General features: G+C 45.1%; 4 protein-coding genes, 1 long non-coding RNA gene and 1 pseudogene across 8 annotated transcripts; 5 read left to right on the forward strand and 1 right to left on the reverse strand.

Annotated features, from left to right (window-relative positions):
* Positions 1-30,652: 30,652 nt before the first annotated feature.
* LOC144891521 (uncharacterized) lies at positions 30,653-31,261 on the forward strand. The gene is made up of 3 exons (XR_013622972.1): positions 30,653-30,683; positions 30,925-31,011; positions 31,161-31,261. It is a non-coding gene; the product is annotated as an uncharacterized LOC144891521 (long non-coding RNA).
* Positions 31,262-108,988: 77,727 nt separating this feature from the next.
* On the forward strand, positions 108,989-152,991 carry LOC144891606 (uncharacterized; annotated as a pseudogene).
* A 26,345-nt stretch (positions 152,992-179,336) lies between these two features.
* On the forward strand, positions 179,337-214,926 carry LOC137424685 (retinol-binding protein 1). The gene is made up of 6 exons (XM_068112400.2): positions 179,337-179,373; positions 179,617-179,703; positions 180,417-180,559; positions 198,415-198,593; positions 205,972-206,073; positions 214,684-214,926. The coding sequence occupies exons 3-6, from the start codon at positions 180,487-180,489 to the stop codon at positions 214,738-214,740; spliced, it is 411 nt and encodes a 136-aa protein (XP_067968501.1). The 5' UTR covers positions 179,337-179,373; positions 179,617-179,703; positions 180,417-180,486; the 3' UTR covers positions 214,741-214,926.
* A 27,954-nt stretch (positions 214,927-242,880) lies between these two features.
* On the forward strand, positions 242,881-410,602 carry UBE4B (ubiquitination factor E4B). Of its 3 annotated transcripts, XM_068112396.2 has the most exons (29): positions 242,891-243,047; positions 256,169-256,394; positions 256,608-256,731; positions 271,892-271,979; positions 292,503-292,656; positions 297,997-298,183; positions 298,842-299,003; positions 299,244-299,363; positions 311,531-311,666; positions 312,597-312,697; positions 313,364-313,478; positions 316,402-316,485; positions 316,997-317,053; positions 320,866-320,982; positions 338,589-338,687; positions 338,811-338,924; positions 341,877-342,075; positions 345,025-345,163; positions 346,942-347,041; positions 347,249-347,376; positions 348,528-348,626; positions 398,828-399,066; positions 405,878-406,004; positions 406,436-406,580; positions 407,400-407,534; positions 408,462-408,653; positions 409,546-409,720; positions 409,840-409,986; positions 410,197-410,602. In XM_068112396.2, the coding sequence occupies exons 1-29, from the start codon at positions 243,024-243,026 to the stop codon at positions 410,250-410,252; spliced, it is 3,789 nt and encodes a 1,262-aa protein (XP_067968497.2). In that variant the 5' UTR covers positions 242,891-243,023; the 3' UTR covers positions 410,253-410,602. The 3 variants fall into 3 exon arrangements, with proteins under 3 accessions (XP_067968498.2, XP_067968499.2, XP_067968497.2); XM_068112397.2 differs by lacking the exon at positions 298,842-299,003 and having other exon boundaries at positions 242,881-243,047; XM_068112398.2 differs by lacking the exons at positions 298,842-299,003; positions 299,244-299,363 and having other exon boundaries at positions 242,890-243,047.
* On the reverse strand, positions 410,493-416,806 carry LOC137424684 (transmembrane protein 107). 2 transcript variants are annotated; one of them, XM_068112399.2, is made up of 5 exons: positions 416,528-416,806; positions 416,271-416,338; positions 414,965-415,062; positions 412,437-412,533; positions 410,493-412,036 (listed from the first exon to the last, which is right to left on the reverse strand). In XM_068112399.2, the coding sequence occupies exons 1-5, from the start codon at positions 416,612-416,614 to the stop codon at positions 411,967-411,969; spliced, it is 420 nt and encodes a 139-aa protein (XP_067968500.1). In that variant the 5' UTR covers positions 416,615-416,806; the 3' UTR covers positions 410,493-411,966. The 2 variants fall into 2 exon arrangements, with proteins under 2 accessions (XP_067968500.1, XP_078631919.1); XM_078775793.1 differs by having other exon boundaries at positions 411,359-412,036; positions 412,437-412,737; positions 416,528-416,760.
* A 573-nt stretch (positions 416,807-417,379) lies between these two features.
* On the forward strand, positions 417,380-487,049 carry COPB2 (coat protein complex I subunit beta 2; the record flags this gene model as incomplete). Its single annotated transcript, XM_078775792.1, is given in 13 exon segments — positions 417,380-417,436; positions 417,561-417,698; positions 441,335-441,421; positions 450,637-450,763; positions 451,312-451,460; positions 451,578-451,724; positions 463,584-463,683; positions 465,443-465,585; positions 472,366-472,565; positions 472,736-472,846; positions 472,953-473,041; positions 476,250-476,356; positions 486,906-487,049. Coding segments are annotated over 13 exon segments (1,545 nt in total), but the record flags the coding sequence as incomplete, so codon positions are not given.
* Positions 487,050-495,631: the final 8,582 nt, after the last annotated feature.

Raw genomic sequence — 495,631 nt, forward strand, 5'->3', positions numbered from 1 at the left:
ATCAGAAACCAAACTCCACGTGGGGCATCAGATGTTTCGTCGTCATAAATGGAGTGATTTCTACCCTTGCTTCGATCGGGTTCCCCACCTTGATTTTTGACCAGAGGGAGTGAGGGCCCCCACGGGGTACTTTCAGCTGTACCCTGTCCATATGTAGTTGTAATTATCATGGTTCCCTTTTTGAGGAAATCTTTTGATGGCCGGATGCCCTTCCGGATGCCAACCCTTTTAGTCGCCTCTTACGACACGCAGGGATACGGTGTATCTCTTCTAAACTGGGGTACACACCTCGGTGTCATAAGGAACAGGTATAGATTACAGAGGTGTTGACACAAGATTAATTTACCCATAATCCCTGAGCTAATTAACAAGCCCCACCCCTCGTGATGGGTACGAATATCCAATTTAACCCGACAGTCCGGTCTAATACAAAGTTCCTAATTATTACATGGAGTGGTTCTTCTTCTTCACGACAATCGGAGCACACAAATTTACACATTCTACCTGGTTCTAAGGTAATCATTGTCTACCCCCTATAAATGTAACACAGCCCCCCTCCTGGAACCGTAGCTCCCGCAAGGTTCATTGCAGGTGCTACCCACCCAGTCTTGCCACTTACCGACTCACACTTAATTACCTTCGCAAAAGCGGAAGGTTATGTTTTGATCGCTGTGTATTTATTTGTATGTCTGTGTGTGTGTATGTTAATCGCATAACTCAAAAAGTATTCAACCGAATTGCATGAAATTTGGTGGGATGATTGGTTATTATACGGGACACATTTGATTAGATTTTGGGAAACAGATTTGCTCAAATTCTGACTATTTTTAACTCGATCGTATTTCACTCAAAGTTATGAGCGACTGAAGAAGAAGATGTCCATCCAGGACGTCATCACTATAACGCGATCTCCCGCGATCATTTCAACCTCAAAAAAAATTATAATTGCAGATTTGACAATAGATGAGGCATATTAACAAACGAATGAAACAGATTTGCTCAAATTCTGACTATTTTTAACTCGATCGTATTTCACTCAAAGTTATGCGCGACTGAAGAAGAAGATGTCCATCCAGGACGTCATCACTATAACGCAATCTCCCGCGATCATTTCAACCTCAAAAAAAATTATAATTGCAGATTTGTCAAGAGATGAGGCATATTAACAAACGAATGAAACAGATTTGCTCAAATTCGGACTATTTTTAACTCGATCGTATTTCACTCAAAGGTATGAGCGACTGAAGAAGAGGATGTCCATCCAAGACGTCATCACTATAACGCGATCTCCCGCAATCATTTCAACCTCAAATGAAATTCAAATTGCAGATTTGTCAATCGGGGAGGCATATTAACAGACGAATGAAACAGATTTGCTCAAATTCTGATTTTTAAAAATCGATCGCATTTCACATAAAGTTTCACATCGCATACACTCCCATGCCAAGTACAGAACAGTAGCTGCGGCGAAGGTATGCGCTCTACCGAGTGCCCGGATTCTAGTTAGCCTATGGAATAAATCAGGAGGGCTGTGGGAAGTGTAAAGTATCTCGACAAACTGCGATCAATTGTCGTACGCGTTTATTCACTCTGCCAATCAAGGCCCGATTCACAGCAGCGCCATCCGAGCTCTGGCGTAGGGATACAACCCGGTCCCGGTGTAGGGATACAACGGTGAACATTTGCACTGCATACATGACATCCTCCCCTTTAAGTCCAAAATTACCAAGAGCAATCAATATACGTGCTAGATTTCCAGAATTGACATTTCAAAAGCAACATTTCCAAAACATGTGAAAATATGTGTGCAAACGGTTATGAGAATAATGAAAATACGTGAAAATAGAACATGTGTCAACGTGAAAAAAAACATCTTCAAAGATTCAACCGGTCGGGTGCTTTTCTCTCACGCATTGAGCGTCGCGGTGTACCAGTGGATACAGAGTCCGAGGTGATTCCTTTGGGTCGCGGTGTACCAGTGGATACAGAGTCCGAGGTGATTCCTTTGGTCTCCACGAAGGGTGTAGCGTTTGCAGAGGTTTTCGGGGCATCCGAGCTGGCTGGAGCGGCCACGACGATCTCCGGCAGTGGCGGGTCGAACTGTTGTCCTGACTGTGACGATGCTACAGGCTCCATCGACTCACAGTGACGGTAGGTTATGTGGTCCTGATGTCGACGAATTTTGCGGCCGTCCTGCAGGCGAATCACACTGGACAGTGGACCTGGCTTCTCGATGATGTCTCCCGGTAGCCACGTCATTTGAAATGTCAATTCTGGATTTGATGATTCCCACGGATCGTTCGGCCAAGCCATTTGAAGCCTGGTGATGTGGGCTGACAAACTTATGTTTGATGCCGTTCCGACGTGTGAACTTGGCAAACTCGGTACTGGAAAAACACGAACCGTTATCACTCACGATCATCCTGGGCAGACCATGAGTGGCGAAACAGCGTCTGAGTCTTTCGATGACAATGGCTGACGTAGTACCACGCGTCACATAGGCATCAATCCATTTTGTGTGCGCGTCCGTAATTATTAGAATCATGCTGCCGTTAATAGGCCCGGCATAATCGAGATGTAGGCGATGCCACGGTTCGCTGGGCCATTCCCAGGGATGCAGTGGCGCTTTCGCAGGTGTATTCCGGGTGCTCTGGCAGGGGTAACAATGTCGAACATGATGTTCGATATCAGCATCAAGATTCGGCCACCACACATAGTTTCTGGCGAGTGACTTCATCTTCACAATCCCGGGGTGACAGTCATGGATTTCATCCATGACCCTGGAACGCAGATTTTTCGGGATCACGACACGACATCCCCAGAGTAGGCAACCATTTTCCACGCTGAGTTCGTTTTTACGTGCTTTAAAAGCCGCAAAATCTGGGTCACCCTCAGGTAGCAAATGCCATCCAAGCTGTACAGCCTGGACAGTTCTGGACAGAACGGGGTCTCGTCGAGTATGAGTGCGGATCTGGCCAGAATCGACAGCACAATCTTCCAGATGATCCATCAGTGCGATAATGGATCCTGGTGTAGGGGAATCATCAACGGATTCTGGAAGGGGTAACCGACTCATGGCATCTGCATTTGTGATAGACGAACCGGGCTTATAACATATGGTGTAGTCATAAGCAGCGAGAAACAGGGACCAGCGGATGATCCTGGGTGGTAGTGTGTCAGATGTCGCCTTAGTTGGACCAAACAGACTGATCAGCGGCTTGTGATCAGTGCGAATCGTGAAATGATGTCCAAGAAGGTACTGGCGAAATTTGCCAACGCCGAAAACGATTCCCAATCCTTCCTTGTCAAGTTGGGAATAGTTTTTCTCTGCCGGGGTCAACGTTCTGGATGCAAATGCAACCGGTCTTTCTGTACCATCAGGCATCACGTGCGATAATACACTCCCCACTCCATACCGACAGGCATCGCATGTCAGCACAAGATCCTTCTCTGGATCAAAATGAACGAGAACATTGGACGATTTGAGCAGATCCTTAGAGGTCTGGAATGCTGATTGTTCACTAGACCCCCAGCTCCAGGAGACACCTTTCCTCAAAAGCCGATAAAGGGGGCCCAAAACGTCGGTCACATTCGGGATGTAACGACCATAGAACTGAAGCAAACCGAGGTATGACTTCAATTCGGTCACATCTCGTGGAGAAGGAGCATCCTTGATAGCTCGGACTTTCTCATCTGTCGGGTGTAGACCCTCGGCATCAATCGTATGACCCAGGTACGTGACTGATGGCACCATAAACTTGCACTTGTCTCGACGCAAACGTAGGCCGGAGTCCGAAATCTTCTTCAGAACTCTCTCCAGGTTCTGTAGATGTTCCGCGTCCGTACGACCAGTAACCAGAATATCATCCTGGTAACAAACGACGTTGCGTTCGGCGGCAAACAAACTGTCCATGACACGCTGATAAATTCCAGGTGCAGATTTCACTCCAAAACTAAGTCGGTGGTACCTATACAACCCACGATGCGTGTTGATGGTAAGATACTGTTTCGAATTCTCGTCCAAGCAGAGCTGTAGATAGGCGGATTTGAGATCGAGTTTCGTAAAAGTCTTGCCTCCCGTGAGACGAGCATAGAGGTCTTCGATCCTCGGGATTGGATATTTATCCAATGAAGAACACCTGTTCACGGTCATTTTATAATCTCCACATATGCGGATGGACTGGTCCGATTTTATGACTGGAACGATGGGCGCCGCCCATTCGGCATACTGGATTTGCTCGATGATCCCCAGATTTTCAAGATGATCCAGTTCCTTGTCAATCCGCTCACGCAGGGCGAAAGGGACTGGGCGAGCCCTGCAAAATATAGGATTGGCATCCCGGTCAACCCTGAGTTTAGCCGTATGTCCTTTCAAGGTTCCAAGCTCATCCTTGAAGACATCCGGGTACGTATCCAGCACATTTTTGAGTGTGTATGCTGCGGTAGGAGAAACATTGGCTGCCCGGAGTTGATGAATGCTTTCCCACTTCAGTCGAATTATGCTCAACCAGTTCCTGCCGAGTAAGGAAGGGCCCTTTCCAGGAATGACGATCAGGGGTAGGTGAAACTCACGGTTATCGTAGCCCACCGTGACATCACATGTACCGCAGGGAACAATCTTCTCACCTGTATAGGTGGAGAGTCCATAGGTAGTAGGTTTCAGATGGGGTCGGTCAGCATCACTCCACAGGTTTGTGAAAACAGCATGGCTGATGAGCGAGACGGCCGCACCAGTGTCGACCTCCATTTGCAATGGTCGATTGTTGACGACAACATTGGCAAGAAGAGGGTCCCGCCTATGGTGAGAATCAATATGAAGCAGGTCATACGATTCTGAGTTGTCGGAAACAGAGCTCACCTGGTCAAGCTCGGGTTCCTCCGAACCGATAAACTGATGAATCTTGTCAGCAGCTTTTCCTTTTCCCGATTTGCGAGTGATGCAAGCTGGAGCAATATGGCCAGTTTTCGAACAGAAATGGCAGGTGGCATCTTTGAACCGACACGTCTCCGGAGGGTGCTTTCCGTTGCACCGAAAACAGTTGTTGTGGGTTTGAGACTGCACTGGCTTCTGACGAGGAGCCTTGTTCCAACGTTGTGGCTGAACATGATCCAACCGATTCACAGCAGGGCTGGTACCAGATGAGCGAGTGGCACCGATGCTTGTAGCGTTGCGTTCAGCACTTTCCATGGAAATTGCGGTGTCTCTGGCATTTTGGAACGTCAGTCTTCTCTCAGCAAGCAGGCGTCTACGAGTGCGGTCATCGGACATGCCAACCACCAGCAAATCACGAAGCATGTCATCAATCGTATCCCCAAACTCACACAGATGTGACAGTTTTTTGAGGTGTGCAATGAAGTCTGCGATCGACTGACCTTGCTGCTGTCTGCACATGTAAAAATTAAACCGACACAGGATGACTGAAGGAGATGGGTTGCAATGTTCCTTCAAAGCGGCCTTGAGCTCTGCATACGTGAGCTCCTGGATTGTCCGAGGCCGAATCAGGTTTTTAACGAGTGTGAACGTCTCACCTCCGCAAACGGACAGGAAGACGGCCTTCATCAGGCCTTCGGTCGCAATGCCGTTCGCCTCGAAGTAGAAAGACAAACGCTCAGAATACGTGTCAAAATCCCCCTCATGAGGGTCGAATTCATCGATATGGCCGAAAGATGTCATGGTCTAGATGTTTACCTTCGTCGCCATGTAAAGTATCTCGACAAACTGCGATCAATTGTCGTACGCGTTTATTCACTCTGCCAATCAAGGCCCGATTCACAGCAGCGCCATCCGAGCTCTGGCGTAGGGATACAACCCGGTCCCAGTGTAGGGATACAACGGTGAACATTTGCACTGCATACATGACAGGAAGTGAGCCATATCTACTTACCTGTTCTCAACACCGTTCTACCCCCTTAAGCAACAACTTACATTTCAAATATTTACAATCATTAGAATCCTCGTTCCTAACTCCTGGGGAGGAAGAGAAAAACAGCAACACACACAAACTACCTCAACCACAAAACCTATTAACCATTGCAAAATTTCAATGAGAACAACATACCCCTTCCTTCAGACCACGTTCCCCCGTGGATGCCACAATACCAAATGTTACCTGCGGGGCCATCCCAATGGGCCCCAAATTTCCGTGGGCCCTCTACTGGTGTTACAGGTGAGTGACCTGGCTCGGTGGTTTTCACCCTTATTCATTCACACAAATCCCTTAACCATTCACACACGTTTCAAAAATCAACAAAGCACAAAGGCATCAAAACACGTATTTCACCACCCTGAACGACCATGGCATAGATGTCATCACACATGTGTGTGTGTTTCTACTAGGCAGCGGGGAGGTACCGTATAAGCAAGACGGTGGGGGCGCTTGAGGCTGTGGTGCCTGTAATGGTATTACATTGGTAGTGTGGAACCGGAAGTGCTTGCTTGCGTTTTGGAGTTTGAAGACGGAGTTCCGGCGAGGGGCGCAGGCGGTGTGTGTTCGGGGTCGTCGACATGAACATGATTCCGGGTGTTGCAATAAGTGATTGTTCTCTTTGACATCACCTCGTGATCTATTCTACATCGGAACTTTACGTGGTGGCAACGGTTTTACGACGCATATTCGAGCTCATCCGATTCGATTGATACACCTGGTCAACGTAATGAGGTTGACACAACACTCCTTGTCAGTCTATGCAACAGGCCAGGTATTCATTATCTTAAGCTGAAGGTGGACACAGGTGCACAAGGAAACACGTTGCCCATTCGCACTTTTCGACACATGTTTCCTGAAATGCTGAATTCAAATTATGAACCCTACATTGGCACTCTTCAGACAGCAAAGAGTGTCTTAACTGCGTACAATGGAACCCACATTAAGTGTTTTGGCCCAGTAGACGTGGCCTGCAGTTACAAGGGATCACTGTGGACCAGCACACGTTTGTTTGCTGTTAATGTCAGTGGTCCTGCAGTTCTGGGCCTCCCATCGTGTGAGAATCTACACGTTACGTTGCATTGTTCAGTGAACAGTAACCAACCACTGGTTTACAACAGTGTGAAGGATCTTATGGATGCATACCCACAACAATTTGACCGCATCGGTGAATTTCATACAATGCATAAGCTTGTTGTGGATCCAAATGTCCCACCACATGTCGATCCACCACGCAGAACCACGACACTACCGGTCAAAAGTTTTAGAACACCTCAATCTTTACAGTTTTCATTGAACTTTATGCAGTTTAATGTCCAGTGAATAACCTGAAATGGTAAGCAGTAAACTGCACGATGTTAAAAAAGTTTAGGTTTGCAAAAACGGGAAAATAATGTAAATTAACGTTATATTGTAAAATTACTGTTTTATGTACTGTTAATAGTTTACTGTTATATTGTAAAAAAAAAACAAAAAAAAAACAAGACGTTCTTCAGGGAACAAGTAATGGGTGAACAACTTACAGCTGTTCTGCAGCAATGTAAGTAAATTAAGTCTTGAAAGTTGATGCAAACAATTCCTACATGTGTCGCAACCTCTCCTGATCACTTGATTGCAAACCCCCTGACTGTATAAAAGCAGGATTGGAACAGACTGTTATTACACCCTCTGAAGCATTATTTGGACAATATTGCACTGCAGGAAGTAGTATATTGGAAACTGGAGGAAACTCTAACAGGAAGAGGTCTGGCAGACCCAAAGCCACAACAGAATCAGAAGACAAGTTTCTGAGAGTCAACAGCATGCGTGATTGGCAGCTCACAGGACAACAGCTTCAAGCACAGCTTAACACTGGTTGAAGTAAGCAAGTCTCAGTTTCACCTGTGAATAGAAGACTTCGAGCTGGCGGTTTGACAGGTCGAGTGGCAGTAAGAAAGCCATTGCTAAGATGGCAAAATAAGGAAAACAGGCTTGCCTGGGCCATGAAGCACTGCCAGTGGACAACTGAAGACTGGAAGAAGGTCTTATGGACTGATGAATCAAATTTTTAAATCTTTGGTTCATCACGCAGGGTTCGTATACGCCGTCGAGTAGGCGAAAGGATGGTTCGTCAGTGTGTGACACCAACTGTCAAACATGGAGGAGGAAGCGTGATGGTCTGGGGCTCTTTTGCTGGATGCAGTCGGCGATTGCACAGAGTGGCTGCCACCCTGAACCAAAAGGGCTACCACAGCATTTTGCAGCGCCATGCAATACCCTCTGGTATACGCATTGTTGGAAGGGGTTCATCCTACAGCAAGATAATGACCCTGAACACACCTCCAGGCTTTGTCAAAACTACCTTCGAGGAAATGAACAAGACGGGAGGCTTCAAATCAGGGAATGGCCAGCACAGTCTCCAGACTTAAACCCCATCGAGCTGGTTTGGGATGAACTGGACAGAAGTGTGAAAGCAAAGCAACCTCCAAGTGCAACACATTTGTGGGAACTTTTGCAACAGTGTTGGGAAGAACTTCCCGAACAATATTTGATTTCCATTGTAGAAAGAATGCCACGAGTGTGTTCGGCGGTTATATCTGCAAAAGGTGGCTACTTTGCTGAGTCAAAAATTTAAATTAAATTTTGTTAAACAAAATGATTCCATGATTTCTTTTTTTATCTCCAATTGTTTATTTGTTCCATGCTTAATTTCAGAGTAAATTGAGATATTAAACTGCGTTAATTTCAACAAAAACTGGAAAAATTGAGGTGTTCTAAAATTTTTGACCAGTCGTGTATGTAACCAAAAAAGATGGCAATATTCAGATTTGTTTGGACCCAAAGCACCTCAATCGAGCCCTGATTCACCCGTATCACAAAATACCTACAATGGAAGAGCTCAATCACAAATTTGCAGGCACGAAATACTTCTCCAAACTTGATGCCAAGTCAGGTTATTGGTCTGTAAGAATCGATGAAGATGGCCAAGAACTTCTTACATTTCAGACCCCAGCGGGCCGGTATTGTTTCCAACGGTTGCCATTTGGACCGTGGGTAAGCCAGGATATTTTCCAGATGGAAAGGGACTGTATTATTATTTTTTTTTTTAATGTAATCAGAATCGAGGCTCATGAAAGAGCTAACATTTATTTCACAAACATATCAAACAGACAAACAAAATATATAAAAAGAGGGAGCGGAAGACAAGATGGGGAGAGAAGGGGAAGCACACAAACACAACATTTGAGAGCAGGGAGATTTGTGAGAGGGAGAGGGCTTGGGGGGAGGAGGCGTGGGAAGGGGTGGTGGGGGGGGGGGGGTGGGAGAAGTATAAAACACAAGGACACCAAGGACTTCCAGAACAGAAGTTATTAATTATTATTCTCAGAAGACAGAAGAAGCCAGGACAGAAGTTATTATTCGCCAGAATTGTAACGGTGCAGTTGGCATAGCAGATGACATCGCTGTCTATGGTGCCAATGAGGAGGAGCATGACCGGCACCTCGAGGAACTGATGAAAACAGCACAATACGAAGGCCTCGTTTTAATTCAAGCAAATGCCACATCAAAAAGACCAGCATTACCTTCTTCGGTAAGACTTATAGTAGACAAGGAATACAGCCTGGCCAGCAGAAGGTTGAAGATCTGAGAGCTGTTACAAAACCTAAGAACAAAGCCAAGCTTCGACATTTCATCGGCCTCATGACATATTTGTCGCGCTTCATCCAAGGACTTCAGTGTGAAATCCGCGACTTTTGGATACCTCCTCAAAAATGATTCTGAATTCCTATGGGAGCCGCACCATCAAATTGTATTTGATCATCTGAAGAATGAGGTGTCGGAAACATCTCTTCTCCACTACTATCAGCCAGAGGAGCCAGTCAACCTCCAATTTGATGCCAGTCTTCAAAGCCTTGGTGCAGCATTGCTTCAGGCCCATGGAAACCAGCAAAGGCCAGTGGCGTATGCAAGCAAAACTCTAACAGACACTGCACAATGTTATGTTTGTATTGAATGTGAGCTATTGGCCATCGTGTTTTGCATTGAACGTTTCCATACCTACCTGTATGGTCGGAGTTTCATTGTGCTCACCGATCATAAACCGTTGTTGATGATCATTGACAAGCAATTGATTGCCGCCCCACCGAGATTGCAAGGAATACTTGTCAGACTCCAAGGGTATAACCGGGATGGTGCTTTGAGCCTTGGCCCGACGAAACCTCCTCCCCTGAACCGAATGCCGAACGGACTCAACCTACATGAGACCAAACCACCCATATACATTGCTTGGCTTTGTGAAGCCGAGCTGTAAAGAACGCATGGACGTACCGAGGAGGCTCAGATATAGCGGACTGTGATGATGATAGTGTAATTGTTTGGAATTGGTAGGGAATTGGCTTGAAATTAATAGTGAGTGAAATTGGGAGTAGTGATAATTGGAAATTGATACCCAGTGTCGGGGGGTGGTATCTTTACCATCCCTCGCATTGTGTGGGGGCAAAGGAGCTATAGGATTTATGGGGTATGGCGGTGGAAACCTAGCCTGGCAGGGTTAGGATAAAATGATAGGGATCTAGAAAGATGACCATAGGTAACATGAGAGTTAAGTAGCGACATGTACCTGTAGTAGGGGACGTAGGTAGATTAGTTTGGATGATAATGACGTGGGTTATGCATAGAATAAGGGATGACTGGGGGAAGCACTAAGTTAGAGGGAAAACCAGGTAGATCAGATGATGCAGTGTGTGTGCAGGAAGTGATTGAGCAGAGTATGGTGAAAGGTGTGATTGTGCATTGTATTGAGTGATTTGTCCTGGAGGGAAGGAGGGTGCAAGTGCCACCCGGTGTGCAGGTGCCACCAGGTGTGTGGGCACAGGTGTGCAAGGTGAATACAGGTGAATATGGGGTAAGGGGCAAGGGTGTTGTGTTGGGTGCATTAGTGGAGAATGGTTGCATGAAATAGATGGTCTGGAGTGAATGGAGCATGGATACATGGAGTATGGAATGGATGGTGTGGAGTGAGTAGTGTGGAATACGTGGAGTGGAGTGGTTGGTGCGAAAGGAGTGGATGGGGAAGATGGACCCATTCATGAGTACCCGGGCAGGGTAGTTTAAAAGTAGGTAGAGGGAGTAGGTAAATTGTGGTTGGATATTGGCATCTGTGGTGCGAGTAGTTGCACAGAGTGTTGTGTTGGGTGCATTAGTGGAAGGAGATTGGCTGGGCGTGTGGCCTGTTAGTGAGTGTGATTGGTTGAGCACTCTGCCACTGTTAGTATGTCGGCCAGGTGAGGCCGCAGGTAGGCTATGGGAGCCAGTACAGTTGTTCAATGGGGCCCTAGGATCCGGAGGACGGACCCGGGTAGCCCAACGCCAGAGAGGGCGGTAGTGGGGTGAGAGCGCCAGAGGGCCTTCCCCAGGTAGGTTAGGGTAATGAGCAGGTAAGCTCGGGAGGCAACTGCAGTGGCGGAGGTGTGCAGGTGAGCAGACCTGCTGGGAGCACCACACGACCCAGCCCGGATATTGTGCGAGGGCACAGGGAGTAGAATCGGGGGAGTGAGACCCCATATTGGTGAGCACCACTGTTTGGTCAATGGGAGTTCGGTTCTTAGAACCACATAGTGTAAGATGGCCAATGGTTTGGCAGGGAAAGACCCCGGGTAGAGTAAAAGTGTTAAAGTCATTTAGAGTATAGTTAGGATTGGAATCCCTTCGCACCATCTACATCCACTCACCAAGGTGACAGGACTCCACACCACCGTTTTTTTTGCAATGTTTGGATGTAAGACGCATCATGACGTGGGGGTGACATTGTGCTGATGTACCTTCTTTTCCTCCTTAGGAGGGATTGGTGAAAAATTGATTGATGGCAAATTTGGTTAGAGGGATTGTTGATGAATTTGGAATTAGGGGAGATATGGGGAAGACAAGACGTAGCGACGAATTTGTAAAATTGTGTAAATATGGGGTAAGGGGCAAGGGTGGATTAGGTGACAGGGGGGGACGTACGGTAGGGACGAGCTTTCTCCGCTCTCTCTCCTGCACACCTCACCTCTGCATTACCTTGTGATGATGTGTACCCTTGCGCCCTTACACTCCACTAACTCTGCTTTGTCTTCCTTCCCCACCTATGGACCGTGCTCTCTGGGCACTGAGGGGAAAGCGTGCAGGTGCCGCAGTTGTGTGCCCGCACCTCCGCTGCCTGCCTGCCTGGACCGGTACACCACTAATGGACCACACGTTTGTGGCCAAGCCCACTTTTGGATCACACGTTTGTGGCCGAGCACCACATCATGGATCACACGGCTGTGGCATGGCCACTGCTGGGGAATCTTGCTTGCGGACCACGGTAATGGTGGCACCTATGCCAAGCAGGTGGACGAGTTGGTCCGAGTTGGTCCGAGGTCCGAGTTGGCCCCTGCTGGCCGTCATTAAACAAAAAAAAAAGTGGACGCTTTTGTGCCCATTTTGTGTTTTTGTTATCTCTCAAATAGGCAGCAAGTCAAGGAGACACCCAGAACATCGACCCCAGCAGAACATCGGCTGTGCAGCGAGGATGCCAGTGTGACTTTTTGAACTGTATAACTGTGCACTGGATGGTGCTTTGTGTTTTTTTATTGGGTGCTTTATGGTGGTGCTTTTGGTGCTCTGAGATTGCACTGCAATATCAATTGTGCATCTCGGAGCACCCGTGGGTATGGTGTACCGGTGCAGTGCAGTGCATGACCTTTCCTCTTTCCAAAAACTCTGCTTTTGTTTCCTAAAAGACAGGTCCTGGGTTCACGTGTAAATACCAAGTAGTGTCTTTGTAAATAATGCTCCCCACAGTCAATGTGTAGTTTGCGAATTAATTCCGTGATTCAGTTATCCTGTGGGCATGAATCAGTTAGACAGAATGCAACGCAGCAGGCGGGACATACTTAATTGTTTTAAAACTGTCGCACTCAGGGTAAGGTTAATAGTAGAGGGTTACTACACCTGAGTGTCACATTAAGTTAAAATTTTGTCGGCACGGGACGTGCCTGGAGGAGAGACGAGTGCTGTGTTACAGTTTTTAGAACCTTCACTTTGTATAATAATAATTCTTGTAAATATCCCCCTTTGTAAAGTTCGCACCCTAGTTAGGTCATATTGCAACACGTAGGACACCATAGAATCTTCTTTAGTTATTTCATTAGTATGTGTTTCAGGTAAGGATCTGTTTCCAATAGTTGAATCTGCGTTGTATTAATCAAATAACCTAGGCCCCTTCTCAAATTCCCATTCAATCCATATTGCGGCGTAGCCACCCTCCAAATGATATGGCTTCTCTGCCAGCTGCAGCGCCCTTCTCAAGACACCATTATGCACGCGGTCAAGTTGGAGAAGAAGGGAGGTGCGGCCAGGAACATAGGCATGGCCCCATCAATGCGTCACGAGGGGAGGTACGAATGAACCCTCGCGGCCAATCCGGGCCGAGGCGTGTTCACCAGCAGGCGGAGCAAGGCAGACGTGGCTTGATACGTGAGGCTTCTAATAAAAGCGGGAGCGCGAAGCCTTTTTACGGAGATGGACCGGAGAGGATTCGGGAGATGAAGAAGAGAGCAGCTGCAAGAGAACAGTGCAGAGGCGGCGACCATAAGAACATTTTGCGGAGGATCGTTTGGGACGATCGTTTTGGATACGAGCTGCCGTGGTTTTGAGAGCGTTCAGCACGCTGTTCGTACACGCATTCCAGCCCCGCGCATTTGTAAGGTCCGGTCGCGCGTTAAGCTGCCAGCCGTTCTTCGCCCGCGGACCCGGAGCCTGGACCACCCCATCGCCTGGAACCATCTGCCTGGACCTTCCTCCCCTACCAGCTCCCATTCCATGTGAGTCTGTTTGTATTGTTATGGGCGTGTTATATAAGAGTGTATAAGGTTGCCTTTTGTCCTTTTGTTTCCTATTCTTGTATACTCCCTTCTTTCGTTTCCTCTTTTAGATAGTAATAAACCATATTTGTTCTTCCTTTACCCTTCTTATTCTTTGGTTCCTCTCATCCGGTCACTTTCGTCTTTTCCCCATTGAATATCGGTGGCACGATATAGGCACCGCTCAGAATCAGGTTAGTCTTTTTGCTAACGGCTCGAGCCTCGGATTGCTAAACCGCTCAGCAATCTTCCATCTTGTCCGTGACTTGAGCAGAAGTATCGTCCTGCTTTGCGGAGAGGTTGGCGAAGGTATCTGGGACTCCATTGACCAGTCACCCTCGTCAACCTCAACCCCCACAAAGGAGCACGATATCTTCTAGGACTCGGATGGCCAGTGTTGCAGGCGAGGGGATTAAACCCCCCTCAGTAAGGGGAGCACCGTAATCTGAAATCCGCAACAATATATATATATATATATGTCGGGCTTCCTCTTAAACTCAAGAAGAGGCACGTTTAAAGCAGCAAGAGGGGTTTAATAAAACGAACAAAACACAATTGTGGAGCGCGTCCAGAAATGCAATGCCTTGTCACACAAGGCAGTACAAATCCGAGCCACACTGAAAATACTCTGAAACAAGATTCCTTATATAATCGAACAGAGCCTAAAAAACTCTCCGCTGAAGTAATGACCTCAGACAAGAGAGGGCAGAGTTTGAAGGCACTGATGTGTGTGAAAGTAAGATATTTCTCAAGTAATTATTCCAAACAAGCTGGGCTTACAAGGCCCAGCGATGCGTTCTCATAAACAAGATCCCTTGTGTTACATTTGGCAGTAAAACATGAACCAGGGCATGAACAAATCAAAGGATACATATTAGATCATACTCTGCTCGAAGTTAACTGAAGGCAAAACAAGATTTAAATGGCAACTATTCCCATAACTTTTCCCTTTGGCAAATGTTGAAAAACGTCTCCAAGGCTGGATCTGACCGAGCCGTGAAACAACATGTTTTGCAATTGAATCTAGTTTTTTTTGAAGCAAGCAAAAGAAAGACAATTATATATATATTACTCAGGTGCCTGGGGCACGTGGTGCCCCCCCCCCTGCTGGGTCACGTGGTGCCCCCCCCCTTCTGGGTCACGTGGTGCCCCCCCCCCCTGCCCGACAATTATCTCCCTTTTGTCTTTACGACAACACATCGAACAGACAATATAACCCCAGCAGGACAGTGCCCCCCAGTCACATGCCAGGCGCGTAATGCGTCACGCATGCTCTGGGAGGGATACCAGCCCCTGGTTGTGGCTGTCCGAAATTCAACGCATATTGTTAGCCGTAATTCGTGACGAAGACCCCTCGTTTGGAGATAGCTGAGGCCCGGCCGTTTTCCGAGCCCACCCTTCCCTCGGCGTAGGTGCGACTCAGTCGCCGGCCTGATGAGGTGCGCTCCTTATGCAGGTGCGATCCTTGCGAATCAGGGCAAACAATCGACGTCCAATGCCATCAGGCCTTGTACATGTGATTGTTCTGCGGGAGGGAAGGTGGCACATTCGTTATCACAAATCTCCTTCTCATTGTCTGAATCAGCGTCAGTATCCGTGGTGTCGGGTGACTTGTACAGAGGGGGTAACCCAAAAATGTTCTTTACAAATGGTGGTACCCCTGGACATTCATTCGTCTTTTCGTCCTCGCTGTTTGCATAATAGCTCTTAAAAGAACCTCTACTACTAAATTCAAAGGAATTCCAGTCAGGATCAGCATGGTCATTGGTGCCATGCCATGAGTCATTTAGGTCGACGATCCAGTCGTGGGTGTTCGAATCTTGCCACGAAATGACAGAATTGGCCAGTTCACCGACGGCCTTTGGGTCCTTTCCATGTGGCGAGAGGGCCATCTCGGTAGCAGCAGTTGGTGTGGTCCATCTTGTGAAACATTTTCTCACACACACCATGATCAAATTCCAAGCCCCCCGCCCCCCCAATTATGATCAGTCAATGGAGAAACACCACATTTTCTCCATCCTGCTTTGTTGTCTTCCTATATTGCAACCATCATTTTTTGTAAACACAAATATTTGTAAACATGATCCTGCATTGCTTCCATCCCAGAAGTGTCTCAAAATCTGAAGCACAATTTTCTGATACATTTGCCTGCATCTAATATTATTCACTCATCTCATCTCACCTGTGTAAGGAAATTATTTACATTGACCCATATCACTATTCACATTATTAGCAGCTTGTAGTTAAATATCAACAATTAACTGGTATTCTCCCTTTCTTGCTGTCGGTCCAAACTTTCCTCCCCATTGTACTTGCCTCTGACGAGAGAGGGCAACTTGTGTGTACTTCCTTCCGTTTGGATTTGCCATTACAGCCCTCCATACTATATAAATCCACGGGGGGTCCTTTGATGGTATTAGACAACATGGTACATTTATCGTCTGGCCCCAGGTAGCGCTTTGATAATGGACGTGAGACTTAGAGGTTAGGTTGTCATATAATCCTTCAACATATGTCGCCATGTCGCCCGCTTGGGGTGTGGCGTGGTGGGCGCTGTGCCGGCGAGGCACCTAGCAGTGCAAGTGTAATTATTCCTATATGTCTACGGCGTATCGGTTGGTGCAGCTCCTGCCCCATCCTGTGTGACGATGGGTGTGGTTGGTGGGACTTCAGTGACCGTGGGTGCGGGTAGGGCCAACTTACAATGCGTGGCGTGTACCCAGGACGACTTGCCCTCACAAAACACCGCTGTTGGTGTGGTCAGGAGAACCTGGAACGATCCCGTCCACCTTGGTTCTTGTGGGTGAAGTGCTCCACGAGCACCTGGTCACCGGCTTGAACGGTGTGGATGGCCATGCTTCTATTGGTTCGGGCATACTCTCTTGGGTCAATCAATTGCATAAAATTATTGCATCCCACAGATGCCATTATTCCCATGATTATTTTTAACAAACCAATTTTCCTAATCCACCTTTTCAAGTTTCATTTCAATTTAAAGTCAATCCAATGTCCTCTAATACCTCTCTTAGCATCACATGCACCTGTTGTAGGCACCTGTTGTAGCCTCTGGCCCAATAGCTGCCCAATATTTATTATGAATTTTTTTTTTTTTTTTTTTTTGTATACAAGATCGAGGCTCGTGAAAGAGCGAACATTAATCACACACAAAGACAAACCGACACATAAAACATATAACATCGGGAGCGGTAGACAAGATGGGGAGAGAGGGGGAAGGACACAAACACAACATTTGAGAGCAGGGACCGAGAGACATGGAGACATCGAGAGATCTGAGAGAGGGCGAGGGCTTTGGGGGGGGGGGGCATGGGAAGGGGGCGGTGGGAGAGGTATAAAACATATGGACACTGCCAGGACTTCCAGGAAAGAAGTTGGAATTTCAAACAAGGTGGATCTGGGGTGAATTAGCGGGGGTAGAAAAGATCAAGGTTTTGGATGGGGGAAGATAAGAGATGGTGGTGAACAGCTGTTTTAAAGACCTGGAGGGAGGAGTGGGATTGAAGGGAGTGAGGGAGTTTGTTCCAGAGGCGGGAGAAAAGAGGAATGAAAGAGTGAAGGTGAGCAGAGAGCCGAGATTTCGGCAGTTTAACCATCAGAGGGTTGCTGGCAGATCTTGTGCGACCTGTAGGAATATTTGGGGGACAGAGCACAGAGAGAGCTGGGGGTGCAAGGCCGGAGAGGAGTCGGTAGAAGACAGAAAGACCACCTACCTGCCTGCGGTGAGTGAGTGAAAGGCCCTCAGAAATAGCTTCATCGCGGGAGATTCCAATAATTCTGAAAGCTTTGGTTTCAACAGCGTGAAGCCGAGCTAGGTGTGAGGCAGGAGCACCGGCCCATAGGGGAGAATATTCCCAATATCCCAATAAACAAATAATAAAAAGAAAATAACCTGATCTATTTATTGAAATAAAAATAGTTCTCATGTTGGTCAATTTTCTCACCCGCTGTGACGCACTCTCGTCAATCCTGCCATCCCATTCCCAACCACATTTCCAGCGAAGATGACGTCACTATTTCACACCTTTCCTCCCTGGAACAGCTGGTGGTCCTCCAAGAGATGCATTCTGATGTAAATCACTTCAAAGTACTCAATTGGCCCTCCTTGGAATCGCACCTTTAACATTACCGGCACTGCCCTCTCTTGGATCAAATCTTACCTCTCTGACAGATGCCAGTTCATCTCCATCAATAATTGCAAATCCCCCACTGCCACCCACTCTATCCTGACAAACTGCATCACTGAAATAAAATCCTGGCTTCAATCAACTTCCTCAAACTTAATCAATCAACTTCCTCAAATAATCATCATTGGCCCAAAAATGCTCACCAAATCCACCCATAACGTCGCCCTCAACATTGATGGTTTCCCAGTATCCACCTCCCCTCACATCCGGAATCTTGGCCTCATCTTTGATCAAACCCTCTCCTTCGACAAATACACTAAACAAATCACAAAGACAGCCTCTTTCACCTGAAAAACATCGCCCGTCTCCATCCATCCCTCTCCTCCAAGGCTGCAGAAACCCTCATCCACGCCTCCATCACCTCCCGTCTGGACTACTGCAACAGCCTCCTCTATGGTTCACCCTCAATAATCTTCAAAAAACTCCAATACATTCAGAACTCCGCTGCCCGTCTACTCACCCATTCCCGGACCAGTGACCACATCACCCCCGTCCTTTATAAGCTTCACTGGTTCCCCCATGCCCCAGAGAATCCATTACAAAATCCTCCTCTTGACCTACATAGCCCTCCATAACCTGGCCCCATCCTACCTGACTGACCTCCTCTCCAGACACACTCCCACCCTCTGGAACTCACTACCTCACACCACCTTCCAACCACTGCAGGTGCACCTGAGCTCCGTGGCACACCCGCAACCCCCCCCCCCCCCCCCCCAAATCAGTGTTCAGAAACATGACTCCATGGACGTCCAGAAAGCCAGACACACACACACACACACACACACACACACACACACACAGGGACAGACACAGGTGGGTTATCGCCGGCATTCTGAACAAATTCCCCATTCCTGCCCTAATTTCTGTTGCAAACGGCAACGGCAGCCCATCAAGTGTAACCGTTTCCAAGAAACCATTTCCTCCAACCTGGGAACGCCCGAGAGAGCTCAGAACTCCCGTCCTTAAGTGAGTATCTCCCTTTATTCAATGCATTCTGCCATCCCAAGTCAGCCCAGTTCAAGTCCCTGCCATGCCGTTGAATTAACACCCAGTCAGTTGACTCAGCCTATCATCTTTGACTTTTACTCCCATGCTAAATCTGGAGAGCTGGTAATGTGGGGATGTAATTAAATACATGTTTTAAAACCCTGTCTACACATGCTCTTCATACAGGCTCACTTTCGCCTACCATTTTCCCACAAGCAGACTGAATCCCACATTGAATCTCAATAAAAATCCAAACTGACACCATCTATTTCTTAGCCCCAAATTTACTCAATTTAATTTTTACCTTTACATCATATAATATCATTCCATAATACCCAATGTGGTCAGGTTGCAACAACAGGATATCTCACCCTTGACCTCTGACTCAAAAATGCAATCAATGACATCCCACGTGGCAACCTCATCACTAGGGTGAGCTGCCTCAGGGATATACTCATCCAATACACATATAAAACACACAAGCGCCCAGTACTCATCGACATTGCCTAATATATGCAGGCAACACAAGAAGCCCTTTGTCAATTATTCACACATCCATAAGTCAGCCAAATACACACAATAAACACAGATACACACGTCAATGACAGAAAACTTCGATTTAAATTCACATATGAGATCGTCATGCCATTTTTTTGATTCGGTGCGCACTTTCACCATCACTCCCATTCCCACCAATGCAACGTATTGCGAATCATTCGTTCCCTTATACACACATACCACTTGACTGACACTTTGTACTGGCTCGCATTTCAAACCACTGCGCAGGCAGTCGTAAATTCACAGCACATCGACCTGAGTGGGTCGTGCACAACACCTATCCGACCAACTTGTATACATTCTCCATACCATACAGCATAAATTCATGCACACGCGTCACTTTGTACAATCTTGTTCTCAATATTTCAAGAACCACTTCAATCCTTCCTACCTGTGTTTACCTGGTCCCTTGCTGTGACCCTATCCATTTTCTCTTCAGGCTCACCTGTCCTGTTTGTTTCTACCTGGATTTCTGTTTTCCTGTGCTTTATCTGCTTCTCCCTCTGCTCTTGAAGTCTCAGCACTTCTCCTACCTTTCTCCTACCTGGTACCTGAGCTCTTCTTCTTCCAATTTAATTTATCCTTCTCCAAAAATCACATAAGGTTCATATTTCCAAATATTAAAATCACCGATATCTCCCTCGAAATGCAAAACAAAACGCTTCCAACTCTGGCATCCCACAGCCCTCCTTAGAGGCATGCTCTACGATGCAGCACCACTTCCACTCAGCGCACAACATACATGTGCTCACTCACCACATCCCTCTAAGCCATCTCATCACTCGCGTTGTTCACAAAGGTGCAACCACAACGCCTGGCTGCATCATTTTCTTTTCATATCTCACTGTTTTAATCATTGTCTCTGGCTCGTTATAATCCTCCCACGCCTGCCTCGGCTACCCGAATGCGTCCATGCCGTGCACAGCATGGGATATCCGCATTCCCGTCTCGCCTCCGCCCGCCTTGCGGTTCCCCACGAGGGCCGTTACCACGTCGCCATAGCGACTGCCTGCACATAGGGTCGCGCGTTCACAGCTGGATTCACGCGCCTTGTGCATTATAATCCTCCCTGTTACTTCTCCAGATCTAACCTCATCTCTTGTCCGGAAAGAGCTAATATTTGTGCTGCCTGTAGCATATTGTCAGAACTCCCTCCTTCGGGTACGCATTTTCTCCCCAATGCCCACCTTAAAAAACGCACTGGATGTGCACTTATTCACCCACGCCGGGGCATTCCTAAAAGGGGTTGTCCCTTCTTTTCCAAGGTGAACTTATTCTTATCATTTCCCACGCCGGGGTCTAGCCTACTTCCAACGCCGGGGTCACTATACCTACCCCCACGCCGGGGTATGCCTTAACCTGAGGGGTTATCCCTCCTAACCTTGGGCTCCCTCCTTGCTCGATTCATTAACCCACTGGTGCTCTGCTTCAATTTGGTTCGAGATACACGCTCAGGTACAGCCGAAAGAGGTTCCAAGGGGAAGGGAAGAGGCTTTCCAATTTAGGTGTGCAAAAATGCTTACCTCAGCCTATTATTGCCAGCGCTGGCCTTGCCTCTTCCCGACCTGAGGAGCCCTCCCCGACCTGTAGCTGGATGTATCCGAGTCACGGCACCAGATATGTCGGGCTTCCTCTTAAACTCAAGAAGAGGCACGTTTGAAGCAGCAAGAGTGGTTTAATAAAACGAACAAAACACAATTGTGGAGCGCGTCCAGAAATGCAATGCCTTGTCACACAAGGCAGTACAAATCCGAGCCACACTGAAAATACTCTGAAACAAGATTCCTTATATAATCAAACAGAGCCTAAAAACCTCTCCGCTGAAGTAATGACCTCAGACAAGAGAGGGCCGAGTTTGAAGGCACAGATGTGTGTGAAAGTAAGATATTTCTCAAGCAATTATTCCAAACAAGCTGGACTTACAAGGCCCAGCGATGCATTCTCATAAACAAGATCCCTTGTGTTACATTTGGCAGTAAAACATATTGAGCCAGGGCATGAACAAATCAAAGGATACATATTAGATCATACTCTGCTCGAGGTTAACTGAAGGCAAAACAATAATTAAATGGCAACTATTCCCATAACTTTTCCCTTTGGCAAATGTTGAAAAACGTCTCAACGTCTCGAAAATGTCTCGAAAAAGGCTGGATCTGACCGAGCCGTGAAACAACATGTTTTGCAATTGAATCTAGTTTTTTTGAAGCAAGCAAAAGAAAGACAATTATATATATATTTCTCAGGTGCCTGGGGCACGTGGTGCCCCCCCCTGCTGGGTCACGTGGTGCCCCCCTCCTGCTGGGTCACGTGGTGCCCCCCCCCCCCCTGCCCGACAATTATATATATATATTATCCTGGTGTTGGTTTAGCGGTTGGGGCGCAGGCTTGGGATCCTTGGATCCTGAGTTCGAGTCCCAGTCGATCGTTGAATTAACGCCAGGGGGGTTGACTCAGCCTGTCATCCGTCCGAGGTCGGCAAATTGAGTACCAGCTTGCTGGGATGAATGATCCCTGTGTGTACCCCAACTTAGAATAGGTATACCGTATCCCTGTGCATCGTAAGAGGCGACCAAGGGTTGGCGTCAGGAAGGGCATCCGGCGCGACCAGGCCTCGATGACATTTCTCACTCACGCGCTGCTTGGCCCACGTCCGCTGGTGCGCGGCTAGCCTCGCGTCCCTGCATGATGAATAACCAGGGCGGATGATCATCGGTGCTCAACAGGCAAAGGTCCACACGGGAACGAGAAGGCAAGAAGGGAAGAGAAAGGCGGAGGCAAAGATAGGCAGAGGCGAAGGGGCGAAGAGAGACCAAGGAAGACAGGGTCGAAGAACGAAGAGATAAAATGTCCGCCGCTCCAAGTCTCTTGTCCGGGGCGCTCTCACGTCATCTGGGCCTCTTACCAAATTTTCTAGTCCCCTCCCACCAGTCGTGCATTCCGCCCTCCCAACCCTCGGTGTCAATCTCTCGCGAGGTGGGCGTGGCCTCAGCCTGACTTGCACGATGTTTGCCTGCTGTGGCAGCTGGTGATGTGGCTGGCTGTGGCCCCATCTGCGGTGGCTTGAACTGGCTTCCTGGCTGTTCTTCCTGTATGTCTTGTGGCGGCAGGGGAATTAATTAATGTGGCACTAATGGATCTGGCTAACATCTAAGATTTACATTCATCTTTTTCCAGCTATACATTGACTCTTCCATAGAGGCCCTCATTTGTGCCAGAAACAATTGCAGGTGCCTTGGCACCACGGGATCGGCTTCCGCCACCACGTGTGAGGCGACGCCATTTTCTTTGCCAGCTGCCGCACCCTTTTCAGCCTCCACTTCCAACTGTCTATCTTGTGAGCCCTGGGTCATTAATTCTACCTTATCCATTATTCCCACCGGCATTCGACCGCCTTGGCTAGCCATGGTACGAACATAAAATTTTGGATTAAAAAACTAAATTTCGTCCACTCCTACTTTTGAGTGTGTGAAGCGCACTCCAGGTCCAATCTCACTCCCCGACACCAAATGTTACGGCCAATTTGTACAATTTGGTGTCCAAAATTTTGGTGTCGAAAATTTTGTCCAGGGTTCCAAATCCCCACTCCTGACTACCAATTGTTACGGTTTTCCACCGCCCTTCCTACCCTTACCAAGGGGAGATTAAGCCCCTTGTTCTTTCTGGGCCGGTGTAACCGTGGTTTGAAATTCCCCTTCTGGGCAAACGCAAGGTCGGCTTTTGGAACAAGTCTCGCACGTACCTAAATACCTGCGCCGCCGCAGGAGCGAGGAACCAAGCCTTGCATGAGCCACGTGTAATTTGGGTACACCGAGTGGATTGTGTACCACGTGGTCCGTGCAGTTACCGTTGTGTTGGAACCCGATTCGAGCGGTTCTATTCGTACCATGCTTAGTTCATGATGGAAAACACGAGCCGGTCGAATAAAGAAATAACAGGTTTAATTATTATTTACACTTATATATACAATTCGGTAGAAAGCAGACACAGAGCAGAACTTAGTCAGTCTTATATAATTCCAGACACAGGCCCGATCACACTCACAAAGAGGAAATGCAGGTAGGATGGTGTTCACGCGCTGCCTTGGTCGTCCAGGAACGGCAGGCCGGCGTGCTCTCCACGGTCCCAGCACATCCCGCGAAGATGGCAAGCAGGTGGTGGAAAGGATCCTCGCAGCGCCTCTCTCGAACAAAGGGGCAGATGAGGCAGGAAGGTGGGAGGGAATGTACGCGTCTCTCGGCGGCTTTCCACAGTGCGTTGAGTCACCGGCCCGCTATCACTCGCGTAACCCAATGCAATAGAGGTTCGGCATCAAGCTCAACTGAGCGTCACTTTAGTACGAGCGCTTATACTTGGTTCATGTGCGTCTTTTCTCCGAACTTGTAACTCTCATCAATACGCGCCTCTCCAGTAACTCAATGCACAAGCTCACCTCTCCCCGAACTCCACTGCCCAACTGCTCGCACTCCTCATAAATCACCGAACTCCTCGAACTGCTCAAATCAACTCCTCATCAAACTCCTCGTAACTGACCGCACTGCCCGTGGGGCCATTGCACAACAGGTTATATGGACACGCCCTGAGCCCTCTCGAACGTTCCAACCACGCCCTGTGACGCATTGCCGCAGCCACTCCCTGTGAGCCCAGATTGGCGGCTTGCGCTTACCGTCAGCTTTTTCGCCGCCCTCATTCGGTCCCGACTCGACCTGCCAGGCCTGCCTTGTGTTAATTCGCGCCAAAAAGCCAAAGGCAGCACAAGGAGGCGTAGGCGGCATAAGGCAATGAAACAATGAAGGACCTGCTCTCATTATCCTACTCAACGCAAAACTAACACAGGAAAAGGACTATGCTCACAAATACTAAGAGATAACTGCACTATCGCGAGGCTACATGTTGTAATGTGACTAAACATGAGGGGGAAATTCAACCTTTATTGTACAAAACTCAAAACCGCAACACTACCCCTCTCCCTCGTCAGACTCCTCCCCGAGTCGAACCTAACAAAAAGGGAACGACCGGTTTTGAGAATGATCTGGAAAATTAACTTTTACTTTTACATGTGACATATCGATGTGGTTCCCTCTAACATTTACTCTAACCCGTGGGTGCGACAGTTTTAAAACACTAAATATGTCCTCCCCTATTGCGTTGAGCAACTCCTCTAACAGAATCACGCCCACAATTAACCGAATCCGAAATTTGTTAAACTAAACATTTAGCCGGTGGGCAGCATTTTATATACAAGCACAGAATCCGAACCTTATTTGCAGTTCTATGACCCAGGACCGGCATACAGGCCATTCCTGCTCTTCAGGGCTAACTAAACATACAAATCTTCTCATCCCGAGCACACCATCATAAAAATACACAACAAAAATGCCTTTATTTCTTTGCCAAGCAGGGCCAACCTTATGTGGTCTGACTGCGTGACATTCATGCCACTCAAAACAAGTGGTCCGAAGATGCAAGGTGAATTTGCAGCAAGGTGCTGTACAGCAGAGGTGTAAGGCCACAAGACCTGTGGTCCATAAGTGTATAATGTGCAGCAAAGTGTTGTGGCAGCAAAGTGCTGCACATGTGCAGCAAAGTTATAACAAAAGGATGTTGCGGCAAATGCTGCGCGGTACGGCTGCACAGATGTAGCAAAGTACAGCAGGGATGCTGCACAGGTCGATGGTGCTGCACAGTTCCACCTACAAAATGGTCCTGGGGTGGGGGGAGAGACAAAGCACGACCAGCAAAGCGGAAAGGGCGCAAAGGTACACAGCAACACAAGGTAATGCAGCACAAGTGGCGCGGAGGAGCGAGCGGAGCAGGCTCGCCCCTAACCGTCCGTACCCCCCATCATCGGCTTACTCTACTCTAGCCATTTCTTGTATTTACAAATTCGTCTCTACGTCTTGTCTCCCATATCCCCCTCTAATCCAAATTCGTTTCCCAATCCCTCCCAGGAAGGAAGGAATGGAACAACCACAATGTCCCTTTACGTCATGATGCGTCTCACTTCCTCAAACAGTTCACTTGGTCCTGGTGTGGAGCTTCGTCCTCTTCGGTGATTGGCTGTGGATGGCGCAAGGGATTTCTCGTCCTAACTGCACTACTGACATTTACTTTTAACCTACCCGGGGTCGTACCCTGCCAATCAGCCATCTTTAAACTATGTGGTTCTAAAAACCGAATTCCCCATTGCCCACTCTGTGATGCCATCCGAATTTGGGTCTCACTCCCCAATTTTTCTTACTGTGCCCTTGCACAATTTCGGGGCTGGGTCGTGTGGCTCCATCTGCAGGTCCAACTACCTGCGCACCTCTGCCACTGAAGTCGCCACCCGAGATTACCTGCTCCTGCGACTACCTAAACTGGGGAAGGCCCCTCCTTGCACTTTACCCCCTGATGCCCACCTTGGCATTGGGCACCCCAGGTCCTTCCTTTGGATCCTTGGGCCCCACTCAACAACTCACAACTACCCTAACTGGCTCCCAGAGCCTACCTGCGGCCTCACCTGGTCGACAAACTACCAGTGGTGAAGTGCCCCAATAACCATACGCACCAATTAAACCACACGCCCAGCCATTCCAAAGTCTGAAGCACCCTCCAAAGCACTACTTGGCACTACCTGCACTACAGGTGTCAATATCCATACAAATTTACCTGAGCCCTCCACCTGACTTTGCACTACCCACCCCAGGCGTCCGTGAATGGGTTCCATCTTCCCCCCATTCACTCCTTCGCAACATGTATGCCACACCTTTTATTCCACACCAAGCATTCCACACGAAATATTCTCACACACCATTTATTTTGCACACCACTTTGTTTCGCACACCTTTTGTGCTCACACACTTCTTTCCTCACTCGCCTTTTTTTCCTCAAACACAACACAGTTCCATTTATTTTACTCACATTTCCTCACCAAGCACACAGCATCATCTATCCAGCTGCTTTTCCCCTAAAACTCATGCTTCCCCGTCATCCCGTTGCACTAAGCACTCCCTTCGTCATTAACATCCATCTAAACTGCCTTCGTCCCCACTATAGGTACAAATGTCACTACTTAAATCTTGTCTTCTATTGTCATCTAAGTCCCTAACAATTATCCTCGCCCTCCCTCGGCTAGCTTCGGTGCCCCATGGAGGTAACCATCGCTGGCCCCCCATGTGCCTATCACTGCCATCCCCCTAATCTAATGCTCATGGGCCCTGACCGTGTGAGGAATGGTTAAACTACCATTCCCCCACATAGGGTACACTATCCTCATCAGTCCACTACACTCAAGCCTCTCCATGTGGATATACATCGTCACCGCTCGGCTAAGAAAGGCCGAGCGATCCATGCGGTTGGGTTGTCTCCTGTATGGGGTGTCTGTCCGGCATTTTCGATCCAGGGGAGGAGGCATGGATGGGCCGAGGTGCAGGGGCCCATCTCTGCGCGGGGCATCATGGTCCCATGCACGATGACCCAACCGCCCACGGTGGGAGCACCGCATCCGCAAAGGTGCGTGGCTCCGAAATCTCCTACCTCCCCTTGAACCTCGCCGTTCGCTTTTGCCACCATGGCGGTCACGGTGCACCAACCATACAGGGCGGGGGCCGGCACGAGTCGTGCACGGCGGTCCTTGTAAAACCACCGTGACACCGCTCCCAGCCGGTCCCTGCCGCACACAACCCCCGAGGGCTCGTGCCGGCTATCCGTCGCGCCATACACTACCCCGGTCGGTGTCGATGCTTGAGCCGCGTTCTCACCACTCGCGACCCACTCCGCACTCGCACACCCAGGCGTCCCTGCGCCTCCCATACATTCTGTTACTGCACACTCTCCCTCCACGTCTTCTGGTGTGCATTCTCCCTCGCACACCGTACTCGCACATGCACACCTAGGCGCACTCACGCCCCTCACACACTTCAGAATACACACTTCTTCTACGCACTCTTCTTCTGCACACTCTACAACACTCTCTGGTGTGCACTCTTTACACACTCTACAACACTCTCTGGTGTGCACTCCTGCACACTCTCTGTAACACACTCTCCTGTTACACACTCCATAACACCCACAGGTGTGCACTCTCTTGTTACACACCCAATCCTCGCACACTTTTTCTCCACGCACTCTTTTTGTGCACACTCTCTCATTACCGCACACTCTGGCGCACACTTTTCTCTCTCACCCCCATGCTCCGGTGCACACTTTTCTCTCACATGCGCACCAGTCGCCCTCGTACACCGCACAATGGACCTTCCACGACCGCCTGTGTTTCATTTATGTCCCAAGCGCGCCAAAAACCTTTTCGCGCCAAACATATTCGCGCCATTATTCCTACTCACCTTGGGGACCTCCTTTCCCGCCAGCACCTGCAAACTTTCCATTGAGTTAGGAAGCCCGACATCACAGTGCAAATACAAACTTTGTGCGCATCCCATTGCTTTCTCCCGCGATTCATTTCCCGATTCTACTGTCTCTTCGGTTTCAATAATTTCTTCAATTTAAATTATTTCTTTTTCTTCGACGATGGCCGGCGCCAATAAAATTTTCTTTTCCAATTCGGCAACTGTCGGCTTTTCTACATCCCGCGTCTCGTCCCTTATAGCCCTGGTCAACTTGGCTACCCTTTGCTCAAGCTCGCTCTCCACGCGTTCCTCGCATTGCTTCACCTCGTCGAGCACTTCCGCGACCTTCCCGCTCAACCCGAGCCTAATGTCCTCCCTCGCTTTTTTATTGTCACTTTTTGCCTCTGCTATCAGTTTTTCCACTTCACACCTGGATTCCTCCCTAAATTTTTCCATATCACACCTGGATTCGTCTGGCATGGCATCCTTTTTTACATTCATCTTTTTCCAGCTATACATTGACTCTTCCATAGAGGCCCTCATTTGTGCCAGAAACAATTGCAGGTGCCTTGGCACCATGGGCTCGGCTTCCGCCACCACGTGCGAGGCGACGCCATTTTCTTTGCCAGCTGCCGCACCCTTTTCAGCCTCCACTTCCAACTGTCTCTCTTGTGAGCCCTGGGTCATTAATTCTACCTTATCCATTATTCCCACCGGCATTCGACCGCCATGGCTAGCCATGGTACGAATATAAAATTTTGGATTAAAAAACTAAATTTCGTCCACTCCTACTTTTGAGTGTGTGAAGCGCACTCCAGGTCCAATCTCACTCCCTGACACCAAATGTTACGGCCAATTTGTACAATTTGGTGTCCAAAATTTTGGTGTCGAAAATTTTGTCCAGGGTTCCAAATCCCCACTCCTGACTACCAATTGTTACGGTTTTCCACCGCCCTTCCTACCCTTACCAAGGGGAGATTAAGCCCCTTGTTCTTTCTGGGCCGGTGTAACCGTGGTTTGAAACTCCCCTTCTGGGCAAACGCAAGGTCGGCTTTTAGAACAAGTCTCGCACGTACCTAAATACCTGCGCCACCGCAATAGCGAGGAACCAAGCCTTGCATGAGCCACGTGTAATTTGGGTACACCGAGTGGATTGTGTACCACGTGGTCCGTGCAGTTACCGTTGTGTTGGAACCCGATTCGAGCGGTTCTATTCGTACCAGGCTTAGTTCATGATGGAAAACACGAGCCGGTCGAATAAAGAAATAACAGGTTTAATTATTATTTACACCTATATGTACAATTCGGTAGAAAGCAGACACAGAGCAGAACTTAGTCAGTCTTATATAATTCCAGACACAGGCCCGATCACACTCACAAAGAGGAAATGCAGGTAGGATGGTGTTCACGCGCTGCCTTGGTCGTCCAGGAATGGTAGGCCGGCGTGCTCTCCACGGTCCCAGCACATCCCGCGAAGATGGCAAGCAGGTGGTGGAAAGGATCCTCGCAGCGCCTCTCGCGTACAAAGGGGCAGATGAGGCAGGAAGGTGGGAGGGAATATACGCGTCTCTCGGCGGCTTTCCACAGCGCGTTGAGTCACCGGCGCGCTATCACACGCATAACCCAATGCAATAGAGGCTCGGCCTCAAGCTCAACCGAGCATCACTTTAGTACGAGCGCTTATACTTGGTTCATGCGTGTCTTTTCTCCGAACTCGTAACTCTCATCAATACACGCCTCTCCAATAACTCAATGCACAAGCTCACCTCTCCCCGAACACCAATGCCCAACTGCTCGCACTCCTCATAACTCACCGAACTCCTCGAACTGCTCAACTCAACTCCTCATCGAACTCCTCGTAACTGACCGCACTGCCCATGTGGGCTTTGCACAACGGGTTATATGGACATGCCCTGAGCCCTCTCGAACGTTCCAACCACGCCCTGTGACGCATTGCCGCAGCCACTCCCTGTGAGCCCTGATTGGCAGCTTGCGCTTACCGTCAGCTTCTTTGCTGCCCTCATTCGGTCCCGACTCGACCTGCCATGCCTGCCTCGTGTTCATTCGCGCCAAAAAGCCAAAGGCAGCACAAGGAGGCGTAGGCGGCATAAGGCAATGAAACAATGAAGGACCTACTCTCATTATCCTACTCAATGCAAAACTAACACAGGAAAAGGTCTATGCTCACAAATACTAAGAGATAACTGCACTATCGCGAGGCTACATGTTGTAGTGTGACTAAATTATGAGGGGGAAAATTTAACCTTTATTGTACAAAACTCAAAACCGCAACAATATATATATATATATGTCTGTGTGTGTGTGTGTGTGTGTGTGTGTGTGTGTGTGTGTGTGTGTGTGTGTGTGTGTGTGTGTGTGTGTGTGTGTGTGCGTGCATGCGTGTGCGTGTGTGTCTTACACTTTGTCATAGGATTCCTTCTTCCAAAGCAGTTTCTCCACCTGGGATCATGCTAGGTGGTTTGCCATCCCTCTCCCATTAGTAGTTGGGGTAGGAATTTGTATTCTGCTCATGGTGCTGGTGATAGCTCCCCTACTCTTTGTGAAGGACACCGTCGGGATCTTAAACATCCACCAACTAATGTTGAAAGTAAAAAGATTAATGTTGATGGGACATTGTTTTATGGTTGATGGTTTTTGTGGTGATAGGACATATGATGTTGAAAATAAAATCTTATTTTCAGGTGTCCTTCCACTGCAGTGCCATTGTTTGTGACACGACACACCCTGATCTTGTGAGGTGCCAGCCCAACTGTGCAAACGCCTTCACACGTGCTCACATGATCAAGAGGCAAAGAAGATCTGGTAAGCTGTACTACTTATTCACCCAAGATCTGCTGCATTCCCTATTATTTACGACAATAATTTTGATCGTGGAGATTTGCTCTGGGCTGCATGGAAGAAGAAAGGCACGAGGCCATTTTTCAAATTGAACCGTTGCAGTTATAAGATTGCTTGAATATTCCAACTTTGTGTATTTATCTTTTGATGCACAATTCATCTTCTAAATAGTTTACAGATAACTGAATTATTTTTTCTTGTGCAGTTCAAGATGTGCGAGGTGTGTTCAAGGACACGATCAGCTTGAACAATCCCAATATTGTCAACCTTGATGCGATGGACGAGAAAATAGGTAAAGTCGAACACATTCATTTATTTGTTCCTGATTAGCCTTTAAAACATGATGTGGAGGATCGAAATGCCATGTAGCTTGCATGACACCCACTCCTGCTGTGCACCACCATTCCCCCCCCCCCCCTCATTCCCTGCACGACACTGAAGGTGAAGTACCACAACAGGCTGCCATGTTGACAGCCAGAAGACACTCGATTGCAGCGACTGTAGCCTATGTCACATTTGCCTTGGTCTTGGTGGTTGGAGGATCCTTTATCCTGTCTCGTGTCCATTCTTCAATAATGTGTTCCAGATGGTTGTGGTTAAAACTGCCTTCTTAGGATTGTGTCCCCTAATTGACCCCATACAGCCCCCCCCCCCCCCCCCCCCCCCGCCTACGCACTTCATCCACTGCATTCTTACGATGTCCCTTGCATTGCTTTATTCTATCCTATTATGTGGACTTGAACTTAAATGTTGTATACGTACCTGACATTTTAAATACTAGGGCATGCCCGTACGTGGGTGCCCGTTCCTTGCCAAAAAAAAAAAAACGCTACCCGTACGCTCTACCCCGCCCGTACGCCCGTACGCCCGTAAACAAAAAAAACAACGCTCTTCGCTTCCGCCCTTCGCTCTGACTGAATTGGGAGAAATAATGCGCATAAGAAATCGAGAAATTATTATTTTCTCCGGAAGAAATCGAATTACGAACCGTAATGGCGCACGCGCTCGGCTCGGCTCGCTCTCACATCGGCCACGCCTACGCAACAACGCGTTCTGTGATTGGCTGCCGGAAGTGCAGTCTTCACTGTCCGGAAGGTCGCAAATCGCAGTTACGATGAATCGCAAATTAGTTTTAATTAGTTTTAAAACATAGTTTAACGGCAACATAGTTTTCCAACGTGAAATAAATGAATACGCTCTCAAATGTGCCGTCCGAGGCAGAGTCTGTTCGCCACGTTCGGCACACGTGATAGCTCGCTGCTCTCTGATTGGTTGAATCGTTTTTTGGACATAGCTCGGTAACTACTTCTCCGATTAATATGAAACCTTGAAAAGGCACATCCTCGGGTCCCCAGCAATATACCTGGCAAGTTTAAAGTATATCGGACCCGTGGTTGTCGAGAAACAGCGGTCACAGACATACAGACATACAAACATACAAACATACAAACATACAAACATACACACAGAGATTACTGGAATTATAGATAGATTGTGGATGCTTATTTGCACTTAGCTCTTGGCCTTCACGGAGTTTTGGATATCGCTTTGTAATGTAATACAAAATGCCTTTTCCGAATAAAACTTCACTGGAAAGTTTATATTTTGTGGTCATTATATTGTAAACCTGAAACTTTGCCTTCTAGTTTGAGATGTAGGCGCTCAATCCGGCGATGCAACAAGCTTGTGACGTCAGGAGGTGGTGCGTTTGGTCTTTTCAACAGGATAATTCCCTTTGGCATCCGGCTTGCGCAAGTTGTCGAGCGTTGCTCGCTTGACTGTTCGTCATGGAGGATGCCTGTTAACTACACTGGTTACTGGGCTATGATCAGCAATGACAACTTTGAAGCGTACTTGAAGGCACTGGGTAAGCAGTAAGCACATTGTCTGGTTGCAAGGTACTTTACCGAGTGATTCTTAATCCAGCATAATATTGATATTTGCAACAGAAATCATTCACATTGGAAGAATTGAGGTCGGGCATGAAGAGATTGTTAGAGCTTTTTTACCCTTTTTTTTTTGGAGTGCAGTGTAGACACTGAATTTAATGCTACGTTAAATTACACTGGTGATTGTTCTCAAAGTTGAAGCTTCCATAACATTGAAAATCTGCATTGATGAAGTTCACGCCATTTTGGAAGTTCTCTTCGCAAAGCCGTATATGGTGACCTGATGGCCTATTGGCCTTAGGAGTCTTTTAATGTTTTTACAATTCAACTCGTAAACCCTTGCACCAGCTTCATAAACACTTGAGGAAGATCCTTCAATATAGGTTAAGTTCTTTAATAGCAAGATATTGCATGTGTAATTATAAAATAAGGCCTTTTCCATCAGTTTGTTAGATTTATGAACTAGTTCGTTCAAACTAATTCAACTTGTACTTTAGTTCCTGTTTTGAGTTGAAAGCAATCGAGTTATGCAGTCAGTGTGATGAATGCCTGTAACCCAACACCCGTTGTCATGGATGCTGAGAACAGTGCGGCACGTTGCTGATCTGCTCCCTCGTGATTATCCCACATGAGGTATCGTATGAACTTCCTGAGAACGAGTTGGCAAAGCTGATTTAGAAGCCCAGAGAATGTCTTGTGGCCTTTGACCGAACTGAACTGGAAGATTCGTATGATTGACAAAGCAATGATCAATGATGGCTGCTTCCCAATTTTTTGAACTTCATGTCATTAAACCGACTTGTTATAGCTTGAATATGTGCCATCAGATCTTAGCTAAGTGTTGAGCCTACTTGGTGTTGATTTGAGCGATGTTTGTGGAAAGCTTGGTATTTGGGTTTTTATCAGATGGTGACGGTTGATGGGGGTTTGTGAAGGGTGGGGGACTGGGGAGCACAATTGGCACAGGATTTGTGCTGTAGGTCACGAGTCTTCCCGTTCCACCTTTCCCTCAACCCGAAGAGTCTCATCCGACCAAAGTTGCAGTACTGTTTGACTTGGGGTTAGGCTTTGTCATTAGGAGTGGCAACTGCAACTCGAGCATGTCCCATGGTTGTAAGGATGTAAAACTGTCTCACATTTGTATCTGTTGATGAAGATGGCATGTCTCGGAGGAGTCTGGTGCCTACCGTTTAAATGTGGCATGCAAGTTAATTACCTCGTGCGCATAGTACAAAGTTTCTAGTTTTATATATTGCGAGTTTAGCAATTCCGCACAGAAAATTCAAGAAAGGGACCGCTGTCTTGTTCTTGGTGCTCCTTTCAATGCCATACACAAAAATTGCAACAGAAAAAACAAACTGAAATTTATAAAAGAGCTGTTGGAGGAAACAAAAAAGGGGTACCAATCTCTTACATTTCACAAAAGCATGGGTCACATTTTCAGCCTCTTCACAAAAAGGACAAACATTCAATACAGAAGGATCAAACTTATTAAGTAAGTATTTGGTGACCAGGGCCTGATGAACTAGTCTCCAATTTAAGTCTCCGGTTCGACCTAAGGTTGGAGACCTATACATCTCTTTCCACACTGGAGATAGGAACGAATTAGCCGGAATGATCTCATCCCACCGATTTTTTAAAGGTTTTGTGAAACCCGGTATAAGCACCTCTTGGCATATCCCATAAATAACTTTTTTTCCCATCACATGGAACACACCGCAACCATCTGACTTTGAGAAGACACCCTGTTGTTTTTTTGAGGTGACTTGGAGCTCGGGGAAATAGAGACGAGAGTCCACCACTTCATCTGCCCCAGTCCACCCGATATTTAATTCCCTGAAAGTTTTAATCACAACTCTCAAAACTTTGTCCACCATTCTAGATGACCGAACCCCCACTTTTGATGTGAGAGAACCGGTGGATAACCATCCATTTAGGGAAGGCTTCATCAGGTCTCGCACTCTGTTTATTCCATTACAGGTGAAGCAATGCATAAATGACCTGGAGGTTGAAATTTCAGGGAATAAAGGATTCAGAACCAATGGCTCATGCATATATTTTTTTGCATCGTAGGACACCTCTAATCGTTGTATTCCAAGGACTTGCCAGGCATTCAGAAGGCTCTGATGAAACTCGGGGAGCAGAGTCGTGTTGACATGCTGCAGGTCCATGAGGAAGAGCTCTCGGTCATACTTCAACCCATCTGCTTCCTGCAGCCAAGCGTTTGTGAGAGGCCGCCACGGGACACACTCACCATACAATAAACGCTTTATCGTCCACATGCGGAAAGCCATTATCCGACTCGGAACATGTATCAAGCTTTGGCCACCTGCATTTCGGGGTCTGCACACCGTGTCTGGTCCAAGCCAATGGTGGCCTCCCCAGAAAAACTGAGTTAGAACCCTCTGAATGCCTGTGACCAAGTATCTCGGAGGTTGGAGGGGGATAACTTTATGCCAAATAAAAGGAACCACCAGGTTATTTATTATTGTCACCCTTGCCTTAAGCGATAGAAGGTGGTGCAACCGTTTCCATCTAGCCAGTTTCTGCTTAATTCTTTCCAAGAAACCCTCCCAATTTTTTTGTTCATATGCTTGGACTCCGAGAAATAACCCTAAATATTTAAACCCCTCTTTGTTCCACTGCATTCCTCCTGGTAACACAGGCAGAGCTGAGGAAGGTGGACTGGGGCCCACCCATAAGGCAACACTTTTGTTCCAATTTACTTTTGCCGTGGAGGCGAGCTCAAACTGGGACAGACATCGAAAGACCTCACCCACATCATTTTGGCTGGAAACAGCATAGTCTAGTAGGAAGACTAGGTCCCCCTGCACCCCCCGGAGATATACTTCTAATCAGTGTTTCTAGATTGGAAAAAATGTGTAGAAAATGACTAGCTATGGCCCCAAGCTGAAAAAATGTCCCACATACCATTTTTATGCAAATTACTGCTGCAAATTTTATGCAAAATTATGCAAATTTTATGCAAATTTTTGATGAGGAGTAGAGTTGAGGGGTCTTTGAGGGCTTCATCGAGGTGCTCTCGGTTGCAAGACTGGGTCATTCTGAGAAGCACAGCAGGGTCAGAGATCATGATGTTCTCCTCCTCAGTGAATCTCTCCATCAACAGCCTCTCCATTGCCTCACACACTGTTTTGAGGCAAAAGAGGGACTTTGCGTAGGCCTTTCCACTGAGAACACCTTTGAGAGATCCACTTGTTACTAGTTGTGCCTCAAAGAGAATCTCTGCATATCCAGAACCACGCATCTTGTGTCCAGTGAGCATCCCGATGTAGTTCATGGATGTGTGGAAGGGTCCAATCGTTACTACATGACTAGCAAATTCATTTGGCCAGCGCCAGATGATGGGAAGGGCTTTCATGCAGACACCCAGATCAAATGTATTCAGGACCCATCTCTGACCCACCTCAGCAGTTGCTGCCTCGGAACGCTTCAGTAGCTCACGAACAACTGCGTTGTCTGTGATCGGTTGGTGGATAGGCGTGCAGTAGTCGACTGTTGATTTGCTGGGTGGGGGAGAACCAGTTGCAGAGGTGAAACCCCCTAGCCCAGGCACAGGCTGCAGGCCATTGCCATGCCATGCAGGCACCAGGCACAGACCGATCACAGACAACGCAGTTGTTCGTGAGCTACTGAAGCGTTCCGAGGCAGCAACTGCTGAGGTGGGTCAGAGATGGGTCCTGAATACATTTGATCTGGGTGTCTGCATGAAAGCCCTTCCCATCATCTGGCGCTGGCCAAATGAATTTGCTAGTCATGTAGTAACGATTGGACCCTTCCACACATCCATGAACTACATCGGGATGCTCACTGGACACAAGATGCGTGGTTCTGGATATGCAGAGATTCTCTTTGAGGCACAACTAGTAACAAGTGGATCTCTCAAAGGTGTTCTCAGTGGAAAGGCCTACGCAAAGTCCCTCTTTTGCCTCAAAACAGTGTGTGAGGCAATGGAGAGGCTGTTGATGGAGAGATTCACTGAGGAGGAGAACATCATGATCTCTGACCCTGCTGTGCTTCTCAGAATGACCCAGTCTTGCAACCGAGAGCACCTCGATGAAGCCCTCAAAGACCCCTCAACTCTACTCCTCATCAAAAATTTGCATAAAATTTGCATAATTTTGCATAAAATTTGCAGCAGTAATTTGCATAAAAATGGTATGTGGGACATTTTTTCAGCTTGGGGCCATAGCTAGTCATTTTCTACACATTTTTTCCAATCTAGAAACACTGATTAGAAGTATATCTCCGGGGGGTGCAGGGGGACCTAGTCTTCCTACTAGACTAGCAACACAAATGTCATCCGCATAAGCTGAAGTAACCATTTTGTGGTTTTTTGTTAAGGAGACTCCTTCCACTGAGTTTCGGAGCAAAGCTAGTAAAGGTTCGACCGAGAGACTGTATAGCATTCCTGAAAGCGGGCAGCCCTGACGGATGCCTCGCTGAAAGGGAAAAGGGCAACATAAGCTGTTGTTTACCTTCAACAGACAGGATGCATTTTCATACAACAACTTAACATAGGAAACAAAATTTTGTCCAAAACCAGCTCTCTGTAGTACAGCAAACAAAAAAGAATGGTCAACACTGTCAAAAGCTTTTTCTTGATCTAAAAGAACCAAACCAAAACCATGAGATGTAGTACGACCGAGACTGATCAAGTCTCTCACCAAAAAAATGTTATCGTAAATAGAACGCTCAGGAACACAATAAGACTGATCAATATCAATCAAAAGGGGGATGACTTCCTTTAGACGTATCGCGAGCGCCTTCGACAGTATTTTATAGTCCGTATTTAGGAGTGACACAGGCCGCCAATTTGTGGCGTCTTGCAAGTTCCCTTTTTTTGGAAGGAGACACAAAACTGACCTCCGGCAACTTAGTGGCAATTCACCTTGTTCAAGGCTATCATGAAAGATGTCAAGTAGAGTAGGGCCTAGAATGTCCCAAAAGGCCTTGTAAAATTCAACTGGGAGGCCGTCAAGTCCAGGGGCTTTCCCATCTTGAATTCCTTTAAGAGCAACAGTAAGTTCTCCTAGAGAGATGCCAGGCTCCAGTTGTTGTCGCTGGTCTTCAGACAGAGATGGGAGCAGTTCAAACATCTCGTTTCTGTTTTCCTGGTTCACAGTTCTCAAGGCAAACAGCTTTGAATAAAAGTTTCGTAATTCATCTTTGATGTCACTTTGAGAAGACAGAAGCGCACCGGCAGAAGAGCGCAAAGCGTGAATTTGTTGAGGGGTCTTGGCTGTCTTTTCCAGGTTGAAAAAGTCTTTGTTTGGTTTGTCAAGTTGGATATTGTCCATTCGCAGTCGGACGAAAGCACCAGATGCACGCTCTCTCACCATTTCAGCCAGTAGTGTTCTTTTCTCTGACAACTGCTGGACATTTTCATTGGACATTCCAGATTTCTGCTCACAATAAAGTATATCGTTTTTTAAGGCAGTTATCACACCGAGTGTGTTACAGGTATTATAACGACAGTATTGCTGGCAAAAACACTTAATTTGGGATTTTGTGCAATCCCACCATTGCCTTAAATTTAGGTAGGAAAACTTTTGCATTTCACATTCCTTCCATACCATTCTGAATGCTTCTTTGAAATGCTCACTTTGTAAAAGTTTGACATTGAAAGTCCAATATGCACTTCTACACACGTGATGAGGTAGGCCACATACAACAACAACCATGTGATGGTCAGAAAAACCAGATGGCCTTATATATGAATTCTTGACAAGATTTACCTTATCATGGTTAACATAAATTCTATCCAAACGAGCCATTGTCAAAAGATTTCTTGCGGCACAAACCCATGTGTACTGCCGGATATTAGGGTTCTGTACCCGCCACACATCCACAAGTTGAAATTTTTTAATGAGCTGTGCCAAAGGCCTTGCACTCGGTGGATGAGGCTCAGGAGTGTTTCTATCAAGTTGTGGGTTGAGGGTACAGTTGTAGTCTCCCCCCAAGCAAACCAACATGGACAGGTCAATAGTGCTTAAAAAACCTGCTAACTTGTGAAGAAAAGCACTTCTTGCAGAGTTCGCACTAGGGCAGTATACATTAGTCGTGCAAATCTTTTGGTTACCGCTGACAAACTCCACAGATAATAAATGGCCCTTGCAAATTTCTCTACATCTGATCTCCAACGGCTGGAGTCTAGGATGTAAGACTACTGCAACACCAGCCTTGGCATCAACAAAAGCACTGGAGAAAAAGTGACAACCTTTAAAGATTTTACGCCACTCAACCTCAGAAGTCTGATTTGCATGCGTCTCTTGTAACATCAGCACATCAATTTTTTCATTCTGAAACATTTGAAACACCTGGAGGCGACGCACACAACTGCGACCACCGTTGATGTTTAAGGATGCTACTTTTATCTCCACTCTGTTAACTATTCATAAAGTTCCTTGCCCGCTCGAGTTACACATTTTCTTAGCCTCTGGAATTGAGGTTCTGACATGTTAACCTGATAAGGTTCACGAATCATGTTCTTTGCAGTCAAAATAAAATCATGCAGATTTGGAAAGTAGTCTTTGATTTTTACATGTCTTTTCCTGAACGTTTCTTAAAGGAACTTGATAACATTTTCTTGAGAAACCATGGTGATGGTATTGTCATCACACGCCTCACTCTCTTGAGCACCTGAAGCACTAAAGAGTGGAGTAGAAGAGGTTTCATCAGAATCAAGTGCTTCATCTTGATCTGCATCTTTTCCTCCTATTTGCTGAACACTTAGTTTTGGAAACAGCAATTCTACAGGGTCAAGGACCTCCGCACTCTTTGCAGACCCTTCCAAATTTACCATATCCTCTGTGGCTATAGGTATGTCCCCCACCTCATCATCCCTTTCATTTTTATCTGTCAGGGAAGGGTTAACGTTATCCTCACAGTCGCAAGGACTTTCCCCTTTATCTATTTTTTCCTCACTAGCAGATCCAGCTGCTAACTCGTCTGAGCGAGTTTGGTAATCAGGACAAGGACTTACCACATCCTGAGAGGATCGACTATTTTCCGGGTCATACTCAATCTCAGCAAGTGGTGCCAGCGAATCTTCCTCATGTACACACACTTCCTGTACCATCTCCATTACCGCCAAGGAGTTTCCGGTGTAGGCCTCACCCTGGAGGTCCTGCGAACCTGACACGATCTGAATCTTATTTTGTTTTTCCTCGGAATCACCGGATTCATCACTTGAACGCTTCTGACCTTTTTTCCTGGTGTCCACTACGGATACTTCCATGGTATCGTCCGCACTGTCGTGTACCGTGGACGAAATGAGAGAGGGTTCAACCACTTTTATTCCCACCTTAAGTGGAGGGGCAGGGTTAGTCACCTCACGTTCTAAGTCTATCACTCCCTCCCCCACCTCCCCGGTCGGGGGGGACGGGTCAGGCGCTTCACTCACCGCAGTCGGTGCGGTGGGTGGATTAACCACTCGATCCGCCTCCTCCCCTTCATGGTGCGGTGAAGAGGAGTCGCTCCTCACCAATCCTCCGCGTTCCTGCGGTTTAACCGCATTGGGACAGGCACTCCTCACATGCCCGTTAGCCCCACACTCGAAACACGTCATAGCCTCCGAGGAGGCATACATTTTGTATTCAAAGCCGTTGATTTTCACACTCAACACGACATTGAGCGTTTTTACATTTGCAGGCAGTATCATGTACACCACTCTCTTAAAGGACATGACATGTTTGAATCGATCGCAAACATTTCGCATCGGCACCATCGAAATCCTCGATACGACCTTACCGAACTTGTTTAATTGTTCACGTAACTCCTCATTTCTAATAAATGGCGGGATATTACTGATGTTAATCTTTACCGTCGGGGCTTGTAAAGCGAACACAGAGAGGAACGTGTTCGGTTCAATGAACAAGCCTTGTTCGACTACACTCGCTACCATGTGCTCCTCGGACAAAAAAACGACAAATTTCTTATTCATACGAGAGGCAGCGCGAATACTGTGTGCACCAACGATGTTTCCAATGGCGGAAAGCACATCGTTAATTTCCACCTCGTTGGGAGGAACACAAGCTAGCCCGTGTTTACGAGTTAGCGATTCGTACGTATCAATGCGGAAACGTTCGCCCGCCATTCTAACTCGACCAAATAAAAGTTCGTAGCCAAGAACCGAGAGAACCCAATGTTTGTCGAACACCAACAAACAGATCAAATTCCCCCCCCCCCCCCCCCTTGTCCGGACCGGACAAGAGGGTATCAAACCTAAATAATCGAGCTAAAGTAAATAAAAAAACGTGCGTTCTAAGCACAGAAATGGCTTACAACGCGCCGTCAACGCCATTAGGCTGCACCCAAAATGGGCCCGCTCTCAATCCTCTCTCTCTCGAAGGCAAAGATGTAGAACAGATGGAAACAAATGCCAAGGCACACAGGATGGAAAAGGAGAGGGAGGGGGGCAGGGGAGGGCAGGAGAGGGGGGAAAACTCACGACGGACTCACCAAAACACAGAGCAGTTGCTCACAGCCGCCATGACGCTACACCCAACGCACCGACGGCCGATAGGTGGCGCCAGAGAGAGAGAGAGAGAGAGAGAGAGAGAGAGAGAGAGAGAGACTGTTTCTTCCTTTTATTACAAGAGTACAGAAAATCAGTTATGTTCAGTCATAAAGAAACAAAACACAATAAAAATGGTCTCAAGGAAAAGTTATTATCAAATCATCATCATCAAGTGTGCATATGACATCATTAAAAACCCACTTTTCTTTAAAACATGTTAAATTCTTGTTCATTTAAAAAAACCGGTATTCTAGCTTTAGTCTTGCATTTACAAGAGCCTTAAGGGTGAGCAGTACAACATATGACGAGTCAGAAGCGTTTCCCATTTTTTTCTTCCTGGATTTATAAATTGCAAACTTGGCCTGGCCAATTAAAAAATTCATTAAAACCACATTCCTAAGGGAAGACGGTCCTAAAACAGCATAAATAAAAACATTGTAATTGAAGAGGGAACCAAGCTTCACAAAGCGTTCCTGAAGGAATGTAAAAAGAGGTTGCAATCGTTCACACTCAAGGTATATATGCGGTAGGGTTTCAATGGATGCACAGAAAGGGCATAGATTAGAGTTAGCAGAAGAAAACCGGTTCAGTAAAACATTATAAGGTAAAATCCAGTGTACAAGTTTCCATTGAATATCTCCAACATACTTTGGAGTAGGCAAGAGATAAAAACTTCACCAATTGGGGCAATTGGGTGGTATTGGGGGTAAAACATCCCGCCATCGAAGCCTCGGGTGCTCAGAAAATGTTTTGGCGTATAAAATTTTAATGTACGCGTTGTACAAAGTTTTCTTTGGAAAGGCGGGAAGGGATAATGCAGTATCATCAGGGCTGTTCAGGCCAGGGGACAGATTAAGTGGCGGGCTGAAGACTAGGAGTTTGGGGAAGTCACCCGCTGTTTCCTCGGGGGAAGGGCCAAGTTCCTCGCAGGTATTACGATACGTTGTGGATATCCCTTGAAGGAACCGAGAGATGATCCTGACAGATTTTATTCCGGTTTTTTGTGCCACAGCGGCAGCACTCAGCAGGCAGCTCCCAGACTCTGTCATGAGGTCTTTCACTCGCAGCAGCTTGGCATCAACAAAACGTTGAACGAGTCCCCTATTATTCAAGCTGTTTTCCAGGAAGGGGTTGTAGCATAGGGGCTCATTCAACAACATTTCCATGTTTTATGTTGCCATTTCACGGGAAAAGGACAGGGCTTGCCAGGCGTTCATCACCCCTTGGTAAAAGGTGGGCAGCAAGGATGAATCGATTTGATGAGGGTTCATCAAGAAAAGTTCTCGGTCGTAACCCAGCTTGCATGTAAGCTGCAATATGCAGTTAGCCAGAGGCCTCCAGAGTAGGGCTTCATCTCCATATACAAGTTGGCACACGATATCAAGCCGGAAGACCATAATCCGGCTGCGGATATCAACAAGACCTTGGCCACCTTCAGTAAGTGGTAAGTATGCCACGGGGGGTTGGAGCCAGTGTTTCCCGCTCCAGAAAAAGTCGACAATGCTCTTTTGCAGTGTAATAAGAAGGCTCCCGGGCGGTTGTAGGCATATCATCTTATGCCATAGCATAGAGGCGACAAGATTGTTAATGACGAGAGTTCTTCCGCGGTACGAAAGTTGAAAAAGAAGTCCTTTCCAGCGGGCCAGTTTTGCCATTACCTTGTCCGGTAATCCCACCCAGTTCTGCTGCTCAAAGGTGTTGTCTCCGAGGAAAATACCGAGGTATTTAATGCCACTTTTCTGCCAGTTCACTCCTCCTCGTAGGACAATTGGCGGGCAATCTCCAGGTCCTATCCAAAGGGCTTCACTCTTCTTCCAGTTTACCTGGCCTGAACAAGCCTGACAATATGTTTTTAGTGCCTGAGCCACCGCAGTGACGTCAGCACTATTTTTTATATAAATACAGACATCATCTGCATAGGCAGAGACTTTTAGCGGTGTGGTAAGAATTGATCCAGTGAAGCCAGAAATGTGCGTACGTAATTGGAGCAGAAGAGGTTCGATGGCAAGAGAGTATAAAAGTCCAGATAGCGGGCAACCTTGCCGTACTCCCCGTTGTACAGCAATGGGGCTACTCAATACTTGATTAATTTTAAGAACACTGGATATATTACAATACAAAAGTTTAACGTACGAGATAAAAATAGGTCCAAACCCAAAATTCTCTAAAACTCTAAAAAGGTACATGTGGTCAATACAGTCAAAGGCTTTTCCTTGGTCAATAAAAAACAGACCAACATTCATATTAAAATTGTTGCAAAACCGAATGGTATCACGGATAAGAAAGATATTATTAAAAATAGTACATCAAGGAATACAAAAGGATTGATGTTCTCCTATTAGTACATTCATAAAAGGTTTCATTCGATTAGACAAGGCTTTGGCTAAAATTTTATAATCCGTACATAAAACAGAAATAGGACGCCAGTTCTCTATAAGTTGAGTGTCCGCTTTCTTAGGAATTAAGGTGGTGACTGCTCTCCGGCAACTCCACGGCAGTTGTCCATCCTCTAAACATTCATTCAATACCCGCAGTAGGTGAGGTCCAACGGCGTCCCAAAAAAACTGGAAAATTCACTAGTCAGCCCATCCAGTCCAGGGGCTTTATCAGGTTCCAAGGCCTTCAAGGCAGCGGTGAGCTCAGGTAACCTAAGAGGATCCTCCAACTGCTGCTTCTGATCCTCCGCCAATGTTGGAAGGTTAGAAACAAGTTCCGATATTGCATCCTGGTTAATGTCATGCCGCATAAACCGTTGTTTAAAATGTTTCCGGGCACATTCCCTGATTCTGCCATCTTCATAAAGGAGTTCCCCATCATGGAGCAAGCGTGTAATCATTGACGAAGAGGCCCCCCTTTTAAGGCTGAAGAAGAATTTGGTTGGAGCATCAAGGTCGTGTATGTACCTCATCTTCAGGCGCAATAAAGCATTTTGTGCTCGCCTTTCGGATATGGAATTCAGTAAGGCCGTTTTTCCATGGATTTGTTGCCTCATTCCCTGTTAGCTCACACTTGCAGTTCCCTGAAGCTGTTCCTGTAATTCCAGGATTTCATCTTCAAGTAAGGTTGTGGTTTTTCTTTCCTCTTGAACACCATACGCACGATATTGTTGGCAGAACAGTCTGATGTGCGTTTTGGCATTATCCCACCATTGTCTGAGGTTTGAGAAATTCCCTTGGGAGGCAACCAGAATATTCCAAATTTCCGGAAAAATGTCCTTAAAGGTACTATCATCAAGTAAGTTGTTATTAAATTTCCAAAAAGCACTCTTGTGTTTCGGGCAGGGGGCAGAAATTTTGAGAAATGTTGCGCTGTGGTCCGAGAATCCTGATGGGCAAATTTTGGATGACAGAACGAGGCGTTCAAGTGGAGGATTAATAGAAAACTTGTCCAAGCGAGCAAGTACAATATTACCCTGAATGCATCGACACCATGTGTATTGCCTGATTTATGGGGGCTGTACCCGCCATATATCTGTCAAATTCATTTGTTTTAAAAATTTGGTGAGAGGGATTGTGGAGGCAGGATGGGGCTCTGCACTGTTCCTGTCTAGTTGGGGTTGGAGGGTGCAGTTAAAATCTCCACCAATACAAACATGATTGTCTTGGTTTTTTAGGGCGTTTTGGCTGTCGAGGGACGTTAGGTGTGTCCCAAGGTCATTAAAAAAAACTCGCCAAGCTACAGGCGTACTTGGGGCATAGATATTAAAAATAGTATAGAATTTTCCACAGTAGTGGAATTATAGGGATGCCAGGGATCCCTTGTGTATTTCGTCGAATTTAAGCGATGAAGGCAAAAAGGAGGGGCTAAGAATTATTGCGACACCGCCTTTGCGGGAGTCACCGTTACTAAAGAAGGACAGGCCGGGGAAGAGCCTACACCACTCTGCGACACAGCAGTCGTTGGCATGGGTCTCTTGTAAGAGGGCAATGTCAACTTTCTTCTGTAATAAAAAATCCCTTACTTGAACTTTACGGACAGAGCTACATCCTCCGTTAATATTCAAGCTACAAATGGAAAAACTCATTACAGCTATAAGGAGGAGTGACCACCACTCAATTTTTTGATAGCAGTTCATTCTTAGCTTTTTGCAACCACTTCTTTAAACGGTGACGTTGGGAGGAATTGAAATAAAAAACGTGGGGCCGTTTTACCATCAGTCTATCGGAATGTATAAAATCAGGTAGCTCCGGAAAAAAGGTTTCTATAACAACATTCCTTTTTCGGAATGTGTCCTTAAGAAACCTTTTTATCTCGGAGGGTGGGATTGGAGGGATTTCTTCTTCCTTAAGGCTACCACATTCATGAACAGAGTCATCTATATCAGATGGCTCAGATGGTGTGTCACACTGGTTTTCATCATTTATCTCCTCACGGTCATCACATCCCTCCACGTTATCGGATGGGGCATAGTCCATAGAGGGAGGGGACGGGGAGGGAGAGAAATGAGCCATCTTCAGGGGAGGGGGGGGGGGGGAGGCACTAATTTTTGCGGTTCAACCATATCAGTTTCTAGGTCAGTAGACAAGGGCGAGGATTCATCCACATCTATGTCCTCCAATACCGAGAAACGATTTTCTGTGACGAGGGACAAATCTAGGCCAGAGAGGAGGGGCTGTCGGTTTTCAGTTGTAGGTTTTTTAAAGAGATGACCGTTTTCATCTGTTGTTTGCAGATGTCTTTTTCCTTTTGGGCAGACTAATTGAAACTCGTCCTGGTTAGTGGGATGAGATTGCAAGGGTTTGGGGGGAGGGGGGGGAGGGAGGACGTGATCATCGGGAGGGGATTCCCATCGGCTACCACGGCGGGAGAGGTAGGATCAGTTATAGCAGGCAACAAGCTGTGATTGGACGATGTCGCCTGGGGGGTGACATCTATCGTTAACAGGAGATGGCTGCAATTAGATCCTTCAGTAGAGGGAGGGGCCCCTGTTTCAAGGGGAGGGGAAGGGGGTATGGCGGGGGGGTTTGGATTGGTGGTAAGAGGGCTTGGGTCGGTGGTGGACAGATTGGGATCAGTGGTGGTAAGGCTTGGGTCGATGGTGGGAAGGTTCGGGTCGGTGGTGGGAGGGCTTGGTTCGGCGGCGGGAGGGCTTGGTTCGGTGGTGGGAATGTTTGGTTCAGTGGTGGGAAGGCTTGGGTCGGTGGTGGGAAGGCTTGGGTCGGTGGTGGAAGGGTTTGGACCAGTGGTGGGAAGGTGGGGGGGTTGCTTATTCCCGGTTCGGAGGGGAGGTTGCACTTGTGGAGAATTCTCTTTTCGGGGGCAGTCATGCTTAACATGCCCAAATTGTCCGCAGCCAAAACATTTTAGAACGTTGGTGGACACGTACACTGTATATTCGTTCTGTTGATGTTTTAATTTTATTATAAGGTTTAAATCCTTCTGGGAATTTTTTTAAATCATAAACACTTGCCGCCGGAATGAAACCACGTGCCTTAAATCGTTGTTTCGTGACCTGAAAGGAATCATGGAGATACGAGACACGATGGTACCGTATCGGGACAACTCTTTAATTAGTACATCGTCGGATACAAATGGGGGGCAATTTGATATCACGACTTTTATCGCTGGGCTATCTAGTGGGGAAATCATTACAAATAAATCTGGATCGATTGTCAAACCCTGTTCGACAATTTGTGGGACACAATCCACGTCGGACAAAAAAATAACGATCCGCTTGTTCATCCGCGAAGCGGCAACAACCTTGTCGATCCTGACAACATGACCGGTTGCGAGGACAATGTCCTCGACACTAACCTCACGTTCCAGAGGTACACAAAAGAACCTGTGCTTACGGGTCAGGCTCTGAAAGGCCGTAAATCGAGATAGTGCAGCTGCCATGCTGGAACAGCTGCACTTACAACCCCCCCCAACTCGGGGAGGGTGAATATATAATACAATCTTCCCTACCCGAACTCCGGGAATGGGAAGCAATCAGACCTCTCCGATTTCCCTAACTTCGGAAAAGGGAGGCAACAAAACAAACTGAAGGAAAGATAAACGAAAGGAGAAAAAGGAAATAGAGGTTTAAGATGAAGGAGCAAACACCGATCGGGCGACGCCCAAAAACGGCGAACCCTTACCAGCGATCACCCTGTGCTCTCCGGCTCTCTCTCCCATCTCAACGTATATGGGAATCACCAGGAAGACTCCACGAACAGGCACAAGGACACAGAGGGGGGAAAACGGGGGGGGGGGGAGGGAATGGAGCAACAACACAGAGCACTCACGGGCCTCCACAAGCAGACGCCATGACAGTACAACCAGCATACAAACGACCAGCAGGTGGTGACAGAGAGAGAGAGAGAGAGAGAGAGAGAGAGAGATGCAGTACTCTAGCATTTCAAGTCAAGTAGGTATTACATTCAGTGGAATGAGGGGCACATTAGGCGTCTTGCCCCAACATCCCAGTGGGCGTTTGACCCCGAATCTGTTACAAATCTTATCTTTGGAAATCTGACTTAAAGCAAGGGAGGCAACCAGTTTAGTCTGGCATCAACAGATAGCTAACAGATCCCTATAACAAGAAAAAGTAGAGACGTTCTGTTTCTTCTGCTATTTAGATGATGGTACTGAACAAATGAAGTATGAAATTTACAACAAACAGGACGAAAACAAAGAAAAACATCTGAGAAACGTACCGCTTTCTCTGCCTGTGTCGCCGTCGTGGCGGGAAAGGATGTTTGCGGAAGGAAGCTCGCAAGGCATCATGGGGCTCGTTGCATCACGTGGTTTAGTATATATTGTGGGTAGGCGTTTGACCCCTACTGGGCCTCTTGCCCCAGCCTACCCTATATCACAAATATAAAGACAATCGTTTTCAATTACCTTTGTTTGTTGCTTTTCTATAATCCTGAGCACTATTTTGAGGCCTTTATTGGATTCCTTGACCCAGAAAACATAGGATTAGCATATTTAATTAAGTTTCCAGGTTGACTAGAAGCCGAGATAGCGCAAAATATGTATTTTATGGCGGCCATTTTGAAAATCCAAAATGGCGGCTGTGGAAGAATTATCATTTCTACTCCTGTTCTACTATTAAAACTTCCAGAAACTCGTTTTAGCAAAATCAATGTTTTATTCACTTTTGAGAGTTTTGCTGTATTCTACTAATTGTACTAATTAGATATTAATGACGTTGTTCTGTCGGTCGTGGCTGTAGCTCCTTCTGTAGGTCTTTTGTTGAACCTCGTTCAGTTGTTGACCAGTCTCCAGTTGGTTGATCAGGTCAACTGGTCTTCAAGTTGTTCAGTCACTCTCCCAGTCCACTGCTTCTCCGTCACTCTCCCAGTTCTCTCTGCTCTGCTCTGCTCTCTCAATCGCAACTTTTCTTGGTTTTAAAGGCCCAGACTCCTTCATCCAACAGCCTTATTTGGCTCTTTCTTGGCCAGCTTTCTATGTTGGGAGACTGAGAGCACTACCTTATTTCTGTTCAAGAGGTCAAATGCTCTGACCTGCTGAGGGAGAATTTGCAGCCTGTGCTCCATCTATGGAACACAGGCTAACTATTGATAGACACAGATGGCAGTCCAAGAGCGGTACACATTCTGTCTTGAATTATATTGTTCTTGTCCTATGCTCTTGGCTCATTTGTAAAGTAAAACATATTCCTTTTGCTTTGTAAAGTAAAACATAATTCCACTTTACACAAGATCACATTGAGATATATTCTAGCAATATTGTCAATAGGAATATTTATTCCCTGACAGTCCCCGGTTTTTTCTTTTATGTTTATATTAACCATTAATCTAAACATTACCACATTAAATATTCAAACCACTAATCTGGTAATTCAATTTCCCAAGGCATACACCGTCATTCTGGAAGAATTTTGATCACAATACATTTCCTTGTTCATTGACTCTTTCTATGTTGATAATTCAATTCAACTCATTTGCATAAAGATCACAAAACATTTCACCTTCACCAAAACGCAATAATTTCAGTTCATCATTAAAATAATAAAGCATCTGCAACATTTGGCAAAATGTTTGCCTTTAATCAAATATTGACTTTCTTTGTTTGAAAAAAAGGGGGCGGATCACTTGTGTTTGAAATTACAGCATGAAACATTTTTCTTCAAATGTCTTCATAACACCTACACTATTTGTGTAGGATTTTCTGCTGTTGTGATAGCTGGGCAGAGTCATAGACTGACCCTGCTCTCCATGCAGCATCCTTGCCACTCTTGCTGTGAGCCATAGTAGATTTGAACAAGGCCTCCATCCAGTTGTAGTCGACTTGCCTCCTCACTCATCGTGAGCATGGAGCAAGTGTTGATGTGATGTTGATTTGTCAACAAGATGTGGAGCAGGGATGCCGGATGCATCCGCAATGATGATGCTGGGACCATGGTACTCAGTTGTCCATGGTCCATACCAGGAGCACACAGCAGAATTTTGCACAGCTGTTGTGAAGGAAAAGGCACAGTCGTTCGCTTGCAGCTCCATGCTGGCTCCCCGGAAGTTGGTGAAGTAATGACACACGTCACCATATCCCGTAGACGTTGCAGGTAAAATGTCGTCATCCTGCAATTGCTGATGTGATGAATGTTCGAGGTATTCGAACAACAGTAAGTGATTGCCCTTTTTCATATGTTGCAGTGTGATCCAGACAAATGGTCACATAATTTTCCCTTGGTGAAGGTACACATCCATCTTACAAAGGAGTATTTCTTCATCATTCTTTGAGAAAGAGGGTGTATGCCAGAATTAACTTCATTTTTCACAAATTGTCCTTTCTCAAACTTCTTCCCAGATGTCGTTAGCACTGCATTTGGGATGTGATCTGGTCTTCCCTTTACTCAGCCACATTTATATCTGCTCTCCACACAGATTGAATCAGATGGGGTACATTGTAATATGAAATCACTATATTTTATAACAACTTCACACGAATAATATTCAAATCAGACATGTGTTTTTCACTATTAAACTAAGAATAGCATCCACAATTGCTTTCGGGTTCATATAATTCAAAAATTAAACTCATGCAGGTATTGTAACCCAACTTCAAAGAAAATAAATGCATTAATAATGAGTATATATGATTGAAATCACAAACAGGAATATCTAATTCCCAACAAATCTTGCAAACAAGCAAACTATGCATAATGTATTATTAGCATAGTCCTCCCCGCTTTTTGTTTTTCTTTAACAGTGTAACTTGTGGTGATATGAGTTCATCGATCTTGTAAAACGGACATAGTTCACAACAAGTTGTTATGCCCTTATTTTAACTCTACTGTATTCATTTGCAACATTACTTGATTCAATCGTTGAATCTCAGTATTCATGTCGCCATAGACGTCTTCCTCTTGTGGTTCCACATTCATTTCCTCATTTGTTGCTTTGTTTATTTCCTCTTTTGTGGCTGCTTGCACTATCATAGTGTTGTTTGTTATCTTATTCAAACCCACCGTCACTAAGGTTTTCAAGCAAGCCACCACTAAAACTATTGCCAATATAACCACTAATCCAATAAACAAATATTGGAGTATCTCAGCTGCTACTCCTCGTATTTGTTCATACCTATAACATAATTATATGTCAATGACATTCAACATTATATACCAAACTAACAAACTTCTTAAAATGTGACTAAAGAAAAATCCCTTAATATGTAACATAAATCTGATTATTTGCCTTATCCTGATGCCCCTATCTCCCGGGGTCCATATTTGTTTGTATTCTAATCAACTTCCTATGATCTGTGAATTTGTTCCAAAATACCACAACCATAGGTTTTAACAAAGCTCTACCAAACTATTTCCAAGTTGAACTCAAAATACTAGTAAAACAATCAATTCAAAGAATTAACTTCAAAGGGTCAGCAAATTCATTCTATAACCAGATCTAATTTTCCCATCCAATAGTTCGCCTTGACACATGTCATATTATAACACTTTAATAAACCTTCAGAAATGTTTCCCATCGCAACAACTTCCCTTTTACAAATAGCCATGTGTAAATTACTTATTGAACTACAATTTCCTCTCAATTTAGTTGGCCTAAATGGCCGCAAAAGTGGCTGCCAACATGCAGTACCTTTTTTCTACCAAGGAAGTGCTCGTCCACATAAGACCTCTACCAAAATGTTGTTTGTAAAAACAAATCTGGGATTTCTAATTACATGGATGCACACTCTCAGGACATTGCAGGCTGCTGTTAACAATCCATTACGATAAAATAATTTCTTTACCCACAATCAAATAATTAACACAAATTGAGGATATTATCCCTATCACATTCATTTATAGATTCATTATGTTGGATCTAATTCTCGCTTTTCCCACTGCTATAAGGAAGAACAGTAGCTCTTATAAGTCTTTGTAATATCTCATTAAATTTACCCAGCATTGAAGAATTTATTTACTATCCATTTCCCTTCTGTTTAGCAGTAACTTTGTTTAAACTGCATAACTTAATTTGATAAATCCCGTGTGTACAGCTACCACTTATTGAAACCCCTACTGTTGTAGAAAATATCCAAATAAGTGGTTGTATGCTCCCTGAAAAGTTGCTCCTCCATTTCTATGCAACTTAGTGAATACTACTGACACCAGTATGCCAATATAGGTGTGACAGATTAACAAAACATGTTGCAGGTACACGTAACATCGTGTTCTGAGTGTAAAAAAAACATAACAGCGCGTTCACGTCTGCCCCTTGGTTTTAAGATTCACAATGCATTTCGTTTTAAAACTCACAATAGTTCAATTCAACAAAATTGTCTTTACTATCTGCCCATATCATCTATGCCTAAGACACATCCATACATACAGCACAATTTATATGCTGATAAAGATCAAGTTTATATATGTAAAAATCCATGAGCAGAGTACTCTGGAAAGTCAGTGTAAGACCACTTCCTAATTTGGCTAATTTTGTACTCATTTTGTTTATGAAGCTCCTATCCATAAATAGCTGTTATTCTCATATAAATTCTATCAAAAATGGAATCCCCAAATTACTCACAATTTTACTATTAATTAATGGCTGCTCATAACCTAGCACATCAAATCTGTATATTCCATCGCCCTTGACAAAAGAGATAATGTACATAATCAAATTATATTCCTATTTTATTGTACGAATTTTCTGGATATTCTTGTAAGATTGACACACAAAACAAAAAAAACATTGACACACAAACATACACAAACCCAAGCATTATGTATATTTGTTTGCATTTGAACCATCATTAACAGATCAAGATGGGTGTCAATTTCATTTCAATTTCATAAAATTTATCCTTTAATTTTAGAAACGCTAATACACAAATAGACAAAAAGTTTATTTTTAGAAAACCCCTATAATGTCACATTGAAATTACCCTTTTTGGTCCTACAATAATTTATCCAAATTTGACAATACATCTATTTACATGTCAGTCGACCACTGACCTATCAGCATGCAAAAAAATAGTCCAAAATGCCCACCTGATGATCATGTGACGCTTGTCACTGGTTTCCAAAAAATTTTGCAAAGCAATGTTCCACACTTTGGTAATTGTTTTGTTGTAAAAAATTGTTTTGCCCAAAATACTCCCTAAAACGACATTTATAATTGGCAAATATGAGGCTTCCAGAATGAACTCTAATTCTGGATCTTTTAATTCATGTTCCAAAAAAAACCCAATTTTGGCATTTAATCAATTAATTATTAATTCGCTAATAAGCAAAAGTAAAATTCATTCTTGCTCCGTAAATTTTTGAGACAAGAAGCATGAACAATTATTCATGTTGGTCTGATGATTTAATCTGTTGAGGCCTGTCATCATTTGGGATCTGCAGCAATAAAGGCCTAATCGTTATCTGAGGTACCGGTAAGCACTGGTACCCTTGATCTTGGTTCTCCCTTGCGAAATCGTGTTTTGTTGACGTACGGACATCTTCTTTTCCAATGTCCAATATTTCCACAATTAAAACATCGATGTCTGTCATTGGCTGGTTTGTCCACCTGTTCACTTGTATTTCTAGGCTGCATCTCTTGGTTTCTGGGTTGCCACTCCACTTTCTGGTTACCTCCTACTGCATTGTTGCATTGTTGCCCAGAAAACCTATTGCGTTGATTCGTAGTCATCAGGGCTTGAGTCTGTAGTTGCATCAATTTCTTGGCATTTACAGCACTATTTCTGTCTTGAATCCGCTGATGATGCAAAGCGTAATTCAATATTTCTTGCATTGGCTTGCCTTCCCAAGCAATACACTGTCTTTCCACTTCATTCTTCAATTTGGGCAACAGACCATTAATAAAAAGGGGTTTTAAGGCATTTTCAATTTGTGCCCGGTCTATTCCTGAATATAGTCGGAAAACATCTCGCAATCTGTCCAAATAATCGCTAGCATCTTCGCCTGTTTTCTGCTTGCATGTAACCACTTTGTTCCAATCCGTCACTGGTGGCAATTTTTGTATGGCCTCTATCAATTTATTGAACTGTGCCGTTCTAGCCTCCGTGGGCATGTCTACCTGTACATCTTCCGTATTTACCCAGTTGGCCTCACGCATTAAGTTCCTCAAAGTGGTGGTATTAGGAATTAACCACTTCAAAAGTATTTCCATGTCTCTTGCAGTGGGCAACTGAGTTTCCACAATTAACCGCAGTTCTTCCGCAAATTGAAGTGGATCTGTTTTGATTGATGGCATGCTACTCTGCAATGCCTTCAATTGATGTACCTGCCATGATCTATACATCAGATCTGGGTGTTGCTGATTTGCCCCTGGAAATTGCCGCTGAGGAAAATTCATAACACCACATTGCTCAAACCCTCCTTGTGAGAGAGTCAACTTTTGATCATTCATTAGCCAATCACATTGATCGTTAGATTGATTGGCATTTATCACACGACCCTTACTCCTTGTATGGTGAAATGGAGAGCATGATAAAGGTATAGCAGCTGGTTGCATCGCTTGCCCACTTTGAGTCGGTTCCTGTGCCCGAATCTGTTGCTGTGCCACCATTTCACCCTCTTGGGTAGTCACCTCAAATGGGTCACTCCTTTCACCTGTCCTCTGTTGACTAGAACCAATCGCTGCACTCTGTTCTGGTCTTCCAGGAAGTATCTCTCCACCTTTTCAATCGATGACTTCAGGTGATTTCCAGAGAGTCTCCCTGTCCTGTGGCTTTTCCCACACCCCAATCTCACTGATCAGTGTTGCAGATGAGTCTAGATCAGTAAGTCCTGTTGAGGGGGGGGGGGGGGGGGGGTCAAACAAAAATAACCACATATAATATAACAAATAACTACTAGACTCACCACCTCATTCATCGTCCAAGGTTGTCTGCACATTGATGTTTCGCAAATGTCTCAAAGCTTCTTTCTTGAGACCGCACTTTTTATTCATCCATCAATTGACTTGATTAAATTAAATTTAAATTAAATCAGATCAGATTAAATCAATCAGATCAGAATCAATCAGATCAATCGGATCAGAATCAGAATCAATTCAATTATGCAATTTCAATCAATTTATCAATAGTCATCAATAAAATTCTAATAATAATATATAATAAAATAATATAAATGATAATATCAATATTCACATTTATCAGTCTGTTACTGAATTGAAACCAATGTCTGATACTGAACTATGATATGGGATCAACATTACTCTATACCTAAACCTTTTCCCAATGTTGCCAAAACAGTTCCATCTACTGACGGGGAATATGATCATCGGTCGTCACCGTTTGACCCATATCTTCCGTCAGTTGACAAATCACCGTTCTGCCCCTTGATCATATCTGACATATATTTTTTTTCAATCTTGTCTGGTCATTATATCACAAATTCAAATACATTACTGTCTTACATGGGAAAAATGAATTAATGGTGCACCTCATCAAATCATTCCCCATCAGACCATCATAAGGTTACATCATAAGGAACATCATAAGGTTACATCATAAGGAACATCATAAGGAACATCATAAGGTTACAATTTCTTGTGTTCTTAAGAGTATGCTTAAGAGCACAAAAAACAACATGTCTCACTTTGAATGACACTCAAAGTTCTTGACAATTAAGATGTTGTAAGAGTCCTGAAATGCCGTACCAATGAATGGCAATTAATCCATAATATTGACCAATGCAATCCAATCACACTGAAATTTAAACATTCCAACAAACTTTGTAACTTGTAATACAGCATTTATCCTGCAGGGCTGTAAAGCTATCCTTAAAGCCCATGCAATCGATTTACATCAAAACCCAATGATGACATGCCTGACAATCATAGCAATTTTCATGATTGTAAAACCATTTTCATTGTAAATCATTGTAATTATAAATTGTAAATGTAAATTTACCATAATTGTAAATTGGCAATTATAAATTATAATTGTAAAAAAATTGTAAATTGTTACCATTATCAGAGTCATACCATAATCATCCATTGCAGAAGACAAACATTTACTGTATCATTACATCCACGTGGTATAATCAGCAATGAAACAGTTTATCATTAACAAAATTTGAGAATGAACATCAATAATAATCAACAATATGACAATCATGATGACAATAATGAATCTCATCAACAATGAGAGAAAACAATGAGAACTATGAAAAGGGAAACCAGGTAAAAGTGAAACAAAAGAAGAGGAAAGGAGGAGGAAAGAGGGGAGGGAAAAGGGTGGGGAAGGGAGGAGGAAAAGTGGCAGAACGCCAAGGGAGGAATGAGGCTGGGGGGGGGGGGTGGGACGGGGCTCCCTTAGGGATATTAATACGATGCGAAATACGACACTCATTGTATTTCTCTAAAAATAACTGTGTATTATTGGCTGCACTTATTCTCCCTTACAAGGCTGTGAGAGATTATATGGTGGATACTATCTTCCTCTCAAACTTCTGTGCAAGCCATACACTCATCTGTGTATTATCTAACCATGTAAACTGTGTCGTACCATTGCACAAATTATTTTAGCAGTATTGGGGCCATGGTTGGAGGAGGGGGGGAGAGCGGGGTGAGGATAAAGAGCACATAAAGAGACCACATAATAAGGTGATAACACACTCCTATACATGCCTCATACAATCTGTAATATAACCTGACTTGGTGGGGAGGATGATGGCAGGATGGGGTTTAGGGTTAGGATTGGGGTGGAGGGGACAGAAAATGGAAGGGGTGGGGGGAGAGGACGTGATGTTACTTCACCACTTGAAAGGGTCACCAAATCCATGTACCTGTAAATTCACCCATATATATACAGATCTAAGTTTTGTTTCATCAAACAGGTACAATGTTGTGTTTGGGTCCAGTTAATTGCCTTGCCACATGGCATAGTATCTTATTTCAATAAATTCCTTTATGACCTCCCCAATACTCATCTGTAACTTACAGATGTAATTACAATTGTCTCCCAAATGTGTTTGACCTAAATAGCAGTACCTGTTATCTACCAAGGAAGTATTCCTTCACATAAGATCTCTACCAAAAATTGGTGAAAATCTGGGAGCTCCAATTATGTGATTACACATTTCTCAGGATAGGCCAGGGTGCTACCTCCAGGTACACGCAACAGGTACATGTCATTCATTTATGCAATAAACCCTAAAAACATGTATATTGTCCCAATCCGGACGGAGTCAGATCAGATCGGGAAGTGTCAGATCAGGAGGATGAGTACAGGTGAAAATGGGCACAGAGACACGAATCACGAAAACACACAGACAAAGGCACAGTCACAAATGGAAGGAATGGCTGGAAGGCACAGTGGAACGGGGGGCAAAGGGACAGAGGGAGGGAGGGCTAAAAGAAGGGGTAGGGGAAACGAATTAAAATGGGGAAGGTAACACCTCACCACACATGACGGGGGGTGTTAAAAGGGAAGGAAAACTAAAAAGAGAAGATGGAAAAAATTTACTGAAATATATATTTATTTATTTTTTGAAAAAAAGTGAAAATATGAAATTTCAAATGTACATCCCAGGATACTAATTTTTAGAGATTCCGTATCCGAGTGGCATGGGATTGTCTCTTATCAATTTTCATCGTGATTGAATGATGTCTAGCTGTCATCCAAGATGGCTGCCATCATAAACCCAAAAAATGTTTTCCCTAATCAGGATGTAAAAGGTAAGTTTGGAAAGAAAAAGAAAGGGGAAGGGGATGCAGAAGGGAAGAAAAAAATGGGGGGGCAGGGAGGGGGTTGGATAATGGTTGGATGGGGTAAGGGTGAGGAGTTAGGATGGAGGGGGGCAGGAAATGGAAGGAGGGAGAGGGCGGGGGAAGGTTGGGGGGGGGTGGGGTGGGAGAGGATGAAAGAGATCGTTTTGAGAGAAAAAAATGCATCTGATCCCATATGTAATAAGTGGACTAGGGATTAGGAGATATTTACAAAGCAGTTGTCATGGGAACCTGCCTGCACACATTGCAACGTCCATGGCTGGAAGTGCAAAAGAAAAATGCCTATTTTTTAGACCGTCTGTCGACTCGTGCAGACAGACTTGCCTGGCGTGCAGGTGTCGGATTAACTTTCATGAAAGTGCTAAACCCACTGTTGTACCACACTGGGAATTCATGTTCGAAAATCGAATCCAGCCGATTTCCTTAGCACTGTACGCTGTATAAAAGTCAGTTTTTGTACAAAAATCGCTAGTTATTGAAAAATCCTCAGATAATCGTTTAAAAAATCGCTGTGCAACTTCTGCGATAGCATATCTACACGTCCCTCGTGACCACATCAAAGAAGAGGCTCACCACAGGAGAAATATTATAGTCTCGACCTTAGGAACCCAGCAATATTTGAATCATCATACAAAAGGAACGGGCAGATATGTGACGCAGACCATTTAACTGGAATCACGTATGAAATCAAATGAATACACAAAAAGCATATTCATACACAAAATCTATTTTCAGTTTATTTTCATGACTGGACGAATGCAGCACCCTTTTCGCTAACGTCCTGGGATTCGTTAGTGGCTCTTTGCACTCGTAGAATGTACCGAAAAAAAAATCAAATTAGAGGGAAAAAAAAACACAAAAAAACAATTTATTATTATTATTATTTAAAAATTTAATCGTCATGACTTCTGAAATCTTTTCACACCTTTAAGACCCCGAAGGGACCAAGCGGTCCTCCCTCGAGGAGGTATGCCTCATGGCTTTTTCCACCTTCCACATATCAACAAAAATACACAAAACTCAAACACTGGACAATTTCGCAGATTAACATCAGACTACACAGATAACAAACAAAAGCTTACCTTGTTCTGTGGAGTTGACTCCCCGTACGGGCCACCAATTCTGTGGAAGAATTATAATTTCTACTCCTGTTCTACTATTAAAACTTCCAGAAACTCGTTTTAGCAAAATCAATGTTTTATTCACTTTTGAGAGTTTTGCTGTATTCTACTAAATGTACTAATTAGATATTAATGACGTTGTTTGGGCGGTCGTGGCTGTAGCTCCTTCTGTAGGTCTTTTGTTGAACCTCGTTCAGTTGTTGAACAGTCTCCAGTTGGTTGATCAGGTCAACTGGTCTTCAAGTTGTTCAGTCACTCTCCCAGTCCACTGCTTCTCCGTCACTCTCCCAGTTCTCTCTGCTCTGCTCTGCTCTCTCAATCGCAACTTTTTCTTGGTTTTAAAGGCCCAGACTCCTTCATCCAACAGCCTTATTTGGCTCTTTCTTGGCCAGCTTTCTATGTTGGGAGACTGAGAGCACTACCTTATTTTTGTTCAAGAGGTCAAATGCTCTGACCTGCTGAGGGAGAATTTGCAGCCTGTGCTCCATCTATGGAACACAGGCTAACTATTGATAGACACAGATGGCAGTCCAAGAGCGGTACACATTCTGTCTTGAATTATATTGTTCTTGTCCTATGCTCTTGGCTCATTTGTAAAGTAAAACATATTCCTTTTACTTTGTAAAGTAAAACATATTCCACTTTACACAAGATCACATTGAGATATATTCTAGCAATATTGTCAATAGGAATATTTATTCCCTGACACGGCCATGCAGGTGTCTGTGCAAGTGCCAACATTGATTTTCGGATTCTCCATGCTCTGAATATTCCAAAAATGTACAGGTTTGCTAATCTACCAAAATTTTGAACGAAATTATATTTGTTAACATAGTGAACCTGACTATATTATCCAACAACTCACAATGGGCCATTTTTACATTAGGGATGCAATACAAATTTTTATATCAACCCATTCCCCTTCCCAACCATGGCCTATATGCAGTATCACTTGTATCTCCTTTTCACTTTTTCTTATGCAGCTTATCCTCATTTGTTTGACAATTCCTATCTTCACAATGTAGTCCCCATCCCCTTTATGTATACATAATATGCAGATAGCTCCAATTTATCAGGTGTTGGTGCTGCAGCATAATTTTAACTTCAAGTGTGTATACCTGTAACTGAATTTCAAGTGTCAGGCTAGCTTCATTGGTAGCTTACTGTGCCCCTTTTCCCCTCCACCTCACCCCCAATACAAGAGCAGAATGGATAAACAAAATGGGGCAAAGGGAAAGTGGTGCGATGAAAAACTTATGCACCTGCACAAGTGAAGGGAGGGCGGTCAGTGGTTCATACTTCAAACCTTGGCTAAGGTCTACCAAAGACGAAAAATGGTATGTGCTCGATACCAAACATTTATACAGAGCATGGACAAACACATTGGCAATACTAGTGCAGGCTTTGATGGGCCTCAAGGCTTCCTCCTGTCCTGAATTACCTTTTGAGGGAATTGTTATTAACATCTTCTCGGTGAGTGCCCATTTGTAGAAATGGGAGAGAAGCGAACACATGGTGGCAGTGCACAGTAGAGCTGTGTTCCAGTTGTACCTGGAGCTGCCAGGATGGCCTATCGGTGAGCACCCTCACCTCTGAGCTGTCTGGCCTTGGTTTAAATCTCAGCACAGCTATAAACTGTCCCCCTGGTGTTTCACAGGCTGAAACAATCTGTCAATTTGTGCTCCACCTCTCAGATTGATGTTGAAATGTTCTTCCCATCTGCCGACATTAGTTGGTGGCGGGAGGGTAAATATCCCACAGTGTCCTTCGAAGAGTCAGCAAGCTATCGCTGGCACCATGAACAAATTCCAAATTCCTGCCCTATCCTACAGGGAGCACTGCATCAGTGGCACAGCTCCGAGCAATGCTACAAACTAGCAACCACAGGCTCCACATGAAATGCATTATCTGGAGACGTTTGCTGGTGGATGATTTTACTTTGAAGATTTTGAGGTCCTGCCAACTTCCTCAGGCGAGAAATTATTGTCCAACTCTTCTCCACTTTGATGGAAATATATTTTTGTGTGGGACAAAATTGGCTGGTATGTGCCATCCTACATCCTGTATCAAGGAAGGGGGATAAAAACCCAACAGCTTCGGCTCGGCCAATGGAAAAATAGCAGAACCACCATTTGCCAATAAGTTGTGGCAAAGAGGATGGAGCTCTGGGCTAACAGAATGGCCTCGATGCCATTCTGCAATCCCTGTGTGTGCCTCATCACATGAGACCCTTTCATGAAGTGTTGAAGCACATTTTCTGGTATGGCCTCCATGTTCCTCAGATAATACACACCATATTTTACATAATTCACATGCCTGGATGCAAAGAAGTAAGGCATCATCAGTTTAACCGCTTGTTGGTGAAGAGGACAATCAATCACCTTCTCATTCTGCCCCCACAAACAGCATCATCATAAGTACTGGTTTTATGAAGACGTCAACCCACATCTTTGTAGTGTGACTTCTAGATGCCAGGTCTTCCAGCGCAGTCGATCGATGATCATGGCGCTTTAGCTGACCTTGCCCGACAACATCTGAGTAGCTCGTCAGCCACCGTGGGCATAACTTTCATATTTATTGGAAACTTCTTTCCAGTTAGCATTTTGCCCACACCTTTAAACACAGACTCCAAAATCTGTGCCAGGCCAGACTGGTGGCATATCTGGCTTCCTGGGGCCATTGTATCTGACAATATCAAGCTCATATTTCTCTTTGCTTTGTCATCTGTCTTCTTAAGGCATGGTATGTCCTGTTCTTGTTGGTGTGTTTTAACATCTGGTTGAGTCATGAGAACTGCTGATGAATGGGTTTACAATTTACCATTCTGAGATGCTATAATCTACATCAAAATTGTCGACCATGATCAGTATTGATGATAATTACAATATTTAGTAGCTTGATGATAATTAAAGACTATTTGGATATTTGTTCAGGAAGAAATTTGGTATTTTGGTGGCCATTTTGTTTTATGCTAATTATCTCAAATTGTGCTGACAGAGGTTCAGTAAAATTATTTTGGAAATCGGTTGTCTTGGCAAGCAAAGTCCATCAAGAAAACAAACAACCTTAAAATGCCAAAACGAGCTTGAGCCCAGCAGCTGCCGGACTATCACGCTTTAATACATTTGCGGAGCTAACTAAACTATACTGTTAACCCATAGGAGTCATTTCAACAAATTGATTAATTAATCGGATTCGGTTGTTTGAGGGGTGGGATGTTCGTTTTTAGAATGTTGCATTTATACATTACCATCATAATCATGTAACATGCTCTGTCGTCTATACGAAACGTCGTTTTTGCCGAATAGGTTTCTTGGCTGTGGTTACAATCCCGGCTGGGTCGCCACTCTGAAACAGGATATGAAAATTTTGTTGTAATTTATTTAGGGTAATTTTGCAGGAATTTAATTTGTTCATGGTGCCGACGACGATAGTTCGCCTGCACTTTAAGAAAGACACTGTGGAATCTTTAACATCCACCAGCTCATTCCGGCAGATGGGACTCCCAGTTCACAGTGTATCCGATGAGCGGAACACACATTGATGTCTATCCATCCTAAAATGGTCCTGCCTGTGAAACACAAGGACGTAAGTTTCTAGTTGGGCCAAGATGCGAACCCGTGCCAGACAGCATGGAGGCCGGTGGTCATACCCATAACCATCTTGCCAACCCCATGTATTCATAACTTCTGCAAAAATGTTGGAAATACGTGTTGTCCCTTTTAGTCAGGTGGCTTAGTGAAATTACCGTTACCGGGCGGATAAAAGCACAATATTTAGCATGAGGCTCCGTTAGGGCCTATTACTTAATGTTAGCCGAGGAGCCCTTCGGAATGTAAAAAACAGTTCATGTAAAACACCAAAATTCAAAATGTCCGACATCAATGACAAAATATAGCTTTTCTCGAAGCCTGGTTGTCTTCTCCCAACTGCTGTTTTCAGATTTCTCCACAGGTGTTCAATGGGATTTACATCTGGACTCATTGCTGGCCACTTCAGAACAGTCCAGCGTTTTGTCTTCAACCATCCCTGGGTGCTGTTTGAAGTATTTTTGGGGGCATAGTCCTGCTGCAAGACCCATGACCTTTGTTGGAGACCCAGCTTTCTGACAATGGGATGAACATTGTGCTCCAAAATGCCTTGGTAATCTCCTGATTTCAGGATGCCATGCACACATTCAAGGCACCCAGTGCCAGAGGCAGCACAGCAACCCCAAAACATCACTGAACCTCCTCCATGTTTGACTGCAGGGAAGGTGTTGTTTTCTTTGAAAGCTTCATTTTGTTTTCTGTTAACATAGAGATGATGTGCTTTACCAAAAAGCTCTAATTTGATCTCATCTGTCCACTTGATATTCTCCCAGAAGGATTTAGGCTTGTTCAGGTTCGTTTTGGCAAACTCCAGTCGGGCGTTCTTATGTCTATCTCTCAGCAGCAGTGGGGTTTTCATGGGTCTCCTTTCATTGAGTTGGTGACGGATGGTGCGAGTTGACACTGTCGTACCTTGTGTCTGAAGGTCAGTTTGAATCTGTTTGGCAGTTGATATAGGTGCTTTCTCCAACATTGAAACAATCCTTCGCTGCAATTTTCGATCAGGTTTTCTCTTGCGGTCACGTCCAGGGAGGTTGGCTACTCTATTCCTGATAACATTGTGTACGGTGGACACAGGAACATCAATGTCTCTAGAGATGGACTTGTACCCTTGAGATTGTCCATGCTTGGTTACAATCTTGTGTCTGACCTGCTCAAACAATTTTCTGGTTTTCGCTATTTTCTGGTTTTCGAGAAGCACCGAGTCTAACAACACCCCACCCCCCTTCCCCCAACGTGGTAAAGGCTCAATAAAGCTCCGAATGTTCCCTTCACAGTGCACACGAAAAACGCGACCACCCGTCACGACGACAGCACCAGACAGAGGGGGAGAGTGAGAGGGATTACCTCGGTGGTTGTGGCATGGGCAAAGCCCAATTCGGCAAATGTGCTGGGTTCCGTCGGCTTGTCGGTGTTGTGGCTAATGGAGCCCATTGCACGGCAGGCTGAATGAATGTAAAAAAAAAAAAACACACGGGAAAAATCACAAGGGTCAATTCCACACTGGGGAATTAATCTTAAGCCCTGTCTAGTTTACACAAGAATCACACCCCTTATGGCTACATGCAAACACTGTTAACCTGACAGGTTCCCTACTTATGAGATCGAGGTTCTTCTTCTTCGTGTCCATGCTCCATACTAAAACCTATACGATCCTAACTCCATTCTGGCAATTCGTCACCAACCCCCACAAACATAACGGTATTCAACCCCCTGCGTCAATACTTTGTAGAAGCTCCACTGGCAGCGATTACAGGTTTGTGTCTTCTTGGGTATTTCTCTATCAGCTCTGCACATCAGGATTTGGGGGTTTCGCCCATTCCCTGATAAAGGTCCTTCTTGCCCAGTTGCTCAGTTTGGTCGGACGTCCAGCTACAGGAAGAGTCTCGGTAGTTCCATATTCTACCAGAAGGATGCATACTGCACCCTTCCTCATCGCGCTCACTAGTCTGTAAAGACAGGATCCAACCTTTCACGGTATCATTTTGTTTGCTTTTATCTAAATCCTGCAACAGATTATCTTGTGGCGCACTTGCAAAACCATTATATAAGCTGGAGTGCAACATGACTTATTTGTGGCGCCTGGCAAATTCTGCCACATGATCCTGCAAGCTCTGATGCGAAGAGAAAAGGACGTTTCTGACCTTTTGCCCCCGAGTGACGACATATAGTAAAAGACAATATTGTCTCTTTCTGTTTCTAAAAGAGCCAATATTATCTCTTTCTCAAAATTGAGCACAGAAAATTAACATGCCTTGTGTTTAATGATCGCATTGAGGTATTTATTTCAATTCGAATAGATTGATATCCGTCATATTTAGCTGTCATGTAATGCCCCTCTGGAATGCATAACAGCATTCAGGAGATGTACATCTATATCTATATATATATCTGCACTATTTTGGAGTGTCTAATCTTCCAAAAGGTTGAAGAGGGTGTGAAGAGACAAGCACCTCGACCTATCTTTATTCGCAGACTAATTAGGCAAGATGAAGACTCGGGCAAGCACACTACGTGACAACAACTTCAAGCTCTATGAGCAAGTCTTGGTGCCTCTGTTTGGGAATCTGAAATTGTTTGGTAAATGCCCTTTAATCATCACCAGGGAAATAATCAACTCCACGGAGGTTTCGTGAATGGAATATATTTTTCAAAAGTTATTCCCGACGTGTAACGTATCATGGTTATGGTGTAGGGAGGTGGTGAAATTTGAATGATCGCTCATTAAAAAGGGTTTTTGTGATTGATTTTTAATATGCTAACTGTATGTTCTCTGTCTCTCTCTCCCTCTCTCTCACTCGCTCTCTCGCTCTCTCTCTCTCTCTCTCTCTCTCTCTCTCTCTCTCTCTCTCTCTCTCTCTCTCTCTCTCTCTCTCTCTCCCTCTCTCTCTCTCGCGCCCTCTGCTGGCCGTTCGTGTGTTGGGTGCGGTGTCATGGCGTCTGTTCGTGTCTTGGCATTGTAGCTCCGTGCTCGTGGTTTGTATCTTTACCCTCCCCTTACCTTTTCTCACCTTTGTTCCGTCTTTTGTGTGTCACCCTTCCACGTTATCATACCCCCCCCCCCCCCCCCTCTTGAGAGTGAGAAAGTGAGAGAGCACACGTGGTGAGACCGGTAAAGGTCCCCCCTTAGGGCGGTTCCCTCTTCGGGTTTTTTTCGCCTCGTGTTACAAATCATAATCCTTTTTCCGTTTCTTTTTTCGTAAATATTTTTATTTTTCGTTTGTTTACTGGAGCTTTTTGGCTTCATTAACCTTTATACATTTACCCTTTGTTTAAACGTGCAAACGATGGCGGATAGCTCTCGTTACACGTCTCTTGAAGCGCTAACCCGGAAGCATGGGTTAGTTTGCTCACCTCCGTCGGGAATCGACGTCGAGGCCATTATCCTTGCGGTCGGAGAGTTAATCGGTTTGGATAATGTAAAAGCGGCTTCTCGCATGAATAAACGCGTGGTAATCTTTGTTTCCACAGTGCCCATGGTTGCTCAAATAGTCGAGCACGGGCTTTTCTTTGCTCCCGACGTGTTTGTTCAGGTATGTCCACTCGACACGCCGGCAGTTCGGGTTTCTCTCTCTAACGCTCCTCCGTTCCTTAAGAACAAAGACCTGGTTACTGAACTAAACAAACTTGGTTCTGTTGTCTCTTCAGTTACTTTGGTTCCTGTACGAGGGAAAAATAACCGTTTAAAACACGTCATGTCCTTTCGTCGTTTTGTTTATATGATCTTACCGCGTGGTGTAACCTCTTTAAATGCGGTATTGCCTTTCAAGGTCGAAGGTCACACTTATCGGGTCTTTGTCTCCACAGAGTCTCTAGTTTGTTTTGAGTGTGGTCAATATGGTCATTTAAAAGACTCGTGCCCGAAAAAGTCCGCAGATAGAGCCACTAGCCTGAATGGTGATGAACAGCAGGGCTCTACTGAGATCGTTGTCGATGAGGTAAACAGTATGGGTGGTGCTGATGCAAACCCCATTGTAGACAAACAGAGAACCAGGAAAAGAACCCTCCCACCTTCTAGCGACCTCAACGAGCCTGATACTAAGGTCTTGGCCTGTCCTCCAACCTTCGCTCAAGTGGTTAGTGAAGGTTATGGTGGAGCGCGACCTCCTCCTCAGCAGTTTCCTCCAGTTGAGGAAATTGCTCAACCTCCCCCGCCTTCAGAATACTCTGAGGGTAATGTGATAAATGCTGAAAATGTATGTGTTGGCCAGACAGCACCTGAGTCTCTCCAGTGTTCTGAGGGTAAACCTCCATGTGAGGTTGAGCCTCCATGTGTGTACCCTGATGAAGCTTGTGTTGATTGTGCCACCCCTCCCTCTGTGGGGAGTGGTGAGTGTGTTGGAACTAGTGATCTGTCTGTGGAATCCTCCATTGAGGCAGCTGAGCCTTGTCAAGCTCATGGTCAGCAGGGCGATAGTGCTGAAGTCTCAGATTTTCACGTCGATGAGCCTGTTGCCTCAGCAATGGACTCTCAATGCAATGATTGTGACTCTGATGGGGGTTCTTCCGTTGCCTCACTGAGTGATGGTGAGGCCGACTTCTCATCGGAGCATGTCTCTGGAGGCTCCGTCCCTCCTGCTGAAATCGTGGATTTCCTACAAAAAACTTACCGTAAAAAGCGCGTGAAAATCTGCGATTTCTTCGTTGATACTCACGCCTTCATTAGTGGGGCTCAGGAAGTTGTACAACAATCTGCGGCCCTTCATATTTCTGATCAATCACTGAAAAGACTGAAGAGGTACCTTGTCACAGCAAGGAAAGAATTAAACCTGTAATGGCTGTGTTGCTGCCTATGTTTCTATGAACATAGCAAGCTTGAACATTAATGGTGGGCGCAGTCAGCTGCGTCGGTCCCAAACTGTGCAATTAGCCAGGAGGGAAAAGATTGATGTACTTTTATTGCAAGAAACCCGTGCCACTGCAGACTGCATGGCTGATTGGCAGCAACAGCTGATTGGCACTTGGTTTTTTAGTAATACAGATTCTGTGAGTGCGGGTATTGCTTTTTTTGTCAGTTCACGTTTGTCTGTCTCCCCCCCCATCTTTAAGGAAATCGTACCAGGCTATCTAGCCTCTGTAGAGCTTGAATACAATCAGCAACGATTTATGTTTGTTAACGTCTATGCTCCAAGTGATAGCACAGATAGAGGAACTTTTTTTAATCAGTCCTTTAATTTCCTGAGACACCTCTCTTCTGATACGTTGTTGTGCTTAGGGGGTGATTTTAACTGTACTTTAAACCCAACTTTAGATAGGAACAGTGCAGAGCCACATCCAGCTTCAAGTAGGCCTCTTTCCAGTATAACTTCGCGGCATGACCTCAACGATGTATGGCGGCAACAACACCCAAACCTGCAGCAATTTAGCTGGTGTCGGGTTTTACTAAATCATCTTTCACTTGCTCGTCTTGATAAATTTTATATTCCTAACTCTGCTGTCAACCTTGTGACATATACGGCTATTGTCCCTTCAGGCTTCTCTGATCATTCTTTGGTAAAACTGTGCTTTTCCTTTCCTCGCTTCAAACGCCGCACTCTGTATTGGTCTCTTAACACCTCACTTCTGAGCGATCCTTTCTTTAAATCATCCTTTGTGGTTTTTTGGGACAAGGTTGTGGATTTCCAACATCGTTTCCTAAATCTCTGTCAGTGGTGGGACTATGCTAAAGCGCAGATCCGTGTTTTCTGTCAGCAATACAAAACCAATTGCTCTCAAAGTAAACAATTATGTATTGATGCCTTGAAACAAGAAATTCTACGATTGCAGGAAGGTGCTGAGGTCCTCAGTGATGAAAGACGGTGTCAACTCCTCTTTGAAAAACAAACTCTGCTTAAGGAATTAATTCAAGAAAATGGTATTGGTGCCTTAGTCAGGCTGAGAGTTAATAGTTTACTGTCGTCAGACACATGTTGTAAAGATTTCTTTAAGTTTGAGAAGACGACGAAGGCGAGCCAGCAAATGCTTAGTCTTCGGGCTAGTGATGGGCATATTCTTAGTGATAATACGGAGATTGTTCACTTTGTTCGGTCTTATTTTGAGAATGTGTTTTCCTTTAAGCCCAATGATGTGCCTGCAATGCAGAATATTACGACCAATTTACCGCAGATAGATGAGCATCAACGGCATGTCTTGGATGAGAACATTACTCTCGGTGAACTTAAAACTGCGCTCGATGGCCTTGCTGATCATAAGGCTCCTGGTTTTGATGGGCTACCAGCTGAATTTTATAAAACCTTTTGGGACATGCTTGGTCCTGCTTTGCACTCAGTGTTTTTATACAGTCTGCGTGAGGGATTGTTACCCCTTAGTTGTCGGCGTGCAGTTGTTTGCCTTATCCCTAAGAAAAACGACCTGCAATTGATACAGAACTGGCGTCCAATCTCTCTTCTCTGCACAGATTACAAGATTTTTGCCAAAACGCTAGCTAACCGTGTAAAGACTGTTCTAAGCACAGTTATACATCAGGATCAATCGTACTGTGTTATGCACAGATCTATGCACGATAACATTTTTTTGGTACGAGACCTGTGGGATGTGTGTGCATTTCAACAACAACATACCGGTCTCTTTTTTATTGACCAAGAAAAGGCTTTTGACTCTGTTAATCATGAGTATTTGTTTCACATTTTAAAGCAATTTGGTTTTGGGGCATCCTTTATTTCATATGTATCCTTATTGTATAATCACATTTTTAGCTTGATCAAAATCAATGATGGTCTCTGTTCACCTTTGCGGATTGGGAGGGGAATTCGGCAAGGCTGTCCCTTATCTGGAATATTGTACTCTCTTTGCATTGAGCCCCTTTTGATTCGTTTACGATCTTCTCTTATGGGATTTTCAGTGACTCCCTCAGAAAATCCCGTTATCATTTCGGCCTATGCTGATGATGTATGTGTTGCTGTTCGCAGCAGTAATGACATTGCTCTGCTATTTGAGTGCCTACGGGTTTACTCTCAAGCATGTACAACGCAAATTAATTGGTCGAAATGCAAAGCAGTTTGGGTCGGCGGTACGCCACCTTCTGCCCTTCCAATTCTCCCTATGAATTTGACATGGGAAAAAGAAGGTGTGAAATACCTCGGTGTTTACCTTGGAACCCCAGGCTTTGTCAAAAGGAATTGGGATGGTTTGCTCCACAAAATCAGCAACAAATTAAACAGATGGAGAGGAATTTTGTCGACCTTGTCTTTCCGAGGTCGTGCACTGGTCATTAACAACCTGGTGGCCCCTCTCTTATGGCATAAAATGATTGCCTTGCAGCCACCTGCAACGTTGGTGTCGTCAATCCAAAAATGTTTACTTGACTTCTTTTGGGATGGCAAACACTGGCTAAAGCCAGAGACTATTTGCCTCCCACTGGCAGAAGGTGGTCATGGGCTTGTGGACATTCTTTGTCGGGTGATGGCCTTCCGAGTCTCCACAGCTCGTCGTTTTATATTTCTGGAGGCCTTGCCCTGGAAATCGACTGCAAACTGTATACTAAAACAAGCCGGCATGCTTGGGTACAATTGTGAACTCTTCTTCATGGAGCTGCAACATGTCGATGCTTCGCTGCTCCCTGACTTTTACCAAGATGTCTTGAACGTCTGGCGGTCCATTTCAATAACTCGCCAAATGGAGACATACAACAGTGAAAGGTTCCTCCGGGAACCCCTTTTCTACAATGCCCTCTTTCCTGCTATTCCTCGCTCACGTGCCTTTGTGCAACGTTTTGTGAGTGCTGGCGTGAAAACGACTCGGGACCTTCGTGACTGTAACAGGAACAGTTGGTTCTCCGCAGGACATCTTCAAGTAAGAACTGGCATCAGATCTTTGAGGAGCGTAGCCAAGGTCCTACAGGAAATCCTGTGTGTTTTTAGGCACCTGGGCCTGAGCTCAACCGCCAACAATGGTGACCACCGTACACCACCACAGATCTGTGCTAGCTCTAGCCTGCCAGCTGATAGCACCACAACATCTATCTTGCTATCCTCATCGCCACTTTCCAGCAAGGATAAAAAGAGACTGTATCGTTTGTGTATCTCAGTTCGGTTTCCCTCGTTACAGCCTCTTTCTTTTGGGGCTCGATGGAAAGAGAAACTGCCTTCTGGGTCTCCCTCCCATCCGCAATGGTCTGCAATGTATGTTTCACCGATTGTTAAAAGGACTGGTGATATTGCTTGGAGACTCGCCCATATGGTGTTGCCCTCCAATGTTTTATTACATCGTTTTAATGAGGATAATTCAGTGGAATGCCCCTTTTGTATGATTTCTGAAGACCTTTTCCATGCTTACGTAGATTGTGCAAGACTCTTTCCCTTCTTTGGTTTTTTATCAACTTTTTTTAATCGTATGAACTTTTCTTTTTCTACACGTGTTTTTATCTTTGGAACACCACTTAGTTATAAAAAACGCTCTGAGACTGCTCTTGCTAATTTCTTAATTTCTATTGGAAAATTAGCAATCTACAAAACAAGAAAAGCAAAGCTCCTGGCAAATGCTGATATTTTATGTGATGTGGTAATTGTGTTTAAGGCTCTAGTCATGGCAAGGTTACGCATGGAATTTTCTTTTTTTCCAAATGAAAGATGATTTACAAACCTTTGTGGAAAAATGGTGTGCAAAGGGTGGGTTTTGTAAACTTGATCATGGTTTGTTAAGTTTTTTATTTTAGTGTTTGGTGTTTTTATTGTTGTTGTTTGGCTGCACATGTTTTGAATTGTGGTGACTTTATTATTTGCATGACTTGTATGGGTTTCTTACCTTTATAATAAAAGAGCTTCAAAAGTCAAAGTCTCTCTCTCTCTCTCTCTCTCTCGCGCCCCCTGCTGGTCGTTTGTATGCTGGTTGTACTGTCATGGCGTCTGCTTGTGGAGGCCTGTGAGTGCTCTGTGTTGTTGCTCCATCCCCCCCCTCCCCCCTCCCGTTTTCCCCCCTCTGTGTCCTTGTACCTGTTCGTGGAGTCTTCCTGGTGTTTCCCATATACGTTGAGACGGGAGAGAGAGCCGGAGAGCACAGGGTGATCGCTGGTAAGGGTTCGCCGTTTTTGGGCGTCGCCCGATCGGTGTTTGCTCCTTCATCTTAAACCTCTATTTCCTTTTTTTCCTTTCGTTTATCCTTCCTTCCGTTTGTTTTGTTGCCTCCCTTTTCCGAAGTTAGGGAAATCGGAGAGGTCTGATTGCTTCCCATTCCCGGAGTTCGGGTAGGGAAGATTGTATTATATATTCACCCTCCCCGAGTTGGGGAGGGGTTGTAAGTGCAGCTGTTCCAGCATGGCAGCTGCACTATCTCGATTTACGGCCTTTCAGAGCCTGACCCGTAAGCACGGGTTCTTTTGTGTACCTCCGGAACGTGAGGTTAGTGTCGAGGACGTTGTCCTCGCAACCGGTCGTGTTGTCGGGATCGACAAGGTTGTTGCCGCTTCACGGATGAACAAGCGGATCGTTATTTTTTTGTCCGACGTGGATTGTGTCCCACAAATTGTCGAACAGGGTTTGACAATCGATCCAGATTTATTTGTAATGATTTCCCCACTAGATAGCCCAGCGATAAAAGTCGTGATATCAAATTGCCCCCCATTTGTATCCGACGATGTACTAATTAAAGAGTTGTCCCGATACGGTACCATCGTGTCTCGTATCTCCATGATTCCCTTTGGGTCACGAAACAACGATTTAAGGCACGTGGTTTCATTCCGGCGGCAAGTGTTTATGATTTTAAAAAATTCCCAGAAGGATTTAAACCTTATAATAAAATTAAAACATCAACAGAACGAATATACAGTGTACGTGTCCACCAACGTTCTAAAATGTTTTGGCTGCGGACAATTTGGGCATGTTAAGCATGACTGCCCCCGAAAAGAGAATTCTCCACAAGTGCAACCTCCCCTCCGAACCGGGAATAAGCAACCCCCCCACCTTCCCACCACTGGTCCAAACCCTTCCACCACTGACCCAAGCCTTCCCACCACCGACCCAAGCCTTCCCACCACCGAACCAAACCTTCCCACCACCGAACCAAGCCCTCCCGCCGCCGAACCAAGCCCTCCCACCACCGACCCGAACCTTCCCACCATCGACCCAAGCCTTACCACCACTGATCCCAATCTGTCCACCACCGACCCAAGCCCTCTTACCACCAATCCAAACCCCCCCCGCCGTACCCCCTTCCCCTCCCCTTGAAACAGGGGCCCCTCCCTCTACTGAAGGATCTAATTGCAGCCATCTCCTGTTAACTATAGATCTCCCCCCCCCAGGCGACATCGTCCAATCACAGCTTGTTGCCTGCTATAACTGATCCTACCTCTCCCGCCGTGGTAGCCGATGGGAATCCCCTCCCGATGATCACGTCCTCCCTCCCCCCCCCTCCCCCCAAACCCTTGCAATCTCTTCCCACTAACCAGGACGAGTTTCAATTAGTCTGCCCAAAAGGAAAAAGACATCTGCAAACAACAGATGAAAACGGTCATCTCTTTAAAAAAACCTACAACTGAAAACCGACAGCCCCCCCTCTCTGGCCTAGATTTGTCCCTCGTCACAGAAAATCGTTTCTCGGTATTGGAGGACATAGATGTGGATGAATCCTCGCCCTTGTCTACTGACCTAGAAACTGATATGGTTGAACCGCAAAAATTAGTACCCCCCCCCCCCCTGCTCCCCTGAAGATGCCCTCCCCGTCCCCCCCCTCTATGGACTATGCCCCATCCGATAACGTGGAGGGATGTGATGACGGTGAGGAGATAAATGATGAAAACCAGTGTGACACACCATCTGAGCCATCTGATATAGATGACTCTGTTAGTGAATGTGGTAGCCTCAAGGAAGAAGAAATCCCTCCAATCCCTCCCTCCGAGATAAAAAGGTTTCTTAAGGACACATTCCGAAAAAGGAATGTTGTAATGGAAACCTTTTTTCCGGAGCTACCTGATTTTATACATTCCGCTAGACTGATGGTAAAACGGCCCCACGTTTTTAATTTCAATTCCTCCCAACGTCACCGTTTAAAGAAGTGGTCGCAAAAAGCTAAGAATGAACTGCTATCAAAAAAATTGAGTGGTGGTCACTCCTCCTTATAGCTGTAATGAGTTTTTCCATTTGTAGCTTGAATATTAACGGAGGATGTAGCTCTGTCCGCAAAGTTCAAGTAAGGGATTTTTTATTACAGAAGAAAGTTGACATTGCCCTCTTACAAGAGACCCATGCCAACGACTACTGTGTCGCAGAGTGGTGTAGGCTCTACCCCGGCCTGTCCTTCTTTAGTAACGGTGACTCCCGCAAAGGCGGTGTCGCAATAATTCTTAGCCCCTCCTTTTCGCCTTCATCGCTTAAATTCGACGAAATACACAAGGGATCCCTAGCATCCCTAGAATTCCACTACTGTGGAAAATTCTATACTATTTTTAATATCTATGCCCCAAGTACGCCTGTAGCTCGGCGAGTTTTTTTTAATGACCTTGGGACACACCTAACGTCCCTCGACAGCCAAAACGCCCTAAAAAACCGAGACAATCATGTTTGTATTGGTGGAGATTTTAACTGCACCCTTCAACCCCAACTAGACAGGACAGTGCAGAGCCCCATCCTGCCTCCACAGTCCCTCTCACCAAATTTTTAAAACCAATGAATTTGACAGATATATGGCGGGTACAGCACCCATCAATCAGGCAATACACATGGTGTCGATGCATTCAGGGTAATATTGTACTTGCTCGCTTGGACAAGTTTTATATTAATCCTCCACTTGAACGCCTCGTTCTGTCATCCAAAATTTGCCCATCAGGATTCTCGGACCACAGCGCAACATTTCTCAAAATTTCTGCCCCCTGCCCGAAACACAAGAGTGCTTTTTGGAAATTTAATAACAACTTACTTGATGATAGTACCTTTAAGGACATTTTTCCAGAAATTTGGAATATTCTGGTTGCCTCCCAAGGGAATTTCTCAAACCTCAGACAATGGTGGGATAATGCCAAAACGCACATCAGACTATTCTGCCAACAATATCGTGCGTATGGTGTTCAAGAGGAAAGAAAAACCACAACCTTACTTGAAGATGAAATCCTGGAATTACAGGAACAGCTTCAGGGAACCGCAAGTGTGAGTGAGCTACCAGGGAATGAGGCAACAAATCCATGGAAAAACGGCCTTACTGAATTCCATATCCGAAAGGCGAGCACAAAATGCTTTATTGCGCCTGAAGATGAGGTACATACACGACCTTGATGCTCCAACCAAATTCTTCTTCAGCCTTAAAAGGGGGGCCTCTTCGTCAATGATTACACGCTTGCTCCATGATGGGGAACTCCTTTATGAAGATGGCAGAATCAGGGAATGTGCCCGGAAACATTTTAAACAACGGTTTATGCGGCATGACATTAACCAGGATGCAATATCGGAACTTGTTTCTAACCTTCCAACATTGGCGGAGGATCAGAAGCAGCAGTTGGAGGATCCTCTTAGGTTACCTGAGCTCACCGCTGCCTTGAAGGCCTTAGAACCTGATAAAGCCCCTGGACTGGATGGGCTGACAAGTGAATTTTTCCAGTTTTTTGGGGACACCATTGGACCTCACCTACTGCGGGTATTGAATGAATGTTTAGAGGATGGACAACTGCCGTGGAGTTGCCGGAGAGCAGTCACCACCTTAATTCCTAAGAAAGCGGACACTCAACTTATAGAGAACTGGCGTCCTATTTCTGTTTTATGTACGGATTATAAAATTTTAGCCAAAGCCTTGTCTAATCGAATGAAACCTTTTATGAATGTACTAATAGGAGAACATCAATCCTTTTGTATTCCTGGACGTACTATTTTTAATAATATCTTTCTTATCCGTGATACCATTCGGTTTTGTAACAATTTTAATATGAATGTTGGTCTGTATTTTATTGACCAAGGAAAAGCCTTTGACTGTATTGACCACATGTACCTTTTTAGAGTTTTAGAGAATTTTGGGTTTGGACCTATTTTTATCTCGTACGTTAAACTTTTGTATTGTAATATATCCAGTGTTCTTAAAATTAATCAAGTATTGTGTAGCCCCATTGCTGTACAACGGGGAGTACGGCAAGGTTGCCCGCTATCTGGACTTTTATACTCTCTTGCCATCGAACCTCTTCTGCTCCAATTACGTACGCACATTTCTGGCTTCACTGGATCAATTCTTACCACACCGCTAAAAGTCTCTGCCTATGCAGATGATGTCTGTATTTATATAAAAAATAGTGCTGACGTCACTGCGGTGGCTCAAGCACTAAAAACATATTGTCAGGCTTGTTCAGGCCAGGTAAACTGGAAGAAGAGTGAAGCCCTTTGGATAGGACCTGGAGATTGCCCGCCAATTGTCCTACCAGGAGGAGTGAACTGGCAGAAAAGTGGCATTAAATACCTCGGTATTTTCCTCGGAGACAACACCTTTGAGCAACAGAACTGGGTGGGATTACCAGACAAGGTAATGGCAAAACTGGCCCGCTGGAAAGGACTTCTTTTTCAACTTTCGTACCGCGGAAGAACTCTCGTCATTAACAATCTTGTCGCCTCTATGCTATGGCATAAGATGATATGCCTACAACCGCCCGGGAGCCTTCTTATTACACTGCAAAAGAGCATTGTCGACTTTTTCTGGAGCGGGAAACACTGGCTCCAACCCCCCGTGGCATACTTACCACTCACTGAAGGTGGCCAAGGTCTTATTGATATCCGCAGCCGGATTATGGTCTTCCGGCTTCATATCGTGCGCCAACTTGTATATGGAGATGAAGCCCTACTCTGGAGGCCTCTGGCTAACTGCATATTACAGCTTACATGCAAGCTGGGTTACGACCGAGAACTTTTCTTGATGAACCCTCATCAAATCGATTCATCCTTGCTGCCCACCTTTTACCAAGGGGTGATGAACGCCTGGCAAGCCCTGTCCTTTTCCCGTGAAATGGCAACATACAACATGGAAATGTTGATGAATGAGCCCCTATGCTACAACCCCTTCCTGGAAAACAGCTTGAATAATAGGGGACTCGTTCAACGCTTTGTTGATGCCAAGCTGCTGCGAGTGAAAGACCTCATGACAGAGTCTGGGAGCTACCGGCTGAGTGCTGCCGCTGTGGCACAAAAAACCGGAATAAAATCTGTCAGGATCATCTCTCGGTTCCTTCAAGGGATATCCACAACGTATCGTAATACCTGCGAGGAACTTGGCCCTTCCCCCGAGGAAACAGCGGGTGACTTCCCCAAACTCCTAGTCTTCAGCCCGCCACTTAATCTGTCCCCTGGCCTGAACAGCCCTGATGATACTGCATTATCCCTTCCCGCCTTTCCAAAGAAAACTTTGTACAACGCGTACGTTAAAATTTTATACGCAAAAACATTTTCTGGGCACCCGAGGCTTCGATGGCGGGATGTTTTACCCCCAATACCCCCCAATTGCCCCAATTGGCGAAGTTTTTATCTTTTGCCTACTCCAAAGTATGTTGGAGATATTCAATGGAAACTTGTACACTGGATTTTACCTTATAATGTTTTACTGAACCGGTTTTCTACTGCTAACTCTAATCTATGCCCTTTCTGTGCATCCATTGAAACCCTACCGCATATATACCTTGAGTGTGAACGATTGCAACCTCTTTTTACATTCCTTCAGGAACGCTTTGTGAAGCTTGGTTCCCTCTTCAATCACAATGTTTTTATTTATGGTGTTTTAGGACCGTCTTCCCTTAGAAATGTGGTTTTAATGAATTTTTTAATTGGCCAGGCCAAGTTTGCAATTTATAAATCCAGAAAGAAAAAAATGGGAAACGCTTCTGACTCGTCATATGATGTACTGCTCACCTTTAAGGCTCTTGTAAATGCAAGACTAAAGCTAGAGTACCGGTTTTTTAAAATGAACAAGAATTTAACATGTTTTAAAGAAAAGTGGGTTTTTAATGATGTCATATGCACACTTGATGATGATGATTTGATAATAATTTTTCCTTGAGACCATTTTTATTGTGCTTTGTTTCTTTACTAGGGCATGCCCGTACTATATATATATCTAAAATTATATCCCCCCCCCCCTCTATTTACATGGAATAGTTTGGTCCATTCGCAAAGCCAAAGGCAAAGCGAACGGCTTGCGAGTACGGTGACAATCCCCCCCCTCTATTTACATCAAATGGTTTGGTCCATTCGCAACGACCACAGAACCCCCCCCCCCCCTCTATTTACATGAAATGGTTTGGTCCATTCGCAACGCCAAAGCGAACGGCGAACGGCTAAATCGCCATAGCTCGGTAACTACTTGTCCGATTAATTTCAAACCTTGAAAAGGCACATCCTCGGGTCCCCAGCAATATACATGGCAAGTTTAAAGTATATCGGACCCGTGGTTGTCGAGAAACAGCGGTCACAGACAAACATACAAACATACAAACATACACACAGAGATTACTGGAATTATAGATAGATGACTGAACATTACTGATTTTTTGTACTCTTGTAATAAAAGGAAGAAACAGTCAGTCAGTCTCTCTCTCTCTCTCTCTCTCTCTCTCTCTCTCTCTCTCTCTCTCTTTCTCTCTCTCTCTCTCCCCTTCTGGATGGTTGTGAGTCGTGCGTGGGTGTGGTAATCATGGCGGCTGTGGGTGTTGAGCTGTGAGTACGGTGCTGTGTTGGTGGTCTTTCCTATCCTCCTTTCACTCCATTTGTGTCCTTGTACGAGTTTGTGAAGTTTTCTCCGTGTTTCCCTTCTGCTCTTGAGACGAGAGAGGGAGAGAGAGACAGCACGGTAACGGTTAGCCACCTGTATTAATTTATAACGTGGGTTGGTTATATCGTGCCGATTATTTATTTATTTATTTACTTATTTAACTAATTTTGATTTGTTTGGTTAGTTTATTGCATTGTTACTGTTTAGTTTGTTTAGTTTATTGCCGATAAATGGCTAATAGGAATAGTCAAAGGACTGCTGATCGTGTTAGTGATGAGGTGTTATCGCGTAAGCACGGGCTGTGCCTTGTTCCGCCGGAAGACGTGCAAATGGACGATGTTCTACTTGCAATCGGGGATTTGATCGGGGTAAATAACATTCGTGCTGCGTCTCGAATGAACCACAAAGTGGTGGTTTTCGTGTCACAAGTTAGCCTTGCAGACATCGTGGTGCAAAACGGGTTAACGTTGGGGAACGACCAATTTGTTCCGGTATCGTCCATGGACACGCCGGCGGTTAAAGTTATTTTAAGTAACGTTCCGCCCTTTCTGAGGAATGAAGAAATCCTACGAAAATTAGGGGAGCATGGGACTGTCGTCTCACGAATTATCACGGTCCCCCTGCGAACCAGGAACGGAAGGCTGAAGCATGTCGAGTCGTTTAGACGTTTTTGTTTCGTCGTACTAAAGGATGAGGCAAAACAGCTGAACATATCTATAAATTTTAAAATAGGAGATCATGATTACCGGATCTTTGCAGCTACTGAGACCTTGATTTGCTATACATGTGGGGCATACGGACACACTCGGCAGTATTGTCCTGATGTGAGGAAGAGTTATGCCACAGCAGCTGGGGCAGCCCCTCCCCCCACCCCCCCACCTGTAAATGACTTGAACGACCCTGTAGATGAGCCAGATGTCGAAAAAAGGTCAACACCGGAATACGAGGGTGCGGGTGACAGTGGTGCTGGTGGAGAAGCCCATACGGTAGTGGAGCAACCATATGTGGAGGAGAGGCTGCAACCTCAAGAACAAAGGGACTTCGAGGAGGTGAAGCTGATGGAGACCGAGTCGAGGAGAAACTTGAAACGCTCTCTTGCGAGCGATGAGAATGGAGGAAAAGGAAACAAAATGGTTCTCGTGCAGGAAGATGGTAATACAGACCAACCTGATGACCATGAGCAAAATGGTAATGCAATAGGTAGAGATGCGAATCTGCCCATTTCACAGGATGAAGAGAATCGAAGCATTACCGAGTGTGTCACCGTGTGTGATGGTGGACACCCTGCACCATGCGACGAGCAGTCAAGGACCCCCATCTCAACGGAAGATGATGAGAAAGAGATCGATAAGTCGGTGGCAGACAACAACGATGGGGTAGTTGGTGCCATGCAGACGCAACAAAAATACCATGGTGACAATGACACAGATGAGGTGCCAGTACCTGACACACCACTGGGTGAGAGTGGGGTCGAGGCTGATGAGGAAGGATGCAGTCTTGCTGCCCTGAGTGAGTCTCAGAAGGAGCAGGTGAGGCAAGCAGAGGTGACAAAAGGGAAAGTCATTGATTTCTTAAACGTAACGTTTAGACAACGTCACGTTGTAATTAGAGATCACTTCCCTGATGTTCAAGCTTTCATTAAGGTTTCGAAACCTCTTTTACAGAAAAATGACCCCATGCTCTCAGAGCCTCAATTTCAACGTCTTCGCAAAGCAGTAACAAAGGCGAACAAAGAATTGCAGGCAGACGGTGAGCTACCACCTTAGAATGACAACGCGAGAAATACATATTGCCTCCCTGAACATCAATGGGGGATGTGCCCCCTTACGGAAAATTCAAGCAATCCAGGCAATGGAGAGGGTAAAAGCAGATGTCATTCTATTGCAAGAGACCCATGCCACAAACAATTTGGCAGCTGAATGGTGTAAACTTTTTAAAGGGCAATGGTGGCTGAGTGGGGTTTCCACACCCAAGGCTGGTGTTGCCATCGCCTTAAGTCCCAGGCTTCCCACTCAGAGTGTTATTTATAGGGAGGTCTATAAGGCACATTTGATAGCGGTGGAGTTCTACTGCAATACACAAAAGCTTATTATAGTAAATGTGTATGCACCAAGTGAACCTATAGAAAGAAGAACATTCTTTTCCACACTGCGGGACTTTGTAGAGGGACTGGATCCAGCTGCTCTCACCTGTATCGCAGGGGACTTTAACTGTACAATTGATCCTTCAGTTGACAGGAGTGGACATGAACCCCACGGCGCTTCTGCAAAGGTGTTAGCGAGCCTCATCAAGAACTATTGTTTTGAGGATGTGTGGAGGTTGCAGCATCCAACTTCACGGGCCTACACATGGTGCAGATGTCATGATGGCGTCATATCAAGGGCAAGGCTGGACAGGATCTATATCAATAAGCCAATGCTGAATGTGGTGTCCACTACCCAAATACTCCCAACAGGGTTTTCAGATCATAATTTAGTGGCAATGTCCTTTAAATTACCCCTGACATCAGGAGGTAGCGCATACTGGTCACTCAATACTCGGTTGTTAAGTGATAAGAAATTTAAAGATGCCTTCCGAACCGTGTGGGGGAAAATCCGGTCATCTAAGCTTGAGCATGCCAACCTTCGCATATGGTGGGACCTTGCAAAGTGTCAAGTTAAAACGTTTTGTCAACAGTATAGTCTGTTTACTACTAAAATGCAAAGTCTCTCAATTGACTCATTAAAGGCCGAAATTGCAGAATTGGAACAGAATCGTAATGGGGCTGGGAAAGATTTTGGATATGATCAGTTGCTATGGACAAAAAGGTCATTACTGACCGAAATGGTGAGGCAGCGGGCAATGGGTACATTGGTGCGTATGAGGATGAGTTACTTGACCTTGGATATGCCAAATAAGGACTTCTTTAGCTTGGAGAATTCGGTGAAAAACTCGCAGCAAATTCATAAGCTCTGTACTGCTAATGGGTCAACGGTTACCTCCCAACCGGAGATTAAAGCGGCCTTGAAAGCATTTTACTCTGACCTGTATTCTGCCCAGAGTATCAACAGTGAGGCGATACAGGAGCTGATTGCTGGGCTCCCAGAAGTCGAGGAGGACAAGCAGCACACACTGGAATCGTCAATTTCACCTGATGAACTTGAAGCAGCCATGCGAGGCTTGAAAGATGGTAAAGCCTCGGGGATTGACGGGCTGCCTGGAGAGTTTTATAAGACATTTTGGAATCTTGTGGGACCGGATCTGCTTGAAGTCCTTGACGAAAGCCTTCGTGCTGGAGAACTTCCTCTGTCCTGTAGAAGGGCGGTCGTATGCCTTTTGCCGAAGCCTGGGAACATTCAACTCATTGAGAACTGGCGACCTGTTTCCTTACTGTGTACTGACTACAAAATCTTGTCTAAAGTACTAGCGAATCGGCTGAAAGAGGTGATCAGCTCTGTCATACAGCCGGATCAAACCTACTGTGTTCCTGGACGGTCCATGCATGATAACCTGTTTCTGGTAAGAGATATTATTTCCTGTAAAAAGTATGTGCCTGCCAGTTTTGGATTATTGTTTCTGGATCAAACAAAGGCTTTTGATCGTGTTGATCATGCATACTTGTTTTCGGTTCTTAAGGGGATGGGCTTTGGTGAAACCTTCACAGCATATGTTAAACTGTTATATACAAACACTTTCTGTATGTTGAAAGTAAATAATAACTTATGCTCCCCCTTTTCCTTTCGACGGGGTATCCGCCAAGGCTGTCCTCTCTCGGGACTGTTGTACACAATTGCCCTTGAACCACTTTTGGCATCCTTCAGGAAACGATTGCCTCAGGATATGGGGGTAGAGGGGTTAAAATTTGTCGTAACAGCTTATGCTGATGATGTTTGTGTTTTACTTAAAGGCCCGGGCAGTGTAGCTGCAGTACAGCAGTGCTTAAAAGACTTCTCTGCAGCCTCTTCTGGTGAAGTAAACTGGAGTAAAAGTGTAGCCTTGTGGTGTAGTTCAGGTAACCCCTCAGTCATATCACCACCATCACTCCCACAAAATCTGGTATGGAAAACAGACGGGGTCAAATATCTTGGAGTTTATCTTGGAAACCATGAAATGGAAATGAGGAATTGGGAAGGAGGTGTGGAACAAATCACATATCGTTTAAAATCATGGAAAGGACTACTGCGGTCTCTTTCATACAGAGGCCGCGCTCTTGTTATCAATAACCTGATTGCAGCGAGATTGTGGCATAAAGTCATTACCCTGCAGCCACCCAAGGAGCTGATCCCTGCCATCCAGAGGAAGTTGATAGACTTTTTTTGGAGTGGCTACCACTGGCTGCGGCCCAGTATACTGTACCACCCTCGGAAGGAGGGGGGCCAAGGAGTCATTGACGTCTCTGGGCGGCTCATGGCTTTTCGCCTGCAGTCTGTGCAGAGACTACTGTATGCGGAGGAGCTGCCCTGGCGCCCATTTGCACATTTTCTATTACAACAGGCTGGTGGAATGAACTATGATCGGCACCTTCTCTTGGTGGACCTTGATTGTGTCAGCAGTGCTTCACTTCCCGCTTTTTATCGGAGTTTGCTGGATGCATGGAAAGGCCTTGAGGTTAAACGTTGTCTTGAGGCATATAATTGTCGTAATTTCCTCCAAGAGCCTCTGTTCTATAACAGCTTTTTCCCATGTATTCCTCGTAGCCATGCTTTAATTCAAAAATTCATTAAAGGAGGCGTAAGCAAAGTGAGTGATCTAAGGGATGCATCTGGAACCAAGTGGAGGTCTGCTGGGGTGGTGGCGACAGGTGTTTGTGTAGCATCTGTTCGAGTTGTTCAACAAATCAAACGGGTAGTCGTAAAAAAATTCAGGCAGCTAAACATTGGCTGGGAAGGTGCCGGAATTGTCGAAGATCTTCGACTATCTTTCCCCGAAATCAAGGTGCTGCCCTCTGTCCAGTCCAATGATGATGGGTTTCCCTCCCCCTTTCACTTAGTAACTAAGGCTGGTGTCCTTAAACTCGTGAAGGGGAAAGAAGTCTCATCCCTGTCTGGAGCGATGCGTGTGGCCTTGTGGTCAGAACGGTTAGGGCCGGGGTTTCCCTCTACTCCACTGTGGCATAATATGTTTGTTCCACCCATCTATGGGTTCTTAGCAGATATCCAATGGAGGCTAACACATTGGGCTCTCCCCTCAAACACTTTTATCCACCATCTTAATGCCTCGGTGCCTGTAAATTGTCCCTTCTGCGAACAGGAGGAGGACCTTTTTCATGCATATGTCCAGTGCAGGAGATTAGCACCTCTACTTTCTGTGATTGCACACCTTTCTTATAAATTATCCTTCACTTTTACCTTGCATATGTTTATTTTTGGTGTACCCTTTACCTCCTCTTGTAAAAATGCTGGTGCCTTGATGAATTTCCTGATTGCCATTGCAAAATATGCAATTTATAAGTCAAGGAAAATTAAAATTGATAAATGTTATGGTGATGACGTCATTCCAATATTTAAAGGGCTGGTGTCAGCAAGATTAAGGCTGGAATTTGATCACCATATGAGTAACGGGAATATTGAATTTTTTGTATGGAAATGGTGCACTCACGAGGCCTTGTGTGTGGTTCAGGACTCGAAACTCGTCATGATGTTTTAAGAATTGCATCAAGAGTGTGATGCTTTGGTGTTGTTGTACCTTTTTTTTCTCTGCCCCTGCTTGTAAATACCCTCGCGGTATAGGTTGACATCCTAGTGCATTTTTGTGGAAATAAATGGTATCCATTCTCATTCTCTCTCTCTCTCTCTCTCTCTCTCTCTCTCCCCCTCTCCGAATGAAAATGTCAAACTCATTGAGTGCAAATGGTGTAATAATGAAGCATTATGTGTTGTAAATGAATCGGATTTGTACTTTTTTTTTTTTAACATTAAGAACTGTTGTTTTTATTTTTATTTTTCTCTCCTGTAAAAATGGAACTTGACCTGGTGTATTTTTTTGTGAAATAAATGGTGTTGCAAATTCAAATTCTCTCTCTCTCTCTCTCTCTCTCTCTCTCTCTCTCGCCCCCTGCTGGCTGTCGGTGTGTTTGGGCGCGGCAAGATGGTGGCTGTGCATGTGTGGTGAGGTACGAGCTGCTCTGCTGTTCTACTCTTTTGTCTCTTTCCACGTCGTATCTCACCTTTTCCTTCCCCCTGTTCGTTTATCTTTACATCCTTACTCTGCATTTGTGCCCCAACCCCTCCCCTTTGATCAGACCCAACACTTCGGGGCTTCGGCCTCCCCCATCCCCCTCTGCCTCCCTTTTCCCTCCTCGATTCCCTTTTCTTATCTCGTTTGTATTTATATTCACTCCGTGTCCTTTGTTTCCTTTTCCTTTTCTGAGAGAGAGAAAGAGAGCCCGCAGCTGTTTGTGGATAACTTTTGCATTAATCGGCGGCCCATCCCGTCCTCCGGCTGATCGCTTTTTTCTCCACCAGCTGTGTTTGTTTTCGCCTTTGAAAATCTGTCTCGGCTCGTAATTAATTAATCACTGTTCGAGAGCGATATTCACTCTCCCCCCCCCCCCCCCCCCCCCCGTCCCTCGTCCCCCGTCCCCCGTCCCTCGTCCCTCGTCCCTCGTCCCCCGTCCCTCGTCCCTCGTCCCCCGTCCCTCGTCCCCCGTCCCCCGTCCCCCGTCCCCCGTCCCCCGTCCCCCGTCCCCCGTCCCTCGTCCCTCGTCCCCCGTCCCTCGTCCCCCGTCCCTCATCCCCCGTCCCACCCCCACCCTCGTCCCTTGTCCCCCCCCCCTCGTCCCCTGTCCCACCCCCACCCTCGTCCCTTGTAAATTATGACTTCGTTTTCACGTTACGCGGCATATGAAGCGTTAACTCGTAGACATGGCGTTGTTTGTGTCCCACCGAACGAGGTCAGCGTCGAAGACCTCGTTATTGCTGTGGGCAACATAATCGGTATTGATAAAGTTCGCGCAGCCTCACGAATGAACAAACGTGTCGTTATTTTCGTATCCGAGGCTGAACTGGTTCACGAGATTGTATGTACAGGATTATCGACAGATGACGGACATTTCGTACTCGTGTCCCCTCTCGACATTCCAGCCGTTAAGGTCATCATCTCGAACTGTCCTCCATTCCTGAAGAACGAGAGACTGGTCTCCGAACTATTCTCGTTATGGTACTGTGGTTTCGCATGTCACGATGTTACCTTTACGTTGCCAGGACGACCGGGATAAACATGTGATGTCTTTCAGGAGACAAGCTTATCTTGTACTTCCTCCTTCTAACGTCGAAAGAACGCTGAACATTGTTTTGAAATTCAAAATTGATAATCATGATTACCAATTATACGTAACCACTGACACCTTGAAATGTTTTGAATGTGGTAAATTCGGACACCTGAAACGCTCTTGCCCAAAAACGGCTTCGTCGAACGATGGGACAAACCACGTAAACAACAAGGATTCTTCTTCTTCATCTTTTGCTTCGGCTGTGAAGGGAACATCTTCCATGTCCGGCAATAACGCTCAGCCTTCCCATCCCGATGATCCAAACAGCACAACGAACGTCGGGGATGGTTTCACCATTGTTCCGTCAAGGAAGAGAAAGACCTTTCCCGACGGTCATTTAACTCAGAAAAAGGCAGCATTTAACAATAAGCAACCTGTCGGTAACACCCCCCCAGTCGTGACCGATGCCACTCTACAAGGCTTACCTGGGACAAACCCTGTACCTACAGCCAACAAGTTCGGCCCCCTTTCATGTGAGGACATAGACGTTCCACATGCAGGGACTGGTTTACCTGTTAACAAATCAAATGGAATCGTCTCACCTGTTACGGACTCGGCTATTGGAAAGTCCTCTGATGATTTTGCTGAGACCACTGGTGATGAACCTGCTGAGACCACTGGTGATGAACCTGTCGAGACCATGGATGATGAACCTGCTGAGACCATTGGTGATGAACCTGCCGAGACCACTGGTGATGAACCTGCCGAGACCACTGGTGATGAACCTGCTGAGACCATTGGTGATGAACCTGCCGAGGCCACTGGTGATGAACTTGCTGTCACTTTGGAAAATGTTAATCCTGAGCATGATGATGCTGAATTCCCGCCAGCAGAAAATAGCGAAACTCTCCCAGTTACTGCTCTCACTTCATCACCGGGTGAAGCTGGAATCGCAGGAATCAATATCTTGCAAGAGACTCCTATTCTGCTAGATACCGCCACACCATCGGAGGTTGTTGCAGTCGGGGGAAGCAACATCGCTGCATCTGCTGATGCTGTTTCTGTTTCACAAAATCCACAGATTATTGCTGTTATTCCTCAAAGCAATGTTCCCACGGTGGGAGAGCACACAGATGTTACAACTAGTGCAGGTCCGTGTGCCAATATTGATGACAGCAGCGACATGCAGGATTATACAAGCTTGTGTGATTCGGAAATTAAAACTGACTCTGACGAATCTGACCTGGAGGAAGCAAACAGCCAGGTGGAAGCAATGGAGAAACCTACCAGTCTAGGTCCTACTTCCCCTGAACAAATACGACTTTTCTTGCAAAATACGTACAGGAAACGCAGTATAAACCTAACAGAATACTTTCCCGATTTACCGTCCTTCCTTGAGTGTGCTCAGGCTATTATACGCAGGCCTGACTTATTCAACTTTCCTCAGACACATTGTCACCGTTTAAGAAAATTGATCGCCAAGACGAAAAAGACTCTAAGTTAATTCATGGTGAGTTTCAAGATTGGAACAGTAAATGTCAATGGTGGTGGAAGTTCACTCCGCCAGATCCAGATCAAGCAGCTGATAAACGCAAACAGTCTCGACATAGCTTTGTTGCAGGAGACCCACGCTGTCAGATCTGTTCAGGCCCAGTGGCGGCTCATTATGGATAAGGAGTGTTTCTTTAGTAACAGCTCCTCGTCTAAGGCAGGAATCATGTTTGTCTTAGGGAAACATTTCCAACCATCCTCGCTTCAATTTGCGAATATCATTGATGGCCATCTTGCCTCTGTGACCTTCTATCTCAATCAGGTCAAGTTTACAATCCTTAATGTGTATGCCCCAAGCAAAAATGGTGAGCGGATCTCCTTCTTTGCTGAACTGAGAAAGTTCCTCCAAACACTGGATCTGCAGACTTGTCTAATTATTGGTGGCGATTTTAACTGTACTGTTAATGCCTCATGCGACCGAAACGGGCCGGAACCTCAACCATGTACCGCAAAACTCTTTGCAAATATCATCGCAAAATATAACCTCCATGATGTCTGGCGCTTGCAACACCCTTCCGAACAATCCTACACATGGTGTCGTTGTTCCAACAACCACATCTCACTTGCGAGGCTTGATCGCATTTATGTAAATTCTCACCTGTTACATGGAGTTTGCAAATCTGACATCGTGCCTTCCGGTTTCTCCGATCACTTCCTAGCTCGAGCATTCGTTCAACTCTCGAAACCGTGTCCAGGGAGTTCTCACTGGAAATTCAACAATAGTTTAATAGAAGACTTCAATTTTATTCAGGCTTTTGAATCTTTCTGGACAGATCTCTTGGAACGGAAGTTAAGCTGTTCTGTTAACCCACTGGTGTGGTGGGATCTAGTAAAAACCCAAATCAAAGGCTTCTGCCAACAATACCAGAGCTTCTCAAAAAGGGCTGATTATGAAGCAAGGAAATTATTGCAATCAGAGATTTTACATCTTCAGAGGGTCACAGGACAAAATAATAATGTGCAAAGAACCTTAACCGAAAAACAGTCTTTATTGAAAGAAATAACTGAGAGGAATGCACGTGGTGCCCTAGTTCGGATGAGGGTGCAGCACCTCAATGAGACAGACATACCAACTAAGTACTTTTTTTCCTTAGAGAAACGCCTCCCGAACAAACAGCTCTCTCAACTGCGTTTGGCAGACTCATCCATCACTTTCAACCAATCAGTTATCAAACTTTTTACAAAGGAATATTTCTCGAAAATATACTCGATGGAGCAAATAAATCCTGTCAGTGTCGCCTCTATCTCCATAGGGCTGCCAGTGTTGTGTGAGGGTGGACGTTCCTACCTGGAGGGGCCCATTACCTTGGACGAACTTGGCACCGCTCTGCACAGCCTTGCTGTTGGGAAAGCGCCTGGATTGGACGGACTTACAACTGAATTTTATAAGAAATTCTGGCATCTACTGGGTCCCGAACTCCTCAACACCTTGAACGCAAGCTGCCAGCTTGGAGAGCTCCCTCAGAGTTGCCGACGGGCTATTCTCACCCTCATTCCAAAGAAAGGAGACTTGCTCTATATTAAAAACTGGCGCCCAATCTCTTTGCTATGCACAGACTATAAAGTATTCTCAAAAGCCCTGGCATCGCGACTCACTCCTCATCTCTCCTCATTGTTGAAAGAAGACCAATGCTATTGTGTACCCAAGCGCTCCATCTATGACAACATCTCCCTCGTAAGAGACATGATTGAACTGTGCAAAGAAAACCCCACAGATTTGGGACTTCTTCTCCTTGATCAGGAGAAGGCCTTTGACCGCGTCGACCGTCGATCATCGGTACCTCTTCAAAGTGCTTGAACGGTTTGGACTTGGTCCGACCTTCATTTCTTACATTAAGATACTGTATAACAATATCTCTAGTGTGCTTAAGATAAACAATGGACTTGTTACACCCTTGCCTGTCAACAGGGGAATTCGACAAGGTTGCCCCCTCTCTGGCTTGCTCTATGCTCTCTCCATCGAACCCTTACTGGGTTATTTGCGTGCTAGACTAACCGGGGTTGGGTTTTCTCATCTTGAACGGCCCATTAAGGTGCTGGCATATGCTGATGATGTGTGTGTCTTTGTGCGGAACCTCAATGACATTAACGTTGTCCGTTATTGTCTATCCGTGTTTGAAAAGGCTTCTTCAGCCAAAGTGAATTGGGAGAAAACGAGCGCCATTTGGCTTGGTCCGTCATGTCACTCGGCACCCAAACTTCCTGCTCCTCTTGCATGGGCCACTGATGGCGTGAAATACCTTGGAGTGTTCTTGGGTAATGACGCCACAGTAGCAAAGAATTGGGCTGGTCTGTTGGATCTTGTTGAAGGAAAACCGCAAAAATGGAGAAATCTGATAACACAACTGTCTTATCGTGGAAGGGTCTTGGTGATCAACAGTTTGGTGGCCTCTACCCTATGGCACAGGTTCTTTGTGCTGCACCCTCCGGTAGTGTTGCTTCAACAGCTCCAGAAGTGCTTTGTGTCTTTCTTCTGGGATGGAAAGCACTGGTTGCGACCCGAGGTCCTAAGCTTGCCACTGACCGATGGAGGCCAAGGCCTGGTTGACATAAAGAGCCGGTTAATGGCCTTTCGACTTTCGGTTGCTCTACGCATGCTGTACATGCACCCCTCTCCACCTTGGGTCGACGTCGCTCGTCGCCTTTTGCAGCAGGCGGGGAGACTAGGCTATGACCACGCTATATTCTTGATGGATCTCTCGCATCTTGATATGTCTCCCCTCTCCAGGTTTTATCAAAGTGTACTAAACGCATGGCGAACTCTAACGACAACAAGAGCTACGCATTCGTACACAAAGCAAATGTTCTTGATGGAACCTTTGTTTTACAATTCAATTTTCCATGATATGCCTGCTGATAGGTGTCTCGTTCAATGCTTTGTCGCGAAGAACATAAAATCGGTCGCCGATCTTTTAAGCCCAAGTGGCAGTTGGATTGGAGCTGATGCATTGGCAAGCCTGGTTGGCGTGCGATCCTCCAGAGTTGTGGCACGTATGCTACGCTGTGTGCTTCATACCTATGTACAGCTTGCACCTAACTGGGAGCAAGTCCAAGCAGACAACGAACAAGGTGCCTCTCCTGCTACCTTTCCTGAACTTATTTGCAAGTTTTCTCTTGCCAACTCTCCTCCGTGTACCCCCTTTAGCATAGGATTCAATGGGTTTCCTAAACAAAAAGACCTCTATTTGGGTTGCGTAAGTTTCCTTTTGCAAGGGCAAATGACACAGCGGAGGGTTCGATGGAGAGACCTCTTACCTTGTTCCCCCCCATATTTTCCTAATTGGAAAGGATTCTATCATCCTCCTGTGCCGCCACGACATGGTGACCTCCAATGGAGACTTGCACACTGGATCCTCCCCTCTAACCACTTGCTGCACCGCTTCTCAAGTCTCCTAGCAGATGAATGTCCCTTTTGTAAAAGGCCTGAAAACCTCTTTCATATTTATGTTGAATGTCAACGGTTGGCTCCTTTATTTATCTTTCTTAAGAATTGTTTTGGCAGGATTGGCTTGGTTTTCAACACTTGTGTTTTCATTTATGGCTTAGACATCTCACACAAGAATATGAATGATGTGTTAGGTAATTTCCTGCTTGCACAGGCAAAAATGGCAGTGTATAAATCAAGAAAAAGAAAAGTTGATGATCTCGGAGCTAATGAGGAAAATGCCTTATTCTTGTTTAAAAATCTTGTGACGAGCCGTGTAAAGTTAGACTTTGCCTTTTTCTCCATAACAGGAAGGCTGCCACAGTTTGAGACCAAATGGTGCGTGAAAGAAGTCATTTGTAAAATCCTGGAGAAACGTTTATTGTTTTGTGAAATGTTTTGTGCATAATTTTACTGTATTTTACTGTATTAATATTTTTTGTTTGTTTCTCTGCTTGAAATGACAATGTGACCCCTATTTGGGGGTTTTCTTTTTCTATTTTTATAATAAAAAGATACAAAAGTCAAAAGTCTCTCTCCCTCTCTCTCTCCCTCTCTCTCTCCCTCTCTCCCTCTCTGTCGCCACCTATCGGCTGTCGGTGCGTTGGGTGTAGCGTCATGGCGGCTGTGAGCAACTGCTCGGTGTTTTGGTGACTCGGTTGTGAGTTTTCCCCCCTCTCCTGCCCTCCCCTGCCCCCCCCCTCCCTCTCCTTTTCCATCCTGTGTGCTTCGGCATTGTGTTTTCATCCGTTCTGCACCCTTGTCTTCGAGAGAGAGAGGATTGAGAGCGAGCCCATTTTGGGTGCGGCCTACTGGCTTTGACGACGCTTTGTAAGCCTTTTTTGTGCTTATAATGCACGTTTATTATTTACTTTAGTTCGATTATTTAGGTTTGACACCTTCTTGTCCGGTTCGGACAAGGGGGGGGGGGGGGATTTCGCCGGTATGGCGAATACACGCTCTCGTTACGAGGCGTTCGAAAATTTAACGCGTAAGCATGCATTCACATGCGTTCCGCCCGAAGGAGCTCCGGCTGAGGACATCATCCTTGCCGTGGGATCCATCATAGGAGACGGTAATGTTCGTGCGGCATCACGAATGAACCAGAAATTTGTTGTCTTCGTGTCGGAAGAAAAACTCGTTCATGACGTCGTTAGTACCGGTCTAACCATAAAAGGGGGTCATTATATTACGGTATCCCCTATGGATACGCCAGCTACCAAGATAACAATATCCAACGTTCCACCGTTTATGCCAGGCGAGAAACTCCAACCGTTCTGTCTCGTTATGGTAAAATTGTATCCCGAATCTCAATGATTCCGCTCGGGTGTCGCAGCGATCGTGTTAAACACGTAATGAGCTTTAGGAGGCAGGTGTACATGATTCTCCCGGATCGCGGAGCCGATACAGGTTTAAATATATCCTTTAAAGCATCGTTGGATGATCGGGAATACCACATGTATGCTTCCTCAGCCTCCTTAACTTGCTTTAATTGTGGAGAATTCGGACACGTTAAAAGATTCTGTCCTAGGGCCTCTTGTCCGAAGTGTGGTGAACCGGGACATAACGAAAGGGTTTGTAAAAAGGCCAATCCCTCCACCGCGCCTTGTGACACCCCGACCATGCTCACTGACACCCGGACCGTATCTCCTGTTACCCCTACCGTACCTTCCGTCACCCGGACCGTATCTCCTGTCACCCCTACCGTACCTTCCGTCACCCGGACCGTACCTCTGACACCCCGACCGCACCTTCGGACGCCCCGACCGCACCTTCGGACGCCCCGACCGTACCTTCTGACACCCCGACCGTACCTTCTGACACCCCGACCGTACCTTCTGACACCCCGACCGTACTTTCTGACACCCCGACCGTACCCTTTGACTCCCCGACCGTACCTTCTGACACCCCGACCGTACCTTCTGACACCCCGACCGTACCTTCTGACACCCCGACCGTACCTTCTGACACCCCGACCGTACCTTCTGACACCCCGACTGAGTCGTCTGTCACACCGGTGCTTTTCGATTCCAATGTGATGACACCCACCAATGTGACTGACACAACTAGCATTGCCCCCTTTCCCGAACCCATGAACGAAGAATCCATAGTGTATGGTAAAAAGCGAAGAGCACCAGCGCCAAGCAGTTTCGCTGGTGCTGCAAAGAAGGTGGTCATGGGCGGCACCATTTCCGGTGCACATGTGTCCGAGTGTCCCTCTGACATTCCCTCACTAACTGAGTACATGAATACCGTTGTCAATGACACCAGTGAGTCTCTTTATGTAAATGAGCCGAAAAATAAAATTTTTACCTCTCACCTGGAAGTTTCCGAGTGCGAAACCTCCAGTGAAAGTATTACCATTTCCGAGCTGGGAAATGTTTTTCTGCTTGTCCCCCCTTTAAATACCGAGCAGACTAAGGTTTCAATAAACGTTCCCACTGTACAAACGGGGCCGGTAAATCCGAGTTTGCTGGGATCTCAAACCCAAGCTCCGACCCCAGATACAAATATCCACCAAAGTGTTAACGAGTGCTCTCGGGAACACCTTGGGAAACTTGTGAAGGTGCCTCCAGACAAGACCGCGGGGGCAGCGGGTAATACCCCAGATCCTGACGACATGTTATCTGACGTGTCTGAGTCCGAAGATGACATTGAGGCAACCACGCTGTCACAAGCGATGACAGGTCACTCGCAGGTATCCCCTCAACTCATTCTTACCTTCCTTAACGAAACATATCGTCACCGCAACATTGTCATTAAAGACTATTTCCCTGACTTGGCTGCATTCATGTGCACCGCAAAGTCAATAATCAAAGCGCGTGAGGATTTTGACCTGACGAAATCTCAATTCCACAGGTTAAGAAAGTTTGTTACCCGAGCAGGTGCGGAGTGTTCCCAAGCACAGGGCGATTTCATTACCACGGAATGAAAAACATTTCCTTTGCGACCTTAAACATGAATGGTGGGGGTGCAAGTCACCTCCGTCAGGCCCAAGTCAAAAACTTGTTTGACCGTAAAAAGGCAAATGTTCTTTTACTACAAGAGACCCACATCACACCTAACGTGGAACATGACTGGTGCCAAACTTTCAAAGGGTAATGCTATTTTAGCAATCTGTCAGCCTCATCTGCTGGGGTTGGGTTTTTTCTAAAGCCAGGTCTAGCTTTTGAGTCTTGTCATTTTCAGGAAGTCATAAAAGGCCGGCTTATTTCCCTTCAGCTTGCACATCAAAACTTCCGCTGTACCATTTTCAATGTGTACGCACCTAGTGAGAGCAGGGACCGAAAGGCCTTCTTCACCTCCATGGTAAACCACCTGAAATCAGTTGATCTCGACCAATGTGTGTGCATTGGTGGTGACTTTAATTGCACCTTTGACCCTTCGAAGGATAGAAACTCTGCAGAACCCCACCCCGAGTCCCATGCGGACCTATCCCGTTTCTTTAAGACGGCCGGTCTACTGGATGTTTGGCGATTGCATCACCCCAACATAGTCCAGTTTACCTGGTGTCGATGTGCCAATGGCCGGGTGTCTTCGGCAAGACTCGACCGCTGGTACATTAATGTACCCTTTAGGAACGTCGCGGCCTCTTCAGGTTGTTTTCCGTCATTGTTTTCAGACCACCATATGGTAACCTTAGATCTTTCTTTTCCTCGACCCACATGCAGAAATAGTTACTGGAAGTTTAACGTTAAACTTTTAGAAGATAGTTTATTTACAGACTCCTTTCATGATTTCTGGGCTGAAATGAGTACTAAAAATCTTCTTTCTCCTCAATTAGTCTCTGGTGGGATAACCTAAAGGCCCAAATTCGAGTATTTTGTCAACAATTTAATTCGCACTGTACCAATGTAAAACATATCACGATGGCTTGCTTGGAAGCAGACATCTTAAGGTTAGAGAGCAAGTTGGCCAATGAGAGCAACCCAGTGAACTATCGGTTGCTACTCGAGAAGAAGGCCCAATTAAGGGATTTGATCCATGAAAAAGCAGCGGGCACACTAGTTCAGCTAAGAATACAAAATATAAAGGTTTCAGATACCCCAACTAAGGCTTTCTTTCACCTAGAAACTGTAGAGAAACCAGCACGACTTATATCTTCGGTTTTGGACCCAGGGGGGAACATCCTAACAAATCCGAGTGATATAAGATTAAATGTAATCGATTTCTTTTCTGAACTTTTCAAGGCCAAAACAGTTTCTCACGAAATGATGAATGTTTTGACCTCTCATCTTCCTTCCGTGGCTGAGGCCCAACGTCTGGAACTGGATGCTCCAATTACCCTTCCAGAGCTAACCGGTGCACTCGCTGAGATGGAGTCGGGAAAAGCCCCTGGCATCGATGGCCTACCGGCCAAATTTCTTTCGGCATTCTGGGACATTTTGGGCCCAGAGCTGCTCAATGTTCTGGATGCATCTCTTTTATCCAGAGAATTACCACTCAGTTTTAGAAGAGCAGTACTCTGCCTGCTACCCAAGACTGGCGATCTCCGACACCTGTCAAACTGGCGTCCGATCTCTTTGTTGTGCACGGATTACAAACTGTTTTCCAAGGTCCTTGCGAACCGGTTGAAGACAGTTATTGGGGACCTGGTGTCACCTGATCAAAGTTGCGGCATCCCTGGCAGATCCATCTATGACAACATATTCCTAGTCAGAGATTTGTTAACTGGTAAATGTGTCAAAGAGGATTTTGGATTGGTGTTTCTTGACCTTGCAAAGGCCTTTGATAGCATTGATCATGAGTTTTTGTGTCATGTGTTACAAGCTTGCGGGCTTGGCACTAATTTTAGAGCCTACATAGCTTTGTTATATGCAAACATCTCCAGCTTGATCAAAGTTAACAACGAATTTTGCCCACCCATAAAGGTTCAGAGAGGGGTAAGGCAAGGTTGTCCACTTTCAGGTCTATTATTTGCCCTCGCCTTGGAGCCCCTCTTAATCGCCCTCAGAAAGGATATCCCTGGACTTGTCCTTTCTCCAGGACACCCACCTTTGACCCTGTCAGCTTATGCCGACGACCTTTGTGTCATTATAAAAAGAAAATGCGACAGTGACGCCATGGCAAAGTGTTTGTCGGACTTCAACCTTGCCTCATCATTAAGGTGTAATTGAGGGAAAAGCAAGGCTCTGTGGATCCCCTTTCCAAAAAATGACTTACCTATGCCACCGTTATTACCACCACCTCCCCTTCCTGCAGAGCTAGTGTGGGCAAACGATGGCATCAAGTATTTGGGCGTCTTCCTCGGTCCTCCTCAGTATGCCCAGAACAATTGGGACAGGATCATTTACCAGGTAGATGGGCGTTTGAGCCGATGGAAAAGAGCTCTTCCCCACCTTTCCTATAAGGGTCGCGCGCTAGTTGTCAACAACCTCGTCACTACCCTTTTGTGGCACCGGTTCATCTGCCTGCAACCACCGGAGGTTTTGCTCCAAGCTATCCAGAGGAAACTGGTGGATTTTTTTTGGGGAGGCTACCACTGGCTTCGACCCAGTGCCATATGTTGTCCCTTGGCCGAGGGTGGTCATGGCCTAGTCGATGTGAAATGCCGCCTGTTGGCCTTCCGGCTCCGCTCCATCCAACGCTTGCTTTATGCAGAACACCTACCAGGAAAGCCCTTAGCCTGCTCCATTCTTCAACGAGCTGGGAGGCTCGGATACGGACAGGAACTTTTCCTGACCAACCTTCAACACGTCGATACATCTCTGCTCCCAGTCTTTTATCAGAGCCTCTTGAATGCCTGGCAGGGCGTTTCGATAAGTCACCAAACAGACTCGTATGGCACTAACATGTATGCACACGAGCCTTTATTTTTCAACCCACTTTTCCCCGATATCCCGAGGAGTCGCGACTTCTGCCAGCATTTTATAGTGGCCAACATCCTGAAAGTGTGTCATCTCCGACACGACTCTGGACAGGGATGGAAGCCTGCGAACGAGCTGGCGGACCTAACAGGTGTTCGGTCCAGGAGGCAAATCGGGAACATACTAAGAGCGGTGATCCGAAGGGGCCACCAGCTAGGCCTACATTGGACGCAGGACGCAGAGGTTGAGCCCACAGTCCCAAAATTAGGTGTCGCTTTTACCCCAAACGAGCTGCCCCCCATGAGCGCAGGGTCACCCCCCTTCCATGTTATGAGCAGCAAGAGTATTTATAGGTCTTGTGTGAAACTTCTTCTTGGGGACCCACCTCTAGCTGGGGTTACCCGGTGGAAAGGACTCTTGCCTCCCGGTCCCCCCTCTGAGCCTTTATGGGATACAATGTATGCTGGACTTATTTCTAAAAGAACAGGTGACCTTCAGTGGCGTTTGGCCCACTGGATTGTTCCTTCCAATGCTGTCATTCGTTTTTTTTCCCCCATTTCCGGCTGTTGCCCCTTTTGTCCGGTGAGGGAAGATTTGTTTCATGCTTTCATTAATTGTGAAAGACTTTCTCCTTTGTTTCATTAGTTAAATTTTATTTCCCATAGATTGCAGGTTACCTTTTCTTTGAAAGCTTACATCTTTGGCTTTCCTCCCAAAAAGGGAACCACATCTATTGTATTCGGGTTCCTAACCGCTACTGCTAAACTGGCCGTATACCTGTCGCGGAAGGCGAAGCTGGGCGGCAGACCCATGCAGGAATGCAGTATTATGGTGTTTTTTAGTTCGTTGGTGTCAGCAAGGCTCAAGCTTGAATTTGGCTGTGTCCAAACTGCAAACGACCTTGCAAATTTTGTTGCGACCTGGTGTGTTGGAGGGATTTGTGAGGTCCAAGATAACAAATTGTTAATTTCTGTATAATACAGTGCGGGTGTTTCTTATACACTGTTCCATGCTTCTCATTGCCGGCCCTTCCCCCCCCCCCTCCTCCCCCCCCCTCCTCCCCCCTCCCCTCCCCCTCCCCCTCCCCCCCCCCTGGTCTTGACCTACTCTTTCTTTCTTAAGTCTCTCCTCAGGGTTGCAGATGCGATTGTAAATTTGTACATATATAATTATGCCTAGTTTAGAAATTATGCCTAGATTTTCTCCTCGTGTGTTTTTTTGGTATTTGCACCTTTTCTGTCGCTTGGTTTGCAGTGCACCGATTGTTTTTCCTTCTGGGATTGCTATGATTTTACTGATTTTCCTGGATGAATTGCTTTTGGTGGTACTCTTGTTTTATACTTTTATAATAAAAAGAGCTTAAAAGTCAAAGTCTCTCTCTCTCTCTCTCTCTCTCTCTCTCTCTCTCTCTCTGCTGTTTTCCTTTTTTTCTTACTCAGTTTTATTTCAACATCACAAAAGACATACTGGGAAGAAGTTGAACACATGCTCATTGTGTCCTGAGGATTTTGCACACTCGTCCACATTGAGACAAAATTTGTGAAGAATCAACACAAGCGTTGTAAGGATTTTGTGGTTATCAGCATCAAGTCAAAAGGATCAAATGGAGATGGACACATCAAGTTGTGGGAGGACTGCATTGCACCTGCTGAAACCCGCGAATGAAGATAACAACCAACGGGGGAAGTTGTACAAGTGTTATGTGTGTTCAAAGGTTTTTAATGAGTTATCAAATTTAAATATACATAAACGAATTCACACGGGGGAGAAGCCGTACAAGTGTTCTGTGTGTTCAAAGGTTTTTAGTCGTCCATTAGCCTTAAATGAACACAGACACATTCACATTGGGGGGAAGCCATACAAGTGTTCTGTGTGTTCTGAAGGTTTTCGTCATTCATCAACTTTAAATACACACAAACTAATTCACACGGGGGAGAAACCGTACAAGTGTACTGTGTGTTCAAAGGTTTTTCGTCATTCATCAACTTTAAATACACACAAACTAATTCACACCGGGGGAGAAACCGCACAAGTGTTCTGTGTGCTCAAAGGTTTTTCGTCAATCATCACATTTAAATACACACAAACGCATTCACACTGGGGAGAAACCGTTGAAGTGTTCTGTGTGCTCAAAGGTTTTTCGTCGGTCATCAAATTTAAATTCACACAAACTCATTCACATGGGGGAGAAGCCGCACAAGTGTTCCCAAGTGTTCCGTGTGTTCTGAGGTTTTTAGTCGTCCATTAGCCTTAAATGAACATAGACACATTCACATTGGGGACAAACCATTCAAATGTTCTGTGTGTTCTGAAGGTTTTAAATCAGTTTTCAAATTTAAATAAACACAAACTAATTCACACAGGCGAGAAGACAGCGCACAGGAGCAATCATCATAGGAGGAAGCACTAGTTTAGAAACTTGGCATAACATTAGCTTCAAAGGTGATGGGATTCGTATTTTTATTTGATTTTACATATATACACAAATATTGGACACACACACACACACACACTCGTATACACACACACACACACACACACACACACAGACACACACAAACACACACATTGGAGGTGTATACTTTGAGACCTGGTAGGTCTCCGTTCCATCTTCTGAAACTCACCCACGTGTGGAGATAGCAGCCATCAACACAAACATACACACCGATACTTGCATATATGGACATGCACACATTCACACAAACACAACTCACACACACATGAATGTGAGTACTGTGAGACCTGGGTTGCACCTTCTGAAACATGTGTAAGGGATTTCATTCGAATCTCAGGCTAATTAGGGGCAATATGACCCATTTGCCTCCCTCGTGTCTGACTGTCTGGTTTTGGGGAGCTGTTGACAAAGTCTTTGTTTGACCTTGCATCAACATTCTTTTCTTATGAGCAGCTCCCCGCCTGCCGAGACTTTCTCCTTGCTACAATCTGTGAAAATGGGGAAATGTTTTGTGTTCCTTGTCCTTTGAAGAAAAGTATATGAAGCAGAATACAAATTGTGATTCCTTGAGATGTTGTTGGTTGCTGGCTGTGTGAGGACCAAAAGGTGCTACTAGCTTGTGCGCCCATATATCTACCATGCATGTTATCCTTATCCCTCAATAAATCTCTTGTACAGTGTCAGAGTTGAGGTGCTTATTCCAGAACCGAAGGGATTAGGGTATCCATGACATGCATATGGAGATAACAACCAACGGGAGAAGCAAGGAGAACCGACGGAGTGTTAGACTAATTCTGAAGTCAACGCTCTCTCCAATGAAAAAAATCAAAACTATAAACCAATGTGCAGTACCGGTATTGCTGTGTCGCTGTGTATTTATGAACTGGCCACAATCGTAGATCAACAACTTGTACACCAAAACAAACAAAGTGTTCTTTGTTCAAAGTTTTTCGTCAGCGATCGGGTTTATTTACGCACAAAAACATTTATCACCAGTGAGAGTTCTTGCACGTTATCTATTTTCAGGGTTTTGCACATTTCTCCACATTAAATATGCAAAACATTATGTTGAGAAGCCAATTGATGAGTTTCTAAAGAGTAGTCAACCCTCTTGCAAGGGTTGCTGCGGTTACATCTTGTGCAGGTGATGAATGTGCAGGTGTTGTACAAACCTTGTGCAGGTGGTGAATTGTTTTGTTTTTATTTTGAATTTTTGAGTGGCATTGTGACGATTTTTGTGTATTTAACCAGATTATTTGCTTTGATATTTTTATTACGAGTTGATCTTTATTCTCTTTGAATCGCTGCAAAAAAAATAAAGGTGCATATAACCAGATTGTTTGTATTTTTTATTTTAAGTTCTTCCTTACTCTCTTTGAAATCTCTGGAAAAAAGTGAAAATCCTCAAATATCTTCGCTGATTGCGTTATCTTTTTTTGTGAGGAATACTTTTTCTTCTCGACAGAGGAGAGGGTATCTGATTTGGGTCTGTTTGTCTGCACAGAATGTGAGTAGTTGCGTTAATTACATTAGACCCCCATCGACCCCTTTATAACACTACAACCTCACCCCCATTACACCATTTAGATAAGGATATCTTGGTAATATACGGATCATTATTTAGTCATTGAAAGTTGTGAATAGTACGAATATCAACCCCCATTGGCAACCACCTCAGTACCAAGTGTAGAAGTATAAAACTTCTAAGTAAGCGAGTTATCGTGGGCATTCCAATTGAAACCTGTCCCTCGTCCTCTTAATTACTAAAATGCATTGTAATGACAACAAACTCCGATGTATTGTTAAAAAAGAGATATAAATAGTTCAGTTCTTTGATGAATCTTAACAATACCACGCTATCGTTTATAAAATCTTTTATAAAAAGGATTGATTATATTATTAAGGATGCGTTTTTATATATATATATATAAACCTATATATTCCAATCATCATTTTCAACATCATCAACCTTTCACTCACTCTCGTCACACTCACCACACTGTCTGCAAACAGGTCAGAAAACAGGACACCAACACCATGCACGCCTTCCGGGGCACCCTTGCCACACAAACTTGTATTTCTGTCCCTGCCTACCCTTCACCATTCTCACACCATTTCCCTTCCATCTCGTCTCCTGCACACAACATATGTCCACTCTTCCTCTGACCAATACTTCCACCACTTCTCCTGATCTCCCTGTCATTGTCCCTATATTCCATGTCCCAAACCTCAGAAACCAATCTCCACGTGGGGCATAAGATGTTTCGTCGTCATAAATGGAGTGATTTCCACCCTTGCTTCGATCGGGTTCCCTACCTTGATTTTTGACAAGAGGGAGTGAGGGCCCCCACTGGGTACTTTCAGCTGTACCCTGGCCATATGTAGTTGTAATTGTCAAGGTGCCCTTTTTGAGGCAATCTTTTTATGGCCGGATGCCTTTCCTGACGCCAACCCTTTTAGTCGCCTCTTACGACACGCAGGGATATGGTGTACCTATTCTAAACCGGGGTACACACCTCGGTGTCATAAGGAACAGAGGTATAGATTACAGAGGTATTGACACAAAGTGGATTAATTTCCCCATAATCCCTGAGCTAATTAACAAGCCTCACCCATCGTGATAGGGATGAATGTCCAATTTAACCCGACAGTCCGGTCTAATGCAAAGTTCCTACTTATTACATGGAGTGGTTCTTCTTCTTCACGACAATCGGAGCACACAAATTTATACATTCTACCTGGTTCTAACGTAATCATTGTCTACCCGCTATAAATGTAACACAGCCCCCCTCCTGGAACCGTAGCTCCCGCAAGGTTCATTGCAGGTGCTACCCACCCAGTCTTGCCACTTACCGACTCACACTTAATTAGCCTATGAAATAAATCAGGAGGGCTGTGGGAAGTGAGCCATATCTACTTGCCTGTTCTCCATACCGTTCTACCCCCTTAAGCAACAACTTACATTTCAAACATTTACAATCATTAGAATCCTCGTTCCTAACTCCTGGGGAGGAAGAGAAAAACAGCAACACACACAAACCTACCTTAACCACAAAACTTATCAACCATTGCAAAATTTCAATAAAAACAACATACCCCTTCCTTCAGACCACGTTCCCCCGTGGATGCCACAATACCAAATGTTACCTGCGGGGCCATCCCAATGGGCCCCAAATTTCCATGGGCCCTGTCCTGGTGTTACAGGTGAGTGACCTGGCTCGGTGGATTTCACCCTCATTCATTCACACAAATCCCTTAACCATTCACACACGTTTCAAAAATCAACAAAGCACAAAGGCATCAAAGCACGTATTTCACCACCCTGAAGGACCATGGCAAAGATGTCATCACACATGTGTGTGCGTTTCTACGAGGCAGCGGGTAGGTACCGTATAAGCAAGACGGTGGGGGCGCTTGAGGCTGTGGTGGTGTAATGGTATTACCTTAGTTGTGTGGAACCGGAGGTGCTTGCTTGCGTTTTGGAGTATGAAGGCGGAGTTCCGGCGAGGTGCGCAGGCGGTGTGTGTTCGGGGTCGTCGACATGAACATGATTCCGGGTGTTGCAATAAGTGATTGTTCATTTTGACATCACCTCGTGATCTATTTTACATTGGAACTTTACATGGTGGCAGCGGTTTTACGATGCATATTCGAGCTCATCGAGGCAAAAAGCCAGTGTTTCCCGTGCCTCTTATAAACGGCTCATTCCTCGTTGACCTCGCAGCCGCCGTTCACAATGGCGGACCTGGCGGGAACGCCGTGCATGGATTGGACCGCGCTTAACACAGCGGCGGCCTTTAAGATGTTTAGGCAGCGATTGGAGCTGTACTTTCAAGTTTGAGGCATTACAGAGAACAACCAGGTGCCACTGATCCTGCTTCAAGTGGGAGAGGAAGGCCTCAACCGGTACAACACATGGACTTTAACAGACAAACAGTGGCAGCAACCCGCACATATTTTCAATTGCTTCCTGGAACAAATGGAACCCTCGGATAACTTCAGGATCTGTCGACTGGAGCTTCGTTACTGCTGCCAGAATCTCGGTGAGTGGCTGGATGCCTTCATCAGCCTGTGCAAGCTTCAATCTCAGAAGGGTGATTTCAGCTCCAAACAAGAGAGGATGACCACTTGATAGAACAGATCATTGCAAGTACCCAAATGTCCGACTTTCAGAAAGAGCTTCTGACAAAACCTAAGACCATTACTCTTAACGAGGCCTTGAAACTGGGGCGCACATACGAGGTGTCGGCCACATACATCAAACAGCTGCATACTATGAGTGATTTTGCTAACAAAGCAACCGACAACGTAAACATCTCCAATGTTGGCCCGAGACTCAGTAAGTGCAAAAACTGTGGTACCTCACACCCTCCAACACATAACCAATCTCCTGCTCACAAAGACACATGCAGATTGTGTGCTAAACTAGGCCATTGGGCCAAGTTCTGTCTTACCTCCAAGTTTCAACAACCACGACTCTACCTCTCATTGAATGCCCACAGACATCAAACATTGAGAAGCTTTGCACCCAACAACTATGATCCTCCAGGTAATGCTCGCCGGAATTCTCGTTGGAACCCCCGAAAATCACATGCTCGTGTTGATCTTCACAGCATTGACCAAGAAGGTACACCAGACCCTCGAGTTCCAGGACAACACCCATGCGTAAGGTATTCGCGGTTTCGTAACACTCATAGTGTTCACCATGCCAGTGCACAACACGAAGCAGTGTATGACGCACCTATAATGGAACAGCAACACAGGCGTCAGCACAACACCGATGACCCTGATGACCTTGCATCACAGTTTGATTCATTGACTTTTGATTCGATTGATACACCTGGTCAACGTAATGAGGTTTACACAACACTCCATGTCAGTCTATGCAACAGGCCGGGTATTCATTATCTTAAGCTGAAGGTGGACACAGGTGCACAAGGAAACACGTTGCCCATTCGCACTTTTCGACACATGTTTCCTGAAATGCTGAATTCAAATTATGAACCCTACATTGGCACTCTTCAGACAGCAAAGAGTGTCTTAGCTGCGTACAATGGAACCCACATCAAGTGTTTTGGCCCTGTAGACGTGGCCTGCAGTTACAAGGGATCACCGTGGACCAGCACACGTTTGTTTGCTGTGGATGTCAGTGGTCCTGCAGTTCTGGGCCTCCCATCGTGTGAGAATCTACACGTTGTTACATTGCATTGTTCAGTGAACAGTAACCAACCACTGGTTTACAACAGTGTGAAGGATCTTATGGATGCATACCCACAACAATTTGACCGCATCGGTGAATTTCATTCAATGCATAAGCTTGTTGTGGACCCAAATGTCGCACCACATGTCGATCCACCACGCAGAACCCCTACACTACTGGTCAAAAGTTTTAGAACACCTCAATTTTTCCAGTTTTCATTGAAAATTACGCAGTTTAATGTCCAGTGAATAACCTGAAATGGTACAAAGGTAAGCAGTAAACTGCACGAGGTTTAAAAAGTTTAGGTTAGCAAAAACGGGAAAATAATGGAAATTAACGTTATATTGTAAAATTACTGTTATATGTACAGTTAACAGTTCACTGTTATATTGTAAAAAAAAAAAAAAAAAGACTTTCTTCAGGGAACAAGTAATGGGTTAACAACTTACAGCTGTTCTCCAGCAATGTAAGTAAATTAAGCCTTGAAAGTTGATGCAAACAATTCCTACATGTGTCCCAACCTCTCCTGATCACTTGATTGCAAACCCCCTGTCTGTATAAAAGCAGTATTGGAACAGACTGTTATTACACCCTCTGAAGCATTATTTGGACAATATTGCACTGCAGGAAGTAGTATATTGGAAACTGGAGGAAACTCTGACAGGATGAGGTCTGGCAGACCCAAAGCCACAACAGAATCAGAAGACAAATTTCTGAAGGTCAACAGCTTGCGTGATTGGCGGCTCACAGGACAACAGCTTCAAGCACAGCTTAACACTGGTTGAAGTAAGCAAGTCTCAGTTTCAACTGTGAAGAGAAGACTTCGAGCTGAAGGTTTGACAGGTCGAGTGGCAGTAAGAAAGCCATTGCTAAGATGGCAAAATAAGGAAAACAGGCTTGCCTGGGCCATGAAGCACCGCCAGTGGACAACTGAAGTCTGGAAGAAGGACTTATGGACTGATGAATCAAAATTTGAAATCTTGGGTTCTTCACGCAGGGTTTGTGGCCGCAGTCGAGTAGGCGAAAGGATGGTTCGTCAGTGTGTGACACCAACTGTCAAACATGGAGGAGGAAGCGTGATGGTCTGGGGCTCTTTTGCTGGATGCAGTCGGCGACTTGCACAGCGTGACTGGCACACTGAACCAAAAGGGTGACCACAGCATTTTGCAGCGCCATGCAATACCCTCTGGTATACACCTTGTTGGTCACGGGGTTCATCCTACAGCAAGATAATGACCCTGAACACACCTCCAGGCTATGTCAAAGCTACCTTCGAGGAAAAGAACAAGACGGTGGCTTCAAATCAGGGAATGGCCAGCACAGTCTCCAGACTTAAACCCCATCGAGCTGGTTTGGGATGAACTGGACAGAAGGGTGAAAGCAAAGCAACCTCCAAGTGCAACACATTTGTGGGAACTTCTGCAACAGTGTTGGGAAGACCTTCCCGAACAATATTTGATTTCCATTGTAGAAAGAATGCCACGAGTGTGTTCGGCGGTTATATCTGCAAAAGGTGGCTACTTTGCTGAGTCAAAAATTTCAATTAAATTTTGTTAAACAAAATGAATCCATGATTTCTTTTTTATCTCCAATTGTTTATTTGTTCCATGCTTAATTTCAGAGTACATTGGGACATTAAACTGCGTTAATTTCAACAAAAACTGTAAAAATTGAGGTGTTCTAAAACTTTTGACTGGTCGTGTATGTAACCAACAAAGATGGCAATATTCAGATTTGTTTGGACCCAAAGCACATCAATCAAGCCCTGATTCACCCGTATCCCAAAATACCTACAATGGAAGAGATCAATCACAAATTTGCAGGCGCGAAATACTTCTCCAAACTTGATGCCAAGTCAGGTTATTGGTCTGTAAGAATCGATGAAGATGGCCAAGAACTTCTTACATTTCAGACCCCAGCGGGCCGGTATTGTTTCCAACGGTTGCCATTTGGACCGTGGGTAAGCCAGGATATTTTCCAGATGGAAAGGGACCGTATTTCTTTTTTTTTCTTTTTTTTAATGTATACAGAATCGAGGCTCGTGAAAGAGCTAACATTTATTTCACAAACAAATCAAACAGACAAACAAAATATATAAAAAGAGGGAGCGGAAGACAAGATGGGGAGAGAAGGGGAAGCACACAAACACAACATTTGAGAGCAGGGAGATGTGTGGGAGGTAGAGGTCTTGGGGGGGGGGGCGTGGGAAGGGAGGGGGGGGTGGGAGAAGTATAAAACACAAGGACACCAAGGACTTCCAGGACAGAAGTTATTAATTATTATTCTCAGAAGACAGAAGAAGACAGGACAGAAGTTATTATTCTCCAGAATTGTAAAGGTGCAGTTGGCACAGCAGATGACATCGCTGTCATGATGGTGCCAATGACATGGTGCCAATGAGGAGGAGCATGACCGGCACCTCGAGGAACTGATGAAAACAGCACAATACGAAGGCCTCGTTTTAATTCAAGCAAATGCCACATCAAAAAGACCAGCATTACCTTTTTCGGTAAGACTTATAGTAGACAAGGAATACAGCCTGGCCAGTAGAAGGTTGAAGATCTGAGAGCTGTTACAAAACCTAAGAACTAAGCCGACCTTCGACATTTCATCGGCCTCATGACATATTTGTCGCACTTCATCAAGGCCTTCAGTGTGAAATCCGCAACTCTTAGATACCTCCTCAAAAATGATTCTGAATTCCTATGGGAGCCGCACCATCAAATTGTATTTGATCATCTGAAGAATGAGGTGTCGGAAACATCTCTTCTCCACTACTATCAGCCAGAGGAGCCAGTCAACCTCCAATTTGATGCCAGTCTTCAAGGCCTTGGTGCAGCATTGCTTCAGGCCCATGGAAACCAGCAAAAGCCAGTGGCGTATGCAAGCAAAACTCCAACAGACACTGAACAACGTCACGTTTGCATTGAACGTGAGCTATTGGCCATCGTGTTTGGCATTGAACGTTTCCATACCTGCCTGTATGGTCGGAGTTTCATTGTGCTCACCGATCATAAACCGTTGTTGATGATCATTGACATGCCATTGATTGCTGCCCCACCGAGATTGCAACGAATGCTTGTCAGACTCCAAGGGTATAACTTTACAACAGAGGACCACCCTGGGGCAGACAATCAGCTTGCCGCTAGCGTATCCCGCCTTCCTAGTCCACTCAATACAATGACAATTGACTTGCACCAGCGTGTTGACTTGGCCCGTTTCTCTTCTGAGAAGTTGTCTCAGCAACAACAGGAAACAAACACTTTGTGATTCTGACCTGAGTTAACTTCGAGACTTTATTATCAGTGGATGGCCAGACCATCTGAAGGACCTCCCAGAGGCTCTCAGGACATACTGGAGTTTTCTGGATGAGCTGTCAATTGAAAATGGCGTAATTCTTAAAGGAGAGAGAGTCGTTATACCTCAGAGTATGAAAACGACATTCTGCAGAAACTCCACTTAGGCCATTTTGGACATGAGAAAACTAAACTGCTGGCGACGGACACTATGTACTGGTATATTGTTAACAAGGACATTGATCGGCTGGTGGAATGCTGTCCTACCTGCCAATGACACCAGAAATCTCAACTGCCTGAACCACGACAGCAACATGACATTCCGCTCAGACCTTGGAGCAATGTCGGATGTGACCTGTTCTATTTTGATGCAGCTCAGTGGCTCGTCATCGCAGATTATTATTCCAAATTTCCTATTGTTCGCAAACTGCCCAAGTCTGCTCCCAGTCGCACGATTATTGTGACCTTGGGACAGATTTTTTCTGAGTTCGGAATTCCTGATACGTTTATGAGTGATAATGGTCCTCATTTCTCCAGCGCATAATTTCGTTCATTTGCTGGGAAATGGAATTTTGACCACGTCACTTCATCCCCAACATACCCAAAATCTGATGGATTCATTGAGCGCCAAGTCGAGACAGTGGATCTATCCTCCGCAAATCAAAAAGTGTGGGAAAACGATTTTCATCTGGCACTGCTAGCTTGGAGGTCCACCCCGGTGAGCTGCAGCTTGGCAAGTCCTGCTCAACTGCTGATGGGGCAGAAAAATCAAATCGCTGGTACCAACCAGAATCACCAACGTGCACGACGATGACAACCTCATCCATGAGGAGCTGGAGAGGCGCCGCTACTGGAGAGGCGCCGCTACCGTGGGAGCCGGCCACGGTTCTCTCCATGTGTGAAGAGCCACGGTCATATTTGCTCGCATCAGCAAATGGTCAAACACTCCGACGCAACCGAATTCTCATTCAGGAGCTCCCGGCGTGTGATGCGGTGCCCCATCAATATTGGGGCCAAAACAAGTTCTGAAGCCACAGTGAGTGGGAACAGCGAACCATCTGCAAGGTCTGGTAATGAACCTGCGAATCATGACAGTGACGTCACTTGTGCGACCAGAGCAGAGATGGTTCATCAATTCGTTGAGAAGGAAGAAGGGGTCTCCATGCACCTCCTTCATATATTTTTTGGTTCACGAGTTATCAAACAGAGTGACCACTATATTCGTCATGTGTGTGTGTCTGTGTGTCTGTCTGTCTGTCCACAGCATAACTACCCAATGATATGATCCGATATTGATGAAACTTGGGTGGGAGGTTGATATCATGATCTAGTTGTGTCCTGCCAAGAGTGGGCGTATGGCGCCCATTGTGGGCGAAGCCACGCCCGAAAAAGATGTCTTTTTAAGCTGAGGGGGTAATCGAGTTCAAGCTACATCTTCTCCGAGGGGTTTGGTGGAATGTGACAGGGCTTTCGATATTTGGTTAGGCCAATGTCACGTGTCTTGCCCCACGGAGCTCGATTTTTCACTTTCTCCCCAAGGTCAAGGTCACAAGGTCACGAAATTTAGAAAAGCCGATTTTTGATGGTTTTATTACATTGTGCGCTTCCTGATGGTGAAATGTCGTACATGATCTTATATTATCACATAAATCATGAAATACAAGTTTTCCAACAAATTTCATAATCTTCGACCATTGAACTTTGAAGGTCACAAAGGTCAAATTTTCAAAGTTGTCGGAATCGAACCGAATTTTCGGTATTATGCAGCTAACTAGTCTCATGACAGATAATACATTCCTATTTATATATTTTCAATGTCGGTTTTGACCTTTGTCATTGAATACCGCTCGCTCGTGAACCATCGTCATCTCCTGACTTGTCTAACTTACACTTTTGGAATCCTCAAGGTGTCTAATAAACGAATTTTCATGTTCCCAAGACGAAATATTGTCCCATGGGGTCCGTTGGCTGCCATCTTTGCGGCCATCTTAGATTTCCGATGAAAATCGCGAATTGGTATAACTTTTGAACTGGACATCATAGAGAGGCAAATCCCATTTTCCCGGCTAATTCTGGCCTGAGGAATCGTTTGAGATGGTTATTTTCATGATTTAAACAAGTTTAATACAGTAAAACTCGAAGAGTATGCAAAAAATCAATGAAATTTCACTCCAAATCTTGCCAGACAGCTAACTTCAAATATACCAAACTATAAGATGCCCATGCATACTGGAAATGATAATACTTGTGAGTAATTAGGGTTAAATAAGACAATATAACACACTATTAATTCAATAAATGAAAATAAGAAGAAAACTTTGCCAATAATGTTCTCCTCTTGCACGACAGGTCAAGCCACAGAAGCGGTATGCAATGTCATTTTTTCACGTCAATGTCAATTGGCCATTCCACACTGGGATGAATTACATGGGTATGGTGACTGATCACAAATGCAGGGGCTCAGGCTACTCTGAAATGCTCATTGAGGCTGGACTCGTCACAAGTGGCTGCCTGAATAGTGTGCTGAGTGGGAAGGCATACACTAAAGCCTTGTTCTGTCTCAAAACAGTCAGTGAAGCCATGAAACGGTTGTTAATTGAGAGATTCATGGAGGAGGACAAAGTTGAGGTCACTAAGCCCGAGGCCCTGCTCAATCTCATGCAGACATGTAGTCGCGAGACCCTCGACTTTACTTTGCAGGACCCTTCCACTCTCACCATCCTCGAGAAGTATGTGGCCTATGAAGACAAGGTGCGTGCCGGCCACCTCAGCAAAGCCACTACATTCTGGCTCAGCGTGATAGACCATACCCGTCTGATCCTAATGTTGCAGTATTCTGTGAAGACAAACACTTGGCCCTCTTCCACAAGTGCAACGGGGATATGGCAGACCTATTCTTTGCATATGATGGGCCAAACTACTCCAGGTAAATGTCATTTCAGCCTAAAATGTGCATCTTAAAATTAGTATGGTGAGTAAACTCGAAGAAATGATGTCATTATCTGATTTGTAGTCGTGATGAAATAGTTACTTACATCCTTTCTATCCCTCCACAGGTACTTGTTGTGGCTGGAGGAGTTCCTGACAAATATCAATCAGCCAAGCAGCTGCTGAAGAAGTGTGGCATCGCGGTGGCACGGTCTCTCATTCCTGGTGCTCTCAGCCTGGTGGACAAGACGATGGAGGAGACCTTCATGAAGTTCGCCAAGTCAGCAGGTACTGAAATACTATAACTACTTTGGTGTTTTAGATGAAAGTTAGTATTAAAATATTTTCTATCACTCCATTATTTATCTCTCCAGGTGGATTCGTGGGGCTCTTCTCCATGTCCGGTGCCTTCCAAAGATGGTGCCGTACGACGTCAACCTGTGCTCAGTACTTTGAGAAGATGCTAGAGATGTGTGGCCTAATCGACAACCCGGACTGTCCGAATGCTGGGAAACACCGTGAGCTGGAGAGAGCTGAGATCAAGACGTCTAACCTCTCACCTTCCCCTCTGCCCTAACCTCTCACCATCTCCTCTGACCTAACCTCTCACCATCCCCTCTGCCCTAACCTCTCACCACCCCCTCTTACCTAACCTCTCACCATCTCCTCTGCCCTAACCCCCTCACCATCCCCTAAACACCAACCTCTCACCATCCCCTCTGCCCTAACCTCTCACCATCCCCTCTGCCCTAACCTCTCACCATCTCCTCTGCCCTAACCTCTCACCATCCCCTCTGCCCTAACCTCTCACCATCTCCTCTGCCCTAACCTCTCACCATCCCCCTCTGCCCTAACCTCTCACCATCCCCTCTGCCCTAACCTCTCACCATCTCCTCTGCCCTAACCTCTCACCATCCCCTCTGCCCTAACCTCTCACCATCCCCTCTGCCATAACCTCTCACCATTCCCTCTGCCCTATCCTCTCACCATCCCCTCTGCTCTAACCTCTCACCATCCCCTCTGCCCTAACCTCTCAACATCCCCTCTGCCCTAACCTCTCACCATCCCCTCTGCCCTAACCTCTCACCATCCCCTCTCCCCACACCTCCCCCCTCCCCCTGCTACCTCTAACTCCCCCAATCCTTCACCATCCCCTCCACCCTAACCTCTCACCAATCCCTCTGCTCTAACCTCTCACCATCCCTCTACTCTAACCTCTCACCATCCCCCACTTCTACCTCTAACTTCCCCAATCCTTCACCCTCCCCCCTCTAACCCTCCCCCCCCCCCCCCATCACGTGATGCGTCATCCATCACGTGCCTTTGCTCTTGCTTTGATGAGGCAATTAAATATTTATATCATGTAATCTGTACACACAGTAAAGTTTCTTTGAAGATAATGTTTCATGTAAAAATGTGTTGTCATCGATTATTGTTTTCTTTACATTTCAATAAGAACACTTCATCACGTGTTGATTGCTCAACATTAAGTGTAATTGTACTTGATTGTAATCGGGATTTAGGATTTTGTTATAAAACCAGGACCATCCGGGGCTCATTCTCCTGTTGTGCTCGTCGAGACCGCTGTACCTTCACATCGCCGAGGATCCATTGCCTCCTCTTGCTGTCGTGGTGGACACTCTCTCCTCGATGCAAAGCTTCGGTTAACAAGTATGTCAATGAGAACCAATAATCACAAAATATTGCGAGAACCGTAGAGTTTGTTGAGAAAACTTTCTAGTCGGATGTTCTTTCTTTGTCCGTTTGTTACCTGCGCCACCAAAGGTTGATGGAGGTTTTGTTTTCACCGCTGTCTGTCCGTTTGTGAACGAAATCTCTCAAAAAGTTGTGGACGGATTCGGACGAAATTTGGCAGAGAGTTATTGTATGTGATAAGGACGAAATGATTACATTTTGGTGAAGATCCGGATTCGGATCCGGATACTAGAATTTTTTAAGTGAAAAAATTTAAGCGAGAGACCACCATTGGAAAATAGGGCCAAAAACGATACATAGCAAGATATCTCAAAAAGTTATGGATGGATTTGGATGAAACTTGTTGGACATGTCATGCGTGTGACAAGGACAAACAGATTCGATTTTGGTGAAGATCTGAATATGGATTCCGATATGAGAATTATTTAATTTTTTAAGTGATTCTTCACCACTGAGTGATATGACCAACCAGGTGGAGGTTGTGATATGATATGGTTATGATATGATATGGAATGATATGGCTATGCCCTCTACTAAGTGCCGTTCTAGTTCTTTTAGCGACGGAGCGCACGGGCTAACTTTGAAAACTTTTTCAAACAAACTTTTTGCCTCCATTTTCATCGCCCACGATTCGCGCAAGAAGTTCGAGTTTTATCTTCACATTGACGAGTTCTCATTCGTTTTATGTTGTAAATTGCATCTTTACCGCAAACCTTTAACACCGACATTCCGTCATTCGAGTAAAAGTTTACGGCTGTTTTAATAAGTAAACGTCGTCTTGTTAAACAAGTAAAATGTTAAAAACAAGTCGTGTTAAACAAGTGCAGGTGCAGTCCGTTCATCCATTGTCGTTCGACGTGCATTCACAGCTCGTAGGTCTTGGTGCTCTAAACCAGACTCTCTCAATCACGTGGTGGTATGTATACCTGTTAGTGATGGACACGAGTTGTTTCACACTCAGGGTGATTCACCAATGTATGCGACGTCCCTGCAGGCGAGTCATCGCCAGCATCCTGAACAAATTCCGAAACACGCAGGTGTGTACTTCTTAATTCTTAGATGCAGGCATAAAAAATCCAACATAAACGCAGCCATTGGGCCTCGGAGGCCCAACGGATGTATTCGTGTGGTTTTAAAAAATTAATTAATTTTTTTAATAGTTTTTTTTTCATATCCTTTTTCAATCCAAGTCGATGCTCAGATGTGTATTTGCTCAGAAATGTGAATCATTAATCCTATTAGTTGGAAGAATCCCATACACGTAATGAATCGTTTTTGGGTTTTTTTGGAAAAAATATTTTGTTCTTGGTTTTTCAACTTTTTTTCTCTAAAATGTTGAGGCTCATGGAGGAGTATTTGCTCAAAAAATATGATTCACAAATCCTTTTATTTAGAATGTATATGTCCACAACTGTCAAAAATCCTACAACTATGCCGCCATTGGGAGGAGGCCCCACAAATGTATTAGTGTAAAGTTTTTTAAATTTTCATATTTTTGTCACTGAATTATTTGTAACGAAGTTGTAGGAGCATATAATGAGGCTCATATCAAGAAAATAATGATATAACATAGTAGTACAACAACATTTATGTGGGGCCTCGAAGGCCTCAGGCCTGCATTCGGGTCGGATTTTCGGGTTATAAGTGAAGACTGAAGATTTTCCCACGAGCCTGAATGAATTTTTTTTCCTATGTCACTGAATTTTGTGTAACAACATGAAAGTCGGTGAAAATGAGCCTCATTCCCAAAAAAATTGTACAGCATAGTTTTTGGCACAAAAAAACCTTGTGGGCCTCCGAGGCCCAATCACTACATTCAAGGGTTAAAATCATCCAAATTCCTGCCAAAACGAATGCTTGGAAGACAATTGTAAACCACCCAGTGTAATATTTGCTCACGAACGTCTTTTGGAAGTTTGGAAGAGCATAGCACATCAGAGAGAGAGACTGACTGTTTCTTCCTTTTATTACAAGAGTACAAAAAATCAGTTATGTTCAGTCACAAAGAAACAAAACACAATAAAATGGTCTCAAGGAAAGGTTATTTTCAAGTCATCATCATCAAGTGTGCATATGACATCATTAAAAACCCACTTTTCTTTAAAACATGTTAAATTCTTGTTCATTTTAAAAAACCGGTACTCTAGCTTTAGTCTTGCATTTACAAGAGCCTTAAGGGTGAGCAGTACATCACATGACGAGTCAGAAGCGTTTCCCATTTTTTTCTTCCTGGATTTATAAATTGCAAACTTGGCCTGGCCAATTAAAAAATTCATTAAAACCACATTCCTAAGGGAAGACGGTCCTAAAACACCATAAATAAAAACATTGTGATTGAAGAGGGAACCAAGCTTCACAAAGCGTTCCTGAAGGAATGTAAAAAGAGGTTGCAATCGTTCACACTCCAGGTATATATGCGGTAGGGTTTCAATGGATGCACAGAAAGGGCATAGATTAGAGTTAGCAGTAGAAAACCGGTTCAGTAAAACATTATAAGGTAAAATCCAGTGTACAAGTTTCCATTGAATATCTCCAACATACTTTGGAGTAGGCAAGAGATAAAAACTTCGCCAATTGGGGCAATTGGGTGGTATTGGGGGTAAAACATCCCGCCATCGAAGCCTCGGGTGCTCAGAAAATGTTTTTGCGTATAAAATTTTAACGTACGCGTTGTACAGAGTTTTCTTTGGAAAGGCGGGAAGGGATAATGCAGTATCATCAGGGCTGTTCAGGCCAGGGGACAGATTAAGTGGCGGGCTGAAGACTAGGAGTTTGGGGAAGTCACCCGCTGTTTCCTCGGGGGAAGGGCCAAGTTCCTCGCAGGTATTACGATACGTTGTGGATATCCCTTGAAGGAACCGAGAGATGATCCTGACAGATTTTATTCCGGTTTTTTGTGCCACAGCGGCAGCACTCAGCCGGCAGCTCCCAGACTCTGTCATGAGGTCTTTCACTCGCAGCAGCTTGGCATCAACAAAACGTTGAACGAGTCCCCTATTATTCAAGCTGTTTTCCAGGAAGGGGTTGTAGCATAGGGGCTCGTTCAACAACATTTCCATGTTGTATGTTGCCATTTCACGGGAAAAGGACAGGGCTTGCCAGGCGTTCATCACCCCTTGGTAAAAGGTGGGCAGCAAGGATGAATCGATTTGATGAGGGTTCATCAAGAAAAGTTCTCGGTCGTAACCCAGCTTGCATTTGAGCTGTAATATGCAGTTAGCCAGAGGCCTCCAGAGTAGGGCTTCATCTCCATATACAAGTTGGCGCACGATATGAAGCCGGAAGACCATAATCCGGCTGCGGATATCAATAAGACCTTGGCCACCTTCAGCGAGTGGCAAGTATGCCACGGGGGGTTGGAGCCAGTGTTTCCCGCTCCAGAAAAAGTCGACAATGCTCTTTTGCAGTGTAATAAGAAGGCTCCCAGGCGGTTGTAGGCATATCATCTTATGCCATAGCATAGAGGCGACAAGATTGTTAATGACGAGAGTTCTTCCGCGGTACGAAAGTTGGAAAAGAAGTCCTTTCCAGCGGGCCAGTTTTGCCATTACCTTGTCTGGTAATCCCACCCAGTTCTGCTGCTCAAAGGTGTTGTCTCCGAGGAAAATACCGAGGTATTTAATGCCACTTTTCTGCCAGTTCACTCCTCCTGGTAGGACAATTGGCGGGCAATCTCCAGGTCCTATCCAAAGGGCTTCACTCTTCTTCCAGTTTACCTGGCCTGAACAAGCCTGACAATATGTTTTTAGTGCCTGAGCCACCGCAGTGACGTCAGCACTATTTTTTATATAAATACAGACATCATCTGCATAGGCAGAGACTTTTAGCGGTGTGGTAAGAATTGATCCAGTGAAGCCAGAAATGTGCGTACGTAATTGAAGCAGAAGAGGTTCGATGGCAAGAGAGTATAAAAGTCCAGATAGCGGGCAACCTTGCCGTACTCCCCGTTGTACAGCAATGGGGCTACACAATACTTGATTAATTTTAAGAACACTGGATATATTACAATACAAAAGTTTAACGTACGAGATAAAAATAGGTCCAAACCCAAAATTCTCTAAAACTCTAAAAAGGTACATGTGGTCAATACAGTCAAAGGCTTTTCCTTGGTCAATAAAAAACAGACCAACATTCATATTAAAATTGTTACAAAACCGAATGGTATCACGGATAAGAAAGATATTATTAAAAATAGTACGTCCAGGAATACAAAAGGATTGATGTTCTCCTATTAGTACATTCATAAAAGGTTTCATTCGATTAGACAAGGCTTTGGCTAAAATTTTATAATCCGTACATAAAACAGAAATAGGACGCCAGTTCTCTATAAGTTGAGTGTCCGCTTTCTTAGGAATTAAGGTGGTGACTGCTCTCCGGCAACTCCACGGCAGTTGTCCATCCTCTAAACATTCATTCAATACCCGCAGTAGGTGAGGTCCAATGGTGTCCCAAAAAAACTGGAAAAATTCACTTGTCAGCCCATCCAGTCCAGGGGCTTTATCAGGTTCCAAGGCCTTCAAGGCAGCGGTGAGCTCAGGTAACCTAAGAGGATCCTCCAACTGCTGCTTCTGATCCTCCGCCAATGTTGGAAGGTTAGAAACAAGTTCCGATATTGCATCCTGGTTAATGTCATGCCGCATAAACCGTTGTTTAAAATGTTTCCGGGCACATTCCCTGATTCTGCCATCTTCATAAAGGAGTTCCCCATCATGGAGCAAGCGTGTAATCATTGACGAAGAGGCCCCCCTTTTAAGGCTGAAGAAGAATTTGGTTGGAGCATCAAGGTCGTGTATGTACCTCATCTTCAGGCGCAATAAAGCATTTTGTGCTCGCCTTTCGGATATGGAATTCAGTAAGGCCGTTTTTCCATGGATTTGTTGCCTCATTCCCTGGTAGCTCACACTTGCGGTTCCCTGAAGCTGTTCCTGTAATTCCAGGATTTCATCTTCAAGTAAGGTTGTGGTTTTTCTTTCCTCTTGAACACCATATGCACGATATTGTTGGCAGAACAGTCTGATGTGCGTTTTGGCATTATCCTACCATTGTCTGAGGTTTGAGAAATTCCCTTGGGAGGCAACCAGAATATTCCAAATTTCCGAAAAAATGTCCTTAAAGGTACTATCATCAAGTAAGTTGTTATTAAATTTCCAAAAAGCACTCTTGTGTTTCGGGCAGGGGGCAGAAATTTTGAGAAATGTTGCGCTGTGGTCCGAGAATCCTGATGGGCAAATTTTGGATGACAGAACGAGGCGTTCAAGTGGAGGATTAATATAAAACTTGTCGAAGCGAGCAAGTACAATATTACCCTGAATACATCGACACCATGTGTATTGCCTGATTGATGGGTGCTGTACCCGCCATATATCTGTCAAATTCATTTGTTTTAAAAATTTGGTGAGAGGGATTGTGGAGGCAGGATGGGGCTCTGCACTGTTCCTGTCGAGTTGGGGTTGGAGGGTGCAGTTAAAATCTCCACCAATACAAACATGATTGTCTTGGGTTTTTAGGGCGTTTTGACTGTCGAGGGACGTTAGGTGTGTCCCAAGGTCATTAAAAAAAACTCGCCGAGCTACAGGCGTACTTGGGGCATAGATATTAAAAATAGTATAGAATTTTCCATAGTAGTGGAATTCTAGGGATGCTAGGGATCCCTTGTGTATTTCGTCGAATTTAAGCGATGAAGGCGAAAAGGAGGGGCTAAGAATTATTGCGACACCGCCTTTGCGGGAGTCACCGTTACTAAAGAAGGACAGGCCGGGGAAGAGCCTACACCACTCTGCGACACAGCAGTCGTTGGCATGGGTCTCTTGTAAGAGGGCAATGTCAACTTTCTTCTGCAATAAAAAATCCCTTACTTGAACTTTACGGACAGAGCTACATCCTCCGTTAATATTCAGGCTACAAATGGAAAAACTCATTACAGCTATAAGGAGGAGTGACCACCACTCAATTTTTTGATAGCAGTTCATTCTTAGCTTTTTGCAACCACTTCTTTAAACGGTGACGTTGGGAGGAATTGAAATTGAAAACGTGGGGCCGTTTTACCATCAGTTTAGCGGAATGTATAAAATCAGGTAGCTCCGGAAAAAAGGTTTCTATTACAACATTCCTTTTTCGGAATGTGTCCTTAAGAAACCTTTTTATCTCGGAGGGAGGGATTGGAGGGATTTCTTCTTCCTTAAGGCTACCACATTCACTAACAGAGTCATCTATATCAGATGGCTCAGATGGTGTGTCACACTGGTTTTCATCATTTATCTCCTCACCGTCATCACATCCCTCCACGTTATCGGATGGGGCATAGTCCATAGAGGGGGGGGACGGGGAGGGAGAGAAATGAGCCATCTTCAGGGGAGGGGGGGGGGAGGGGGGGAGTACTAATTTTTGTGGTTCAACCATATCAATTTCTAGGTCAGTAGACAAGGGCGAGGATTCATCCACATCTATGTCCTCCAATACCGAGAAACGATTTTCTGTGACGAGGGACAAATCTAGGCCAGAGAGGAGGGCCTGTCGGTTTTCAGTTGTAGGTTTTTTAAAGAGGTGACCGTTTTCATCTGTTGTTTGCAGATGTCTTTTTCCTTTTGGGCAGACTAATTGAAACTCGTCCTGGTTAGTGGGAAGAGATTGCAAGGGTTTGGGGGGAGGGGGGGGAGGGAGGACGTGATCATCGGGAGGGGGATCCCATCGGCTACCACGGCGGGAGAGGTAAGATCAGTTATAGCAGGCAACAAGCTGTGATTGGACGATGTCGCCTGGGGGGTGAGATCTATAGTTAACAGGAGATGGCTGCAATTAGATCCTTCAGTAGAGGGAGGGGCCCCTGTTTCAAGGGTAGGGGAGGAGGGTACGGCGGGGGGGTTTGGATTGGTGGTAAGAGGGCTTGGGTTGGTGGTGGACAGATTGGGATCAGTGGTGGTAAGGCTTGGGTCGATGGTGGGAAGGTTCGGGTCGGTGGTGGGAGGGCTTGGTTCGGCGGCGGGAGGGCTTGGTTCGGTGGTGGGAAGGTTTGGTTCGGTGGTGGGAAGGCTTGGGTCGGTGGTGGGAGGGCTTGGGTCAGTGGTGGGAGGGTTTGGACCGGTGGTGGGAAGGTGGGGGGGTTGCTTATTCCCGGTTCGGAGGGGAGGTTGCACTTGTGGAGAATTCTCTTTTCGGGGGCAGTCATGCTTAACATGCCCAAATTGTCCGCAGCCAAAACATTTTAGAACGTTGGTGGACACGTACACTGTATATTCGTTCTGTTGATGTTTTAATTTTATTATAAGGTTTAAATCCTTCTGGGAATTTTTTTAAATCATAAACACTTGCCGCCGGAATGAAACCACGTGCCTTAAATCGTTGTTTCGTGACCCGAAGGGAATCATGGAGATACGAGACACGATGGTACCGTATCGGGACAACTCTTTAATTAGTACATCGTCGGATACAAATGGGGGGCAATTTGATATCACGACTTTTATCGCTGGGCTATCTAGTGGGGAAATCATTACAAATAAATCTGGATCGATTGTCAAACCCTGTTCGACAATTTGTGGGACACAATCCACGTCGGACAAAAAAATAACGATCCGCTTGTTCATCCACGAAGCGGCAACAACCTTGTCGATCCCGACAACACAACCGGTTGCGAGGACAACGTCCTCGACACTAACCTCACGTTCCGGAGGTACACAAAAGAACCCGTGCTTACGGGTCAGGCTCTGAAAGGCCGTAAATCGAGATAGTGCAGCTGCCATGCTGGAACAGCTGCACTTACAACCCCTCCCCAACTCGGGGAGGGTGAATATATAATACAATCTTCCCTACCCGAACTCCGGGAATGGGAAGCAATCAGACCTCTCCGATTTCCCTAACTTCGGAAAAGGGAGGCAACAAAACAAACCGAAGGAAGGATAAACGAAAGGAAAAAAAGGAAATAGAGGTTTAAGATGAAGGAGCAAACACCGATCGGGCGACGCCCAAAAACGGCGAACCCTTACCAGCGATCACCCTGTGCTCTCCGGCTCTCTCTCCCGTCTCAACGTATATGGGAATCACCAGGAAGACTCCACGAACAGGTACAAGGACACAGAGGGGGGAAAACGGGGGGGGGGGGGGGAATGGAGCAACAACACAGAGCACTCACAGGCCTCCACAAGCAGACGCCATGACAGTACAACCAGCATGCAAACGACCAGCAGGGGGCGCGAGAGAGAGAGAGAGAGAGAGAGAGAGAGAGAGAGAGAGAGAGAGAGAGAGAGAGAGAGACAGAGAGAGAGAGAGACAGAGAGAGAGAGAGAGAGAGAGAGAGAGAGAGAGAGAGAGAGAGAGAGAGACAGAGAGAGAGAGAGAGAGAGAGAGAGAGAGAGAGAGAGAGACTTTTGAAGTCCTTTTATTATCAAAATAGTACAAAAATGTATTTATATCTTTACACCAATCAAAAATGCAAGAAAAAGCAATGAAATGAAAAGGTAACAGTGGTATCACGGCACACAATTTGCCAAAGTAAACCATTAACTTTATGCAACCTACAAAAACATTACCAGTTGGTTCTCACGAACCTCGCACAACCCTTCATGGCACCAAGTATTGGCGAATTCATCAAGATTGCTTGCATCTTTATAGAAAAAAAAACTCTAGTTTAAGTCTTGCTGACACAAGGGCATTGAAAAACAACATTACATTGCATTCCCCGGCAGGTTTTCCGTTCAATTTCTCCCTTCTTGAGAGATATATTGCCAGCTTGGCTGTTGCGACCAGAAACCTCATTAACATATTCTCCTTGCTTGGCTTGGCATTAAAGCCGAAAATAAAAGAACGCAACGAGAAAACAACCCTCATTCTGTGTGCCACAAGATTAAAGCACCGAAACAAGGGAACCAATCTCACACAATTAATGAAGGCGTGGAACACGTCCTCCGTGCATATGCAGAATGGGCAACATGTGGATGTAGGAGAGAAATGGCTGATTAACTTATTGGAGGGGACTATCCAGTGGATCAGTCTCCATTGGAGATCACCAGATCTTTTACTTATGAGCTTGCTATACATGGAGTTCCATACAGGTTCAGAGGGGGGTCCCACAGGCAACAGTTTCTGCCACCGGATTACTCCATTTAGCGGCGTATCCCCCAGCAGTAACTTGACACACGATTTGTATAGCTCTTTACTGCTGGTTTCTTGAAAGGGGCTTATCCCCATGCTAACCGGGGGTAAGTCTTCCAACTTGAAGTGCACCAGTAACCCAGGAAAAATCCACTCATCGTGCAATGGTTCGAGCTCGTGGGACCAGCATACTCTCAGCCGTACCCCTATTCGTATCACCTCTCTCACCACTTTTGCAGTCACTCTTTCGGACCGAATTCCTGCTAGCTCGGCTACTTCTCGAGCTGATTTCCACCCGCAACCTGAAACTTGCCGGAGGTGCCATACTTTTGTGATGCCGGCAATTATGAAATGCTGGCAGAGGTCCCTACTTTTGGGTATGTTTGGGAAAAGCCGATTGCAGAACAAAGGCTCTTGTGCAAACATATGAATATCGTAGATGTCTTCCTGACGGCACACAGTGAGGTTCTGCCAAGCATTCAACACACTCTGATAAAAAACAGGAAGAGGAGATGTGTCAACTTGTTGAAGCAGGACCAAGAAACATTCGCGGCCATATCCCAGCCCACCAGCTTGCCGCAAAATGTGGGTGGCCAAAACATGGTTTGGTAGTTGTTCTTTCGCCAAAAGTTTTTGCACAGTGCATAGCCGAAAGGCCATTATGCGGCTCCTGATGTCGACCATACTCTGGCCACCTTCGGCCAATGGACGGCATACAACGTTTGGCCGTAACCAGTGATACCCTCCCCAAAAGAACTCCAACAGTTGTCTTTGCACTTCCTTCACCAAGCCTTCTGGTGGTTGCAGGCAGATGAATCTGTGCCACAGGAAGGAGGCGACGAGGTTCTTGACTACCAAAACTCGGCCCTTATACGAAAGGTGAGGCAGGGCTCTCCTCCATCCACTCAATCTCTTCTTTACGCGTTCAGCGACACCTTCCCAGTTTTTCTGGCTGTACTGTGGGGATCCAAGGAACACTCCCAGATAGCGAACACCTCCATCCACCCACTTTAAACTTGCAGGAAGGTGTATTGGCGGGTCTTGCGCCATTCCAGATGCGCTGTCCCTGACAGAGGGAACCCATAGCGCTTTGCTCTTTTCCCAGTTGCACTTCAACGAGGAAGCTAAACCAAACAAATGTAGGCACTTAGCCAGAGCTGCAATGTCGTTATTGTTTTTAACAATGATTGCGACATCATCAGCATACGCCGATACAACAACTGGAGGATGATCAGGAGATATACTCATTCCCGAAACGTTATTCCTTAGTAACACGAGAAGTGATTCCATTACAAGGGTGAACAGTAAGCCGGAGACGGGGCAACCTTGCCTTACCCCCCTTTGAACCTGTATGGGAGAACAAAGCTCATTGTTCACCTTAACTAAACTGAATATATTGTTGTACAATAAAGCAATATAAGTTCTGAAAATATCTCCAAATCCACAGGCTTCAAGCACATGATTTAAAAAGACATGATCGATGCTATCAAAAGCCTTTTCTAAATCAAGAAAAATTATACCAAAATCATTCTGCACACAGTTGCCATCTATGAGATCTCTAATGAAAAATATGTTATCATACATAGATCTACCTGGAATGCAATAACTCTGATCAGGGTGAACCAAATCGCCAATTACCCTTTTAGCTCGATTCGCCAGAACTTTTGAAAGGATTTTATAATCAGTGCATAGTAGAGAAACAGGTCTCCAATTCTTCATTTGTCGCAAATCACCAGCCTTTGGAAGAAGGGACATCACCGCTCTTCTCATACTTAAAGGCAATTCTCCATGAGTCAGTGATGATTCAAGCACATGCATCAGTTCTGGACCTAATAGTTCCCAAAATTCCACATAAAATTCCGCCGGCAGACCATCGATTCCAGGGGCTCTTCCCGAGTCCATTCCAGCCAGGGCTTGCGTTAACTCCTCGAGCGTAATTGGCGAGTCCATATCCAGCCGCTGGGACTCGGTTAACGAGGATAGGTGAGAGGTTAAAAGTCTCATTGTTTCCTCACAAACGACCTGTTTTGAAAACAGTTTGGAAAAGAAGTCCTGAACACATAACCGTCTGTCTCTGGGATTAACAACGACAGTTCCGCCAGGATTAATTACCGAAAGGATGTTCTTGGGTGCTTTGCTGACAGAGTCCAGACGAAAAAAAGCTTTACTAGGGGTATCTAAAACCTTTAAGTTCTTAACCCTTAGTCTGAGCAACAACCCTGCTGCTTTCTCCTGGATTAACTCTCTCAACTGAGTCTTCTTTTCTAGTAATAACTGGAAGTTTCTTGCATTATTATTTTTAGCAAGTTTACCTTCGAGCTGTACAATGTCAGCTTCCAAACAAGTCATTGTTATATTCTTCACATTTGTAATGTTTGCTCTGAACTGTTGACAAAACACCCGAATCTGGGCTTTCGTATTGTCCCACCAAAGATTAACAGAAGAAAAAGAGGGCTTTCTTTGGATTTGATTAGCCCAGAAAACTTGGAAGGCTTCTTTAAATAGACCATCTTCTAGAAGACTGGTATTAAATTTCCAGTATGCACTTTTATTTATTGACTGAGGAAAAAGAAACCCCATGGTTACTAGATGATGGTCTGAAAATATTGACGGAAAATAATCTGGAGAGACTATAGCGTTTCTAAAGGGTGAATTTATATACCATCGGTCGAGTCTCGCGAAGGACACTCTTCCTCTGGTGATGCGGCTCCAGGTGAACTGAGGTTCATTGGGGAAAAGTACCCTCCATACATCTAGCAAACCCACCCGAGAAAGGAAAAGGGATAAATCAATACATGATTCGGGATGAGGTTCTGCCGAGTTCCTGTCCATTACAGGCTCAAAGGTACAGTTAAAATCACCCCCGATACACATACATTGGTTTAGATCAACTGTCTGCAGGTGATTAATCACAGACGCAAAGAAAGCTTTCCGTTCTGTGCTCTCACTTGGTGCGTACACATTGAATAATGTGAAATGGAAGTTATTAACCTCCAGTTCAAGAGAGCTGAATCGGCCTTTAATGATCTCCTGGAAGAGGATTGACTCAGGTACTAGCCCTGGTCGAAGTACGAACGCAACACCTGCCGAAAGGGAAGACAGGTTGCTAAAAAAGCACTGTCCCCCAAAAACGCGACACCAATCATATTCTACGTTTTGGGTGATGTGCGTTTCCTGCAGTAAAAGTACATCGACGTTTTTGCGCCGAAATAAACTTTGCACTTGAGCTTGGCGGTTTGGGTTTGCACCTCCACCGTTAATGTTCAAGGTGCCAAAGGTAATTTGCTTCATTCCTTATCAAAGGGTTTGATTGGGTGTTGCGAAATCTCAAGACTGGCTTTTGTAATAAATTTCCTGAGTCGGTGAAATTGTGACCTTGTTAGTGGAAATTCCTTGCCCTTTCTTGTTATTTCCTTTGCTGATTGAATAAATGAACCTAAATCAGGAAATGTATCCCTGATAACTACATTTCGCTGTCTATAGGTTTCATTCAAAAAGGAGAGTACGAGTTGAGGAGATATCATTGGCTGACTCAACTGAGACTGAGACAACTCAGGCACCTCCTCATCCTCATCAGATTCCGACAAGTCTGACAAGGTCCCTCCAGGATCGAGGATGTCGGCCTCCGTGGTCACTATGGGAATTGTCAGTATCTCTGGGGATTCGCTGGAGAGCTCCACTGTGCAATCCACGATGCCCTGGTGATATTTGTGCTCGTCAGAAGTTGAAGCCTCAGTTTCATCCTCTTGTGGAGCACAATCTACCGAATCGATGAACGACTCGGTAACACAGTTTTGAATCTGCATCGGTAGAGCAGCACTGCAGAGGGATGAGTCAGTCACTGTCTGCTCGTTCACAGTGACTGATGTCAATGATCGTAATGGTTCGTTCGAGGGTTTATCAACGTTTTCAGCGTTGCAACTTATTTCACCCCTATAGCAATTTGCGTCCACAGAGTTTGTACGCGAACTTTCAGACATATTATCCTCAATTGCAGCACCGGATTCACCATCCCTTTTTTCAAACCCGATGGAAGCATTAGGAACACATTGAGTTGTGTGTTCAGCTACACTGGCCTTCTCCAATACCACCTTTTTAGGATTACTGGTAGAAAAATTATCAACCGACGCCCTTCGTTTTTTAGAACCAATAATAGGGTCCTCCTCCATTCCTTCACTACATGAGGGAATCGCAGCAAAGGTTGTGCGAGTTGGGGTCGCTTCGGTTTCCGTGACAGGAAGTGAAGTGCGATCGTTTTTTGGACTCGGGATATGCGCATCGATGCTGCTATTGTTCGTCTCACTGCAGGAGGGAACAGCAGGAACCGGCACACTCACAGGATTAACTCCAATCGGTTGAATAGAAACACGAGTATTATCCTTTTTACAATCGGTGTATGCGTGGCCATTTTCCCCACACTTTGAACACGAAACCTTGGGACAAAAACGTTTAACGTGACCAAAGGCTCCACAGTGAAAACACGTTAGTGAGGCTGACGAGGCATACATTTGATACTCCCGATCGTCGGATTTTACTTTAAATGAAATATTTAACCCTGTATCATCACCACGATCGGGAAGTACCATGTAAACTTGGCGACGGAAACTCATTACGTGTTTTATCCTCTCGTCTCGGCTCTTCAGAGGGATCATGGACATTCTTGACACAGCTGTTCCATAACGAGAAAGGACTGACATTAGTTTGTCGTTTGGTATAAATGGTGGTACGTTTGATACAACGATTTTCATCGCTGGAGTATCCATGGGGGACGCTAACATAAACACACCACCTTCTGTGGCTAAACCTGCACTCACGACGTCATGAACAAAGTTTTCTTCGGACAGGAAGATAACAACTTTTTGATTCATTCGTGAGGCAGCTCGGACATGCTCGCACCCGATTATTTTCCCCACTGCGAGTACCACATCCTCAGTGAGGACTCCTTCTGGTGGAACACACACAAATGCATGCTTCCTCGTTAGGCTATCGAACGCCTCTAACCGAGAGCGTGCATTCGCCATACCAGCGAATTCAACACCCCCACTTGTCCGAACCGGACAAGAAGGTATCAAACCAAAATAATCAAACTAAAGTAAGTAATAAACGTGCATTATAAGCACAAAAATGGCTTACAAAACGCCGTCGAAGCCAGTAGGCCGCACCCAAAACGGGCCCGCTCTCAATCCTCTCTCTCTCGAAGACAAAGGTGTAGAACGGATGAAAACAAAGTGCCAAAGTACACAGGATAGGAAGGAGAGGGAGGGGGGGCAGGGGAGGGCAGGAGAGAAGGAAACCTCGCAAAGAACTCACTACACCACAGAGCAGTTGCTCACAGCCGCCATGACGCCACGCCCAACACACGAACGGCCAGCAGGGGGCGAGAGAGAGAGAGAGAGAGAGAGAGAGAGAGAGAGAGAGAGAGAGAGAGAGACTGACTGTTTCTTCCTTTTATTACAAGAGTACAAAAAATCAGTTATGTTCAGTCACAAAGAAACAAAACACAATAAAATGGTCTCAAGGAAAGGTTATTTTCAAATCATCATCATCAAGTGTGCATATGACATCATTAAAAACCCACTTTTCTTTAAAACATGTTAAATTCTTGTTCATTTTAAAAAACCGGTACTCTAGCTTTAGTCTTGCATTTACAAGAGCCTTAAGGGTGAGCAGTACATCACATGACGAGTCAGAAGCGTTTCCCATTTTTTTCTTCCTGGATTTATAAATTGCAAACTTGGCCTGGCCAATTAAAAAATTCATTAAAACCACATTCCTAAGGGAAGACGGTCCTAAAACACCATAAATAAAAACATTGTGATTGAAGAGGGAACCAAGCTTCACAAAGCGTTCCTGAAGGAATGTAAAAAGAGGTTGCAATCGTTCACACTCCAGGTATATATGCGGTAGGGTTTCAATGGATGCACAGAAAGGGCATAGATTAGAGTTAGCAGTAGAAAACCGGTTCAGTAAAACATTATAAGGTAAAATCCAGTGTACAAGTTTCCATTGAATATCTCCAACATACTTTGGAGTAGGCAAGAGATAAAAACTTCGCCAATTGGGGCAATTGGGTGGTATTGGGGGTAAAAACATCCCGCCATCGAAGCCTCGGGTGCTCAGAAAATGTTTTTGCGTATAAAATTTTAACGTACGCGTTGTACAGAGTTTTCTTTGGAAAGGCGGGAAGGGATAATGCAGTATCATCAGGGCTGTTCAGGCCAGGGGACAGATTAAGTGGCGGGCTGAAAACTAGGAGTTTGGGGAAGTCACCCGCTGTTTCCTCGGGGGAAGGGCCAAGTTCCTCGCAGGTATTACGATACGTTGTGGATATCCCTTGAAGGAACCGAGAGATGATCCTGACAGATTTTATTCCGGTTTTTTGTGCCACAGCGGCAGCACTCAGCCGGCAGCTCCCAGACTCTGTCATGAGGTCTTTCACTCGCAGCAGCTTGGCATCAACAAAACGTTGAACGAGTCCCCTATTATTCAAGCTGTTTTCCAGGAAGGGGTTGTAGCATAGGGGCTCGTTCAACAACATTTCCATGTTGTATGTTGCCATTTCATGGGAAAAGGACAGGGCTTGCCAGGCGTTCATCACCCCTTGGTAAAAGGTGGGCAGCAAGGATGAATCGATTTGATGAGGGTTCATTAAGAAAAGTTCTCGGTCGTAACCCAGCTTGCATGTAAGCTGTAATATGCAGTTAGCCAGAGGCCTCCAGAGTAGGGCTTCATCTCCATATACAAGTTGGCGCACGATATGAAGCCGGAAGACCATAATCCGGCTGCGGATATCAATAAGACCTTGGCCACCTTCAGCGAGTGGCAAATATGCCACGGGGGGTTGGAGCCAGTGTTTCCCGCTCCAGAAAAAGTCGACAATGCTCTTTTGCAGTGTAATAAGAAGGCTCCCAGGCGGTTGTAGGCATATCATCTTATGCCATAGCATAGAGGCGACAAGATTGTTAATGACGAGAGTTCTTCCGCGGTACGAAAGTTGGAAAAGAAGTCCTTTCCAGCGGGCCAGTTTTGCCATTACCTTGTCTGGTAATCCCACCCAGTTCTGCTGCTCAAAGGTGTTGTCTCCGAGGAAAATACCGAGGTATTTAATGCCACTTTTCTGCCAGTTCACTCCTCCTGGTAGGACAATTGGCGGGCAATCTCCAGGTCCTATCCAAAGGGCTTCACTCTTCTTCCAGTTTACCTGGCCTGAACAAGCCTGACAATATGTTTTTAGTGCCTGAGCCACCGCAGTGACGTCAGTACTATTTTTTATATAAATACAGACATCATCTGCATAGGCAGAGACTTTTAGCGGTGTGGTAAGAATTGATCCAGTGAAGCCAGAAATGTGCGTACGTAATTGGAGCAGAAGAGGTTCGATGGCAAGAGAGTATAAAAGTCCAGATAGCGGGAAACCTTGCCGTACTCCCCGTTGTACAGCAATGGGGCTACACAATACTTGATTAATTTTAAGAACACTGGATATATTACAATACAAAAGTTTAACGTACGAGATAAAAATAGGTCCAAACCCAAAATTCTCTAAAACTCTAAAAAGGTACATGTGGTCAATACAGTCAAAGGCTTTTCCTTGGTCAATAAAAAACAGACCAACCTTCATATTAAAATTGTTACAAAACCGAATGGTATCACGGATAAGAAAGATATTATTAAAAATAGTACGTCCAGGAATACAAAAGGATTGATGTTCTCCTATTAGTACATTCATAAAAGGTTTCATTCGATTAGACAAGGCTTTGGCTAAAATTTTATAATCCGTACATAAAACAGAAATAGGACACCAGTTCTCTATAAGTTGAGTGTCCGCTTTCTTAGGAATTAAGGTGGTGACTGCTCTCCGGCAACTCCACGGCAGTTGTCCATCCTCTAAACATTCATTCAATACCCGCAGTAGGTGAGGTCCAATGGTGTCCCAAAAAAACTGGAAAAATTCACTTGTCAGCCCATCCAGTCCAGGGGCTTTATCAGGTTCCAAGGCCTTCAAGGCAGCGGTGAGCTCAGGTAACCTAAGAGGATCCTCCAACTGCTGCTTCTGATCCTCCGCCAATGTTGGAAGGTTAGAAACAAGTTCCGATATTGCATCCTGGTTAATGTCATGTCGCATAAACCGTTGTTTAAAATGTTTCCGGGCACATTCCCTGATTCTGCCATCTTCATAAAGGAGTTCCCCATCATGGAGCAAGCGTGTAATCATTGACGAAGAGGCCCCCCTTTTAAGGCTGAAGAAGAATTTGGTTGGAGCATCAAGGTCGTGTATGTACCTCATCTTCAGGCGCAATAAAGCATTTTGTGCTCGCCTTTCGGATATGGAATTCAGTAAGGCCGTTTTTCCATGGATTTGTTGCCTCATTCCCTGGTAGCTCACACTTGCGGTTCCCTGAAGCTGTTCCTGTAATTCCAGGATTTCATCTTCAAGTAAGGTTGTGGTTTTTCTTTCCTCTTGAACACCATACGCACGATATTGTTGGCAGAACAGTCTGATGTGCGTTTTGGCATTATCCCACCATTGTCTGAGGTTTGAGAAATTCCCTTGGGAGGCAACCAGAATATTCCAAATTTCCGGAAAAATGTCCTTAAAGGTACTATCATCAAGTAAGTTGTTATTAAATTTCCAAAAAGCACTCTTGTGTTTCGGGCAGGGGGCAGAAATTTTGAGAAATGTTGCGCTGTGGTCCGAGAATCCTGATGGGCAAATTTTGGATGACAGAACGAGGCGTTCAAGTGGAGGATTAATATAAAACTTGTCCAAGCGAGCAAGTACAATATTACCCTGAATGCATCGACACCATGTGTATTGCCTGATTGATGGGTGCTGTACCCGCCATATATCTGTCAAATTCATTTGTTTTAAAAATTTGGTGAGAGGGATTGTGGAGGCAGGATGGGGCTCTGCACTGTTCCTGTCGAGTTGGGGTTGGAGGGTGCAGTTAAAATCTCCACCAATACAAACATGATTGTCTTGGTTTTTTAGGGCGTTTTGACTGTCGAGGGACGTTAGGTGTGTCCCGAGGTCATTCAAAAAAACTCGCCGAGCTACAGGCGTACTTGGGGCATAGATATTAAAAATAGTATAGAATTTTCCATAGTAGTGGAATTCTAGGGATGCTAGGGATCCCTTGTGTATTTCGCCGAATTTAAGCGATGAAGGCGAAAAGGAGGGGCTAAGAATTATTGCGACACCGCCTTTGCGGGAGTCACCGTTACTAAAGAAGGACAGGCCGGGGAAGAGCCTACACCACTCTGCGACACAGCAGTCGTTGGCATGGGTCTCTTGTAAGAGGGCAATGTCAACTTTCTTCTGTAATAAAAAATCCCTTACTTGAACTTTACGGACAGAGCTACATCCTCCGTTAATATTCAGGCTACAAATGGAAAAACTCATTACAGCTATAAGGAGGAGTGACCACCACTCAATTTTTTGATAGCAGTTCATTCTTAGCTTTTTGCAACCACTTCTTTAAACGGTGACGTTGGGAGGAATTGAAATTAAAAACGTGGGGCCGTTTTACCATCAGTTTAGCGGAATGTATAAAATCAGGTAGCTCCGGAAAAAAGGTTTCTATTACAACATTCCTTTTTCGGAATGTGTCCTTAAGAAACCTTTTTATCTCGGAGGGAGGGATTGGAGGGATTTCTTCTTCCTTAAGGCTACCACATTCACTAACAGAGTCATCTATATCAGATGGCTCAGATTGTGTGTCACACTGGTTTTCATCATTTATCTCCTCACCGTCATCACATCCCTCCACGTTATCGGATGGGGCATAGTCCATAGAGGGGGGGGACGGGGAGGGAGAGAAATGAGCCATCTTCAGGGGAGGGGGGGAGGGGGGGGGCACTAATTTTTGTGGTTCAACCATATCAGTTTCTAGGTCAGTAGACAAGGGCGAGGATTCATCCACATCTATGTCCTCCAATACCGAGAAACGATTTTCTGTGACGAGGGACAAATCTAGGCCAGAGAGGAGGGGCTGTCGGTTTTCAGTTGTAGGTTTTTTAAAGAGGTGACCGTTTTCATCTGTTGTTTGCAGATGTCTTTTTCCTTTTGGGCAGACTAATTGAAACTCGTCCTGGTTAGTGGGAAGAGATTGCAAGGGTTTGGGGGGAGGGGGGGGAGGGAGGACGTGATCATCGGGAGGGGGATCCCATCGGCTACCACGGCGGGAGAGGTAGGATCAGTTATAGCAGGCAACAAGCTGTGATTGGACGATGTCGCCTGGGGGGTGAGATCTATAGTTAACAGGAGATGGCTGCAATTAGATCCTTCAGTAGAGGGAGGGGCCCCTGTTTCAAGGGGAGGGGAGGGGGGTACGGCGGGGGGGTTTGGATTGGTGGTAAGAGGGCTTGGGTCGGTGGTGGACAGATTGGGATCAGTGGTGGTAAGGCTTGGGTCGATGGTGGGAAGGTTCGGGTCGGTGGTGGGAGGGCTTGGTTCGGCGGCGGGAGGGCTTGGTTCGGTGGTGGGAAGGTTTGGTTCGGTGGTGGGAAGGCTTGGGTCGGTGGTGGGAGGGCTTGGGTCAGTGGTGGGAGGGTTTGGACCGGTGGTGGGAAGGTGGGGGGCGGTGCTTATTCCCGGTTCGGAGGGGAGGTTGCACTTGTGGAGAATTCTCTTTTCGGGGGCAGTCATGCTTAACATGCCCAAATTGTCCGCAGCCAAAACATTTTAGAACGTTGGTGGACACGTACACTGTATATTCGTTCTGTTGATGTTTTAATTTTATTATAAGGTTTAAATCCTTCTGGGAATTTTTTAAAATCATAAATACTTGCCGCCGGAATGAAACCACGTGCCTCAAATCGTTGTTTCGTGACCCGAAGGGAATCATGGAGATACGAGACACGATGGTACCGTATCGGGACAACTCTTTAATTAGTACATCGTCGGATACAAATGGGGGGCAATTTGATATCACGACTTTTATCGCTGGGCTATCAAGTGGGGAAATCATTACAAATAAATCTGGATCGATTGTCAAACCCTGTTCGACAATTTGTGGGACACAATCCACGTCGGACAAAAAAATAACGATCCGCTTGTTCATCCGCGAAGCGGCAACAACCTTGTCGATCCCGACAACACGACCGGTTGCGAGGACAACGTCCTCGACACTAACCTCACGTTCCGGAGGTACACAAAAGAACCCGTGCTTACGGGTCAGGCTCTGAAAGGCCGTAAATCGAGATAGTGCAGCTGCCATGCTGGAACAGCTGCACTTACAACCCCTCCCCAACTCGGGGAGGGTGAATATATAATACAATCTTCCCTACCCGAACTCCGGGAATGGGAAGCAATCAGACCTCTCCGATTTCCCTAACTTCGGAAAAGGGAGGCAACAAAACAAACTGAAGGAAGGATAAACGAAAGGAAAAAAAGGAAATAGAGGTTTAAGATGAAGGAGCAAACACCGATCGGGCGACGCCCAAAAACGGCGAACCCTTACCAGCGATCACCCTGTGCTCTCCGGCTCTCTCTCCCGTCTCAACGTATATGGGAATCACCAGGAAGACTCCACGAACAGGTACAAGGACACAGAGGGGGGAAAACGGGGGGGGGGGGGGGAATGGAGCAACAACACAGAGCACTCACAGGCCTCCACAAGCAGACGCCATGACAGTACAACCAGCATGCAAACGACCAGCAGGGGGCGCGAGAGAGAGAGAGAGAGAGAGAGAGAGAGAGAGAGAGAGACAGACATAGCTACCCTTTACCGGTGCATTGCCCCTCCATTTTTATCTCATATTTAAATTAAATTAGACAATACAAACGGGGATGAGGAAACTCTGTGTAAGTACAAACGCTTTCGAGAGACGAGTCTTTTTTTCCTTCATTAACACGAGATTTCCAGGAGGTTCCTTGGTAATGGATATCAAGCAAGATTTGTTGTAAAGTCAGTTTATTTTTTCAACACAATTACAGATTTGCTTTGTCATTCGAAGTGAAGTTCGTACAATATGCAGTTTTGATAATGCATGTTAATATTTGATCATATAACCTGTATGATTGTGCATGAGATTTTAAAGGAAGGCCATTTCATAAAGAATCATATTTGTTTTTAAACCGTTACATTTTCATTAGGTTAACGCTTTGCATGACATGATGCATCATCTGGTGAATTGCACGTTTTCCAGGTGGGAAAACCATATAGGTGCGAGCAGTTGGTGAGGCGTTTGCTTTGACATCCAGAAAGTTCCACACCATGGTGGTAAGTGCCAATTACTTTGGGCAAAGAATGTATACCTTGACATCGATCAACATGGAAGGCATCTGTTTCTTTTATCTTTTATTTTCTTAGTTTATGGAGGCATTTTTTTCACAGATTATCATATGAATAATATAATAGGCCTTTGCTTGCTCTTTCTTTGTCGGTGATCTGTGCGATATTCTTTCTTGAATATAATGGTACACTCGTGTTCAAAAATATTGGCACCCTCGCACTTTTCTTCAACTAACTCACAGTTTTCACAAAAAATATGTTGAAATTGACGAAACGATTTGGTCTCCACTATTATTTATTTAACTGTTAATATTACAGAACCTTTGTTTTTGAGTCAGAACTTAATCTGTCGCTTTAAATCAGAAAATAGAAATTTTAGCACAGCCTTTGGACAAAATAACTCCAGTCAAGCACTTCCTGCACCTCTCTACTGGCAGTTTGTCCTACTCTCCTTGTGCAAACTGCTCCAGTTCTACCAGATTTGAAGGATGTCTTCTCCCAACTGCTGTTTTCAGATTTCCCCACAGGTGTTCAATGGGATTTAGATCTGGACTCATTGCTGGCCACTTCAGAACAGTCCAGCGCTTTGTCTTGAACCATTCCTGGGTGCTGTTTGAAGTATTTTTGGGGGCATAGTCCTGCTGCAAGACCCATGACCTTCGTTGGAGACCCAGCTTTCTGACAATGGGATGAACATTGTGCTCCAAAATGCCTTGGTAATCTCCTGATTTCATGATGCCATGCACACATTCAAGGCACCCAGTGCCAGAGGCAGCACAGCAACCCCAAAACATCACTGAACCTCATCCATGTTTGACTGCAGGGAAGGTGTTGTTTTCTTTGAAAGTTTCATTTTGTTTTCTGTTAACATAGAGATGATGTGCTTTACCAGAAAGCTCTAATTTGATCTCATCTGTCCACATGACATTCTCCCAGAAGGATTTAGGCTTGTTCAGGTTCGTTTTGGAAAACTCCAGTCGGGCTTTCTTATGTCTATCTCTCAGCAGCAGTGGGGTCTTCATGGGTCTCCTTTCATTGAGTTGGTGACGGATGGTGCGAGTTGACACTGTCGTACCTTGTGTCTGAAGGTCAGTTGGAATCTGTTTGGCAGTTGATATAGGTGCTTTCTCCAACATTGAAGCAATCCTTCGCTGCAATCTTCGATCAGGTTTTCTCTTGCGGTCACGTCCAGGGAGGTTGGCCACTCTATCCCTGATAACATTGTGTACGGTTGACCCAGGGACATCAAGGTCTCTGGAGATGGACTTGTAGCCTTGAGATTGTCCATGCTTGACTACAATCTTGTGTCTGCCTGCTCAGACAATTTCCTGGTTTTCGTTATTTTCTGGTTTTCGAGAAGCACCGAGTATAACAACACCTGCCCCCCCCCCCTTCCCCCAACGTGGTAAAGGCTCAATAAAGCTCCGAATGTTCCCTTCACGGTGCACACGAAAAACGCGACGGCCCATCACGACGCCAGCACCAGACAGAGGGGGAGAGTGAGAGGGATTACCTCGGTGGTTTTGGTGTGGGCTAAGCCCAATCGGCAAATGTGCTGGGTTCCGTCGGCTTGTCGGTGTTGTGGCTAATGGAGCCCATTGCACGGCCGGCTGAATGAATGTAAAAAAAATAAAAACACACGGGAAAAATCACAAGGGTCAATTCCACACTGGGGAATTAATCTTAAGCCCTGTCTAGTTAACACAAGAATTCCGCCCCTTATGGCTACATGCAAACACTGTTAACCTGACAGGTTCCCTAATTATGAGATCGAGGTTCTTCTTCTTCGCGTCCAGGCTCCATACTAAAACCTAAACGATCCTAACTCCATTATGGCAATTCGTCACCTACCCCCACAAACATAATGGTATTCAACCCCCTGCGTCAATACTTTGTAGAAGCTCCACTGGCAGCGATTACAGGTTTGTGTCTTCTTGGGTATTTCTCTATCAGCTCTGCACATCAGGATTTGGGGGTTTCGCCCATTCCCTGATAAAGGTCCTTCTTGCCCAGTTGCTCAGTTTGGTCGGACGGCCAGATATAGGAAGAGTCTGGGTAGTTCCATATTCTACCAGAAGGATGCATACTGCACCCTTCCTCATCGCGCTCAGTAGTCTGTAAAGACAGGATCCAACCTTTCACGGTATCATTTTGTTTGCTTTTATCTAAATCCTGCAACAGATTATCTTGTGGCGCACTTGCAAAACCATTATTTAAGCTGGAGTGCAACATGACTTATTTGTGGCGCCTGGGAAATTCTGCCGCATGATCCTGCAAGCTCTGATGCGAAGAGAAGAGAACGTTTCTGACCTTTTGCCTCCGAGTGACAACATATCGTAAAAGACAATATTGCCTCTTTCTGTTTCTAAAAGAGCCAATATTATCTCTTTCTCAAAATTGAGCACAGAAAATTAACATGCCTTGTGTTTAATGATCGCATTGAGGTATTTATTTCAATTCGAATAGATTGATATCCGTCATATTTAGCTGTCATGTAATCAGGGCCGGCGCCAGACTATTTTGCGCCCTAGGCAAGGCCAGCTACTTGCATCCTCTCCCCCCCCCCCCCCCCCCAAAAAAAAATGCCAACTTCGATTATTAAAAACAGATGTCTTGCAGAAAAAATAAAAAGCAGAAAACTTGAAACTGCTAAATTTATTTTAACTTGCAAGAATAAGTATCGTAAGATGCCAACAGCACCAATATTAAAGGCGCAATATCCATAAATATGGCAGTGGCCCTGTTACCCCCACGCTTTGGGGCAAATGGGTTCACTTTAAAAAAATATGACACTCCATGTGGTTTGCAATGCAAAATAAAGAAAGTGGTCCCTTTATGAGTGTGTGAATGGAAATTACAGATAAACAAAACAGTGGTTTGAGCAATAAGTTTTCGAGATGCAAAATCAAAATTTTAAATAATCAATCTTTGATTATCTTTCGCAAATACAAAAGAAAATATTTTGGCACACAAATCATTTTGAACTAAAGGGCACTCGGTATACTGTGTCCGGTCTTAAAACAATAATTTGTAAAACGGTGACCCTTTAAGGTTCAGTAATGCGCCCCTCTGATGTCTGCGCCCTAGGTGGCTGCCTAGTTGGCCTTATGGTAGCGCCGGCCCTGCATGTAATGCCCCTCTGGAATGCATAACAGCGTTCAGGCGATGTACATCGATATCTATATATATATATATATCTGCACTATTCCGGAGTGTCTAAGCTTCCAAAAGGTTGAAGAGGGTGTGAAGAGACAAGCACCTCGACCTATCTTTATTCGCAGACTAATTAGGCACGATGAAGACTCGGTCAAGCACACTACGTGACCACAACTTAAAGCTCGATGAGCAAGTCTTGGTGCCTCTGTTTGGGAATCTGAAATTGATTGGGAAATGCCCTTTAATCATCCCCAGGGAAATAATCAACTCCACTGAGGTTTCGTGAATGGAATATATTTTTTCAAAAGTTATTCACGATGTGTAACGCATCCTTGTTATGGTGTAGGGAGGTGGTGAAATTTGAATGAGCGCTCATTAAAAAGGGTTTTTGTAATTGATTTTTAATATGCTAATTGTCTGTTCGTTCTCGTTTTCTTTCTCTCTCTCTCTCTCTCTGTCTCTGTCTCTCTGTCTCTCTGTCTCTCTCTCTCGCTCGCTCTCTCTCTCTCTCTCTCTCTCTCTCTCGCTCTCTCTCTCTCTCTCTTTCTCTCTCTATCTCTCTATCTCTCTCTCTCTCTCTCTCTCTCTCTCTCTCTCCCTCTCTCTCTCTCGGTCTCTCTCTCTCGCTCTCTCTCTCTCTCTCTCTGTCTCTCTCTGTCTCTCTCTGTCTCTCTCTGTCTCTCTCTGTCTCTCTCTCTCTCTCTCGCTCTCTCTCTCTCTCTCTCTCTCTCGCTCTCTCTCTCTCTCTTTCTCTCTCTATCTCTCTCTGTCTCTCTCTCTCTCTCCCTCTCTCTCTCTCGGTCTCTCTCTCTTGCTCTCTCTCTCGCTCTCTCTCTCTCTCTCTCTCTCTCTCTCTCTCTGCTGTTTTCCTTTTTTTCTTATTCAGCTTTATTTCAACATCACAAAGGACAAAATGGGAAGAAGTTGAACACATGCTCATTGTGTCCTGAGTATTTTGCACACTCGTCCACATTGAGACAAAATTTGTGAAGAATCAGCACAAGCGTTGTAAGGATTTTGTGGTTATCAGCAGCAAGTCAAAAGGATCAAATGGAGATGGACACATCAAGTTGTGGGAGGACTGCGTTGCACCTGCTGAAACCCGCGAATGAAGATAACAACCAACGGGGGAAGTTGTACAGGTGTTATGTGTGTTCAAAGGTTTTTAATCAGTTATCAAATTTAAATATACATAAACGAATTCACACGGGGGAGAAGCCGTACAAGTGTTCTGTGTGTTCAAAGGTTTTTAGTCATCCATTAGCCTTAAATCAACACAGACACATTCACATTGGGGACAAATCATTCAAATGTTCTGTGTGTTCTGAAGATTTTCGTCATTCATCAAGCTTAAAGAGACACAAACTAATTCACACGGGGGAGAAACCGTACAAGTGTTCTGTGTGTTCAAAGGTTTTTCATCAATCATCAAATTTAAATACACACAAACTCATTCACACGGGGGAGAAACCGTACAAGTGTTCTGTGTGTTCAAAGGTTTTTAGTCGTCCATTAGCCTTAAATAAACACAGACACATTCACATTGGGGGGAAGCCATACAAGTGTGCTGTGTGTTCTGAAGATTTTCGTCTTTCATCAAGCTTAACGAAACACAAACTAATTCACATGGGAGAGAAACCGTACAAGTGTACTGTGTGTTCAAAGGTTTTTCGTCGTTCATCAAATTTAAATAGACACAAACTAATTCACACGGGGGAGAAACCATACAAGTGTTCTGTGTGTTCAAAGGTTTTTCGTCGTTTATCAAATTTAAATGCACACAAACTCATTCACACGGGGGAGAAAGCGTACAAGTGTTCTGTGTGTTCAAAGGTTTTTCGTCAATCATCAACTTTAAATACACACAAACTAATTCACACGGGGGAGAAACCGGACAAGTGTTCTGTGTGTTCAAAGGTTTTTCGTCGTTTATCAAATTTAAATGCACACAAACTCATTCACACGGGGGAGAAAGCGTACAAGTGTTCTGTGTGTTCAAAGGTTTTTCGTCAATCATCAACTTTAAATACACACAAACTCATTCACACGGGGGAGAAACCGTACAAGTGTTCTGTGTGTTCAAAGGTTTTTCGTCGTTCATCAAATTTAAATACACACAAACTAATTCACACGGGGGAGAAACCGTAGAAGTGTTCTGTGTGTTCTAAATTAACATAGACATAGACACATGAACTTAAATGAACATAGACACATTCATATTGGGGACAAACCATTCAAATGTTCTGTGTGTTCTGAAGGTTTTAAATCAGTTATCAAATTTAAATAAACACAAACTCATTCACACGGGGGAGAAGACAGCGCACAGGAGCAACTCACCCACATGTGGAGATAGCAGCCAACAACACAAACATACACACCTATACATGCATATATGGACATGCACACATTCACACAAACACAACTCACACACACACGAAGGTGGATACTTTGAGACCTGGGTTGCACCTTCTGAAACATGTGTAAGGGATTTCATTCGAATCTCAGGCTAATTGGGGGCAATGTGACCCATTTGCCTCCCGAGCGTCTGACTGTCTGGTTTTGGGAAGTTGTTGACAAAATCTTTGTTTGACCTTGCATCATCATTCTTTTCTTATGAGCAGCTCCCCACCTGCCGAGCCTTTCTCCTTGCTACAATCTGTGAAACTGGGGAAATGTTTTGAGTTCCTTGTCCTTTGAAGAAAAGTATATGAAGCAGAATACAAATTGTGATTCCTTGAGATGTTGTTGGTTGCTGGCTGTGTGAGGACCAAAAGGTGCTACTAGCTTGTGCGCCCATATATCTACCATGCATGTTATCCTTATCCCTCAATACATCTCTTGTACAGTGTCGGAGTTGAGGTGCTTATTCCAGAACCGAAGGGATTAAGGAAGCCATGACACATGCATTTGGAGATAACAACCAACGGGAGAAGCAAGGAGTACCTACGGAGTGTTAGACTAATTCTGAAGTCAACGCTCTCTCCAATGAAAAAAATCAAAACTATAAACCAATGTGCAGTAGCGGTATTGCTGTATTGCTGTATTGCTGTGTATTTATGAACTGGCCACAATCAGAGATCAACAACTTGTACACCAAAACAAACAAAGTGTTCTTTGTTCAAAGTTTTTCGTCAGCGATCGGGTTTATTTACGCACAAAAACATTTATCACCAGTGAGAGTTCTTCCACCTTATCTATTTTCAGGGTTTTGCACATTTCTCCACATTAAATATGCAAAACATTATGTTGAGAAGCCAATTGATGAGTTTCTAAAGAATAGTCAACCCTCTTGCAAGGGTTGCTGCGGTTACATCTTGTGCAGGTGATGAATGTGCAGGTGTTGAACAAACCTTGTGCAGGTGGTGAATTGTTTTGTTTTGATTTTGATTTTTTGAGTGGCATTGTGACGATGTTTGTGTATTTAACCGGATTATTTGTTTTGATATTTTTATTACGAGTTGATCTTTATTAGGTTTACTCTCCATGAAATGGAGAGTAACCTATTATTACTGCTAGAGTTTTTCTTATTATTCTTCCACGCTATTTTGCACCTCCGAAAAATTCATAATTAAGTTTCTCATTGACAGGAAATTTTCATCAAATGATCGGCTAGGCTCGTAGAATTTTTAAATGCTAATGATGACGTCATAGGTCACGTGGTATGGGCGCCATCTTGTAAAACACCTTCAACTTTGCCCCTCTGTATCTCCGAAACGGCTCAATGGAAAAATTTGAGGAATGGCTCATTCTAAAGAACTCTGCAATGGGAACAAAAAACATGTGTATTGAGTATATCAAAAATGCTAACGTTAAGAGGTTAGAATTCGTCAAACACAGTTTTTCTCCCCCGAAAAAGAGATTTTTCCCCCAGATGCTTAGTTAAAAAAAACTCAGAATGCGAAAATTTTCGAAGTCATACGTCACATGGTTAGCCGCCATCTTGTTTTCCGTGAAAAAACACAAAAAACCCTTTTTCTCCGCAACGGCTGAACGGATCGAGCCCAAACTTGGCATGCGTATTCGGATATCCATGACAAACAAAAACGTCAGCGAGCACGACGTCATCCGACACGTGGTTTCAGAGTTATGACGTTTTCAAATCTCAAACTATAAATGGAATCACCTCCATAATTTGTGGAGGTATCGAGTGGAAACTTTACACAAATGTTCCTCATGGGGGGATGTTTAATCGTTACTTGAGACGTTTTTTTAAGTCACATGGTTTGGCCGCAATAAATAATGGAAGTTAAATTTTAAAAAGCTTGTAACTCTTGAACCAGTGCATGGATCGACTTGAATTTTTAATGCGATGTAGCTCTCATCAGGTGGAACAAGTGTGCAAAATTTCAAGATGAATGGATGTACGGTCGCGAAGCTAAAGTCTTTATTGTTGAAAGAAGAAGAAACACACCATTTTGTCCTCCCAGGCCACATCTCCCAGTGCTATTGCCATTTTAAGTTTTAATTTCCTTTAAAAAACATTTTCTCTGCAATAATAGGGCCGATTGAGATAAAATTTTCACCATAGGAGGGACTCGGTCTGTAGAATATTTTAATGGTAATTATGACGTCGCAGGTCACGTGGTTCGGCCGCCATCTTGTTTTTCGTGAAAACATGAAAACCCCTTTTTCTCTACAACGGCTGAACAGATCGAGGCCAAACTTTGCAAGCAGAATCGCATGCCCATGACGAACAAAAAAGTCAGCGAGGGCGACATCATCCGACACATGGTTTCAGAGTTATGACGTTTTTAAGCATGAACCTTTAAAACCTAGCTCCTCCCTCATTTTTGATCCAATCGAGGAGAAAATTCACAGATCTGTTCAGCATGTCAGTCTACTAAAATTTCATTTTAGAATTTGCGATAGGTCACGTGGTTTGGCAGATATCGTAATTAAACGCAATTTGTTTTTTTTAATGGATATCTCTTGAATCGCTTTATTGATCGACGTGAAACTTCATACTCTAGAAGAAGTCATGAAGAGTAACAAGTGTGCAAAATTTCAAGATGATTGGATGTACGGTCTGGAAACTAGAAGTTGTTATTGCCTGAAGAAGAAGAACCACAACACTTTTTTTGGACCAGGCCATGTGACATAACCACCTCACGAGCTAAGGGTAGCTCGAAATTAAATTATCTTCGGATTTGACAGTCGCTAGAGGGTGTTAACATTCGAATGCAACAAATCTGGGCAAATTCTGATGAATTTTCGTAAAACTACACGATATTGTCATTTACATTGGAAAATAACATTGTAAAACTCTTCGCCGCCTCGGCTTATTTCTCGCTCCGAAGTTCATCCTGTCTTCAATTTTAAGGAGAAAGAGAGGTATCTGCAAGCAATGGTGACCATCATTTTGTGGAAATCCGATTTACAATGACGAAGTTATCCAAAATCTAACATTTTAAATGGGTCGTATTTCCAAAGTGAATCTTCCACAGGTAAAATACCCACACGTGCAGGCACACCTTACGGCATCAATTTGGCTCCGATTTCAAATCGGATTTCGATTGTCGTATTGCCTCGGATGAGTTAACAAAATACCACAACAAATTTGGTGACAATCATGAAAAATTTGACCAAGTTCGATCGACGGGATACTTCGTTCTTCCGCGGACATACGGCACGGGCCACGGATGACGTCATGCCACGGCATGACGTTCTTCGACGGGTGGCAGATATCGTTAATTAAACGAAAATATTTTTTTTAATGGATGGGGTGGGGGGATGTGTGTGTTTGTGTGGAGGGGTGTGCGTGTGGGGGGAGGGGTGTGGGGGTGTTTGTGTGTGGGTGGGTGTGTGTGTGTGTGTGTGTGTGTGTGTGTGTGTGTGTGTGTGTGTGTGTGTTGGGGGTGGGGGATGTGTGCATGTTTGTGTGTGTATGTGGGTGAGGGGTAGGGGAAATATGTGTGGGTGTGTGTGGGGAGGTGGATATGTGTGTATGTGTGGGGGGGTGGGGGGGGGGTTCGTGTGTGCGTGTGGAGGAGGGGGGTCGGATGTGTGTGTGTGTGTGTGTGTGTGTGTGTGTGTGTGTGTGTGTGTGTGTGTGTGTGTGATATGTGTGTGTGTGTGTATGTGTGTGTGTGTGTTGGGGGTGGGGTGTGTGTGTGGGTGGAGGGGTGTGGGTGTGTGTGTGTGTGTGTGTGTGTTGGGGGTTGGGGTGGGGGGATGTGTGCATGTGTTTGTGTGTGTGTATGTGGGTGGGGGGTAGGGGGAATGTAGGTGTTTGTGGGGATGTGTGTGTGTGGGGGGGGCGGGGGTGTGTGGGGTTGTGTGTCGGGGGATGTGTGTGGGGGATGTGTCTTGGGGGGTGGGGGGAGGGGGATGTAAGTTTGTCTGGATATGTGTGTGCGTGTGGGGGGAGGGGTGTGCACGTGTGTGTGTGTGTGTGTGTGTGTGTGTGTGTGTGTGTGTGTGTGTGTGTGTGTGTGTGTCGGGGGTGGGGTGTGTGTGTGTGTGTGTGTGTGTAGGGGGGATGTGTGTGTGTGTGGGGGTGGAGGGATGTGTGTGTGTAGGTGTGGGGGTTGGTGTGTGTGCGGGGGGGTGGAGGGATGTGTGTGTGTCGGTGGGGGGGGGGGGGGTTGGTGTGTGTGTGTGTGTGTGTGTTTGGGGGGAGGGGTGTGGGTGGGGATAGGGGGGATGTGGGTGGGGGTAGGGGGGATGTGTATGTGTGTGTGTTGTGTGTGTGTGCATGTGCGTGTGTGTGTGTGTGTGTGTGTGTGTGTGTGTGTGTGTGTGTGTGTAGGGGGAGGGATGTGTGTGTGTGTGTGTGGTGGGCAGGGATGTGTGTGTGTGTGTGTGTGTGTGTGTGTGTTTGGAGGGGTGTGCGTGTGGGGGGAGGGGTGTGGGTGTGTGTCTGGGAGGGGGTAGGGGGGATGTGTGTGTGTGTGTGTGTGTGTGTGTGTGTGTGTGTGTGTGTGTGTGTGTGTGTGTGTGTGTGTGTCGGGGTTGTATCCAAGGGGGTTGTGTCAAAGCATGTCCAATGAAAGTGGGGTTGTATCACAAGTGGGGTTGTATGAAAAGTGCGGTTGTATCAACAGTGGGGTTGCATCAAAAGTGGGTGCGAGTAAACCGGTCATCACTGCCAGCAGTTTTAAAGTGGCAGTTCTAGTTCTCTTTGAATCGCTGCAACAAAAAAATAAAGGTGTATATAACCGGATTGTTTGTATTTTTTTATTTTAAGTTCTATATTCTCTTTGAAATCTCTGTGGAAAAAAAAATAAAATTAAAATCCTCAAATATCTTCTCTGATTGCGTTATCTTTTTTTGTGTTCAATACTTTTTCTTCTCGACAGAGGAGAGATATCTGATTTCATCTGATCTGCCCTAACCTCTCACCATCCACTTTGCCCTAACCTCTCACCATCCACTCTGCCCTAACCTCTCACCATCCACTCTGCCCTAACCTCTCACCATCCACTCTGCCCTAACCTCTCACCATCCACTCTGCCCTAACCTCTCACCATTCCCTCTGCTCTAACCTCTCACCATTCCCTCTGCTCTAACCTCTCACCATCCCCTCTGCTCTTACCTCTCACCATCCCCTCTGCTCTTACCTCTCACCATCCCCTCTGCCCTAACCTCTCACCTTCCACTCTGCCCTAACCTCTCACCATCCACTCTGCCCTATCCTCTCACCATCCCCTCTGCCCTAACCTCTCACCATCCCCCTCTGCTCTAACCTCTCACCATCCCCTCTGCTCTAACCTCTCACCATCCCCTCTGCCCTAACCTCTCACCATCCCCTCTGCCCTATCCTCTCACCATCCCCTCTGCTCTAACCTCTCACCATCCCCTCTGCCCTAACCTCTCACCATCCCCTCTGCCCTATCCTCTCACCATCCCCTCTGCCCTAACCCCTCACCATCCCCTCTGCCCTATCCTCTCACCATCCCCTCTGCCCTAACCTCTCACCATCTCCTCTGCTCTTACCTCTCACCACCCCCCACTTCTACCTCTAACTTCCCCCAATCCTTCACCATCCCCCCTCCACCCCTAACCCCCCACACCCGACGTGTGCCGCTCCCTGCGGCTCCGAGCTGGACGAGACGCGGATGTTGAGGCGTTTAAACTGATTATCATTTGTTTGGCGCTTGTATCGAGTTTCTCGTTTTACGGATAAACTGTCAAGGGTGAAATGAAGTAGAGGAAAGTTTGATGCGAGTTGGGAATGTTGATAAGAATTCCCTTATTGTAAACGGGTTCAGGTATTGATGCTTCCGACCTTATAGTTCACACAATAGAATATATGATGATGAATTTATTCAGCTCTTCTAGTCTAGTAGGAAGACTAGGTCCCCCTGCACCCCCCGGAGATATACTTCTAATCAGTGTTTCTAGATTGGAAAAAATGTGTAGAAAATGACTAGCTATGGCCCCAAGCTGAAAAAGTGTCCCACATACCATTTTTATGCAAATTACTGCTGCCATTATCAAAAAAACGATTTTTGACATATCTCAGCCAATATTGCAGATAATTGAAAAATGAAGGTGTCTAGACCCATGTTTTGAAGGGCATAGATCATGATAGAACTATTCATAACATGATTACATGTGTCTATGGTATACTAGTATGCTAATTAGTGCTTTATTTACAAAATAATCACAGTTTTACGAAATAATAGACTCATATTAAGGTCCGTCTACACAGACGTTAACACAAAGTTTTATTTTTCTAAATATTACAACTGTCAAAATAGTCCTAGCACTCAATGTGACCACTCTTCTCTTGCTTGTTTTAGATAAACATCATTAGCATTAGTGATTCTACACTGAGTCAGTCATCATCATTTTCATCGAAATCGTCAGAGTCAAACTCTTCTTCTCCTTCCTCTTCCTCCTCCTCTTCGTGCTCTCCTGTGTTCAGAAGATCCACCAGTGAGGTTGGTAGGATGGGACCACTGGACCACATTGGTTTCAACAGTCCTTCATCAGTCCTTATCCATCCTTGCTCCTCATAAGGTTTTGGCTTAGTTAGTTAGTTGTGTCCGTCAAAGGCGAAGAAGATATCTGCCATCTCTCCGTTACACTTGTGAAACAGCTGGAGGTTGTTGGTCTTCACAGAGTGGAGGAGCATGAAGACAAGATGGCAGTGGGTAATGAACGACATCCAGAAGGCAGCTGTCTTCCCCAGGTGGCCCTTGCGCACCTTTTCCTCAAAGGCATGGTACTTTTTGATGAGGAGTAGAGTTGAGGGGTCTTTGAGGGCTTCATCGAGGTGCTCTCGGTTGCAAGACTGGGTCATTCTGAGAAGCACAGCAGGGTCAGAGATCATGATGTTCTCCTCCTCAGTGAATCTCTCCATCAACAGCCTCTCCATTGCCTCACACACTGTTTTGAGGCAAAAGAGGGACTTTGCGTAGGCCTTTCCACTGAGAACACCTTTGAGAGATCCACTTGTTACTAGTTGTGCCTCAAAGAGAATCTCTGCATATCCAGAACCACGCATCTTGTGTCCAGTGAGCATCCCGATGTAGTTCATGGATGTGTGGAAGGGTCCAATCGTTACTACATGACTAGCAAATTCATTTGGCCAGCGCCAGATGATGGGAAGGGCTTTCATGCAGACACCCAGATCAAATGTATTCAGGACCCATCTCTGACCCACCTCAGCAGTTGCTGCCTCGGAACGCTTCAGTAGCTCACGAACAACTGCGTTGTCTGTGATCGGTTGGTGGATAGGCGTGCAGTAGTCGACTGTTGATTTGCTGGGTGGGGGAGAACCAGTTGCAGAGGTGAAACCCCCTAGCCCAGGCACAGGCTGCAGGCCACAGCTTCCGATGTATCTGATGAAGAGCCAGATGTAGTACTCTTGCATCGTAGTGGCATAGACTGTGTCATTCTCTGCTGGCGGTGTGAATGATGAGCCTTCAGGGAACTTCGGGCCAACGCGAGTAAAGTGCAAGGGTGGGAGAGTTTTTGGTGTGTCGACCTTCAGGCTACGCTGTTGTGACCTATTGATGGTAGGTAGCATTCGGTCCTTGCTGCTCTCGAACCCGGGCTTGACCTCCTGCACCATGATTCCTCCAGCACTGTTTACAATGTTGCTGCCGTGCACACTGGTAGTGGTTTTATTCAAGTTGTCCCACTCACAGTGGAATACAAGGTTGCCCTCTCCTGTCACAATTTGTGGTGTACGATAAGTTGAGACTTCATCCAGGACCTTGGCGAGAGCAGTTTCCAACTCCAAGGCGAAATCGTAGCTCTCAGAGTGTCCAAGCCTGTGTAGTATTGTGGTGAGCTGTTTGCTTCGGAACAGGTGCCTTACAGTCACACAGAGGAGAATGTGCTTTGGTAACTTCCATTTTCCATCTGACACTGCACGGCACAGATCTTGTCCAATGGAGAAGACCAGACGCTTCACCTTTTCTGTCTCGATGCCCTCCTTGCCAGTCATTAGCACGCTGAGAAAGCGGACAAGGTCTGGAGGTAGGATGTCTTCAGGATTGAGCTCCATGTCTTCAGCTGTTGGTGGCCATGGTTGGTCTTTACACTCTCTGAAAGCCTGTAGAATACCCTGGCGAAGTTGGAGGGCAACATTTTGGTTCTTGTTTGTGCTTCCGAGTGTGAATGCTCGTGCGAGAGCATTGGAAACTGTTATGTTTGAGCTGTGCACAAGCCAGAAAGAAATGACATCACATTTGTCATGATCAACCTTCGTGAAGTGGATATGCTCCTTGATTGGGTCATTCTGTAGGCGTTTCAGTAGTTTCTCTGACCGATAATTTGAGTTCTCATATCCATTCAGTTTCAGTTCCTCGACATAGAGCAAGCGCAAGGAAGAAAGCTGTAGAACTTTATTCTGCTGGATGACCTGGGTTTGAATGTGTTCCAGTACTGAGTTGAATGCCTTTTCATGGGCGGCTGACATGCAAGCCTGCTCCTTTGGTGCTTCGGCTCTGTGAATCGCACGCTCATAGTTGTAGAATGCTGTGCGGAAAGCTTTAAAACATGACGGATGGTGTTTGGCCTCACATGCAAAGAGGTCTTTGTTTTTCACCTTTCGATGGAGTCGATAGAGACCCATTTTCTCAGCCCGTGTTTCGATTTGCTCCCATGCATTTTCTTTGTTTTTAAAGGATGGGAAGGTTGTAGGCCTCTCAGTATTGCGATGAGCATCTTTGGTCTCAACTTTCTCACAAAATATACACTCTGGCGGGAAGATGGGTTCAGCAGAACCTCCTGGTTTACGAGGAGAGTGATGCCATGATGAGGTTGATGGCCCTGGTTCTGTATCATCTCCCAGACGATGAAAGTGGCGGACAAAGTGCTTATAACACTTGCTGTGATATCCTACTCTTTCTAGGTCATCAGGAAGAGTTGCCGGGATCTGATCACATACTGATTGCATACGACATGGGGAGTCATGCGGTTGGTTGAGACGTCTATCCCGGATCTTTTGAAGCAGTTGCAGTTTTTCTGAAGCAGATCCTTTAATTTTATGGAGGGGCGTGAAATCCCCATGATCAGACATGGATGGTACATGAAGGATGCATGTAGGAGGAGAGCTTTGGGCTGCAGGTTCTACACTCCGTTTTCTTTTGGGCATGCTTGCTGTCGATGTCTACCATCACTGTTAAATGACAAATAAGAAATCACGAATGATGTTAAAAGTGCCTGTGAAAGGAGGCTCTGAGTTTTCAGTGAGGTAACAGAGGTTCTGAGTCATGTTCTACACTAGGGTACTTTTTAGCTGACTAAACCATGTTTAGTGGCATCAAAAGTGCTAATAGCTAAAACATCTAAATTCTTCCACACTAACGTTAGCTATCTAGGCCAATGAAACATTGTGCTAAGTTACTGTAGCTAGCTCAGCTGTCGTGCCTCTTTCTGGTTCAATTCATATTCAGAAGTCAACAGATATGTCTCATGTTTGGCATTAACAAAAGTTTAAGTTACACCGACATTAGGAACATACTGTACATAGATGAGGCTAGCTTTAACGTTAGCTAACATGGTGCTAGCTGGCTCAGCTGTTATTCTGCCTGTTTATGATTTCATGCAGAAACTGAAGTCAAGAGTGTGAGTAACATTATAGTTAGCATCTTACCTGGCTAGATTGGAGGATGAATACCAAGAACAACACACAGATGGAATGGAAGACTGAACTTTCAACTGAGGTATTCAATAACATCAACGTTACCAATTGATACGAGCGCGCGACATTACCAATTGATACGAGCGCGCGAGCGCGCATGTTACATGGATGGAAATGTAAAATGGCAGCTATAGCAGCACTAATTTGGATCTCTAGTCTGTCATTTCTGCACTGTGATTGGATAACATAAAAAAATATGTTTGGGAGTTAACAGCAGGAGTTGGTAGATTTTACGTGGGCTGGGTGAGAAACCTTTAAATAAGCAAGTGAAAATCTCTCGCAATACAAAGTCAATGGTGGGAAGAAAAGTTGAGTGGTACCAATGTTACTGCCAATGTCCCGCCCCTACGCAAGACTCAGGAGCATCTTGTTGACATTTAACCTTGAAAATACCTGGGTTTAGACCCCTTATGTACCATGTTAAGTTATCTGCAGTATTAACGTATCCTTATCATTTGTAAAACTGATTATTTTGTAATTACAGCATTAATATGCATACTAGTATACCATAGACACATGTAATCATGTTATGAATAGTTCTATCATGATCTATGCCCTTCAAAACATGGGTCTAGACACCTTCATTTTTCAATTATCTGCAATATTGGCTGAGATATGTCAAAAATCGTTTTTTTGATAATGGCAGCAGTAATTTGCATAAAAATGGTATGTGGGACATTTTTTCAGCTTGGGGCCATAGCTAGTCATTTTCTACACATTTTTTCCAATCTAGAAACACTGATTAGAAGTATATCTTCGGGGGGTGCAGGGGGACCTAGTCTTCCTACTAGACTATTCAGTGTTGTTTCGGGAATGGAAGAAGTTAACCCTGTCGATTAATTACGTACCGAGAGGATGGGAAATTTCACAATGACACGAATTGAAGTCACAAAATATTCCCTGTGAGTTGAATTTGCGGAAATATTTATTTATAATTTAAAGAGGAATGTCAGTAATGAAACAGCCGAACTATATGTTTCATATTCAGGAACTTGAAGAGGAAGATTCTTGTTTATGTTCAACTGTTGGACTGTTCACAGCTCTCTGAGACATGGATAATGTGAAGTCAAGATGGTTACTTTCTCCGAGTCGGTCCGTGGGACTCGGAATTAAATGTTTTATTATGAATGTAACTTCATTGACAGGTAAAAGAAGGGCAGGTAAATGTTCCAGAAGAAGACAAACAGAAGACAAACCAGAAGACAAACCAGAAGACAAACCAGAAGACAAACCAGACAAAACAAACCCAGAAGACACTCGATTGCAGCGACTGTAGTCTATGTCACATCTGCCTTGGTCTTGGTGGTTGGAGGATCCTTTATTCTGTCTCGTGCCCATTCTTCAATGATGTGTACTCGATGGTTGTGGGCAAAACTGTCTTCTTAGGATTGTGTCCCCTAATTGACCCCATCCAGCCCCCACCTACGCACTTCATCCACTGCATTCTTACGATGTCCCTTGCATTGCTTTATTCTATCCTATTATGTGGACTTGAACTTAAATGTTGTATACGTACCTGACATTTTAAATATTGTGGATGCTTATATGCACTTAGCTCTTGGCCTTCACGGAGCTTTGGGTATCGTTTTGTATTGTAATACAAAATGCCTTTTCCGAATAAAACGTCACTGGAAAGTTTATATTTTGTGGTCATTATCTTGTCAACCTCTTCGAAGGAAGGACTTCGCTCGACGGAGGATGCCCAGTCGGCGACTGGCTTTGGAGGCCAGCTTGGAAATGTGGTTTTCCCAGGAAAGATCATTGCAGATACTGAGACCCAAGAGCTTGACTGACAGACCTTGGAGAGCATTGTTGAGAAAGTAGATGGGAGGGTTGTCCAGACAGTGACAGTGAGTGTAAGATTTGTCAGGATTGAAAGACATGTTCCACTTGTTTGACCAGTCTGTGATTTTGTCCAGGTCTGCAGAGTGTGAGGAGGCTGCAGACTCCCGATCTGAGGGATGAGGTATGGAGCGGCAGAGAGTGGAGTTGATATCCGAAGCGATGATGGATTCCATGACTTTGCTGATAATTGGGAGCAGGCTGAATGGTCTGTAGTTGCAAGGATCTGTTTTTGCACCTTTTTGTGGAAAGCAGTAATGTTGGCTGATTTACATGCTGATGGCAGACGACCTTGAGCAAAAGAGAGGGTGAAGACAACAGAGATAGTGTGAAAGAGCGGCAGAGAAGGATTTTAGGAGCTGTGGGCTGATGTCGTCTGGTCCAGTTGCAGAACCGGAGTCGAGTATTGACAAACTTTTCCACCTTGTCAGGAGAGGAGGACACAGAGTCCAGGAGCAGCTGGGTATGACTCAGTACTTTGGGTACAGAGAGAGACGGATTTGGGACACAAGATTTTAAGGCAAACAGAGTGGAGGCATTCAGCTTTTTCACATGCAGTGTTAGCTGTGTAGCCGTTTGAGGTAAGGAAGGGGTTGGAGGGAGAACAAACACCAGAAACAGATTTGACCAGACACCACCACGATTTGGAAGAGGGAGACAGGTTTGGGAGTGGAGAGATATTGTTTCCTGGCTCTCCTGGGGGTAGACACACACTTGTTCCTGGCTTTGTTAAAGGAAATGAGATTGCCTTCCGTTGGATTTTCCTTCCAGTAGGTGAAGGCAAGTTGTTTCAGGGCAACTGCCTCGCCAAAAGATTCCTTGTACCATGGATGGGAGGAAGAGTATGACAACTAGAGGAGATGGGATAAATCTGTGCATGAGAGTGAACAATTTACTTTGGAAGAATTCCCAGGATGAGTTGATGGCAGAGGCAGTAGAGATGGGAGACCAGTCCAGATGATTGATGGCTGCTTGAAGACCGTGCCAGTTGGCCTGAGTGAAATTCCAGATTCGTCGACGCTGAGGAGGCTCTCTGACAATGGACAGAGAGATGTCCACTTTAACAAGCATATGGTCAGATGAACCGATTGGAGCAGAAGAAGAGCAGCAGACATTTGCAGGGAAGTTTGTCATAACCAAGTCAAGAAGAGAAGATGCTCCGTTGACTGAGATCCGAGTCGGGAAATTGACAGATTGTGTCAGTCCCAGTGAGTCGCAGAAGTCCTTTGCTGAGGCATCATGGCTGGTGAGAGAGGTACCCATACCCAGCCAGCTGGCATGGCGACAATTGAAATCACCACATTTGAGGAAGAGAGAGTTGGGATGAGTAGATGGAAGTTGGTCCATGGTATCAGACGGTGAGACGTGGATGGAGTCATCACTGTTTGGCGGATGGTACAACACACATAAGAACAAAAGGTGGGAGCGAAGGGGAAGCTGTAGCCAGAGGTACTCCTAGCAGTGAGGTGGAGAGAGGGCACCACAGGGAGAGCGAGGAAGAGAGTTTTTGATAAAGATAGCAACCCCACCTCCAGGACGAGGCTCAGGTCTATCATACCTAAGGAGAGGGAGACCAGGGAGAGATATTGAGGAATCAAACATCTTGAAGGAGGAAAGTTTCTGTTCGGCAGATTTGGTCTGGTTTGTCAGAAGCAACCTGTATGGAGATCAATCAGGTTTGAGTGAAGGCCCCAGATGTTTGAGGTCCATACCGTTGAGGGAGCATCGGATACAGGACAGGACAGGGGAGGGGATGGGTATGGTAAGATGATGGCAGAAGTGGAGGAGATAGGGAGAGCTGTTGATAGTGTCAGATTTCAGAAGAGCTTGGAGAAAGGGAAGGATGAAGAGGACAAAAGGTTTGCTGGTGATTGGATGAGGCACAGTGAGGTGTTGTTTGAAAGGGGGGGCAGGCAGAGCAAGGAAGAAGGTTGGAGGAGATGGAGGTAAGAATTGGAAGGGAAAGGAAGCAGGAAGAGGGGAGAAGTGGAGAAAAAAGGAGGGTGGGGAGATTTAAAGGTGAGGGGGGAAATTAGGGGGGGGGGGAGGTGTGAGAGAGTTTCAGAGCAGAGGGTGAGTTTGGTGGAGGGTGAGTTTTGGAGGGGTGAGGGGGGAGTTTAGGTGGGGAGGGGTGAGTTTGGATTTTAGGAAGTATTGGACAATCAATGGAAAACGAACATTTATTGCAAAATGAGTTTCTTGTGATTTTTGAGTCAGAGATCCGTTTGAATTTGTTGGAGGAAGGGTGGAAGGCAGGTTGAGTTTCGGGAATATAGGAAGGAAGAACTGTAAGAGATTGAATTTTTATTTGAAATGAAGAGATTGGGTGAGCAAATCGAAAACAACCTTTTAAAGAAGAAGAAGAAAAGTGTGTTCTAATATGCAATAGAATTCAACACTTCAGGGGAAAATTTAAACATTTTAAAACTAAACCGTGAAAACTATCTGGGGAAATTCCCTAAATGAGGGCATGAAGGATTCCTAAGGGGAATTAGGGATTCCAGCACAGATTCAAGAACAGAAGAATAGGACATTGACAGCCAGGAGAGCAGAGAACGAAGGAACAGGGCGGTGTATAAGCAAATGTTGGTATGGGAGGTGATGCCTACTTTTTAAATTCTTCGTTAATGTTTTATTTGCGGGTTCGGTGAAAGTGGATTTGAGGAAGAAGGAGAAAGTTGAAGGAGTGCGGTGAAAACTAGAATTGGAAAGGTGTCAGTTGGAGAGGATAGAGTTGGGAAGGAAGGAGAGGAAAAAAAATAACCGGGTGGGGCAAAACACGTGGTCGAACATTGAACGAACAAAGAAGGAAATTAGATTTTATTATTATAATTTTTTTTTTTAAATTAAGACCTTAACTTAATTAAGACTTTAAGGTAAGATGTTCAGGGAAGTATGGGGTGAAAAGAAAGACTGGAAAAAAAACAGAGAATGAAAGTAACTGGACCACAAACGACCGCCGAGAGGAGACCTTGAGTGACTCGGCCTGAAAAACATGGCAAGAACCAATCGACGATTATACACAGGTATGCATGATTTACACTGAGATCTTACTAGAAACACACAGTGTGTTTTTTTTCCTCCCATCCATGGTACACACAGTTTTTTCCTCCCATCCATGATACAAGGAAACAAACACCGTAAAATAAAAATACAGTTTTGACAAAAATACAAACGGGGGGGGGGGGGGGTGGGGGGGGAAATAGCTAACTGAGTGTGGAGAGCTTGGAAAATCACAACCTCGCCAGCAAAGCAAGAAGCGGGGGTCAACTGACCTTTTGCTGCAGATTTTTTTTCGAGTTTTGCATCCTTGACAATTAGGTTCAGAGTATGAGTATAACAAGGGAGATGCCATTTGAGGAGAGTACCAGCAGCTACCATATTTGCAACATTATCCGTCACTATGACAGTTATTCTTCTGAAAATGTTCCAATCCTCTGCTACTTTTATGAGTTCCTTTGCTATTTTGTCTGCTGTGTGCTCTTGAGTCATTTGCAATGTGCCAAGAACAAGAGCATGCACGTTGTAATCGCTCAAGGAAGTGGGTGGTGATAGTCATATATGCCTGAGATTGACAAGATGTCCAGATGTCTGTTGTGAGGGCAATGGAAGTAGCAGCATCAATCATCCTGGCAAGCTTTGTCCCAGTTTCTTGACACTGTAGGAAGAAGAGTTCACATGATTGTGTGAAGACTTGGGAGGTCATATTTACAGTCCAAAGCTCCCACAAAGTCTTTGTAGTCAGTCTTCAACAACAGATTCAGGATGCAGGAAACGTTACTGGGCCAAGGTGAAGGATTGTCACGAGCAAAGGCCCTGGAGATTGGAAAACAGTTTGAGTTGTCTCGCAAGCAAATTCACATCCTGCGGATGAAGGTAACTACCAACCTGGAGTGTCGGCCATTACAGCTCAGAGGAAGTCACATCCCAAACCCCGTGCCTCATCACAGCCACAGGAATTAAAAACATGCTGTAGATGTGGCAAGGATGAGCAGCATTTGCGAAACCAAGGAGAATGTCCTGTAGTGGGCTCCTGTTCCTATTGCAAATACCCGAACCATTGGATGTTCGTGTGCCGCAGGCGACAGCGACTGGGTAAATCAAACCTAATTGATGATGTAGTTACGCAGCAAGGAACATCTATGGGAAAACAATTCAGAGGATCTTCAGATATACAAGGTTGACAACATCTGGCACTCTGTCAGGTGCCAAATTGTCAGACTGTCCGTGTCAGTGGCATTGCGACCATTACCTTCCGTATTGATACAGGTGCAAGGTGTAATGTACTCACGCTCAGGGACTTTCAAAGACTACCAATTAACACTGAACTTCACAAGTCTAACATAACCATGAGAACATACTCTAACTATATCATTCAGCCGGTTTCCTCCACAGATCTTTCCCTGGATTTCAATGGGAGGTCTGTAATAGCTGCATGTGAGCTGGTCAACTTGATTCAGGAGAACGCAATATCTGGGAGACTGCTGAGAACCTTGGCCTGAGTTGCTCAACTGAGTTCCCTGGCAGCAGCCTCTTCTTCATCCTAATACTGCTTCCTCTCACATGCAATGTCCACTTCCCTGGCAAAAGTCTCCATCAAGGAGATGTATGCCCAGCTGCAGGAACAGACCCAACTGTAATTGCGACACCTGTTGTACATGATCCACACTGGATGGCCTTGCTCTCTGAATGAAGTGCCCATTCCATTGAGACAATACTGAGACTCAAAAGTCTGAGTTAGGTGTCTCCGATAGAATTATCTGTAAAGGTATGCCGATACTCGTGCCACCGAGTCTCCATCAGCGCATGTTCTCCATCATATACAGCTCTCACCTTGGTATTGTAAAGTGGAAAGAGAGGGCTCAGGAAGTGCTGCATTGACCAACAATGCACCAGCAGATCACAGATGCAGTAAAAAACAACAACACTGCTTGTGCAGATCATCCAAATAAGCTTCCTCTGGAAGCGCTAATACTGACAGATTCCAGATTTACCCTTCAACCAGGTAGCCATGGACCTATTCGAGTTTGAGTCAAACCTGTACATTTAGTTGTTGATTTTTATCCAAATTTGTGGAGGTAAGTGAGCTGAACGATATGAGAAGCCGTGCAATGGATGATATGGGTCTTAGGAGTGACGCCTCCATGTCGGTGTCTGGAGGACAAACATCTGGCTTTGTCACACTACCGCACCACTCCCCTAGAAGGACTACACTTGTCCCCTGCACAGTTGTTAACGGGTGTAAGACCAGGTATTAATCTGCCTGCAAAGTGCAGTTTACTTGCACCAAAATCTTCTAGCTTTCATGATGTTAAATGACATTTTGACATGAAGATCAAGCAGAAGTTCCATCATGAGCAGGTAGTGAGAGAGTGGCCACCTTTAGTTCAGGGTCAGCAGGTCCGCATAGAACCACTGCCAGGAACTAGCAAATGGCTGTTCCTGGTGAGATCGTACAAAAACACGAGTCTCCTCGGTCATACGTTCTCAGAGCAGGCAACCAATCTTCAAGCAAGCTATGATGGCAAATCACACTGGAGATGTGTGCGAGCCAGAGATTGGAGCTATGATGAGCGCCCAACGATGCTTCCTCCCTCTCTCCAGCCACCAATGATGATCACAAAGTTTCCCCCAAAGCCCCCACTGTTGTGTTCGATGAACAGCTCCACAAGCCTGTTTCCTACAGCCTTGGACTACTCGCTCAGGCCTTGTTGTAAAACCTCCAGACAACCTTAATCTTTGATTTGACTTTCATTCTGAATAAGAAGAGATGTAATGTGATGCTATGTCCCTGCTCCATGTTTATATCTTTAAGTTGATTTTCATTCTGAAACTAAATGTTTAAATTGATCGTCACTCTGAGGTAGAGATATAATGTGATGCCATATATGTTCCTGATCAATGTTTGTGTTTGCTTCCGTGTTTTATAAATTTCCATGTGCCCTTCCGACTCGAACAGGATCGTGTGAGATCTCGTGAGCATGCGATGCAGCTCATGGCCTACAATAATGCACTTATGATATGCCCAGTTTCATATTCATACAGTGATGCCTCGCCATCCCTGCAGACAACATGGGTGGAGGATTGGTTGTGGATACCCCTCAAGTGACAGTAAGTTATGAAGAAAATCGGTGAGGAGAATGCGACCAGGTAGACGCACAACCTTGGCATATACCTTTGAGGTACGACTTCCCCTGAGTGTCATCGGTGACCCCTGTCAAGCAGCCAAGGCCATACGGCCTCACGGGGAAAGCAAAATGTCTGGCTGTAAAAAAATATGTCAAATAATAATAATAATAATAATACATTTATTTTATATAGCGCTTTTCAAGAAGCCCAAAGGCGCTTTGACAGTGTACAAAAAACAAGTGCAAAAAGACAAAAATCAATAGGTAAATAATCAAAGCAAAAGGAAGGAGAAGGAGAAGAGACAGTCAGGAGTTAAATGCTGTGGGTTAAATGTTGAATGCAGTGTTGAACAGGTAGGTCTTGAGTGATGTTTTGAACGTGGTGAGTGAGGAGGAGTCTCTGATGGTGTGAGGTAGTGAGTTCCAGAGGGTGGGAGCAGCGATGGAGAAGGCCCTGTCCCCCCAGGATCTGAATTTGGTCCGGATGGGGGGGGGGGGGGTGTCAGGAGGTTGGTCCAGCAGAGCGGAGGTTGCGGGTGGGAGTGTGTCTGGATGGGACGGTCAGTTAGGGAGGATGGGGCCAGGTTATGGAGGGCTTTGTAGGTCAAGAGGTGGATTTTGTACTGGATTCTCTGGGGGATGAGGAGCCAGTGAAGCTTATAAAGGACGGGGGTGATGTGGTCATGGGTCCGGGAATGGGTGAGTAGATGGGCAGCGGAGTTCTGAATGTATTGGAGTTTATTGGTGATTATTGAGGGTGAACCATAGAGGAGGCTGTTGCAGTAGTCCAGACGGGAGGTGATGAAGGCGTGGATGAGGGTTTCTGCAGCCGTGGAGGAGAGGGATGGACGGAGACGGGCGATGTTTTTCAGGTGAAAGAAGGCTGTCTTTGTGATCTGTTTGGTGTATTTGTCGAAGGAGAGGGTTTGGTCAAAGATGATGCCACGATTCCGGATGTGAGGGGAGGCGGATACTGGGAAACCATCGATGTTGAGGGCAAAGTTATGGGTGGATTTGGTGAGCGTTTTTGGGCCAAAGATGATTATTTCAGATTTATCATCGTTAAGTTTGAGGAAGTTGATTTGAAGCCAGGATTTTATTTCAGTGATGCAGTTTGTCAGGATAGAGTGGGTGGCGGTGGAGATGGACTTGGTGGAGATGAAAAGCTGGATGTCATCGGCGAAGCAGTGGAATTGGAGACCAAGACGGCGGGTTAAGTGACCAAGGGGGGACAGGTACAGGATGAAGAGGAGGGGGCCAATAACTGAACCTTGGGGGACACCTTGGGGGAGGGGAGCAGTGGGGGATTTGCAGTTATTGATGGAGATGAACTGGCGTCTTTCAGAGAGGTATGATTTGATCCAAGAGAGGGCAGTGCCGGTAATGTTAAAGGTGGTTTCAAGTCGGGTGATGAGGATGGTGTGATTGATGGTGTCAAAGGTGGCACTGAGGTCGAGGAGGATGAGAATGTTGAGGTTGCCGGTGTCAGAGGAGAGGAGAAGGTCGTTGGTGATTTTGAGGAGAGCAGTTTCAGTACTGTGGTTGGAGCGGAATCCGGATTGGAATGTTTCATACAGGTTATTGGCAGAGAGGTGATGTTTGAGTTGAGTGGCTACAGCGCGTTCCAAAACTTTTGACAGAAAGGGTAGGTTGGAGATGGGTCTGAAGTTGTTTAAGGTGTCAGGGTTTAGTCCAGGTTTTTTCAGAATGGGGGTAACAGCAGCAATTTTGAGGGATGGTGGGACGATGCCTGTAGACAGGGAGGAGTTTATTGTTGCAGTGATAAGTGGAGAGAGAGCAGGAAGGGAGGCCTTGACAAAGCTGGAGGGGATTGCGTCAAGAGTGCAGGTGGCAGTTTTCATTCCTATGAGGAGTTCAGAGAGGTCAGTAGGGGAGACTGGGGAGAACTGAGACAGGGGTTGGCAGGATAAGGGGGGGCAGGTGGTTTGAGGGGGAGCGGGTGCGGTGGTGGTTAAGCTGTTGTAGATGTTGTCAATTTTGCTTTGGAAGAATGAAAGGAAGGAGATGCAGTTTTCTACTGTGAATGACTGGGTGGTGGTGTTCAGGGGGCTGAGGAGTTTGTTTATTGTAGAGAAGAGTGCTTTTGGGTTTCCAGAGCCAGAGTGGATAATTTTAGAGTAGTAGGCGGAGCGGGCACGGGAGAGGGCATCTTTGTAGTGCTGTAGGTGGTCCTTGTAGGCTTGGGAGTGAATTGTGAGACCTGTTTTATTGCGGAGTCTTTCAAGTTGGCGAGCACGAGTTTTCATCAGGCGGAGTTCAGGGGTAAACCAGGGAGCAGAATGGGTGAAAGAAACTGTTTTGGTTTTTATAGGCGCAAGCTGGTCAAGGCAGGAGGAGAGAGTGTGGTTGTAGTAGTCAGTGAGGTCAGAAGGGGTGTGGAGGTTAACGAAGGGAGAAGTGGACATTTTTTCAGAGAGGGTAGATGAGAATGAGGTCAGTGAAAGAGCGTTTAGCTTACGGAAGTTGATAGTGCGATAATGCCTTGGTGCTGGGGTGGGGATGTTGATAGTCATATTGATGGCTAAGTGGTCAGAGAGGGTGAGGTCGGAGCCAGAGAGATGGTGCAAAATTAATCCAGTAGAGCAGACAAGGTCCAGAATGTGCCCACAGTTCTGGGTAGGAAAGTTGACATGTTGAGTGAGGTTAAAGCAGGTGAGTAAATGAGTGAAGTCAGTGGTTATTGTGGAGTCAGTGGAGTCCATGTGGATATTGAAATCACCGAGGAGGAGGATTGAGGGGGAGAGGGAACAGAGCTGGGTCAGAAAGTAGGAGAAGTCAGACAGGAATGATGGGTGTGGTTTGGGAGGGCTGTAGACGACAGCCATGACTGACTGCGTGTGACCAGAGAGTTTAAAAGCCAGGTGTTCAAATGATGGAGCAGATGAGATGGAGATGAGGCTGGTCTTGATGTCCTATCGGTGTATTACGGCAATTCCACCACCTCGGCCCTCCGAGCGTGGTTTATTGATGTATGAATATCCATTGGGTGTAGTGAGGTTGAGTGAGAAGTAGTCCAGAGGTTGTTGCCAGGTTTCAGTGAGCCAGAGAAAGTCCAGTTTATTATCCAGAATGTAGTCGTTCAGGATGAGGCTTTTGTTGTTGAGGGACCGGGTATTGAACAGAGTGAGCTTCATGTTTGTTTGTACGGTGGGGATGAACTCAGGTGATTTAGCCAGGGTTTGCAGACAGGAGGTGCGATCGTGTGCGTTGCTGTGACCAGGTGCGCTGGGACGATGAGTGGGAGTGCGCTGAGCCGACCAGAGTACGGGAATGAAGTGACCTGTTTGTAAGTAAACAAACTTACGACCAGAGCCTCTATGAATATATCTGGGTCGTCGCAGGAGTCCGTGGTATTTGATTGCAGAGATGCATGATGGGGTGGAGTAAGTGTTGAGCAGAAGTAGCCTTGCAGCGGAGTACCTTAGAGCCATGTCAGGCAGGAGCGAAGGGGACGAGGACAAGGCCAAGGTCGAGGAGGACGAGTAGGCCTTGCCATTGGAAGGCCAGTTTCCAAAGGTTTTGCTTCAACTGGGCAATGGTCATTGAAAATGGTCCTATACCAGTAGACACTGAGACTGGAGATGTCACAATACCCCCAAATTGTGGAACAATCATCAACACATCTGAAGAAATGCTATTAAAGGTTTATCCGAGCCTCTCACAGATTATAAAAAACATCAGTGGCTTTGTGAACGTGCCATCCTTGCTCCCAAAAATGACATTGTGCAGGATATTAATGCCACCATCATTCAACAGCTACCAGACCAATCCACATGGGATAAGTCAGTTGACACTGTAGTTGATCTTGACGATGCTGTCAACTATCCAACAGAGTTTCTAAACTCTCTTCAGCTCACTGGCTTTCCACCTCACAATCTGCAACTGAAAGTCGGAGCCCCCATTATGTTGCTACGAAATTTGGATGCACAAAAACTCTGTGACGGTACAAGACTCGCTGTCAAAACTCTTATGCCCCATGTGATCGAAGCCACCATTATGACTGGTTGTGCCAAGGGAGAGGATGTTTTTATTCCACGGATTCCCATCATCCCAACAGATATGCCATTTCAGTTCAAGCACCTTCAGTTTCCAGTGAGACTATCATTTGCTATGACCATCAACAAGTCTCAGGGACAGTCTCTCAAGGTTGCTGGAGTTGAACTGACAAGTCCATCTTTCTCTCATGGTCAACTCTACGTTGCATGCTCACGTGTTGGGGCAAGCACACATCTTTTCATCAGAGCACCAAACGGCAGAACAAGAAATGTTGTCCACCCCAGAGCTCTTGCTGACTAAAACACAAGTCTGTTAATATTTTACCTAGGCAGCGCTGGTGGCCCAGTGGATCATGTGCTTGCTTGCCACGCAGACAATCTGCGTTCCAATCACAGCAGCGGCAAAAATTTGTGAAGAACCACCAAATGTGGCCCGTTCTGAAACATAGTCCCTAAATGGATTGAACTTGGACCTAAATCACCAACTCACTCACTCTTTTCTAACTTAAATGACTTATCTTATAGCAAGTTCTTATGTTATGTACATATAATTTCATACAACATGAACTACATAACAACTTGCTAGAAGTCGTCATTTACTTTCTACATATTTAGAACCCGGGCAACGGCACCTTTGCTAGTATGTATGTATGTCTATATATAAATATATTGTTGTGGTTTTTAGAACCCTCCACTTTGTAAATATTTGTAATATATCCTCATAAATAATCCCCTGTAAATACTCCCATTTTTGGTGTAAAGGTCAAAGGTCGCACCATAGTTAGGTCATATTGCAACACGTAGGACACCATCGGCTTCTTCTTTAGTTATCTCATTCGTATGTGTTTCAGGTAAGGATCTGTTTTGTTTACTAGACACGTCTGGTTTGTCAGAAGCAACCTGTATGGAGAGATCAGTTAAGTTTGAGCGAAGGCCCTGGATGTTTGAGGTCCATACTGTTAAGGAAGAGGAAGGGGGAGCATCGGATACAGAACAGGGGGGGGGGGGAGCGGTAGGGTAAGATGTGGAAGAGGAGGAATAGGTAGGGAGAGCTGTTGAAGGTGTGTCAGAGATTACAGAATAGCTTGGAGAAAGGGAAGAATGGGGCAGACAAGAGGTTTGATGGTGATTGGGTGAGGCGCAGTGAGGTGTTATTTGAGGAGGGGGAAGAGTGAGGCAGTAGGTTGAGGGAGAAGAAGGTGAAAGTTGGAAGGGGGAAGAAGCGGGGAGGACGCTTTGAGGAGGAGGGGTGAGAGGGGAGTCTAGGAGGGGAGGAGTGAGGGAGAGTCTCGGAGGGGAGGGGTGTGGGGGGAGTTTAGGAGGGAAGGGGCAGGGGGGGGGAGATTTGAAAGGGATGGGTGATGGGGAAGATTTGGGGGAGAGGGGCAAGGGGGAAGATTTGAAAGAGATGGGTGATGGGGAAGATTTGGAGGGAAGGGGTGAGATTGGATTTTGAAAAGTGTACGATTAATGGGAAACGAACATTTATTGCAAAATGAGTTTCTTGAGACATTCGAGTCAAAAATACATTTGAGGACGCTGAAGGATGGGTGGAGTTCTGGAGAGTTTAGGGAATGAATGAAAGATGCACTGTAAGAGATGGAATTTTTTTTTGGAATGAATAGATTTGGTGAGCAAGTCAAAAGCATTCTTTTATAGAAGAAGAAGAAAAAGGTGTTATAGAATATGACAAAATAAAGTTCTTCAGGGGACAGATGAAACATTTTTTAACAACGTGATCACGTGATCACGAACAACGTGGTTGAAGAACGAACGAACAAATAAGAACGAACAAGCGGATAAGAACAGGGAAGGAAAATATTTTTTGGGGGTTTTTTGTTTTGAGATTTTAAAACAAGGAAGTATGGGGTGAAAAGACCGTGAAAAACAGAGACCGAAAGTAATTGCAGCGCGATCGAAGAACCGCTGAGACAAAAACAAAAGCCTCAAGCCAAGGGCTGACACGGTAGCCGACTAGTACTACACTAGGCCTCAGAATACACGTTACGAAAAAACCGACGATTCTGTACACAGGTATGAAAAACCAACACCGATAAACCTATTAAAGTCACCCCAATAGGTACATACACCGAAAGAAAGATACAGATTCGACAAAAACACAATTGTGAAAAATTTCTTAACTTCGAAAGCGTGCGCGCGGGGACAGCTTTGAAGAGACGTGACGACCAATCTTGCGCATGCCAAGAGTAAGACCATGGAGCCATGGAGTCTTTGGTAAGACCATGGAGAATGTGAGGAAAAGACAAAATATCAGACTATCAACATCTTGGGAACGAGCATCAAAATTAATTAATAGACCGAGTTTTATAAGAGCCGAGGTCTTTACTGAGAACTTTTGTGCGATCCATTTGGTTAAAGAGAGTATTGAAATGGACAAACCTATTTATATTGGAACATCAATTCTTGATTTATCAAAGTCATTAATGTATGATTACTTTTATAATAACTTGAGGAAGAAATATCAAAATGATGTTAATCTACTTTATATGGATACAGATAGTTTTATTTTGAAAATTATTACTGATGATGTTTATTCAGACATGAAAAAGGACATTAATATCTATGACACTAGTAATTACAGTCCAGAGAGTGAGTTGTTCTCTTCTAAAAATAAAAAGGTGATTGGAAAGTTCAAGGATGAATTAGGAGGAAATGTTATGAGTGAATTTGTGGGATTGAGGTCCAAGGCTTATGCTTATAAATACATTGTGAATAACGTTGAAAAGACTGATAAGAAGTTAAAAGGTGTAAAGAAAAATGTTATTAAAGAAACAATAAACTTTAAGGATTATTATAACTGTTTAACAACAAAGAAAGAAGAGTTTAGAAAGATTAATGGAATAAGAAGTTATAAACATCAATTATATACAGAAGAGACAAATAAGAAAGCATTGGGGGCATTTGATGATAAGAGGTTTATTTTAGAAAATGGAATTGATAGTCTCCCTTATGGTTATATAAGTATATAAGTGATAAGTTAAAAAGGGGGTTAGGGATTTTAACGGGCTACCGCCGCCTTTTTTTACTATTATATAAATGATAAAACCAAGTATCAACCAGACTAAAGAGTGGAGGTGTAATCAACCTTGGTATATAAATGGAAAACATAATGAATGTGAAAAATATCAAATAAGACTTATTGAAAAGGCAACTGGTAAAAAAGTTCACAAAACAAATAAGAGAATTAATTTAAATACTGGTGAGTTGGGTCAAAAAGATGGAAATATTTTTGAGCGGACGGAAAACTTTGATGGTTATCAGGAAAATATATACTTTAATTTAAAAATGGTGTGTGGGAGAGGAGGAGGTCAAACAAGAACATTGAGGGAGGTTTACCATTTTATCTTAGCTCAGTTAAAATATCTTGAAAAAGAACCAAACTCAAACCTCTTCTTTAATTATATATTAGATGGTGAAGAGAGTTGTAGGAGAATTAAATTATTTCCTACGCATAAACAAATATTTGTAGGATCGTTGTTTCAGTGGTCTACTAAACAACAATGATCATTTATAGTAAGAGTAAAAGGCCCATAAGACCAAGGGGGTCAGGAATAGAGGTGTTAAGGGGAAATGAAGAAAAGTGATGGTGAGAGGAAAATTTACATGTAAGTGAATGGGGATTTGGAGGTTCAATGAAGGATTGGTTCCAAGCTGTTAGTGTTCAGCCTGGTACATCAAGATGGGTTTACCATTCGACCCTAGCTCAATTAAAATATCTTCATTATGTATTAGCCCAAGTAGATTAATTGGCTCATAAGGCCAAAAAGCTCATGGTTCAAAAGGCCAAAAGGCTCATAGAGTCTTTTGGATTAATAGGGGTGTTTTCCAAAAGTGGGAAAAGACAGGGGGGTAAACGACATTAGATAGGGATTTCCCATGTTAAATGGGTTTGTCCCAGGAACAACATTTATCATCTACTGGGGGAACTTTTATTAGATAAAAAGGAACTTCGAGGAGAACGCTGCGCTGACCAAGGAACGGAGGAGAGATCTGCGCACAGAAGAATACGGTGGAGCCTTTGCCATGACCGGCAGAACGATGCTTAGTTAAATATTAGTCAGTTCATTAGTTTGTCAATATCTTGAATTGGTACACTCATGTAACAACCCTCTACAGTTTAATAAACATTGTGTGAGAACCAAAGGAGGAGTTTTTCTTTGTCGTAAGATTAGGGATTCTACAAGAGTACTAAGACTAATTCGGCGTATAACCCTACTTACCACCGACGGAAAGTGACGTCATAGCTTCCAGGACTTGGGGACGGCCAGCTTAAAAGACAAGCGGATTAACCCCCCTTGATAAGGGGAGAGCCGAACCCCGAATCTGCAACATTTGGTGTCTGGGAGTGGGATTGGACCCGAACCAAATTTTAATCCATCTGAAAAATTTGGTCGATATTACGAGCGGCCGAAATGTATTATTTAACAACCAAATTTATATCGTGCCATGGATGGTCAAGGCAGTCGGATGCCAGTGGGGGAGTTAGAGGAAGAGTTAGAGGCAACCCAGGACCCCAGGGAACAATTGGGGGTAATGGAAGAGTGGGTTGGAGAAGGTGTAACAGTGGGGGTTGCAGGCGCACAAGATGGCGGCACCACGCACGTGGCCGCGCACATGGCCGCGGTAGCAGAGCCCGCGGCGCCAATAGATATGGGCACCTTCATGGTGCAAATGAAAGCGTGCATTGAGGTGCAAAGTAATGAAATGAGGGAAATGAAAGAAGAGTTAGGTAATTTGGAAAGCAGAATGGGGGAGCAATTAGGAAGCCAAATAGGGAAGTTAGACAGCAAATTTGGGGGATTAGAAAACCAAATTGAGGAAATGGGAAATGATTGGAAAACCAAATTAGGGGGATTGAGTAAGGGTATGGGAGAAATGAGGGCCGATAGTGAGGGAATGGAAACTAGGATGGGTGAGCAATTGGGAAACCAAATTGGGGAATTGAGAAATGATATGGGAAGCCAAATTGTGGGGCTTGAAGGCAAATTAGGAGGATTAGGGGGCGAATTGGAGGACGTGAATGGCCAAGCCCGAGAAATTAATGAGGGGCTAGCGAGGGACAAAGCCCGGTATGAGGCAAGGGAGTGTGAAAGGGAGGTTAACCGCAGGTTGGGCGAAGAGGTCGCGGGGGTACGCGATGAGGTAGCGCGGTGTGAGAAGCACGGAGAAAGCGAGGTGAAGCAAAGCACAGCCGGGTGGACCGGGATAGAAATCGCGACATGGGGTGTGAAAAACCCGACGGCCGCCGAATTGGACAGGGCAAATTCATGTGCAGCGGCGGAAAAAGAAATTAGAATTGGAAAAGTAACCGAACAAATAGTAGTGGAAATTGGGTCTGGAGAGACGACAAGCATAGAGGCACTAGCGAAGGGAGAGATGGATAATGCACAAAGTCTGGATTCGCATCATGATGCTGTGCTTATTAACCAGATGAAAAGTTTGCAGGTGGTGGAGGAACGAAGAAGAGGAAGCACCCAGGTGAGTTGGGCTGTGTTTGGTGCAAAAATAATTTTCGCGTGCTTGGGATGCAGGCGTAACCCGGGCGCTCGTAAAAGGTCCGTGGTGCGCTGTGTGAATGGCAATGGCACGCGTGTGAGGAAGAGGTGTGTGAAGGTGAACGGCGCACGTGTACGAATGGCGTCGGAGCACGAGTATGTTACCGAGGGCGAGGGAGAGTGCACGGCAGAGTATGGAAGTGAAACCGAGTGCGAGCGAGAATGCACGTCGGGGTGTATGTGTGATGAGTGTGATACAGAGAGTGAGATGGATGAGGAGCGGGTGCGAGGATGCACACTTGGAATGGTTGAGTGTGTGCGAGAACGCACACCTGAGTTGGTTGTGGCGCATGTGCGGGAGGGCACCTTGGAGCGCGTGAGTGGGTATGTGCAGGAGTGCACACCCGTGGTGAGTGTTACGGAGGACGTAACGGAGGAGAGGTGTGGAACGGAGTGTGTGATGATAGAGTGTGCGAGGAGAAGGGCGCGCAAGAATGTGCGCGAGAGTGTATGGGGAGCGTTATGAGTAGACCTGAGTATGGAGTGAAGAGAATGCATGAGCAAGTGCAATAACAAAGTGTATGGAGACACCTGGATATGTGAATAAGGAACAGAACGCGTGGTGTGCGCATGCAAGTGAAGCATCGACGTTAACCGGGCAGCGTTTAGGCCGACGTAAGCTGACTCGAGCCCCCGGTCCGTGCCGGGCTTTGTGTACTGCGGGAGCCGGCGGGGATCAGTGTCGCGTCACTCCTGTTCGGAGTGCCGCGCACGATCCGGGCCGGGCCCCGCCCTGCACGGTCGAGTCCGCACTTTGCCAGGCAAAGCGGGCGGCCCGGTTCGAGAGGAAGGAGGAGGGGTCGGAGTGGCGCCCCCTTGTGGTGGCGGCGCTCCACCCGGGCAAGGTTAGGCCATCACGCTTGGGAGCGAAAGGGCCCGCGCAGGGATGGTGCTTTGAGCCTTGGCCCGACGAAACCTCCTCCCCTGAACCGAATGCCAGACGGACTCAACCTACAGGAGACCAAACCACCCATATGCATTGTTGGGCTTTGCGAAGCCGAGATGTAAAGAATGCATGGACGTACTGAGGAGGCTCAGATGTAGCGGGCTGTGATGATGACAGTGTAATTGTTTGGAATTGGTAGGGAATTGGCTTGAAATTAATAGTGAGTGAAATTGGGAGGAGTGATAATTGGAAATTGATATCCAGTGTCGGGGGGTGGTATCTTTACCATCCCTCACATTGTGTGGGGGCAAAGGAGCTATAGGATTTATGGGGTATGGCGGTGGAAACCTAGCCTGGCAGGGTTAGGATAAAATGATAGGGATCTAGAAAGATGACCATAGGTAACATGAGAGTTAAGTAGCGACATGTACCTGTAGTAGGGGACATAGACAGATTAGTTTGGATGATAATGACGTGGGTTGTGCATAGAATAAGGGATGACTGGGGGAAGCACTAAGTTAGAGGGAAAACCAGGTAGATCAGATGATGCAGTGTGTGTGCAGGAAGTGATTGAGCAGAGTATGGTGAAAGGTGTGATTGTGCATTGTATTGAGTGAATTGTCCTGGAGGGAAGGAGGGTGCAAGTGCCACCAGGTGTGCAGGTGCCACCAGGTGTGTGGGCACAGGTGTGCAAGTGGAATACAGGTGAATGGAGAATGGTTGCAGGAAATAGATGGTCTGGAGTGAATGGAGCATGGAATACATGGAGTATGGAATGGATGGTGTGGAGTGAGTAGTGTGGAATACGTGGAGTGGAGTGGTTGGTGCGAAAGGAGTGGATGGGGAAGATGGACCCCTTCACGAGTACGCTGGCAGGGTAGTTTAAAAGTAGGGAGAAGGAGTAGGTAAATTGTGATTGGATATTGGCATCTGTGGTGTGAGTAGTTGCACAGAGTGTTGTGTTGGGTGCATTAGTGGAACGAGATTGGCTGGGAGTGTGGCCTTTTAGTGAGTGTGATTGGTTGAGCACTCGGCCACTGTTAGTATTTCGGCCAGGTGAGGCCGCAGGTAGGCTCTGGGAGCCAGTAGAGTTGTTCAATGGGGCCCGAGGATCCGGAGGACGGACCCGGGTAGCCCGACGCCAGAGAGGGCGGTAGTGGGGTGAGAGCACAAGAGGGCCTTCCCCAGGTACGTTAGGGTAAGGAGCAGGTAAGCTCGGGAGGCAACTGCAGTGGCGGAAGTGTGCAGGTGAGCAGACCTGCTGGGAGCGCCACACGATCCAGCCCGGAAATTGTGCGAGGGCACAGGGAGTAGAATCGGGGGAGTGAGACCCCATATTGGTGAGCACCACTGTTTGGTCAATGGGAGTTCGGTTCTTAGAACCACATAGTGTAAGATGGCCAATGGTTAGGCAGGGAAAGACCCCGGGTAGGGTAAAATTGTTAAAGTCATTTAGAGTATAGTTAGGATTGGAATCTCTTCGCACTATCTACATCCACTCACCAAGATGACAGGACTCCACACCACTGTTTTTTTTTTTTGCAATATTTGGATGTAAGACGCATCATGACGTGGGGGTAACATTGTGCTGATGTTCCATCTCTTCCTGCTTAGGAGGGATTGGTGATAAATTGATTGATGGCAAATTTGGTTAGAGGGATTGTTGATGAATTTGGAATTAGGGGAGATATGGGGAAGACAAGATGTAGCGACGAATTTCTAAAATTGTGCAAATACGGTGTAAGGGGCAAGGGTGGATTAGGTGATGGGGGGGGGGGGGCGTACGGTACGGACGAGCTTTCTCCGCTCGCTCTCCTGCACACCTCACCTCTGCATTACCTTGTGATGATGTGTACCCTTGCGCCCTTGCACCCCGCTAACTTTGCTTTGTCTTCCTTCCCCACCTATGGACCGTGCTCTCTGGGCACTGAGGGGAAAGCGTGCAGGCGCCTCAGTTGTGTGCCCGCACCTCCGCTGCCTGACTGCCTGGACTGGTACACCACTTATGGACCAGACATTTGTGGCCAAGCCCACTTATGGACCACACGTTTGTGGCCGAGCACCACATCATGGATCACATGGCTGTGGCATGGCCACTGCTGGGGAATCCTGCTTGCGGACCATGGTAATGGTGGCACCTATGCCAAGCAGGTGGACCACCCTAGTTGGCCCCTGCTGGCCTTAATTAAACAAAAAAAAAAGTGGACGCTTTTGTGCCCTTTTTGTGTTTTTGTTATCTCTCAATAGGCAGCAAGTCAAGGAGACACCCAGAACATCGACCCCAGCAGAACATCGGCTGTGCAGCGAGGATGCCAGTGTGACATTTTGAACTGTATAACTGTGCACTGGATGGTGCTTTGTGTTTTTTTATTGGGTGCTTTATGGTGGTGCTTTTGGTGCTCTGAGATTGCACTGCAATATCAATTGTGCATCTCGGAACACCCATGGGTATGGTGTACCGGTGCAGTGCAGTGCATGACCTTTCCTCTTTCCAAAAACTCTGCTTTTGTTTCCCAAAAGACAGGTCCTGGGTTCGCGTGTAAATACCAAGTAGTGTCTTTGTAAATAATGCTCCCCACCGTCAATGTTTAGTTTGCTAATTAATTCCGTGATTCAGTTATCCTGTGGGCATGAATCAGTTAGATAGAATGCAACGCAGCAGGCGGGACATACTTAATTGTCTTAAAACTGTCACACTCAGGGTAAGGTTAATAGTAGAGGGCTACTACACCTGAGTGTCACATGAAGTTAAAGTTTTTGTCAGCACAGTACGTGCCTGGAGGAGAGACGGGTGCTGTGTTATGGTTTTTAGAACCTTCACTTTGTATAATAATAATTCTTGTAAATATCCCCCTTTGTAAAGGTCGCACCCTAGTTAGGTCATATTACAACACGAAGGACACCATAGATTCTTCTTAGTTATTTCATTAGTATGTGTTTCAGGTAAGGATCTGTTTCCAATAGTTGAATCTGCGTTGTATTAATCAAATAACCTAGGCCCCTTCTCAAATTCCCATTCCATCCATATTGCGGTGTAGCCTCCCTCCAAATGATATGGCTTCTCTGCCAGCTGCAGCGCCCTTCTCAAGACGCCATTACGCACGCGGTCAAGTTGGAGAAGAAGGGAGGAGCGGCCAGGAACATAGGTGTGGCCCCATCAACGCATCACGAGGGGAGGTACGAATGAACCCTCGCGGCCAATCCGGGCCGAGGCGTGTTCACCGGCAGGCGGATCAAGGCGGACGCGGCTTGATACGTGAGGCTTCTAATAAAAGTGCGAGCACGAAGCCTTTTTACAGAGATGGACCGGAGAGGATTCTGGAGATGAAGAAGAGAGCAGATGCAAGAGAACAGCACAGAGGCGGCGAACATAAGAACATTGCGCGGAGGATCGTTTGGGACGATCGTTTTGGATACGAGCTGTCGTGGTTTTGAGAGCGTTCGGCACGCTGTACGTACGCGCATTCCAGCCCCTCGTGTTTGTAAGGTCCGGTCGCGCATTAAGCTGCCAGCCATTCTTCACCCGTGGACCCGGAGCCTGGACCACCTCATCGCCTGGAACCATCTGCCTGGACCTTCCTCCCCTACCAGCTACCATTCCGTGTGAGTCTGTTTGTATTGTCATGGGCGTGTTATATAAGAGTGTACAAGGTTGCCCTATGTCCTTTTGTTTCCTCTTCTTGTATATTCCCTTCTTTCGTTTCCTCTTTTAGATAGTAATAAACCATATTTGTTCTTCCTTTACCCTTCTTATTCTTTGGTTCCTCCCATCCGGTCGCTTTCGTCTTTTCCCCATTGAATATCGGTGGCACGAATTCGGAACTGCTCAGAATCGGGTTAGTCTTTTTGCTAACGGCTCGAGCCTCGGATTGCTAAACCACTTGGCAATCTTCCATCTTGTCCGTGGCTCAAGCAGAAGTATCGTCCTGCTTTGCGGAGAGGTTGGTGAAGATATCTGGGACTCCATTGACCAGTCACCCTGGTCAACCTCAACACCGCAAAGGAGCGCGATATCTTCTAGGACTCGGACGGCCAGTGTAGCAGGCGAGCAGATTAAACCCCCCTCAGTAAGGGGAGCGCCGTAATCTGAGATCTGCAACAATATATATATATATATATTATCCTGGTGTTTGTTTAGCGGTTTGGGCGCAGGCTTGGGATCCTTGGATCCTGAATTCGAATCCCGGTCGATCGCTGAATTAACGCCAGGGGGTTGACTCAGCCTGTCATCCGTCCGAGGTCGGCAAATTGAGTACCAGCCTGCTGGGATGAATGATCCCTGTGTGTACCCCAACTTAGACTAGGTATACCGTATCCCTGTGCATCGTAAGAGGCGACTAAGTGTTGGCGTCAGGAAGGGCATCCGGCGCGACCAGGCCTCGATGACACCTCTCACTCACGCGCTGCTTGGCCCATGTCCGCCTGTGCGCAGCTAGCCTCGCGTCCCTGCGTGATGAATAACCAGGGCGGATGATTGTTGGCGCTCAACAGGCAAAGGTCCACATGGGAACGAGAAGGCAAGAAAGGAAGAGAAAGGCGGAGGCGAAGGTAGGCAGAGGCGAAGGGGCGAAGAGAGACCAAGGAAGACAGGGTCGAAGAACGAAGAGATAAAATGTCCGCCGCTCCAAGTCTCTTGTCCGAGGCGCTCTCACGTCATCCGTGCCTCTTACCAAATTTTCTAGTCCCCTCCCACCAGTCGTGCATTCCGCCCTCCAAACCCTCGGTGTCAATCTCTCGTGAGGTGGGCGTGGCCTCAGCCTGCCTTGCACGATGTTTGCCTGCTATGGCAGCTGGTGATGTGGCTGACTGTGGCCCCATCTGCGGTTCCTTGAACTGGCTTCCTGGCTGTTCTTCCTGTATGTCTTGTGGTGGCAGGGGAATTAATTAATGTGGCACTAATGGACCTGGCTAACATCTAAGAGTGCGTTGCCATACAGGACACAGGTATGATCACAGAGGGAATGACACACAATGGAATCTTATCCTTATTCCCTAATTCTAGTTACCAAGCCCCACCCCCACGTGGCAGGGACACAGATACGCAGCTTACTCTGACATTTGGGCGACACAGGTCCTCTAATTATTTACATTGAGATGTGACATCTACCCATGACATGTTACTACCCATGACAACCAGAGCATGATACCCATTCAGATCTACCTAAATCTACACATGCCCCTAACCCAAAATTCATAACAATCTATATATATATTGTTATGGTTTTCCGCTGCCCTTCCTACCCTTACCAAGGGGAGATTAAGCCCCTTGTTCTTTCTGGGCCGGCGTAACCGAGGCTTGAAACGCCCCTTCTGGGCAAACGCAAGGTAGGGTTTCGGGACAAGTCTCGCACGTACCTAAATACCTGCGCCACCGCGGAAGCGGGGAACCAAGCCTCGCACAAGCCACGTGTAATTTGGGTACACCGAGCGGATTGTGTACCATGTGGTACGTGCAGTTACCGTTGTGTTGGAACCCGATTCGAGCGGTTCTATTCGTACCATGCTTAGTTCATGATAGAAAACACGAGCCAGTCGAAAAAAGAAATAACAGGTTTAATTATTATTTACACTTATATGTACAATTCGGTAGAAAGCAGACACAGAGCAGAACTTAGTCAGTCTTATATTAACCCCAGACATGGGCCCGATCACACTCACAAAGGGGAAATTCAGGTAGGATGGTGTTCACACGCTGCCTTGGTCGTCCAGGAACGGCGGCCCGGCCTGCTCTCCATGGTCCCAGCACATCCCGCGAAGATGGCAAGCAGGTGGTGGAAAGGTCCTCGCAGCGCGTCTCTCGAACAAAGGGGCAGATGAGGCAGGAAGGTGGGAGGGAATGTACGCGTCTCTGGGCGGATTTCCACAGCACGTTGAGTCACCGGCGCGCTATCACTCGCGTAACCCAATGCAATAGAGGCTCGGCCTCAAGCTCAACCGAGCGTCACTTTAGTAGGAGCGCTTTTACTTGGTTTATGTGCCTCTTTTCTCTGAACTCGTAACTCTCATCAATACGCGCCTCTCCAGTTACTCAATGCACTAGCTCACCTCTGCCCGACCTCCACTGCCCAACTGCTCACACTCCTCATAACTCACCGAACTCCTCGAACTGCTCAACTCAACTCCTCATCAAACTCTTCGTAACTGACCGCACTGCCCGTGGGGGCATTGCGCAACAGGTTATAAGGACATGCCCTGAGCCCTCTCGAACGTTCCAACCACGCCCTGTGACGCATTTCCGCAGCCACTGCCTGTGAGCCCTGATTGGCGGCTTGCGCTTACCGTCAGCTTTTTCGCCGCCCTCATTCAGTCCCGACTCGACCTTCCAGGCCTGCCTTGTGTTAATTCGCGACAAAAAGCCAAAGGCAGCACAAGGAGGCGTAGGCAGCATAAGGCAATGAAACAATGAAGGACCTACTCTCGTTATCCTACTCAACGCAAAACTAACACAGGAAAAGGACAATGCTCACAAATACTAAGAGCTAACTGCACTATCGCGAGGCTACATGTTGTAATGTGACTAAACATGAGGGGGAAATTCAACCTTTATTGTACAAAACTCAAAACCGCAACACTACCCCTCTACTTCGTCAGACTCGTCCCCGAGTCGAACCTAACAAAAAGGGAACGACCGGTTTTGAGAATGATCTGGAAAATTAACTTTTACTTTTACATGTGACATATAGATGTGGTTCCCTCTAACATTTACTTTAACCCGTGGGTGCGACAGTTTTAAAACACTAAATATGTCCCCCCCTATTGCGTTGAGTAGCTACTCTAACAGAATCACGCCCACAATTAACCGAATCCGGAATTTGTCAAACTAAACATTTAGCCAGTGGACAGCATTTTACATACAAGCACAGAACCCTAACCTTATTTGCAGTTCTATGACCCAGGACCTGTCCTATTTGGAAAGAAGATTTTTTGGGGAGAGAAAGCACAGCAAAAACACAACACTCAAAAATTCACATTTGCTGCTTGCTTCTTGCATCTTGCTTCTTGCATCTTCTGTGTGCATATATCAAACCGGCTAGCCCCCGGACCGGCATACAGGCCATTCCTGCTCTTCAGGGCTAACTAAACTTACAAATCTTCTCATCCCGAGCACATCATCATAAAAATACACAACAAAAATGCCTTTATTTCTTTGCCAAGCAGGGCCAACCTTATGTGGTCTGACTGCGTGACATTCATGCCACTCAAAACAAGTGGTCCGAAGATGCAAGGTGAATTTGCAGCAAGGTGCTGTACAGCAGAGGTGTAAGGCCACAAGACCTGTGGTCCATAAGTGTATAATGTGCAGCAAAGTATTGTGGCAGCAAAGTGCTGCACAGGTGCAGCAAATTTATAACAAAAGGATGTGGCGGCAAATGCTGCGCATTCGGCTGCACAGATGTAGCAAAGTACAGCAGGGATGCTGCACAGGTCGATGGTGCTGCACAGGTCGATGGTGCTGCACATATCCACCTCCAAAATGGTCCTGGGGTGGGGGGGAGAGACAAAGGACGACCAGCAAAGCGGAAAGGGCATAAAGGTACACAGCAACACAAGGTAATGCAGCACAAGAGGCGCGGAAGAGCGAGCAGAGCAGGCTCGCCCCTAACCGCCCGTACCCCCCATCATCGGCTTACTCTACTCCAGCCCTTTTTTGTATTTACAAATTCGTCTCTACGTCTTGTCTCCCATATCCCCCTCTAATCCATATTCGTCTCCCAATCCCTCCCAGGAAGGAAGGAATGGAACAACCACAATGTCCCATTACGTCATGATGCGTCTCACTTACTCAAACAGTTCACTTGGTCCTGGTGTGGAGCTTCGTCCTCCTCGGTGATTGGCTGTGGATGGCGCGAAGGGATTTCTTGTCCTAACTACACTACTGACATTTACTGTTAACCTACCCAGGGTCGTACCCTGCCAATCAGCCATCTTTAAACGACGTGGTTCTAAAAACCGAATTCCCATTGCCCACTCTGTGATGCCATCCGAATTTGGGTCTCATTCCCCAATTTTTCTTACTGTGCCCTTTTACAATTTCGGGGCTGGGTCGTGTGGCTCCACCTGCAGGTCCAACTACCTGCGCACCTCCGCCACTGAAGTCACCACCCGAGCTTACCTGCTCCTGCGACTACCTAAACTGGGGAAGGCCCCTCCTTGCACTTTACCCCCTGATGCCCACCTTGGCATTGGGCAACCCGGGTCCTCCCTTTGGATCCTCGCGCCCCACTCAACAACTCACAACTACCCTAACTGGCTCCCAGAGCCTACTTGCGGCCTCACCTGGCCGGCAAACTGCCAGTGGCAGAGTGCCCCAATAACCATACGCACCAATTAAACCACACGCCCAGCCATTCCAAAGTCTCAAGCACCCTCCAAAGCACTATTTGGCCCTACCTGCACCACAGGTGTCAATATCCATACAAATTTACCTGAGCCCTCCACCTGACTTTGCACTACCCACCCCGGGCGTCCGTGAATGGGTTCCATCTCCCCCCCATTCACTCCTTCGCAACATGCATTCCACAACTTTTATTCCACACCAAGCATTCCACACGAAATATTCTCACACACCATTTATTTCACACACCATGTTGTTTCGCACACCTTTTGTGCTCACACACATCTTTCCTCACTCGCCTTTTTTTCCTCAAACACAACACAATTCCATTTATTTTACCAACAATTCCTCACCAAGCACACAGCATCATCTATATAGCTGCTTTTCCCCTAAAACTCGTGCTTCCCCGTCATCCCATTGCACTAAGCACTCCCTTCGTCATTAACATCCATCTAAACTGCCTACGTCCCCACTATAGGTACAAATGTCACGACTTAAATCTTGTCTTCTATTGTCATCTAAGTCCCTAACAATTATCCTAGCCCTCCCTCGGCTAGCTTCGGTTCCCCATGGAGGTAACCATCGCTGGCCCCCCATGTGCCTATCACTGCCATCCCCCTAATCTAATGCTCATGGGCCCTGACCATGTGAGGAATGGTTAAACTACCATTCCCCCACTTAGGGTACACTATCCTCATCAGTCCGCTACACTCAAGCCTCTCCACGTGGATATACATTGTCACCGCTCGGCTAAGAAAGGCCGAGTGATCCATGTGGTTGGTTTGTCTCCTGTATGGGGGGTCCGTCCGGCATTTTCGATCCAGGGGAGGAGGCATGGATGGGCCGAGGTGCAGGGGCCCATCTCTGTGCGGGGCATCACGGTCCCACGCACGATGACCCAACCGCCCACGGTCGGAGCACCGCACCCGCAAAGGTGCGCGGCTCCGAAATCTCCTACCTCCCCTTGAACCTCGCCGTTCGCCTTTGCCGCCATGGCGTGGCACCTACCATACAGGGCGGGGGCCGGCACGGGTTGTGCATGGCGGTCCTTGTGAAACCGCTGCGACACCGCTCCCAGCCGGTCCGTGCCGCACACAACCCCCGAGGGCTCACGCCGGCTATCCGTCGTGCCATACGCTACCCCGGTCGGTGTCGATGCTTGAGCCGCGTTCTCACCACTCGCGACCCACTCCGCACTCGCACACCCAGGCGTCCCTACGCCACCCATACATTCTGTTACCGCACACTCTCCTTCCACGTCTTCTGGTGTGCATTCTCCCTCGCACACCATACTCGCACCTGCACACCTAGGCGCACTCACGCCCCTCACACACTTCAGTATGCACTCTTCTTCTACGCACTCTTCTACTGCACACTCTAACACCCCCAGGTGTGCACTCTTGCACACACTCTACAACACTCTCTGGTGTGCACTCCTGCACACTCTCTGTAACACACTCTCCTGTTACACACTCCGTAACACGCACGGGTGTGCACTCTCTTGTTACACACCCAATCATCGCACACTTTTTCTCCACGCACTCTTCTCATGCACACTCTCTCGTTACTGCACACGCTGGCGCACACTTTTCTCTCTCACACCCGTGCTTCGGTGCACACTTTTCTCTCACTCGCGCACCAGTCGCCCTCGTACACCGCACAATGGACCTTCCACGACCGCCCGTGTTTCGTTTATGTCCCAAGTGCGCCAAAAACCTTTTCGCGCTAAACACATTCGCGCCATTATTCCTACCTTGGGGACCTCCTTTCCTGCCAGCACCTGCAAACTTTCCATTGAGTTAGCAAGCCCGACATCACGGTGCAAAAACAAACTTTGTGCGCATCCCATTGCTTTCTCCCGTGATTCATTTCCCGATTCTACTGTCTCTTCGGTTTCAATCATTTCTTCAATTTGAATTATTTATTTTTCTTCGACGATGGCCGGCGCCAATAAAATTTTCTTTTCCAATTCGGTGACTGTCGGCTTTTCTACATCCCGCGTCTCATCCCTTATAGCCCTAGTCAACGTGGCTACCCTTTGCTTAAGCTCGCTCCCCACGCGTTCCTCGCATTGCTTCACCTCGTCGAGCACCTCCGCGACCTTCCGGCTCAACCAGAGCCGAATGTCCTCCCTCACTTTTTTATTGTCCCTTTTTGCCTCTGCTATCAGTTTTGCCACTTCACACCTGGATTCCTCCCTCAGTTTTTCCATATCACACCCGGATTCGTCTGGCATGGCATCCTTTTTTGCATTCATCTTTTTCCAGCTATACATTGACTCTTCCGTAGAGGCCCTCATTTGTGCCAGAAACAATTGCATGTACCTTGGCACCGCGGGCTCGGCTTCTGCCGCCACGTGCGAGGTACCGCCATTTTCTTTGCCAGCTGCCGCACCCTTTTCAGCCTCCACTTCCAACTGTCTCTCTTGTGAGCCCTGGGTCATTAATTCTACCTTATCCATTATTCCCACCGGCATTCGACCGCCTTGGCTAGCCATGGTACGAATATATAATTTTGGATTTAAAAACTAAATTTCATCCACTCTTACTTTTCAGTGCGTGAAGCGCACTCCAGGTCCAATCTCACTCCCCGACACCAAATATTACGGCCAATTTGTACAATTTGGTGTCCAAAATTTTGGTGTCCAAAATTTTGTCCAGGGTTCCAAATCCTCACTCCTGACTACCAATTGTTACGGTTTTCCACCGCCCTTCCTACCCTTACCAAGGGGAGATTAAGCCCCTTGTTCTTTCTGGGCCAGTGTAACCGAGGCTTGAAACTCCCCTTCCGGGCAAACACAAGGTCGACTTTCGGAACAAGTCTCGCACGTACCTAAATACCTGTGCCGCCGCGGAAGCAAGGAATCAAGCCTCGCACGAGCCACGTGTAATTTGGGTACACCGAGCAGATTGTGTACCACGTGGTCCGGGCAGTTACCGTTGTGTTGGAACCCGATTCGAGCAGTTCTATTCGTACCACGCTTAATCAATGATGGAAAATACGAGCCGGTCGAATAAAGAAATAACAGGTTTAATTATTATTTGCACTTATATGTACAATTCGGTAGAAAGCAGACACAGAGCAGAACTTAATCTGTCTTATATTAAACCCAGACACGGGCCAGATCACACTCACAAAGGGGAAATGCAGGTAGGATGGTGTTCACGTGCTGCCTTGCTCGTCCAGGAACGGCGGCCCGGCGGGCTCTCCACTGTCCCAGCACGTCCCGCGAAGATGGTAAGCAGGTGGTGCAAAGGATCCTCGCAGCGCCTCTCTCGAACAAAGGGGCAGATGAGGCAGAAAGGTGGGAGGGAATATACACGTCTCTCGGCGGCTTTCCACAGCGCGTTGAGTCACCGGCGCGCTATCACTCGCGTAACACAATGCAATAGAGGCTCGGCCTCAAGCTCAACCGAGCGTCACTTTAGTACGAGCGCTTATATTTGGTTCATGCGCGTCTTTTCTCTGAACTCGTAACTCTCATCAATACGCGCCTCTCCAATAATTCAATGCACATGCTCACCTCTCCCCGAACTCCACTGCCCAACTGCTCGCACTCCTCATAACTCACCGAACTCCTCGAACTGCTCAACTCAACTCCTCATCGAACTCCTTGTAACTGACCGCACTGCCCATGGGGGCTTTGCACAACGGGTTATATGGACATGCCCTGAGCCCTCTCGAATGTTCCAACCACGCCCTGTGACGCATTGCCGCAGCCACTCCCTGTGAGCCCTGATTGGCGGCTTGCGCTTACCGTCAGCTTCTTTGCCGCCCTTATTTGGTCCCGACTCGATCTGCCAGGCCTGCCTCGTGTTAATTCGCGCCAAAAAGCAAAGGCAGCACAAGGAGGCATAGGCGGCATAAGGCAATGAAACATGAAGGACCTACTCTCATTATCCTACTCAATGCAAAACTAACACAGGAAAAGGACAATGCTCACAATTACTAAGAGATAACTGCACTATCGCGAGGCTACATGTTGTAGTGTGACTAAATTATGAGGGGGAAAATTTAACCTTTATTGTACAAAACTCAAAACCGCAACAATGTGTGTGTGTGTGTGTGTGTGTGTGTGTGTGTGTGTGTGTGTGTGTGTGTGTGTGTGTGTGTGTGTGTGTGTGTGTGTGTGTGTGTGTGTGTGTGTGTGTGTGTGTGTGTGTGTTAAGTTTCTTGCTTTAGGTGGAGAAACGATGTTTGAGGTTTACAATTTAAATAAAGTTGAATATGGGATATTGTAAAATTAACATCATTTACAACAATCCTTTAAATTATTTAAGTTTAGGAACAACCGATACTGTACAATTAAGTGTGTGTGTGTGTGTGTGTGTGTGTGTGTGTGTGTGTGTGTGTGTGTGTGTGTGTGTGTGTGTGTGTGTGTGTGTGTGTGTCCCACACTTTGTCACAGGATTGCTTCTTCCAAAGCAGTTTCTCCACCTGGGATCATGCTGGGTGGTTTGCCATCCCCCTCCCATCAGTAGTTGGGGTAGGAATTTGTAATCTGCTCATGGTGCTGGTGATGGCTCCCCTACTCTTTGTGAAGGACACCGTCGGGATCTTAAACATCCACCAACTAATGTTGAAAGTAAAAAGATTGATGTTGATGGGACATTGTTTTATGGTTGATGGTTTTTGTGGTGATAGGACATATGATGTTGAAAATAAAATCTTATTTTCAGGTGTCCTTCCACTGCAGTGCCATGGTTTGTGACACGACACACCCTGATCTTGTGAGGTGCCAGCCCAACTGTGCAAACGCCTTCACACGTGCTCACATGATCAAGAGGCAAAGAAGATCTGGTAAGCTGTACTACTTATTCACCCAAGATCTGCTGCATTCCCTATTATTTACGACAATAATTTTGATCGTGGAGATTTGCTCTTGGCTGCAAGGAAGAAGAAAGGCACGAGGCCATTTTTTCCAAATTGAATCGTTGCAGTTATAAGATTGCTTGAATACTCCAACTTTGTGTATTTATCTTTTGATGCACAATTCATCTTCTAAATAGTTTGTAGTTAACTGAATTGTTTTTTTTTGTGCAGTTCAAGATGTGCGAGGTGTGTTCAAGGACACGATCAGCTTGAACAATCCCAATATTGTCAACCTTGATGCGATGGACGAGAAAATAGGTAAAGTCGAACACATTCATTTATTTGTTCCTGATTAGCCTTTAAAACATGATGTGGAGGATCGAAATGCCATGTAGCTTGCATGACACCCACTCCTGCTGTGCACCACCATTCCCCCCCCCCCCTCATTCCCTGCACGACACTGAAGGTGAAGTACCACAACAGGCTGCCATGTTGACAGCCAGAAGACACTCGATTGCAGCGACTGTAGCCTATGTCACATTTGCCTTGGTCTTGGTGGTTGGAGGATCCTTTATCCTGTCTCGTGCCCATTCTTCAATAATGTGTTCCAGATGGTTGTGGTTAAAACTGCCTTCTTAGGATTGTGTCCCCTAATTGACCCCATACAGCCCCCCCCCCCCCCCCCCCCGCCTACGCACTTCATCCACTGCATTCTTACGATGTCCCTTGCATTGCTTTATTGTATCCTATTATGTGGACTTGAACTGAAATGTTGTATACGTACCTGACATTTTAAATATTGTGGATGCTTATTTGCACTTAGCTCTTGGCCTTCACGGAGTTTTGGATATCGCTTTGTATTGTAATACAAAATGCCTTTTCCGAATAAAACTTCACTGGAAAGTTTATATTTTGTGGTCATTATATTGTAAACCTGAAACTTTGCCTTCTAGTTTGAGATGTAGGCGCTCAATCCGGCGATGCAACAAGCTTGTGACGTCAGGAGGTGGTGCGTTTGGTCTTTTCAACAGGATAATTCCCTTTGGCATCCGGCTTGCGCAAGTTGTCGAGCGCTGCTCGCTTGACTGTTCGTCACGGAGGATGCCTGTTAACTACACTGGTTACTGGGCTATGATCAGCAATGACAACTTTGAAGCGTACTTGAAGGCACTGGGTAAGTAGTAAGCACATTGTCTGGTTGCAAGGTACTTTACCGAGTGATTCTTAATCCAGCATAATATTGATATTTGCAACAGAAATCATTCACATTGGAAGAATTGAGGTCGGGCATGAAGAGATTGTTAGAGCTTTTTTACCCTTTTTTTTTTGGAGTGCAGTGTAGACACTGAATTTAATGCTACGTTAAATTACACTGGTGATTGTGCTCAAAGTTGAAGCTTCCATAACATTGAAAATCTGCATTGATGAAGTTCACGCCATTTTGGAAGTTCTCTTCGCAAAGCCGTATATGGTGACCTGATGGCCTATTGGCCTTAGGAGTCTTTTAATGTTTTTACAATTCAACTCGTAAACCCTTGCACCAGCTTCATAAACACTTGAGGAAGATCCTTCAATATAGGTTAAGTTCTTTAATAGCAAGATATTGCATGTGTAATTATAAAATAAGGCCTTTTCCATCAGTTTGTTAGATTTATGAACTAGTTCGTTCAAACTAATTCAACTTGTACTTTGGTTCCTGTTTTGAGTTGAAAGCAATCGAGTTATGCAGTCAGTGTGATGAATGCCTGTAACCCAACACCCGTTGTCATGGATGCTGAGAACAGTGCGGCACGTTGCTGATCTGCTCCCTCGTGATTATCCCACATGAGGTATCGTATGAACTTCCTGAGAACGAGTTGGCAAAGCTGATTTAGAAGCCCAGAGAATGTCTTGTGGCCTTTGACCGAACTTAACTGGAAGATTCGTATGATTGACAAAGCAATGATCAATGATGGCTGCTTCCCAATTTTTTGAACTTCATGTCATCAAACCGACTTGTTATAGCCTGAATATGTGCCATCAGATCTTAGCTAAGTGTTGAGCCTACTTGGTGTTGATTTGAGCGATGTTTGTGGAAAGCTTGGTATTTGGGTTTTTATCAGATGGTGACGGTTGATGGGGGTTTGTGAAGGGTGGGGGACTGGGGAGCACAATTGGCACAGGATTTGTGCTGTAGGTCACGAGTCTTCCCGTTCCACCTTTCCCTCAACCCGAAGAGTCTCATCCGACCAAAGTTGCAGTACTGTTTGGCTTGGGGTTAGGCTTTGTCATTAGGAGTGGCAACTGCAACTCGAGCATGTCCCATGGTTGTAAGGATGTAAAACTGTCTCACATTTGTATCTGTTGATGAAGATGGCATGTCTCGGAGGAGTCTGGTGCCTACCGTTTAAATGTGGCATGCAAGTTAATTACCTTGTGCGCATAGTACAAAGTGGGGTTAAGTGATTGGTTCAGATTTGGACAAAAATGGCGGTGCAAAACGATCCAGCCAGAGTTAACTTCATCCAAAATATCTGTTTGCCCAAGTGCATCTTTTTCTCAAAGACCAATCTGAAGTCGTCAGTTGGCACAAGGTTCAACTCTGGACTCTTCCGTTTGACCCGTTGGCTCCGTATGGTTGCCATCATAGTCAGGTTCACTATGTTTTTTCGTTTAATTTTTTTTGGAGATTAGCAAAACTATACATTTTTGGAATATTCAGAGCATGAGGAATCCAAAAATTAATGTTGGCATTTGCGTCGACACCTTTGCGAAAATGACACTCAGGACAGTGATGAAGATCTGTAAAAGCATATTCCTGAACGGTATAGACCTAGTAGATCCTGTGTACAGGACTTATAGTTCAATCTGACACTAACAAGACTGCTTTCTTGCTTTATAAACCCCATACCTATAACTTCAAAGGACTTGCAATATCATGTATTATGTAATACAGTTATATCACAAATATAAAGACAATGGTTTTCAATTACCTTTGTTTGTTGCTTTTCTATAACCCTGCGCACTATTTTGAGGCCTTTATTGGATTCCTTGACCCAGAAAACATAGGATTAGCATATTTAATTAAGTTTCCAGGTTGACTACAAGCCGAGATAGCGCAAAATATGTATTTTATGGCGGCCATTTTGAAAATCCAAAATGGCGGCCATGCAGGTGTCTGTGCAAGTGCCAACATTGATTTTCGGATTCTCCATGCTCTGAATATTCCAAAAATGTACAGGTTTGCTAATCTCCCAAAATTTTGAACGAAATTATATTTGTTAACATAGTGAACCTGACTATATTGTTGCGGATATGGGATTTGGCCTCCATCCATATCCGCTTGTAAATATTCCCCTATTTCCCCAATACTCCCCAACTATCCCCAATCCCCCATTCCCTAGTCCCATTGTCTGTAAACAACACTCTGTAGCCCCGACCTTCCCCTTTTTCCCCCATTAAATGTCGTGCCCAGGTTCACCGCATCTCACGTAGACAACTATAGGACATCTTGCTAGTTATTCTTAGTCTATGTCAGTTAAGGACTCGTTTCCATTAATTCTGACTCTTCGTTGCACCAGAATGTGATTGTATGGCACCAGTAGTGAGTTTAGGACCTCCCAATACCTCCCCACAACCTCATCTCCGCATCCTCCCATCATCTCATGGAACTACAACAACAACAACAACTACAACCACAGCGGGGGCGGCGCGGCGGCGGTGCGGGGAGTGGGCGGCCTCACTCCGGCTTGGTTAGCCGCCATTGCCCATGTGCTCCGACAGGGTTACCACGAAGGGGCTGACTGTCAGCTCCTCGTCAAGGGCGGAGCCCGGTAACCCCCCGCACCCAATAAGAAGCGGCGGGCCGATTCCATCTGGGGCGGAGCTAATGAGCCGAGGGCGTGTCACTCCCCGCTGGATATACGCAGCCACTTACCGGAGGTGACGTGAGATGCGCCCCCAGCTTGGAGAAAGAACGTCACCTCCTAGCGCTGAGAGAGACCTCCCGCATCTCTGGACCGGACCGGGTCGATTCTGCCCCTGAGCCAAGGTGCACCTTGAGCCATCGATTCTGCCCTTCCTTGCCATCAATCCCTGTGTGAGTCAGTCTTGTCCCGTTTATCTGTGGTCTGTCGGGGCTAAGATAAGACCGTGTTTAAGTGCCTACCTTTCTGTGCTGTACCTCTTGTGCGTGTAATCTAAATGTTCTGCAAACCCATATTATAACCTCCTCCGGAGGTCTTGAGAACTGTACCCCTGGTGTCGTGTCATTTAACCCAGCCGTTGTGTCCTTTCCTTCATTGATTTAGCATAGCGCGACTTAGTCAACGTTCGAGTGTAATCGGGTAACTTGTGCGAACACGGCGGCCATTCCGCTCGGCCCACCATAACATCTAAGTCGTGTCCGCAACAATTGGTGTCGGGAAGTGGGATAGGTCCCGGAGCGCGTTTCACGCGCTCGAAATTATAACAGCGAAATTTGATTGTGTTTTACAAAAAAAATAAAAACCCGAATTTTGAAAGTCGCGCTATGGCAGATCAAGACGGCTGGGTTCCGGTAGAGGAGAGTGGGGTAGAATCGACCCAGGACCCCAGGGAAGAAGTGGGGAAAATGGTGGAGGAGAGTAAAGAAGGTGTGGTTGAGGAGGTATCAGGTGCACAAAATGGCGCTCTCGCGCACGTGGTTACAGCGGCACCAAATTTTGCCGCGCCCTTTGTACCAACGGTGGAAGACATGCAATTAATTATGGCTGAAATGGAAGCCCATTTGAACCGGAACAGTGAGCGATTGTTAAACAAAATTGAAGCAACAACGAACGGAATGAGGGCCGATAGAGAGGCAAGGGAGCAGAGGGACAGAGACCGCAAGTTGGGCGAAAGGGTCCCAGGGGTGCACGAGGAGGTAAAGCGGGTCGAAAAGCGCTGGTTGAGCGAAGCGGAGGAAAGCACGGGTACAATGACGGGGGTAGAAATCGCGACACGGGGTTTGGAAAAGCCGGCGACCGATGAGGTAGAGGGTGTTTTATTAAAGCCAACGGTCGTCGAGGTGAACAAAGAAATTATGGGTATAGTTGAAATTGGAGAGACCGGGGACTTAAAGTTAAAAGAGCAACAATCGGAGGAAGGAATGGAAATTGCTCAAAGTCTAAATGCACATCCTGATGCTGTACTCGCTAATCCAAATGGAAGTTTGCAGGTTTTGGTGCAGGGAGGAAGAAGAACCCCGAAGGTGAGACGTGCTGTATATTGTGCGGGTAGATTTTGTAAAAGGATGTTTAGCGACAAAAGAATTGTCGCGCGCTTGGGATCGAGGAAGCATCTGGGCGTTGGTGGAGGGTCCCGTGTGAGTGGAAATGGCACGCGTGGGAGGAAAAAGTGTGCGTCGGCGAGTGGGTGTGTTATAAAGTGTGGGAGTGAAACCGAGTGCGAGCGAGAATGCACGTCGGGGTGTACGGAGTGTACGTGCGAGGGTGAGAGTGACACGAGGAGTGAGTTGGTGGTGGAGCGGGTGCGAGAATGCACGCTTGGAATGGTTGAGGGTGTGCGAGGAAGCACACCTGAGTGGGTCATGGCGCGAGTGTGGGAGAGCCCATCTGAGCGCGTTAGTGGGTGGATGCCAGAGTGTACGCCCATGGTGAGTGTTACGGAGGACGTAACGGAGGAGAGGTGTGGACCGAGGTGTGCGCGAGAGGTGTGGTGTGTAACAGGGAGAGCGTTGGTGGAATGTACGGACGGCGTTGGAACGCCGGGTTTTGTGAGGGTGAAAGGGGTAGCGTATGCGTGTGAGCATGCAAGTAAAGCATCGACGGTAACCAGGTTAGCGGTTAGGGCGACGGATAGCTGATGCGAGCGCTCGGTGCGAGGGGTGCTTTGTTGGGTGCGAGGCCCGGCGCGGGTCGATGCTGCGTCGCTTCTCTTCGAAGCGTCGTTGCCGATTCGGGCTTGGCCCCACCCCGCACGGTCGAGTCCGGGCCTTGGCGGGCGAGGCGACCGGTCCGGTTCAAGGGCGAGTGGGAGGAAGCGGAACGGTGCCCCCTCGTGGGGACGGGGTTCCGACCGGGGGAGATTGAGCCATCGGGCCCGGGACCGCAACGTGCCGCGCCGAGATGGTGCGTGGAATCTCGGTCCAACCAAACCACCTCCCTTGAACCGAAAGCCGGACGGATTCAACCTGCAGGCGACCAAACCACCCGAATTCATTGCTCGGCTTTACGAACCGAGTTTAATGATGTCACGGCGCACCGAGAGGATCTAATAAGTAGACGGGTGATGAGGATAGTGTTTTGGCCCCGAAATTAGAAAAACAAAATTTGATGATTGGCAAAGGATTGGCAGTAATGATTGGCAGATGATGAGTAGTGATTGGTAAATTTTTGATTTGTTGAAATTTGATGTGCAAAATTGGTAGTGGGAGATGCCCGATGTGGTGGGATGGCAACTCTGTCATCCCTCACAAAGGTGGGGCAAATGCGCAATAGCTTATGGGGTGTATGGCAGTGAAAACTAGCCCGGGTGGGTTAGGATATTGTTAGGGATCTAGCGAAGATGACATTAGGTAACGTTAAGGTTTAGATAGTGACTGATACCTGTAGTGGGGACGCAGGTAGATTAGTGTGGATTATAATGACGAGGGAGCGCAATAGTTTAAAGGGGCGACTGGGAAGCGCAAGTTTCAGAGGGGAGTAGTTAGATGAGATGATGCCGTGTGGTTGAGGATTGAAAAGGTGTGATTGCACAGGTGTGCAACTGGACAGGTGTGTGGAGCAGTGTGTGAGTAGTGAGTGTTGTGGATCAGCGCGAATGCGCTTGGGGAGAGAAGGGTGCAGGCGGCACCAAGAGTGAGAGCACAGGTGTGCAAGTACAGGTGTGTGGAGAGAGTTGGAGTAAGTGGTACGGAGTGGTGTGCATGGTGCGAAGGTGTGAATGGGGGAAGAGTGGACCCCCATCACGGATACCCGGGGCGGGTAGTGTAAGTGTTAGGTAGAGGGTATAGGTAAATTGTGGTTGGATATTGGCATTTGTGGTGCGGTTGCAGAATGGTATTGTGGATGGGTGCATTAGTGTTGTGGAAATGGCTGGGCGTGTAGCCTGTTAGTGTGTGTAGTTGGTTGGGCACTCCACCACTGTGAGGATGTCGGCCAGGTGAGGCCGCAGGTGGGCTCTGGGAGCCGGTAGAGTTGTGGATGGGGCCCGAGGATCCGGAGGACGGACCCGGGTAGCCCAGTGCCAGAGAAGGCACCGAGTGGGGAGAGCGCCAGAGGGCCTTCCCCAGGTAGATAGGTTAGGGTGAGGAGCAGGTAAGCTCGGAGGCAACTGCAGTGGTGGAGGTGTGCAGGTGGGTAGACCGGCTAGGAGAGCTACACGTCGCAGCCCAGAAATTGTGCGAGGGCACAGGGAGATGAATCGGGGGAGTGAGACCCCAAATTGAAAAGCACCACAGTTTGGTCAATGGGAATTGGTTTTTAGAACCCATAGTGTAAAAGGGCCAATGGTTTGGCAGGGAAAGACCCCGGGTAATGTAAAGTTGTTAAAGTCATTTAGGAAATAGTTAGGATTGATGAACCTGTCGCACCATACGCAGCCACTTACCTGTGGTGATGATGACTCCACACCTGTGTTTTCTTTGTTCTGTGGTGCAGGAAATGAGAATTGCTGTTGGATTTGTGAGACGCATCACGACGTGGATGAGACATTGGGGTGATTCCATCTCTCCCTCCTTAGGAGGGACTGATGATGAATTGGTGATGGCAAATTATGATGTTGAGTTGGAGATGGCAAATTTTGATGAGAGTTGAAAATGGCAAATTTGATTGGTTAGGAGGGAGAGAAGACGAATTTGGTTTATGGGAGGAACGGGGAAGACAGTAGGGACGTTTGTTGATTTGTAAAGTAGATGTTTATGGGTAGTGTTGTGTTGTGTGGATACAGTAAGGGGTAAGGGGGGGGCAATGTAGGTTACCTGGTGGGGGGGGGGGTGTACGGTAGGAACGTACCTGTCTCACCTGGTTCCCATGTGCCCCTAGTGTGCATCACCTTGTATTGCGTGCACTTTTGCGCCCTTACCACCTTACTCACTTGTCTGCTTCTTTTGTCTCCCACCTCCGAGGATCTGGCTTTGGGGCAGAGAGAGAGGAGAGAGAGGTGCTGGCTCCGCAGTTGTGGGCCTGCACTTTCGCTGCTTGCTGCCGGGATCGATACACCATATGGACCGCAATTTTTGTGGCCGCCCACCATGGACCGCAGTTCTCTTGCGGGCAAGCACCACCCGTGGATGGACCTATGGGTCAACGTGGCACCTATGCCATACAGGTGAACCACTTTTAGTTGGCCCCCTGACGGCCACAATACAGAAATGGACACGGTTGGCGCCTTTCTTTATTTTTAAAGAAGCCAGAAGGCCAAGTGCACTTCAAGAAGGCAAGACCAGCGGCAGAACATCGGCCGGCTGCAACACCACCGGTGACGTTGAACATTTTATTGGTGCACCGGATGGTGCTGACTGTACATGATGGGGTGGTGCTTTTGGTGCTTGGAAGGGGTGCTCTGCACATTATTAAAGGCCGTAAGGCCACAGAGCACTCGTGGGTTGGTGTATCGATGCTGGCATGCGTGCTCTCTCTATGCATAACATCTGCATGTGTTCCTCCAAAAACAGGTCCTGGATCGTAGTGTAAATATCAGCGTAGTCTTGTGTAAATAATGCTCCCTACCGGCTGTATGTGTAGTTTGAGGATTCTTTCCGCGATTCGGTTATCCTGTGGGTGTGTTTCTGTGAGGAGAAGGGTGCAACGTCGCAGGGGGACATATTTACTCATTTGTGAACATCTGTAAAACTGTCGCACTCAGGGTAGAGTTAATAGTAGCGGGAACTACATCTGAGTGCCACACTAACGTAGGTAAAGATTTATCGGGTCGGGACGCCCCGACGTAGAGAAGGGTGCAATGTTGCGGATATGGGATTTGGCCTCCATCCATATCCGCTTGTAAATATTCCCCTATTTCCCCAATACTCCCCAACTATCCCCAATCCCCCATTCCCTAGTCCCATTGTCTGTAAACAACACTCTGTAGCCCTGACCTTCCCCTTTTTCCCCCATTAAATGTCATGCCCAGGTTCACCGCATCTCACGTAGACAACTATAGGACATCTTGCTAGTTATTCTTAGTCTATGTCAGTTAAGGACTCGTTTCCATTAATTCTGACTCTTCGTTGCACCAGAATGTGATTGTATGGCACCAGTAGTGAGTTTAGGACCTCCCAATACCTCCCCACAACCTCATCTCCGCATCCTCCCATCATCTCATGGAACTACAACAACAACAACAACTACAACCACAGCGGGGGCGGCGCGGCGGCCATGCGGGGAGTGGGCGTCCTCACTCCGTCTTGGTTAGCCGCCATTGCCCATGTGCTCCGACGGGGTTACCACGAAGGGGCTGACTGTCAGCTCCTCGTCAAGGGCGGAGCCCGGTAACCCCCCGCACCCAATAAGAAGCGGCGGGCCGATTCCATCTGGGGCGGAGCTAACGAGCCGAGGGCGTGTCACTCCCCGCTGGATATACGCAGCCACTTACCGGAGGTGACGTGAGATGCGCCCCCAGCTTGGAGAAAGAACGTCACCTCCTAGCGCTGAGAGAGACATCCCGCATCTCTGGACCGGACCGGGTCGATTCTGCCCCTGAGCCAAGGTGCACCTTGAGCCATCGATTCTGCCCTTCCTTGCCATCAATCCCTGTGTGAGTCAGTCTTGTACCGTTTATCTGTGGTCTGTCGGGGCTAAGATAAGACCGTGTTTAAGTGCCTACCTTTCTGTGCTGTACCTCTTGTGCGTGTAATCTAAACGTTCTGCAAACCCATATTATAACCTCCTCCGGAGGTCTTGAGAACTGTACCCCTGGTGTCGTGTCATTTAACCCAGCCGTTGTGTCCTTTCCTTCATTGATTTAGCATAGCACGACTTAGTCAACGTTCGAGTGTAATCGGGTAACTTGTGCGAACACGGCGGCCATTCCGCTCGGCCCACCATAACATCTAAGTCGTGTCCGCAACAATATTATCCAACAACTCACAATGGGCCATTTTTACATTAGGGACGCAATACAAATTTTTATATCAACCCATTCCCCTTCCCATCCATGGCCTATATGCAGTATCACTTGTATCTCCTTTTCACTTTTTCTTATGCAGCTTATCCTCATTTGTTTGACAATTCCTATCTTCACAATGTAGTCCCCATCCCCTTTGTGTATACATATTATGCAGATAGCTCCAATTTATCAGGTGTTGGTGCTGCAGCATAATTTTAACCTCACGTGTGTATACCTGTAACTGAATTTCAAGTGTCAGGCCAGCTTCATTGGTAGCTTACTGTGCCCCTTTTCCCCTCCACCTCACCCCCAATACGAGAGCAGAATGGATAAACAAAATGGGGCAAAGGGAAAGTGGTGCGATGAAAAACTTATGCACCTGCACAAGTGAAGGGAGGGCGGTCAGTGGTTCATACTTCAAACCTTGGCTAAGGTCTACCAAAGACGAAAAATGGTATGTGCTCGATACCAAATATTTATACAGAGCATGGACAAACACATTGGCAATACTAGTGCAGGCTTTGATGGGCCTCAAGGCTTCCTCCTGTCCTGAATTACCTTTTGAGGGAATTGTTATTAACATCTTCTCGGTGAGTGCCCATTTGTAGAAATGGGAGAGAAGCGAACACATGGTGGCAGTGCACAGTAGAGCTGTGTTCCAGTTGTACCTGGAGCTGCCAGGATGGCCTATCGGTGAGCACCCTCACCTCTGAGCTGTCTGGCCTTAGTTCAAATCTCAGCACAGCTATAAACTGTCCCCCTGGTGTTTCACAGGCTGAAACAATCTGCCAATTTGTGCTCCACCTCTCAGATTGATGTTGAAATGTTCTTCCCATCTGCCGACATTAGTTGGTGGCGGGAGGGTAAATATCCCACAGTGTCCTTCGAAGAGTCGGCAAGCTATCGCTGGCACCATGAACAAATTCCAAATTCCTGCCCTATCCTACAGGGAGCACTGCATCAGTGGTGTAGTCTAGTTTTTTGTAGTGGGTATACTGTGATTTTTCCCTTCCAGCCTCATAGTCACCCGTCCCAGAGCGACGCGCCCCGGAGCGACACCCCATAAGCACCACCACACTCACTAATGCATACAGTATGCATCTACACGTAATTGAGAGCATTCTGAAAGACTGGTTATGTGTTATCAACATCAATTTATTTTCAATTTTTTAGCAACAAGACTCAGCTAGTTAAGAGCTATTTAGCTTCGATGTTATGTGAATGTGTTAACAAATAAAGGTTGAAAAGGCACTTAACATCATCAAAGTATCCATACTGGGTTCACTGTGTTAGTCCACAAGCCCTGGAAAAAGGATGGAACACCAACAGACAGCCCAGCTCCTGTTCCACCTGGTTTGCTGGCAGTGTGCTTGGGGTGGGGTAAGAAGGGGAGGGTGGGTAGCCTGGTAGTCTACAATGCTTTCCAAATATGTTTGTAGTTGTATTCGGGCATCTGAGGTGTGCATTGCCTCCTTGCTTGCGTGGCAGAGCGATGGCTTCTCAACCATGTTGTGACGTACTTCCTTGGCTCAAAAAGTCTTACAGGGGGACCATTGATGCTGATCATCATCAAATTACTTACATTGGACAACAACAGTGTAGATCTCTTGTCCGTGCATACATTGTTCATGAGAATGAAGCCCCTTTCACACTCCGCAGTGCTGCAAGGGATGGTCTGCATGCATCGTATGAGTGGTTTTAGGCTTTCAGGCTCACTGTCTGGGTGCTCAAGGAAATCTCTCATACCATTAACTGCTTGCTCTTCACAAAGATTGAACCGCCTGCACAGTCGTTTCACTTGTGCCTCACCATGCCGTATACCAGGTGTTGATGGCCAGTTGTCTGTATCCAGAACGCTGAGATCATGAAGCATTTCACCTTCAAATGAGAGGCGCTTCTCCATGTTGTTGATCAGACTTTGTAGGAACTGCTTTGCATTGATTGGTGTGAGCTTTGCATTTGACTCCAGGGGAACCGATCCAAAATGTCCCATAGCCTGTGCTGTCAGTGTCTCCTCTGATTTCTTTCCTGGAGTGTCTTTGAATGATGCCAGCACTCTGATGGTGCGCTTCAGAAGCTGGTGTGCTCTCAAGAGTGTGATTGAATGGGCCTGGAGTTGCTGAGACAGGTTTGCAAGTTCAGACAGTGCATCGTACATGAGTCCAAGGTCACACAGGAATTCCTTGCTTTGCATACGACGTGCCAGGCCTCTGTAAGTTTGTCTCTCTTTGCTGTTTCTTGCTTGGTCTCCCGCAGCATTTTCAAAGTGTCTGTTGAGTGCTTCATACGACCTCCACACAGCCTTTACAGAACGGAAGCTGCTGGCCACCCATCGCGTACTTAAAACTCTGCCAATTTTCAGGACTTGTGAGCCCACTTCTTGTGCTGCTTCCAGAAGCTGCCGTGAATTTTTATTGGACTGACTGTAGATATTGTGGATCTTCTCCATGAACGCCTTGAAGTGGTTGACTGCCTGAACCTCATCCACAGCATCAGATACAGCCAGTTCCAAACGGTGGTTCATGCAGTGCCATGTGAAGAGGTTAGGGTACCTTGCATTCATCCTGGTTGCCACACCAGAGTTCTTGCCTAACATGACACTGGCTCCATTAGAAACAAATGAGACCCAGTTCTTTTGAAGCCACTCTTCACTGAAGCCTGCAGTCTCCAAACAGTTCAGTAGAGCTTCTTCTATACCCCTCTGCCCTTTGGCTCTCCAGCTCAACCAGCTCCAAGAACACAAATTCAGGAGTAGCTCCATCTACTGAGGCTTTCACGTTGACAATCATGGCAGATTTGTGGCTGAGAGATGTAGCCTCATCAATGAGGACAGACAACTTGCTTGAAGACGACACAATACTGTGAACTTTTTTTTTCTGCATCTCTTTCGCTATGTGGTCCACAATTTTTGTGGAACTGTACCTTGAGTGCAGACTAGTGCCCATGTTGACACCATTTTTTTCCTGAAGCTCAATGAGATTGTCATGGTCAGTGAAAGGTCAGTTCATCTTCGCAAGATAGTATGCTGTTCTGAATACAGCATCTGTCTCAGCCAACACAGCCTCTGACACAGCTCTCACCAAATTTCCAAGTGAATCTTGTTTACCCTTTTCAGTGAGCGCCTGGGCTACTTTGTGTGCCCTGGACGTCTCATGTCGTTCAGTCCACACGGCTGGCCAGGAGTTCTCAATCTCAACTGTCTCATCATCTGAAACAAGGAGAAATAAAAACATTGTATTCTGTTGACTACTGCACACAGACACACACAGACACACACTATTGTATATCTGAGCTGGCTCTCTTTTCTCGTTGTTTACAATGGGTACTACTGAGCATCGGGAGCTAGCCAAGCTTTCACAGTGCGCTCTAAGCAGCTAAGCTTGGCGCTGTTTAGCTAGCTAGCAACATACAGCTCGTTGGTGGACAAGCCATCTCTCCCCTTCTCCCACAATTATTGATCCACCACACTAACGTTAGTGAGGTTAGCTAGTTCTAGATAGAATTCAATATACCAACAATCCCATGCTGTTACAGTTATGTTAATGATAACTATGCTACTTTCACTTACCAGGTAGGGTGATAGCATCGGGCTCAGTTTCTGTAACGTTACCGCGTAACGTTAGGATAGCATCAGCCTCACCTGGCTCTTTTTCTATAGTTTCTGTAACGTCAGTGTCACCCGAAGCGGCAGTAGCTTCAGGAGCAGGCTTGCGAAAACACTCAAAGAGTGTCGTTTGAGTGTGCTTACTTTTGATCTTTTCGTTTTTCTCCTTTATTGATTCACATTATTTTCGCGCCGAGAATGACCGTGAAGCAACTGTGTGGTTGTTCCTTGGTAGGTGACGTCAGATCCGGGTCACAGGTCACGGAAGCCCCAATGCCATTAGTCAGTGCTTCTTAAAGGGCCTATCTCATTCGCGGAGACGTTGCCGCGACTGCCGCGACTGATCAGTCGCGGCAACTCGGGCAACTCGGGCGACTCGGGAGACCAAAAAATGGCTTGCGCTCTCACCAAGGCGACGCCAGGGCGACGTCTGCGCCAGGGCGATGATATTCATCACTACTCCTTTCGCTACATTTTTTACATATTTTTGCATGTATTTATTTTAATGCAATTAAATATAAATTCAATGCAATTTAAATATACACTCACATGTAGGTAGGGGCTTCTTGATCTCCTCGAAGATGTTCTGCATATCAACAAGGAAGGTTTCAACCGCTGCTTTCTTGTATTGGTTATCTTTGTATCTTGCATACGATTTATCGTAAAATTCCGGATGATCCTCCCAGAAGTCAGCCATTGCCTCTTGATGCCCCTCTTTCCAATCATATTGTTTTCTAGTCGGATCGCCGCTGGAACCATGTTCCTCATCTTCTCTAGCATCAACTGCTGCCTCAGCATCCACAAACTGCGCTGAAGCTGCTACAACTGCTTCATCCTCCTTCTTCTTGCCCTTCCGGCCCCCACTGCCCTTGGGTGGCATGGTGGAAGGACAGTACTACTCTGGAGTTGGAGCTGTCCCCTGGCAAGACAAGATGGTGGGGCCTCTTCCAAGGCAGTACAAGGAGCAGCAGCAGTAGCAGGAACAAGTACCAAATGATGAAGACCTTGACCGGATCCTGTACCTGACTTGGACCAGGAGTGAAGGTGTCTCGATGATGCCAGCACGCGCTCAGTCACGTGGTCTCTAAAGTGGGTCAAGCAGCGTCAAGCAGCGTCGCGGAGACGTCGCCGCATCGTCGCCGCAACGTCGCCGCAACGTCTCCTCAGTCTCCTTGGGCTCCAGCAGGTCGCGGAGACGTCGCGGAGACGTCGCGGAGACGTCTCCCCAGTCGCGGACAAAATTAGTCTCCGCGACGTCCAAAAAAATCGAACATGTTTGAATTTCCCGCGACTTCCCGGAGACCTGGCTAATCTCCAGGAGACGTCGCGGAGACTCGAGTCGCCACCAGGTCGCCACCTAGTCTCCAGGCCAATGAGATAGGCCCTTAACACAGACGGGGTGAATTTTATCAAATCAAATCAAATTTTATTCATATAGTGCATTTTATGAATGAAAGTTATTTATATAGCGCATTTTATGAATGAAAGTGTGAAAGTTCTGTCACGAAACTATGTTGTTACGTATCCTCGCGCATTTTTAAGTGTGTATACGGAAATTCTGGACCTTTCCTAGTGGGTATACGGCGTATACCTGTGTATCACGTAGACTACACCACTGCACAGCTCCCAGCAATGCTACAAACTAGCAACCACAGGCTTCTTATGAAATGCATTATCTGGAGACGTTTGCTGGTGGATGATTTTACTTTGAAGATTTTGAGGTCCTGCCAACTTCCTCAGGTGAGAAATTATTGTCCAACTCTTCTCCACTTTGATTGAAATATATTTTTGTGTGGGACAAAATTGGCTGGTATGTGCCATCCTACATCCTGTATCAAGGAAGGAGGAAAAAAACCCAACAGCTTCGGCTCGGCCAAAAGAAAAATACCAGAACCACCATTTGCCAATAAGTTGTGGCAAAGAGGATGGAGCTCTGGGCTAACAGAATGGCCTCGATGCCATTCCGCAATCCCTGTGTGTGCCTCATCACATGAGACCCTTTCATGAAGTGTTGAAGCACATTTTCTGGTATGGCCTCCATGCTCCTCAGATAATACACACCATATTTTACATAATTGAAATGCCTGGATGCAAAAAAGTAAGGCATCATCAGTTTAACCACTTGTTGGTGAAGAGGACAATCAATCACCTTCTCATTCTGCCCTCACAAACAGCATCATCATAAGTACTGGTTTTATGAAGACGTCAACCCACATCTTTGTAGTGTGACTTCTAGATGTCAGGTCTTCCAGCGCAGTCGATCGATGATCATGGCGCTTTAGCTGACCTTGCCCGACAACATCTGAGTAGCTCGTCAGCCACCGTGGGCATAACTTTCATATTTATTGGAAACTTCTTTCCAGTTAGCATTTTGCCCACACCTTTAAACACAGACTCCAAAATCTGTGCCAGGCCAGACTGGTGGCATATCTGGCTTCCTGGGGCCATTGTATCTGACAATATCAAGCTCATATTTCTCTTTGCTTTGTCATCTGTCTTCTTAAGGCATGGTATGTCCTGTTCTTGTTGGTGTGTTTTAACATCTGGTTGAGTCATGAGAACTGCTGACGAATGGGTTTACAATTTACCATTCTGAGATGCTATAATCGACATCAAAATTGTCGACCATGATCAGTATTGATGATAATTACAATATTTAGTAGCTTGATGATAATTAAAGGCTATTTGGATATTTGTTCAGGAAGAAATTTGGTATTTTGGTGGCCATTTTGTTTTCTGCTAATTATCTCAAATTGTGCTGACAGAGGTTCAGTAAAATTATTTTGGAAATCGGTTGTCTTGGCAAGCAAAGTCCATCAAGAAAACAAACAACCTTAAAACGCCAAAACGAGCTTGAGCCCAGCAGCTGCCGGACTATCACGCTTTAATACATTTGCGGAGCTAACTAAACTATACTGTTAACCCATAGGAGTCATTTCAACAAATTGATTAATTAATCGGATTCTGTTGTTTGAGGGGTGGGATGTTCGTTTTTAGAATGTTGCATTTATACATTACCATCATAATCATGTAACATGCTCTGTCGTCTATACGAAACGTCGTTTTTGCCGAATAGGTTTCTTGGCTGTGGTTACAATCCCGGCTGGGTCGCCACTCTGAAACAGGATATGAAAATTTTGTTGTAATTTATTTCGGGTAATTTTGCAGGAATTTAATTTGTTCATGGTGCCGACGACGATAGTTCGCCTGCACTTTAAGAAAGACACTGTGGAATCTTTAACATCCACCAGCTCATTCCGGCAGATGGGACTCCCAGTTCACAGTGTATCCAATGAGCGGAACACACATTGATGCCTATCCATCCTAAAATGGTCCTGCCTGTGAAACACAAGGACGTAAGTTTACAGTTGGGCCAAGATGCGAACCCGTGCCAGACAGCATGGAGGCCAGTGGTCATACACATAACCATCTTGCCAACCCCATGTATTCATAACTTCTGCAAAAATGTTGGAAATACGTGTTGTCCCTTTTAGTCAGGTGGCTTAGTGAAATTACCATTACCGGGCGGATAAAAGCACAATATTTAGCATGACGCTCCGTTAGGGCCTATTACTTAATGATAGCCTAGGAGCCCTTCGAAATGTAAAAAAAAGTTCATGTAAAACACCAAAATTCAAGATGGCCGACATCAATGACAAAATATAGCTTTTCTCGAATCCTGGTAGTCATAAGAAACCCAGGGTGGTTGACAAATTTGAGATTTTGAGGTAGTTGAATGTTATTGTGGACATTATAATCGTACCAATACATTATAAAATATTATAAAGACCAATAAATGGCAAATTTCAAATAAACATCCACCCTCTTCTGGAAGGGAAATATTATCACCCAATAAAGTGAATAATAGTGAATCATGTATTTCAGTAACTGGCCTTGTGCTAGTCAAGACGATATTAAAAAGTACAAGGCATTTATTAGAATAACTACAGTAATTTGAATTGTACAGACAAAACTCAATTTTCAAGCAAATAACATCACTAGGTCTCCAAGTAGTTCTCAATTTCCCTTGCTCTCTCACACTACGGAGACAATAGTAGGCCATTTCATGGAGTTGAGTTGGAATGCAATTTGTTTATAATAACAGTCACAGTTTCTTACAAAGTATGAGGCATTGTCCTGTGATGTCTCTTGCAGTAACACACAGTTTGCAATGCTCTATGGAGTAGATTTGCACTTGCAAAGTGGTGAGCAGTCCATATTTGATTTGCCACATTTGCAGTTAGAGCAGTCTCCTTTGCAGGAGCATTTGATCAGCTCCCTGCACGATCTGGAAACCTCTGGAATTGTCAACCAAACTGGTATCCATGACTGTGATACCTTGGTCAAGGCAAAATTATGTGGAGAAGGAACCACCAGCTGTGTTTGTGTGCTGGTCGTCCAGATTCCTGCTTGATACACTGCGCGTCGGACATGTTGGAGTAGCGCATCCTTGGTGGGTGGCAGTTTGTCCATTGCTCGATTCTTCTGGCAGAAGAGTTCCCTTCTTGTCTCGTTGACAGAGCTCAAAGGACTGGTTTTGTCATGCAGGATAACAGTCAGTCTCTCGAGCTTCTGGAAAGGTTCATCGTCGAAATCCAGCAGCTGGAAGGGATGACCGGCCAGATACACAAATGTCTCTGTGACGTCTTCGTCGACCTGCCAGGCTTGCCAGACCGACTTCTTGCCCTTGCCGTTGAAGGCAGAGGTTGTATCGTAACCTGAAAATGCGTGGAACACAGGTAATGCTCGTGATTGTGGCTCCCCCAGGCATGCACATATGGCGTTGATGTGGTAACACCTGTAATTCTTGCCCATGCCAAAGGCCACCCAGATGTCGGCCAAAGGTTGAGTCGCAATCAGATCATGGAATGTGCCATTTTGAATTTTGGTGTTTTACATGAATTTTTTTTTTACCTCCGGAGGGCTCCGAGGCTAACATTAATTAATAGGCCCTAAGGGAGCCTCATGCCAAATATTGTGCTTTTATCCGCCCGGTAACGGTAATCTTTAAATATAGCACTAAGCCACCTGACTATTTGTTCCATTCCACCTTCATGCACTGGCCTACTCAGCCGCTGCAGCCTTGGATTTTCAGATTAAGAACCCAAGCACCAGTGATTTCAACACTATCTCTTCATTCCATTAATTTAAGCTGCTTTTCCAGTCAACCTTTTCTGATTCGAAGAAATTCTTACAAATAGAAATGTGATGCACTTTTTTGTCTATTTATTTATTTATTGCTACATTGACTAGCGTGGTATTCATAGGGTTAAAGCTTTCCTTCAACACCAAAGAAAGAAATTTCTCTACAGGAGGGTTTGCTTTATTTCTGTGCAATGGTCATGTCTCCCCCACAGGAATCAACATTGCTTTGCGCAAGATTGCCTGCTTGGTAAAGGTCGACAAGGAAATAATGCACGAACAGGAGCACATGGTCATCCGCACGCTCAGCAGTCTCCACAACTATGTCATGGACTTTATAATTGGCCAAGAGTTTGAAGAGGATCTTCATGGTGTCGATGGTCGCAAGTGTATGGTGTGTTTCTACCTAGCTTTTGCTTTACGATTTTTTTTCTTTACCAATTAAACAATTTGAGGCAAGTTTGAGAGGTTCCAGGTGTTCAGGTGTAAGGGTAATGAATATACACAACATAGGAAATTGAAGTTTTGATGTGTTTAATATAAAGTTTTCACATGCAGGTTGTACCATTGTGAGTGTGAGCAATGTTGGGCCCTGTTAAAAAAAAGTGACCTTCAAGTCTGAAAAGCACGACAAAAGATAGATGTACAACAACATTCAACAACCACGGGCAGAGGAATGCAAGTGGCTAATGTGTGCAAGGACAATTGGACATGCATTTGGGGATTTCTTTCAATTTTTTTTAGGACAAGGCAGGTTGGGAAGAGGAGGAGCACTGGCACGACACACCGAGCTCTTTAATTGTGTGGCCAATTGAAGACCTGAGCGGAAGAAGTACTTAAGTCACATTCTTGGGCAAAGTGAGTTAGAACCAGGAGCTACATGTAAACTCTAAAGTATGGTAAAATCCATGTCTGTAATATTTTTGCATTATTATTTTGTGACTTCAGTACTACTTCCACTCGGGTCTTCAATTAATCTAAATCCAATTTTTCTCTCGTATTTCCCAATTCCCTTTTAAAAGTGCTGCCCTTTTTATATGCAAAATTGAGGGTCAGTAGAGAGGAGAAAAAGGCCAGCTTCGGCCAGCGTAAGAGTTAGTGTCCGCTCTGAGTCTGCCAAGTCAGAAGCTCGAATCCTGGATCTTGAGGTCGTTGAGATCCCGGATCCAGGATTACATACAACTTAGTAACAAAGACTTCAAAAACTGGTGCGTAGTGTTTTCTTGCTTGATGCTCAGCATTTAAAAATTATGGAGCACTGACAAATAAACACAAGTTGGTAATAATATCGTGGGCTTTGGGCCTAATGGCCTCCTCCTGTATGGAAGCTATCATGATATAGTCAGGTTCATTATGTTCAGATTTATAATTTCGTTCTTTTTTTGTGGAGATTAGCAAACCTATACATTTTTGGAAAGCTTATAGCACCAGGAATCCGAAAAACCATGTTTCCATTTGCGCAAATTTTTCTTTGGCGGCCATATTGGATTTTCAAAATGGCCACCATCGGAAACCTATTTTTCGCGATATCTCAACATCCGAACCACCTAGAGTGCTGATTCCAACACCTATACCCACATTTTTGGGGATGAGGAATCACATGAAGCCATCTAAAATAATCTACTCATTTCATTTCATTTCATAATTCATGTACATGAAAATAATCATTTCAACATGTTCAGTTCATGTACATGGAAAGTCATTATATCAGACCTAATATTTCATTTAAAATAAACCTCATGAAGCTCACAATTACTTACCTGTTGTCGTTTTATATATTTGCAGGTCTTGAGAGAAGATGGGTGAAGTTACGACTCAGCCCACACAGTGGCAGCACTGCATAATTTGTCAAACCGCTTCAGCAAAATATGGAACGCTTGTCCAGCAGCCCAAACCGGACTCGTTTGAACACTTGCTACAAACCCTTAATGATAGAGCAGCCTACCATGATGGAAAATATGTTAAAATTCACAGTCGCTTAAAGGATGAAACAAGTGAAAGTCTGCAATTCAATAATGCAGTTTGGCATCGTATCTGTTATTCAAATGCAACCAACAAAGAGAAGGTACAACGTGCCAAAGACCGCCATCAATATCACATTTCAGCCGGCTCCTACACAGAGAAAAAACGTGGACAAAAGCGAAAAAGCACAGAACTGGACGAACCATCAACTTCCACCACCAGTCCGTTTACACGTTCTGCAACAGCTCCATTCATTAAGGAACATTGCTTTTTCTGCCAGGAAGATAACGAGCAAAAATTGTACACATTGAGAACAGAAAACGGTGGGAAAGCATTACACGATGCTGTGGAGCTGTCTGGAAATCTCACCCTGCAAACTAGGTTAAACACATCCATCTCACCCACTGATGCACATGCAATCGATGTTCAATACCACAAGTCATGTTGGACAACAAATGTATTCCATGTGTTACGTACCAAGGATAACAAGGGAACAACAGAGAGAGGTCATCCGTTTCAAACATCATGTTTGATTGAGTTGATTAGCCTTATCGACTGTCAAACTCAGAATAAACAATACTTATCCATGGCACATATTGAAACAACATACATCAACTTGCTTGGTGGCACAGATGCATTGGCGCACCACTTCCCTGCATATAGTAGACACTGGCTCAAGGAGAGAATTCTTCTAGAACTACCACACGTAACGTCTGTTAGGCAAAAGGACAGGAGAAAACCTTCTGTTCTTTACTCCCCAGATGCATGCGAATCCGATATGGTTCAGTCTGCCATGATAGAAAGTGAAGTAGACGATCTGAATATTATCTATAAAGCAGCAAAGGCATTGCGCAGAATTATCAAGAACTTCCACCAACAGGAAAACTCATCCGATGCTATACAGGTCACTAGCAGCACAGATGATGTTCCAGCAGCACTCCACGCAATGATCAGATGGGTTATGGTGGGGCCAACAGAAACACTAGAAACTGAAAAACGAACCACTCACGTTAACAGAGAAGTACTCACTGTTAGTCAGATGCTATTGGGTGGATTCAAATCTGACAAGCAAGTGAACTATAGGCCCAAAACTGATTCTGCGACCTTCCGATCAACCAAATCACAAGAAACTCCACAGTCTCTAGGATTAGCCTTGGCAGTTCACCATGACACAAGAAACAAGAAACTCCTGGAAAGTCTCTGCTCTCAAGGTTACTGTGTCTCATACAGTCGTGTTATGCACCTCGAAACAGCCCTAGCAAATGCCATTGTGGAAAACACCCTGAAGTTCCAAGGACTTTATGTTCCTCCATTTTTGAAGAAGGGAACTTTTGTGTTTTTTGCAGCTGATAACACAGACTTTGCTGAAGACAGCGTGGATGGCAAAGGGACAACCCATGGAACAATCATTGCTGTTTATCAAAAACGTGACACTCAAGGAGAAACATTGGCGCCACAACTGAGCATAGCTGACACTACCAGTTTGTCAGTGACCCCGTACCAGGTTCCTATGCTTCATTGTGACAAGCCGGTGCCGAAAACCATAAAGAGAACAGACACATTCCACATCAGCAAGGATGGTATATCACCAGCGTATCACCTTACACATCTAGGATGGTTGGTTGCTCTATGATCACCAGAATGCAGAAATCAAACAGCACATATATACCTGGTTGGGCAGGATACCACTCATTGCTGTCGGGTAGTCACAGTTTGACACAAGTCGGAGTCTTACCCCTTCTACCTGAAGTAGCACACGAGTGGTCGACTCTTCTGACCGTCATCTTTCAGACAACTCAGCTAAAGAACTTAGTTGTTGGTACAAGCCACCCTACAGTCATTTCCTGGGATATGGCCCTCTATGAAAAGGTGATAAGGCTGCTGGATGCAAGGCCAGACCTGAAAGGTACCGTTGTACCTCGGCTTGGCGAGCTGCATGTGGTCATGGCTGCTTTGAGAGCCCTGGGTACTTCCATTGAGAACTCAGGTATTGATGACGCGTGGATAGAGGCCGACCTCTACGGACCTTCAACAACAAGGCAGATCCTGAGATGTTCGCATTACAAACGCACTCTCCGTGCTCATATTTATTCATATATAGCACTTTATGAAATGGCGCTGGACCTGTTCTTCAAAGATTATCCACAGTTGAAAGCCGTTTGCTCAGATATGTCAGAAGAAATAGACGAGGCATGTTCAGAAAAGGACAAGTTCACCAAAGCCACAAGTGTGAAAGAAGCCAACACAAAACTGTTGAATGTCATCACTACAGCTGATGTTGTGAACATATTCAAGACTTGGGAAACAGAACAATCCAAAAAAGCCATGTTCAAGTCCTTGATGAATTACCTGCATCGAGTGGAGACAATTCTGTTCTTTGTGGAAGCTTCTCGGGACGCAGATCTCAAACTCCACCTCGAATCTGGTGAGGCACTCAGCAAGCTATTTTTCTCCATGGATCGTATCAAATACAAACGTCTTTGGCCGCGATACATAGCAGATATGTATGACCTGAGGAAGACGCATCCGGCCACATACAGGGAACTCGAGAATGGAAATATCTCAGTAACGAAATCTAGCATCCCCTTTGTATCAATCGGTGCAGACCACGCTTGTGAACAGGAAAACAGAGCAATGAAGGTTCATTCTGGACTTCCAGGCATCTCCAATAATGCCAATGCAAGGCAGAGATTCTTTATGGCCTCTCCAGAATTGTCACGGCTGACCAGAGAATTCAAAGATCAGTTCGACACCAAAACAGACAAAGTGACAGAACACCACGAAATTAGTCCGAGGGCAGTGAATCTGAACAATACAGCGGTTGAAAAGATCAAGGCTGCTATCATGAGTCATGGCAATCCATTTACCACAGAAGGAAATAGCATATACAACTTGATCACACATGCCTATGTCCCAGAGGAGCACACGTCACAAATCCTGAATATCGACAACATTGGTCAACACTTGTACGAAGAGTATGTTGACGAAAGAATCAACGGAACAGTCAGCTTATTTGCACCCGTGAAAAAAGAAAACAACACGATGTACTTGTCTGGTGTGAAGAAGACCAAGATCATGCTCAGGGACAAGTCAGTCGACTTGAAGGAAACAAAAGACTTGTATGGAAGGCTGATGATATTGACAAAATCAAGCCGTGATGTTGACCAGAAAGACGCAATAGGCAACTACGAATTCACCCTTACACCTCGCGCCTTGTTCGCACCAAACGGTGACCTGCTTCCTTGCCTTGACAAGTCAAAGTTAATCCATCTCCTTGTGAAACATGGAGACTTAGCTCCGGGTGACTTAGCTCCGACCTCAAGTCCTCAAGCTCAAGTCCATAACTCTGCAGCTATGAAAATAGCAGTAGTCGACGCCATGGTTCTTGTACAGAAATTGTCGACAAAACCAGCTGCAACAGTAACCGTTGAAGATCTCAGTGTCAGCTTTAATACCAGATTGATGTCACTGACAAGACATTTTGACGAAGTTATCCTCGTGTTTGATACTTACAAGGCCGATTCGTTGAAGCAAAGCACAAGACAAAAAAGACGAGGGGGGCACAATCCAGTCCAGTACCAAGTGAAGGACAATACCAAGATCCAACACATCACCATGAAGCGGTTCTTGTCACACGATCAGACAAAGTCAGATTTGGCAGAATATCTGGCTGAGAAAACGTTGGAGTACAACAGAGATGCCTCCAAGCTGATAATTATATGTGCAGCAGGAAAGGCCAAGAGTAACAAAGGCGTGCATTTTGAAGACAATAATCATGAGGAGGCAGACACTCTGATGATTCACCAAGCAGTGCTGGCAACTCGCCGCAATCCCAACGCAGAACAGCTTACCTTCTTCTCTCCTGATACGGATGTCCTGGTCTTGGTCATAGCTAACTATGATGTTCTGCTCAAAAACACTGCTGTCTCCCTTGTGTCGGGCCTTGTGCAAGTACAACCAATCTGGAACAATCTTGGCGTCGAAAAGGCCAAGGCATTGCCAGCATTCCACACATTCACAGGAGCAGACAATACTGGACGGTTTTCGCGAATAGGCAAAACAACATGGTTTGAAGCTTTCGTCAGAGCCGATAGTGACGTGATACAGGCCATGAGAATGCTCGGTGATGCTGCAGATGTGACCGCAGATCAGATGTCCAACTTGGCAAGATTTGTATGTGCAGTGTACGTACCAAAGGGAATATGTATCAACAGCATTCCGGAGTTGCGCTGGTACCTCTTCTGTAAACACATGACTGAAAGTCACAAGTTACCTCCAACGCTAGGGGCTCTAAATCAGCATGTTGATCGTGTACATCTTCGGGCAAGGGTATGGGCTCAGGCTACTATCGCACATCAAGTGTTCCTGGATCCACAGCAACATGGCTACTTCAAGGACAACGATGGGGAATTGAAACCACTAATGACAGATGTACCACCAGCACCGAAAGCAATACTTGAGATGGTCAGATGTCAGTGCAAAGGAGACTGCTCATCGAGACGGTGTTCGTGCCGTGCCAATGACTTGGCATGCACAGACTTGTGTTTGTGCAGCTCCGAATGTGAAAACGACGATGACTGTCAACCTGTTCTCTGCTCTGACGACAGTGATGAGGACATTTGAAAACCTATGAGGACAAAATGTTGATGAATGTTGACAAAGATAAAATTTCATCTATGGGAAATATTCTATGTTCAAATAAAAGTAATTATTACATGTATAATTATGGATTGTATAGCCTCATCTCTATATACTTACCTCTTGAATACATAAATCACCTGTTTAGGATATATGAGGGATGTGGTTTCATAATTATGATCCGTGTGCCACAATGTAGCGAAACATCACTCAATGTGGTATACATATTCAGAAAAAAACATGTTTCCTGAAAGTGGCCATCTTGAAAATCCGCTGTAGGCTGCCACCTGGTATCCCAGGGTAGGTGTAGATTATTTTAGATGGCTTCATGTGATTCCTCATCCCCAAAAATGTGGGTATAGGTGTTGGAATCAGCACTCTAGGTGGTTCGGATGTTGAGATATCGCGAAAAATAGGTTTCCGATGGTGGCCATTTTGAAAATCCAATATGGCCGCCAAAGAAAAATTTGCGCAAATGGAAACATGGTTTTTCGGATTCCTGGTGCTATCAGCTTTCCAAAAATGTATAGTTTTGCTAATCTCCACAAAAAAAGAACGAAATTACATAACAAACCTGACTAATACCTATATAATCTTTATTTTACTCAACATAAGAGTTCCTATCATTTCTCATCATTTTTTTTAACCTGACAGTCCTGGATGATGGCCTGTTTTTACATTAATTATGCAAGTGATCATGTGATCTTGGACATGAGGGCCCTCATGATGGAGCGGAGAAAGAGGCAGAGCAGACATAATATGGCAGTGATTGAGTGAATGAATATGAAAGAATGATCGTTTTATATGCATTCACTCATTCACTCATGGCGGTAAGCCTGTTATTGAGTAAAGTCTGTTATTGTACGCTGGTGGTCTGGATCTGATTTCTTGCAAACACAACAGAATTGGCGACGAGGATGGCGACTTCTGTTTCCCTTACCTGTTCCGTATCTGTATTTTGATTAAATCCGTCAATGGAGTGAAGGGTACGAAGGCAAGCCGAGTGTACCACTAACCGAGCTAGCAGGGCTGAACACACCCGTTTATTTCCTGAAGAGTATGCAAGTTATAATCAACATCCTAAACAAATTACAAGTTCCTGTTTATAATCTTTGCCAATAAATGAGGATGAGCTTAGGATGACATCCTAATAATGAATTTTCTTTCCGCAGACTACGGTGGCATATCATGGTGATAAGCTGGTGTGCGTACAGAGAGGAGAGAAAGAAAATCGTGGTTGGACACATTGGATTGAAGGAGACAAACTCCACTTGGTGAGCCACACAGTGTATACTGTATATCTTATATTTTCAAATAAACAAAAACTTTAGCTCTCAAATATATATATATAGATTTTTAACCCTAACTTGAATTAATAACTTTCATTGTCCATAAAACTGGTGTACAGTCGTGGCCAAAAATATTGGCACCCTTGCAGTTTTTTTTAAAATAATGCACCATTTCTTCCAGAAAATTGTTGAAATTATAAAATCTTTTGGGATCCACATATGTATTTCTTTGGTTTGCAGTAGAACAAAATAAAAAAAACAGCTGAAAAAATGACTAAATCTTAACTAATTTCACACAGAAATCCTAAAATGGCCCGGACAATATTATTCGCACCTTTTAGAAGTTGTTAGAAATAATTAGAATTCAAGTAGGTGATTCTCCTTTACTTTGGAATAATTGTACTCACCGATGGTGACTTGCAGGTGCCTGCAATATAAAAATCACTCATTCAACCAGTTTGAATCGAGAAAAGGAGTCATTTTGCTCTTTTGTGTCACTGTGTGTACCAAAATGAGCATGAAGAAAAGAAAGAAAACCAGAGAATTGTCTGAGGAGGTCAGACACAAGATTGTAGCCAAGCATGGACAATCTCAAGGCTTCAAGCCAATCTCCAGTGACCTTGATGTTCCTGTGTCTACTGTACACAATGTTATCAGGAAGTTTAAGGCCCATGGCACTGTAGCCAACCTCCCTGGACGTGGCCGCAAGAGAAAACTTGATTGCAGATTGCAGCGAAGGATTGTTCGATTGGTGGAGAAAGCACCTCGATCAACCGCCAAACAGATTCAAGCTGACCTTCAGACACAACGTACGACAGTTTCAACTCACACCATCCATTGCCAACTCAATGAAATAAGGGTATATGGAGGACCCGACTGCTGATAGAGAGAGATATAAGAAAGCCCGTTTTGGAGTTTGCCAAAACACACCTGAACAAGCCAAAATCTTTCTGGGAGAATGACGTGTGGACAGATGAGGCCAAATTAGAGCTTTTTTGTAAAGCACATCATCTCTATGTTAACAGAAAACAAAATGAAGCCTTCAAAGCAAAGAATACCTTCCCTACAGTCAAACATGGAGGAGGTTCAGGAATGTTTTGGGGTTGCTGTGCTACCTCTGGCACTGGGTGCCTTTAATGTGTGCATGGCATCATGAAATCAGAGATTACCAGGCATTTTGGAGCACAATGTTCATCCCATTGTCAGAAAGCTGGGTCTCTGTCGAAGGTCATGGGTCTTGCAGCAGGACGACCCCAAACACACTTCAAAAAGCAACCAGGATTGGTTCAAGACAAAATGCTGGACTGTTCTGAATTCGCAGCAATGAGTCCATATCTAAATCCCATTGAACACCTGTGGGGAAATCTGAAAACAGCAGTTGGGAGAAAGCACCCTTCAAATCTGGGCGAACTGGAGCATTTTACACAAGAAGGGTGGGACAAACTGCCAGTAGAGAGGTGTGGGAAGCTCATTCATGGCTGGAGGAAGTGCTTGACTGCTACCAAATATTAAGTCTAGGTGTCAATAATTTTGTCAATGCCATTTCTCTTTATTTTCTGATTTAAAAGGATATATTAAGTTCTGAATCAAAAACAAAGGTTCTCTAATATTAACAGTGAAATAAAGAATTATGGAGACCAATTTTTTTTTGTCAATTTCAACTTGTTTTTAGATACAATTGTGAGTTATTTGAAAAAAGTGCAAGGGTGCCAATATTTTTGGCGACGACTCCATGTGAAAATTTGCACGCAAAAGTCTGCATATGTCTTGTGGTTAAATTGCTTCATGTGGTTTTCCAAATTACTGTACACAAGGTATTAAAATTTAATCATACTTTCACATTGGTGATGGTTAAGTAATATAAAATCTTATTTTTTTTCTAATGTGAGCTTCTGAATCATTTTATTCAGAATTGTCATTTGATGTGATGTGCAACAAATGTGAAGGCAAATTGTATTGTTTATAAAATGTTTGAGCTGCAGTATATTTATTGACAATGAACGATGATTCACTGGACTCTGGGTCCATTTATTACATCCATACAGAGGGTGGGTTAGGAAAACTATTGGTAATTGAAATTGTGAAAAATAGAAGGAAGAGGATCATGGATGAGAGGAGAGGAGAGAGTGTAAAGGTAGGACTCAAGATGGGAGGGGAAGAAACGGACGTACGGAGCAAGTGTTTGTGGACGGGAGGGGTGACAAAATTTGCATATGTAATTCATAGATTCCCCACACCTCATCCAACAAAAACATTTGTACATTCCCCTAATCGACTATTTCATCCCAAATGGGACAATGCTTAGGACATTGTAAATAATAATAATAATAATAATAATAATAATAATAATAAATAAATAAAAATACCATGGCAACTTCTTTTTCAGAAAGACAGGCCACCTCCAAGTTCATAAAACAACGATATTGACACTAATTAGGGGTTTCCAATTTGTGGGCATACTTGCATGAAGGATTGTTCCAACAGGATCATGCAAAGATAACATGCTTCCTTTTAAGCTGTCTTGTCTGGGTTAGATTCCCTACCCAATGGCAGCGTTAAGAAGGGCCCTCTGGCAAAAATTGGTGGGGGGCAGTGGCACAATGAAGGGGGTGGAGGAGCGGAGTCCAGGAGGCTTGAGCCCCCTCCCCTAAAGGGACTCATTCCAAAAGGGACTCACACTCACACCAAAAAATGGTTTTTACGGATGTCCACGGACGTCCACGGATGTTCTTTCTACGGCAGCGTTGCGATTTTTTGAGCAAAATCGTGAACACCCGGGAGAGGATTTTGCTTGACCGTGACCGATTCACAGCGGTTTATTACGGTTTAGTACGGACTGCTACGGCTTCGTTGCGGATAGACACGGTGGAGATATGTCTTGTGGTTAAATTCTATGTTTGCTTGTGTTCCTTACGGTTCCCGGCCCAGAATATAAAAACGGGGGCCCCCCCGCTCTCCCCTCATTCTGCTGCTGACTTCCAAGGGGGCAAGACCTATCCAGGAGAGCCATGGATGGAGCACCCGCTGCCCAGAGAGTCCAAGGAGAGGGAGAATCCTTGCGGATGGTTAAGATGGCCTTACGGAGTCTTACGGTGGTGTTATGGCAGTTGCGGAAGCGTTGATGAGGCATTGAGGAAGCGTTACGGTCTAGATTTCCATACCACTGCCGTAATATTCTTACGAGAGTTTTGGTCTGGACCAAAACTCTCGTAAGAAATTACGACCCCTCCCGGACGCTTAAGGATCCATACGAATGCTCCAGGAAGCGTTGAGGATGTCCCAGGTGCCACAAGGAATGCTCCCGGTTGTGCACGATTTTTTCGCCGCAACACCGCCGTAAATGTCGTAACGACCCCGTAAGGCCGGTGTGAGGGGGGTTTTAGCCATAGACATGATTACAGTTTTGATAGCCAGTCTAACCATGCAGAGATGGGATTGTGTGTGCGTGTACGTGTGTGCATGTCATAACTCTTTTTACCATTTGAGTTCAACAAACCCTTATAAGATGTAGAGCACCTTGATAATCTCACTCACCCAGACGCCTTGATTTTGTGCTGTAGCTAATTAGCAGATAACATGTTTATCTGCAAAGGCCCATGGCAATGTAGCAAAGGAATATTTAATTCTGGTTGCGCTCCTGCCTCCCACTTCCGATCACGTTTCACAATCTTTCGAGATGTTCCCTGTGTTGGATGTCTCTCTCTCCCAGAAAATGATGAGATGGTAGCCTAATAAACTAAACGGCACTTGGAGAATGCATAGTTTCGCCTCGTGTGTTCATTCTGAACAAAAATACCATCATTAACTGAACACACTACTATAATGGCCCACTGCTATTATTGCCTATATACCCGTATCATCCATGCACCCTATTATGTCATGTAGTTTCTTGACATGGGTTATGAACATCGTAAATTTAATTATTTACTCAAATCTGGTCATAGATCAGATATATTAAGTTTCTGATTTATTTTATTTTATTTTGGATAAAAATTTCAATTCAACCAATTATGGCTGGAATACCACTTCACCAATAAGTCATCATTATCAACTTGTATATGTCATGGGCAGTTGATGACATATGCCAAGTTTCTATTTTTTTTTCATTGAGCGGTTTGGGAGAAAATGATGTCCAATTTTTTTGCTTTAATCCAATATGGCTGCCATACCATGAGACCTATGACAGAGTTAGCAATAAAATATTCTACATTGGGAGTCCCTCCTTTGTTTAAAGTTTTGCTTCGGCCAGACAAGCGGCTGCAGAGAAAACCATTTTTAAAGTGAAAATATGTCAACACAGACAGACAGACGGACAAACAGACAGGGGCATTGCAATATTCTCACATCCCCTTTGGGATGCTGTGGGTTCATCTGTGTTGTAGCTCAGTTGCCTGGTACAAATTCCAGCGTGTTGCTCTAACATTGGCTGTAACGGCAAGCTGGTTTGTCTTTCCACTCTGAGGCTGTACCAATGGAATTGTCGAGTCAGCCGATGCGTTGTGCTAATTGGTACGATGGAGCCGTTGTTAAAATCGTCTCACATTAACGACCAAGCAAACTGAGGAGAGGCATGGTACGGTCTGGATGTGTTATGTTAATAACTGTTGCCAATTACCGTAGTCCCCGACAGACTTTCCTTGCAAGAATGAGGATCACAGCTGTTCAAATTCAGCCCGAGACCAGGTATGTTTAATTGTAAGAATAAATAATGGGTGGGAAACACAAGCATTTGAATGGCACTCGGTAGAGCGCATGCTTCCACCAGGCTAAATCCTACTAATGGCTGACAGTTCCTACAAAACTGACAGTTTACGTTTTGGTTCCTACTCATGGGCCAGGCCTGCATCCTTACCTTAACCAAAATATATTCATCTTGTTCTTGTCACCTACCCAACTCATCTACCAAGTTGTCAGAATCTGTCCATAACTATTTGAGATATCGTTTTTGGCCCTATCTATCAATGGTGAAGAATCCCTTAAAATCTTTTTAGTATCTGGATCCAGATCCGGTTTCACCAAAATTAAACAAATTATTGTCCTCCAAGTTTCATCTGAATTCGTCCATAACCTTTTTTAGATATCCTGCTCATCAACATGCAGACAAAAAGGATGAAAACATAACTTCCGTCCACCTTTGGTGGGGGTGGGGGGGGGGGGGCAGGGGGGGGTTATAACAATAATCAACAAGAGCAATCAGAGATTGCAAACCATTGCCAGGACTTGTATTGTGTGGCAAATAAATGAAAGGCCATTGAGTAAAAATGAACAGTCCAAATGGTCTCGTTGTAAATGTGCAAAGGTCTGGTCTAAAAGTTGAAAGGCAGAATTGGCTGAAGGGGTCTAAAGGTCAAAGGGGTCTACAGGGTATGAAAAGGTCTGAAAGGCATGAAGGTCTAAAGGTTAGAAAGGAGTCAAAGGATCCTCATGGTTCTAAAGGTACCAAGAGGATATTGCAGGTCTTGGGGGGTGGGGGCATCTTCAATGGTCTTGGGGGTTTTCGAGGGTTTTAGGAGTCTTCCAGGATCTTGGGGGTCTTCCAGGGTCTTGAGGGTCTTCCATGATCTTGGGGGTCTTCAGGAGTCTTAGGGGTCTTAAAGGGTCTTGGGGTTCTAAATGATCTAATGTCATTAATACACGCACATGCTGTGCAGATAGACACTAGAAATCACTCATATAGCGACACTGAGTGAAACAGAAGGAATCATTGCTCCAACACTCTTAGCTTCTGAGATATCGGCCAAAATGTGTTTTAAACATTGACATTGACAGGCAAACATTGAAGTACATGTGCTTAGGAAATCCATTGCTCTTACGTCATAAGTTAAAATGGTAAAGTTGTTGGAAATTGATCGTAGAACATTTTGGCGTCAACTGGAAGTCCATACAATTTCTGGTTCTGGAGTTATCGCTCAAAACGTGTTTTATGTTTTTGCAACATCACGTTGTAATGTGTTGAGCGATTTTTACGAAAGTTTGTCGCGAACCGTCACAGGGACGGCGCCTACAATCGGTGGAGGGGTTTGGGCGCTAGGTGAGCGGACAGCCAAACCAACAAGAAAAACATCGTGCAGAGTTAAGAGCCCTCAGACAAATTTGACATGAAAAATAATTGGTGTTGAATTCAAAGACCAAATTTGCAAATCTTCTTCAAATTTCAGGTCAATAGGATGAAACTTGATGAATTTAGAAATTCGACAAAGTTGTAGACCTTTGGCCTATTTTGACTTTTTGACCTCAAAATACAGGCTTCTCATGACCAACTCTACCATTTGGCGAAGTTTCATGAAGATTGGTTTAATTGGTGACCTGCAGATGAGCAGACAGACAAACAAAAGTAACTGAACCAATCTACATACTTTTCAAATGCAATACCCTCTCCTCTGGTAAGGGTAATAAAAAACCCTTAACCCACTATTGATAATACGTGCCCATGAACCAACGAACAAATGGGAATCCTTAATTATCTAAGACATTATCTGGGCCTACATTCATTCCACTACAGAGAAGACAGAGGGAATCCACAAGACGAAAATACAGAGTACTCCTGGCAGTGTCCTGCAGGAAGAAGGTCAGTGCAGTACCAGCTGCTTGTGCAGAGAAAACTCCCTGGGCTCAGAAGAGAGGACATGGCTCTGGCTCAGGGGTGGTGTGTGTGATGCTGTGACATGAACAACAAAGCACAGCTTTCCCCAGGCTAATTCCGGAGCTTCTTCCTAGTTCCGCTCATCTGCGCTTTTAAAGCCTCCGCCGTGTTTTAAAGCCACCCATCCCCTCTCCGTTTTGAGTATTCCGTTTGATGGGGGGAGGACTGCCCCTTACGGGGGCTGGGTCCTTCCCCTTACATTTCGAGCAGGAACGAAGCCATTTGCACCCCTAAACTGGTGCTGACGACCCAGTAAAACACCAAAAAGAACATAAAAGACAGATTTACAAAGGACAGAACATAAAACAAAGGCTCGCAGGGATTGTGATTTTTATGCGCATGCATCCGGAGGGGGTGGACATCGTCTATCTATTACATGTAACGCATATGTAATATCACAATTGATTACTTTATGGTTATTCTAAGACATTTACAAAAGAGTTAATTAAACTGTACTAAGTAATGTTAACCCCGAAGAGTCATTTTGACAATAATAGTTTACAAAGTAATTATTTAACAATTTATAATTGCACATTTCATCGTACTAGGGCATGCCCGTACTATATATAAGCTAGGACGTGCCCGTACGTGGGTGCCCGTTCCTTGCCAAAAAAAAAAAAAAAAAAAAATTTGTGTAGGGGTGTGTGTGTGTAAACATCCTAGGGCGTGCCCGTACGTGGGTGCAAAAAAACATGCGTGCAAACAACAACAACAAAAAAAAACTTTGAAACCACGTGGCAGTAACGACCACAGAACCCCCCCCCCCCTCTATTTACATGAATGGTTTGGTCCATTCGCAACGACCACAGAACCCCCCCCCTCTATTTACATGAAATGGTTTGGTCCAAAACGAACGGCTTGCGGTGTTTGGTAAAGAAATCGCCATAGCTCGGTAACTACTTGTCCGATTAATTTCAAACCTTGAAAAGGCACATCCTCGGGTCCCCAGCAATATACCTGGCAAGTTTAAAGTATATCGGACCCGTGGTTGTCGAGAAACAGCGGTCACAGACAAACACACACACAGACACACACACACAAACACACACACACACACACACACACACACACACACACACACACACACACACACAGAGATTGCTGGAATTATAGATAGATTAGTATTTCTTTTCAAAGTTTCTGCTGAAGTGGTATTTAATTTTACTTTCTGCTGTAATTTACGTTGAAGATGTATAAAGAGCCAATATACACTACGTTTGAGCTTATATGATTTGAAAACGAATAAATAATTTGAAACGTACCCTCTAACAGGGCCCCAGGGGGCCCCACAGGGCCCCACAGGGACGCTATTGCATTTCGCATGGGGCTCTCTAAATAGCTAATGCCATCACTGTCCCTACCTGACTAGAAAACTATCAGATTGGTATTTTACAGGCAGGGTGTTGCATCATAGTGTGCCATTCCTCAGATGGACGTTAAGCTGCGTGTCTCATCTGCTAGCATAAGTTAAATGTCACATGGTGTCTTTCGCGAAGGTTACTGGCACTCTGAAAAAATTACAAATTCCAGCCAAATAACCTTCAGTCGAACTTTTTCTTTTTTTTGTATACAAGATCGAGGCTCGTGAAAGAGCTAACATTAATCACACAAAAAGTCAAACCGACACATAAAACACAAAATAAGGGGAGCGGAAGACAAGATGGGGAGAGAGGAGGAAGGACACAAACACAACATTTGAGAGCAGGGACATCGAGAGAAATGTGGGAGGGAGAGGGCTTGGGGGGAAGTGGGAGAGGTATAAAACATATGGACACTGCAAGGACTTTAAATTCTTTATAAATTCTTGAAAGACCTGAGCCAAAACCCTTCCTTGGCCACCCCCCACAAAGGAGACAAATATCTTGACAAATAATTGAAGCTGTTAAAGAAGGTAATATTTGTTGCAGTTGTTGCATTATAATTAAGGATTAAATATCTATTTTCCTTTTCAGGAAATGCACGTGGAAGATGTCATTTGCAGGCAGGTCTTCAAGAAAGCAGAGAAATGAAAATGGAAACGTTTTCACGATTTCCCAGTCGGAATTTGTACGGGAAGTGAGTTCTATTCTGCAGTGCATAAACAGCAAATTTTGAAGTTGATTTGTAACCATTCAATTTGCTGCAGTATTAAAAGGCGCATTAAAAAACTGGTCATGTGAACATGTTTCTAGAATAAATATTAAAATACTGTACAATTGTTTTTCTCTTTTTCTGAACTAATTTTGCATCTGTCATTCATCATTCATGAAGGAGAGGTAGCTCCTGAGGTCGAACCACCTGGTCAAAGACGCTCAGTTTTGGTTCTATCATAACCAACCTGGAGCAGAACGCCAGTGGCACTTGATAGGGTCTTGCACCAATAAATCCAGGTGAGGTGAGAACCCTCCAAAGTCTCGAATCGCACATAAATGTACAGGAAAACAATTGTCAGGATTTATTGCACTAAATTAGGATAACCATTTATAACCAAAATGTGTGGTGTTATCTCTCATTCATTCAAATATGGGTAATTTAGTAAAGTGAAAGGGACAGGAGGGGACGGTGGGCGCGTGTGCATGCCAGAATAGAGTCCTGCCAGAGCCCAACATATCTCCTTATTACCCTCACCTGAGGAGTGGGTATTGCATTTGAGTCCGTTTGTTTGTCTGTTTGTTGGCCACACAGAATAAATATGATTTTCTCTGCAACTGTTGGTCCGATTGACAGGAAATTTTCATCATAGGTGCAACTCCACCTGTAGAATTTTGTCATGATAATTATGACGTCATAGTTCACGTGGTTCGGCCGTCATCTTTGAAAAATCGAAAAACTTTGCATAGGTGTCATATGATGATGATGATGATGATGATGATGTCATAGGTGCCTCCATTATGACGTCATAATTTGACAAGTACAAAACGCCATCCGATCAAATTGAAATTTCTTGAGCATAATCTAGGAATAAATTAGTGGAGAAAAAAAAATGATGTCATCGGTCACGTGGTTCGGCCGCCATATTTGTTTTAACACAAAAGTCTTAAAAACCACTGCAAATACATCCTGCCGAGGGTTTGCAATCTCTGGTTGCTCTTTCTTGTTTTCACTTGTGTCACACTTAAGGAAGTACAAAGTTGTGATGTTTTGACGTTTTAGCACTGGACCATGTTCTGTTCTATCCTTGTTCCAAAGGTTCTTGAGTATCGTATTGTCTTAACCTCAGACAACCTACAAAAGGAGATCATTTGCTGTAATATTTTCTGGAATGGTTTCAAAAATTTCAGAGGTGCTGCTTTTCACTACCGTTGCTCCAACTTTTACACCCACAACGTCGAAACTACTCGGCTTTGTTTCTCTTGACTCCGTTTTTTTTACATCCTAATACTTGTTCATTCATTCTGATTTCTGTGTTGCATCGGCCAAAGTCGGTGAGTGCTGACATTTCAATTACCAATCTAAGATTTGTTGAAATGCCTTGTTTTCCATGTTCACACTCAGTAGGATGGTCAAGTCATTTGTGAGCACCACGTAGGCTATGAGCCAAGGGGGTTGGTCGGTACCATACAGATGGAGTAAGGCTCATTGTGATTTTTAGCAAGATATATGTCCCTAGATATGAAAAAAAAGTGATAGCAGTGTATAACTCTCGGCCATCTCTGTGTTATCACCCGAAATATTATTATACGCCTGCTTCGCTTCGCCAAAAATTGTGATATTTGCTGGAATTGGAATAAATATGTTTTTAAGGACCACAGAGTGCCAATAATTTGCATACTGGATGCCAACTAATATAGTAATAGAAATATAGAACATTTGTGGGGGTTATTTATCAAAATATTGATATAATGACAAAAAATATGTTAAATGTAGTGAAAAAGTGGTCGAAATCGCTTCGAGTTCAGAATTCACATTGTACATTTTTGTCAATATTTCAAAAATGAAAACTCCCAGAGTAACATTTGACCCCTCAAAATCTTCGCAAGGAACCACTGCATTGGAATATATCATTACTTTGTAATATGGCGGTTGTTTGGGGCACATATTTTGGCAAAGTTCAAAATATGTTCAACCATACCCGATGTCAAGTATAGGGGAGTGATCTCTTACTTGAGCAGCATTTATTAGGGTTTTCCATGATTCAAAACTTTGTGGACTGTTAAGTTGTTCATTTGGATCAATACTCAGTGATTCCTTGTGAATGATACAATGTCTTCCAGTTGGCACTTCGGCCTCATCTCTGGTTTGTTCTTCCATTGCGATTGTACTAGCGATACTGGGCAAGCACTAACACCACCACCACCACATTACCTGGAATGACAAAAGGAAATAACAATTTAGTTGGGTAATACAGATGCAAATACAGTAATGTTTAACCCTTTAGCACCTATAATATCAAAATTAGGGGGTATGGTTGAACATATTTTGAACTTTGCCAAAATATGTGCCCCAAACAACCACCATATTACAAAGTAATGATATATTCCAGTGCAGTGGTTCCTTGCGAAGATTTTGAGGGGTCAAATGTTAATCTGGGAGTTTTCATTTTTGAAATATTGACAAAAATGTACAATGTGAATTCTGAACTCGAAGCGATTTCGACCACTTTTTCACTAAATTTAACATATTTTTTGTCATTATATCAAAAATTTGACAAATAACCCCCACAAATGTTCTATATTTCTATTACTATATTAGTTGGCATCCAGTATGCAAATTATTGGCACTCTGTGGTCCTTAAAAACATATTTATTCCAATTTTAGCAAATATCACATTTTTTGGCGAAGCGAAGCGGGCGTATAATAATATTTCGGGTGATAACACAGAGATGGCCGAGCGTTATACACTGCTATCACTTTTTTTTCATATCTAGGGACATATATCTTGCTAAAAATCACAATGAGCCTTACTCCATCTGTATGGTACCGACCGGTCAATTTGGGGGGTCTGGCTCATAGCCTAACGTCCTTGTTTTGGATTATTGCTCTTGGGCTTAGCTTGAATGACTTTTCTGGGTCTGAGATATTGAACTTCTTGCAAGTATGCCAGAAGATTATGCTGCGGGTGCAGTTATGCTTTTGTGTGTACAATTGGCAACCAGCTCTGCTCACCAAACTCTCCTCCTATGGTATCCATGGAAATCTCCATGCATGGCTTGCGGACTTCCTCTCTGGTCGCAGACAACGTGTGGCCCTCAATGGATTTCTCTCACCTCCCCTTCCTGTTCAGGCTGGAGTTCCCCAAGGCAGTGTTCTGGGCCCTGTGCTTTTTCTGGTCTTTATCAATGATCTCTCTGACTCTCTGGAAAATCCTCGCTATCTCTTTGCTGATGACTCCACTCTCTGCCGCTCCATTCCTCTTCCCTCAGATCGGCAGTCTGCAGCCTCCTAACTCTCTGAAGACCTGGACAAAATCACAGACTGGTCAAACAAGTGGAACATGTCTTTCAATCCTGACAAATCTCACACTCTTACTATGTCTCTCCGAAAAGATCGACTGGACAACCCTCCCATCTACTTTCTCAACAATCCTCTCCAAGAAGTTCTGTCGCTCAAGCTTTTGGGTCTCACTATCTGCCATGATCTTTCTTGGAAAAATCACATTTCCAAGCTGGCCTCCAAAGCCAGTCGCCGACTGGGCATCCTCCATCGTGCGAAGTCCTTCCTAGGCACACCTGAGCTCCTCACCACATACAAGGCTTTCATCCGCAGCTCAATGGAATACTGTCCTCCCCTATGGGCCGGTGCTCCTGCCTCACACCTAGCTCGGCTTCACGCTGTTGAAACCAAAGCTTTCAGAGTCATTGGAATGTCCCGCGATGAAGCTATCTCTGAGGGCCTTTCACTCGCTCACCGCAGGCAGGTAGGTGGTCTTTCTGTCTTCTACCGACTCCTCTCCGGCCTTGCTCCCCCAGCTCTCTCTGGGCTCTGTCCCCCAAATATTCCTACAGGTCGCACAAGATCTGCCAGCAACCCTCTGATGGTTAATCTGCCGAAATCTCGGCTCTCTGTTCACCTTCACTCTTTCATTCCTCTTTTCTCCCGCCTCTGGAACAAACTCCCACACTCCCTTCAATCCCACTCCTCCCTCCAGGTCTTTAAAACAGCTGTTCACCACCATCTCTTATCTTCCCCCATCCAAAACCTTGATCTTTTCTACCCCCGCTAATTCACCCCAGATCCACCTTGTTTGAAATTCCAACTTCTTTCCTGGAAGTCCTGGCAGTTTCCATATGTTTTATACCTCTCCCACCCCCCACCCCTTCCCATGCCTCCCCCCCCAAAGCCCTCTCCCTCCCACAGATCTCTCCATGTCTCCATGTCTCTCGGTCCCTGCTCTCAAATGTTGTGTTTGTGTCCTTCCCCCTCTCTCCCCATCTTGTCTACCGCTTCCGATGTTATATGTTTTATGTGTCGGTTTGTCTTTCTGTGTGATTCATGTTCGCTCTTTCACGAGCCTCGATCTCGTATACAAAAAAAAAAAAAAAAAAAAAAAATTTGTTTTAACATGAGTTGCTCTGCATCCCAGGAGAAAATGGCTGGTGCTTGGTTTCAACCTTGTCAAGTAGGCTCAATAAGTTGTTGCCTGTGTTTTAATGAAATTTGAGGCAATGTATTTATTTCATTTCAGAGATTTGAGATTTAAGCATGAGAAAACGAGCATAAAGGCCGACTCCTGGAAGTCCATATTTACAGCAGGTGGCAAATGGGCCTACTCGAAAAGGAGGAACTCTTCACCATTCCTTCACATGGTTTAAATCAGAGATTAACTCAAACAATTAGCTGGCGCTACTAGGGCGAATAAATAATTTTTAAATCTATTTTAGGAATTTGACGTATGTGTGTATGTATGTATGTATGTACCGTATACGTATATGAGGATATATAAATATTTTTTAGATGGGAATCAATTCCCTCATGGGGCTGGTGTGAAAGAATCCGGACTCAAACCCAGGGACTTCTTCGTTAATTTGGCAATAGCCCACAGAGCCATTGAGTCTTTCAGATAGGCTCAGGTGTTTACCATTGAGTCTTTCAGATGGCCTCAGGAGTTTGAGTGACATTGAGTACGAGATTTCAAGGTACAGTATATAAAATACTCCAATGGCTGTGTCTCATACAGCCTCTAATATTCTAGTCTTGCACCGGCCTTCTCATGGGAGGGGTTGTTCTCACTAATGCGTGTGTATGTGAAAGGCGTATTACTGGTGCCCCAAAACCAGTTGATTCAGGAAAATGTGACTCATTAGCCTTTGTCGGAAGCTCGTCGAGGAGAAGGAAACTGAATCCAAATCCGCTGCTGCCTTGTGGTGCAGGTATTTAAAACCAAAGGCTAATTGGGTTTAATGATGTAAAGGCAGCAATCCTTCTTAAAGGAGGTGCCCTTTCCAATCGTTAACCCATGAATCGCCCTTGGGCAGTGTGTGGTACCCTCGTTTTTAGCGTCCTGATCAGGGTTACGTGAAGCCTTTTAAGCAGGTTGTGGATGGCCATGTAAGCAGCTGGCACATATTGCTCCATGCTCTTGATGCTGGGCAGATGCTTCTCTTATGGAGAACAATGGATAGGATGAACCAGGGTTTCTCAGCCCATTTGCCTCTGCGCCCCCCCCCCCCCCCCGTGATCAAAAAAATATTCCAGAGACCCCCAGGGCTAAGCCTAGATAAGATACCCCTCACCTTTTTTATTGTCCTACTCCCTGACATGACTCTCCCTGCCACTCCCATAGTGAGCGGGTGCACGAGTACTAAAAAGTAACCAACGGAAGCACGATATGGTAAACACTCGACTGAGTCAATAATTTTTCCCTGCCATCTCGCTAGTCCTCTGGCGGCACTCTGCGGCCCCCTCGGGGTCCTCGGACCCCCGGTGGAGAAATCCATGGATAAATCATCTAATATAGACACTGCCCAAAAGAAAGCAATGGCAAATCACCCCTGTACATGGCAAGAAATATAATCATGATCATAAATCCAGGAGAGCAAGTTATGGCCGTTATGACGGGATTGGATCAACCCCACAAGCAATCCAGTTGCTGAGACCTCCAGAATAAAGTCGAACTCTTTGGAGGAGTTTAAATCTGATGATGACAGTGTTCTTTTCTGGTCACAAAACCTGTAAAAGAAATGGAATGGCATTGATTTGCAGCAAGATGCCAGGGTCAGTACTGGGATACAACCCAGTCAATGAGGTTAAAAGGACATCCAGTGAACATCACCATCATTCAGATATATGCTCCAACTTCTGCAGCAGATGAAGAAAATGTGGAGTTTCACGGAAAGTTGCAGGAGCTGGTAGGACAGCTGCCTAAAGGAGACGCTTTAATTGCTATGGAGCACCATAGAGCTATGGAGCACCGCTATGGAGCACCGGAGCTATGGAGCACCGCTTTAATTGCTAAGTGCTTTAATTGCACTGGAATGTGAAAATTGAAGAATCGGGAGCACCAGGGATTTTAGGAAAGCATGGATGGACTTATTGTCTAAAATGAGCCAGGGTAGTGAATGCTATGATTTTTATGCCTCCGCCGACAAAGTCGCAGGAGGAATTATGTTTTCGGGTTGTCCGTCCGTCCGCCCGTCCTTCCGTCCGTCCGTCTGGGCTAAACCTCGTTTTTCTCAGCAACCATATGTCCGATTGAGACGAAACTTTCAGGGTAGGAGTGACACCCGTGCAGAATGTTTTATGATAATTGTGACGTCATAGGTCACGTGCTATGGCAGCCATCCTGGATTATAAGCAAATAATTAAAATTTTCTTTCTCAGAAACCACTCAATGGAAAAATTTGCACTTGGCAGATTGTCAAGTACTCCCAATGGGGAACAAACGCATGATAATGATGAAATCATAAGTGAAGTGGTATACCAGCCAAAAATGTTTTAATCAAATTCCTTATCCTAAAAATCTAAAATTGCATGCATGTGATTAATGACACATTTTATTGAAATATTAAATTTATGACATCATAGGTCACATGGTTGGTCAGCCATTTTGGATTGAAGGAAAATATTAAATAATTAATATCTCTGAAACCGCTCACCGTATCGATGCGAAATTTTACAAATATCATCTGACAGCACTGTTGCATATAGTTTGAAAATGATGATGTCATAGGGCACGTGGTTTGGCAGCCATCTTGGATAGAAAAACGAACCTTATCCAATCAACACAAAACTTCACAAACGTGATCCACTACACATAAATATGCAAAGTGATGGCATCTACCCGTTGTGGGACTATGCGGAAGCATATTGGCGACATAGTCGCATTGTTCTAGTTTTTTTTGTGAAGTATGATCTCATAATTGCAAACAAATGATTCACACGACCCAAGCGCAGAGTGAACACATGGACTTCACCTGATGAACAAAATAGAAATCAGATTGATAAATTATAATCGATAGAAGATGAAGTGCTGTGCATTCTGCCAATATTCTGCAAAATGCAGACTATGGGACAGATCATGAACTCCTTGTGGCAAAACTACGAGTCCAACTGAGAAAGGTGGGGAAAAAAACTCCGACTAGATTTGATCTTGGAAAAAACGAAAACGTTCTTCAAAAACGAAAACTTATAATAATAGATGTACTCACTTTCCAATGGTTCACACTTGAATGATGTACTCGAGTTCCAATAGTACGTAATTAATCCACGTACTTGGTTCCAATAAAACCACCTTTAGAGGCCATTTTTCCCCGCAAGCGGGGGTTGGCCTTTTTCGGGGACCGTGGTTGTTGTTGTTTTTTGGTTCCCTTTTTGAAGCAATGTTTTACGGCCGGAGGCCCTTCCTGCCGCCAACCCTGTTTGTCGCCTTTTTACGACACACAGGGAATTACCAGTGAACTGGTACTCAATTAGCCGACCTCGGAAGGATGACAAGCTGAGTCAACCCCCCTGGCGTTAATTCAGCGATCGACCGGGATTCGAACCCAGGATCCTAGTACGTAATTAATCCATGTACTCAGTTGCAATAGTGCATAATCCACGCACTCAGTTCCAATAGTACATAATTGATCCACGTACACAGTTCCAATAGTACAAAATTAATCCACGTAGTCGGTTCCAATAGTACACAATTAATCCACGTACTCGGTTCGAATAGTACATAATTAATCTACGTACTCGGTTCCAATAGTACATTATTAATCTACGTACTCGGTTCCAATAGCACACAATTAATCCACGTACTCGGTTCCAATAGTACATGATTAATCTACGTACTCGGTTCCAATATCACACAATTAATCCACGTCCTCTGTTCCAATAGTACACAATTAATCCACGTACTCGGTTCCAATAGTACACAATTAATCTACGTACTCAGTTCCAATAGCACACAATTAATCCACGTACTCGGTTCCAATAGTACACAATTAATCCACGTACTCGGTTCCAATAGTACATAATTATTCCACGTACTTGGTTTCAATAGAACATAATTAATCTACGTACTCGGTTCCAATAGTACACAATTAATCCACATACTCGGTTCCAATAGTACACAATTAATCCACGTACTCGATTCCAATAGCACACAATTAATCCACGTACTCGGTTCCAATAGCACACAATTAATCCACGTACTCGGTTCCAATAGTACACAATTAATCCACGTACTCGGTTCCAATAGCACACAATTAATCCACGTATTCGGTTCCAATAGCACACAATTAATCCACGTACTCGGTTCCAATAGTACACAATTAATCCACGTACTCGGTTCCAATATTACATAATTAATCCACGCAGTCGGTTCCAATAGTACGTAATTAATCCACGTACTTGGTTCCAATAGTACATAATTAATCCACATACTCAGTTCCAATAGTACATAATTAATCCACGTCCTCGGTTCCAATAGTACATAATTAATCCACGTACTCGGTTCCAATAGTACACAATTAATCCACGTACTCGGTTCCAATAGTACGTAATTAATCCACGTACTTGGTTTCAATAGAACATAATTAATCTACGTACTCGGTTCCAATAGCACACAATTAATCCACGTACTCGGTTCCAATAGTACGTAATTACTCCACGTACTCGGTTCCAATAGCACACAATTAATCCACGTACTCGGTTCCAATAGTACATAATTAATCCACATACTTGGTTCCAATAGCACGTAATTAATCCACGTACTCGGTTCCAATAGTAAATAACGAATCCACATACTCTGTTTCAATAGCACACAATTAAACCACGTACTCGGTTCCAATAGTCCATAATTAATCCACGTACTCGGTTCCAATAGTACGTAATTAATCCACGTACTCGGTTCCAATAGTACGTAATTAATCCACATACTCGGTTCCAATAGTACGTAATTAATCCACGTACTCGGTTCCAACAGCCCACAATTAATCCACGTACTCGGTTCCAATAGCACGTAATTAATCCACGTACTCGGTTCCAATAATGCATAACTAATCCACATACTCTGTTTCAATAACACACAATTAATCCACGTACTCGGTTCCAATAGTACATAATTGATCCACGTACTCGGTTCGAATAGCACCTAATTTATCCACGTACTCGGTTTCAATAGTACATAATTAATCCACGTACTCGGTTCCAAAAGTACATAGTTAATCCACGTGCTCGGTTCCAATAGCATGCAATTAATCCACGTACTCGGTTCCAATAGTACATAATTAATCCACGTACTCGGTTCCAATAGTACGTAAATAATCCACGTACTCGGTTCCAATACTACATAATTAATCCACCCCCAAACTTCGGATCCCTACTCGTCCCTTATTTACCGACCGATTGCTCTGGAACCCGATCTGATGCAGCACTTCTACTTGATGCAGGATCGCTTGGTCTTAGATTTTTCGATGTCGGATGAGGGGGCCCCTGGGAGATGGGGGTATGGGGCGGCAGGGTGTTCCCCAAAATCAGCCAGGGTCTGAACTACAACCTCGAAGACCATCAACCCATTTGAGCTATTTTATCATTATGTACCATTTTCATTATTATTATTATTATTATCATGTCCCATTATTATGGTGGTATATCATAATTATCATTTCAATAGTACGTAATTAATAGATATACGCTCTGTGTGTACAAACAAACAAACGGACACATATGCAATATCCTCTCCTCTGGCGTGGGAACCACTACTTGGTGTACACACCTTGTTCCAACCTCTGTCCCATCTCCCACCCCAAGCTCACACCTATTCACCCAGCCATCATTACCTATAACTAAACAGACACCCTTTTAATGTCTGCAGGCAGGGAGTTTGGATAAGGTACCAGTACACAATGGTCTACTCTTTTTGAGATACAAGCGTATCTCAAATGTCCAAAGCCTGATTGCTGATGAACGAGCAGGCCTTGCATCTCCGTCGTCGGTTGGTGACGTAATCTGAGATATAGTGTCCCCTGCCACATTGTATCAGAAAAGGAGTTTTTAATGTTTTGAGCAAGGAGGCCACATTGAGGATAAATTAAATACTGTTCAATTGAGTGATTACGCTCGTTTTAAGGTAGATTAACAATTTTGCAGTCCATTGAACATTTTCCATTAGTTGGTTTATCATTTTGCTTTCACTTTTTTTCCATTTTGTTTCCATCACCAAAGGTGGATGGAGGTTATGTTTCTGTCTTCTACCGACTCCTCTCCGGCCTTGCTCCCCCAGCTCTCTCTGTGCTCTGTCCCCCAAATATTCCCACAGGTCGCACAAGATCTGCCTGCAACCCTCTTATGGTTAAACTGCCAAAATCTAGGCTCTCTGCTCACCTTCACTCTTTCATTCCCCTTTTCTCCCGCCTCTGGAACAAACTCCCCTACTCCCTTCAATCCCACTCCTCCCTCCAGGTCTTTAAAACAGCTGTTCACCACCATCTCTTATCTGACCCCATCCAAAACCTTGACCTTTTCTACCCCCATTAATTCACCCCAGATACACTTTTTTTGAAATTCCAACTTCTTTCCTGGAAGTCCTTGCAGTGTCCATATGTTTTATACATCTCCCACCTCCTCCCAAGCCCTCTCCCTCCCACATTTCTCTCGATATCCCTGCTCTCAAATGTTGTGTTTGTGTCCTTCCCTCTCTCTCCCCATCTAGTCTACCGCTCCCCTTATTTTGTGTTTTATGTGTCGGTTTGACTTTTTGTGTGATTAATGTTAGCTCTTTCACGAGTCTCGATCTTGTATACAAAAAAAGTCCAAAGAAAAAAAAAAACCCTGTCTGTTTGTCTGGAAACAAAATATCTTAAAAGGTTGTGGACGGATTCGGACGAAATTTGGCAGAGATGTAGCATATGTAACAAGGACGAAATGATTAGATTTTGGTGAAGATCCGGATTCAGATCCGGCTACTAGAATTGTTTAAGTGATTCTTCACCATTGGGAGAAAGGGACAAAAACGATACAAAGCAGGATATCTCAAATAGTTGTGGACGGATTTGGACGAAACTTGGTGGACCGGTTGGGAGTCTGACAAGGATAAATAGATTCGATTTTGATGAAGATCTGAATATGGATTCGGACATGAGCACTTTTTAAAAAAAGTGATTATTCACCATTGGGAGATAGGGCCAAAACGATACATAACAGGATATCTCATCTCAAAAAGTTATGGATGGATTTGGACGAAACTTGGTGGACAGGTTGTGTGTGTGACAAAGAAGAATCGATTCAATTTGGTGAAGATCTGAATATGGATTTGGATATGAGAGTTATTTAATTTTTAAAGTGATTCTTCACCATTGAGTGATATGGTCAACAAGGCGGAGGTATGCTCTCTACTGAGTGCCGTTCAATTTTATTCATTGAATGATGAGCTGTGCAGCACTACCTGCAGAGTGTTGGTGCTGTCTGACCATTTTCTTGGCAATGGTTATGCTGGTTATTAGTCCCAAACCAGTGTACACCGGAGGGGACTATAGGTTTGCACTCCGTCCCTCCGTCTGTCCGTCCATCACACAAAGAACAGCTTTCCAGACTTTTTTTTACTCTTAATGCTAATGATTTCAAACTTGGTACATGATTTCCTCATGATAAGTTACAGATCAAGTTCGAACTTCACGACGTTTCGATCATTTTTGACAAAGTTATGGCACTTTGAACTTTGGTAATTTCCCCAACAGTTTTCCGGACTATAATTTGGAGTGCGGTTAGTCAAAGCTGTTAATATTCCTTGTTTGTTTTAACTCCAATTTACATTCTGTTTCCACTTTTAGTGAGAAGTAGAGGTCTGTGCAACCATTCATAAACTTTATTTGGTGCAAATTGGATAATTTTTAGCCGAGTTACCTCAGACCGTGAGTTGGAATTATATAATTCACACATAGTGCAATACGTGCAGGCCGCTCCACAGAGCGACCTTGCGGGCTTATTTTAACTCCGATTTACATTCTTTTTCCACTTTTAGTGAGAAGTAGGGGTCTGTGCAACCATTCATAAACTTTATTTGGTGCAAATTGGATAATTTTTAGCCGAGTTACCTCAGACCGTGAGTTGGTAATTATATAATTCACACATAGTGCAATACGTGCAGGCTGCTCCACGGAGCGACCTTGCGGGCTTATTTTAACTCCGATTTACATTCTTTTTCCCCTTTAATGAGAAGTAGGGGTCTGTGCAACCATTCATGAACTTTATTTGGTGCAAATCGGATAATTTTTAGCCGAGTTACCTCAGACCGTGAGTTGGTAATTATATAATCCACACAGTGCAATACGTGCAGGCTGCTCCACGGAGCGACCTTGCGGGCTTATCAGTCCCCTACCGGTGTTTTCCGGACGACAGACTGCCGGTAGTGGACATGTATTGCAGCGCAATACTCAGAATGCTTGTTTTACAAGAATATTATATCAGGACTGGAATTTGGCCAGGCCGTTGTCGGCGATAGCTCGCCTACTCTTCACGAAGGACGTGGGATCTTTAACATGCACCAACTAATGCTTGCAGACAGGACGCACAGTTTAAAGTTTAACGGATACCAACAGTACGTAATTTCTATATTTGGTGTGTCCTCTCCCTCCCACATTCAAAACTGAAGGCACTACAGGACCAACTATTTTACCGTTGTGTTGGCAACTGTTGTATGACGTTTCGACTACCGCGTGATCAAGTGAAGTGACCTTCCCTGATATGGTCAAATAGGATGAGGATCACTTGGTAACTGGACCACACGGTGGTCGAAAAGTCAGGCCTGAGATACGCCATTTGAGCAGCAATACTGCTGATCGAAAGTTCCTTCGAAAGGAAGGTCCAAAGGCTGGAGTTCCCCAAGGCAGTGTTCTGGGCCCTGTGCTATTTCTGGTCTTCATCAATGATCTCTCCGACTCTCTGGAAAATCCTCTTTATCTCTTTGCTGATGATTCCACTCTCTGCCGCTCCATTCCTCATCCCTCAGATCGGCAGTCTGCAGCCTCCTCACTCTCTGAAGACTTGGACAAAATCACAGACTGGTCAAACAAGTGGAACATGTCTTTCAATCCTGACAAATCTCACACTCTTACTATGTCTCTCCTTAAAGACCGACTGGACAACCCTCCCATCTCCTTTCTAAACAATCCTTTCCAAGAAGTTCTGTCACTCAAACTTTTGGGTCTCACTATCTGCCATGATCTTTCCTGGGAAAACCACATTTCCAAGGTGCCCTCCAAAGCCAGTCGCCGACTGGGCATCCTCCACCATGCGAAGTCCTTCCTTGGCACACCTGAGCTCCTCACCACATAGAAGGCTTTCATTCGCAGCTCAATGGAATACTGTTCTCCCCTCTAGGCCGGTGCTCCTGCCTCACACCTCGCTCGGCTTCACGCTGTTGAAACCAAAGCTTTCAGAATCATTGGAATCTCCCGCGATGAAGCAAACTCAGAGGGCCTTTCCCTCACTCACCGCAGGAGGTTGGTGGTCTTTCTGTCTTCTACCAACGCCTCTCCGGCCTAGTTCCCCCAAGTCTGTCTGTGCTCTGTCCCCCAAATATTCCTGCAGGTCGCACAAGATCTGCCAGCAACCCTCTTATGGTTAAACTGCCAAAATCATGACTCTCTGCTCACCTTCACTCCTTCATTCCTCTTTTTCCCACCTCTGGAACAAACTCCCTCACTCTCTTCAATCCCACTCCTCCCTCCAGGCCTTTCAAACAGCTGTTCACCACCATCTCTTATCTTCCAACATCCAAAACCTTGATCTTTTCTATCCCCATTAATTCACCCCAGATACACTGTTTTGAAATACCGACTTCTTTCCTGGAAGTCTTTGCAGTGTCCTTGTGTTTTATACCTCTCCCCAGGCCCCCCCCCCCCACTTCCCATGCCTCCTCCCCCCAAACCCTCTCCCTCCCACAGATCTCCCAATGTCCCTCCTCTCAAATGTTGTACTTGTGTGCTTCCCTCTATCTCCCCATCTTGTCTCCCGCTCCCTTTATCATATGTTTTATGTGTCAGTTTTTTGTGATTAATGTCAGCTCTTGTAGACAAAAAAAATACTATATAATTGGTGATACCTTCGGTTTTGAATATGGACCTTGTTGTGAAACCCACTTGCAAAAACTTACTGTACATTTTCACTTTACCCTTTCCAAAGCATAATGTTAACAGCTATTGGATGTTTAAGTAAAGTGTTTGACTCTTTATGGAAAACACACACCAAGCAAACATCAAATGTCGGCATCAGTGTCACTGATTTTGAAGGTGCTGGAGTGAGACTGTGTCTCCTGCATTGAGGAGTGTGCTCGAGAGCTTGAGTTTTGAAAGGAAATTTCTATATTTGGTGTGCAATAAACTGGTTTAGCACTAAACTGCTCATGGTTCCTCTAATGAACAGTTGAATCTTACTTGCTACACGTACTGTGAGTGACTCATTCCTTTCGGCATCAGTTGTATGTTTGTACTTCGCTGGTGCTTTTGATGTTGAGCACTTCACACCCTTCCACTTGTATGGGAGTGAAACACTTTGTTTGCTTGCAGGTATCAAGGCTCACGGAAGAGCAGAGCAACAGGGAAAATGTGCCAACGGGTATTGAGGGGTGAAGGGGAAACAGATTCAGACGTATGCTGGCACCATCTGCAAGTGAAAGGGGGGAAGACACTAAGCGGTCTAAACCGAAGGGAAACATGAGGTGGTAGTGGGCAGCAGATTTAAAAGGAAACTTTTGGCACTGCCTTTGGTATAATGCACTTGCCTTGGTGTATTAGTAATGTCCTGAGTTTGAATGTTGTGGAAAACAAATGCTGTCATCTTTCCATTCTGTGCCCATCTATTGACGATGGATGCAAATATGGCTTCCCTGACTCATTCCTCCTCCTATCTCCATTTCTCTCTCTAAATTTATTAATTCAGCTCCCAGCTCCAAGCGTTGTGGAATAAACAATGGCTCCTTATCGCAAATATTTCGTGTTTTTTATGGGCAAATATTCTCTGTTCATATACACGAATTTTTGATTTGGCCCACCCAATTGTGATTGGCCGATTAGAAGCAACCAAAGTTTAGCTGTTTTTGCTAAATTTCACCATTGCCAAACACTAACAGAAGTGGAGGTATTGAGTTCTCAAAACTATAAATAAAGATTTGAGAAATACTTTACTGTATAGTGTAGCAGCATAGCAAACCTGTTGTGCATTTTGTGATACAAGCACCAAATTTGGCACAAATGTACATTAATATGTTGCGAACATTGTGTGGTCAGCAATGAAGACGAGAGTCTGAATTACATGTATGCAAAAGACCTTGTGAACCAGTGAAGCAAATACACGGGTAAGCATGAATTAAATCTAGGGCATGATATAATTTCCATGATGTTTACCTCTACACTCAATGGTGGAAGGAGGTAATGTTTTGATCCCAGCTTGTCTGTATGTCTGTTTGTCTGTTAGTCCACAAAATTCCAGACAAAGCTTGTAGTAGTGGAGGTTGTAGTGGTAATGGTGATAACAGAAATTGTTATATAGAACTGAACTTATATTATTATTATATGCAGAAAATAACTTCATTTCTATATGCCCTGCAGTGGACAGGTTAATTGGTTTATTCACTGAAGGGGTCACCCTGGTGTGCACTGCTGTGTTCTGCCTCACTGAGTTGTTCAGGTATGATGTACTCAGCACAAGCTTCCGGTCGGCCCGGAGGTGGGGGTGCGGGGCCTGTCACGGAACGTCAAAACAAACGGCCTGCCGGGGCCGCCCAAAAGTCGGGCGTGAGGGGCGCGTCCACTAATGGAACGCCTCTCGCTTCCCAGATCGAGGGCCACGTGGTCAGGAGAACCTCGTCCCTTCCGGTCACACTTTGCCTATCGGCCGGCCTCGAAGACCGAAATTGTGACGGTGTCACCCGAAAAATTTGAAATTACGAAATTAGAAAAAATTTGAAAAAAAAAATTACGGAATTTCAAGTGGGCCAATATCTGAAAATGTTCGAAACATATTAATGTACATTTGTGCCAAATTTGGTGCTTGTATCACAAAATGCACAATTCTTTTGAATATTTGGGCTAAGCCGCCCCACTAGTATGTACTTCATTAGAATGCAGAATTTGAATTTGATTTGATTATCTGGTGGCATCCTCCGTCTTGCTGGATTATGGATTATGCTGCTGGATTATGGATTAAGTAAATTCAATTTCAATTCAATTCATCGTTTTACCAATAATCGCAGCCAAAAGCTGAATTGTGAATGATTTACAATATAAAATGAAAATAAAGATAATGTTTTTTTTTGTTTTTTTGCAATGACCCAGATTGGTGCACAGCAAAGGCACCATGAAGTGTAGCGAGAAAAAATAAATAAATAAAGCTGTGCCAAGCCTCCATGAGGTTCAAGCCAGAATGAAGAAGCCTTGGAGGCTGTGACAATGACCATCTCCCCGACATCCAGCCCACAACTCCGGCGAGGACATCCATGGCGTTTGTGCAGAAAAACAGCAAATTCCGATGCACACGCAGCAGGGGCAGAGGGGTGCAGGAACGTGCAAGGTGAGCCCTGCAAAGATTGTGGAAGGACCACGCTTTGACGCACACGGCACACCAATGAATGGCTTAATTTTTTTTTTTTGGATACAAGATCGAGGCTCTTGTAAGAGCTAACATAATCACAAAAAAAAAACCGACACATAAAACATGTAATAAAGGGAGCGGGACACAAGATGGGGAGAGAAGGGGAAGCACACAAGTACAACAGCAGAAAACCGGAACATCGGGAAATCTGTGGGAGGGAGAGGGCTCGGTTGGAGGAGGCATGGGAAGGGGGTGCGGCGGGGGAGGGGGGTGGGAGAGGTATAAAACACATGGACACTGCTAAGACTTCCAGAAAAGAAGTCGGTATTTCAAAAAAGTGGACTTCGGGTGAAATAACGGGGGTAGAAAAGATCAAGGTTTTGGATGCTGGAAGATAAGAGATGGTGGTGAACAGCTGTTTGAAAGACCTGGAGGGAGGAGTGGGATTGAAGAGAGTGAGGGAGTTTGTTCCAGAGGCGGGAAAAAGAGGAATGAAAGAGAGAAGGTGAGCAGAGAGTCTTGATTTTGGCAGTTTCACCAGAAGAGGGTTTCTGGCAGGTCCTGTGTCACCTGTAGGAGTATTTGGGGGTCAGAGCACAGTGAGAGCTGGGGGAGCAAGGCTGGAGAGGAGTCTGTAGAAGACAGAAATACCACCTACCTGCCTGCGGTGAGTAAGTGAAAGACCCACGAAGTTAGCTTCATCGTGGGAGATTCCAATGATCCTGAAAGCTTTGGTTTCAACGGCGTGAAGCCGAGCTAGGTGTGAGGCAGGAGCACAGGCCCAGAGGGGAGAACAGTATTCCATTGAGCTGCGGATGAAAGCCTTGTATGTGGTGAGGAGCTCAGGTGTGCCAAGGAAAGACCTCGCACGATGGAAGATGCCCAGTCCGCGACTGGATTTGGAGGCTAGCTTGGAAATGTGGTTTTCCCAGGAAAGATCATGGCAGATAGTGAGACCGAAAAGATTGAGCGACAAAAAAAAAAGCTTGCAAAAAAACAAAACAAAACGCAAAGGTGGGCGGTCCGCTTTGAAAGTCCGCTTAAATCCGCTTATCCGCTGCAGCGGACTAACGTTTTCGAAGCGGATAAGCGAATCGGAACAACCCCCGGAAACCGAAGCGGATAAGCATCAGCGGACTACCGAAAAATTAAAGCGCATCGCGATTCGCCAAATCAGCTGTTGGCCTGAGCCGTTACTCTAGAATTGTGAATATTTATTTAAGTGAATAATAAGTGAAAACTGAATATTTTTTTGGACGCTAGAGCGGCAATAACGTCAAGATGGAGAGATTTCTGACTCTCCAGCCCAGCGGCAGTGCCAGGGACAGGCACACGAGCGACGCAAACCAGCAGTCCCAGCACCCCAGCCCGGCTCGAGCAGTACGGACTACCTGTTCGCCATGGAGGAGGGGCAGCAGGAGGAGAACCTCGAGGAGAAGATCAGGGAAGAGGTCAACAACTGGTCGAGGAAGCCGCTGAGGGGGAACCCGGGGCTCTCGCCCAATCTCTTCCCGCTCGAGTTCCGTGATGCTTGGGTAACTCTATTTCTCAGGCATAACACGCCGCTCCCGAGCTCTGCCTCGGTCGAGCGCGTGTTCAGCTACGGGTCGGACCGGACGTCCTCAGGCCTAAGAGGTCGGCCCTGGCTGCACCGAACTTCGAGGCCCTCGTCTTCATGAAGGGCAACCTCCAAATCCTCAAGAAGGCCCACGAGGTGGAGGAGGAAGACGAGGACTAGTCAACAGACTGCTAGTCTGTTGACTAGTAGACTCTCTTGTCAAAGAAAGGACGGGCAAATTGATTTTTCTTTAATGTAACTTGCATATATTAAAATTATATTTAAATTAACTGTAGAGTAGAGTAGAGTCGAGTGGAAAACTTTATTTCAATAAATTTTGAATAAATTTTATTTAAATAAAAATGTATATTTTTGATCTTAAAAGCTTTGTTTGTCTTTGTAGTAGTTAGAAATGGCTATTTAGGCTTAAAAAGCATTAAATTCCCTTTAGAAACGTCAAAAATCGCTTTAAAAACGTCGAAGCGCTTTTAAAAAATCGAAGCGGATAAGCGGATAACCGGTAAGCGGACTAAGATTTTCGGCCGCTGAAGCGGATAAGCGAATCGGACTACACGGGCTGACGGAGCGGATAAGCGGTAAGCGGACTTAAAATTTTCCGAATCGCGCCCACCTTTAAACAAAACAAACACACAACAAAACAAAGGAAAGTGACAAAAAAGTGACAAAAGCTTGAATAAATGCTGTTGTAACAAGGGGCAAATAAGCAATGCTTCAAGTCTCTACATCCAAGTAAATCCAATGAATTAAGTAGTTAATAGTGAGATACCCGTGCTACGGGAACAGGAAAACAGCAAACAGAAAACAGGCAATGCAGATATGGCGAATGCTAAAGGATGAAACCAATGAATTCCACAATTCTGTAGCACCTTCAGTCGCACGTCAGACATGGACAGCAAGTTCGTGAAGGACTTCAATGAAAAACGTAGGCCTACCCGTTCGCAAACAAACGGGTACATTCACGTATAGAAACATCGATCATGGGTCCGTGGCGAATCTGCATATGGCGATCCGCGAAGTTCACGTTTAGATGGTAGAAACCATCACGGCATGTCGTCATACAGATCCATCCTCTTACCGCCCTATAGCTCTTATTTCTGTTGTTAGCAAACTTATGGAGAAGATGGTTAATGAACGCCTGATATTTTATTTAGAAAATAATAATCTGCTTAATAGATACCAGAGTGGATTCAGGAGGGGTCGGTCCTCTTCAGATCATATAGTCTCTCTGGCGAATGACATTAGGAAGGCGTTCATCGGCCGTGAGTCGGTGCTGGGGGTTTTCCTTGATATTCAGAAGGCCTATGATTCTGTCTGGAGGGACGGTCTTCTGTTTAAGATTCACCAGTTAGGCATCAGGGGCAGACTTTTCTGGTGGGTCCGTGATTTCCTGTCTGGCAGATCTTTTCAAGTGCGTGTTGGTGCTGCTCTGTCCTCCGTGTTTCTCACTAAAAAGGGTATTCCTCAGGGGAGTTGTATTAGCCCCACCCTTTTCAACATAATGATAAGTGATGTTGCCTCTCTTCCAGGGGTGCGGGGCAATTTGTCTTTGTTTGCCGATGATATAGCTATCTGGGTTCGGGGCAGGAACTGTGCGTTCATCTCCAAGCGCCTTCAGGCTGATGTTGTCAGTATTGAGCAGTGGGCTGCAAAATGGGGTTTTGCCATCTCTGGGCCAAAGTCTAAGCTCGGAATCTTTACCCTCAAGAGAAAGGTTGAGGACGTCAGATTAACAGTCAATGGCACGGCTCTAAAAGTCTCTCCGGTGGTCCCCTTTTTGGGGGTGATCTTTGATAAGGGCTTAACCTGGAATGCCCATTGTGCCAAACTTGTAGCTAAGTGCTCGAAGGGTCTCAACCTTCTCCGTTGTATCTCGGGAACTTCTTGGGGTGCCCACCAGGATAGCCTCCTTATCTTGTACAGAGCTCTAATACGTTCGCACTTTGATTACGGGTGTCAAGCCTTTTGGGACATGTCCCTGTCCATCCGGAGGAGGTTGGAAGGAGTTCAGTCCAAAGCTCTCCGCATATGTCTTGGTGCCTTTAAAAGCTCTCCAGTGAGCGCTCTCCTGGTTGAAGCGGGTGAGTTGCCTTTGTCACTTCGATTGGAAGTGTCTATTCTCAAATACTGGTCCAAATGCATTTCCTTCGGGGTAAATCATCCTGGCAGTTCTCTGTTCCTGGATTGCTGGGAGTATCATGCTCTCGGTAATCTCCGTCGGCTTCCCCCTTTTGGTCTCAAGTGTGTCAGGGCGGTTAAAGGGTTGGGGTTGGACCTCCCCCCGGTTAACTCAGCCAATAAAGTGTCGCTATGGCTGCCTTGGACCCTCGTGGTTCCAAGAATTCACTTGGATTTACAGAGTATGACAGACAGGGACAATCCCGTCGTGACAAGTAACATGGCTGTTGAATTCATTCACAAGTTTTGGAGTCAATCTCTCCATGCTTATACAGATGGCTCCAAAGATCCGGGTCTTGGCCGTACTGCGGCTGCCTTCTGCATCCCCGATGTGAAGGTGACCAAGGCTTTCAGGCTTTCAGACCACCTGTTGGTATTTTAGGCAGAACTTTATGCAATTGTTTTGGCTCTTGAATGGATTATAGACTTTCATCCCTTCAGAGCGGTCATATTTTCCGACTCTCTCTCGGCACTGATAGCGCTTAGGTCGTTCCAGCCTGGCAGTAGGAACGAATTGGTTCTGGAGGTAATTCACCTCGTAAGTTTGGCCCATTGGAGGGGCACGGTCGTCGATCTATGTTGGGTCCCGGCCCATGTGGGCATTGCAGGCAACGAAGTGTGTGATCAGGCGGCCAAACGCGCCCTCAATCTGGATTTCGAAACCCCGGTTCCACTAGGCCAGGCAGACCTCTCTAATTTAATTAAACAGAAAATTAATGCTATATGGAAAAGTCATTGGGACTCCTCCCCTAAGGGGAGGTGGTGTCATAAGGTGCATCCATCGATCGTGTCCTTGGGGTCGTCTCCCCGGCTCCCTCGTAGGGAGCAGTCTATCTTATCTCGACTTAGAATTGGACATTGTTTTCTCAATTTTTATCTTCACAGGATCGGGTGCCATCCCTCGGGGTGGTGTGGTTGGTGTAAGGTTCCCGAAGATCTGGACCATGTTTTTTCTTTTTGTCCGCGTTATAATAATGCTAGATCTCGTCTTCAGCTTTCTGTCCGCGGAATGGGGATCACGTGGTCAGGTCTGCCGGAATCCTTTTGCTGGCTGGATCTGAAACATCCTGGGTTTTGTAGATCAGTTTTAAAGTTCATCAAAGATACGGGGTTAGCAGTGTGAGTCTCTAGTTTTTCTAGTGTAAACCTCCTGATTTGGTTTTGTTTTGATGTTAGGGTGCGTGGCGTATATAGAGCCTCGCGGCTCTGAAAGCGCCATTAAACTTTTAAAAAGAAGAAGAAAGAAGAAGGCATGTCGTCATTTACTTGAACTCGATATCTCTTTTTAGCTGCGACAAGCAGCTCTATGAGAGGACCGCGTTGTTGTTCTTGTTGTTGGGGTGCCTTTTTGAATAGTGCATGCGCATACACTCGGACGTGCGTTGGTATGAGGTAAGAACACCGCGGACTAAAATCGCGATTTGTTTGAAGAAACCAGAATAAATTTAGCAACACAGACAACATGAATGTTTTCATATCAATCTCGTTTCACAGAACCTGACACAAATTAGGTGTAATTATTAAATAGCACATGCGCATTCACTCGGATGTGCGTTGGTATGAGGTAAGAACACCGCGGACTAAAATCGCGATTTGTTTGAAGAAACCAGAATAAATTTAGCAACACAGACAACATGAATGTTTTCATATCAATCTCGTTTCACAGAATTAACTACAGCTAATTTAACTAATTTAACTACAACTAACAATTTAACTACAGCAACCTGAATTTGGTAGCGCATATTGCAACGGATGTCCTCATGATTCTACACGTCGCAGCTGGTGACCACACTGTGGTCATTTTTCTCTTGTTTCATTCCAAACAACATAACTCCAATCACACATAAATCACAAAATAAACTTTTAACATGTTTCCTTCATTGTAAAAATTACCAAGTCAACAGTTAAAAGGATTTTGAGCCGACAGGTGTTACGGCCTCGGCAAGATCGATGGAGACAGCGATCTGTTAGCTTATACACCGCCCAAATAGCTATGTGGAATTCTCTCATGTAGAGATTAAACTCACGTCGTTTGAACTTTGGCCGAGGTCATTATTTACTTTAAATGATGTTTATATACGAATCAAAAAGAAGATAATTGGTTTTGGGTCGTCCTTTCCACATATCTCGTGAGATTGTGAGTTGGAGAGACAACCGTGATGGCGGGGAGGGGGTTGGCATTCTCTCAAGCAGGGATTCAACCCGTGTCCTTATAAAAGGTCTTTGTCCGAGGTCACCGAGTCCGATCGGTGCAGCCGATCGGTGCAGCTGTGCAGCGATCAGTGCAGCACATTGGTGCAGCCATGCAGCGATTGGTGCAGCCGTTTGTGCGGCACCCGGGAAAATAACGTTATGTGGGAGTCCAAACCTGAAAATGCTGGAGGCCAAAGCTGAAATTGGAAAAACAATATACTGTGGCGGACACGAAAGCCCACTGGCGTGGTGACATCATTCCGCGCACCAAGTGGGCGGCGGCAATGCCCGAGGGGTAGGCGTGGCCTCAGGATTTACACCGGGCGCGCAGCCCGGAGCGCGCCAGTGCTACAGTTACCTCTTTGAATAAAGAACATTAAACTTACCGCGTTGTCCGCTTCCTCCTTGGTAGCAAGTCACGCGCGTAGCACCGCGTGCTTCATTGGTGACCTCCGACATTCGAGTCAGCCGTCGCTGACCACCCGAAACCACCTCAACAATGGCTACCAACGCGGTCTCCATCAAGCTCCCCAAATTCTGGGAGTCACAAGCCGAAGTTTGGTTCCTGCAGGCAGAAGCCCAGTTCCGACTTCAAGGCATCACGGTGGACGAGACCATGTACTGCCATGTGGTCGCCGCCCTCGGGCCCGGCACGGCCACCCGCGTCGTATCGGTCCTAAGGGATCCACCTGCCGACGGCAAGTACGAGGCGGTCAAGCGTCTCCTCCTCGCCACGTTCGGCCTTACGGTGGACGCACAGGCCGATCGCCTCTTGGACTTCCCCGAGATCGGGAACACGCGACCGTCGGTCCGTATGGACCATATGCTGGCGCTCATGGGCGACGAAACCCTGAACGCTCTATTCCGGGCGTTATTTCGACGCCAGCTGCCAGCACGAGTCCGCCTCGCTTTGGCTGGTTCCGCGTTAACGGAACCCCGTGCACTCGCTGCCGAGGCCGACAAATACTACGCGGCTTTGGACGCGCAGGCGAGTCTTGGCGCGGTTGCCGCTCCCGAGGCTCCCGAGGCTCCCAAGGCTTTCCCCGATGCACCGCACCTCGTGTCCGCCGCCACGCCCCGCCCACCAACACCGCCGCCGCAAAGAAAACCGCGGCCTCCGACGCCGCAGCTGCCTGCCTGGTGTTTCTTCCACGCCAAGTTCGGCCACGAGGCTCGGCAGTGTCGCCCGCCGTGCTCATTCGGCAGGTCGGGAAACGGGCGAGCCGGCGCTCGGTGGCAACGGTGAGCGTCGGCAATTCAAACAGCCTTCTGTACATAATGGACACCTTGTCCGGGCGCCGTTACCTGTGCGACACGGGGGCGCAGGTGAGTGTCGTTCCTGCCGGTACGTCCGACAAGCACACCGCGGGCCGAGGTCCCGCGCTGCTTGCGGCCAATGTTACGTCTATACGCACGTACGGAAAACGCTGTCTCTCTCTGTGGTTCGGAGGGCAGGTTTTCCGTTGGTCGTTCGTTACAGCCGACGTGCCCATGGCACTGCTCGGCGCGGACTTCTTATGTGCTAATGGATTACTGGTCGATGTAAAGCGCAGAAGGCTTGTCCAGGCTGAGACGTTCAGCTCGCTCGCGTGCGCGCTGCCCGCCTTGTTGAGCAGCTCACAGAGCGGCTCACCGAGCGGCTCGCCGAGTGGCTTGCTGAGCGGTTCCGTTCCAGCCAGGTTCATCTGTACGCTTCCGGCAGCGGACGAATTCGCCCGCCTCCTCGCGGGTTTCCCGGCCCTCACACGGCCCACCTTCTCGGCGGGGACCGTCAAGCACGGGGTGGAGCATCACATCCCCACCGCCGGGCCACCGGTCTACGCCCGGGCATGCCGCCTCGAGCCGACGAAGCTCGCCGTAGCTAAAGCGGAGTTCGCTAGAACATCGTGCATCATGCTCGGCATCGTGCGGCGCTCCGAGAGCGCATGGGCGTCCCCGCTCCACATCGTGCCCAAGCCCGGCGGGGGATGGCGACCGTGCGGGGACTACCGGCGCCTCAACGACGCCACCACACCCGACCGCTACCCCGTCCCCCACATCCAGGACTTCTCCGCCCGGTTGGCGGGGATGTCTTTCTTTTCAAAGGTGGACCTCGTACGCGGCTACCATCAGGTCCCTGTCCGGCCGGAGGACATCCCGAAGACGGCTGTCATCACGCCATTCGGGCTTTTCGAATTTCTTCGGATGCCCTTCGGTTTGAAAAATGCAGCTCAGGCATTCCAGCGCCTCATGGACAGCGTCTTGCACGGCTTGGATTTTTTGTACGTCTACCTGGACGACATCCTCGTCGCCAGCGCGTCCCGCGGAGAGCACCTTCGTCACCTCCGCACGCTCTTCGAACGTCTGGGCCAGCACGGCCTGATCGTGAACCCCGCCAAGTGCCGGTTCGGTGTCGCTGAAGTCGACTTTTTGGGGCACCGCGTCACCAAGCATGGGGCCGTCCCCCTACCGGCCAAGGTGGAGGCGGTGAAGGGGTTTCCGCGCCCCCGCACGATCAAGGGGCTCCAGGAGTTCCTGGGCATGGTAAACTTTTACCATCGGTTCCTGCCCCGCATCGCCCAGCTCCTGCGCCCCTTACACGAGGCCCTTCGAGGGAAGCTGGGCAAAGGTGACGTTACCTGGACCGAGCAGATGGACGCGGCGTTCTCGGGCACGAAGCTCGCCTTGGTCAACGCCACCATGCTCGCGCACCCGGCGCCCGATGCACCGATCGCCCTCACCACCGATGCCTCGGACTACGCGGTGGGCGCGGTGCACGAGCAATGGGTGCGTGGTGCTTGGCAACCGCTAGCGTTCTTCAGCCGGCAACTTCGCCCACCCGAACGCCATTACAGTACCTTCGACCGCGAGTTGCTTGGGCTTCACCTGGCGGTCAGGCACTTCCGCCATCTGCTCGAGGGCCGTGCATTCACGGCCTTCGTCGACCACAAGCCGCTGGTTTTCGCGATGGGCAAGGTCGCCGAGCCGTGGTCGGCCCGGCAACAGCGTCACCTCGCGGCCGTGTCCGAGTACACGACGGACATCCGACACGTCGCGGGAAAGGACAACCCGGTGGCCGACTGCCTTTCCCGGGCCGTCGCCCACGCAGTCCACCCTGGCATCGACTATGCCCGGATGGCGGCGGACCAGGCCGCCGACACCAGGGTCCAGGCCTTGCGGACCGCCGTCACGGGCCTCCGCGTCACCGAGGTGCCCTTCGACGGCGCGGGCATGGCCCTTGTTTGTGACGTCTCCCTCGGGCGGCCTCGCCCCATCGTGCCCGCAGGCTGGCAGCGCCAGGTTTTTGACGCCATCCACGGCCTGTCCCACCCGGGCACGAAGGCCTCCCAGAGGTTGGTCGCCGACAAGTTTGTCTGGCATGGCCTCCGGAAGGCCGTCCGCGGCTGGACCAGGACGTGCCTCGCGTGCCAGCGCGCGAAGGTGCACCGGCATACCCAGGCCCCATTGGCCCCGTTTATGGTGCCGGCACGTAGATTCGACCACGTGCACGTGGACCTAGTGGGACCTCTGCCCCCCTCGTGGGGTTTCACCCATGTCCTTACCATGGTGGACCGCACCACCCGGTGGCCGGAGGCCGTGCCTTTGGCGGCGACGACGGCGGCAGACGTCGCGCAGGCGTTCATCGCCACCTGGGTCGCCCGGTTCGGCGACCCCTCGGACATCTCGTCCGACCGCGGCCCCCAGTTCACCTCGGAGCTCTGGGCCGCGGTCACGCGGGGGTTCGGGGTCCAGCTGCACCGAACCACGGCCTACCACCCCCAGGCCAATGGCCTGTGCGAGCGGTTCGACCGCTCGTTGAAGGCCGCGCTCCGGGCCACCCTCCATGACGGCGGCTGGGTCGACAGGCTCCCCTGGGTCCTGCTGGGCCTCCGGACGGCGCCCAAGGAGGACCTGCGCGCATCCGCGGTGGAGTTGGTCTTTGGACAACTGCTGCGGGTGCCGGGCGAGTTCCTCCCCGACCCCACGGCACCTTGGTCTGCGGCGCAGGAGCATTCTGCGCTGCAGGAGACCGCCCGGAGGTTCGCCCCGGTGCCGACGGCGCACCACGGGCACCCTCCTACACACGTCGCTCCGGAGCTTCGCACCGCGGAGTACGTCTTCGTCCAGCACGATGCCCACCGGACACCACTGCGGCCCCTGTACGACGGGCCTTTCCGCGTGCTGGAGACCGGGGTGAAACATTTCACCCTGGACATCAGCGGCACTCCTGACCGGGTCTCCATAGACCGCCTCAAGCCGGCCCACCTCGACGTGGACCACCCACCGCCGGTGGCTCGGCCCCCGCGTCGGGACCGCCCCCCTGCGGGCGGACGCCCGGCACCGCCCAGCACCGCAGGCACGCCGCCCCCCGGTCCGGCACCCATCCCGGGTACAGCCGGGGGCATCCCACCTGGCATCCCTGCACCCCGGACGCCGCCGGTCGCCACAGGGTGCTTCGGCCGGGTCATCCATTTGCCCCGCAAACTGGCCCTCCAGGTGCGCGGGAATTCTGGGGGGGCGCGTGTGGCGGACACGAAAGCCCACTGGCGTGGTGACATCATTCCGCGCACCAAGTGGGCGGCGGCCACGCCCGAGGGGTAGGCGTGGCCTCAGGATATACACCGGGCGCGCAGCCCGGAGCGCGCCAGTGCTACAGTGACCTCTTTGAATAAAGAACATTAAACTTACCGCGTTGTCCGCTTCCTCCTTGGTAGCAAGTCGGGCGCATAGCACCGCGTGCTTCAATACCCTATTTTACTCCAGGAGATCCCAGGATTACCGTACCCACCCTAAATATCGTTGGCGATCGGTTCAGCCGTTTTTGCGGTACCTTCGAACGGACGGACAGACAGACGGACGGACATTTGGTGAATTATAGTAAGATGCAATGTGAGCCGATCTATTTATAACGTACTCACACTGGAGTAAAAAGTACACCTATATCTGCGTAGATAATAAATAGACAGGGCCTTGAAAATAAACAATACAACACGAAAAGACAACACGAAGACCAAACTCTCCCCAAACCTGTCTTGGGCGGTGGGATTTCATTATAATATTTAGGTCTCGGTTTAAATTTAATAGAAATCAAAAACGAAGTGTTTTGCGCTTTAAAGAAAAAATATTAAAAAATCAAAAGTTCAGAAGCGACGTAGTTTTTATCGCAGCGGTTTATGACGACACATACACCTTCCGGAATCGTCAAGTCATCCCGAAGGAAAAACGCGTGGAGTTCAGAAAAGCATTTTTTTGATCGTTCAACACATTGTCCATATTCAAATATCTTTTGAAAAAACGTGAATCAGAGCGGAAGTGACGTGGGTAAAGTCAATATGGCGGCGGCCCTGGTTTGATGAATAGTACGAGTAGCGTAGACAGCTTGTCCGCTGAGCGGTGCTGGGCTGACAATTGACTCCCGGAATCCGCTTCGTTATGGAGGAACTGAGTCCTGACGAGGTACTGTTTGTGTACTGTTTGTGTACCGTTCGGTCATGGCGCCGCTGGTTTCTTTTTGTTGTTGTTTTCCGCTCTATTTCGTATCGTTTATTTTATATTTTATTGATCTCTCGGGTTTCGTGGCACAAACCCAGGCACGTCGTGACGTCAACATCTCTCGGTGACCCCCCTGATAGTGATAAATTGACTTGTGACGTGATGGTTACGACGTGACGAAGCTGTTTTGATAGCGTGTGACGATTTGCGGTTAACTTCCTGTCGTGGCGGTGAAACCACGAGGTGGTCACATGATCTCGAATGTGGTGGAAGTTTTAGATGGAGGTTTATGGTTTTGGAATGAAGGAACGTTTTGACATCGTTGGCAAACGCACACGAATCGAAATTGAGGTCATGATGGCGTCATGTAGACCGTGCCAAGTGTTATTTTATCGTGCTATTTATACCAAGTTGCCTTTACCATAATGAGTTTACCTTCTGAGGAGGACGTTAGACACACCAGAGTCTGCGCAATGGTTGCCAACCTATGGTTTGTCATGGCAGCACAAAGTGAACCTGCCCTGGGAGTGGGACCAATGTGGCACCAATGACGTCATCATTAACAACATGTATTCCACATGGAGAGTTCTTTACAATGAGCCTTGTCTTAATTTTTTCTATGCAGCGCTTTCAGAGCTATAGAGGTGCAAATGTTTTCGGTTTTTCCAAGATGGCGGCCGAACCACGTGGCCAATGACGTCATAATTATCATTAAAAAATTCCACAGGTGAGGTGCACCTATGGTGAAAATTTCCTGCCAATCGGACCAACGGGTGCAGAGAAAATCATATTTATTCTGTGCAAACAAACAAAAAGGACTCAAATGCAATATCCTCTCTGGCGAGGGTAAATATCACATGATATTTGAGCATGTACCCATATCAATTATCATTTAGTAATTCTGGTATTTACCACCAAAATTATGCGCAACACGTTTTTAGTTTTGAGGCATTTATCAACAACTCGTCGTTTAATATTTTTTTTCGTTTGAGTACATAATTTAAACCAATAATTTTAATGGACAATCAAGGTAAGTCGGAGTCATTGTGAAATATGGTTAAGACTAGCAGAAGCCCATGGTAATTTTGTGCTGGTTGATAGCTCAAAATGGGAGGTCATATATTTCATAACAGCAATAAAAATAAAAATAAAAATTGAGTGATCAAGGCAGTGGTCTGTTGCCTATACACTACCCAGGTGCAATTATTTATTTATTTATTTTTGTCTGATAGAAAAAAAATTATAATTTTCCTGAAGGATAGGATTCATTTGAAGCAGCTTTTCCTTAATTTTTTTTTTCTTTCACAGGAGTATTCCCATGAATCAGGGTGGGACAGACAGATAGACGGCATTAGCATATTACAAATGTGTTTGCAAATGATGCTCATTATGTTGAAGCGGGTCAGTTGAGAAGCTCCTAGAAACTGCTTTTAATGGACTAGTGTATGATCATCACTGCTGTCAAGTGTTCTATTCTAAAAATGTCCATTGCCAGTATTTTGTGGCTGCTTCGTTTCAATACAAAGTGCCATGACTGCGTAAGCAAATTTTAAGCACGTGTCTGACCTTGAGCTTCCATTGACAGGTAACAAAGCAATGCTATCAATACAGTTTTGTTTCGCCAATTGTCTTTTGTCAGTTAATACTAGTCAGGGCACTTAGGGATATTTTGGTTCAAATTCTTCCAAAAGCATCAAATTTGGCGCAGATGTTGCCCATGCCATACTCTTTCGATTTTTGACGGGCGCCAAGGGCGGTATGATCCGGGGACCATACCGGTCCATCCCGCCATGTCACCTGACCTATGACGTCATAATTAGGACATGCATCCAATCACATGGCGTACTATAAGTGGTCAAAGTTCAAAATGAATCGATCGAAAATGAAGGCAGGGATCCATTTTTAAGGTTTTCATAAAATCCAATATGGCCGCCAGGTCACATGACCTATGACGTCATATTTATGACATGTATACAATCATGTATACATGAACCCGGATCATGATCGCACAAAAATTAAACACAAGGATATGGCATACAGTTCATAAAACATCAAAATCCGTACCTTTGTAATTAGACTGATGAACTGCATATGCCTGAAAATTAGGAAATAGACATGTAAATATTTCCTCTAATTGTCAAAAATAAGGTCAGAGTTCGATTACCCAACCCAGAAACATAAAATGGTGAACCTCGTGTAAATCTTGACAAAAAACTCAAAAACCGACATGTTTGACTCAAAAATGACCTTTAAGATGACCTTGAGGGTTGACCTTGACCTCGAATCATCAAAATAACATCATAATTGGATTCCTCGACCTCGAAAACCCCTGAAAAGTGGTATACATGATTCCAACCCTTTTGGTTATTTAACTGATTTTCCTCTAATCCGGCTGGCGGCCATTTAGTATTTCGCCAATATGGGGCCCCCGGGGGGGGGGGGGGGCGCCCGTCTTGGCGCCCGTCAAAAATCGAAAGAGTATGGCATGGGCAACATCTGGGCCAAATTTGGTGCTTTTGGAAGAATTTGAACCAAGCGGCCCCAAAATATCCCTAAGGGCCCTGACTATACTTTTGATGTTGGGTTGAACTAAAGATTTTATGATGGGTGGCACATTTAAATTGTGCATTTTTAAATATCGCTTATTAGCCAAAAAGGAATTTGTTCTTGTCTGCTTTTCTGACATAATCACAACTCAAATCCATTAAGAACTCCATAGTTTAATAACGGGAATCTAAAGGTGGTAGCTCACATTTCACGCTTTCCGTAGTACATGACGTTTTGTGGCTAAACGTTCTTCAGATATGCTCCTCAGCTATGGAAATCTTTGCCTTTTGAAATTTACACGTCCTTGTAAATTATGATCGATTGATTGTAATATAACCTGTTGTTTTGCATCATTAAATATGGCACCTGTCATATGGTGCGTTATGCTCGTTCTACCACTTGTAGTCATGTTACCCAACCTTGGCTAGGTTAGGTGATACGTGTTCATCGAGTTAGGTTTCGGTTCCTCCTCATCCTCTTCCCCACTGTGTATTTTGTGTTTTTAAGCCTGAATTTCCGATTGCCGCAATTGATTTGAAATTTGATCACATTTTGTTTTGCATAAGTACAAGTGCTGCTCTGCTAAGAATTTCTGGGCAAATCTATGTACTAAGGTTGTGGAAATAGTAAATAACCTTTGATCCCATCATAATGATTTTTCTTCAGGCATGCTGTCGATCTCTTTCCCATGAAATTATTTGGTTATTACGTCCACCCACCTAAGGTGGACGGAGATTACGTTTTCACCCCTGTCTGTCTGTCTGTTTGTCTGTTTGGTATGGTGGCTGTTTGTTTGTACGCAGGATATCTCAAAAAGTTGTGGACAGCTTCAGATTACATTTGGTGGATTGGTTGGGTACATACGTTTGTCCTACCTCAATAAGAAGGACCCTGTCCTTCTGACAAGGACGAATTGATTACATTTTGGTGAAGATCCGGATACTAGAATTTTTTTAGTTATTCTTCAGCATTGAGAGATAGGGCCGAACATGATATCTAACACAATATCTGAGTTGGGGACAGATTAGGAAGAAACTTGGTGGGCAGGTTGGGTGTGTGACGAGGATGAATTGATTCGATTTTGGTGAAGGTCTGAATCCGGATATGAGATTTTTTTTAGATTTTTTTTTTTTTAGTGATTCGTCACCATCAGTTGAGAGACAGGGCCAAAAACGGTATGTAGTATGATGTCTAAAAAAGGTTGCGAACTAGTGATGACAAAACTTGTTGGATGAGTTGGTTCGGTGATAGTGTAGCAGCATAGCAAACCTGTTGTGCATTTTGTGATACAAGCACCAAATTTGGCACAAATGTACATTAATATGTTGCGAACATTTTCAGATATTGGGCCACTTGAAATTCTCTCTTTATGTCCGCCATATTGGATTTCAAAATGGCCGCCACTTGAAATCTACATTTGCTATTATCTCTGGACGTAATGCAGCTATTGACTTGATTCTGGTATCTAAATGTATGTTTTTGGGGGCAAGGAATCCAATGGTACCAATTTCAACTTAATATTATCTATCACAGTCTGTTATATAATTTTATTTGGAAATTATCTAGGCAAATATTGGATTCAACACAATACTTTTGTTGACTCATCGTCATGTGCAGTCCCCTTCACACACACAGAGGGCTGTGCACTGAAGGGCAGCCTTTTTGCACTTGCAGCGCCTCACACACCCTTTCTTGCACTTGCAAGAAACCAGCTCAATGCAGCTGTGAGCTGCCTCAGTTAGCCTGGTCCAGTAAGGTGTGTACTGTCCTTCTCCAGTCCTTGACCAACCCCAGTTGGTTGGTGGAGGGAGCTCTGGTGCTGGCAGCAGTATCTGACCCCACACATGTCCACCTTGATACACTGCCCTCTTGACATGTTCCTCCAGAGCTGCCTTCGTTGGAGGGATGAGCTGCACAAATGCAGCCCAAGATGTGTTGTCATTGTCCACTGTACCAGTGTTGTCTTCCAGGACTCGCTTTGCATTGCCTAGCCATTGGTATTCTTCATCAGTCTGCTGTTTGAAGTCTCCTCTGGTCAATGACGCCACTTTAGCAGCTGGGACAGGCGACTTCTTGATGCTGCTAGTGACAGGGGGTACATCAGTGTAGTAGTGCGGCAAGGGGGCGACTGTCTTGGACCGTGCATCCCCAGATCCTCCAACAATGACGATACTCCGATCCACTCCTTCACCAGTGTAAGAAGGATGTTGTATGAGGGAGATAGCGGTACCATGGAAGGAGTCCTTTGATGTTGTTGCACTGGGGTTGTGATCTATGTTGTCTATAGCGGCAGTTGTAAACACTTTGCCACGCATCTTCGGAGGGCAGACCACTCGTTCTCTGTGAAACTGTTGGCAGACACTGTTGCCCATCTGTGCTGAGAGCTGGAGCACTCTATCATAGGAGATGCTCAGGCCAAGGTGTGACAGTCTGTCGACCAATTCCTTCTTGCGTGTATGAGCATGCAGCATCATCCCTATGTATATTGGAAGTGGGGTCTCCTGTGCAACACTGTGCCTGACACTGGTGGATGATGTGGTGCCACGTGTTCGCTTGTGTTTGATGCTGTTGAACTTCAGTATCTGAGCTGTGGCAATTGCTGCAGGGTTAGTGTCTGCCATCTGTTCCTTGATGCTGGGTCCCTCTAGGATCATACTGACTAGGGCAAGCAGCAACGGTGGCACAGATTCTTCTTGACATACTTCAGGGAATCCTGTGAAGGGCTTGGCTTCTCCAAACATGTGACGGCGAACAATCTGTGCAGCATGGGCAAGATGGACTGCATCACTATCACTGTCCAGCTCGCAGGCTTTGGCAAGAGCAGCACCGACATCTTCTTCAAATGCCATCAGGATGTCTCTCCCCTTGGTGTGTGCCCGCATGTCAGGAAACTGAGCCAACAGTCTCTGTTTCAGTCGTGTGGAGTGGACTCTTATGTCGAGCTGGACTCCTAGCTGTTCCATTCTGGACTGATAGAGCTGGACAAGGTCAGCCAATCTGAATACTGGTGCCGTCTCCTCATCTTGTCTGGTTTCTTCAATGTAGAGGACGAGTTCAGCGAAGACAACTGCCGACATTGCTCGCTCTTGTTTTGTGTCCTGTGATCCTGTTGACTGGGCCTTTCTTGTGCGATTGTAAAGTCCTATCAAGCACCGTGGGTGATACTGGGCGTCCAACGCTAGCATGTCCCCACCAATGAGACGGCCCAGCAGTTCTGTATCACCAAGAAGGGTTGCACAGGCACGCACCCGTTTGTCCATTTGGAATGTTGCAGCTTTCCGAAGACTGTCAGCCCCAGCAGGTTGTTCACAGAAGAAACAATTTTCTGGGACCTTCTTCTCTGTACTCGATGAGCGTGAATGTAACCTGGTGCGTTTGCATGCAGCTTGTTCCTCATCGCTCTCACATTCTTTCTTGAGTGCTCTCTTTTGTGCTCTCTGCAGTTTGGTGTTGTTGTACTGGAGCCTGCATGTCTGATGATATTTTGCACCGTGTGCAACCATCGCAGCTTCAATGCCATGACCATCATCGAGTCTTTCCAGGTGAAATGATCCTGGAAGCTCTCCAAGTTCACTGAATTTGACCAAGTTCTCTGCGAGTGAACTGTACCCACTCCCAATGTCTTTTCTCTTTGATTGGTCAGGTTTGGTCAGTGTCTCCGTCTTGTCCTCTTGACATATAAGGCATAACTTCCAGTCAGTTGTGGTGAGGTGCTGTGATGTTGATGGTGAAGTTCGCTCAACATCAGCTCGTCTGAAGCTCTTGGACATGGTGGAACTGTCTTCTGAATCTGCAACGATACAATGATATAATGTTAACATTTTGTTATCTATCTATAATTCCATTAATCTCTGTGTGTGTGTGTATGTATGCGACAACGATTTCTCGACAACTACCGGTCCGATATACTTGAAACTTGCCAGGTATATTGCTGGGGACCCGAGGATGTGCCTTTTCAAGGTTTGAAATTAATCGGACAAGTACTTACCGAGCTATGGCGATTTAGCCGTTCGCCGTTCGCTTTGGCGTTGCGAATGGACCAAACCATTGCATGTAAATAGAGGGGGGGGTTCTGTGGTCGTTGCGAATGGACCAAACCATTCATGTAAATAGAGGGGGGGGGGTTCTGTGGTCGTTACTGCCACGTGGTTTCAAAGTTTTTTTTTGTTGTTGTTGTTTGCACGCATGTTTTTTTGCACCCACGTACGGGCACGCCCTAGGATGTTTACACACACAACCCCTACACAAATTTTTTTTTTTTTTTTTTTTTTGGCAAGGAACGGGCACCCACGTACGGGCACGTCCTAGCTTATATATAGTACGGGCATGCCCTAGTATATATAATAGAGGGGTTTCCTCCGCCATACTAATGGAGAGGAGGATAATTCCTCTATATCGTAGAGCATTTAGCTTGGCACACTTAGGGAATTAGTTTTGTGAGATTATGCCGGAATTAAATTTTCACCCATACCGGAGGCAAGAAGAGAAATAAAATCACATGAGATTCTTTAGTTAAAAAATATTCCCAAATTTATTGAATATTTACAAAACATTTGAATTCATAAATTCTTACAATATTTACACAGCCAAGATTTAAATATAAATCAGTCTAAACTCTTATTAGGTTGGACAGTACATTTTCCAGACATACCCCGTTCTGTTAATTACAGCCTTCGTGTTAAATTCAGAACATGTCAAAACTGTCAGTGTGGAATACACACTTCACTCAAAATACTACTTTATATAAAACATTTCTAATTTAAAGCCTTATAGTAAGAATTTCAGATAAACCCCAAAAAAGTAAGACCAGGTTGGCTATTAGACAACCTGCCTCTGTCGTGCCCACCAGACAAGTGGTTTTAGCCAGCACACATGTGTATCAGGTAAGCTTGTGCTGAGTACATCATACCTGAACAACTCAGTGAGGCAGAACACAGCAGTGCACACCAGGGTGACCCCTTCAGTGCATAAACCAATTAACCTGTCCACTGCAGGGCATATAGAAATGAAGTTATTTTCTGCATATAATAATAATATAAGTTCAGTTCTATATAACAATTTCTGTTATCACCACTACCACTACAACTACCACTACTACAAGCTTTGTCTGGAATTTTGTGGACTAACAAACAGACATACAGACAAGCTGGGATCAAAACATTACCTCCTTCCACCATTGAGTGTAGAGGTAAACATCATGGAAATTATATCATGCCCTAGATTTAATTCATGCTTACCCGTGTATTTGCTTCACTGGTTCACAAGGTCTTTTGCATACATGTAATTCAGACTCTCGTCTTCATTGCTGACCACACAATGTTGTCTAGCTGAGCCCAGATTGTATGTAATTAACTCATTTATGTGGAGTCACAAGGTGATTTAAACACAGCCACACACAAAGAACACAGTTGATGTGGGTCAACACACATGCAGCCTCTCTACTCTTTTATTTGGGTCAGGGCTGTGATTAAAGACATGTAGTGGAGTCATGTTTGTAAACATTGTTAAAGACATGCTACAGTGCATTGTTAGAAACAAGACAGATGGAAGCCTATACAAGAATTTCTGTACTCTAGAAACACAAAAGATGGCTTAAAGGGTCTAGGAAAAGGGGATTATGCATGTTTGGTATTTATTGACAATATGAATGTAATGTTACATAAAATATGCATATGAAAAACACAAATTAATGGGTCACTTTGTTTCCTAATGGGATATTAATTTATATTTTAGACTGCCAGTATATATGAGCTTGTCTGAGTTGTTACTAGTGATTTAGTATAGTTTATTTATTTATTTATATTTACAGAACTAAGACATTCTTTTCAAAGTATTGTGTTGAATCCAATATTTGCCTAGATAATTTCCAAATAAAATTATATAACAGACTGTGATAGATAATATTAAGTTGAAATTGGTACCATTGGATTCCTTGCCCCCAAAAACATACATTTAGATACCAGAATCAAGTCAATAGCTGCATTACGTCCAGAGATAATAGCAAATGTTGATTTCAAGTGGCGGCCATTTTGAAATCCAATATGGCGGACATAAAGAGAGAATTTCAAGTGGCCCAATATCTGAAAATGTTCGCAACATATTAATGTACATTTGTGCCAAATTTGGTGCTTGTATCACAAAATGCACAATTCTTTTGAATATTTGGGCTAAGCCGCCCCACTATGACGAGAACAACCTGATTAGATTTTTGTTCAGGTCCGAATCCAGATCCAGCCTATCGGTGGGATAAGAAATGTAAACTAAACAGCCTGGTGGAGGTATGCGAGAGTTGAAAATTATTTATTTATCATTATTATTATTATTTTTTTTTTTTTTGCGAGGAGTGCCCTTCTTGTTTTTTTTTTTTTTTTTTTGACGGAGCGAATCAATAGCCTTAAAAAAGGTAATTCTGTCATCTTGATGCCACTTCCTGACTAAATGTTGATTCTGTGCATCATTACCCTTGCCAGAGGAGGGGGTATTGCATTTGAGTCATTTTTTCCCTGTCTGTCTGTCTTTGTCTGTTTGTCCAGACAGAATAAATATAATTTTCTCTGCAACCGTTGGTCCGATTGACAGGAATTTTTCACCATAGGTGCACCTCCTCCTATATAATTTTTAATGACAATTATGACGTCATAGGTCACGTGGTATGGGCGCTATCTTGGAAAAACCGAAAACCTTTGCATCCTATAAAGCTCCGAAAGTGCTGCATAGAAAGAATTGAGACATGGCTCATTGTAAAGAGCTCTCCATGGGGAATAAAGTATGTTAATGATGTCATAGGTGCCTCCAGTATGACGTCATAATTCGACAAGTACAAAATTTCTTGAGTGTCATCGAGGGATAAATTGGTGGAGAGTCAGCATCGGTCACATGGTTCGTCCCCGATATATATGTTAACACAGCCTTAAAAACCACTGAAAACACATCCTGGTGAGGGTCTGCAATCTCCAATATTGCTCTTTCTTGTTATGAAGGCCGTGCGTTCTTTAGATAGCTTAATGTCGATGTCGAGAAGGAACAATTTTGAATCGTGTGTGTGTGTGTGTGTGTGTGTGTGTGTGTGTGTGTGTGTGTGTGTGTGTGTGTGTGTGTGTGTGTGTGTGTGTGTGTGTGTGTGTGTGTGTGTGTGTGTGTGTGTGTGTGTGTGTGTGTGTGTGTGTGTGTGTGCGCGCGCCCCCCCCCCCCCCGCCATGGCGATTGTAAAAACAAACAAAAAAAAACCTATAAATTTCTGGTGTTGTAAACTGGTTTTTTTTTCTTTTCACATTGCATTAAATCCTGAGGTGTGTAGTTTCAAAGCAATGATTACCTCTTGCACATTAAGCGAAATCCAGGGTTAAGCAATTGGTTCACTTTGTCTGTCTGTCCACAAATGTCAGTTTATGATCGAGAAACCACGTGATTTCAATTGAATGTTAAATTTTGAACACGAATCGGAAAACGAACCTGCAGTTTTACAGTACTTGGGCTCTGACTTTGTCGCGACTGCACAAAGCGCAGTGAGATGATTTTGTTTTACTCTGGCAGTCAAAATAATTGAAAATCATTCCAAACAGGAAACGTACTATTTTTAAGGACGTTGTGAAGGACACAAACAACACGCACAAAAAAACGAATGTAACGTGTCAAATAAGGTGGTGTAAAAGTCGCTGCACAAACGGCGATGAACTTCCAATTTGTTTTTTTTCTACAACCTTTCCAATGTGTTTTATTTCAGTTGAATTACATATTTGAACACTGTAGAACACAAATTGTCTTTTTGGCTCTAACAAAACCCTTCCGTTTAACGACTTGGATAAAATATTACGGCATCTTGCGTCTCGACCAATCAAATTTGCCGCTCTCAGACCCCACCCATCTCCCTTTTTCTCAAGGAACTCTCTCGTTCAAGTTTTTTCAAGTTCTTCCTCTTCTAATGGCGAGCTCACCTTCTCTTTAAGGGGGCATTATACCATTGAAGGCAAAAAAAAAACATTTTTTTACAAATATACAAATGCATCAATTAAAATGTTTGTTTCCTAGTATTGTATATACTAGGACGTGGACGTACGTGGGTGCCCGTTCCTTGCCAAAAAAAAAAAAAAAAATGTCTTCGCCCATGCATGCATGGGCGTGCCCGTAAGTGCGTGATGTGACCGTACAATGAATGTATCGTCCCGACGCCGCAGCTCGGATGGCGCTGCAGTTAATCGGGCCTGTATCGGCAGAGTTATTATAAACGTGTACTACAATCGATCGTACCTTACAGCGTCTGCTCGCCACGTTCAGCATCAGTACGTCGTCACTATGACTATCCGTAAGTCCGGAAGTGACGTCCTCATTTGACTGTCCGGAAGGTCGCATATCGCAGTTACGATGAATCGCAAATTAGTTTTAATTAGTTTTAAAACATAGTTTAACGCCAACATAGCGCCAACATAGTTTGCCAACGTGAAATAAATGAATACGCTCTCAAATGTGCCGTCCGAGGCAGAGTCTGTTCGGCACGTTCGGCACACGTGATAGCTCGCTGCTCTTTGATTGGTTGAATCGTTTTTTGGACATAGCTCGGTAACTACTTCTCCGATTAATATGAAACCTTGAAAAGGCACATCCTCGGGTCCCCAGCAATATACCTGGCAAGTTTCAAGTATATCGGACCCGTGGTTGTCGAGAAACAGCGGTCACAGACAAACACACAGACACACAGACAAACACACACACACACACAGAGATTACTGGAATTATAGATAGATGTACCAAGTTTGAACGTAAATGGACTTGTCATAGAGAAGATATAAGCTGTAAAGTGGTAATTCATCATTTGTATGCATCTGGTTGCCATGGTAACCATGCATAATATAATGCTATGTAATGTATACCAATGTAATGTTCATATATCAAGCAACATGTACATATATAGTTTTGCATATTTTCAATCAAGACATTTTATCAAAAAGTGCATTACTGTGATTCAGTGTTGTTTTTACTGTGTTCAGTGTAATGGGGAGCTTATATCTTCTCTATGACAAGTCCGTTTACGTTCAAACTTGGTACATCTATCTATAATTCCATTAATCTCTGTGTGTATGTGTGTATGTGTGTATGTGTGTATGTGTGTATGTGTGTATGTGTGTATGTGTGTTTGTATGTTTGTCTGTGACCGCTGTTTCTCGACAACCACGGGTCCGATATACTTTAAACTTGCCAGGTATATTGCTGGGGACCCGAGGATGTGCCTTTTCAAGGTTTGAAATTAATCGGACAAGTACTTACCGAGCTATGGCGATTTAGCCGTTCGCCGTTCGCTTTGGCGTTGCGAATGGACCAAACCATTGCATGTAAATAGAGGGGGGGGGTTCTGTGGTCGTTGCGAATGGACCAAACCATTCATGTAAATAGAGGGGGGGGGGGGGGGGGGTTCTGTGGTCGTTACTGCCACGTGGTTTCAAAGTTTTTTTTTGTTGTTGTTGTTTGCACGCATGTTTTTTTGCACCCACGTACGGGCACGCCCTAGGATGTTTACACACACACACACCCCTACACAAATTTTTTTTTTTTTTTTTTTTGGCAAGGAACGGGCACCCACGTACGGGCACGTCCTAGCTTATATATAGTACGGGCATGCCCTAGTATATACAATACTAGGAAACAAACATTTTAATTGATGCATTTGTATATTTGTAAAAAAATGTTTTTTTTTTGCCTTCAATGGTATAATGCCCCCTTAAGTGTGGTGCACAAATGCCACCTTTGCGAAAAGTAGAACTTAACGTGTGATGTGACGTCATCATTGTTTTTAGACCAATGGGGTTTACATTTGACCGGGTCTCTCACACCCTGACACCATTCCCACCAGACTTCATTTGCAATGAAGACATCTACTGTTCCTGGTTTATTCAAAAACTTTCACCTGCAAGACAAGTGTGGCTAGAAGGTTAAACTCTTCCAGGAGGATATTTGGAAATTGGTAAAGCGCAAAGCAGATTATGCACTGAGCCTATTTATTTTTCAAGTATGCGCATGGTGCAGAATAATATGTTTGAATGCAGAGTAATTTGGATATTATCACTTACCCATCGATGGCTTCATAACACTTGCACCATCCCTTCCTTGTTGCCATCATCACTAATCTTAAATTGCTTCCTTTGAAAGTGTAATAACTGTTTTCTATATTCTTCTCATTACTGAACTATTCTTAACCTGGGCCTGTGGTACACATTATATTCTGCCAGTCTTTGATAGCATTTTGTTGTTCCCTGCCACTCTTCTTTCGGTGGCAAGGAGGGTGCTTCATTCAGAAGCTGATAATGCTGACAGGACTGCTTCTGCTTCCTGAGGTTATTTTATTTTGGCGGACTTGGGGTGGTATATTTGACCATAATTGTCACTCTTTTACCTTTATTTGCATATGTTGATGTGATTGTGATTATCATTTTCTGAGTATTCAAACTCTTTAGTTTGAGCAATGCTATTCAATTTTGCATGTGAGTCAAATATAATTATTTACTTTTACCCTTTATGTCCTCTAAATCCAACCCCTTGTCCTGTAGATTCGTCAACGACGCTTGGCTAGGTTAGGCCAAATGTCCCAACCTACGACGCCATTAACGTCACCACAACAAGAGAACCTTCCCTCGTCCACTCCAATTCCAATAGTAACAGCGTCCCCAGATGTCAGGGAAATGGACACGCTGATTTCCGTGTCGGCGAACGAATCCCCGAGTGGAGGGCCTCATGGCAGCCTGTCTTCCATCACCTCTCCCATCCTCGTCACAGGCAAGATGACTTGAATGAATCTCGATTAGTCACAAACCTCAACCAACCAGCGTTAGTTTGTTAAACCCGATTTAAAATTGAGCAAAAAGTGATTGTTTTGCTTTTCCTGCAAAGATTATGACACAAATCTGTCTGCCATTGGTCAAAAAACTTGGGTTGTCCTGAATGCCATGAAGTGGTCTTCCTTAATTTTTTTTCTTTTCTTATCGACAGCTTCTGCTGGCTTCGACCAGAGTGCTTCCTTCGGATGCTCCCCTCCATTTTCTGGAGAGTCTCGTGCTCACATCTTCTCCCGCTCGCAGAGCATGGAAATCGATGGAGCATCGGCAGACAAAAGGTGAGAAGTGTTCGTCGAGCTATCTTACATTTGTCCAAGTATCATGTGAGCCATTGCTTCCATTAAAGGTTTTTACTCTCACGGTTTTGCGATTAACCCATCAGTTTGGTCCACACACCCTGGCAATAGTTGGGATAGCTTGCATATTATACACAATACATGAATGAAAATGAATGAATGATCGTTTTAAGGCCATTTTTCCCCGCTAGAGCCTTGCGGGCCCCATGGCAATCATGGTTCCCTGTTTGAGGCAATGTTTTTATGGCCGGATGCCCTTCCTGACGCCAACCCTTGGTCACGCTCTTACGATGCGCAGGGATACAGTGTGCCTATTCTAAACCGGGGTACACACCGTGATCATTCATCCCAGCAAGCTGGTACTCAATTTGCCGACCTCGGAAGGATGACAGGCTGAGTCAACCCCCCTGGCGTTAATTCAGCGATCGACCGGGATTCGAACCCAGGATCCTAGGATCCCAAGCCGGCACCCTAACCGCTAAGCCAACGCCAGGCATATACGCCAGCATAGGCATATACGCCAGGCATACGCCAGCCATTATACACAATACATAAATAATAATTATATTTCTGACTAATTTTCCATCTACTTGTACAAGTATATTGAGGAAAAAAAAAAAAACCCCAACCCTTTGTGTGTCCTTTACTCTTGTGAGTATCTTGTTCTTGTAATGCTTTCATTTCCCTTTTTATTGTCATTATTTAATTTCATTAACACCTGCCTTTCATTTATAATCTTGCAATGGCTGGAAGGATTTTTTTTTTAACATTGCTGAACTAATGTGCCTCTTCTGTACAGCAGGTGGATTAAATGGCACCTCTTTTTATTACCACATTTTTTACCTTGCCTTGAAATGATTTGATTTGTATTTATTAAAATTTTACAACTTGGGTAGTTGAGCATGTCTTTTAAATAATGTGTCGTAGTCTTAGTCAACTCTATTATACAGTACAGTTTAACCAATTTTTTTTTTTAATGGTTATTTTATTTTGCCAGCAAACTGAAACAAATATACATTTATTAATATTTCTGACCTCACATTGTCCTTAGGATCCCACCTTGTCCTTCCAGCCCCGCCCTCACCTTTTCCTCCTGGCTCTCACCACTTGACCTTGTCCTCCCGAACCCGCCTCCCCACTTTGTCCTCCCGACCCCGCCTCCCCACTTTGTCCTCCCGACTCCGCCACCCCACTTTGTCCTCCCGACTCCGCCACCCCACTTTGTCCTCCCGACTCCGCCACCCCACTTTGTCCTCCCGACCCCGCCTCCCCACTTTGTCCTCCCGACCCCGCCTCCCCACTTTGTCCTCCCGACCCCGCCTCCCCACTTTGTCCTCCCGACCCCGCCTCCCCACTTTGTCCTCCCGACCCCGCCTCCCTACTTTGTCCTCCCGACCCCGCCTCCCCACTTTGTCCTCCCGACCCCGCCTCCCCACTTTGTCCTCCCGACCCCGCCTCCCCACTTTGTCCTCCCGACCCCGCCTCCCCACTTTGGCCTCCCGACCCCGCCTCCCCACTTTGTCCTCCCCACTTTGTCCTCCCGACCCCGCCTCCCCACTATGTCCTCCCGACCCCGCCTCCCCACTATGTCCTCCCGACCCCGCCTCCCCACTTTGTCCTCCCGACCCCGCCTCGCCATTTTGTCCTCCCGACCCCGCCCCCCCAGTTTGTCCTCCCGCCCTCGCCTTCCAACCCCGCCTCCCCTCATTGTCTTCCCAGCCCAGCGCCTCACGTTGGTCTCGCGACCTCACCTTGTCCTCCCAGCTCCGTGCCCCATCTTGTTCTCGCGACCTCCCCTTATCCTCCCGGCACTTGCCACCCTGCCTCTGCACCCTGCTAGGTATCTATCTAATTTCAATGTATTGATTCTGCTACCAATACCTTTCCAGGGAAACAATTCCATGCATTAACTACTGTCTGAAGGAGCTCCCCCCACCCCCCCTCCACCTGCCTTCCTACCATCTTAACTCTCGTCCTTACTCTCAGGCTATGGCCCCTGATCCTCTCACTGTCCATATTCTGCTGAAACGTGTTTCTGCATTTATTTTGTTGACACCCTTCATTGTCTTAAATATCTCTATCAGATGTATAATTGCCTCCTTTGTAATGTGTAACATCCCATCTCATTGAGTTGCCCGACACTGTAGCTCTCTATAACAGCTATGTCCTTCCTTAGTTGAGGTGAACAAAACTGTGCACAACTTTGCAGATGAGGCCTCACTAAATTCCTATAGTGTATAACAACCTCCTTTGGTTTATAATTTATCCTCTTGTGAATACAACTGAAAACCCTATTAGCTTTACCTTTGCCTGGCACTATGCTTCCTGCTTGTCCACCCCCTGCCCCCCCCCCTCCCGCCTCTCCCTCAAATATGTATTACCACTCTCAGATCCTTTTTCTTTAACACGATCTAAGACTACCCCTTCCATCATGTTATCCCTATTTTCATTTTCCATACCCATTCCCAGCACCCCTCTCGCAACGCCCCCTAAACGGTGGTTATACCCATTCCCAGCACCTTACATTTCTTTAAATTGCAGATGCCAAACTTTTACCCAATCCATTAAAGTATCATCAACTTTCCTGAATCTGATCACTACCCCCTCTGCTATTTACCTTACCTCCAAGCTTTGTGTAATCTGCCAATTTGCAAAGCTTGCTCTTCACCCCACTATCAAAATTTTTGATGTAAATTTTGTCGGCTGAGATGGGCTTGACACTTGGTGTGGATGGGGGAAGAGAGAATGGCAAAGAGAGCAGATAGGTTGAGGGAATAAGGAAGGAGGAAAAGAGGTAAACCACAGTTGAGATGCGAGGATTGTTTGAAGAGGAATATCAGTAAGGATGGGGCTGAGGACAGAGGGGATTGGAGGAGTATCATGGGCAAGGCAGGGCAGGAGCTCGGTACCATTGAACCTCACCCCTTATAAAGAGAAGAGGAGAAGTAGTGGAGAGAAAACTGAAAGTAATGAATCTACCGGAGTTGATGAAATTGTGCTACATGAAGATGTTTTCCTCCCGTTGACTGCCGAGAAGACACAAAATCTTTGTAAGCCGTCTTTATATATGCTTGCCCATTGTAGTCTCAGCCTCTAGGGTCAACGCTTAGTCTGATCAGTTGGAAATTTATTGAGCATGATCTATGCAACAATTATTTGGAGAATATAAATTTATGATGTCATCGCTCACGTGGTCTGGCAGCCATATTGGATCAAAAAAAAAAAAAGAAACGTTCAAAAATAGAAGAGTTGGCTCACACCAAGTTCACTGCGCAGGGTAAGTATTCTATGAATACCATCTAGTTTTGCACTTGTCCATTGCTCTGCTGGCTGTCGGACTCCCTCTTGGTGCACTTGTGCACGGCACTCGCTTTCTGCACGAGGCTACGACGTATTCTTTACCCTGCACGAGATCACAACGTGCTTACTCCACGTGTCCATGGTACTCGCTCTGCACGGTTCCCTGGCACTCGCTCTGCACGGTTCCCTGGCACTCGCTCTGCACGGTTCCCTGGCACTAGCTCTGCACGGTTCCCGACACTTCTCACCTGCCTGTCCGTGCTGGGGTCGCCATTACATACTTGTGTTGGGGACTGCCATTTGCCGGCCAGGTGCTCGTTGGTGAGATCGAGACAAAAGGCGTCGTGAGAAGCATCTGGAACATTGTGGCCTTTGTGCCAACAGGTTTCCATCGTTCATTTTCCCTTCCCCCTTCCCCATGAATGTGTGCTGGGCCCTTGTCGTGTTTGTCGTAGTGATCGTAATAAGGCGTATAATATGCTTAGTTTCTGCTTCTTGTCCCTTTTTCTCTCCTATCGATAAGTTTCACTGTAAATATTTGTAAATAAATAAAATCGTTAAACGTTTCCTTTCTCTCTGTCCGTGAATGTCTCTTCCCCCATTGCTCGCACCCAGGTTAACGATCGGTCGTAACAAAATTAGCATTAGCCCGGCGGGTACCAACGGTTGCTCGGCCGTCTAAATTTCCATCCAGGAACAAAAGAAAGTGGTACACCACCGGAGGGAAGGTACGTAGGTACGTTCCCTGATTGAGACCGTCACGTGGTACAGGTAAGCTATCGTGCAACGGACCAATTGGCGTTCGTAGTTGCTGGTTCGCAACCTGCCAAAGTACGAAGTTATTCCTCGTAGTCGATCTGAAACCCAGGCCAAAACAATATATATATATATTGTTGCGGATCTCCTGAAGCCCGCCGACGTACAGAGATGGGGTTAAGCCCCTTTTCCCCCTCAGGTCTTCGTGTCCACGAGGCCGAACCGCCACTTCCGCAGCGAGCGTGAAAAAGGGTATCGGGTCGACGCCGTACGTACCTTTGACCCACGCTGCCACGAAAACGGGGACCGGACCTCGCACAAGCCACGCTAATCGAGTACGCCCGAGTGGTGTGCATATCATGTGACTCGTGCCGTTACTTTTATTGAACCCGATTCGAGCGGTTCTATTCGTACGATGCTAAGCCAATTTATGGAAAGGAAGGGAACGGTCAAATGAGAGGAAGAACACAATTTATTTATAATGTACAAGGATCAGAAGACACAGAGCAGGCACTTAAACAATGTCAACTTAAAACCCAGACAAAGGGCCCTCTCACTCACGTGGGGAAACAGGAGGAAGGAAAAGTTCGCGTTCCCAAACGCGTCCTGGCGTCATCCACTCCGGACAGCTCGCTCAGCGTGGCCCTCTGGTGGTCACGGCACGTGCAGGGAGACTGCACGTGCCGCAGGCAGGAGGAGATCGCGCGTCTGTGGCCCGGGACGGGTCGTCTCCACAAGCACGATTAATACAGCCGCAGGGCACAGGGCACGGGGGATTCGTGTACCGCGAGGCGAAATCGAGCAATGCAAGTCAACCCTCCGACTCGTTCTCTGGCTCTCGCTGGCTCTGACTCTCACAGGGGCTCCGACAACTCTCACTCGAGCTCGAATGTTCCTCGACTCTGACTCATGGGCTGCGTGACTGACTGAAGCTCTCGACTCGACTCTCACTCCAGCTCGAATGTTCCTCGACTCACTTACGCGGGCGGCCCGGGGCAGGGTTTTTATGGCCCCGCCCCGGCCTTACCCGAATGTTCCATGCTCCGCCTCCCGTTGCCATGGTGAGCAACTCCCCTTGAGCTCTGATTGTCGGCTCGTCGCTTACCGGTCACTCCCCCTGCAGCTCCTCCCTTCGGCCTTGCCAGACTTGTTCAGGCCGAGCACATGGCATGCTAGCCCAATTGAGGCCTACTCGCTGGGCTGCTCAACGCAAAACTAAAACAGGAAAGGACTACGCTTACATTTACTACGAAATAACTGCAATACAGCGAGGCTACATGTTGTGGTGCGTCTACCTACGAGGGGTGTTATCCTTTATTCTCAAAACCGCAACTATATATATATATATATATATATATATATATATATATATATATATATATATATATATATATATATAGATATATAGATATATAGATATATATAGATAGATAGATAGATAGATAGATAGATAGATAGATATATATATATATATATATATATATATATATATATATATATATATATATATATATATATATATATATATATATATATATATATATATATGTATATATATATATATATGTATATATATATATATATATGTATATATATATATATATATATATATATATATATATATATATATATATATATGTATATATATAGATATATATATATATATATATTAGGGTGGTCCTCAAATGTACACCAAAAAATAAAATTGGACTTTTTTCAGGTGCTTGTTGCTAAAATTGTTCCTTATTGTGAAAAAATGAAATGTGCCAAAGATGGTTTCTATATGACTTTATTTACTACTGTCACACAAGGGTTGAAAATTACAATGTTTCAGTATCGACACACAAAATTGTTTTTAATAAACTAACACTCAGATGTAATCCCAAATCAGTAAGAATGTATGACAATCATCATAAACACACAGAGTAAGAGTCCTCCAGACCATTGATTCCTCATAAGTTCTGTGGTAAATTATTTCCTCCTTATCTTCTTTGCGTCGGGGAACTGATGGCGATGCCACTCAACAACTTGCAACAGGTACTGGCGCTGCTGTTCATCCTTTGTCAAGACTTGATTGTAGTCCTGTATTAATGCGACACCACGTTCTGCAAAGTCGTTGACAGTGGCAATACCGCGCAAGACTTGCTGTGATGACTGAAATGATGGGTCATCGACCCACTCACCAGGGTCCTTTTCTAGGAAGTCAGTATTGACTTTGAATGCAGTAAAAATTCGCAGTGAGGCAGAAGTAACAAAATCTGCAACAGTCTTGGCAGCGATGGCTTCTTTTGCTGTAAGATCCACATGTACCCATGGTTGAGGATTCTCTTGGCATTCTTCTTTAAGAGCAGCTACTATCATTTGCTTGACATCAAGCTCATCACTATCGTCAAACAGAGCAAGTCCTGCCAGTTCTTCGCTGAGGTACCACAAGTGATTGGAAAGATTTTTTCTGGTGGCTTCGGCAATCACTGAATCAGGATAGAAAATGAGTGCTTTTAAGAGAGCTAGGTCTCCAGTGGGAGCACCAATGGCAGATGGAGTGCTGAACCAGGCTTTGGTATACACTGCTCCAACAAATGCTGTAAAACGCTTTATGCCAGTGAGTTCCTTTGGGGTCAGTCAAAACTGATCACGGAACAAGTAGATCTTGATTCCATAAATCACACGGGCCATCCATCTTGCCCGATGCATGGCTCCTGGCTGCATGAACCTGAATCCTCCCGGAGGACGCTCACCAAACAGAATAATAGTCAACTCAAGAAGTTCACGGTAGTCATCTCGTAGTTGGCCCGATTCCAGTTTCTGGATGCAGAATGAAACGACATCTTCTTTGCAACTTAAAAATACACCTGAAACTACAGAGTCCAGGTCATCAGGCATCATTGGCTTAAACTTGCTTTGGTCAATAGAATTCCAGTTTGACTGGAAACGCTTGAAGACGGCTATCGCAGGTCCTTTTGATGGACCAATAAATGGTTTGAATGCTGCCATTGCTGCCTCTACCACTAGTTCCAGAATGTGATGCCAGCATGCAAAATGTAATAGTGGTCGTCCAAGCTTTTGCTGCAAAATAGTGCACGCACCAAGTGCTGAACCAGTGTTGCTGGCTGTCGTGTCAAAGCTCATACCTGCCACCATGTCTTGCAAATGCCATTCTTCGAGGTATTGCATAACAGCAGCAGCTGTTGCTAGTCCAGTTCCTGCTGGCAGCTTTGGCACACCCAGAAGCTTTCCAGTTCCTTGTGGGTCACTGACAATGACAGGAAGGCGATCAACTTTTTTAGTCCCATCGTCTGGAAGGAGCTTGCCATCCCAATGAACCACCAGACTTGTGTTTGGAGCATAGGATGTCTGGATGTCACCTGCAATTGTCTTCCATTGGATCCGCCTGGATTTCCTGATCGATGTGCGGTTGATGGCCAACTCTGAAGGGTCGTGTCCCAGAGCAGAGGCTGCTGCTGACAAAATGTGAACAGCTGATCGATCGCTAACCTTGGTGTGGTCGAGAGCTGCTGTTAGGTCCGGTGTAACAATGCTACTTGCACGCTTTCGGCTCTGCCTCTTTGAAGACGATAGAACAGCAGAGTTGTCATGATCACTGGCTTCAGCACTGCTGTCTGTTGATGATGCTAGCTCAAGAGTCTCCTCTTGGGCTGCTTGCTTCTTTTTCATGCTGCTCTCTTTCAGTCAACACCTTGTCGCGTTGATGTGTCCGCTCCTCTTTTCCTGCTAGCACCTTGTCAACACCAACCATAAAGCCCCGTCGACCTGGCTCCCGTTGTGCCTTAAGGAATTCACGGTCCTCTGGTATTTTGATCAGATCAAGGACATCAACATGAGCAATGTCAAATAAGTCACGTAGACCGGTTTGAAACTGCTCTTCTTTCTTTATCTGAGGGACAGATCGCCGGCTCTTTCCTTTCAGGATGGATCTGTATTGTTCTACTTTTCTCTCTAGTTTTGCAATGATATTCCGCTCATCTGCAGTGGGGATCCGTGCTTTCTCCCAGATGCATAATGTCTCACGAACAACAGTTGTTGCGGCACTGCTTATGTCCAATTTCTCAGCATGATGTAGCTTAAAGTATCGCTGCAGAATCTCTTGCCAAGATGGGAGCCGAGTTTCTGGTAGTTTTTCAATATGGCAGCCTATCAGCCACACATGGTTCTTTTTTCTGGTTGCTCTTCTTGAAGTACTTGCACTCGCCATCATAACTGAAACAAACCGAAATAATTTCTGTATCGTGCTGATTAGCAGATTAGCAGGGGCCATGTGACAGTGGTAAAAGTTTTCAAAATGAAATGAAATTTTACCCAATTTGTTCTCTACAGGTATAATAAAAAAATGGAAGAGCACTTTAGAAAAATTAATGTTTACATTTGAGGACCACCCTAATATATATATATATATATATATATATATATATATATATATATATATATATACACACACACACACACACACACAGACTTGGCATTTAATATGGAATATTTTTTTTGTGGGGGTGAACTTACTTTTCAAGATGAATTAGAACCAAAAGTTCATTGGAATTATGTTGAAATTATTCTAGATTTTGTTAATGTGACCTTTAAAATAAACAAAAACCACATTTGACATTTCGAAGCAAATAAATTGATCCTTGAAAGTGATGTAAACTGATATCGAACTCCATTCACGGACAGTACTGTGTTAACGTTTTCCAGAAGTATCTCTTTATTTTGCACATTAGCCAAAAAAAATTTCAACAAAAGCTAAATTATGACTGGGATTACGGACAGTAAAATTACAGTTCAGTACTTCGTGTAACCCCCACGAGCATTCAGGAGAGCACGTACACGTCGAGGCATGCTGTTCACGAGATTTGCCAAGGTTTGGACAGAAATCGCTTGCCATGCAGTGACAATAATCTGCTGCAATTCACGCACAGAGGTAGGCTGCTGGTCCAAGTTGTCGATTTGACGCGTTAATTCTGCCCACAAGTTCTCTATCGGATTCATATCCGGGGACATGGCAGGCCACTCCATATGCTCTACACCACGGTCAGCAAGAACGTGTTGGATCATGCGAGCACGATGAGGCCGTGCATTGTCATCTTGGAAGACAAAGTTTCCTCGAAAGGCTGCACGAGCAAATGGAAGTAATGTTTCTTCCAGAATGACCCTGTACTTGAACTGGTTCAGGTTTCCATTCAGAACAACCAGGTCAGTTTTGCCCCCTGCATGAAAAGCAGCCCAAACGGTCACCCCACCACCTCCAGCTTGGACTCTTGGCACTATACAATATTCGTTGTGGGCTTCATGCACTTGTCTGCGCACTCGGACGCGGCCATCTTGACGATAGACCAGAAATCTAGACTCGTCACTGAAGGTCACGTGATTCCAGTGTCCTGGCTGCCATTGACGGTGCTCTCTGGCCCACTGCAATTGGTGCTGGCTGTGTTGTCTGGTCAGGCGTGGCTTTCTCAGGGGACGCCTGGCACGATAGCCTGCTTGAACCAGTCGTTGGTTGACTAGCCTTCTGGATACAGGCACATTTGTCAGTTGCTGCCACTCAGCCCTAAGCCGATTAGCTGACTTGGTACGGCCATTGGAGACTAACCGGTGCAGCTGGCGATCATCTCTCCTTGTGGTTCTGCGTGGACATCCTGGCCTCGGTATTGGAGTAGGGACACCCCTCTGAGCATTTCGTTTCAGGATCTTTGACCCCTGACCTTGAGTGATGCCATACTGCCGAGCAATAGCACGCTGTTTCATGCCAGAATTTCGTAAAGCCACCACTCCATGACAAACAGCATTGTCAAGTTGACGGACCATCTCCAGAGGAAGCGGCAAAAACTTTTGTAGACGTGCAGCAGTTGTTTTCCACGAATACAGAACGCAACAACCCTTATATACCCGATTGTGAAGCCAATCGTCAAATGTACCTGTCCTTACATTTTGTCACGCCACCTGTGATATAATCCTGTTATTGACCTCTTGCTGCGAAAGACAATAAGTGACATGGTTCTTTCAACAAAGACATCACCGAAGGGTAAAAGAAACTCACCAGATTGATATACTGAGTTCAGAAAGTAAACCCAAGTCAAGAAAAAAAAATTAATCCATGTTAAATGCCAAGTCTGTATATATATATATTCATTTTTAGTTTCCAACACACTTCTCACCACTGTTTATTGGATCATGAGCCATATGCAGTCTCTCAATCTGTCCTTGACCCTGCCAAGACTAGTGACGATTGGCAAATATGACTATTCGATGAATATCTCTTTCATCGTGTCGGAAAATCGAGTCATGTTCCTTCTCCAGGATTCTGTCACCGAGAATGATCAACAAGTCTGCTGACATATTCCAGTGGGAGGAAGTGTTGAAATAGTCATAAAGGAACGCCTTCAGCCGAATAAGGTTGCAGCCTGAAGGGTTCTCAAATTGCTCTTTGCTAAATAGAAACAGCAAAGTGCATGTACTTCACAGCAACGTCTGCATCATTTCCATGAAAATACCCCCAGCAATTTCTTCCTCAAATTGTTGCCCAGGGTTAAACGTCACTCTCATGGATTTCACCACCATCTCTTATCTTCCCCCATCCAAAACCTTGATCTTTTCTATCCCTGCTAATTTCACCCCAATTCCACTTTTTTGAAATACCAACTTCTGTCCTGGAAGTCCTTGGTGTCCTTGTGTTTTATACTTCTCCCACCCCCCCCCCCCCTCCTTCCCACGCCTCCTCCCCCCAAGCCCTCTCCCTCCCACACATCTCCCTGCTCTAAAATGTTGTGTGCTCTCAAGTGTTTGTGTGCTTCCCCTTCTCTTGTCTTCCGCTCCCTCTTTTTATATATTTTGTTTGTCTGGTTGATTTGTTTGTGAAGTAAATGTCAGCTCTTTCACGAGCGTCGATTCAGTATACAAAAAAAATAATACAAAAGTCATTCCCTTTCATGGAAGCATTCCCAAACTCCATCTCTCAAAGTATTCCAAGTCAAAATTGTCAGCAAGAAAGATGATTACTTGTATTTTTGGGGACCCAGAAGATGTTATATTGCTGTTTATGAATGAATCACTCGAGAATGCTATTCAGATCTTCTGATTAACCCTTTGAGTACGGATGACGTCCAGTGCCGCAACCGGCGAAAAAGTTTTGTGTACGGATGACGTTACTACACGTCATCGACTATACCTATAAATAGATCGTCAGTCAGTACGTGGTTGCATTGAATTTATATACACTGAACTACTGCCTGTTGATTGTTTATAGTTACTCTGGCCAAAATTAATCCCGTACCAGGGGTATTTTTTATCCCAAAAAAAAAAATCCCCTACTCAAAGGGTTAAGTACGGAGAAGAGATCAAAGAAACATTGTGGAAAATTTAGAGGTTGAGTTCTTCACATGTTGCCTTGGTGGACACTGCAATTTTGTGATGCTATGGATTTGGCCGTTTTTCACATCCATTTTACTCCAAAAACAAGAACGCACAAAGACCTCTTTCTCCATCCACGTATGAAATCTGTATATCCATGTATGAGGAAATTTTTTGAGTGTGATGGAGTCATTTTACTGTTTATAAGTGGTTGTAAAACCATGGAGAGAAAAAATAAACATTTCTATAGAAACTTAAATTGAGAAATGCACACATTTTGCAGTAGTCGATTTGATATTTCCTGAACCTAGAAATGTTCTTTCCTATGAACTTTTTTTGTTGATTTGTACTCCCATGGGGTCCTAGAACAAATTCAGCTTGGTTGCCCAAATTGCAAGTTTGGGCAACTCTGGTAATTTGTATAAATCCGATATTGCCGCCGGGCGCCATTTTGAAAATCTAACTTTTAAACCACTTGCCCAATAATGATATGAAATACCTCTTTTAAGGGGTTTTGGGGTGTGTGGAATCTATTTATTCTGTTATTTTTTCAATTCAAGGTCAAGTTCAGGTGCTGAAGGTCATTTCACGTCAAGGTCAAATTTGACCTCTCGGTGGACAACAGATGAAAAGTTTAACAAAATTACATTTTAATAGTTTATTCATGTTCATGCCATGGAATGGATAATCATGTAACATTTGACACATTTGTCTTTGAGAAAGTAGTAATAATTCATATTTGAAAGATCATTATGGATATTAGCCGAGCTTAGATGACATTGAAACTAACACATTGCTTTGACCATTCACATTTCATGATGAAGAAAACTATTGCATTAAGTAATTATGCATAAACGTCATTGTAAGGATGTTACAAGGCTTGGCATTACTGCAGATAAAAGGTGGTTTAAAAAAAATATGCTATAACCGTAATGAAGTATATACCGGGTATCACCTAATAACCTTCATCTTTACTCCCACTCATCATCGTCTTTATCCTCAATAACCTCATTGTCTTCAGAATCAACAATACCATCGTCGATATTCTCATCGCCTTCACTCTCCTGATCCACACCCTCTTCAAAATCGTCTCCTTGAACATCCTCCCCCTCGACATCAACCTCATCTCCAGTCTGAGCATCTCGTTTCTTAGTGTACGGATTGCAGCATCCCTCTTGACCAGAGCAGTTACAGTATGACGTGGATGGAAGAGGAGATCGTGTTTAGAAATGAGGATTATAAATTTATGAAATTTAGAATTTACAATTTCCATGTTGAGCTCAACCTTTTGAACAACCGTCATTACGCAACAATGAAAACCCATATGGTAAAGATTTTCCATTTACCAGGTAAAATGCATTGCTGAGATCTGTTGAAACTACTTGAGGGAGCATCTCTTTCTGAAACGGAAAGTTATAGCTTGGCATTAATGAATTTGGGTAATCTTGCATTTGCTCCCTACAGACCCACTTGGATCCTCTTGACATATCCTAAAATAACTAGGAGACTATCACCAGGGACAAGCAAATGTATTTCAAGCCCTATACTGTGCCTTAACTTTTGCAAGAGATGAACGCAAATGTTCGGAACTGTTTAAAAAAAACAAAAAACAAGCGTTACGCCTCGGTCCCCGTCGTTGAAGTGATGAGTTGACAAAGTGGAAGACGCAGAAAACATGCTGTGATATGATATTTCGCTCAAGTTTCAGACATACATGGCGGCGGCCATCTTGGATTTTGACGTGGCGACCCAATTTTCAATAGCGTTCTCCCATATGCGTAGATACACCCACACACCAGATTAGAAGTTAGTAGTTCGTTTATTTTTCAAGATATTTCGCTCATAAGGTTGACATATATATGGTGGCGGCCATCTTGGATTTTGACGTGGCGACCCAATTTTCAATAGCGTTCTTCTTTATGCTGGATGCACCCACACACCAGATGAGAAGTTGGTACTTTGCTTATTTTTCAAGATATTCTGCTCACAAAGTTCAGACATACATAGCGGCGGCCATCTTGGATTTTGACGTGGCGACCCAATTTTCAATAGCGTTCTTCCTTATGCCGAGATACACCCACACACCAGATTAGAAGTTGGTACTTCGCTTATTTTTCAATATATTTCGCTCACAAGGTTCAGACATATATATGGTGGCGGCCATCTTGGATTTTGACGTGGCGACCCAATTTTCAATAGCGTTCTTCCTTATGCCGAGATACACCCACACACCAGATTAGAAGTTGGTACTTCGCTTATTTTTCAAGATATTCCACTCACAAGGTTCAGACATACATGGCGGTGGCCATCTTGGATTTTTACGTGGGTTGCACCCACACACCAAATTCGAATGCGGTCTTTCGCTCACGCACGGACGGACGGACGGACGGATGGACACACGGACGGTGGGGAAAACCATAGTCCCCCTTTCGCTCCGCGGTGCGACGGACAAAAAAAAGTTCATTACCTAAACTAACTACAATGGCACTCGGTAGAGCAGATCACCTCCGCCAGGCTGAACAGTTTAATTGCCCTCGCTGGAGGAGAGGGTAGTGCATTTGAGTCCGTTTGTTTGTTACTTGGCAATTTTTTTTTTTTTTTTCGACAAGTATGTTGATCACTCCGGTATGTCTGTCCGCTCACTTATACTTGCCTACAGGTCACAATTTTAATCTGATCTTCACGAAACTTCACCAAATGGTAGAGTTCGTGGTTCGACAAAATCCTATATATTCTGAGGTCAAAAGGTCCAAAGGTCAACCACTTTTCTTCAAAATTCTAAAATCCTCAATTTTCATCCGTTTGACTTGAAATTTGGATAGGGTTTTCATATCAGCAAACTGAATTCAACCACCAACTATTTTTGAGATCAGCATAGGCCAAAAGGTCAACATCAGCCAAAGGTCAACCACTTTTCTTCAAAATTCTAAAATCCTAAATTTTCATCCGTTTGACTTGAAATTTGGATAGGGTTTTCATATCAGCAAACTGAATTCAACCACCAACTATTTTTGAGATCAGCATAGGCCAAAAGGTCAACATAGGCTGGGCTTCCTGGTCGGGGCTCCGCCGTGTCGGAGCATCACCATCGGTCGAGCACTTTTTTTCAAATTTCTAAAATCCTCAATTTTGATCCAGTTGGATCAGTTGGGTAATTGGAAACTGACAGTTTTTGTTGTTGCCTCACCTCTTATTTCTCTTAATACCTTGCTCCTGTCAATTTAACACTTCTTCATTACCTCCACCACCTAACGTGGATGGAGGTAGGTTTTTACCCCTGTGTTTGTCTGTTTGTGAACAAGATATATCAAATATTGTGGATGGATTCGGACTAAATTGGTGGATAGGTTGGGTATCTGAGAAAGATGAAATGATTAGATTTTGGTGAAGATCTGGATCTGATAATTTTTTTGTGATTCTTCACCATGGAATGATAGGGCCAAAACAATATATAGCATGATATTCCAAAAAGTTGTGGACGACTTCTGACAAAACTAGGTGGATGAGTTGATTTGGTGACGAGAACAAGCGATTAGATTTTGGTTCAGGTCAGAATCTAGGTCTGGTCCATAAGTGGGATATAAAATGTAAATTGTTCAGCCTGGTGGAGGCATGCTCTCTACCTAGTTTCTTTCTAGTTAATTGCTTGTGTTTGGAGCTTCACCATTGGTGTATGGGGTGGGTCAGAAGTCATTAATTTGAATTTTGTTTTGATTTTCGATTTCAGCTGTTCACAGATAGACGTTGATTCGGGAATAGAAAACATGGAGGTGGAAGAAAGTGAGCGTCGGGAAAAACGCTCGACAACGACGAAGGTGGGCACTTGCGTATTTTGACCCAGCTCTGTTGACCGTTCTATATCGTCGTAAATTGTTGATTTCTGGAATGGAAATGTCCTGTTAGATTAAGAATGGATTGGTAGAATGTAATAAAGAATCCTTGCATAACTACGAGATGTAATTTTAAAGGCATTACTGGGAAATGTCGACAGGTGATTTTATTTTATTTTTTATTTCCATGCCTTTTCATATATACTGATCCTTGCATGTAGTAATGAGCTTTTGTCGTACAAACTATATACTTTGGATGTGGAGATTTTGAAGGATGTGGGGTGGGTGGGGATGGTGTCACAATCTGTGCGGGCGGGTGGGGATTGTGTCACAATCTGTGACAGTGGGCTTTCCTATAGTTGGCAATATCTGCCTGGTTAATGTCTGAAATTTGCAACTGAAGGATTTCAAAATTCGCAAAGGAATATTAGTTCAGTATATTTGTGCAAAATATCAAGGAATTGTGCGTTTTTAATAAAAGCATTAACATGTGGTACATCCTGAATAAATTCAGATATGGAACCATTGCGAAAATGCCCCAAGTTGGCCTGGTGGCCATTTTAGTTCCACCATTAGCAAAAATCACGTTTTCTTTAATATCTTCACAACTAAACATGATATAGTAACAACAAGTACTGCTAAAAGTAAAAGTGTTGAAAGTGTGAAAAAGGCAATTTGTGTTCTGTAGTGTTCAAGTATAATATTCGATTGAAATAAAATGAAGATTTTTAAGGGTCATATGAAAAAACAAGTGAATCCTCTTGGATTGCGCTGAGGTTCGGGCATGGAATTTCGAGCCTCGATCATGGTTCGAGCCTCGATCTTGTATACAAAAATAATAATAATAATAATAAGAACCTTGGGCCGAATCTCGCGCTTCACCAGTGCGCGTGCGCGAATTTAAGTCACGTCGGCAGCGAGAAGGGGTTCCCCAACACGAACCGATCAGAAACTGCCACGCCCACTTATATGATCTCAGAATTCCTGTGACAGGAATTAGCGTTACACTGGCTGGAAGTCATTCGCTAGAGGCGCTTCCTCAGCGCCAATAAAGTCAGGAAGTTTACCGCTGTTAATGTAGCGTCCTTGCACCACTTTATTGAACACATTACATTAGTTATTCATGCCTGTTGTTTGTGCTTTATGACATCCTTCAAAACAGTGGTTTCCTGTTTGGAATGATTTTCCATTTTGTTTGACTGCCAGACAGGCAGACAGACAAAAAAGAAACGCATCCATGTCCGAAGGAAGCGGTTGTTTGGAATTTTGAATATGAAATGGGCAAAGCCAAGAACTTAACGAACCCCATTAGAATCGCCCCTTTATAATTGCCCTTTATAATTGCCCTTTATAATCACACTTTATTATCGCCCGTCGGCATCGCGCGTCGGCATCGCGCGTCGGCATCGCGCAGTCATAATCGCCAGTCATAATCACCAGTCATAATCGCCAGTCATAACAGACATAATCTGTCGCCCGTCATAATCGCCCGTTAGACTTAAACACTGGGTTAGAAAGGTTCTTCTTCATTTTTGACAGATGGACGTAGCTAAATAATGAAGCAGGTTCACCACTTAAAAATTATATTGTAGCGGCTACCGCTGGGTTTTCACAATCGCCTTGCACCTATCAAGGACGCGGAGTGATCACCATGCCGGGCTCGTCCAGGACGCCCGGGCAGGCTCGCCCTCAACTTGCCAGGACGCTGGGCCACGCCCCCTCTCGCCTTTCCTGGGCAAACGCTCCGGGATAATATGTATATATATTGCTGCCCGATAAACGGGCTTTTCAGAGTGCCTGAGTGTTTGGTTTGATTAAAGCAACTCGGATGAATTCCAGCTTTTTGTCGCGTCCATTCTTCCGATCGACGTGGGAGCCCCAGCTCCTTCATTGGTGACCTACCGACATCGACACGGCAGTCGCCTTTAAACTGCCTACCTTCTGGGAGGCTCACGTGGCGGTTTGGTTCGCACAGGCGGATTCCCTGTTCGCCCTGCGAGGCATCACGGCCGACGACACCCGCTTCCACCATGTGGTAGCAGCGCTCGGTTCGGCCACCGCGGCCTGCGCCCTGAGCCTCCTCGAGAGCCCGCCAGCCGCTGACAAATACGGCGCGATTAAGAAGCTTCTCCTCGACGCTTTCGCCCTCCCATCGGCGGAACGCGCACGGCGCCTGCTCGACCTGCCCGAGCTCGGCGACACGCGCCCTTCCGAGCGAATGGACTACATGCTTTCACTGCTCGGCGAGCACTCTCCGGCATTCCTGTTCCGGGAGCTGTTCCTCCGTCAGCTGCCTAACCCGGTACGCCTCGCCCTGGCAAGCACGACGATCACAGATCCCCGGGCCCTTGCCAGAGAAGCCGACAAGATCTCCGCCGCAGGTCAGCGCATCGCAGCGGCGACATGGGACCCACCGCCGTCCGACGCAACACCCATGGCGCCCGAGCACCCGGCACGGTCGACGACCGAACTGCCGACGCAATTGGCGGCCGCTACACCGAGCCGACCACCTCCAGCACGACGACCGGGGCCTCCACCTGACCAAGCGTGGTGTTACTATCATGCCAGGTTCGGACAGAAGGCCCGGACATGCCGACCCCCGTGCACCTTCGGCAGGCCGGGAAACTGCCGGGCCGGCGTTCATTACCAGCCATGAGCGCCGGCCACACGGGCAACTTGCTGTTCATCACGGATAAAGCATCCGGACGGCGCTTCCTGTGCGACACCGGCGCCCAACTGAGCGTCATACCCGCCTCTGACCAGGACAGGCAGTCCGCGGTTTGCGGCCCCTCCTTGGTTGCGGCCAACGGATCGACCATCCGCACCTTCGGCCCGCGCAACGTCACCCTCTGCTTCGGCGGCCAACGCTTTGCTTGGACGTTTGTAACCGCAAACGTGCCCATGGCTCTGCTAGGCGCCGACTTCCTCTGCGCACACGGACTGCTGGTGGACGTCCAACGGCGTCGTTTAATCAACGCCGAAACCTTCAGCTCCCTGGTATGCACATTGAGCAGCTCCGCGCAGACTGAGCTGGCATGCGCCGTCCCGGCGGCGAACGAGTTTGCTCGCCTGCTCACGGAGTTCCCGGCCCTCACGCGGCCGACGTTTTCGGCCGTCGCAGTACGGCATGGGATCGAGCACCACATACCAACCACGGGCCCGCCGGTCTACGCCAGGGCCCGCCGCCTCGACCCAGCCAAGCTCGCCGTGGCAAAGGCCGAATTCAACGCGTTGGAGCACCTCGTCATCGTGCGGCGCTCCGATAGCGCGTGGGCCTCGCCACTGCACATCGTGCCAAAGCCGGGGGGTGGATGGCGCCCGTGTGGCGACTACCGCCGTCTCAATGACGCTACCACCCCCGACAGGTACCCGATCCCGCATATCCAAGACTTCTCCGCCCGTCTGGCGGGATGAGTCATTTTTTCGAAAATTGATCTCATACGGGGATATCACCAGGTACCTGTCAGGGCGGCCGACGTCCCTAAAACGGCAGTCATCACGCCGTTCGGCTTATTCGAATTCTTGCGGATGCCGTTTGGTCTCAAGAACGCGGCTCAGGCGTTCCAGCGCTTGATGGACGGCGTGCTGCGTGACCTGCCTTTTTCGTTTACCTGGACGACATCCTCATCGCCAGCACGTCCCGGGCCGAGCACCTCCTCCACCTCCGAACACTGTTCGGGCGCCTCAGCGAGCACGGCCTCATCGTCAACCCGGCCAAATGCCACTTCAGCACGACGGCCGTTGATTTTTTGGGCCACCACATCACCAAGAACGGGGCCGTGCCGCTGCCAACCAAGGTCGAGGCCATCACCACGTTCCCGCGTCCCCGCACCATAAAGGCCCTGCAGGAATTCCTGGGAATGGTGAATTTTTATCACCGTTTCGTGCCCCACGCTGCTCAACTCATGCGGCCCCTCTACGAAGCCCTCCGGGGCAAGCCGGCCAAGCACGACATCGCCTGGTCCGCAGCAATGGATGCGGCCTTCCAAAGCTCAAAGCGGGCCCTCGCCGACGCAACACTGCTCGCTCACCCGGTGCTCAACGCTCCCATCGCCCTCACCACGGATGCCTCCGACTACGCGGTGGGCGCCGTACATGAGCAATGGGTGAACGGGGTTTGGCAGCCACTCGCTTTTTTCAGCCGGCAGCTCCGGCCGAACGAGCTCAAATACAGCACGTTTGACCGGGAGCTCCTCGGTCTACACCTGGCCGTCCGCCATTTCCGCCACCTCCTGGAGGGCCGACCTTTCACGGCGTTCGTCGACCACAAGCCGTTGGTTTACGCCATGGCCAAGGTCACGGAGCCGTGGTCGGCCCGCCAACAGCGCCACCTCTCCGCCGTGTCGGAGTTTACCACGGACATCCGGCACGTCGCCGGCAAAAACAACGCCGTGGCCGACTGTCTTTCCCGGGCCAGCGCGAACGCGGTCCACCTGGGCGTGGACTTTGCGCTTATGGCGGCGGACCAAACCACCGACACCACGGTGCAAGCCCTCCGGGCGGCGGACACGGGCCTCCGCCTGGCCGACATCCCCTTCGCGGACACTGTCCTGCTCTGCGACGTCTCCCAAGGCCAGCCTCGCCCCATCGTGCCCGTCACCTGGCAACGCCGCATCTTTGCCTCCCTCCACGGCCTTTCCCACCCGGGCCGGAAAGCTTCCCAGAAGCTGGTGTCGGCGCGATTCGTCTGGCACGGCCTTCGTCGGGACGTCCGCGATTGGACCAGCACCTGCACGGCCTGCCAACGGGCCAAGGTCCACCGACACACCCAGGCCCCGCTGGCACCTTTCACCGTGCCCGAACGACGTTTCGACCACGTCAACGTGGATCTGGTGGGCCCCCTCCCCCCGTCACGGGGGTTCACACACCTGCTCACCATGGTGGACAGGACCACCAGGTGGCCGGAGGCCGTTCCCCTCGTCTCCACCACCACCGCCGACGTGGCGCAGGCTTTCATCGCCACCTGGGTCGCCCGCTTCGGCGCACCGGCGGACATCTCGTCAGACCGCGGACCACAGTTCACCTCCGAGCTGTGGGGCGCGGTCGCCCGCAACCTGGGGGTCAAGCTCCACCGTACTACGGCCTACCACCCCCAAGCAAACGGGTTGTGCGAGCGATTCCACCGCTCCATGAAGGCCGTGCTCATGGCCGGCCTTCAAGACGGCGGTTGGGCCGACCGGCTGCCGTGGGTCCTTTTGGGCCTCCGCACGGCCCCCAAGGAGGACCTCCAGGCATCCACCGCCGAGCTGGTCTATGGCCAGGCGCTACGCGTCCCGGGCGAATTCGTGCCCGACGCTACCAGTCCCTGGTCCGCAGCTCACCAGCGCTCGGACCTCCAAGAGGCCGCCCGACGGTTTGCCCCCGTGCCAACATCCCACCACGGTGACCCCCAGTCCTACGTCCCCCCAGCACTTCACACAGCGGAGTATGTTTTTGTGCATCACGACGCACATCGGGGGCCACTCCGGCCGCCGTACGACGGGCCCTTCCGGGTGCTGCGACGGGACGACAAGTCGTTCGTCATCGACATCGGCGGCAGGTCGGACCGGATTGCGGTGGACCGCCTCAAGCCGGCGCACGTGGACGTCGACCACCCACCACGGGTGGCCCTTCCGCCGCGGCGAGGCCGCCCCCCGTCCACGGTGCCCCCCACTCGACCGCCCACCACCACACCGGACCCCCTCCCACGACCCGCCAGGGGTCGCTTCGGCCGGGTCATCAGGACCCCCCTCAAATTGACCCTGCCGGTGCAAGTCGATTCTGGGGGGACGTGTGTAGCGGCTACCGCTGGGTTTTCGCCATCGCCTTGCACCTATCAAGGACGCGGAGCGATCACCATGCCGGGTTCGTCCAGGACGCCCGGGCAGGCTCGCCCTCAACTTGCCAGGCCGCAGCCAGGACGCTGGGCCACGCCCCCTCTCGCCTTTCCTGGGCAAACGCTCCGGGATAATATCTATATATATTGCTGCCCGATAAACGGGCTTTTCAGAGTGCCTGAGTGTTTGGTTTGATTAAAGCAACTCGGATGAATTCCAGCTTTTTGTCGCGTCCATTCTTCCGATCGACGTGGGAGCCCCAGCTCCTTCAATATCACTCCTCTCTGTGCATATGTTCTTCATAGGAATGACTTGCCTTCCTCTGTTCGACATGTTGACTCTCTTCCTGCCTTTAAAACCTCCCTCAAAACCTATCTGTTTCACAAGTCTTTCAAAGTCTAAGTCCTGTTTTCCCTTTGGTTTGAGGTGGGACAGAGATCGAGAGTTTGTCTGTGTACATGTGCAGGGGAGGGAGGGGAGGAGGAGGGGGGAGTACACATCTGTGGGTTTTGAATGGGGAGGGAGAGGAATAGGGCAAGAGTGAAGGTGTGTGTGTGTGTATGTTTGTGTATGTGTGTGCGGTGTGTGTGCATTCGCATGATAATGTAAAGCGCCATGAGGGTCGTTTACTCTGCTTGATGGGGCTATATAAGACTCCTTTATTATTATTATTATTATTATTATTATTATTATTATTATTATTATTATTATTATATGTGGTCAGAAAGAATTCAGAGCCAAAGTACTGCTGAAGTACAGATTTATTTTCTGATTCGTTTCAAATTTTTTAATTTAATCTAAAGTAAGTTGTTCCTTGAACATAAACTGACATTTGTAAACACACAGAAGTAAACGAATTGCTAAACCCAGCTTTTCGCTTCATGTGCATATGGTAAAAATTGTGTCTACCCAAAAAAATGGTGTTACTATGTGTATATATATATATATATATATATATATATATATATATATATATATATATATATATATATATATATACATACAGTGGAACCTTGACTTACGAGTGCACCAACTTACGAGTTTTCCGAGATACGAGCCGTCGCTCGGGCGGTTTATTGCTTTGAGATGCGAGCCGAGATCTGAGTTACGAGCTTACGCCACCCGCCACCAGGTGGGTTCCGGTCACGTGGTTATCTTGCCGTGCAAGCATATCTGCCGTATATCGCTGCTGTTTTGTTTTCGCATTTTGGTTATTTTGGAGCTTACGCCAGCCGCCACCAGGTGGGTTCCGGTCACGTGGTTATCTTGCCGTGCAAGCATATCTGCCGTATATCGCTGCTGTTTTGTTTTCGCATGTTGGTTATTTTGGAGCTTACGCCAGCCGCCACCAGGTGGGTTCCGGTCACGTGGTTATCTTGCCGTGCAAGCATATCTGCCGTATATCGCTGCTGTTTTGTTTTCGCATGTTGGTTATTTTGGAGCTTACGCCAGCCGCCACCAGGTGGGTTCCGGTCACGTGGTTATCTTGCCGTGCAAGCATATCTGCCGTATATCGCTGCTGTTTTGTTTTCGCATGTTGGTTATTTTGGAAAATTTCTTAGTTTTAACCATGGGTCCTAAGTAATTGAGTGCCAAGGGCAGTACTGAGAAGAAGAAGAGGATGATGTGCTTGGATATAAAACACGCAATCGTCGAAAAACATGAGCGAGGTGTGCGTGTTGTCGACTTGGTGAGGCAGATGTGAAGGCAGCTGAAGATTTTATTATAACTTTTGCCGAACTGATAGAAGCCGAACGATACATCCCCCAGCAAATCTTCAACTGTGACGAGACAGGGCTCTTCTGGAAAAAGATGCCGAGGAGGACGTATATAACGGCAGAGGAGAAGAGCATGCCAGGCCACAACTTGTTCAGAGTGCCGGCGATAGCTCGCCTTCTCTTTGTGGAAGACACGGTGAGATCCTTAACATCCAACAACTAATGGGATGCAAACGGGGCGCCCAGTTTAGCGGTACACACATTGATGAATCACCCTGCCTGTGAAACACCGACATGACAGGTTATAGCTGGGTCGGGATTCAAACCCAGGCTGGACAGTTTAGAGTCAAGTGTGCGTACCTCCAGTCCAGGCCATCCTGCCAACTTGTATGCTGCATACAGGTGAAATATAAAGCGCGAGATATTTTTATATATACTGCATATTTAAAAAAAAATTGGTGTGGTTTTTGGCGGGCTGGAACGGATTAATAGCATTTCAATGCATTTTAATGGGGAAATTTGATTTGAGAAACGAGCAAATTGAGTTACGAGCTCGGTCACAGAACGAATTAAACTCGTAAGTGAAGGTTCCACTGTGTGTGTGTGTGTGTGTGTGTGTGTGTGTGTGTGTGTGTGTGTGTGTGTGTGTGTGTGTGTGTGTGTGTGTGTGTGTGTGTGTGTGTGTGTGTGTGTGTGTGTGTGTGTGTGTATGTGTGTATATATATATATATATATATTATATACAACAACACAACAACATGCATTTTAAGGCCATTTTCCTTGCTAGAGCGGGGGTTAGCCTTGTGGTCCCCATGACAATCTTCTCCATCTTGCCCTATTTTCTGCATCTCTCCTTGTAACCCCCTTGCCTGCATTTCTTCTTCCACCATCTTTAGCCAAGTCTTTCTCGGTCTTCCCTGTCCTCTACTTCCTTCTACATTCATTTCCATCACTCTTCTCAACCAGTCACTTTCATCCTTCCTCAACACATGACCAAACCATCTCAAACTGTTCCTCTTCACAGCATCAATCACAGGCTCTATTCCCATCATTTTTTGCAATTCATCATTTGACTTCCTCTCTCTCAACGATACTCCGCACATCCATCGAACCATTCGCATTTCTTTCCAACCTTCGTTGCTGCTCTACGTTCATTACCCATGTCTCGCTCCCATAAATCATAACACTTCTCACAAATGCAGCACACACCTTTCCCTTCAGCTTCAACGACACTCCCCTCCTCATCAGCACGCCACTCAGCTCCCGAAACTTCTTCCATGCACATCTCACTCCAGCAACCGTTGCCGAGTCTGATCCACCTTCTCCATTCAGCATGTCTCCGAGGTAGCAAAATGTTTTCACACCTTCCAGCTTCACGCCGTCTCCAAGATCCAACTCAACATTTTCTCCATGTGCAGTTCCCTCTGTGCACACCTTACATTTGAATGCAGCTGCCACACTGGTTAATGACCTTAACAGAACACTACATTTTTGATGAACCCACTCAGCGCACATTGTACATTGAATGGAGTTCACTCCGACACCCTTCCTGCACACAGCACAGGGCCACATCCCAGTTCTTTCCACCTCACCACATGCTTTACCACTTGCCATCACCTTCGTCTTTCCGATATTCACCTTCAGACCTTTTGTCTCAATACATTCCTTCCACTTGTTCATCTTTTCCTTCAGTCCATCCATACTTTCCGCAATCAACACCAGATCACCTGCATCCAACAACTCCCACGGTAAACCCTCCTTTACGTCTGAGCCAGCACCTCCATCACAGCTACAACTAGTAGTGGACTTAGTGCTGATCCCTGATGCACTCCCACCTTCACCTCAAACTCACCACTGTTCCCGTCCTTCGTCCTTACAGCTGTGCGCGCTCTTTTGGACATTGCCATCACTACTCTGATCAACCATTCCTCCACTCCTAACTTCCTCATTGCCCATGTCAATACTTTGCGTGGAACCCTATCGAATGCTTTCTCCAGATCAACAAACCCAAGAAACAACTTCTTCCTCTTATCCATGTTACTTCTCCTGCAACTGCCTCACAATAAAAAGTGCGTCTGTCGTTCCGCTTCCTGGCATAAATCCAAGCTGCATTTCGTCGATCTTCACTTGCTTCCTTATTCTCCTCTCCAACACCCTTTCCAATACCTTCATTCCATGCTCCAATAACTTTATCGCTCGGTACGAGCCACACTCGAGAGGGTCACCTTTCCCCTTGTATAGAGGGACGAGGGTACTCATTTCCCAAACCACTGGAATGCGGCCCTCTTTCACCGCCAGATTACAGATCTCTGTCATTCTCTTCACACCCCAACTTCCTGCTGCCTTCAACATATCTCCCACAACTCCCGTCGGCCCTCCCGCTTTTCTACTCTTCATTGCTTTTATCCCTTCCTCAACTTCCTTCTCAGTTATCTTCTCTGCTGGTCCTAAAACTGGGCTACTCTCAATTTTTTTTTTTTTTTTTTTTTGTATACTGAATCGAGGCTCGTGAAAGAGCTGACATTTACTTCACAAACAAATCAACCAGACAAACAAAATATATAAAAAGAGGGAGCAGAAGACAAGAGAATGGGAAGCACACAAACACTTGAGAGCACACAACATTTAAGAGCAGGGAGATGTGTGGGAGGGAGAGGACTTGGGGGGGGGGGGGGTGGAGGCGTGGGAAGGGGGGGGGGGAGGTGGGAGAAGTATAAAATACAATGACACCAAGGATTTCCAGGACAGAAGTTGGTATTTCAAAAAGAGTATTTGGGGTGAAATTATCGGGGATAGAAAAGATCAAGGTTTTGGATGGGGGAAGATAAGAGATGGTGGTGAACAGCTGTTTTAAAGACCTGGAGGGTGGAGTGGGATTGAAGAGAGTGAGGGAGTTTGTTCCAGAGGTGGGAGAAAAGAGGAATGAAGGAGTGAAGGTGAGCAGAGAGTCTTGATTTTGGCAGTTTAACCATAAGAGGGTTGCAGGCAGATCTTGTGCGACCTGTAGGAATATTTGCGGGACAGAGCCCAGAGAGAGCTGGGGGGGGGCAAGGCCAGAGAGGAGTTGGTAGAAGACGGAAAGACCACCAACCTGCCTGCGGTGAGTGAGTGAGAGGCTCTTGGAGTTAGCTTCATCGTGGGAGATTCCAATGATTCTGAATGCTTTGCTTTCAACAGCGTGAAGACGAGCTAGGTGTGAGGCAGGAGCACCAGCCCAGAGGGGAGAGCAGTATTCCATTGAGCTGCGGATGAAAGCCTTGTACGTGGTGAGGAGCTCAGGTGTGCCAAGGAAGGACTTCGCACGACGGAGGATGCCCAGTCGGCGACTGGCTTTGGAGGCCAGATTTGAAATGTGGTTTTCCCAGGAAAGATCATGGCAGATAGTGAGACCCAAAAGTTTGAATGACAGAACTTATTGGAGAGGATTATTCAGAAAGTAGATGGGAGGGTTGTCCAGTCGGTCTTTTCGGAGAGACATTGTAAGAGTGTGAGATTTGTCAGGATTGAAAGACATGTTCCACTTGTTTGCCCAGTCTGTGATTTTGTCCAGGTCTGCAGAGAGTGAGGAGGCTGCAGACTGCCGATCTGAGGGATGAAGAATGGAGCGACAGAGAGTGGAGTCATCAGCAAAGAGATAGAGAGGATTTTCAAGAGAGTCGGAGAGATCATTGATGAAGACCAGAAAAAGCACAGGGCCCAGAACACTGCCTTAGAGAACTCCAGCCTGAACAGGAAGAGGAGATGAGAGATCACACCTATGTTGCCATCCCATTCATTCTCTGTATTCAACAGCATTTCCATATATCTTTTCCATCTTCCTTTAATTCCATCTGGGTCCACAACGATTTGTCCCACTTCATCCTTCAAGCAACTCACCCCCATCACATCACACCTCTCTTTCGCTATCTGCTTTGCAAACCTGAATACTGCTCTCTGACCCTCTTCCAAATCAAAGCGTTCTCCGAACATTTTCCTACATGCCTCCTGCGCCTTTGCTACCTCTTTCTTTGCAGCCTTCTTGGCTGCCTGATAACTTTCATGCTCTGCTGTTTCTGCTCCCGTACCCTTCGCCTTCTGCCACTCCTTGAACTTCTTCCTCTTCTCGTCAATCCTCTTTTCAACTTCATCATCCCACCACCATGTTTCCGAGTGCCTCGGTGGTCCTTTTGTCCATCCACATACCTCACCAACGGCTCCCAACAGACTAGCTTTCATTGACATCCAACCACTTTCAAGCTCAACCACATCATCCTCTACCCTACTCAGCCTCTCTTTTAATGCCTCCCTTAATGTCACCTCTTTCAATCTCCACACCTTCATTCTCGGTTGGTACTTCACCCGCCGAGCTTTCCTCGCACCTTTCACCCTTTTGTCGCAAAATCCAAAATCCTTTCACCTTCTCCATTTCTCACACCATATCCGTAACCCCCATGAACTCCCTCAAAACCATCCATACTCCTTCCCACATGTCCATTTAGGTCTCCTCCTTCCACAACAACTTCCTCATCTTTCACGTTTTCCATCAGCTTCTCTATCGCACACCAGAACTTGTCCTTCTCTTCATCGCTCCGACCAACCTGCGGAGCATATCCCGAGATGACGTTCACCAAGAGCTTTCCAATCATCATTTTCACCATCATCAACCTATCACTCACTCTCGTCACACTCACCACACTGTCTACAAACTCCTCAAAAAACAGGACACCAACACCATTCACGCCCTCCAGGCACCCTTGCCACACAAACGTGTATTTCTGTCCCTGCCTACCCTTCACCATTCTCACACCACTTCCCTTCCATCTCATCTCTTGCACACAACATATGTCCACTCTTCTTCTGACCAATACTTCCACCACTTCTCCTGATCTCCCTGTCATTGTTCCTACATTCCATGTCCCAAACCTCAGAAACCGATCTCCACTTCGGGCTGTACCCTGCCCATATGTAGTTGTAATTGTCATGGTTCTCTTTTTGAGGCAATGTTTTTTTTATGGCCGGATGCCCTTCCTGATGCCAACCCTCTTAGTCGTGTCTTATGACACGCAGGTTGGTATCCATGGAAATCTCCACGCATGGTTGGCGGACTTCCTCTCTAGTCGTAGTCAACGTGTGGCCCTAAATGGGTTTCTCTCATCTCCTCTTCCTTTTCAGGCTGGAGTTCCCCAAGGCAGTGTTCTGGGCCCTGTGCTTTTTCTGGTCTTCATCAATGATCTCTCTGACTCTCTTGAAAATCCTCTCTATCTCTTTGCTGATGACTCCACTCTCTGCCGCTCCATTCCTCATCCCTCAGATCGGCAGTCTGCAGCCTCCTCACCATCTGCAGACCTGGACAAAATCACAGACTGGGCAAACAAGTGGAACATGTCCTTTAATCCTGACAAATCTCACACTCTTACGATGTCTCTCCGAAAAGACCGACTGGACAACCCTCCCATCTACTTTCTGAATAATCCTCTCCAAGAAGTTCTGTCACTCAAGCTTTTGGGTCTCACTATCTGCCATGATCTTTCCTGGGAGAACCACATTTCCAAGCTGGCCTCCAAAGCCAGTCGCCGTCTGGGCATCCTCCGTCGTGCGAAGTCCTTCCTTGGCACACCTGAGCTCCTCACCACATACAGGGCTTTCATCCGCAGCTCAATGGAGTTCTGCTCTCCCCTCTGGACTGGTGCTCCTGCCTCACACCTAGCTCGTCTTCACGCTGTTGAAGCCAAAGCGTTCAGAATCATTGGAATCTCCCGCGATGACGCTATCTCTGAGGGCCTTTCACTTACTCACCGCAGGCAGGTTGGTGGTCTTTCCGTCTTCTACCGACTCCTCTCCGGCCTTGCTCCCCCAGCTCTCTCTGGGCTCTGTCCCCCAAATATTCCTACAGGTCGCACAAGATCTGCCTGCAACCCTCTTATGGTTAAACTGCCAAAATCAAGACTCTGCTCACCTTCACTCCTTCATTCCTCTTTGCTCCCGCCTCTGGAACAAACTCCCTCACTCTCTTCAATCCCACTCCTCCCTCCAGGTCTTTAAAACGGCTGTTCACCCCCATCTCTTATCTTCCCCAATCCAAAACCTTGATCTTTTCTACCCCCGCTAATTTCACCTCAAATCCACTTTTTTGAGGTGACTTTTGACTTCTTTCCTGGAAGTCCATGGTGTCGTTGCGTTTTATACCTATCCCGCCTCCCCCCAGGCCCTCTCCCTCCCACACATCTCCCGATGTCCCTGCTCTCAAATGTTGTGTTTGTGTGCTTTCTCCCCTTCTCTCCCCATCTTGTCGACCGCTCCCCTTTTTATATACTTTGTTTGCTTGCTTGTTTGATTTGTTTGTTTGATAAATGTTAGCTCTTTCACGAGCCTCGACTCTGCATACAAAAAAAAAAAAAAAAAAAAAAAATCTTTCGCTCCAGACCTCGAAGCAGCTCGGCTTCTTGTGCGACTCACTCGCTCCGCCTTCCCTTCCTCCTCCTCCTCTTCCTCTCCGTCGTCGTCCGGTTCTGGTTTCATTTAAAACATTAACTTTTTTGCCTTTTGAAAATAGTAATCTCTATTTCCCTTAAACGACAACAATAATAGTACATGGAATCAAAAATGTTTACAGTGGATGAAAACCACAACAACGGAAGTGACGAATCTGTAACACTTCCCCCCCTCAAGAAAGAAAGTTTGAACATAGTCAAAATTTTCTTTGCAGGCAAAAGCTCTTTTTACAAACAAAAGTAAAACTCACACCAAAATTATCATTTCACGTGAGCAACAATAATTAATATTCCCCAAAATAAAGCAACAAAACTTCCAAACAACCTCCAGAAATTTCCAGAGTTAGTTCACTCTGGACAAAGCATCAGCAATGACATTGTCCCTGCCCTTTACATGCTCAATTTCCAAGTTGAACTCCTGCAAAGCCAAACTCCATCTCATCAACCTCTGATTTTTATTTTTCATTTTTTTTGGAATGAAGGTTAAGGGGTTGTGATCAAAAATCCAAAGCAAAGCAAATCTATAGCCCTTTTTGAAGGAGGCTGAGCTGAGAGCCAGGTTTCATGGTGGTTGGGTGGTGAGGCCTGGAAGTATTCACTGCATGGACGCATTTAGGAACGTGGAGTTCACGGGTTAATCTGTGTGGGAATCTTGGCTCGGCTGCTCCTGAGCACTCAGTGCTTCCAACTCTTCTCTTGATCATAAAAATCATAATCACTGTTGTCGAGTCGGGTGCTGTAGTCACGTGAGTAGCGGTCCCCATCTCGGCTACCACCGTAATAGTCATCCCGTCGAGAGTTGCCAAAACTGCACTGCTGCTGCTGGGAGCCTCCGTAGTAATCACGACTGCGGCCGCCACCAAAACTACTACTCCCACCCCGGGAGCCATAGCCACCCCTGAAACTACCTCCACGTTTTCCTCCTCTGTAGCCCCCTCGATGCCCATGGCCTGCCTTCTCTACTGTTATGGTCCGACCATCCAAATCCTTGCCATTCAAATCCTTTTCTGCATCTTTGGCGTCCTTTGTGTTTTCAAACGTGACAAAGCCAAACCCTCGACTTTTGCATCTCCCTGTCTTTTATCAGCAGCACTTCCAAGAGTGGTCCATATTTGCCAAAGATAGAGTCCAGAACATCTTCACTTGTGTCAAAGTTCAGTCCACCTACAAAGAGCTTGCCAACATTGCCTCCATCCATGACTTGTGTGTGCTGACACTTAGTTTCAGGGTACTCGACAAGAAGTGCCTGTGCAAAGCGTGACGTCAGTCCCTTCTCCTTCTCTTCAGAGCGCTTCCTACCCGTAGCACGAGTCGCGGCACAGGATGGAAAGATACCTGGAATCTCCTGCTCTAACTGTGCGGTGTTATTTTCCATACTAGGCTTTTCAACAAACATCGGATTACCAGAAACTCGACCACTGGCCAAATCATTCCCGATAACAAAAGAGATTCCCTCTACAGGAAGAGTGGCTTGTAAACCTACGGTGACCGGTCCTGACACCAAATCAGACTTCAAATGGATGACATGAAGTGGAGCTTTAACATAGCCACCAACCCTCTGTAAAAGAACACTAACACCAGTTGCCGTCTTCTCTGACAATGGCAAAATGCCCTCAAGCATCAAAGATTGATGTGCTCCTGTGTCCCTCAATACCCTAACAGGTCTCTGGTTTGTTAAGTCTCCATCCATGTGACACAACCCCCTCTGAAATAAAAGGTTTGTAACCCTCTTGAACAAGGTCGTTCTGTGATGCCATAACTTTGGCATGGGAACCTTCACAAGGCACTGTCCTCCAAGGACGATTTCTCGCATTGGCCAATGCATTCGGAGTTGTACTAGTCTGACTCCGCTCCTGGTTTTTCCTTTTCAGGGCGTAACATTGGGACATCAAATGCCCAGGTTTCTTACAAAAAGCGCAAGTAGGCCTGGAGGAAAAACTCGTGGTCTGCCTCGGGCCCCCCGGAAGATAAGTCTGTCTTGGAACTGTGGTCTTCTGATCCCTAAAAATCACGGTATCAGATTTGTCCCCATAGTTATCTCTAGGCCGCCTCCATGAATATTTGTTGTCCGCCCCTGATTTACCATAACTCCGCTGGCTAACTCTAGGTGGGAAGTTAGGTTTGTGGAACCCCATCCTGTGTGTCAAGGCATAGTCATCTGCCACGGTTGCTGCCTCATACAACTCTGGTACTTTCTTTTCATCCAGATGTACTTTAATGTCTGCGTGGACACACTGTTTGAATTCCTCCACCAAGATCAATTGTCGCAACAGGTTGAAGTCTTTCCCAATCCCCTTCGAGTCACACCACCGATCAAACATGGTTTCCTTCATTCTGGCAAACTCCACATGGGTCTCACTCTTCCTCATCCTGGCATCCCTGCATTTTTGCCAGTAAGCTTCAGGGACCAATTCATCGGCTTTGAGAATGGCTTTCTTCACGACCTCATAATCTGCACATTGGTCAATCGTTAAAGCCGAATAGATATCTTGAGCTTTCCCCACCAAAACACTTTGCACGAACATAGTCCAGGACCCCACCGGCCATTTCAGCATTTGAGCCACTTTCTCAAAGTGTAAAAAAAACTTGGCTACCTCCTTTTCATTGAAGGGTGGAACCAGCCTCACATGCCTACCAACATCCCAAGTGTTCTGACTAGTTGTCGAACTCGCCGGCATGGATACTACTTCTCTCCGTTCTCCCAGTAATTCCAGCTCCTTGAGTTTAAGTTCCTTCTGATACTCCATGTCACGTTCCTTTAACTACCTTTCGGCTCTCCTTTCCTCTGCTCTTTCCTCTGCTCTTCTTTCTTCTTCAGCTCTCCTTACCTCTGCTCTTCTCTCCTCGAGTGCTCGTTCCTGTTATGCTCTTTCCTTTTTTGCTTTCCTTTCCTCTGCTTTTAACATTTCCTGGCTCTGCAGTTGCATCTCCATTTTACGGAGCTCCACATTTTCTTTTTCCTCAGGTAACCAATCCAAGGCTACCTCTTTCCATGTTCTTTGTCCCACCAGAGATTCTACCACCAATGTCTGCATCTCTGCTTTCTTCATATTAACTCGGACCTCCAAGTTGAAATATTTGGCCAATATCAAGAGTTCCGATCTTTTTAACGCTTGGAACTGTGCCTCATTAGGGGACGCCGCAAACTTTTCTGCGTCAAACACCATGGTGACTATCAGTTAACACCTGTTAACCTCCACACAAAAAATTGCATTTTTTTATTATTTTTAATTTGGGAATGTTAGAAAATTCCAAATTTGGGAATTTTGGGAATGTTAGGGAATTCTATCCCGGACGAGCCCCCAATTTCTGTTACGTGCTCCTTCCCAAACCGCGGTCACGGTGTACCCCCGAGCCCCGAGAGGAGTCACGGCAGAAAGATGTGTTATTCTGTATGTCAAAGATCAATGGTGAAACCACACCAATTGTTACCAACAAACAAGTATTGTATTAAGATCACACAAGAATAACAGTACAACAACAATAGTAATCAATTGTCCAACCAATATATATTTCCTATGATGGTACCATCAGGTTCGTACAATATAACTCACTGTGCTCCAAGTGAGCGAAAAGAAGAACATTCCCCAATGTCTCTATTCCGGCATCAAGCCAAAGTCGATCCGCTCCAGTTATCGTCAGAACGATGTCTAATCGAGACCAGAATCCCGTTCGGATGACAGTCACAGTCCCGCTGCCAAAGCTGCGCAAAGGTGCCCTCAAGGTGACTGGGAAATCACACCCTCGGGTATGGACGTTCCACGGCTCTCAACCGGCGAACCACAGATTTCCCACTCAAAAGCCACGTTACACTCACACACACACACCAGATTAACGTCTGAATGCGGTGAAAATGGTTGAAGCGAAGTGAAAAACCTTGAGCGAAGTGCAAATCCTGCACAAGGTAAAAATGGCTGACGGCCCGTTCTCGTGGCGTAACGGCACTCTGATGATTCTCTCCGGAATCGACCGCAAAACCTGTCATGCAGATTTATCTGTCACAGCGATGATGACTCTGTCGCAGGAATCCCTTTCCCGGGAAACCCAAAGTTCACTCGTGACCCTCGTTTGCCAATCGTTCCTGCCAGACCTCGAAGCAGCTCAGCTTCTTGTCCGACTCACTCGCTCCGCCTTCTCTTCCTCCTATTCCTCTTCATCGTCGTCCGGTTCCGGTTTCATTTAAAACATTAACTTTTTTACCTTTTGAAAATAGTAATCTCTATTTCCCTTAAACGACAATAATAATAGTACACTAGCCGAAACCCGTGGAACATCCACGGAAGGGAGGTTGTGGTGTATGGATAGAGTGTACCATTATGGATGGCATAGGGGATTTGCTTGTCCGAGTAAGAGTTAGGAAGAAAGATGAGAATGAAGAGTGCGTATATGAACAACGTATTTATTGCAATCTACTTAAATGACAACGCTACGATATACTTTTGAAAAATGAATGGATTCATAATAGGAATCGGCATAGCACCACTCTGGCCATTTTTTATGAGACTATATGGTGTGGGTTGGATTTGTGTGAACAAAATCAAGAAAAAGGCGACACTTTGTAGAATCCAACTTACACTGTGTATAAAGTGTCACCTCCTGACTTTGTATTTTATATTGTTAGAGACAAAACAAACACTAAATAACATAGCCACATACCAAAAACGTGTATTTTCAATTTTCACTTGTGCAAAAATGCTACTCACAATTACATCGCCTATGCGTCGGCCTGTGATTGAGCCAGAGAGTTGGCCTGTGAGTCAACTTCCTTTCCAATGTCTGCAAGAGTTGAAATACTGATTGTGCATGTGTAAAATTATATGAAAGAAGAACATGCATATCAATAGACGATGCCATTGAAAAGGAGCGCAGCTGTCAATAGAAAAGGATGTCTGACATCAATTTGACATTATTGCACAGGAAATGACAAACAAAGAAACAGTTCATTTCCATCGGGTAATATTACGATGAGATCAGCCGATACCTTTATTATGTCCATCAGCATCCATGGCACTTTGGAAAAAAAAAAACGTGGCATCAGCCAGCCGCAGCCAACTATCACGTACCGTCTCGAAGTCAATGCCATCCTTTTATCTCTTCGTATACACCTCACTGATTTCTACCTTATCGTGAACAGGGTAAAGCCTACTTTGATAATCATGAACGGTGGCAGATGCAGGAGCGAAACGTAGGCGTAGGCCTCGGCCCTACCTATCCAGTTGTTGTTTCCCTTGTGTAAGGGGGGAAAAAAAACAAACATTTTGGCCTCAGACCTTTGAGAGTACGTCGTTCCGTGAACTTTTTGAACGGGCCTCGTATGCCATGCTTCGTCAACGTAAATTATTTGAAGGATTACCTTAAGCACCGTGAATAGAGCAGATACTGATGGGCTGCTGATCGGTTTCACTTCGTTATCACAGTATATGGAAGAAATTATGGTAAACCCACCTGATGAGGTTAGCGTACACCGCCATCGATGACACCGGCACAAATGGCGGAATAGATGGATTCTTCTTCATCGCATTGCATCGCATTCTCTTCCTGTGAAACTGTTTCATAGAACTGTGTCGTTTATGTACATTTTTATTTTATTACATTCACGTAGTTTCACATTCTTGACTTCGTGGAGCTTCAATGTGGTTCAAAAAAATAAAATAAAGATGGATTCTTCTTCATCGCATCGCATTCTCTTCCTGTGAAACTGTTTCTCCATTTAACGTTTCCAAAATCAAAACTTCAAAAACTTCTTCACTTCGATTCGAAAAAACTTCAAACTTCAAAAAACGTTTCCAAAACGTCACTCCATTTAACTTTATTAAAATGACGATAAAGACCATTTGGTTCACACCACCCATCACACCACTCGACTGTCCAATCAGCGGACGGCTCGCATCGCCTTCGCCCAGCAGACGCCAATACGATGGTGTCGTTAGATGGCGTCGTATCGGCCGTTAATCGGATGCTTTTTGGTCCCAAAGTCGGCGAATTCAGATTTTTCGAGTATGGCTGTACGTGATAAACAAAGAGCGCGGTTCGTAGATGGAAAATGCATTAGTGCCGTGGGCATCGGGTCACTGGGTGCGCCGTAAAAGGGATAACAAAGTCGAGTCCTTACGGTATTATTATATGGATGGAATCAAAAATGTTTACAGTGGATGAAAACAACAACAACGGAAGTGACGAATCCGTAACACAGATTCCCCAGGGTCCTCCGTCTAATTACCATTTCCCTGGGGATAACGTGGCTTTCTAAACGGATTTCGCACCCTCAGTGTGCACTGATCTTGTCGAAGGTTTACTCCGATGCAGCCGAGCGGAACTGCTCGTGCACACCGGATATAGACTGGAGCCAATCTGTGGGAACTAAAACGTCCCGGCTAATCACTAGTATGGGCTATACTAGACCATGTAGGAAATGACCTGTTGTTCTGTCTGTTGCAAACTAAACAAGTAGGAAAGTTAAAGAATGTCAGAATCCATGTTGTCATTCACCTCATTTGCTTGCAGATGACAGGTTTGCTCAGGGAAAAGGCCGAGAATACTCCGGAGCAACTACTCCCATTGACGTGCCGGATCTTGCGCGTGTCTTGTGATCATCCCGGACGGGATCTCATTTTCCTGCCAGGCTTGGCACCTGACTTCTCTCTGCAGCCACCCGGTGGTGAGTACTGTTGTATTTGGATCGTTAACGTCCTCAAACTAATCCTGGTAGACAGGACACCCAGTTTAACCTCCATCTGAGGGACGGCACACACGTCGATCCATCACCCCAACGGCGAAATACAGGGATGATAGTTTATAGCTGGGCTGAGATTCAAACCCAAGCTAGACAGCTGAGGCATGTGCTCTATCGTTTTCACACAGAAACCATACACTTATGCTGAATGTTTATCAATTGCATAACTGGACTATTTTACACCTGGGGTACCCTTAACCCTGTTCCCACAATACTGCCGCCCTTGTTCTCTGTTGTCTGTCCTGGACCTAGACGGACAGTCAGAAGTTTTCCCCCTATCCCGCACCTTCCATTGTCCCACTCTCCAGTCTTCTCCCCCCCTCCCCTATCCCCTCCCTTATCCCCTCCCTTGGTCATCTGAATCTTCCACGATGAAGCTGAGTTAATGGGCCAATGACTTTCCCATCGCAGACAGGTCAATGGTCTGTCTTCTATCACCTTCTTTATGGTCTTTCACCCTCTGCTCTTTCCATACTTTGTCGTCTCCCTCCCACCCCCAGGTTTCCACAGGATGGATGCGGTGCACTATCAAACCCCTTCTCATGAAACTCCCAAAATCCAGAATCGCTGCTCACCTCCATTCATTTGATGCTATTTTTCCCTCCTGTTGAATCAACTTTCACATTCTCTTCAATCTCCTTCTTCCCTCCAGGTCTTCAAGACAACTGTTCACCATCTCAAATCATCCCCCATCCAAAACCATCATCTTTTCTATCCCCGTTATCCCCTACCCCACCCCAAGCCCACTTTTTCCAATTTTGCCTTCCTGAGTGTTGGCTTCTGTAGCCATCTTGTTCACCTTGTGTATTCTCTCCTACCCCTCATTTCTTCCCACACCCTGTATTTGTCCAAGTCTCCCTTCTATTTTGTTCTCCAACCCTGCTGTTCCTTTTGTTCTGTCTTGTCCTGATCCATTCTGTGTTGGAGCTCTTCCATGAGCTTTGAGTTTGTATAGAAACATCCACCATTTGGGTGGGCTCTCCGCGGTACCCACCCTGGACCCATTCTCTCACTGTCCTGGTGCCTGCACCCTTTCGCCAATATTCATAGGTGGCACTGCAAAAATTTGCTTTGTGTCGCCGTCCTCCTCCCTTTCTTTTGAGCTCGCGGAGGACACTTCTCCCACCTCCCCGCCCCCAATTTACCTGGCGTCCCCTCCTCCCCACGGCTTAGCCGAGTGATGCGATGCACCCACCCTGTGCCCTCTTCTTTTGGCACTCCGAGTCTTCAAAAAGACCCTGAGGGAGCATGCCCATCCATTCCTAACTATACTGCATGCATGCTTGGAGACTGAGTATGTCTTGCAGCTCCACCTGAGCCAGAACTGTTAACATAAACACAGAGAGAGTCATTCTGGTTGTACTTGTAACCCCAAACCAGTCCGTCATTGATGATGGCTCCGCTGCTGGTGTTCCTCTTTCTTCCTTCTCTTCCATTCTACTCCCTTCACTCACACTCACTTCCCATGCTCGTACTCTCACTCATGCACCCGCGCTTGCACTTGCTCTCACCCCCACCCTTGCTTTGCCGGCACACACCGGGGGCGCGACGTCAACCTCCCATGCATAGGCGTAGTGTTAGGAAGTGGGGGGTGGAGGGGGGGGGGAGAACAGCCCCCAGTGCAAACGTTGATGGGCCGCCAAATGCCATACCTCCCCAAAATCATTTTCATGCTCCATTTGTTTGTATATACATTTAAATACAACGGCCTCATCAGAGCACTTGAAGTAACTTTCAGAACCATGTTTTACATTTTAAACTCTGTGGTACGTGTCAATGTCATGTCGATGTTTATGAACTCCTTCCCTACTGTTTAACATTTTTTTGTAATTTCTAATCACCTCTGCACAGTTAATAAATCTGGATTAGTAACTATGGTGCTGCCGGCTGTGTAAATCTCTTGTCTTATCAAATTGTATTGTGAATCTTTGACAAGGTTCTGCATTCTGTAATATGAAGATCGACCATAGGCCCAAGGGATGAAGTGGTTATAATTGTTGGACAATTAGTTCGTAATTAGGTGTCGATCAGATCCAGATGTCTGACACCGTGCAAGTCCAATTAGCAACGGCCACGATCACGTGTCAAGTTAGTTGTTTAACTTCCTTCTCTGCCTCTCTTTTTCTTTGGTTGTCTTGGATTGGAATCTCCACTTTCCAATAATTTCACCCTCTTTTTAATGTGTGCGGCCTTCTTCTCCTTCTCCTTTTCCCTTTTTAAGGGGTGAGGTCCATTAGTCCCAAACTTCTGCCCTGCCTTGACCACGATACTCCTCCACTTCCTTCTGTCCTCGGCTAACTCTCTCCACTCTCCAACCTCCCCCATCTTACTGATATCCCTCCTCACACAATCCTCCCATCTCAACCACAGTCTACCTCTTTTCCTCCTACCTTGGTCCTTCAACCTATCCACTCTCATTGTCATTCTCCCCATCTGCCCCACGTGTGGAGCCAATCTCAGCCAGAATTGCACCAATCTCTCTGTCAGGCTCATCTGCACACCATTCTCTTCCCTCAGTTAATGCATCCTCCTTCTAGCCACCCTCTTCACTCCCACAATCCTCCTGACCCAGTTGTTCTCACAAACCTGCAGCCTCTGTTGTTTTCGCTGTCAGTTCCACCGCCTCCAGACCGTAAAGGTAGGACGGCATTACACACGACATCAGAACCTTCCCTTTCAATTTCTTGATAACTTTGTCTGCCATTACTCCCTGCACCTTTCTCCATGTATTCACACCCACCTGAATCCTCTTCCACACCTCTGCCTTCGACTTACCATCCCTGGTCACTGTCCCCTCGATCCATACATGTCGTATGTTTCAAGGTTATAAATCGTTCCTATCTGATTGTATGGTTTTTCCAACGCATTGGAAGAACGAAAATAAATCATTATATAATATAATCTCCCTTTTTGGTGCAGAGAAAGACAGTTTGATTAGAAAATGGACAATTTATGCTTCACACAATGGAGACTGGTTCGATATGTCATGCTCGATTTAAACAAGGGACTCTATATACAGGGACTCTACTCCTTCCAGCCCCACCCGTGTGCACCATCTTGTCCCCTCCTACCAATCTCCTCACCCTGTCTCCTTTCCATTTGGTCTCCTGCACACACAACACTTCCAACCTCCATCATCCCCACCTCGGCCCTTTTCCCCCATCGATCCTACATTCAAACTACCTCACTGGAACCCGCTTCTGAACCGCTGCCCACCTGACAGTTGTTAGTACCATGTTGAATAATTTTTGGTAATAATTGAATAATTCCAGCCATACGAGGATAATTGTAATCATTTGGGTAATCGAGTAATTGTGGCGATCCGAGGATAATTGTAATCGGTGCTCTTACTTTTTTTTCTCTTTCATGGTAGCGTTTCCGCCCAGCCCACGTGTACACACAAGATATGACAAGACCTATAGTTAGGACAGGCGTGTGAGTGGGGGGAAAAAAAGCCAAGGTTGTGCTGGCACACAAAGTGTCTGGACAGAAGGGTAAACATGCTGAGAGACCTCAGCAATTGTGCTGGGCTGGCAGGAAGGCCTCGAGGTACGCGCACTCGCCTAAAGCTGTCTAACCCTGGGTTTGAATCCCGACCTGGCTATAAACTGTCATCCCGGTGTTTCACAGGCGGGGCGATTCATCAATGTGTGTGCCGCCTCTCGAATGGACATTAACCTGGGTGTCCTGTCTGCCGGCATTAGTTGGCCGATCTTAGAGATCCCACGGTGTTCTTCGGAAGGAGTAGGGGAGTTCAGCTATGCTGCTGAGCCTGCTGGGGAAGCTTAGAGCTCTTTACTATGCCCCCCCCCCCCCCCATATATATATATTCCTGACTATGCCAGTGCCTGAGGGGCACTAGTATTGACCTTTGGCCCCAGGGGCACCACAAACACTGCCCCACAGCTCCCGAGCTGGGAGCTTTGTAGGCACTGAAGTGCACGCTCCGCATACCGGTGGTTTTGTCTTGGCCATGGCATCGGGCTCCTGGGATAGGATGCTCTTGTATGGGGCTCACCCTGCCCTCATGCATTCGGGCACACACTCCCACCTCCCCACCTCTCACCCCTAATTGCAAAATATACCGCCCAGGGGCACCATGGATAATTTTGGGTAAAAACTTGAGGAAAACTTTATTTATTTTTTGACTTTCAAATAGAATTACACTTTGGGTTCTCCAAATATTGTGAGATGAAGATTTATTCAGAATTTAGTGCCAACTATAGAGATCGAGATTTACAGCAACCCTCGTCCGAAGCAGTGGCAATTTACGCAAGTGGAGCATGCCCCGGGTATAGACGGTAGTCCTTATGCATCAGATTTAGGTGTATTGATTTCTTCTACTTCCTGTTATTATGCTTTGGGAATAAAGTCTGTGGAGAATCGTGCAAACCAAAAAAATTCCCAATGTAAGTGCACAAATAAATGCTGCATTTTTTTCAATGACACCAGAAAACAGAATTTAGCTTTTGAAACCGAGTTTAGTTTTTTTTTTGGAAAATAGTACACCCACTCCCTACGGTAGCGGCAGGAAGGGTCATGGTATATTATTCTTTCTGGGGTATATAGATTATAGTAGATATAGGCTCTGGTCCGTTTGTCTGTGGTGGATGCGATAAACATGTATTGCCTCAAGGATGTCAGGATTCCTCCAGAACTCTTTCAGTTTTGTTTTAAATGTCAGTAGCGACTGTTTAAAAAGGTAATCGTGCATCTTTGTGGTTTATTATTATTATTATTATTATTATTTTACTTCTAGTAGGCTTGCCCCATGTTGACACGAAATTTGTCAAAGGAGTAAAACCCCCTTAAGGAAAGGGGATATTATTAGTATTAATATTATTTTGTGATAACAATATTATGTTATTATCATCAGTGTTATTACTTTTATTTTTCAAAAGTGCCATGATTAGCTATCTTAACACGGATATACACCTTAACATGGATTTCCCCTAAGGTGGAAAACCCCCTTGGGGAGAGGGGCAAAGGAAGTCGCTACAACCTCCATCGTGTGACCCTTAGTCCTCTTCAAGTTTGGTTGAGATTGGATAAGCAACGACCGAATGTATCGTGGTCAGACAGACACCAAATTGTGTATTTTAGTATGATGCAAACTATGTTTTTTAAGTGAAAAATCATTGTCCCTACAATTTCCAAGACTTTGAATTCCAAAAAGTCCTGTTTTTTCGAGCCAACTATTTATGAAGTCGTGTTTAGTGCTCTGTTTTTATTTTTTAATCCTTAGTTTCTCAACATTGCATGCAGATTGTAAAGACGTGATTGGGCAGATTCTGATGGAGGTGCTGATCATGCGATCACGTCCCCCTGTGGAGAACCCTTTTGCTAGCATCATGGCCGGCTCTTCCCTCCCCATCACTGCTACGAGCCCCTGCAACATTCCCGGCTCCTCGGCATCTGGCAGAGCTGAATTGGCAGCCAGTACCAGCTCAAGGTATTCAATGTGCTTCTGAAAGATGTAGACTGTAAGTCTTGCACCTGGAACATCTTCATGTATTATCCAGATTGGGATTGGGGAAGGTCATTTGTTTTACTAAACTGCTGAAACTACCTGGTTTTTCAACTTAAGATGTTATATACTTACCATGATGCTCAAAGCAAGCTCTTGGGCATTGTGTTCGGTTGTATATACTCGTATCTCGATGATGGGGTGGAAATGGTTTGATGCTTTATCTCACTGCTACAATTGTAGTATTCATATAGACTACTAAATATGTACCATGTACACAACTTCGTCTTCTGTACCAAAAAATTAATTGTGTATCTCTCCCATCCTGCTCAAGGCTATAAATATTGACAAGATAACATCAACCAACTTTGTTGGAGGCAGGAATATCTTGTGCCTCTGAAGAGCTTCCATTATTGACATCTTTATGTTTCTCATTATGGTTTTCATTTCATTGCTCTAAAAATTACTTTTCACAACCTTTTGCGTTACATGTTCTGCTAAACCATATCTGTTGCTTCTTTCCTCCTTTCTTTCCTTCCTTTGTTATTTTTGTCTGCTCCTGTCTTGCTGCATTCATTCCCATAAACATTAAACAAATCTGTTGCAACAACTCGACCCGACCACCATTGATTCCTGCGAACAGCCTCTTCAATTGCAGCCCTCGGCCTAGGCTACTGGGACTTAGTCCAGCCAGTTTTGGACGTTCTCCGACCGCAACTGCCCTCTCCCCTTCTTTTACCTCCCCTACCTTTCTGATGCATCCCCCAGTGCATTCTGCCTCACCTTCACGGCCAAGTACCACTAGGTACATTCTTGTGAATAAATTTGCGAGAATCAGTAAATTGGTGGACTTCCTCCACCACAGCTCAACATTACTTAATTGCTGTTTAAAAAAAAACAAAAACATTTTCATACTCATTCGATTTTACTTGCTTGCTTTCGTTTTTGTTTTTTTTTCATTTGTTTTTCCTGACCCATATCATTCTTTCTTTCGCTCCTTGTACTTCCTTGTCTTTCGGCCACCGGTTTGTGATCATCGTGACAGTTATCTTGGTGACCCGCTGTCTATGCTACTGTCGCTCATATCGGAGCCACCTGAGGAATCTGGCCAGAATGACAGTAGCAGCGATGATGACAGTGGAGAAAGCATTCCTTTTGGATCAAGGTAGAGAGGTTTTAATTGCATGTGCTTTTTGTAGTGATGCATGCAGGTTTGGTTTTCTTTCCGCCTCACCTTTCATGCATGCGTTGATCCACTTCTAAAAATATTTGCATATTTATTTTGTAGATAAGGGTAGGAAGAAGATCCAAATATATTTTTGTATTTGTTTCTTTGTTTGCTTGCTTGGTTTTTAATGTATTTATTTTTTAACAATTCAAAAACCAAAAAGTGTTAGCAGTCCAAAAACAGGTGGGGTGCATAGTAGTGCAACAAAAAGGATGAAATGAAGCGGACAAGCAAATACAGTATGTATATGCAAACTCCGCCAGTGCTGAGTGGCACATACTCTTCACTGAGGCTTCTGTGATTTATTCAAAAAGCGAAATTGTCAAAAAATGTGGAACCAGGAAGAGCAATTAATGATTGCAGACCCTCACCAGAACTTTTCTGTGGTTTTATAGTACATATTTTGGAGACTAAGTCGCATTCTAATTGTACATACTTTATAGACGTAGTTGGTTGAAAAGAAAAAGATAGCGGTTACTACTGGCTACCACCTAGGTGGTGTTTGTGGCTTATGTTAGCACGTTCTTTGTGGACAAAAAACAAACGAGCCCAAATGCAATAACATCTCTGACGAGGGTAAAAATTTAAATAGGACAGTACAAATATGAAGAAATATTTCAAAGGCACAAATAGCAGATTAGTGTAGCAGCATAGCAAACCTGTTGTGCATTTTGTGATACAAGCACCAAATTTGGCACAAATGTACATTAATATGTTGCGAACATTTTCAGATATTGGGCCACTTGAAATTCCGTAATTTTTTTTTTCAAATTTTTTCAAATTTCGTAATTTCAAATTTTTCGGGTGACACCGTCACAATTTCGGTCTTCGAGGCCGGCCGATATAGTGGGGCGGCTTAGCCCAAATATTCAAAAGAATTGTGCATTTTGTGATACAAGCACCAAATTTGGCACATGTACATTAATATGTTGCGAACATTGTGTGGTCAGCAATGAAGACGAGAGTCTGAATTACATGTATGCAAAAGACCTTGTGAACCAGTGAAGCAAATACACGGGTAAGCATGAATTAAATCTAGGGCATGATATTTCCATGATGTTTACCTCTACACTCAATGGTGGAAGGAGGTAATGTTTTGATCCCAGCTTGTCTGTTTGTCTGTTAGTCCACAAAATTCCAGACAAAGCTTGTAGTAGTGGTAGTTGTAGTGGTAGTGGTGATAACAGAAATTGTTATATAGAACTGAACTTATATTATTATCATATGCAGAAAATAACTTCATTTCTATATGCCCTGCAGTGGACAGGTTAATTGGTTTATGCACTGAAGGGGTCACCCTGGTGTGCACTGCTGTGTTCTGCCTCACTGAGTTGTTCAGGTATGATGTACTCAGCACAAGCTTCCGGTCGGCCCGGAGGTGGGGGTGCGGGGCCTGTCACGGAACGTCAAAACAAACGGCCTGCCGGGGCCGCCCAAAAGTCGGGCGTGAGGAACGCGTCCACTAATGGAACGCCTCTCACTTCCCAGATCGAGGGCCACGTGGTCAGGAGAACCTCGTCCCTTCCGGTCACACTTTGCCTATCGGCCGGCCTCGAAGACCGAAATTGTGACGGTGTCATCCGAAAAATTTGAAATTACGAAATTTGAAAAAATTTGAAAAAAAAAATTACGGAATTTCAAGTGGGCCAATATCTGAAAATGTTCGCAACATATTAATGTACATTTGTGCCAAATTTGGTGCTTGTATCACAAAATGCACAATTCTTTTGAATATTTGGGCTAAGCCGCCCCACTAATACGGATCAAAGTCCAATAATGTGGATTTGCCAGAAGAGCAATTGAGGAGGGCAACATGAATCGGACTCTGGGAGGGACCTTATGCTCAGGGCACAAAGAAGTCTGAAAAATACCATTTAGCATTTCTTATGGGCTGAAAAATCCCTTGCAGATGAATGCTGACCTCGCTTGCCAGAAGAGTAATTGAGGAGGGCAACATGAATCGGACTCTGGGAGGGACCTTATGCTCAGGGCACAAAGAAGTCTGAAAAATACCATTTAGCATTTCTTATGGGCTGAAAAATCCCTTGCAGATGAATGCTGACCTCGCTGCTCTGACCCGTAAAATGTCATGGGTGACGTAGCATCTGTGTGGACGTAAATTGGCGATGGGGTCGGCAGCCACTTTACCGGTAACACGTTGATGGATGTGGAGTGAATTGAAATGTTCACGTTTACACTTCCATTCCTTACAAATCCACTTGAACTTTAAGGCGGAACCATCAAGTAAATGGAGTTACTCTACTCTTGGCATGAGAAAATTCCATTTTGAAATTATAGTCATTGTACTTTACAGAAGTCATAGGCCCGTATTGTGCTGTCTTGACATGCATGTTGTGGTGGTGATGGGAGGTGCTTACTTACCGTGACTTAAACGTACTGCTCTGCAAATGTTACTGCCTCCTCATTCACGATGACAAGATTGTCTTATTTTTAGATGGCGCAATTTTTGTCCATGATGTATGCATGCACAGTAGTCATTTCATGTCAGCTGGGAAATTAACTTTGCACGCTTGAGTTATGTTATAACTGAAAACAATAAAGTAAGACTGAAGGCAAGCCCTGCATAATCTGGAGGTCTTGGCTTTATTACTTGCAAAATCGAAGATTTTTCAGGTATATTGAACGGTCTTGTGCATTATTCTGTCTGTTTGTCTGTCTGTCAATCGCCTACAGGTCACAATTCAAAACAGATCTTCACGAAACTTCACCAGATGGTAGTGTTGGTCATAAGGAAGAAGCCTATTGATTTGAAGGTCAAAGGTCATCTTGAGGTCAAATTTCTAAAATTGTCATTTTTCATCTTGAAATTTGAATTTGACTTGAAATTTGAACAGCATTTGCATATTGAATCACTATATTGGGAAACGACCTTTTGACCTCAAAAATAGTTGAACTGAAGGTCAAATTTCCAAAATCATAAATTTTCATCCGATTGACTTGAAAAGTAAACAGCAATTGCATAGTGCCACATTGAATTGGGAAGCCAGCTATTTTAACATCAAAAGGTCAAAGGTCAACTCAAGGTTAAACTTCTAAAATCATCAATTTTTGTCTGAACAATCATCAATTTTCATCTTGTTAACCTGACAATTAAACGGCAATTGCACAGTGCATCACTGAATTGGGAAACAAACTATTTTTGAAGTCAAAAGGTCAAAGTTCAATTCAAGGTCAAACTTCTAAAATCAACTTTCATCTGAAAAATCATCAATTTTTTATCCGATTGACCCGAGCTTTGATCAAGATCGTCAATTTTCATCTTGATGAAATGGACGATTTGATATATCCATGGCAACTTTTTATTTTGGTGAGGGGTGGATTTTGCTAGTACCGTGCTCTGCATAAATAACGTCAACTGGTTTAGAACATCGAGAGAGTTGTGTATAATTGCTTGTCACTCAGTGGTGTTGCGTAATCCGGCCTGCCCCCTTTTCCTTCTTTCCTTATTCCACAAATGTGTGCGTTTTCAAAAGTTCACCCCTTGCAAACAATAACAATATGTATGTAATTTAGGTCTTTACGATCTATTTCTGCATTTTGGGATAAATATGCAAAAATCCTAAAGTTGCTTCATATTGATGTGTATTTACCTATTAATACAGAAACTCCAACACATTTAACAAATGGTGTTGGATTAAATATAACGTATGTGATGTTGAAGTGGTCCAAATGGAAAATGTCTCTAATTTCTTGAGAATTAGAGAATTGTTCAGAAGGTGAACCTATTTTGTTACAACCACTACAGTTGTGACATAAGAAAATTATCCACGCCAAAAAACCCACTACTTTGTCACTGTTCTTGGTTTGTAACTACTGTATCTGTAATAGTCATTTCCCCCCCACACCCATTACTTTCTGAAATTTTGTTTTTATCCTGCAATTATTATCCTCAGAATTTTTTTTTGCAGTTCCTATGTTGAAAGCTTTTAAATATTGATGTGGATGTCTGTTGGTCGGTTGGTGCGCACGTCTGCCAGTTGGGGCGGTTGGTGCGCTCCTCTGCCAGTTGGGCGGTTGGTGCGCTCCTCTGCCAGGTGGGTGGTTGGTGCGCTCCTCTGCCAGTTGGGTGGTTGGTGCGCTCCTCTGCCAGTTGGGTGGTTGGTGCGCTCCTCTGCCAGTTGGGTGGTTGGTGCGCTCCTCTGCCAGTTGGGTGGTTGGTGCGCTCCTCTGCCAGTTGGGCAGTTGGTGTGCTCCCCTGCCGGTTGGGCGGTTGGTGCGCTCCTCTGCCAGTTGGGTGGTTGGTGCGCTCCTCTGCCAGTTGGGCGGTTGGTGCGCTCCTCTGCCGGTTGGGCGGTTGGTGTGCTCCCCTGCCGGTTGGGCGGTTGGTGCGCGCGTCTGGCGGTTGGTGCGCTCCTCTGCCAGTTGGGTGGTTGGTGTGCTCCTCTGCCAGTTGGGCGGTTGGTGCGCTCCTCTGCCGGTTGGGCGGTTGGTGTGCTCCCCTGCCGGTTGGGCGGTTGGTGCGCGCGTCTGGCGGTTGGTGCGCTCCTCTGCCAGTTGGGTGGTTGGTGCGCTCCTCTGCCAGTTGGGCGGTTGGTGTGCTCCCCTGCCGGTTGGGCGGTTGGTGCGCGCGTCTGCCGGTTGGGCGGTTGGTGCGCGCGTCTGCCGGTTGGGCGGTTGGTGCGCGCGTCTGCCGGTTGGGCGGTTGGTGCGCGCGTCTGCCGGTTGGGCGGTTGGTGCGCGCGTCTGCCGGTTGGGCGGTTGGTGCGCGCGTCTGCCGGTTGGGCGGTTGGTGCGCGCGTCTGCCGGTTGGGCGGTTGGTGTGCTCCTCTGCCAGTTGGGTGGTTGGTGCGCTCCTCTGCCGGTTGGGCGGTTGGTGCGCTCCCCTGCCGGTTGGGCGGTTGGTGCGCTCCTCTGCCGGTTGGGCGGTTGGTGCGCTCCCCTGCCGGTTGGTGCGCGCGTCTGCCGGTTGGGCGGTTGGTGCGCGCGTCTGCCGGTTGGGCGGTTGGTGCGCGCGTCTGCCGGTTGGGCGGTTGGTGCGCGCGTCTGCCGGTTGGGCGGTTGGTGCGCGCGTCTGCCGGTTGGGCGGTTGGTGCGCGCGTCTGCCGGTTGGGCGGTTGTTGCGTGCGTCTGCCGGTTGGGCGGTTGCGCGCGTCTGCCGGTTGGGCGGTTGGGCGGTTGCGCGCATCTGCCGGTTGGGCGGTTGGTGCGCTCCTCTGCCGGTTGGGCGGTTGGTGCGCGCGTCTGCCGGTTGGGCCGTTGGTGCGCGCGTCTGCCGGTTGGGCGGTTGGTGCGCGCGTCTGCCGGTTGGGCGGTTGTTGCGTGCGTCTGCCGGTTGGGCGGTTGCGCGCGTCTGCCGGTTGGGCGGTTGGGCGGTTGCGCGCATCTGCCGGTTGGGCGGTTGGTGCGCTCCTCTGCCGGTTGGGCCGTTGGTGCGCGCGTCTGCCGGTTGGGCCGTTGGTGCGCGCGTCTGCTGGTTGGGCGGTTGGTGCGCGCGTCTGCTGGTTGGGCGGTTGGTGCACGCGTCTGCCGGTTGGGTGGTTGGTGCGCACGTCTGCTGGGTGGTCGGTTGGCCCGCCCTGTGGGGCAGATCCTCACCAAATTGCCCCCGCCCTCAACCAGGGCACTCCTGCAGCTTACTATTTGGCTTTGGCTTGTGTTGTCACACATTTAAGTGCAAGGTACCACAAGTCATCCACCTTGCCTCTCCTGTACTGGAGTTTTATGCGATACAACCTTACCCTATTCTACTCTATAAAGGATAGTCACTGCCCCTCTGCATATGTTATGAACAAATTATATGTGAAAGATCCTTAATACAGGAGTAATTCAACTTTTCTCGAACACACAGACAAAGCTAAAGTCTTTTAAACACATTGTCTCTGCATCCCTCCCTACCCCCATTTTCTAGCCACGTAACAATATGTGGTCCATGTGGTTGTCCTTTTTCCACATATTGTTAAATTAATTATAGTTTGTTTACAATCAGAGTTCATGTTATTCTGCAGAGTACTGTAGATGTTGCTCACGATTGGGTGAAAAACGAGTTTGTCTTTTTTTTCAGGTTGGCCAAAAGCCTTTGTCTGTTGCTTGTGATTAATCGGAACACAGAACGAAAAGGAAGAATGTCATTCAGCTGTAGTCATGTTGTGCCATTTTAGCTTTTAAAGTTTGTTCGGCGTCCTTCCAGCTCTGCATTGTCAATTTGTTTTCTCTGCAGTTAATTGATTAATCCATTTTGATGGCAGTGGACATTTTGATCCATTGTAGCATTTTGATTCTATTTACTCTCAAATTTGCTATATACTCTTTTTAACATAGTCGTAGTATTAAACTATACAGTTTCATGTGCGAATGGATTTTTGATATTCGTTTTCAGACCAAAATGTTCCACATATGTACCTGAGGACTAAATGATGCTTCAACAGGAGAGGATTGTTGCTTTTTTTTTGTTTTTGTTTTTGTTGTTTTTGTTTTTGTTGTTGTTGTTGTTGTTTACTGAATCGAGGCTCGTGAAAGAGCTGACATTTACTTCACAAACAAATCAACCAGACAAACAAAATATATAAAAAGAGGGAGCGGAAGACAAGATGGGGAGAGAAGGGGAAGCACACAGACACTTGAGAGCACACAACATTTGAGAGCAGGGAGATGTGTGGAATTGGAGATGTGTGGAACATATGTGGAGATGTGTGGCTTGATTTATAACATGCTCTATTTATTTATTTTTTGTCCCCCATCGCACCGCGGAGCGAAAGGGGGTCTATGGCTTTCCCCTGCGTCCGTGCGTCCATGCATGCATGCGTGCATAAGCGAAGGACCGAATTCTAATTTGGTGTGGGTGCAACCCACGTCAAAATCCAAGATGGCCACCGCCATGTATGTCTGACACCATGTATGTCTGAACCTTGTGAGCGAAATATCTTGAAAAATAAACGAACTACTAACTTCTAATCTGGAGTGTGGGTGTACCGACACATAAGGAAGAACGCTATTGAAAATTGGGTCGCCACGTCAAAATCCAAGATGGCCACCGCCATGTATGTCTGAACCTTGTGAGCGGAATATCTTGAAAAATAAGGGAAGTACCAACTTCTCATCTGGTGTGTGGGTGTATCTCGGCATAAGGAAGAACGCTATTGAAAATTGGGTCACTACGTCAAAATCCAAGATGGCTGCCACCATATATATATCTGAACCTTGTGAGCCAAATATCTTGAAAAATAAACCAACTACTAACTTCTAATCTGGTGTGTGGGTGTATCTACGCATAAGGGAGAACGCTATTGAAAATTGGGTCGCCAGGTCAAAATCCAAGATGGCCGCCACCATATATATGTCTGATCCTTGTGAGCGGAATATCTTGAAAAATAAGGGAAGTACCAACTTCTCATCTGGTGTGTGGGTGTATCTCGGCATAAGGAAGAAAGCTATTGAAAATTGGGTCGCTACGTCAAAATCCAAGATGGCCGCCACCATATATATATCTGAACCTTGTGAGCGAAATATCTTGAAAAATAAACCAACTACTAACTTCTAATCTGGTGTGTGGGTGTATCTACGCATAAGGGAGAACGCTATTGAAAATTGGGTCGCCAGGTCAAAATCCAAGATGGCCGCCACCATATATATGTCTGATCCTTGTGAGCGGAATATCTTGAAAGATAAGCGAAGTACCAACTTCTAATCTGGTGTTTGGGTGTATCTAGGCGAAAGGAAGAACGCTCTTGAATATTGGGTCGCCATGTATGTCTGAACCTTGAGCAGAATATCTTGAAAAATAAGGGAAGTACCAACTTCTAATCTGGTGTGTGGGTGTATCTAGGCCTAAGGAAGAACGCTATTGAAAATTGGGTCGCTACGTCAAAATCCAAGATGGCCGCCACCATATATATATCTGAACCTTGTGAGCGAAATATCTTGAAAAATAAACCAACTACTAACTTCTAATCTGGTGTGTGGGTGTATCTACGCATAAGGGAGAACGCTATTGAAAATTGGGTCGCCAGGTCAAAATCCAAGATGGCCGCCACCATATATATGTCTGATCCTTGTGAGCGGAATATCTTGAAAAATAAGCGAAGTACCAACTTCTAATCTGGTGTTTGGGTGTATCTAGGCGAAAGGAAGAACGCTCTTGAAAATTGGGTCGCCAAGTCAAAATCCAAGATGGCCGCCGCCATGTATGTCTTTCTTTTTTTTTTTTTCTTTTTTTTTTTGTATACAAGATCGAGGCTCGTGAAAGAGCTAACATTAATCACACAAAAAGACAAACCGACACACAAAACACAAAAACCAAGGGGAGCGGCAGACAAGATGGGGAGAGAGGGGGAAGGACACAAAAGAGAGGGGGAAGGACACAAACACAACATTTGAGAGCAGGGACATCGGGAGGACTTGGGGGGAGGTGGGAGAGGAATAAAACATATGAACACTGCAAGGACTCTGGGGTGAATTACCGGGGGTAGAAAAGATCAAGGTTTTCGATGGGGGAAGATAAGAGATGGTGGTGAACAGCTGTTTTAAAGGCCTGGAGGGAGGAGTGGGATTGAAGGGAGTGGGGGAGTTTGTTCCAGAGGCGGGAGAAAAGGGGAATGAAAGAGTGAAGGTGAGCAGAGAGCCTAGACTTTGGCAGTTTAACCATAAGAGGGTTGCAGGCAGATCTTGTGCGACCTGAAGGAATATTGGGGGGACAGAGCACAGAGAGAGCTGGGGGAGCAAGGCCGGAGAGGAGTCGGTAGAAGACAGAAAGACCACCAACCTGCCTGCGGTGAGTGAGTGAAAGGCCCTCGGTGTTGACTACATCGCAGGAGATTCCAATGATTCTGAAAGCTTTGGCCTCAACAGCGTGAAGCCGAGCAAGGTTTGAGGCAGGAGCACCAGCCCAGAGGGGGGAACAGTATTCCATTGAGCTGCGGATGAAAGCCTTGTATGTGGTGAGGAGCTCAGGTGTGCCAAGGAAGGACTTCGCACGACGGAGGATGCCCAGTCGGTGACTGGCTTTGGAGGCCAGCTTGGAAATGTGGTTTTCCCAAGAAAGATCATGGCAGATAGTGAGACCCAAAAGCTTGAGCGACAGAACTTCTTGGAGAGGATTGTTGAGAAAGTAGATGGGAGGGTTGTCCAGTCGGTCCTTTCGGAGAGACATTGTAAGAGTGTGAGATTTGTCAGGATTGAAAGACATGTTCCACTTGTTTGCCTAGTCTGTGATTTTGTCCAGGTCTGCAGAGAGTGAGGAGGCTGCAGACTGCCGATCTGAGGGATGAGGAATGGAGCGACAGAGAGTAGAGTCGTCAGCAAAGAGATAGAGAGGATTTTCAAGAGAGTCAGAGAGATCATTGATGAAGACCAGAAAAAGCACAGGGCCCAGAACACTACCTTGGGGAACTCCAGCCTGAACAGGAAGAGGAGATGAGAGAAATCCATTCAGGGCCACACGTTGACTACGACCAGAGAGGAAGTCCGCCAGCCATGCGTGGAGATTTCCATGGATACCAAAGGAGGAGAGTTTGGTGAGCAGAGCAGGGTGCCAGACCGTATCGAAGGCACGTGAAATGTCAAGGGAGACAGCTCTAATTTCCTGTTTGGTGTTGAGGACCTCCATCCATTGTTGAGAAAGCAGAAGCAGCATGTCCAGAGTATAGTGACCAGGTCTGAAACCAAATTGATGATCAGAGATCAAGCCATTGGAGAAGAGGAAATATTTAATATCTGAAGCAATGATGGATTCCATGACTTGGCTGATAATTGGGAGAAGGCTGATTGGTCTGTAGTTGCTGGGATCTGTTTTTGCACCTTTTTTGTGCAAACCGGTGATGTTGGCTGATTTCCAAGCAGACGGCAGATGACCTTGAGCAAAAGAGAGGGTGAAGAGAACAGAAAGATGGAGTGAAAGAGCAGAAGAACATGATTTTAGGACCCGTGGGCTGATGCCGTCAGGACCAGTTGCAGAATCAGAGTCGAGGGTTGACAGAAACTTTTCCACCTTATCAGGAGGAAAGGACACAGAGTCCAGGAGCAGCTGGGTACGACTGGTTACGGTGGGTACAGAGAGGGATGGGTTTGGGACACAAGATTTAGAGGCAAGCACAGAGTTGAGGCATTCAGCTTTTTCACGTGCGGAGTCAGCCGTTAAGCCGTTTGAGGTGAGGGAGGGGATGCAGGGGGAACAAACACCAGAAACAGATTTGACCAGACGCCACCAGGATTTGGAAGAGGGAGACAGATAAGAGTTCGGTCTTGAGAATGGTGAGATATTGTTTCCTGGCTCTCCTGAGGGTGGACACACACTTGTTTCGGGCTTTGTGAAAGGAAATGAGATTTCCTTCCGTTGGATTTGCTTTCCAGGAGACGAAAGCAAGTTGTTTCAGGGCAACAGCCTCACCACAAGATTCCGTGTACCATGGACGGGAGGAAGGGTATGACAACTGAAGACGAGATGGTATAAATCTGTGCATGAGAGAGAGCAATTTACTTTGAAAGAATTCCCAGGATGAGTTGATGTCAGAGGCGGTTGAGATGGGAGACCAGTCCAGATGATTGATGGCTGCTTGAAGACCGTGCCAGTTGGCCTGAGTGAAATGCCAGACTCGTCGACGCTGAGGAGGCTCTCTGAGAATGGTCAGAGAGATGTCCACTTTGACAAGCACATGATCAAATGAGCCGATTGGAGCAGAAGAAGAGCAGCAGACATTTTCAGGGAAGTTTGTCATAACCAAATCCAGAAGAGAAGATGCTCCGTTGACTGAGATCCGGGTCGGGAAATTGACAGATTGTGTTAGTCCCAGTGAGTCGCAGAAATCCTTTGCTGAAGAGCCATGGCTGGTGAGAGAGGTACCCACACCCAGCCAACTGGCATGGTGACAATTGAAATCACCACATATGAGGAAGAGAGAGTTGGGATGGGTAGATAGAAGTTGGTCCATATTATCAGACAGTGAGATGTAGATGGAGTCATCGCTGTTTGGTGGACGGTACAACACACATATGAACAAAAGGTGGGAGCGAAGGGGAAGCCGTAGCCAAAGGTATTCCTGGGGGTGAGGTGGAGAGAGGGCAGTGGAGGGCGAGTGAGGAAGAGTTTTTTATAAAGATAGCAACCCCACCTCCAGGACGAGGCTCAGGTCTATCATACCGGAGGAGGGAGTAACCTGGGAGAGATACCAAGGCATCAGAGACATCATGAAGGAGGAAAGTTTCTGTTAAGCAGATCACATCTGGTTTGTCAGAAGCAACCTGTATGGAGAGGTCAGTCAAGTTTGAGCGAAGGCCCCGGATGTTTGAGGTCCATACCGTTAATGAAGAGGAAGGGGGAGCATCGGGTCCAGAACAGGGGGGGGGGGGGGGAGGGGTAGGGTAAGATGTGGAAGAGGAGGAAGAGGTAGGGAGAGCTGTTGAAGGTGTGTCAGAGATTTCAGAGATTTCAGAATAGCTTGGAGGAAGGGAAGAATGGGGTGGACAAAAGGTTTGATGGAGATTGGGTGAGGCACAGTGAGGTGTTATTTGAGGAGGGGGAAGAGCGAGGCAGTCTGAACCTTGTGAGCGGAATATCTTGAAAAATAAATGAACTACTAACTTCTAATCTGGTGTGTGGGTGTATCTCGGCATAAGGAAGAACGCTATTGAAAATTGGGTCGCCAAGTCAAAATCCAAGATGGCCGCCACCATATATATGTCTGAACCCTGTGAGCGAAATATCTTGAAAAAATAAACGAACTACTAACTTCTAATCTGGTGTGTGGGTGTATCTACGCATAAGGGAGAACGCTAATGAAAATTGGGTCGCCACGTCAAAATCCAAGATGGCCGCCTTGCGTGTTCCACTTTGTCAACTCGCATCACTTCACCGAATTGGGGACCTCGGCGAAACGCTTGTTTTTGTATACAAGATCGAGGCTCGTGTAAGAGCTAACATTAATCACAAAAAAAACCGACACACAAAATGTACAATAAAGGGAGCGGGAGACAAGATGGAGAGAGAGAGAGAGAGGGAAGCACACAAGTACAACAGCAGAGAACAGGGACATCGGGAGATCTGTGGGAGGGAGAGGGCTTGGGGGGAGGAGGCATGGGAAGGGGGGAGTCGGGGTTGTCTGATGGGGAGGGGAGGGGTACTCTGATGTTCTGACCCTCCTGACTCCTCGCAGTGCTGGGGGATCTTGCATGACGCTTGAGGCACGGAGTGACCGATTCAGCATCGAGGTGTGCAGAGAAACTGAAATGCTGAACTACCTCATCGAGTGCTTTGATAGAGCGTCCATGGAGGAGAGGGATTGCCCAAAGGTGTTGCTCTTTCCCTCACCTCCTTTCTCTCATTTGCATTTTACATTTTCACATACCTGCAATAAAGAGCCACCTATATATATGATGTACACAACATGTATGGGGTACACAGTTCAGCCATACTTTATTATCCCCACATTTTTTGAAAAAAATGGAGGGGGAGGGGGAAAAGCGGAGGGAGTTATTTATTATAATCTGTCTGTCTGTTCGTCCACCACACTATCTCCTCCTAAACGGTTGGGCAGAAATTCATCAATTTTGGTAGTTATGATCACTGCATAGCACAAAGGTGTAAGAGCAGTATCGTATTTGGCCTTTCCCCCTGGGGTGGGGTCAAAAGTCCAAATACCAAAAAAGTGATTATGGGCACATTCTGAAACATTTTTTTTAATGAAACTTTTTATGTGGAATCAACATTGGGGGATGCATGAATTGTAACCATTTATTATTATTATTTGACTCCTGGTTCATGCCCCAGGGGGTGGGGACTTGGACTTGGTCACGCAAGTCAGAATGGGGAATTTTTTTTAACTCAAAATATGACATTGGGTCATTCCTGGTAGAACCTTTCATCGACTTTCAACCCTGATTTAGCTGGGAAGCGTGGGGATTTGCAATGGCGTGCCATTGACTTCACGCTAGTATACAGTATTTTGAAAAGAACAGGCCGTTGTGTGCCTACTTTGATCAAAATTTCAAATTCCATCTTGAATTGAGGGTAGTTTCAGAAACACCTCACAAAAGTTTCTGCATTCATGTTTGGGGTAATTTCATCTGAAAAGGAATTCACTACACGCCATGGATACTGTGATACCCTGCCCTTGTCTTAATCAAGAGTTGATCAAATTAGTTATGATTACCGGTAGGGAGCTTGTGAGGAAATGGAATTTTTTGCACCAGCACTAACGTCGGCCTTGCTGTCCTTTGCAGGCATGTCTCCTGTCCGAAGTGGAGCGGCTTTTGCAGCAGATAAGGACACAATGTGTGGCCCACTCTGTGCTTGTGCTGCAAGGACTGTTTACACATCCCAGGTGAAGGTCTACCCTGCAGGATTTGAGGGTCACCTATTAAATTTTGGCTTTTTGGCATGTTTAGCTTAAGCAATACAACTAATCATTTTTATACTTTTAAAGAGCATTTTGTATTTCTTGATTTAGGATTATGTAATTTTACTTTAGGTAGAGCAAGTGCATTATAATGCTTCATATCTCTTCAGCTAGAATATGTTTCATAGTCCGACAGGGTGGTGCAGAGGTTGTGCGCTTACCTCTCTTGCCGTTTGGTGTGGATTTGTTTCCTGACCTGATTCAAAACTGTTAGATGAGTGAATCATAGTCACAAGGTGCCATGCTCTAAATTGATGTTAGGCTGGGTGTCCTATCCGCTAGCATTCATAGGTGGACGTTAAATATCCCATGGTGTCTTTCGTGAAGAGTCGGCGAATTATCACTGGCACGCTGAGCACATTATAAATTCCTGCCCGGACTACTGCGAAGGTAAAGGGAAACCACCCAATGTGGCACCACTGAACCTGTCTTTGTGCAGAGCACCAAAGACAGACGAATACCAATTCCTTGATCCTGGGCAGTTATTCTAGAAAAAGGAAGCCAGGAAATGTTTTCATTTCCATCTGCAATGATGTGCTCTTTGTTACATTCTGCTTTTGCGCATTTTGCCTCCACTCGCTTTGTTTCCAGGTCAGCTCAGCAACCGTCTCTTCTTGTTCCGTATCTTCTGTGCCGAAACCTCCCACAAGCCTTTGCATCCGAACTTGTGCATACTGCCTCTCAAGATCAAGACACGTTTACCAAGGTGTGACCCAAACATCTTTTTTTCGTTTTGTGAACATTCATTCATAATAGTTCATGGATCTATGCTTTGGATGCATATATTTAGGATTTCCTGGCTGTGACATGATGAAATTAGAAAAACCAATAGAGAATTGTTTTTTATATATTTTAGAAACAATGCCTCCCTTAACTCTCCCTACTCTTTATAGCAGGTTGACCATCCCTCATCATTTTCCCACCACATCATTTTTTTGTGATACAAAACCCAATGGTGGAAAATGTGATATTGACGTTAAACCGAGGCAAGACAGCTTAGAGGTGAGTGTGCATACCTCTAGGCCATCCTGTCAGCCCAAATTTACTCTATGCCATCTGAAAGTTAACATCCACTGCCTTCCCAGTGCATGTTATACAAGTATACTCACTCTGCCATTCCCACCCCCCCACCCCCCTCCTTAAAAGAGTAAACAAAGCTATGCGGCCACACAGGGAAAGGTCTGGCCTGGCTAATGGGCGGTGCTTGAGGCTGGAGGGAGGGGAGAAGGTGTGGCCTGTAGAATGGGCGGCACGTGACAGACAGGAACTAAGCTATATATATATATATATATATATACAGACTTGGCATTTAATATGGAATATTTTTTTTTCCTTGACTTGGGTTTACTTTCTTAACTCAGTCTATCAATCTGGTGAGTTTCTTTTACACTTTGGTGATTTATTTGTTAAAAGAACCATGTCACTGATTGTCTGTCGCAGCAAGAAGTCAACAACAGGATTATATCACAGGTGGCGTGGCAAAATGTACGGACAGGTGCATTTGATGATTGGCTTCACAGTCGGGTATACAAGGGTTGTCGCGTTCTGTATTCGTGGAAAACAACTGCTGCACGTCTCCAAAAGTTATTGCCGCTTCCTCTGGAGATGGTCCGTCAACTCGACAATGCTGTTTGTCATGGAGTGGTGGCTTTACGAAATTACGGCATGAAACAGCGTGCTATTGCTCGGCAGTATGGCATCACTCAAGGTCAGGTGTCAAAGATCCTGAAACGAAATGCTCAGAGGGGTGTCCCTACTCCAATACCGAGGCCAGGACGTCCCCGCAGAACCACAAGGAGGGATGATCGCCAGCTGCACCGGTTAGTCCGCAATGGCCGTACCAAGTCAGCTAATCGGCTTAGGGCTGAGTGGCAGCAACTGACAAATGTGCCTGTATCCAGAAGGCTAGTCAACCAACGACTGGTTCAAGCAGGCTATCGTGCCAGGCGTCCCCTGAGAAAGCCACGCCTGACCAGACAACACCGCCAGCGCCGATTGCAGTGGGCCAGAGAGCACCGTCAATGGCAGCCAGGACACTAGAATCACGTGATCTTCAGTGACGAGTCTAGATTTCTGGTCTGTCGTCAAGATGGCCACGTCCGAGTGCGCAGACAAGTGCATGAAGCCTACAACAAAGATTGTATAGTGCCAAGAGTCCAAGCTGGAGGTGGCGGGGTGACCGTTTGGGCTGCTTTTCATGCAGGGGGCAAAACTGACCTGGTTGTTCTGAATGGAAACCTGAACCAGTTCAAGTACAGGGCCATTCTGGAAGAAACATTGCTTCCATTTGCTCGTGCAGCCTTTCGAGGAAATTTTGTCTTCCAAGATGACAATGCACGGCCTCATCGTGCTCGCATGATCCACACTTTCTTGCTGAACGTGGTGTAGAGCATATGGAGTGGCCTGCCATATCCCTGGATATGAATCCGATGGAGGACTTGTGGGCAGAATTAACGCGTCAAATCGACCACTTGGACCAGCAGCCGACCTCTGTGCGTGAATTGCAGCAGGCTATTGTCACTGCATGGCAAGCGATTCCTGTCCAAACCTTGGCAAATCTCGTGAACAGCATGCCTGAACTTGTACATGCTCTCCTGAATGCTCTTGGGGGTTACAAGAAGTACTGAACTGTAATTTTACTGTCCGTAATCCCAGTCATAATTTAGCTTTTGTTTTTGTTAAAAAAAATTTTGGCTGATGTGCAAAATAAAGAGATACTTCTGGAAAACGTACAGAAGTTTAACACAGTACTGTCCATGAATTGAGTTCGATATCAGTTTACATCACTTTCAAGGATCAATTTATTTGTTTCGAAATGTCAAATGTGGTTTTTGTTTCTTTTAAAGGTCACAGGAACAAAATCTAGAATAATTTCAACATAATTCCAATGAACTTTTGGTTCTAAGACATCTTGAAAAGTAATTTCACCCCCACAAAAAAAATATTCCATATTAAATGCCAAGTCTGTATATGATGATGATATTTCAAAACATTGTTGACGGATTATTACAAAACATGGTGGATGAGTTGGGTAGGTGACAAGAAAAAGCCGATTCGATTTTGGTGAAGGTCCAGATACACATGCGGCTTATCGGTGGGATACAAAATGCAAACTGTCCAGCATGGCAGAGGTATGTGCTCTACCGCTAGTTTCTTCTCGTCACATAATCTAAAAATAGACGTGCACAGTTTCTTTTTTAATGGGTATATCTATATTCGGAGATATATATATATAATATATATATATATATATATATATATATATATATATATATATATATATATATATATATATATATATATATGTATATATATGTGTATATATATGTGTATATATATGTGTATATATATGTGTATATATATGTGTATATATATGTGTATATATATGTGTATATATGTGTATATATATATATGTGTGTATATATATATATATATATATATATATATATATATATATATATATATATATATATATATATTTCATGAAATGTGGGTGGTGCAATAGAAACTGCGAAGGTGCATTATATACTGATATTGCATTTTAATTTGTTGTGTTATTGTGATGTTTTGAGGGACTTGTGTGGTTATAGACTCATCATATACCTCTTGTTGTTGGAACATTTCAACAGGTGTTCACTCCTATATTGCAAGGTCTTTCCCAAGCATGCCAAGAAAGTTCACTGAGCAATGATGGCTTCAAGTACCCCCTGATGGTTAGTGTTTTCATTTCAGGAACTGGGCTTTGGTCATGCACATATGGTACTGATGCTTGCTAAATATGGATTGTTCAAGCTGCATTGCTCTATTCATACAGAAAGTTTCAGGTAGATTTAACCCCAGTTCTTCCCTTGAGTCGACCTCACTGAAAAGGTTGACATTTTTTATTTTCTTTGTGAAGCATCGAATGAACATTTTTCAATATTAAGTGAATATAGTTGTAACGAAAAAGGGAAAAAAATATTTTCAAAATTCAAACATGCAATGATCAAGTTACAAGATTATGATAATTTGATTTAATATTAAAACTACCCTTTAAAATAAATCTGGAAATGATTATTTCTCCCCAAATTAAATGCCAACCTTGTAATTGGTAAAAACTTGACAAGGAACCAGAAGATATATAATTTGTTGCATGTGTTGAGTTTTCCATTTGTTTTCTTTTTCAGCTGATTTTGTCTGGATGTTGATGCATTTTTAATCCATCTTTATATTTTACACTTGCAGGCTCTGGCTGAGCTTTTTGATGTCAAGGTTGGGAATTCTCGGCCTGTGTGCAACTTGGTAAGTCCAAATTATTTATTTTTGAAAACTATTCTTGTGCTAGTAATGCACTGTGCCAACAAAGATTTCCCTCAGTTATGGGGCTCAGAACGATGACTACATTCAAAAGGGGAATTTGACCTTTGCTGTATTACTCCTTAATAATGGCATAAAGGCATATTATTTTGGTGTAGTACAGTGCAAAAATTAACTTCCATAACCGATTTATCAATGCTACCACTGAAAACACCCAATGGGATCACTGAAAACGCACAATGGGACTACTGAAAACAAACAATGGGATCACTGAAAACACCCAATGGGACCACTGAAAACGCCCAATGGGACCACTGAAAACACCCAATGGGACCACTGAAAACACCCAATGGGACCACTGAAAACACCCAATGGGACCACTGAAAACACCCAATGGGACCACTGAAAACGCCTAATGGGACCACTGAAAACGCCCAATGGGACCACTGAAAACGCCTAATGGGACCACTGAAAACGCCCAATGGGACCACTGAAAACGCCCAATGGGACCACTGAAAACGCCCAATGGGACCACTGAAAACGCCCAATGGGACCACTGAAAACGCCCAATGGGACCACTGAAAACGCCCAATGGGACCACTGAAAACGCCCAATGGGACCACTGAAAACGCCCAATGGGACCACTGAAAACACCCAATGGGACCACTGAAAACACCCAATGGGACCACTGAAAACACCCAATGGGACCACTGAAAACACCCAATGGGACCACTGAAAACACCCAATGGGACCACTGAAAACACCCAATGGGACCACTGAAAACACCCAATGGGACCACTGAAAACACCCAATGGGACCACTGAAAACACCCAATGGGACCACTGAAAACACCCAATGGGACCACTGAAAACACCCAATGGGACCACTGAAAACACCCAATGGGACCACTGAAAACACCCAATGGGACCACTGAAAACACCCAATGGGACCACTGAAAACACCCAATGCAATGGGACCACTGAAAACACCCAATGCAATGGGACCACTGAAAACACCCAATGGGACCACTGAAAACACCCAATGGGACCACTGAAAACGCCCAATGGGACCACTGAAAACGCCCAATGGAACCACTGAAAACGCCCAATGGGACCACTGAAAACGCCCAATGGGACCACTGAAAACGCCCAATGGGACCACTGAAAACGCCCAATGGGACCACTGAAAACGCCCAATGGGACCACTGAAAACGCCCAATGGGACCACTGAAAACGCCCAATGGGACCACTGAAAACGCCCAATGGGACCACTGAAAACGCCCAATGGGACCACTGAAAACGCCCAATGGGACCACTGAAAACACCCAATGGGACCACTGAAAACACCCAATGGGACCACTGAAAACGCCCAATGGGACCACTGAAAACGCCCAATGGGACCACTGAAAACGCCCAATGGGACCACTGAAAACGTCCAATGAGACCACTGAAAACACCCAATGGGACCACTGAGAAAACACCCAATGGGACCACTGAGAAAACACCCAATGGGACCACTGAGAAAACACCCAATGGGATCACTGAGAAAACACCCAATGGTATCACTGAGAAAACACCCAATGGTATCACTGAGAAAACACCCAATGGTATCACTGAGAAAACACCCAATGGTATCACTGAGAAAACACCCAATGGTATCACTGAGAAAACACCCAATGGTATCACTGAGAAAACACCCAATGGTATCACTGAGAAAACACCCAATGGTATCACTGAGAAAACACCCAATGGGATCACCGAGAAAACACCCAATGGGACCACTGAAAACACCCAATGGGATCACTGAGAAAACACCCAATGGGATCACTGAGAAAACACCCAATGGGATCACTGAGAAAACACCAAATGGGATCACTGAGAAAACACCCAATGGGATCACTGAGAAAACACCCAATGGGATCACTGAGAAAACACCCAATGGGATCACTGAGAAAACACCCAATGGGATCACTGAGAAAACACCCAATGGGATCACTGAGAAAACACCCAATGGGATCACTGAGAAAACACCCAATGGGATCACTGAGAAAACACCCAATGGGATCACTGAGAAAACACCCAATGGGATCACTGAGAAAACACCCAATGGGATCACTGAGAAAACACCCAATGGGATCACTGAGAAAACACCCAATGGGATCACTGAGAAAACACCCAATGGGATCACTGAGAAAACACCCAATGGGATCACTGAGAAAACACCCAATGGGATCACTGAGAAAACACCCAATGGGATCACTGAGAAAACACCCAATGGGATCACTGAGAAAACACCCAATGGGATCACTGAGAAAACACCCAATGGGATCACTGAGAAAACACCCAATGGGATCACTGAGAAAACACCCAATGGGATCACTGAGAAAACACCCAATGGGACCACTGAAACCGCCCAATGAGACCACTGAAAACGCCCAAAGGGACCACTGAAACCGCCCAATGATACCACTGAAAATGCCCAATGGGACCACTGAAAACGCCCAATGGGACCACTGAAAACGCCCAATGGGACCACTGAAAACACCCAATGGGACCACTGAAAACGCCCAATGGGACCACTGAAAACGCCCAATGGGACCACTGAAAACGCCCAATGGGACCACTGAAAACGCCCAATGGGACCACTGAAAACGCCCAATGGGACCACTGAAAACGCCCAATGGGACCACTGAAAACGCCCAATGGGACCACTGAAACCGCCCAATGGGACCACTGAAACCGCCCAATGGGACCACTGAAAACGCCCAATGGGACCACTGAAAACGCCCAATGGGACCACTGAAAACGCCCAATGGGACCACTGAAAACGCCCAATGGGACCACTGAAAACGCCCAATGGGACCACTGAAAACGCCCAATGGGACCACTGAAAACGCCCAATGGGACCACTGAAAACACCCAATGGGACCACTGAAAACACCCAATGGGACCACTGAAAACACCCAATGGGACCACTGAAAACACCCAATGGGACCACTGAAAACACCCAATGGGACCACTGAAAACACCCAATGGGACCACTGAAAACACCCAATGGGACCACTGAAAACACCCAATGGGACCACTGAAAACACCCAATGGGACCACTGAAAACACCCAATGGGACCACTGAAAACACCCAATGGGACCACTGAAAACACCCAATGGGACCACTGAAAACACCCAATGGGACCACTGAAAACACCCAATGGGACCACTGAAAACACCCAATGGGACCACTGAAAACACCCAATGGGACCACTGAAAACACCCAATGGGATCACTGAAAACACCCAATGGGATCACTGAAAACACCCAATGGGACCACTGAAAACACCCAATGGGACCACTGAAAACACCCAATGGGACCACTGAAAACACCCAACGGGACCACTGAAAACACCCAACGGGACCACTTATATTTGCATGCTTCTTTTTTAGCTTGCTCATTGGTCCCCTACACAGAGGGAACCATATGTTTGCTCTCCGTCTCTCCGTCCCATTTCTGCACTCTTTTCCATAACCCTTCAACATGTTCAACTGAAACTTGGCACATGGCTTTATTATGATAAGTTACAGAACACATTTTAATTTCGGAGCGTTTTGCCAATTTTTCAGTGTTATGCTATTTTTGCTTTGAAGAAGAACATCAATTGGGACTGGTAGGGGACTTGTATTGCAAACCAATTTTCTCTCTTGTTGGCTTTTATCAAGACACTGCTGAAGTTTTGTAGGATCAGGTTTTAGCTCGCATAATCAGACAAAATCTTAATGCTGTCCCTCAACATTTTCTTTCAGATGTCTTCCTTGCCGTCTTGGCTTCCGGAAGCAGAAACTCAAGGTGTTGGCCGGGAATTGCAGCTCCTATCCTGCCTTGGACCTGTCTTCTCTTTATCTCCCTTTGCTGAAGATGATGTAAGAATTGTACCAAGTTCAGCCTGAATGCCTCAACGTGTGTGTGTGTGTGTGTGTGTGTGTGTGTGTGTGTGTGTGTGTGTGTGTGTGTGTGTGTGTGTGTGTGTGTGTGTGTGTGTGTGTGTGTGTGTGTGTGTGTGTGTGTGTGCGTGCGTGCGTGCGTGCGTGCGTGCGTGCGTGTGTGTGCGCGCGCGCGTGTGTAACACACATACATAGGTATGTACGTGTTGTTGGTTGTTACCTCCATATGCAGGTTTCAGAAGGTGGAAATAAGTCCTCCCGGGTCTCAAAGTATATCCACCTCAGTTTCACTAAGGGATCATGATTCATGGACCAGTTTGTGAAGTTTTCTTATTCTCAAACTTTTGTTCCGAGGGCTCTTTTGAAGATCATCACCAAACTTTGACAGCCTCCAACTGCAATTTGTTTGTCTTAATATTCCCTGGGATGGTTTTTAAGATCTCAAAGGTTTTTTTTTTGTTTATCATTCCCGTTGCTCCAATAATTTAATCACTGGTACAATTTTGGCGCTTTCAGTTTCCAGGATCTTTACTTCATTTTTGAGGTCTTGGTATTTGGTCATTTTCTTGATTTCTGTGTTGTTTCGGCCAAAAGTGCTGGGGACTGACGCCTCAATTAGCAATGCTTTTTTTTTCTTTTTTTGTACTTCTTCTATATCCGGCCACAATGTTTTCTATGTTCACGCTTAATGGGTCATACATGAGCATTACTTCCTCGATTTCAATGATAGCTTATGGTTCATGTTTCCACGAGGTTCTGGAACTGGGATATTGAAACTTTTGCAAATGTGCCAGTGGATTACTCGACATGTCAGAGCAGCTGAACACCCAAAGGCACAACAAAGTATGAGTTTTTGTTTTTTTACATCCTGATAGGAGGTGGTTTGTACTTTGTTTCTACTTTGCAGAACCGACCCATGTCTGACTCGGTCTCGCCATTTTCCTATATCCAATGGTGTCGTGTCCATGGTCATGGGCATTTTAAATTATTCACTCTCGATCCCTCTTCTTAGCCATTCCAAAGAGCCTTCTTTGTGTACAACCAATCTGTCCAACTCCTTTTTTTTTTTTTTTTTTGGACACCACACCTTTCCTATGCCATCTCCAGGCATTGCAAATCGTCATTGCTGGGCACCGAAGGGGGCTCGGCAGTGACGCACGCTGAAAGGGAGGACTCAGTTTTCACTCTGGTTGTTTGTTTTCTTGTTTGTTGTACACCGCACCTTTCCTATGCCATCTCCAGGCATTGCAAATCGTCATTGCTGGGCACCGAAGGGGGCTCGGCAGTGACGCACGCTGAAAGGGAGTACTCAGTTTTCACTCTGGTTGTTGTACACCGCTCCTTTCCTATGCCATCTCCAGGCATTGCAAATCATCATTGCCGGGCACCAAAGGGGGCTCGGCAGTGACGCACGCTGAAAGAGAGTACTCAGTTTTCACTCTGGTTTCTTTCTTGTTTGTTTTCTTTCTTTGTTTGTCCGGGTGATATCTCAGCCATCCTTTGAGCTAGGAAGCTGAAATTTTGACACAATAGTGAGAAAGTGCTTTTTCAAAAACGGTATTTTTTTTTTTTGATTAATCAATAAATTGAGGAGTTATTTAATTATTAGTGATTAATTAAGTACTTATTTAATTAATCAAATTTCCTTTCTCTTCTGACCATTAACTCAGGCACCTTTTGAGTTAGGAAGCTGATATTTGGACATGCCAATGACCAGGTGATTTGGCTGCAAAGGCTATTTTTGATTTATTAATTAATCAATTAATCGATTAATTATTTAATTATTCGATTAAAGACAAAAACAATTTTTTTTTTCTACCTACAGATTCTGATGAAATGGTGATGGCTTATGTGTTCTATGACCGAATTGATCAATAAATTAATTTTTTAATGATTATTATTTATTTCTTTTCATTATTAATCATTTATTTCTTTTCTTTCTCATTTGGCCAATATCTCAGGCACCTTTTGAGCTCGGAAGCTAATATTTGGACATGAGTGACCAAGTGATGTGGCTATCAAGGATATTTTTGATTTATTGATTAATCAATTAATCGATTAATTATTTATTGATGAATCGATTAATTAATTATTGGTTAATCAATTAATTATTTAATTTTTTATTCATGACTTATTTAATTAAATTTCAAAAAGATACATCTTCGGATGAAGCACGAGTGGTTTAGTTATGCTATTAGCCAATTTATTGATTAAGAAAATATTTTGTGATAATCTTTTATTGATTTTAATTATACAATTAATCAATCAATTAATTGTACACCTCTCCCTCCCAATGCAGTCTCTAAGAGCTGCACTGCGGTATTGCCGGGCGCTGTAGGATATTTAATTATTTGGCATGGGGGCGGTGTACTTTGAATGTATGTGTACTTGTTTTCTTTCTTGTTTGTTTTCTTTCTTGCTTTCTTGTTGTCTTGTTTGTTTGTCTGGGCGATATCTCAGCCATCCTTTGAGCTAGGAAGCTGAAATTTCGGCACAAGAGTGAGCAAGACCTTTATCAAAAACGGTATCTTTTGTTTTTTTGATTAATCAATTAATTGAGGAGTTATTTAATTATTAGCGATTAAATAAGTACTTATTTAATTAATCAAATTTCCTTTCTCTTCTGACCATTAACTCAGGCACCTTTTGAGTTAGGAAGCTGATATTTGGACATGCCAATGACCAGGTGATTTGGCTGCAAAGGCTATTTTTGATTTATTAATTAATCGATTAATTATTTGATGAATGACAATTTTTTTTTTTTTTTGAAGTTACAGATTCTGATGAAATGGTGACCAGTGGTTTATGTGTTCTCTGACTGAATTGATTAATAATTTAATTTTTTTATGATTATTATTTATTTATTTTCATTATTAATCATTTATTTATTGTACACTGCACCTTTCCTATGCCATCTCCAGGCATTGCAAATCGTCATTGCTGGGCACCGAAGGGGGCTCAGCAGTAACGCGCGTTGAAAGGGAGTACTCAGTTTTCACTCTGGTTGTTTGTTTTCTTGTTTTCTTTCTTGTTTGTTTGTCCGGACGATATCTCAGCCATCCTTTGAGCTAGGAAGCTGAAATTTCGGCACAGTAGTGAGCAAGTCCTTTGTCAAAAACCATATTTTTTGTTTTTTGATTAATCAATTAATTGAGTTATTTAATTATTAGCGATTAATTAAGTACTTATTCAATTAATTAAATTTCCTTTCTCTTCTGACCATTAAGGTGATTTGGCTGCAAAGGCAATTTTTGATTAATCAATTAATCGATTAATTATTTAATTATTCGATTAATGACTAAAAAAAATTTTTTTTTTAAAGTTACAGAATCTGATGAAATGGTGGTGGTTTATGTGTTCTCTGACCGAATTGATTAATAATTTAATTTTTTATGATTATTATTTATTTATTTTCATTATTAATCATTTATTTATTTTCTTTCTCATTTGGCCAATATCTCAGGCACTTTTTGAGCTCTGAAGCTAATATTTGGACATGAGTGACCGAGTGATGTCGCTATCAAGGATATTTTAGATTTATTGATAGATCAATTAATCAATTAATCGATTAATTATTTAATTATTTGATTAAGTACTAAAAAAAAATTTTTTTTTTTCAGTTGCAGATTCTGATGAAATGGTGGTGGTTTATGTGTTCTGTGACCGAATTGATTAATAATTTAATTTTTTAATGATTATTATTTCGTTATTTTCATTATTAATCATTTATTTATTTTCTTTCTCATTTGGCCAATATCTCAGGCACCTTTTGAGCTGGGAAGCTAATATTTGGACATGACAGTGACCAAGTGATGTGGCTATCAAGGATATTTTTGATTTATTGATTAATCAATTAATCAATGAATCGATTAATTATTTAATTATTCGATTAATTACTAAAAAAAAAAAAATTCCCCCAGTTACAGATTCTGATGAAATGGTGGTGGTTTATGTGTTCTGTGACCGAATTGATTGATTATTTAATTTTTTAATGATTATTATTTATTTATTTTCATTATTAATCATTTATTTATTTTCTTTCTCATTTGGCCAATATCACAGGCACCTTTTGAGCTGGGAAGCTAATATTTGGACATGACAGTGACCAAGTGATGTGGCTATCAAGGATAATTTTGATTTATTGATTAATCATTTAATCGATTCATTATTAATTGATTAATCGATGAATTACTTATTGATTAATCAATTAATTATTTAATTATTTATTAATGACGTATTTGATTAAATTTCTATAAGATACATCTTCGGATGAAGCACTAGTGGTTTTGTTATGGTATTAGCCAAGTGATTAAGAAAATATTTTGTGATAATCTTTTATTGATTTTAATTATACAATTAATCAATCAATTAGTGGACACCTCTCCCTCCCAATGCAGCCTCTATGAGCTGCACTGCGGTATTGCCAGGCGCCGGAGGCGCCCCGGTAATGCCGCGCTGTAGGATATTTAATTATTTGGCATGGGGGCGGTGTACTTTGAATGTATGTGTACTTGTTGTACACCGCACCTTTCCCATGCCATCTCCAGGCATTGCAAGTCGTCATTGCTGGGCACCGAAGGGGGCTCGGCAGTGACGCACGCTGAAAGGGAGTACTCAGTTTTCACTCTGTTGTGCACCGCTCCTTTCCTATGCCATCTCCAGGCATTGCAAATCGTCATTGCCGGGCACCGAAGGGGGCTCGGCAGTGACGCACGCTGAAAGAGAGTACTCAGTTTTCACTATGGTTGTTTGTTTGTTTTCTTGGTTGCTTTCTTGCTTTCTTGTTTTCTTGCTTTCTTGTTTGTTTGTCCGGATGATATCTCAGCCATCCTTTGAGCTAGGAAGCTGAAATTTCGGCACAGTAGTGAGCAAGTCCTTTCTCAAAAACGGTATATATTTTATTTGATTAATCAATAAATTGAGGAGTTATTTAATTATTAGCGATTAATTAAGTACTTATTTAATTAATCAAATTTCCTTTCTCTTCTGACCATTAACTCAGGCACCTTTTGAGTTAGGAAGCTGATATTTGGATATGCCTATGACCAGGTGATTTGGCTGCAAATGATATTTTTGATTTATTAATTAATAAATAAATCGATGAATTATTTAATTATTCGATTAATGACAAAAAAAATTTTTTTTTTTAAGTTACAGATTCTGATGAAATAGTGGTAGTTTATGTGTTCTCTGACCAAATTGATTAATAATTTAATTTTTTTATGATTATTATTTATTTATTTTCATTATTAATCATTTATTTATTTTCTTTCTCATTTGGCCAATATCTCAGGCACCTTTTGAGCTGGGAAGCTAATATTTGGACATGAGTGACCAAGTGATGTGGCTATCAAGGATATTTTTGATTTATTGATTAATCATTTCATCTATTAATTATTTATTGATTAATCGATTAATTATTTATTGAGTAATCAATTAATTATTTAATTTTTTATAAATGACTTATTTAATTAAATTTCTAAAAGATACATCTTTAGATGAAGCACGAGTGGTTTAGTTCTGCGATCAGCCAATTGATTATGAAAATATTTTGTGATAATCTTTTATTGATTTTAATTATACAATTAATCAATCAATTAGTGTGCACCTCTCCCTCCCAACGCAGCCTCAATGAGCTGCACTGCGGTATTGCCGGGCGCCGGAGGCGCCCCGGCAATGCCGCGCTGCAGCATATTTAATTATTTGGCATGGGGCGGTGTACTTTGAATGTATGTGTACTTGTTGTACACCGCTCCTTTCCTATGCCATCTCCAGGCATTGCAAATCGTCATTGCCGGGCACCAAAGGGGGCTCGGCAGTGACGCACGCTGAAAGAGAGTACTCAGTTTTCACTCTGGTTGTTTGTTGTCCACCGCTCCTTTCCTATGCCATCTCCAGGCATTGCAAATCGTCATTGCCGGGCACCAAAGGGGGCTCGGCAGTGACGCACGCTGAAAGAGTACTCAGTTTTCACTCTGGTTTCTTTCTTGTTTTCTTTCTTGCTTTCTTGCTTGTTTGTCCGGACGATATCTCAGCCATCCTTTAAGCTAGGAAGCTGAAATTTCGGCACAATAGTGAGCAAGTCCTTTGTCAAAAACGGTATTTTTTTTTTTTGATTAATCAATAAATTGAGGAGTTATTTAATTATTAGCGATTAATTAAGTACTTATTTAATTAATCAAATTTCCTTTCTCTTCTGACCATTAACTCAGGCACCGTTTGAGTTAGGAAGCTGATATTTGGACATGCCAATGACCAGGTGATTTGGCTGCAAAGGATATTTTTGATTTATTAATTAATCAATTAATCGATTAATTATTTAACTCGATTAATGACCAAAAAAATTTTTTTTTTAAATTTACAGATTCTGATGAAATAGTGGTAGTTTGTGTTCTCTGACCAAATTGATTAATAATTTAATTTTTTTATGATTATTATTTATTTTCTTTCTTGTTGTACACCGCTCCTTTCCTATGCCATCTCCAGGCATTGCAAATCGTCATTGCCGGGCACCAAAGGGGGCTCGGCAGTGACGCACGCTGAAAGAGAGAGTACTCAGTTTTCACTCTGGTTTCTTTCTTGTTTTTTGTTTTCTTTCTTGTTTGTTTGTCCGGGCGATATCTCAGCCATCCTTTGACCTAGGAAGCCGAAATTTCGGCACAATAGTGAGCAAGTCCTTTTTCAAAAACGGTATTTTTTGTTTTTTGAATAATCAATAAATTGAGGAGTTATTTAATTATTAGCGATTAATTAAGTACTTATTTAATTAATTAAATTTCATTTCTCTTCTGACCATTAACTCAAGCACCTTTTGAGTTAGGAAGCTGATATTTGGACATGCCAATGACCAGTTGATTTGGCTGCAAAGGCTATTTTTGATTTATTAATTAATCAATTAATCGATTAATTATTTAATTATTTGATTAATGACAATTTTTGTTATTTTTTTTAAGTTACAGATTCTGATGAAATGGTGGTGGTTTATATGATCTCTGACCGAATTGATTAATAATTTAATTTTTTAATGATTATTATTTATTTATTTTCATTATTAATCATTTATTTATCTTCTTTCTCATTTGGCCAATATCTCAGGCACCTTTTGAGCTCAGAAGCTAATATTTGGACATGAGTGACCAGGTTATGTGGCTATCAAGGATATTTTTGATTTATTAATTAATCAATTAATCAATGTATCGATTAATTATTTCATTATTCAATTAATTACTAAAAAAAAAATTTTTTCCCCCAGTTACAGATTCTGATGAAATGGTGGTGGTTTATGTGTTCTGTGACCGAATTGATTGATAATTTAATTTTTTTATGATTATTATTTATTTATCTTCATTATTAATCATTTATTTATTTTCTTTCTCATTTGGCCAATATCTCAGGCACCTTTTGAGCTCGGAAGCTAATATTTGGACATGACAGTGACCAAGTGATGTGGCTATCAAGGATATTTTTGATTAATTGATTAATCATTTCATCGATTCATTATTTATTGATTAATCGATGAATTACTTATTGATTAATCAATTAATTATTTAGCTTTTTATTAATGACGTATTTGATTAAATTTCTAAAAGATACATCTTCGGATGAAGCACAAGTGGTTTTGTTATGGTATTAGCCAATTGATTATGAAAATATTTAGTGATAATCTTTTATTGATTTTAATTTTACAATTAATCAATCAATTAGATGTACATCTCTCCCTCCCAATGCAGCCTCTATGAGCTCCACTGCGGTATTGCCGGGCGCCAGAGGTTGCCCCGGCAATGCCGCGCTGTAGTATATTGAATTATTTGGCATGGGGGCGGTGTACTTTGAATGTATGTCTACTTGTTTTTTGTTTTTTGAATAATCAATTAATTGAGGAGTTATTTAATTATTAGCGATTAATTAAGTACTTATTTAATTAATCAAATTTCCTTTCTCTTCTGACCATTAACTCAGGCACCTTTTGAGTTAGGAAACTGATATTTGGACATGCCAATGACCAGGTGATTTGGCTGCAAAGGATATTTTTGATTAATTAATTAATTAATTAATCAATTACTCAATTAATTATTTAATTATTCGATTAATGACAATTTTTTTTTTTTTTTTTTTAAGTTACAGATTCCGATGAAATGGTGGTGGTTCATGTGTTCTCTGACCGAATTGATTAATAATTTAATTTTTTATGATTATTATTTATTTATTTTCATTATTAATCATTTATTTATTTTCTTTCTCATTTGGCCAATATCTCAGGCACCTTTTGAGCTCGGAAGCTAATATTTGGACATGAGTGACCAAGTGATGTAGCTATCAAGGATATTTTTGATTTATTGATCAATCAATTAATCAATTAATCGATTAATTATTTAATTATTCGATTAATTACTAAAAAAAACAAAAAAACAATTCAGTTACAGATTCTGATGAAATGGTGGTGGTTTTTGTGTTCTGTGACCGAATTGATTAATAATTTAATTTTTTCATGATTATTATTTATTTATTTTCATTATTAATCATTTATTTATTTTCTTTCTCATTTGGCCAATATCTCAGGCACCTTTTGAACTGGGAAGCTAATATTTGGACATGACAGTGACCAAGTGATGTGGCTATCAAGTATATTTTTGATTAATTGATTAATCATTTAATCGCTTAATTATTTATTGATTAATTGATTAATTATTTATTGATTAATCAATTAATTATTTATTTTTTTATTAATGACTTATTTAATTAAATTTCTAAAAGATACATCTTCGGATGAAGCACGAGTGGTTTAGTTATGCGATTAGCCAATTGATTAAGAAAATATTTTGTCATAATCTTTTATTGATTTTAATTACACAATTAATCAATTAGTGTACACCTCTCCCTTCCAATGCAGCCTCGACGAGCTGCACTGCGGTATTGCCGGGCGCCTGAGGCGCCCCGGCAATGCCGCGCTGTAGGATATTTAATTATTTGGCATGGGGGCGGTGTACTTTGAATGTATGTGTACTTGTTTTCTTTCTTGTTTGTTTGTCCGGGCGATATCTCAGCCATCCTTTGAGCTTGGAAGCTGAAATTTCGGCACAATAGTGAGCAAGTCCTTTGTCAAAAACAGTATTTTTTGTTTTTTGATTAATCAATAAATTGAGGAGTTATTTAATTATTAGCGATTAATTAAGTACTTATTTAATTAATTAAATTTCCTTTCTCTTCTGACCATTAACTCAGGCACCTTTTGAGTTAGGAAGCTGATATTTGGACATGCCAATGACCAGGTGATTTGGCTGCAAAGGCTATTTTTGATTTATTAATTTATCAATTAATCGATTAATTATGTAATTATTCGATTAATGACTAAAAAAAATTTTTTTTTTTTAAGTTACAGATTCCGATGAAATAGTGGTGGTTCATGTGTTCATTATTAATCAATATTAATCAATTAATCAATGAATCGATTAATTATTTAATTATTTGATTAATTACTAAAAAAAAAAATTCCAGTTATAGATTCTGATGAAATGGTGGTGGTTTGTGTGTTCTGTGACCGAATTGATTGATAATTTAATTTTTTAATGATTATTATTTATTTATTACTTTCCGGCAAGTTTGTTGATCTGTTCGTTACTTGCCGGAAAAAATTCCGGCAAGTATGTTGATCTGTTCGTTTGTCTGTTTGTCTGTCTGTCTGTTTGTTTGCAGCACTACGTCTACACCGTTGCACGTAGAATCGCCAAACTTTGCACCAGTATTGGTCTTGCCCGGGAATAGACTGTGCCCAATTGATGACGTCATCGGTCACGTGGTTCGGCCGCCATCTTGGAAAAACCGAAAAACTTTGCACCTCCATATCTCCGAAAGTGCTGAACCGAAAAAATTGAGACATGGCTCATTGCAAAGAACTCTCCATGGGGAATAAAATATGTTAATGATGACGTCATCGGTCACGTGGTTCGGCCGCCATAATAATAATAATAATAATTCATTTATTTTGTATAGCGCTTTTCCAGAAGCCCAAAGGCGCTTTGACAGAGTGGAAAACATAATGCATAACAATACATGAAAACAACAATTGCAAAAAGACAAGAATCAATGGGGAAATATTTAAAGCAAAAGGAGGGAGAAGGAGAAGAGATAGTCAGGGGTTAAATGCTGTGGGTTGAATGTTGAATGCAGTGTTGAACAGGTGGGTCTTTAGTGATGTTTTGAATGTGGTGAGTGAGGAGGAGTCTCTGATGGTGTGAGGTAGTGAGTTCCAGAGGGTGGGAGCAGCGATGGAGAAGGCCTGTCCCCCCAGGATCTGAATTTGGTCCGGATGGAGGGGGTCAGGAGGTTGGTACCAGCAGAGCGGAGGTTGCGGGTGGGAGGATGCCATCTTGGAAAAAACGAAAAACTTTGCACCTCCATATCCCCGAAAGTGCTGAATATAAAAAATTGAGACATGGCTCATTGTAAAGAACTCTCCATGGGGAATCAAATATGTTCATAATGACGTCATTGGTCACGTGGTTCGGCCGCCATATTTGTCCTAAATGGCCAATAAAAAAGTACATTCCGGCAAGTCCTCGGTCTCTGACCGATTTTTCATCTGTCTGTCTGTCTGTTTGCAGCACTGCGTCTACACCATTGCACGTAGAATCGCCAAACTTTGCACACATATTGGTCTTGACCTGGAATAGACTGTGCCCAATTGATGACGTCATCCGTCACGTGGTTCGGCCGCCATCTTGGAAAAACCGAAAAGCTTTGCACCTCCATATCTCCGAAAGTACTGAGCAGAAAAAATTGAGACATGGCTCATTGAAAAGAACTCTCCATTGGGAATAAAATATGTAAATGATGACGTCATCAGTCACGTAGTTCGGCGGCCATCTTGGAAAAACCGAAAAACTTAGCAGTTCCATATTTCCAAAAGTGCTGAATAGAAAAAATTGAGACATGGCTCATTGAAAAGAACTCTCAATGGGGATTAAAATATATAAATGATTACGTCATAGGTCACGTGGTTCGGCCGCCATCTTGGAAAAACCGAAAAATTTAGAACCTCTATATCTCCAAAAGTGCTGAATACAAAAAATTGAGACATGGCTCATTGTAAAGAACTCTCCATGGGGAATAAAATATGTTAAGGATGACGTCATCATTCACGTGGTTCGGCCGCCATCTTGGAAAAACCGAAAAACATCACCTCTGTATCTCCAAAAGTTATGAATAGAAAAAATTGAGACATGGCTCATTGTAAAGAACTCTCCATGAGGAATAAAATATGTAAATGATGACATCAATCACGTGGTTCGGCGGCCATCTTGGAAAAACCGAAAAACGTTGCACCTCCATATCTCCGAAAGTACTGAATCGAAAAAATTGAGACATGGCTCATTGTAAAGAACTCCATGGGGAATAAAATATGTTAATGATGACATCATAGGTCACGTGGTTCGGCCGCCATCTTGGAAAAACCGAAAAACTTAGCAGTTCCATATTTCCAAAAGTGCTGAATAGATAAAATTGAGACAGGGCCTTCTCCAATGCTGCTCCCACCCTCTGGAACTCACTACCTCACACCATCAGAGACTCGTCCTTACTCACCACATTCAAAACATCACTCAAGACCCACCTGTTCAACACTGCATTTAACATTTAACCCACAGCATTTAACCCCTGACTATCTCTTCTCCTTCCCCTTCCTTTTGCTTTGATTATTTACCTATTGATTTTTGTCTTTTTGCACTTGTTTTTTGTACTCTGTCAAAGCGCCTTTGGGCTTCTTGAAAAGCGCTATATAAAATAAATGTATTGTTATTATTATTATTATTGTAAAGAACTCTCCATGGGGAATAAAATATGTTGATGATGACGTCATCACTCATCAGTCACGTGGTTCGGCCGCCATCTTGGAAAAAAACAAAAAAAAATGCACCTCGATATCTCCAAAAGTCCTGAATAGAAAAATTTGAGACATGGCTCATTGTAAAGAACTCTCCATGGGGAATAAAATATGTTAACGATGACATCATCGGTCACGTGGTTCGGCCGCCATATTTGTCCTAAATGGCCGATAAAAAAGTAAATTCCGGCAAGTCCTCGGTCTCTGACCGATTTTTCATCTGTTTGTCTGTCTGTCTGTTTGTCTGTCTGTTTGTCTGTCTGTTTGTCTGTGTCTGTCTGTTTGCAGCACTGCGTCTACACCGTTGCACGTAGAATCGCCAAACTTTCCAAACATATTGGTCTTGCCCAGGAATAGACTGTACCCAATTGATGATGTCATCGGTCACGTGGTTCGGCCGCCATCTTGGAAAAAACAAAAAACTTTGCACCTCCATATCTCCGAAAGTACTGAACAGAAAAAATTGAGACATGGCTCAATGTAAAGAACTCTCCATGTGGAATAAAATATGTCAATGATGACGTCATAGGTCACGCGGTTCGGCCCCCATCTTGGAAAAACCGAAAAACTTAGCACCTCCATATCTCCAAAAGTGCTGAATAGAAAAAATTGAGACATGGCTCATTGCAAAGAACTCTCCATGGGGAATAAAATATGTTAATGACGACGTCATCGGTCACGTGGTTCGACCGCCATATTTGTCCTCAATGGCCGATAAAGTAAATTCCGGCAAGTCCTCGGTCTCTGACCTTTTGAGCTGGGAAGCTAATATTTGGACATGACAGTGACCAAGTGATGTGGCTATCAAGGATATTTTTGATTTATTGATTAATCGATTAATTGATGAATTACTTATTGATTAATCAATTTATTATTTAATTTTTTATTAATGACATTTGATTAAATTTCTATAAGATACATCTTCGGATGAAGCACGAGTGGTTTTGTTATGTGATTAGCCAATTGATTAAGAAAATATTTTGTGATATTGTTTTATTGATTTTAATTATACAATTAATCAATCAATTAGTTTACACCTCTCACTCCCAATGCAGCCTCTATGAGCTGCACTGCGGTATTGCCGGGCGCTGTAGGCGCCCCGGCAATGCCGCGCTGGAGGATATTTAATTATTTGGCATGGGGGCGGTGTACTTTTAATGTATGTGTACTTGTTGTACACCGCACCTTTCCTGTGCCATCTCCAGGCATTGCAAATCGTCATTGCTGGGCACCGAAGGGGGCTCGGCAGTGACGCACGCTGAAAGGGAGTACTCAGTTTTCACTCTGTTTGTTTGTTTTCTTTCTTGTTGTACACCGCTCCTTTCCTATGCCATCTCCAGGCATTGCAAATCGTCATTGCCGGGCACCAAAGGGGGCTCGGCAGTGACGCACGCTGAAAGAGAGTACTCAGTTTTCACTCTGGTTTCTTGTTTGTTTGTTTTCTTGGTTGTCCGGGCGATATCTCAGCCATCCTTTGAGCTAGGAAGCTGAAATTTCGGCACAGTAGTGAGCAAGTCCTTTGTCAAATACGGTATTTTTTGTTTTTTGAATAATCAATTAATTGAGGAGTTATTTAATTATTAGCGTTTAATTAAGTACTTATTTAATTAATTAAATTTCATTTATCTTCTGACCATTATTAACTCAGGCACCTTTTGAGTTAGGAAGCTGATATTTGGACATGCCAATGACCAGGTGATTTGGCTGCAAAGGATATTTTTGATTTATTAATTAATCAATTAATCGATTAATTATTTAATTATTCGATTAATGACAAAAAAAATTTTTTTTTTTAAGTTACAGATTCTGATGAAATAGTGGTAGTTTATGTGTTCTCTGACCAAATTGATTAATAATTTAATTTTTTTATGATTATTATTTATTTATTTTCATTATTAATCATTTATTTATTTTCTTTCTCATTTGGCCAATATCTCAGGCACCTTTTGAGCTGGGAAGCTAATATTTGGACATGAGTGACCAAGTGATGTGGCTATCAAGGATATTTTTGATTTATTGATTAATCATTTCATCTATTAAGTATTTATTGATTAATCGATTAATTATTTATTGAGTAATCAATTAATTATTTAATTTTTTATAAATTACTTATTTAATTAAATTTCTAAAAGATACATCTTCGGATGAAGCACTACTGGTTTAGTTATGCGATTAGCCAATTGATTATGAAAATATTTTGTGATAATCTTTTATTGATTTTAATTATACAATTAATCAATCAATTAGTGTACACCTCTCCCTCCCAATGCAGCCTCAATGAGCTGCACTGCGGTATTGCCGGGCGCCGGAGGCGCCCCGGCAATGCCGCGCTGCAGCATATTTAATTATTTGGCATGGGGCGGTGTACTTTGAATGTATGTGTACTTGTTTTCTTTCTTGTTTGTTTTCTTGCTTTCTTGTTTGTTTGTCCGGACGATATCTCAGCCATCCTTTGAGCTAGGAAGCTGAAATTTCGGCACAATAGTGAGCAAGTCCTTTGTCAAAAACCGTATTTTTTGTTTTTTGATTAATCAATTAATTGAGGAGTTATTTAATTATTAGCGATTAATTAAGTACTTATTTAATTAATCAAATTTCCTTTCTCTTCTGACCATTAACTCAGGCATCTTTTGAGTTAGGAAGCTGATATTTGGACATGCCAATAACCAGGTGATTTGGCTGCAAAGGCTATTTTTGGTTTATTAATTAATCAATTAATCGATTAATTATCTAATTATTCGATTAATGACTAAAAAATTTTTTTTTTTTTAAGTTACAGATTCCGATGAAATGGTGGTGGTTCATGTGTTCTCTGACCGAATTGATTAATAATTTAATTTTTTATGATTATTATTTATTTATTTTCATTATTAATCATTTATTTATTTTCTTTCTCATTGGGCCAATATCTCAGGCACCTTTTGAGCTGGGAAGCTAATATTTGGACATGACAGTGACCAAGTGATGTGGCTCTCAAGGATATTTTTGATTTATTGATTAATCATTTAATCGATTAATTATTTATTGGTTAATTGATTAATTATTGATTAATCAATTAATTATTTAATTTTTTATTAATGACTTATTTAATTAAATTCCTAAAAGATACATCTTCGGATGAAGCACTTGTGTTTAGTTATGCTATTAGCCAATTGATTAAGAAAATATTTTGTGATAATCTTTTATTGATTTTAATTATACAATTAATCAATCAATTAGCGTACACCTCTCCCTCCCAATGCAGGCTCTCTGAGGTGCACTGCGGTATTGCCGGGCGCCAGAGGCGCCCCGGCAATGCCGCGCTGTAGGATATTTAATTATTTGGCATGGGGGCGGTGTACTTTGAATGTATGTGTACTTGTTGTACACCGCTCCTTTCCTATGCCATCTCCAGGCATTGCAAATCGTCATTGCCGGGCACCAAAGGGGGCTCGGCAGTGACGCACGCTGAAAGAGAGTACTCAGTTTTCACTCTGGTTTCTTGTTTGTTTGTTTTCTTGGTTGTCCGGACGATATCTCAGCCATCCTTTGAGCTAGGAAGCTGAAATTTCGGCACAGTAGTGAGCAAGTCCTTTGTCAAATACGGTATTTTTTGTTTTTTGAATAATCAATTAATTGAGGAGTTATTTAATTATTAGAGTTTAATTAAGTACTTATTTAATTAATTAAATTTCATTTCTCTTCTGACCATTATTAACTCAGGCACCTTTTGAGTTAGGAAGCTGATATTTGGACATGCCAATGACCAGGTGATTTGGCTGCAAAGGATATTTTTGATTTATTAATTAATCAATTAATCGATTAATTATTTAATTATTCGATTAATGACAAAAAAATTTTTTTTTTTAAAGTTACAGATTCTGATGAAATAGTGGTAGTTTATGTGTTCTCTGACCAAATTGATTAATAATTTAATTTTTTTATGATTATTATTTATTTATTTTCATTATTAATCATTTATTTATTTTCTTTCTCATTTGGCCAATATCTCAGGCACGTTTTGAGCTGGGAAGCTAATATTTGGACATGAGTGACCAAGTGATGTGGCTATCAAGGATATTTTTGATTTATTGATTAATCATTTAATCGATTAATTATTTATTGATTAATCGATTAATTATTTATTGAGTAATCAATTAATTATTTAATTTTTTCTAAATGACTTATTTAATAAAATTTCTAAAAGATACATCTTCGGATGAAGCACTAGTGGTTTAGTTATGCGATTAGCCAATTGATTATGAAAATATTTTGTGATAATCTTTTATTGATTTTAATTATACAATTAATCAATCAATTAGTGTACACCTCTCCCTCCCAATGCAGCCTCAATGAGCTGCACTGCGGTATTGCCGGGCGCCAGAGGCGCCCCGGCAATGCCGCGCTACAGCATATTTAATTATTTGGCATGGGGCGGTGTACTTTGAATGTATGTGTACTTGTTTGTTTTCTTGTTTGTTTGTCCGGGCGATATCTCAGCCATCCTTTGAGCTCTGAAGCTGAAATTTCGGCACAGTAGTGAGCAAGTACTTTGTCAAAAACGGTATTTTTTTTTTGAATAATCAATTAATTGAGGAGTTATTTAATTATTAGCGATTAATTAAGTACTTATTTACTTAATCAAATTTCCTTTCTCTTCTGACTATTAACTCAGGCACCTTTTGAGTTAGGAAGCTGATATTTGGACATGCCAATGACAAGGTGATTTGGCTGCAAAGGCTATTTTTGATTTATTAATTAATCAATTAATCAATTAATCGATTAACTATTTAATTATTCGATTAATGACAAAAAAATTTTTTTTTTTAAATTTACAGATTCTGATGAAATGGTGGTGGTTCATGTGTTCTCTGACCGAATTGATTAATAATTTATTTTTTTATGATTATTATTTATTTGTTTTCATTATTAATCATTTATTTATTTTCTTTCTCATTTGGCCAATATCTCAGGCACCTTTTGAGCTGGGAAGCTAATATTTGGACATGACAGTGACCAAGTGATGTGGCTATCAAGGATATTTTTGATTTATTGATTAATCATTTAATCGATTAATTATTTAATTTTTTATTCATGACTTATTTAATTAAATTTCTAAAAGATACATCTTCGGATGAAGCACTAGCAGGTTTAGTTATGCTATTAGCCAATTGATTAAGAAAATATTTTGTGATAATCTTTTATTGATTTTAATTATACAATTAATCTATCAATTAGTGTACACCTCTCCCTCCCAATGCAGCCTCTATGAGCTGCATTGCGGTATTGCCGGGCGCCAGAGGCGCCCCGGCAATGCCGCGCTGTAGGATATTTAATTATTTGGCATGGGGGCGGTGTACTTTAAATGTATCTGTACTTGTTTCTTTTTTTTCTTACCTTCCTGCTCTTTTATCATTTTCCCAGTTGTCGACGTATATCTGTTGATATTTATTTCCTGTTTTTTGCAATTGTTGGGGCTGTACTCGTTTCGGTTTCTTGTGTGACGTCTTCCATTTGCACGTTTTTGGAATTTTTTTTGTGTGTGTTTGTGTGTGTGTGTGCGTGTGCGCGCGCGTGTGTGTATCACATAATAGTCCATCTAAAGAATGCACAAATGGTTGGTTTTTGTTCTTTTATACTGCCTTTCTCCCATGTTTTCTTCTCTATATTCTTTCTCTCGTACATTATCTTGTTAATTTTTGAGTCTCTGGACATGCATGGTGTGCAGGTGCAAGTTGCCGAGAAGTATTTTTCAAGCACTTCATTGGTGTTGGAAAATACTCGGCTTACAGGCCAACCCTTGCAGCACCAGTTGGAGATTGCACGGGTAAGAAATGAGGTTTTTGATTTACGAGTGGCTGGCGATGACAAAAATCTGATGAATTTGCATTTACCGGGACAATAATGGATTGGACTTTTTGAGGGGTTGTTGTTTTTGTTATTTGTGCAGACAGAACAATTTAAAATCCTGCATTGTATGCTGGTAAACGGTGCGACGCGTGAAGCAGCACTCGATTATATGGCTGCTATAATCAACCGCAACATTAAGAAAGCACAACTGCAGGTGAGACCTTTTATTTATTATTTGCGAAAATCTAAGATCTTTCAAGTATATTGGTTGGTCATGCGCGTTATTCTGGTGTGTTTGTTTCTGGACAGCGTCTGTCTGTCAATTGTCTACAGGTTACAGTTTTAAACCGATCTTCACGAAACTTCACGAAATGGTAGAGTTGGTCATAAGCAAAAATGCTTATTGATTTTGAGGTCAAAAGGTCAACATATGCCAAAGGTCAACAATTTTGTGCAATTTATAAAATCATCAATTTTCATCCGATTGACTTGAAATTTGAAGAGGATTTGCATATTTGCCCTTTGAATTAAACCACCAATTATTATTGAGGTCGAAAGGTCAAAAGGCCAGGTCAGGTATGGGAGCATGCACCAGAGCAGCGCGTCGCTGCATCCACTTTCCCGTCGCTGCACCCACTTTCCCTTCGCTGCATCCACTTTCCGATGGTACTCCAGGGACCTCCGTCTGGTCATACCCCAGGCTGATGCCTGGCTCATCCCTATCTCCTTGAGATGCTGATCAACCTGCTGCAACCACGAGGCACAGGATGGCCCATTGGCCTCCCCCACTCACGAGGCTCCCTTGCTGAGAGTATCTGGTGAGCTGGATCAACGTACGGAAAACGAGCCACATGTCCATACAGCTGCAGCTGACGCTCACGGACCATAGAGATAACAAATCTCATCTGAGTCTCTCAGCAACTGCTCGTTGGACACAAGGTCCAACCAGCGGTAGCCAAGGATTCTCCAAAGAGACTTTATTCCGAAGGAGTTAAGTCTCATTCTCTGGCCGTTGGTGAGGGTCCAAGTCTCGCATCCGTAGAGCAAGACTGGAAGCACCAAGGACTTAAAGACTCTGACTTTCATCCTCCTGCATAGATACCGACAGCGCCACGCCCCATGATCCAGTGAATCCATGACTCCCCAGGCCTGACCCAGACGTCTATCAACCTCTGGCTCCCAACATGCGGAGACATGAATAACACTGCCATGGTAAGTGAATCTCTTTGTGTCAAAAGGTCAACATCGGCTGAATTTCTAAAATCGTCAATTTTCATCTGATTGGCTCTAAATTTGAAGAGGATTTGCATATTTGGTCATTTAATTCAACCACCAATTATTTTTAAGGTCAAATTTGTTTTACGGATTTCGCAAGTATCATGCTCTTAACGACATCTTTCTTGTTTATTTATTTATTTTCTTAGCCAGAGTGAGCCTTATGGAAGAGCATGGCAGAACTGACAGTGGTCTGAGCATTAATGGAATGAATGAAGAAATAAATGAATGAACGAACAACAAAGGAGTAGGAGGAAACACTGAAACAATTTGGTACATGGCGGTAATAAGGAACATGCATCAGAATTGCGGATGATAGAAGATGGCGGAGCACTGCTTTTTTGAAGTCCTGGAGGGAAGAGCAAGACAACAGCCTCTGGAATGTGATTGCATAGATGGGAGAAGCGTCCCAAAATCAGCAGAGGTCTGAACTTCAACCTCGAGATGATAATCAGCTCACTTTGGGTTATTTATTGCATATAGCCACAGCTTGTGGAGGACCTTGAACACAGAACAGACTCAGACATTTTTATGAGATGCCAAAGTTCCTCCTTTGAATCAAATCAATTCGTCGTTGTTGCACACTCAACCTCACCACCAAGCTTTGTCTGAATCCATCCAAAACGTTTTGAGATATCTTGCTCAGACAGATAAACAGACGGGTGAAAACGTAACCCCCATCCACCTTTTGTGGTGGAAGTAATAAGAATAATTGTGCATGCTTTTAACAAGTAAAGAATAAGGCATGCTTCGCTGGGGAGACAAAATACTTCTGTGAAGTTTTAATTTCATTTCCAAAAACCAAAATTCTGTCTCTGAGCCTCTTCCATGGACTCTTCCAAGGGGATGGGGTCCAAGCTTGGCTCACCCAGCTGGAAGTCTCTGTCCCTCTTTACACTTTTCCTCAAAAGAAGTATTTTTTTATTTTTTATTCCCCCCCGAACCTACATTAGTCATAAACTGTTATGATCAAAACCATCTAACTTTTCAATCTTTATCTCCGCCACCAAAGGTGGATGGAGGTTATGTTCTCACCCTTGTCTGTCTGTTCGTCTGTATATTTGCCTGTTTGTGAACAGGATATCTCAAAAGGTTGTGGATGGATTTGGACGAAATTTGTTGAACAGGATGGGTATGTGACAAGGAAGAAATGATTAAATTTTGGTGAAAATTCGGATCAGAGAATTTTTAAGTGATTCTTCACCATTGAGTGATGGGGCTAAAACCGATATGTCGTAGGATATCTCAAACAGTTATGGACGGATTCGGATGAAACTTGGTGGACTGGTTGGGTGTGTGACAAAGACGAATAGATTTGATTTTGGTGAAGATGTGAATCTGGATACGGATACGACTATTTTTTTTTAATTCTTCAAGTGATTTTTCACCATTGAGTAACCGGGCCAAAAATGATGTATTACATATTTCAAAAAGTTGTGGATGACTTTTGACAAAACTCTGAGGATGAGTTGGTTCGGCGACAAGAACAAGCCAATTCTATTTTCAGTCAGGTCCAGATCCAGATCCGTGGGATACAAAACGTAAAATGTTCAGCTTGGCAGAGGTATGCTCTCTACCGAGTGTTCTAGTTTTGATATGGTTCCAGGAGGAAACATGTTTTTATTAAATCTTACCTTGAGCAGTTTTGTTGGGATTAATCATGATTCCATTTTTTCTGTTGGAGTGAATCTGAAGCTGACCTGAGCTGCTACCTTTACAGCTTTGCTTGCTACTTATTCACCTCCATGGTCTGTACTTCACTGGATAATGCAAATATTGTTTGACTTTTTGAATATGTTTTTTTTGTAATTGTATTTATACTGGTTGTAAATTCCTTATTTCCATCTCCAAACATTAACAGTTTTTTTGCATAACTCCCCTCTTTCTGCAGTCTGACGACAGACTGGTTGCAACCGATGCCTTTATGCTCAACTTTTTGTGGGTACTACAGCAACTGAGCACCAAGATAAAGCCGGAGACTGTTGACCTCATGTACCTGTTCCACCCGCACTGCCGCCTGGCCATCCCGCTTGACGAAACTCGTCTACGTGCCTCACTTGAGGAGTACTCATCTTGGATTGAACAGCTGCGTGAGTGCATCTGGCAGAGACAGAATTTGAGAGGAGGCTTGACATTGATTATTCCCAGAACCACACCTTATTTTGAGAGTTTCATTCTAAATATTCCTTGGTTCCCAATCTATGAGGGGTGGTCAAGAAGTTTTGCAATTTAGGGGTAAAGCAATATAGCCAGGGTTCCACTTTTTTGGTAACAAAGTAGAATGCTTGTGTATTTGTTTGTTCATTTAGCCTGGTGTTGTCTTAGCCGTAAGGTGGCTGGCTTGAGATCTTAGGGTCTTGAGTTTGAGCCCCTGTTGAGTTGTTTAATTAACACCAGGTGGGTTGAGTCAGCCCATCATCCTTTCGATTTTGGCAAAATGCATACCAGTAACAGGGGCAATGCATCAGTGGAACAGCTGTCGTTCCAGAAAGATGATTCAACCAGCAGCCACGGGCTGCATACGGAACGACAACAGTTAATTTTACTAACTAGTGAGATACCTGTGCTACGCACGGGTGGGAGGCCAGAAGCAAACAGGCAATGCAGATATGGCGAATGCTAAAGCATGAAACCAATAAATTCCACATTCCTGTAGCACCTTCAGTCGCACGTCAGACATGGACAGCAAGTTCGTGAAGGACTCCCATGAAAAACGTACCCGTTCGCAAACAAACAAGTACGTTCATGTATAGAAACATCGTTCACGTATAGAAACATCGTTCACGTATAGAAACATCGATCATGGGTCCATGGCGAATCTGCATCTGGTGATCCGCAAAGTTCACGTTCAGAAAGTAGAAACCATCACGGCATGTCGTCATTCACTTGAACTCGATATCTCTTTTTTTCATTCCAAACAACATAACTCCAATCACAAATTAATCACAAAATAAACTTTTAACAACATTGTTAATGTTTCCTTCATTGTAAAAAACTACCAAGTCAACAGTTAAAAGGATTTTGAGCCGATAGGTGTTACGGCCTTGGCAAGATCGATGGAGACAGCGATCTGTTAGCTTATACACCGCCCAAATAGCTATGTGGAATTATCTCATGTAGAGATTAAACCCACGTCGTTTGAACTTTGGCTGAGGTCATTATTTACTTTTAATGATTTTTATACATGAATCAAAAAGAAGATAATTGGTTTTGGGTTGTCCTTTCCGCATATCTCGTAGGATTGTGAATTGGAGAGACGACCGTGATGGCCGGGAGGGGGATGGCATTCTCTCAAGCAGGGATTCAACCCATGTCCTTATAAAAGGTCTTTGTCCGAGGTCACTGAGTCCGATCGGTGCAGCCGATCAGTGCAGCTGTGCAGCGATCGGTGCAGCCGTTTTTGCGGTACCCGGGAAAATAACGTTATGTGCGAGTCCAAACCTGAAAATGCTGGAGGCCAAAGCTGAAATTGGAAAAACAATATAGCCTATTCTACTCCAGGAGATCCCAGGATTACCCACCCAAAATATCGCTGCGATTGGTTCAGCCGTTTTTGTGGTACCTTAGGACGGACGGACGGACATTTGGTGAATTATAGTAAGATGTGATTCCATTTATTGTTTCAGTGAGAGTTGAAAGTATGGTGGCTGAGAAAATTAGATTTTCAACAAATTGAGAAACGGAGTGTCATAAATCCTTCACCACAGAAGGTTCCACAGCACCAGAAAGTAATTGATGCATGGTGGGAGTGTATGGCACAGAAGCCCCTTCATATGCTACCATACCATGGACCAAGGAGTTCAAGCATGGGAATGAATGAGAGCCTTGAGGATGAGCCCCGGTCAGAATGGCTTCCAGATGCTATTGATGAGGAAACTGTAATGGAAGACCTGCATATCAGGGTCGCATAAATAAGCCCTGAGTTTGGCATTTCACATGTAAGTGTTGTGACCAGTATTCACGAACATGTAGACATGCCCCAGGTCTCTACAGGTTGGGTTCCTCAATATCTCAGCCGTCAGGATTGACACCAGAGGATGGCCTCAAGTAGTGAGCTCCTTGACCTGTATGAAGCAAATTCAGTCAAACATATTTCCCAACTGGTGACAGGAGATGAGACCTGGTTTCATCACTGGGTCCCCGAGTCAAAGATGGAATCAATGCAGGTGAAGCACAAAAATTTATCCAACCAACAAAAAGTTCAGAACTCAATCCTCTGCCGGTAAGATCACAGCCTCTGTTTTCTGGGATGCCAAAGGGATTCTGCTGGTTGACTACCGGTCATGAAAAAAACAAACCCAATACTATTATGATGGCCTAATGCAAAAACAACACGTTATCCATGATAAATGATGAGGAATGTTGATTTGAGGTGTGCTCCTGCTCCCTGACGATATGTGTCCACGAATCCCATGTTGCACAGATGTCTAGTCACACACGTGGTTTTGAGCAACTTTAGCACCCTCCATGTAGTCAAGATCTTGTCCCAAGCGACTATTTTCTGTTTCGAAACCTGAAATTCCACCTATGAGGGCACCGTTTTCAGGATGAAGAGCTGAAGGAGGCTACTGGGCCATGGCTTGAGGAGCAGTCAGAAGATTTCTACAAGACTGGCATTGATTTTGAGGGACAAGTGGAGTAAGTGTCAAGGGAGACTATATAAAAAAATGAAACGTGATTTATGGTTCTGCCTTTTCATTATGTACTCAGTTTGCAAAACTTCTTTACCACCCCTCATATTTTACAATGTTAGCTTTTACTTTTTTTATTTGCTCCTATTGTGCTGGAGAAATTCTGGCAAGGATAAAATCAGAACTTTGCTGATTGTTGTGCTTTGTTCTGTTTGATATATCTGGCTTGACATAGTCTATTTTGGCTTAATTCGTTTCCAAGATGCATGTCTTTTGCTCCTGACTGTCCATCCCATTTGGCAGTGTCAGATTGACTTGTATGATGGTTTAATGTTTCCTTCCTATGAGATCAGGAGGAACCTCATGCTGCAGCCCTGTAAGTGGGTACAAACTCCAAATGTCCTGCAGGTTCTGAGGCAGGGAAATATGCAGAAGTGAAGTTTCCTACCAAGTGCTTCTTCCTCACCCTGCATTGTCACCATCTGTCGGTTTTACCTGCATGCAGGCGCTACACGCGTCGTTTGCGTGAAATTCGTGACCTCAACAGGTAGGTTGACAAGAGATATGCAATTTGTCTCTTGTTTTACTTGGTCGAAAGTGTAACTTTACATGATACACATACGTCATGGCTTGTTCCTGTCACCTACACAACTCATCCACCAAGTTTCATCCGAATCCGCCCATAACTTTTTGAGATATCCTGCTCACACAGACAAACAGGGGTGAAAACATTCGGTGGTGGAGATAAAAATGGTTAGAGTTATCTGCCGTAAAAGATTACAAAGCGCTGATGTTTCGGGCTTAACCCTTTGTCGAAGCAAAAGAGGAAGTTCCCTTTCTTTTGAGATCCTGTAACACCCACCCACCCGCTTACCATAATTTAGTCATTTCCTGGGTGAGTCCAGAAAATGCACTTAGCCTGTGGACTCTCTCACGATACCTAGTGGGGAGGAGGATGATGTGTTTGGTTTATTATTGTGGCCCATGCCACTGATCTGTTAGTCATCTTGTAACATCATTTTCAGTAATCCTATTCCTACTTATTGGTCTCGACCCAAAGGGGATGTGAGACTATTGCAGAATGTGTGCGTGTCTGTGTAGCTCTGTCCGAGCCGTAACTTTTCACCATTTGAGCTTTTGTCATCAAATTTTCAGCAAAGCTCTCTTATGAGAATATGGAGAAGACAAATTAATAATTTGGTCAAAAGGTCCGTCATGTAAAATCGTCAATTTCATCAAATTGACCTGAAATTTCATCAATCAGAAATTTCACCACACTGGTTCACCAATCAAAAGCTAGAAGCTGATTGTTTTTTTAATTTTTTTAATAATTAAAAAGGTCAAAGGTCAGTCAAGGTTGCATAAAATAGTCAATTTTCATCCAATTGATGTGAAATTTGAGTATGGTTTGCGTATTGGGTCATTGAAGCCTATTGCTATTGATGTCAAAAAGTCAAGGTCGCCTAAAAAAAACATTTTAAAAGCATTTTTCGTCATGTTTAGCACACCGAAGAAGATTGAATGCAAATGGGCACGAAAGGCCTTTGCATTTTCAGATGCTTTCTAGTTTTGGTTTGGTTTTGTAAACTTGTAAATAAAAAATAATAATAAAAAACCTTGATCTTTTCTCCCCCCGTTAATTCACCCCATATCCACTTTTTGAAATTCAGACTTCTTTCCTGGAAGTCCTAGCAGTGTCCATGTGTTTTATACCTGTCCCACCTCCCCCCCGCCCTTTCCCGTGCCTCCTCTCCCCCGCCCCCCAAGCCCTCTCCCTCCCACAGATCTCCCGATGTCCCTGCTCTCAAATGTTGTACTTGTGTGCTTCCCTCTCTCTCTCCACATCTTGTCTCCAGCTCCCTTTATCTTATGTTTTATGTGTCAGTTTGTCTTTTTGTGATTAATGTTGGCTCTTACACGAGCCTCGATCTTGTATACCAAAAAAAAACAAAGTTTTTGGCAAATTCACATTATTTTGTGTTAATTGCTCGTGTTAAAAGGTGTTAAGGATGATTTTGTCAGTATGGTCTGGGCATAATGTCGTCTGCCTCAAACTCGTGCCTGTTTACCGCTCCGCCACGCATTACGATGTGTAGCTGTGGCAATTTTCAGTTGTCTGTCTGTCTCTCCTCTTTCTTTACTTCTAATCATTCGTGTTTACATCGTCATCGTAGTTGTATTTTTGGAACAGAAAAAAACTTTTTAGAAATGGTTTAAGGAGTTCAAATTATCCATTTATTTTTATCCCTTCACATTTCCCATGGATGCTCTGCTTCACAGAATAAAGTATCTTAAGGATTTATTCGACCGGTGAATTATGCACAGGAGCTTGGAGCAGTTGAAACCCAAGGAAGCAGAGTTAAAGGACACACTCACAGCTTCACGCCACAAAGAGCTCGTCAAACGTCTGAAGGCTCGCCTCAAAGTAGGCCACATGTTCTACTGAATCATGCCTAATATTTTTGCCTAGTTTTCGATGCAATCTTCATTTTTGTTGCCTTCCAGGTTCTACAAATTATACAATGTAGAAATAATGCAAATTCGTTCTGGTTGGAATGTCATAACAGCTTATTTTAATAATATCGATTGATTAATGAGATCTTATTTTGAGTCCCATTTTTATTATCTGCAGAAGCAAGTGCGTGCCAAGGCTGCTGCTGATACAGTTCTGTTGGATGAAGCTTTCCTTCGCCGTTGCCTTCATTTCTACGGAGGGTTCATTTGCCGTCTTTTCACAATCGTCGATCCTATTAACCCCAAGTATGCTGTTAACTTGCAGAATACTGCTACGAATGGCATGTCTATTTCAGTTCAGCTGCAAAATTATACACGTCTGTCATAGTTTTGTCTGATATTGCGTGGTGCAATATTTTGCATATTGCCTGAGTGTAAGATTGTGAACTTGATATAGAGGCATCTTCAGCAACAGGGTCCTGGAAGGAAATTGCGTTGAATTATCTGACAATCTTCGAATGATGGATGGAATCCGTCTATCGAATGCTAACTGTCGTGGGAAGCAAAGAGAAGCTGAAGTTGCAGGCCTTAAAGGGCCACAGACACAGAAAATCATGTTTGGTTTAATTAATAGATATTGCTTCACTTAACACTTAATCGTCCTTTTTTTTGAATAAATATCACTCGATTGGCCCCCGCCACCCAAAAAACGGCGATTTGATTCCTCATGTGACTGGCTACGTCATTGAAGGAATTTTTGTTGTTGCTGGTAGTTTTTAATAATGATTTTGACTATCAGAAGATTCTTGGTCAGGCAGTTATCATTGCGTGCTGAGAAACCTTTCCCTCGATTACATCACACAGGTGACATCATGAATGAACATCACGATTTTAGGGGCGGGACTCCACTACCAGCTAAAAACTACCAACAGCAACAAAAGTTCCCTCGATGACGTAGCCAGTCACATGAGCAATCAAATCGCCGTTTCTTGGGTGGTCGGGGCAAATCGAGTGATATTTATTTTAAAAAAAGGACGGTTAAGTGAAGCAATATCTATTAATTAAACCAAACATGATTTTCTGTGTCTGTGGCCTTTTAACCCTCAGGCAGAGCAAAAGAGGGTCTAATGAAGGAGTAATGCCCAGAATGCCAGATTTCACTTCATCCTTTGTGGCTGGTAGCATACTCAATTATTTTTCTTGATTCCAAAAAAGTAATTATTGGCTTTGAAATTTAACGACAAAAAATTGCTAACTTGCATGGAGGAAATTGTGGCGATTGTGAACATCCACTTCATAAACATGCAATTTGCTAGCTGTAAAATGTGTGAGCTAGCTGGTCGTTTTGTGGACATTGATTCGTCCTTTCTGCCACTCTTATTTAATTAGGGTACCGGAGGGTACCCTATTGTTTTTGTATGGATTATTTATTGTTTAATTTATTTCTCTACCTCCAGGCCCATTTTACCATTGAAATCTGAGATCCCCAAAGTGTTTGCTGCCATGCCAGAGTTTTACATAGAGGATGTGGCAGAATTTCTCCTGTTTGTTATTCAGTAAGTACCCTTGAATAACAGCAATGCACATTGGGTCACAACGGTGCCTCACTGCTACATCAAATTAGGTGGATTAACACTGTGGGTGTGTGTGTGTGTGTGTGTGTGTGGTGTGTGGTGTGTGGTGTGGGTGTGTGGTGTGGTGTGGATTGTTGCGGTTTTGTAATAAAGGTTAATTTCCCCTCCTAGTTAGTTACACTGCAACATGCAGCTTCGCTTAAGCTCAGTTATTTCTTAGTAAATGTAAGCGTAGACCTTTCCTGTGTTAGTTTTGCGCTGAGTAGGATAATGAAAATTAGGTGTCCTTATGGCGCTTTTGGTTGGCATTGGCACCGAAATACCACGCGGCAGGCCTGAACAAGTCGACCAAGGCCGAAGGAAGGCGGAGGAGGAGCCATCGGTAAGCGCGAGGCGCCAATCAGGGCTCGAGGGGAGTGACTTACCACTGCGGCAAAAGGCGGGGTTTGGAACATTCGAGTCGGGCTGGGGCGGGGCCATATAACCCTGCTCAGAGCCCCCCCACCTCAGATGAGATGAGAGTTATGAGCTGAGTTCGGGTGCGATCAGAGACGAGTTCAGTGGAGGTCCGGAGTTCAGACGAGTTGAGATTGCGTCGTATTGAGTCATATTCGATGAAATGAATAATCCCGTTGTACACGAACTTGCCCTGCTCCCCGCGCTCTGCGCAGTATTAATCGCGCGCTGTAAAGGACGACCCGCGCTGGGCCACAGACGCGCAATTTCATTCCTGCCTGCCTATGCCTGATACGCGCCGTGAGGATTTTCCCTCTTGCCTGCTTTCGCCGGGATACATGCTGTGTCCGCCAGAGGGCCACGACTGGGTGAGCTGTTCCTGGAGCGACCGAAGCAGGCGCGTTCGGCGCGCGAACATTCTTCCTCCATCTCCCTGTGTGTGTAAGTGGGCCCATTGTCTGGGAAATAAGTAAGACTTTAAGTTCTGCCCTGTGTCCCTGTCCTTCTACCAATGATTGTAACTAGTGTAAATAAATCTGTTATTTCTTCTGATTCGACCGTTTTGTCTCTTCCATCATTGGTCTCGCATGGTACGAATTAGATCGCTCTAGTCGGGTTCTATAGGAAGATAACAGCACTAGTCACGTGGTACGCCATCCGCTCGGGCGTACGCAATTACACGTGGTTCGTGTGAGACTCGATCCCCACCCCCGCTGCGGCGTGGGTACTCAAGGTACGTGTGAAATTGTCCCGAAACCCTTTTCCACGTTTGCCCGGAAGTGGCGACTCGGTCTCGCGGTTTTGAAGACCCAAGGAGAAAAAGGGGCTTAATCTCCCTTTGTAACGGGAACGGGCTTCGAAAAACCGCAACAATATATACAGCAATACCCCGGCCTACGTCATTAATTGGTTCCATAAGCCGTGACGTAACTCGGTTTTTGACGTAAATCGGGCGTAATGCCTTAAAATGAAGACAAACACCGTAAAACTAGAGTAAACAAGCGTTACGCCTAGGTCCCCCGTCGGGGAAGTGATGTGAGTTGACAAAGTGGAAGACGCAGAAAACATGCTATGATATGATATTTCGCTCACAAAGTTCAGACATACATGGAGGCGGCCATCTTGGATTTTGACGTGGCAACCCAATTTTCAATAGCCTTCTTCCTTATGCCTAGATACACCCACACACCAGATTAGAAGTTGGTACTTCGCTTATTTTTCAAGATATTCCGCTCAAAAGGTTCAGACATACATGGCGGCGGCCATCTTGGATTTTGACGTGGCGACCCAATTTTCAATAGTGTTCTTCCTTATGCCGAGATACACCCACACACCAAATTAGAAGTTGGTACTTCGCTTATTTTTCAAGATATTCATCTCACAAGGTTCAGACATACATGGCGGTGGCCATCTTGGATTTTGACGTGGCGACCCAATTTTCAATACCCTTCTTCCTTCTGCCTAGATACATCCACACACCAGATTAGAAGTTGGTACTTCGCTTATTTTTCAAGATATTTCGCTCACAAGGTTCAGACATATATATGGTGGCGGCCATCTTGGATTTTGACGTGGCGACCCAATTTTCAATAGCGTTCTTCCTTATGCCGAGATACACCCACACACCAAATTAGAAGTTGGTACTTCGCTTATTTTTCAAGATATTCATCTCACAAGGTTCAGACATACATGGCGGCGGCCATCTTGGATTTTGACGTGGCGACCCAATTTTCAAAAGCCTTCTTCCTTGTGCCTAGATACACCCACACACCAGATTAGAAGTTGGTACTTCGCTTATTTTTCAAGATATTCAGCTCACAAGTTTCAGACATACATGGCATCAGACATACATGGCGGTGGCCATCTTGGATTTTGACGTGGGTTGCACCCACACACCAAATTCGAAGGCGGTCCTTCCCTTACGCATGCACGCACGGACGGAGGGGAAAACCATAGTCCCCCTTTCGCTCCGCGGTGCGACGGGGGACAAAAAGGGGGGATAGGTTCCCGGGTCGTGAAAATCCGCGAATAGAGAGGAACAAACAGTGAATGGCAAGGCAAAATCCGTGAATGTCGGCGATAATCCCGGCAATGGCGAGACAAATCCCGCGAATGTTGATGAAAATCCGTGAATGCATGCCGTGCCAGTTTCAATGGAGGAAAGGGAGACAGTCAATTGCCCTAATAGATACAATGGAGTGTATTCATTCTGTACAGTAACTCATGGGGATGACATGTTATGCAGCTGGTGGAACTCTCGATTATAGTGAGACTAAAATTTGCGGCCGCGAAAGCCATGAAAACGCAAAGCGCACAGCAGTGAATGTAGAAGCATGTCATCCTCGCGGCTCGTATATGTGTTTTTTGCGTATGCCCAGCTGCTTTATGCATGCTTGGTGAAAGATGAGTTTTGTAAATGTCAAGCTAGCGGCTTGTGAAAAAAAAAAAATTTGCGCCCCGCGACCGCAGAACATGGCTGTGAATAGGAAAAAAAACCCGGCGATTTCACAGAACACGGCCGCGAATAGAAAAAAAAAACTGCGAATTCGTGGGACACTTTTCTGCGAATAGATAAACAAGTCACATTTTATCATCGGCGGACACTCGTAACCCACGAATAGCGGAACTGTGAATAGTGGTCAGACTGTGGTGTGTGTGTGTGTGTGTGTGTGTGTATGTATATATATATATATATATATATATATACATACACACTTGGCATTTAATATGGAATATATATTTTTTCTTGACTTGGGTTTACTTTCTTAACTCAGTATATCAATCTGGTGAGTTTCTTTTACACTTTGGTGATTTATTTGTTAAAAGAACCATGTCACTGATTGTCTGTCGCAGCAAGAAGTCAACAACAGGATTATATCACAGGTGGCGTGGCAAAATGTACGGACAGGTGCATTTGATGATTGGCTTCACAGTCGGGTATACAAGGGTTGTTGCGTTCTGTATTAGTGGAAAACAACTGCTGCACGTCTCCAAAAGTTATTGCCGCTTCCTCTGGAGATGGTCCGTCAACTCGACAATGCTGTTTGTCATGGAGTGGTGGCTTTACGAAATTACGGCATGAAACAGCGTGCTATTGCTCAGCAGTATGGCATCACTCAAGGTCAGGTGTCAAAGATCCTGAAACGAAATGCTCAGAGGGGTGTCCCTACTCCAATACCAAGGCCAGGACGTCCCCGCAGAACCACAAGAAGGGATGATCGCCAGCTGCACCGGTTAGTCTGCAATGGCCGTACCAAGTCAGCTAATCGGCTTAGGGCTGAGTGGCAGCAACTGACAAATGTGCCTGTATCCAGAAGGCTAGTCAACCGACGACTGGTTCAAGCAGGCTGTCGTGCCAGGCGTCCCCTGAGAAAGCCACGCCTGACCAGACAACACCGCCAGCACCGATTGCAGTGGGCCAGAGAGCACCGTCAATGGCAGCCAGGACACTGGAATCACGTGATCTTCAGTGACGAGTCTAGATTTCTGGTCTATCGTCAAGATGGCCGCGTCCGAGTGCGCAGACAAGTGCATGAAGCCCACAACAAAGATTGTATAGTGCCAAGAGTCCAAGCTGGAGGTGGTGGGGTGACCGTTTGGGCTGCTTTTCATGCAGGGGGCAAAACTGACCTGGTTGTTCTGAATGGAAACCTGAACCAGTTCAAGTACAGGGCCATTCTGGAAGAAACATTGCTTCCATTTGCTCGTGCAGCCTTTCGAGGAAACTTTGTCTTCCAAGATGACAATGCACGGCCTCATCGTGCTCGCATGATCCAACACTTTCTTGCTGACCATGGTGTTGAGCATATGGAGTGGCCTGCCATGTCCCCGGATATGAATCAGATAGAGAACTTGTGGGCAGAATTAACGCGTCAAATCGACCACTTGGACCAGCAGCCGACCTCTGTGCGTGAATTGCAGCAGGCTATTGTCACTGCACGGCAAGCGATTCCTGTCCAAACCTTGGCAAAGCTCGTGAACAGCATGCCTCAACGTGTCCGTGCTCCCCTGAATGCTCATGGGGGTTACACGAAGTACTGAACTGTAATTTTACTGTCCGTATTCCCAGTCGTAATTTAACTTTTGTTTTTGTTTAAAAAAAATTTGGCTAATGTGCAAAATAAAGAGATGCTTCTGGAAAATGTAAACAGAAGTTTCACACTACTGTCCATGAATTGAGTTCGATATCAGTTTACATCACTTTCAAGGATCAATTTATTTGTTTCGAAATGTCAAATGTGGTTTTTGTTTCTTTTAAAGGTCACATTAACAAAATCTAGAATAATTTCAACATAATTCCAATTAACTTTTGGTTCTAAGACATCTTGAAAAGTAAGTTCACCCCCACAAAAAAAAATTCCATATTAAATGCTGTGTGTGTGTGTGTGTGTGTGTGTGTGTGTGTGTGTGTGTGTGTGTGTGTGTGTGTGTGTGTGTGTGTGTGTGTGTGTGTGTGTGTGTGTGTGTGTGTGTGTGTGTGTGTGTGTGTGTGTGTGTGTGTGTGTGTGTGTGTGTGTGTGTGTGTGTGTGTGTGTGTGTGTGTGTGTGTGTGTGTGTGTGTGTGTGTGTAATATATATATATATATATATTGTTACAGACGCGGTTGTGGATGTTAGTTTACCGAGCGGTTTGGTATGGCCGCGTCTGCACAGTTTACCCGATTATACTCGAACGTTGGCCGAGTCGCGCTACGCTAAATCAATTGAGGAAAAGGACACAACGGCTGGGTTAAAATGACACGACACCAAGGGTACAGTTCTCAAGACCTCCGGAGGAGGTTATAATATATCGGAACGTTAGATTACACCGACCAGAGGTACAGCATAGTAAGGTGGGCACTTAAACACGGTCTTATATTAGCCCCGACAGACCACAGATAAACAGGACAAAACTGACTCACACCGGGATTGATGGCAAGGAAGGGCAGGTAGTTGATAGCTCAAGGTGCACCTTGGCTCAGGGGCAGGATCCACACGGTCCGGTCCAGAGATGCGGGAGGTCTCTCTCAGCGTCAGCGTTGGAAGGTGACGTTCTTTCTCCAAGCTCGGGGCGCATCTCACGTCACGTCCGGTAAGTGGCTGCGTATATCCGGCGGGGAGTGACACGCCCTCGGCTCGTTAGCTCCGCCCCAGATGGAATCGGCCCGTTGCTTCTTATTGGGTGCGGGGGTTACCGGGCTCCGCCCTTGACGAGGAGCTGACAGCCAGCCCCTTCGTGGTAACCCCGTGGGCGCACATGGCAATGGCGGCTAACCAAGCCGGTGTGAGGACGCACACTCCCCGCACCGCGGCCGCGCCGCCCCCGCTGTGGTTGTAGTTGTTGTTGTTGTTATTGTTTCATGAGGAAGATGGGAGGAGGTATGGGGAGGTCCTAAACTCACTACTGGTGCCATACAATCACATTCTGGTGCAACGAAGAGTCAGAATTAATGGAAACGAGTCCTTAACTGACATAGACTAAGAATAACTAGCAAGATGTCCGAAAGTTGTCTACGTGAGATGCGGTGGACCTGGGCACGACATTTAATGGGGGAAAAAGGGGAAGGTCGGTTCTACAGAGGGTTATTTACAGGCAATGAGACTAGGGAATGGGGGATTGGGGATAGTTGGGGGGTATTGGGGAAATAGGGGAATATTTACAAGCGGATATGGAGGCCAAATCCCATATCCGCAACATTGCACCCTTCTCTACCCTCGGGGCGACCCGACCCGATAAATTTTTACCTACTTTAGTGTGGCACTCAGATGTAGTTCCCTCTACTATTAACTCTACCCTGAGTGCGACAGTTTTACAGATATTCACAAATGAGTAAATATGTCCCCCTGCGACGTTGCACCCTTCTCACAGAAACACACCCACAGGATAACCGAATCGCGGAAAGAATTCGCAAACTAAACATACAGCCGGTAGGGAGCATTATTTACAAGACTACGCTGATATTTACACTACGATCCAGGACCTGTTTTTGGAGGAACACATGCAGATGTTATGCATAGAGAGAGAGCACGCATGCCAGCATCGATACACCAACCCACGAGTGCTCTGTGGCCTTACGGCCTTTAATAATGTGCAGAGCACCACTTCCAAGCACCAAAAGCACCACCCCATCACACAGTCAGCACCATCCGGTGCACCAATAAAGTGTTTATAAATCACCGGTGGTGTCGCAGCCGGCCGATGTTCTGCCGCTGGTCTTGCCTTCATGTGGTGCACTTGGCCTTCTTGCTTCTTTCAAAAATAAAGAAAGGCGCCAACCGCGTCCATTTCTGTATTGTGGCCGTCAGGGGGCCAACTAAAAGTGGTTCACCTGTATGGCATAGGTGCCACGTTGACCCATAGGTCCATCCACGGGTGGTGCTTGGCCGCAAAAGAACTGCGGTCCATTGTGGGTGGCCATTGCGGTCCATATGGTGTATCGATCCAGGCAGCAAGCAGCGAAAGTACAGGCCCACAACTGCGGAGCCAGCACCTCTCTCTCCTCTCTCCTCTCTCTCTGCCCCAAAGCCAGATCCTCGGAGGTGGGAGACAAAAGAAGAAGACAAGTGAGTAAGGTGGTAAGGGCGCAAAAGTGCACGCAATACAAGATGATGCACCCTGGGGCACATGGGAACCAGGTGAGACAGGTACGTTCCTACCGTACGCCCCCCCCCCCCCACCAGGTAACCTACATGGCCCCTCCCTTACCCCTTACTGCATCCACAAAACACAACACTACCCATAAACATCTACTTTACCAATCAACAAACGTCCCTACTGTCTTCCCCGTTCCTCCCATAAACCAAATTCGTCTTCTCTCCCTCCTAACCAATCAAATTTGCCATTTTCAACTCTCATCAAAATTTGCCATCTCCAACTCATCATCAGTCCCTCCTAGGGAGGGAGAGATGGAATCACCCCAATGTCTCATCCACGTCGTGATGCGTCTCACAAATCCAACAGCAACAGCCTTTCCTGCACACAGAACAAAGAAAACCCAGGTGTGGAGTCATCATCACCACAGGTAAGTGGCTGCGTATGGTGCGACAGGTTCATCAATCCTAACTATTTCCTAAATGACTTTAACAACTTTACACTACCCGGGGTCTTTCTCCGGCCAAACCATTGGCCCTCTTACACTATGGGTTCTAAAAACCAATTCCCATTGACCAAACTGTGGTGCTTTTCAATTTGGGGTCTCACTCCCCCGATTCATCTCCCGGTGCCCTCGCACAATATCTGGGCTGTGGCGTGTACCTCTCCCAGCGGGTCTACCCACCTGCACACCTCCACCACTGCAGTTGCCTCCGAGCTTACCTGCTCCTTACCCTAACCTATCTACCTGGGGAAGGCCCTCTGGCGCTCTACCCACTCGGTGCCCTCTCTGGCACTGGGCTACCCGGGTCCGTCCTCCGGATCCTCGGGCCCCATCCACAACTCTACCGGCTCCCAGAGCCCACCTGCGGCCTCACCTGGCCGACATCCTCACAGTGGTGGAGTGCCCAACCAACTACACACACTAACAGGCTACACGCCCAGCCATTTCCACAACACTAATGCACCCATCCACAATACCATTCTGCAACCGCACCACAAATGCCAATATCCAACCACAATTTACCTATACCCTCTACCTAACACTTACACTACCCGCCCCGGGTACTCGTGAAAGGGGTCCACTCTTCCCCCATCCACACCTTCGCACCATGCACACCACTCCGTACCACTTACTCCAACTCTCTCCACACACCTGTACCTGCACACCTGTGCTCTCACACCTGGTGCCACCTGCACCCTTCTCTCCCCAAGCGCATTCGCGCTGATCCACAACACTTACTACTCATACACTGCTCCACACACCTGTCCAGTTCTCACACCTGTTCAATTCTCAACCACACGGCATCATCTCAGCTAACTACTCCCCTCTGACACTTGCGCTTCCCAGTCGCCCCTTTAAACTATTGCGCTCCCACGTCATTATCATCCATACTAATCTACCTGCGTCCCCACTACAGGTATCAGTCACTATCTAAACTTAACGTTACCTAAGGTCATCTTCTAGGGCCCTATCAATATAACCTAACCCACCCGGGCTAGTTTTCACTGCCATACACCCCATAAACTATAGCGCATTTGCCCCCATGGGAAGGGTGGCAGGGATGCCAGCCTTACCCACCGGGCCCATCGCTCACTACCAATTTTGCACATCAAATTTCAACAAATTAAAAATTTGCCAATCACTACCCATCATCTGCCAATCACTACTGCCAATCCCTTGCCAATCATCAAATTTTGTTTTTCTCTAATTTTGGGTCCAAAACACTAACCTCATCACCCAGTCTACTCACTAATGCCTCTCGGTGCGCCAATTCCTGTCCAAAGCCCGGCTTCGTAAAGCCAAGCAATGGATGCTGGTTGTTTTGTGCCGGCGGGTGGATGCGTCCGGCATTCGGGGCAGGGACGGGGGTTTACCCGGGCCGAGATCCCACGCACCATCTCGGCGTGGAGCCATCCAATGTCCCGATCTCGACCTGCCGGCACGTCTCAACAAAACGTGGTCGCCATGACGACCCTTCCTATCCAGCTGCCCGCTCCACCTAGTGGAGCCTGGACGCGGCCGTTCCACGCGAGGCCCGGCACGCACCGAGGGCCCAATTCGGCTAAAAGTCGACCTAACCGCTGCTCCGTTTAACGTCGATGCTTCACCTGCATGCTTACACCCCGCAGCCCGTTCCTTGCTCACACATCCAGCCGTCCCCATGCTCCTCGTACCTTTCCTTACACACCCAGGTACCCTCATTCCACTCACAGCCTTGGTCACACACCTGACCACCGAACACTTTGGCACACATTCGTTGGTCGCACACCTCACCAACACACCTCTTCGCGCCCCCTCCTCTGTCACCTCCTCTGTGACAATCACAGGTGTGCTCTCATTCGCACACCCAACCACGTGCCTCACCACCAACTCCAGCGTGCATTCCCACTCACGCTCTACCATTCCAGGTGTGCATCCTTCCATCCCAGGTGTACATCCTCGCTCACCTGTCACAACCAACTCACTCTCCTTGTCACTCTCACTACTTTCACCTCCATTCTTGACAGCGCACTCACCCTTACTCTTGACAGCGCACTCTTTCCTCATGCACCTGTCCGTCACACACCTTTCTCGCGCACACTCTCCCGTTACACCCTCTGTAACACTCACCACAGGTGTGCATTCTTCCTTGCCTTTGACAGCGCACTCTTTCCCCATGCACCCGTCCGTCACACACCTTTCTCGCGCACACTCTTGCGCACACTCTCCCGTCACACCCTCTGTAACACTTACCACACCGCGCTTCCATGTGCTCCCTCGCACACGCGCTACGACCGACTCATTCTCGCCAGCACCCTCACTCCTTGGCACGCACTTTTTCCTCACACACCCCAGAGTCGGACTTTCTCGCACACCCCCTTTTTCGCACACCAGACCGGTCGCACACTTCACCAACGGCCTCTCACGAACACCCGGGTCTATCTCGACCCCCAAGCTTATTAAATCCCCTGGCGCATCATACGCACGACCATATTGGTCACCACTTACACCGGGTCCTCTTCCTCTTCGCTTCTCCTCCATCACCTGCGAATCCCTCATCCGGTTAATGAGCACATCATCACGATCCGAACACAGACTTCGGACCAATTCTTTTATCTCCTCTTTTATCTCTTTCTTATCCTCTCTCCGTCGCTTCTTAATTTCGCTCACCCCTTCTTCCACTTCTTCTAATTTCTGCTTCACCTCCTTTATTCCCCGGTACGTCTCCTCAAGCTCGTCCTCCAAGGCTACCTTGACCGTTTCCATGTGCGTCCTCACCTGCCGGTCCTTCGTCTCCATTACCTCTGTCACCTCGTCCAACCTCGTTGTCAGTCCCTCACGTACCATCTGACATTCCCTCTTCGTCGCTATCAAGTCATCTTTTAGTTCTTTCTGTGTCGCCTTTAACCCTCCTAATACCGCTGTGTTCTTCTTTACCTGGTCCGTTAGTTCTTTTTGTCCCTCCGTCAGCTGTTCCACCTCCTGCGTCAGGACCTCTATGCCCCCTTGTAACTTTACAGTCCCCTTTCTCACCTCCTTCTCCATGTGCTCCTTACAGTGCCTCACCTCCTCGCGCACTCCTCCGACCTCCTCACTCACCCCTCTTCTGATCTCTTCTCCCATCACTTGCATCTCCTGCCCAGTTGCCACCCTCATCTGCTCCATTTCCTCCCTGTGAGCATCCAGTTTGGTTTCTACCCCCATTCTGACCCCCTCTATCTGCTGCCCCATCTGTTTAACTTCCCTTTCCGCTTGGTCCCTCATGTCCCTCAATTTGCCTTCCATACTGTTTTCTAACCCCTCTAACCCCTCTTGCATCCCTTCCATTTGATTCTCTTGAGCGGCCATTCTGTTTTCTACTCCCATTAACCCATGTTTTAATCCCTCACCGGTACCCCTCGCTTCGTCCCTCATTACCCCCATTTGGCCCTCCAATCGCTCACTATCAGCCCTCGCTTCGTCCCTTATTGCTCCAATTTGGTCTCCCAGCCCCCTGTTCTCTTCCATGAGGGCCCGCATTTGCAGCATGAATAGGCCCCAATCCATCGGCGGCGCTACCACGGTCGCGGGCGCGGTCGCCGTGGCCATGTGCGAGGCGCCATTTCGCGCGCCCGCCCCCTCGTGCGTGACGACGCTATTTTGCGAATCTGCTACCCTCACTGCTTCGCTCTCCTCTTGTCCCTCATTTTGGTCCTGGATCGACCCTGCCTCACTCTCCCCCACCGGAACCCAGCCGTCTTGGTCTGCCATAGCGCGACTTTCAAAATTCGGGTTTTTATTTTTTTTGTAAAACACAATCAAATTTCGCCGTTATAATTTCGAGCGCGGGAAACGCGCTCCGGATCGAAATCCACTTCCCGACACCAAAATGTTACCCTAATGGTACAATTGGTGTTCCAAAATTTGGGCCTAACTGAATTTAGTCCCAGGTCCGAATTCCACTCCTCGACACCAAATGTTACAGACGCGGTTGTGGATGTTAGTTTACCGAGCGGTTTGGTATGGCCGCGTCTGCACAGTTTACCCGATTATACTCGAACGTTGGCCGAGTCACGCTACGCTAAATCAATTGAGGAAAAGGACACAACGGCTGGGTTAAAATGACACGACACCAAGGGTACAGTTCTCAAGACCTCCGGAGGAGGTTATAATATATCGGAACGTTAGATTACACCGACCAGAGGTACAGCATAGTAAGGTGGGCACTTAAACACGGTCTTATATTAGCCCCGACAGACCACAGATAAACAGGACAAAACTGACTCACACCGGGATTGATGGCAAGGAAGGGCAGGTAGTTGATAGCTCAAGGTGCACCTTGGCTCAGGGGCAGGATCCACACGGTCCGGTCCAGAGATGCGGGAGGTCTCTCTCAGCGTCAGCGTTGGAAGGTGACGTTCTTTCTCCAAGCTCGGGGCGCATCTCACGTCACGTCCGGTAAGTGGCTGCGTATATCCGGCGGGGAGTGACACGCCCTCGGCTCGTTAGCTCCGCCCCAGATGGAATCGGCCCGTTGCTTCTTATTGGGTGCGGGGGTTACCGGGCTCCGCCCTTGACGAGGAGCTGACAGCCAGCCCCTTCGTGGTAACCCCGTGGGCGCACATGGCAATGGCGGCTAACCAAGCCGGTGTGAGGACGCACACTCCCCGCACCGCGGCCGCGCCGCCCCCGCTGTGGTTGTAGTTGTTGTTGTTGTTATTGTTTCATGAGGAAGATGGGAGGAGGTATGGGGAGGTCCTAAACTCACTACTGGTGCCATACAATCACATTCTGGTGCAACGAAGAGTCAGAATTAATGGAAACGAGTCCTTAACTGACATAGACTAAGAATAACTAGCAAGATGTCCGAAAGTTGTCTACGTGAGATGCGGTGGACCTGGGCACGACATTTAATGGGGGAAAAAGGTGAAGGTCGGTTCTACAGAGGGTTATTTACAGGCAATGAGACTAGGGAATGGGGGATTGGGGATAGTTGGGGGGTATTGGGGAAATAGGGGAATATTTACAAGCGGATATGGAGGCCAAATCCCATATCCGCAACAATATATATATATATATATATATATATATATATATATATATATATATATATATATATATATATATATATATATATATACATACAGTGGAACCTTGACTTACGAGTGCACCAACTTACGAGTTTTCCGAGATACGAGCCGTCGCTCGGGCGGTTTATTGCTTTGAGATGCGAGCCGAGACCTGAGTTACGAGCTTACGCTACCCGCCACCAGGTGGGTTCCGGTCACGTGGTTATCTTGCCGTGCAAGTATCTCTGCCGTATATCGCTGCTGCTTTGTTTTCGCATTTTGGTTATTTTGGAAAATTTCTTAGTTTTAACCATGGGTCCTAAGAAATTGAGTGCCAAGGGAAGAGAGGATGATGTGCTTGGATATAATACACGCAATCGTCGAAAAACATGAGCGAGGTGTGCGTGTTGTCGACTTGGTGAGGCGGATGTGAAGGCAGCTGAAGATTTTATTATAACTGAGAAGAAGAAGAGGATGATGTGCTTGGATATAAAACACGCAATCGTCGAAAAACATGAGCGAGGTGTGCGTGTTGTCGACTTGGTGAGGCGGATGTGAAGGCAGCTGAAGATTTTATTATAACTTTTGCCGAACTGATAGAAGCCGAACGATACATCCCCCAGCAAATCTTCAACTGTGACGAGACAGGGCTCTTCTGGAAAAAGATGCCGAGGAGGACGTATATAATGGCAGAGGAGAAGAGCATGCCAGGCCACAACTTGTTCAGAGTGCCGGCGATAGCTCGCCTTCTCTTTGTGGAAAACACGGTGAGATCCTTAACATCCAACAACTAATGGGACGCAAACGGGGCGCCCAGTTTAGCGGTACACACATTGATGAATCACCCTGCCTGTGATTCACCCATGACAGGTTATAGCTGGGTCGGGATTCAAACCCAGGCTGGACAGTTTAGAGTCAAGTGTGCGTACCTCCAGTCCAGGCCATCCTGCCAACTTGTATGCTGCATACAGGTGAAATATAAAGCGCGAGATATTTTTATATATACTGTATATTTAAAAAAAAATTGGTGTGGTTTTTGGCGGGCTGGAACGGATTAATAGCATTTCAATGCATTTTAATGGGGAAATTTAATTTGAGAAACGAGCAAATTGAGTTACGTGCTCGGTCACAGAACGAATTAAACTCGTAAGTCAAGGTTCCACTGTGTATATATATGTATATATATATATATATATATGTATATACTGTGAATAGTGGTCAGACTGTGGTGTGTGTGTGTGTGTGTGTGTGTGTGTGTGTGTGTGTGTGTGTGTGTGTGTGTGTGTGTGTGTGTGTGTGTGTGTGTGTGTGTGTGTGTGTGTGTGTGTGTATATATGTGTATATATATATATATATATATATATATATATACACACAGCAGCTACCTGCCACACACGCTATTGAAAGGGGACTGACATTGCACCCTGTGCTGTTCTGTACTGTAGAACAAACTGATGAGATGGTGTATCTTGGTCAAAAACTTGACATGACATCAATAAAATGCCAATGTTTCAATTAGCAATTGTTGGTTTGTACGGTAGCTCAGTCCGCCTTGCAGCATGCCCAGGGCACGCTGCCGTTGATCCCTTGACAATCGTGGCATGTTGATTGAAATGCCCATTTTGCACTGGCCTTTTTAAAGCCAATATCAAGACATCACGTGCAGCTCATTAAAATCATCCCGTACTCCTTGGCTAATCACTGATAGTCAAAACGGCTGTTCAACAGCTGTGCTATGAAGAGACCATTGAAGGTTCAAGTGACCGTTTTGTCTGACAGTGAGGACACTATTGTCCACAAATAAATTCACACATTTACTACACGCAGTGTTATTGTTGATATTTAAAGGTTTCAAAGGTGGTAAGTTTCTTTTGCGTTTCAGTATATATTGTTACGGGACCGCGGCGAGGATGTTGTTTGCCGAGCGGATGGCCGCCGTGCCCGAACAGTTACCCCGACTAACCCAATTCCTGAACGTTGGCCGAATCGCGCCACAGATATTCAATGGGGAAAAGACTAAAACGAAGGATGTAAAGAAGAAAGAAGCCAGAAGTAGGGAATACGAATATAATTTATTTCTATTTACAACCAAAAGTAACCAAGGAGAAGGAAGGATAATAAAATAAAGACAGAAGGAATCAAGAAGACACAGTGAAAATTGCTAGCTTATCTAAACAGTCTTACTTTACCCAGGGACAGAACAAACAAAGACAGACTCACACGGGGAATGATGACAGGAATGGCAGGAGGTGGATGGCTGGAGGGAGAGGGTGAAAACTGGAACCGGAGCACGGTCAGGCCGGGAGTGAGCAGCCGCCGCCCCTGGTCGATCGGCACGTTTTGCAGCCGCCGTTCCTTCGCAGCCACGGACGAAAACTGCCGTCGAAGCTCAAAGCTGTGGTGGTTTAAAGCTGCGGTGGTTGCACTTGTTCTCAGGCTTGGCACTTGTTACTTGTTCTCTCTGACTCCCTCTCTTGCTCTCTTTGCTTCACTTTTCCCTCTCTCTCTCTTGCTCTCTTTGCTTCGCTTCGCCCCTTCTCTCCTCTCTCTTTCTTAGTCCAACCACTTCAAGGCTTTCGCGCGCGCTCTTTATAGCGCCTCAGGCGATCAAGCCGCTGGTGTCCAGGACACGCCCATCGGTGAGCTCACCTCGGCCCTGGTTGGTCGCGCGGGCTCCCGATCCCGCCCTTAGAGTAGGCGTTGGTAAGGCCATGCCTTGTTCCCGGCGCTGGGCCGACTCCTCCCACCTTCGGCTCCGAGATTACCTCGTGGCTAATGGAGTCTTGGGATGAAACAAACCACCGCTGTAGCAACCCTAACAAACCGCCCAGTGCAGTTGGCAATTGAGGCTTTGAGGGAATGCAGTTGGCAATGGTTGGAAGGGGAATGTGAAGGGAATCTACTCTTATTTCACTTGGTGCAATGGAGTTTTTAAATTAATGGAAGACACAGCCTTACACTAAAACACATAATAAGGATATAACTGTCAACAAGGGGGAAATCTATGATTGGCTAACGTGAGTGCTTATGAACTAATTACGGGACGCACTTTGACCTTTATACATAACTGGAGCAAGGAGGGCGATATTTTTACAACAATTCACACAACAAAAAAAAAACACCATTCTCATATCCACAACAATATATATATATATATATATATATATATATATATATATATATATTGGCATTTATTTATTTGGCATTTATTTATTTGGCATTTATTTATTTGGCATTTATTTATTTGGCATTTATTTATTTATTTGGCATTTATTTATTTATTTGGCATTTATTTATTTATTTGGCATTTATTTATTTATTTGGCATTTATTTATTTATTTGGCATTTATTTATTTATTTGGCATTTATTTGGCATTTAATATGGAATATTTTTTCTTGACTTGGGTTTACTTTCTGAACTCAGTATATCAATCTGGTGAGTTTCTTTTTCCCTTCGGTGATGTCTTTGTTGAAAGAACCATGTCACTGATTGTCTTTCGCAGCAAGAAGTCAATAACAGGATTATATCACAGGTGGCGTGACAAAATGTAAGGACAGGTACATTTGACGATTGGCTTCACAATCGGGTATATAAGGGTTGTTGCGTTCTGTATTAGTGGAAAACAACTGCTGCACATCTACAAAAGTTATTGCCGCTTCCTCTGGAGATGGTCCGTCAACTTGACAATGCTGTTTGTCATGGAGTGGTGGCTTTACGAAATTCTGGCATGAAACAGCGTGCTATTGCTCGGCAGTATGGCATCACCCAAGGTCAGGTGTCAAAGATCCTGAAACGAAATGCTCAGAGGGGTGTCCCTTCTCCAATACCGAGGCCAGTACGTCCACGCAGAACCACAAGGAGAGATGATCGCCAGCTGCACCGGTTAGTCTGCAATGGCCGTACCAAGTCAGCTAATCGGCTTAGGGCTGAGTGGCAGCAACTGACAAATGTGCCTGTATCCAGAAGGCTAGTCAACCAACGACTGGTTCAAGCAGGCTATCGTGCCAGACATCCCCTGAGAAAGCCACACCTGACCAGCCAACACAGCCAGCACCGATTGCAGTGGGCCAGAGAGCATCGTCAATGGCAGCCAGGACACTGGAATCGCGTGACCTTCAGTGACGAGTCTAGATTTCTGGTCTATCGTCAAGATGGCCGTGTCCGAGTGCGCAGACAAGTGCATGAAGCCCACAACGAAGATTGTATAGTGCCAAGAGTCCAAGCTGGAGGTGGTGGGGTGATCGTTGGGAGGGAGGATCGTTACATCTTGAAGAGGTTAAAAAGGTAGTAGATTCTATTCGGGTGGATAAAACCATCAAATCTCGCTTGATTCTGAAAGATCCTCATTGCCCTAACCTTTATTTTCTTCCTAAAATACACAAGGTAAACAATCCAGGTTGACCAATCGTATCTGGCTGCACATGTCCAACTGTTCTAATATCAAAATTTGTTGACTGTCATTTACGTCCTCTCGTGATGAATCTCTCCTTGTACCTCAAGGACACAACCAGTTTTCTGACCCACATCCAAGGATTGAACAGAATATACTCACCTTTCAACTCCCAAACCATTTTAGTCACAGCAGATGTTACATCCCTCTGCACTAATATTCCACATTCAGAAGGCCTGTCTGCATGCCGCAAAGCCCTCGATACATGACAAGTCCCAATACCACCTACTCAAGACCTTATGCGCCTATTAGAACTGACACTCAAACTGAATAATTTCCAATTCAACGGACAACATTACATTCAAACTCAAGGTACCGCTATGGGTACCCCTGTTGCACCGTCGTACGCTAACATCTTCATGGGAATGATAGAGGCCAAGATCAATGCACAACCTCATCACGGCATCTTGGAAAAATCCTGGGTACGTTATATTGATGACATCCAGTTCATCTGGTCAAAATCCCCCCGAAGTCTCACACAATTCCAAAATGAATTAAATTTGATTCATCCGACCATCAAGTTTACATTCGACAGCTCACAGTCCGAAGTTCACTTTCTAGACACATCACTCGTGCTTCAAAATAACAGACTCGAAACAGAACTATACACCAAACCAACAGACACTCACTCTTACCTTCTCCCTTCTTCATCTCATCCTAAACATACAATTGCAAGCATACCATGCAGTCAAGCACTCAGAGTAAGATGCATTTGCTCAACAAAAATGGCAGAATAAACTTCTCTCTGCCAATTAGAAACACACTTCATTGCAAGAAACTATGACCCTCACTCTGTGAAAGAAGCAATAACCCGAGCAAAACGCATACCGAGAGCAGACCTTCTGACTTACAAACCCAAACCTGCAACTAACCGTGTCCCACTGGTAAGCACCTACTCTGCTACCTCATCCCAATTGCCAAGTATTCTGAATAAGGCCCTTCCTCTCTTCCATCAATCAGAAACACTCGGCACCACATTTCCTCAACATCCACTAACATCATTTCGACGTGGTCGGACACTCAGGGACCTCTTGGTAAAAGCAAAGCACCCACAGCCCCACAACAAACAAACTAGGATCCCTGGCTTCTGTAAATGCACAGCAAAAAAATGTATTATTCACAAGCATTTACTAGAAGGAAACAAATTTTGTAGTTCTAGCACTGGACAAAAATTCCCCATCACCTCCTATATGAACTGCAAATCTACATGGGTCATATACCGAATCACTTGCCAAAAGTGCAACAAACAATATGTTGGAAAAACTGAGAATACACTCTACACACGATTTAATAACACCCGGTCAGAAATCAATAACTTCCACACCAGTCAGGCCAAATCTCTACCTTACACGATACACTTTCATCAACCGGATCACTCTATAAATGACATTCAAATCTCTGCCATTGAATCAATCACAAATCGATCACACACGACGATTCTGAAACGTGAGTCCTTTTGGATACATAAACTTCGGACAAAAATCCCTCATGGCATAAATTTTGATGATTAAAGCATGTTCCTACATCAACCCAATCAAATTGTTCAACGTAACCCATTCATTCATTCATTCATTCACCCATTCATTCATTCTACCTTTATATGTCATTTATATAAATATATTATATGAATATAAATGGTATATGAATATATGCTTGTGTGTTTATGTATGTATGTATCTCTATATTTGTATATGCATGTGCACCGGAACTGTAACGCAAACGGTAACTGTAAGGTGCGCTTCACTTCCGTTGAACTTGGGGCCGGTGAGTGAGCTTTGGCGTGGCTCTTCCTTTTGTATGCATTTTCTACACATATCATGCATCTTACACACATATCACTATTCATACTTGACTGATATACATGCCTGCTGTTTTTGTAGACTCAGAAGAAGTCCTTTGTTGGTCGAAAGCTTGTCGAATTAAAGATCGAAGTCCTGAAGCTACGTCCGCGTCTTATTCAATCTCCCGATTATATATTCAATGCAAATGAGACGCCCTGCTCGTACTGTGGAGTTTCTACTATTTCTCAGTTATATATATATATATATATATATATATATATATATATATATATATATATATATATATATATATATATAATACACACACACACACACACACACACACACACACACACACACACACACACACACACACACACACACACACACACACACACACACACATACGTAGTGTGTTCAAAAAGTATCCGACCTTTATTTTTTGTGCGTAAAAAAAAAAGAAGCTAGGGAGGCGTTGATTGGTGCACGTATGTAGGCGATCCGAATGCGCACGCGTGAATTTTTTCCCACCTGCAGAAGCTGTCATTCGACGGCAGACCGCCGATGAGTGAGGACATGTAAGTGAGCGCCGTCAGATTTTCGTTTTTGACAAAATGACGGAAAAACTTTAACAACGCTACTGCATCAAATTTTGTGTTTCATCAAACTTGCATCAAAACTGCAACTTGGTTTCTGGGTCGTACCCATAAACCCAGGACTCATCGCCAGTGATCACTGTGTTGAGGAAGCTGGGATCACTGTTCACAGTCTCAAGCATGTCCTGTGCGATCTCCAAACGGAGTTGCTTCTGCTCAATCGTTAGCAGCTTTGGTATGAACTTCGCTGAGATTCTCCTGAAGCCCAAATCCTCCTTCATAATGGAATGAACGGTGTTGAATCTTGCGGATCGTTTCCACTTGGGAATCGCCAAGCTTTACACAAAATTTGATGCAGTAGCGTTGTTCAAGTTTTTCCGTCATTTTGTCAAAAACGAAAATCCGACGGCGCTCACTTACATGTCCTCACTCATCGGCGGTCTGCCGTCGAATGACAGCTTCTGCAGGTGGGAAAAAAATTCACGCGTGCGCATTAGGATCGCCTACATACGTGCACCAATCAACGCCTCCCTAGCTTCTTCTTTTTTACGCACGAAAAATAAAGGTCGGATACTTTTTGAACACAGTAGTATATATATATATATATATATATATATATATATATATATATATATATATATATATATATATATATTGTTGCGGTTTTGGGAACCCACACATATAACATCATTAAAGGTTAAAGGTAGCACCCCATAGATAGGCCACAAGCAACACGTAGGTCACCATAGGACGTCAGTTATTTCATAGTGTGTGTTTAGATAAGGCCATTCCCAATAGTTGCATCTGCGTTGCGTCAAACAAATAAGAGTAGGCCCCTTTGTTCATTTGGCAGCCTCCCTCCAAGCGACGCCATTAAGCGCTCTCCAGTCTATGCCACATCGGCCCTCCCAATTTGTTACGCTCCTAGAAACCCACGAGGTAAGGCCCGAAAAGGGGGCAGAGCACCAGGATGGAGGTGCGGCCACATGAACCAGCCATCAGGGCGGAGCCGGTAAGCCGTCAACAGCCAACCAGGGCCGAGGGGAGGTCGCCTGACAGGGCGTGGTTGTGGCTCCGAGAGCGTTCGCTGGCTTATGTTATAAAAGCGCGCACGCAAAGCCCTTGAACAGGACTGATGAGAAGAGCTTGCGTTAAAGAGGACTTATGCGGCCGCGCTCGTTAAATAGGACTTATGCGGCAGCGCTCGTAAAAGATGTCTTATGCAGCGGCGCTCGTTGAACAGGACTGTGCACAGAAGACTTATCGTGGTTGGAAGGACTTGTTAGGAGGTTGGCTTGTGATAACTTACGGAGCAGCGCTCATTACCGAAGACTGAAGCCAAGCATTGGTATTACAAAGGATGCGCTGTGGCAACCCGCTGTACTAAGGGCGGGCGCGCGGCACGCATTGCCAAAATCGCAGCGTGCAGGACATTGGAGAGGGGGCGCTTGGGGTGAGTAAGACCGGTAGCGCCAGTGACAAAAGCGCCGCTACACGAATTACGTATGCCGATAACCCAAGTTTACCTTCCCCCGTTATTATAATTGTCCGCTCGCGTTACACTACGTGGAGAGCTGCCTGCCGGGTTTCGTCTGCTGGACCGGAGCCGGACTGGAGCCTGGACACCATCGCCGGACCTTCCACCCTACCTTCTACATCCCTGTGTGAGTCTGAAGTCTGAGACCGAATCTGAGAGTGATCCAGCCCGTGTCCAGGGAATAGAATAAGGCTGTCTAAGACTGCCCTGTGTACTTTTCCTCCCTCTTTCTTTCTTGTGCATTCTTTCGTTTCCTCTTCTTCTTTGTACATTTGTAATAAATTGCCCTGTTCTTCCTGGTTTCTCCTTAATCCGATCGTCCTAGTATTTTCTCCATTGGGTAAACGTGGTACGACCGGAACCGCTATAATCGGGTTAGCCATTGTTAACAGCTCGGATCGCTATCCGCTCGGCGTTTCCACCTGATATCCGTGATTCGAGCGGGAGTTATTCCCTTGCTTCACGGTCGTTGGTATAGTAGGAGACCAGCCTGTAGGTCCCGTGACCAAATTCTGGGAACAAAGGTTTGAAAGTGTTTTTGTGTTCCCTGATGAATACCGAACAATTTTGACTTGGGCTGCCCCCTTGAAAATGTCAGGCATTTCCAGGAAGGGTCAACAAAGGTCAAACAGGGGTCCAAATTCAAATATATTCCAATCGTGTCGATATGCATATCAAATTACTCGACCAGTCATGAGGATTCCAAAAATGTATAGTTTGTTATACCTCCTACCTTAAATGAGGGCACTATGGTCAAAATCGTCGAAAGGTCAACGCACTTTTGACTGGCGGTCAAATTCACCAACACAGTTAACATTGTCCGATTCTAATGATTTTAGTGTCTAATAATATGTTTTCTGACATGGCAAATTCAAATAAGCAACTTTTAAAAGTAAAGGTGGTTGCCATAACCTTGAAATTTCAAAATGGCTGCTAAAAGGTTAACATAAATTAGCCAAAAACAACAATTTTTTTCCCAAACCCATGGATAAGAAATTATTAAATGTTTGTCACCGAAACGTCACGAACAATTGAAACACTCCATTTTTAAAACAAAATAATGATTTTTAATTATGTGTATCATTTTTCTTTAGAGCACATGTTCGATATAATATTGTGTACCATATAAAGTGTATTGGTAAATGATGATGATGGGCTGTGAATATCTGGTAGTCATTTGTTCTGTTTCATGACGTCTACATACTAGTAATTTTTACAAACATTTCTGCTGTGTATTGATGTAAAGTAAATATGATTAGGATCCCCATAGGATCAAGACTAACATCTGCTCTGTATTTTTATATTTTAGATCTTCTGGGAACAATGTCAGCACCGAAGTCAACACCAGTACTGAAGCCTCAACCAAACAGAAAAAGAAAACGAGAGGAAATATCTGGACTATGTATTTTGTGTAATGAACAATGCGATGAAGATAAAAGCAACATTTCTCCTGAAGCATGGGAACGCATGAAGGGCAAAGCACAAGATTGGAAAGGGTTGCATAAATTTGGAACCGTTTATGATTTAGTCAATTGGGATGCAGGACCGAATGGTGTCTATTTTCATAAGGCATGCAGGACTGCATTGGCAGCTCAACGTGGACTTCAACAAGCATTAAGAAAAAGAGATCAAGAACAGAAACAACAAACAGTGGACACACAAGAAACGCATGCAAAAGACCAGCAGCAAGCTGGACGATCTTCACGTAGCACAGGTCTCCTTCATGAAAAGAATCTGTGCATTTGGTGTATGAAACCAGAAGACTTGAAAAATTCCAAAACATTATGTATTATCCAACAGTTGAATGCGTGGAACACCTTCAAGTCACATACAATACACTTGGAAGATGACCAGATGAGAGAAAGAATTTTAACTGTCATAGATTCTACCCCTGATCCCTTTGCGTCAGAAATACGCTATCATCGTTCCTGCTGGATGAAGTATGTGAAGCCTCACTACAAACATTCTGATTCATCTGGTGACCGAATGCACTTACAGAACGTGCGACTTCGAGGTTAGACATGTTTTTTAGGCATGTCCGTACAGTTGTGCTGGAGATGAATGAGCCAAGAACATTACAGGGTCTTCTGGTTGATTATAACCAAATGAGTGCAAACTGGTTTTGAAACTGTGATGAAAACCAGCACTATAAAACAAATGCTTCAAAATGAATTCAAAGACAACATTGGATTCCATGATCATTTCCACAAGAACCAGAGCACAATTGTCTATGATGCATCTGCTGGTGGAAGTTACATTGAAGCAGCCATTTTTTCTTGGGGAATAAGTGATGAACAGTTACTAAACAATGTTGCAAGGCGTCTGAGAAAGAAGTTTACAGAAGAAGTGGGTTTATCTTGGCCTCTCCGTGTTGATGAGCTTGAAAATATTGAAGAACCCCATGAACTTTTGCGCCAACGTTTGACATGGCTCAAGGATCCTGATTCCAATGACTTTACTGAAGCATGTCATGATCCACAAATTGCTGCTTTGGCATCCCTCTTGTTTTCTTTCATCACCGGCAAACGCTCATCCTTCCAAACAAAGTTATCAGTGACTCTTCATGGATTAACTCGGAGTCGTGAAATCATTGACATCTTGAAAAGATTTGCTCTTGGAATAAGTTACAAAGATGTTCTTGCTCTGTATGAAGCTTGGGCCATGGATGATATCAAAGCAAATGTTGCTTGTCCTGACGAGTTAGCAGATGGTTTTCCAGGAACAGGTATCCTAGATAACGATGACTTCAAAGATGATACATTGACAGGGGCCGATACATCTCACCGGACCAATGTTATGTTTGTACAACCTGATGATGTTACATCAATGGACTCAGAGGAGGGTCGTCCTATACTTCAATTGACCAAGTCTGAAGATTTGAAAGATTTAAGTACTTTACAACACAAGATTCATCCTTACAAAACAGTCAAACGTGGCCAGCCAGCAGTTCGTCAGGAAATTGATATCTCACTTCAAACAAGTGATGAGCAAAGAAAGCGAGGTGTTATGCACGTGTTGGCCCGTCTGGATATTGCAGGAAAGAACATACCAGCTGATGAACAGAAAGTTGGAAGTTTCACTGGGTTCCAGGCTAATATCCATGAGTATGTGGTGAAAAGTACAGCATACTATTTTCTGACATTTCCAAAGCCACCTCAGAAGTCAGTGGTTCACGAGGTTATGTGTCGCATGGTCACCGCAGCCGAGTGCAAGTCAATGCCATTTATTCAGCTGGTAGGCGACCAACCAGTCTATGCCCTTATTGTCCAGCTGAAAAATGAGAATCCTGAGAAATTTCAACTTATCCTTCCATTCTTGGGTCCATTCCACGCTCACATTTCCTTCATATCGGCGATAAACAAGCGGTTCCATGGCTCAGGTTTATCTGAAATTCTTGTGGCAGCCGATATAATTTCAGAAGGATCAGTTGACCAAGCACTTCGTGGTAAACACTACAACAGAGGCATAAGGTGCCTTTCACTTATGTATGAGGTGCTCATTCGCAGGATTATTTTTCGCGGGGTCAGCGAAGGACTGAAGCTATCATCGGAGCTCAAATCAAAGTTGGAAGTTCTTAGAAGTCCACCCAATAGCTCAAAAGAACAATTACAGGCCATCGCAGATGATTTCCTGATGGATGCAGAGTTCAAGTCCTTTGTAGAAAGAGCATTTGAGAGTGTTGGGAAATCAGACAGCCCTATGGCAAGGTTCTGGTTGAGCTTTATGGAAATGGTTGAAATACTGATCATGAACATATACGCCCTGAGGACACAGGATTGGGATTCATTCAAAGCATCCCTCCGAATGATGATGCCATGGCTGCGGATATACGACAATGATAAATACAGCAGATGGCTTGTAGAATTCTGGCTTGAGATTAGCAGTCTCCCCGAAGAAATAGAGAGGTACATGCGAGATGGCCTATTTGCACAATCAATGACCGGGAAACCGTACTCGTGCTTACCCCTGGATCTCTGGATAGAAATGACCATGAATAAAGGGTCGAAGATGAAAGCAGGTTGGAAGCGCATCTTAAAAAATGAAAAGATGTTGTTGACTCACACAAGAACCGTCAACTCTGTGAATAGAATTAGAAGTTCACTACATGCATTGGCAAACCTCACCAAATCATCTGAAGGTCACAAAGAGAACTCCACAACGAGGTTGTTGCTGGATGAGCGCGGTGTACAAGATCTAGACAATTGCATCACGGAATTTGATTGTGACCCATTCGACCTTACACAGCCTATCTTGAGGTCGCTCCAGTCAGGAATGGTCACATCAGATGCACTTGTCAAAGACTTTGACTCAGCACATGAGGATGGGGAGACTCTAGTGCAATCATTCTTCAAAGAGCGCAAGTTCTCTGGTGATAAACAGTTTGATGCAACCATACACAGAAACGGCAGACACAGCTCCAGCAAACCACCAGTTATCAAAGACGCATCAAAACAGAAGGTCACAAAAACATGCTATGGAAAACAAAGCCATGGCCGAGATCATCACTTTGGCACAAGAGTTAGATGATGGTCTAGTGCTATCTGAAGTCATGGAATACCGCGTGACAGAAGAGTGTCTCCCCATCTTCAATGTAAATGGAACAATGCGCAAAGGGCAAAAATGTAAACTGGCACAAAAGTTCAACTTTATTGAACTGGAGTTCCGGGATAGATACATTGCACTAGTAGATATGGGGTTCATTTGGAGGCTATCAACCCCGTCTGCTGAGGATAGAGAGAAGCAAGACGAAAGTGCTTATACATGGGGCGATTATGCTGCTAAAATGTTTAACCTTGTTGTCCAACGCCATCCTACGGCTTCCCAGATAATATTTGTAAATGACCCATATGATCTACAACACAGCATCAAAGATAGTGAACATGAAAGGCGAACAGGTGAATTGCCTTTTGTTGGTGGGACCAGGAATATTTTCATCAAGAGAAATGATGAACTGCCATCCCCTAGGCACTTCAACAACATGTTCAAGAACCCAGGAAACAAAATTCGTCTGCAGCAATTTCTGAAGACTGAGTTCAAAACCCTGTTACTCCAACATCCAGATACCAGATTTATTTACTCTGTGAGGGAACGCTGTAGTGATTTGTCCACTGATGAGGAGGTAGTTGAGTTGACATGTCAGCATATGGAAGCAGACACCATTCTGTTGTACATATATTCCCAACTAAGAAAGTCGGGAGTAAAAGATGCCGTTGTCATTGATGCAGAAGACACAGATGTGTTGGTTTTAGTATCGTATGTGGCACATCAAATTGAAGGTATGCTAGGACTGAAAAGGAAGAAAAGCATAATTGATTGCGCAACACTCCTTGATAAGGATATTAGTGATATCATTATCCCATTTCACATCCACACTGGTGCAGATGCTATTTCCAGTTTCTATGGCCGTGGAAAACCATCAGTCTTTGACAGCACAATGAAGTCAGAAGAGGCACGAGAGCTACTTAGAGGGCTTGGGAAATGTCTCCCAGTGACATCACAAACTCTTAAACAGCTAGAGCAGTATACCATCAAATACATATACAAGGATAAATCAAGCAAGACACTCGCAGAAGCTCAGGCCAAAAAGTGGGAGGGGATGAAGAGGAAATCGACTCTCAGGATTCCTCCTGATACAGATTCACATAATTTGAAGGTAACACGGGCCAACTATCAGGCATTCATCATGTTAAACTTTATGAATCCAGATGCTCCATCATCTCCCCTTCAGCATGGTTGGAGCTTGAGAGAGGGCAAATGTTTGCCAATACGGTATTCACAGCCGGCACTGCCTCAACGTCTACGTGATGCCAGAACAAACCGCACTGTAGACTCTGACACAGATTCAGATACTAGTGATTGTAACAGTGATTCTGACTGATTCTGATGGATATGACACTGAGTAGGATGATGAACTGGGCAATAAAGCAAGATAAGCATCATTGGACAATGTGTTTAGAAATAACTGTGTTATTGTTGGCCAAGGATCCTGATTCAAGTCTTTCAGTAGCCCTTTTGCCAGCCATTTTGAAATTTCAAGGTTATGGCAACCACCTTTACTTTTAAAAGTTGCTTATTTGAATTTGCCATGTCAGAAAACATAATATTAGACACTAAAATCATTAGAATCGGACAATGTTAACTGTGTTGGTGAATTTGACCGCCAGTCAAAAGTGCTTTGACCTTTCGACGTTTTTGACCATAGCGCCCTCATTTAAGGTCGGAGGTATAACAAACTATACATTTTTGGAATCCTCATGACTGGACGAGTAATTTGATATGCATATCGACACGATTGGAATATATTTTAATTTTGACCCCTGTTTGACCTTTGTTGACCCTTCCTGGAAATGCCTGACATTTTCAAGGGGGCAGCCCAAGTCAAAATTGTTCGGTATTCATCAGGGAACACAAAAACACTTTCAAACCTTTGTTCCCAGAATTTGGTCACGGGACCTACAGGCTGGTCTCCTACTCGTAGTACTTAGGTAATAGGACTACAACTCGACCAACAACCCTATTTACCACCGACCGGAAGGAACAAAGTAACCTAACCCCCAGGGTCGCGTCAGCCAGATAAAAGACAAGCGGATTAACCCCCTCTTGATAAGGGGAGAGCCGACGTCGTAGATCCGCAACAATTATTATTATTATTTTTTTTTATTTTTTTTTTTGTATACAAGATCGAGGCTCGTGAAAGAGCGAACATTTATCACACAGAAAGACAAACCGACACATAACCGACAAACCGACACATAAAACAAATAACATCGGGAGCGGTCGACAAGATGGGGAGAGAGGGGGAAGGACACAAACACAACATTTGAGAGCAGGGACCGAGAGACATGGAGACATCGAGAGATCTGTGGGAGTGAGAGGGCTTTGGGGGGGAGGCATGGGAAAGGGGGTGGGAGAGGCATAAAACATATGGACACTGCCAGGACTACCAGGAAAGAAGTTGGAATTACAAACAAGGTGGATCTGGGGTGAATTAGTGGGGGTAGAAAAGATCAAGGTTTTGGATGGGGGAAGATAAGAGATGGTGGTGAACAGCTGTTTTAAAGACCTGGAGGGAGGAGTGGGATTGAAGGGAGTGTGGGAGTTTGTTCCAGAGGTGGGAGAAAAGAGGAATGAAGGAGTGAAGGTGAGCAGAGAGCCGAGATTTCGGCAGTTTAACCATCAGAGGCTTGCTGGCAGATCTTGTGCGACCTGTAGGAATATTTGGGGGACAGAGCACAGAGAGAGCTGGGGGAGCAAGGCCGGAGAGGAGTCGGTAGAAGACAGAAAGACCACCTACCTGCCTGCGGTGAGTGAGTGAAAGGCCCTCAGAGATAGCTTCATCGCGGGAGATTCCAATGATTCTCAAAGCTTTGGTTTCAACAGCGTGAAGCCGAGCTAGGTGTGAGGCAGGAGCACCAGCCCATAGGGGAGAACAGTATTCCATTGAGCTGCGGATGAAAGCCTTGTATGTGGTGAGGAGCTCAGGTGTGCCTAGGAAGGACTTCGCACGACGGAGGATGCCCAGTCGGCGACTGGCTTTGCAGGCCAGCTTGGAAATGTGGTTTTCCCAAGAAAGATCATGGCAGATAGTGAGACCCAAAAGCTTGAGCGACAGAACTTCTTGGAGAGGATTGTTGAGAAAGTAGATGGGAGGGTTGTCCAGTCGATCTTTTCGGTAGTCGAGTTGTCCAATTGGTAGTCAAGAGTTGGGATTTGGAACCTGGGACTAAATTTTTTAGACCAAATTTTGGACACCAATTGTGCATATTGGCCGCAAAAATTGGTGTCTGGGAGTGGGATTTGGACCCGAACCAAATTTTCTTATCTTTTGGACAAAGTTTGGTCAAAATTACGAGCGGCCGAAATTTTATTAACGCCTAAATTTGAATCGTGCCATGGATATCCAAGGCGATCGGATGCCGGTGGGGGTAGAAGAGGAGGAAGGGTTAGAGGCAATCCAGGACCCCCGGGAAGATGTGGGACAATTGGGATGAATGGAAGAGGAGGTTGAAGAGGGTGCGGCAGTAGGAGTTGCAGGCGCACAAAATGGCGGCACCTCGCACATGGCGATGAGGGCTGCGCCCGCTGCGCAAATGGGAGGGATGGATATGCAGGCCCTCATCGCGCAGCTACAGGCAGCCATACAAATAGAGATGGGAAACCAACTTGGGGGATTGAAAAATGATATGGGCAACCAAATTGGGGGATTGAGTAAGGAGATGGAAAAGAACAGGGAGCAATTGGGAAGCCAAATTGGGGAATTGAGAAATGATTGGAAAACCAAATTAGGGGGATTGAAAATTGAGATGGATGTGCAAAGTAACCAAAGGAAAGGAGAATTAAATAAATTTGGAAGCAGAATGAGTGACCGCATACAAAAATGTGGGAGAGACATTGACGGCAGGTCGAGCGGGAAAGGCACAATGGTATGCGACGGGGTTGCGCGGCTTGAGGAGCGCGGGAAAAGCGAGGTGGAGCAAAGCACGGCCGGGTGGACCGGGGTAGAAATCGTGACACGGGGGATAGAAAAGCCGACGACCGCAGAATTAGAAAATTTTATTTTATTAGCACCAGCGGTCGTCGAGCTTAACAAGGAAAAAGAAATTGAAATAAAAGGAATAGTTGAAATCGGGGTTAAGAAGACGGCGGACTTAGAAGAGCAATCGTGGGAGGAAAGATGGAATATGTGCAAAGTCCGTGTTCGCATCATGATGCCGTACTTCCTAACCCAAATGAAAGTTTGCAGCTGCGTGTGGAGAGGAGGATCCCGAATGTAAGCCGGGCTGTATATGGCGCGAAAAGGTTTGGCGCGAAAGGATTTTTTGCACGCTTGGGATCCAGGCGGCACCTGGGCGCTTGTGGAAGGTCCGTGGTGCGCTGTATGAAAGGAAATGGCGCGCGAGTGAGGAAAAGGTGTGCGCCGGAGCGCGAAAGCACAACATAGTGTGAAAGTGAGGGTGAGTGCACAACAGTGTGTGAAAGTGAGGGTGAATGCACACCAGAGTTGGTTGTGGAGAGTGTGCGAGGATGCACACCAGAGCATGTCGGAGAGAGTGTGCGAGGATGCACAACGGAGATGGATGGAGAGAGTGTGCGGGGATGCACACCGGAGCGGGTGATTGGGTGTACAATAGAGTGCACACCCGTGGTGGTTACGGAGTACGTAACGGGGGAGAGTGCACGAGAGGAGTGCGTGGAAGGAAGGTGTGTAACAGAGGAGTGTGTGATAATGGAGTGTATGGGAGTCGCTGGAGCGCCGCGTTTGGTGAGTGTAGAACGGGTCGCGAGGTGTGGATGTGAAAATGCGATTCGAGCATCAACGCTGACCGGGGCAGCGCTTAGGCCGACGTACAGCCGACGTGAGCTCTCAGGGCGTTGTGTTCTTTGCGTGCTGCGGGGGCCGGCGGGGATCGTTGCTGCGGCGCTCTCAAAAGGAGCGCCGTGCACGATTCGTGCCGGGCTCCGCCCTGTATGGTCGGTGCCGCGTCGTAGCGGCGACCGGCACGATTCCGGGGGAGAAAGGCCAGGTCGGACCTTTGCCCCCTGGTGTTCCGACCGGGGGAGGTTGGGTCATCGGGCCGGAGACCGGAAGGCTCCGCGCAGGGATGGGCCCTGGAACCTCGGCCCAAGTATGCCTCCTCCCCAGAATCGAAAATGCCGGACGGACCCAACCTAGAGGAGACAGACCACCAATATGCATTGCTCGGTTTTTCGAAGCTGAGCAGTGAAAATGTATTTCCGCACCCGACGATGCTCGTAGTATTGTGGACGATTAGTAATAGCAGTAGTGATGGATGGTAGTTTTACCATTCACTACCAATTTTTTGGGGCACATGAGCAGTAGTTTTATGGGGTTTGGCAGTGTGAACTAGCCAAGGGCGGGTTAGGATAATGGTTCGGGACCTAGAAATGACTTTAGGAGACTTGAGATTTAAGTAGAGACATTGTACAAGTAGTGGGGACGTAGAGAGATTAGATGGATGATAACGACGAGGGATGTGCTTCGTGTAAAGGGAAGATGGGGAGATCACCAGTATTAGAGGGGAGTAGTTAGGTAGATGATGCTGTGTGTGTGTAATTGTGGGAACCACCGTGTGCATGGGCTTGAAATGAGGCATTGTGAATGGGAGTCTTGGTGGTGCTGGTGATGAAATGAGGCAATGCTCGTGAATGATGTGTGTGTGTGTGTGTGTGAAAGTGTATGAATGGAGTATTGAGGATGTGTGTAATTGTGTATTGAGTGATTGCATTGCATGGGGTGCAAGCGCAGGTCAGGAATGAGAGCACAAGAGTGTGCAAGTGGAGAATGGTTGTATGGAATAAATGGTGTGGAGTGAGTAGTCTGGAATGAGTGGGGTGGAGTGTATGGTGCGAATGAGTGAATGGGGGGAGGATGGACCCCTTCACGAATACCCGGGGAGGGTAGTTTAAAGTTAGGTAGAGGGAGTAGGTAAATTTGTTGGATATTGACATCTGTGGTGCATGTAATAGCAATGAAGTGCTTAGAGGGGTGCATAAGTGAAGTGGAATGGCTGGGCGTGTGAGCCTGTTAGTGCGTGTGGTTATTGAGCACTCCGCCATTGGTAGTCTGTCGGCCAGGTGAGGCCGCAGGTAGGCTCTGGGAGCCAGGTAGTCAGTTTTCAGTTAGAGTTCAGTGGGGCCCGAGGATCCTAAGGAGAGGACCCGGGTAGCCCAATGCCAGAGAGGGCATTGAGGGGGTAAGCGCCAGGGAGGGCCTTCCCCAGGTTAGAGTAGTGTGAAGGAGCTAGGTAAGCTCGGGTGGCAACTTCAGTGGCGGAGATGCGCAGGTAGGTAGACCTGCTAGTAGAGCCACATGACCCAGCTCCGAAATTGTGCGAGGGCACAGATGGAAAAAGGGGGGGGGGGGGGGGGAGTGAGACCCCAACTTTGGGAGGCACCACAGTATGGGCAATGGGAATTGGTTGCTAGAACCACATCGAGTAAAGATGGCCAATGAATTGGTAGAGTAACTGTGTTAATGTCAATTAGAAGGATAGTTAGGAGGCAAATCTCTTCGCACCATCCGCATCCACCCACCGAGGTGACAGGACTCCACACCAGGTTTTGTGAACGATTTGGATGGTAAAGACGCATCATGACGGAGTTTGACATTGTGTGTTATTCCATCCCTTACTTCTTGGGAGGGATTGGGAACGAATTTGGAATTAGAGGGGATGGGAAAGACAAAACGTAGAGACGAAGTGTAAATTGTGTAAATACGGGGAAGGGCAAGGGTAATGTAGGCTGACATGGGGGGACACGTACGAGTAGGGACGAGCTTTCGCAGCTCGCTCTCCCGCGCCCTTCATGTCGCATTGCCTTGTTTTGATGTGTACCCTTGCGCCCTTGCACCCCGCTAACCTCTGCTTTGTTTTCCTTCCCCACTCATGGACCCATGGTCTTTTGTGTGAGGGGAGTGTGCAGGTTCCCTAAGCGGTGCGGCCGCACTCTTCCTGCCTGCACCCTGCTGCCTGCCTGCCTGCCTGCACTGATACACCATATGGACCACACGTTCTGTGGCCTGGCACCTTTGCTGGGACAGACCATTGCTGCCAGCAGCATCTTGCTTGTGGACCACTGTTTTAAGTGGCGCACATGCCATGCAGGCGGACCACCTACGTTTGCCCTGCTGGCCATAAATAAAAAAGCGGACGTGGGTTGTGCCCTTTTTTATTAATTAACAGCAAGTAAGAAGATACAACCAAGATCCATCGGCCCAGCAGACTAGCACAAGACATCATCCTTTATTATTGTTGAAATGTTTTGGTGCATTTTCATTGATGGTGCTTTTCGTGCATTTTGTTTATTATGGTGCATTTATTGTGCATATGGGTGTATGGTGTATTGGTGCAGTGCATGGCAGTGGTATTTCCTCTGTTTAAAATTCCTTTTTCTTTTTCCCACAAAAGACAGGTCCTGGGTTGTAGTTGTAAATAATTAGTAGTGTCTTGTAAATAACATGCTCCCCACCGGCTTAAATGTTTAGCTTGAGAATAATTCCGAAATTCGGTTAATTGTGGGCGTGAGTCAGTTAGGTAGGACACAACGCAGCAGGGGGGTAGTATCTAGTGTTAAAACTGTCGCACTCAGGGTAGTAGGTTAAATGTAGAGGGAAACTACACCTAAGTGTCACATGTAGATGTAAAAGTAGTCCTGACCCAGGTTTTGGCTCGGGGCGAGCCTGGCAAAAGGAGGGGTGCAGTGTTGCGGTTTTGGTAACCCACACATATAACATCATTAAAGGTTAAAGGTAGCACCCTATAGATAGGACATAAGCAACACGTAGGTCACCATAGGATGTCAGTTATTTCATAGTCTGTGCTTAGATAAGGCCATTCCCAATAGTTGCATCTGCGTTGCGTCAAACAAATAAGAGTAGGCCCCTTTGTTCATTTGGCAGCCTCCCTCCAAGCGACGCCATTAAGCGCTCTCCAGTCTGTGCCCCATCGGCCCTCCCAATTTGTTACGCTCCTAGAAAACCATGAGGTAAGGCCCGAAAAGGGGGCGGAGCGCCAGCATGGAGGTGCGGCCACATCAACCAGCCATCAGGGCGGAGCCGGTAAGCCGTCACCAGCCAACCACGGCTGAGGGGAGGTCGCCTGACAGGGCGTAGTTGTGGCTTCGAGAGCGTTCGCTGGCTTATGTTATAAACGCGCACGCAAAGCCCTTGAACAGGACTGATGAGAAGAGCTTGCGTTAAAGAGGACTTATGCGGCAGCACTCGTTAAAGAGGACTTATGCGGCAGCGCTCGTAAAAGAGGACTTATGCAGCGGCACTCGTTGAACAGGACTGTGCACAGAAGACTTATCGTGGTTGGAAGGACTTGTTGGGAGGTTGGCTTGTGATAAGAACTTACAGAGCAGCGCTCATTACCGAAGACTGAAGCCAAGCATTGGTATTACAAAGGACGCGCTGTGGCCACCCGCTGTACTAAGGGCGGGCGCGCGCACGCATTGCCAAGAACCGCAGCGTGCAGGACATTGGGGAGGGGGCACTTGGGGCGAGTAAGACCGGTAGCGCCAGTGACAAAAGCGCCGGTACACGAATTACGTACGCCGATAGCCCAAGTTTACCTTCCCCTGTCATAAAACAGACTTGGCATTTAATGTGGAATATATATTTTTTCTTGACTTGGGTTTACTTTCTGAACTCAGTATATCAATCTGGTGAGTTTATTTTACCCTTCGGTGATGTCTTTGTTGAAAGAACCATGTCACTGATTGTCTTTCACAGCAAGAAGTCAATAACAGGATTATATCACAGGTGGCGTGACAAAATGTAAGGACAGGTACATTTGACGATTGGCTTCACAATCGGGTATATAAGGGTTGATGTGTTCTGTATTAGTGGAAAACAACTGCTGCACATCTACAAAAGTTATTGCCGCTTCCTCTGTAGATGGTCCGTCAACTTGACAATGCTGTTTGTCATGGAGTGGTGGCTTTACGAAATTCTGGCATGAAACAGCGTGCTATTGCTCAGCAGTATGGCATCACTCAAGGTCAGGTGTCAAAGATCCTGAAACGAAATGCTCAGAGGAGTGTCCCTACTCCAATACCGAGGCCAGGACGTCCACGAAGGACCACAAGGAGAGATGATCGCCAGCTGCACCGGTTAGTCTGCAATGGCCGTACCAAGTCAGCTAATCGGCTTAGGGCTAAGTGGCAGCAACTGACAAATGTGCCTGTATCCAGAAGGCTAGTCAACCAACGACTGGTTCAAGCAGGCTATCGTGCCAGGCGTCCCCTGAGAAAGCCACGCCTGACCAGACAACACAGCCAGCGCCGATTGCAGTGGGCCAGAGAGCACCGTCAATCGCAGCCAGGACACTGGAATCACGTGACCTTCAGTGATGAGTCTAGATTTCTGGTCTATCGTCATGATGGCCGCGTCCGAGTGTGCAGACAAATGCATGAAGCCCACAACGAACATTGTATAGTGCCAAGAGTCCAAGCTGGAGGTGGTGGGGTGACCGTTTGGGCTGCTTTTCATGCAGGGCGCAAAACTGACCTGGTTGTTCTGAATGGAAACCTGAACCAGTTCAAGTACAGGGTCATTCTGGAAGAAACATTGCTTCCATTTGCTCGTGCAGCCTTTCGAGGAAACTTTGTCTTCCAAGATGACAATGCACGGCCTCATCGTGCTCGCATAATCCAACACTTTCTTGCTGACCGTGGTGTGGAGCATATGGAGTGGCCTGCCATGTCCCCGGATATGAATCCGATCGAGAACTTGTGGGCAGAATTAATGCGTCAAATCGACAACTTGGACCAGCAGCCTACCTCTGTGCGTGAATTGCAGCAGACTATTGTCACTGCATGGCAAGCGATTCCTGTCAAAACCTTGGCAAATGTCGTGAACAGCATGCCTCGAGGTGTACGTACTCTCCTGAATGCTCGTGGGGGTTACACGAAGTACTGAACTGTAATTTTACTGTCCGTAATCCCAGTCATGATTTAGCTTTTGTTTTTGTTGAATAAAAATATGGCTAATGTGCAAAATATAGAGATACTTCCAGAAAACGTACAGAAGTTTAACACAGTACTGTCCGTGAATAGAGTTCGATATCAGTTTACATCACTTTCAAGGATCAATTTATTTGCTTCGAAATGTCAAATGTGGTTTTTGTTTCTTTTAAAGGTCACATTAACAAAATCTGGAATAATTCCAATGAACTTTTGGTTCTAAGTCATCTTGAAAAGTAAGTTCACCCCCACAAAAAAAAAATTCCATATTAAATGCCAAGTCTGTAATTGTCCGCTCGCGTTACACTACGTGCAGAGCTGCCTGCCGGGTTTCGTCTGCTGGACCGGAGCCGGACTGGAGCCTGGACACCATCGTCGGACCTTCCACCCTACCTTCTACATCCCCGTGTGAGTGAAGTCTGAGACCGAATCTGACAGCGATCGGGCCCTTGTCCAGGGAATAGAATAAGACTGTAAGACTGCCCTGTGTACTTTTCCTTCCTCTTTCTTTCTTGTACATTCTTTCGTTTCCTCTTCTTCTTTGTACATTTGTAATAAATTGCCCTGTTCTTTCTGGTTTCTCCTTAATCCGATCGTCCTCGGTCTTTTCTCCATTGGGTAAACGTGGCACGATCGGAACCGCTATAATCGGGTTAGCCATTGTTAACAGCTCGGATCGCTATCCGCTCGGCGTTTCCACCTGATGTCTGTGATTCGAGCGGGAGTTATTCCCTTGCTTCACGGTCGGTGGTAGTACTTAGGTAGTAGGACTACAACTCGACCAACAACCCTATTTACCACTGACCGGAAGGAACGTCATAACCCCCAGGGTCGCGTCGGCCAGATAAAAGACAAGGGGATTAACCCCCTCTTGATAAGGGGAGAGCCGACGTCGGAGATCCGCAACAATATATATATTGTTACTGATCGCGGTTTAGGATGTTGTTTGCCGAGCGAAGGCTCCGCGACCGAACAGTTGTTCCCCGACTCACCCGATTCACCCAGAACTTTGGCCGTATCGCACCGCAGCCACCCAATCTGGAAAAGACTAAAACGACGAATGCAAAGAGGAAAAGGAATAAGACGAGAAGACGGACAGAAGAGTAATGGGATTTATTATTTACACAAGCAAAAAGAAAGCAGTCACGTTTATTTACAACACATAAGACGCAGGTGACACAGTGCAAATACTAGCTTATACAGACTTAATTAAATACCCAGGGACAAGACACACAGAACAAACTCACGTACACAAGAAGGGTGGAAAGGCAGGAGGTGGATGGCTGGAGGGAGAGGAAGGTCCAAGGGGGTCCTGCAGCACGATCGGCGCGTTTAGCAGCCGCCGTTCCTTCGCGGCCCTGCTCAAAACCGCCGTCCAGGCCCCAAGCGGCTGTTGGGTGTTGTTGCTGCTGTGGCCGCCGCTTGCTTTGCCAGGACTCTTCTGACTCGTCTGGTCCAAACCCTCAACTCAACAACACTCTTGCACGTCTCCCTGTCCAACCACTCTTTCTCTCTTGGTCCAACCACTCTTTCTCTCTCTTGGTCCACTCACTCCTCACCACCGACTCCCCCACGCTTCTTGCGCGCGCGCCTTTATAGCGCCTCCGGCGATCAAGCCGCCGGCCTTCAGGACACGCCCATCGGTGCGCTCACCTCGGCCCTGGTTGGTCACGCGACCCTCTGGCTCCGCCCTTGATGACGACGGGCGGGCACGCCCCTCTTCCCCGACCCGAGCACATGTTCAATGGTGGTTTTGGAGGGGATGTAATTGGCAATCGAGGCTTGGCAATGACGAAAGGGGATGTGAAAGGAAATGGAGATTTTGGGGATGGGAATGAAAGGGGATCTATTCTCTTTCACTGGTGCAATGGAGTACTTCAATTAATGGGAGACACAGCCTTACCCTAAAACACAGAATAAGATATAACTATCGAACAGGGGTATTCTATTATTGGCTGACGTGTATGCTTGTGGACTATTTATGGGATGCCCTTTCACCTTTACACAGCTCCGGAGGCAGGGGGCGCAGAATAAACAATAATAATAATAATAAAGCACACAATCAAAAAAATACAGTCCTCATCCGCAACACTGCACCCTCCTCCTCTTAGGCACTGTCCCGGGCCTACAACTTTTATTTAGTGTGACACGTAGGTGTAGTTCCCTCTACTTTTAACCTGACCCTGAGTGCGACAGTTTTAAAACATAAATAAATGTGTCCCGCTGCTCCATTGCACCCTGCCTAACAGACTTACGCCCACAGTTAACCGAATTGCGGAATGGTCTTCAAACTACACACTGACGGTGGGGAGCATTATTTACAATGACGCTATTTTTATTTACAAGACTAACCCAGGACCTGTGATTGTTCTTTCTGGGGGGGAGACAGTCTGCTCTGCATCAATGCACCATGAACGCACCCAAAAACGCACCAATACACACCCAAGCACCAATCGGTGCAGTCACCATTGTTCATCAATGTTCAATCAAAATAAAATCAACAACCCCTAACCCTGCAGGTGGTCTCTTGCTCTTCGGCTCCCTCTGCTGGTTATTATTATTGTCTTCCAGTTGTCATTCTTTCATTTTCTTACTGGCGGCCTATTTGCAATAAAGTGTGCCCAATGTGTCCTTTTTAATTTATTTTATTTATGGCCCACAGGGCCGACTACGTGTGGTTCACCTGTGGGGCATCGGTGCCCTGTGGCCAAGGTCCGCCAGCAAGATTTCGGGCCCTCATGGCCGGTTCCAGCAGAGGGGCCATGTCCCAACCCATGGGGTCCATAAGTGGTGCTCGGCCACAGACATGTGGTCCATAATGTGGTGCATCGATGCAGACAGCTGGTTCTGGGAATTCCGGGCGCACAATGGAGGACTCACGCACGCTCCCCTCGGCACCCAATGGCGCACAGGTCATGTGGGAGACAAAAGAGACAATTGAGCGAGGGGTAAGGTCACAAGGGTACACGTCAATAAGGCAATGCAAGGCGAAATGCGCACGGAGAGCGAAATGAGAAAGCTCGTCCCTACCGTACGTCACCCCCATGTCACCTACACTACCCTTGCCCTTACCCCATATGTACAAAAATCTACACATTACCAATCCGTCGCTACCGTCACGTCTTCCCCTTATTTCCCTTATACCAAATTCGTCTTCACTCCCCCACTATCCAAAATTTGCCATCACCCAATTCGTCATCAATCCTCATAAAGAGGGAGAGATGGAATTACGCACAATGTCACACCCACGTCATGATGCGTCTCACAATCCAAACATTTGCACAGTAAAAAATAATCAAAACATGGCATGGTGTGGAGTACCTGTCACCTCAGGTGAGTGGATGCAGATGGTGTGAGGAGACTTCAATCCTAACTATCCTCTAAATGACTTTAACACACTTTACACTACCCGGGGTCTTTCCCCGCCAATCCATTGGCCAACTTACACTATGGGTTCTAAAAACCAATTCCCATTGACCAAACTGTGGTGCTTCTCAATTTGGGGTCTCACTCCCCCGATTCATCTCCCGGTGCCCTCGCACAATTTCTGGGCTGCGACGTGTAGCTCTCCCAGCAGGTCTACCCACCTGCACACCTCCACCACTGTAGTTGCCACCCGAGCTTACCTAGCTCCTCACCCTAACCTAACTAACTGGGGAAGACCCCTCCTGGTTCTGTCACCCCTTGGTGCCCTCTGGCACTGGGCTACCCGGGTCCGTCCTCCGGATCCTCGGGCCCCATCCACAACAACTACCGGCTCCCAGAGCCCACCTGCGGCCTCACCTGGCCGACATCCTCACAGTGGTGGAGTGCCCAAACCAACTACACACACTAACAGGCTACACGCCCAGCCATTTCCACAACACTAATGCACCCATCCAAAGACCATTCTTTCACCCGCACCACAGATGCCAATATCCAACCACAATTTACCTGTACCCTCTACCTAACACTTACACTACCCGCCCCGGGTATCCGTGATGGGGGTCCACTCTTCCCCCATTCACACCTTCGCACCATCCACTCCACTCCACAATTTCCACCATACTCACTCCACGACCATCCATTCCAATACTCCATACCATTTATTCCATACACCTGTCCTCCATTCACCTGTCGTTGCACACCTGTGCAATCATACCTGGTGCCACCTGCACCCTCCTCCTCTTCCTGGACCAGTTGGTCAACACAACACGCAATCACCACTACTCCCTCATACACTGCTCCATACAGCTGTTCAGTTGCACACCTGTGCAATCACACCTGTTCAATCACACCTGTTCAATCCTCAAACACACGGCATCATCTCTTCTAACTACTCCCCTCTGAAACTTGCGCTTCCCAGTCGCCCCTTTAAACTATTGCGCTCCCACGTCATTATCATCCACGCTAATCTACCTGCGTCCCCACTACAGGTATCCTTGTCACTAACTAATCTTAACGTTACCTAATGTCACCTTCGCTAGATCCCTACACACAATATCCTAACCCACCCGGGCTAGTTTTCACTGCCATCAACCCCATAAACTATAGCGCATTTGCCCCACTCGTTGTGAGGGATGGTGGATTTGCCATCCCACCACATCGGGGAGGTCCTATCAATTTCGCTCGTCCAAATCCAACAAATCAAAAATTTGCCATTTACTGCTAATCACCGTACCAATCATCAAATTTTGCCTTTTTCTAATTTTGGGTCCAAAACACTAACCTCATCACCCGTCTACTTATTAGATCCTCTCGGTGCGCCAATTCACGTCTACAGCCTGGCTTCGTCCAGCCGAGCAATGAACGCGGGTTCTTTGGTGCCGGCGGCTGGATGCGTCCGGCACTCGGTGCAGGGACGGGGGCTTACCCGTGCCGAGATCCCACGCACCACCTCGGCGCGGAGCCATCCAATTGCCCGATCTCGACCTGCCGGAACGTCTCAATAAAAAGTGGTCGCCATGATGACCCTTCCTATCGGGCTGCCCGCTCCGCCTAGTGGAGCCCGGACGTGGCCGTTCCAAGCGAGGCACAGCGTGGATCGCGTACGGCGGTCCTTTCGAACCCGCCGTGGCTCGGATCCCCGCTGGTTCTCGCGGCACGCGAAGCCCGGCACGCACCGAGGGCCCGATTCGGCTAAAAGTAGCTCTAACCGCTAACCCGGTTACCGTCGATGCCTCACCTGCATGCTTACACGCATACGCTACCCCTTTCTTGCTCATACCTCCAGCTGTTCCCATGCTCCTCGTACATTTCCTTACACACCTCGGTACACTCATTCCGCTCACAGACTTGGTCACACACCTGACCACCGAACACCTTGGCACACATTCATCGCTCGCACACCTCACCAACACACCTCTTCGCGCCCATTCCTCGGTCACCTCCTCTGTGACAATCACAGGTGTGCTTTCACTCGCACACCCACCCACGTGCCTCACGACCAACTCAAGTGTGCATTCCCACACACGCTCTACCATTCCAGGTGTGCATCCTTCCATTCCAGGTGTACATCCTCGCTCACCTGTCACAACCAACTCACGCTCCGTGTCACTCTCACTACTCTCACCTCCATTCTTGACAGCGCACTCACCCTTACTCTCGACAGCACACTTTCCTCATGCACCCGTCCGTTACACACCTTTCTCGCGCACACTCTTGCGCACACTCTCCCGTTACATCCTCTGTAACACTCACCACAGGCGTACACTTTCTCGTTACGTCCTCTGTAACACTCACCACCGGCGTGCATTCCCCCTTACTCTTGACAGCGCACTCTTTCCCCATGCACCTGTCCGTTACACACCTTTCTCGCGCATCCTCTTGCGCACACTCTTTCATTACTTCCTCCGTAACACTTACCACACCGCGCTTCCATGTACCCCCTCGCACACGCGCTATGACCGACTCACTCTCGACAGCACACTCACTGGTCGGCGCGCACTTTTTCCTCACACACCCCATGGTCGGACATTCTCGCACACCTCTTTTTTCGCACACCAGACCTGTCGCACACTTCACCAACGGCCTTTCACGAACACCCGGATCCAAACCAATCCCCAAGCCGACTGAAGCTTTCCTCACATCATATACATTGCCGAATATTTTGCCACTCACCTTGGCACCTCGTCTCCGCACCTCTTTTGCCACCTGCAAACTCTTTATTTGGTTAGTGAGCAGCACATCATGAGTTGAGCACCGACCTTGTACATATTCCATTACTTCCTCCTTTATCTCCCTCTTAGTTTCTGTCCGTCCCTTCTTAATTTCACTCACCTCTTCTTCCACTTCCTCTAATTTTTGCTTCACCTCTCATTTCCCGGTGCGTCTCCTCAAGTTCGTCCTCTAAGGCAACCGTGACCGTCTCTATGTGCATCCTCACCTGCCGGTCCTTTGTCTCCATTATCTCTGTCACCTCGTCCACCCTCATTGTCAGTCCCTCACGTACCATCTGACATTCCTTTTGTGTTGCTATTAATTCGTTTTTAATTTCTTTTTGTGTCGCCTTTAACCCTCCGAGTACTGCAGTGTTCCTTTGAACCTGCTCCACTAACTCCGTCTGTCCCTCCGTCAGCTGTTCCACCTCCTCCGTCAGACCCTCTATTCCCCCTGTAACCTAGCCGTATTATTCCTCACCTCTTTCTCCATACGCTTCTCACCTCGCTTTACCTCCTCGCGTAGCCCCGAGACCTCCTCACCTACACCTCGTCGTATCCCCTCTTTCATCTCCTCCATCTCTTTTGTAGATGCCACCCTCATCTGTCCCAATTCATCCCTCTGAGCATCCAGTTTACTTTCTAACCCGATTTGCACCTCCTCTATCTGGTTCCCCATTCGTTTGATTTCCCGGGCAGATTGTTCCCCTATTTCCCGCAATTTGTCCTCCATCCTATTTTCTAACCCCATTAACCCATTTTTCACCCCCTCTAACTGATTCTCCTGGGCAGCCATTCTATTTTCCACCCCCGTTAACCCATGTTTCACCCCTTCTATCCCATTGTCTAACCCCTCAAATTTCTTGTCTAATCCCTCAAATTTCTTGTCTAATCCCTCACCTGTACCCCTCGCTTCGTCCCTCATTACCCCCAATTGCTCACCCTGAGCATCCATCTGGTTCCCCATTTGTCCCATTTGGCCCTCCAATCGCTCACCCTGAGCATCCATCCGGTTCCCCATTTGTCCCATTTGGCCCTCCAATCGCTCACTATTCTTGTCCATAAGGGCCTTCATTTACATCATAAAAAGATTCAAATCCACCGGTGGCGCTGCTACGGTCGCGGGCGTGGCAAAATTTGGTGCCGCTACACCTACGTGCGCGAGGACGCCATTTTGCGCGCCTGAAACCTCGTGCGCGAGAGCGCCATTTTGCGCGTCTGATACCCCCTCAACCACATCCTCCATATACATTTCCCCGAGGTCCTGGGTCGATTCCACCCCGTCTATCTCTATCTCTCCCACCGGCATCCCGTCGCCTTGACCAGCCATGGCGCGATTTCAAAATTCGGGTTTTGTAAAACAAAAGCAATTTCGGTACTTTGTAATTTTGAGCGCGATAAGCGCGCTTCGGGTCCAATCCCACTTCCCGACACCAATTGTTACTGTAATAACACAATTGGTGTCCAAAATTTGGGCCAAATAAATTTAGTCCCAGGTTCGAATCCCAACTCCTGACAACCAATTGTTACTGATCGCGGTTTAGGATGTTGTTTGCCGAGCGAAGGCTCCGCGACCGAACAGTTGTTCCCCGATTCACCCAGAACTTTGGCCGTATCGCACCGCAGCCGCCCAATCTGGAAAAGACTAAAACGACGAATGCAAAGAGGAAAAGGAATAAGACGAGAAGACGGACAGAAGAGTAATGGGATTTATTATTTACACAAGCAAAAAGAAAGCAGTCACGTTTATTTACAACACATACGACGCAGGTGACACAGTGCAAATACTAGCTTATACAGACTTAATTAAATACCCAGGGACAAGACACACAGAACAAACTCACGTACACAAGAAGGGTGGAAAGGCAGGAGGTGGATGGCTGGAGGGAGAGGAAGGTCCAAGGGGGTCCTGCAGCACGATCGGCGCGTTTAGCAGCCGCCGTTCCTTCGCGGCCCTGCTCAAAACCGCCGTCCAGGCCCCAAGCGGCTGTTGGGTGTTGTTGCTGCTGTCGCCGCCGCTTGCTTTGCCAGGACTCTTCTGACTCGTCTGGTCCAAACCCTCAACTCAACAACACTCTTGCACGTCTCCCTGTCCAACCACTCTTTCTCTCTTGGTCCAACCACTCTTTCTCTTTCTTGGTTCAACCACTCTTTCTCTCTCTTGGTCCACTCACTCCTCACCACCGACTCCCCCACGCTTCTTGCGCGCGCGCCTTTATAGCGCCTCCGGCGATCAAGCCGCCGGCCTTCAGGACACGCCCATCGGTGCGCTCACCTCGGCCCTGGTTGGTCACACGACCCTCTGGCTCCGCCCTTGATGACGACGGGCGGGCACGCCCCTCTTCCCCGACCCGAGCACATGTTCAATGGTGGTTTTGGAGGGGATGTAATTGGCAATCGAGGCTTGGCAATGACGAAAGGGGATGTGAAAGGAAATGGAGATTTTGGGGATGGGAATGAAAGGGGATCTATTCTCTTTCACTGGTGCAATGGAGTACTTCAATTAATGGGAGACACAGCCTTACCCTAAAACACAGAATAAGATATAACTATCGAACAGGGGTATTCTATTATTGGCTGACGTGTATGCTTGTGGACTAATTATGGGATGCCCTTTCACCTTTACACAGCTCCGGAGGCAGGGGGCGCAGAATAAACAATAATAATAATAATAAAGCACACAATCAAAAAAATACAGTCCTCATATCCGCAACAATATATATATATATATATATATGACTCCATGGTAAGATCTCCAACCTTTAATTGAACAAACAATGACAACGTTTCGATTAGCAACATGTGAAGCCACACGCCTCCGTTAATCTTCCTCAAGAGTGATAAAATCATCTCAACATCCCCTTATATGCAAAGTGGGCGGGGTATATGCAAAGTGGGGTGGGCAAAGCTGGACAGCCAATGAAACCGTATCACACCGCTCTCGTGAACGGAGACGTTATTGACCAAATTCAAAAATTAACGGCTTAAAATAATCCTGTAAGCAATGCTGGATTATAACTCATGTTTAGAAAATCAGGAACAATCATTACATTTAATTAAAAGTTAAACTTGTGAACAATTAAATTGTAAATTAAATTAAAACTGTAAATATATTAAAGCAAAAATTTTTTTTAAGATAAAATAAAATTGCCATAATATCAAGATCATCATTTGTGGCCCTATGCGGTAAAGGGGAAGGAGAGGGGTTTTGGGGGGGATAAAATTGGGGGGGAACCAGAGGGGCGTGGAAGCGGGGGGGGGTTTGGGAGAGGGGTGGTTTGAAGGGAGGGGTGAGAGGGGGAGGGGGCAAATTGTCCGAATAAAAACCTTGTGTGACATATTATGTGGGCTCGTTCAAAGTACGGAATGCCTGCTTCGTTTACACAAGAGTGGGTCAAACGCTACCTGTAAGTCAACTACCTCTTGTGTGATCGAGGTAACAGTTTCTTCTGTGTGCCAAGCCTCCAAAACACGTCTTCTGTTTCTGTTGGGTGTGGAACCCAAAATATTAACCCTATCCCATGAAGGTGTGTGGCCTTCCTTAAGGCCGTGTTTGGCAATAGCAGATCTGCTGGATAATTACATTCAAATGCTTTTTGGTGTTCAGCAATACGTTGACCTAAGGTCCTCCCGGTTTCACCCACATACTCAGCTCCACAACCACAGGGCACTACGTATACCACCCCTGACCTATCCTTCCTCGGAAGCTTGTCCTTGACCCTCATAAGGGCTTGGCGAAGGGTGAAAACCGGTGTGAAGGTATACGTAGTGCCCTCCTCCTCCTCCCAAAGGAGCCTTAAAGGTAACGGTGTACAGAAAACCAACACACACTGATCGCTACCTTGATTTCAATTCTTGCCATCCAATGGAACACAAAAGATCGGTGGTGCACACCCTCTCAAAAACAGCACGTGATTTACCATCTACCTATGAAGACAAGATGAGTGAGGTGGACCATCATCAAAATGTGTTAAGGGCAAATGGTTATCCTGACAGCTTGCTACCCAACAGGAAAACGATAAGGGCTTCCCCACACAACAGGCTGAGACCGAGAGAACAACCAAAGGGTTTGTGTGTTCTCCCTTTTGTACCGGGGGTTTCACAGAGGGTCGGCAGAATTTTGAAATCTGCAGGAGTGAGGGTGAGTTTCACACCGGTTTTCACCCTTCGCCAATCCCTTATGAGGGTCAAGGACAAGCTTCCGAGGAAGGATAGGTCAGGGGGTGGTATACGTCGTGCCCTGTGGTTGTGGAGCTGAGTATGTGGGTGAAACCGGGAGGACCTTTGGTCAACGTATTGCTGAACACCAAAAAGCATTTGAATGTAATTATCCCAGCAGATCTGCTATTGCCAAACATGGCCTTAAGGAAGGCCACACACCTTTATGGGATAGGGTTAATATTTTGGGTTCCACACCCAACAGAAACAGAAGACGTGTTTTGGAGGCTTGGCACACAGAAGAAACTGTTACCTCGATCACACAAGAGGTAGTTGACTTACCGGTAGCGTTTGACCCACTCTTGTGTAAACGAAGCAGGCATTCCGTACTTTGAACGAGTCCACATAATGTCACACAAGGTTTTTATTCGGACAATTTGCCCCCTCCCCCTCCCTTCCTCCCCCCCTCCCTCCAAACCACCCCTCTCCCAACCCCCCCCCCCCCTCCGCTTCCACCCCCCCTCTGGTTCCCCCCCCATTTTATCCCCCCCTATAACCCCCCTCCTTCCCGCATTCCCCTTTACCGCATAAGGCCACATGTGATGATCTTGATATTATGGCAATTTTATTTTATCTTTAAAAAAATTTTGCTTTCATATATTTACAGTTTTAATTTAATTTACAATTTAATTGTTTACAAGTTTAACTTTTAATTAAATGTAATGATTGTTCCTGATTTTCTAAACACGAGTTATAATCCAGCATTGCTTACAGGATTATTTTAAGCCGTTAATATGCGGTTGATTTTTGAAATTGGTCAATAACGTCTCTGTTCACGAGAGCGGTGTAATCCGGTTTCATTGGCTGTCCAGCTTTGCCCACCCCACTTTGCATATACCCCGCCCACTTTGCATATAAGTGGATGTTGAGATGATTTTATCACTCTTGAGGAAGATTAACGGAGGCGTGTGGCTTCACATGTTGTTAATCGAAACGTTGTCATTGTTTGTTCAATTAAAGGTTGGAGATCTTACCATGGAGTCATTTGGATTTACTCCCAACCGCAAATCTTTGCATATATATATATATATATATGTATATATATATATATATATATATATATATATATATATATATATATATATATATATATATATATATATATATATACTACTGTGTTCAAAAAGTATCCGACCTTTATTTTTCGTGCGTAAAAAAAAAAAGAAGCTCGGGAGGCGTTGATTGGTGCACGTATGTAGGCGATCCTAATGCACACGCGTGAATTTTTTCCCACCTGCAGAAGCTGTCATTCGACGGCAGACCGCCGATGAGTGAGGACATGTAAGTGAGCGCCGTCGGATTTTCGTTTTTGACAAAATGACGGAAAAACTTGAACAACGCTACTGCATCAAATTTTGTGTAAAGCTTGGCGATTCCCAAGTGGAAACGATCCGCAAGATTCAACACCGTTCATTCCATTATGAAGGAGGATTTGGGCTTCAGGAGAATCTCAGCGAAGTTCGTCCCAAAGCTGCTAACGATTGAGCAGAAGCAACTCCGTTTGGAGATCGCACAGGACATGCTGGAGACTGTGAACAGCGATCCCAGCTTCCTCAACACAGTGATCACTGGCGATGAGTCCTGGGTTTATGGGTACGACCCAGAAACCAAGTTGCAGTCATCACAATGGAAGCATCCAACATCCCCGAGGCCAAAAAACACAAAATTTGATGCAGTAGCGTTGTTAAAGTTTTTCCGTCATTTTGTCAAAAACGAAAATCTGACGGCGCTCACTTACATGACCTCACTCATCGGCGGTCTGCCGTCGAATGACAGCTTCTGCAGGTGGGAAAAAATTCACGCGTGTGCATTAGGATCGCCTACATACGTGCACCAATCAACGCCTCCCTAGCTTCTTTTTTTTACGCACGAAAAATAAAGGTCGGATACTTTTTGAACACACTACGTGTGTGTGTGTGTGTGTGTGTGTGTGTGTGTGTGTGTGTGTGTGTGTGTGTGTGTGTGTGTGTGTGTGTGTGTGTGTGTGTGTGTGTGTGTATATATACACATACACATATACATGTACAGTGCTTATATAAAGTCTCCACTCCCTTTTCAAAATTTTCTCATTTTGTTGCCTCATAGCCTGGAATTAAATTGCATTAAACCAGATTTTTCCACCTTTCGTTACACATCAAAACCCAGAACTTCCAAGTGAAAAACAAATTGTACAAATTTCAGAAAATTAAATAAAAATACAAAACTAGAATATTTTGGATGGACAAGTGTCCACCCCATAAAACCATTGCCTCAAACAGGGAACCATGATTGTCATGGGGCCCGCAAGGCTAACCCCCGCTCTAGCAGGGAAAATGGCCTTAAAACGATCATTCATTCATTTTCATTCAAGTGTCCGGTTTCATTATTGTTGGGCTAGCTATTGGGGTTGGTGTTGGTGTTGGGCTAGCGGCTAGGGTGCCGGCTTAGGATCCTGGGTTCGAATCCCGGTCAATCGCTGAATTAACGCCAGGGGGGTTGACTCAGCCTGTCATCCTTCCGAGGTCGGCTAATTGAGTACCAGTTCACTGGTAATTCCCTGCTTGTCGTTAAAGGTGGCAAAAAGGGTTGGCGTCAGGAAGGGCATCCGGCCGTAAAACATTGCTTCAAAAAGGGGACCGAAAAACAACAACAACCACAGTTCCCGAAAAAGGCCAACCCCCGCTTGCGGGGAAAAATGGCCTCTAAAGGTGTTTTTTTTTGTCCGGTTTCATTGGCTGTCCAGCTTTGCCCACCCCACTTTGCATATACCCCGCCCACTTTGCATATAAGGGGATGTTGAGATGATTTTATCACTCGAGGAAGATTAACGGAGGCGTGTGGCTTCACATGTTGTTAATGTGGCTTGATCGCTTCACATGTGGCTTGATCCCTGGTGTTGGGCTAGCGGCTAGGGTGCCAGCTCAGGATCCTGGGTTCGAATCCCGGTCGATCGCTGAATTAACGCCAGGGGGGTTGACTCAGCCTGTCATCCTTCCGAGGTCGGCAAATTGAGTACCAGTACACTGGTAATTCCCTGTTTATCGTAAAAAGGCGACAAACAGGGTTGGCGGCAGGAAGGGCATCCGGCCGTAAAACATTGCTTCAAAAAGGGGACGAAAAAACAACAACAACCACAGTCCACGAAAAGGCCAACCCCCGCTTTGCGGGGAAAAATGGCCTCTAAACGGTGGTTGTCCACCCCCCTTGTGATAGCAATTGTAAATTAGCTCAGGTGTAACCAATCACCTTCAAAATCACTCCACCAAGTTAATTGGCCTAAATTGTGGTGATTCTGATCATTTCATGATAACAGCTGTTGCTGTGGGTTTCATCTGCTGGGTAGTGCATTTCACAGCAAAAACTCAACCAACACCAAGGAGCTTTCAAAAGACCTCTGGGGTGAAGTTGTGGAAAGGCACAGATCAGGGGATTGGGATAAAAATATTTCAAAGGCCTTGCATATCCCTTGGAGCACAGTCAAGACAATCATTAAGAAGTGGAAGGCATGTATGGTACCACCATGACCCTGCCTAGATCAGGCCGTCCATCCAAACTGGATGACCAAACCAGGATGAGACTTATCAAAGAGGCAAATAGCAACTTTGAATGAGCTACAGGCCTTTTTGGCAAAGACTGGTCACCGTGTGCATGCCAAAACTATAACCGTACTCAATAGAGAGCATACCTCCGCCTGGTTGGCCATATTACTCAATGGTGAAGAATCACTTAGAAAATTCTATTAGCTCGATCCGGATCCGGATCTTCACCAAAATCGAATCAATTCTTCCTTGTCACATACACAACCTGTCCAACAAGTTTCGTCCAAATCCATCCCTAACTTTTTGAGATATCCTGCTATGTATCGTTTTTGGCCCCATCTCCTGAAGGTGAAGAATCTCTTAAATAAATTAAACAATTCTCATATCCGAATCCATATTCAGATCTCCACCAAGATTGAATCGAACCGTCCTTGTCACACACACGTATCGAGCGAGTTTGTTTTTCACTTGGAAGTTGTGGGTTACGATGTGTAAATGAAGGTGAAAAAAGCCTGATTGAATGCAATTTAATTCCAGGCTATAAGGCAACAAAAGGTGAACATTTTGAAAGGGATGTAGACTTTCTATAAGCAATGGTGTGTGTGTGTGTGTGTGTGTGTGTGTGTGTGTGTGTGTGTGTGTGTGTGTGTGTGTGTGTGTGTGTGTGTGTGTGTGTGTGTGTGTGTGTGTGTGTGTGTGTGTGTGTGTGTGTGTGTGTGTGTGTGTGTGTGTGTGTGTGTGTGTGTGTGTAAGCTCCCACACACCTTAAAGTTCCTCCTCAAGCAACCGTGTGTATGTAATATGTTGCCTGTTATTTATTTGATTAACGTTTTTACCTTGTATGCTCACTTTTATTTCTGACTTTTTCAAGAACCTTAGCTTCCCTGCCTCCATGTGCCCAGGTACTGCCCACAAGTACTGCAAGGAGAGCCATGTGCACCAGATGTTGTGACATTCCTACTGGTGTTTGTGTGCAGTCAGCACTATCTGCGCAATCCATACCTTGTAGCAAAGCTGGTGGAAGTCCTCTTTTTGTTGAACCCTGGGGTGCAACCTCGTACCACTACTTTTCATGCTATGCTTGAGAATCACCCTATGGGTGTGCGTTTTCTTGCCCCAGCACTCATGAAATTCTACACGGGTATGTAAACTAGTTAGTATCTGTGTAATTAGCCTCATCCATTGACAAAAGGATGGTGTGGGCTATTGCAAATAGTCTGTGCTAGTGAGCATGCAGATCTACTTTAATATAGATTGCTCATTCTGAGGTCTACTAAAATCTATATACTTCAGCGAGGACTCTGCATTAAATGCTCACTTTTATTATATTTTAGGTGTATTGGGTATTATAAATATATCAGTATGTCATGATGATTCAAAACGTTATATATTGTGCCATTGGAACTGTCTTCTTTTTCTGTTTTTGTCAAAATTATGCCACATGCCGGCTTTTACTTTCGCAGAATTATTGCGCCAAACATGATTTACCATGTTGCCTTTTGTTGCTAAACAATTGATTCAGATTGATTAAGTTGATTCAAATTGATTCAGTTACTAAACAGTCACTCGTGCACGTACAAAGTAAGAATTGCTTTTTTGTAAGAAGTGACAGAAGAATTCCTTTGAAATTTGTTATTCCGTTACTTAAAATAAAGTCTGTGCTAAGGGTGGCAGAAGGCGAAGGGTATGGGAGCAGAAGAGGCAGAGCATGAAAGTTATAAGGCAGCCAAGAAGGCTGCAAAGATCACCAAATGTCCGTCTGTCCGTTCGAAGGTACCGCAAAAACGGCTGAATTGATCGCAACGATATTTTAGGTGGGTAATCCTGGGACCCATTAGAGTAAAATAGGCAATATTATTTTTCCAATTTTCCAGTTTTTCCAAACGATGGAATAATATTTACCGATATGAACAGTGATGTGGCCTTAATTGAAATTCTACAAATACTGTTTCGATTTTGATGAGAATTACGAACCTGCCGCGAATGCAGAAGTGGACAGATTAAGGCAATGCGCGGGTTTGATAATATCCCAATACAACCCTCATTCAATCGTAATGTTTAATCGTTAGACGTTAATCGTGTTAATCGTTTTGTTAAAGTATCAATTGATGATTGGAATTGAGTGAACACAATTACGATTTTGAATTCGTAATTGTATTCACCCACCCGTACGGAACTTCACATCAGGATTTAAATATTTGTTTATGTGACGTATGTTGTTAAAAGTTAATTTTTTTATATTAATGTTATTTAATTTGTGATTGGAGTTATGCTGTTTGGAATGAAAAAAGAGATATCGAGTTCAAGTGAATGACGAAATGCCGTGACGGTTTCTACTTTCTAAACGTGAATTCGCGGATCGCCATATGCAGATTCGCCATTGACTGGGTATGGAGCAAACGTACCCGTTTGTTTGCGAATGGGTACGTTTTTCATGGAAGTCCTTCACGAACTTGCTGTCCATGTCTGACGTGTGACTGAAGGTGCGACAGGAATGTGGAATTTATTGGTTTCATGCTTTAGCACTCGCCCTTTCTGCATTGTCTGTTTGCTTATGGCCTCCCACCCGTGCATTGCACGGGTACCTCACTAGTATCGGAAAATGTTCGGAAAACGCTTGGATTTGTCAGAGGGTCAGAGAGCGGTATTCAGGATTGCAAAGCAGAAAGCGAAAGAAGAGAGGTGTGATGTGATGGGGGTGAGTTGCTTGAATGATAAAGTGGGACAAATCGTTGTGGACCCAGATGGAATTAAAGGAAGATGGAAGAGATATATGGAAATGGTGTTGAATGCAGAGAATGAATGGGATGGCAACATAGAGAGTAACCCAGTTGTAGGACCATCAGAGAAGATGACTAAGAAGGAAGTAGAGGAAGCGATAAAAGCAATGAATAGTGGAAAAGCGGGAGGGCCGACGGGAGTTGTGGGAGACATGTTGAAGGCAACGGGAAGTTGGGGTGTGAAGAGAATGACAGGGATCTGTAATCTGGTGGTGAAAAAAGGCCACATTCCAGTGGATTGGGAACCGAGTACCCTCGTCGCTCTATACAAGGGGAAAAGTGACCCTCTGGATTGTGGCTCGTATCGAGCGATAAAGTTATTGGAGCATGGAATGAAGGTATTGGAAAGGGTGTTGAAGAGGAGGATAAGGAAGAAAGTGAAGATCTACGAAATGCAGTTTGGATTTATGCCAGGAAGAGGAACGACAGACGTGCTTTTTATTGCAAGGCAGTTGCAGGAGAAGTACATGGAGAAGAGGAAGAAGTTGTCTCTTGGGTTTGTTGATCTGGAGAAAGCATTCGATAGTGTTCCACACGAAGTAGTGACATGGACATTGAGGAAGTTAGGAGTGGAGGAATGGGTGATCAGAGTAGTGATGGCAATGTACGAGAGAGCGTGCTCCGCTGTAAGGACGAAGGACGGGAACAGTGGTGAGTTTGAGGTGAATGTGGGAGTGCATCAGGGGTCGGTACCAAGTTCACTTCTATTTGTAGCTGTGATAGAGGTGCTGGCTCGGAACGTAAAGGAGGGTTTACCATGGGAGTTGTTGTTTGCAGATGATCTGGTGTTGATTGCGGAGAGTATGGATGGACTGAAGGAGAAGATGAACAAGTGGATGTATGTGTATGGAGTGGATGTCTGGAGGCAAAAGGTCTGAAGGTGAATATCGGAAAGACAAAGGTGATTGCAAGTGGTAAAGCATGTGGTGAAGTGGAAAGAACTGGGAAGTGGCCGTGTGCTGTGTGCAGGAAGGGTGTTGGAGTGAACTCCATTCAATGTACAATGTGCGCTGAGTGGGTTCATCGAAAATGTAGTCGTCTGAGAGGGTCAAACCAGTGTGGCAGCTACATTCAAGTGTAAGGTGTGCATAGAGGGAACTGCAGTGGAGGAAATGTTGAGTTGGATCTTGGAGATAGCGTGAATCTGGAAGGTGTGAAAACATTTTGCTACCTAGGAGACATGCTGAATGGAGAATGTGGATCAGACTCGGCCACAGTTGCTGGAGTGAGATGTGCATGGAAGAAGTTTTGGGAACTGAGTGGCATGCTGACGAGGAGGGGAGTGCCGTTGAAGCTGAAGGGAAAGGTGTATGCTGCATGTGTGAGAAGTGTTATGGTTAATGGGAGCGAGACATGGGTAATGAATGTAGAGCAGCAACGAAGGCTGGAAAGGGTGGAAATGTGAATGGTTCGGTGGATGTGCAGAGTATCGTTGAGAGAGAGAGGAAGACAAATGATGAATTGCGAAAGATGATGGGAATAAAGCCTGTGATGGATGCTGTGAAGAGAAACAGGTTGAGATGGCTTGGTCATGTGTTGAGGAAGGATGTAAGTGACTGGTTGAGAAGAGTGATGGAAATGAATGTAGAAGGAAGTAGAGGACGGGGAAGACCAAGAAAGACTTGGCGAAAGATGGTGGAAGAAGAAATGCAGGCAAGGGGGTTTACAAGGGGAGATGCAGAAAATAGGGCAAAATGGAGAAGATTGTCATGGGGCCCGCAAGGCTACCCCCCGCTCTAGCATAGAAAATTGCCTTAAAATGCGTGTTGTTGTTTTTACTTAAAATAAGGTAACAAAATTAATTTGCATATATACACAAAGAATTAAGTTAAGCACCCCCCCCCCGTTTTTTTACAACCTCGCACATTACAAGTTTGTTGTCGTCAAAACAGTGTAATATACCCATGATATTGCTATATTTTCTGGAGAAGTGATATTATGGTCACATAAAAACATAACAATCATGCCGTTTTCAATATTTTATTCTGAATAATTTAAGGTGAAATTTTTTGGGAATTTTAGGCATATTTTCACCTCAATTTAAGTATGGAGCTATAGGTCCATCACGGACAGTGTGGATGACGTTTATGTTTTCTAACGTACAGTCATTGTTCTGAGAAGACCTCTAGCGATCTTTGCGTCAATAACGTGTGTAGGACCCACGTGATCGGATCACTGACTCAACCAATCACTTTTTTTCACTTTGATCACTCAATTTCATCAATGGATAATTGCTAATGTCATACCAATCATTATTTGATCTCACATACCTTAGAATATATGCCAATGTATACATATACACAAAGAATATATATTAGGGGGTGCTTACCTTAATTCGTTGTGTAGGGGTGCTTAACTTAATTCTTTGTGTATATAAATCGAAGCAGATTGTTATTATTGATGCAGTCAAATTAAAACAGTAAACGTTTATAATTGAAAAAAGCTGGACTTGCTAGTCGGTAAAGCCGACGTTTTGATGAGTATCCACTCGCCTTGGTCACAGCAGATGTTGAAATGAAGAATCTTGAGAATTGCCATCCACCAGTGATAGAGCAAGTTTTTCTGTGGGCCAATCCGGGCGTCACGTGACGGCTTCAGATGGTGTGGAAGAGATGTGTTTTGGCCTTGTCCAACATACGAGACAGATGAAATTGCAAACCACCCCTTTTGTGGAGAGATGGTGATTAAGCTCTTTCCCAAATGGCTTCCTTTACACCTCTAGCAAAAAAAGAAATTTCTCTCTGTCCAAGATTACCACTTGACTGTTATCAAAGCTGAGACCATGTCGATTCATATGGGCCTTAAGGGTTTGTCGAGTTTCTCAAATGTAGATCTTGGTGCATGATGGGTCTCCACATGTGGTGCCATACACTATATCACGTTTCCTATCCTTCCGGATCTTGTCCTTAACATGAACTCATTGGCTGCGAAGAATTCTGTGTGGTTTTTATGATGTCGCAATGCCAAACTTGGATAAGGATCTTCTCACAAAGATAGCCCAGCCACATACGGAATGGTCACTCGTGTCATATTTTCTTCAGCCATGTCCTGTTATTGTTCACCAGATGTGGTGTTTTTTGCTCCTACTTCGCTTTTTAAAAAGGACTATCTGGGGTACCCACACTTACTAAGAGCACTCCTGATATTCTCCTTCTCACACAATTTCCCCTCCTGTGTGGTCAGAATAGTGTCTGCACGATGGAAAAGAGTGCGAATGACACATAATTTATGGATCAGTTGGTGGTGTGAATCAAACTGCAAATAGTGGTTGGTATGTGTGGCTTTCCTGTAAACCTCAAAATCTGTCACCATTCACGTGGACCTTGCAATCCAGAAAGGCTAACTGATCAATGTTTTATGGTTCTTGTGTGAACTGGATGTTCTCGTCCACACGGTTCAGGTAATTAAATAAGTTTTGCTGTTCACACTTCTTCATAACTACAAAGGTGTCATTCATCTACATACCTCAGCCACAACTTAGGTTTGGAACCGCTGTAATTCTCCAGCACATCACCTTCAAACTTTTCCATGTGTAAAATGGCAACAAATGGTGAGATGGGGGAGCCCATAGCACAACCATGTTGCTGTCTGAAAAGCTGGTCTGTGTGTGAAGTAGGTTGAGTTCAAGCATCAGGACACCAGATCCACAATTTGATACACATGGAGGCTAGTACCTTTCTTAAGATTGTTGTTCTTTACAAGGCATTCACAAACTAGAACGGCACTCAGTCGAGCGCTTACCTCCACCAGGCTGAACAGTTTATGTTTTGTATCTCACTGATGGGCCAGATCTGGATCCGGACGTTAACCGAAAGCTGATCTGCTTGTTCTCATCGCCTACCCAACTTATCCACCTTGTTTTGGCACAAGTCATCAACATCTTGAAATATCATGCTTTGTCGTTTTTGGCCCTATCACTCAATGGTGAAGAATCGTTTGAAAAATAAAAAAAAGAGTCCTTTATTCGGATCTTTTCCAAAATCAAATCGATTCGTCCTTGGCATGCACCCAATCTGTCCACCAATTTTGTCCAAATCTGTTTACTATTTTTTGAGATATCCTGTTCAAAAACAGACAGACAGGGGTGAAAACGTAACCTCCATCCACCTTCGGTGGCAGAGGTAACTACAGACATGGCATCTGTGGTCAGGATGGAGGTGAAAAGAGCACTAACATCATAAAAAACAATGGATTCATCCTCAGCAATTAGGTCATTGGTCTTCAAAACAAAGTGTTCAGTATTACGCACATGATGATCGGCCAAACCAACAAGGTGGCTAATAAGCCTTCGCACAAATTTAGTAATATTATATGTGCAAGAGTCCACGCTACTAACATCGGTCTGAGTAGAATCAGATCCAGCTTGTGTATCTTAGGAAGACCATAGCAGGTGGAGATACTCGGTTTCAGGGGTGGTGAGAGGAATCATTTAGTTTTATCATGTATCCTCTTGCACAACATAAACTAGAATGGCACTCGGTAAAGCGCATACCTCCGTTAGGCTGAACAGTTTCAGTTTTGTATCCCACCGATAAGCTGGTGATCGTCCGGACCTTAACCAAAATCTAATCGACCTGCTCTTACCACCTAGCCAACTCATTCACCAAGTTTTATCATAATCTGTCCACAATATTTTGAAATATCGTGCTATATATCATTATTGGCCCTATCTCTCAATTGTGAAGAATCACTTTAAAAATTCTCGGATCTGTATCTTCACCAAAATCGAATCAATTCGTCCTTGTCACACACCCAAAATGTCCACCAAATTTCGTCTGAATGCATCCATAACTTTTTGAGATATCCTGCTCATAGACAGACAAACAAACGAGCAAGATGTCGTGCCTAACACAATATTTTCAGAATCCAAATAAACAATAGTTGTCATGGAAACCGCAATTTGGTAAACCACATGAATAAGATTTTAAGTATAGAGCTGTCATACTCAGAAAATACTTTTGTATCCACCAAATCACATTTACCTAGGTATTTATTGGTACCGTGATCAATTTTTTAATTTTTTTAACCTTGGTATGGTAACCTTTTTCCCACCCCCATTTTCATGCATTATACTATATAATGTTAGGGCACTGTTGCTTCCGTTAAAATATTTTTTGGTTTTGTTACAACACAGCTGATTGTACTAACCACCCATCACCTATGCCATTAAAGATGTGGAGCAGACTGGGGCAAGCAGCGAGTTTTATGACAAGTTTACAATCCGCTACCACATCAGTGCCATTTTCAAGAGCCTCTGGAGGCACTCTGAACATAACGCAACGTTCCTAGAGGAGTTCAAGTGAGTTTGAAGTAGAAAGCGCATGGGTGTGCCAGACTTGCAATTGGTTGATTTACATTTTTTTTTTATTGCCACCGAAATTGCTTGAAAATTCCCCTCCCTCCTCCACTGATGTCATGACATTGTAAACTGGGCCTGTTAAGGGGATATTTAATTTGAATAGCTCATTTGAAACATTTTAATGTGCAAATAAATATCCCCAAGCTCCCCCTTACCCCCCCCCCCCCCCCCCACCTACATTCCCTCCATAACTGCTCCCCACCCTCCAAAATCCCCACTGAAGTCTTGGTGCTTGTTAAATAGTCCAATAGCACCTTTCTTATACCACACATCTTTCAATTGAATATAGATGATTCCATCTGGGTAAATTTATGAGCAGCAAAGCTTGGGCTCAGTGGGAATGCTTTTGATTATCTTATGATGCCACACAGCACAGGGAAGCAGTTTGTGCGCTTCATCAACATGCTCATCAATGACACTACGTTCTTGCTTGATGAAAGTCTTGATTCGTTGAAACGCATCCATGAAATTCAGGAGGAGATGAAGAACAAAGACACCTGGGACAGACTTGCGCAGGTTTGCATCGCTGCCCAACATGGTTCTGTTTCACTTGGCATATTCCCATGTGTGTGACGTGCCTTCTCTGAAGCTTGTGAAGTTTTTATTCTTCGAAATACCGTTTTGATGAATGTAATGAAGCAAGCTGAGGTGTACCGACATGTAATTTCCGAAAATATCACCTTGTTAGGTTATTTCTCCGAAATAACCTCATAGAGTGAGTCCCAGTGTCCGGCCGTCTGTACATACTTGCGTTACCATTTTAATAATAAAAAAAGTAATCATCATAAACTACCTGACTCATATGGACCAAATTTGGTACGATGCATCAGGAGCAAGGTATCATGAGGTTGTGCTCCAAATCTGGATATGCCCTCTATGGAGGAGTTGAAAGGGGGGGGGGGGGGGGGGGGGATTTGCCCCAAATATTGGTATTTCGTTCAAAAATCTTGTCAGAAACCGCCAGACAGATCCAGACCAAACTTTGCCACAAGGCATCTGGAACATACCCTAACCTTAAGTTGTGCTCCCCTTGGCTGTATCTCCCCTGGAAAGGGAGCCATGGGCTCCCTCCCCTAATCCCTCATATTCACTAAAACATATTTTCCTCACAAACTACATGACATATGGACCACATTTGGTACAATACATCAGAACAGTGTAAGGTCTTATGGGGGTGTGCTCCCCATCCGGATTCACCCCCTATAAGAGGCTGAAATGAGGGGGGGGGGGGGGGGGGGTTCATCTCAAATTCAGATAATATATTTTAAAATATTCTCAGAAACGGTGGGGAAATAACTGTCAGTCCCCCACGGGACTATTTATTTTTCTTTCTAGGAGCAGCAACAGAGTCGCACCAGCCAGCTGAGTCAAGACGAGCGTCAGTGCAGGTCCTACTTGATGCTGGCCATGGAAACTCTGGATATGTTCCATTACCTCACGAAGCAGGTCCAACAGCCTTTCATGCGGCCTGTGAGTGTTTGTGAACTGGCAATATCGAGTGCTTTTGTTTAAATGTTAGTCATGTCTTTCCTGTTAAGTTATCATTATTGACTTTTTTAATTTTATGTCCATTCATGAAAATGCAGTATGAAGCAGAAAAATCAACTTCACTGAATTTCACGATTTTACGTGAAGGCAGGCATGATTTTTCCTTCCTCCATAAAAATTTACTTTCTTTCAATTTTGCTTAATGGTGTATTTGAATGTGACGTTTCACATCAGGTAATGAATTGAAAAGTCATGATCAGGCAGAGTATTCTGCAATTTTACTTTCATTTAATTTCAACAATCTTCCAGGGTTGTTCCACGGTGTGTACCCCGGAATAGGTACACCGTATCCCTGCGCATCATAAGAGGCGACCAAGGGTTGGCGTCAGGAAGGGCATCCAGCCATAAAAACATTGCCTCAAACGGGGAACCATGATTGTCATGGGGCCCGCAAGGCTAACCCCCGCTCTAGCGGGGAAAATGGCCTTAAAACGATCATTCATTTCATTCATTCATTCATTTTTCCAGGGTTGAAAGAGGTTTGAAAAGCCTTCGAGCAAATGATAGGAACTTTTCTCCCAACAAGCTTGTTAACAACACTGCGTGACAGACATTTTCAAAAGTGCAAATATGACTAACAATGCAGAGAAAATGTGCAGCCGAGGAAAGGTAAATGTACATTTTGAGGTTTGGGAGATAGTAATGCGTGTTATGACAAGGAAGATGGTTCCATACGGCGTGAATGGAGGATGCTAAAGAATACAAATGAGATTATTTGCAGACTTTCTGCGCATCAGTCTTTCTTGATATGTTTTTGTCTTTGCGAATACTTTAGATTATCTCGTACGTTTCTATTTTATTTTGGAGTTCTTGACAAGCTTTGCATTCATCACGTGCACTGGCCAACAGGAGCTTGGTGATCGTTTGGCAGCGATGCTGAACTTCAATCTGCAGCAGCTTTGTGGTCCTAAATGCCGCGATCTCAAAGTCGAGAACCCTGAAAAATACGGCTTTGACCCACGCCGGCTACTCGACCAGCTCACAGATATATACCTGCACCTGGACTGCCCAGACTTTGAACAGGCCTTAGCCAATGACCAGGTTGGGAAGGATGCAAAATCACTTTCTCTAAAAGTGCAACAAATTTCTGTGCTCTGTTTTTTTTCATTGATCCTTTGGGTACATGCATTTACGTCCTCATCAGATCATTATGGAACACAAACTACTGTGTTCATAAACTCAACATATCAGTGTGTTAATCCGCTTGAATTTTCTCCTTCACCTCCCAAATTTGTTCGAGCAAGGCTATCCTTTATTTTCCTTCAATCTGGCTGCCAATTTGATCTTCAGTGATTATCACTTGCGAAATTCGAAGATTTTTCAAGTATATTGGTTAGTCGTGTGCGTTATTCTGTCTGTCTGTTTGTCTATATGTCATTTGCCTACAGGTCACAATTTTAAACCAATATTCACAAAACTTCACAAATCGGTTGATTTTTAAGGAGAATTGGTCAAAAACATAATAGGCCAAAGATCAACAACTTTGTCAAATTTCTAAAATCATCAATTTTCATCTGATTGACTTGAAATTTGAAGAGGATTTGCATATCAGGTGGCTGAATTCAACCACCAATTATTATTGAGGTCAACATAGGCCAAAGGTCAACTTGGGTGCAAATTTTAAAATGGTCAATTTTCATCCAATTGACTTTTGAAATTTGAACAGGATTTGCATATGAAGTCACTCAATTCAACCACCAATTATTTTTGAGGTATAAAGGTCAACAACTTATTTTCGGGATTTCACAAGTATCGTGCTATGCACAACATATTGTTTTTTTTTCGTTTTGTCTTCTTTCATGCTTACTTATTTTTTGTTATTGGATGTTTTCTTATTAATTATGGTTTCTGCTGGGGAGAGTGGACTTGTTGGCAGCTGTGCTGTAGGGAACAGCTGGCATGAAAACTCATCGTGTTTGCTTGCATTTTTCAGCGCTCATACCACAAAGAGCTGTTTGATGACGCAGCAGGTAAGTTACAGAAATCGGGAATTAAGACTAGCATCGCGATCGAGCGCTTCCACCTGCTGGCAGAGCGTGTCGAAGAGAGTGTGCGGCGTATCGCCCAGGCGGAGGAGGATTACAGCGACGCCCCAGAGGAATTCCGTGGTGAGTCGCCAAAAGAAACGATGGGTGCATTTGGTTCTGGATGGGTGTCGATGCGGTGTCGATGTATTGTTTGTGGCTCCCATGATGAAGATTTTGGTCCCCGTGCTCATCTCACATAGATCCCTTGATGGACACATTGATGATGGACCCTGTCCGTTTACCCAGCGGGAAAGTCATGGACAGGCCCATAATAATTCGGCACCTGCTAAATGCGCACACAGACCCATTCAACCGACAGCCACTGGATGAGAGTATGCTCACTCCAGGTACGTTTGACCGAGCGGGGACATTTAAAGGGAAAGTTTTCTTGCTCTGCAGTTTGATGTTATTTGTGGCCTGGTGATGTCTCGTCTTTTCTGCTCAAGTGTTTTAGCTTTTGGATTATTTCTTTTATCATGAGGAGTTTTATTTTAACCTTGTGTTCATCCTTGCTAAGTTGACACTTGCCAATAAATATCAAAACTCCTTTCTCACAGAAACCGAGCTAAAGAAACGAATCAACACTTGGATGAAACAGAAACACTGCAAATGACAGAAGAACTGCTTATTTTTACAAGGAAATGTAGAAAATCAGTGCAACATATGTCTTAACTATTTTTATGTTATGTGAGCAGTTTGTTTTCGGGCGATTATGCCTGGTCCTGATGAGCTCAACTCTTTTTCTTTCTCCCCAGGAAAACTTAAATCGACACTTTTTTTTCTGCGATTAATGCAGTCGTCTTTCCAGATGTACTGCAAAGTTTGCTGCTGTGTTGAACACAATAAACTGCTGTTGGAGAAGAGGACAGACATTTTATTTGACGTGCAGTTGTAATTGCATTCTCGTTTTCAGGGTCATGGAACACGCTGGTAAAGGATTAAACCTTTTGACGCTACCACTTATCGGTCTGTTTTCTTCCTCTTTTTTCCATCTGATTGCACAGCAGGCAGCTTTATCCCTCCTTTGTGTTCACTTTGTGGGCACAACAAGCAGTCATCATACAATGCCTCATCCTGGCTGGAATAGGAAGATGCAGGAATAATGTGTTGACTAGCTTTGCAACTTAATAATCAAAGATTTTGTGAGAAGTTGGAGCATAACCACCTCAACGTGCAGTCTGTTAAATTTGGCCATAACAAATGTTTCATTTATTTAAATATGTGAATTTTTGGCCGTTTTTAACCCTAACTGAACTGGGAGATTTTGAGATCTCCCTGACTGGGGGTAGAGGGACCAGCTATGCCTTATGAACTTGAAATTGTCCTATGAACATGAAAATTTGCATGCACATTAGATTATCATGTAAAGAACACGTTCATATGTTAATTTTTTAATTATTATCTAATTAATGATGCAATATGCTAGTTTTATCCATTTTTCAGAGACATCTACAATTATGGTCATTGAATACATCCGATTACATGAAAAGTATGATGTAAAAATGTTTCTCAAGCTGGAAATCGATGCTCAGGCACTGTTGTAATCCTGAAAGCCTAGATTTCACTATTGAGCAAATGTGAAGTCAACATAACCTTATGTAAAGTAATTTGCAGGAATATACAACAACAGGCATTTTAAGGCCATTTTCCCTGCTAGAGTGGGCCCCATGACTATCTTCTCCATTTTGCCCTATTAAATTTGCAGGAATATCCCCAACATTATTTCATTTCCCTAACTCGGGGATTTTTATTTCACAATTTATCATGGGAATCTAGTCATTGTAACATTTTTCTGATTTCTATACTTTTTGAAAAGTTTTTTCATTTCTTATGTGTTCTATTGTTTCCATTTTCATGCAGTTTGTTTAAGGCAATAAGCTAAAATAATCAGAATAAATTATTGGACAATTATTTTACACCAGCAATGCCCTAGTACATGTAAAACTTATCGACATGTCTGTGTCCTACATACACATATGCAACAATTGCAGTTTTAGTAGGACATGTGACTATTAATTGTCATGTGACATCTGAGCGGTAACTCCAATTTGGTATCAAAACGTGTGCAAGACTAGGAGAGGAAGGGGGAAGTTATGAAAGGAGAATTTGAAATCTCCCAGTGCAGTTAGGGTTAAATAAGGTAGTCTTCAAACTTGAACTCGGGGTTGACAAGAAGAACATGGCACGTTCACTTTCCGATAACTTTGAGGCCGCTGCTTTTGGCATAAGATCCACATCTGCCTTTTTAATGTCGTGCAGGCTTTGGAACATGGCTTGTGTTGCAAGTCTTTGGCAGTTGTCTTGATGGTGTAGCTGCAGAATCTCTCTCAGAATGGCTTTTGGTTGAAGGCCAGGACAGCGACCATGATTGCGAGCTCACTTATTGCCGGTGGTATGCTGCGACAGAAAGTGAAAGAAGAGAAAAATGATATTATATAATGCCGATGTACTTCTCTATTGTTCCAACGTATTTCATTCAATCCTTGGCAATGCTTGCAATTATATTTTTGGGGGTTTAAAGATTATGCAAATATATTTCCAGCAGAAGACACTGAAAGCTTCTCTTTTTGTGGGGCTTCCATGTAGTTGTATTCCAGTTGGTTGGCTATTATTTATTTTCGAGGCGTTTGTACATAGATTGAATGCATGACAAAGACAGACAGACTCTACTTTTACAGGAATTGTAGGACATTAGTAATCAATTGACAAACATGGCATATGAGATTCGAACCTGGATTCCCTACATCATGAACCTGGGGTTCAGATGAGAACATAAAAAGGCCAAACGAAAAATTACCTGCAGAAACCAAACAGCCACCAGAGGAGGTTGCATTCAGGTTGATCGAACAGGAAGAATGTTAATGTTGTGGTGGCAATAACATGCAAGGTGATAGCTTGGGAGGTCAAGGTAAGAGCAATTGGTTTAGAAAAATAACATTTTCCATCTAACATCCAAAAGGATTCCATCCTATTGCTTTTCCAAATTGAAAGGATAGAACAATGCTCCACTGTTTGTATGAGAAGGTGCACGATGGGCCAGCGGCACGTTGAGGCCGGGGAGCAGGCAAGGCTACATTTTGACATTTCAACCACTTGGTCTTCATCCGGGAGTGTGCAGGCATCATGTGGTAGTTAAGTATCCTCCCAAGGTAGAGGGGGCATTATAAGACTGCAATAAAGCAGATGGTGAATCCCACCGTCATTTTTGTTGCTTTATGCATGAGACTGGGTGTAGTTGTGTGTGTGGTTGGAGTGAACTGAAGATAAAAATGACAGCCAATTTTGGGGGTATTAAAAAAAAAAAAAATTCCAACATGCATTGAGAATGGTTGGCAGCATGAAAAACGTAATTTTTAGGTCAACTGTAACTTGGTTCTGGGAAGCTTATGGTGGATGGTGCATCAGTCTGTAAGCACTTGCGATTTCTTCTCTGTGCGGGTCCATGGAGGGGTCAAAATGGTCAAGGTTTGAACCCCCCAACCGTCCCCTCTCCACCAAGAAAATGGGAATTAGCTTTTTTTCTGAAACTACACACACACTTTTGAAGTAACTTGACCACAACCTTCATCACCCGTGATGTACGTGATGTAAGTTTGTTGACGGCATTAAAAACAAAAACCGAGGACCAAGGTGGTCAACCGGGTGGGAAGAGTCGATTTTTTTGTTTGTTTGTTTTTCTGAGATCAAACGGGAACTTAGGACGAAGGACGGGAACAGTGGTGAGTTTGAGGTGAAGGTGGGAGTGCATCAAGGGTCGGTACTAAGTCCACTACTATTTGTAGCTGTGATGGAGGTGCTGGCTCAGAACGTAAAGGAGGGTCTACCGTGGGAGTTGTTGTATGCAGATGATCTGGTGTTGATTGCAGAAAGTATGGATGGACTGAAGGAGAAGATGAACAAGTGGAAGGAATGTATGGAGACAAACGGTCTGAAGGTGAATATCGGAAAAACGAAGGTGATGGCAAGTGGTAAAGCATGTGGTGAGGTGGAAAGAACTGGGAAGTGGCCGTGTGCTGTGTGCAGGAAGGGTGTCGGAGTGAATTCCATTCAATGTACAATGTGCGCTGAGTGGGTTCATCAAAAATGTAGTGGTTTGAGAGGGTCATTAACCAGTGTGGCAGCTACATTCAAGTGTAAGGTGTGCACAGAGGGAGCTGCAGATGGAGGAAATGTTGAGTTGGATCTTGGAGATGGCGTGAAGCTGGAAGGTGTGAAAACATTTTGTTACCTTGGAGACATGCTGAATGGAGAAGGTGGATCAGACTCTGCAACGGTTGCTCGAGTGAGGTGTGCATGGAAGAAGTTTCGGGAACTGCGTGGCGTGCTGACGAGGAGGGGAGTGTCATTGAAGCTGAAGGGAAAGGTGTATGCTGCATGTGTGAGAAGTGTTATGATTTATGGGAGTGAGACATGGGTAATGAACGTAGAGCAGCAACAAAGGCTGGAAAGGGTTGAAAATGCGAATGGTTCGGTGGATGTGTGGAGTATCATTGAGAGAGAGGAAGACAAATAATGAATTGCGAAAGATGATGGGAATAGAGCCTGTGATGGATGCTGTGAAGAGAAACAGGTTGAGATGGTTTGGTCATGTGTTGAGGAAGCATGAAAGTGACTGGTTGAGAAGAGTGATGGAAATGAATGTAGAAGGAAGTAGAGGACGGGGAAGACCGAGAAAGACTTGGCCAAAGATGGTCGAAGAAGAAATGCGGGCAAGGGGGTTATGTTACAAGGTTACAAGGGGAGATGCAGAAAATAGGGCAAAGTGGAGAACATTGTCATGGGGACCGCAAGGCTAACCCCCGCTCTTGCAGGGAAAATGGCCTTAAAATGCCTGTTTTTGTTGTTTCTTAGATCAAATGGTTAAGGTTGCATAAAATCATCAATTTTCATTTTGTATTTTTTTTTTAAACTGTTTTCGTTATTTTGAGCATGTCGGAGAAGAGGAATACGTCTGAATACAAAAGGATGCGGACGGGCTTTGCATTTTCAAATACTTTATAGTTGGTTTTTGGGGTTCTGGGGCCATGAGAGAAATCAGTTTTTTCCTATCTATTGCTAAGAGGTGTGTGTGTGTCATGTGTGTGTGTGTCGTTGGTCGTTGGTCATTCTCTCCAAATGTGGATTTCAGAAGGTGAAACGGAGCCCTCCCAGGTCTCGATGTATCCACCTTCGTGTGGGTACATTACTTCATAATGCAAAGTGCAGTGATTTGAATGCCCACGTATAATTGATGAAGCTTATCAATGTAATGTATCCGTTTTGTAACCAGTGGAAATTTATTCGAGCATTTTACTCGTACCTCTTGATGGGTACGTTAAAGGATACAAAAGAGGCTCTGTGTTGCGTTCAGCAAGGAAATGCTGAAAAATCCAATGATCTCGAATCCCAGCAGCCCGAGTGAGAGAGACAGAGCCACTGTGAGCCTGGTGGGAGATGTCAGGGTAACTTGCTGCACGACAGAAGCACCGACCGACACTTTGGCGTAGCAAATTGAATTGTGCATCTGTTTATGCTTTAGTTCCATTGTACGTCCGCCAACCTAACTTTGGCTTCCATCTCTCTCGGGAGTGTCATGCCTCATAGACCATCTCCAGGTGCACAAATACCAAGGCCATTTCCCCTTGCACCTCCAACCTCAGTTGGTAAAGATATCTCGGCATAAACATCCCATCGATCGTCTCCTTTCCCTTTCTCAACCCCTCTTGCTATCAGCCAATCTCCATCTCAAAAACAAAGTGTGAAAAAGGATCCTCTTGCTTACTAGCAACCTTGTTTTCGAGGTCAGGTGGTCGTATGTTACCTTGGCTTAAGGGTGTAGTACTGGTGAAAAATTGAGAAAACTACATAGGTACCTTTGAGAGGCCTTTACACAAAAACAAAGTCAAGTTAATATCTAATTTTCAGTTTTTCTTGAAAGATATAATCTTGGCTTTAACTCAGACCATTTTCAACGCTTCTTTGTCATATTACATGCATATAATTTGCATAAATTAGACCGTCAATAAAAAACAAGGAAAAACAAAACACATTTCTACTTCTATCTTCTATGTCACCTATCATTCTTTTCACACAAAACTTGGTACATGTATTATACATGTGTTACTTTACTACCTGATGAGAGGATTTTGTGAAATTATGTCAAATGTTCACTAATTAGCTAATTATGCCAATTACCAGATAAAACTTGGTTGTCCTTCAATAAATCCACAATGGCTACTCCTATAAACGAAAGCCTTCATCATTTTAAAGGAAGTGATATTCTGAATATCCTGTCCCAATTTCAGCCCAAAAGAATGATGCATTTCCCAAGTTATAACAAATTTCAAGCAAAATATTATATTGAATTGAATTGAAATTTGAATTTTTCAATAATTAGGGGTACTTCTATGACCTCTAATAGCATACGTAGTAGATTCTTGTTTATAAGACTATAAGGAAACTGTTCAGCTAAAAAATAAAAATAAAAATCACCTGTTCACCAGTACTACACCCTTATTCTTAACAGTTAACTTCGGCACAATAAGCACTTCGTGATACATTTGTGCACAGGATTGCCTACTTATCTTTTACATATCTGAGTGGTTAACAGTGCGAGTAACTGTACTGTACATACGAAATATGTTTCACTCACTTGATGTTCTGTGCTTTTAATTCTACCTCAGCGTCGACGTAAGGTAAACAGGTGAACGCTGTTTCTTCCTGCAACAAAAAGAAAATGAGTCGATCCTGTGAAACCGACACCAATCTCAAGGAGCATCCAAACCCCACCATCTTGAGTCTTTTATCTGCAAAGTTGTAGCGCCCAAATATTTCTGAAATAGTGGTTATAAGGTGTTAGACCCTAACCCTTTGGAAAAGATTCACATTGTGACACCAAAAAATTGTTACCTTCGCCCAGAGGATCAAGATCAGGATTATCAAGTGTGCTGTGAGGCTCAGAAAGCGGATCGCAAAAAGCTTCCGAACAGCCTGCATTATTGAAATATGAATTTGCTAAAATACAAAAAATATACTTTTTAAAATGTTAAAAACATATAAGTACCGTAGTTCTATCTGATGGCTACATGACGTTCGATATCTCGCTGTTTAAAAAAAAATTAAATATTCTCGTCGGAAACTCGTTGCTAGGCTGAAAGCGTCTATGAAATATCGCGAGATTACCCGAACGCTTTGGCGTGAAATCACGTGATATATTGATATTTTTTTTGTCATGGTGTTTTTATTTTTAACTTATCAAGTAGATATATTGCGATGTTTTGTAAAAGAAAATTAAACGTACAGATTTACTTCATGGTACAAGACGCACCAAAAAAAAAAATCTGAACAATGAAGGAAATTCAACGGAACGTAATATATTACATATAATGACGAGTTCTTGATCTTCGGATTTACTTTTGGCTCGTCTTTGGAGAGGATTTTATGAAGTTTTGGACAGTGAATGTAAAAACGTTTCTGGGCGGTGTATAGGCAACTGTATGACCATAAAATGTATAATGGTGTAAACTGGATTTTATGAAGTTTTGGGCAGTGAATGTAAAAACGTTTCTGGGCGGTGTATAGGCAACTGTATGACAATAAAATGTAATATGGTGTAAACTGTAAACTAATCCAGCTCGTTTTGTTTTTATTACTACTAATATAATTTTTGAATGTTAAAAAAAATCATTAAAATTTACTGTTAATAAAAGATTAAGTCTCACAAGCTTTTACGATGAGGTTTTAAATATCCGTAGCAAATCTCGCGATAGTAAATAGCCGGTTCCACGTCAAAAGGGCCAACACGGTGTTGGAGTCATGGTAAGTTGACGATTCGCTCTTTTGAGTTCTTGGGTGATTTTATTCAAAGACTTGCCTTGTTTTTAACGATGATTTTACGCCAACTTTACCATGGAGTAATTCTCTCTGAACATGGCACTTTCAGCCTCTCCGCCTTGAAATCAAGCGCAAGCTGACCGCCCGCTCGGACAGGGTCAAATGTGTGGACTTGCACCAGAGTGAGCCATGGATGCTCGCAAGTCTGTACAACGGTAGCGTGTGTGTGTGGAACCACGAGACACAGGTACTCTGCAGCCCTTGACGGTTTGTCTTTCATTGTCGTGTTGTACGTACAGTACTTATTTTGAGGCTAATGTAACAAGACGAGGCCAAATTGTTTCGATTGATTGATTGTTAAATTTACGTTGAAAATTTGACCCGGATTAGAGCGCTCAAAGGTAAGTACGACACTGTATATTCACTGTGCCACGTCTTGTTAGACGCAGGGCTCCATGTCATGAAGGAAAGCATCGTTATTACCATTTGATGTCATAACTTGTGCATGAGTAAAGGGGTCTTGTCAATCTACCAATAACTTTGAGATTCGCTTCCTCTCCTTTTAACACATTTTCGGAATTGTCATAAACTTTCGGAATTGTTTTAACACATAAATGTCATAAACTGTCGTTAGTGGTGGCATAAACTGTTGTATTTGGAACCAAAGCAAGCAAATACCTGCCTGGTCTCGTGTACATGTGCATGGCTACAATACTGGGTACACCAAGTGTTACATCTGAGTGGAAAAATAAAGTTTCAGGAAACGATAAGTATGCTGTATTATGTTGTTTTGTATAAATTGGAGTATCCGAGTTTGAAGCATCAGACCTGCTACATCCTTCGTTTTCACCAAAATGAAAACGAGAGTGCACTTCGCAAACTGGATTCGTGCATAACGCAGCACCGGAGGACACAGACACGAAAACAAGTTCTGACGTCATCCGTAAACGCGTGGTCGTCTGCCAGCGAGTGACTGCTTTGCTATAACAACAAACGGGTCCCGCGTTACAATGATCAAGTTTAGAGCGATGCGGGTTTCTTTTCACTTTTGCTGGGATGTGATTCGTGCATAACGGGGCAGACACGAAAAAAAAATACAAGATTATCGCGAAAGAAATTAATGTTCTGATCGATTGAATAAGCATCAAGGGCATTCTTCTTGAGGTATTTCTTAACCTACACACCAAGTTCATTTCACGAGTCCTTCGTGATTTGAAAATTAAACTGACCACAATTATTGTGAATTTGGTGGACACCAAGCGTTATGCACGAATTGCATATTTTGCCGCGCATTGCACGTTTCAAGGAATTTTAGAAAATGTAAAAAAACAACACCAGGATACATACTGGACATCAAACATTCCAGTTAATTGCAATTTTAATCATCAATGCATATTTTTTATTGAAAGAGAATGAAATAAAAATTGACATAGTGAGAATGTAACATTTTATTTCGAAAATATGCCTTTTTTTGTCTTGTTTACTCAACCTTCACAAATCTACGTGCACGATATAATGTGAAAATCAGGTTTTTGCAGTTCCTCAAGACTACTTGCTACAACATAAAACCATAGGTGTCTTTTCATTCATTCATTTTTTTTTTAATTGAGGGCATTTTATTTCATCTGTGTAAAATTGTACCCAGTATTCTAGACATGCACATATCATATATGATATGCCCTTGCAGTGCATGTACAAGCTGCTCTATGAGTCTTGGATAATGTTTTTTTTAATGTGTGTAATATTACACAACCCTTTTAAAACGAATGGTTTGCAGCACGAGTCTATCCATCTGAACCAGAGGCCCTTAGTTGTACTGTACTGTGTGTGAAATATATTATATGTGTATACAATACAATATGCGTATAATATATAGCTACGGTTTTGAGATGTGTAAAGTGAGCTCAATAAAGGTTAAAGGTTGCCCCCCATAGATAGTCACATGAGCAACATGTAGCCTCATTTGTAGTATAGTTATGTCTTAGTATGTGTGAGAGTAGGCCCTTTCCAGTGTTAATTCTGCATTGTGTAAAGACAGGAGAATAAGCCCCACTTCTGCAAACCATTCTACCTCTACAGGCGCGATCCATTTCGCTGCCCTTTGCTTGCTCACTAGTCGAGTTAACACGAGGTAGGCCTAAAAATGTGGGGGCGGCGTTGAGGTCGGAGCGGCAGAGGCGATGACGGTAAGAATGAGCTGCCAATCAGAGCTCAGAGGTGGTGGCGTCAGAGGGCGTGGTGAGAAGAGTCTGGTGAGTTCCAGAAGGGTTGCGGGGCGTGCCTATATAACCCGATGTGCAAAGCCCTCAAGAGGACTTGCAGAGGAGAGGGAGGACTTGTGTCACGGAGCTTGCGATAAGGGGACTTAATGAGAGAACTCGCATTGTACCGCTTGATGAACTTGACTATCGCATAAGAAGGCACGTGCTAACCAACACCCAGTGAATTGAGGAAGAAAAGTTGGTCACTAGAGATATGCGGGCGCAGCCAGGCACGTTTATAACGAACTTGCGCATTCCAGCCAAACGAGTGAACGAGGCTGAGAAACCGCCCTTTGCCGTAAAAGCCATCCCGCCCTTTGCCATAAAAGTCCTCCCGACCGTTCGCCCCGATATATCGCCTTTGCTCGAGAGACGCGCTGCGTGGCCTTGTCTTCGCCTACCTCCATCTTCGCGGACGTGCCGGGGACTGTGGAGAGCCGGACGAGAACCATCCTTGGACGCGCTGGGGAACACCTGCCCATCTGCAATACCCCGTGTGAGTGTGTGAGATGGGCCTGTTGTCTCTGGGATAATTAAGACTGTATAAGGATTTCTCTGTGTCTCTTCGTCCTGAACTGTATATACGTGTGATAATCATTAAATCAATCTGTTCTTCCTTTCTTCTGAATTCGATCGTTCCCGTGATTTCTCCATTGACTAAGCGTGGCACGAACAAGATCGCTTAAATCGGGGCCATTAATTATAACTGCGCGGATCACGTGTACGCAAACCGATCGGCGTATTCCAACCTCACGTGGTTCGTGCGAGGCTTGTTTCCTCGCTTTCAGGGCAGCGCGAGTACTTAGGTACGAGCGAGAATTTGGTCCCGAAACCCTATTTGGCGCTGTCCGGAAGGGACGTAATAGGTCTCGGTTCGCGCCAGGCCAGTAAAGACAAGGTGATTAATCCCCCCTTGATAAGGGGAGAAGCCGGTGAGAGAACCGTAACAATGTATTTATATATATATATATATATATATATATATATATTATATATATATATATTTTTTATATATATATATATATATATATATATATATATACATATATATATATATATATATATATCTATATATTGTAGCGGTTACCGCTGGATGCACACAATCGCCTTGCACCACCGGCCAGAACACGGCCAGACGCGCCTCTCCCGGGCATGCCCGGACTCACTGTTCCGGGCACGCCCGAACCTCCCGGGCATGCCCGGTCTCGTCTTTCCCGGGCATGCCCGCTCTCGCCTTTCCAGGGCTCGCCCAGAGCGTCCGGGCATGCCCGCTATCGCCTTTCCAGGGCTCGCCCAGAGCGTCCGGGCATGCCCGCTATCGCCTTTCCAGGGCTCGTCAGAGCGCCCGGGCCCGCCCCAACCTCGACTTGCCAGGCCGCAGCCAAACACGCCCGGCAGGTCCAGACTCGCCTTTCCAAGGCTCGCCCTTGATACCCGGGCATGCCCGGTATAGCTTTTGCCGGGCAAACTTCCCGACATAAATGTGTATATATATTGCTGCCCGATAAACGGCTTTTGGTAGAGTACCCGAGTGTGATACATTTATTAAACCTACTCGGACGAATTTCCATCTTTGATCGCGTCAATTCTTTCAACTCGCGTTGGAGCTCGGCTCCTTCAATATATATATATATATATATATATATATATATATATATATATATATATATATATATATATATATATATATATATATCTATCTATCTATCTATCTATCTACATATATATATATATATATATATATATATATATATATATCTATCTATCTATCTACATATATATATATATATATATATATATATATATATATATATCTATCTACATATATATATAAATATATATATATATATATATATATATATATATATATCTATCTACATATATATATATATATATATATATATATATATATATATATATATATATATATATATATATATATATATATATATATATATTATATATATATATATATATTGTTACAGACGTGGCTTAGATGTTAGTTTACCGAGCGGTTTTGGTATGACCACGTCTGCACAAGTTACCGATTATACTCGACGTTGACGGAGCCGCGCTACGCTGGATCAATAAGGAAAAAGAAGACACCCGGCTGGGTTATAATGACAGACACCAATGTTTCGATTCTCAATTATATTCGTAAGGAAAAGGTTAGATTACAGGGGCTAGAGGTAAAGCACAGAAAGACAGGCACTTAGACACAGGCTTATCTTAACCCCGGACAGACGACAGGTAAACGGGACAAGGCTGACTCACACGGGGGTTGATGGCAGGAAAGGCAGGCAGTCGATGGCTCAAGGTGCACTCTTGGCTCAAAGCAGGGTACGGTCCGGTCCAAAGATGCGGGGAGGTCACAGCGCTCAGAGGGGACGTTCTTTCTCAGGCGGGTCTTTCTCTCTCAGCGATCGCAGGCAACGTTCTTTCTCAGGCGGGGCGCATCTGACTCAGCGCTCGCAGGTACCTCTTTCTCCAGCTGGGGGCGCATCTCTCTTCACATCCGGCGCGGGGCCGCGTATATCCGGCGGGGAGTGACACGCCCTCGGCTCGCTAGCGCCGCCCCAGATGGAATCGGTCCGCCCTTCTGATTGGGTGCGGGGGGTTACCAGGCTCCGCCCTTGAGGAGGAGCTGACAGCCAGCCCCTCCGTGGTAACCCCGTGGAGCGCGTGGTCAATGGCGCTAATCGAGCCGGTGTGAGGACGCATCCTCCCCCGCGCCGCCGCCATCTCCTCTGTTGTTGTTGTAATTGTTGGGGAAGAAGATGGAAGGAGGTATGGGAAAGGTCCTAAACTCACTACTGATGCCATATAATCACATTCTGGTGCAACGAAGAGTCATAATTAATGGAAACGAGGCCTTAACTGACATAGACTAAGAATAACTAGCAAGATGTCCGAAAGTTGTCTACGTGTGGTGCGGTGGACCTGGGCACGACATTTAATGGGGGAATAAGGGGAAGGTCGGCTCTACTGATTGTTGTTTACAGACAATGGGACTAGGGAATGGGGGATTGGGGATAGTTGGGGAGTATTGGGGAAAATAGGGGAATATTTACAAGCGGATATGGAGGCCAAATTCCATATTCGCAACAATATATATATATATATATATATATATATATAAAACACTGTGTGTGTAATGTTACCGATAGACTCCTAAACGGAGAGGCTTACGTGCTTGATATTTGACAAAGACATGGCCATTGAGCGTGGGACGAACATGGCCGAACTCAAAATATTTGACGATCCTTGTTTTTTATTCATATTTACCTCAGCGCATTTCAGCGCACGGAATCAGAGTAGGTGGGCGCTGATTCGCTCAGAGTGATGACGCTATGAACGATATGACGCTATGACACTATGAAAAAAAAATCGCGATGAAACGCTATGACGCTATGAAAAAAAAAATCGCTATAACGCTATGAAAGAAAAATCGCTATGAATCGCTATGACGCTATGACGCCATGAAAAAAAAAAATCGCTCGCTTTGCCAAGGGGCTCGCTCACCGCCCCCCCCCCCCCCATCCCCTCCCGCCCCCGATCCCCTCCCCTCCCCCGCCCGGCAATGCCGGGTACTTCTGCTAATATATATATATCCACGATATCCATTTTTCCGTTCTCCAACCTATAGCTTTGTCTTTAAAAACTCAACTTTTCGGCCAGCAACCCGGCGTGCGCCGAGCCTCCACTAGCCTTCATCAAGAGAAGTTCCCTTGTTCACCTCCTCCCAGATATATCTGGGGGGAGGGGTGGGCCTATTCTATCAACCAATCACAAAGCTGCGTTGCGAGACCTCGTGACCATGGACCCATGCTCGGCTTATGTTGCAAGTGTTTTGTGCGTGTTTGAGCGGTGTATTGTGTTTTGTTGTCCGTGTTGCCTGTGTCGGCTATGTCCCACTTTGTCTTTGTCCTCCTCCACGCATCGATTTCTCTCTGGTGTATTTATGCATGAGAGGTCCGTATGCCTGTGGTAACGCCACAGTCTCCTCTGTCAATGGTGCCCGCGTTTGGCCAGTGTGCCAGGCCTCCAGTATTCGCCTCCTGGCCCGGTTCGGGGATGCCGCCAGCACGTTCACATTGTCCCATAGCATAAGTGATGGTCTCGGTCTCGGATGCCACATCTCTATGTCATAAGTGACATAAGCCGAGCATGGGTCCATGGTCACGAGGTCTCGCAACGCAAAACGGGCGCAAATATATATATATATATATGTGTGTGTATATAATATGTGTATGAATGAATATGTGTATGACTACCCTCTCTCTGTTCTCTTCACCCTCTCTTTTGCTCAAGGTCAACTGCCATCTGCTTGGAAATCAGCCAACATCACTGCTTTGCACAAAAAAGGTGCAAAAACAGATCCTAGCAACGACAGACCAATCAGCCTTCTCCCAATTATCAGCAAAGTCATGGAATCCATCATTGCTTCGGATATGAAATCTTTCCTCTTCTCCAATGGCTTGATCTCTGAGCATCAATTTGGTTTCAGACCAGGTCACTCTACTCTGGACATGCTGCTTCTGCTGTCAACAATGGATGGAGGTCCTCAATGCCAAACAGGAAATTAGAGCTGTCTCCCTCGACATATCACGTGCCTTCGATACGGTCTGGCACCCTGCTCTGCTCACCAAACTCTCCTCCTTTGGTATCCATGGAAATCTCCACGCATGGCTGGCTGACTTCCTCTCTAGTCGTCGTCAACGTGTGGCCCTGAATGGGGTTCTCTCATCTCCTCTTCCTGTTCAGGCTGGAGTTCCCCAAGGCAGTGTTCTGGGCCCTGTACTTTTTCTGGTCTTCATCAATGATCTCTCTGACATTCTTGAAAATCCTCTCTATCTCTTTGCTGATGACTCCACTCTCTGCCGCTCCATTCCTCTTCCCTCAGATCGGCAGTCTGCAGCCTCCTCACTCTCTGAAGTCCTGGACAAAATCACAGACTGGTCAAACAAGTGGAACGTGTCTTTCAATCCTGACAAATCTCACACTCTTACTATGTCTCTCCGAAAATATCGACTGGACAACCCTCCCATCTACTTTCTCAACAATCCTCTCCAAGAAGTTCTGTCGCTCAAGCTTTTGGGTCTCACGATCTGCCATGATCTTTCTTGGGAAAACCACATTTCCAAGCTGGCCTCCAAAGCCAGTCGCCGACTGGGCATCCTCCGTCGTGCGAAGTCCTTCCTCGGCACACCTGAGCTCCTCACCACATACAAGGCTTTCATCTGCAGCTCAATGGAATACTGTTCTCCCCTATGGGCCGGTGCTCCTGCCTCACACCTAGCTCGGCTTCACGCTGTTGAAACCAAAGCTTTCAGAATTATTGGAATCTCCCGCGATGAAGCTATCTCTGAGGGCCTTTCACTCACTCACCGCAGGCAGGTAGGTGGTCTTTCTGTCTTCTACCGACTCCTCTCCGGCCTTGCACCCCCAGCTCTCTCTGTGCTCTGTCCCCCAAATATTCCTACAGGTCGCGCAAGATCTGCCAGCAACCCTCTGATGGTTAAACTGCCGAAATCTCGGCTCTCTGCTCACCTTCACTCTTTCATTCCTCTTTTCTCCCGCCTCTGGAACAAACTCCCTCACTCCCTTCAATCCCACTCCTCCCTCCAGGTCTTTAAAACAGCTGTTCACCACCATCTCTTATCTTCCCCCATCCAAAACCTTGATCTTTTCTACCCCCGCTAATTTACCCCAGATCCACCTTGTTTGAAATTCCAACTTCTTTCCTGGAGGTCCTGGCCGTGTCCATATGTTTTATACCTCTCCCACCCCCCCCCTACCCATGCCCCCCCCCCCCAGAGCCCTCGCCCTCTCTCAGATCTCTCGATGTCTCCATGTCTCTCGGTCCCTGCTCTCAAATGTTGTGTTTGTGTCCTTCCCCCTCTCTCCCCATCTTGTCTACCGCTCCCGATGTTATATGTTTTTGTGTCGGTTTGTCTTTCTGTGTGATTAATGTTCGCTCTTTCACGAGCCTCGATCTAGTATACAAAATATATATATATATATACACTCAACCCTCGGCTATCGCGAACTCAGCTATCGCGTTTCTCGGCTATCGCGGCTACCTAAAAATCTGCACAACACACGACTATCGCGCCCCAAATACGCGCTATAGCGCACCGGAAATGGTGGAAAGGGTGCTACGTTATCACCGAGCGTGGGGAAAGAGAAATCAAGAAAAGGAAGAACTTAACTTATGCTCAGAAATTCGAAATTGTGCAGTTGATAGACAATGGTGAAAAAAAGCGAAGTGTTGGAAATAAATTTGGGATAAATGAATCAACAGTGCGAGGTATTTACCAAAACCATGATTATCGTAGAAACGTAGATAAGATTTAACAATCAACAGTGAAGCAAGGTGCTCCTTTATTAATACTGCACTGGCAGGTTACGAGGAGCAGTATCATGCCCACGTCAACTCCCTCCGGCAACGCCAGATCATCGAATTCTTACGGCCAGATTCGGCGTCAGAACAAGTCTAATCGGGGGATATTAGTGTCACCGCAGGGGGGCGGAGCACAAACTGCCGTTCGAGACCTCAATCTATGATGTAAATGCTTGATAATAAGAGTTTGCCGTCAACAACCAACACACCAACCCAGTTCCAATTTAAAAACATGCTGCAAAGTCACACACACACACACACACACACACACACACACACACACACACACACACACACACACACACACACACACACACACACACACACACACACACACACAGAACAAAATATAGCCGACGTGCAAGTTTGGCGCCAAAGGCTTGGCCTGCAGGTGGGTGTGGGGGCACAATAACTCATTTGGGTGGGCATGGCCCGCGAATGCCCCCCCATGACGCCGACCCTGCTTACGGCGTCGCAATGAGGCACAGCCCTCTGTCTTTGACGAACCCTCTGACGTTGAGTGCTTCTCTGGTGCTTCAGCTGACGCAATCCTGGACGAGTTAGAGGCACGTAGGGGTGGTCAATAAGACTCCACCCAAGCCTCGGAACCTACCCAACCACCTAAGCCCCTCATTGTTCCCAAAAAGGTAAATAAAATGGTAAAAAGGTACTTTTTTACCATTTTATTTTTATTTACATCTTGTGAATCTTGTTTTAATGTTTCTTTATATGTTAATGTTTCTTTATATGGCAGAAACACTTGGTAAAAAAGTGGCAAAAATAGGTTAAATATGTGGTCAACTTGGGGGTCCTGGCACCAATTAGAATTATTACCATACGTTCTTCAGTTCGGCTATCGCGATTTCGGCTAGCGCGCACCGATAGCGGCACCAATTAGGCGCGATAGCCGAGGGTTGAGTGTATGTATATATATATATATATATATTGTAACGGACACGACTTTGATGTTATGGTGGGCCGAGCGGAATGGCCGCCGTGTTCGCACAGTTTACCCGATTATACTCGAACCTTGGCCGAGTCGCGCTACGCTAAATCAATTGAGGAAAGGACACAGCGGCTGGGTTAAAATGACACAACACCAGGGGTACAGTTCTCAAGACCTCCGGAGGAGGTTATAATATTGCGGAATGTTAGATTACAAGGACAAGAGAGACAGCATAGAAAGGTGGGCACTTAAACACGGTCTTATCTTAGCCCCGACAGACGACAGATAAACGGGACAAGACTGACTCACACGAGGATTGATGGCAAGGAAAGGCAGGTAGTCGATGGCTCAAGGTGCACTCTTGGCTCAGGGACAGAATCGACCCGGTCCGGTCCAGAGATGCGGGAGGTCTCACAGCGCTCGGAGGTGGCGTCTGGTTCTCCTTCGTGGCTGAGGCGCATCTGACGTCACGTCCGGTCAGTCGCTGCGTATATCCGGCGGGGAGTGACACGCCCTCGGCTCGTTAGCGCCGCCCCAGATGGAATCGGCCCGTTGCTTCTTATTGGGTGCGGGGGTTACCGGGCTCCGCCCTTGACGAGGAGCTGACAGCCAGCCCCTTCGTGGTAACCCCGTGGGCGCACATGGCAATGGCGGCTAACCAAGCCGGTGTGAGGACGCACACTCCCCGCACGCCGTTGTTGTAGTTGTTGTTTCATGGGGAAGATGGGAGGAGGTATGGGGAGGTCCTAAACTCACTACTGGTGCCATACAATCACATTCTGGTGCAACGAAGAGTCAGAATTAATGGAAACGAGTCCTTAACTGACATAGACTAAGAATAACTAGCAAGAGGTCCTAAAGTTGTCTACGTGAGATGCGGTGGACCTGGGCACGACATTTAATGGGGGAAAAAGGGGAAGGTCGGTTCTACAGAGTGTTATTTACAGGCAATGGGACTAGGGGATTGGGGATAGTTGGGGGGTATTGGGGAAATAGGGGAATATTTACAAGCGGATATGGATGGAGGCCAAATCCCATATCCGCAACATTGCACCCTTCTCTACCCTCGGGGCGTCCCGACCCGATAAATTTTTACCTACTTTAGCGTGGCACTCAGATGTAGTTCCCTCTACTATTAACTCTACCCTGAGTGCGACAGTTTTACAGATATTCACAAATGAGTAAATATGTCCCCCTGCGACGTTGCACCCTTCTCCTCACAGAAACACACCCACAGGATAACCGAATCGCGGAAAGAATTTTCAAACTAAACATACAGCCGGTAGGGAGCATTATTTACACAAGACTACGCTGATATTTACACTACGATCCAGGACCTGTTTTTGGAGGAACACATGCAGATGTTATGCATAGAGAGAGCACGCATGCCAGCATCGATACACCAACCCACGAGTGCTCTGTGGCCTTACGGCCTTTAATAATGTGCAGAGCACCCCTTCCAAGCACCAAAAGCACCACCCCATCACACAGTCAGCACCATCCGGTGCACCAATAAAATGTTTAATAATCATGGTGTGGTGTCGCAGCCGGCCGATGTTCTGCCGCTGGTCTTGCCTTCATGTGGTGCACTTGGCCTTCTGGCTTCTTTAAAAATAAAGAAAGGCGCCAACCGCGTCCATTTCTGTATTGTGGCCGTCAGGGGGCCAACTAAAAGTGGTTCACCTGTATGGCATAGGTGCCACGTTGACCCATAGGTCCATCCACGGGTGGTGCTTGGCCGCAAAAGAACTGCGGTCCATTGTGGGTGGCCACCAAAATTGCGGTCCATATGGTGTATCGATCCAGGCAGCAAGCAGCGAAAGTGCAGGCCCACAACTGCGGAGCCAGCACCTCTCTCTCCTCTCTCTCTGCCCCAAAGCCAGATCCTCGGAAGTGGGAGACAAAAGAAGCAGACAAGTGAGTAAGGTGGTAAGGGCGCAAAAGTGCACGCAACACAAGGTAATGCACACTAGGGGCACATGGGAACCAGGTGAGACAGGTACGTTCCTACCGTACGCTAGCCCCCCCCCCCCCCACCAGGTAACCTACATGGCCCCTCCCTTACCCCTTACTGTATCCACAAAACACAACACTACCCATAAACATCTACTTTACTAATCAAGAAACGTCCCTACTGTCTTCCCCGTTCCTCCCATAAACCAAATTCGTCTTCTCTCCCTCCTAACCAATCAAATTTGCCATTTTCAACTCTCATCAAAATTTGCCATCTCCAACTGAACATCAAAATTTGCCATTACCAATTCATCATCAGTCCCTCCTAAGGAGGGAGAGATGGGATCACCCCAATGTCTCATCCACGTCGTGATGCGTCTCACAAATCCTCACAGCAATTCTCATTTCCTGCAACAGAACAAAGAAAACACAGGTGTGGAGTCATCATCATCACCTCAGGTAAGTGGCTGCGTATGGTGCGACAGGTTCATCAATCCTAACTATTTCCTAAATGACTTTAACAACTTTACATTACCCGGGGTCTTTCCCTGCCAATCCATTGGCCCTCTTACACTATGGGTTCTAAAAACCAATTCCCATTGACCAAACTGTGGTGCTTTTCAATTTGGGGTCTCACTCCCCCGATTCATCTCCCGGTGCCCTCGCACAATTTCTGGGCTGTGGCGTGTACCTCTCCCAGCGGGTCTACCCACCTGCACACCTCCACCACTGCAGTTGCCTCCGAGCTTACCTGCTCCTTACCCTAACCTAACTACCTGGGGAAGGCCCTCTGGCGCTCTCCCCACTCGGTGCCCTCTCTGGCACTGGGCTACCCGGGTCCGTCCTCCGGATCCTCGGGCCCCATCCACAACTCTACCGGCTCCCAGAGCCCACCTGCGGCCTCACCTGGCCGACATCCTCACAGTGGTGGAGTGCCCAACCAACTACACACACTAACAGGCTACACGCCCAGCCATTTCCACAACACTAATGCACCCATCCACAACACCATTCTGCAACCGCACCACAAATGCCAATATCCAACCACAATTTACCTATACCCTCTACCTAACACTTACACTACCCGCCCCGGGTACTCGTGAAAGGGGTCCACTCTTCCCCCATCCACACCTTCGCACCATGCACACCACTCCGTACCACTTACTCCAACTCTCTCCACACACCTGTACCTGCACACCTGTGCTCTCACACCTGGTGCCACCTGCACCCTTCTCTCCCCAAGCGCATTCGCGCTGATCCACAACACTCACTACTCATACACTGCTCCACACACCTGTCCAGTTGCACACCTGTGCAATCACACCTGTTCAATTCTCACACACACGGCATCATCTCAGCTAACTACTCCCTTCTAAAACTTGCGCTTCCCAGTCGTCCCTTTAAACTATTGCGCTCCCTCGTCATTATAATCCACACTAATCTATCTGCGTCCCCACTACAGGTATCAGTCACTAACTAACCTTAACGTCACCTAATGTCATCTTCTAGGGCCCTATCAATATAACCTAACCCACCCGGGCTAGTTTTCACTGCCATACACCCCATAAACTATTGCTCCTTTGCCCCACATGGGAAGGGCGGCAGGGATGCCAGCCTTACCCACCGGGCCCAACGCTCACTACCAATTTTGCACATCAAATTTCAACAAATTAAAAATTTTGCCAATCACTACCCATCATCTGCCAATCACTACTGCCAATCCCTTGCCAATCATCAAATTTTGTTTTTCTCTAATTTTGGGTCCAAAACACTAACCTCATCACCCAGTCTACTCACTAATGCCTCTCGGTGCGCCAATTCCTGTCCAAAGCCCGGCTTCGTAAAGCCAAGCCATGAATGCGGGTTGTTCTGTGCCAGCGGCTGGATGCGTCCGGCACTCGGTGCAGGGACGGGGGCTTACCCGGGCCGAGATCCCACGCACCATCTCGGCGTGGAGCCATCCAATGTCCCGATCTCGACCTGCCGGACTGCCTCAACAAAAAGTGGTCGCCATGACGACCCTTTCTATCGGGCTGCCCGCTCCGCCTAGTGGAGCACGGACGCGGCCGTTCAAAGCGAGGCCCAGCACGCACCGAGGGCCCCATTCGGCTAAAAGTCGCTCTAACCTCTAAACCGGTTACCGTCGATGCTTCACCTGGACGCTTACACCCCGCAGCCCGTTCCTTGCTCACACATCCAGCCGTTTCCATGCTCCTCGTACCTTTCCTTACACACCCAGGTACACCCATTCCACTCACAGCCTTGGTCACACACCTGACCACCGAACACTTTGGCACACATTCGTTGGTCGCACACCTCACCAACACACCTCTTCGCGCCCCCTCCTCTGTCACCTCCTCTGTGACAATCACAGGTGTGCTCTCATTCGCACACCCAACCACGTGCCTCACCACCAACTCCAGCGTGCATTCCCACTCACGCTCTACCATTCCAGGTGTGCATCCTTCCATCCCAGGTGTACATCCTCGCTCACCTGTCACAACCAACTCGCTCTCCTTGTCACTCTCACTACTCTCACCTCCATTCTTGACAGCGCACTCACCCTTACTCTTGACAGCGCACTCTTTCCTCATGCACCTGTCCGTCACACACCTTTCTCGCGCACACTCTTGCGCACACTCTCCCGTTACACCCTCTGTAACACTCACCACAGGTGTGCATTCTTCCTTGCCTTTGACAGCGCACTCTTTCCTCATGCACCCGTCCGTTACACACCTTTCTCGCGCACACTCTCCCGTTACACCCTCTGTAACACTCACCACAGGTGTGCATTCTTCCTTGCCTTTGACAGCGCACTCTTTCCTCATGCACCCGTCCGTTACACACCTCTCTCGCGCACACTCCTGCGCACACTCTCCCGTCACACCCTCTGTAACACTTACCACACCGCGCTTCCATGTGCTCCCTCGCACACGCGCTACGACCGACTCACTCTCGCCAGCACCCTCACTCCTTGGCACGCACTTTTTCCTCACACACCCCAGAGTCGGACTTTCTCGCACACCTCCTTTTTCGCACACCAGACCTGTCGCACACTTCACCAACGGCCTCTCACGAACACCCGGGTCCATCTCGACCCCCAAGCTTCTTAAATCCCCTGGCGCATCATACGCACGACCATATTGGTCACCACTTACACTGGGTCCTCTTCCTCTTCGCTTCTCCTCCATCACCTGCGAATCCCTCATCCGGTTAATGAGCACAGCATCACGATCCAAACACAGACTTTGGACCAATTCTTTTATCTCCTCTTTTATCTCTTTCTTATCCTCTCTCCGTCACTTCTTAATTTCGCTCACCCCTTCTTCCACTTCTTCTAATTTCTGCTTCACCTCTTTTATTCCCCGGTACGTCTCCTCAAGTTCGTCCTCTAAGGCTACCTTGACCGTTTCCATGTGCGTCCTCACCTGCCGGTCCTTCGTCTCCATAATACCTCTATCACCTCGTCCAACCTCGTTGTCAGTCCCTCACGTACCATCTGACATTGCCTCTTTGTCGCTATCAAGTCGTTTTTTATGTCGTTTTGTGTCGCTTTTAACCCTCCTATTACCGCTGTGTTCTTCTTTACCTGGTCCGTTAGTTCTTTTTGTCCCTCTGGCAGTTGTTCTACTTCCTGCGTCAGGTCCTCTATGCCCCCTTGTAACTTTACAGTCCCCTCTCTCACCTCCTTCTCCATGTGCTCCTTACAGTGCCTCACCTCCTCGCGCACTCCTCCGACCTCCTCACTCACACCTCTTCTGATCTCCTCTCCCATCACTTGCATCTCCTGCCCAGATGCCACCCTCATCTGCTCCATTTCCTCCCTGTGAGCATCCAGTTTGGTTTATACCCCCATTCTGACCCCCTCTATCTGCTGCCCCATTTGGTTAACTTCCCTTTCCGCTTGGTCCCTCATGTCCCTCAATTTGCCTTCCATCCTGTTTTCTAACCCCTCTAACCCCTTTTGCATCCCTTCCATTTGATTCTCTTGAGCGGCCATTCTGTTTTCTACCCCCATTAACCCATTTCTCACCTCTTTTATCCCGTTGTCTAACTTCCCAAATTTCTTGTCTAACTCCTCAAAATTATTGTCTAACTTCCCAAATTTCTTGTCTAATCCCTTAAAATTATTGTCTAACCCCTCACCGGTACCCCTCGCTTCGTCCCTCATTACCCCCAATTGGCTCTCCAATCGCTCACTCTGAGCATCCATCCGGTTCCCCATTACCCCCATCATTCTGCTTTCCATTTCTTCGCTATTCTTGTCCATAAGGGCCTTCATTTGTAGAAAAAAAAGGTTCAAATCTACCAGCGGCGCCACTACGGTCGCGGGCGTGGACGCCGTGGCCACCTCGTGCGCGACAACGCTATTTTGCGACCCTGCCACCCTCACTGCTTCGCTCTCCTTATGTCCCTCATTTTGGTCCTGGATCGACCCTGCCTCACTCTCTTTTACCGGAACCCAGCCGTCTTGGTCTGCCATAGCGCGACTTTCAAAATTCGGGTTTTTATTTTCGTAAAACAAAATCAAATTTCGCCGTTATAATTTCGAGCGCGGGAAACGCGCTCCGGATCGAATTCCACTTCCCAACACCAAAATGTTACCCTAATGGTACAATTGGTGTTCCAAAATTTGGGCCTAATAAATTTAGTCCCAGGTCCGAATTCCACTCCTCGACACCAAATGTTACAGCCGCGGCTTTGGATGTTAGTTTACCGAGCGGTTTGGTATGACCGTGTCTGCACAGTTTACCCGATTATACTCGAACCTTGGCCGAGTCGCGCTACGCTAAATCAATTGAGGAAAGGACACAGCGGCTGGGTTAAAATGACACAACACCAGGGGTACAGTTCTCAAGACCTCCGGAGGAGGTTATAATATTGCGGAATGTTAGATTACAAGGACAAGAGAGACAGCATAGAAAGGTGGGCACTTAAACACGGTCTTATCTTAGCCCCGACAGACGACAGATAAACGGGACAAGACTGACTCACACGGGGATTGATGGCAAGGAAAGGCAGGTAGTCGATGGCTCAAGGTGCACTCTTGGCTCAGGGACAGAATCGACCCGGTCCGGTCCAGAGATGCGGGAGGTCTCACAGCGCTCGGAGGTGGCGTCTGGTTCTCCTTCGTGGCTGAGGCGCATCTGACGTCACGTCCGGTCAGTCGCTGCGTATATCCGGCGGGGAGTGACACGCCCTCGGCACGTTAGCGCCGCCCTAGATGGAATCGGCCCGTTGCTTCTTATTGGGTGCGGGGGTTACCGGGCTCCGCCCTTGACGAGGAGCTGACAGCCAGCCCCTTCGTGGTAACCCCGTGGGCGCACATGGCAATGGCGGCTAACCAAGCCGGTGTGAGGACGCACACTCCCCGCACGCCGTTGTTGTAGTTGTTGTTTCATGGGGAAGATGGGAGGAGGTATGGGGAGGTCCTAAAGTCACTACTGGTGCCATACAATCACATTCTGGTGCAACGAAGAGTCAGAATTAATGGAAACGAGTCCTTAACTGACATAGACTAAGAATAACTAGCAAGAGGTCCTAAAGTTGTCTACGTGAGATGCGGTGGACCTGGGCACGACATTTAATGGGGGAAAAAGGGGAAGGTCGGTTCTACAGAGTGTTATTTACAGGCAATGGGACTAGGGAATGGGGGATTGGGGATAGTTGGGGGGTATTGGGGAAATAGGGGAATATTTACAAGCGGATATGGATGGAGGCCAAATCCCATATCCGCAACAATATATATATATATATATATATATATATATATATATATATATATATATATATATATATATATATATATATATATATATATATATATATATATATATATATATATATATATATATGTGTGTGTGTATATAACATATAATATGTGTATACGATGCAATATGCATATAATATGTATATGTGTATATAACATATATGTTTGTATACACTACAATATGCGTATACTATATATATGTACAGTGGTACCTCGGCTTACGAGTGCCCCAACGTACGAGTTTTTCGGGATACGAGCCGTCGCTCGGGCGGTTTGTTGCTTTGGGATACGAGCCGAGATCCGATGTACGAGCTCAAAAAATTTATTTTTTTGAATTTTCCGGTTGTGGCTTCCGGTTCCGGTCACGCGGTTATCTTGCCGTGAAAGCATCTCTGCTTGGATATAAAACACGCAATCGTCGAAATACATGAGCGAGGAATCTCCTTGCTCCAGCCGGTGACGTCATCGGCGGGGATCCCCGCCTCCAGAGTGGCTGGTCACGTGACCGCCAAAGCGTGTCGCGCGTGCGGGTATAATGAGCTACACCTGTGGATCACGTGACCACGGAAGCACGCCTCGCTTGAGAGGCATGGCTTTCGGTTTGCGTTTTGCTTTATAAGGCGCGATAAATGGGCTTTTGAGTGTTAGCGGTTCATGGCGTTGACGGTTCATGGCGGTTCATGGCGTTGACGGTCAAAAACCCATTACATCAATTTTACCAGGCACTGTACAGTAAGTACAGTGGACACCAAATGCACGGTGGAAGGCTAGAAGTAGAAGATCGTCCAAGACAAGTGAGAATAAGCCATACTTTGGAGGAGATGACGTCATTCGCTGGTCCGATAACCAAAGATGTGGTATAAAAAACCAGGTGAGCTAACAATGCAGCAATGAAGGAATTCGGCCAAGGCACCGGCACACAACGACCTACCTACATCGAAAGACTCAATGCCAATGGTGACAGAAGCCAAGACGGCCGGCTTAAACACCGCCGAAAGACCACGGTGTACCAACTTACGATGCAGAACATCTTGCACTTAATATGATGACAACAGGTGCCATCCTCTGACGTACCATTACAGGTACAGGTACAGTACACGTGAGCACAGAGCAAAAGTTCACTGAAACCGAGATTAAGAAAAAAGAAAAAACACCTCGTGGTCCGTGCTCGATATCCGAGTTTCAATCTTTTCAAACACATGATGCTCTCGGTCACGGTATCTCCTGCGAGCTGCTTCTCCTTCAACCACACAAACAACAACTTCTCCATATCTTCATGGATAGAGGTCCGGAGCTTTGAAATAATCGTAACGCCCTTGGCTGGCGTTATAGCCTTTATGGACTCCTTCTGCTTCAAAATCGTACATATCGTAGAAGGAGTACGATCGTACTGCCTCGCCAAGTCGACAACACGCACACCTCACCTGGCATGCTCTTCTCCTCTGCTTAATAAAACCAGTTTATTTCTTTACATTCTCTTGTATTATGTACAGTATATACGAGGTCGTGCTTGTTTATACATTATTTGTTATTTATAAAGTACATTTTTGTTATTTAAAAGCACCTAACAAAAAAAATTGGTGTTTTTTTTTTGAGGCTGGAACGGATTAATAGCATTTCAATGCATTTGAATGGGAAAATTTGCTTTGACTTACGAGCGATTTGGCTTACGAGCTCCGTCACGGAACGGATTAAACTCGTAAGCCGAGGTACCACTGTATATATAACTGTTACGTATTACCTACCCAAAACCCGGCCACGGTGCATCTCAGAGTCCGGAGTGGGAATACGGCAGAAAGACTTATCTTGAGTGTTCTAATAAACAATGGTAAAACCACACCAATGCACTTGTAGAACAAAACAAGTAACTGTATTAATAACTGACATACACAATAATAATGCTATTAAATAAAGTACAATGAAAATGTCACTTGCATCAAATGAACAATACATATGATGGTACCATCATTCCACAATGAACTCGCGAAACGCCAAACGTGAGTGGAATGTAACATTCCCCAAAGTCGGTGCACTAATCTCCACGCTGGTTGAAGCCGTGCAGAACGACAAAACAACAGGAAGGTATTGGTGCGGCTGTGGATGAGGAGTTACGAGTTGAGAGGTCGATATGGGAATTGAGCCGATAGGTAAACCAACGGCAATCCACACTGTGAGGTCGATATGGAAATCCCAACGACAAAACAAGATGCACGAAGCGGACAGCCTCTTCGAGGACAAAATGGCGTACAAGCCTGTAATGGAGGTTCTTGCTTTTTCTCCAACAATAACTCACGCTTGGTAATAAAAGCTGAGACGCAGGTTTAATTGCAATCGAATAATATAGGACGATGTCGCGGGCAATCCCTTTCACGGGAAGCCTCAACTCATTCGCGACCAATATTTAAAAAGTCCGCTCGCAGCCTCGACGTGACTCTCTCCTCTCTCTGCCCTTCTCCATCCATTTTCTTCCGGTTTCTTTGCCACGTTTGCCTTTTTCCTTCACAAACACTTCTTTTCACCCTTTTACTAAAGTCATCTCCATTTCACACAAAAATCTTAACAATATTACCTCAAACTAAAAATCCTACAAGTATATAATAACAAAGGCGGAAGTGATGGATCCATAACAAATAACATATAATATGTTTGTATACAATACAATATGTGTATATTGTTACGTGTTCCTCCCTGACCTCCTGGTCTCAGTATGCCTCCGAACCCCGGGAAGAGCCTCGACGTGACATGAGAACTGCTCTCTCTCATGCACAGATTTATCCCATCTCGTCTTCTGTTGTCATACCCTTCCTCCCGTCCATGGTACACGGAATCTTGTGGTGAGGCTATTGCCCAGAAACAACTTGCTTTCGTCTCCTGGAAAGCAAATCCAACGGAAGGAAATCTCATTTCCTTTCACAAAGCCCTAAACAAGTGTGTGTCCACCCTCAGGAGAGCCAGGAAACAATATCTCTCTGTTCTCAGGACCGAACTCTCTTATCTGTCTCCCTCTTCCAAATCCTGGTGGCGTCTGGTCAAATCTGTTTCTGGTGTTTGTTCCCCCTCCATCCCCTCCCTCACCTCAAATGGCCACACGGCTGACTCCGCACGTGAAAAAGCTGAATGCCTCAACTCTGTGTTTGCCTCTAAATCTTGTGTCCCAAACCCATCCCTCTCTGTACCCACCGTACCCAGTCATACCCAGCTACTCCTGGACTCTGTGTACTTTCCTCCTGACAAGGTGGAAAAGTTTGTCAACCCTCGACTCGGATTCTGCAACTGGACCTGATGGCATCAGCCCACGGGTCCTAAAATCCTGTTCTTCCGCTCTTTCACTCCCTCTCTCTGTTCTCTTCACCCTCTCTTTTGCTCAAGGTCATCTTCCATCTGCTTGGAAATCTGCCAACATCACCGCTTTGCACAAAAAAGGTGCAAAAACAGATCCCAGCAACTACAGACCAATCAGCCCTCTCCGAATTATCAGCAAAGTCATGGAATCCATCATTTCTTCAGATATGAAATCTTTTCTCTTCTCCAATGGCTTGATCTCTGATCATCAATTTGGTTTCAGACCTGGACACTCTACTCTGGACATGCTGCTTCTGCTTTCTCAACAATGGATGGAGGTCCTCAATGCCAAACAGGAAATTAGAGCAGTCTCCCTTGACATATCACGTGCCTTCGATATGGTCTGGCACCCCGATCTGCTCACCAAACTCTCCTCTTTTGGTATCCATGGAAATCTCCACGCATGGCTGGCGGACTTCCTCTCTAGTCGTAGTCAACGTGTGGCCCTGAATGGGTTTCTCTGATCTCCTCTTCCTGTTCAGGCTGGAGTTCCACAAGGCAGTGTCCTGGGCCCTGTGCTTTTTCTGATCTTCATCAATGATCTCTCTGACTCTTGAAAATCCTCTGTATCTCTTTGCTGATGACTCTACTCTCTGTCGCTCCATTCTTCATCCCTCAGATCGGCAGTCTGCAGCCTCCTCACTCTCTGCAGACCTGGACAAAATCACAGACTGGGCAAACAAGTGGAACATGTCTTTCAATCCTGACAAATCTCACACTCTTATGATGTCTCTCCGAAAATATCGACTGGACAACCCTCCCATCTACTTTCTCAACAATCCTCTCCAAGAAGTTCTGTCGCTCAAGCTTTTGGGTCTCACGATCTGCCATGATCTTTCTTGGGAAAACCACATTTCCAAGCTGGCCTCCAAAGCCAGTCGCCGACTGGGCATCCTCCGTCGTGCGAAGTCCTTCCTTGGCACACCTGAGCTCCTCACCACATACAAGGCTTTCATCTGCAGCTCAATGGAATACTGCTCTCCCCTCTGGTCTGGTGCTCCTGCCTCACACCTAGCTCGTCTTCACGCTGTTGAAACCAAAGCATTCAGAATCATTGGAATCTCCCGCGATGAAGCTAACTCCAAGGGCCTCTCACTCACTCACCGCAGGCAGGTTGGTGGTCTTTCCGTCTTCTACCGACTCCTCTCTGGCCTTGCCCCCCCCCCCCCCCCCCAGCTCTCTCTGGGCTCTGTCCCGCAAATATTCCTACAGGTCGCACAAGATCTGCCTGCAACCCTCTTATGGTCAAACTGCCAAAATCAAGACTCTCTGCTCACCTTCACTCCTTCATTCCTCTTTTCTCCTGCCTCTGGAACAAACTCCCTCACTCTCTTCAATCCCACTCCACACTCCAGGTCTTTAAAACAGCTGTTCACCACCATCTCTTATCTTCCCCCATCCAAAACCTTGATCTTTTCTACCCCCGCTAATTTCACGCCAATTCCACTTTTTTGAAATACCAACTTCTGTCCTGGAAGTCCTTGGTGTCCTTGTGTTTTATACTTCTCCCTCCCCCCCCCCCCCCTTCCCACGCCTCCTTCCCCCAAGCCCTCTCCCTCCCACACATCTCCCTGCTCTCAAATGTTGTGTTTGTGTGCTTCCCCTTCTCTCCCCATCTTGTTTACCGCTCCCTCTTTTTATATATTTTGTTTGTCTGGTTGATTTGTTTGTGAAGTAAATGTTAGCTCTTTCACGATCCTCGATTCAGTATACAAAAAAAACAAAGCCACGGCAGAATGATGTGTTATTCCGTGTCGAAATCGATAAGGAAACCACTCCAATGGTTATAAACAAACCAATAATATATTTAAAATCATACAGGAATAACATCTATCTATAATTCCATTAATCTCTGTGTGTATGTGTGTATGTGTGTATGTGTGTATGTGTGTATGTGTGTATGTTTGTCTGTGACCGCTGTTTCTCGACAACCACGGGTCCGATATACTTTAAACTTGCCAGGTATATTGCTGGGGACCCGAGGATGTGCCTTTTCAAGGTTTCATATTAATCGGACAAGTACTTACCGAGCTATGGCGATTTAGCCGTTCGCCGTTCGCTTTGGCGTTGCGAATGGACCAAACCATTTCATGTAAATAGAGGGGGGGGATATAATTTTAGATATATATATATAGTACGGGCATATATATAGTACGGGCATGCCCTAGTTACCAATAATGATAGCAAATCCAGACAATCAATATATCTTAGAATGGTACCACCCCTAAGTCACATAACTCACGGCACTCCCAGTGAATGGAACAGAAACCCCTCAATGTCTCTCTAACTCAGTGGAGATGGGGCGATGGCGAGTAAGGAGGTGTCGGCAAGGCGTGGACTGTCACGTGATCCACACCCACAGCAAACGGGCAGTGGAAAGGGAACTCCCAAAGACGCGATCCAGACGTGCGCAGGCACCGTTCAATCAGCGAGCCGCAGTGCAATCTTCAGACGCCGCTTTAGTGCCCACTCAGCCCCGGCAGACCACCGGAGGGTGAGACCAGCGGACGCGGCAAAAAAAACCTTGTCCAGTGAACGACGCGCGAGGGTCCACAATGGCGGTCGGCTCTTGCTCGAGCTAAAGCCTTTAGCCGAGGATTCTCCGGAACCTCACGCCTGTACCTGACTTCGCAGGCTTTTTCACTACTCCAGCGATAACACCAATCACACGAGATTCCTTTCAAGGACTCAAAGTTCACTCGCGATGTTCGCTCGACCACCCTCGGTACGGAGCTTCAACAAAAAACGTCTTTCCACTTCTTCCTCACGCCCTCGTCTTCTTCGCTCGACGTCTTCCGGTGCACGATCCGATTTCCTGTTTCATTTTTACCATGAGCGCTTTTAACCTTTTAATCACAATAACCCTTTCCTTTAAACAACAATAATCGCAGTTTCCTTCCAACCCCGATAAGAATAATAATACCTAACCAGAAATGTTTCATATGGATGAAAACCACCACCACGGAAGGGCCGAATCCGTAACAATATGTGGATGCATATATAACGTATAATATAATATAATATAATGTGTGCATACAATACACAGCACAATATGTCATGTACAATATCTGTGCACATAATACAAGTATGTTTGTGCCCGCACTTCATCGATTGATCACTCGTTCTCAGATATGTTGCATTATACCGTATATACATCGACGAGCCTCTGCATTGCTACATGCTCAATCCTGTCATTATTTTGTTTTAGACCCTGGTCAAGTCATTTGAAGTCTGTGATTTGCCGGTTCGTGCTGCAAAGTTTGTTGCTCGCAAGAACTGGCTGGTTGCTGGAGCTGTGAGTACATATGTATATATCCATGTGAAAAATTGTGCTTATTTGTATTTAGTGTTGCATAAATCATAAAAAGGTTTGAACACAAATGCCCTCAACTGTCCTTTAATTACTTTATCTTTTTATTTTTTTTTCCATTGATACTGTAAGACCCCGGTTTATGTCAGGGATGCATTCCTCAAAGGTGTGATAATTTTCAAAACGACATAAATCAAAGCACATTTTCTCATAAGAGTTAATGCAATAAGGGGGAGGAGAGGATGCATTCTTAACGTCACCATTTCACACACTTATATTTTGCTTTCTACCTATGATGTTACCCTTCTTTTTTTGGTTAATGACAGTTATATTCAAATGCCCATATAAATGAAACAATTACTGGTACCAAACATATTTAAATTAAAATAAAGACCATATTTTAGTTTGTATTTTTCTTACCTACGGTACCTTTTCCGGAAGCAGTCGAACCAGCCACGACTTTCAATGAATGTCCATTTAAAAAAATGGTACACCTTTAGTCCGAGGCAAACTTAGTAACCTGCCAACATCAGCGGCATGTTCACCAGCGTTGATTCGACAAATAACATCCAATCTTTTGCTTCTAAGGTAATACTTTTACAATGCTTCTTGCCACTCTACATTACAGTGCATTATTTTATTGATGTACATTTTGTCATTACGCAAAGTAGTTTGTGTGCAATTTAGGCTGAGGCAATGGTTACGAGAAAGTATGTGTGCTGTCAGCAACGGAAGTGTGGGTTGAGACAACGCAAGGTAGGTAATGATATTTATAAAGTAACGACGTATTTGGCAGACGTAAATCGTATATACTCTTACCCAACAACAACAACAACAACATGCATTTTAAGGCCATTTTCCCTGCTAGAGTGGGGGTTAGCCTTGCGGTCCCCATGACAATCTTCTCCATCTTGCCCTATTTTCTGCATCTCTCCTTGTTAACCCCCTCGCTCGCATTTCTTCTTCCACCATCTTTAACCAAGTCTTTCTCGGTCTTCCCCGTCCTCTACCTCCTTCTACATTCATTTCCATCACTCTTCTCAACCAGTCACTTTTATCCTTCCTCAACACATGACCAAACCATCTCAACCTGTTCCTCTTCACAACATCAATCACAGGCTCTATTCCCATCATTTTGCACAATTCATCATTTGTCTTCCTCTCTCTCAACGATACTCCGCACATCCATCGAACCATTCGCATTTCCACCCTTTCCAACCTTTGTTGCTGCTCTACGTTCATTACCCATGTCTCGCTCCCATAAATCATAACACTTCTCACACATGCAGCATACACTTTTCCCTTCAACTTCAATGACACTCCCCTCCTCGTCAGCACGCCACTCAGTTCCCGAAACTTCTTCCATGCACATCTCACTCGAGCAACCGTTGCCGAGTCTGATCCACCTTCTCCATTCAGCATGTCTCCGAGGTAACAAAATGTTTTCACACCTTCCAGCTTCACGCCATCTCCAAGATCCAACTCAACATTTCCTCCATCTGCAGCTCCCTCTGTGCACAACTTACACTTGAATGTAGCTGCCACACTGGTTAATGACCCTCTCAAACCACTACATTTTTGATGAACCCACTCACCGCACATTGTACATTGAATGGAATTCACTCCGACACCCTTCCTGCACACAGCACACAGCCACCTCCCAGTTCTTTCCACCTCACCACATGCTTTACCACTTGCCATCACCTTCGTTTTTCCGATATTCACCTTCAGACCTTTTGTCTCCATACATTCCTTCCACTTGTTCATCTTCTCCTTCAGTCCATCCATACTTTCAGCAATCAACACCAGATCATCTGCATATAACAACTCCCACGGTAAACCCTCCTTTATGTTCTGAGCCAGCACCTCCATCACACGTATTTACTATTACTAGTGCGTGGCCGTACGTGCGTTTCAGCTGCATGACGCCTTGTCACGCGCGTAGCGTCGCGTGTCAGGCGAGCAGCTCGTGCTTCGTCAGATTCCATAGCGCGAGCACGACGCGCAGTTTCTTTCCTTCGCTCTCGTAAACGACGAATGGATTGGGGCATTGTGTTTACAATTACTGGAATTGGTCTCCCATCTGGTCTCCCATTACTGGTCTCCCATCTCTACTGCCTCTGACATCAACTCATCCTGGGAATTCTTCCAAAGTAAATTGCTCTCTCTCATGCACAGTTTTATCCCTTCTCATCTTCAGTTGTCATACCCTTCCTCCCGTCCATGGTACACGGAATCTTGTGGTGAGGCTATTGCCCAGAAACAACTTGCTTTCGTCTCCTGGAAAGCAAATCCAACGAAAGGAAATCTCATTTCTTTTCACAAAGCCCGAAACAAGTGTGTGTCCACCCTCAGGAGAGCCAGGAAACAATATCTCTCCGTCCTCAGGACCGAACTCTCTTATCTGTCTCCCTCTTCCAAATCCTGGTGGCGTCTGGTAAAATCTGTTTCTGGTGTTTGTTCCCCCTCCATCCCCTCCCTCACCTTAAATGGCCACACGGCTGACTCCGCACGTGAAAAAGCCGAATGCCTCAACTCTGTGTTTGCCTCTAAATCTTGTGTCCCAAACCCATCCCTCTCTGTACCCACCGTACCCAGTCGTACCCAGCTGCTCCTGGACTCTGTGTCCTTTCCTCCTGACTAGGTGGAAAAGTGTCTGTCAACCCTCGACTCTGATTCTGCAACTGGACCTGACGGCATCAGCCCACTGGTCCTAAAATCATGTTCTTCCGCTCTTTCACTCCCTCTCTCTGTTCTCTTCACCCTCTCTTTTGCTCAAGGTCATCTTCCATCTGCTTGGAAATCTGCCAACATCACCGCTTTGCACAAAAAATGTGCAAAAACAGATCCCAGCAACTACAGACCAATCAGCCTTCTCCCAATTATCAGCAAGGTCATGGAATCCATCATTGCTTCAGATATGAAATCTTTCCTCTTCTCCAATGGCTTGATCTCTGATCATCAATTTGGTTTCAGACCTGGACACTCCACTCTGGACATGCTGCTTCTGCTTTCTCAACAATGGATGGAGGTCCTCAATGCCAAACAGGAAATTAGAGCACTCTCCCTTGACATATTACGTGCCTTCGATACAGTCTGGCACCCCGCTCTGCTCACCAAACTCTCCTCTTTTGGTATCCATGGAAATCTCCACACAAGGCTGGCGGACTTCCTCTCTAGTCGTAGTCAACGTGTGGCCCTGAATGGGGTTCTCTCATCTCCTCTTCCTGTTCAGGCTGGAGTTCCCCAAGGCAGTGTTCTGGGCCCTGTGCTTTTTCTGGTCTTCATCAATGATCTCTCTGACTCTCTTGAAAATCCTCTCTATCTCTTTGCTGACGACTCTACTCTCTGTCGCTCCATTCTTCATCCCTCAGATCGGCAGTCTGCAGCCTCCTCACTCTCTGCAGACCTTGACAAAATCACAGACTGGGCAAACAAGTGGAACATGTCTTTCAATCCTGACAAATCTCACACTCTTACGATGTCTCTCCGAAAAGACCGACTGGACAACCCTCCCATCCACTTTCTGAATAATCTTCTCCAAGAAGTTCTGTCACTCAAGCTTTTGGGTCTCACTATCTGCCATGATCTTTCCTGGAAAAACCACAGTTAAAATCTGGCCTCCAAAGCCAGTCGCCGACTGGGCATCCTCCGTCGTGCGAAGTCATTCCTTGGCACACCTGAGCTCCTCACCACATACAAGGCTTTCATCCGCAGCTCAATGGAATACTGTTCTCCCCTATGGGCTGGTGCTCCTGCCTCACACCTAGCTCGGCTTCACGCTGTTGAAACCAAAGCTTTCAGAATCATTGGAATCTCCCGCGATGAAGCTATCTCTGAGGGCCTCTCACTCACTCACCGCAGGCAGGTTGGTGGTCTTTCCGTCTTCTACCGACGCCTCTCTGGCCTTGCCCCCCCAGCTCTCTCTCTGGGCTCTGTCCCACAAATATTCCTACAGGTCGCACAAGATCTGCCTGCAACCCTCTTTTGGTTAAACTGCCAAAATCAAGACTCTCTGCTCACCTTCACTCCTTCATTCCTCTTTTCTCCCGCCTCTGGAACAAACTCCCTCACTCTTCAATCCCACTCCACCCTCCAAGTCTTTAAAACAGCTGTTCACCACCATCTCTTATCTTCCCCCATCCAAAACCTTGATCTTTTCTACCCCCGCTAATTTCATCCCAATTCCCCTTTTTGAAATACCAACTTCTGTCCTGGAAGTCCTTGGTGTCCTTGTGCTTTATACTTCTTCCTCCCCCCCCCCCCCCCCCCTTCCCATGCCTCCTCCCCCCGGGCCCTCTCCCTTCCACACATCTCCCTGCTCTCGGATGTTGTGTTTGTGTGCTTCCCCTTTTCTCCCCATCTTGTCTTCCGCTCCCTCTTTTTGTGTATTTTGTTTGTCTGGTCGATTTGTTTGTGAAGTAAATGTTAGCTCTTTCACGAGCCTCGATTCAGTATACAAAAAAAAAAAAAAAATAATTATAGAGAGATAACAATAGGCCCCCTTCAAAATCCCCAATCTCTCTCTCCAACACCGACACTGGACACCTGCCGTCGAGGTTGCGTTCTGCTGATGATCTCCCCTGCTCTTTTCGTGGCCGCGTGCCATTACCATTACGCGTGGCCGCGTGCGCAGAACGCCATTACGCACGTGGTCCAAGTTGGAGAAGAATGGGGGAGGAGTGACCACAAGGCGGCGCCCTATGTTTGTGTTTGCTAAATAAATGGCCACAACTTGGTCACCACTTGTCCAATTAATATGAAACCTTGAAAAGGCACATCCTCAGGTCCCTAGCAATATAGCTGGCAAGTTTCGATTAGATCAGACCAGTGGTTGTCGAGAAACAGCGGTCACAGACAGAGATTACTGGAATTATAGAGAGACTAGGGCGTGCCCGTACGTGGGTGCAAAAAAACATGCGTGCAAACAACAACAAAAAAAAAAAACTTTGAAACCACGTGGCAGTAACGACCACAGAACCCCCCCCCCCCCTCTATTTACATGAAATGGTTTGGTCCATTCGCAAAGCCAAAGCGAACGGTTTGCGAGTACGGTAGAACCCCCCCCCCCCCCCTCTATTTACATGAAATGGTTTGGTCCATTCGCAAAGCCAAAGCGAACGGCTTGCGAGTACGGTGACCATACCTTGGGAACCACTTGTCCGATTAATTTCAAACCTTGAAAAGGCACATCCTCGGGTCCCCAGCAATATACCTGGCAAGTTTCAAGTATATCGGACCCGTGGTTGTCGAGAAACAGCGGTCACAGACAAACACACACACACACACACAGACACACACACATACACACAGAGATTACTGGAATTATAGATAGATGACCATCTCATATTTATGGCAGACACTGCATGCACATTGAACATGTGTGCGGTCACTCACACTCTCCTGGCAGGAGTACCCTTCTCAGTCCACATTCGGTGGGCAATGAGCAGTGGCACATTCTTGGAAATTCATTTTATAATTCTTGGCATTTTTGAAATACATTTTTATTGATCACAACATATCATTCCATATCATAACCGGTGTGTACCCCGGTTTAGAATAGGGACACCGTAACCCTGCGTGTCGTAAGAGGCGACTAAAAGGGTTGGCGTCAGGAAGGGCATCCGGCCATAAAAACAGCCTCAAAATGAGAACCATGACAATTACGACTACATATGGGCAGGGTACAGCCCGAAGTACCCCGTGGGGGACCCCACTCCCTCTCGTCAAAACTCAAGGTGGGGAACCCGATCGAAGCAAGGGTGGAAATCATTCTATTTACGACGACGAAATGCCTGATGCCCGATGTGGAGATCGGTTTCTGAGATTTGGGACATGGAATGTGGGGACAATGACAGGGAGATCAGGAGAAGTGGTGAAGTATTGGTCAGAAGAAGTGGACATATGTTGTGTGCAGGAGACGAGATGGAAGGGAAGTGGTGTGAGAATGGTGAAGGGTAGGCAGGGACAGAAATACAAGTTTGTGTGGCAAGGGTGCCCAGAGGGCGTGAATGGTGTTGGTGTCCTGTTTTCTGACCTGTTTGCAGACAGTGTGGTGAGTGTGACTAGAGTGAGTGAAAGGTTGATGATGGTGAAAATGATGATTGGAAAGCTCTTGGTGAACATCATCTCGTGATATGCTCCGCAGGTTGGTCGGAGCGATGAAGAGAAGGACAAGTTCTGGTGTGCTATAGAGAAGCTGATGGAAAACGTGAAAGATGAGGAAGTTGTTGTGGTCGGAGGAGACCTAAATGGACTTGTGGGAAGGAGTATGGACGGTTTTGAGGGCGTTCATGGGGTTATGGATATGGTGTGAGAAATGGAGAAGGTGAAAGGATTTTGGAGTTCGCTGATGGAGCTGATTTGTTGATTTCTAACACTCGGTTCCAGAAAGAGGATAATAAGCTTGTTACATACATGTCAGTTGGGTCGACACAACCGTTGACTACCTGATGGTGCGTAGGCGAGATAGGGGGCACTTCCGGGACAAAAAGGTGATCCTGGGGGAGGAGGCTGTTTCACAGCACCACTCGGTCGTCTGCGATATAAGGGTGAAAGGTGCGAGGATAGCTCGGCGGGTGAAGTACCAACCGAGAATGAAGGTGTGGAGGTTGAAATAGGTGGCAGTAAGGGAGGCATTAAAAGAGAGGCTGAGTAGGGTCGAGGATGATGTGGTTGAGCTTGAAAGTGGTTGGATGTCGATGAAAGCTAGTCTGTTGGGAGCCGTTGGTGAGGTATGTGGATGGACAAAAGGACCACCGAGGCACTCGGAAACATGGTGGTAGGATGATGAAGTTGAAAAGAGGATTGACGAGAAGAGGAAGAAGTTCAAGGAGTGGCAGAAGGCAAAGGGTATGGGAGCAGAAACAGCAGAGCATGAAAGTTATAAGGCTGCAAAGAAAGAGGTAGCAAAGGCGCAGGAGGCAGGTAGGTAAATGTTCGGAGAACGCTTGGATTCGGAAGTGGGTTAGAGAGCGGTATTCAGGATTGCAAAGCAGATAGCGAAAGAGAGGTGTGATGTGATGGGGGTGAGTTGCTTGAAGGATGAAGTGGGACAAATCGTTGTGGACCCAGATGGAATTAAAGGAAGATGGAAAAGACATATGGAAATGCTGTTGAATACAGAGAATGAATGGGATGGCAACATAGAGAGTAACCCTCTCTCTGTTCTCTCTCTGTTCTCTCTCTGTTCTCTCGCTGTTCTCTCTCTGTTCTCTCGCTGTTCATCTCTCTCTGTTCCCACCCCACCCAGTCGAACCCAACTGCTCCTGGACTCTGTGTCCTTCTCTCCTGACAAGGTGGAGGAGTTTTTGTCAAACCTCGACTCTGATTCTGCAACTGGACCAGACGGCATCAGCCCACGGGTCCTAAAATCCTGCTCTGCCGCTCTATCTCACCCTCTCTCTGTTCTTTTCACCCTCTCTTTTGCTCAAGGTCATCTGTCAGCATCCTGGAAATCAGCAAACATTGCCGCTTTACACAAAAAAAAGGTGCAAAAACAGATCCTTGCAACTAGACCAATCAGCCTGCTCCCAATTATCAGCAAAGTCATGGAATCCATCATTGCTTCGGGATATCAAATCCTTCCTCTTCTCCAATGGCTTGATCTCCGATCATCAATTTGGATTCAGACCAGGTCATTCTACTCTGGACATGCTGCTTCTGCTGTCTCAACAATGGATGGAGGTCCTCAATGCCAAACAGGAAATCAGAGCTGTCTCACTTGACATATCACGTGCCTTCGATACGGTCTGGCACCCAGCTCTGCTCACCAAACTCCCCTCCTATGGTATCCATGGAAATCTCCATGCATGGCTTGCGGACTTCCTCTCTGGTCGTAGACAACGTGTGGCCCTGAATGGATTTCTCTCATCTCCCCTTCCTGTTCAGGCTGGAGTTCCCCAAGGCAGTGTTCTTGGCCCTGTGCTTTTTCTGGTCTTTATCAATGATCTCTCCGACTCTCTGGAAAATCCTCTCTTTCTCTTTGCTGATGACTCCACTCTCGGCCGCTCCATTCCTCTTCCCTCAGATCGGCAGTCTGCAGCCTCCTCACTCTCTGAAGACCTGGACAAAATCACAGTCTGGTCAAACAAGTGGAACATGTCTTTCAATCCTGACAAATCTCACACTCTTACTATGTCTCTCCAAAAAGATCGCCTGGACAACCCTCCCATCTACTTTCTCAACAATCCTCTCCAAGAAGTTCTGTCGCTCAAGATTTTGGGTCTCACAATCTGCCATGATCTTTCTTGGGAAAACCACATTTCCAAGCTGGCCTCCAAAGCCAGTCGCCGACTGGGCATCCTCCGTCGTGCGAAGTCCTTCCTCGGCACACCTGAGCTCCTCACCACATGCAAGGCTTTCATCCGCAGCTCAATGGAATACTGTTCTCCCCTATGGGCCGGTGCTCCTGCCTCACACCTAGCTCGGCTTTCACCTTCTCTTCATCGCTTCGACCAACCTGCGGAGCATATCCCGAGATGACGTTCATCAAGAGCTTTCCAATCATCATTTTCACCATCATCAACCTATCACTCACTCTCGTCACACTCACCACACTGTCTACAAACTCCTCAGAAAACAGGACACCAACACCATTCACGCCCTCCAGGCACCCTTGCCACATAAACTTGTATTTCTGTCCCTGCCTACCCTTCACCATTCTCACACCACTTCCCTTCCATCTTGTCTCTTGCACACAACATATGTCCACTCTTCTTCTGACCAATACTTCCACCACTTCTTCTGATCTCCCTGTCATTGTCCCTACATTCCATGTCCCAAACCTCAGAAACCGATCTCCACTTCGGGCTGTACCCTGCCCACATGTAGTTGTAATTGTCATGGTTCTTTGGCTACCACCAAAGGTGGTGCTATTTCCCCCACATCAATTTTGGAGTTTCTGTCACATCCACGTTTGCTCCATTGTAGTAAGATTATGAAGACAACCCTGAGAAAACGTTTGTGATTTTTTTTGGTGTGTGTAAATAAAAGATGAATACCAAGAACACAGACAAAGTGTGCATGTCGTGGAATTTTGTTTAGAATGACTGAGTGAATGTGTTGGTAAAGTTACGTGCTTAGTCGCTGTCTCTTCCTCACAAGTGTGCCCAAAGGTGAACGGTGGCACTTTGTGTCATCATGATGGTCTTCCCATTGAGTTAATACTCTGAATCTTGTTTTTGTCATTCTCTTCAAAGGATGACATGCAAATCCGCGTTTTCAACTATAACACTCTTGAACGAGTACACATGTTTGAGGCCCACTCGGACTACATCAGATGTATTGCGGTGCATCCGACACAACCATTCATCCTCACAAGCAGCGGTATGTAAACATGTTTTGAGTGGCTAAACTTTCTTTGCATGGTCAGTGAGTAGTGAAGCTTGCCTTGTATGGTCATCTTTTTCCACCATGCAAAAGGACATTAGGCAGGTAGTAAATTATGTCTTGTTGCACAAATCGCTTATTTTGTTTTCCTTCCAAGGCAATAACCATAGGATGTTTTTACCATATCATAAAAAAATCAATCGCTGCAAGGTCGTGCATCCAGAGTAGGTATTATTTTCATGAAAACTCGAAATTATTTTTCAAAAATATTTGTTCATTCCCTTCATTCATTTTCATTCCCTTGATGTTTGTCCGACTCAGTTCTACTTTGCTCTTCCATGAACCTCACTCCTGTCAAGAATAAAAATAAAAGTTTGTACAAGTTTGTTGCTGGGCTGTGATATATGAATCTGAACCTGTGTGAATCTGAACTATAAAGATACGAGAAAATTTGCTACCCAGAATGCACCTTCACAGGCATAATTTTTGGAAACGTTTACTTCATAATTTGGTTAATTGTTCCTTTGTGATGTTGGACACCGTAGATGACATGCTCATCAAACTCTGGGACTGGGAGAAGAAATGGAGCTGTTCACAAATTTTTGAAGGACACACGCACTATGTAATGCAGATTGTCATTAATCCCAAAGATAACAACCAGTTCGCCAGCGCTTCACTTGATCGCACAATCAAGGTGGGCATTGAAGCGGTGACATTTATTGGCATGTAGACCTCTTGCATGATATCCTGCACGGCCCACTTGTGTGAGCTCTGCTTTGTTATAAATATTGTTTTGTGTTACGACATGTAGGTTTGGCAGCTCGGGTCTTCGACACCTAATTTTACACTGGAAGGTCATGAGAAAGGGGTCAACTGTGTCGATTATTACAGCGGTGGTGACAAGCCCTACCTCATCTCTGGAGCTGATGACCGTCTGGTCAAGATCTGGGATTACCAGGTGTTTATACATGCATACGCTTGTCTCGCTTTTTATAAAAAGCCTCATGAAAAGGTTCGGTATGTTTACATTGCTTTAACAAACCAAACTTATTGTATACAGCATGATTTAATTGTTTCATATAAGCCAATCACTGGCATTGGATTGCTTAGAGCTGTAGCTATGGGTTTAATTATTGGGGCTGGTTTAATTTAATTATCTTAGAGGTGGGCTTCCTCTGGGATTTTATTTTGAGTTTAGACAAAATGTTCACCAAACGAGAAAAATAAAAATCGCCAATTTTGTTTCTTGGCACCGACGTGCTATTTTTCTCGACCAAAATATGCAATTTGTTGTCTGTCTTCTTGACCACGATGCATTCCGGTCGTTATTTATCCAATCTTCACCAAACTCGCCATGGGGACTAAGGGCCATATGACAAAGGCTGTAGTAACTTCATTCCTCCCTTTCCCCTGTGGGTTTTTCCTCCTTTGACAAATGCCGTGTTAAGGTGTAAGCTAGCATGTTACCATCGCGTTTTTCCAAGGTGCGTCTAATAACAGGAATCTCAGGGTGCATCATAAGTCATAATACCCCCTTCAAGTATTGCATGCATGCTTGTATGCATTGAGTAAATGTTAATGCGGTCTTGCGGATTGAGGTCCACCACGAGGGGAGTTCTCTGGTTCGCCCCAACCCTCATCACCTGCAGATCGCCAGACCACCGGGTCATGAATAAATATCTGTCTCTCCTTGACTATGAATGACAGTTTCTAATGGGAGGTGGGAGATGAAAGGGCAAACAGGTGGTGTTAAATTTATGGAGGTGAAGGGTTGAACCATTATTTAGGAATGGAAGCATAAAATGTGGAGATGAACAACAGCAGGGTAGGGGATATTGGATGGTTACTGGATGAATGCTGGATGAATAAGAGGAAGTCCTAACTTAACCCCGACAATGCATACAGTGTCTCTAGAAAGTCTACACCCCCTTTCAAAATTTTCACCTTTTGTTGACTTATTGGCTGGAATTAGTATGCATGAAATCAGACTTTTCCACCTTTATTTCTATATCGTAACCCACAACTTCCAAGTGAAAAACAAATTCTACAAATTTCAGAAAATTAATTAAAATGCACAACGAGAACATCTTGGTTGGATAAGTGTCCAACCCCCTGAGTTAATACTTGGTGGAAGCATCTTTGACAGCAATTACAGCTGGGAGTCTGTTGGGATAGGTCTCTACCAATTTTTCACACCTTGAATGGACAATATTAGCCCATTCCTATGGACAAAACTGTTCAAGCTCAGTCAAGTTGTGTGGGGAGCGTTGATGGACAGCAATCTTCAAGTCCTGCCACAGATTTTCAATTGGATTTCGGTCAGGGCTCTGACTGGGCCACGCAAGGGCATTTATCTTTTTGTTCCTTAGCCTCTCCAGTGTAGCCTTGGCTGTGCTTTTATTTGGGTTGTTGTCATGCTGAAAGGTGAACTTCCGTCCCAATTTCAGCTTTCTTGCAGAGGGCAGCAAGTTTTCCTTGAGTTTTTCTGTATTTTGCTCCATCCATTTTCCCTTCTATCCTCACAAGTGCCCCAGTTCCTGCTGATGAGAAACATCCCCATAACATGATGCTGCCACCACCAGGCTTCACATTCGGGATGGTGTTTCTTGGGTGATGTGCTGTGTTGGGTTTGCTCCAAACATAACATTTTGCATTTTGGCCAAAAAGTTCCATCTTCGTTTCGTCAGACCACAAAACCTTTTGCCACAAGGCTTCAGAAACTCCGGAGTGGCTTTTTTTGCATACATCAAATGGGACTCAAAGTGGGCTTTTTTGAGTAATGGCTTCCTTGTGGAGTGCTTGGGATATTGTTGTCACATGTACACAGTGACCAGTCTTTGCCAAAAAGGCCTGTAGCTCTTTCAAAGTTGACATTGGCCTCGCTGGCCTCTGAACAATCTCCTCTTTGCTTGGTCATCCATTTTGGGGGGACGGCCTGATCTAGGCAGTGTCTTGGTGGTACCATACGCCCTCCACTTTTTAATGATTGTCTTGACTGTGCTCCAAGGGATATTCAAGGCCTTTCAAATATTTTTATGCCTTTCCACAATTTTATCCCAGAGGTCTTTTGAAAGCTCCTTGGTGCTCATGGTTGAATCTTTGCTGTGAAATTCACTACCCAGCAGATGAAACCCACAGGAACAGCTGATTTTATTGTGAAATAATCAGGATAACTACAATTTAGCACAGGTGGAGGCCAATTAACCTGGTATGTGATCTTGAAGGTGATTGGTTACACCAGAGCTAATTTATAATTGCTATTATAAGGGAGGGGGGGAGGGGGAGGTGGACACTTATCCAAAAGAAAAAAACAATTGCAAGCCATGGTGTTTGTCCGTGTGTTTCTCTGCCTCATGTTTGTCACTGCGGATGGGTACTTTTGCTAGTTCTACATGTTTGTGCAACATTGCAAGTACCAGCATAAGCCCTAGTTTACTTCAGGGATGGTAGGGTATCTTCGAGGCATGCATATTCCTTTCAGCTATCTCACCTGGGTTCTAATCTCAACTCAGCTTTAAACCGTCACCCAGGTGTTTCGCATGCTGGGTGATGAATCAATGTTTTCCGTGCATCGGAGAGACAGAAATCTGGCACCCCCTTTTCCATCACTGGTCGTTGGGGAAAGTTAAACATCCAACGGTAGAGGAGGCGAGTTATTTTGTGATGACTAGGTGGGTTGGTGATGGCACCCTAAACAAATTACAAATACCTGCCTCAACTGGTTATCTCATCAAGTATTCATTGACACCAGGCTACACTGCTCCTACAAATTATGTAAATTCACACTCCCAGGTGTTTGCATGTCATGTGTGAACACCTGTCTTTGGCTACTAAGGGCAATCTGTTTTTATATTATGACTTGCTACCAAGTAGGTAAACCCTATAAAGTATAAACAGTCCTCTGAAATGTGATGCTCATTGTTGGCTTTTTTGTAAGTGAATAGGATATAACGGTGCACAAAGCAGTTATTATAACCAGACCTGCAATATCTTTAACAATGAACTTTGCAATAGTAATTGAGCATGTCATGATTGCCTTCTCTCCTTCATTACTGTCATCCAATGTTCAAACGTATTGTTGTTGTTTTTTAATTGGTCATCAACATTACCTCCACCTCTGGGATAACTGTTATATTGCTAGAATACATGACTTTTAAAATGATGTATGAATGCTAAATGAGGCCTTTTGTGAATGTGCTGTGTGTGTGCTTACACTGAATCGGTTCGGCTTGCCGAGCACTTAACCTGCCCTAATAAATCCTATAACACTTTAGTCAGGGAATATTATCAGAAATCTGGGAACAAATTCCTTACCAAGAAATTTCTTCACCAATGTGTTTGTAAGGGTGTCCACTAACACATTTCAAAAAGTTTAAATTCAAGTCCCCTAGGGGAACCCGTGACAGGGGTCAACAGGGGTCAATTACCTTTTTTAAGATCAAATTTTTCTTATATTTACATTCTGGGTCACAGTATCCGACAGGAAGCATCAACATTATTCAAAGTAGGCTCATTTTAAAGCTAAGAACATATCTGACATGGTGATACCTAAAATAAATCGATATGTTAAAAAGTTTACACAATTTCGAGCAAAAAATAATAATTTTTTGTCATTTTTTGGGTAAAAATTAACTTTTCTGGTCTACAATTCGTCTTCTAGGTAGATACCCCTTCGTTTCATTTTTCTGAAAGTTTCCAGCAAACTGCCCAAGATATGCAGCCTTAATGTATTATAAGTAAAACATTCTGGTATTTATAAAATTGAAACTATGAAAGGTCACTGACCTTTATTGTTTTCCCTTATTGTAACATAAATTGTAATAACCGTTACTGGGAATCCGGAATCGGTTTACCATCGGTTCGTCCGCTTTTGTGTAAGGGTTTAAATCAATACTGCTCCACAATGTCAAATACCTCAGGAGTCGAGGTATCTTTTTTTTTTTTTTCTTTTTTTTTTTGTGTACAAGATCGAGGCTCGTGAAAGAGCGAACATTAATCACACAGAAAGACAAACCGACACAAAAACATATTACATCGGGAGCGGTAGACAAGATGGGGAGAGAGGGGGAAGGACACAAACACAACATTTGAGAGCAGGGACCGAGAGACATGGAGACATCGAGAGATCTGAGAGAGGGCGAGGGCTCTGGGGGGGGGGGGGGGGGCATGGGAAGGGGGGGTGGGGTGGGAGAGGTATAAAACATATGGACACGGCCAGGACTTCCAGGAAAGAAGTTGGAAATTCAAACAAGGTGGATCTGGGGTGAATTAGCGGGGGTAGAAAAGATCAAGGTTTTGGATGGGGGAAGATAAGAGATGGTGGTGAACAGCTGTTTTAAAGACCTGGAGGGAGGAGTGGGATTGAAGGGAGTGAGGGAGTTTGTTCCAGAGGCGGGAGAAAAGAGGAATGAAAGAGTGAAGGTGAGCAGAGAGCCGAGATTTCGGCAGTTTAACCATCAGAGGGTTGCTGGCAGATCTTGTGCGACCTGTAGGAATATTTGGGGGACAGAGCACAGAGAGAGCTGGGGGTGCAAGGCCGGAGAGGAGTCGGTAGAAGACAGAAAGACCACCTACCTGCCTGCGGTGAGTGAGTGAAAGGCCCTCAGAGATAGCTTCATCGCGGGAGATTCCAATAATTCTGATGATTCCAATAATTCTTCTCCAGACTCTACATCATCAGGGATACAGTTCATACATGTAATGCCTGTACAACTTCCGCATGCTGAGATACACTTGACACCATTCTTCTTGCAGTTGCACCGCCGGTTGCTGCAATCTCCAGCACAATTGCAGGTCGTGAACCGGAGCAGCTCCTCAGGAGCCATGGGGTCTACTGTTGGAACTGGCTCATAACCACGAACCCCTACCGTCCATCCATAGTCACTGGGGTCCAAAGACATGCTCTGCAGCAGCATCCAGTCCCGGGTTTGGAGATAGGCACGGAGAGAATGCTGTGCAGCTGCACCCTCTGTTGGAGGTAGAGTCTCTGGTTTGATCAGCCCGGCCGCCGCCTTCCGCGAGAACATGTTGTATCGAATTGCACCCAAAGTAGTACCTGGTTCATGGTAAATGTGCTGGAAAATCGCAATACCAGCCCCGATCACCACGTCCTTAGTAGCCCGTACGTCAAGGAAGATGTCCATATGTTCATCAATGTCCCCTGCACAAAACCTGTCAAATCGAGGCGTTTTCCCGTGGCCCCCGATTGCAGAAACCGTATCACAACCGGTGAAGGTGTGAGTAAAGAGCAGGTACCGCCTCTGTCTTTCAGAGAGAGCTGCTCGGATCCTCCTGACATCGTAAGAGCCCTTCGATGTGGTTAAGAGTGGATGGTTGGTGCTTGAGCTATGGTGTACCAGCATTATCAGCACGTCCGTGTCTTCCGCCCGCACCTGAAAATAGAATAAGATATGAGCAAAGCGTCTTGAATTTTGCAAACATGGTGAACTTAACAATTGAAAAGTTATTTAACTATGCTACTCTTCTTTTCTGAGGATAAATGCACTTTCATAACAATGTGGCACATCAAAATACAATTGACGTTACAAAAATGACGATCATGTGTTTACTGATGCCCAGTGCAGCACAACATTTGCATTTGCCAAATTAAAAAAAAATAACATTGCCTCTTCCTTTTTTATTTAACTCAGTTAATTAGTTTTATATGTGCCAATGTCAAGGTTTTTTTGTTTTGTTTTATCAACACAGAAACAAATCAAAAGTAATCGTAGTTGATGTAAGTAAAATACCTACACAAAATTTTACTGACCTCAACAGAGTCATCTGTAGCAGCAGCCAGTGCCGCTCTCACAATCGAAGTGTCAGCATCATTGTCACACTGCTCCACGGTGATCTGACATTTCCGGAATGTTGAAGAGAGGAGATGGATGAGCTCACTCTTGTTATGAGTGTTGTCCATGAACTTTGCCTTTGGTGTCGAATGTATCATATCCGGTCGAATCTGTAGATCACAGCAGGAGTTCTTGGTACGCCGGATGTGGTCGTGATCTTTTGGCGAGCTGTTATAGCCATCGAAGACAACAGTGATCTTCTGAGACCGACGGCCGAGACACTGCACGTAGCTCAGGTAACTGTCGGCAATCTCCTGCCAAGTCTGACCTTGTTCCCACTTCACCATGTAGAGAAGCCATCTGCCATCAACCACCAGACTGGAGCAGGCTTGGTCAGTGAGGTCAAGCGGATCGGTCAACTCCTTCAGGCTAGTCTTGGAAAAGCCTGCCTTGTTCGCCTTGTTCATTTTCTGATCTTTGTTGCTGAACAAGGACCAGGGGAAGGGAGTCAGCTCATACTTTAAGCTTGTCTCGACTGTCATATGCCGTTGGGCGAAAATTATCAGTCGGTTGAACAACTTGAGTGAGTTTAGGTGAATCTTCTTCTCATTGACCTTGGGAATCTTTCTGAGCGATGACAGGGCCTGTACCTTGAACTTCACCTGCATGGTCGATGTCACTGACTTTCCGTCCAGCTTTATCTGCATCTCCCTCCCTACTTCAGCCGCTCTCTCAGCATTGACTGTGTCATCTGCAGTGCTCGTGAATCCTGTTGAGAAGGATACAAGCAAATGCTTGTCTCGATCGTGATCGAAGGGATTGTTCTCCTCCAACCACTTCAGGGCAAGTCCAATCGCTTCAGCGTCTCGCTTCATCCGAGTTTTGGCAAGGTCTTTGTGGAGTGGACCATGTTTCTTGGCACCTTCCTCCATGCGCTGGTTGACATCGGAGAAGTGGTTGAGGGTTTGTACCCAGCACTTGTGGCCAGAATCACTATTCCTCATCCTCCCTCTGCTCAAACCACCTTCTGACTTGGCCCCCTTCATCAGTTTCTGCTCGATACAGATGTCACACCAGGTGCCAGACCAATCGTGGCAAGAGTAACGGACAACGTGATTCCCGTGAGCAGTGAAACTTTCGAAGGTCTCCTTGTATCTAGGCGAAGTTTCGAGTTGCTTCATCAGCTGACAATACAGCCGTGCGCCCTTGGCGTATTGATGATGCGCCGCAGCACTTTCAAACAGAGCACATCTGCCCTCCTCTCCTGTGACGCGAAATACAGTGTCATAGTATTTCTCTTGGAGCTGCTTCTTTAGCCACTTCGAATATGCGAGGCTCTGATTTGGTGACTGATCAAACTGCTGCAGCTTTCTGTGGACTTGGTCAAGTGTCATCACCCTGTGCTCGAGTTCAGAGTCTAACCATTCGCAGAGCTCATAGAATACAGCCGCTCGCTCCTCATCCGCTTTCCTTCCTACCTGAGGATAAAAGATTGTTATAATTAATAACTTTCAAGTACCAGAGTTTGATAATACTAGGGCATGCCCGTACGTGGGTGCCCGTTCCTTGCCAAAAAAAATAAATAACGCTACCCGTACGCTCTACCCCGCCCGTACGCCCGTAAACAAAAAAAACAACGCTCTTCGCTTCCGCCCTTCGCTCTGACTGAATTGGGAGAAATAATGCGCATAAGAAATCGAGAAATTATTATTTTCTCCGGAAGAAATCGAATTACGAACCGTAATGGTGCACGCGCTCGGCTCGGCTCGCTCTCACATCGGCCACGCCTACGCAATAACGCGTTCTGTGATTGGCTGCCGGAAGTGCAGTCTTCACTGTCCGGAAGGTCGCAAATCGCAGTTACGATGAATCGCAAATTAGTTTTAATTAGTTTTAAAACATAGTTTAACGGCAACATAGTTTTCCAACGTGAAATAAATGAATACGCTCTCAAATGTGCCGTCCGAGGCAGAGTCTGTTCGCCACGTTCGGCACACGTGATAGCTCGCTGCTCTCTGATTGGTTGAATCGTTTTTTGGACATAGCTCGGTAACTACTTCTCCGATTAATATGAAACCTTGAAAAGGCACATCCTCGGGTCCCCAGCAATATACCTGGCAAGTTTCAAGTATATCGGACCCGTGGTTGTCGAGAAACAGCGGTCACAGACATACAGACATACAAACATACAAACATACAAACATACAAACATACACACAGAGATTACTGGAATTATAGATAGATGCCTCAACTTTGAATGATTGAATTTGAATTCGCCTCTGAGTAAGAATCATACTTTTAGATCACTTACATCTTTAGTCTTGGAGTAGTGACCACCTGTCTCGAATGGAACTATGCAGCGCAAATGATACAGGGTTTCCTCTGCTACGAAGTCGTTGATCCCTTCCAGGCGGCCAGTGACTTCAGTGCCCCAATCGTCCTTGCGACCCTGTGCTGTCTTCAGCAAGCTTGTCTTCAATCCATCCGCAGTCAAATTGTCAGGAACTCGGTATCTCTTTCGAGCAGTCTCTGTAAGGGAGTGGAGAGTGGCTCAATACCAGTTCATGCGATCCCATCCCATGCAAAATGTGAATACTTCTAATAATAACTGTATTGATTCGTCACTACCCATCACATACCCATCACTACCCATCACTACCCATCACATAACTACCCATCACTACCCATCACATACAATGTCATCAGTTAGACCGATTTATGCTTATTACTCTGCATAAAATTGTTACACCCTTCAATCTAACCTGGATGATTTGGGAAGAGATGAGCGGGCTGGTTGCAAAGAATGCATACATTTTTGTACAGAAGCTGAACGGAACGTGGACTCGTAGAACTGCATGCAGTCGATGCACTGAACCCAGAGAAAATGCGTCGTCTCTTCATCTGTGCTGACTTTCTCCTTCCCTGCTGCCCCTGCAATAAATCAAATGTGAATTATTTTAGAAGTTTGTTCACATGAAATATCACCAGTATTTAAACAATAATGTTCAGGTCAGTAAATAATTATTCCCTGCCTAGTAAAACAGGTCGCACTTACGAGTTGACTTCATGGTGACCTTGACAGACATGTTGTACAAATCACGTTTACACTCGAAGTGGTATCTCAGTCTTCCGACATTCCATGCCTCCTTCATGCGCTCCAAAATTGTAGCATTTCCAACAGCTTCTGCATACGCCAACAGAGTAGGGTAGCCTTTAGGAGTTGCCTGTGCGAGCTTCTGAGCTGGCGTCTCCGGGCCTTCACAGATGAAGCAATTGAGCGGAGGAGCAGGAATAATGTCTATGTCCATACTGCTAGCCTGTACTGCCCTACAAAGGAAAAAGCTAGGGTTAAAAAATTAGGGTAACAAAAGAAAAATACCTGTAACGGTTATTACAATTTATGTTACAATAAGGGAAAACAATAAAGGTCAGTGACCTTTCATAGTTTCAATTTTATAAATACCAGAATGTTTTACTTATAATACATTAAGGCTGCATATCTTGGGCAGTTTGCTGGAAACTTTCAGAAAAATGAAACGAAGGGGTATCTACCTAGAAGATGAATTGTAGACCAGAAAAGTTAATTTTTACCCCAAAAATGACAAAAAATTATTTTGTTTTGCTCAAAATTGTGTAAACTTTTTAACATATTGATTTGTTTTAGGTATCACCATGTCAGATATGTTCTTAGCTTTAAAATGAGCCTACTTTGAATAATTTTGATGCTTCCTGTCAGATACTGTGACCCAGAATGTAAATATAAGAAAAATTTGATCTTAAAAAAGGTAGTTGACCCCTGTCACGGGTTCCCCTAGGGGACTTGAATTTAAACTTTTTGAAATGTGTTCGTGGACACCCTTACAAACACATTGGTGAAGAAATTTCTTGGTAAGGAATTTGTTCCCAGATTTTTGCAATATTCCCTGACTACTTGGATCTTTTAAACATAATTTTCAGCATTTAGATGATAAAGTGGAAATTTCTGTTCCTGAATGCAAACCGGACCCATGTAAATATCAGAATACGAGAAATATCCGTGGATTAGAGGTGTCGGGTTCATACCATTTACTGCTGGTTCATTCTAGCATTGGCCGTGTATATAACACACACACACACACAGACACACACACAACACACCCTTCACATCAGTGATCAGAATAACCTGGATACACATTCTATTCAATGGTAGTGATCTGTCGGTGGGTTTGTGTAGCACACGTCCTTCCACTTGGGCCTTGCACTGACCACCTGGTCACCAGTATGAGTAGGTGCCCGTTCAGTGAGCTGAGGCTATCTGTCAGAAGCTTGGTGAGCAATTCCAAATACCAATCCTTATCCCGGACACATAATGCATTTTGTTTTGCCACAAATCCTTCAGCTTCCTGTGGTTTCTGTGCATGCGCTCCGACCATTTTGGGGGTGGATTACGTCAATTTGAAAGTCGCGTATTGTCAGATTTGGTCATGAATAACTCTGGAGTCACCTCTACTGTCAGTCATTACAATTTCACATAATTGTTTCAGCGGTTGTTTCACAACGTATTGAGGCAATATTATGGATATGCTTATTTGTAATAATATTTTCATTGTAAATGTCATCATTAGCTTTGAATATTGAAATATAAGGGGATGCTGGTAGATTTAGAATGTGAATTTTATTTTATTTTATATGCTCCTTTTTATTACATTTGGCTGAATTGAGAAAATTACGGTTTAGAAAAGGAAGAGCGGTGAAGGTGAAGATTATGTGAGTGAGGAAGGAGGTTAAGGGCTATTGAAGTGGAGGATGAGGCTTGGGGTGGAAAGGGGAACATTTCAAATCCAGACCCAGCTATAAGCTGTCATCCCTGTGTTTCACAGGCAGGGTGATTATTCAGTGTGTGTTCCGTTTCTCGGGTGGACGCTATATGGGCGTCTCGTTTGCCGATGTTAGTTGGTGGACATTAAAGATCCCATGGTGTACTGCAAAAAGAGTAGGCAAAAAGAGTAGGCACCTTGAACAAATTACTCATTATTGCTTGAACAACTACCCAGTATAGCTCTTGCTCAGGCATTGATACTCTGACAGAGTGTGGGACATAAGAGAGAAGGGGAATGTAAGGAGCTTATGGGAAAAAGGGGTCAAAATTCCATCGTATTTTCATACGTCTTAAATAAATATTCACTGACACTTTTATTTTCATAATGCTATTCTTCATTTGTTCCTGCACTGGATATCATTTCCCATTTTACATGGTTTGCCATATACCATGCTGGGTTTCAAATTTATCTTTACTAAAAACAAAACTTAACATTTGGCCTAAATAATGCCACTCGACACAATATGGATAACTCTAATCTGCAGGACACACACCCACCCCCAGGTATCTGCAGGATGCACGTGGTCCACCATTAACCCCCTCCTAGTGAAACTGTCAAAATCCAGAACCACTGATCACCTCCACTCGTTTGTTCCTCTTTTTCCCCACCTGTGAAACCACATTCCATACTCTTTTCGGTCTCATTCTTCCCTCCAGGTCTTCAAAACAGCTGTTCACCACCATCGCAAATCATCCCCCATCGAAAACCATGATCTTTTCTACACCCGTTAAACCACCCCCCCACCACCCTACATTTTGCTTCTGTATCCATCTTGTCCACCCCCTTTCGTTCTCCCCTACCCCTCATCATATACCCGCTTCCCTTGTTTGCCTGTCTCCATCTGTTTTGTCCCTCCGCCCTGCTGTTGACATTTCCCCCTTCTCTTTCTGTTGTTCCTTTTGTGCTGTTGCATCCTGATCCATTCCGTGTTCTGACTCTTCCACGAGCCTTGACTCTTGCATCCAAGAATAATAGAAACTTTGGATGACCATTCCAATATTCTACTATGAAAAGTAAGCTTATCCCAAAATAATCCCCCAAACCAAATTTAGAAAAAGGAATAATGTGGTTGTAATCCTACCTTGTGAAGATGTTGTTGTTGCACTCCCAAGACACATCCATGTGATTGTGAAGTAAATATAAAGCATTTGATGTTTCCTCTTCCAGAACAAGACTTGCGTGCAGACATTGGACGGACATGCTCAGAACGTGTCCTGCGTGTCTTTTCACCCTGGGCTACCTATCATCATTACAGGCTCAGAGGATGGTAGTGACATTGCTATGATCCACTTTAACTTTCCCTGATATATTTTCAGATATGGGATTCCTTTTATGCCTAAATATGTTTAATTGTTGGGGCTGATGACTCATCGATGAATGATGAGGTGTGCCTAAACGCTACAGCTGTCGCCATTTGTCCTTCATCAGCATGATAAACTGGTTAATGTAGGACTAACAAAGACCTGAGAGCAGAATGGCAGCATGGGTCATAAAAATCAACCATGTTTTATGCAAGGAAGTTGAAGTCAATATGATGACGAGGGCACTGAAAAAGTTTCATGAATGGGAAAAAATGTTTACAATCGGTTTTTCATTGGGAGAACATTTTCAATGCCCCAATGCCCCATGCATGAACACAATTTGAGGTATAAACAGAAAGATGTTAAAGTGGGAACTAGAACGGCACTCAGTAGAGAGCATACCTCCGCTAGGTGAACAGTTTACGTTTTGTATCCCAGGGTAGACCAGAAAATCACAATACAGAATCAGATTTAATCAAATCATCCGTCCACAACTTTTTGAGATATCCTGCTATGCATCGTTTTTGGCCCGATCTCTCAATGGTGAAGAATCACTTTTAAAAAATTTATACTAGCCGGATCCGGATCTTCACTAAAATTGATCGATTCTTCCTTGTCACACACACAACCTGTCCACCAAGTTTTGTCCAAATCCATCCATAACTTTTTGAGATATCCTGCTATATGCTGGTTTTATTCCTATCACTCCATGGTGAAGTCACTTCAAAAATTAAATAATTCTCCTATCCAAATCCATATTCAGATCTTCACCAAAATTGAATCTATTTGTCCTTGTCACACACACAACCTCTCCATCACGTTTCGTCCAAATCCATCCATAACATTTTGTGACATCCTGCTATATCCCGATCTCCCAATGGTGAAGAATCACATAAAAATTTTTTATAGTAGCTGGATCCAAATCCAGATCTTCACCAAAACTTCATCATTTCGTTCTTGTCACATACACTACCTCGCTGCCCAATTTCATCCGAATCCGTCCAAAACATTTTGAGATATCTTGTTAACAAACAAACAAACAAACAAACAAACAGACACAGACTGGTGAAAACATAACCTCCATCCACCTTTGGTGGTGGAGGTAAAAATAAAATAGGGCAGAAAAGCCAGAAATTTTTGAAGCATCCACCAGCCCTCATTAAGTATTGCTGGTAATTGATTCACTATCCACAAGTAAAACAGACAGAACTAAACGGTACTCGGTACAGCGCATACGTCCGTCAGGCTGAACAGTTTATGTTTTGTATCATAATGATAGGCTGGATCTGCACCCGGACCTAAACCAAAATCTAATTGGCTTGTGTGTGTCACCTTGCTAAATCGTCCACCTCGTTTCATCCGAATCCATCCACAACGTTTTGAGATATCGTTTTTGGCCCTATCTCAATGGTGAAGAATCACTTAAAACATTATCTTATCCACATCTGGATCTTAACCGAAATTTAATCCATTTCTTTGTCACACACCAAACCTGCCCACCAAGTTTCATCAATAACCATCCATAACGTTTTGAGATATCCTGCTCATAGACAGACACATAAACAGACAAGGGTGAAAATACAACCTCCATCCACCTTTGGTGGTGGAGGTACCAAGAGGCCCAAAAATGATCGTTGCATTTCTTAAATTGTCTGATTGGTGCATTGTTTGCCAAGTGATGCTCACTGGGATGTTATCCCCTGCTCTTTTTTTCCTTCATCACAGGCACTGTGCGCATCTGGCATTCCAACACGTACAGGCCTGAAATCACCCTCAGCTATGGTATGGAGCGTGCCTGGTGTGTATCATCTCTGCGGGGATCCAATAATGTTGCCCTAGGCTATGATGAGGGCAGCATCATAATGAAGGTGGGCATGGTTAGGAGTGCACTCTTTAAGAAATTTACCCTGTGAGTTTAAATTGATCCACATTTACTGATGTGATCCAAACGAGGCCGGGGGTGTAGGGTGTTGGGGGAGGTGAAGGGGGGGGGGGGGGGAAGTGAGAAGGAGGAGTGAGTAGGGTTGGGTTAGGGGAACTTCAGGTGTATCGTCATTCAGCTTTGTCATAAATTTTTATTTTGTGCCCATTGTCATTATCGATTATGCAATCCATTGTCGGATTAATTTATATATAGTCCAAAAGGTTTGTTTTTTTGGGGGTTTTTTCTCGAGGTTTTAGAAAATCGCACTTGTGTCCGAAGGAAGCTGTTCAGTTTGGTATTTTTAATATGAAATAGGCAAGGCCGAGAAACAAACGAAACCCATTAGAATTACCCTTTAGAACCCTCTAGAATTACCCTTCAGAACCCTTTAAAAGAACACTTTAGAAACTTTTATAATTACCCTTTAAAACCCCTCAGAATTCAACGCTGGGTTCGAAAGGTTCTTCTGCTTCATTTTTTGATCGACGGACATAGCCAAATACAGAAAAATGTTCAAATAACTTGAACTCTTAAAAATGATTATTTTGACATTTAACAGATGGTTGACACGGTTTCATTATACCACTAATAGCCAATGGAAAAGAGCTGTGCAATCTACCAACGCACTGCCAGGCACAGACTGTGGAGCACATCCAAAAATCCTTGTTGCTCACCTACGAGTCAAAGTGAGAAAGGTGGGAAAAAAATATCTAAAACTCTGACCAGATAAGACCTTGAAATAATGGTAAAAAAAACGTTTTACAGAGCTGGACCTGGTTGCCAGAATTCCAGATGAATTGTGACAAGACGTTGAAGACATTGTAAAAAAGAGGCCAAAAGAAAGTAGAACTAAGAAGGCTAAATGGTTGTCAGAAGAGCCAATAAATATTGCAGACAGAAGAGATGAAAACCAAAGACTTTTCTAGAGAGGACATTAAGCAGATCAATGCCGACTTCCAACAACAAGCTAGGAAAGACAGAAACATTTCAAAGAGACATGCATAGAGATAGAAAGTGATAGATGTTTTTAAAAGCATCAGAGAGATCACTTAGGTCTAGGATTGGGAACAGAAAAAGATTTGACAGAAGGAACACAGGTGAAAGAAAGATGAAAGGACTATACCGGAACTCTATTCAAGATCGCAATATTATGGCATCCTTCGAAGATGGAGAATATGAGCAAGAACCAATCGTGATAAAATGTGAGGTTCGTAGAACTTTTAAAGAGCTGGCAAACGGAAAAGCACCAGGTGCTGATGAAATTCCAATACAGTATAGATCTTTAAGGTAGTTGGGGAGGAGGCAATCGCATTTTAACAGTTATCTGTACACAGATCTGGAGCAGGATTGTATGGCAGAAAAGGTGGAAACAGTTGGTGTACACGAACCATTGCGAAAGAAAGGCAAACCAAGAGAATGTTGAAATAACTGAACCATTCATTGCCTTGATTTCACATGCTGGCAAGATATTACTGAAGATCATTAAACACAGAATATAAGACTTCATGAAGTGAGAAATGCCTGTTGAACAAGCATGATTTCAGAAGAGGAAGAGGTACTAGAGATCAAATCGCAAATCTGAGGGGGGATCATGGAAAGGGTGAGGGAATATCAAGGAAAGGTGTGTCTCTGTTTTATAGATTATAGCAGAGTCCCCAGGTGGGTGGAGATTGCGCATAACTTGCTGAAAAAAGTATAGTCTGCATATTGCAAGAAGTCTTTATAGATGTTTGTGGGGTGTAAATGGTCTGGGGGGGTATAAGGGGTCTGTGGGGTCTAAAGGTCATGTACATCCCCACATCCAATAGTAGTTGGGGTCTAAAGGTCCAAAGGGTGTAATGGGTCTAAAGTGTCCGGTCAAAGGGTTTAAACCGAAACCCTAAGTATCGACCACTCGAGTATACCCTGAAGGTTTTCGTAGTCGAGGATGCCCAGTCAGTGACTGGCTTAGGAGGCCAACTTTGAAATGTGGTTTGCCCAAGAAAGATCATGGCTGATTGTGAGACCCAGGAGTTTGAGAGACTGTTAAGAACTTGAAGTTCCTATATCTCTGTCATTTGAGGGTACTTGAAGAATGTAGAACACAAAACCCATCCAAATCCATGATGTTTTCGACCCTCGCTAACTCCTCTCCCGCCCCTCACTCCCCAAGCCCGCATCCTTTGAAGAATCCAAATTAATTAATCCTGCTGTCTTCATATAGCTATTAGTATTGCCTATATCTCTGTGATCCCAGTCCAGTGTCCTCACCAAAAAGTGTCGTATGCTACGTAGAAAATATAGAAAGAAATTTGATGCTGGGGTTTGGAAGGGGCAAAGGATTGTCAACAAGAATAGCACTGCTCCTCAATGGACAAAGGCAAAAGAACGGCAAAGCTCTGTCTGAAGTAACTCAATCTGTCTGAAGATTCAATCATCAGTTCTGGCAAAACACGTTCTGTGTGGTAAAGAATCGACCCTCCAGTGGTCACCACTCTTGCAGGCTGCTGTATGTGAAGGAACGAATTTGGAAATTTTCCGGGGAGACAGAACTTTCTTTTTAAAATCAAAGCACCGAGATACTTAATTGATGACAGAGAATGCGAGTAGATGGGACACCTGGCTTCTTCTCATCCCTTCAAAGGACAGTGTTCTCCTTTATGATTTGCCCTGCCTATGAAGCACTGGGGTGACAGTTGTATCGTCTGATCAGGAATCAAACACAGACGAGACAGTTGCTGAACCCTCCTGTCTGCCTAGGGGATTAATGAGATATAATTTTACTAACTGTTAATGCATTGCTTAACTTTTACTATACAAACAGGGTCACTGTAATATGTTTGACATGGTCAACCACAAACCTGAGTCCATGTCATATATTCTTCTTGTTTGGTTTTGGGCTTTGGAAATGCATTGAAACAGACACTAACTAGTGCATGCTTTCCCTTGTTAGCTGATATCGCCAGAGTCTATCTTTTTGCCATTTTTTTCCCCCATCCATGAGGTAATGCTTCTTGGCACCAATACAGGCTTTAATTGCAAAGAAGATGGCAGAAATGTTGCTGGACTTGATTGACAAAGCTCTCCGATTGGTTGAGAGTGGGCTGGTCCAATACTTGCAAAACCCAAATTTGGCATTGTTTTGAGGCTTCAAAATAATTTTGCTTCATCATATACCGGGCTTTTCCCAGAAAAATATAATCTGTGCCCTAAAAGTTTGCATTGTTTGCATTGTGAAACCAAAATTAACTGCATTGCTGAAGCTTAAATTGTAAATGCGTATTAATTGAGTGTCTGATAAAATGACAGATTCGGTGGTTTAATGGTTAGAGCATCCGCACTGAGTTTGGTAGGTCAGGTGCTTCAAACCTCGGCTCAGACATACAAAAGACTTTTAAAATGGTACATGCTGCTTCCTTCCTTGATATTCAGTATTCAAGTGGAAAAAAGCATGGACAATTCCCATAGGTTGGCATCCTTGGGGAGGAGGAAATATCTCCTTGGGAAATGCCCCGCTGAGTGTGGTGAGAAAGGCGGCATCATTTGTGTGGCATTGCTGGTACCCAGTGTGTGTGTGTGTGTGTGTGTGTGTGTGTGTGTGTGTGTGTGTGTGTGTGTGTGTGTGTGTGTGTGTGTGTGTGTGTGTGTGTGTGTGTGTGTGTGTGTGCGTGCGCGCGTGTCTCTGTGTCTCTGTGTGCGCGCGTGTCTCTGAGTGCATCCATGTGTATTCCATGCTTGAGCGCATGGCTGATGGTCATTAATCCGTGTGGTCGATAAACCAATCAATTGCTTATCGGTTAATGTTCTTTAGTTAAGGGAGCTATGTTTTGAGGTTTACAATTTAAACTAAAACGGCACTCAGTAGAGCATACCTCGGCCAGACTGAACAGTTTACGTTTTGTATACCACTGATAGGTTGGATCTGGATTCGTACCTGAATCAAAATGTAATATCTTGCTCTCATCATTTACCCAACAGATCCACCTAGTTTTGTCATAAGTTTTCCACAAATTCTTTCAGATATCGTGCTATATACCTTTTCTGCCCCATCTCTCAAGGGTGAAGAATGACTTCAAAATTTTAAAAATTCTCAGATCCAGATCCAGATCTTCACAAAAATTAATAATTTAGCCCGTGTGACAAACCCAACCTCTCCACCAAATTCCATCCGAAGCTGTCCACAACTTTTTGAGATATCCTGTTCACAAACAAACAGACAAATATGTCGTGCAAAGCAGGATACTTGCGGGATTTCTAAAATAATTTCTTGATTTCCCGCCTATGTTGACATTTTGGCCTATGTTGACCTCGAAAATAGTTGGTGGTTGCATTCAGTGACCACATATGCAAATCCTCTTCAAAGTTCAAGTCAATCGGATGAAAATTGAGGAGTTTAGAAATTTGGCCTAAGTTGACCTCAAATATAATTGGTGGTTGAATTCAGTGACCTGACATGTAAATCCTCTTCAAATTTCAAGTCAATCTGATGAAAATTGGGGATTTTAGAAATTTGGCCTATGTTCACCTTTTGACCTCAAAACCAAGAGACTTCTTCCTTATGACAAACTCTAACATTTGGTGAAGTTTCTTAAAGACCTGTTTAAAATTGTGACGTGTAGGTGATTGACATAGACAAACAAACAGACAGAATAACACGCAAGATCAACCAATATACTGAAAAAATCTTCAATTTTTGCAAGCAATAAACGGGTGTAAGCATAACCTCTGTCCACCTTTGGTGGCGGAGGTAATAAAGGTGAATATAGGATGTTGTGACATGAACATAATTTACAGCAATCCTTTAAATTCTACACATATCTTCGGAATAGCCGAAACTGTGCTTGTGCGTGTGTGTGCGCTTGTGCTTGCGTTCGTTATTTTGTTCGTTCCACTCTGAGGGCTAGAATGCTAGATCATGTAAACATGAACATTTAATGTATATATAAAGAGCAATACTGGCTTACACTCCCCAATGCTCAGCTAAATGCTCACCTCCGTTCTTCCATCCCTCTTCTATCATTTGTAGAATAGACTCCATGTCCGCGTTGTTTTGTGCACCTCCCTCCAGTCTTTCATGAGTGTTGCCCATCATCGTCCATGCTTTTTCCCATGCTCACCCAAACATTATTTTGATCCCCCCTCGCCCCCTTCTTGTCACTCATCCACTCATGTGTGGCATGCATGCTCCTGTTTCTATTTGATCCTGCGCCATTCTGTGAACCTGCTGCCCTCTGTCATCTTGTTCTTCTATTAACCACTGTATTTATTTAAAGTGGAAACTTTCAAGCTGATGGCCTAATCATTCTGTCGTCATTTACTCGAGGCCTCCCTCTCCCTTTCCTTTCCATCGATGGAAAGATGGCGACCTAGGCTTGTTGCCGATTCTTGTTGTAAGACGGATTTTTTGCAAATCACAAGCGCATCGGATTTGTCTCACCATCTTAACCCAAATTAAGTGAATCAGATTCAATAAGTTTTCGTATTTTTGGGAAAAAGATGCAAGAGTAATAGAAACTCTACTGTTCCATTAAGCCAAATGGAAAATTAGGATTGAGCGCACACAATTGGAATGAAAATATTATGTGAACTTTGACTTTAATTTTTGTCGAAATCTGAAATGTATTTGTGCGATAATTACCCGGTGCGTGTGAAATAAAACGCAGGCTTAATCAATTATTGGTTCACTTTGTCTGTCTGTCTACAGACGTCTGTATGATCGAGAAACAACTTCATTTCAGTTGAATTTTACATTTTGAACTCTGTAGAACATGAATTGAAGCATGGACCTGCAGTTTAGCAGTATTTTGGCTCTGAATTTAACAAATTGTATGGAATATCATTCCGATTATGTATGTGCACTGGTGAGTAAGGTAATTTTTTTCATTCTGTCTGCCTGTCTGGCAGTAAAAAAAAAAAAAAAAAAAAAAATGAAATCATTCCAAACAGGAAATAGTGTTTTTAGGGATGTCATAAAGCAAACAAACACAATCACGAATAACTAATGTAACATGTTAAATAAGGTTGTGTAAAAGACGGCACATCAATGGTGGTGAACTTCGGGTATTATTTTTTGTACAGCCTTTAAAACTTTTATTTTATTTAAATTGATTAATATATGTGAATCGCCTTATTGGCACTTTCAAAAGTCTTCCATTTAGGAATATGTACTTGGAAAAATATTTACGCTGTATCGTGCCCTGAGAGCAAAGTAACACACAGCGGTGTCCAGCACTGTTTATTTTGGTATTCGATAACAACGATTGTTTTCCTGGGTTTTATTCATTTATTTATCATACAAAACTGCATTGTAGTGGTGTCCCATCCAGGATTGTAACCTTAGCCAAGAAGGTGCTTCAGCAAAAACCGATCCTGTATCGAGAATGGTACATGATGGTGGTGATGATGATGATGATGATGATGATGATGATGATGATGATGATGATGATGAAGATGAAAACTACTTGTGATCTTCCAGAGTTACATCCCTCACCACTCAAATTTACATTTCGGTTAAAGAAATAGAGAATACATTGCAAGCTATTTTCAATTTATTTTCAATTTGCAGTAAGCTTCTCACTTGTGATGTGTATCACTTGTGAACTTTGTTTTTTTTAAATGAAGGAACCACTTGTATCTGTTATGGCTCCTTCGTTTTATTCCATACATCGTAGCTCTTATCTTTTGTTAATTTTGCTGTTGGTTATTATCAGTGCCTCATATGTCCTTCCTTGATTCCTGGTACTAGTTGGGCCGCGAAGAACCTGCTATGTCCATGGACTCGAGTGGAAAGATCATCTGGGCACGGCATTCCGAGATACAGCAGGCAAACCTGAAGGCAATGGGGGAGGCGGAGATACGGGATGGAGAGAGACTGCCTCTTGCTGTCAAGGATATGGGTAGCTGTGAGATCTACCCACAAACAGTTTCACACAACCCTAATGGCAGGTATTGAATGGCGAGTCTGTTTTGCTTTTGATATTTCAAAAATAATATTTTTCCTGACATGCAGCTTGAACTCATTTGAGATTGAATGTGCTTTTCATGCACATGTGGCCATCTTCACCTTCTTTTTGTAAACATTTATTAATGGGTGCTGGCTGTCTGTGCTGCTGCAGGTTTGTTGTCGTGTGTGGCGATGGCGAATACATAATCTACACTGCCATGGCTTTGCGGAACAAAAGCTTTGGGAATGCACAGGAGTTTGTCTGGGCCCATGATTCTTCAGAGTAAGTTGATGCATGTTTGTTTTTAAAACAAATTCTGAAAGTAAAACAACAAACAAACAAATTACTTCCAGCATGAGCCATGACTTGTGGCCTAATTTGTGTGCAGATATGCCATCCGTGAAAGCAGTAGTACCATGAAGATATTCAAGAATTTCAAGGAAAGGAAGTCATTTAAGCCTGAGTTTGGCTCTGAGGGTAAGCTTACCTTTCGTGTTTCAGTTTTATGTTTTAACGCCTGAATTTGGCAATGAAGTTCTCAATAAAATATTGTTTGCCATAAAGATTGCAGGACAGTCTTGAAAAAAAAAAAAAACCAGCATTGGAAGCTCAGACAAGCTGACATACTGGGTTGAAAGGATAGCTTTGGGAAGAGTACTTACGTTTAATGAAAAAAAGAAATTTATCCGAATTAAAATTTATTTCTGAATAAAAATATCCGAATTTAAAGTAGATCTCTTCTAATTTCGATAAAATAATGACTGATCCCAGTGGTTAACCTGATGCTAAATTTCATTTATTGTTCTTCCACACTTGTTTAATGAGAAATGCTACCTTGCAAATCTGGTGTTTGACCTGAGTGATTTTTCAACCCCATTCTTTTATGATACCTTTTATGATACAAATCTTTTATGATGTGTTTGACATAAATAATAAATACCTAATGAGTTCTTTCTTTACAACCCTCTTCCCTGGGGTATCAGTTGCAACCCCCTCCTTGCTTATGAGATATTGTAGTTTAAACTTTCTTTTTTTCTTTTTACCTCCACCATCTTTTACCAATCGCTTCAAAAATTCTAGTGTCCGGATCTTGATTTACACCAAAATCGAATCATTTTGGCCTTGTCACACATCCAACCTTTCTGCCAAGTTTTGTACGAATCCGTCCAAACTTTTTGAAATCTCCTGCTCAGACAGACAAAAAACAGGGCGGAAACCTAACCCCTCTACAGAGATCTGTAATCTGGTGGTGAAAGAAGGCCGCATTCCAGTGGTTTGGGAACTGAGTACCCTCGTCCCTCTATACAAGGGGAAAGGTAACCCTCTGGAGTGTGGCTCGTACCGAGCGATAAAGTTATTGGAGCATGGAATGAAGCTATTGGAAAGGGTGTTGGAGAGGAGGATAAGGAAGAAAGTGAAGATCGACGAAATGCAGTTTGGATTTATGCCAGGAAGAGGAACGACAGACGCCCTTTTCATTGTGAGGCAGTTGCAGGAGAAGTACATGGAGAAGAGGAAGAAGTTGTTTCTTGGGTTTGCTGATCTGGAGAAAGCATTCGATGGGGTTCCACGCAAAGTATTGACATGGGCATTGAGGAAGTTAGGAGTGGAGGAATGGTTGATCAGAGTAGTGATGGCAATGTACAAAAGAGCGCGCACAGCTTTAAGGACGAAGGACGGGAACAGTGGTGAGTTTGAGGTGAAGGTGGGAGCGCATCAGGGGTCGGTGCTAAGTCCACTACTATTTGTAGCTGTGATGGAGGTGCTGGCTCAGAACGTAAAGGAGGGTTTACCGTGGGAGTTGTTGTATGCAGATGATCTGGTGTGATTGCGGAAAGTATGGATGGACTGAAGGAAAAGTTGAACAAGTGGAAGGAATGTATGGAGACAAAAGGTCTGAATGAATATCGGAAAGACGAAGGTGACGGCAAGTGGTAAAGCATGTGTTGAGGTGGAAAGAACTGGGAAGTGGCCCTGTGCTGTGTGTAGGAAGGGTGTCGGAGTGAACTCCATTCAATGTACAATGTGCGCTGAGTGGGTTCATTAAAAATGTAGTGGTCTGAGGGTCATTAACCAGTGTGGCAGCTACATTCAAATGTAAGGTGTGCACAGAGGGAGCTGCAGATGGATGAAATGTTGAGTTGGATCTTGGAGACGGCGTGAAGCTGGAAGGTGTGAAAACATTTTGCTACCTCGGAGACATGCTGAATGGAGAAGGTGGATCAGACTCGGCAACGGTTGCTAGAGTGAGATGTGCATGGAAGAAGTTTCGGGAACTGTGTGGCGTGCTGATGATGAGGGGAGTGTCGTTGAAGCTGAAGGGAAAGGTGTATGCTGCATGTGTGAGAAGTGTTATGATTTATGGGTGCGAGACATGGGTAATGAACGTAGAGCAGCAACGAAGGTTGGAAAGGGTGGAAATGCGAATGGATCGACGGATGTGCGGAGTATCGTTGAGAGAGAGGAAGACAAATGATGAATTGCGAAGGATGATGGGAATAGAGCCTGTGATTGATGCTATGAAGAGGAACAGGTTGAGATGGTTTGGTCATGTGTTGAGGAAGGATGAAAGTGACTGGTTGAGAAGAGTGATGGAAATGAATGTAGAAGGAAGTAGAGGACGGGGAAGACCGAGAAAGACTTGGCTAAAGATGGTGGAAGAAGAAATGCGGGCAAGGGGATTAACAAGGAGAGATGCAGAAAATAGGGCAAAATGGAGAAGATTGTCATGGGGACCGCAAGGCTAACCCCCGCTCTAGTAGGGAAAATGGCCTTTTAAAATGCATCTTCTTGTTGTTGTTGTAAACCTAACCTCTGTGCACCTTTGGTGGTGGAGGTAACGAACAAAATGGTCCACATAGTGCTGCTTCTTATGTAGGCATTGTGATCTAGAAATGGTGTTGTGCTGAATTTTCGCATTAAACAAACTCCTGACCCGTTTTCTTTACTTGTCATTGCGAGCCATCCCTACATCCTTTTAAGTATTTTTAATTATTGCATTTGTGATCTTCATAAATATTGCACTTGCTGGTTGTATGATGTTGCATTGCCTTTTGTTACACATGACCCTTGACAGTCAGATGTTACAAATGACCCTTGACAGTCAGATTTGTATCTCTTAGCTTTTACCTTCGTAATACCCTCGCCTCGATTCTGTACACACACACAAAAAAGTCAGATCTTACCATAAATGTCCGAAGACCTGGTAACTTTCCGAACACTCTTAATTATACAATTTTCCGCATTTCATTGCCGTTTAGAGCGTCATTCCCATGTGCTGTGTTTTGTTTCCAACGAGAATGGGGAAAGTGTTATCAACATCTGGGGGGTTGTTGAGTGTTTGCTAAAAGAGGATCTTTGTTTGTTCTGCAAGTATTTTGCAAACGCTTTCAAGGTTTTTGTTTTATAACGTGTCAATACTACCAGTCTTGCTTTATGTTGCCTTTTCCAATGAAAAGTGATCCTTCTGCTCGAGCTGTCGTGTATCCCTTGTGATTAAGCAGTCATGCATCTCCAATGACTGCATTTGTACCTGCAGTTACTGGCATGATGAGTAAATGAGTTCTGGCAAATTAATGCCTAAGTGACAACTGTTCTGCACCCTGTGAGATCGATGCATATTTTTCGACATCATATCAGAGTTTCTATCTCCAACTTGACACCATTGATCAATTCGTGTTTGCAGGGATTTACGGCGGTTTCCTGCTGGGCGTGCGTTCAGCCAGCGGCCTGGCTTTTTACGACTGGGAAAGCACAGAGCTTATTCGCCGCATAGAAATCCAACCCAAACACGTGGGTCATTTATTTATTTATTTATTTATTTATTTGAGCACTTAATTTGTCATTATCTTTTTAAGCCTTGGGTGATGAAAATAGGTTTCATTACACTTTTGTCGGAAATGGGGACGTGTCACCCCATGTTAATGTTGAGTAATGCATGTAAATCCATGGTTGATATATTTTTGGAGTGGAAATAAGTCTTTCTCTATAAATGGAATGACACTTGAGTAGGAAATGTGCATTTTTCTTTATAGCCAGTGATAATTCAGAGTTTAAATGCAAACTGTATTGTGAATAATGTTCGAGTGGAAGGGGGAAGGGGGAGGGATGCGAGAGGTGAGGGGAAAGGGAGGGGATATATTACATATACATCTTTGGGGGGGGGGGTAGTGGCTTTGACAGGCCCCTCCGTTTTGGGGTAGGGGGACGAGAAGGAGGAAAAATTTGCCTGTGCAAAGAGTGCTTTAACCTCAGTGTTGCCCAGGTAAAAAAGAAAATTGTAATACCCTCCTCCACCATCACCAGGTGGCGCTACACGCTACAAATTTACATAGAGAATTCACCCCCCTCTCCCGGTCCCCCACACCCCTGCATGAGGCCGTAGCCACATAGCCTATGTTATCCCCCAGACAAAGTTGTATTTGTATTTGTACCCCGAGTAAAGTATATAAGTGTTGAAAGCTGGAGTACCCGGCGTTGCTCAAGAGAAAGAGAAACATTAACGTATTTGGAATGAGGGCAAATATAATGGAAAAGCAATTACATCCAAATCAGAATTCATAATTTCACCTTTTTGTTGAATATATACTGCTGAATGTGTGCCGTTCATCACGTTTCTGAGTTAAGTGTGATGCCGATTAGGAAGAAGAAGAAGCCGTACTACCAACTTCATACACTTCCGGAATTGTTTGATTTATTTGTGTTCAAATGTCTGGTGATTGTTTTGTATCTATTTATGCGAATGTGTTCTTGTATATAACTGTCGCTCATCAAAAAGGCTTAGTCACTAGAGAGTGATTTTTTTTTTTAATTTAGTTATTTATTTATTAAATGTAATAATTTTAAAATTTTCCCCCAAAAAAAATTTCCCCCAATTTTTTTCTTTTCTTTTTTTTTTGCCTAAAACACTCCCAGCCAGTCACTGATGAACCTCTGAAAGTTTGACGAAGATCTGTTCAGCCATCTGAGAAAAATGGCAACACACACAGACAGACAAACAACAACAACAACATGCATTTTAAGGCCATTTTCCCTGCTGGAGCCGGGGTTAGCCTTGCGGTCCCCATGACGATCTTCTCCATCTTGCCCTATTTTCTGCATCTCTCCTTGTTAACCCCCTTGCCCGCATTTCTTCTTCCACCATCTTTAGCCAAGTCTTTCTTGGTCTTCCCCATCCTCTACTTCTACATTCATTTGCATCACTCTTCTCCACCAGTCACTTTCATCCTTCCTCAACACATGACCAAACCATCTCAACCTGTTCCTCTTCACAGCATCAATCACAGGCTCTATTCCCATCATTTTTTGCAATTCATCATTTGTCTTCCTCTCTCTCAACGATACTCCGCACATCCATCCAACCATTCGCATTTCCACCCTTTCCAACCTTCGTTGCTGCTCTACGTTCATCACCCATGTCTCGCTCCCATAAATCATAACACTTCTCACACATGCAGCATACAGCTTTCCCTTCAGCTTCAACAACACTCCCCTCCTCATCAGCACGCCACTCAGTTCCCGAAACTTTTTCCATGCACATCTCACTCCAGCAACCGTTGCCGAGTCTGATCCACCTTCTCCATTCAGCATGTCTCCGAGGTAGCAAAATGTTTTCACACCTTCCAGCTTCACGCCGTCTCCAAGATCCAACTCAACATTTCCTCCATGTGCAGCTCCCTCTGTGCACACCTTACATATGAATGTAGCTGCCACACTGGTTAATGACCCTCTCAGACCACGTCATTTTTTATGAACCCACTCAGCGCACATTGTACATTGAATGGAGTTCACTCTGACACCCTTCCTGCACACAGCACAGGGCCACCTCCCAGTTATTTCCACCTCACCACATGCTTTACCACTTGCCATCACCTTCGTCTTTCCGATATTCACCTTCAGACCTTTTGTCTCCATACAAAGTGAGGCACGCCCACACTCTTACTATGTCTCTCCGAAAAGATCGAATGGACAACCCTCCCATCTACTTTCTCAACAATCCTCTCTAAGAAGTTCTGTCGCTCAAGCTTTTGGGTCTCACTATCTGCCATGATCTTTCTTGGGAAAACCACATTTCCAAGCTGGCCTCCAAAGCCAGTCGCCGACTGGGCATCCTCCGTCGTGCGAAGTCCTTCCTAGGCACACCTGAGCTCCCCACCACATACAAGGCCTTCATCCGCAGCTCAATGGAATACTGTTCTCCCCTATGGGCTGGTGCTCCTGCCTCACACCTGGCTCGGCTTCACGCTGTGAATCCAAAGCTTTCAGAATCATTGGAATCTCCCGCGATGAAGCTATCTCTGAGGGCCTTTCACTCACTCACCGCAGGCAGGTAGGTGGTCTTTCTGTCTGCTACCGACTCCTCTCCGGCCTTGCTCCCCCAGCTCTCTCTGTGCTCTGTCCCCAAAATATTCCTACAGGTCGCACAAGATCTGCCAGCAACCCTCTGATGTTTAAACTGCCGAAATCTCGGCTCTCTGCTCACCTTCACTCTTTCATTCCTCTTTTCTCCCGCCTCTGGAACAAACTCCCACACTCACTTCAATCACACTCCTCCCTCCAGGTCTTTAAAACAGCTGTTCACCACCATCTCTTATCTTCCCCCATCCAAAACCTTGATCTTTTCTACCCCCACTAATTCACCCCAGATCCACCTTGTTTGAAATTCCAACTTCTTTCCTGGAAGTCCTGGCAGTGTCCATATGTTTTATACCTCTCCCGCCCCCCCCCCCCCCCTTCCCATGCCTCCCCCCAAAGCCCTCTCCCTCCCACAGTTCTCTCGATGTCTCCATGTCTTTCGGTCCCTGCTCTCAAATGTTGTGTTTGTGTCCTTCCCCCTCTCTCCCCATCTTGTCTACCGCTCCCGATGTTATTTGTTTTTATGTGTCTGTTTGTCTTTCTGTGTGATTAATGGTCGCTCTTTCACGAGCCTCGATCCTGTATACAAAAAAATATATTTATATATTCCTGCCGCTTGTTCATCTTTTCCTTCCGTCCATCCATACTTTCCGCAATCAACACCAGATCATCTGCATACAACAACTCCCACGGTAAACCCTCCTTTACGTTCCGAGCCAGCACCTCCATCACAGCTACAAATAGTAGTGGACTTAGTACCGACCCCTGAGGCATGCCCACCTTCACCTCAAACTCACCACTGTTCCTATCCTTCGTCCTTACAGCTGTGCGTGCTCTTTTGTACATTGCCATCACTACTCTGATCAACCATTCCTCCACTCCTAACTTCCTCAATGCCCATGTCACTACTTCACGTGGAACCCGATCGAATGCTTTCTCCAGATCAACAAACCCAAGAAACAACTTCTTCCTCTTCTCCATGTACTTCTCCTGCAACTGCCTCACAATATAAAGTGCGTCTGTCGTTCCTCTTCCTGGCATAAATCCAAACTGCATTTCGTCGATCTTCACTTTCTTCCTTATCCTCCTCTCCAACACCCTTTCCACTACCTTCATTCCATGCTCCAATAACTTTATCGCTCGATACGAGCCACAGTCCAGAGGGTCACCTTCCCCTTGTATAGAGGGATAGAGGGACGAGGGTACTCAGTTCCCAATCCACTGGAATGCGGCCTTCTTTCACCACCAGATTGCAGATCACTGTCATTCTCTTCACACCCCAATTTCCCGCTGCCTTCAACACATCTCCCACAACTCCCGTCGGCCCTCCCGCTTTTCTACTCTTCATTGCTTTAATCGCTTCCTCAACTTCCTTCTCGGTTATCTTCTCTGCCGGTCCGAAAACTGGGTTACTCTCTATGTTGCCATCCCATTCATTCTCTGCATTCAACAGTATTTCCATATATCTCTTCCATCTTCCTTTAATTCCATCTGGGTCCACAACGATTTGTCCCACTGCATCCTTCAAGCAACTCACACCCATCACATCACACCTCTCTTTCGCTATCTGCTTTGCAATCCTGAATACCGCTCTCTGACCCTCTTCCAAATCCAAGCGTTCTCTGAACATTTTCCTGCATGCCTCCTGCGCTTTTGCTCCCTCTTTCTTTTCAGCCTTCTTGGCTGCCTTATAACTTTCATGCTCTTCCTTTTCTGCTCCCATACCCTTCGCCCTTCTGCCACTCCTTGAACTTCTTCCTCTTCTCGTCAATCTTCTTTCCAACTTCATCATCCCACCACCATGTTTCCGAATGCCTCTGTGGTCCTTTTGTCCATCCACATACCTCACCAACGGCTCCCAACAGACTATCTTTCATTGACATCCAACCACTTTCAAGCTCAACCACATCAGCCTCTACCATGCTCAGCCTCTCTTTTAATGCCTCCCTCACTGTCACCTCTTTCAACCTCCACACCTTCATTCTCGGTTGGTACTTCACCCGCCGAGCTCTCCTCGCACCTTTCAACCTTATGTCGCAGACAACCAAGTGGTGCTGTGAAACAGCCTCCTCCCATGGGATCACCTTTGTGTCCCGGAGGTGCCCCCTATCTCGCCTACGCACCATCAGGTAGTCAACGGTTGGCGTCGACCCACCTGACGTGTATGTAACAAGCTTATTATCCTCTTTCTGGAACTGAGTATTACAAATCAACAAATCAGCTCCATCAGCAAACTCTCTCTTGTATGGTATATACAGTATGTATATATATATATATATATATATATATATATATATATATATATATATATATATATATATATATATATATATATATATATATATATATATATATATATATGTGTATGTGTATGTGTATGTATGTATGTGTATGTATGTATATATATATGTATGTATATATATATATATATATATATATATATATATATATATATATATATATATATATATAATTTATATATATTATATATTGTTACGGACCGCGGATAAGATGTTGTTTTGCCGAGCGGATGGCACCGCGGCCGAACAGTTACCCCGACTAACCCGATTCCTGGACGTTGGCCGAAATCGCGCCACAGGTATTCAATTTGGAAACCTCTAAAGCGACCGAATGTAAAGAGGAAGAGGAAGAAGAAGATGACGTACAGAAGAGTAACAGGATTTATTATTTACACACACTAAGCAAAAGGAGCAGTCAAGGTTATATACAGGGAAAATGGAAAAAGCAGGTGACACAGTGCAAATATTAACTTATACAAGCTTAATTAATACCCAGGGACAAGACACACAGAACAAACTCATGTACACAAAAGGATGGAAAGGCAGGGATGGTTTGGGACGGCAGAGGAGGGTCCAGGCAGATGGTAGGCGTCGAGGCCCGGCTCCAAGCGCGCACTCCGATCCACGCTTTGGGGTCGAGGCGAAAACACAGCCTCGCGTCTCACCGACCGGCGATAGGGCCTCGAGGGTGTCGGCCTATTGCCGCAATACAGGCACCCCCTCACGTCTCTCTCTCTCTCAGTCTTGCTCGATCACGCCTCGCGTTCGTGCCTTCTCACCGACCTTGTACCTACTTTGTTCAACTTTCATGAACCTTCAAGCAACTCCCTTCACAGAACTGCTCGTGGGGCCTCCTCACTCATCTCTCTCTTGCGCGATCTTCGCACGCATATCTCATCCTCAAGCGTGGGTGTGACACGCCCTCGTCGGTTTCGGTACCGCCCTCCCCCCGTGCTATGTGACCTTATATGGCAATGCCATGGGCTTGCCTCCTTATTTGGAAATGGCGCCGAACGGCGCGCCCCTCGTGGCGAGCTACGGGCTTGTTCCCTTATTTGGGCATGGGGCTGAACAGCCCCGCCCCTCGTGGCGCGCCCTGGGCTTGCCTCTTCCCGGCGACCCCGCCCCTCCTGTTCAAACAGAGCACGGAGCACGTATTCACTATTTGCAGCGAAATGAGAGGGCGCGCACCCCACGCTTGTGAAGCTGCTTTACCCAGAGAGGGAGTTTGGGCTGGGAAATGTAATTATTGAAGGGGAGCTATTCTTATTTGATTCGGTGCAATGGAGTGTCAATTAATGGCCAACAGAGCCTTAAACTCACATAGAATAAAGAGATAACTACTTAGAAGGGCTTAAGATTGGCTAGGTGTATGCGATGAATTAATTAAGGGGACGACCTTTGACCTTTACAATTATGGAGGTATTTACAACGATCATGACATTTACAAAGGGTGATCTTTACAACAATTTACACTACAACAACAACAAAAAAAAAACATTCTCATATCCACAACAATATATATATATATATATATATATATATATATATATATATATATATATATATATACACACACACACACACACAACGCACTCGTATATACACACAGTGTGAGTCATAAGTCCCAGGACACAGTATTACCTGCTTATACATCTACCAGGGTGAGCCATAAGCCCCAGGAGAAAACCATATTACAGTAATACATAATAACAGCAGTAATAATATCCCTACTTCACTAATGTACTTGGCAAATTCTAATCTGGCCTTCTATTTTGATGCTGATGCATCTTGTTTTGCATCTTGTGGTGTCGCCTTTGTAATGCTGCTGTTGAAGTCTTCTGTGTCCGGTAGATTGTGAAACTTTCACTCCTGCACTTTGGGGGTTGTTGATTATGTCACTGGCAGTTTCGTTTGTTTTGTTTTTTTTGCTCACATCTCTGATGACTTTTCTGTCATCAACTGCACTTGTTTTCCTTGACCGACCTGGCTGTTGTCTATTGCTAACTACACTCGTGGTTTTTCTTTTTTGAGATATTCAACGTAATTTTATTTGCAATGCCCAATTCTTGTGCTGTGGTTCTAATTTAATTATTTTGTTATTTCTGGTTCCAAATTGCTTGATTTTTCTTTCATAGACAGTTCTCTGGTCTTCATGTTGGTTTATGCCTCCTGACTCCAAAGGCAGACTCACAAGGCAAAAGTAATAGCTAAAACCAAGACTAGAAAAAAATACATAGAAGTTACAAGAAATAAAATCTGACTTTCTCTACTCTTGCCTCGTATTCATCTTTTGATATCAAATCCAAATTTTTTGAGCATATAGCAATAATAACAAATTTGACTTCACTGTCCCAATACTTATGGAGGGCACTGTATGTATATGCTGTATGTATATTGTCCTGAACGATTGTAATTGTAATATAAAAATGCTTTGGTATCTCGAGTACAATCTAAGATCCTAAAAGTTTGATGAGGAAGTGAAGATCAAGAAGCTGTTTGTGTTTTTTTTTTTGTTTTTTTTGGGAGGGGGAGGGGACTCAGGGGTGGGTGGATTTTGTACTTTTTATTACGTCAGCCTGTTGTATTGTGGCCTTGATTAATGGCCTTGTTTGTGCAGCTTGGTCTTGGCTGATAAAGGGTCCAATTATCTGTGGCTCAAATATAGCAACAGGTTTATACGGGTAATCACTGAAACCTTGTGATGATGTTGCTAGGCAGAAATGTGTTTTGCTACCAGGTTTTCATTGACGGATCTTTGCTATGATTTGGAAATATTACTTGCACATGCTTCCTTATTTGTGCATGTATTTTATGTTAATGCATGCATTCATTTGTTTGCAACTAAAGTGGTTGCAATTGGGAAGATCCACATTCAAGACTGAAAGCACCACCAACTAGCATAGCTGCTTACATCGGGCAAGGCTATGGTCTGACATTTAGACCTCCGAGTGGTCTTCATCTGGGACTGCAGACATTGTGTGCCAGGTGAAGTACCTTCCAAGGGGGTGGGAGTGAGGTGTTGAGGCATCATCCCTATACAATTTGTAGATGGTGAGACCGAACCTCATTTTCATCATTGCCCTTATAACATGTATATTTTCTTAAACCGAATACTCAGGTGGTGTTTTGCCCCTCTCCCCACTCCAATTCCAGTGAATACTTAGTGGAAAAGTATGATTTCGAGAATAGTCAACTGCCCACTCAGATACATGTTTTGTATCATTTTTCCCCATGTGTACAAAGCGAAAAGTGGAGTTAAGCAATTGGGTCATTTTGTCCGTCCACAAACGTCAGTTTGATCGATGGACAACTTAATTTCAATGCAATGTTTTGTTTTGAACACGAATTGGAACACAAACCTGTAGTTTAGCAAGCAGTACTTTGGCTCTGAATTGGTCCCAATCGCACTTGCGCAGAGAGGAGTGAGGTAATGTTTTTTACTTTGTCGGCCTGTCTGGCATTCATACAAGATTGAAAATCATTCCAAACAGAAAACTTAGTTTCAAGGATGTCATGAAGGACACAAACACCAGGTGCGAATAATTCATGTAAAGTTTTAGATAAGGTTGTGTAATCAACTGTAGTAAATTTCTTTAAAAAAAAAATTATACAGCATTAAAAATTGTACACCGCACCTTTCCTATGCCATCTCCAGGCGCTGCATATCGTCATTGCCGGGCACCGAAGGGGGCTCGGCAGTGGCGCACGCTGAAAGGGAGTACTCCGTTTTCACTCTGGTTGTTTGTTTACTTGTTTTCTTTCTTGTTTGTCTGGGCAATATCTCAGCCATCCTTTGAGCTCAAAAGCTGAAATTTCGTCACAATAGTGAGCAAGTCCTTTGTCAAAAAAGGTAATTTTTTGTTTTTTGATTAATCCATTAATTGATGAGTTATTTAATTATTAGCGATTAATTAAGTACTTATACATTTCCTTTCTCTTCTGGCCATTGTCAGGCACCTTTTGAGTTAGGAAGCTGATATTTGGACATGCCAATGACCAAGTGATTTGGCTGCAAAGGCTATTTTTGATTTATTAATTAATCAATTAATTAATCGATTAATTATTTAATTATTCGATTAATGACAAAAAAAAATTTTAGGTTGCAGATTCTGATGAAATGGTGGTGGTTTATGTGTTCCATCGGCGAATTGGTTAATTTTTTATTTTTTTATGATTATTATTTATTTCTCTTCATTATTAATTAATTATTTATTTATTTTCTCATCTGGGCAATATCTCAGGCACCTTTTGAGCTAGGAAGCTGATATTTGGACATGACAATGACCAAGTGATTTGGCTGTAAAGGGTATTTTTGATTTATTGATCAATTAATTAATTGATTCATTATTTAATTTTTAAATTAATGACTTAATTAATTTAAAAAATTTAAGTTACAGATTCGGATGAAATGGTGGTGGTTTATGTGTTGTATTAGCCAATTGATTAATTATTTAATTTTTAATGATTATTATTTCTTTATTTTCCTCATTAATCATTTATTTATTTTCTTTCTCATCTGGCCAATATCTCGGGCACCTTTTGAGCTAGGAAGCTGATATTTGGACATGACGATGACCAGGTGATTTGTCTGTAAAGGGTATTTTTGATTCATTGATTAATCAATTAATCGATTAATTATTTATTGATTAATAAATTTTATTTTTTTATTTTTTTATTAATGACTTATTTAATTACATTTCTAAAAGTTACATCTTCGGATCAAGCACTAGTGGTTTAGTTATGCTATTAGCCAATTGATTAAGAAAATATTTTATGACAATCTTTTATTGATTTTAATTATGCAATTAATCAATCGAATATTGTGCACCTCTCCCTCCAAATACAGTCTCTATGAGTTGCACGGCGGTATTGCCAGGCGCCCGAGGCGCCCCGGCAATGCCGCGCTGTAGGATATTTAATTATTTGGCACGGGGGGATTGGGGGTGGTGTACTTTGAATGTACCTGTACTTTTTTTTTTCAATTGAATTATGTGCTTGAACACTAGAATACAAATCCCCTTTTTGGCACTTCAAAAACCTCTAGTTTAGCTTTACTTGGACAAAATAGTGCGGCATTTTAGATCATCACGACTAATCAAGCTTGCCATTTGCAGACCACACCCATGTTCTTTTTTTTTTCTTTTTTTTCAAGACCATGGGTTAAGGTGTTATCTGAACTCTCTAGTTGCATATAATTAACCTTTTTTTTCTATTTGGCCACAGATATTTCGGCCGGTGGTGCCTTTTCCAAATATAATGTTGGAAATAGCTAGCTTTTTGCACCAGATCAGACAGGGCAGCCAGATTTTCCCCCCTATGAAGGTTAATTTTGAATGAGCATTTGTTTTTATTCACAGGTAAAGAGTGATGTAATTATTTGTGGTATTCCTGTTCATTAAAGAAATGACAACGAATGCTGACTCCATTGCAAAAATGAGCCGTTTCTCAAAATCTGAGAATCAAAATCCTGAAAACTGCTTTCTTCCGGTTTTGAATCTGCATCTGCTCCGATGGCTCTCCACTGTCTGCACCACTTTGCCAGCTCCTTACCTAAACCACCTAGTATAGATGGTGTTGAAAATTCAGATAATTTGGCTCAGTTTTGCAATGTTTCATAATTCGGTGTATTTGAACGAATCTGCAGTATTTGTGAATATAACTGCAATCTTGGCAATTCTATGCAGGTGTTCTGGTCAGATTCAGGAGAGCTGCTCACCTTGGCTACAGAGGAATCATTCTTTGTGCTCAAGTACCAAGCTGACAAAGTAGCTGCAGCACAAGAGACTCATGAAGGTATCACAGAGGATGGCATTGAGGATGCTTTTGAGGTTTGTGCTACCTATCATCTCATTGAAACAAATCTTTTGTTACCGTATTAAAATATATAATTTTAGGGTTTATACCCATATGCTTCCATAATATAGCAGTGAGCGAAGTATCCAGATCTACCAGGCTTCAGCCAATTAGCAGATTTTTTTTTTTTCCCCCTTTAATGTGCTTAATGATGTAATTGAATAATGAAAGTTTCCACTTTGCCTACTAATGCCATGACAATAGCAACCAGGATTTGTGTGTATTTTCCATTTTTGTCAATTCCCATTGGCATATCAGTTGACGGCATGAATTTTGAAGTGGAATTGAATCGAGTGAGGAAGGCAGTTATTATATAGACATTTGAGTAAGTTAAAGGAATGACTAGAAACAAAGTTCGGTTGGGGCTTTGCATGGTGACAAAGAAGAACAGATGGTGGATAATCGAAGATATCCCAAAGCCTAGATAGAAATGAGAAAGTGAGAGACTACCAACTTATCTGTTGTCGTAGAGAACAATAGTGCCCGGCATTATGGCTTTCTTTTGGAAAATATAAACTGTGCTTCAAGTGTATAATTTGACTGTCAATAACATACAAGAAAATTCTAATGTTTGCACCTCATGGTTTAATGGGTGCTCCCTGAGCTTGCATTCATAGATGTCTGGTGACAATAATGACAAAGAAGTCCCCTTCCTAAATCTGTCTTTGGAGTGAAATTTCAGAAACCTGCCCAAGAAAGAGATTGCATCTTGTGTGCTCTGGGGCTGAGCCTTTATTTTAAGATGTAATGAAATTGTTACATCCTGTGCGAAGCGTAAAGCGGGGCTTTATAAATCAGTGCGTACGTATGTATCTATGTACATACGTGTCTGCATTGTATTTATTCAAGTGCCTGAAAAGCTTATCTACTGAACTAACTATATGAATGAATGATCGTTTTAAGGCCATTTTCCCCACTGGAGCGGGGGTTAGGCTTGCGGGCCCCATGACAATCATGGTTCCCTGTTTGAGGCAATGTTTTTATGGCCGGATGCCCTTCCTGACCCCAACCCTTGGTCACGCTCTTACGATGCGCAGGGATACGGTGTGCCTATTCTAAATCGGGGTACACACAGTGATCATTCATCCCAGCAAGCTGGTACTCAATTTGCCGACCTCGGAAGGATGACAGGCTGAGTCAACCCCCCCGGCGTTAATTCAGCGATCGACCGGGATTCGAACCCAGGATCCTAGGATCCCAAGCCGGCACCCTAACCGCTAAGCCAACTGTATACTGAACTAACTGTATATTTCAACAAAATATGTAATTGTATTTTCAAACAGGGGGGGGTAACTGTACCGGATGTACCTGTAACTGTACCTGTACCGGATGCTCCCCCTCTCACTTCCGTTTCCGGTCTTGCTGGCGACGGTTCGTTTTTTCGCAGGTCTCCACGCTCTCCATCGAAATCGAAGTTAAGTCATTGTTCCAATTTGTATTTTCGTTATAACTGTATTTCTTTTATGGTGTATGTACGTATATTGTCCCGTCAAAGATTTTCGGTGCAAATCTTTCATACCTGTATTGAAAATCGCGTTAATTCGTGTCGTCTCGAGGCCCTGTACAGTGTACACTGTACAACCTTGAGGCTTTGTTTTTCTCTCAGCGCCTGTCGTTTGTGATCCAATAACTTTCGTTCTCTGTTTTCGCAGTCTTTCCACCCCAAAGCCTACTTCCTTATGTAAATCTCAACTCAAAAAAACAAAAAAAAAAGACATTACCTTCTCTGTGCTCATTCGTTTATTCTTTCTTATTCGTTCGTTCGTTCTTCGACCACGTGTTTCTCCCCCATTTCCCCAGATAGATTGTCAAATTTCAATTCGTTATTTTATCGTCCATGTGATATTGTTTGATTATATAGTTAGTTTTGGTTTGAATTTCCTGTAACTCGTATTTAATTAATCGTGTTCTGCTCCTCGTGTGTGGCCTTGTACTGTAGTTGTACCCCCGTCGGTGTTTTGTTAACTTAAGTGTGTTTTGCTTGGCTCTTGGTTTTTTCCCTTCTACCCCGAACATAATACTGTCTAACGTTCTAAATCCCCACCCCCCCCCCCCCCCCCAAAAAAACCAAAAAAAAAAACCAAAAACATTTCTTTTCTTTTCTCCACGTGTACTGTTGTCTCATCCTGTATTTTCTGTCCAGGTGTGCTGTTCGCCCCGCCCCCATTATCTCCTTGCCATCCACCGTTTGCCCTGTTCACGTAACTCGTGGTGGTCCCTCTCGGCTCTCCCCCCGTTGGTATTTTTGTGCATATAAGATTGTTCATAGTTCTGTTTAAATATTTTTAAATATGTTTAACCTTTCCCCCTCTGTTTTTTATTCAGTGGTATATTACAACACGCTGTTTTTCTTCCTATTTAAAAGGCTTTTCTCAATTTCCTCTCCAACTCATTCCACTTCAAAAAAAAGAAATTCAATATCTTATACGTCTCCCTCACTACATGGTCTAAATTCACATTCATTCCATCCCTCCTCCATCATCCTGAACCGGATTGCTAACTTGAAAATCACAACAAACCCAATTTGTTATCAATGTTCGTCTTTCATTAATCATCCACTTTCTAAACTCCCCTCTTGCCCCTCCCATCCAAATCCCCCCCCTTGCACCTACACTCCGAAACTTCCCCCTTGCCCCTCCACTCTTAAACTCCCCCCTTGCCCCTCCACTCCTGAACTCCCCCCTTGCCCTTCCCCTCCTAAACTTCCCCTTTGCCCCTCCCCTCCTAATCCCCCCCCCTCACTCCTCCCCTTCAAAACTCCCCCCCAATCCCTCCCATTCAATTCTCCCCCCATACCATTCCTCTCCAATTCTCTCTCCTCCCCCCTCCTCCTCCAAGCTGCCTCCTCCCCACTTCGTCTCCCTTCTATCTCATACCTCCACCCCCCCAAACCTTCTACTTTCCTCTGCCCCCCCTCAAACAACCCCTCACTGTGCCGCATCCCTTCACCAGCAAACCTTTCATCCTCCTCATCCTTCCCTTTCTTGGAACTCTTCTGCAACATCTGAAACACTATCAACTGCTCTCCCTACCTCCCCCTCTCATCCTTCATCTTACCCTACTCCTCCCCTCCCCTGTCCTGTACCGGATGCTCCCCCTCTCTCTTCATTAACGGTATGGACCTCAAACATCCGGGGCCTTCGCTCAAACCTGACTGATCTCTCCATACAGGTTGCTTCTGACAATCCAGACTTGATCTGCTTAACAGAGACTTTCCTCCTTCAAGATGTCTCTGATTCCTTAATATCTCTTCCTGGTTACTCCCTCCTCCGGTATGATAGACCTGAGCCTCGGCCTGGTGGTGGGGTGGCTATCTTTGTCAAAAACTCTCTTCCTCACTCTCCTTGCACTGCTCTCTTTCCTCCTCACCCGCAGGAGTACCTCTGGTTACGGCTTCCTCTCCGCTCCCACCTTTTGTTCATATGTGTTCTGTACCGTCCCCCAAACAGTGATGACTCCATCTACATTTCAATGTCTGACAACATGGACCAACTTCTATCCACTCATCCCAACTCTCTCTTCCTCATATGTGGTGACTTCAACTGTCATCATGCCACCTGGTTGGGTGTGGGTTCCTCTCTCACTAGTCATGGCACCTCAGCAAAGGACTTCTGTGACTCACTGGGATTGACACAATCTGTCAATTTCCCGACCCGGATCTCAGCCAATGGAGTATCTTCTCTTCTAGACTTGGTTATGACAAACTTCCCTGCTAATGTCTGCTGCTCTTCTTCTGCTCCAATCGGTTCTTCTGATCATGTGCTTGTCAAAGTGGACATCTCTCTGGCCATTCTCAGAGAGCCTCCTCAGCGTCGACGAGTCTGGCATTTCACTCAGGCCGACTGGGACGGTCTTCAAGCAGCCATCAATCGTCTGGATTGGTCTCCCATCTCCACTGCCTCTGACATCAATTCTTCCTGGGAATTCTTCCAAAGCAAGCTGATCTCTCTCATGCACAGATTTATCCCATCTCGCCTTCAATTGTCTTACCCTTCCTCCCGTCCATGGTACACTGAATCTTGTGGTGAGGCAGTTGCCCTGAAACAACTTGCCTTTGCCTCTTGGAAGGCTAATCCAACTGAAGGAAATCTCAGTTCCTTCCACCAAGCTCGGAACAAGTGTGTGTCTACCCTCAGGAGTGCCAGGAAGCACTATCTCTCCTCACTCAAGAATGAACTCTCAAACCTGTCTCCTTCCTCCAAATCCTGGTGGCGTCTCGTCAAATCCGTTTCTGGTGTTTGTTCCCCCTCCATCCCCTCCCTTACCTCAAATGGCCACACAGTTGACATCGCACGTGACAAAGCCGAATGCCTCAACTCTGTGTTCGCCTCGAAATCCTTAGTCCCAAACCCATCTCTCTCTGTTCCCACCTTTCCCAGTCGAACCCAACTGCTCCTGGACTCTGTGTCCTTCTCTCCTGACAAGGTGGAGGAGTTTTTGTCAAACCTCGACTCTGATTCTGCAACTGGACCAGACGGCATCAGCCCACGGGTCTTAAAATCCTGCTCTGCCGCTCTATCTCACCCTCTCTCTGTTCTTTTCACCCTATCTTTTGCTCAAGGTAATCTGCCAGCATCCAGGAAATCAGCTAACATTACCGCTTTACACAAAAAAGGTGCAAAAACAGATCCTTGCAACTACAGACCAATCAGCCTGCTCCCAATTATCAGCAAAGTCATGGAATCCATCATTGCTTCGGATATGAAATCTTTCCTCTTCTCCAATGGCTTGATCTCTGATCATCAATTTGGTTTCAGACCAGGTCACTCTACTCTGGACATGCTGCTTCTGCTGTCTCAACAATGGATGGAGGTCCTCAATGCCAAACAGGAAATCAGAGCTGTCTCCCTTGACATATCAAGGGCCTTTGATACGGTCTGGCACCCAGCTCTGCTCACCAAACTCTCCTCCTATGGTATCCATGGAAATCTCCATGCATGGCTTGCGGACTTCCTCTCTGGTCGTAGTCAACGTGTGGCCCTGAATGGATTTCTCTCATCTCCCCTTCCTGTTCAGGCTGGAGTTCCCCAAGGAAGTGTGCTGGGCCCTGTGCTTTTTCTGGTCTTTATCAATGATCTCTCTGACTCTCTGGAAAATCCTCTCTATCTCTTTGCTGATGACTCCACTCTCTGCCGCTCCATTCCTCTTCCCTCAGATCGGCAGTCTGCAGCCTCCTCACTCTCTGAAGACCTGGACAAAATCACAGACTGGTCAAACAAGTGGAACATGTCTTTCAATCCTGCCAAATCTCACTCTCTTACTATGTCTCTCCGAAAAGATCGACTGGACAACCCTCCCATCTACTTTCTCAACAATCCTCTCCAAGAAGTTCTGTCACTCAAGCTTTTGGGTCTCACTATCTGCCATGATCTTTCTTGGGAAAACCACATTTCCAAGCTGGCCTCCAAAGCCAGTCGCCGACTGGGCATCCTCCGTCGTGCGAAGTCCTTCCTCGGCACACCTGAGCTCCTCACCACTTACAAGGCTTTCATCCGCAGCTCAATGGAATACTGTTCTCCCCTATGGGCTGGTGCTCCTGCCTCACACCTGGCTCGGCTTCACGCTGTTGAATCCAAAGCTTTCAAAATCATTGGAATCTCCCGCGATGAAGCTATCTCTGAGGGCCTTTCACTCACTCACCGCAGGCAGGTAGGTGGTCTTTCTGTCTTCTACCGACTCCTCTCCGGCCTTGCTCCCCCAGCTCTCTCTGTGCTCTGTCCCCCAAATATTCCTACAGGTCGCACAAGATCTGCCAGCAACCCTCTGATGGTTAAACTGCCGAAATCTCGGCTCTCTGCTCACCTTCACTCTTTCATTCCTCTTTTCTCCCGCCTGTGGAACAAACTCCCACACTCCCTTCAATCCCTCTCCTCCCTCCAGGTCTTTAAAACAGCTGTTCACCACCATCTCTTATCTTCCCCCATCCATAACCTTGATCTTTTCTACCCCCACTAATTCACCCCAGATCCACCTTGTTTGAAATTCCAACTTATTTCCTGGAAATCCTGGCAGTGTCCATATGTTTATACCTCTCCCACCCCCCCCCCCCCCCTTCACATGCCTCCCCCCCTTCACATGCCTCCCCCCCTTCACATGCCTCCCCCCCAAAGCCCTCTCCCTCCCACAGATCTCTCGATGTCTCCATGTCTCTCGGTCCCTGCTCTCAAATGTTGTGTTTGTGTCCTTCCCCCTCTCTCCCCATCTTGTCTACCGCTCCCGATGTTATTTGTTTTATGTGTCTGTTTGTCTTTCTGTGTGATTAATGTTCGCTCTTTCACGAGCCTCGATCTGGTATACAAAAAAAAAAAAAAAAAAAAAAAAAAAAAAAAAAGCAGTTATTGTGGTAATAAAACCAGCAGAACCCCCAAAATGACCCCCCAAAATAGGTATTTGCTCTCTTCTCTGAAACTACGCACACAATTTCGATGAAGCTTGCCCACAGCCTTCATCACCCATGATATACCAATGTTTGTTCATGGCATTAAAAAAAATCAACGTGTAAGGTGGTCTGTGGAGGGGTTTGACCCCACTCAAAATATGTATTTTCTCTCTTCTCCGAAACTACACACACAAATTCAATGAAATTTGACCACAACCTTCATCACCCATGATTTACCAAAGTTTGTTCATGGCATAAAAAAAATCAAGGTGTAAGGTGGTCTGTGGAGGGGTTTGACCCCACTCAAAATATGTATTTTCTCTCTTCTCTGAAACTACACACACAAATTCAATGAAATTTGACCACAACCTTCATCACCCATGATTTACCAAAGTCTGTTCATGGCATTAAAAATGTCAGGGTCTGAGGGGATCTGTGGGGGGCTTGAGTGACTGTTACTCCTGATCCAGGTGAGCTTCAGGACCTGCAGTCCTACTTTTATTATTACCTTCGCAAAAGCGGAAGGTTATGTTTTGATCGCTGTGTATTTATTTGTATGTCTGTGTGTGTGTGTGTATGTTATTCGCATAACTCAAAAAGTATTCAACCGAATTGCATGAAATTTGGTGGGATGATTGGTTATTATACGGGACACATTTGATTAGATTTTGGGAGCAATCGGGTCAAAGGTCAAGGTCAAGGTCACGAAAAGGTCAAAATCGTATTTTTGTTGTTCTGTTCCCTACACTCCCATGCCAAGTACAGAACAGTAGCTGCGGCGAAGGTATGCGCTCTACCGAGTGCCCGTTCTAGTTACTACTAATATTATCTACACAAAAAAAATGTAAAGACGAATTTAAAGTCACTTAATAGGGCGTTGGACCACCACGTGTGGGAAGTACGGCCTGTTTGCACCATGGCATAGAGTCCACCAATGTCTGCAAATCTGCAGGAGGGATGCAGTACCATTCTTTCTCGAGAAAGTCGATCAACTCACACCTGTTCGATAGAGGTGGAAAACTGTCTCAGGCACTGTCCCAGAATATCCCATAAATGCTCCATTCCATTGTGTTCAGATCTGGTGACTGAGAAGGCCATGACATATGGATTACATCATTGGCATGCTCATCAAACCATTGGGTGACCACATGTACTCTGTGAATGGGGGCATTTGGGGGTTTCCTTCTGCAGCCATGCTTGCCATAATTATTGGCAACCAGGCATGTGCAGCATTTTTATACATAACCCTAAGCATGCTGGGATGTTATTTGCTGAATTAACACATGGGCCACACTTGTATGGAAGCTGTTGCTTGGTATCCTTCATTTACCAAAGTGGTTCCATTTTTTTCTCCACTCCCTGTATACACAGTGCCTTCAGAAAGTATTCACACCCCTTTACTTTTCACATTTTGTTGTTACAACCTAAATTTAAAATGCATTAAATTTCGATTTTTTTTTTTTGTTGTCACTGATCTGCACATAATACCCCATAATGTCAAAGTGGAATTTTTACCCTCGCCAGAGGAGAGGGTATTGCATTTGAGTCCGTTTGTTTGTTTGTCCACACAGAATAAATATGATTTTCTCTGCAACCGTTGCTCCGATTGACAGGAAATTTTCACTACAGGTGCAACTCCACCTGTAGAATTTTTAAATTATAACGATGACGTCATAGGTCACGTGGTATGGCCGCCATCTTGGAAAAACCGAAAATTTTTGCGCCTCGATATCTCCAAAAGCGCTGCATAGAAAAAAAATGAGAAGTGGCTCATTGTAAAGAACTCTCCATGGGGAATAAAATATGTTAATGATGATGTCATAGGTGCCTCCATTATGATGTCATAATTCGACAAGTACAAAACTTCATCCAATCAAGATGAAATTTCTTCAGCAGCATCTCGGGATAAATTGGTTGAGAAAAAATAATGTCATTGGTCACAAGGTTCGGCCGCCATCTTGGAAAAACCGAAAAAAAAAATTGCACCTCCATATCTGAAAGTGCTGCATCGAAAAAAAATTGAGACATGGCTCATTGTAAATAGCTCTTCATGTGGAATAACATATGTTGATGATTATGACGTCATAATTCAACAAGTACAAAACGTCATCCGATCAAGATGAAATTTCTTGAGCATCATCTAGGGATAAATTGGTGGAGAAAAACAAATAACGATGA

The sequence above is a fragment of the Myxine glutinosa genome, chromosome 4 (genome assembly GCF_964187855.1).
Source record: "Myxine glutinosa chromosome 4, kmMyxGlut1.1, whole genome shotgun sequence".
In the NCBI taxonomy this organism is placed as follows: domain Eukaryota; kingdom Metazoa; phylum Chordata; class Myxini; order Myxiniformes; family Myxinidae; genus Myxine; species Myxine glutinosa.

Bases quoted from the DNA above. Each gene is read 5' to 3' on its own strand.
- LOC137424685 (XM_068112400.2), top strand. From the start codon at position 180,487: ATGCCTGTTAACTACACTGGTTACTGGGCTATGATCAGCAATGACAAC. The intron at 180,560-198,414 runs GTAAGTAGTAAG...TCTCCCCCACAG, and splicing joins AGCGTACTTGAAGGCACTGG to GAATCAACATTGCTTTGCGC. The intron at 206,074-214,683 runs GTGAGCCACACA...TTTCCTTTTCAG, and splicing joins AAGGAGACAAACTCCACTTG to GAAATGCACGTGGAAGATGT.
- UBE4B (XM_068112396.2), top strand. From the start codon at position 243,024: ATGGAGGAACTGAGTCCTGACGAG. The intron at 345,164-346,941 runs GTAGGTTGACAA...AATTATGCACAG, and splicing joins GAAATTCGTGACCTCAACAG to GAGCTTGGAGCAGTTGAAAC. The intron at 347,042-347,248 runs GTAGGCCACATG...TATTATCTGCAG, and splicing joins GTCTGAAGGCTCGCCTCAAA to AAGCAAGTGCGTGCCAAGGC.
- LOC137424684 (XM_078775793.1), bottom strand. From the start codon at position 416,614: ATGCAGGCTGTTCGGAAGCTTTTTGCGATCCGCTTTCTGAGCCTCACA. The intron at 415,063-416,270 runs GTGAGTGAAACA...ATCTCCCACCAG, and splicing joins TTAAAAGCACAGAACATCAA to GCTCACAGTGGCTCTGTCTC. The intron at 412,738-414,964 runs GTATCCTTTAAC...TCCCGGATGAAG, and splicing joins CGCAACACAGAGCCTCTTTT to ACCAAGTGGTTGAAATGTCA.